The sequence below is a fragment of the Zophobas morio genome, unplaced genomic scaffold, assembly GCF_036711695.1.
Source record: "Zophobas morio isolate AGI-343-1 ecotype UQ-CSIRO unplaced genomic scaffold, CSIRO_AGI_Zmor_V1 ptg000016l, whole genome shotgun sequence".
Classification (NCBI taxonomy): domain Eukaryota; kingdom Metazoa; phylum Arthropoda; class Insecta; order Coleoptera; family Tenebrionidae; genus Zophobas; species Zophobas morio.
In genome coordinates this window covers 4,084,332-4,661,047 of record NW_026972121.1, presented here as the reverse complement: position 1 = coordinate 4,661,047, position 576,716 = coordinate 4,084,332, and the positions used below count along the sequence as shown (strand labels likewise).

The 576,716-nt window shown below is 32.1% G+C and overlaps 30 protein-coding genes, 6 long non-coding RNA genes and 1 pseudogene across 52 annotated transcripts; 10 read left to right on the top strand and 27 right to left on the bottom strand.

Annotated features, from left to right (window-relative positions):
* The first annotated feature begins 9,794 nt into the window (after positions 1–9,794).
* Positions 9,795–11,329, top strand: LOC135129610 (CIMIP2 protein CG18335-like). Its single transcript, XM_064056811.1, has 7 exons — positions 9,795–9,930; positions 9,977–10,115; positions 10,157–10,253; positions 10,298–10,473; positions 10,518–10,680; positions 10,820–11,057; positions 11,108–11,329. The coding sequence occupies exons 1-7, from the start codon at positions 9,890–9,892 to the stop codon at positions 11,172–11,174; spliced, it is 921 nt and encodes a 306-aa protein (XP_063912881.1). The 5' UTR covers positions 9,795–9,889; the 3' UTR covers positions 11,175–11,329.
* Positions 11,177–12,980, bottom strand: LOC135129607 (kynurenine aminotransferase-like). Its single transcript, XM_064056807.1, has 8 exons — positions 12,793–12,980; positions 12,596–12,746; positions 12,310–12,546; positions 12,004–12,247; positions 11,791–11,957; positions 11,555–11,741; positions 11,343–11,506; positions 11,177–11,294 (listed from the first exon to the last, which is right to left on the bottom strand). Exons 1-8 carry the CDS (start codon positions 12,855–12,857, stop codon positions 11,232–11,234), a joined length of 1,278 nt encoding a protein of 425 aa, XP_063912877.1. The 5' UTR covers positions 12,858–12,980; the 3' UTR covers positions 11,177–11,231.
* A 76-nt stretch (positions 12,981–13,056) lies between these two features.
* LOC135129605 (kynurenine aminotransferase-like) lies at positions 13,057–35,397 on the bottom strand. 5 transcript variants are annotated; one of them, XM_064056803.1, is made up of 10 exons: positions 15,775–15,909; positions 15,432–15,530; positions 15,127–15,380; positions 14,675–14,841; positions 14,474–14,624; positions 14,189–14,425; positions 13,888–14,137; positions 13,651–13,817; positions 13,413–13,599; positions 13,057–13,364 (listed from the first exon to the last, which is right to left on the bottom strand). In XM_064056803.1, the coding sequence occupies exons 4-10, from the start codon at positions 14,839–14,841 to the stop codon at positions 13,126–13,128; spliced, it is 1,398 nt and encodes a 465-aa protein (XP_063912873.1). In that variant the 5' UTR covers positions 15,127–15,380; positions 15,432–15,530; positions 15,775–15,909; the 3' UTR covers positions 13,057–13,125. The 5 variants fall into 5 exon arrangements, 4 of the variants coding, with proteins under 4 accessions (XP_063912873.1, XP_063912874.1, XP_063912875.1 ...); XM_064056804.1 differs by lacking the exons at positions 15,127–15,380; positions 15,432–15,530; positions 15,775–15,909 and adding an exon at positions 14,986–15,095; XM_064056805.1 differs by lacking the exons at positions 15,127–15,380; positions 15,432–15,530; positions 15,775–15,909 and adding an exon at positions 14,924–15,072.
* Positions 19,052–22,390, bottom strand: LOC135129611 (uncharacterized; annotated as a pseudogene).
* LOC135129740 (kynurenine aminotransferase-like) lies at positions 25,787–27,361 on the bottom strand (the record flags this gene model as incomplete). The annotated part of the gene is made up of 5 exons (XM_064056985.1): positions 25,787–26,389; positions 26,438–26,788; positions 26,832–26,998; positions 27,044–27,293; positions 27,344–27,361. Coding segments are annotated over 5 exons (840 nt in total), but the record flags the coding sequence as incomplete, so codon positions are not given.
* Positions 30,566–65,808, bottom strand: LOC135129603 (uncharacterized). 2 transcript variants are annotated; one of them, XM_064056800.1, is made up of 3 exons: positions 65,577–65,808; positions 62,657–65,447; positions 30,566–30,705 (listed from the first exon to the last, which is right to left on the bottom strand). In XM_064056800.1, exons 1-2 carry the CDS (start codon positions 65,598–65,600, stop codon positions 62,676–62,678), a joined length of 2,796 nt encoding a protein of 931 aa, XP_063912870.1. In that variant the 5' UTR covers positions 65,601–65,808; the 3' UTR covers positions 30,566–30,705; positions 62,657–62,675. The 2 variants fall into 2 exon arrangements, with proteins under 2 accessions (XP_063912870.1, XP_063912869.1); XM_064056799.1 differs by lacking the exon at positions 30,566–30,705 and having other exon boundaries at positions 62,502–65,447.
* Positions 40,577–41,043, bottom strand: LOC135129601 (kynurenine aminotransferase-like). The gene is made up of 2 exons (XM_064056796.1): positions 40,776–41,043; positions 40,577–40,727 (listed from the first exon to the last, which is right to left on the bottom strand). The coding sequence occupies exons 1-2, from the start codon at positions 41,022–41,024 to the stop codon at positions 40,674–40,676; spliced, it is 303 nt and encodes a 100-aa protein (XP_063912866.1). The 5' UTR covers positions 41,025–41,043; the 3' UTR covers positions 40,577–40,673.
* On the bottom strand, positions 41,847–43,503 carry LOC135129394 (kynurenine aminotransferase-like; the record flags this gene model as incomplete). The annotated part of the gene is made up of 5 exons (XM_064056542.1): positions 41,847–42,335; positions 42,379–42,545; positions 42,591–42,840; positions 42,891–43,127; positions 43,174–43,503. Coding segments are annotated over 5 exons (1,095 nt in total), but the record flags the coding sequence as incomplete, so codon positions are not given.
* Positions 43,525–48,480, bottom strand: LOC135129600 (uncharacterized). Its single transcript, XM_064056795.1, has 3 exons — positions 48,301–48,480; positions 45,245–45,520; positions 43,525–45,197 (listed from the first exon to the last, which is right to left on the bottom strand). The coding sequence occupies exons 1-3, from the start codon at positions 48,322–48,324 to the stop codon at positions 43,563–43,565; spliced, it is 1,935 nt and encodes a 644-aa protein (XP_063912865.1). The 5' UTR covers positions 48,325–48,480; the 3' UTR covers positions 43,525–43,562.
* A 3,592-nt stretch (positions 65,809–69,400) lies between the features above and the next one.
* LOC135129609 (kynurenine aminotransferase-like) lies at positions 69,401–71,289 on the bottom strand. The gene is made up of 7 exons (XM_064056810.1): positions 71,131–71,289; positions 70,933–71,083; positions 70,650–70,886; positions 70,350–70,599; positions 70,138–70,304; positions 69,744–70,094; positions 69,401–69,695 (listed from the first exon to the last, which is right to left on the bottom strand). Exons 1-7 carry the CDS (start codon positions 71,193–71,195, stop codon positions 69,642–69,644), a joined length of 1,275 nt encoding a protein of 424 aa, XP_063912880.1. The 5' UTR covers positions 71,196–71,289; the 3' UTR covers positions 69,401–69,641.
* LOC135129604 (uncharacterized) lies at positions 71,290–77,892 on the bottom strand. 2 transcript variants are annotated; one of them, XM_064056802.1, is made up of 4 exons: positions 77,544–77,892; positions 73,005–73,235; positions 71,602–72,957; positions 71,290–71,493 (listed from the first exon to the last, which is right to left on the bottom strand). In XM_064056802.1, exons 1-4 carry the CDS (start codon positions 77,586–77,588, stop codon positions 71,323–71,325), a joined length of 1,803 nt encoding a protein of 600 aa, XP_063912872.1. In that variant the 5' UTR covers positions 77,589–77,892; the 3' UTR covers positions 71,290–71,322. The 2 variants fall into 2 exon arrangements, with proteins under 2 accessions (XP_063912872.1, XP_063912871.1); XM_064056801.1 differs by having other exon boundaries at positions 71,290–72,957; positions 77,544–77,891.
* Positions 77,893–81,406: 3,514 nt separating this feature from the next.
* Positions 81,407–83,147, bottom strand: LOC135129608 (kynurenine aminotransferase-like). 2 transcript variants are annotated; one of them, XM_064056808.1, is made up of 7 exons: positions 82,993–83,147; positions 82,795–82,945; positions 82,512–82,748; positions 82,212–82,461; positions 82,000–82,166; positions 81,606–81,956; positions 81,407–81,557 (listed from the first exon to the last, which is right to left on the bottom strand). In XM_064056808.1, exons 1-7 carry the CDS (start codon positions 83,055–83,057, stop codon positions 81,504–81,506), a joined length of 1,275 nt encoding a protein of 424 aa, XP_063912878.1. In that variant the 5' UTR covers positions 83,058–83,147; the 3' UTR covers positions 81,407–81,503. The 2 variants fall into 2 exon arrangements, with proteins under 2 accessions (XP_063912878.1, XP_063912879.1); XM_064056809.1 differs by having other exon boundaries at positions 82,998–83,079.
* LOC135129602 (uncharacterized) lies at positions 83,147–88,616 on the bottom strand. 2 transcript variants are annotated; one of them, XM_064056798.1, is made up of 3 exons: positions 88,332–88,616; positions 84,867–85,097; positions 83,147–84,819 (listed from the first exon to the last, which is right to left on the bottom strand). In XM_064056798.1, the coding sequence occupies exons 1-3, from the start codon at positions 88,353–88,355 to the stop codon at positions 83,185–83,187; spliced, it is 1,890 nt and encodes a 629-aa protein (XP_063912868.1). In that variant the 5' UTR covers positions 88,356–88,616; the 3' UTR covers positions 83,147–83,184. The 2 variants fall into 2 exon arrangements, with proteins under 2 accessions (XP_063912868.1, XP_063912867.1); XM_064056797.1 differs by lacking the exons at positions 83,147–84,819; positions 84,867–85,097 and adding an exon at positions 85,135–88,154 and having other exon boundaries at positions 88,332–88,614.
* LOC135129612 (uncharacterized) lies at positions 88,151–94,099 on the top strand. 2 transcript variants are annotated; one of them, XR_010280616.1, is made up of 2 exons: positions 88,151–88,261; positions 93,865–94,099. It is a non-coding gene; the product is annotated as an uncharacterized LOC135129612 (long non-coding RNA). The 2 variants fall into 2 exon arrangements; XR_010280617.1 differs by lacking the exon at positions 88,151–88,261 and adding an exon at positions 88,615–88,688.
* A 7,836-nt stretch (positions 94,100–101,935) lies between these two features.
* On the bottom strand, positions 101,936–104,523 carry LOC135129466 (uncharacterized). The gene is made up of 3 exons (XR_010280584.1): positions 103,868–104,523; positions 102,556–102,718; positions 101,936–102,454 (listed from the first exon to the last, which is right to left on the bottom strand). It is a non-coding gene; the product is annotated as an uncharacterized LOC135129466 (long non-coding RNA).
* Positions 104,524–110,563: 6,040 nt separating this feature from the next.
* On the bottom strand, positions 110,564–111,616 carry LOC135129361 (receptor-binding cancer antigen expressed on SiSo cells). The gene is made up of 2 exons (XM_064056510.1): positions 110,883–111,616; positions 110,564–110,835 (listed from the first exon to the last, which is right to left on the bottom strand). Exons 1-2 carry the CDS (start codon positions 111,285–111,287, stop codon positions 110,653–110,655), a joined length of 588 nt encoding a protein of 195 aa, XP_063912580.1. The 5' UTR covers positions 111,288–111,616; the 3' UTR covers positions 110,564–110,652.
* A 279-nt stretch (positions 111,617–111,895) lies between these two features.
* On the bottom strand, positions 111,896–112,643 carry LOC135129597 (waprin-like protein). Of its 2 annotated transcripts, none has more exons than XM_064056791.1 (4): positions 112,444–112,643; positions 112,337–112,390; positions 112,111–112,287; positions 111,896–112,063 (listed from the first exon to the last, which is right to left on the bottom strand). In XM_064056791.1, exons 1-4 carry the CDS (start codon positions 112,445–112,447, stop codon positions 111,963–111,965), a joined length of 336 nt encoding a protein of 111 aa, XP_063912861.1. In that variant the 5' UTR covers positions 112,448–112,643; the 3' UTR covers positions 111,896–111,962. The 2 variants fall into 2 exon arrangements, with proteins under 2 accessions (XP_063912861.1, XP_063912862.1); XM_064056792.1 differs by having other exon boundaries at positions 112,117–112,287; positions 112,444–112,620.
* Positions 112,644–112,815: 172 nt separating this feature from the next.
* On the bottom strand, positions 112,816–184,395 carry LOC135129596 (phosphoinositide 3-kinase adapter protein 1). Of its 2 annotated transcripts, XM_064056788.1 has the most exons (15): positions 184,166–184,395; positions 183,970–184,072; positions 168,663–169,012; positions 168,307–168,559; positions 121,928–122,063; positions 121,642–121,880; positions 121,421–121,596; positions 121,076–121,372; positions 120,849–120,990; positions 120,535–120,792; positions 120,350–120,484; positions 119,765–120,300; positions 113,275–113,421; positions 113,138–113,222; positions 112,816–113,087 (listed from the first exon to the last, which is right to left on the bottom strand). In XM_064056788.1, the coding sequence occupies exons 2-15, from the start codon at positions 183,977–183,979 to the stop codon at positions 112,987–112,989; spliced, it is 2,865 nt and encodes a 954-aa protein (XP_063912858.1). In that variant the 5' UTR covers positions 183,980–184,072; positions 184,166–184,395; the 3' UTR covers positions 112,816–112,986. The 2 variants fall into 2 exon arrangements, with proteins under 2 accessions (XP_063912858.1, XP_063912859.1); XM_064056789.1 differs by lacking the exons at positions 168,307–168,559; positions 168,663–169,012; positions 183,970–184,072; positions 184,166–184,395 and adding an exon at positions 128,416–128,646.
* Positions 184,396–214,591: 30,196 nt separating this feature from the next.
* LOC135129595 (J domain-containing protein) lies at positions 214,592–249,426 on the top strand. Of its 2 annotated transcripts, XM_064056786.1 has the most exons (5): positions 214,592–214,929; positions 214,980–215,081; positions 234,890–235,006; positions 248,284–248,472; positions 249,104–249,426. In XM_064056786.1, exons 1-5 carry the CDS (start codon positions 214,843–214,845, stop codon positions 249,284–249,286), a joined length of 678 nt encoding a protein of 225 aa, XP_063912856.1. In that variant the 5' UTR covers positions 214,592–214,842; the 3' UTR covers positions 249,287–249,426. The 2 variants fall into 2 exon arrangements, with proteins under 2 accessions (XP_063912856.1, XP_063912857.1); XM_064056787.1 differs by lacking the exon at positions 249,104–249,426 and having other exon boundaries at positions 214,662–214,929; positions 248,284–248,976.
* Positions 249,412–275,894, bottom strand: LOC135129592 (prolyl 4-hydroxylase subunit alpha-1). Its single transcript, XM_064056780.1, has 8 exons — positions 275,720–275,894; positions 258,232–258,419; positions 257,694–258,181; positions 250,480–250,886; positions 249,987–250,211; positions 249,866–249,931; positions 249,653–249,818; positions 249,412–249,603 (listed from the first exon to the last, which is right to left on the bottom strand). The coding sequence occupies exons 1-8, from the start codon at positions 275,732–275,734 to the stop codon at positions 249,518–249,520; spliced, it is 1,641 nt and encodes a 546-aa protein (XP_063912850.1). The 5' UTR covers positions 275,735–275,894; the 3' UTR covers positions 249,412–249,517.
* Positions 275,895–280,516: 4,622 nt separating this feature from the next.
* LOC135129590 (neutral ceramidase-like) lies at positions 280,517–283,243 on the top strand. The gene is made up of 10 exons (XM_064056776.1): positions 280,517–280,657; positions 280,708–280,851; positions 280,909–281,085; positions 281,268–281,395; positions 281,449–281,860; positions 281,908–282,024; positions 282,071–282,499; positions 282,547–282,642; positions 282,699–282,863; positions 282,911–283,243. Exons 1-10 carry the CDS (start codon positions 280,538–280,540, stop codon positions 283,199–283,201), a joined length of 2,079 nt encoding a protein of 692 aa, XP_063912846.1. The 5' UTR covers positions 280,517–280,537; the 3' UTR covers positions 283,202–283,243.
* Positions 283,215–285,752, bottom strand: LOC135129795 (neutral ceramidase-like). The gene is made up of 10 exons (XM_064057044.1): positions 285,558–285,752; positions 285,373–285,516; positions 285,149–285,325; positions 284,779–285,105; positions 284,524–284,733; positions 284,174–284,482; positions 283,906–284,127; positions 283,591–283,851; positions 283,439–283,551; positions 283,215–283,392 (listed from the first exon to the last, which is right to left on the bottom strand). Exons 1-10 carry the CDS (start codon positions 285,750–285,752, stop codon positions 283,215–283,217), a joined length of 2,136 nt encoding a protein of 711 aa, XP_063913114.1.
* A 533-nt stretch (positions 285,753–286,285) lies between these two features.
* Positions 286,286–288,873, top strand: LOC135129389 (neutral ceramidase-like). The gene is made up of 11 exons (XM_064056539.1): positions 286,286–286,441; positions 286,497–286,640; positions 286,688–286,864; positions 286,911–287,240; positions 287,281–287,359; positions 287,410–287,735; positions 287,782–288,003; positions 288,044–288,139; positions 288,192–288,359; positions 288,414–288,526; positions 288,570–288,873. The coding sequence occupies exons 1-11, from the start codon at positions 286,334–286,336 to the stop codon at positions 288,745–288,747; spliced, it is 1,941 nt and encodes a 646-aa protein (XP_063912609.1). The 5' UTR covers positions 286,286–286,333; the 3' UTR covers positions 288,748–288,873.
* Positions 288,874–295,783: 6,910 nt separating this feature from the next.
* Positions 295,784–343,835, top strand: LOC135129589 (neutral ceramidase-like). 4 transcript variants are annotated; one of them, XM_064056773.1, is made up of 15 exons: positions 295,950–296,152; positions 296,240–296,463; positions 301,790–301,929; positions 302,001–302,144; positions 302,202–302,378; positions 302,437–302,564; positions 309,443–309,641; positions 309,768–309,977; positions 318,794–318,913; positions 318,961–319,155; positions 332,400–332,630; positions 342,619–342,714; positions 342,818–342,985; positions 343,385–343,500; positions 343,569–343,835. In XM_064056773.1, exons 3-15 carry the CDS (start codon positions 301,801–301,803, stop codon positions 343,747–343,749), a joined length of 2,094 nt encoding a protein of 697 aa, XP_063912843.1. In that variant the 5' UTR covers positions 295,950–296,152; positions 296,240–296,463; positions 301,790–301,800; the 3' UTR covers positions 343,750–343,835. The 4 variants fall into 4 exon arrangements, with proteins under 4 accessions (XP_063912844.1, XP_063912845.1, XP_063912843.1 ...); XM_064056772.1 differs by having other exon boundaries at positions 296,216–296,463; XM_064056774.1 differs by lacking the exons at positions 295,950–296,152; positions 296,240–296,463 and adding an exon at positions 295,784–295,882.
* Positions 343,836–345,024: 1,189 nt separating this feature from the next.
* LOC135129794 (splicing regulatory glutamine/lysine-rich protein 1-like) lies at positions 345,025–345,714 on the bottom strand. The gene is made up of 2 exons (XM_064057043.1): positions 345,543–345,714; positions 345,025–345,338 (listed from the first exon to the last, which is right to left on the bottom strand). Exons 1-2 carry the CDS (start codon positions 345,712–345,714, stop codon positions 345,025–345,027), a joined length of 486 nt encoding a protein of 161 aa, XP_063913113.1.
* Positions 345,715–346,377: 663 nt separating this feature from the next.
* Positions 346,378–347,240, bottom strand: LOC135129793 (nucleolar protein 58-like). Its single transcript, XM_064057042.1, has 2 exons — positions 347,125–347,240; positions 346,378–346,618 (listed from the first exon to the last, which is right to left on the bottom strand). The coding sequence occupies exons 1-2, from the start codon at positions 347,238–347,240 to the stop codon at positions 346,378–346,380; spliced, it is 357 nt and encodes a 118-aa protein (XP_063913112.1).
* Positions 347,241–350,555: 3,315 nt separating this feature from the next.
* On the bottom strand, positions 350,556–351,097 carry LOC135129792 (uncharacterized protein DDB_G0283697-like). Its single transcript, XM_064057041.1, has 2 exons — positions 351,043–351,097; positions 350,556–350,998 (listed from the first exon to the last, which is right to left on the bottom strand). Exons 1-2 carry the CDS (start codon positions 351,095–351,097, stop codon positions 350,556–350,558), a joined length of 498 nt encoding a protein of 165 aa, XP_063913111.1.
* A 585-nt stretch (positions 351,098–351,682) lies between these two features.
* On the bottom strand, positions 351,683–352,320 carry LOC135129791 (putative uncharacterized protein DDB_G0292636). The gene is made up of 2 exons (XM_064057040.1): positions 352,141–352,320; positions 351,683–352,033 (listed from the first exon to the last, which is right to left on the bottom strand). The coding sequence occupies exons 1-2, from the start codon at positions 352,318–352,320 to the stop codon at positions 351,683–351,685; spliced, it is 531 nt and encodes a 176-aa protein (XP_063913110.1).
* A 5,546-nt stretch (positions 352,321–357,866) lies between these two features.
* LOC135129790 (sperm protamine P1-like) lies at positions 357,867–358,184 on the top strand. The gene has a single exon (XM_064057039.1). The coding sequence runs from the start codon at positions 357,867–357,869 to the stop codon at positions 358,182–358,184; it is 318 nt and encodes a 105-aa protein (XP_063913109.1).
* Positions 358,185–358,223: 39 nt separating this feature from the next.
* LOC135129789 (uncharacterized) lies at positions 358,224–358,661 on the top strand. The gene has a single exon (XM_064057038.1). The coding sequence runs from the start codon at positions 358,224–358,226 to the stop codon at positions 358,659–358,661; it is 438 nt and encodes a 145-aa protein (XP_063913108.1).
* Positions 358,662–361,777: 3,116 nt separating this feature from the next.
* Positions 361,778–493,104, top strand: LOC135129588 (pyrokinin-1 receptor-like). The gene is made up of 4 exons (XM_064056770.1): positions 361,778–362,628; positions 468,066–468,289; positions 477,731–477,933; positions 492,156–493,104. Exons 1-4 carry the CDS (start codon positions 361,884–361,886, stop codon positions 492,571–492,573), a joined length of 1,590 nt encoding a protein of 529 aa, XP_063912840.1. The 5' UTR covers positions 361,778–361,883; the 3' UTR covers positions 492,574–493,104.
* On the bottom strand, positions 470,462–471,199 carry LOC135129718 (uncharacterized). The gene is made up of 3 exons (XR_010280633.1): positions 470,945–471,199; positions 470,826–470,895; positions 470,462–470,771 (listed from the first exon to the last, which is right to left on the bottom strand). It is a non-coding gene; the product is annotated as an uncharacterized LOC135129718 (long non-coding RNA).
* Positions 493,105–508,816: 15,712 nt separating the features above from the next.
* LOC135129584 (uncharacterized) lies at positions 508,817–510,681 on the bottom strand. Its single transcript, XR_010280609.1, has 5 exons — positions 510,556–510,681; positions 509,395–510,501; positions 509,277–509,346; positions 508,946–509,222; positions 508,817–508,883 (listed from the first exon to the last, which is right to left on the bottom strand). It is a non-coding gene; the product is annotated as an uncharacterized LOC135129584 (long non-coding RNA).
* Positions 510,682–538,859: 28,178 nt separating this feature from the next.
* On the top strand, positions 538,860–540,595 carry LOC135129582 (putative nuclease HARBI1). The gene is made up of 4 exons (XM_064056767.1): positions 538,860–539,404; positions 539,458–539,587; positions 539,645–539,801; positions 539,856–540,595. Exons 1-4 carry the CDS (start codon positions 539,178–539,180, stop codon positions 540,431–540,433), a joined length of 1,092 nt encoding a protein of 363 aa, XP_063912837.1. The 5' UTR covers positions 538,860–539,177; the 3' UTR covers positions 540,434–540,595.
* On the bottom strand, positions 540,586–542,194 carry LOC135129583 (uncharacterized). 2 transcript variants are annotated; one of them, XM_064056768.1, is made up of 6 exons: positions 541,455–542,194; positions 541,323–541,394; positions 541,204–541,263; positions 541,091–541,144; positions 540,969–541,037; positions 540,586–540,908 (listed from the first exon to the last, which is right to left on the bottom strand). In XM_064056768.1, exons 1-6 carry the CDS (start codon positions 541,843–541,845, stop codon positions 540,619–540,621), a joined length of 936 nt encoding a protein of 311 aa, XP_063912838.1. In that variant the 5' UTR covers positions 541,846–542,194; the 3' UTR covers positions 540,586–540,618. The 2 variants fall into 2 exon arrangements, with proteins under 2 accessions (XP_063912838.1, XP_063912839.1); XM_064056769.1 differs by having other exon boundaries at positions 541,323–541,388.
* Positions 542,195–544,626: 2,432 nt separating this feature from the next.
* LOC135129586 (uncharacterized) lies at positions 544,627–570,488 on the bottom strand. Its single transcript, XR_010280611.1, has 3 exons — positions 570,339–570,488; positions 547,890–547,975; positions 544,627–547,834 (listed from the first exon to the last, which is right to left on the bottom strand). It is a non-coding gene; the product is annotated as an uncharacterized LOC135129586 (long non-coding RNA).
* Positions 555,177–556,596, bottom strand: LOC135129585 (uncharacterized). The gene is made up of 3 exons (XR_010280610.1): positions 556,516–556,596; positions 556,327–556,467; positions 555,177–556,110 (listed from the first exon to the last, which is right to left on the bottom strand). It is a non-coding gene; the product is annotated as an uncharacterized LOC135129585 (long non-coding RNA).
* Positions 570,489–576,716: the final 6,228 nt, after the last annotated feature.

The window sequence follows — 576,716 nt, the reverse complement described above, 5'->3', positions numbered from 1 at the left end:
CTTAGATATTATAAACCTTCCAAGAATTCTGGTTATTGAAGCTGTAGATTTACGGTATTTTAAATATATCACAGATAATACCATAAAATATCAAATCCAATAGAAATTCTTCGCCATTCTGATTTATGGAAAAGCGTTTTTTTGAATAACAATTTCTGGAATATTACCATCGCGTCAAGGAAATAAACCTTCATTACAGATCCCAAAAATTCAGAAATTGCAAAAATTCTTGAATTCCTTGCGATTCTAGAGATTATATAGATTCCAAGAATTTTTTTGTAGATTCTAGAAACTCCAAGAACTGGATGGAACTTTTAAAGATTGAGAGATTCCAGAAATTCTTCAGATTATTGAAACCTGGAGATTTGCATGTACTAAAGATTCTAGAAATTGTGTAGATTCCAGAAAATCCAAAATTTGCACAGATTCAGAAATTTCAAGGTTGTGTTCCAAAGATCGTAGAAATTCTAAGGATATTAGTGGTCCCAAAGATCCAAGAGATTTTAGATTACCTAGACATCCTATGAATTCTCGATGTTTTAAAAATCTTAGAAACCCTAGAACCTCAGAGATTGCAGAAAATCTAGATACCATAGAGGTCTTAGACATTATTAACATTCCAAAAATCCTGGTTAGGGAGACTGTAGATTTCAGGAATTTTAAATATATCACAGATAATACCATAAAATATCAAATCCAGTAGAAATTATCCATCATCCTTATACACGAAAATGACTTTTTTTTTTTAAACAATTTCTGGAAAATTACCATCCCACAAGGAAACAAACCGTTAATACAGATTTCAATAATTCAGAGATTCCAGAATTTTTTTTATTCTTTGAGATTTTAGAGACTGTATAAATTCCAAGAAATCTTTTGGAAATTCTAGAAACTTCAGATACTAGATGCAAGTTTTAAGGATTCAGATATTCCAGAAATTCTTCAGATTATTGAAACCTGGAGACCTTATATGTACTAAAATTTTTACAGATTGTGTAGATTCTAGAAAATCGAAAATTTCCAGAAATTCTGAAATTTCAACGTTGTGTTCCAAAATATCCAATAGATTTTCTATTACCTAGAAATCCTATGAAATCTCGATATTTTAAAGATCTTGCAGAGATTCTAGATACCATAGAGAATACCATAAAATATCAAATCCAATACAAATTCTCCGCCATCCTTTTCCAGAAAAAAAACCGATTTTTCTTTGAATGACAATTTCTGGAAAATTACTATTCCATCAGGGATACAAACCTTCATTACAGATCTCAAAAATTCGGAAATTCCATAAATTATTGAGTTTCTTGTGGTTCTAGAGATTATATAGATTACAAGATTTTTTTTGGAAATTCTAAAAAGTCCAGAAAAATGGAAGTTTTGAAAATTCAGAGATTCCAGATATTCTTTAGATTATTGAAACCTAGAAATGTTAGATGTATTAAAGATCTTAGAGATTGTGTAGAATCCAGAAAATCCAAAATTTCCAAAAAATCGGAAATTTCAAAGTTGGTTTCCAGAGATCGTAGATATTCTAGGCATATTTGTGGTCAGAAAGATCCAAAAGATTTTAGTTACCTAGAAATCATATGAATTCTCGATCTTAGAAATCTTAGAAATTTAGAGATTGCTGAGATTCTAGATGCCATTGAGATCTTAAGACATTACAAATAGTCCAAGGATTCTAGTTAAAAAAACTGTAGCTTCCAAGAATTTTAAAGATACCACAAATAACACCACAAAATATCAAATCAACTAGAAAATCTTTGCCATTCGTGGTTATAAGAATGTTGATGAGTTGAACAACCATACACAGAAAAAGGGCAATTATTTTTTTTTTTTTAATAACAATTTCTAAAAAATTACCGTGGCATCAGGGAAGCAATCATTCATTACGAATCTCAAAATTCTTGAGTGTTTTGAGGTTCCAGATTCAATCTTTTTGGAGAATCTAAAAACTCCAAATCCTGGAAGGAAGTTTTTCGAGATTCAGAAATTTTTCAGATTCTTGAAACCTAGAGTTCTTAGATACAGTAGAGATTTTAGAGATTGTGAAGATTCTAGAGAATCCAAAAATTCCAGAAATTCAGAAATTTCAAGGTTCGGTTCTAGGGATCGTAGAAATTCTAGACATGTTTGAGGTCACAGAGATCCCAAAGATATTAAACAACCTAAAAATCGTACCAAATCTCGATATTTTAAAGATCCTAAAAACGCAAACAATGTTCCGGAATTAATCCTCAGCGGATTTGGTTAACATTTAAAGATGACGCCATTAAAATTTCGACGGGGATGACGGTTAGTGCTTAAAAATAACCCATTTATGAAGCAAATAACAATTCTAATTAGTAAGACTTCCTTGAAACCTTATCAACACAAACGCTTACTAAACACAGTAAGTATTTGTCCATAGTTTCGGTGCAGCAACAAAATTATCTTCCCACATTGTGCGCCTTGACCACAGCAGTGTGAAAAACCCATAACATCACTCCAACCATGGAAACGAAAACATATCGCGCATATTAAATTGCTACTAACTCTCATTATCAATATCGTTTTCAATGTCGTTCTCCTAAGCTCCAACCAATAAACAAACCACCAACACATTTTTTCCCATTGATGACTCATCCGCAAACAAACTGAGCATTTTGCGTCCATTAGAAAGCAAATTCAATTTCACCATGGGATTACGCCATAGGTAATTAGCACACAGTGTAACAGCATCCACGATCAAAGACCTCTTTGTACTGTACTTCTTCATCCGAAGTCATAAATCTACAAACGTAATAAAACGCAAGTCTGTGAGATTATTTCTCAATTACGAGCACTAAATTATTGGTGCGATTGTGATCATCGCATGCCTTGAATTTACGGACTAAATTTATGATAAATCGTTACGCCCAGGTCATTTCTTTGTTGAAAGTGGTGTGATGGTGGTACCCACATTGTGGTAATGATCATCAGTATTTAGAGTTTAGGACGTCAGACGTTGCGTCATGCGTTAAACGTTTTTCCTGTTTGACATTTAATTTTAGTCCCCACCGAAAACTCGATGACGTCATGGCGAAATTATTTAACGCTTGAGTTCCGTCGCGCGAATTTGAAGATACAATTTATGAAAAGTGGAGATGAAACCGATACGGTTTGCACAATAGTGAAAGTATGAGTAAAAATTTTGTTTGCGTATGAGCAAGTAATAAATAAAATTATCAGCAGCATCTAAAGTGGTCTTATTTCACGACTGGCTCGAACAAAAGAAACGAAATATTTGCATGTCCTGTTAGTCTTTTACGATGACAAGACACAGTGTAATAAAACGACAATTAAACACACGCTGGAAAAATTCCGGAATTCACTACAGTTAACTAGGTGTTAAAACGGCCTTTTATTCGGGTTTTCTCTACAATTAATGCATAGTTGTACTTAGTTACAGTGTTTTTCGTCTTTCTGCTTCAATGATCCACACATAATATACAACTATTTGCATATTTGTTTAAAGAGAGACAAAAATCCGGTCAATTTTTAGATAATGATTACTGTAATCGGGGTGAACGAGGCGAGACGTTTCTTTTTCTTTAACAAATTGTCGGCGTTTTGACGGCGGAATTATGTGTAATTTAGTACTAAAGGAAACGCTTCGCTGATTTAGTTGTAACATAAAATATTTCCTCTAGCAAACACGAAAATGTCGTTTCGTAAGAACAGGCTTGATCTCGTTTTCTCCGGTTTCCTTGTTGCTATGTTGTTTTTACTAAATTAATTTATGCATCACCATTTTTGTCTTTTGATTTTATTGAAATAATTTTGACGCTTTTTTAAGAGTTTGAAAGAATCTTGGAGTTCTTGTGTTTTTTGAAGATTCTGGTGTTTTTTAGAATTCAAAAAAATCTCGAAGGCCTCTGCTCTTTTGTTTTTGAAAAATTTTGAAAGAATCTTGGGGGAAACTGGTGCTATATTTTTGAAAAAATTGATTGAATTTTGGGGTCCTTTGAGACTTTTTCAATAGTTTGAAAGAATTTCGGAGTCCCTAATGTCCTTTTTTTGAAAATTCAAAAGAACTTTGGTCTTTAAACAAATTTAGAACGTTTTGAGATCCCTAGAGCTTTTTTTTAATGAATCTGAACGAATTTTGAAAGCCCCAATTAAAAAAAGTATTTAGCACCTCTAGGGACTTTTTTTAAGAAATTCGAAAAATTTTTGGGAGTCTGATACTTTCATTTTGACTAACTCTTGAGAGCTCTTGCTGTTTTTCTCTTAGGCTTCTTTGTGACTTCTTTTTTAGAATATGAAAGAATCTTGAGGATCCTACTGTTTCAATTTTGAAATCTTTTTTTAAATCTTGTCTCTAAAAAAATCTGAACGAATTTTGCTAGCCATTTTTTGAGAAAATTTAAAGAATTTTAGCAGCTGTTGCTATTTAGTTTAGCAAGATTCTCCCCATAGTGTCTTTTTTTGAAGGAATTTGAAAGAATTTTGAGAGCCTCTGCTATTTTCATTTTAAAAATTTAGAAAAAATCTGGGGTCAACTGTAATTTTTTTTAAGAATTTAAAATAATGTTGGGATCGAACTGTCGTCTGTCTTCTGGTTGTTGGCGATTAAAAAAAATTGGGGTTCCTGTGGTTTGTTTTATGAAGAATTTGAAAAAATCTTGAGGGACCCTGCTATTTTAATTAGTTTTTTTTTAAGTTTTGTGTTCTCAAATGTCTTTTTTTAATAAATTTGAAGGAATACAAGGATTATGATGTCTTGTTTTTGTAAAAATTTTGAAAAAATGTTGAGAGCTTCGCTGGTTTTTATTTTGGCTCCTTGGTGACTTTTTTCAGAATTGGAAAAAATCTTAAGGATTGTGGTGTTTTTTTTTTTCAAAATTCAAGAAAATCTCGAAGGCCTCTGCTCTTTTGTTTTTGAAAAACTTTGAAAGAATCTTAGGGGTCCCTTGTAGTTTTCTTTAAAATAATTTAAAAGAATCTTGAACGAATTTGGTGGCCACTGGTGTCGTGTTGTTTGAGAAAATTTGAAACTCTTGGGAGAAACTGGTAATTTATTTTTGAAAAAAATTAAAGAATACTGCGATCCTTTGAGACTTTTTTCAAGAGTTTGAAAGAATTTTGGAGTCCCTAGTGTTCTTTTTTTGAAAATTCAAAAGAAGTTTGGCCTCTGCTGTTTTCATGCCCAAAAACTTTAAAAGAATCTTAGATTCTTAGGGTCTTTAAATAAATTTAAAACGTTTTGGGATTTTTTTTTAATCTGAACGAATTTTGGTAGCCACTGGAGTCTTGTTTTTGAAAAAGTTTAAAGAATCTTAGCAGCCGCTGGTGTTTGGTTTTTGCAAGATTTTCCCCCTAGTGTCTTTTTGAAGGAATTTGAAAGAATTTTGGGAGCCTGTACTATTTTATTTTGAAAAATTTTGAAAAAATCTGAGGTCAAGTGTAATTTTTTTAAAGAATTTGAAATAATATAGGGATCGGGCTGTCGTCGGCGATTTAAAAAAAATCTTGGGATTTCTTGTGATTTGTTTAAGAAAAAATTTGTTTGAAAAATTTTGCAAAAAATTTCGTGTTTTTATATTGGGCCCTTTGTGACTTTTTTCAGAATTTGGAAAAATGTTAAGAATCCTGTTATTTTCATTTTTAAAAAATAAAAAAATCTTGTGGATCTTGGCGTGTTTTTGAGAATTCAAGAGAATCTCGAAGGCCTCTACAATTTTGTTTTTGAAAAACATTGAAAGAATCTTGGAGTACCTTGTGTTTTTCCTTAAAAGAAAAGAATTTAAAAGAATCTGGCCACTGGTGTCTTGTTTTTGAGAAAATTTAAAAGGATCTTAAGAGGTTTTTGGATTTTGCAAAATTAAAAAAATATATTAGAATCCCAGTGTCTTTTTTCTGAGGAATTTGTAATTTTTGGAGCCTCCGCTGTTTTCATTTTGAAAAATTTTGAAAAATTCTTGGGGTCAAGTGCAGTTTTTGTAAGTATTTAAAATAATTTTGGGATCTGACTATCGTCTGCCTTCTGTTTGTCGGTGATTAAAAAAAAATTTGGAGTTGCTTGATGTATATTTTTGAAAGAATTTGAAAAAAATTAAAATTTTGAAATTTTTTGTTGTTATAATTAAAAAACAAATTGAAATTTTGTGGTCAAGTGGCTTTTTTCAAGAACTTGAAAGAATCTTAAATGCCCTTGATGTCTTGTTTATGAAAAAAATTTGAAAAATCTCGAGGGGTCCCCCTGTTTTTGTCTTGGGTTCCTCTGTGACTTATTATCAAAATTTGAAAGAATCTTGAGGATCCTGATGAATTTTGAAAAATTTTGGAATCTTGGGGATCCTGGTCACTTTTTTTTAGAATTCAAAAGAATCTACAGTGCTTCGACTGTTTTGGTTCTGAAAAACGCTTGGGCTCCCTTGTGTCTTTTTTAAAAAGAATTTAAATAATCGAGAGATCCATAAAAAAATCTGGACGAATTTCGGAGGCCACTAGTGTCTTGTTTTTCAAAAAATTTAAGAGAATTTTGGGGTCAAGGGTAATTTTTTTTAAAGAATTTAAAATAATCTTGACCTGACCTGACCTGACCTGACCTGACCTGACCTGACCTGACCTGACTATTGTTTGTGTTCTGCCTGTTGGAGACCAAAAAAAAATCTTGGGCTTCGCCGTGGTTTGTTTTAGAAAGAATTTGAAAAAATCTTGAGGGATCCTGCTGTTTTAATTTATTTTTTTTGTAAAGTCTTGTAGTGCAAAGTGATTAATGAATTTGAAAGAATCTTGGTGGCCCCGTATGTCTTGTTTTTGAAAAAATTTTGAAAAAATCTTGAGAGCTCCTCTTGTTTTTGTCTTTGTGAATTTTTTTCAGAATTTGAAAAAATGTTGATTCAGAATCCTGATATCTTCATTTTTAAAAATAAACAGCAATTTTGGTAATCTTGATGTTTTTTTCAGAATTCAAGAGAATCCTGGAGGCGTCTGCTCTTTTGTTTTTGAAAAATTTTTAAAGAATCTTGGATCCCTTAAAAAAATCGGAACGAATTTTGGAGGCCACTGGTGTCTTGTTTTTGAAAAAATCTGAAAGAATCTAAAGAGGCGTTTGGATTTTGCAAAATTAAAAAAAAATATTAGAATTCCAGTGTCTTTTTTTTAAGGAATTTGAAATTTTTGGAGCCTCCGCTATTTTCATTTTGAAAAATTTTGAAAAAGTCTTGGGGTCAAGTATAATTTTTTAAAGCATCTATAATAATTTTGGGATCTGACTATCGTCTGTCTTCTGTCTGTTGGACATTAAAAAAAAATCTTGGAGTTGCTTGCAGTTTATTTTTTAAAGAATTTGGAAAAATTAAAAATTTTGAAATTTTTTGTTGTTTCAGTTAAAAAAAAAAAAATAGAAGTTTTGTGGTACAAGTGTCTTTGTTCAAGAATTTGAAAGAATCTTGGAGGCCCCTGATGTCTTGTTTTTGAAAAAAAAATTGAAACAATCTTGAGAGCTCCTCTTGTTTTTGTTTTGGACTCTTTTGTGACTTTTTGAAAAAATGTTAAGAATCCTGCTATTTTCATTTTTAAAAATAAACAACTATTTTGGTAATCTTGGTGTTTTTTTCAGAATTCAAAAGAATCCTGAAGGCGTCTGCTCTTTTGTATTTGAAAAACTTTGAAAGAATCTTGGATCCCTTAAAAAAATCAGAACGAATTTTGGAGGCCACTGGTGTCTTGTTTTTGAAAAAAATCTGAAAGAATCTTAAGAGGCGTTTGGATTTTGCAGAATTAAAAAAAAATGTTAGAATCCCAGTGTGTTTTTTTAAGGAATTTGGAATTTTTGGAGCCTCCGCTATTTTCATTTTGAAAAATTTTGAAAAAGTCTTGAGGTCAAGTATAATTTTTTAAAGCATCTATAATAATTTTGGGATCTGACTATCGTCTGCCTTCTGTCTGTTGGACATTAAAAAAAAATCTTGGAGTTGCTTGCAGTTTATTTTTTAAAGAATTTGGAAAAATTAAAAATTTTGAAATTTTTTGTTGTTTCAGTTAAAAAAAAATAATAGAAGTTTTGTGGTACAAGTGTCTTTGTTCAAAAATTTGAAAGAATCTTGGAGGCCCCTAATGTCTTGTTTTTGAAAAAAAAAAAATTGAAAAAATCTTGAGAGCTCCTCTTGTTTTTGTTTTGGACTCTTTTGTGACTTTTTGAAAAAATGTTAAGAATCCTGCTATTTTCATTTTTAAAAGTAAACAACAATTTTGGTAATCTTGGTGTTTTTTTCAGAATTCAAGAGAATCCTGGAGGCGTCTGCTCTTTTGTTTTTGAAAAACTTTGAAAGAATCTTGGGTCCCTTAAAAAAATCGGAACGAATTTTGGAGGCCACTGGTGTCTTGTTTTTGAAAAAATCTGAAAGAATCTTAAGAGGCGTTTGGATTTTGCAAAATTTAAAAAAATATATTAGAATCCCAGTGTCTTTTTTTTAAGGAATTTGGAATTTTTGGAGCCTCCGCTATTTTCATTTTGAAAAATTTTGAAAAAGTCTTGGGGTCAAGTATAATTTTTTAAAGCATCTATAATAATTTTGGGATCTGACTATCGTCTGTCTTCTGTCTGTTGGACATTAAAAAAAAATCTTGGAGTTGCTTGCAGTTTATTTTTTAAAGAATTTGGAAAAAATAAAAATTTTGAAATTTTTTGTTGTTTCAGTTAAAAAAAAATAATAGAAGTTTTGTGGTACAAGTGTCTTTGTTGAAGAATTTGAAAGAATCTTGGAGGCCCCTGATGTTTTGTTTTTGAAAAAAAAATTGAAAACATCTTGAGAGCTCCTCTTGTTTTTGTTTTGGACTCTTTTGTGACTTTTTGAAAAAATGTTAAGTATCCTGCTATTTTCATTTTTAAAAATAAATAACAATTTTGGTAATCCTGGTGTTTTTTTCAGAATTCAAGAGAATCCTGAAGGCATCTGCTGTTTCGTTTTTGAAAAACTTTGAAAGAATCTTGGGTCCCTTAAAAAAATCTGAACGAATCTTGGAGGTCACTGGTGTGTTGTTTTTGAAAAAATTTGAAAGAATCTTAAGAGCCGCTGGTTTTTGCAAAATTTAAACCAATATGTCTTTTTTGAAGAAATTTTGGAAACCTCTCCTTTTTTATTTTGGAAAATTTTGAAAAAATCAATTTTTAAAAAAATTGAAAATAATCTCGGGAACTGACTGTCGTCTGTCTTCTGTCTGTTGGCGATTAAAAAAAAACTTGGAGAGAGAATTTGAAAAAATTTTGAATTTTGAAATTTGTTGCCGTTTTAATTAAAAAGAAATAAATAAAAGTTTTGTGACCCCAAGTGTCTTGTTTTTGAAAGAATTTGAAAAATCTTAAATGAAAACTGGTGTTTAATTTTTGAAAAAAATTTGAAAAATCTTGATTCAAAGTTCATTCCAAACAAAATTGTGTTGACATAGACCTAGACCCTAATGTGTTTGCTTGCGCAATACCTCATTACAATAACACTCTAAAATCAGCTTATTGTTTGCCTCCAATTGTTCATAAAACAACTACCACACTACAGAATTCTTTACAACGTTTGAGCTTGTCATGTCTTTTTTGCACACTTAATGAGCCAAGAAACGGAATAGTTCAGACAGAACATGCACCCGAACCTTGAAATTTACACAAAACTTGACTCCTGTTCTAACGGACCCACTACTTGACAAACACTGATTCAACTTCAAGTTTTATTCTCTTTATAAAATACCAACGAACACAAATTCCTGAGGTATGACGACGACCCGAGTTATTCCATTGTTCGCAGTCACCCGAACAGTGGTACCACCAGTTTCCCTTAAAAATTGTCAAAGTGTCAGGGCTTGTCAATCTGTGACTAACTATTCGGGGGGTTTCGTTAAATTTCCGTTAACAAAATTGGTCGTAATGGAGCTAGTATCAGCCCCAGATCCCCACTTCATTCCAGGGTAAAAGCACCCACGTCGAGGACACAATTTATCTTTTTCGTTACAGATACACCGGGTTTTGCCCCCAGTACAAGTACCGCATTGGAGACACTTACGGTACTACCACTCATAAACTCCTCCTAGACCCGACTGTACACCATGCGGAAAAACTCGTTCTGTCGGATAGGCTAGCCGACGATTACCAGGTAACTTCCAGAATTTAAACCCTCAGTACTTATTATTGTAGGTGGTACGACCGCCACAACGCGACATCGACATCGTAAACGCCCGAGCTGTGACCAACGACACCATCTACAAACACCCAATAATCCCCGGCTACGAAGGTACTTCCCCCTTGTGCACACACCCACCTGAAGTACTCTTCCAGGTTTCGTACCAAGAGAACACAACCTCATGGGCCAACGCTTCACGGTTCAAGCAACCGAAGCCCTAGCCGAGTTCGAGAAGCTTCAAAGCGCCGATAAACAAGCCCTTCACGAGTTGTTGCGAATAGGAGCGGTGCAAGACGCGAAGTGGTACCCCAACACCCTTTCCGACAGAGAGGTACCCCATTTTCGGTGTTTCTTCAAATTTTAGTTGTGTTTTAGTTGACTAGTACTCAATTCAAACTACCTTTAACCGACGTACGACCCGAATGTGCCGGTATTTTGAGGAACCTTCCCCAAGTGGAAGCACCTCTTACGCCCCCACGACACTCACCTAGTCCCTACTTCATGGATAACACCGATCCCGAAAAGTACTTCAAAAAAGGTTCGTTTGTTTTACTGTCACTAAAGTCAAAATCGTAAGTCAGAATCGTCATGTACGAGAAGATTTATAATAGTTTTATACAGAACCAGCGCTATGGTAGTGTGGTGGTACCTTTTGGTGATTTATTGTTTGGGTGTAGGTTTTGCAGGGCATGTACCTTTCGGGTACGCCGCGTTCGGCAAGACCAACGAAGCGATGACTAACAGTACCTTGTGTGACTTCACGTCTAACTATCGCAAGAGATTGAGTACCGAGTGGGCACCGGTTACCATCAGTCGCGCCGATCCTCCTCTTTTGATCAAACCGACGGAGATTTACCACAAACATATCGGGCAACTACCCAACTACGGCGGGCATATTCCGGGAGCCATCTTCAGGTGGGTACTAGTTGTGAGTACTCAAAGCAAAAGACGGTTTCCCGTTTCAGGTTTGGAAAAACGTACGGGAATGACTCACGAGACGCGAAAAGGTGGCTGAGAGGGGACTACAACTAAGATTTACACAAGTACGATTTTTATAAATCTTGAGGTACTACAACAATTTACGAACGATTAGTTTAATTGGAGTTTCCAGTTTCTAAATGCCTGTGCTGCTTTATCTAAGTAAGCGTCCGTCTGGAAAAAAGGAAATAAAAACTGGTTTACATAGAGTGGTGGTCGTACTTTTACAAAGCAGTACCGGACGTAGTTTTCTCCTATATGTTTGTGCTCTTTGCTGTAGAAAGGCGAGATTGGTATCCCTTGAACGCCGACGTTCTTGGTCATCCACTTAGTGAATCGGTAGTCCTTGAATTCGTCGGGTTCGGTACTCAAGTCGATGTGTTTCTCTACGGGTACTACTTACAGAGGGTGTAATAAAAGGGTGCTTTGCTTACCCAAGGGTGACCAATTTGCGACCATGAAGTACCCGCCATCGGGCTTAATAGGTTTTAACCCAGTACTACTCAACATGTCGTACACGAAGTCTCGCTTGGTCTCGAAGTCTTTGGCTGACGATTTTAAGTAACTCTCGGTGGTACCAAGTCGCGCCAGCTCTTTTTCCACACAAATGGCCCCAACTTCCTACAATAGTACCACAGTAGTAACCAGAAATGGGTTATGGGTCAACCACCTGAAGAAAAGTATTGCCAGCCCTGACACTACTGAAATGAATCAGCTGCAAATTGGCTATTAAGTGTGAGGGACCATAAGCCCACCCTAGTTTCCATCCAGTGGCAGCAAAAATTTTTCCGGCGGTACAAACCGTGATGGTCCTTTCCCACATATCCGGCAGACTTGCTAAACAACAAATCAAAACCATTCGAGACAAAAAATGAAAACATACCCATTGACACGTGTTTTTTGGACCCATACACCAAAAATTGGTAAACTTCGTCCGAAATACATACAACGTTCCATTTTTTGCAAAGCCGGGCAATCTGACTCAGTTCTTCGTACGTGAAGACTTTCCCCAATGGGTTATGTGGGGTGTTAACAATGATGGCTTTAGTTTTGGTGTTAAACAGACTTTCTAAGTGATCGTAGTCTAAAACCCAGTCGTTCGTTTGAGTACCGTCTGTGTTTTCTTTCTACAAGGACAAGTATAGTCGAACTATTGACGATTGTAGTTGGGTTTGTAAAACGTGATTACTGGTTTTAGTGGTACGAAACGTGGAATGCCGCCAGCTGTTCTAACATTGTGTTCAAAACACTCGAAAAATGGTTCCATGATGATGACTTCGTCTCCTGTGTCCACGGTTGCCATTATTGCCAAAAATAGGGCATGGTAGGCACCCAGTGTTGCCATTATTTCGCTGTGAGGGTTAATTTCTCGACCAATCAGAGTGGAGTGTAGATTAGAAAGGGCAGCAACGAGTCTCGGGTGGCCCTTAATTCTTTATTTTGTCAAAAACTAGTGGTAGTTGGGTAGTACTTACCGCTCCCCTAGTGTATTGATAAATTTCATTGTTGGTACTACCAGCCGCTTCTTTAAAAGCGTCTAGTACGAAATCGGGTGGCAGAAAATCGGGACTACCAATCCCTAAATCAATGGGTTTATATTTGCGAGCAAGTTCGAAGTATTCGATCCTATAAAACACAAATAGTGAAGTATTACTGGTTGCCTACACCCTACCAAAGTTGTTTGTTTCGCAGTTGGTAACGTCCAGGGAGAACAAATTTATCCCGATAATCAGACATGACGATTTTTAAGTCACACAACCCGTGGAAAATGAGTCAAATTCACTGGAAAACCTGTCGTGTACAAAGATAAAACGTTATCTGACACTATGACTTGCATGTTTTTTTTTGCCAAAAAACAACGCGATCTGTCAAGGTCGGATTTAAAGTGACCAATCAGAACCGATTTTTTTAACGAAAGGTGCACAACAAACTCCACTATACATAAAACTTTTATTATCCAACGTATCACACCAATTACGTATGTTTTTAAATATATACAATTGAGCTAATTAGCCATTTTCCCCTTTCCACTTTTCCATTGGTTTAAGATTTCCTCCGCTTTTTGCAAATTTTCGTCCTTCTTGAAGAAGCAATATCGTACGAAATTTTCAGCTAGTGGTTTATGCGGTACGCTGTAAAAGGCACTGGGAGGTATACCCTGGAGACCGACGTTCTTCGTCATCCATTTTGTGAAGCGATAGTCTTTATATTTGTCCTTTTCACTGTTAAGATTGACTTGAGATTCTAAAATAACCCAGTTGGAATTGGTTGTGCAGACAATTTGATACGTACCTAGCGGGGACCAATCAGCTATCATGAAATAACCTCCTTCGGGTATTGTGGGTTGCATACCCACGTCAGTGAGAAATTTCGCCATATAGTCCCTCTTTGACACTAATTCTTCCGAAATTGAGTTAAAGTAACACTCGTCGGAGTCAAGCCGGGTTAATTCCTTCTCAAAACTGATGGCAGTGGTTTCCTGAAACAAGTTTTGTTTTTTTTTTTTTAATTTATTAAAGTTGGTACAGACTTGGATGGGTGTGTTCCCTGTATACACACAATTCTGGTGGACCATCTGTAAATTGACCATAAGGTTGGCTGGACCGTACGCCCAGCCCAGTTTCCACCCCGTCACACTGAAGGTCTTCCCGGCAGACCCAATGGTAATTGTGCGTTCCCACATTCCAGGCAATGTGGCTAAAAACAATTAGTTGTTAATTAATTGACCTTGATATAAATTAAATTATATAATTATAAAAGTAATTACCAATCCTGATGTGTTTGTTGGGTTTGTACACAATCCACTCATACACTTCATCTGAAACACACAAAACGTTCCACTTTTTGCACAAATCTGCAATAAATTCTAGTTCCTCCCTACTGAAAACCTTCCCCAATGGATTATGAGGTGTATTCAAAATGATCATTTTTGTTTTGGAGTTGAACAAGCCCTCTAGTTCTTGTTTGTCCAAAACCCAGTCTGCTGAAGTGGGCAGCGTTTTGCCCTTGGTTTCTTTCTATAGTAACCATTTTTTTGAAAATTAGCACAACATAACCCAACAACTTACCAGTCTTAAAGGAATAAACCTGGGCACGCCTCCAGCGGTCTTGACCATGGGTTCATAGCAGTCAAAAAAGGGTTCAATAATAATGACTTCATCCCCTACATCCACGTGACCAATTATACTAGAGAAAAGGGCTTCATAGGCACCTAGAGTGGTTAAAACTTCAGTTTGGGGGTTGATTTCTCTACCTATTAGTTTTGAGTAAAGTTTGGCTATAGCGGCAACCAGACGTGGGTGACCCTGGAATATTTTAAGTCATTTGAAACTACTTAAGTTGAAGACAATTACAAAGCCTCTGGTGTATTGGTGGATGAGACAGTTGTCGCTATTTGCGACTTCAGCTAGGGTGTCAGTCACATACCGTGGAGGGGGATAATCAGGGAAACCTTGTCCTAGATTGAGGGGTTTGTGCTCTAGCGCCAGTTGGATATATTCAACCCTGAAAATTTTAATTAGCCAGTTAAGTATAATAATGAAGCTACTAATTACCAAACGCTTTTCTCACTTCCGGCGTATCTTGCGGGTAGTTTGAACTTCTGGTCAATTTCTGATGACATGGTGGTTGTCGAGTGAATGAAGTTTGGGACGACAAGGCGACTCTGAAGACTTCTGAGTAAATGTAAAGGGTTACTGCGCAGAATAGTTCTCACAACCATCTAGAAAAAAAGATAATAACCGTTCAACTCGCTTTCTAATTTAAATAAATATGTTGCGTAAGCACTCAACACACTTACTTACTGTTTTCTGATAAAAATGATAACAGCGACTAGGCTTTTAATTATCTTGGGTAGACTACTTACTTAACTAAAAATATTTATGAATGCACTCGTTCTTCGTGACATTTGACATTGAGTTGACACGAACCTAACCTCAACTAGGCGTCATTAATCAGAAATCTGTCAAACAGGTGTTTGATGCGGGAAATAGAGAGATTGACTTACACTGTAAAGTTGCGTACTTATTTATTGGTAGTTACACTGTATTGTTGGACAAAATAATTGCGTCAAAAACTCTAATATTTTATAAAATGATCAGACTATTTTGGGTTCTAGTGTTAACATCCGTCACGACTTGACAATCTACTTTGTCAATAAAGTGTTAAGGACGGAAGAGTCCCGATTAATTCGGTAATGATTCTGTAAGATTGGGACTCTAATTTCAAGCGCATGATGTTCAGTAGTTCATATTTTTTCATCTAAAACGCATTAAAAAATTAGTTTGAAAAATGGTAGCGTTTTGTTCATACTTTTGGCTGCTTTTTTACACGTGTTTTGGTGATCATTTCTGGAATTGCAACCTCTGTCATTTCTTCAACGTGGCTGGGGGGCGTTCACTACCAGTGTACCTGAAAAAAGTTTAGAGGTTATTTTGGTTTGGTGTGAACAAGGCTTGTTGTTGTGTGGAGGATTCATTGTATTTTTTTAATTTTCATTGATTAGTTGACAATAATTTCAGGTTTTTACCTCAGAAATGAATTAATTAACATCGATAATGCTAAAATGGCGGCTGTAAGTGTATTAAACTACCCAAATAAACGCCATTTACGCCAAAAACCATAAAAAAATAGAGACAATGAGTAAAACACCTACCTAAAAAAGAGCAAAGACGTACTTTTCCGAACTGTAGAAAGTCTGTTTTGTAGTCACGACGAAACTTTACTCTTTATAATAACGGTTCTGAAAGCTGGCTCAAATGCTGAAAACAACAACCCCTTGATTACTTAGGGTCAGAGTGTGTAGTTTTAGGCCAATGGAGGGCGCGACTTGGAACGCTACTTCTCCTGTATAGTGGGTTGCTGACGTCATCATCAAATTTTGCTACTATGTCAGTAGTTTTAGTAATCCCTAAAGTGAACTAGCAAACCACAAACGAATTAATTCATGTTTAGTTTTTATTTTGAAAAATGTATAGTTGTCGAATTGTCAATGGTGACCCTTGAAATGTCTATATCTTTCTTTAATAATAATAATAATAACAATCAATTAATAGTAGATAAAAATTGCCGCAAAAATCTCCCTCTCAGGGTAAAACGCAGACGGTGGTATCCCCTACAAACCCAGATTCTTGGTCATCCACTTGGTAAAACGATAGTCCTTCCATTTATCCTTTTCCGAACTCAGATCAATCTGGGACTCCCTGAAGTCCCTCTTAACCACCAGCTCCGAGGAAGTAGAATTAAAATAACAATCATCCCGATCTAGACGTTCGAGCTCCTTTTCCAATCCAATAGCTAAATTTGGGGACGCCTCCAGCCATTTTGACCATAGGCTCGTAACACTCGAAGAAGGGTTCAATAATGATGACTTCATCCCCTTGGTCTACGTGGCCAATTATGGTCGAAAAAAGAGCTTCGAAGGCTCCAACGGTGGTCAAAATTTCGGTTTGAGGGTTAATTGGGCGCTTTACTAGTCTGGAGTAGAGTTGGGAAAGGGCGGACACAAGTCGAGGGTGACCCTACAAGTCATCATTGACTCTCTTTTAGTTTCAACTATACCCTTACATAATCCCGAGTGTACTGATGGAGAAGACAATCACCACTTTTAGCAATCTGGGCTAAAGTTTGGGTGACGTAGTTCGGAGGAGGGTAGTCTGGGAACCCTAGCCCTAAATTCAAGGGCTTGTAGTCCTCAGCTAGCTGGACATATTCTATCCTGGAAAAAAGAAAACCCCAAGAAACCAAGAAGGTGTAAATTTTACCAAACATTTTTCTGCGTGGGGGTGAGTCTAGAAGGCAACTTGAACTTTTCGTCAATTGTGGACATTGCAGCGGCTCTATTGTAACAAGAATAGAGCGAATTGGACAACCAGTGATAAGTCGAGAGGGGATAAGTCGTAAAAATTTAAACACTGATAAGACAAACAGGAATCATTTATTATTACTTAGTGTGATTAAAGTTGTGGTGGCACGTGAATGTAAATCGGTTCATCGTCTACACTAACCAGATACTTCAGTTCGTTCTCAGTGCTTCCCTCTCTTTCATTCAATTCCTGTGCCACCTGTCTGATAACGTTTTCACCAAGAACTATAGTATTGTCGTCAATCTCGTTCGTCATCGGTACCTGAACATTGACAAAAGAATAATCATCGAAAAGTATGTTCAAAAAAGCATCAGGACTCAGCTTCTTCAAAAAATCACAATTCAACTCGTCGATTTCTTTCAAACTTACTTGACAATTCAAGTTCACCAATTTTATCTTGTTTGAAAGAATCTTCTCCAAAACCACGTTTTCAAGAAGTTTGAGATCAGACATGTTCAAAAACACTTTTAGTTTTTATGAGAAGTACCGGTGATCTGGTTTGAGGTCAGTGGTTATCACAAACTTCAAAAGAAAGTTTTCTTGTTTGAGAAAAGTTACAATGTCACAGATGAGACGCAGTTGTTTGTGGTCTTGGGCTCTCAGAATCAAGGGTGTTAGACTTGATTTCCACAAAGCTAGATACAAGAATTTGAGAGAACCGTCGTACCCAAAGAGTTTCTTTTTTAGTCTTTCGTTGGTTATATTTTCGGTGTCGATTTTGACTTCATGGAAGATACTCAAAGAGTAGTTAATTTCTTGTTTCAGAACGTGATTAATACCTTTGTAGATTTTTGTAACGATATCTTCCTCGTGTTTAAGGACCGTGATATCAAATTCTTTGATTGAGTCGTTCCACAAATCTAAATTTTTCTCTTCGATTAGGTCGTGCGGAACAACCAGAAATGGCGTCAGCAAGATTTCTGCGATTTTCACCAACACGTTTTCTCTAGTTACTTTCAGACCACGTTCGTGTTTTTTAAGGACCTTGTCGGTCTTAAATTTGTATCTAATGTACTTGAGCAATTCATCCGAAATGTCAAAATCGATATTCAACTTATCCTTGATGATTGTGCCAATGAAGAGCATCATTTCCGGTCTTCTTTTCTGTTTAATGTACATCTGGAACTTCGACAAATCTTCATTAACACTATCATCCCTATGGTTCACCATCTGGAAGGTACAAACATCATCAGCATCGTCCGTCGTGTTGAACAAATCATTCTTCTTGGATTTGGACTGCTTGATTTCAACTTTCACCCCTTTCCACGATTCTTTATCATCGGATTGCCACTTCTGGATATTACTCTCGTCGTAAACCACTTCCGGGTTTTTGTCAACCTCGACACTCGAAACTGTGTACAATTTAAAATTCGTGTTGACGAAATCGTCTTTGGGTTTTAGTTTTTTCAAAATTTCGCACTGTTCTTTAAGGCTCAGTTTCCCCGACTCCGCGGTGAGCACAACCGGGGTGTACTTATACTTAATTTCGATTTTCTTGCAGCAAATTGTTTCGATTGTTTTTTTAGGGTGGTCAAACTCGAAGACGATATCTCCAAAATCGTTCCACTTGTCGTTGTTAACCGAGATTTTGAAATCTTGATTGGTGCTCAAAGCGAATCGGACTGCCAGAAATGTGGTCAAAATGTTGATGTAGTGTCGGTTTTCGTTAGAGCCTGGACGAAGAGTGTACACCTCGGTTTCGCCCTCTTTCATGGTTTTAACGATCTAAAACAACATGTGTTAAAAATAAGTTAGAAGACTTTTTTTCTAACCTTGCTGATTTCTTTTTGTTGTTCAGCTAAGATGTGTGTTTTGGTGTTCTTGTGCTGCTTCCAGTACCCATTGGGAAACTTTTCCTTGCATGTGGTGCATTTGGTTTCTCCGTACTTCTGCTTCTGAGCTTCTATGTGTTTGAAAGTTGTTCTGTGGTCTTTCAAGTTTTTGCTAAGAACGATTTCGCCGCAGACTTTGCACTTGGTTTTATCATTCTTGGTTTCGTCATTCTTGGTTTTGTCATTTTTGGGTTCTTCATCCTATGGTAAAACAATGTCTTAGAAAATTTAACACTATGCTTCGATAAAATATATTTCATACAAAATAATTACAAATAACTTTGTTATAAAAACATAATTATACGTAAAATTTCAAAATTCAACAACTTTTCACACTTTCATTTCTTGCATTCTATAGAAATTTTTGACGATTTCTTCTATCACCGCCTTGTCAAAAACTTGTTTCTTCCTCTCATTCCGCCAGTATTCCCCGCTTCGTTCGTTTGTTTTCATCTTCACGTAGTTGAGCAGCTTCTTCAAAACATTGGGACTTTTCGTCTTTTTTGTCAACATGAAATCCAAATTTTGCTTTTCTTCTTTGGTCAGTACTTTCCTGTCGTTATCGTCTACAGTTATTTTTGACTCGGGTTTCAAATCCGAGTACTGGAACACCTTTGCCAAAATCTTCATGAAGCTATTACTTTTGAAGAAAATGTTCATCCGGACTACGAAACCGGCCCTTTTGACTTGCTCTGACAAAGCGGAGTCCTTGTGAAGATTGCCCATGTCGACAACGAGCAAACCAAGAAGCAAATTTTGGAGAATGATAGCTAGGAAGAGTACGAATAGGATGAAGATAAATTTTGAAAAAGATTCCTTGTGAGGGAAGTCGTGGTAGAGATTTTGGTCTGTACTATTGTTACCATTGTTGTTTTCGTGCTTCCAAGGGGTCTGCATATAGTCCAAGTTTCCAGTAAACAAAACAATCGTCTCGAAAATCTTGTTTGGTATCTCGGTTGTCCAGACTTGGTTCTTTTTGGCAAAAAGTATATAGAAACAGATGGCAAAAGCCACGAATTGGATAAAATAGAAAAATATGTATCTAAGATTGTTCGGAGTATAATAACATATTTGGAGTAACCTGGAACGTTATCTAGTAGGAAAAAAAGGACCACGTTTGAGCTCAAAATTGACAAAACTCGAAAAACGTCATTCCACTTGGTGTCAAAAAAATACATCATAATTGCAAAAACGATAAACAGAAGCTCGAAATAGTTATTAGTTTCTTGCCGATATAATTTACAGTTGGCTTTCAACTGTAGAAGTTCTTTTATAATGAAAGTCACTAAAAATATGGACCCGAAAATTGAAAGATAAGGACAAGGAATGTCATTAAAGCTATACAGAACGTACAGATGAAAGAGAAGGTAAAATATTCCATAGAAAACTACGCTCAAGTGGATGTATTGAACCGAACAGCTTAATATAGTTAGTTTCAAATTTTCCCAATGTCGCATAATCAAGATTTTGAAAACCAGGTGATTGAGACTCTCTTTTACTTTCTTAGACGACAAGAAAGTGTCAAAAACCGGGTAAACAGAACCGTCTTTGAGAAAACTGTCACAGTTGATTTTTACTTGTGACCCCTCTTGCTCCACACAGTCGTCCAGATGGTTGTGCAGCACTTCTGGATCTATTTCTTCTATAACTGACTTTTTGCCTGACTTACAGAAGCAGATCTTCCAGTGGGTGATTGTGGAGTTTATACAACACCACCAAGACGTGTTATTCTTGTTGCCATCATCTTCAGTAGTCCAACACAACGAATTCGGGAATTTTAGCAACAGAAGTTGGTTTTCTCGACTGATGATTTTCGCACCTAACTTAAGCAAGTCGGACAATTGAGCTTCTATTTTTTCATACGAGTTTTGGAAATTTTCGTCTAGTACTGCGTCTGGATCGTTGGTTTTGAGTTTTTCTTCGTTTGCTCTGTGGGTGTTAAATTGGTCGAGCAACCAGCTCAAAACTACTGCAAGAGTGTTGTTCAAATCGATGCTGCGAGAGTGATTTTTAAGTAATTCAACCAAAGAGGTACATATTTTACTAAAAACTTCGTCGTCTCGTGGTGTTTCGACATAGAGGTTGCTTAAAATAAGGGCTACCACAGGGTAGTACCCTTTGATGATAGCTGCTTCCAGGATGGAATGACTTTGTTCAAACTTTCGTAACTCGAAGAAGGGTTTAGCTCCATTATTTATCAAATGTTGGATAGATCTTCCCATTCCACTTTTACAAAAAACGTTCATTAGACGATTAGACGTGATATCTTGACTATTCTGGTCACAATCATTGTTCGCTTTATCTTTATACCAGAAGATCAAACCTCTGCGAAAACAGTATTGTAACAAAGTACAACTAGAGTTGTGTTTTTTGTCACCATCCCAGTAGTCATCAATGTTATTAATTTTTCCACCATTGTATTCCAAGAAGTTATCTTCATCGCCGGATTTTAAGAACGAAAAAAGAATCTCTTTGGTTGATCTTGAACCCAAACCTTTTGGTAGTTTCCCCAACCCTTCTTTCCCTTCCAATAGTTCTCGGGCCGTCTTTCCAGAAACCGCGTCTTTACAAAAATCCAAATCTATATTACTATTCTCCAGTAACAACTTCACCACGCCAAAATATCTACGTTTGATAGCTATCAAAATAGGAGTTTGGTTCCAGAAGTTCATATGGTTGATATCAATCTCAGCATCAATCAAAACTTGAGCACTTTTAGTCACGTTTTCTTCTTCATTGTTGATGATTTTCGCCATCTTTGTGTCCGTTCCGTTCTGGCACGACAGGTTAAAACTTTGACTTAAGGTTCCATGCTCAAGCAAAACGTGAAGAGCATTTTCTGATAACATGGTCAAAGTGTTAATTCCATTTTTACCTAGTTTATCACATAGTGCTTGTAATTTATCAGGGTTTGAGGCATAAGCTGCGTAATGTAAAGCTTCCCATCCGTACCATGTTGTGTCAAGGTAGTCAGCTTTAGCACCTTTTTCCAGGAGAAGTTTGACGGTCTCATGGTTCACTCTTTTAAATACATCTTTTTCTTCACAAGCGAGTAATAAAATCGGTTTTTTTAAAACACCGTTTTTGTGGTCGACACTATTCACGACAACAGAGTTCAAAAAATGGTCTTGGATGTTGTTTTGGATGACTTGCTCCCTAAAAGTGACGAAGTCGATTGTCGGGGATATTAAGTTTATTCGTGTTTCGCTCTGTGGAGTGTTTGCACCACTGTTTACAAGCCCTTGAAGCTAGAAAACAAAATCTCTATAAATATTTAAATCGAACTGATAGTTCGCTAAAAATAGACATAATGACGTCACACTTCACGTTGGTATTTGTTTAACTAAAGCAATGTGTAAATAATTTTTTCACACAAAATGCTTACTAAAAATGACCAAGCAAAAAATTATATTTGTAGAGGTACTTACTTCATAAGAGTCTTCATCACCCATGATAACCTCCAAATTGCACCACACCTTTTTCACTAGGAAGATATATTATTTTTATCACAATGTATGCCTACAGTCCTTCTGCCTCAGCTTCGTAGAAATCCCACATCAATTAAGCGATTCACACGAGAACCGCTTAATTATCAGTTTTTGATAATCTTGTTTTTGGATTTTTTTATCATTTGTTTATTTCTTACAAGTTTATTGAAATACTTGTAAGTTGTTTACTGTTTCATCACGATGAGGGGACTTGCCGAACGATTGTTGATATCTCTACAACATTCTTTAGTAACTATTTAATAAAGTAACAAGTTCCTGCACGTTTGATCTATGAATCCGAGTTGAATTTACACTTAAACAAGCTAAGGACGACTGGGTACTTTCATGTATTCTCGATGTTTCGTGACCCCTAGGTTACAAAAAAACAGGTCTCCGGTTTTAGCCTGTCTGGATTTTTATTAGCCGATTCATGGTGTCTCACAATCCAATCGATTTGTTATCAGTTATTGATAATCTGTTTTCTTGTTTTTTTTTTATCATTTGTGTTACTTATTACAAATTTATTGAAATATTTGAAGTTGTTTACTGTTGAGGTTTTGGGAAAATCCATGTCGTCACGATGCGGGGACTTGCCAAACGATTACTGATATCCTTACAACATTCTTCAGTACCTAGTTTATAAAATAACAAGCTCCTGCACGTTTAGTTTATGAATCCGTGTAGAGTTTCTACCCGAGACAAGCTAAAGAAGGACATATTGTAATACAGTCCATCGGGCAACTGGTTACTGTCATGTATTCTCGACATTTCATGGCCGCTAGAGTACGAAAAATAGGTCTCCCGTATCCGTTTGTCTCTCTGTTATCTGTCCGGTTCTTATTTGACTGGTAATCTCCGAAACTGCCGACAGATTGTTGTCAAATGTATGTTAGAAATATCATGTACAGGGTAAAACCCATCCATTTGTAGTTTATGAATCTATGTTGAAACCACCTTACGTTTTCAGTTTTTTTATTCTTCGATTTTTCAATTTCTGGATTTTCAGTTTTTCAGTTTCTTAATTTCCAATTGTTTGGTTACTCAGTATATGGATTTTTTTGACTTTTTTCTTAATATGTGTAGTAATCTTTTCACAGCAAGAAACTTAAAACATGTTAAAAATGGTAAATTTGAATAGGGAAATATCGATTTTGCAATTACACTCCGCCCCTCGATCTGACAACGAATGAAAAATTCATATTGATTGAGATCGAGACGGATGGGTGGAGCTTCTCTTTTGGTTTACTTTTGTAATCAATACATTTAGTTTTCTTTGTATAACACGATTACTTAAGAACATATTTCATACGGTAATTTCTCGTACAAAAATAAGGATTTTGCAATTAAGCTTACGACGAAAAAAAAAATCGTCAGAATTGAGTTAGGGCGGGTGGGCGGGCCTTATATTTTGCCTTTGTTTTCTTAAGAAACACTTTAGTTTCATGTTGTGAAAAGTAGTCTACACATATTAAAACAAAAAGGAAAAGTCAACCCGCCCACCCACCCTAGCTCAATTGTGATGCTTTTTTCATTCGTCGAGAATCAAGGGGGCGGAGCTTAACTGCAAAATACTTATTTCTTTACAAGAAATTATAAACATGTTTTTCAGTTTTGTGTTGAAAAAAAATTGATCTTTCGGTATTTCAGTTTTTTGATTCGTAAAATTTTTGTTTTTTCAATTTTTCGATTTTTCAATTTCTCGAAATTTCGACGTTTCGATTTTTTGGTTTGTTCAATTTCTCAATTTTTCAATTTTTCGCATTTTCGATTAATCGAGTTTTTGACTTCTCGTCTTTTAGATTTCTCGATATGTTGGTGTTTTGTTTCTCGATGTTTCGAATTTTACAACTTTTTGATGTTTCGAATTTTCGTGTATTTTTAATTTTACGACTGTTTGGCTTTCCAATTTTTTGATTTTTTAAATTTTAGTTTTGGGTTTTTTAATTTTTTCATTTGACGATTTTTTGATTCGATTTCTTGGCTTCTCGGTTTCTCAATTTTAATAATTTTTTGACGTTTCGATATTAAGATTTCTCGATGTTTCAAGTTTTCCCTTTCCCAATTTTTCAACTTTCGGAATTTTTAAAATTTGGATTTTGTTGATTTCTTGGTTTTTCGATTTTTCGAATTTTAGGCTTTACGATTTTTTAATTTTTGTTTTTTTAAACTTTAATTTCCTCAGTTATTCGGATTTCGATTTTTCGGTTTTTCAATCTTTCGATTCTTTAAATTTTTTAATTTCTCGGTTTTTCGATTTCTCAACACTCCAATGTTTCAATTTTTCGATTTCTGGAGATTTCGATGTTTCTTTCGATTTTTCGATTGTTCAATTCCTCGATTTTTCAATTTTTCGAATTTTCAGTTTATCGATTTTGAGCTACTTCGATTTTTCAATTTTTCGATTTTTTAAATTTTGGATTTTTTGATGTCTCGGTTTTTCGATTTTTCAATTCTCTTATTGTTAAATTTCACTTTTAGCTATTTTGATTTCTCAATTTTCCAATTTTTTTGACGTCTCGACTTTTTAAATTTTGGTTTTTCGATATGTCGGTTTTCCGATTTTTCAATTTCTCGATTTTTCACTTTTTCAGTTGTTTGTTACTTCCATTATTCAACTTTTCGATTTTTTTTTTTCAGTTTATTGGTTCTTCAATTTTTCGATTTTTTAATTTCTCGATGAGGGTTTTTTGATTCGATTTCTTGGATTCTCGGTTTTTCGATTTTAAAAATTTTTTGACTTTGGGATTTTTATGTTTCGATTTTTCAAGGTTTCGATTTCTCAATTTTTCAACAATTCAATTTTCGGATTTTTCAATGTCTGGATTTTTACATATTTAATTTTTTTTTTCTACTTTCTATTTTTAATTGTTTGCTTTAAATGTATCTCATGTTGTTTGTACTTGTACGGACCACGTTGCCTTGGAATATTCTTATTTACGTCAAAATTTGTTCTTAATAATTTAGCTTCTTTAAATCGCTCGCTGCGCTCGTATTCTAAGCTAAACTGTACAAAAAAGAACTTTTTTTCACAGTTCAGTACCTCAAATGTGATTATGAAAGAATCTCAGCGAAGCTATCTGGGTTTGTTGGTAGTAACAAATTTCTAATCTTGTTACTTTAAAAATCGGCTCTTAAATAATAAGTAAATGTTTGTTACGTAAACTTTCGTTTTAAAATTGAAGATTTATTTATATTTCACTTACATATTTACTAGCGATAGGTAAATATTAAGATTTGTGATAAGTATTTCAAAAATGTCACACCTAACTGATAAGTACAACTATATAAATATTAGCTAGCTGTATGAAAAATGGTAGCGTTTTGTTCATTTTTTTGGCTGCTTTTTTATATGTGCCATGTTGATCAATCCTGGAGCTACAAATTCTGTCATTTCTTTAACGTGGCTGGGGGGCGTTCGGCAAAAAGTTTTGAGGTTATTATTGGTTTGGTGTGAACAAGGCTTGTTGTTGTGTGGATCCACCTTATTTACTATGAGGTTTATTTATGTGTTTTGTTGGTAATACATTTTCATTGATTAGTTGATAAAATAACTAATGCTCAAATTAGCAACTATTTCAGGTTCTTGTTTCAGAAATGAATTAATTAACATCAATAATGCTAAAATGCTCAAAACAAGAACCCCTTGGTCTCTTCGGTACAGAATACATAGTTTTAGAACTGGATAATGGAGGGCGCGACTTGGAAGGCTACATCTTCTGTATAGTGGGTTGCCGACATGATAAATTTTAAATAGATAATGACTTAATCGACGACATCATCATCAAATTTTGTTACCGCGATATAGTCATTAGTTTCTGTAATCACTAAAATGAACTAGCAAATCACAGCACAAACCATTATTTTGAAAAATGTAGTTTTCGAACTGGCCACTGGAGGGCGCTACTAGAAATGTCTATTACATTTGTATAGTGGGTTATCGATGCGAAAATTTTTTTATTATTAATAATAATAATCATCAATTATTTAATAGTAGATAAAAGTTCCAGCAAAAACTTTTCCTTGAATACATATTAAGACTTCCACTTCTTCAAAATTCTGGCAGCCTCTTCCAAATTTTCGTGTTTCTATAACAATTATTATTTAACACAAAATTGTGTTTATTTCTTTACTACCTTGAAGAAGCAATATCGCACAAAATTTTCAGCTAAACTCTTATCCCTCTCGGTGTAAAACGCAGACGGTGGTATCCCCTGCAAACCCAGATTCTTGGTCATCCACTTGGTAAAACGATAGTCCTTCCATTTATCCTTTTCCGAACTAAGATCAATCTGGAACTCCAGTGGTGTCCAGTCCGCCACCATAAAATAACCACCTTCTGGAACCGTGGGCTTCATTCCAACCTCACACAAAACCTTAACCATAAAGTCCCTCTTAACCACCAGCTCCGACGAAATAGAATTAAAATAACAATCATCCCGATCTAGACATTCGAGCTCCTTTTCCAACCCAATAGCTACAACTTCCTTCAGAACCAGTGAGTGTGTTTCTGGAAACTTGAGAGCAAACCTGGATGGGTGTGTTTCCAGTGTAGACAGAATTCTGGTGGACCATTTGCAAATTGTAGAGCAAATTGGAAGGACCATAGGCCCATCCTAGCTTCCACCCAGTGACACTGAAGGTTTTCCCAGCCGAACCAATAGTGATAGTCCTGTCCCACATTCCAGGAAGAGTAGCTAAAATGAATAGTCATCATGGTAACACCAGCGTAATTAACCTACCGATTCGTATATGTTTATTGGGTTTGTAGACAATCCATTCGTAGACTTCGTCAGAAATACATAACACGTTCCACTTCTTGCACAAATCCGCGATGTGTTGGAGTTCTTCAAGTTTGAACACTTTGCCGAGGGGGTTGTGGGGGTTATTTAGCACAAGTTGCTTGGTTTTGGGGCTGAAGAGACCCTCGAGTTCGTCTTTGTCAAGGGTCCAGTCACCAGAGGTAGGTACTTGATTGGGTGGAAGATCTTTCTACAACTCGAAATGAGTTTATTTTTTAACTAAGTGGGGTGTTGCATTACTAGTCGCAGAGGGATAAATTTGGTGGTTCAATAATGATGACTTCATCCCCTTGGTCTACGTGGCCAATTATGGTCGAAAAAGAGCTTCGAAGGCTCCAACGGTGGTCAAAATTTCGGTTTGAAGGTTAATTGGGCGCTTCACTAGTCTAGAGTAGAGTTGGGAAACGGACACAAGTCGAGGGTGATCCTACCAGTCATCACTGACACTCTTTTAGTTTCAATTATATCCTTACACAATCCCGAGTGTACTGATGGAGAAGGCAATCACCACTTTTAGCAATCTGGGCTAAAGTTTGGGTGACGTAGTTCGGAGGAGGGTAATCTGGGATCCCTAGCCCTAAATTCAAGGGCTTGTAGTCCTCAGCTAGCTGGACATACTCTATCCTGGAAAAAAGAATACACCAAGAAACCAAGAAGGGTGTAAATTTTATCAAACATTTTTCTGCGTGGGGGTGAGTCTAGAGGGCAACTTGAACTTTTCGTCAATTGTGGACATTGCAGTAACAAGAATAGAGCGACTTGGACAAATAGTGATAAGTCGAGAGGAGATAAGTAATAAAAATTAAAACACTAGTAACATAAACAGGAGTCATTTATTAATTATTATTTTGTGTGATTAAAGTTGTGGTGGCACGTGAATGTAAGTCGGTTCTTCATCAACACTAACCAGATACTTCAGTTCCTTCTCCGTGCTTTCGTCTCTTTCATTCCAGTACTTTGCCAACTGTTTGATAACGTCATCACCAAGAACTATAGTATTATCGACAATCTCTTTCGTCATTGGTACTTGGACATTCACAAAAGAATAATCATCAAAAAGTATGTTCAAAAAAGCATCAGGGCTCAGCTTCTTCAAAAAATTACAATTCACCTCGTGGATTTCTTTCAAACTTACTTGACAATTCAAGTCCACCACTTTTATGTTTTTTGAAAGTATGTTCTCAAAAACTTTCTTCTGAAGAAATTTGAGATCGGACATGTTCCAAAACACTTTTAGTTTTTCTGGCAAGCACCGCTGATTTGGTTTGAAATCAGTTGTAACTACAAACTCCAAGCGAAACTTTTCTTCTTTGAGAAAAGTTACAACGCTGCAGATGCGACGGAGTTGTTTGGGGTCTTGGGCTCTCAGAATCAAGGGTGTTAGACCTGATTTCCACATCGCTAGATACAAGAATTTGAGAGAATTGTCGTACCCAAAGAGTTCCTTTTTTAGTTTTTCGTTGGTTATATATTCGGTGTTGATTTCGACTTCACGGAAGATATTCAAATAATAGTTTGTTTCTTGTTTCAGAACGTGATTAATACATTGGTAGATTTTTGTAACGGTATCTTCCTCGTGTTTAAGGAAAGTGATATCAAATTCTTTGATTGCGACTTTCCACAAATCTAAATCTTTCTCTTGGATTAGGTCATGCGGAACGACCAGAAATGGTGTCAGCAAGATTTCTGCGATTTTCACCAACACGTTTTCCCTGGTCACTTTCAAACAACGTTCATCCTTTTTAAGGACCTTGTCGGTCTTGAATTTGCCTTGAACGTACTTGAGTAATTTACCCGAAATGTCAGAGTCGATATTCAACTTATCCTTGATGATTGTGTCAACGTAGAGCATCATTTCCGGTCTTTGTTTCTGTTTGATGTACATCTGGAACTTCGACAAGATTTCGTTAACGCTCTCATTCCTATGGTTCACCATATGGAAGGTACAAACATCATCAGCATCATCCGTCGTGTTGAACAAATCCTTCTTCTTGGATGTGGACTGTTTGATTTCAGCTTTCACCCCTTTCCACGATTCTTTATCATCGGATTGCCACTTCTGGACATCACTCTCGTCGTAAACCACTTTTGGATTTTTGTCAACCTTGACACTTGAAACTGTGTACAGTTTGAAATTCGCGTTGACCAAATCGTCTTTGTGTTTTAGTTTTTTCAAAATTTCGCACTGTTCTTTAAGGCTGAGTTTCCCCGACTCCGCGGTGAGCACAACCGGGGTGTACTTATACTTAGTTTCGATTTTCTTGCAGCGAATTGCTTCGATTGTTTTTTCAGGGTGGTCAAACTCGAAGACAATGTCACCAAAATCGCTCCATTTGTCGTTGTTAACCGAGATTTTGAAATCTCGAATGGTGCTCAAAGCGAATCGGACTGCCAGAAATGTGGTGAAGGTGTTGGTGTATTGTTGATTTTCGTCAGAGCCTAGACGAAGAGTATACACCTCGGTTTCGCTAATCTAAAGCAACAGTGTTAAAAGTAAGTTAGAAGATTTTTTTCTCTAACCTTGTTCATTTCTTTCTGTACTTCAGCCGCGATGTGTATTTTGGTGGTCTTGTGGTTCTCCCAGTTCCCCTTGGAAAACATCTCCTTGCATATAGGGCACTCGTTCTCTTTGATAGGTTCGACAATCTAAAACAAGAGTGTCAAAAGTAAGTTAGAAGATTTTTTTTCTAACCTTGTCGACTTTTTTTTGTTCTTTGGCCACGATGTGTGTTTCGGTGGTCTTGTGCTGCTTCCAGGACCCCTTGGGAAACTTTTCCTTGCATATGTGGCACTTGATCTCTTTGGTGTTCTAAAACAATAATGTCAAAAGTAAGTTAGAAGATTTTTTTCTAACCTTTTTCTCTTTTTTCTCTTCGGCCAAAATGTGTATTTCGGTAGTCTTGTGCTTCTTCCATGACCCCTTGGGAAACTTTTCCTTGCATATGGGGCACTTGCTCGCTTTGATGATTTCATCGGTCTAAAACAACAGTGTCAAAAGTAAGTTAAAAGATTTTTTTCTAACCTTGTTGATTTCTTTTTGTTGTACAGCTAGGATGTGTGTTTTGGTGTTCTTGTGCTGCTTCCAGGAGCCCTTGGGATACTTTTCCTTGCAGATATGGCACTCGATCTCTTTGGTGGTTTCGTCGATCTAAAACAACAGTGTCAAAAGTAAGTAAGAAGATTTTTTTCTAACCTTGTTGATTTCTTTCTGTAGTTCGGCCGCAATGTGTGTTTTGGTGTTCTTGTGCTGCTTCCAGTATCCTTTGGGAAACTTTTCCTTGCATATGGTGCATTCGGTTTCTCCCCACTTCTGCTTCTGAGCTTCAATGTGTTTGAAGGTCGTCCTATGGTCTTTCAAGTTTTTGCTAAGGACGGTTTCGCCGCAGACTTTGCATTTGGTTTCGTCATTCTTGATTTGATCATCCTATAGTAAAAAAATGTCTTAGAGAGTTTAACACTACGCTTCGATAAAAATATATTTCATACAAAATAATTACAAATTATTGGCACTTTGTTACAAAAACATAATTAAAGCCTCAAAATTCAACAACTTTTCACATTTTCATTTCTTGCATTCTATACAAATTTTTGACGACTTGTTTCTTTCTCTAATTTCGTTCGTTTGTTTTCATCTTCATGTAGTTGCGCAGCTTCTTCAAAATATTCAGTCCTTTCGTCTTTTTCGTCAACATGAAGTCCAAATTTTGCTTTTCTTCTTTAGTCAATATTTTCCGGTCGTTATCGTCTACGGTTATTTTCAACACGGGGTCCAATTCCGAGTACTGTCCCAAAATCTTCATGAAGCTATTATTTTTGAAGAAAATATGCATCCGAAGTACGAAACCGGCCTTTTTGACTTGTGCTGATAAAGCGGAGTCTTTGCGAAGATCGCCCATGTCGATAACGAGCAAACCAAGAAGCAAGTTATGGAGAATGATAGCTAGGAAGAGTACGAATAGGCTGAAGATGAATTTTGAAAAAACATCCTTGTAGGAGAATTTGTGGTAGAGATTTTGGTTGGTACTATTGTTACCATTGTTGTTTTCATCCTTCCAAGGGGTGTCCATATATTCCAAGTTTCCAGTAAACAAAACAACCGTCTCGAAAATCTTGTTTAGTATCTCGGTTGTCCAGTCTTGGTCCTTTTTGGCAAAAAGTATATAGAAGCAGATGGCAAAAGCCAGGAATTGGATAAAATAGAAAACTAAGTATCTAAGATAGAAAACGATCGTTCGGAGTATAATAACATATTTGGAGTAAGCTGGAACGTTCTCCAGTAGGAAAAAAAAGACCATGTTTGAGCTCAAGATTGACAAAACTCGAAAAACGTCAATCCACTCGGTGTCAAAAGAGTACATTATAAAGGCAAAAACGATGAACATAAGCTCGAAATAATTACTAATTTCTAGCAGATATAATTTACAGTTGGCTTTCAGCTGTAGAAGCTCTTTTACGAGGAAAATCACTAAAAATATGCACCCAAAAATTGAAAGATAGGGACAAGGAACGTCGTTAAAGCTACACAGAACGTACAGATGTAAGAGAAGGTAAAATATTCCATAGCAAACTACGCTCAAGTGGATGTATTGAACCGGATAGCCTAATATACTTAGTGTCAAATTTTCCCAATGTCGCATAATCAAAATTTTGAAAACCAGGTGAGTGAGATTCCCTTTGACTTTCTTAGACGACAAAAAAGTATCAAAAACCGGGTAAACCGAATCGTCTTTGATAAAACTGTTACAGTTGATGTTTACATCTTTCCCCTCTTGTTCCACACAGTCGTCCAAATGGTTGTGCAGCACTTCTGGATCTATTTCTTCTATAACTGACTTTTTGTCTGACTTACAGAAGCAGATCTTCCAGTGGGTGATTTTGCTTTCTGGATCTTTCTCTGTGGAGTTTCTACAACACCACCAAGACGTCTTACTCTTAGTGTCTTCATCTTCACTAGTCCAACACAACGAATTCGGGAATCTTAGCAACAAAAGTTGATTTTCTGCACTGATGATTTTCGCACCTAACTTAAGCAATTCGGATAATTGACCTTCTATTTTTTCATACAAGTTTTGGAAACTTTCGTCTAGTTTTGCGTTTGGATCGTTGATTTTAAGTTTTTCTTCGTCTGCTCTGAGGGTGTTAAACTGGTCTAACAACCAGCTCAAAACTACTGCAAGAGTGTTGTTCAAATCGATACTACGAGAGTGATTTTTAACTAGTTCAACTAAAGAGGTACAGATTTTATCGTATGGTGGTGGTTCAGCGTCGGGTTTGCTTAAAATGAGAGCTACCACAGGGTAGTACCCTTTGATGATAGCTGCTTCCAGGACGGAATGACCTTGTTCAAACTTTCTTAACGTGGTATAGGGATCAGCTCTATTATTTAGCAAATGTTGGATAGATTTTCCCATTCCACTTTTACAAAAAATATTCATTAGACGATTAGACGTGATATCTTGACCATTCTGGTCACAATCATTGCTCGCTTTATCTTTATACCAGAAGATCAAACCTCTGCGAAAACAGTATTGTAACAAAGTACAACTAGAGTTGTGTGCGTTGTCACCATCCAAGTCGTCAACAAAGTCACTAATTTTTCCACCATTGTATTCCAAGAAGTTATCTTCATCGCCGGACTTTAAGAACGAAAAAAGAATGTCTTTTGGTGATCTTGAACCCAAACCTTTTGGTAGTTTCCCCAACACTTCTTCCCTTTTCAATAGTTCTCGTGCCGTCTTTCCACAAACCGGGTCTTTACAAAAATCCAAATCTATATCACTTTTCTCCAGTAACAACTTCACCACGCTAAAATATCTACGTTTGATAGCTATCAAAATAGGAGTTTCGTTCCAGAAGTTCGTGTGGTTGATATCAATCTTAGCGTCAATCAAAACTTGAGCACTTCTAGTCACGTTTTTTTCTTCTTTGTTGATCTGCTGTAAGTAAAATATTTGAATCTTGCTTGATCACAAAACTAACACCTATCTTTAATTCTTTAATTATTCCTGAACAGCATGGTTTTTATAAACAACGTTCAACAGTTACTAACTTATTCAGCTACGTCAACCTCATTTTAACAGCGTTAGGTAGAGGTTCCGAGGTTCACTCAATATATATGGACTTTTCTAAAGCATTTGATAAAGTGAACCATTCCATCCTTATTCATAAATTGGAAGAGTACGGTGTATCAGGGTCCCTACTTACATGGTTTATCTCGTATATTTCCAATAGATCGCAACAGGTTAAGATAGCCAATTGTCTGTCACATATGGTGAATGTAACCTCGGGAGTTCCCCAAGGGTCAATTCTGGGGCCCCTATTATTTTTGATATATGTTAATGACATAGGATATAAATTTGAAAGTCCTTATCGTCTATTCGCTGATGATTTAAAAATTTTTAGAATTATAAATTCTAGAAATGACGTTACAACTCTACAACGAGATCTTGGTCATCTGGAAGAGTGGTGTGTTTCCAACAATATGTTACTAAATGAAGATAAATGTCACGCAATAAATTTTAGTAGGAAAATTGTATCATGCAAGGTTAAATATATTTTAAATGGCCAAATACTTAACTTTGTTTCTGAAGTTAGAGACTTAGGTATCACTTTGGACTCGAAGTTGACATTTATACCACATTACGAAAAAATTGTGTGTAGAGCTAATAAAATCTTAGGGTGTGTAACAAGATACGGTAGTGAATTCAAAAATTTACAAACAATAAAAACTTTGTATGTTACACTAGTTAGATCGGTAACGGAGTATGGATGTATACTTTGGTCACCTCAATATAAAATCCATATCGACAGATTAGAGGCGATACAACGAAAATTTCTTAATTGTGTTAAGCATAAATTGCCTAACAATTTACAAATAGACTTCAATTACAATTTAAGTTTGAGCTATCTTGGAATGACAACATTATGTACTAGACGAAAATACTTTCAACTTTGCTTTGTTTTTAGAGTCATGAACAATCTTTTGGACTGTAACGAAATTCTGCATTCCCTATTTTTTTATGTTCCGCAGTTTGCTGTGAGGAGAAGTCCATTGTTTAGTATAGAAAGCTGTAGGAGAAACTATACTTTAAATTCTCCATTGAACACAGCACTCCGTACTTGCAATGAGTTCTCGGATTCATTGGATTTTTTTAATTGTCAATCTTATGCTGTTTTTAAAAATCGTGTCCATCATTTACTGTGTTCTTAAAGTTACTGTAAATGTAATCTGTATCATTATTATTGTAAATGGGATACTTACTTGCCCGTGAATATAGATTATCATTATTATAGCGACATTAGGTTTTGTGGTGTGCTAATATCTGCATCAAAGAATGTTATATTTAGTTTTAGTTTTATTTCATGTACATCCTAAATTTTTAGTTATAAGTTACTTAATGAATTGCTTTCTTGTTTTATGTAATAGGAGTTTCTTTCCGTTAATAAACTATTATTATTATTATTATATTGGCCATCCTTGTGTCCGTTCCGTTCTGGCACGACACGTTGAAAATTTGACCTAAGGTTCCATGCTCAAGCAAAACGTGAAGAGCATTTTCTGATAACATTGTCAAAGTGTTAATTCTATCTTTACCTAGTTTATCACATAGTTCTTTTAATTTATCAGGGTTTTTTAGGCATAAGCTGCGTAATGTAAAGGCTCCCATCCGTACCATTTTGTGTTAATGTAGTCAATATCGGTATCTTTTTCCGGCAGAAAGTTGACCGTTTCATTACTCACTTTTTTAAATTCAGCTTTTTCTTCAGAAGGCATTAACAAAACGGTGTTGTCATTCACGACAGAAGGGTCTAAATAATGCTCTGGGATGTTGTTTTGGATGACTTGTGTTTCGGTTTGTGGAGTGTTTCGACCACTACTATTTACAAGCCCTTCAAGCTAGAAAAGAAAACGCTATAAATATTTAAACCGAACTGACAGTTCGTAAAAAATAGACTCAATGACGTCAAGCTTCACGTTGGTTTTTGTTTAACTAAACCCATGTGTAAATAATTTTTTCGCACAAAATACTCACCGAAAATGACCAAACAAAAAAATTATCTCGTATTTTTCGAAGGTACCTACCTCATTACTGTTTTCAATATCCATGGTAACCTTTGCACCACACCTTTTTCACTAGGAAGATATATTATATTATCACCGTCGAACTGGCGTTTGTACTAATATGAGTGCATTAATTTAGCTACTAATCAGTTTTAGTAGAAAAGTTAAGAGTTACGTGGCAGCAGAAAGTGGACGTTGCTTTCAACCCGACACCCGGTCGGAGTTATGCCTACAGTCCTTCTGCCTCACCTTCGTAGAAATCCCACGTCGATTCACGCGAGGACCGCTTAGTTATCAGTTGTTGACAATCTGTTTTTTGGGTTTTTTTTATCATTAGTTTATTTATTTATTACAATTTTATTGAAATATTTAATATTTACTTTCATTGAAATATTTAAAGTTGTTTACTGTAGAGGTTTTGGGAAAAAAACACGATGAGTGGACTCGCCAAACGATTATTGATATCCCTACAACATTCTTTAGTACCTATTTAACTATATAATAAGCTCCTGCACGTTTAGTTTATGGATCCGTGTTGAGTTTTTACCCGAGACAAGCTATGGAACTTCGTATTGAAATAGTGTCCATCGGGCGACTGGGTACTTTCATGTATTCTCGACATTTCATGACCCCTAGAGTACGAAAAATAGATCTCCCGTATCCGTTTGTCTCTCTGTTATCTGTCCAGATTTTTATTTGACTGATAATCTCCGAAACTGCCGACAGATTGTTGTCAAATGTATGTTAAAAATTGCATGTAGAGGGTAAAACCCCTCCATTTGTAGTTTATGAATCTATGTTGAAACCACCTTAGTTTTCAGTTTTTTTATTCTTCGATTTTTTAATTTCTGGATTTTCAGTTTTTCAGTTTCTTAATTTTCAATTGTTCGGTTACTCAGTATTTCGATTTTTTTGACTTTTTTCTTAATATGTGTAGTAATCTTTTCACAGCAAGAAACTTAAAACATGTTAAAAATGGTAAATTTGAATAGGGAAATATCGATTTTGCAATTACACTCCGCCCCTCGATCTGACAACGAACGAAAAATTCATATTGATTGAGATCGAGACGCAGGGGTGGAGCTTTTCTTTTGGTTTATTTTCGTATTCAATACATTTAGTTTTCTTACACGATTACTTAAGAACATATTTCACATGGTAATTTCTCGTACAAAAATAAGGATTTTGCAATTAAGCTTACGACGAATAAAAAAACGTCAGAATTGAGTTAGGGCGGGTGGGCGGGGCTTATATTTTGCCTTTGTTTTCTTAACTTTAGTTTCATGTCGTGAAAAGAAGTCTACATATATATATTAAAACAAAAAGGAAAAGTCAACCCGCCCACCCACCCTATCCCAATTGTGATATATTTTTTTATTCGCCGTGAAGTAAGGGGCGGAGCTTAACTGCAAAATACTTATTTCTTTACAAGAAATTATAAACATGTTTTTTAGTTTCGTGTTGAAAAAAAATTTCCGCCCACCCACCCTATCTCAATTGTGATGATTTTTTTATTCTTAGAAACGTAAGACACGTTTAACATGGTAAATTCTTGTAGACAAATATGGATTTTATAATTAAGCCCCGCCCCTCAACCAGACAACGAATAAAAAAATCATCACAATCGAGATAGGGTGGGTGGGCGGGGTCTACATTTTGCCTTTTTTCTTAATATGTGTAGTCATCTTTTCACAGCAAGAAATTTAAAACATGTTTAAAATGGTAAATTTGTATAGGGAAATATCGATTTTGTAATTACGCTCCGCCCCTCGGTCTGACAACGAATGAAAAATTCATCTTGATTGAGATCGACACGGATGGGTGGAGCTTCTCTTTTGGTTTACTTTTGTAATTAATACATTTAGTTTTCTTTGTATAACACGATTACTTAAGAACATATTTCATATGGTAATTTGTCGTAGAAAAATAAGGATTTTGCAATTAAGCTTAAGACGAATAAAAAAAATCATCAGAATTAAGATAGGGCGGGTGGGCGGGGCTTATATTTCGCCTTTGTTCTCTTTACATACACTTTGGTTTCATGTTGTGAAAAAAAGTCTACATATATTAAAATAAAAAGGAAAAGTCAACCCGCCCACCTACCCTATCTCAATTGTAGTGATTTTTTTTATTCGCCGTGAACCTTAAATTTATCGAATTTTTCATTTTTCGATTTCTCAATCTTCCAATGTTTCAGTTTTCAATTTTTTGGTTTGTTTATTTTCCGACTTCTCGTTTTCTTGATTTTTGGATTTTTCAGTTTTTAGTTTTTACAATTTTTTACTTTTCGATGTTGCAGTTTTGGGATTTCTCAATTGTTCGATTCTCTAATTTTCGTTGGGTTGTTCAATTTTTCGACTTTTCGAATTCTCGATTCTTTAATTCTTGGACAAATCTATTTTTCAATGTTTGGAATTCTAAAATTTTTCAGTTTTTTGGTGTTTCGAATTCTCAATCTTTCAATTTTTCGATCTTGCAGTCTTCGAATTTTCGATTTATTCATTTTTTCATTTTAAATCTTTTGATTTTTGAATTTTTAGCTTTTCAATTTCTCGGTTATTGTGATGTCACGAATTCTCAATTTTTTAGTTCTTCTGTATTTCTATTTTTCAATTTTTCGAACTTAATTATTTTTCAGTCTATTAAATTATATTGAATTATTCAAATTTTAAAGTTTTCGATTTTTTAATATTTCGATTTTACGATTTTTTGATTTGTTTTCTTGAATTCTCGGTTTTTCAGGTATAATAATTTTTTGACTTTTCGATTTTTCAAATTTCAGTTTTAGAAATTTTTCAGTTTCTGGATTTTCGATATTCTAATTTTCCTATTTTTCAGTCTTTCGATTTTTTAAATTGTGGATTTTTCAGTTTCTAGGTTTTTCAAATTCAATTCTTTGACTTTTGATTCTTCGGTATTTCAGTTTTTTGATTCGTAAAATTTTTGTTTTTTCTTGAAATTTCGACGTTTCGATTTTTTTGGTTTGTTCAATTTCTCAATTTTTCAATTTTTCGAATTTTCGATTAATCAAGTGTTTGACTTCTCGTCTTTTGAATTTCTCGTGGTTTCGAATTTTACAACTTTTCGATGGTTCGAATTTTTGTGTTTTTTTAATTTTACGACTGTTTGGCTTTCCAATTTTTTGATTTTTTAAATTTTAGTTTTGGATTTTTTAATTTTTCGATTTGACGTTTTTTTGATTCGGTTTCTCAATTTTAATAATTTTTTGACGTTTCGATTTTAAGATTTTTCGATGTTACAAGTTTTCCTTTTCCCAATTTTTCAACTTTCGGAATTTTTAAAATTTGGATTTTGTTGATTTCTTAGTTTTACGATTTTTCGAATTTTAGGCTTTACGATTTTAAATTTTTGGTTTTTTAAACTTTAGTTTCCTCAATTATTCGAATTTCGATTTTTCGGTTTTTCAATCTTTCGATTCTTAAAATTTTTTAATTTCTCGGTTTCTCGATTTCCCAACACTCCAATGTTTCAATTTTTCGATTTCTGGAGATTTCGATGTTTCTTTCGATTTTTCGATTGTTCAATTCCTCGATTTTTCAATTTTTCGAATTTTCAGTTTATCGATTTTGAGCTACTTCGATTTTTCAATTTTTCGATTTTTTAAATTTTGGATTTTTCGATGTCTCGGTTTTTCGATTTTTCAAATCTCTCATTGTTAAATTTCACTTTTAGTTATTTTGATTTCTCAATTTTCCATTTTTTTTGACGTCTCGACTTTTTAAATTTTGGTTTTTTCGATATGTCGGTTTTCCGATTATTCAATTTCTTGATTTTTCAATTTTTCAGTTCTTTGTTACTTCCATTTTTCAACTTTTCGTTTTTTTTTTCAGTTTATTGATTCTCCAATTTTTCGATTTTTTAACTTCTCGATTTCAGGGCTTTTTGATTCGATTTTTTGGGTTCTCGGCTTTCCGATTTTAAAAATTTTTTGGCTTTGTGATTTTTATATTTTTCGATTTTTCAAAGTTTCGATTTCTCAATTTTTCAACACTTCAATTTTCGGAATTTTTCAGTGCCTGGATTTTTACATATTTAAATTTTTTAACGTTTCCATTGTTCGATCTTTCGATTTTTCTACTTTTCGGATTTCGATTTTTCGGTTTTTCAATTTTTCGATTCATAAAATTTTTGGTTTTGGATTTATCTGTTTTTTATTACTTTCTTTATATGTATTTCATATTGTCTGTACTTGTACGGACCACGTTGCCTTGGAATGTTAGTATATACGTCAAATTTTTTTTTGAATAATTTAGCTTCTTTTTAGTAACGCCTGCATGTGCTCGCTGCGCTCGCATTCTAAACTAAACTGTAACAAAAGAACTTTTTTTTACAGTTTAGTCCTTCAGATGTGATTATGAAAGAATCTCAGCGAAGCTATCTTGGTTTGTTGGTAGGAACAAATTTCTAGACTTGTTATACTTTCAAAATCGGCTCTTAAATCATAAGTAAATGTTTGTTACGTAAACTCTCGTTTTAAAATTGAAGTTTTATTGATATTTCACTTACATATTTACTAGCGACAGGTAAATATTAAGATTTGTGATAAGTATTTCAAAAATGTCACACCTAACTGATAAATACAATTATATAAATTTAGCTTGTTTTTCCTCAAATTTAAAAAAATACACCGTTACAACAAATTCATTATTCGCTGCTTCGTTTTCGTAACATATTTCATACACCACACACATTCGCAATAGAACGATGCTCAGAACAGGCTCACCTTTGAGTCGCGACACCCATAACATGATACTTTCTCATCCAAAACGCTTTAACAAATTAGTTGTATGAAAAATGGTAGCGTTTTGTTCATACTTTTGGCTGCTTTTTTGTACGTGCCATGTTGATCACTCCTGGAACTACAACTTCTGTCATTTCTTTAACGTGGCTGGGGGGCGTTCAGTACCAGTGATACCTGCAAAAAGTTTTAAGGTTATTGTTGGTTTGGTGTGAACGAGGCTTGTTGTTGTGTGGATCCACCTTATTTACTATGAGGTTCATTTATGTGTTGCTCAAATTAGCAACTATTTCAGGTTTTTGTCTCAGAAATGAATTAATTAACATCAATAATGCTAAAATGCTCAAAACAAGAACCCCTTGATCTCTTCGGTACAGAATACGTAGTTTTAGAACTGGATAACGGAGGGCGCGACTTGGAAGGCTACATCTTCTGTATAGTGGGTTGCGGACATGATAAATTTTAAATAGATAATGGCTTAATTGATGACATCATTATCAAATTTTGTTACCGCGATGTAGTCATTGGTTTCTGTAATCACTAAAATGAACTAGCAAATCACAGCACAAACCATTATTAAAAAAAATGTATAGTTTTCGAACTGGCCACTGAAGGGCGCTACTAGAAATGTCTATTACATTTGTATAGTGGGTTGTCGATGCGATAATTTTTTTATTATTAATAATAATAATCATCAATTATTTAATAGTAGATAAAAGTTCCAGCAAAAACTTTTCCTTGAATACATATTACGACTTCCACTTCTTCAAAATTCTGGCAGCCTCTTCCAAATTTTCGTGTTTCTATAACAATTATTATTTAACACAAAATTGTGTTTATTTCTTTACTACCTTGAAGAAGCAATATCGCACAAAATTTTCAGCTAAACTCTTATCCCTCTCGGTGTAAAACGCAGACGGTGGTATCCCCTGCAAACCCAGATTCTTGGTCATCCACTTGGTAAAACGATAGTCCTTCCATTTATCCTTCTCCGAACTCAGATCAATCTGGGACTCCAGTGGTGTCCAGTCCGCCACCATAAAATAACCACCTTCTGGAACCGTGGGCTTCATTCCAACCTCACTCAAAACCTTAACCATTGTAACGGGCGATAAATTTACTTATTTTTGGAGATGTTGGTATGAATCAGAACAATCGTCATTGTCGTAAAAATCAAGGTTGTCCTTGTGAAACTTGGATTTTATGATTTCACACCATTCTAATCAAGGTTTATAATTTCACAGTTAAATATTGGCGCCGTTTAGCTGGACACGATGTCTTTGTCCGGTTTTATAATTTCATGGTTTAAATTTGTTAATTTTAACAAAAAGCACATTTTGCCACTAAAAATCTTCATATTACAGTTAATTAAGCCTAAATTTGGTGGAAACACAAATACTTTTACGACTCCCCAAATAAACTGGTAACTTGTAAACAATTTTGCGAAAACAACTCCTTTGGAGGGGTCTTTACTTATAAAAGATCGAAAGATCCAAAAAAGACCAGAGTCCTCTAGCCAGTTGCCTGTTAGTGTGTGTTTGTGTTGTGACACAAGGGGGTAAGTGTTAAAATCTCCAAAAATGTGCACGATTTCATAAAAAGTTCAAAGTTTTGTTTTTATTAATATTTTTAAAGTTGAATTTAATTTTGATGATAAATCGCCCTTTGTATTCTCGATTGGATAACGTTTTGAGATTTAGATCTATTTTTAAAGATTAATTTGCATTGAAATTATTAGTTAAACAGTTATATTGTTTGATGAACGCTGACCACGCAACTACTATAATGTTCCTTACCAAATTTTTGAGTTGTTACAAATGTTTGAGTTGTTACCAAATCTTGAGTTATGGTACCAATTTTAAGTTTTGTTATATTTTTGTTTTAGATTTTTTTTAAATGTTTGTTTTATTATGCTTTCAAAGATTTAGTTTCAAAGTTATAAAGTTTTCTTGAATTTATTTAAAAATGTTTTAATACTGAAGTTCATTTTCTGATAATTATATTTGCATATTAAACTACACTACAATTTATTGTTATACCAAATTATTCTCATATGACTAAATCTCTTTTGTACATACTCATTTCTAAATTAAATATAATTATTCATTTAAGCAAAATGCATATACTTGAAGTAGTCCCTTTGTCCAGTCACTAGAATGTGTTACCATCATCACGAACCAGCCTACGAACAAATAAATAATATTTTCACTATATGTCGGGCACAAGGTCCGCGACAAGAGTTTTACAGTTTTATATATAATAAATTAACAAAAGTTAATTTTGAAAATCTCCCAAGCCCGTCACACCATAAAGTCCCTCTTAACCACCAGCTCCGACGAAATAGAATTAAAATAACAATCATCCCGATCTAGACATTCGAGCTCATTTTCCAACCCAATAGCTACAACTTCCTTCAGAACCAGTGAGTGTGTTTCTGGAAACGTGAGAGCAAACCTGGATGGGTGTGTTTCCAGTGTAGACAAAGTTCTGGTGGACCATTTGCAAATTGTAGAGCAAGTTAGAGGGGCCATAGGCCCATCCTAGCTTCCACCCAGTGACACTGAAGGTTTTCCCAGCCGAACCAATAGTGATAGTCCTGTCCCACATTCCAGGAAGAGTAGCTAAAATGAATAGTCATCATGGTAACACCAGCGTAATTTACCTACCGATTCGAATATGTTTGTTGGGTTTGTAGACAATCCATTCGTAGACTTCGTCAGAAATACATAACACATTCCACTTTTTGCACAAATCCGCGATGTGTTGGAGTTCTTCAAGTTTGAACACTTTGCCGAGGGGGTTGTGGGGGTTATTTAGCACAAGTAGCTTGGTTTTGGGGGTGAAGAGACCCTCGAGTTCGTCTTTGTCGAGGTTCCAGTCACCAGAGGTAGGTACTTGATTGGGTGGAAGATCTTTCTACAACTCCAAGTGAGTTTATTTTTTAACTAAGTGGGGTGTTGCATTACTAGTCGCAGAGGGTTAAATTTGGGGACGCCTCCAGCCATTTTGACCATCGGCTCGTAACACTCGAAGAAGGGTTCAATGATGATGACTTCATCCTCTTGGTCTACGTGGCCAATTATGGTCGAAAAGAAAGCTTCGAAGGCTCCAACGGTGGTTAAAATTTCGGTTTGAGGGTTAATTGGGCGTTTTAGTAGTCTGGAGTAGAGTTGGGAAAGGGCGGACACAAGTCGAGGGTGACCCTACAAGTCATCATTGACTCTCTTTTAGTTTCAACTATATCCTTACATAATCCCGAGTGTACTGATGGAGAAGACAATCACCACATTTAGCAATTTGGGCTAAAGTTTGGGTGACGTAGTTCGGAGGAGGGTAGTCTGGGAACCCTAGCCCTAAATTCAAGGGCTTGTAGTCCTCAGCTAGCTGGACATATTCTATCCTGGAAAAAAGAAAACCCCAAGAAACCAAAAAGGTGTAAATTTTACCAAATATTTTTCTGCGTGGGGGTGAGTCTAGAGGGCAACTTGAACTTTTCGTCAATTGTGGACACTGCAGCGGCTCTATTGTAACAAGAATAGAGCTAATTGGACAAACAGTGATAAGTCGAGAGGGGATAAGTCATAAAAATTTAAACACTGATAACACAAACAGGAATCATTTATTATTACTTAGTGTGATTAAAGTTGTGGTGGCACGTGAATGTAAGTCGGTTCTTCATCTACGGTAATCAGATAATTCAGTTCGTTCTCAGTGCTTCCCTCTCTTTCATTCAGGTCCTGTGCCACCTGTCTGATAACATCATCACCAAGAACTATAGTATTGTCGTCAATCTCGTTTGTCATCGGTACCTGAACATTCACAAAAGAATAATCATCGAAAAGTATGTTCAAAAAAGCATGAGGACTCAACTTCTTCAAAAAATCACAATTCAATTTGTCGATTTCTTTCAAACTTACTTGACAGTCTAACTTCAACACTTTTATCTTTTTTGAAAGAATCTTCTCCAAAACCACGTTTTCAAGAAGTTTGAGATCAGACATGCTCAAAAATACTTTTAGTTTTTCTGAGAAGTACCGGTGATCTAGTTTGAGGTCAGTGGTTATCACAAACTTCAAAAGAAAGTTTTCTTGTTTGAGAAAAGTTACAACGTCGCAGATGAGATGGAGTTGTTTGTGGTCTTGGGCTCTCAAAATCAAGGGTGTTAGACCTGATTTCCACAAAGCTAGATACAAGAATTTGAGAGAACCGTCATACCCAAAAAGTTTCTTTTTTAGTTTTTCGTTGGTTATATTTTCGGTGTCGATTTGGACTTCACGGAAGATACTCAAAGAGTAGTTAATTTCTTGTTTGAGAACATGATTAATACCTTTGTAGATTTTTGTAACGATATCTTCCTCGTCTTTAAGGACCGTGATATCAAATTCTTTGATTGAGTCGTTCCACAGATCTAAATCTTTCTCTTCGATTAGGTCATGCGGAACAACCAGAAATGGACTCAGCAAGATTTCTGCGATTTTTACCAACACGTTTTCCCTGGTCACTTTCAAACAACGTTCTCCCTTTTTAAGAACCTTCTCGGTCTTAAATTTGTTTCTAACGTACTTGAACAATTCATCCGAAACGTCAAAGTCGATATAGAAGTTATCCTTGATGATTGTGTCAATGAAGGACATCATTTCCGGTTTTCTTTTCTGTTTGATGTACATCTGGAACTTCGACAAGTCTTCATTAATACTATCATCCCCATGGTTCACCATCTGGAAGGTACAAACATCATCAGCATCATCCGTCGTGTTGAACAAATCCTTCTTCTTGGATTTGGACTGCTTGATTTCAACTTTCACCCCTTTCCACGATTCTTTATCATCGGATTGCCACTTCTGGACATCACTCTCGTCGTAAACCACTTCTGGATTTTTGTCAACCTTGACACTTGAAACTGTGTATAATTTAAAATTCGTCTTGACGAAATCGTCTTTGCGGTTTAGTTTTTTCAAAATTTCGCACTGTTCTTTAAGGCTGAGTTTCCCCGACTCCGCGGTGAGCGCAACCGGGGTGTACTTATTCTTAGTTTCGATTTTCTTGCAGCGAATTGCTTCGATTGTTTTTTCAGGGTGGTCAAACTCGAAGACGATATCTCCAAAATCGTTCCACTTGTCGTTGTTAACCGAGACTTTGAAATCTTGATTGGTGCTCAAAGCGAATCGGACTGCCAGAAATGTGGTCAAAGTGTTGATGTAGTGTCGGTTTTCGTTAGAGCCTGGACGAAGAGTGTACACCTCGGTTTCGCCCTCTTTCATGGTTTTAACGGTCTAAAACAACATGTGTTAAAAATAAGTTAGAAGATTTTTTTTCTAACCTTGCTGATTTCTTTTTGTTGTTCAGCTAAGATGTGTGTTTTGGTGTTCTTGTGCTGCTTCCAGTACCCATTGGGAAACTTTTCCTTGCATATGTTGCATTCGGTTTCTCCGTACTTCTGCTTCTGAGCTTCTATGTGTTTGAAAGTTGTTCTGTGGTCTTTCAAGTTTTTGCTAAGAACGATTTCGCCGCAGACTTTGCACTTGGTTTTATCATTCTTGGTTTCGTCATTCTCGGTTTCGTCATTCTTGGTTTTATCATTCTTGGTTTCGTCCTCCTATGGTAAAAAATGTCTTAGAGAGTTTAACATTACGCTACGATAAAAATATATTTCATACAAAATAATTACAAATTATTGGCACTTTGTTACAAAAACATAATTATAGGTAAGGCTTCAAAATTCAACAACTTTTCACACTTTCATTTCTTGGATTCTATAGAAATTTTTGACGATTTCTTCTATCACCGCCTTGTCAAAAACTTGTTTTTTCCTCTCATTCCGCCAGTATTCCCCGCTTTGCTCGTTTGTTTTCATCTTCACGTAGTCGAGCAGCTTCTTCAAAATATTGGGACTTTTCGTCTTTTTTGTCAACATGAAATCCAAATTTTGCTTTTCTTCTTTGGTCAGTACTTTCCTGTCGTTACCGTCCACAGTTATTTTTGACTCGGGTTTCAAATCCGAGTACTGGTACACCTTTGCCAAAATCTTCATGAAGCTATTACTTTTGAAGAAAATGTTCATCCGGACTACGAAAGCGGCCCTTTTGGCTTGCTCTGACAAAGCGGAGTCCTTGTGAAGATTGCCCATGTCGACAACTAGCAAACCAAGAAGCAAATTTTGGAAAATGATAGCTAGGAAGAGTACGAATAGAATGAAGATAAATTTTGAAAAAGATTCCTTGTGGGGGAAGTCGTGGTAGAGAGATTGGTCTGTACTATTGTTACCATTGTTGTTTTCGTGCTTCCAAGGGGTCTGCATATAGTCCAAGTTTCCAGTGAACAAAACAACCGTATCGAAAATCTTGTTTGGTATCTCGGTTGTCCACACTTGGTTCTTTTTGGCAAAAAGTATATAGAAACAGATGGCAAAACCCAGGAATTGGATAAAATAGAAAAATATGTATCTAAGATAGAAAAACATCTTTCGGAGTATAATAACATATTTGGAGCAAGCTGGAACGTTCTCTAGTAGGAAAAAAAGGACCACGTTTGAGCTCAAAACTGACAAAACTCGAAAAACGTCATTCCACTTGGTGTCAAAAAAATACATCATAATTGCTAAAACGATAAACAGAAGCAGATCTTCCAGTGGGTGATTGTGGAGTTTATATAACACCACCAAGACGTGTTATTCTTGTTGCCATCATCTACAGTAGTCCAACACAACGAATTCGGGAATTTTAGCAACAAAAGTTGGTTTTCTCGACTGATGATTTTTGCACCTAACTTAAGCAAGTCGCATTTGAGCTTCTATTTTTTCATACGAGTTTTGGAAACTTTCGTCTAGTACTGCGTCTGGATCGCTGGTTTTGAGTTTTTCTTCGTTTGCTCTGAGGGTGTGAAATTGGTCGAGCAACCAGTTCAAAACTACTGCAAGAGTGTTGTTCAAATCGATGCTGCGAGAGTGATTTTTAAGTAGTTCAACTAAAGAGGTACAGATTTTGTCGTATGGTGGTGGTTCAGCGTCGGGTTTGCTTAAAATGAGTGCTACCATAGGGTAGTACCCTTTGATGATAGCTGCTTCCAGGATGGAATGATCTTGTTCAAACTTTCGTAAAGTGAAATAGGGATCAGCTCCATTATTGATCAAATGTTGGATGGATTTTCCCATTCCACTTTCACAAAAAACGTTCACTAGACGATTAGACGTGATATCTTGACTATTCTAGTCACAATCATTGTTCGCTTTATCTTTATACCAGAAGATCAAACCTCCGCGAAAACAGTATTGTAACAAAGTACAATTAGAGTTGTGTTCGTCGTCACCATCCCAGTAGCCATTAATGTTATTAATTTTTCCACCATTGTATTCCAAGAAGTTATCTTCATGGCCGGATTTTAAGAACGAAAAAAGAATCTCTTTGGTTGATCTTGAACCCAAACCTTTTGGTAGTTTCCCGAACCCTTCTTTCCCTTCCAATAGTTCTCGGGCCGTCTTTCCAGAAACCGCGTCTTTACAAGAATCCAAATCTATTTTACTTTTCTCCAGTAACAACTTCACCACGCCAAAATATCTACGTTTGATAGCTATCAAAATAGGAGTTTGGTTCCAGAAGTTCGTATGGTTGATATCAATCTTAGCGTCAATCAAAGTTTGAGCACTTTTAGTCACGTTTTCTTCTTCTTTGTTGATGATTTTCGCCATCTTTGTGTCCGTTCCATTCTGGCACGACAGGTGAAAACTTTGACTTAAGGTTCCATGCTCAAGCAAAACGTGAAGAGCATTTTCTGATAACATGGTCAAAGTGTTAATTCTATCTTCACCTAGTTTATCACATAGTGCTTGTAATTTATCAGGGTTTGAGGCATATGCTGCGTAATGTAAAGCCTCCCATCCGTACCATGTTGTGTCAACGTAGTCAGCTTTAGCACCTTTTTCCAGGAGGAGTTTGACGGTCTCATGGTTCACTCTTTTAAATTCATCTTTTTCTTCACAAGCCAGCAACAAAATGGGTTTTAAAACACTGTCCTCAAAATTATTCAGGACAGAAGGTTTCAAAAAATGCTCTTGGATGTTGTTTTGGATGACTTGGTTCCTAAAAGTGACGAAGTCAATTTTTTTGGAACTTGAGTGTATTCGTGCTCCGGTTTGTGAAGTGTTTCCACCACTATTATCTACAAGTACTTGAAGCTAGAAAAGAAAATCTCTATAAATATTTAAATCGAACTGACAGTGAATAGTTAATAGCACCGTCCCAACCGCAATAAAAAGAGACTCAACGACGTCAGGCTTCATGTTGGTATTTGTTTAACTAAACCAATGTGTAAATCATTTTTTCACACAAATTGCTTACTAAAAATGACCAAGCAAAAAATTATATTTGTAGAGGTCCTTACTTCACAAGAGTCTTCATCACCCATGATAACCTCCAAATTGCACCACACCTTTTTCACTAGGAAAATATATTATTTTTATCACAATGTATGCCTACAGTCCTTCTGCCTCAGCTTCGTAGAAATCCCACATCAATTAAGCGATTCACACGAGAACCGCTTAATTATCAGTTGTTGATAATCTTGTTTTTGGATTTTTTTATCATTTGCTTATTTCTTACAAGTTTATTGAAATATTTCAAGTTGTTTACTGTTTCATCACGATGAGTGGACTCGCCAAACGATTGTTGATATCTCTACAATATTCTTTAGTAACTATTTAATAAAATAACAAGCTCCTGCACGTTTAATCTATGAATCCGTGTTGAATTTTCATTTAAACAAGCTAAGGACGACTGGGTACTTCCATGTATTCTCGATGTTTCGTGACCCCTAGGTTACAAAAAAACAGGTCTCCCGTTTTAGCCTATCTGGATTTTTATTAGCCGATTCATGGTGTGTCACAATCCAACCGCTTTGTTATCAGTTATTGATAATCTGTTTTCTTGTTTTTTTTTTATCATTTGTGTTACTTATTACAATTTTTTTTAAATATTTGAAGTTGTTTACTGTTGAGATTTTGAGAAAATCCGTGTTGTCACGATGCGGGGACTCGCCAAACGATTATTGATATCCTTACAACATTCTTCAGTACCTAGTTTATAAAATAACAAGCTCCTGCACGTTTAGTTTATGAATCCGTGTTGAGTTTCTACCTGAGACAAGCTAAAGAAGGACATACTGTAATACAGTCCATCGGGCAACTGTTTACTTGCATGTATTCTCGACGTTTCATGACCCCTAGTGTACGAAAAAACAGTTCCCGTATCCGTCTATCTCTCTGTCATCTGCCGGATTTTTATTTGCTGGTAATCTCCGAAACTACCGGAGAGATTGTTGTCAAATGTATGTTAGATACATCATGTAGATGAAAAACGCTAACCGAGATTTGTTCATCCCTACCAATAATGGAATGACGTCATTTCAATAGTAAATATTATTTCAATTTTGTAAAATTATGTATGTCTATTTGTGATTTATGAATCCTTACGTTTTCAGTTTTTTATTTTTCAATTTTTTGATTTCTGGATTTTCGGTTTTTCAATTTCTCAATTATCAATTTTTCGATTATTTAGTCCCTCGATTCTTCAAACTTTAGGTTTATCGAATGTTTCATTTTTCGATTTCTCAATCTTCCTATCTTTCAATTTTTAGTATTTTGATTTTTCAATTTTTCGACTTTTCGATGTTGCAGTTTTGGGATTTCTCAATTGTACGATTCTTTGATTTTCCTTCGAATGTTTAATTTTTCGGTATTTCAGTTTTGAAATTTTTCATTACATAATTCCTCAATTTTTCGACTTTTTGATATTTGGATTTTTAAAATTTTTCAGTTTTTTGGTGTTTCGAATTCTAGATTTTTCAGTTTTTCGATTCTTCAATTTTTAGATTTCGTTTCTTAGGATGTTTAATTTTCGATTTTTCGATTTTTCAAGTTTTCAGTTCTTCTGGATTTGTATTTTTCAATTTTTCGAACTTATTTATTTTTCAGTCTATTAAATAATTGAATTATTCAAATTTTAAAGTTTTCTTTTTTTTAATATTTCGATTTTACGATTTTTTGATTCGATTTCTTGAATTCTAGATTTTTCAGTTATAATAAGTTTTACGACTTTTCGATTTTTCCATTTTTTAATTTTCCAAGTTTTCCTTTTCTCGACTTTTCAAATTTCAGTTTTAGGAATTTTTCAGTTTTTGGATTTTCGATATTTTAATTTTCCGATTCTTTGGATTTTTTAAACTGTTTTTTGATTCGTAATATTTTTGTTCAATTTTTCGATTTTTCAATTTCTCGAAATTTCGACGTTTCGATTTTTTGGTTTGTTCAATTACTCGATTTTTCAATTTTTCGAATTTTCGATTAATCGTTTTTTAGCTATTTCGATTTCTCTCGTTTTTGGATTTCTCGAAAATTTTTGGTGTTTTGTTTCTCGATGTTTCGATTTTACAACTTTTTATGACTGTTTGGCTTTCCAATTTTTGATTTTTTAAATTTTAGTTTTGGACATTTTAATTTTTCGATTTGACGATTTTTTGATTCGATTTCTTGACTTCTCGGTTTCCCAATATTAATAATTTTTTGACGATTCGATTATTAAACTTCTCGATGTTTCAATTTATCAACTTTCAGAATTTTTAAAATTTAGGTATATATTTTTGATTTCTTGCTTTTTCGATTTTTCGAATTTTACGCTTTTCGATTTTTCGATTTTTTAATTTTTTGGTTTTTTAAACTTTAGTTTTCTCAATTATTCGGATTTCGATTTTTCGGTTTTTCAAATTTTCCATCCTTCAATTTTTTTAATTTTTCGGTTTCTCGATTTACCAACACCTCAATGTTTCAATTTTTCGATTTCTGGAGATTTCAATGTTTCTTTCGATTTTTCGATTGTTCAATTCCTCGATTTTTCAATTCTCTTATTGTTAAATTTCACTTTTAGCTAGTTCGATATTTCGATTTCTCGACTTTTTAGTTTTTCAGTATTATTTTTTCAATTTTTTAAGTTCTATATTTTTCAATTTCTCGATTTTTCAATTTTTCAGTTCTTTGTTACTTCCATTTTTCAACTTTTTCAATTTTTTTTCAGTTTATTGATTTGAGCGTTTTTGATTTTATTTCGGTTTTTCAATTTTAAACATTTTTTGACTTTGGGATTTTTTATTTTTCGATTTTTCAAAGTTTCGATTTCTCAATTTTTCAATATTTCAATTTTCGGAATTTTTCATTGTTTAGATTTTTACATATTTAAATTTTTTAATGTTTCCAATGTTCGATCTTTCGATTTTTCTACTTTTCGGATTTCGATTTTTCGGTTTTTCAATTTTTCGATTCATAAAATTTTTGTTCATAATTTTATTCTCGCCCACTTTTACTTTATACCATTTTTTTGTATTTCGGGACTCGTGGACATAACAAATAGGAGGAAGAGATGTTTTCTACGTAGAAGAAAAAAAAATAGTATACAATTTTTGGTTTTGGATTTATCTGTTTTTAATTTAAAATCTGAGTGGGAGTGAGTGACGCGTGAGGTGGTGTGTTCTCGCTGCGGATTTTTACCCACTATTTGCCTAAACAAGGTAACTATTTATTGTTTTGCTTACACAGATTGTTAAGTTTTTTGTCGACTTACTTTCCGCCAACCCCCCTAAATTACGGGGAGGCAGTAATTTGAGTAGCTGCCTTTATAGGTTACAGTCTATAAAACAACCTTCTGTACAATCGGAACTTATCGGAGGTACAAAAAGTGCGGCGATAAAGTCGGTATATTGTTGTTTTTTTTGTTTTATCTGCACTCACTTATCTCTGTAACTTTCACTTATTTGTCTAAATACAATGGCTCCTGGTGATCCTGACGGGGCCTCGAATACTTTGACCCTTACAAGTACTTCGACTAATTATTTACCCTGCAAAAAATGTAAAGCTCTTCCTGCTGGTGGTATGGTCTGCATTAAATGCAATTCTCTTAATCATCCCAGCTGCGTAAAACTTTTAAAAAATATTCAAATTCTGGACAAGTCTTCGGTGATTTGTTGTAATGATAAAAGTAATTTCCACACTGATCTGAAAGAGCCTTTTGTCAAGGACTCAGATCATGCGGATTTACATGTCCCTACCTTGGATAAGGACCTAAAAAGCTTATTACTGTCAGCTATTAATCCCTTAAGTGATGAAATTAGGATCCTCAGAAATGAAGTAAACATATTGAAAGAAAGTAATACACAGCTTGTCCATCTTTTACTTTCATCCGGTACTAGTAACAATCAGTGTCTAAATACACATAACGCAACTTTCTCACCTGCTAAAGTATATGCAGAAAATACTTCTACTACCCTTCCTACCTATGATATCGATAGCGAAGTTAATCACAACCTATTTTACCAATCTAAACCTAATCTTCTAGACAACATTCCGGGAAATAATGATCTCGAGTGGACTCAAGTTGAATCGCGTCGCAATAAGAAGAAAAAATTAAGTACAAATACAGATATAGTTTCACCCAATATTCTGTTGAAGAACCCAGGAAGGCAAAATTTGAGTTCAGTTGATTCTGTTTTTCCTCATACTAAAAATGATCCTCATACTAAAAATGATGCTAAAAACGATAAAAATGATAACACTTCCAGCTCACAACCCACCGGAGCTAATAAAAATCCAAATTTTTATAATAAGAAAGGAAAAAATCGTGAACGCTGCTTCTCAAAAAATCATTCCGTTTTAACTGGTGCTAGATCTAAGTTAAATCCTCTTATAAAATACTGTCGGATTTATGTGTCTAATCTTAGTCCACTTCAAACTAAAGAGGACATTTTGGAGGTATTAAAAGAACTGGATAATACGGCGGATTTTGAGGTAGATAAACCACCGGAACTTAATAAAAAAAATACTAGCAGCGCCTTTACTATTAAAGCTCCTAGTACTTTCCAATCTACTTTGCTGAATCCAGATTTCTGGCCAGCAAATACATATGTCAACAGGTACTTCTCTTCAAGAAGAAAAGATACAAATTTTTCCGATCAGCCTCAAGCACGGAAACCAGTGTAATTCATCTTGACCCAAACATAAAAACTTGTCTTATTCCATATCAAATTCTTGACTTGCCTGTGTCATCTAATGCTTCTCACACATCAGAAACAAATGGTTCATCTAATCGGCATACTTCTACTTCTAGTCCACCTTGTGGATATATAACAATTGTGCACGCCAACATCCGATCGGCTGTAAATAAAGTTCCTGATATTCGTGATTTTGTTTCTTCAAATGCTTTTGAGGTAGTGGCCTTGACGGAAACTTGGCTAAATCCTCTCATTGACGATAAATTACTACACATCAATAACTTCACCTTGGTACGAGAAGATAGGGAAACCAGAGGTGGTGGAGTTGCTATTTATATCCCATCACACTTGAAATATCGTAAAGTTGACGTTCCTGTAGATGATTCATTAGGCTTAGAATACCTAATAGTCAAGCTATCAATGAAAAGTACTACCATAACTCTTGGTGTATTTTATAAACCGCCTGATATTGCGTATAGTTCCTTTTCTATTCTTGAGGATATTTTTAGTTTCCTTGTGTTAGAAAATTGTTCAAATTTTGTATTTGTTGGAGATTTTAACTGTGACTTCTTAACTCATTCCCCAGGTCGGGACTTTCTGACACATATTATGTCCAGTCACAACTGTCAGCAACTTATTAATGATCCTACTAGAGTAACTCCGGACTCTGAAACTTTACTTGACTTAATCTTTGTTAGCAGCGATCTGCCGGTTATCGAAAGTGAAGTGCTAGATTTGATGCCTTCGGAACATAATACTGTCTCTTGCAAAATAGCGTTAGAAAACCAGAAACCCAAGCCCTTGTTAAAAACCATAAGGTCGTACAAAAATTTTGATATACATAAATTCGCTGAAGACGCGAACAAAATTGATTGGTCTAGATTTTATCAAATGTCAAACATAGATGAAAAACTTGCCTTATTTAATCATTCCTTGCTCATGTTATTTGAATTTCATGCACCTCTTAAAACCATTAAAGTGAAACAGCATTATCAAACTTGGTATAGCGACAATTTAAAATATCTGAGCAAAATCAAACGGAAAGCTTGGCTTCGTAACAAAAAGTCCAGATCTATTGTTCATAAACAATTTTTCTGTCAAGTAAGAAATTTCTATAATCTTGCTGTTGCTAACGAAAAACGTGCCTATTATCAGCATGTTTTAAGTTCTGTTTATAATGATCAGAAGAAGTATTGGAATAAAATTAAGTTGCTACAAATTGGTAATCAATATACAAATAACACAGTACCTACTGAATTTAATGTAAATGACATAAATAAACACTTTATTGAATCTGTCCCAAAGTTTTCCAGCTGTAGTGAGCAGCAATATATTTCATCTTTTACTATGCAATCTTTTCATCCGATCAATTTTTATTCAAACCGGTAGATGTTGCAACAATTGAGACCTTTGTTTCAAACTTGAAACCTAACTGTGCTGGTGTGAATTGCATTACAGGTAAAATGCTTCAGTTAGCTTCTACTTGGTTTAGTGAACCACTCACTCATATTATCAACCTCGCTTTTGAACAGAGACAAGTCCCTAAACTGTGGAACTTCTCTTTGGTGAAGCCGATTCCTAAGAAAAAAACATCTATTTCTTTAGATGATTTTAGGCCAATAAGTCTGATTTGTAACACGCTAAAAGTGGCTGAGTTTGCACTATGTGCTCAATTTAAAACATTTCTAATGAAGAAAAACATTCTTCCGTCGCAACAGTCTGGATTTCGAGAAAACTTCAGTACATCTACAGTTCTCATTTCCTTGGTTGATGACATTTTTAGTGGATTCTCCAATGGTAAAGTCACTTTGCTAACTCTGCTTGACATGTCCAAGGCATTTGATAGCCTCAATATATCTCTGTTGGTTACCAAACTTAAGTATTATGGAGTGTATGGAGCCACCTTGAACTGGTTCCAGAATTATTTATTTAATCGTGCTCAGTTAGTTGACTGTAATGGTCAGAAATCAAATATGATGGCTTTAAGTTCCGGGGTTCCCCAAGGGTCGGTACTTGGACCTCTTCTCTTTTCTTTATATTCTGCCGACTTAGTAAAAGTTATTAAACATTGCTGTGTACACATGTATGCAGATGATGTACAACTTTATCTTACTTTTAATCCTGAAGAAACTGAAGCGTGTGTTAACCTTATAAATAGAGATCTAGAACATGTACAGCAATGGTGCGTAAACAACTGCTTGCAACTCAATCACAGTAAATGTGAAACGATTCTGTTTGGTATGCCTACAAAGCTTCTTCAGTGTAGAAATCGTGTTGAATTAAAAGTAATCAATCATGTCCTGAAAAGTTCCTCTGTGGTTAAGAGTCTGGGAGTTATGCTTGATAGCCAACTAAAGTTTGTGGAACATGTCAATCACATTTGCAAAAAAGCCTTTTTATCTTTTAAGCAAATAAGTCCTTACAGGTTTTATCTGGATACTAAATCTAAAAAGCGGCTGTCAGATGCTTTGATTTTATCTCATTTAAATTATGCTGACACAGTATACGGCCCTTGTCTATCTCAGCTGCAAAAATATCGGCTACAGAAAATTCAAAGTTTTTGTACCCGCTATACATTAATTGTTCCACGTTTTACTCATGTGACCCCCTTCATTAGACAACTAAATTGGCTGAAGTCAGGTGAACGACGCTTCATTCATTACGTCTCAATTGTTTCCAAAGTGTTGCACACATCAGCACCTTCTTATTTGATTAACAAAATAGTGCTGCGATCAACTATCCACAATAAAAATCTAAGGAATGTGTGTTTTTCAGCTGACATACCACGGCATAACCTGGTATGTTTTAAGTCTTCATTTTCCTACTTGGCGGCGTATGTTATAAATAATGTCATTGGCGTAGAGAAGAGCCTCATTTTTAATCAAACTTCAAAGAAACTGCTAAAACAACGACTGCTGAATGGAAAAATACCAAATATAAATTTAGGTCTGTTTTAAATTATTAATAATTAAACTTTTTTTAATACTAATGTTAGGTTAGATACTACTGTCAGGTCAGATTAATATCAGTGTTTGCTGTATCTGCACCTTTTCTACCAATGTTTATAATTTATTTATTCAAAATTGGTTCAATAAAAATTATTATTATTATTATTATTATTAATTGTTTTCTTTTTTCATATTGTCTGTACTTGTACGGACCACGTTGCCTTGGAATGTATTATATTGAATTATATACGTCAACATTTTTTCTTCTTTTTCCTTAATAATTTAGCTTTTTTTTAGTAACGCCTGCATCTGCTCGCTGCGCTCGCATTCTAAACTAAACTGTAAGAAAAGAACTTTTTTTACAGTTCAGTCCTTCAGATGTGATTATGAAAGAATCTCAGCGAGACTATTTTGATTGTGGGTAGGAACAAACTTCTAGAATTGCTACTTTAAAAATCGGCTCTTAAATCATAAGTAAATGTTTGTTACGTAAATTCTAGTTTTAAAATTGAAGATTTATTGATATTTCACTTACATATTTACTAGTGATAGGTAAATATTAAGATTTGTGATAAGTATTTCAAAAATGTCACACCTAACTGATAAGTACAACTATATAAATATTAGCTAGTTGTATGAAAAATGGTAGCGTTTTGTTCATACTTTTGGCTGCTTTTTTATACGTTCCATGTTGATCACTCCTAGAACTACAACTTCTGTCATTTCTTAAGCAAAAAGTTTTGAGGTTATTGTTGGTTTGGTGTGAACAAGGCTTGGTGTTGTGTGGATCCACCTTATTTACTATATATATATATATATATATATATATAATATTGAGGTTATCGACTGAGATAGTAATAAATTGATTTTTTAGGTTATTTTTTCAGGATGGCATCCTGAAAAAATAACCTAAAAAATCAATATATATATATAATTAACCCCCATCTACCTTTCGATGTAGGGTTACAAACTAAATAAATACATTATAATTAAATTAATATTATTAGGTATTCCACTCTTCCCCGTGCACAAATTTACCCCACTCTTTCTTATTTCTTGTCATTTCTTTCGCTTCTATCCATGTTTTCCCTCTCTTGCGTAGACTTTTTTGTATTGTGTTGTTCTCTTGGGGTCTTCCTCTGCTTCTTCTTCCTTGAACTTTTGCTTGCCATACTTGTTTAGCGGCTCTAGCTGCATTCATTCTCTGTACATGTCCCCACCAACTTAATTGTTTGTTTTCTATTGCGTCCATCAGTTTTTTGCTTTGTAATTGTTCTCTTATTTGGCTACTTTTTATATGATCTCTTAACGTTACTCCTATGACTTGTCTTAGATATTTCATTTCGTTCGCTTCTAGTCTGCTTTTCATTTTTTGTGATAAAACCCACGTCTCGCATCCATACGTTAAAGTAGGTAGGTATATCGTTTTATATACACCCATTTTCGTTTTCTGGCTTATTTCCCTTTTGTTTATGAATGTGTTATTGATTGCGTAGTATAGTTTGTTACATTTTTCGATTCTTTCTGTAATATCTGCCTCTTGTCTCCCTGTATCGTCTATTGTTACCCCCAAATAGTTGAAATGTTTTACTTGTTCTAGCTTCCTTCCATTTATACTTATGTTTATTTGTTTTGTTTGCTTACCTATTGCTATTACTTTCGTTTTCTCTACATTTATTTTCATTTTCTTTCTAGTTAGTTCTTCATCCCATATACTTAAATTCCTTTGTAAGTCTCTTTCGCTTCCCGCGAATATTAATATATCGTCTGCAAATGCGCATTCGGATATGTACACAGGTAGCATTTCCCTGTATCCTACGTGACAATCTCTTTCGTCATTGGTACTTGGACATTCACAAAAGAATAATCATCGAAAAGTATATTCAAAAAATTGGTCTAAAGAGTAGACAGTACTTCCCTCGCTGTCGGAAACTTGACGACTGCATGCCTATTATGTTTTTTTTCTCATTACATTTTTGTAGTGGGAATTTAAAAAAAAATTGTGATGACGTCATCAACATTTTTGCAAGGACACGTATATCAGTTGGGATAGATGTAGTGTAATACTAAGAATAAAATTATTGTGTTCCCAAATTTTCGGGAAAATGAATTGGGTCGTTTTGAATATTGATTTCTTATAATCAATAAAATAACGAAACAATTTACTCACGTATACGGCGCCGGTGTGTAATATCTAGAGAGCGGATTTCTGTCGGGCTAGGCAAGGCCAAACTCGGTACGGCTCGCACGGGATGCGAATTCATTGCCGTTGCGGACTGCACTTCGTTTATTTGAGATTAGAATAACGTTGTTTCGTTGCACTCTGCTGTTAATTCCCGTTCTCATTTACTAAGCCGTTTGATTAATAAATCGTTAATTATATTTATGGAATCCAGCACGTCCCCCCCTATAATCGTGACGTAGCCCGACAGAAATCCGCTGTCTAGTAATATGAGTGGCAACTGAAAATCGTTTATGTATAAACATTCTTAATTTAAGATGACAAGCGTAACAGCATACGTGAGAGCCAAACAGAGAAACTGTAAACAAAACGACCATCGGTTTTATTGCTTCGACTTCCGCTTATTATATAAAACATTGCGTTTTATTTTAATTCTTGACGGTGAAATTCACAATTGGTTGATTATAAACATGTCTATTTCGCATTCGCGGAACCAAGTGACCGCATAAAACAAATGCAGGTCTGTAATGTTAAAGTCGATGTAAATAAGCGTGCTACTCTTATGTTTCAACCGAGTTTTTCCTTTAACAAATTTTGTGTCTACCAAATTGGGTTGGTGCAATGTAATACTAATAATAAGTGTTGCCTTTAATTTAATCAATAAAATAAATTGACTTCATAAATTTTTTTGAACCACCTCTTAAGAAAATCTAAAAAATATGAATGGAATGATAAATCACAAGTACAAACTCATCATATTTTTTGCATTTTAGATAGGATTTATTCAGCAAAATTTAAGGGTGACGTCATCAATTTTTTTAGGAGGGATGAACAAATACATTTTGAACAAAAGTTTACCATGCTTATAATAACTTTAAAATATTCCCAAGATTTCAAAGCATTCGGTTTTGTAATTCCTGATTAAATCGATAAAATAAATTCACGCCTTCATTAATTTTTTTGAGTCACCCTGCATATGCAAATCCAAAAATATGAATGGAATGATAAATCACAAGTACAGACTCATCATATTTTGTACATTTTAGATACGATTTATTCGGCAAACTTTTGAGCTGACGTCATCAGTTTTTTGTAGAAGATAACCAAATATATTTTGACTAAAAATTTATTATGCTCTTTATAACCTTACAACATCTGCAAGATTTCAAAGCATTCGGTTTTGTAGTTCCTGATTAAATCAATAAAATAAATTTACGCATTCATTAATTTTTTTGAGTCACCCTGTATATGCAAATCGAAAAAATTTGAATGGAATGATAAATCACAAGAAGAGACTCACCATATTTTGTACATTTTAGATAGGATTTATTCAGCAAAATTTTGTGGTGACATCATAAATTTTTTAGGGGGGACGACCAAATACGTTTTCATCAAAAATTTACCATGCTTATGATAATTTTAAAATATCTTCAAGATTTCGAAGCATTCGGTTTTGTAGTTCCTGAGTAAATCAGTAAAATAAATTTACGCTTTCATTTATTTTCTTGAATCACCTTGTATATGCAAATCCAAAAAATATGAATGGAGTGATAGATCACAAGTACAGACTGATCATATTTTGTACATTTTAGATATGATTTATTCGGCAAATTTTCGAGCTGACGTCATCAAGTTTTTGGAGGGGATAAGCAAATATATTTTGACTAAACATTTATTATGCTCTTTATGACCTTAAAACATCTGCAAGATTTCAGAGCATTCGGTTTTGTAGTTCCTGATTAAATCAATAAAATATATTTACGCATTCATTAATTTTTTTGAGTCACCCTGTATATGCAAATCCAAAAAATATAAATGGAGTGATAGATCACAAGTACAGACTCATCATATTTTGTACATTTTAGATATGATTTATTCCACAAACTTTTGAGCTGACGTCATCAAGTTTTTGGAGGAGATAAGCAAATATTTTTTGACTAAAGATTTATGATGCTCTTTATAGCCTTAAAACATCTGCAACATTTCAAAGCATTCTGGTTAGCAGATTAAAAATTAAATTTCAAAATATTGTTTTATAATTTTGATTTTTTTTCCAAAAATCTGGACGTTTCGGGTGAAAAGTCGATTCAGAGTTGTAAACTACATGTGTAGGACTATGTTATTTTATACAATTGAAGACCCATTTACTATGTACAATTTTGAAGTGACGTCATCGCATTAGTGGTGGGGATGATTAGACAAATTTTGGTTAGCGTTTTACCATCTACATGATATTCTTAATATAAGTACAAAATTTCACAACAATCGGTCGAGTACTTTCGGAGATTATCTGTCTAATAAAAATCCGGGACAACAGACGGACAGACGGACAGACGGACGGACAGAGGGACAGACGGACAGACGGACAGACGGACGGACAGACGGACAGACGGACAGACAGACGGAAATGGGAGACCTATTTCTTCGTCTTCTAGGGGTCATGAAAGATCGAGAAAACGTAAAAGTAGAGAGTCGGCCGACGGACTCGATTACAATACTTCCTTTGCTTACGCTCGGGAAGTAAAAAGCATCAGGGCCCAGCTTCTTCAAAAAATTACAATTCATCTCGTGGATTATTTACTTCCCGAGCGTAAGCAAACGAAGTATTGTAATCGAGTCCGTCGGCCGACTATCTACTTTTACGTTTTCTCGATCTTTCATGACCCCTAGAAGACGAAGAAATAGGTCTCCCATTTCCGTCTGTCTGTCCGTCTGTCCGTCCGTCTGTCCGTCCGTCTGTCTGTCCGTCTGCCGTCCCGGATTTTTATTAGACAGATAATCTCCGAAAGTACTCGACCGATTGTTGTGAAATTTTGTACTTATATTAAGAATATCATGTAGATGGTAAAACGCTAACCAAAATTTGTCTAATCATCCCCACCACTAATGCGATGACGTCACTTCAAAATTGTACATAGTAAATGGGTTTTCAATTGTATAAAATAACATAGTCCTACACATGTAGTTTACAACTCTGAATCGACTTTTCACCCGAAACGTCCAGATTTTTGGAAAAAAAATCAAAATTATAAAACAACATTTTGAAATTTAATTTTTAATCTGCTAACCAGAATGCTTTGAAATGTTGCAGATGTTTTAAGGCTATAAAGAGCATCATAAATCTTTAGTCAAAAAATATTTGCTTATCCCCTCCAAAAACTTGATGACGTCAGCTCAAAAGTTTGTGGAATAAATCAAATCTAAAATGTACAAAATATGATGAGTCTGTACTTGTGGTCTATCACTCCATTCATATTTTTTGGATTTGCATATACAGGGTGACTCAAAAAAATTAATGAATGCGTAAATATATTTTATTGATTTAATCAGGAACTACAAAACCGAATGCTCTGAAATCTTGCAGATGTTTTAAGGTCATAAAGAGCATAATAAATGTTTAGTCAAAATATATTTGCTTATCCCCTCCAAAAACTTGATGAAGTCAGCTCGAAAATTTGCCGAATAAATCATATTTAAAATCTATAATCTAAAAAATATTAATGCGGTGATAAATCACAAGTGTAGAATCATCATTCTTTACACATTTAAGCGTTTTTTCAGCAAAATTTTGCGGTGGCATCATCAAATTTTTAGGGGGGATGAGCAAAAATAATTCGATCAAAATTTTACCATGCTTATGATAAATTTAAAACATCTCCAAGATTTCAAAGTATTCGGTTTTGTAGTTCCTGATTAAATCAATAAAATAAATTCACATATTCATTAATTTTTTTGAGTCACCTTGTATATGCAAATCCAAAAAATATGAATGGAATGATATATCACAACTACAGAATCATCACATTTTGTACATTTTAAAATTTAATAAATATATTTTGATTAAAAATGTATCGTACTTGTCATAACTGTAAACCATCTGCAAGATTTCAAAGCATTCGGTTTTGCAGATTTAAAATTAAATTGCAAAATATTGTTTCATAATTTAGATTTTTTTTTTCCAAAAATCTGGACGTTTCTGGTAAAAACTCAATTCGGAGTCATAAACTACAAGTGTACGACTATGTTATTTTATACAATTTAAAACCCATTTACTATGTACAATTTTGAACTGACGTCATCGCATTAGTGGTGAGGGTGATTAGACAAATTTTGGTTAGCGTTTTACCATCTACACGATATTCCTAATACAAATACAAAATTTCGCAACAATCGGTCCAGTACTTTCGGAAATTATCTGTCTAATAAAAATCCGGGACGGCAGACATACGGACAGACGGACAGACGGACAGGCGGACAGACGGACAGACAGACCGAAACGAGAGACCTATTTCTTCGTCCTCTAGGGGTCATGAAAGGCCGAGAAAACGTAAAAGTAGAGAGTCGGAAGACGGACTCGATTACAATATTTCCTTTGCTTACGCTCGGGAAGTAAAAACGACTTAAAAAGTTAAAACACTACGTTTCGATAAAACTGTATTTCATATAAAATAATTACAAATCATTGGCACCGTGTTACAAAAACATAATTAAAGCCTCAAAATTCAACAATTTTTCACATTTTCATTTCTTGCATTCTATACAAATTTTTGACGATTTGTTCTATCACTGCCTTGACAAAAACTTACTTCTTCCTCTCATTCCGCATTCGTTTTCATCTTCACGTAGTTGCGCAGCTTCTTCAAAATATTGGGTCTTTTCGTCTTTTTTGTCGACATGAAGTCGAAATTTTGCTTTTCTTCTTTGGTCAGTATTTTCCTGTCGTTATCATCTACGGTTATTTTTGACTCGAGTATCAAGTCCGAGTAGCAGAACATCCATGCCAAATTGGTGTTACTTTTGAAGAAAATGTGCATCCGGAGTACGAAACCGGCCCTGTTGACTTGCTCTGACAAGGAGTCTTTCTGAAGATCGTTCTTGTCGATAACGCGCAAACCAAGAAACAGGAAGAGTACGAATAGGATGAAAATAAATTTTGAAAAATGTTCCTTGTGGGGGAAGTCGTGGTAGAGAGTTTGGTTTGTACCATTGTTACAATTCTTATTTTCCTGGTTCAAAGAAATCTCCTTATAGTCCAGATTTCCAGCTAACAGAATTAGCATCTCGAAAATCTTGTTTAGCATCTCGGTTGACCAGACTTGGTCCTTTTTGGAAAAAAGTATATAGAAAGAGATGGCAAAACCCAGGAGCTGGATGAAAAAGAAAAGTAAGGTTTTAAGATATAAACCGATCTTTCGGAATATACTAACATATTCGGAGCAAGCTGGAACGTTCTCTAGTAGGAAAAAAAGGACCACGTTTGAGCTCAAAACTGACAATACCCGAAAAGCGTCAATCGAGTTTTTGTCAAAAATGTACATAAAAAATACAGAAACGATGAATATAACCTCGAAATAATTACTAGTTCCTTGCCAATATAATTTAAAGTTGGCTATCATCTGTAGAAGTTCTTTTAGGATGAAAGTCCCTAAAAAGATCCACAGGAAAGCTGAAAGATAACGATAAGAAACTCCATTAAATCTGTACAGAACGTCCAGATGTAATAGAAAGTAAATGATTCCATAGAAAACTAGGTTTAAGTGGATGTATTTAACCGGATAAGGTAATATTTTAAAGTTCAAAGTTTCCCAATGTCGCATAATTAAAATTTTGAAAACCAGGTGATTGAGACTCCCTTTGAATTTCTTAGACGACAAAAAAGTGTCAAAAACTGGGTAAATAGAACCATCTTTGAGAAAACTCTCACAATTGATTTTTACATCTGTCCCCTCTTGCTCCACACAGTCGTCCAGATGGTTGTACAGGACTTCTGGATCTATCTCTTCTATAACTAACTTTTTGTCTGACTTAGAGGAACAGATATTCCAGTGGGTACTTTGGGAGTTTGTACAGCACCACCACGTCGTCTTACTGTCGGTGTTTCCATCTTCATTAGTCCAACACAACGAATTCGGGAATTTTAGCAAGAGAAGTTGGTTTTCTATACTGATGATTTTCGCACCAAACTTAAACAAGTCGAATAATTGAGGTTCTATTGTTTCATACAAGTTTTGGAAACTTTTGTCTAGTACTGCGTCTGGATCGTTGGTATTAAGTTTTTTTTCATTTGCTCTGAGGGTGTTAAACTGGTCGAGCAACCAGTTCAAAACTACTGTAAAAGTATTGTTCAAATCGATGCTACGAGAGTGATTTTTAAGTAGTTCGAATAAAGAGGCACATATTTTATTGTATGGTGGTGGTTTAGCTTCGGGTTTGCTTAAAATGAGTGCTACCATAGGGTAGTACCCTTTGATGATAGCTGCTTCCAGGACGGAATGACCTTGTTCAAACTTTCGTAATGTGGTATCGGGATTAGCTCCATTATTTATCAAATGTTGGATAGATCTTCCCATTCCACTTTTACAAAAAACATTCATTAGACGATTGGATTTGATATCTTGACCATTCTGGTCACAATCATTGCTCGCTTTATCTTTATACCAGAAGATCAAACCTCTGCGAAAACAGTATTGTAACAAAGTACAACTAGAGTTGTGTGCGTTGTCACCATCCCAGTAGTTATTAATGTCATTAATTTTTCCACCATTGTATTCCAAGAAGTTATCTTCATCGCCGGATTTTAAGAACGAAAAAAGAATCTCTTTGGTTGATCTTGAACCCAAACGTGTTGATAGTTTCCCCAACTCTTCTTTCCCTTCCAACAGTTCTCGGGCCGTCTTTCCAGAAACCGCGTCTTTACAAGAATCCAAATCTATTTTACTTTTCTCCAGTAACAACTTCACCACGCCAAAATATCTACGTTTGATAGCTATCAAAATAGGAGTTTGGTTCCAGAAGTTCGTATGGTTGATATCAATCTTAGCGTCAATCAAAATTTGAGCACTTTTAGTCACGTTTTCTTCTTCTTTGTTGATGATTTTCGCCATCTTTGTGTCCGTTCCATTCTGGCACGACAGGTTAAAACTTTGACTTAAGGTTCCATGCTCAAGCAAAACGTGAAGAGCATTTTCTGATAACATGGTCAAAGTGTTAATTCTATCTTCACCGAGTTTATCACATAGTGCTTGTAATTTATCAGGGTTTGAGGCATATGCTGCGTAATGTAAAGCCTCCCATCCGTACCATGTTGTGTCAACGTAGTCAGCTTTAGCACCTTTTTCCAGGAGGAGTTTGACGGTCTCATGGTTCACTGTTTTAAATTCATCTTTTTCTTCACAAGCGAGTAATAAAATCGGTTTTTTTAACACATTGCCGTCAAGGCTATTCACGTCAGAACGCTTCAAAAGACTCACTTGGATCTTGTTTTGGATGACTTGCTCTCTAAAAGTGAGGGACTCGCTTTTCGGGAAGTCTATTCGTGTTTCGGTTTGTGGAGTGTTTCCATCATTACTATTTACAAGTACTTCAAGCTAGAAAAGAAAATCCCTATAAATATTTAAATCGAACTGATAGCGAACAATTAATAGCCCCGTCCCAACCACGTTAAAATGAGACTCAATTAGCAAAAAAACTATCTAGTATTTTTAGTAGGTACATACCTCACAAGGGTTTTCAGCATCCATGATAACTTCCAAATTGCACCATACCTTTTTTTACCAGTCTCTGTTTTTATCACAGCCGAATTGGCGTTTGTACTAATAACTATTAATGTACTAATTTATCTACTAATCAGTTTTAATAGATAGGTTAAGTGTTACACGCCAGCAGGAAGTGGACGTTGCTTTTAACCCGACGCCCGGTCGGAGTTATGCCTAGAGTCCTTCTGCCCCACCTTCGTAGAAATCTCACATCAATTACGTGATTCACACGAGGACCACTTAGTTATCAGTTGTTGATAATCTTGTTTTTGGATTTTTTTCATCATTTGTTTAATATATTACAAGTTTATTGAAATATTTCAAGTTGCTTACTGTTTCATCACGATGAGGGGACTCGCCAAACGATTATTGATATCCCTACAACATTCTTTAGTAACTATTTAATAAAATAACAAGCTCCTGCACGTTTAATCTATCAATCCATGTTGAATTTTCATCTAAACAAGCCAAGGACGACTGGGTACTTTCATTTATTCTCGACGTTTCGTGACCCCTAGGTTACAAAAAAATTGGTCTCCCGTTTTAGCCTGTCTGGATTTTTATTAGCCGATTCATGGTGTGTCACAATCCAACCGCTTTATTATCAGTTATTGATAATCTGTTTTCTTGTTTTTTTTTTATCATTTGTGTTACTTATTACAAATTTATTGAAATATTTGAAGTTGTTTACTGTTGAGGTTTTGGGAAAGTTCGTGTCGTCACGATGCGGGAACTCACCAAACGATTATTGATATCCCTACAACATTCCTCAGTACCTAGTTTATAAAATAACAAGCTCCTGCACGTTTAGTTTATGAATCCGTGTTGAGTTTCTACCCGAGACAAGCTAGAGAAGGACATATTGTAATACAGTCCATCGGGCAACTGATTACTTGCATGTATTCTCGACGTTTCATGACCCCTAAAGTACGAAAAAATAGTTCCCGTATCCGTCTATCTCTCTGTCATCTATCCGGATTTTTATTTGCTGGTAATCTCCGACACTACCGGAGAGATTGTTGTCAAATGTATGTTAGATACATCATGTAGAGGATAAAACGCTAACCGAGATTTGTTCATCCCCACCAATAATGGAACGACGTCATTTCAATAGTAAATATTATTTCAATTTTGTAAAATTATGCACGTCTCTATTTATGATTTATGAATCCTTACGTTTTCAGTTTATTATTTTTCAATTTTTTGATTTTTCGGTTTTTCAATTTCTCAATTATCAATTTTTCGATTTTTCAATTTGTCGAAATTTCGACGTTTCGATTTTTTGGTTTGTTCAATTTCTCGATTTTTCAATTTTTCGAATTTTCGATTAATCGATTTTTAGCTATTTCGATTTCTCTTGTTTTTTGGATTTCTCGAAAATTTTTGGTGTTTTGTTTCTCGATGTTTCGATTTTCCAACTTTTTATGATTCTTTGGATTTCCAGTTTTTCGATTTTTTAAATTTTAGTTTTGGACTTTTTAATTTTTAGATTTGACGATTTTTTGATTCGATTTCTTGACTTCTCGGTTTCCCAATATTAATAATTTTTTGACGTTTCGATTTTTAGACTTCTCGATGTTTCAATTTATTAACTTTCAGAATTTTTAAAATTTAGATATTTTTGATTTCTTGGTTTTTCGATTTTTAGAATTTTACGCTTTTCGATTTTTCGATTTTTTAATTTTTTGGCTTTTTAAACTTTAGTTTTCTCAATTATTCGGATTTCAATTGTTCGGTTTTTCAATTTTTCCATCCTTCAATTTTTTTAATTTCTCGGTTTCTCGATTTACCAACACCTCAATGTTTCAATTTTTCGATTTCTGGAGATTTCAATGTTTCTTTCGATTTTTCGATTGTTCAATTCCTCAATTTTTCAATTCTCTTATTGTTAAATTTCACTTTTAGCTAGTTTGATATTTCGATTTCTCGACATTTTAATTTTTCAGTATTATTTTTTCAATTTTTTAAGTTCTATATTTTTCAATTTCTCGATTTTTCAATTTTTCAGTTCTTTGTTACTTCCATTTTTCAACTTTTCGATTTTTTTTCAGTTTATTGATTTGAGCGATTTTGATTCTAATTCGGTTTTTCGATTTTAAAAATTTTTTGACTTTGGAATTTTTTATTTTTCGATTTTTCAAAGTTTCGATTTCTCAATTTTTCAATATTTCAATTTTCGGAATTTTTCATTGTTTAGATTTTTACATATTTAAATTTTTTAATGTTTCCAATGTTCGATCTTTCGATTTTTCTACTTTTCGGATTTCGATTTTTCGGTTTTTCAATTTTTCGATTCATAAAATTTTTGTTCATAATTTTATTCTCGTCCATTTTTACTTTATACCATTTTTTTTGTATTTCGGGACTCGTGGACATAACAAATAAGAGGAAGAAATAGATGTCTTCTATGTAGAAGAAAAAAAAATAGTATAAAATTTTTGGTTTTGGATTTATCTGTTTTTAATTGTTTTCTTTATATGTGTTTCATATTGTCTGTACTTGTACGGACCATGTTGTCTTGGAATGTATTATATTGAATTATATACGTCAAAATTTTTTCTTCTTTTTCCTTAATAATTTAGCTTTTTTTTAGTAACGCCTGCATCTGCTCGCTGCGCTCGCATTCTAAACTAAACTGTAAGAAAAGAACTTTTTTTACAGTTCAGTCCTTCAGATGTGATTATGAAAGAATCTCAGCGAAGCTATTTTGATTGTGGTTAGGAACAAATTTCTAGAATTGCTACTTTAAAAATCGGCTCTTAAATCATAAGTAAATGTTTGTTACGTAAACCCTCGTTTTAAAATTTAAGATTTATTGATATTTCACTTACAGATTTACTAGCGATGTGTAAATATTAAGAATTGTGATAAGTATCTCGAAAATGCCACACCTAACTGATAAGTACAACTATATAAATATTAGTTTGTTTTTCCTCAAATTAAAAAAAATACATCGTTACAACAAATTCTTTATTCGCTGCTTCCTTTTCGTAACATATTTCATACACCATACACATTCGCAATACAACGATGCTCAGCACAGGCTCATCTTTGAGTCGCGACACCCATGACATCATACTTTCTCATCTAAAACGCATTAAAAAATAAGTCATTACGAAAAATGGCAGCGTTTTGTTCATACTTTCGGTTGCTTTTTTATACGTGCCATGTTGATCACTCCTGGAACTACAACTTCTGTCATTTCTTTAACGTAGCTGGGGGGCGTTTTGTACCAGTGATACCTGCAAAAAGTTTTGAGGTTATTGCTGGTTTGGTGTGAACAAGGCTTGTCGTTGTGTGGATCCACCTTATTTACTATGAGGTTTATTTATGTTTTTTTTTTTAATAATAATGAAAAAACTTTCAGAGTTTAAATAATATATTTGTAGTCAATGCTACAGGTGTTTCGGTACACAGTACCGTCTTCAGGCAGAAGAGAAACTGACGTATCAGCCTCATCAATACAAACGTTTATTTATGTGTTTTGTTGGTAATACATTTTCATTGATTAGTTGATAAAATAACTAATGCTCAAATTAGCAACTATTTCAGGTTTTTGTCTCAGAAATTAATTAATTAACATCGATAATACTAAAATGCTGAAAATAAGAACCCCTTGGTCCCTTCGGTACAGAGTACATAGTTTTCGAACTGGATAATGGAGGGCGCGACCTGGAAGGCTAAAATTTGTGTATAGTGGGTTGCTGCCAGTATAAATTTGAAATAGATAATGACTTAATCGATGACATCATCATCAAATTTTGTTACTGCGATATAGTCAATAGTTTATGTAATCACTAAAGGGAACTAGCGAATCACAGCACAACCCATTATTTTGAAAAATGTATAGTTTTCGAACTGGCCACCAGAGGGAGCTACTTGAAATGTCTATTACTTTTGTATAGTGGGTTGTCGATGCGATAATTTTTTTATTAATAATAATAATAATCATCAATTATTTAAGAGTAGATAAAAATTCCTCCAAAAATATAGGACTTTCGGTAAAAACTTTTCCTTGAATACATATTACGACTTCCACTTCTTCAAAATTCTGGCAGCCTCTTCCAAATTTTCGTGTTTCTATAACAATTATTATTTAACACAAAATTGTGTTTATTTCTTTACTACCTTGAAGAAACAATATCGCACAAAATTTTCAGCCAGACTCTTATCCCTCTCGGTGTAAAACGCAGACGGTGGTATCCCCTGCAAACCCAGATTCTTGGTCATCCACTTGGTAAAACGATAGTCCTTCCATTTATCCTTTTCCGAACTCAGATCAATCTGGGACTCCAGTGGTGTCCAGTCCGCCACCATAAAATAACCACCTTCTGGAACCGTGGGCTTCATTCCAACCTCACTCAAAACCTTAACCATAAAGTCCCTCTTAACTACCAGCTCCGACGAAATAGAATTAAAATAACAATCATCCCGATCTAGACATTCGAGCTCCTTTTCCAACCCAATAGCTACAACTTCCTTCAGAACCAGTGAGTGTGTTTCTGGAAACGTGAGAGCAAACCTGGATGGGTGTATTCCCGGTATAGACAGAATTCTGGTGGACCATTTGCAAATTGTAGAGCAAATTGGAGGGACCATAGGCCCATCCTAGCTTCCACCCAGTGACACTGAAGGTTTTCCCAGCCGAACCAATAGTGATAGTCCTGTCCCACATTCCAGGAAGAGTAGCTAAAATGAATAGTCATCATGGTAACACCAGCGTAACTAACCTACCGATTCGTATATGTTTGTTGGGTTTGTAGACAATCCATTCGTAGACTTCGTCAGAAATACATAGAACGTTCCACTTTTTGCACAAATCCGCGATGTGTTGGAGTTCTTCAAGTTTGAACACTTTGCCGAGGGGGTTGTGGGGGTTATTTAGCACAAGTAGCTTGGTTTTGGGGGTGAAGAGACCCTCGAGTTCGTCTTTGTCGAGGTTCCAGTCACCAGAGGTAGGTACTTGATTGGGTGGAAGATCTTTCTACAACTCCAAATGAGTTTATTTTTTAACTAAGTGGGGCGTTGCATTACTAGTCGCAGAGGGATAAATTTGGGGACGCCTCCAGCCATTTTGACCATCGGCTCGTAACACTCGAAGAAGGGTTCAATAATGATGACTTCATCCCCTTGGTCTACGTGGCCAATTATGGTAGAAAAAAGAGCTTCGAAGGCTCCAACGGTGGTCAAAATTTCGGTTTGAGGGTTAATTGGGCGCTTTACTAGTCGAGAGTAGAGTTGGGAAAGGGCGGACACAAGTCGAGGGTGACCCTACAATTCATCATTGACACTCTTTTAGTTTCAACTATATCCTTACATAATCCCGAGTGTACTGATGGAGAAGACAATCACCACTTTTAGCAATCTGGGCTAAAGTTTGGGTGACATAGTTCGGAGGAGGGTAGTCTGGGAACCCTAGCCCTAAATTCAAGGGCTTGTAGTCCTCAGCTAGCTGGACATACTCTATCCTGGAAAAAAGAATACACCAAGAAACCAAGAAGGGTGTAAATTTTACCAAACATTTTTCTGCGTGGGGGTGAGTCTAGAAGGCAACTTGAACTTTTCGTCAATTGTGGACATTGCAGCGGCTCTATTGTAACAAGAATAGCGCGACTTGGACAAACAGTGATAAGTCGAGCGGAGATAAGTGATAATAATTTAAACACTGATAACATAAACAGGAGTCATTTATTGTTACTTAGTGTGATTACAGTTGTGGTGGCACGTGAATATAAGTCGGTTCATCGTCTACACTAACCAGATACTTCAGTTCGTTCTCAGTGCTTCCCTCTCTTTCATTCAAGTCCTGTGCCACCTGTCTGATAACGTCATCACCAACAACTATAGTATTGTCGTCAATCTCGTTCGTCATTGGTACCTGAACATTGACAAAAGAATAATCATCGAAAAGTATGTTCAAAAAAGCATCAGGACTCAGCTTCTTCAAAAAATCACAATTCAACTCGTCGATTTCTTTCAAACTTACTTGACAGTTCAACTTCACCACTTTTATCTTCTTTGAAAGAATCTTCTCCAAAACCACGTTTTCAAGAAGTTTGGGATCAGACATGTTCAAAAACACTTTTAGTTTTTCTGAGAAGTATCGGTGATCTGGTTTGAGGTCAGTGGTTATCACAAACTTCAAAAGAAAGTTTTCTTCTTTGAGAAAAGTTACAACGTCGCAGATGAGACGGAGTTGTTTGTGGTCTTGGGCTCTCAGAATCAAGGGTGTTAGACTTGATTTCCACAAAGCTAGATACAAGAATTTGAGAGAACCGTCGTACCCAAAGAGTTTCTTTTTTAGTCTTTCGTTGGTTATATTTTCGGTGTCGATTTTGACTTCATGGAAGATACTCAAAGAGTAGTTAATTTCTTGTTTGAGAACGTGATTAATACCTTTGTACATTTTTGTAACGATATCTTCCTCGTGTTTAAGGACCGTGATATCAAATTCTTTGATTGAGTCGTTCCACAAATCTAAATTTTTCTCTTCGATTAGGTCGTGCGGAACGACCAAAAAGGGTGTTAGCAAGATTTCTGCGATTTTCACCAACACGTTTTCTCTGGTTACTTTCAGACCACGTTCGTGCTTTTTAAGGACCTTGTCGGTCTTAAATTTGTATCTAACGTACTTGAGCAGTTCTTCCGAAATGTCAAAGTCGATATTCAACTTATCCTTGATGATTGTGTCAATGAAGGACATCACATCTGGTCTTCGTTTCTGTTTGATGTACATCTGGAACTTCGACAAGTCTTCATTAACACTATCATCCGTATGGTTCACCATCTGGAAGGTACAAACATCATCAGCATCGTCCGTTGTGTTGAACAAATCCTTCTTCTTGGATTTGGACTGCTTGATTTCAACTTTCACCCCTTTCCACGATTCTTTATCATCGGATTGCCATTTCTGGACATCACTCTCGTCGTAAACCACTTCCGGGTTTTTGTCAACCTCGACACTCGACACTGTGTACAATTTAAAATTCGTGTTGACGAAATCGTCTTTGCGTTTTAGTTTTTTCAAAATTTCGCACTGTTCTTTAAGGCTGAGTTTCCCAAACTCCGTGGTGAGCGCAACCGGGGTGTACTTATTCTTAGTTTCGATTTTCTTGCAGCGAATTGCTTCGATTGTTTTTTCAGGGTGGTCAAACTCGAAGACGATATCTCCAAAATCGTTCCACTTGTCGTTGTTAACCGAGACTTTGAAATCTTGATTGGTGCTCAAAGCGAATCGGACTGCCAGAAATGTGGTCAAAGTGTTGATGTAGTGTCGATTTTCGTTAGAGCCTGGACGAAGAGTGTAGACCTCAGTTTCGCCCTCTTTCATGGTTTTGACGATCTAAAACAACATGCGTTAAAAATAAGTTAGAAGATTGTTTTTCTAACCTTGCTGATTTCTTTTTGTTGTTCAGCTAAGATGTGTGTTTTGGTGGTTTTGTGCTGCTTCCAGTACCCTTTGGGGAACTTTTCCTTGCATATGTTGCATTCGGTTTCTCCGTACTTCTGCTTCTGGGCTTCTATGTGTTTGAAAGTTGTTCTGTGGTCTTTCAAATTTTTGCTAAGGACGATTTCGCCGCAGACTTTGCACTTGGTTTCATCATTCTTGGTTTCGTCACTCTATGGTAAAAAAATAATAATAATGATTTATTTAACGGTTAGACCAGTTACAAAAATGGAAAAAAATGTAAATAGATAACATATAGACCAAACACAAAAAAAAAAAAAAATTAAAAAAATAAAAATATTAAAAACTAGTAGACAGTGTAGTCCGAATATTGCGCTTGAAAGAAGTGAGAGACACACCCACTATATCAATATCACTATATGCTAACGATAAACGCGATATACGACCAACAGGGCTATAAAATCTATAGCAGGTACGTGAAGAAAACAGGGCAAGCAGGTGAGTATGTCTGCCCCTTCTCTCGGGCACATGCAACTTAAATAATCTCAAAATATCAGGACAAACAATTAAGGAAGACAATATTTTAAATAGAAATATAAAATCAAACATCTTTCTCCTTACCTCTAATTGCAATAAACCTAAATAAATCAGTATATCACAGTAATTAACATAAACAATACCACATTTAAAGCAAATAAATTTTACAAATCTCCTTTGAATTGACTCAAGCCTATTTATATGAATTCTAAAATAAGGCGACCAAATGACTGTACAGTATTCGAGATTAGATCGTATGAAAGCGTTAAACAACAACAACAATGTACGAATATTAGAGAAATCCGAGCACATCCGTATAATAAAGCCTAACAACCTAGATGTTTTGGACACAACATTATCAATATGGGCGTTAAAGTTTAATTTGGAATCAAATATAATACCTAGATCAGAACATAAAGATACTTTTTTTAGGTAAGTATTAGACAAAGAATATTGATAATTAATTGAACAACGTTTTCGACTAAAAGTAATAAATTTACATTTAGGAATATTCAGTTCTAATTTATTGTACTCACACCACATTTCAAAATTGTATAAATCAGCTTGAAGAGCAAGACAATCATTTAACGACCCTATACACTTAAAAATTTTTACATCATCAGCAAAGAGAAGAATCTCACTACTATGTATTACATTAACAATGTCATTAACAAATAAAGAAAACAACACGGGTCCAAGATGCGAACCCTGTGGAACACCAGAAACAGCATCTATACATCTGGATTTAATCCCATTAATTAAAACAAATTGCTTACAAATGTCTTAGAGAGTTAAACAAAACGCTTTCATAAAAATATATTTCATAAAAAATAATTACAAATCATTGGCACTTTGTTACAAAAACATAATTAAAGCCTCAAAATTCAACAACTTTTCACAGTTTCATTTCGTGCATTCTATACAAATTTTTGACGATTTCTTCTATCATCGCCTTGTCAAAAACTTGCTTTTTCCTCTCATTCCGCCAGCATTCCCCGATTCGGTCGTTCGTTTTCATCTTCACGTAGTTGCGCAGCTTCTTCAAAATATTCGGCCTTTTCGTCTTCTTCGTCAACATGAAGTCCAAATTTTGCTTTTCTTCTTTGGTCAGTATTTTCCTGTCGTTATCGTCTACGGTTATTTTTGACTCGGGTTTCAAATCCTCGTACTGGAACACCTTTGCCAAAATCTCCATGAAGCGACTACTTTTGAAGAAAATGTGCATCCGGAGTACGAAACCGGCCCTTTTGACTTGCTCTGACAAAGCGGAGTCCTTGTGAAGATCGCCCATGTCGATAACGAGCAAACCAAGAAGCAAGTTTTGGAGAATGATAGCTAGAAAGAGTACGAATAGGATGAAGATAAATTTTGAAAAAGATTCCTTGTGGGGAAAGTCGTGGTAGAGATTTTGGTCTGTACTATTGTTACCGTTGTTGTTTTCCTGCTTCCAAGGGGTCTCCATATAGTCCAAGTTTCCAGTAAACAAAACAACCGTCTCGAAAATCTTGTTTGGTATCTCGGTTGTCCAGACTTGATTCTTTTTGGCAAAAAGTATATAGAAGCAGATGGCAAAAGCCAGGAATTGGATAAAATAGAAAAATATGTATCTAAGATAGAAAACGATCGTTCGGAGTATAATAACATATTTGGAGCAAGCTGGAACGTTCTCTAGTAGGAAAAAAAGGACCACGTTTGAGCTCAAGATTGACAAAACTCTAAAAACGTCATTCCATTTGGTGTCAAAAAAATACATCGTAAGGGCAAAAACGATGAACATAAGCTCGAAATAATTACTAGTTTCTTGCCGATATAATTTACAGTTGGCTTTCAACTGTAGAAGTTCTTTTACAATGAAAGTCACTAAAAATATGGACCCGAAAATTGAAAGATAAGGACAATGAATATCATTAAAGCTAAACAGAACGTACAGATGTAAGAGAAGGTAAAATATTCCATAGAAAACTACGCTCAAGTGGATGTATTGAACCGGACAGCCTAATATCCTTAGTTTCAAATTTTCCCAATGTCGCATAATCAAAATTTTGAAAACCAGGTGATTGAGACTCCCTTTGACTTTCTTAGACGACAAAAAAGTATCAAAAACCGGGTAAACAGATCCGTCTTTGAGAAAACTGTCACAGTTGATATTTACATCTGTCCCCTCTTGTTCCACACAATCGTCCAGATGGTTGTGCAGCACTTCTGGATCTATTTCTTCTATAACTGACTTTTTGCCTGACTTACAAAAGCAGATCTTCCAGTGGGTGTTTTTGCTTTCTGGATCTTTCTCTGTGGAGTTTTTACAACACCACCAAGACGTCTTACTCTTAGTGTCTTCATCTTCACTAGTCCAACACAACGAATTCGGGAATTTTAGCAACAGAAGTTGATTTTCTGGACTGATGATTTTCGCACCTAACTTAAGCAACTCGGACAATTCAGCTTCTATTTTTTCATAAGAGTTTTGGAAACTTTCGTCTAGTACTGCATCTGGATCGTTGGTTTTGAGTTTTCCTTCGTTTGCTCTGAGGGTGTTAAATTGGTCTAGCAACCAGCTCAAAACTACTGCAAGAGTGTTGTTCAAATCGATGCTGCGAGAGTGATTTTTAAGTAGTTTGACTAAAGAGGTACAGATTTTGGGGTATGGTGGTGGTTCAGCGTCGGGTTTGCTTAAAATGAGTGCTACCATAGGGTAGTACCCTTTGATGATAGCTGCTTCCAGGATGGAATGGCCTTGTTCAAACTTTCGTAACTTGGTATAGGGATTAGCTCCATTATTGATCAAATGTTGGATGGATTTTCCCATTCCACTTTCACAAAAAACGTTCACTAGACGATTAGATGTGATATCTTGACTATTCTGGTCACAATCATTGTTCGCTTTATCTTTATACCAGAAGATCAAACCTCTGCGAAAACAGTATTGTAACAAAGTACAACTAGAGTTGTGTTTTTTGTCACCATCCCAGTAGTCATCAATGTTATTAATTTTTCCACCATTGTATTCCAAGAAGTTATCTTCATCGCCGGATTTTAAGAACGAAAAAAGAATCTCTTTGGTTGATCTTGAACCCAAATCTTTTGGTAGTTTCCCCAACTCTTCTTTCCCTTCCAATAGTTCTCGGGCCGTCTTTCCAGAAACCGCGTCTTTACAAGAATCCAAATCTATTTCACTTTTCTCCAGTAACAACTTCACCACCCCAAAATATCTACGTTTGATAGCTATCAAAATAGGAGTTTGGTTCCAGAAGTTCGTATGGTTGATATCAATCTTAGCGTCAATCAAGACTCGAGCACTTTTAGTCACGTTTTCATCTTCTTTGCTGATGATTTTCGCCATCCTTGTGTCCGTTCCGTTCTGGCACGACACGTTGAAACTTTGACCTAAGATTCCATGTTCAAGCAAAACGTGAAGAGCATTTTCTGATAACATTGTCAAAGTGTTGACTCTCTCTTCACCTAGTTTATCACACAGCGCTTGTAATTTATCAGGGTTTGGGGCATAAGCTGCGTAATGTAAAGGCTCCCATCCGTACCATTCTGTGTTAATGTCGTCAATATCGGCATCTTTTTCCGGCAGAAGGTTGAGCGTTTCATTACTCACTTTTTTAAATTCAGCTTTTTCTTCAGAAGGTAGTAACAAAATGGGTTTTTTTAACACACTGTTGTCATTTACGACAGAAGGGTCCAAAAAATGCTCTTGGATGTTGTTTTGGATGACTTGCTCCCTAGACGTGACGAAGTCGCTTTCCTGGGGACTTAAGTTTATTCGTGTTTCGGTTTGTGGAGTGTTTCGACCACTACTATTTACAAGCCCTTCAAGCTAGAAAAGAAAATCTCTATAAATGTTTAAACCGAACTGACAGTTCAACTCACGTTGGTTTTGTTTAACTAAACCCATGTGTAAATCATTTTTTCGTACAAAATACTCATCGAAAATGACCAAACAAAAAAATTATCTCATATTTTTCGAAGGTACCTACCAACCTCATTACTGTTTTCAATATCCATGGTAACCTTTGCACCATACCTTTTTCGCTAGGAAGATATATTATATTATCACCGTCGAACTCGCGTTTATACTAATATGAATGAATTAATTTAGCTACTAATCAGTTTTAATAGATAAGTTAAGAGTTACGTGGCAGCAGAAAGTGGACGTTACTTTCAACCCGACACCCGGTCGGAGTTATGCCTACAGTCCTTCTGCCTCACCTTCGTAGAAATCCCACGTCGATTCACGCGAGGAGCGCTTAGTTATCAGTTGTTGGCAATCTGTTTTTTTTGGGTTTTTTTATCATTAGTTTATTTATTTATTACAAATTTATTGAAATATTTAATATTTACTTTCATTGAAATATTTAAAGTTGTTTACTGTAGAGGTTTTCGGAAAAAAACACGATGAGTGGACTCGCCAAACGATTATTGATATCCCTACAACATTCTTTAGTACCTATTTAACTATATAATAAGCTCCTGCACGTTTAGTTTATGGATCCGTGTTGAGTTTTTACCCGAGACAAGCTATGGAACTTCGTATTGAAATAGAGTCCATCGGGCGACTGGGTACTTACATGTATTCTCGACATTTCATGACCCCTAGAGTACGAAAAATAGGTCTCCCGTATCCGTTTGTCTCTCTGTTATCTGTTCAGATTTTTATTTGACTGGTAATCTCCGAAACTGCCGACAGATTGCTGTCAAATATTTGTTAGAAATTTAATGTAGATGGTAAAACCCCTCCATTTGTAGTTTATGAATCTATGTTGAAACCACCTTACGTTTTCAGTTTTTTTATTCTTCGATTTTTCAATTTCTGGATTTTCAGATTTTCAATTTCTTAATTTTCAATTTTTCGGTTACTCAGTATATCGATTCTTTAAACTTTAGATTTATCGAATTTTTCATTTTTCGATTTCTCAATCTTCCAAAGTTTCAGTTTTCAATTTTTTGGTTTGTCTATTTTTCGACTTCTCGTTTTCTTGATTTTTCGATTTTTCAGTTTTTAGATTTTAAATTTTTTACTTTTCGATGTTGCACTTTTGGGATTTCTCAGTTGTTCGATTCTTTGATTTTCCTTCTATTGTTCAATTTTAGTTTTGGAATTTTTCATTATATAATTCCTCAATTTTTCGACATTTCGATTTTTCCAATTCTCGATTCTTTAATTCTTCGACAAATCTATTTTTCAATGTTTGGAATTTTTCGAATTCTCGATCTTTCGATTTTTCGATTTTTCAGTCTTCGAATTTTCGATTTATTCATTTTTTTCATTTTAAATCTTTTGATTTTTGAATTTTTAGCTTTTCAATTTCCCGATTCTTCAATTTCCCGATTTTAAAATCTTTGAAATTTTAAAATTTTGAATTTTTCGATTTCTTGGCTTTTGATTTTTCGGCTTTTCTCTTTTTCAATTTTTTGAATTTGTCTTTAAAATTATTCGTTCAGTTCTTCTGTATTTCAATTTTTCAATTTTTCGAACTTATTTATTTTTCAGTCTATTAAATTATATTGAATTATTCAAATTTTAAAGTTTTCGATTTTTTAATATTTCGATTTTACGATTTTTTGATTCGTTTTCTTGAATTCTCAGTTTTTCAAATTTCAGTTTTAGGAATTTTTCAGTTTCTGGATTTTCGATATTCTAATTTTCCGATTTTTTAGTCTTTCGATTTTTTAAATTGTGGATATTGCAGTTCCTTGGTTTTTCGATTTCTCGGTTTTTCAGATTCAATTCACTGACTTGATTTTTCGGTATTTCAGTTTCTTAAAATTTTTGTTTTTTTAATTTTTCGAGTTTTCAATTTCTCGAAACTTCGACGTTTCGATTTTTTGGTTTGTTCAATTTCTCAATTTTTCAATTTTTCGCATTTTCGAATAATCGAGTTTTTGACTTCTCGTCTTTTGGATTTCTCGATATGTTGGTGTTTTGTTTCTCGATGTTTCGAATTTTATAACTTTTCGATGGTTCGAATTTTCGTGTTTTTTTAATTTTACGACTGTTTGGCTTTCCAATTTTTTGATTTTTTAAATTTTAATTTTGGATTTTTTAATTTTTCGATTTGACGATTTTTTTATTCGATTTCTTGACTTCTCGGTTTCTCAATTTTAATAATTTTTTGACGTTTCCATTTTAAGATTTCTCGATGTTTCAAGTTTTCCCTTTTCCAATTTTTCAACTTTCGGAATTTTTAAAATTTGGATTTTGTTGATTTCTTGGTTTTTCGATTTTTCGAATTTGAGGCTTTACGATGTTTTAATTTTTGGTTTTTTAAACTTTAGTTTCCTCAATTATTCGGATTTCGGTTTTTCGGTTTTTCAATCTTTCGATTCTTAAAATTTTTTAATTTCTCGGTTTCTCGATCTCCCAACACTCCAATGTTTCAATTTTTCGATTTCTGGAGATTTCGATGTTTCTTTCGATTTTTCGATTTTTCAATTTTTCGACTTTTTAAATTTTGGTTTTCTCGATATGTCGGTTTTCCAATTTTTCAATTTCTCGATTTTTCAATTTTTCAGTTCTTTGTTACTTCCATTATTCAACTTTTCGATTTTTTTATTGGTTCTTCAATTTTTCGATTTTTTAATTTCTCGATGAGGGTTTTTTGATTCGATTTCTTGGCTTCTCGGTTTTTCGATTTTAAAAATTTTTTGACTTTGGGATTTTTATATTTTTCGATTTTTCAAGGTTTCGATTTCTCAATTCAATTTTCGGGTTTTTCAATGTCTGGATTTTTACATATTTAATTTTTTTTCTACTTTCTATTTTTAATTGTTTGCTTTAAATGTATCTCATGTTGTTTGTACTTGTACGGACCACGTTGCCTTGGAATGTTCTTATTTACGTCAAAAATGTTTCTTAATAATTTAGCTTCTTTAAATTGCTCGCTGCGCTCGCATTCTAAGCTAAACTATACAAAAAAGAACTTTTTTTTACAGTTCAGTAGGTACCTCAAATGTGATTATGAAAGAATCTCAGCGAAGCTATCTGGGTTTGTTGGTAGTAACAAATTTCTAATCTTGTTACTTTAAAAATCGGCTCTTAAATAATAAGTAAATGTTTTTACGTAAACCCTCGTTTTAAAACTTAAGATTGATTGATATTTCACTTGTAGATTTACTAGTGATGTGTAAATATTAAGGTTTGTGATAAGTATTTCAAAAATGTCACACCTAACTGATAAGTACAACTATATAAATATTAGCTAGTTGTATGAAAAATGGTAGCGTTTTGTTCATTTTTTTGGCTGCTTTTTTATACGTGCCATGTTGATCAATCCTGGAGCCACAAATTCTGTTATTTCTTTAACTTGGCTGGGGGGCGTTCGGCAAAAAGTTTTGAGGTTATTATTGGTTTGGTGTGAACAAGGCTTGTTGTTGTGTAGATCCACCTTATTTACTATGAGGTTTATTTATGTGTTTTGTTGGTAATACATTTTCATTGATTAGTTGATAAAATAACTAATGCTCAAATTAGCACCTATTTCAGGTTTTTGTTTCAGAAATGAATTAATTAACATCGATAATGCTAAAATGCTTAAAACAAGAACCCCTTGGTCTCTTCGGTACTGAGTACATAGTTTTAGAACTGGATAATGGAGGGTGCGACTTGGAAGGCTACATCTTCTGTATAGTGGGTTGCCGACAGGATAAATTTTAAATAGATAATGACTTAATCGATGACATCATCATCAAATTTTGTTACCGCGATATAGTCATTAGTTTCTGTAATCACTAAAATGAACTAGCAAATCACAGCACAAAACATTATTTTAAAAAATGTATAGTTTTCGAACTGGCCACTGGAGAGCGCTACTTGAAATGTCTATTAAATTTGTATAGTGGGTTGTCGATGCGATAATTTTTTTATTAATAATAATAATAATCATCAATTATTTAATAGTAAATAAAAGTTCCAGCAAAAACTTTTCCTTGAATACATATTACGACTTCCACTTCTTCAAAATTCTGGCAGCCTCTTCCAAATTTTCGTGTTTCTATAACAATCATTATTTAACACAAAATTGTGTTTATTTCTTTACTACCTTGAAGAAGCAATATCGCACAAAATTTTCAGCTAAACTCTTATCCCTCTCGGTGTAAAACGCAGACGGTGGTATCCCCTGCAAACCCAGATTCTTGGTCATCCACTTGGTAAAACGATAGTCCTTCCATTTATCCTTTTCCGAACTCAGATCAATCTGGGACTCCAGTGGTGTCCAGTCCGCCACCATAAAATAACCACCTTCTGGAACCGTGGGCTTCATTCCAACCTCACTCAAAACCTTAACCATAAAGTCCCTCTTAACCACCAGCTCCGACGAAATAGAATTAAAATAAGAATCATCCCGATCTAGACATTCGAGCTCCTTTTCCAACCCAATAGCTACAACTTCCTTCAGAACCAGTGAGTGTGTTTCTGGAAACGTGAAAGCAAACCTGGATGGGTGTATTCCCGGTGTAGACAGAATTCTGGTGGACCATTTGCAAATTGTAGAGCAAATTAGAGGGACCATAGGCCCATCCTAGCTTCCACCCAGTGACACTGAAGGTTTTCCCAGCCGAACCAATAGTGATAGTCCTGTCCCACATTCCAGGAAGAGTAGCTAAAATGAATAGTCATCATGGTAACACCAGCGTAACTAACCTACCGATTCGTATATGTTTGTTGGGTTTGTAGACAATCCATTCGTAGACTTCGTCAGAAACACATAGAACGTTCCACTTTTTGCACAAATCCGCGATGTGTTGGAGTTCTTCAAGTTTGAACACTTTGCCGAGGGGGTTGTGGGGGTTATTTAGCACAAGTAGCTTGGTTTTGGGGGTGAAGAGACCCTCGAGTTCGTCTTTGTCGAGGGTCCAGTCACCAGAGGTAGGTACTTGATTGGGTGGAAGATCTTTCTACAACTCCAAGTGAGTTTATTTTTTAACTAAGTGGGGTGTTGCATTACTAGTCGCAGAGGGATAAATTTGGGGACGCCTCCAGCCATTTTGACCATCGGCTCGTAACACTCGAAGAAGGGTTCAATGATGATGACTTCATCCCCTTGGTCTACGTGGCCAATTATGGTCGAAAAAAGAGCTTCGAAGGCTCCAACGGTGGTCAAAATTTCGGTTTGAGGGTTAATTGGGCGCTTTAGTAGTCTAGAGTAGAGTTGGGAAAGGGCGGACACAAGTCGAGGGTGACCCTACAAGTCATCATTGACTCTCTTTTAGTTTCAACTATATCCTTACATAATCCCGAGTGTACTGATGGAGAAGACAATCACCACTTTTAGCAATTTGGGCTAAAGTTTGGGTGACGTAGTTCGGAGGAGGGTAGTCTGGGAACCCTAGCCCTAAATTCAAGGGCTTGTAGTCCTCAGCTAGCTGGACATACTCTATCCTGGAAAAAAGAATACATCAAGAAACCAAGAAGGGTGTAAATTTTACCAAACATTTTTCTGCGTGGGGGTGAGTCTAGAAGGCAACTTGAACTTTTCGTCAATTATGGACATTGCAGCGGCTCTATTGTAACAAGAATAGAGCGACTTGGACAAACAGTGATAAGTCGAGCGGAGATAAGTGATAATAATTTAAACACTGATAACATAAACAGGAGTCATTTATTGTTACTTAGTGTGATTACAGTTGTGGTGGCACGTGAATATAAGTCGGTTCATCGTCTACACTAACCAGATACTTCAGTTCGTTCTCAGTGCTTCCCTCTCTTTCATTCAAGTCCTGTGCCACCTGTCGGATAACGTCATCACCAACAACTATAGTATTGTCGTCAATCTCGTTCGTCATCGGTACCTGAACATTCACAAAAGAATAATCATCGAAAAGTATGTTCAAAAAAGCATCAGGACTCAGCTTCTTCAAAAAATCACAATTCAACTCGTCGATTTCTTTCAAACTTACTTGACAGTTCAACTTCACCACTTTTATCTTCTTTGAAAGAATCTTCTCCAAAACCGCGTTTTCAAGAAGTTTGAGATCAGACATGTTCAAAAACACTTTTAGTTTTTCAGAGAAGTACCGATGATCTGGTTTGAGATCAGTGGTTATCACAACCTTCAAAAGAGAGTTTTCTTGTTTGAGAAAAGTTACAACGTCGCAGATGAGACGGAGTTGTTTGTGGTCTTGGGCTCTCAGAATCAAGGGTGTTAGGCCTGATTTCCACAAAGCTAGATACAAGAATTTGAGAGAACCGTCGTACCCAAAGAGTTTCTTTTTTAGTCTTTCGTTGGTTATATTTTCGGTGTCGATTTTGACTTCATGGAAGATACTCAAAGAGTAGTTAATTTCTTGTTTCAGAACGTGATTAATACCTTTGTAGATTTTTGTAACGATATCTTCCTCGTGTTTAAGGACCGTGATATCAAATTCTTTGATTGAGTCGTTCCACAAATCTAAATTTTTCTCTTCGATTAGGTCATGCGGAACGACCAGAAAGGGTGTCAGCAAGATTTCTGCGATTTTCACCAACACGTTTTCTCTGGTTACTTTCAGACCACGTTCGTGTTTTTTAAGGACCTTGTCGGTCTTAAATTTGTATCTAACGTACTTGAGCAATTCATCCGAAATGTCAAAGTCGATATTCAACTTATCCTTGATGATTGTGTCAATGAAGAGCATCATTTCCGATCTTCGTTTCTGTTTGATGTACATCTGGAACTTCGACAAGTCTTCATTAACACTATCGTCTCCATGGTTCACCATCTGGAAGGTACAAACATCATCAGCATCGTCCGTCGTGTTGAACAAATCCTTCTTCTTGGATTTGGACTGCTTGATTTCAACTTTCACCCCTTTCCACGATTCTTTATCATCGGATTGCCACTTCTGGACATCACTCTCGTCGTAAACCACTTCCGGGTTTTTGTCAACCTCGACACTCGACACTGTGTACAATTTAAAATTCGTGTTGCCGAAATCGTCTTTGCGGTTTAGTTTTTTCAAAATTTCGCACTGTTCTTTAAGGCTGAGTTTCCCAAACTCCGCGGTGAGCGCAACCGGGGTGTACTTATTCTTAGTTTCGATTTTCTTGCAGCGAATTGCTTCGATTGTTTTTTCAGGGTGGTCAAACTCGAAGACGATATCTCCAAAATCGTTCCACTTGTCGTTGTTAACCGAGACTTTGAAATCTTTATTGGTGTTCAGAGCGAATCGGACTGCCAGAAATGTGGTCAAAGTGTTGATGTAGTGTCGGTTTTCGTTGGAGCCTGGACGAAGAGTGTACACCTCGGTTTCGCCCTCTTTCATGGTTTTGACGATCTAAAACAACATGTGTTAAAAATAATTTAGAAGATTGTTTTTCTAACCTTGCTGATTTCTTTTTGTTGTTCAGCTAAGATGTGTGTCTTGGTGGTTTTGTGCTGCTTCCAGTACCCTTTGGGGAACTTTTCCTTGCATATGGTGCATTCGGTTTCTCCGTACTTCTGCTTCTGGGCTTCTATGTGTTTGAAAGTTGTTCTGTGGTCTTTCAAGTTTTTGCTAAGGACGATTTCGCCGCAGACTTTGCACTTGGTTTCATCATTCTTGGTTTCGTCACTCTATGGTAAAAAATGTCTTAGACAGTTAAACACAACGCTTTAATAAAAATATATTTCATAAAAAATAATTACAAATCATTGGCACTTTGTCACAAAAACATAATTAAAGCCTCAAAATTCAACAACTTTTCACATTTTCATTTCTTGCATTCTATACAAATTTTTGACGATTTCTTCTATCACCGCCTTGTCTAAAACTTGCTTCTTCCGCCAGCATTCCCCGCTTCGTTCGTTCGTTTTCATCTTCACGTAGTTGCGCAGCTTCTTCAAAATATTCGGCCTTTTCGTCTTCTTCGTCAACATGAAGTCCAAATTTTGCTTTTCTTCTTTGGTCAGTATTTTCCTGTCGTTATCGTCTACGGTTATTTTTGACTCGGGTTTCAAATCCTCGTACTGGAACACTTTTGCCAAAATCTCCATGAAGCGACTACTTTTGAAGAAAATGTGCATTCTGAGTACGAAACCGGCCCTTTTGACTTGCTCTGACAAAGCGGAGTCCTTGTGAAGATCGCCCATGTCGATAACGAGCAAACCAAGAAGCAAGTTTTGGAGAATGATAGCTAGAAACAGTACGAATAAGATGAAGATAAATTTTGAAAAAGATTCCTTGTGGGGGAAGTCGTGGTAGAGATTTGGGTCTGTACTATTGTTACCATTGTTGTTTTCCTGCTTCCAAGGGGTCTCCATATAGTCCAAGTTTCCAGTAAACAAAACAACCGTCTCGAAAATCTTGTTTGGTATCTCGGTTTTCCAGACTTGGTTCTTTTTGGCAAAAAGTATATAGAAACAGATGGCAAAAGCCAGGAATTGGATAAAATAGAAAAATATGTATCTAAGATAGAAAACGATCGTTCGGAGTATAATAACGTATTTGGAGCAAGCTGGAACGTTCTCTAGTAGGAAAAAAAGAACCACGTTTGAGCTCAAGATTGACAAAACTCGAAAAACGTCATTCCATTTGGTGTCAAAAAAATACATCATAAGGGCAAAAACGATGAACATAAGCTCGAAATAATTACTAGTTTCTTGCCGATATAATTTACAGTTGGCTTTCAACTGTAGAAGTTCTTTTACAATGAAAGTCACTAAAAATATGGACCCGAAAATTGAAAGGTAAGGACAATGAATATCATTAAAGCTAAACAGAACGTACAGATGTAAGAGAAGGTAAAATATTCCATAGAAAACTACGCTCAAGTGGATGTATTGAACCGGACAGCCTAATATCCTTAGTTTCAAATTTTCCCAATGTCGCATAATCAAAATTTTGAAAACCAGGTGATTGAGACTCCCTTTGACTTTCTTAGACGACAAAAAAGTATCAAAAACCGGGTAAACAGAACCGTCTTTGAGAAAACTGTCACAGTTGATATTTACATCTGTTCCCTCTTGCTCCACACAGTCGTCCAGATGGCTGTGCAGCACTTCTGGATCTATTTCTTCTATAACTGACTTTTTGCCTGACTTACAAAAGCAGATCTTCCAGTGGGTGATTTTAGTTTCTGGATCTTTCTCTGTGGAGTTTTTACAACACCACCAAGACGTCTGACTCTTAGTGTCTTCATCTTCACTAGTCCAACACAACGAATTCGGGAATTTTAGCAACAGAAGTTGATTTTCTGGACTGATGATTTTCGCACCTAACTTAAGCAACTCGGACAATTGAGCTTCTATTTTTTCATACGAGTTTTGGAAACTTTCGTCTAGTACTGCGTCTGGATCGTTGGTTTTGAGTTTTTCTTCGTTTGCTCTGAGCGTGTTAAATTGGTCGAGCAACCAGCTCAAAACTACTGCAAGAGTGTTGTTCAAATCGATGCTGCGAGAGTGATTTTTAAGTAGTTTGACTAAAGCGGTACAGATTTTGGGGTATGGTGGTGGTTCAGCGTCGGGTTTGCTTAAAATGAGTGCTACCATAGGGTAGTACCCTTTGATGATAGCTGCTTCCAGGATGGAATGATCTTGTTCAAACTTTCGTAACGTGAAATAGGGATTAGCTCCATTATTGATCAAATGTTGGATGGATTTTCCCATTCCACTTTCACAAAAAACGTTCACTAGACGATTTGACGTGATATCTTGACCATTCTGGTCACAATCATTGCTCGCTTTATCTTTATACCAGAAGATCAAACCTCTGCGAAAACAGTATTGTAACAAAGTACAACTAGAGTTGTTTACGTTGTCACCATCCAAGTCGTCAACAAAGTCACTAATTTTTCCACCATTGTATTCCAAGAAGTTATCTTCATCGCCGGATTTTAGGAACGAAAAAAGAATCTCTTTGGGTGATCTCGAACCCAAACTTGTTGGTAGTTTCCCCAACCCTTCTTTCCCTTCCAATAGTTCTCGGGCCGTCTTTCCAGACACCGCGTCTTTACAAGAATCTAAATCTATATCACTTTTCTCCAGTAACAACTTCACCACGCCAAAATATCTACGTTTGATAGCTATCAAAATAGGAGTTTGGTTCCAGAAGTTCGTATGGTTGATATCAATCTTAGCGTCAATCAAAACTCGAGCACTTTTAGTCACGTTTTCTTCTTCTTTGCTGATGATTTTCGCCATCCTTGTGTCCGTTCCGTTCTGGCACGACACGTTGAAACTTTGACCCAAGGTTCCATGTTCAAGCAAAACGTGAAGAGCATTTTCTGATAACATAGTCAAAGTGTTGACTCTGGCTTCACCTAGTTTATCACATAGCGCTTGTAATTTATCAGGGTTTGAGGCATAAGCTGCGTAATGTAAAGCCTCCCATCCGTACCATGTTGTGTCAAGGTAGTCAGTAATGGCACCTTTATCCAACAGGAGTTTGACCGTTTCATGGTTCACTCTTTTAAATTCAGCTTTTTCTTCACAAGCTAGCAATAAAATCGGTTTTTTTAAAACACCGTTTTTGTGGTCAACACTATTCAAGACAACAGAGTTCAAAAAATGCTCTTGGATGTTGTTTTGGATGACTTGCTCCCTAAAAGTGACGAAGTCGATATTTGGGGATCTTAAGTATATTCGTGTTTCGCTCTGTGGAGTGTTTGCACCACTGTTTACAAGCCCTTGAAGCTAGAAAAGAAAATCTCTATAAATATTTAAATCGAACTGATAGTTCGCTAAAAATAGACTTAATGACGTCACGCTTCACGTTGGTATTTGTTTAACTAAACCCATGCGTAAGTACACAAAATATTCACTGAAAACGACCAAAACAAAAGATTATCTTGTATTTTCATAAGTACTTACTTCACGAGAGTTTCCAACATCCATGATAACCTCCAAATTGCACCACACCTTTTTCACTAGGAAGATGTATTATTTTTATCACAGTCGAATTGCGTTTGTACTAAATTAATGCACTAATTTATCTGCTAATCAGTTTTAGTGATAGGTTAAGAGTTACATGGCAGCAGGAAGTGGACGTTGCTCTCGAGCCGATGCCCGGCCGGCTCTACGGCTGCAGTCCTGCTGCCGTATGACCTTCGTGGAAAAACCGCATCGATTAGGCGATTCTCCGAACTTGAGTCACGCGTTTGTCAATTCGTGAAGTGTCACAATAGAATCGCTTAATCTGTTTTATCGTTTTATTGCAAATTTGTTGAGGTATTTGAGATTGTTTACTGGAGAGGTTGTGGGAAAGTCCGTGTCGTCACGATGAGGGGACTCGCCACGATTATTGTTTTGATTTGAGTTTTTTACAAGAATCGACGTTTTTAAGATTGTGGTTTTTCAGGTTGTCGTATAAAACTGGTGTAAAATAAAAATCCGGGGATATACCTACAATGGTCTTTAGTACTTATTTTATACGATAACATACTCCTACAACGAAAGTAAGCATTCGTTGTTGAAGAATCCATGTTGAGTTTTTACCAAAAGTTTTCAGTTTATTTATTCTCAATTTTTCGATTACTCAGTTTCTCGATTCTTCAAATTTTCGATTGATTGAATTTTTCATTTTTCGGTTTCTCGGTCTTCCTGTGTTTCAGTGTTGGATTTTTCAATTTTTCAATTCCTCTATTTTTCAGGGTTTAGGTTTTTAGACTTTTAGATTTATCGGTTTTTCGATTCCTTAATTGAGACTTTTCAATATTAAATTTTCAAATTTTTCGATTTTTCGATTTCTTGTTTTTTACTTTTTCGATTTTAATATCTTAGATTTTTCAATTTTTCACTTTTTCGATGTTTCGATTTCTCAATTTTTTGGTTTTTCGATTCTTCAATTTTTAGCTTTTTTAATTTTAAAATTTTTAAAATTGTAGATTTATAGATTTTTCAGTTTTTCGAATTCTATGTGTTTCAGATAATTGATTTTTCAATTTTCCGAACGTTTAAATTTTACAGTTTTCGATTTTAGGACATATTGATTCGATTTCTTGATTTCTCCGTTTTTCACTTTTAATAATTTTTCCACTTTTCCATTTTTCAAAGTACATATTTCATTTCTCAGTTTTCCAACATCTCAATTTTTAAATTTTTCGACTTTTAAATTTTAGTTTATTCAATTTTTCGGATTTTGATTTTTCGTTTCTCCCTTTCCCGATTTCTCGTGATTTCGATGCTTCGATTTTTTAATTTTTTCAATTTCCGATTCATCGATTCTGAACTATTTCGGTTTCTCAATTTTTTATTTTTTAGCTTTATTATATGTATATATTTTTCGTTTTTCCAATTTTTCGATGTTCCGATTTTCTAAATTTTCGATTTTTTAAATTTTGAATTTTTCGATATCTCGGTTTTTCGATTGATCATTTTTTTTATTTTTAAAATTAACTTTTTTCAGTTTTTCGAATTTTTTATTTTTTAATGTATTGATTTTTCAATTTTTCGATTTTTTAAATTTTAGATTTCGAGTTTTCAATTTTTCGATTTGATGATTTTCTATTCGGTTTCTTGACTTTTTGATTTTTTAGTTTTAATAATTTTTCGACTTTTCAATTTTTTGATTTCTCGATTTTTCAAATTTTTGATTTCTTAGTTTTTCAACATTTCAGTTTTCGGAATTTTTCGGCGGTTCGATGTTTCGATTTCTCCTAGTCTTCAGTTTTTCGATATTAATTTTTCCATTTTTAGAGTTTTATATTTTTCGATTTCTCGATTTTTCAATTTTTCAGTTCTTTGATATTTCTCTTTTTTATTTTTTTTGATTTTTTAAAATTTTAGTATTCCATTTTCGATTTTTCAACTTTTCGATTTTTTGATTTTTAAATTTTAGTTTTTTCAATTTTGCGGTTTTTCAATTTTTCGATTCTTCAAGTGTTTGTTTTTTCAATTGTTCAATGTTTCGATTTTTCAATTTTTCGAATTTCGATTTTGAACTGTTTCGATTTGTTAATTTTTCGAATTTTTGACTTCTCAACTTTTGGATTTTCGATCTTTTGATGTTTCGTTTCTCGATTATTTATTTTCCAGTTTTTCGATATTCCGATTTTTCAATTTTTCCATTTTCCAGTTTTTGGATTCTTCAATTTCTCGGTTTTTCAATTTTTCAATTATGTGATTTTTTTAACTTTTCGATAGTTGTTTCTATTTCTCGATGCTTCAGTTTTTCGATTTTGATTTTTCAATTTTTAGAGTTTTACATTTTTCGATTTCTCTACTTTGCAATTTTTCGTTTCTTTGATATTTCTATTTTCCATTTTTCGATTTTTTTCAGTTTGATTTTTCATTTTTTCGATTTTTTAAATATTAGCTTTCGATTTTTCGTTTTTTTTTTTAATTTTACCACTATTCGGGTTTTCGATTTTTCGTTTTTTCAATTTTTCGATATTCCGATTTTCCAAGTTTTCGATTTGTGAAATTTTGGATTTTTCGATATATCTCGGTTTTTCGATTGTTCATTTTTTCTATTGTTAAATTTCACTTTTTTCAGTTTTTCAAATTTTTTATTTTTGAGTTCTATTGATTTTTAATTTTTCGATTTTTCAATTTTTCGATTTCCCGATTTTTCAATTTTAATAATATTTCGACTTTTCGATTTTTAGATGTCTCAATATTTCAAGTTTTCCATTCCTCAATTTTTCAGCAACTCAGTTTCGGAATTTTTCAATTTTTGGATTTTTAAAATTTTGGATTTTCCGATTAGTTGCTTTTTCAATTTTTCTATTTTTCAAAATTTCAGTTTTTCGATACTTCGATGTTTCAATTTCTCGATTCTTCAGTTTTCGATTTTAATTTTTTAATTTTTAGAGTTTTAAAATTTTCGATTTCTCTATTTTTCAATTTTTAGATTTTTTAATAGTTCAGTTTGATTTTTTATTTTTTCGATTTTTTAAATTTTAGTTTTCGAGTTTTCGATTTCTATTTTTTTTTTAATTTTACGACTGGTCGCGTTTTCGATTTTTCGTTTTTCCAATTTTTCCATGTTCCGATTTTCCAAGTTTTCGATTTTTGAAATTTTGGATTTTTCGATATTATCTTCTTTTTTCGATTGTTCAATTTTTCTTTTGTTAAATTTCACTTTTTTCAATTTTTACCAATTTTTTATTTTCCAGTGTATTGATTTTTCAATTTTTCGATTTGACGATTTTTTTATTGTATTTCTTGACTTCTCGATTTCTCAATTTTAATAGTTTTCCGACTTTTCGATTTTTAGATGTCCCAATGTTTCGAGTTTTCTATTTCTCAATTTTCCTGCATTTCAATTTTTGGAATTTTTCAATTTTTGGATTTTTCGATATTCTAATTTTCGTATTTTTCAGTTTTTCGATTTTGCAGTTTTTCGATTCTTTTGTTTCTCGGTTTTTCGATTCTTTTGTTCTTGGTTTTTCAACTTTCCGACTGTTCGATTTTTCAATTTTTTGATTTCTACATTTTTCGATTTTTAAAGTTTAGTTTTTTCAATTTTTCGATAGTTGGATGTTTCGATTTCTTGATTTTTCAATTTTTTGATATTTGTATTTTTGAATTCTTCAAATTTTTTCAGTTTGATTTTTCATTTTTTCGATTTTTTTAAATTTCAGTTTCTGTTTTTTCGATTTCTCGTTTTGTTTTTTTAAATTTACGACTGCTCAGTTTTTCGATATTTCGTTTTTCCAATTTTTCGATGGTCGGATTTTCCAAATTTTCGAATTTTGAAATTTTGGATTTTTCGATTGTTCAATTTTTCTATTGTTAAATTTAACTTTATGCAGTTTTTCGAATTTTTTATTTTTCAGTGTATTGATTTTTCATTTTAGTTTTCCATTTTTCAATTTGACGATTTTTAATCCGATTTCTTGATTTCACGATTTTTCAATTTTAATAATTTTTCGACTTTTCGATTTTTAGATGTCTCATCAATGCTTCAAGTTTTCCATTTCTCAATTTTTTAGCATTTCAATTTCGGAATTTTTGAATTTTTGGATTTTTAAAATTTTGAATTTTCATTTTTTCGATTTTTTTATATTTCAGTTTTTGTTTTTTCGATTTCTCGTTTTGTTTTTTTAAATTTACAACTGTTTAGTTTTTCGACTTTTCGATGGTCGGATTTTCCAAAATTTTCGATTTTTGAAATTTTGGATTTTTCGATATCTCGGTTTTTCGATTGTTCAATTTTACTATTGTTAAATTTCACTTCATCAGTTTTTCGAATTTTTTATTTTTCATTGTATTGACTTTTTAATTTTAGTTTTCGATTTTTTAATTTTTCGATTTAACGGTTTTTTGATTCAATTTCTTGACTTCTCAGTTTTTCAATTTTAATAATTTTTCGACTTTTCGAGTTTTCAATCTTTCGATTTTTTAAATTTTATTTTTTCAATTTTTCGGATTTATATTTTTCGGTTTTTCAATTTTTCGATTCTTAACATTTTCGATTTTTCAATTTTTCGATTTCTTGATATTTCGACCTCTCGATTTTTCAATTGTTCAATTTTCCGAATTTTCGATGTGTCGATTTTAAGCTATTTTGATTTATCAATTTTTCGATTCTTTTATTTCTCGACTTCTTAAATTTTGGATTTTTTGATATCTCGGTTTTTCGATATATCAATTTTTTTTTAAATTCTAGTTTTTGATTTTTGAAATTTTCGATTTAACACTTTTTTGATTCAATTTCTTGACTTCTCGGTTTCTCAATTTTATTAATTTTTCGACTTTTCGAGTTTTCAATCTTTCGATTTTTTAAATTTTAGCTTTTTTAATTCTTCGGATTTAGATATTTCTGTTTTTCAATTTTTAGATTCCTAAAATTTTTGATTTTCCAATTTTTCGATTACTTGAGCTATTTTGATTCATCAATTTTTCGATTTTGACTTCTCGACTTGTTAAATTTTGGATTTTTTGATATATCGGTGTTTCGATTTTTCAATTTTTTGATTTTCAAATTTTAGTTTTTCATTTTTCAATTTTTCGGTTTGGCGGTTTTTTGATTAGATTTATTGACTTCTCGGTTTTACATTATAATTTTTAGTTTTCGATTTCTCAGTTTATCAATTTTTCGATATTCCGATTTTTCAGTTTTGACAATGGTGAATTATTTTTATTAACACCTGCACATGCTCGCTGCGCTCGCATTCTAATCTAGTTCTAAGCATGCCACTAACTGTTTTTCCAAAAATCGCCTCTTAAATCATTAAATGTCCGACACGTCAACCTTCGTTTAAAAATTCAAGGCTGATTGATACTTCACTTACATATTTATTAGCGATATGCAAATAAAAAGATTCGTGATAAATATTTCAAAAACGTGACACCTAACTGATAAGTGCAACTATATAAACCCAATTCTGACCCAAATCACCTCAGTTCCTAAAAATGTACAAGCTCGTGGTCCTTTTATTAATCCTTGGTACAATTTTAGCACAAGACACTCACTCAGGGATGTGTCCGCAGGCCTTTTCTGGCGCCAGACGCAAACCAACCTCTGACTGCGCCGAGCAGAAGTGCAAATCTGATGAAGACTGCGCCAAGAACGAGAAATGTTGCTACACTTACTGCGGAGGAACCGTTTGCTCAACGGTCGTTTACGTTAACAGAAAAACTTAAAAACAACTGCTGTCTTAAAAACGTATCAATAAAGTGAATTATCTGTGTAACACCGCCCACAATCACTTAAAACCTCAAGCCCCGCCTACCGCAAAAAGGCGCGAATTTTAAAAACCACACAAAACTTAACCTTGTTGTGCATTTTAATGACCTTATTTTTCAACCTCGACCACACCAATAACATAAATATCCATTTGTAAGGCGAAAACAAACATATTTTTTGCACGTCAAGCACTTAAAATTATCTAACACAATAAATTCGTTTATGTAACATTATTTTCAGGTGCACAGAATAATCAAGTTTTGACGTCGCGTTTCCTGCTTGCTTTAAATTATGAAAAATAATTCAACAAAGTTCCCCGAATTATATTTTTTTTAGTATACATATGTATGAAACTTATAAATACGTGCGATAAAGCTTACTTCGAGGGATATATAAACCCATGATTCGACCAATCTTGACCAGTTGGTATTGTTTTTTAAAAGCACGAAACCAACAAAATGATGAAAATCGTCGTCGTGGTGCTACTAGTTGGCACTATTTTAGTACTTTCAGAAGCACAAGAACATAGTGGTCAGTGTCCCGTTGCTTTTGCAGGAGTTCAAACTCAGGATTGTAAGGAAGAAAAATGCAAGAGTGACAACGATTGCAAGAAAAATGAAAAATGCTGCTCCAATTTTTGCGGAGGGAAAATCTGCCAAGTACCCGATTTTGCAAATTAAGTCAATCTATATACACTTCTATTGTTTCTAATAAACAACTTGATTGGTGTAGGTTAAATGTGTAAAGTGTATAAACCCCGCCTACGATCTTCAACCCAAGCCCCGCCCACCCAACCCGGCGCCAAATTCAAAAATCAAAAACTAGAATTTAAAAAAAAATTGAAAAATCGAAAAACCGAGATATCAAAAAATCCAAAATTTAAGAAGTCGAGAAATCAAAAAATCGAAAAATTGATTACTCAAAATAGCTTAAAATCGATACATCGAAAATTCGGAAAATTGAACAATTGAAATATCGAGAGGTCCAAATCTCAAGAAATCGAAGAATTAAAAAATAAAAAATTTTAAGAATCGAAAAATTGAAAAAACTAAATTTTAAAAAATCGAAAGATTGAAAGCTCGAAAATCATTAAAACTGAGAAACCGAGAAGTCAAGAAATTGAATCAAAAATGCGTTAAATCGAAAAATTCAAAAGCCAAAAACTAGAATTTAAAAAAAATTGAAGAATCGAAAAACCGAGATATCAAAAAATCCAAAATTTAAGAAGTCGAGTAATCAAAAAATCGAAAAATTGAGAAATCAAAATAGCTTAAAATCGATACATCGAAAATTCGGAAAAATGAACAATTGAAAAATCGAGAGGTCGAAATCTCAAGAAATCGAAGAATTGAAAAATCAATAATTTTAAGAATCTAAATCCGAAAAATTGAAAAAACTAAAATTTAAAAAATCGAAAGATTGAAAACTCGAAAAGTCGAAAAATTATTAAAATTGAGAAACCGGGAAGTCAAGAAATTGAATCAAAAAAGCGTTAAATGGAAAAATTCAAAAATCAAAACCTAGAATTTAAAAAAAAATTGAAAAGTCGAAAAGCCGAGATATCAAAAAATCCAAAATTTAAGAAGTCGAGAAATCAAAAAATCGAAAAATTGATAAATCAAAATAGCTTAAAATCGATACATCGAAAACTCGGAAAAATGAACAATTGAAAAATCGAGAGGTCGAAATCTCAAGAAATTGAAAAATTGAAAAATCAAAAATTTTAAGAATCTAAAAATTGAAAAACAGAAATATCTAAATCCGAAATATTGGAAAAACTGAAATCAAAAAAAAAAAAAAAATAGAAAGATCGAAAGCTCGAAAATTCGAAAAATTATTAAAATTGGGAAACCGAGAAGTCAAGAAATTGAATCAAAAAGCGTTAAATCGAAAAATTCAAAAATCAAAAACTAGAATTTAAAAAAAAAATAAAAAATCGAAAAACCGAGATATCAAAAAATCCAAAATTTAAGAAGTCGATAAATCAAAAAATCGGAAAATTGATAAATCAAAATTAGCTTAAAATCGATACATCGAAAATTCGGAAAATTGAACAATTGAAAAATCGAGAGGTCGAAATCTCAAGAAATCGAAGAATTAAAAAATAAAAAATTTTAAGAATCGAAAAATTGAAAAAACTAAAATTTAAAAAATCGAAAGATTGAAAGCTCGAAAATCATTAAAACTGAGAAACCGAGAAGTCAAGAAATTGAATCAAAAAAGCGTTAAATGGAAAAATTCAAAAATCAAAACCTAGAATTTAAAAAAAAATTGAAAAGTCGAAAAGCCGAGATATCAAAAAATCCAAAATTTAAGAAGTCGAGAAATCAAAAAATCGAAAAATTGATAAATCAAAATAGCTTAAAATCGATACATCGAAAACTCGGAAAAATGAACAATTGAAAAATCGAGAGGTCGAAATCTCAAGAAATTGAAAAATTGAAAAATCAAAAATTTTAAGAATCTAAAAATTGAAAAACAGAAATATCTAAATCCGAAATATTGGAAAAACTGAAATCAAAAAAAAAAAAAAAATAGAAAGATCGAAAGCTCGAAAATTCGAAAAATTATTAAAATTGGGAAACCGAGAAGTCAAGAAATTGAATCAAAAAGCGTTAAATCGAAAAATTCAAAAATCAAAAACTAGAATTTAAAAAAAAAATAAAAAATCGAAAAACCGAGATATCAAAAAATCCAAAATTTAAGAAGTCGATAAATCAAAAAATCGGAAAATTGATAAATCAAAATTAGCTTAAAATCGATACATCGAAAATTCGGAAAATTGAACAATTGAAAAATCGAGAGGTCGAAATCTCAAGAAATCGAAGAATTAAAAAATAAAAAATTTTAAGAATCGAAAAATTGAAAAAACTAAAATTTAAAAAATCGAAAGATTGAAAGCTCGAAAATCATTAAAACTGAGAAACCGAGAAGTCAAGAAATTGAATCAAAAATGCGTTAAATCGAAAAATTCAAAAGCCAAAAACTAGAATTTAAAAAAAATTGAAAAATCGAAAAACCGAGATATCAAAAAATCCAAAATTTAAGAAGTCGAGTAATCAAAAAATCGAAAAATTGAGAAATCAAAATAGCTTAAAATCGATACATCGAAAATTCGGAAAAATGAACAATTGAAAAATCGAGAGGTCGAAATCTCAAGAAATCGAAGAATTGAAAAATCAATAATTTTAAGAATCTAAATCCGAAAAATTGAAAAAACTAAAATTTAAAAAATCGAAAGATTGAAAACTCGAAATGTCGAAAAATTATTAAAATGCAAAAAGATTGGTGGTGACTGTGACACAGTGTGTTTCGTGTGTGATTAAATATCCCTGGAATGTGGTTGAAATTTAATCTGAAGTTGTGAGTTTTGTTTAGTTTCATTATTTGGCTTGTCTTGCTTTTATGAGCGTAGTAGTCGTCCAAGAGCTGCTGCTTTTATTACTTTAATTTGTAAAATTAATTTTGTTGTTTACAAATTTAGTTCCCAATTTCGCCGCATTTTTGCGAATTGCAGGGAGAGCTGTGGTTGTCTTCTGGCAACCACAGGTTGCGCAAACGCATAACGCTATTGGCTTCTGTTGTGTCAGTTGTAATAATTTAATAATGACATCTACTGGCTCATGTCCGGGTTGCAATGATCCTGTATCAGAATCTAAATCAGTGGCATGGGGCGGGAACTTCAAAGGATTGAAATGGGCATGCGTTTTAGTACGGGGAACAGTCCACGAGAGGCGCTGGCGGCATGTTTTTAAATTTAAAACAATATCTATGAAAATAATAAATAAAAGCGCTTCGGTTACTTTGACAACTTGAAACGTCAAAAATTAATTATCGTCTCGATTCCCGTGCTTTCCCAACCGTTCTGTTCTGCTATCTTGGTCTTTGAGCCACAGTTTTTCGATTAATTTGCTCTGTTAGTTTTGTTTTCGTTACTTTTATATATATTTTTGGTGTTCGCGTTCTCTTTATTCTTGTTTTGTGTTGCTGTTTGGTGTTTCTTGTTTTACTGTTTGTTCCCCGTTCAATTAAGGACTTTATAAGGTAAAAATATTTGTTTAATTTGAAGATATGGAATTTTATTATTAACTATTGCAGTTAGAGGATGGTGAAGTACCGCAAGTGTGCCGTTGTAACCTGCGATGATCGCCAATCCCCGCGACATCGCTTTCCAAATCCCCGTAAATTCAAAAGCCGTTTTGAACGATGGATTGAGCTTTGCGGAGATAAAGATCTTCATGTTAAGAATGCAGACCTGGTGTATCGCTCCCACCGTATTTGTGACAGGCATTTTCTTGTGGAAGATCGGTCGTCTAATATGTTACTGAAAAAGGATGTGTTGCCAAGTCTTTTTTTGCCTCTCCATTTTCCTGTATCAGATTCAAATTTAGATCCTGTTTCTTCTCAAGAAGACACGGTTGCAGGTAAAATTTACATATTTACGTATTTCTCTCTTTTTCATGGTGAAATAAAAACTACATTTTGGCGAATCTACAATTATTTATTATTGCAGACCCCATAAATGATCCCGCTTCCGAGCAAATCAGTCCCGATTCCATCCCAGTTCCATCCTTGAGTGAAAGACGCGTTTTAAAAAGATCATCAAGCTCTGCATTGGTTAACGAAGTTCCTTCAAAAATCTTAAAAATCGCAGGAGTTACGTACAGCAAAGAGCTTCCTGAAGAAGCAAAAAAACTTTACAATTTAACAAAAAAACTTAGGAGAAAGGTATGTCGCCTTACAAAAACCAAAATTTTTGATAAAAAAAAGCAATTGACAAAAATTTCGAAAGAAGAACTAGTTGAAAAGGTGACAGCGCCTTTGAATCGGACGGTTGCAAATTTCGTAAAGACCCAGATTAGATTAGCCGATGTGCATCCTAATGGTAGAAGATATACGTTGGATGACAAAATTATGGGTCTCATCTTGAACAAACAAAGTAACAGAGCATATAAACTCTTTTCTAAAATATTTCCTATGCCTTCGAAAAAAACTATAATGGCCTTACTCAATAGAATACCGATTAAAGCGGGTTACAATGAGGCACTATTTGACAACTTAAAAGCAAAAGTTAAAGGCTTAAAACAGCAGGAAAAACTATGTGTCCTAATGTTTGACGAAATTTCCATAGAACCACATATATCGTTGAACACGCATTCAAAAGAGTTTGAAGGGTTTGAGGATTTTGGAGAGAAAAAGAGCGAAAAAATTGCTGATAGGGCTCTCGTTTTCATGATTAAGGGTATAAAAAGGGAATGGAAACAGCCCCTTCTGTACACCTTCTCCAGCGGTCCGGTGAAAACAATAGATTTGGCGAGAATAATTAAACAAGTTGTAAAACAATGTCAAGACGCAGGATTAAAAATTATAGCCTCAGTAAGTGACCAAGGGACGAATAATCAGGCAGTGATTAATTTTTTAATGAAATCTTCTATTGGAACTAATGTTCAAATTGGAGACAAAATCAAATTTTTTAAAATTAACGAGCAGAAAATAATCCACATATATGATCCTCCGCATCTTCTTAAAGGAATTCGCAATAATGTCTTAAAATATAAACTAATTTGGAAAATACAAGACAAAGAACCATTAAGTGCGCAATGGTCAGACATCCAGAAAGCATACCAACTAGACAAGTGTTCGACCGATCTACGTGCTATGCCAAAACTTACCGAGGGTCATGTTAATCCCAAAAAAATTAGGAAAATGAAGGTCTCATGTGCTGCACAAGTTTTTAGCCATACAGTTGCATCGGTTCTGGGACTAATGACAAAAATTGGAGACAGTGGCTTAGACGAGGAAGCGATTGGCACTTCTAAGGTCCTTAGTTTTTTTAACAAATTGTTTGATAGTGTAAACGGAAGGGTGTTAAAGCCCATGAAAAGGAATTTTTTGAGATGTGCAGTAACAGAACGATCCAAACATTTAAAGTTCTGGCAATGCGCGAGAAATAATCTACGAAATATGCATTTTGAGAAAGGAGGCAAAAAGTTTATCCCGCCAAGTTTAAAAAATTGGGAAATCACCTTAAATGGATTCGAAGAAATTTTCAAAATTTTGAAAAGTAATGGTTTAACGTTTTTTAAGCCTCGGGTTTTCAATCAAGACCCGTTAGAAAATTTTTTCGGCCAAATTCGTCAACAAGGAGCTCGAAATACAAATCCTACGGTTACCCAATTTAAAAATCATTTTAAAACTCTTTTATTTAATAATTTAACTACCACTCATTCTATTTCTGCAAATTGTGAAATTGATAATTCCGAAGAAATTCTAACGTCCGTCAGACAATTTATAACGCAAGGCCTATCTGAAGATGACGAAACCGAAGAAATAGAAACAATTGACGAAAATTTATTGATTAACCCGGGACCGGAATTTTCTTATATAGATAAAATTAGCATGGGCTACGTAAGTGGTTTTGTTGTTAAACAATTGAAAGGAATAGAAACATGCATAAAATGCGAAAAAAATTTAACAACAGTAAACAAAAATGAGTGGCATGATCTGGTTGTTGCGAAAGAATTTAAAGATTCGGTTCCCAATCAATTGAAATATTGTACTCCGAAGCTTATTATAGGTTTAAGTTCTTGTTATCACGTGCTACAAAAACTAACACCAAAATATTGCTTCAAAAAATCTGGATATGAAATATTGAAAAATTCTGTGAAAATGAATGTGAACTTCGAATTTAACGATAATTGTGAACATATGTGGGACATCAAAGAATTTCTAATATCAAAATTCACAGAGTTAGTTTGTTATAATTGGGCCGCTGGTATTAATAAAGTTCTCAGTGGCAAAGATGAACGAAACCGCCATCGAAACCACGACGCCATATATATCGCAGCCAAGAAATATTACGAAAAAAGAAAAAAAAAGTGAGTAAACATTGAACATTGTTGAACATTATACATATAAATTCTGTAATTAAAAAAATTAAAGCTAATTTTCTGAAATATGCATGTTGTTTTATTAAAAAAATTATGTGGAACAAAAATTAAAATAAAAACCCAGCAGGCTGTAACCCTGGTTTTGTTGGGGAACAGCCCACCAGAGGCCGCTGCTTTCTCTGTCCTTTTGTCAGTATAAGGAGTTGCCTATCTATTACAAATATTATTATTATATTATCTATGATCAGTGGCTTGTGACGTTTGTAAGTCCCGTTCTCATTATAATTGCATTGGTATAAATCCTGAAGAAGCTCTTATTTTTAGCCGAATTCACCTTCGTTCACACCATCTTAAATTACTTTGTGTATCTTGCATTGAGATTTTTAATTCTCCACCTCTTTCTCCTTCGGAAGACTCATCTAATACAGAGAAAAATCCATTGTTTAAGTATATACGTAGCATTATTTCACATGAGCTTGACCCCATACGATCAAAATTAGACTCAATTACTCATTCTATCAACAGCAATACTAACTTAAATGTTGATCGTTTGACCTATGCTGATAAATTAAAAAACACCTCGGAATCAAGTGTAATAATTAAACCTAAGAACGCAGCTCAATCTTTAAAACAAACGAAGTCGGATGTTTTGCAAACCATTAAGCCGCTTACTTCAGATATTGAAATAAACAAAGTGAAACCTGTCTCTAGTGGAGGCTTAGTAATTCACTGCGCTAATAAACATCAAAGTGAAAAGCTGGTTTCCATCGCTGACAATAAACTCTCTGATAATTACAGCATAAAAAAGACTGCCACTATTCTTCCTCGTGTACGTATCGTTGACATTCCGGAGGGTCTTGATAAAGATGAAATATCTAATTATGCTTTAACTCAAAATCCACATCTTTTTACAGAAAAATCTATATGTCAAGTTCAAAAAATATATTCTACTGCTAAATCTAAAGATAAATTACAAGCTGAATGTCTTGTGGACCTTGAATCGTATAAAAAACTTCTTGACTCTGGACATCTTCTTATAGGTCTGAATGGTTGTAGCGTATTTGATGCTGTAACAGTTTTAAGATGCTTTAGGTGCAATGGGTATAACCATGGTGCTAAACAATGTAAAAAAGATCAGTCTTGTCCCTTGTGCTCTAAATCTCATGAAATTAAGAACTGCGCAGCTGATAAGAATAAGGATTTATGCTGTTCCAATTGTCTTCATCTTCGGAATTCTCAACATTATGATATTGATGCTTCCCATGCAGTTTGGGATTATAAGAACTGTTTTGCATATAAGTCTGCTAACGCCAAGCTGAAACATGATCTGTTCAATCTAACAATTGATATAGATACCCCAAAAACTTTATCTACGGTCCATGGGTCTTCGTGACTAATTAAACCCTTGCTAAGTACACTTCGTACACCTCATGAATTGTCGGATTTCTGTGAGATAGAATATACTGTTGAACCTGAAATCAATGATGTGTCTGTATCAAATAGATCGTTATCAGATCTGTTGATTTATTATCAAAATGTCCGGGGGCTAAAAACTAAAATAGACTACTTTTACCCTAACACATGTGATGATCATTTTGACATTATTTGTTTGACTGAAACTTGGCTGGACTCTGGTGTTTCTAATGGTGAACTTTTTTCTTCATCCTATCATGTAGTACGCTCTGACAGAGATACAAACTATACTGGTCGATCTAGAGGTGGCGGCTCATTAATTGCTATAAATAAAAAATTTAATTTTGAAACAATTGACCTTCAGTTACCTTTACATTTGAAACTTATTGATGTAAGTAGTTGTAAATTAATTTCTGTCGCTTTTAATATACTTATTCTGAATTTATATGTACCTCCTGATATATCGATTACTGTATTTGAAAAACTACTCGATTTTCTTGAGCAAAAGCTTGTTCATTTTAATAATATAATAATAACAGGTGACTTTAATGTACCGAAATTTGCCAGTCAGGAGATGGATGATAGTAAAAGTCAATTACTACTTAAGTTTATGTCGTATCTAGGTCTAGTACAGTGTAATGACGTTATGAACATGAATAATAGACTTCTTGATCTTGTACTTGTTAGAGATATTAGCGTGGTTATAACAGAAGATAGTCAACCTTTAAGTAAAATAGATATGCATCATCCACCGTTATCAATACAAGTAATATTTAATAAAGAGTTGTTTGTAAATTTCCCATATTCCGATAAGTTTAATATGTACAATTTCAAAAAAGCTGATTTTTGTAATCTCTATGATCAAATATCAAAGGTGAATTGGGATTTCTTAAGAAATCATACGAATGTAAATGACAAATGTGCTGCATTTTATGATAAACTATATTCACTAATGGATGAGTATGTCCCTACATACAGAGGAAGTAATAACAAATTCCCTAAATGGTTTACAGCTGAACTCAAGCAGAATATTAAACAAAAAAATTTCTATTTTCGTAAATTTAAGAAAACCAAACTTCAAATTGATCGTCAAAAATTTGAGGAATTCAGGCGTGTATCAAAATTTCAAATTCGTAGAGACTATCAGGCTTATCTTAATGTTGTTCAATCAAGTGTTACAAGTGATCCTAAAAATTTTTGGAATTTTGTTAGGGACCGGAAAAATCATACTGCAATACCAAGTAGAATTATACGTAACAGTAATGAATATCAAAAACCCCAAGATATTGTGAACCAGTTTGGCGAGTATTTCTTTTCGGTTTTTAGTAGTGCAAATAAGTATACGTATATTGCGGACCAAATGAAATCCCCACATAACACCCATGTGCATGTAGCTGTAATTACTGAGGATGACATTTTTAAAGCTATGAAACGTATGAAATCAAATTGTTGCTCCGGACTCGATGGCATACCTGCATTTTTCTTGAAAGATTGTATGCCCATATTAGTGCAGCCCCTGCGGTCCATATTTAATTCGTGCATATCAACAGGTGTATTTCCTTCTGTTTGGAAGGAATCACGGGTATATCCGGTGCACAAAGGAGGAGTCAATTCAGACGTTGTAAACTATCGTCCCATTTCAATTCTATCGAATTTTGCTAAACTGCTGGAAAGTATACTTTATGATCATATCTATCCCATAGTTAAGAACAATATTACTATTAAACAACATGCATTCATGAGAGGCCGATCCACTTTGACAAATCTCTTGGCTGTGACACAATACTTATCTGAAAATGTTGACATGGGGAAACAAGTGGACGTTATTTACACTGACATAGCAAAAGCATTTGATCGGATTGTTCATAAGATTTTAATAAAGAAACTTCAAGACTTTGGCTTCTCTGACGCAATGATATCATTATTTACATCATATTTGCATGAAAGAAAACTCAGGGTGCTTTACAACGGATACATGTCAAAATTTTACGTCCAAACATCAGGAATACCTCAAGGCTCAAACTTAGGGCCACTGCTATTTTTGCTTTATATAAATGATGTTGTTGATGTTGTAAAACACTCTGAGTGTGCACTGTTTGCTGATGATTTGAAAATCTATAGAACTATTACAACATATGAAGATGTAAAACTACTACAAGATGATATTGACAAGGTTTTAAAGTGGGGAGAACAAAATGGCCTTCTTCTAAATAAGGATAAATGCTTGGTGGTGTCATTTAGTAAGAAGAACTTGCAACTTCAGCATGATTACATTATAAATGACAGAGTTATATCGCGTTCTAGGACAGTCAAAGATTTGGGTGTGGTTTTTGATAGCAAACTTAGCTTTAAAGAGCATGTAGATAAAATTGTTACTTCCGCACTTAAAGTTCTCGGTTTTATAATCCGCAACTGTAAATCTTTTAATAACATAATTGCATTAAAATGTTTATATTACGCAATAGTACGGTCGAAACTGGAATATTGTTCACTAATATTTTTTCCATATTATGCTTATCAATCTACATTGTTGGAAAATGTACAGAGACGATTCCTAAAATTTTTGCATTATCAAATTTACTCTCAATATCCCGTGCATCATATTGATCAAAACCAATTATTAATACAATTTGATATACAATCTTTAAGGCAACGAAGAATTATGCAATCAATAGCATTTATTCATAAATTAATTCATGGCGTAATTGATGATATGACAACTTTGAACCACATAAGTTTTATTGTTCCTCGGCAAAATTCTCGTTTTTCAATCTATTTTCAATTACCCCGATGTCGAACTAATTTAATGTTGAAATCACCGATATATATTGCTTGTAAAAATTGTAATGCGATTTGTGAACAGTGTGATATATATGTTGAAAAGTTAGGCTCTATAAATAAAAAATGTAATACAATATTTAAAGGGGTTTTATAAATTATAATTACTTAATTAATTGATGAAAAAATTGTTAGTAATTGTCAGTAATTTAGAGCTTGTTTTCAGATTAGATAACTTGCATGCAATATATATGTATATAGTTTCAGAAATGTTCATTTAATCGAATTTAATCTAATTTAATTTAATTTAATTTAATTTAATTTTACTTATTTTACTTATTTAATTTAGATATAGTTGTCCTGTAATTGGAGAGATCTGTTGGGCAATAAACGTATTTATTTATTTATTTATTTATTTAAAATTGAGAAACCGGGAAGTCAAGAAATTGAATCAAAAAAGCGTTAAATGGAAAAATTCAAAAATCAAAACCTAGAATTTAAAAAAAAATTGAAAAGTCGAAAAGCCGAGATATCAAAAAATCCAAAATTTAAGAAGTCGAGAAATCAAAAAATCGAAAAATTGATAAATCAAAATAGCTTAAAATCGATACATCGAAAACTCGGAAAAATGAACAATTGAAAAATCGAGAGGTCGAAATCTCAAGAAATTGAAAAATTGAAAAATCAAAAATTTTAAGAATCTAAAAATTGAAAAACAGAAATATCTAAATCCGAAATATTGGAAAAACTGAAATCAAAAAAAAAAAAAAATAGAAAGATTGAAAGCTCGAAAATTCGAAAAATTATTAAAATTGGGAAACCGAGAAGTCAAGAAATTGAATCAAAAAGCGTTAAATCGAAAAATTCAAAAATCAAAAACTAGAATTTAAAAAAAAAATAAAAAATCGAAAAACCGAGATATCAAAAAATCCAAAATTTAAGAAGTCGATAAATCAAAAAATCGGAAAATTGATAAATCAAAATTAGCTTAAAATCGATACATCGAAAATTCGGAAAATTGAACAATTGAAAAATCGAGAGGTCGAAATCTCAAGAAATCGAAGAATTAAAAATTAAAAAATTTTAAGAATCGAAAAATTGAAAAAACTAAAATTTAAAAAATCGAAAGATTGAAAGCTCGAAAATCATTAAAACTGAGAAACCGAGAAGTCAAGAAATTGAATCAAAAATGCGTTAAATCGAAAAATTCAAAAGCCAAAAACTAGAATTTAAAAAAAATTGAAAAATCGAAAAACCGAGATATCAAAAAATCCAAAATTTAAGAAGTCGAGTAATCAAAAAATCGAAAAATTGAGAAATCAAAATAGCTTAAAATCGATACATCGAAAATTCGGAAAAATGAACAATTGAAAAATCGAGAGGTCGAAATCTCAAGAAATCGAAGAATTGAAAAATCAATAATTTTAAGAATCTAAATCCGAAAAATTGAAAAAACTAAAATTTAAAAAATCGAAAGATTGAAAACTCGAAAAGTCGAAAAATTATTAAAATTGAGAAACCGGGAAGTCAAGAAATTGAATCAAAAAAGCGTTAAATGGAAAAATTCAAAAATCAAAACCTAGAATTTAAAAAAAAATTGAAAAGTCGAAAAGCCGAGATATCAAAAAATCCAAAATTTAAGAAGTCGAGAAATCAAAAAATCGAAAAATTAATAAATCAAAATAGCTTAAAATCGATACATCGAAAACTCGGAAAAATGAACAATTGAAAAATCGAGAGGTCGAAATCTCAAGAAATTGAAAAATTGAAAAATCAAAAATTTTAAGAATCTAAAAATTGAAAAACAGAAATATCTAAATCCGAAATATTGGAAAAACTGAAATCAAAAAAAAAAAAAATAGAAAGATTGAAAGCTCGAAAATTCGAAAAATTATTAAAATTGGGAAACCGAGAAGTCAAGAAATTGAATCAAAAAGCGTTAAATCGAAAAATTCAAAAATCAAAAACTAGAATTTAAAAAAAAAATAAAAAATCGAAAAACCGAGATATCCAAAAATCCAAAATTTAAGAAGTCGAGAAATCAAAAAATCGGAAAATTGATAAATCAAAATTAGCTTAAAATCGATACATCGAAAATTCGGAAAATTGAACAATTGAAAAATCGAGAGGTCGAAATCTCAAGAAATCGAAGAAATGAAAAAACAAAATTTTTAAGAATCTAAAAATTGAAAAACAGAAATATCTAAATCCAAAAAATTGAAAAAAACTAAAATTTAAAAAACTGAAAGATTGAAAGCTCGAAAAGTCAAAAATTATTAAAATTGAGAAACCGAGAAGTCAAGAAATTGAATCAAAAAAGCGTTAAATCGAAAAATTTAAAAATCAAAAAGTAGATTTAAAAAAAAAATTGAAAAACCGAAAAACCGAGATATCAAAAAATCCAAAATTTAAGTAGTAGAGAAATCAAAAAATTGAAAAATTGATAAAGCAAAATCTCTTAAAATCGATACATCGAAAATTCGGAAAATTGAACTGAAAAATCGAGACGTCGAAATCTCAAGAAATCGAAGAATTGAAAAATCAAAAATTTTAAGAATCAAAAAATGAAAAACAGAAATATCTAAATCCCAAAAATTGAAAAGACTAAAATTTAAAAAATCGAAAGATTGAAAGCTCGAAAAGTCGAAAAATTATTAAAATTGAGAAACCGAGAAGTCAAGACATTGAACCAAAAAAGCGTTAAATCGAAAAATCAAAAATCAAAAACTAGAATTTAAAAAAAAAATGGAAAAATCGAAAAACCGAGATATCAAAAAATCCAAAATTTAAGAACTCGAGAAATCAAAAAATCGGAAAATTGAAAAATCAAAATAGCTTAAATTCGATACATCGAAAATTCGGAAAATTGAACAATTGAAATATCGAGAGGTCGAAATCTCAAGAAATCGAAAAATTGAAAAATCAAAAATTTTAAGAATCTAAAAATTGAAAAACAGAAATATCTAAATCCGAAAAATTGAAAAAACTAAAATTTAAAAATTCGAAAGATTGAAAGCTCGAAAAGTCGAAAAATTATTAAAATTGAGAAACCGAGAAGTCAGGAAATTGAATCAAAAAAGCGTTAAATCGAAAAATTGAAAAATCAAAAACTAGAATTTCAAAAAAATTGAAAAATCGAAAAACCGACATATCAAAATATCCAAAATTTAATTAGTCGAGAAATCAAAAAATCGAAAAAGTATAAATAGCTTAAAATCGATACATCGAAAATTCGGAAAATTGAACAAATGAAAAATCGAGACGTCGAAATCTCAAGAAATCGAAGAATTGAAAAATAAAAACTTTTAAGAATCGAAAAATTGAAAACTCGAAAAGTCGAAAAATTATTAAAATTGAGAAACCGAGAAGTCAAGAAATTAAATCTAAAAAGCGTTAAATCGAGAAATTCAAAATCGGAAACTACATTTTAAAAAATCGAAAAATTGGAAAATCAATACACTGAAAAATAAAAAAATCGAAAAACCGAACAATCGTAAAATTTACAAAAATGAGAAATCGAAAGATCGAAAAGTTGTAAAACTGAAACATTAAAAGATCGAGAAATCCAAAAGTCGAGAAGTCAAAAAATCGAAAAATTGGGAAATCGAAATTTCAAAAAATTGCAAAATCGACAAACTGAAATCCGGAAATTTAAAAAAAACAAAATTTAGAACTCAAAAAATTTAAAAATAAAAAAATATAAAAACCAACTAATCGGAAAATTCAAAATTTTAAAAATCCAAAAATTGAAATATCCCGAAATAGAGATGCGGAAAAATTGAGAAATGGAAAACTTGAAGCATTGAGACACCAAAAAATTGATTTAAAAAATCGTCAAATTGAAAAATCGAAAACTAAAATTAAAAAATCAATACACTGAAGAATAAAAAATTCGAAAATCTGCATAAAGCGAAATTTAACAATAGAAAAATTGAACAATCGAAAAACCGAGATATCGAAAAATTCAAAATTTCAAAAATCGAAAATTTGGAAAATCCGACCATCGAAAAATTGGAAAAAAGAAAAATCGAAAAGCTGAACAGTCGTAAATTAAAAAAAAACAAAACGGGACATCGAAAAAACAAAAACTGAAATTTAAAAATATCGAAAAAATGAAAAATCAAACTGAAAAATTGAAAAATCGGGAAATCGAAAAATATAAAACTCTAAAAATTGAAAAATTAAAATCTAAAAACAGAAGAATCGAAGAATTGAAACATCGAACTATCGAAAAATTGAAAAAACTAAACTTTAAAAATCGAAAAATGTAGAAATCAAAAAATTGAAAAATCGAACAGTCGAAAAGTTGAAAACCCGAGAAACTAAAAAATCGAAAATCTGCAAAATGGAATAATTGAAAAATCGGAAAATTAGCATATCGAAAAATCCAGAAATTGAAAAATCCCGAAAATTGAAATTCTGAAAAATTGAGAAATGGAAAACTCGAAACACTGAGACATCTAAAAATCGAAAAGTCGGAAAATTATTAAAATCGAGAAGTCAAGAAATCCAATAAAAAAAATCGTCAAATCGAAAAATTGAAAAATCGAAATTAAAATAAAAAAACCGAAAAATTGGAAAATCAATAATAAAAATAAAAAATTCGTAAAAATTGAAGAAAGTGAAATTTATCAATAGAATAATTGAACAATCGAAAAACCGAGATATACCGAAAAATCCAAAATTTCAAAAATCGGAACATCGAAAAATTGGAAAAGCGAAAAATCGAAAAGCCGAACAGTCCTAAAATTAAAAAAAAAACGAGAATTAGAAAAATCGGAAACTAAAATTTAAAAAATCGAAAAAATGAAAAATCAAAATTGAAAAACTGAATAATCGAGAAATCGAAACAACGAGCTATCGAAAAATTGAAAAAACTAAAATTTAAAAATTGAAAAACCGAGAAATTGAAGAATCCAAAAACTGGAAAATTGAAACATCGAGAAACGAAACATCAAAAGATCGAAAATCCAAAAGTTGAGAAGTCAAAAATTCGAAAAGTTGAAAAATGGAAAAATGCAAAGTTTAAAAACCCGAACATCGAAAAATTGGAAAAACAAAATGTCGAAAAGCCGAACAGTCGTAAAATTAAAAAAAAAAAAAAACGAGAAATCGAAAAATCGAATACATACTAAAAATTAAAAAAAATCAAAAAAATGAAAAATCAAGCTGAAAAAATTCGAAAAATTGAAAAAGAAATATCGAAAAACTGAGGGACAATCTGCCAAGTGCCCGATTTTCCAAATTAAGTCAATCTACACACACTTCTATTGTATCTAATAAACAACTTGATTGGTGTAGGTTAAATGTATAAAGTGTATAAACCCCGCCCACAATCTTAAACCCAAGCCCCGCCCACTCAATCCGGCGCCAAATTCAAAAACCACACAAAACTTGAAACATTCGAATTTATTCACGAAAATATCTTCACAGGAATGACTTGAAGACTATTAAAACACCCCTTTGGCTTAACTAAACGTTACGTGCTAACTTTCGCCCCCAAAGACCTCCCCCCCTTCTCCTGTCTCTTCTGCTGCTGCTCCCATAACCTCCTCTCCCTATCCCGTCGCTTCTTCTCCCGCAGCGCCTCCTGGGCGTCCCAATCCAGCGTCTCCCCTTCCCACCCAGAGCTCTCCTCCCACTCCCTCAACTCCCCCGTTTCCTGCAAACAAACCATCAGCAACCCATCAAAACACACCCGGAACCTACCACAGGCACAGTTTCTACCACATTCAGCCGATTCGCCCCCTTGCTCTCCCCGTGCTCCTCGCTAATGTAAACTTTCGTCTGTCTGGTGATTTTTGGGGCCATGTTTTCGAAAAAATCCATAGGCACTTCCTCTTGTTGTTGTTGGAGCTCGGTTTTCTCGCTTTTTCGCTTCCTGTATAGCTCGATGTGGTCCTGCACGGTCTTGGGTTCGCTGTAGCCCGGCTTGTCTTCCCATGTCCAGTCCTCGGGGTCTCCATGGTTGGCGACGACGCCCACATGGGTCAAGGGGACGGCGTCCACGGAGACGCGGCGGCGGCGCCGGAAACAACACAAAGCGCGTCTGAAGATGCTTACGAAGAACAGAATTAAGTGTTTGAGTTTGTTTACTACGAGTACAACTACCATGATGGGCGATCAGAGGATGGGCATTTTTGGGGCAAGGATTTTTTGGGAGTACGTTTACGGTGTGGAAGGGGACGTGGGCATTATACAAACACGCTTTGTTTGGGTTTTTTGGTGGAAATGCGGAAAATTGTGGTCGAGGTCAAGTGTCAAAATGACAAGTGACAGTTAGGTTAGGGTGCGGAAATGATTAAGGTTTAAAAGTATTAAATCGTGGGGGCTGCACGTGGGTCTGGTTGTGTTACACTCACGACTTGTTTTTCTCTCCTAATTTTGTTTTTTTTTGTGTGTGAAAATTGACTCGGGTGGGTTTGTCCCATTAGTTATAATGACCGCCGGTCCGAATGTCAACAAAACTAATAATTGTAAAACCGATTAACTAAACAATTACAAGTTCAAGTGGTGTTTCAAGCAAAAGTGACTTTATTGCATCCGCATTCTACGTCTGTTTTTTTTTTATTTACCGTCTAAATCGAATCCGGGATCCCATTAGTCATAATTGTCATTAGTTATAAGTGACAATATACTGGGTGTCTCACACTTAATTAAATGTCAACAAAATAATTAATTAATTAGATTAGACGTCTACAAAATACAATAATAAAACTAAACAAAGTTCACCGACTGTATTTAAAAAACTATCAAAACTGGTGATACAAATATAAGTGTCAGTTTTCCTTAACCCCTGACGCATTTTTGTCTTTTTGTGGTTCTGTCCAGTTCGCACTTTTCGCCGGCGCTGCATTTGACGTTGCCGCAGTACGTTCCAGTGGCGCCCTCTGGCAAAAATATGTAGTTACAATTTTTTCCGAAATTTTCTACCTACGCTTACTAGATGAGCCGTATTTGTCGTTTTTGTCGCCGTTTTGGTACTGGTAGATGTCGGTGCACGATTTGGTACCACATATATTGGTACAACAAACCTTGGCTCCTTGACAGTTGCTGTTGTCTTTGCACTTGGGGCTACAGCTTGCTATGCGGGTGGGGGTGGGGCAGTTGCTTGCTATGGGTCATTATTATGAAGTGGTGGGTACTGTAATCAAGGTACTTACTGCTGAGTGCCACTGTGGTACCAATAACCACCATCAAAACCACGATTTTGAGATCTAAAACACCAAAGAGTTATAGATATTTTGGAAAAGTTGGCTTGCAGAAGTACCCATTTTGATTGTCAGAAGTCACGAAAGAAACTAAGTTGGGTTTCTCTTGACCGACTATTTATGATTGCATTATTATCCTTGCCTGTGGCACTAATTTAAGATTATTTTTCCACCACGTAGTGTCATTAAAGTTGTGGTTTATTCTGTCTAATTAATATAGTAGTGCATTTCATTTTCCATTGTTTAACCCAAAGGAAATAGAGACGGAAAGCGAGGAAAAGTGGTTAATTAAAATATTCTCGTCGCGAATTAACTATGATGAATAATCGTGTTGCCACATAATTGCATAAAAACCAGTTTCGCGTGTTCTCATTTCACAAAAACAAGATTTGCACCTGTGGCGATTTTTTTACAAACAACTAAACACCTCATCACATTACCTAAAAATTTATTCCATATCAAAAATGTACAAAATATAAATTTAAACAACATACAAATGAAGCATAATATAACAAAAACCGAATAAATAAATACCTAATGGACTTCACATAAATATTATGTTATAAATAAAAAATGACATAATGAAATTACATCAAGTAACCCTATCTCTTGGTCATAACCTTAAAATTCATGTATTCGTGGTCATCTTCACTCGTTACTGCACTCACGTTCATGTATTGTTGCTCATTTTCGTTTGTAGCGCCTAGAAATTAAAAATAAGTAACTTGGAGGAGATATAGAACGTCGACGTACCCGCCACTGGTAGTCCGGAGGGGGGGAACTGAATGTAATACTCTTCGGAAACGGGAAGGGTGTCCGGCCGCGCCACTGGCTTCTCCTGAAAGAGGCGCCAATGAGAATCTGTGTGCATGAGCGTGGGCGTGGCTTACCTCAATCGTTTCAAATAAGTGCGTCCGATTGACGAACATTCCGGTTTTGACCGGTTTGGGGGCGGGGACTGGGGTGTAGTTCATTTCCAAGGCCGCTTTGTTCATCACGTTGCGGAAGTCGTCTTCGTTGTGGCTTCCTAGCATGTTCTGCAAGCAGAAATTGGAAAAAATTGGTTTTCAACTGTTTAATTTTGAATTTTTCAATTTTTAGATTTTGCAATTTCACGAGTTTCAGTTTTTATTAATTTTGAAATTTTTTGATTTTCAAATTTTTCATTTCAATTTTTCGATTTGCAATTTCTCGTTTCGGTTTTTATTTTCTTTATTTTTTCAATTGTTTTGTTTAATTTTTCTTTTTTCAGTGTGAAAGTTTTCAATTTTTGGATTATTGTTTTTTGATTTCCAATTTTTTCAGTTTTTAATGTTTTTATTTTTCACTTCTTAAACTTTTTGCTTTCGATTGTTCGTTTCGGTTTTTTGTTTTCTTTATTTTTTAGATTTTTCGGCTTTTCAATGTTCTGATTTTATAATTTTTCTTTTTTTCAATGTGAAATTATTCAATTTTTGGATTATTTAAATTTTTCGAATTGCAATTTTTCTGTTTTCAATTTTTTGCTTCTTCAATTTTTCGATTTTTATTTTTCGATTTTTCAAAGTTCCTATTTAATAAATTTTTGTTTTTTCAATTTTTCGTTTATTCAGTTCTTAGATATGCAATTTTTCGTTTTCTTTATTTTTTCAGTTTTTGGATTTTTCAAGTTTTCGTTTGTAATTTTTCATTTTCGATTTTTTGATTTTTGAAGTTTTAGATTTTTGAATTTTTCGTTTTATCAGTTTTAGAATTTTCAGCTTCTCGATTTTTCAATGTTACAGTTTTTCGACTTTTCAATTTTGACTATTCTATAATTTTTCTTTCTTTCTAATATTTAGAATTTTTTTTTTTCTATTTTTGATTTTTAGTTTTTCAATGTTTTTTTGTTTCTTCAATTTTTCGATTTGCGATTTGTCAATTTTTAATTTTTTTGTTTCTTTAATTTGTAATTTTTTCCATTTTTCGATACTTTATTTTTCAGTTCTTAAAATTTTTGATTTGCAATTGTTTTTAAATTTTTTGGTTTATAATTATTCTATTCTTTATTTTTCACTTCTTAAAATTTTTTATTTCCAATAATTGTTCGTTTCGGTTTTTTGTTTTCTTTATTTTTTCGATTTTTTTTTCATTGTTCTGATTTTTATATTTTTTTAATGTGAAATTATTAAATTTTTGGATTATTTAAATTTTTCGATTTGCAATTTTTGTTTTCAATTTTTTAGATTCTTTAATTTTTCGCTTTTTCAATTTTTGGTTTGCAAATTTTGTATTTTTCATTTTAAATTTTTAGAATTATATGAGAACTTCTCCATTTTTCAATTATTGGAAAACTGATTTTTTTTATTCGAGTTTTCCGTTTTCCGATTTTCAATGTTCCGATTTTATAATTTTTCGTTTTTTCAATTTCAATTTTTCTTTTTTTTGTTTTTCAATGTTACGACATGCAACACAATGAGTTTTCATTTTTACATTTTTCAGTTTTTCGATTTTCCAACCCCTTTCAATTTTTAGATTTTGCAATTTCACGAGTTTTCAGTTTTTATTAATTTTGAATTTTTTGATTTTCCAATTTTTCATTTCTTCAAATTTTCGATTTGCAATTTCTCGTTTCGGTTTTTTATTTTCTCTATTTTTTAAATTATTACTTTTTTCAATGTTCTGATTTGATAATTTTTCTTTTTTCAAGTGAAATTTTTCAAATTTTGGATTTTTCAGTTTTTTGATTTGCAATTTTTTGATTAAAAATTTCTCGAGTTTTCAGTTCTTAATTTTTCAGTTTTTCAAGTCTTTATTTTTCACTTCCTAAAATTTTTGATTTGGATTGTCCGTTTCGGTTTTTTGTTTTCTTTATTTTTTAGATTTTTTGGCTTTTCAATGTTCTGATTTTATAATTTTTCTTTTTCCAATGTGAAATTGTTCAATCTTTGGATTATTTAAATTTTTCGAATTGCTATTTTTCTGTTTTCAATTTTTTAGAATCCTTAATTTTTTGCTTCTTCAATTTTTCGATTTTATAAATTTTTGTTTTTTCCATTTTTCGTTTATTCAGTTCTTAGGTATGCAATTTTTCGTTTTGGTTTTTCGTTTTCTTTATTTTTTCAGTTTTTGGATTTATCAAGTTTTTCCTTTGTAATTTTTCAGTTTTCGATTTTTTGATTTTTGAAGTTTTACATTTTTGAATTTTTCGTTTTATCAGTTTTAGAATTTTCAGTTTCTCGACTTTTTCGACTTTTCAATTTTGACTATTCTATAATTTTTCGTTTTTTTTTTCTTTCTAATATTTAGAATAATTTTTTTTCTATTTTTGATTTTTAGTTTTTCAAGGTTTTTTTTTGGTTTCAATTGTTTGATTTGCAGTTTTTAGATTTTCTACATCTTTATTTGCATTTTCTCGAATTTTTAAAATTTTCGATTTTGGATTTTTCTTTCTTTCAGTTTTTCGATTTTTCAAAAGCGTAAAAGTATAAAATGAAGAGTTTGAAAAATCCAAAAATCAGAAATCAAAAATTTGGAAAATTGAAAGAACAAAAACTCAAAAATCGAATGATTTGGAAATCGAAAAACAAGGTGCAAAATCGTAAAATTGGAAAATGAAAATTAAAGAAGTCGGAAAATCGGATAACTGGAACTCTAAAAATTGTAAAATTGAAAAATTTTAAAATTGGAAAAAAAGATTGGAAATTTGAAAAACTGAATAAACGAAAAGTTATTAAATCGGAAGAAACATTGAAAAAATAAAGGAAATGAAAAAACCAAAAATTTTGGTATTGTGAGAAAATGAAAATTAAAAAATCGGGAAAATGAAAAATAAACATCTAGAATCTGAAAAACTGAGAAAACGAAAAATAGAAAAATCGAAAAATGAAAAACTAATATCGAAAAATTGCAAAATTGAAAAATTGAGAAAATTAAATTTGAAAAACGACAAAGTATGATACCGAAAAATTTAAAAATGAAAGAAAATGAGGAAACGAAACATTATGAAATAAAATCGGGAAAATGAAAAAAAACTGAAAAATCGAAAAATTAAAAAATTTGGAAGTCGAGCAATTGAAAAATTGAAAACATACACTTTTTTCGATTTTTTTGTTTTTGGATTTTTCAACTTTTCGAGAAAAGAAATGGAAAAACTGAAAAATTGTGAAGTTGAAAAATCAAAAATAATATAAAATGAAAATCTAAAAACTAAAAAAAAAGAATTTGAAAAATTAAAGAAACGAATAACTGAAAACTCGTATTGTAAAATTGATAATTGAAAATGAAAATAGAAACATTGAGAAAACCAATAATTGAAAAATCAAAGAATTAAAAGTTAAGAAACTCAAAAATCGAAAAGTGAAAAATTGTAATAACGAACAAATTGCAAAATTGAAAAATTTGGAACTCGATAAATTGAAAAATTTTAAAATTGAAAAAAAAAGATTGGAAATTTGAAAAACTGAATAAACGAAAAATTATTAAATCGGAAGAAACATTGAAAAAATAAAGGAAATGAAAAAACCAAAAATTATGATATTGTGAGAAAATGAAAATTAAAAAATTGGGAAAATGAAAAATAAAAATCAACAATCTGAAAAACCGAGAAAACGAAAAATAGAAAAATCGAAAAATTAAAATTTGAGAAACTCAAAAATCGAAAAATTAAAAATTGAAAAATCGAAAAATTGCTAATCCAAAATTGAAGAAACAAAAAATTGAAAAATTTGGAAGTCGAGCAATTGAAAAATTGAAAACATACACTTTTTTCGATTTTTTTGTTTTTCGATTTTTCAACTTTTCGAGAAAAGAAATGGAAATAATATAAAATGAAAATCTAAAAATTGGAAAAAAGAATTTGAAAAACTGCAGAAACGAATAACTGAAAAATCGTGTTGTAAAATTGATATATTGAAAATTAAAGAAATCGGGTAATTGGAGCCCAAAAATTGTAAAATTGAAAAATTTAACAATTGGAAAATCGCGGTATTGAAAATCAAAGACTGAGAATTTGGAAAATTGAATAAACAAAAATTATAAACGCGAAGGAAAAATGGAAAAAAACAAAGGAAATAAAAACAAAAATCGGGAAAATGGAAAATAAAAAACAAGAATTTGAAAAACTGAGGAAAGGAAAAATTTAAAGAATCGAAAAATTAAAATTTTAATATCGAAAAATTGCAAAATTGAAAATCAAAAAACTGAAGAAACGAAAATTGAAAAATCGAAATATTGTAAAATCGATTGAAAATTAAAGAAATCGGATAATTGCAACTCCAAAAATGGCAAAATTGAAAAATTAAAAATTTGAAAAATTGAATAAACTAAAAATTATAAAAAAATGGAAATGACAAAACGAAACACAGTGGAATAAAAACGGAGAAAATGAAAGTACAAAAATTGAGAAAACGAAAAACTCAATACAAAAAATTAAAATTGAGAAACTCTAAAATCGAAAAATGAAAAATTGTAATATCGAAAAATTGCAAAATTGAACAAATTAAATTTGAAAAATCGACAAATTATGAAACCGAAAAACTTAAAAATGAAAGAACATGAGAAAACGAAACATTATAAAATAAAATCGGGAAAATGAAAATAGAATAACTGAGAAAACCAACAATTGAAAAATCGAAGAATTAAAAGTTAAGAAACTCAAAAATCGAAAAGTGAAAAATTGTAATATCGAACAAATTGCAAAACCGAAAAATTTGGAACTCGAGAAATTGAAAAATTGAAAAATTTTAAAATTGAAAAAAAGATTGGAAATTTGGAAAACCGAATAAACGAAAAGTTATTAAATCGCAAGAAACATTGAAAAAATAAAGGAAATGAAAAAACCAAAAATTATGATATCGTGAGAAAATGAAAATTAAAAAATTGGGAAAATGAAAAATAAAAATCAAGAATCTGAAAAACTGAGAAAACGAAAAATAGAAAAATCGAAAAATTAAAAGCTGAGAAACACAAAAATCGAAAAAAAAATCCAAAAATGGAAAACTGTACTATCGAAAAATTGCAAAATTGAAAAAATTAAATTTGAAAAAACGAGAAATGACACCGAAAAACTGAAAAATGAAAGAAAATGAGGAAACGAAACAATATGAAATAAAATCGGGAAAATGAAAAAAAAAGAAAAATCGAAAAATTAAAAATTGAAAATCTAAAAATTGAAAAAAAGAATTGGAAAAATTGAAGAAACGAATAACTGAAAAATCGTATTGTAAAATTGATATATTGAAAATTAAAGAAATCGGAAAATCGGGTAATTGGAACCCAAAAATTGCAAAATTGAAAAACTTAACAATCGGAAAATCGAGGGATTGAAAATTAAAAACTGAAAATTTGGAAAATTGAATAAACAAAAATTATAAAAGCGAAGGCAAAATTGAAAAAACAAAGGAAATGAAAACAAAAATCGGGAAAATGGAAAATAAAAAACAAGAACTTGAAAAACTGAGGAAAGGAAAAATTTAAAAAACCGAAAAATTAAAACTGTAATATCAAAAAATTACAAAACTGAAAATTAAAAAACTGAAGAAACGAAAATTGAAAAATCGATTGAAAATTAAAGAAATCGGATAATTGCAAATCCAAAAATGGCAAAATTGATAAATTAAAGGAAGATTAAAAATTTGAAAAATTAAATAAACTAAAAATTATAAAATCGAAGGAAACATTGAAAAACGAAACATGTGGATTAAAATCGGAGAAAATGAAAGTACAAAAATTGGGAAAATGAAAAATAAAAATCAAGAACTTGAAAAAAATTGAGAAAACGAAAAACTGAATACAAAAAATTAAAATTGAGAAACTCAAAAATCGAGAAATAAAAAATTGTAATATCGAAAAATTGCAAAATTGAACAAATTAAATTTGAAAAAACGACAAATTATGAAACCGAAAAATTGAAAAATGAAAGAACATGAGAAAACGAAACACTATGAAATAAAATTGGGAAAATGAAAAGAGAAAATTTGAGAAAATCAACAATTGAAAAATCGAAAATTTAAAATTTAAGAAACTCAAAAATCGAAAAGTGAAAAATTGTAATATCGAACAAAAAGAAAAAACGAAAAATTGTGATGCCAAAATAATGGTCGAAGGTAAATACATCCAGATTTTTCGAAAATGATAAAATTTGATTTTGCGAATTTTATTTTTAACTATAACCCTTGTAAGTTAAAATAAAGATTTTGTAGTTTCAAAGCTAAATTGCAAAATATTGTACGATTTTGATTTTTTTTAAATTAATCGCATTTTATAATACTGTTTAAAACGATATTCCTAGCACACGTATAAAATTTGACAACAATCGGTCCAGTACTTTCTGAGATTATCTGTCTAATAAAAATTCGGACAGACGACAGACAGACAGACGGAAATTGAAAACGTAAAAATAGAGACAAGTGCTGGTGGTACCTTTCTGTCTTCGTTGTCGGAGTGGGTACCACTATCCCCCACACTACACCCACTAATGGTACTCATTCTCCCAGACGACCCAGAACTAGAAGTACTCAAGCTGCTAATGGGTCGCTGCGACTGAATCGCCACTATACTAGGCGACGTGAGAACCGGCGACGAAATTTCGTGCTTCTCTTCACGAGACCTGTGTCTAGTGAAGAGTTTTTTCACCCGATCGAAAGGGGTAGCTTTCTTCATCGACGACTTCAATTCTTGCTGGATTTTGTCGTACTTCATTCGCATTTCCTTGAGTTGTTCTTGCTTCTCTTTGAACGATTTTTGGACATCGTTTCTATTCTTCCACTCCTCGACCAGCTTTTCGACTTGTGCTATCGAGTGGACGTTGTTTTTGAAGTCGTTGATTATTTCGAGAAGCTCCTTCTGGACTTTGTCTTCGTAGACGATGTTAATTTGGGGGATTTCAGTCTTCAGAGTGGGGTTTTTTGGTGGCTTGGGGGAAGGGGTTCTTGGTTCTTTCTCGACGGTTAGTTTTACTAAAAATTAATTTTGTAACACTAGATGCGAAAAATTTTGAGTAGGTACCTGGAGGGTTCATTGCCATGTAGCCGTACTCGTTGATGGGGGTAGTAGGGGAGGAAAGATCTTCCACGGGTCTTGGTGGCGGGCATATTTTGTACAACTCTTCGATTGCTTTGGGGGTGATGTAACTATCTTCATCTATGGAGAACATAGAAGGTAACGCGTTTTGGTGGTTGGGTATACCTTACCGATTTTGGACGTATTGAGACTGATTTCTTTGAGCTTTGCGTACATGTTGGTGAACTCGTTCATGTTCATGTACCCCTTGAGGGTGGCTGCCAGTTCCGGATGGCCGTTGCTTTCGGCGATTTCTGCAGGCGTCATATCATACACATTCTTAATATCGTAGGCAATATCCGCCCCTGGACAGTCCAGAAGCTGCAACGCCAACTTCTCGAAGCCGAATTTTGCAGCGAAGTGCAGAAGAGTGGGGTGCTCTTCGTGACCTGAAAGCATGCTTAGTCAGTCCGAGCGTCTACGCATGTTGCAGACGTGTTTTTACTGTGTTTGTGTGCGTGGACGGCAGCAGCAAATGGCGTCTCGTGGTTTGCAAGAAGGTTAAAATGCGCCGGTAGATTCTTCTGGAACGCCTGCAGCAACCAATTATCCAGCTGCTCCTTGCACGAGGGGTTGAAACCCAGCGTCTGTAACAACATAACATTTCAAAACCATCCCTTTTCCACCCTATTTCCGTCGCTAAAAACGTAAAAATGCACATCAAAGCTTTACCTGACACATAAACTCGATCGGATTATTAGTTAAGCGTAAAATTTGTTCAAGCTCTCTGAGTCTGCTCTCGCACTTGATTGGGCGGCTGCCCACGATGCTTCCATTTTTTTCGACGAGGATATTTACAATAGCTGTCACTTCGGTGAGATTGTTGGGGACCGAGATCTTAACCGTGTAGGGATTGCGTCTTTTGACGGTCTTCACCTCGAAGATCTCGTTGTTGCGCTCGATGGATACCTTGAGGATGTCTTCCTTCTGGAGCGGGTATGTAAGCAGGATGAACACACTGTTCTGACCCTGCAGACAACTCTGTCTAGTCTTGGAAATTTAATCCTGGAAACTTACTTGTCGAATTTTCTTTGGAGACACCGAAAAGTACGACTTTTCTTGAGTACCGGAAGTCTGCTGCTTCCATATTCGTGACAAGATGGACATAGCATGCCCCAGAAACTCTTTGGTGAAGTTCTCGTCCTGATCCTGCCCCACGCTCAGTCTTTGCCATTGGAAATACGTCGGAAAAACTACAACACCCTCTTAGTTATTGTCTTAACAATTTCTAACCTTACTTCTCCTGTGGAGATCAGTCAAGTCGCCGTCTGACACCCCCAGCAGCAGCGCTAGAGTCCTATCCCCCAGGAGCAGCTTCCCCAAATTGGAACACTTCTCCGGGTGCTCCGCCACGAACTCTAAGAAGCTGGGGCACACCACGACTAGTTGCAGTTTCACGTTGGTGGCCCGCTCCGCCACCAACTTCGGGTCTTCTTTAGACTCCAGCAGACAGTTTTCGAGGAGCATGTGTTGGATTCTGCAAACCTGGCTGTATTCGAATGACTGTCATACAACCATACTTACTTAAAGGGTTTTTTGTTCGCTTTGCTGATCTGCTGGAAGTAGTTGGTGAAGTAGTCGGCCCAGAGGGTTGCAGCGTCGCTGGATTGGAGGGAGACTATGAGAATGTCGTCCATGTTGGCTGGTTTCTTGATGACGCCTGGAATGAAGAAGATTTATTTGGTGGTTGTTATTGTAGGAAATTGATGTTAAGAGGTGTTGGTATTTCCGGTAAATATTTTTAGAAGAAGTAACGTCATGGTGACGCTGGATTCCACTACTTATGCTAATGTAATGATATGCCGAAAATAGATGGCAGGTTAATAATGTATTCTATAGGATGGAATTGAAGGACGGAAAGTAATTGCGAGAAATGAGAACAACAAACAAGATGACTAATAGGGTGTTACTGAAACAGAAGGACATAGAATTAATATACTAGAAGATGTTGTATTGGAAATTGACAAAATAAGAAAGAAGCTCAATGAAACTGAAATATTGCTCTTCTAATAGATTTGAAATGCTAAAATTGGCCTGAAATTATTTAGAGAGAACTGAACACATTTTTAGATAATGTCAGTAAAGTGTTGTGGGGATGGATAAATAATTTTTATTAGCCACAAAATGACACTAGGGGAACACGAAAAAATTAGGATAATTCGAGATTCTTAGGCATTTTAGAAAAAAAATACACCAGCCCTCCCAGAGAGTTTTGGAAGAAATAAAATAACACTAGAGCTTCCCGAGGTTTTTTCACATTTAAAAAAAAAATAATATTATGGGCCCCCAAGATTCTTTCACATTTTAGAAGAAAATAACCCTATGGGTCCTCGATATTTCATAAGTTTTTCTTCAAAAAATACATTACATATCGAGATTTTTTTCACATTATCGAAGAAAATAACAGTAGGGGACCCCGTAAAACTTTCACATTTTAGAAGAAATAACACTAGAGGCTTTCGAGATTCTTTCACATTTTAGAAAAATAACACTAGAGGCTTTCGGGATTCTTTCAGAATTTAGAAGAAAATAACACTATGGGCCCCCGAAATTTTTTTGCATTTTAGAAGAAAATAACACTAGAGGCCGCCGAGATTGTTTCACATTTTAGAGCATTCTTCCATATTTTAGAAAAAAAAAAAAAACACTAGGAGTCCTGGAGATTCTTTTACATTTTAGAAAAAAATAACTCTAGAGGCTTTCGGGATTCTTTCAGATTTTAGAAGAAAATAATACCAGGGAACCTCGAGTTTCTTTCACATTTTGAAGAAATAACACTAGAGGCTTTCGAGATTCTTTCACATTTTAGAAAAATAACACTAGAGGCTTTTGGGATTCTTTCAGAATTTAGAAGAAAATAACACTATGCCCCCCCAAGATTTTTTGCATTTTCGATGAAAATAACACTTGAGAACCCCGAGATTCTTTCACATTTTTGAAGAAATAACACTAGAGGCTTTCGAAATTCTTTAATATTTTAGAAGAAAATAACACTAGAGGTATCCGAGATTGTTTCAGATTTTAGAAAAAATAATATTAGAGGCTTTCGAGATTCTTTCAGATTTTAGAAGAAAATAACACTTGGGACTTTCGAGATTCTTTAAAGTTTCTCATCAAAAAATACATTAGATCTCGAGATTTTTTTCACATTATAGAAAAAATAACACTAGGGGACCCCGAAAACTTTCACAATTTGAAGAAATAACACTAGAAGCTTTCGAGATTCTTTCACATTTTAGAAAAATAACACTAGAGGCTTTCGGGATTCTTTCACATTTTAGAAGAAAATAACACGACGGGACCTCGAGATTCTTTCATGTTTTAGAAAAAAATAACATTAGGAGCTTACGAGATTCCTTTACATTTTAGAAAAAATTACACTAGAGCTTTTCGAGATTCTTTCACCTTTTAGAGGAAAATAACACTAAGGACCTTCAAGAATCCATAAGTTTTTCTTCAAAAAACACATTAGATTAAGAAATTCTAGCATAATTTAGAGGAAAGTAACACTATTGGCCCCCAAGATTCTTTCACATTATAGAAAAAAATAACACTAGATGACCTATCGCATTTTAGACAAAATAACACTATCGGACCCCGAGATTCTTTCACTTTATCGAACAAAATAACACTAGGGACGCCGAGATTATCTTACATTTTAGAAGAAAATAACTCTAGAGCCCCTCGTTATTCTTACACATTTCAGAAGAAAATAACACTATTGGCCTGCGAGATTCTTTCACATTTTAGAAAAAATAGCACTAGGGGACTCGAGCATTCTTCCATATTTTAGAAAAAAAAACACTAGGAGTCCTGGAAATTCTTTTACATTTTAGAAAAAAATTACTCTAGAGGCTTTCGGGATTCTTTGAGATTTTAGAAGAAAATAACGCTAGGGACTTTCGAGATTCCTTAAGTTTTTCATAAAAAAATACATTAGATCTCGAGATGTTTTCACATTATAGGAAAAAATATCACTAGGAGATCCCGAAAAACATTCACATTTAAGAAGAAATAACACTAGAGGCTTTCGAGATTCTTTCTTATTCTTTCACATTTTAGAAGAAAATAACACGAGGGGCACCGGAATTTTTTCACATTTTAGAAAAAATAACACTAGGGACCCCCGGGATTTTCCCACATTTTAGAGGAAATAACACTAGGGAACCTCTAGTTTCTTTCACGTTTTGAAGAAATAACACCTGCGGCTTTCGAGATTCTTTCATATTTTAGAAAAATAACACTAGAGGCTTTTTAGAAAAAAATAACATTAGGAGCTCACGAGATTCCTTTACACTATAGAAAAACTGACACTAGAGCTTTTCGAGACTCTTTCACATTTTAGAAGAAAATAACACTAAGGACCCTCCAGAATCCATAAGTTTTTCTTCAAAAAATACATTACATTCAGAAATTCTAGCATAATTTAGAGGAAAGTAACACTATTGGCCGCCAAGATTCTTTCACATTATAGAAAAAAATAACACTAGGCGACCCCGACATTCTATCGCATTTTAGACAAAATAACACTATCGGACCCCGAGATTCATTCACTTTATCGAACAAAATAACACTAGGGGCGCTTAGATTCTCTTACATTTTAGAAAAAATAACTCTAGAGCCCCTCGTTATTCTTATACATTTCAGAAGAAAATAACACTAGGGAACTTCTTTCGAATTTTAGAAGAAAATAACACTAGGAGCTCTCGAGAACATTTCACATTTTAGAAAAACATAATACTAGAGGCTTTCAGGATTCTCTCAGGTTTTAGAAGAAAATAACACTAGGGAACCCCGAGTTTTTCTTACATTTTGAAGAAATAACACTAGAGGCCCCCGAGATTCTTCCACACTTGAGAAAAAATAACACAATGGTCTCCCGAGATTTTTTCACATATTAGAAAAAGATAACACCAGAGGCTTTCGGGATTCTTTCAGATTTTGAAGAAAATAACACTGGGGAACCCCGAGTTTCTTTAACATTTTGAAGAAATAACACTAGAGGCTTTCGAGATTCTTTCACAGTTTAGACAAAATAACACTAGAGGCCCCCGAGATTCTTCTACATTTTAGAAAAAATAACACAATGGGCCCCCGAGATTCTCTTACATTAGATGAAAATAACACTACGAGACCTCCACATTCTTTCGCACTTTAGAAGAAAATAACACTAGGAACCCTCGAGATTCTTTCACATTTTAGAAAAAACTAACACTAGAGGCTTTCAGGATTCTTTCAGATTTTAGAAGAAAATAACACTAGAGTCCCCGGAGATTTTTTTACATTTTAGAAAAAGACAACACTAGAGGCTTTCGGGATTCTTTCAGATTTTGAAGAAAATAATACTGGGGAATCCCGAGTTTCTTTAACATTTTGAAGAAATAACACTAGAGGCCCCCGAGATTCTCTTACATTTTAGATGAAAATAACTCTAGGGGACCTCCGCATTCTTTCGCATTTTAGAAGAAAATATCACTAGAATCCCTCGAGATTCTTTCACGTTTTAGAAAAAACTAACACTAGAGGCTTTCAGGATTCTTTCAGATTTTAGAAGAAATTAACACTAGGGAACCCCGAGTTTCTTTCACATTTTAAAGAAATAACACTAGAGGCTTTTGAGATTTTTTTACATTTTAGAAAAAGATAACTCTATGGGCCCCCGAGATTCTTACATATTATAGAAAAAAATAACACTTGCGACCCTAAAATTCTTTCGCATTTTAGAAAAAAATTCAGTAGTGGCCCCTGAGATTCTTTTATATATTAAAAAATAATAACACTTGGGGCCCACGACATTTTTACACTTTTTAGAAGAAAATAACACTAGGTGCCTTCGAGATTCTTTCACATTTTAGAAGAAAATAACACTAGGGATCCCGAGATTTTTTCACATTTTGGAAAAAATAACACTAGAGACCCCCGAGATTATTCCACATTTTAGAAAAAAATAACATTATGGGCCCCCGACATTCTTTGGCATTTTAGAAGAAAATAACTCTAGGAACCCTCGAGATTCTTTAAATTTCTGATAAAAAAATACATTAGATTTCGAGACTGTATGATATTTTAGAATAAAATAACACTGTTATCCCCCGAGATTTTTCAACATTATAGGAAAAAATAACACTAGGGGACTATGACAATTTTACAGATTTTAGTAAAAATTCTACTCGGAGATCCTTACATTGTTTCGCATTTTAGAAAAAAAATACACTAGCCCCCCCTCCAGATTATTTTATATATTAGAAAAAATAACACCAGGAGCCAAGAGATTCTTTCATTTTTTAGAAAAAATAGCACTAGAGGCTTTCGAGATTCTTTCACATTATAGAAAAAATAACACTGGGGTTCTTCGAGATTGTTCAAGTTCTCATCAAAAAATACATTAGGAGATCGCGAGATTCTACCATATTTTAGAAGGAAATAACACTATGGGCCCCGGAGATTGCTTCACTTTATAGAGGAAATAACACTAGGGGACCCCGACATGTTTTCCGTTTTGGAAAAAAAGTACACTAGAGCCCTCCGAGATTCTTTGAAATTTTAGAAGAAAATAACATGAGAGGCCCTAGATATTCTTTCACATTTTAGACGAAAATAACACTACAGGTTCCCGAAATTTTTTCACATTTAAAAAAAAATAGCACAAGGGAACCCCGACAATCTTTCGAATTTTAGAAAAAAAATACACCAGAGGCCCCGAGATTCTTTCAGTTTTTCTTCATAAAAAGACAGGGGACCTCAAGATTCTTTCACATTAAAAAAAATATATCACTAGGCGCCCACGAAATTTTTTCATACTTTAGAAAAAATAACACTAGGCGCCTTCCAGATTCTTTCAGATTTTAGAAGAAAATAACACTATTGCCCCTGAGATTATCCGACGTTATCGAAAAAATAACACAAGGGGACCTCGACATTCTTTCGTATTTTATAAAAAAAACACTTGGGATCCCCGCGATTGTTTCACATTCTTGGAAAAAATAACACTAGGGGTCCCCGAGATTATTTCTTTCTTCTTCTTTTTGAAAAAAAAACCGCTAGGAGACTTTGAGATTCTTTCGTATTTAAGAGAAAAAATAACACTAAAGTACTCCGAGATTCTTTCGCATTTTAGAAAAAATAACACTACGAGCATCCAAGACATTTTACATATTAGAAAAAATAACACTACCCCCTCGCGATTCTTCCGTATTTTAGAAAAAAATAACACTAGACCTCTCTGAGATTCTTTATGATTCGTTTCAATAAAAAAACCACTAGGCGACCTCGTGCTTTTTCATATTTTAGAAAAAATAACACTAAAAACCTCCGAGATTCGCATTTTCACAGAAGTCGATGTGAAGCTAGACACAATTTCCCTCGCATCGTAAAGTAGATCAAAGTTTTGGTTATCAATATCAACATTTTTTTTAATCTTTCAAAATAAACCACTGGAAACTGCAAAAATCAAAATTAGTGATTAGTCGACGAAACAATTTTCAATTTCATTTGGATAAATTGTCAGTGGAGGCCGTGGTGGAAGGGGAGTAACAGGATTTTCAGGACGTAAGATGACGTCATCCACCTTCCGAAGGAAATGAATCAACACTGGGTAAAGTTTTATAATCTCCGAAAAATAAATAATGAAGTAATGAAAACACAAACAAATTAGTGTATTTAGGAACAAAATTCTCCGGAAATCCCATAATTATATAATTCAAATATAATTTTATACTGATAATGCTATCAACATAGCTACACACAAAAATTTGCGAGATCCATAGTTAAACACGATACCACTTATCACGTATTAGTATAAGGATAAAAAATTATAAATTTGGAATACTAAATTACACCTAACCAAACACTTCTCATTCGCAAAATCAAACGAAAGTAACAAAAAATAAATTATAGTATAGTATAGTAGCATCTTTAGACTATACATGGTTTATTTTCATTCGGTGATATTAATTTTAAAGTTTTAATTAAACGCGCCGAAAACTATATTAGACACCCCTTTCCGAACTTACCTCTCCCCACAAACGCCTGATACTCCTCACCCTCCGAGTCCGACGAATCCTCCCCTTCGTGCCACATTTCCACCCTCTCACTCGCGTTTTATTCATGCCCCAGCACAATCACATTCATACTGAACAGATGAATAGAAACCTCTAAGGAAGTACCAACAGAACGATAACGATAAGTCGAGCCGCGACGATGGCATTGAAACTCTCGATTTTCCACAAGTGCAACGACAATTAATCGAGCCGCCACTGACGCATGCGATTGTTTATTCGGTTTAGAACAATGGTTTGGAAATGCGTCACGAAAAAATCCTGCGGTTTCCCCCGATTGGGATTTTCGGGGCGCGACGAAGGGTTGTTTTGACTCGGATGGTGTGCGATAACCTTTACATGCATCCGGTGTGATAAAGTGTTTATGGACGGTTCTTGGTGATTTTTATCGATTGTGCGTTATCGGGAGAGTTATTTTGGGACGGCGGCGGGTTCATCCCGTGAGGAAAACGATGACGTCAGCGGAGATCGTTTCGATTGGGTGTTTAATCAAGATGGCGAAAATGGCGGGCCACTCAATCGGGCGTATTTTAAACACTGTGTTTATTTGTCAAGGTCTGGTTCAGCGCTGAATCCGAACAGTTATTGCTAGAACGATACATTTTAACTAACATTCATAGATGCCATTGTAAACAACGGAATATTTTCGTCGTAAATATTTAGGTGATTTTTTATCAAGGGAAATTCCGATGAGTTTCGCTACATCCGAATAAAAAACCCCCGAAACCCTTCATCGTTTCGATAAAATTTACGGCCGTCGGTATAAATAAGTGTTTCGTAATGAATTTTTCATTAAACTTGACTTATATTTAAATTTTCTTGGAAACAGCTGGTGTTATCGCTATGTTGTGCTTATCTCCGCTGGTTATTGTCCGATAAATAAACACTTGCTACATTGTTTTGAGCGTTCACTTTTACTCCAGATTTTTCTGTGTCGGAGTTTAGGTTTTTAGTGTTTATGTTCGTTTATAAATTGTGTTTCGCAAATATGATAAGCATGGCTCCGGCTTTTGTGTTTATGTAATGTAGGCGATGATAAGCAACGTGAGTCGGAAGGAAGTGTCAATACCGATGAAATTATTAATGTAAACTTTGGGACGTAAACGTAAATAAAATGTGCGTAAAATTGGGAGCAGATATAATCACTTGTTCGAACTTTAGTGGGTAAAAGAGCAATGTTTACAAACTATTCAGGTAGTTGCACTTGAGGTGATTGTTGTGTGGAGTAGTGTAGATAAAATACCACATGTTTGTAAAACATTTGTATTTATAAATAATGACTTGTAAACTATGTAGTGCAACAATCTGTACTATACCGGGTGATTCACTCCGGTATTTGCATTAGTTTATATCTGGCACATGTGATTAACGAATGATTAACACACATATGCAACGCTTATTTATAACTATGAAGTTTTTTTTCTAAATGGAATGTACAGATATTTTTGTGGTCTCTGCGTATATTTTTTTAGTGACCTGATTTTGCAAAGTTTTGGGGTGACGCTATCAAAATTGTGATTGGTTTAGTTGTTTTTACTAATTGTACAATTTTATTGTACATGGAGTACAAGATTGTTTTAAATTCTTTTAAAAATATACACAAGGACCCAAGATTTTTTCAAATTATTTCATATACAAAATACCACGTCCTCAAGATTCTTTCGAATTCTTTAAACAAAAAGACATTAGAGATTACAAGGTTTCTTCGTTTTTTTTTTATAACAAAAATTTCTCAAAATTCTTATAAAGTCTTAAAAAAAAACACCAATATTCTTTAAAAATTTGCAAAAATTGAACATCAAGTGCTCTCAAGACTCTTTTAACTTCTTGCGAAAAGGACACTAGGGATACCAAGATTCTTTTCAGTTTTTCAAAATTAAAACATAGGGTCCCCCGATTCTTTCAAATTCTTAAAAAAAGATCCCAAGATCTTACAAATTTTTTCACTAGAAATTTTAAGACTTTTTCAAAGTTTTCAAAATGAAACTCAGAGGGCCATCCAAAATTCTTTCAAATTCCTTCAAAAAAGGCACTAGATACCTCAATATAGTTTAAAATTTTGCAAAGTCAAAACACCAGGTTTTCCCAAAATTTTTTTGAATTCTTCGAAAAAAAAAATGACAATAGGGATCCAAAAATTCTTTTAAAATTTTTTAAAATGAAAACACCGAGGTCCCAAGATTGTCTCAAATTCTTAAAAAAAAGACACACTAGGGATTCTTTCTAAAATTAAAGGTCTTTTCAAGATCTTTTTAACTTCTTTCAAAAAGACATTTGGAACCCAAAGTTTCTATTTTGATTAAAAACCAAACAGTAGAATTCAAGACACAAGGGACCCAAGATTTTTCCAAAATTTTTTAAAAACAAAAATATCACAGATCTTCAAGTTGCCTTCAATCTTTTTCAAAAACAAAACACCAAAGACTTCTTAAAAAAACACTTGGGATTCCAAGGTTCCTCCATTTTAAACAAAACAGTGGAATTCAAGACACAAGGGACCCAAGATTCCTCCAAAACTTTTCAAAAACAAAAGGACCACAGATCTTCAAGTTTCTTTCAATCTCTTTCAAAAACAAAACCGTCAAAATTATTCGTTAAAAAATACATTAGGGATTCTTTCAAAATTTCTACATTAAAAAAATTAAAGGTCCTCTCAATATTCTTTTAACTTTTTTCAAAAAAGGCACTTGGGACCCCAAGGTTCCTTCTATTTATGTCAAAAAACAAGACAGTGGAATTAAGGACATAAGGGAGCCAAGATTCTATCCAAATTCTTAAAAAACCACACAAGGGGCCTAAGATATTTCCAAAATTTTTCGAAAACAAAAATACCACAGATCTTCAAGGTTCTTTCAATCTCTTTCAAAAACAAAACGTTAGAATTCAAGACACAAAGGACCCAAGATTCTTTCCAAATTCTTAAAAAACCACACAAGGGGCCCAAGATACTTTCCAAATTCTTAAAAAACGACACAAGGGACTCAAGATTCTTCTAAAATTTTTCGAAAACAAAAATACCACAGATCTTCAAGGTTCTTTCAATCTCTTTCAAAAACAAAATATTAGAATTCAAGACACAAAGGACGCAAGATTCTTTCCAAATTCTTAAAAAACGACACAAGGGACTCAAGATTCTTCTAAAATTTTTCGAAAACAAAAATACCACAGATCTTCAAGGTTCTTTCAATCTCTTTCAAAAACAAAACATTAGAATTCAAGACACAAGGGACCCAAGATTTTTTCCAAATTCTTAAAAAACGACACAAGGGACCCAAGTTTCTTCTAAAATTTTTCAAAAACGCAATTCCACAAATATCAAGGGTCCATTCAAAATTATTTTATATTCTATCAAAAAAGTTTTTCACATTAAAAAATTAAAGTCTGTTCAAGATTCTTTTAACTCTTTCAAAAAAAGACAGTTGGGAACACAAGGCTCCTTCTATTTAAATCAAAAACAAAACACTAAAGACACTTAGGATTATTCATCAAAAAACACATTAGGGATTCTTTAAAAATTTTTTACATTAAAAAAATTAAAGGTCTTTTCAATATTCTTTTAACTTAAAAAAAAAACACTTGGGACACCAAGGTTCCCTCTATTTTTAAAAAAACAAAACAGTAGAATTCAAGACACAAGGGACCCAAGATTCTGCCAAAATTTTTCAAAAACAAAAATACCACAAATCTTCAAGGTTCTTTCAATCTCTTTCAAAAACAAAACACCAAAGACTCTCAAGATTATTCTTTCAAAAAACACATTATGAATTTTTTAAAATGTTATACTTTAAAAAAATTAAAAGTCCTTTCAAGATTCTTTTAACTTCTTAAAAAAAATGAGACTTGTGACCACCAAGGTTCATTCTAAAGATTTTTATCAAATCAAAACAGTAGAATTCAAGACACAAAGGACCCAAGATTCTTTCCAAATTCTTAAAAAACGACACAAGGGATTCAAGATTCTTCTAAAATTTTTCGAAAACAAAAGTACCACAATTCTTCAAGGTTCTTTTAATCTCTTTCAAAAACAAAACGTTAGAATTCAAGACACAAAGGACCCAAGATTCTTTCCAAATTCTTAAAAAACCACACAAGGGGCCCAAGATACTTCCAAAAGTTTTCTAAAACAAAAATACCACAGATCTTCAAGGTTCTTGCAATCTCTTTCAAAAACAAAACACCAAAGGCCCTCAAGAGTATTCTTTCAAAAAACACACTAGTGATTCTTTTAAAATTTTTACATTGAAAAAATTAAAAGTTCTTTCAAGATTCTTTTAATTTCTTTCAAAAAAAGACACTTCGGATCACAAAGTTCTTTCTATTTATATCAAAAACAAAACAGTAGAATTCAAGACACAAAGGACCCAAGACTCTTTCCAAATTCTTGAAATCGACACAAGAGACCCAAGATTCTTCCAAAATTTTTCAAAAACAAAAATACCATAGATTTTCAAGATGCTTTCAATCTCTTTCAAAAACAAAACACCAAAGACCCTCAAGATTATTCTTTCAAAAAGCATACTAGGGATTCTTTCAAAATTTTTCAAATTAAAAAATGAAAGGTCCTTTCAAGAGACTTGGAACCCAAAACTCTTTCAAAATTCTTAAAAACGACACAAGGGACCCAAGATTCTTCTAAAATTAAAACACCAAAGACCCTCAAGATTATTCTTTCAAAAAACACACTAGTGATTCTTTAAAAATTTTTACATTAAAAATTAAGTTCTTTCAAGATTATTTTAACTTCTTTCAAAAAAAGAGACTTGGGAACCCAAGGTTTCTTCTGTTTTTATCAAAAAACAAAACATTAGAATTCAAGACACAAAGGACCCAAGATTCTTTCCAAATTGTTAAAAAACGACACAAGGGTCTCTAGATTCTTCCAAAATTTTTCAAAAACGAAATACCAAAGATCTTCAAGATTCTTTCCATCTCTTTTAAAAAGAAAACAACAAAGACCCTCAAGAGTATACTTCCAAAAACACCATAGACACCCCCGAGATTCTTTCAAAATTTTTTACATTGATAAAAGTAAGACACAAGGGACCTAAGATATTTTTAAATTCTTAAAGAACGACAAGAAACCCAAAATTTTTCAAAAACGAAATACCACATACCTTGAAGGTTCCTTCAATCTCTTAAAAAAAAAACACCAAAGATCCTCAAGAATATTCTTTCAAAAAACATACTAAAGACCTCTTAGAATCTTTGAAAATTTTTCACATTGAAAAAATCAAGGGTCCTTTCAAAATTCTTTTATATTCTATCAAAAAAATACTAGGGACCGTAAGGTTCCTTTTGTTTTTATCAACAACAAAATAGTAGAATTCAAGACACAAGGGACCCAAGATTCTTCAAAAATTTTTCAAAAACGAAATAGCATAGATCTTCAAGGTTCTTTTAATCTCTTTCAAAAATAAAATACCAAAAACCCCTAAGATTATTCTTTCAAAAAACGCACTAAGGATAAACACACTACAGACCCTCAAGATTCTTTCAAAATTTTTCACATTAAAAAAAAATCAAGGGTCCTTTCAAAATCCTTTTATATTCTATCAAAAAAGGCACTAGGGACTGTTAAGTTACTTCTATTTTCATCAACAATAAAACAGTAGACTTCAAGACTCAAGGGATCCAAGATTCTTTCAAATTCATAAAAAACGACATAAGAGACCCAAGATTCTTCCAAAATTTTTCAAAAACGAAATACTACAGATCTTCAAGATTCTTTCCATCTCTTTTGAAAACAAAACAACAAAGATCCTCAAGAGTATTCTTCCAAAAAACACCATAGATACCCCCAAGATTCTTTCAAAATTTTTTACATTGAAAAACGTAAAACACAAGGGACCTAAGATATTTTAAATTCTTAAAAAACGACAAGGAACCCAAAATTTTTCAAAAACGAAATACCACATACCTTGAAGGTTCCTTCAATCTCTTAAAAAAAATCACCAAAGACCCCCAAGAATATTCTTTCAAAAAACACACTAAACGACCTCTTAGAATTTTGAAAATTTTTCACATTGAAAAAATCAAGGGTTCTTTCAAAATTCTTTTATATTCTATCAAAAAAGATACTAGGGACCGGAAGGTCCCTTCTATTTTTATCAACAATAAAAGAGTAGAAACAGAAAAATTACCCAAGATTCTTTCAAAAACAAAGCAACAACTGTTTCAATTTTTTCATTTCAAAATTAAAAGAGTACGAGACACCAAGGGCTCCCAAAATTCTTATAAATTTTTCGAAAAAAGAGGCAACACTCCATAATCCTTTTATAGTTTTTTTTTAAATGAAAACACCAAAATCCCCAAGAGTCTTTCAAATTCTTAAAAAAGACACAAAGGAGCCAAAATAAAAACCAGAGAATCTCTCAACATTTTTTCAAAATTTTTACAAAAACAAGACATCAGAATCCTTGTATTCTCTCAAATTTACTAAAAAAAGACACTTGGGAACACAAAACTTAAAAAAAAATTAATTAAAACAGCAGGGTCCCTCAAGATTTTTTTCAAATTCTTCCTAAAAGGAACCCCATTTTTTTTTTAATCGCCAACAGGCAGAATACAGACGACAGTCCGATCCCAACATTATTTTAAATTCTTTAAAAAAATTACAGTTGGCCCCAGATTTTTTCTAAATTTTTAAAATGAAAATAGCAGAGGCTCTCAAAATTCTTTCAGATTCCTTCAAAAAAAGACACTAGGGGGGGAACTTGCAAAAACTAAATACCAGCAGCTCCTAAAATTCTTTAAATTTTCTCAAAAACTGGTTAGCAAAATTCGTTCAATTTTTTTTAGAGACAAGATTTAAAAAAAAATTCAAAATGGAAACAGTAGGATCCTCAAGATTCTTTCATATTCCAAAAAAGAAATCACAAAGAGGCCTAAGAGAAAAACAGCAAGAGCTCTCACGAGTTTTTCAAAATGAAAATATCAGACTCCTGAAAATTTTTCGAATTTCTTCAAAAAAGTCCCTAGAGGTGCTAAATACTTTTTTTAATTGGGGCTTCCAAATTCGTTCAGATTCATTAAAAAAAAAGCTCTAGGGATCTCAAAACGTTCTAAATTTGTCTAAGATTCATTTAAAGTTTTTGAGAATAAAAAGAGCAGAGGTCGCCAAGGTACTTTTGAATTTTCAAAAAAAGGATACTGGGGACTCCGAAATTTTTTCAAACTCTTGAAAGAGTCTCAAAGGACCTCAAAATTCAATCAATTTTTTCAAAAATATAGCACCATTTTCCCCAAAGTTTCTTTCAAAATTTTTCAAAAAAGGCCTTCGAGATTTCCTTGAATTCTAAAAAATAACACATCACAATCCCCAAGATTTTTTCTTTATTTTTAAAAACGCAAAAAGAAAACAATAGAATTCAAGATATAAGAGACTCAAGATTCTTTCAAATTTCCTTAAAAATAGAGCATTCAAAATTCTTACAAAAACAAAACAGTAATTTTTTTCTTTTCAAAATTAAAATGGCCGGGAAACCAAGATTCTTTCAAATTCCTTAGCAAAAATAAAAGACCAGGGGCTCCCAAAATTATTTTAAATTCTTCAAAGAAAGGCAATAAGGCCCAAAAATTTTTTCAAAGTTTTTAAAATGACAACATCAAAGTCCCCAAGAATCTTTCAAATTCTTTAAAAAACCATATATATCATTTTACAAGATTCTTTTAATCTCTTTCAAAATAAAACACCAGAGGCCCCCAAGATTTTTTCAAATTCTTGCAAAAAACAAAGTTCTTTTCAAGTTTTTTAAAATTAAAATACCAAAATCCGCAAGATTGTTTTAAATTTGTTCAAAAATAAAATCCCTCTCACTATGATCAGTGATCAACTGATCACACATATATCTGTCAAAATTTGAAAATGACGTCACCAAACTGTTGGTGGGGGAAAACATTTTTATGTAATTATACATAACATATTGTAGTAATAGTGGTTGCATAATTTCCAACGCAAATATTTAGAGGTAAACAACTTCAACCCCTCCAGTTCGACCCTCATAATCACGTCATAAAAATTTAAAGTGGGTACAAAAATAACGTTCTGAGTATATCACAAGCCGGTGGAATGTTAACCGGAGCAGTATATACAAAACAGAAAATAAAAACCTTATAGGCAGTTAAATCCGAGTATTATTTCTGAAACAAGCAGTTTCCTCGGAATATTCGCATTCGCAAAGCAAAAAACCCCCCAGCTTCCAAAATAGACTCAACACCTCAATCTGTTTGTCTTCAGTCTCTCAATTAAGCCACCCTCATTACTCACCCCTTTGATAAATCCCCTGAAAGACAAATGTGCTGCATATCTCTCGCCGGAGCATCTCATCTTCCTAATTAAAGGTAAATCTATGTATCACCCTCCACAATTTCCCTTTGTTGACTCAAAGCCACCCCCACCCCCCTCCGCATCCTGCGATTTTCACACTCCGCATTTTTCAAACACTCCAGAAATCTTGCACCTGCTTATTATCCAGACTGTTGCCCCCTCGGCTATTTTTAGCCCGTTTTCATATTAATGCGGCACGTGACTATAATGTCACAAATTAAACATTATGACAAGGCACATGGTTCAATATTCCGGATGAAAGTTCAAATAAACGGATGGAGGAAGCTCCACTAGATGCCGGATGTGTAGTTTATGTTTGAATTTTTTTTACGTAATCGTGCATGTGGTGATGTTCGAGCTACCGGGCTTTCGATAAGGAAATTTTCAGCTTTTCGTCCGAGATCGTTAACATGGAAATTAAAATCTTTCAGCACTTTGAGCGGGATGTAAACAGGAGGAGTTCGCTGAAATGGAACTGGGTCGAGTGAGCGATCGATAGAGGCTGGGCGGCAGGATATACAGGGTGGGGTTGTTTAGATCTACTTTTTGGAAATTTTGAAGCAAAATTTGCTAATTGGTTTTTTAACGCTTACCTCCACTGCGGGGTTAAAACTATACTTGATTTGAATCTCATTGGACGAAGAGTGTGACAATCGTCAATCCGTCCGCACTTAGCCCCTTCCAGCGCTTCACATAAATAAATTTACAACACCTAATTAAATAAAAGCGGTTCCGCTGCGAGCAAACGAAATAAGTATTATAATGGTCTCGTCAAAGTCATTTGTTACCTTTAGACGCCGGAAATCCAGCGTCTCGACGCTCGCCTCTTCCTCGGAAAAAACGCCCCCGCACAAATTACCTCGTTTCGTATTTATTTTGAATAACAAATTTGGCGGCGTCTTTGACTTGAAAGGCGCGCTGAAGATGCAATGTTTATTCATTGGAGACGATTATCGTAAAAAAGTGGATTGGATAAAAGGAGTTGTGACAAGTTAATGATTTCTTTCGTCGGTGGGAGGAATGAGTGAATCTGTGCTGATCAGGACAATGAGTGGCAAGTGTGGCACACGTGGCAAGCTTCCGGTTGGGTTGATGGATGTGGGATGAGGAGAATGGGTTTGACCAGAAGAATTGTGGGTTTGGGGGAGGGGCGAGGAAGAGTTTATGAATGAGTGACAATGATTGTGAGGAAGAACGGTGTTGGTGTAGGACGAAAATTCCAGATGGGTTCCGTTCAAGTTTCTTGTATTAATATTTTCGGAAAATTTTCAGTTACTATTATTACACTATTAAAATGTGTTATCAGACGAGGTTAAGTCAGCTCAGGTCAGGTCAGATCAAATCAGGGAAATTATTGGTCGATTTGCACCTACAATCTGAATTGTTTGGTAATTTTTTGCCGATTTTGAAAAAGTTCAATTTTTGGACGTTTGTTTCGGCTTGAAATTTTCAAAGAAACATAAAAAAATGTTTGGTCAAGTTGCAGCTATTGAGTTTGTTTAACATAACCATGTTGATTTTAGCTGTTGTTTCACAAAGAAAGTCAAAATGACATGGCAAATTTTGAAATTTTCTAAAAACAATTTTTTTACAGAATCATTGTTGGTCAAGAATTTTTATTTGCACCTATAATCTTGCCCCAAGACCATTAAAATGCTTAGTTTTCGCTTCAATTTGTCGAGATTTACTCATCAGAATTTTTTGGAAATTTTTTGTCGATTTAAAAAAAAAATAAATAACAATTTTTGGATGTTTTATCCAGCTGCAAATTTTTGACTTTTCTAAAAGTCTTCAAAGAAATATTAAAAAATTCCTGGTCAAGTTGTAGCTATAGAGTTTGTTTAACATAACCATGTTGATTTTAGCTGTAGTTTCACAAAGAAAGTCAAAAAGACATGGCAAATTTTTAAATATTCAAAAAATCTTTTTTTTTTACAGAATCATTGTTGGTCAAGAATTTTTATTTGCACTTATAATCTTGCCCCAAGTCCATTAATATGCTCAGTTTTTCGCTTCAATTTGTCGAGATCTACCTATCAGAATTTTTTGGAAATTATTTGTCGATTTAAAAAAAAATAAATAACAATTTTTGGATGTTTGATACAACTGGAAATTTTTGACTTTTCTAAATGTCTACAAAGAAATATTAAAAAATTCTTGGTCAAGTTGTAGCTGTTGAGTTTGTTTAACATAACCATGTTGATTTTAGCTGTAGTTTCACAAAGAAAGTCATAAAGACATGGCAAATTTTGAAATATCCTAGAAATCTTTTTTTTTAAGAATCATTTTTGGTCAAGAATTTTTATTTCCACTTATAATCTTGCCCCAAGTCCATTAATATGCTGAGTTTTTCGCTTCAATTTGTCGTGATCTACCCATCAGAATTTTTGGAAATTTTTTGTCGATTTAAAAAAAAAATAAATAATTTTTGGACGTTTGATATAGCTTGAAATTTTTGAGTTTTTCAATTGTCTTCAAAGAAATATCAAAAAATTCTTGGTCAAGTTGCAGCTATTGAGTTTGTTTAACACAACCATGTTGATTTTAGCTATTTCACAAAGAAAGTGAAATTGACGTGGCAAATTTTGAAATTTTCTAAAAATATCTTTTTTTTACAGAATCATTGTTGCTTAAGAATGTTTGTTTTTTTTTTGGTCAATTTTCAAAAAATTAAAATTTTGGACTCTTGGTTGAGCTTGAAATTTTTGACTTCCTCCTAAAAGTCTCCAAAAAAATATCAAAAAATTCTCATTTTTCAAATTAACGCCACTGAATTGTTTAAACAAAACGGCTCCTTGATTTTTGCTGCCGTTTCAAAAAAATTCGCTATAGTGACATATGTAAATTTTTAAAAATCTAATAATTCGAACTTGAACCGAAATATTTCGGGCGGCCGTCATCCTGTAAACTGCTACTTTTTTCCCTGAAAGACACAACATTTCTGCTTATTCGTGAGTTTTTTCATAATTTTTCCTTTTGTCAGTTTTTTTGGAATCGTAATGAATGTTTTTTATCCGCGAAACTAACATTATTTATCAAAAATTTTGATTTTCCTCTATAATCTTGCCCCAAGACCAATATCATGTTATATTTTTCAAATCAATTGGTCGAGATGCATACCTCAGGATTTTTTCGAGATTTTTTCAAAATTATAAAAAAATTCAAATTTTGGACTCTTGATTGAGCTTGGAATTTTTGACTTTCTCATAAAAGTCTCCAAAAAAATATCAAAAAATTCTCATTGTTCAAATTAAAGCCACTGAATTGTTTAAACAAAACGGTTTCTTGATTTTTGCGGCCGTTTCAAAAAAGTTTGCTAGAATGACATACGTAAATTTTGAAAAAATCTAATAATTCGAACTTGAACCGAAATATTTCGGACGGCCGCCATCCTGTGAACTTATATTTTTTTTTCCTGAAAGACACTGCATTTCTGTTTAGGCATGAATTTTTTTCATAATTTTTCCTGTGTCAGTTTCTTTGGAATCGTACTAGATGGTTTTTTATTCGCGAAAGTATCATTATTTGTTAAAAATTTTGATTTTCCTCTATAATTTTTCCCCAAGACCAATAGTATGATATATTTTTCAATTTAATCGGTCGCGATATCTCTGTCAGAATTTTTTGGAGATTTTTTCCCAATTTTCAAAAAAATTCAAGTTTTGGACCCTTGATTGAGCTTGGAATTTTTACTTCCTCCTAAAAGTCTCCAAAAAAATATCAAAAAAATCTCATTGTTCAAATTCAAAACACTGAATGTTTTAGACAAAGCGGTTTCTTGATTTTTGCTGCTATTTCAAAAAAATTCGCTTGAACGACATATGTAAATTTTGAAAAAATCTAATAATTCGAACTTGAACCGAAATATTACGGACGGCCGCCATCCTATGAACTTCTACTTTTTTTCCCTGAAAGACACAACATTTCTGCTTAGGCATAATTTTTTTTACAATTTTTCCTCTGTCAGGTTTTTTGGAATCGTACTGAATGTTTTTTTTTTCGGGAAAATAACATTATTTGTCAAAAATTTTGATTTCCCTCTATAATCTTGCCCCAAGACCAATAGTATGATATATTTTTCAATTCAATTGGTGGAGAGATATCCTTCCGAATTTTGTGGAGATTTTTTCTCAATTTTTAAAAAATTCAAATTTTTGACTCTTGATTGAGCTTGGAATTTTTACTTCCTCCGAAAAGTCTCCAAAAAATATAAAAAAATCTCATTGTTCAAATTCAAACAACTGGATTGTTTAAACAAAACGGTTTCTTGATTTTTGGTGCCGTTTCAAAAAAATTCGCTAGAACAAGATATGTAAATTTTAAAAAATCTAATAATTCGAACTTGAACCGAAATATTACGGACGGCCGCCATCCTGTGAACTTCTACTTTTTTTTCCCTTAAAGACACAACATTTCTGCTTAGGCATGAATTTTTTCACAATTTTTTCTGTCAGTTTTTTTGGAATCGTACTGAATGGTTTTTTATTTGGGAAAGTAACATTATTTGTCAAAAATTTTGATTTGCTTCTATAATCTTGTCCCAAGACTAATAGTATGATATATTTTTCAATTCAATTGGTCGAGATGTATCCCTCAAAAATTTTGATTTTCCTCTATAACCTTGCCCCAGAACCAATAGTATGATATATTTTGCATTTCAATTGGTCGAGATATATCCTTCAGAATTTTTTAGAGATTTTTTCCCAATTTTCAAAAAAATCAATTTTTGGACACGTGATTGAGCTTGAAATTTTTGACTTCCTCTTAAAAGTCTCCAAAAAATATGAAAAAATTCTCACTGTTCAAATTAAAGCTACTGAATTGTTTAAACAAAACGATTTCTTGATTTTTGCTGCCGTTTCAAAAAAAATCTCTAGAACGTCATATGTAAATTTTGAAAAAATCTAATAATTCGAACTTGAACCGAAATATTTCGGACGACCGCCATCCTGTGAACTTTTACTTTTTTTTCCTGAAAGACACCAACATTTCTGCTTAGGCATGAATTTTTTCATAATTTTTCCTTTGCCAGTTTTTCTGGAATCGTACTGAATGTTTTTCTTTCGGGAAAGTACCATTATTTGTCAAAAATTTTGATTTGCCTCTATAAAACCAATAGTATGATATCTTTTTCGTTTCAATCCGTCGAGATGCACCCCTCAGAATTTTTTTGGAGATTTTTTGCCGACTTTCAAAAAATTCATTGTTCAAGTTCAAGCCACTGAATTTTTTAAACAAAAAATTTTCTTAATTTTTGCTGTCTATTAATTTATAACGATATATGTAAATTTTGCCAATTCTCACAACGGGTTTTCGCGACCACAAATATGTAACGATGTAGAAAAAGTTCGCTTCCTCCGAGAATACGATTTTAGCCCCAAGGGGAAAAATGTGACTTCAGGAACTTTAGCCATGATTAGACATGAAGCCGGGTTCTGAAACTCGAACGACCACTTAATAAGTTTTGTGTTCGTGTTACTTAGAATTTTTTTTCTACCACGACGGAGTTAACAAAAAAGGAAACGTACAAGTCCTTGACAAAATGTTTTAATAATTCGAGGAACGAAATTATGAATTAGCGTCTACATTCTTTGAATTTCGTTAATTAACAAATTCCTAATAGCGCTTGTTACACGTTTCCCTGAAATGTTTTCCACTCTGATCTAACCAATTCGGTACTAAGCATAAGCGCTGATTATGACTAGATATCATAATTAGCAACATTTGTGCCATGTGTTACATAATAAACCCATTTTTACGACACTATAACAGCGATTATTGGAAAGTATGACGAGATTAGCAGTAAAACTTCAATAACATTTAAATTAGTTTTAATTATAGCGTATAAAAAAATCCCCGGACACAGCGATTATAAAACTTCACAGCAAAACGTAAATTTCCGCGACTTGTACACTTTTCATAGTTTTTGCGTGTTGTGTAATTTCAGGTCAAAGCACGCGTATTTTTAATAATCGCGATTTTGACCACCCCCGCATATAGCGCAGAGAATCAAGCTGTTATGATAGGTTGTAGCCATTTTATAGCTTCTATTTTCAGCGACCTCTAAAACATTTCAGATATATGAAATCAAAACTAGCAAATCCCAAATGGTGCGACTTCTTCACCAACGAACTCCCTATTATGGAACTGAAAGCTTTACAACACACAAAATGTCCGTTTTTTCCTCGGTCAGTGTACTCGCTGCACTTATTATTCTTCGAGAGTCCTCGAGATTTAAAATTAAAAGTCAAGGCTCCAATCGGAATTTCGGGATGAGTAAACCGGCGTTACGAAAATCGAAAGAACAACAAATGTGTTAAGAGTGTGTCATCTGTCCCGAATTTCGGATCGATACAGGAAATCGTGTTTATTCGAAAAACAAAATAAATAAATAAATAGCGCAACGTTTAAACGGAAAATGGCGCATAAACGGTTTTTATTTTTATATTCGTTTTACAATGATTGCGCTGTTGACGCAAGAGTGCTAAAAAATGATGGCTTTTCCTGAAATATGAATGAAAACTCGTTCGGACATTTTAATCGTCGTGAAGGCTAACAAATTTTTCGTTGTTTAAAAATACTCCTTTCTGCACCTCATCACGTGAAAAATAGAAGACATTATAATTGGCGACAGGCGTGACGGGGCAGAATCTCGATTTATCATCTACAGGGAGTATTTTTAGTGTTTGTGCACTTGTTTTATCGAAATTTCGAACTCAAGTAGCACAATTCAGTTTTAAATTTGCTTCAAGTGGGCTGAGAGGCGTCACGTCGAGACTATGGTGAATGGGCACGTTTTTGTCCCGGCTTTACCTACATCTGGCCAGAGATCCCAAACTCGCAGGTCAACGGGACATCTGGAGCACATCTTTCTAAAATCATTGCTATTACTCGGAATTCGTCATTAGTGCGATGGGAGGAGGCAGAATCAATAAACTTTTTTCGACTGCTTGATGGAAAAACAACAATGGGTTTGACGGGGCTATTTTTGGTTTTCGGTCGTTTTTTGGGCTAATTTTGATGGAGACTGAGTCATGGAGTTGGTGTTTTGTCTCGACTGAAAGTGTGGCCCACGATACTAAGTTCTACGAAGAATGCCATAAGCTCGGAATTTTATTAATAACTAATGATTCTATACGGTTCTAATGACTCAAAAAACTGTTTGTTTCACACTACGTTTTATTGCTCATGTTCGAGTTTGGAGGATCGATCACCAATTTTTTTTGTTTACGAAAATATTAATGAGCGAAATTTATTAACTGCAATATTTGTAAAAGAGAATATTTTGTTGATAATTACCTCATTTTATTCCCGTTATTCATATTATAAATTGCGCTCTCATCAATATTAAACAAGTTGATACTGAAAGCTTTAAATTTAAATCCAGCATATTCCATTCCAAAATTATGTTATTTGTGGCCCCAACAACAATTTGTGACATTTGTTAATATTTTTTGTTGTTTCGAATTTGTCACTATGTCAACTTTTTTGCCGTAGACACAATTTTTTTCTTGAAAAGTGCCATTTTTGGTCAAGAAATTTGATCTGCGTATATTCTTGTTTCAGTTTCTCGACATGTAAACCTCAGAATTTTTTGGTGATTTTTTTCCGACTCTGAAATACTTAAATTGAAAGATTTTTACAAAAATTGGTAAAATGACATCCCAAATTTTTAAATTTTCCAAAATTCGAATTTGAACCAAAATATTTCACAAAATAGTCACCGTATGAACTTCTATTTTTTCCCCTGAAAGACAGGGTTTTTTGTCAATTTTTCTGGACTAATGTTGTCCAGAAACTACTGGTTTGCTACGTTTTTCATTTCAGGTCGTAGAGATCTATCCTTGAGAATTTTTTGGCGATTTTTTGCCAATTTTGAAAAAATTCAATCTTTGGACAACTGCTAGATCTTGAAATTTTTGACTTTCTCCTGAAAGTCTTCAAAAATATAAAAAATTCTCATTGATAAAGTTCAAGTCACTGAGGTTTTTATTAAAGCAGTTTCCTGTTATTTTCTGTCGTTTCACAAAATTTCCAAAATGACATCCCAAATCTTGAAATTTTCCAAAAATTCGAATTTTGAACCGAAATATTTGGCAAAGCACTCATCATATGAACTTCTACTTCTTTCTCCTCAAAGACAGGGTCTTTCTGCTTGAGCAAGAATTTTCTCATAATTTTTATCGTCTTCTAATTTTTCTGGACTAATACTTAAAGATGCCGTTTTGAAAAAATACGGTTACAAATTTTGATTTGGCTCTACATTCTTGTCCTGAAACTATCAATACGTTATGTTTTTCATTTCAGTTCGTGGAGATCTATCTTTGAGAATTTTTTGACCATTTTTGCCGACTTTGAAAAAAATCAGTTTGTGGACAATTAATAGAGGTCGAAATTTTTGACTTTTCCATGAAAGTCTTCAAAAAAATATCAAAAAATTCTGCTTGGTAAAGTTCAAGCTTCTGAGAATTTCTAAGCTGACCATTCGTCGATATTTGCTGTTGTGTTTCAAAAATTGCCAAAATAATATTCCAAATTTTGGAATTTTTGGAAAATTATAATTTGAACCCAAAAATATAATATATATAATCTTTGTCGTGCTAGTTTTTCTGAAGTCGTGCTGAATGTTTTTTTTTTTTTGGAAAAATATTTTTGTTGGTCGAAAATTTTTTATTTGTCCCTATATTCTTATACCGGAACCACCAATATGCGAGGTTTTTAGTTGCAGTTCGTAGAGATCTACCTCTGAGAATTTTTTGGCAACTTCTTGTCGACTTTGAAAAACTTCAATTTTTGGACAGCTTGAAATTTTTGACTTTCTCCTGAGTCTTCAAAAAAATATCAAAAAATTCTACTTGGGAAAATTCAAGATTCTCAGATTTTCTAACACAACCGTTCGTTGACATTCGCTGCAGTTACATAAAAATTTCGAAAAAACATCCGAAATTTTTAAATTTTCCAAAAATTCGAATACGAACCAAAATAATTCGCAAAGCAGCAACCGTATGAAATGTAAGTTTTTTTTTCCTTAAAAACACGAAATTTCTGCTTCAGCGAGAATTTTTTCATAATTTTAACTGGGCCACTTTTTCTGGAGTCGTGCTGAATGTGTTTTCTTATTTTGTAAAAATACCACTGTTGGTAAAAAATTTTGTTCTTCCTCTAGATTCTTGCCCAGAAACTATGAGTGTTTATACTTCGTTTCAAAAAGTCAAGATCTACTCCTGAGAATTTTTTTATTATTTTTACCGACTTTGGAAAGTTTCAATTTTTGGACAATTGACAAAGTTTGAAATTTTTTACTTTTCCCTGAAAGTCTTCAAATAAATATCAAAAAATTCTCCTTGGTAAAGTTCAAACTACTGGAATTTTCTAAGAAAACTGTTCGTTGATATTTGGTATCGTTTCACAAAAATTGCTAAAATGACATATTCCATATTTTGAAATTTTCTAAAAATTTGTGTTTGAACCGAAAAATTCAGCGAAGTGGAAACCGTATGAACTTATAATTTGTTTTCCCGAATTCTGTCATAATTTTTGCCGTGTCATTTTTCCCGGAGTCATGCTGAATGTGTGTTTTTTATTTTGAAAAAATACTATTGCTGGTCAAAATTTTTGATTTGCCCATATATTCTTGCCCCAAAACCATTAATTTTATACGTTCCTCATTTCAGTACGTCGTTATCTACTACTGAAATTTTTTTGCCGGTTTTTCGATGACTTTGAATTTAATTTTTGGAAATTGATAAAGTTTGAAATTTTTGACTTTTTTCTGCAAGTCTACAAAAATTTCAAAAAATGCTTCTTGGTAAAGTTCAAATTACTGAAATTTTCTAAGATAACCGTTCATTGATATTTGCTATTTTCATAAAAATTGTTGAAATGACATAGTGCACATTTTGAAATTTTTTTGAAAATTTGTATTTGAATCAAAAAATTCCGCAAAGTAAAAATTGTACGAACTTTTATTTTTTTTTCCTGAAAGGTACGGGATTTTTGCTTAAACCTGAATCTTTTCATAAATTTTTGGTGTCAGTGTTTCTGGAATCGTGCTGAATGTTTTAAAAATACCATTGTTACTCAAAAATTTTGATTTGCCCATATATTCTTGAACCAAAACCATTAATTTTATACGTTTCTCATTTCAGTACGTCGTTATCTACTCCTGAAAATTTTTGCCGGTTTTTTGATGACTTTGAATTTAATTTTTGGAAATTGATAGTGTTTGAAATTTTTGACTTTTTTCTCCAAGTCTTTAAAATCATATCAAAAAATTCTTCTTGGTAAAGTTCAAACTACTGAACTTTTCTAAGATAACCGTTCATTGACATTTGTATTTTTTTATAAAATTGTTAAAATGACATATTGCACATTTTGAAATTTTTTTGAAAACTTGTATTTGAATAAAAAAATTCCACAAAGTAAAAATTGTATGAACTTCTAATTTTTTTCCTGAAAGACACGGGATTTTTGCTTAAACCTGAATTTTCTCATAAATTTTGCCGTGTCAGTGTTTCAGGAATCGTGCTGAATGTTTTTTTTTTTTAAATACCATTGTTACTCAAAAATTTTGATCTGCCCATATATTCTTGCCCCAAAACCATTAATTTTATACGTTTCTCATTTCAGTACGTCGTCATCTACTCCTGAAAATTTTTTGCCGGTTTTTTGATGACTTTGAATTTAATTTTTGGATAATTGATAAAGTTTGAAATTTTTGACTTTTCCATTAAAGTCTTCAAAAAAATATCAAAAAATTCTGCTTGGTACAGTTCAAGCACCTGAGAATTTCTAACCTGACCATTCGTCGAAATTTGCTGTTGTGTCACAAAAATTACCAAAATAATATCCCAAATTTTGAAAAAAAATTATAATTCGAACCCAAAAATTCGCCAAAGCAGCCACCGTATGAACTTCTACTATTTTCCACTGATACACATAAGAATTCTGTTTAAGCGTGAATTTTCTCATAATTTTTTTATTTGTCCCTATATTCTTGTACCGGAACAATAATATGCGACGTTTTTGTTTCAGTTCGTGGAGATCCCTGAGAATTTTCTGGCAATTTTTTGTGGATTCAATTTTTGAGCAACTAATAACTCTTGAAATTTTCTACTTTTCCCTGAAAATCTTCAAATAAATATCACAAAATTCTCTTTGGTAAAGTTCAAGCCACTGAGATTTTCTGACACGACCGTTCGTTGATGTTTGCCGTAGTTTCACAAAAATTTCTAAAATAACATATCCCAAAATTTTAAATTTTCCAAAAATTCGAATTTGAACCAAAATAATTCGCAAAGCAGCCGTCGTATGAATTTGTACTTTTTTTTCTACATTCTTGATAAAAATGATGATATATGAATTTCTAATTTTTTTCCTGAAAGGCACGGGATTTTTGCTTAAACCTGAATTTTCTCATAAATTTTGCCGTGCCATTGTTTCTGGAATCGTGCTGAATGTTTTTTAATTTTTGGATAATTGATAAAGTTTGAAATTTTTGACTTTTCCATGAAAGTCTTCAAAAAAATAACAAAAAATTCTGCTTGGTAAAGTTCAAGCTCCTGAGAATTTCTAACCTGACCATTCGTCGATATTTGCTGTTGCGTCACAAAATTGCCAAAATAATATCCGAGTTTTGAAATTTTTGAAAAATTATAATTTGAACCCAAAAATTCTTCAAAGCAATCACCGTATGAACTTCTACTATTTTCCACTGATACACATAAGAATTCTGTTTAAGCGTGAATTTTCTCATAATTTTTGTCATGTTAGTTTTTCTGAAGTCGTGCTGAATGTTTTTCTTTTTTGGAAAAATATTATTGTTGGTCGAAAATTTTTTATTTGTCCCTATATTCTTGTACCGGAACCATTAATATGCGACGTTTTTAGTTTCAGTTCCTGGAGATCTACCTCTTAGATTTTTCTGGCAATTTTTTGTCGACTTTGAAAAGATTCAACTTTTGGACAACTGATAACTCTAGAAATTTTTTACTTTTTCCTGAAAGTCTTCAAATAAATATCAAAAAATTCTCTTTTTTGTAAACTTCAAGCCACTGAGATTTCCTGAGATGACCGTTCGTTGATGTTTGCCTTAGTTTCACAAAAATTTTAAAATAACATATCCGAAAATTTTAAATTTTCCAAAAATTCGGATTTGAACCAAAATAATTCGCAAAGCAGTCGTCGTATGAACTTCTATTTTTTTTCCTGAAAACACGAAATTTCTGTGTAAGTCTGAATTTTTTCATAATTTTTCCCACGTCAGTTTTTCTGGAATCGTGCAAAATGTTTTTTTTTAAATACCATTCTTGGTAAACAATTTTGACTTGTCCCAAAACCATTAATTTGCTACGTTTTTCGTTTCAGTTCGTCGTTTTGGCGGTTTTTTTGACGACGTTGAATAAATTTGATTTTTGGATAATAATAATAATAATCGATAAAGCTTGAAATTTTTGACTTTTTTCTGAAAGTCTTCAAAAAAATATCAAAAAATTCTTCTTGGTAAAATTCAAACTACTGGAACTTTCTAAGATAACCGTTCGTTGATATTTGCTATTGTTTCACAAAAATTGCTAAAATGACATATTCCATATTTTGATAATTTCTAAAAATTTGTGTTTGAACCGAAAAATTCAGCAAAGTGGAAACCGTATGAACTTCTAATTTGTTTTCCCGAATTCTCTCATAATTTTTGCCGTGTCATTTTTTTCTGGAGTCATGCTGAATGTGTTTTTTATTTTGAAAAAATACTATTGCTGGTCAAAATTTTTGATTTGCCCATATATTCTTGCCCCAAAACCATCAGTCTCCTGCGTTTCTTGTTTCAATTCGTCGTGATCCACATATAAGAATTTTTGGTGATTTTTTGTGGACTTTGAAAAGATTCAATTTTTGGACAACTGATAACTCTTGAAATTTTTTACTTTTCCTTGAAAATCTTCAACTAAATATCAAAAAATTCTCTTTGGTAAAGTTCAAGCCACTGAGATTTTCTGACATGACCGTTCGTTGATGTTTGCCGTAGTTTCACAAAAATTTCTAAAATAACATATCCCAAAATTTTAAATTTTCCAAAAATTCGAATTTGAACAAAATAATTCGCAAAGCAGCCGTCGTATGAACTTCTACTTTTTTCCAGAAAAACACGAAATTTCTGTTTAAGTCTAAATTTTTTCATTATTTTTCCCACGTCAGTTTTTCTGGAATCGTGCTAAATGTTTTTTTTTAAATACCATTCTTGGTAAACAATTTTGATTTGTCCCAAAACCATTAATTTGCTACGTTTAACGTTTCAGTTCGTCGTTCTTTACCCGTGAGAATGTTTTGGCGGTTGTTTTGACGAAGTTGAATAAATTTAATTTTTGGATAATAATAATCGATAAAGCATGAAATTTTTGACTTTTTTCTGAAAGTCTTCAAAAAAATATCAAAAAATTCTCCTTGGTAAAGTTCAAAGTACTGGAATTTTCTAAGATAAGCGTTCGTTGATATTTCCTATTGTTTCATAAAAATTGTTAAAATGACATATTGCACATTTTGAAATTTTTTTGAAAATTTGTATTTGAATCAAAAAATTCCGCAAAGTAAAAATTGTATGAACTTCTAATTTTTTTCCTGAATGGCACGGGATTTTTGCTTAAATAAATTTTGCCGTGTCAGTTTTTCTGGAATCGTGCTGAATGTTTTTTTTTTAAATACCATTGTTACTCAAAAATTTTTATTTCCCCATATATTTTCTTGCCCCAAAACCATTAATTTTATACGTTTCTCATTTCAGTACGTCGTTATCTACTCCTGAAAATTTTTTGCCGGTTTTTTGATGGCTTTGAATTTAATTTTTGGAAATTGATAAAGTTTGAAATTTTTTACTTTTTTCTGCAAGTCTTTAAAAATATATCAAAAAATTCTTCTTGGTAAAGTGCAATCTACTTAAATTTTCTAAAATAACAGTTCATTGATATTTGCTATTGATTCATAAAAATTGTTAAAATGACATACTGCACATTTCGAAAGTTTTTTGAAAATTTGTATTTTAATCAAAAAATTCCACAAAGTAAAAACTGTATGAACTTCTAATTTTTTTCCTGAAAGGCACGGGATTTTTGCTTAAACCTGAATTTTCTCATAAATTTTGCCGTGTCAGTTTTTCTGGAATCGCGCTGAATGTTTTTTTTTTGAAAAAATACCATTGTTACTCAAAAATTTTGAATTGCCCATGTATTCTTGCCCCAAAACCATTAATTTTATACGCTTCTCATTTCAGTACGTCGTTATCTACTCCTGAAGATTTTTTGCCGGTTTTTTGATGACTTTGAATTTAATTTTTGGAAATTGATAAAGTTGGAAATTTTTGACTTCTTTCTGCAAGTCTTTAAAAATATATCAAAAAATTCTTCTTGGTAAAGTTCAAACTACTGAAATTTTCGAAGATAACCGTTCATTGATATTTGCTATTGTTTAATAAAAATTGTTAAAATGACATATTGCACATTTTGAGATTTTTTTGAAAATATCTATTTGCATCAAAAAATTTCACAAAGTAAAAATTATATGAACTTCTAATTTTTTTTCCTGAAAGGAACGGGATTTTTGCTTAAACCTGAATTTTCTCATAAATTTTGCCGTGCCCGTGTTTCTGGAATCGTGCTGAATGTTTTTTTAATTTTTGGATAATTGATAAAGTTTGAAATTTTTGAGTTTTCCATGAAAGTCTTCAAAAAAATATCAAAAAATCTGCTTGGTAAAGTTCAAGTTCCTGAAAATTTCTAACCTGACCATTCGTCGATATTTGCTGTTGTGTCACAAAAATTGCCAAAATAATATCCGAGTTTTGAAATTTTTGAAAAATTATAATTTGAATCCAAAAATTCGTCAAAGCAAACCACCGTATGAACTTCTACTATTTTCCACTGATACACATAAGAATTCTGTTCAAGCGTGAATTTTCTCATAATTTTTGTCGTGTTAGTTTTTGTGAAGTCGTGCTGAATGTTTTTCTTTTTTGGAAAAATATTATTGTTGGTCGAAAATTTTTTATTTGTCCCTATATTCTTGTACCGGAACCATTAATATGCGACGTTTTTAGTTTCAGTTCCTGGAGATCTACCTCTGAGAATTTTCTGGCAATTTTTTGTCGACTTTGAAAAGATTCAACTTTTGGACAACTTATAACTCTAGAAATTTTTTACTTTTTCCTGAAAGTCTTCAAATAAATATCAAAAAATTCTCTTTTGTAAACTTCAAGCCACTGAGATTTCCTGAGATGACCGTGCGTTGATGTCTGCCTTAGTTTCACAAAAATTCTAAAATAACATATCCCAAAATTTTAAATTTTCCAAAAATTCGGATTTGAACCAAAATAATTCGCAAAGCAGTCGTTGTATGAACTTCTATTTTTTTTCCTGAAAACACGAAATTTCTGTTTAATTCTGAATTTTTTCATAATTTTTCCCATGTCAGTTTTTCTGGAATCGTGCAAAATGTTTTTTTTTAAATACCATACTTGGTAAACAATTTTGACTTGTCCCAAAACCATTAATTTGCTACGTTTTTCGTTTCAGTTCGTCGTTTTGGCGGTTTTTTTGACGACGTTGAATAAATTTGATTTTTGGATAATAATAATAATAATCGATAAAGCTTGAAATTTTTGACTTTTTTCTGAAAGTCTTCAAAAAAATATCAAAAAATTCTTCTTGGTAAAGTTCAAACTACTGGAACTTTCTAAGATAACCGTTCGTTGATATTTGCTATTGTTTCACAAAAATTGCTAAAATGACATATTCCATATTTTGATATTTTCTAAAAATTTGTGTTTGAACCGAAAAATTCAGCAAAGTGGAAACCGTATGAACTTCTAATTTGTTTTCCCGAATTCTCTCATAATTTTTGCCGTGTCATTTTTTCTGGAGTCGTGCTGAATGTGTGTTTTTTATTTTGAAAAAATACTATTGCTGGTCAAAATTTTTGATTTGCCCATATATTCTTGCCCCAAAACCATCAGTCTCCTACGTTTCTCGTTTCAATTTGTCGAGATCCATATATGGGAATTTTTGGCGATTTTTTTGTCGACTTTGAAAAAATTCAATTTTTGGATATAACTCTAGAAATTTTTTACTTTTCCTTGAAAGTCTTCAAATATATATCAAAAAATTCTTTTTGGTAAAGTTCAAGCCACTGAGATTTTCTGACATGACCGTTCCTTGATGTTTGCAGTAGTTTCACAAAAATTTCTAAAATAACATATCCCAAAATTTTAAATTTTCCAAAAATTCGAATTTGAACCAAAATAATTCGCAAAGCAGCCGTCGTATGAACTACATTTTTTTCCTGAAAGACACGAAATTTCTGCTTAAGTCTGAATTTTTTCATAATTTTTTCCACGCCAGTTTTTCTGGAATCGTGCTAAATGTTTTTTTTAAATACCATTCTTGGTAAAAAATTTTGACTTCTCCCAAAACCATTAATTTGCTACGTTTTTCGTTTCAGTTCGTCGTTCTTTACCACTAAGAATGTTTAGGCGGTTTTTTTGACGACGTTGAATAAATTTGATTTTTGGATAATAATAACAATATTCGATAAAGCTTGAAATTTTTGACTTTTTTCTGAAAGTCTTCAAAAAAATATCAAAAAATTCTTCTTGGTAAAGTTCAAACTACTGGAACTTTCTAAGATAATCGTTCGTTGATATTTGCTATTGTTTCACAAAAATTGCTAAAATGACAAATTCCATATTTTGAAATTTTCTAAAAATTTGTGTTTGAACCGAAAAATTCAGCAAAGTGGAAACCGTATGAACTTCTAATTTGTTTTCCCGAATTCTCTCATAATTTTTGCCGTCTCATTTTTTCTGGAGTCATCCTGAATGTGTGTTTTTTATTTTGAAAAAATACTATTGCTGGTCGAAATTTTTGATTTGCCCATATATTCTTGTCCCAAAACCATCAGTCTCCTACGTTTCTCGTTTCAATTTGTCGAGATCCATATATGAGAATTTTTGGCGATTTTTTTGTCGACTTTGAAAAAATTCAATTTTTGGACAGTTGATAACTCTTGAAATTTTGTACTTTTCCCTGAAAGTCTTTAAATAAATATCAAAAAATTCTCTTTGGTAAAGTTCAAGCCACTGAGATTTTCTGACATGACCGTTCGTTGATGTCTGCCGTAGTTTCACAAAAATTTCTAAAATAACATATCCCAAAATTTTAAATTTTCCAAAAATTCGAATTTGGATCAAAATAATTGCAAAGCAGCCGTCGTGTCAACTTCTAATTTTTTTCCAGAAAAACACGAAATTTCTGTTTAAGTTTGAATTTTGTCTCTTTTTTTGCCCATGTCAGTTTTTCTAGAATCGTGCTAAATTTCTTTTTTAAATACCATACTTGGTAAAAAGTTTTGATTTGTCCCAAAACCATTAATTTGCTACGTTTTTCGTTTCAGTTCGTCGTTCTTTACCTCTGAGAATGTTTTGGCGGTTTATTTGACGACGTTGAATAAATTTGATTTTTGGATAATAATAATAATCGATAAAGCTTGAAATTTTTGATTTTTTTCTGAAAGTCTTCAAAAAAATATCAAAAAATTCTTCTTGGTAAAGTTCAAACTACTGGAACTTTCTAAGATAACCGTTCGTTGATATTTGCTATTGTTTCACAAAAATTGCTAAAATGACATATTCCATATTTTGATATTTTCTAAAAATTTGTGTTTGAACCGAAAAACTCAGCAAAGTGGAAACCGTATGAACTTCTAATTTGTTTTCCTGAATTCTCTCATAAGTTTTGCCGTCTCATTTTTTCTGGAGTCATGCTGAATGTGTGTTTTTTATTTTGAAAAAATATTATTGCTGACCAAAATTTTTGATTTGCCCATATATTCTTGCCCCAAAACATCAGTCTCCTACGTTTCTCGTTTCAGTTCGTCGAGATCCATATATGAGAATTTTTGGCGATTTTTTTTGTCGACTTTGAAAAGATTCAATTTTTGGACGACTGATAACTCTTGAAATTTTATACTTTTCCCTGAAAGTATTTAAATAAATATCAAAAAATTCTCTTTGGTAAAGTTCAAGCCACTGAGATTTTCTGAGATGACCGTTCGTTGATGTTTGCCGTAGTTTCACAAAAATTTCTAAAATAACATCCCAAAATTTTAAATTTTCTAAAAATTCGAATTTGAACCAAAATAATACGCAAAGCAGCCGTCGTATGAACTTCTACTTTTTTTTCCAGAAAAACACGAAATTTCTGCTTAAGTCTGAATTTTTTCATAATTTTTCCCACGTCAGTTTTTCTGGAATCGTGCAAAATGTTTTTTTTTTAATACCATTCTTGGTAAAACATTTTGATTCGTCCCAAAACCATTAATTTGCTATGTTTTTCGTTTCAGTTCGTCGTTCTTTACCTCTGAGAATGTTTTGGCGGTTTATTTGACGACGTTGAATAAATTTGATTTTTGGATAATAATAATAATCGATAAAGCTTGAAATTTTTGATTTTTTTCTGAAAGTCTTCAAAAAAATATCAAAAAATTCTTCTTGGTAAAGTTCAAACTACTGGAACTTTCTAAGATAACCGTTCGTTGATATTTGCTATTGTTTCACAAAAATTGCTAAAATGACATATTCCATATTTTGATATTTTCTAAAAATTTGTGTTTGAACCGAAAAACTCAGCAAAGTGGAAACCGTATGAACTTCTAATTTGTTTTCCTGAATTCTCTCATAAGTTTTGCCGTCTCATTTTTTCTGGAGTCATGCTGAATGTGTGTTTTTTATTTTGAAAAAATATTATTGCTGACCAAAATTTTTGATTTGCCCATATATTCTTGCCCCAAAACATCAGTCTCCTACGTTTCTCGTTTCAGTTCGTCGAGATCCATATATGAGAATTTTTGGCGATTTTTTTTGTCGACTTTGAAAAGATTCAATTTTTGGACAACTGATAAATCTTGAAATTTTTTACTTTTCCTTGAAAGTCTTCAAATAAATATCAAAAAATTCTCTTTGGTAAAGTTCAAGCCACTGAGATTTTCTGACATGACCGTTCGTTGATGTTTGCCGTAGTTTCACAAAAATTTCTAAAATAACATATCCCAAAATTTTAAATTTTCCAAAAATTCGAATTTAAACCAAAATAATTCGGAAAGCAGCAGTCGTATGAACTTCTACTTTTTTCCAGAAAAACACGAAATTTCTGTTTAAGTCTGAATTTTTTCATAATTTTTCCCACGTCAGTTTTTCTGGAATTGTGCTAAATGTTTTTTTTTAAATACCATTCTTGGTAAACAATTTTGACTTGTCCCAAAACCATTAATTTGCTACGTTTTTCCTTTCAGTTCGTCGTTCTTTACTCCTGAGAAAGTTTTGGCGGTTGTTTTGACGAAGTTGAATAAATTTAATTTTTGGATAATAATAATCGATAAAGCTTGAAATTTTAGACTTTTTTCTGAAAGTCTTCAAAAAAGTATCAAAAAATTCTCCTTGGTAAAGTTCAAACTACTGGAATTTTCTAAGATAACCGTTCGTTGATATTTGCTATTGTTTCACAAAAATTACTAAAATGACATAATCCATATTTTGAAATTTTCTAAAAATTTGTGTTTGCACCGCAAAATTCAGCAAAGTGGAAACTGTATGAACTTCTGATTTGTTTTCCCGAATTCTCTCATTATTTTTGCCGTGTCATTTTTTCTGGAGTCATGCTGAATGTGTGTTTTTTATTTTGAAAAAATACTATACTATTTTTGATTTGCTCATATATTCTTGCCCCAAAACATCAGTCTCCTACGTTTCTCGTTTCAGTTCGTCGAGATCCATATCTGATAATTTTTGGCGATTTTTTTCCGACTTTATAAAGATTCAATTTTTTGACAGTTGATAAGACTTGAAATTTTTGACTTTTTTTTTGAAAGTCTTCAAAAAAATCGCAAAAAGTTCTCTTTGCTCTTGAGATTTTCTAATATAACGTTCATAATATTTGCTATATGTGCATAAAAATGCCTAAAATAGCATCCCATATTTTGACATTTTTTTTGACTTTGAAAAGTTGAATTTTTTCATTTTTTCTCCTGGCTTGGATGTCTTAAAAAAATAAAAAACTTCTCAATGGTCAAATTTAAGTCACTTCTTGGTTTGTTTTTTGTTTTTGAAGTTAAATTTTATCCTTTAATCTGAAAATTAACCCAGAACTGATAACAATTCAACGACTTCGTAGTAACTTTTTTTACGAATTCCCGAATGCCATTCACTTCTTTGTGCCTCCAAAACCGTCGAACCCTCGCTCGCTAATCACACCCATCTGCCATTCCCGGTTATTTTTACCCAGAAATCGCCACCTCCCGCCCGCCCCGACCACGTTTCGTGGAATTACCAAACCCCGGATTATTGTGTCGAATAACTGGCACAAATTTAACTTGTCAAACAATGTTTCATCCCGCAAGACATGTCTGGAACACGTTTCCGATAATCCGCGGCTTACAACCACTAGACACCATTAAAAATATTTTATTTCAGCTGTGGGTGTCCAGTTTCGCCGCAAAACAGAAACCACCGTCACTAATTGCGACTTCGAGCCGACGTCACACGCATTCATCGCGTTTCGGGATTAGGATTAAAAGTGCCAAGCCGGAAAGTTCAAGCGAAGAGTTCATGTTTGCTTACGAGTTGGATGCGCTAAAGTTGGCTAAGTATATCAAATTCCGCTTTGAAGTTGCGAACGCGTGATCTGCGATTAGCGTTATTAAAAGGGGATTACCTACGTGTTCGGGCGGAGGAATCCGGGGAATTTATGGGGAAGTGTGGACGGATTTCTTACTTGCAGCGTTGAGAGTCGAACAGCTTCGCAATAAAGCTAGGAGATTTTAATTTTATTACTAATACTTGTGGTGTATGAATCCATGTTGTGTTTTCACTCTAGACATTCAAAATTGTACAACATTTTGCAACTGCAATTTTTTGAGATTACTACAAGTTTTCATTTTTCAATTTTTCAGTTTCTCAATTTTTTATTTTTCGTCCCCTGAATTTTTCAAGTTCTTAAATTTTTATTTTTTATTTGATTATGTTTTACAGTTTTTCGTTTTTCCGTTTCCTTTATTTTCTCAATGTTTCTTTCGATTTTATAATTTTTTCCTTTCTTTTGTTTCGGTTTCATAATTTTTCGCTTTTTCAAATTTAATTTTTTCAAGTTTTCAGTTTCTCGACTTCAAAATTGTCAATTTTTTGTTTATTCAATTATTCGATTTGCAATTTTTCAATTTTGCAGTTTTCACATATTACAATTTTTCATTTTCGCGATTTTATGTCACAATTTTTCGTTTTTTATTTCCTTTATTTTTTTAATGTTTCTTTCGTTTTCTTTAATTTTCAATATTTCGATTTTACAATATTTCGTTTTTTCGATTTTGCACTTTTTCGATTTTTAAGTTTCTTCAATTCCTCAAGTTATTGACTTCCAATTTTTTCAAAATTTTCATTTTATATTTTTCCATTTTTTTTTATTTGAAAACTTGAAAATCGACTAATTGGAAAATTAAAAAAACAATCAAAAAACCAAAATATCGGAAAAAATTGAAAATCGAAGAAGTGAAGAAACGAAAAATTAAACCAGTGAAAAATTAAAAATAAAAAGAAATTAATGAATTCAAATATTGGAAAATTAGAATGAAAAATACAAAAAATGCATATCAAACACTGAAAAGTAGAGAAACTGAAAGATTTAAGATTGATAACCGAAAAAGTAAAAAATCTAAAACTCGAAAAATCAAAAGAAAGAAAAATTATAAAATCAGAACATTCAAAAACCGAAAAACTGAAGAAATAAAAAAAATGGAAATTTTAAAAATGGTAAATCGAAAAATTGTAGAAACGAAAAATTATAAAATCGGAATATTGAATAATTGAAAAATTCTGAAGATTAAGAAAAGAGAACACAAATAAAAAATTACAAGTCGAAAATTTGTAAAAAAGAAACATGAGAGTCGAAAAATTGAAAAATTAAAAATTGAAATTTTAACTCGAAAAATTACAAAATCAAAAATTGAAGAAACAAAAAATTGAAGGAAAGACAAATTGAAAAAATGAAAAATTGAAGAAACGAAAAATTGAAAAAAAATTACCGAATGGAAAACCGAAACGAAAAGTCGACAAATTAAAAACAGAAAACTGAGGAAACTCAAAACGGAAAATTGTAAAATCTCAAAATTGAGACAAAAAAATGAAAACTGAAAAATTCGCAAATCGGAAAATTGAAGAAATGAGAAATTGAAAAAAAATACAAAATCGAAAACCGAAGCGAAATTCGAAAAATTAAAAATTGAAAACGGGAAACTCAAAACGAAAAATTGGAAAACTTAAATATTGAAAAAAAAAAAGAAAAATTGAAGAAACGGAGAATTGAAGAAACGAAAAAAAAAGAAACAGAAAAGTAAAACAAAACTTGAAGAAACGAACAATTGAAGAAAAGACATCTTGAAGAAATGAAAAACCGAAGAAATGAAAAATTTAAGAAAGAAAACCTTGAAGAAAGGAAAACTTGAAAAACAAAAAATTGAAGGGGGGACAACTTGAAGAAATGAAAAATTGAAGAAAGGAAGCCTTGAAGAAGGGAAAACTTGAAGAAATGAAAAATTGAAGAAAGAAATATTTGAAGAAACGAAAAAATGAAGAAAGGAAAACTTGAAGAAACGAAAAATTGAAGAAAAGTAATCTTGAAGAGAGGAAAAATTAAAGAGACGAAAAATTGAAGAAAGGAAAACTTGCAGTAAAATAAAAAATTGAAATCTGGGGAAACTCAGAACGGAAAATTGAAAATCAAAAATTTGAAACAAAAAATTAAAAATTGAAGAAACCCAAAACTGAAGCAACTGAAGAAACGAAAAATTGAAGAAGCGAAAAATTGAAGAAACGAATACTTTAAGAAGTGAAGAAATGAAACAAGAAATGGAAAATTAAAGAAACGAACAAATGCAGAAAATACATCTTGAAGAAATGAAAAATTGAAGAAACGAAAAATTTAAGAAAGGAAAGCTTGAATAAACAAAAAATTGAAAAGAGGACAACATGAAGAAAGGAAAACTTGAAGAAACGAAAAATCGAAGAAAAGTAGTCTTGAAGAAAGGAAAAATTGAAGAAACGAAAAATTGAAGAAAGGTAAACTTGAAGCAATATACAAAATTGAAAACTGGGGAAACTCAGAACGAAAAATTGGAAAACTAAAAAATTGAAACAAAAAAATTAAAAATTGAAGAAACGCAAAATTGAAGCAAGGAAAAATTTAAGAAGTGTAAAATTGAAGATACGAAACAAGAAGAAATGGAAAATTGATGGAACAAAAAAATTGAAGAAACGGACAATTGAAGAAAAGACATATTGAAGAAATGAAAAACTGAAGAAAGAAAAACTCGAAGAAACGAAAAAATGTAGAAAAGAAACCTTGAAGAAAGGAAAAATTGAAGAAACGAAACATTTAAGAAACGAAAAATTGAAAAAAAATACAAAATCGAAAACCGAAACTAAAAACGAAAAATTGAAACAAAAAATGAAAAATTGAAGAAACGCAAAATTGAAGCAACGAAAAATTGAAAAAACGAAAAAAAGAAGAAACGGAAAATTAAAGGAACGAAAAATTGAGGAAACGAAAAATTGAAGGAGGGAAAACTTGAATGAAAATTTAAAGAAAGGAAAACTTGGAGAAAGGAAAACTTAAAGAAAGGAAAACTTGAAGAAAGGAAAACTTGAAGAAAGTAAAATTTCAAGAAAGGAAAACTTGATGAAAGGAAAACTTGAAGAAACGAAAAAATAAAGAAAAGGAAGCTTGAAAAATTGAAGAAAGGCAAAATTGAAGCAACGAAAAATTGAACAAACGAAAAATTGAAGCAACGGAAAATTGAAGAAACGAAAAATTGAAGAAACGAAAAAAGAATAAACGAATAATTTAAGAAGTGAAAAATTAAAGAAACGAAACAAGACGAAATGGAAAATTGAAGGAACAAATAATTGAAGAAAGGAACAATTGAAGAAAAGACATCTTGAAGAAATGAAAAATTGAAGAAACAAAAAATTGAAGAGAGGACAACCCGAAGAATTGAAAAATTGAAGAAAGGAAACTTTGAAGAAAGGAAAACTTGAAGAAACGAAAAATTGAGGAAAAGTAATCTTGATGAAAAGAAAAATTGAAGAAACGAAACATTGTGGAAACGGAAAATTGAAAAAAAAAATCACAAAATCGAAAACCGAAACTCAAAACGAAAAATTGAAACAAAAAATGAAAAATTGAAGAAACGAAACGAAAAATTAAAGAACCAAAAATTGAAAAAAGGAAAAACTAAAGAAAGGAAAAATTAGAGAAAAAAAAACTGAACAGAGGAAACAGTGGAGAAACGAATAATTAAAGAAATGGAACAATCAAGAAACGAATAATTGATGAAACGAAAAATGGAGAAACGAAAAATTGAAGAAAGTAAAAATTGAAGAAATGAAAGTCTGAAGAAGCGAAGAATTGAAGAAAGAATTACAAAATCGAAAACCCAAACGAATTTCGAAAAATTAAAAATTGAAAACTGGGGAAACTAAAAATGAAAAATTGGAAAACCTAAAAATTGAACCAAAAAAATGAAAATAGAAGAAAGGAAAAACTGAAGAAACGAAAAATAAAAAAAAACAAAATCGGAACACTGCAAAAACGAAAAATTCTAAAAATAAGAAAAGTAAACACAAATGAAAAAAATTTGAACGAATGAAAAACTAAAGAGTTGAAAAATTGAAAAACTAAAAATTGAAAAAACAAAAAAAAAAATAGAAAATTCGCAAGTCAAAAAATAAAAAATTGAAAACTGGGGAAACTCAAAACGAAAAGTTGTCAAATCTAGAAATTGATATAACCGAAATTTGGAAAATCGAAAAATTGAAAAACTTAAAAATAAAAACTCGAAGGATTATATTTATCGTTAAACTAAAGAAACAAAAAAAGAACAAAGAATAATAAAATCGGAACATTAAAAAAAAAGGAAAAAACAAAAAAAATAGAAGAAAAAACCAGAAAAATTGCAAATTGAAAAAATGAAAAAATAAAAATTGAAATTTTAAAACGAAAAATTACAAAATCTAAAAATTAAGGAAACAAAAAAAACTAAAAATGAAAACTTGCAAATCGAACAATTGAAGAAACCAATAATTGAAGAAACGTTAAATTATAAATAAAACCAGAACATTGAAAAATCGAAAAATTGTAAAAATAACAAACTGAAATAAAAATTGCAAACAGACATTTACACAAATGAAAAATTAAACAGTTGAAGAAACGATAAATTAAATTTGACGTTTCAAGCAGAAAAATTACAAATCTTTTAAAAATTAAAGAAGACAGAAAATGAAAAATTGAAACGAAAAACTTTCAAACAAGTTGAATTTGCTCGACTGTACTTCAGAAACATGCCAAAGTCTATCAAAACAACCTTCAACCAACTTTCCGACCAAAATTCCCTCAACATCACCATTCCCCGCACCAAAGTCTCGCACCTATTTGAACTCATCTTCACGTACAACGCAGGACCGCTCAAATAATTTCAGTCACGTTACGAGAGACAACAATCGCCTCCAACATCCTTGAAATTTATTTTTGTTGAGGCATCTGACCCTTCGTCTGCGCCGAAATTCAATCCCAGACCTCTGATTACATCCACTTTTGAGCAAACCGTGCGAAAACGTCTCCAGTTCCCGCCAAATCCGCGGAAATGAATTTAGCGAAGAGGCGCGGAGCGCGAACGGACCCCTGCCACTCACTTAACCCAGTTAGATTTCGGAGCTCCGCTGGAATCGAATTGCTGCCCTATTGTACACCGTACCTGGAAAGTGTTTAGCGATTTGGAAAGAGGAAGAATCGGACTATGTTTCTATAGGTTTACTTTTTGTAAAAACGACTGCAAACTAGTCAAAATTTGGGTCCAAAATTTGACAAAAAAAATTTTTTACCTCACGAATTTTTTTCGTTTCTTGTAACAATATATAAGACACACTTATAAAATAACAAACACTTGTTTCTTGGAACGCTTTTCCTTTGTTTGAGCGACGACCTTGGCACCGACCATAACAAACCCCAAATATAAATAACGATAATAATTCGAATATGCATCTTCGTATGCAGATGCAGCAATCAGTATGCAATTAATCCGTTCTAGCCAACTTCCGGCGCATCCTTTCCTGGAAGCAAGATGCACGTGCGCAGGATGTCACGTGCCGGCTCAAGACAACAAGAAGAATCAAGATGGCCGCGAGTTTTAGCCCCATGAAACCCCTTTTTTGCTGGGTGTTGGGGTGGATATGGTAAAGACTTACGGTTAATTACAGTGGCATCGACTATGTACTTGGCGGCACGAGACGAGGACGCGCGGATTCACACTTGGATGGCCGATTGATAACTAGTAAAGAATAAAATATCTGACAATCAATCCACGTTTAATTAGGTGGGGGTGAAGATGGCCGATGGACGTGTCTTGAGTACAGACGAACACGGATATCCTCCATGTCTTCGGCTATTAGCGCCAAATAAGAAGCGCGTTATGTAATTGAGGAGGCAATTGAGGGACTATTGGAGCCAATAAAAGTGCCGGAAGTGATGAAGATGGGTGTAATTAATCGATTCCGGAGAAGTGTATTTTGTGTTTCGCTGTTTAGAGGTTTCTTGCGGAATCTTAAGAGCTGCTGGGATTGATTGATTCGATTTTGCGACTAGGTGTTGTAGCAATTTAATATCGGATAGAACGGTTTACTGCAGCACTCAGGCCAAGACAGATCTGAGTAGTGTGAATTCGGTGGTCGGTCGTTCAGTTTCACATTTTAGTTACAAAATAATTCTTGGAACAAAAATTTCAAATTCTGTATCTTCATTTTGTGTTTTTCGTGCGAAAACCAATATGAATCACCCAGTATACTAATTATAGTTAATCAAGCAGGATTATTTTTCATTTTGTTGGGTTGATTTTAATTGTAAGTAAAAATTATATAATAATCATTCATGAAACAGCACAGCGCATTTTTAACTATCAATTATAGTTAAACACGAAAAATTAACTGTTTACGGTATTTTTTATTCTTTTTTTACATTTAAATGTTTTTCTAATACGCCTTTTAAAGTTACAATCATGGTTGTATGCAACACAACAATTTTTAAATATCATCAGTAGGTTATAGCTAAAATTTTAGTTAAGAATAAAGTTTTGCAAGTGTAGGATCAATTTGATACCTGATTAAGATTTACCTTTTTCATATTTTAGTTATATTTAAAAAATATGAAATTCTCTCGAAATTTTTTTTTTCTTTTTTAATGACACATGAAAATTAAAATAAATACTTATGTTACTATTGTAATCAGGAAAAAAAGCAAATTTTTAACTATCAATTATGGTTAAACAGAAAATATCAACTGTTCATTGGTTAAATGTACAGTAGTTCTTAAAAATAACCCATTTTTGTTAAACGAACTCCGGAGATGAATGACTGCGAACACTAAATTAAATTCTCTCAATATATCAATTATAGTTAATCGACCAGCATGATATTTTCATTTTTGTGGACTAGATTTTAGAAAAAATGTGTTAGCTATGGAAAAAGTAAAAAATGTATCATTACTGAAACAGCTGGAGCAAATTTCTAACTATCAATTATAGACAAATAGAAAATATTAACTATTTGTTGGGTAATTGTACAGCATTGCCTAAAAGTAACCAATTTGTGTTAAACTACTTTCAGAGATAAATCATTGCGAGTACTAAATCGGAGCCACCCAATATACTAATAAAATTATAGTTAATTTGTTATCTTTATAGACTAGATTTTAGCAAAATATGTCAGTTATGGGTAAAACTGAAAAAAATGATATCATCACTGAAACACATTTTCAACTGTCACTTATCCATTTTTGTTAACTCCACCCGATACACTGATTATTATAGTTAATCAACCAGGACGATTTGTTAATTTTCCTTGGTTATACTTTGGCAAAAATATATTAGCTATGGGTAAAAATACAAAATTATATCATCACTGAAACAACTAGGGCAAAATTTTTAAGTAACTATTATAGTTAAACAGAAAATATGAACTGTGTATTATCTATTTCTTAAAAGTAACATATTTCTGTTAAACCAATTCCAAAGATAAATTATTGCGAATTGTAAATCAAATCCAGCCAATATAGCAATTATAGTTAATCAACTAGCACAACTTCTTAATTTACGGACTAGATTTTAGCAAAAATATGCTAGCTATGGGTAAAAATCAATAATTATATTATCAAGCAAATTTTTAACTATCAGTTATAGTTAATTAGAAAATATGAGCTGTTAATTGACTAACTGTATACTATTTCTTAAAAATAAGCTTTTTTCGTTAAACTAACTCCGTATATGAATGAGTGCGATTACTATATCAAATCCACCTGATATACTATTTATAGTTAATCAACCAGCATAATTTCTTCATTTTTATGGGCTAGATTCTAGTAAAAACATATTGGCTATGGGTAATAAATAATAAAAAATTATATCATCGCCGACACTGTGAAAACAAATTTTTCACTACTAATTATAGTTAAAAAAATTTCAATGTTTATTGAATAATAGTTCAGTATTTCTTAAAAGCAACCAATTTCTGTTAAACTGATTCCAGAGATAAATGACTATGGATACTAAATCAAATCTTTACCCGATGTACCAATTATAGTTAATCCACCAACATGATTTCTGCTTTTATATGGGCTGGATTTTTGCTAAATATGTTAACTACAGGTCAAAATAAAAAATTATATAATCACTGAGACAATCAGTGTAAAATTTTTAAGTAACAATTATAGTTAAACAGAAAATATGGACCGTCTATTGGCTGTTTGTACAGTATTTCTTAAGAGTAACATATTTCTATTAAACCAATTCCAAAGATAAATGATTGCGAATTGAACATCAAATCCGCCCGATATAGTAATTATAGTTAATCAACTAACACGAATTCTTAATTTATGGACTAGATTTTAGCAAAAATATGCTAGCTGGGTTTTTACCCAATTATTGATTATTATTATATTCATTTTTATCAATAATTATATTATCACTGGAACAGCCAAAGCAAATTTTTAAGTATCAGTTATAGTTAATTAGAAAATATGAACTGTTTATTGACTAACTGGATACTATTTCTTAAAAATAAAACTTTTCTGTTAAACCAACTCCGGATATGAATGACTGCGATTACTGTATCAAATCCACCTGATATACTATTTATAGTTAATCAACCAGCATAATTTCTTCATTTTAATGGGCTAGATTTTAGTAGAAACATCGCCGATACCATCAAAGCAAATTTCTCAGTACTAATTATAGTTAAAAAACATTCAATGTTTATTGAATAATTGTTCAGTGTTTCTTAAAAGTAACCAATTTCTGTTAAACTAATTCCAGAGATAATTGACTATGGATACTAAATCAATTCTCTGCCGGATCTACTAGTTATAGTTAATCGACCAACATTATTTCTGCATTTATATGGATTGGATTTTTGCAAAAATAGTTAGCTGTGGGTTAAAATAAAAACTATATCATTACTGCGACAATCAGGGCAAAATTTTTAAGTAACAATTATAGTTAAACAAAACATGTGAACCATCTATTGGCTGTTTGTACAATATTTCTTAAAACTAACATATTTCTATTAAACCAATTCCAAAGATCAATGATTGCGAATTGTAAATCAAATCCACCCTATATAGTAATTATAGTTAATCAACTACCACGACTTTTTATTTATGGATTAAATTTTAGCAAAAATATGCTAGCTATGGATAAAAATCAGTAATTATATTATCACTGGAACAGCCAAAGCAAATTTTTAACTATCAGTTATAGTTAATTAGAAAATATGAACTATTTATTGACTAACTGTATACTATTTCTTAAAAATAAGCCTTTTCTGTTAAACTAACTCCCAAGGTAAATTACAACAAATACTAAATCAAATCCACCTGATATACTATTTATAGTTAATCAACCAGCATAATTTCTTCATTTTTATGGGCCAGATTTTAGTAAAAACATATTGGCAATGGGAAATAATAAAAAATTATATCATCACCTATACATACAGGACAAATTTTTCCCTACTAATTATAGTTAAACAGAAATTATTAACTGTTTATTGGCTAATTATTATTCTTAGGGCCGGTTTATAGAAAGGCGAATTAAATATTTAATCCTCGATTAATTTAACACAGGATTAAAATGTGGAATATGAGCCCGTGATTGGTTAGAACTGGCACGTTACCTAGCAACGGACCTCAATTAAAAGTTAATCGAGAATTAACTTTAACATCGCTTTCTATAAACCGGGTCTTAATTTCTTAAAAGCAACCAATTTCTGTTAAACTAATTCCAGAGATAAATGGTTGGGGATACTAAATCAAGTCCACCCCATCTACTAATTAAATAATCAACCAGCATGATTTTAGCAAAAATATGTTAGCTATGGATAAAAAAATTTAACTATCAATTATAGTTAATTGGAAAGTATTAACGCTTTATTGGGTAATTGTACGTTTCTTAAACGTAACCCAATTCTGTTAAACTAATTCCAGAGATAAATGACTGCTAATGATAAATTAAATCCACTCGACATATTAATTATAATTAACTGACCAGTCATTCTTATTAGATAGAATTGAGCAAAAATATGTTAGCCAAGGTTAAAAATCATTAATGACCTGATGACTAGGCCAACTATAAAGAAATGGTTACGATTTATTATTAAACTCTGTTCAGAATCTTATTTTAAGAAATTAATAAAATTATTATCAAAGTCTCATGTAATTTTTTTTATTTTTTATTCTTTAATTACTATAAAGTACCCAAACAAGTACATAATTGTAAACAGAAGAAAAAAACTGCGATGGGCTAAACTATGACCTTTTATAGTAAAATTAAGAAATCAGAACCTAATTTCCAAGGACAAAATATGTTAATAATCGGTGACCACAAAACCAAATAAAAAAATCAGATTACAACCTCATGCACGAAAAAGCATTTTTCTTCTAAATATTATCGAAAGCAGATGTATGTGCGTAAATATTTATGGCCTAAGTGACTCAATGAAACAGAAAACAGAGTCGAAGTTAATGAATTCCAGCGCTGTGTAATTTCAGCTCCGCACGAAGATGAATATCTTAACGGAACCGAATCAGTTCGCCTTAAATTAAAACCCAAAAACACATCGATCCGCCATAAATTAACCGCAGCTCGCTGCGCTCGCTTATCGCCCTCATCCAGCCGCACAAAACGTAAATCATCTCCTAACAAACAGACCTCCCAGAGCACTCTTCGAGCAATCATCGTCACCCCAACAAGCGCTCATTGTTTCCACAAATCCCCCTCTTCACACACACTAACTCTCTTCAAAGAAGCCATTATTCGAGCCACCATCTTAAATTGTACAACGACATCATTGTCTCTATTATCGAATCACTGTACATTGGTAAATTACTCACCTCGAGTGCAGCGAGGACACCGCTTCCTGGGGTACGACGCGTGACGCAGGGAATGGTCGTCGAACAGCGAAGAGGTCGCCTCCCCGTCGGAGGTGGCGTGCACGATGGCCTGGGGCAGGTCCTCCTTGAAGGAGGAGGCCATGCTGGAGGAGCGCTCGCGGTTGATGAAGGTGCCGATGGAGTGGCGGCGCTGCGTGGACGCCTTCCCCGGGGAGTAGTTGTAGTAGGTGGCGGTGTCCTCGGTGAGGAACACCTGAAAACACGCCAAATTTTAACTATAAATTTTAACTATCAATTATAGCTAAATAAGAACCGGTAGCTATTTTAACTAATTATAGTTAGGCGAAAAATCTGACCTCGTCCCCGGACGCCTCCCCATCCTCCTCCTCCTCCGTGGGCACCAGGTTGTACACCACCTCCCCGTGCCCGTCGCGGCTCTTCAGCGAGTTGGACCTGCTCTGGTGCTTGAAGGCCAGGTCGGGCGCGATGTCCGACAGCCTGGGCTCGCCCATGATCAGCAGCTCCTGGTTGGAGTCGGCCGAGTTCGAGCTGACCGAGCGCAGGAAGCTGCGCAGCCTCCTCTGGCCTTTCGGCGGCGTGGAGGTCCGGCTCAGGGAGCACTCGCTGTCGCTGGTGCCCATCCTGTGGGGCTTCTTGTGGCTGACTGGGGCCGCCTCGGCGGCCAGCGAGAAGTACGACGGGTTATCTGCGGACAGAAGCAGGTAAACAGCGTGAATGGTAAAAGTGCCCAGATGGGACACGACCGGCATGGTAATGGGCCGGCGAGAGACGGTAGAGGAAGTCAAAGATCCGACAGGATGTGAGAGGTGGCGCATTTTAAGCGGCGCTTTCGAGAGAGATGAGTTTCTCGGGAATTATGTATGCCGATGGGCGAGGATGGCGATGGTTTATGGGAGGGAGGTTGTTGAAATGATAATGGTTGCGGGTACGGTCGGGGAAAGGATTTCGGGCCGAGTTCGGCGGGGAATATTTATTGTGGAGGGATAACATTGACCCCGAGGTGGATACTTGAGGAAGTTAAATGTCGGTTTTGTACGGGCTTTCGGTTCCAACATTACTGGAATTGGTTGAAATCATGTTTGTTATTTTTTCACAAGTTTCAGCCAAAAATGAAGAAGGAAAATTTTTTGAAAAGTAGGTATACAAGATAAAATAAGAAAATACAGAGAGAATTAATGCAAAATCTAACAAACTACAAAATTTAACCCAAATTTATATATAAAACCAACAAAAATAATACAATAATGTTAAAAAGATCGAGAAATTGAAAATAAAAATAAACGAAGTATGAAAACTCAGGAAAATAAAAATCAATTGATTTCGGAAATTAACATGCAAATAAGAAGAATAAAGATTATAAATTTCGAAAAATAAAATAAAAATCTCAAAATAAAAAAAAAATTACCTGCATTTTTTTGTTTTGTTTTTTGTTTCTTGATAAAATCTGTTTTTTGACATATGTAAGAAAGAATACTTAGATGTGTATGATTACAATGTTTGAATTGGAAGAATAGAGAGAAAGAAGAACATTTCAAATTCTTTGAAATTCTTTCAGATTCTCTCAGAATCTCCCAGGTTCAGATTCTCTTAGATTTTCTTAGATCTATTCAGATTCTCTTAGCTTCTCTCAGATTTTTTTCAGATTTCTTCAAATTCTTTGAAATTCTTTCAGATTCTCTCAGAATCTTTCAGAATCTCCCAGATTCCTTCGGAATCTCCCAGATTCCTTCGTATTCTCTTAAATTTTTTCAGATTCCTTGAGATTCTTTCAGATTCATTCAGATTTTATAAAATAATATGAACGAATCTGAATGAATCTGCAGCAATCTGAGATAATCAGAGAAAATCTGAAAGCCTCTGAATGAATCTGAAGGAGCACGAAAGAAACTCAAAGAATCTAAAAGAATATACAATAATCTCAAGGTACCTGAAAGAATTTGAAGTTTTCTTGTTGTTCTTTTTACAAGAATTTCTGGAATTCTTTTTAGTCCTAAGGCTCTTATTCAAGTTATTTTCTGAAAGAATATAAGATATGTAGTATGAAACAATCTGCAAGAATCTGATAGAATACTGAAAGAATTTGAATGAATCGAAAAAAATATGAACAGATCTGGAAGAATATGCATTAAAATAGGAATTAAAAGAATGTGGGAGATTCCTTCGTATTCTCTTCGATTTTTTCAGATTCCTTCAGATTTTCCCGGATTCTCTCAAATTGCCTTAGATTCATTCAGATTTTATAAAATTAGTTCGTTCAGATTCTTTTAGATTCTCCAGATTTCTTCAGATTCTCTTAGATTTTCTCAGATTCCTTCAGATTCCCTCAAATTCTTTCAGATTCTCTCAGAACCTCCCAGATTCTCTCAGATTCTTTCAGACTCTCTTAGTTTCTCTCAAATTCCCTCAGATTCTCTTAGATTTTCTCAGATTCTTTCAGACTCTCTCAAACTGCTTCAAATTCATTCAGATTCTCTCAGAATCTATCAAACTGGCTCAGATTTCTTCAGATTCTTTCAAATTACTTCATATTGTTTCATATTCTTTTAGATTATTTCATATTCTTTCAGATTCATTCAGATTCTATAAAATTCATTTAGATTCTCTCAGATTCCTTCAGTATCTCTTAGATTCTCCAAATTCATTCAGATTCTCTTAGGCTCTACAGATTCCTTCAGATTCTCTCAAATTCTCTTAGGTTTTCTTAGATTTGATTTGCTCAGATCCTTTTAGATTCTCTCAGATTCTTTCGGATTCATTCAAATTCTTTCAGATTCTCTCAGAATATTTCAGAATCTCCCAGATTCTCTCAAATTCCTGCAGATTCTCTTCGATTTTCTCAGATTCCTTCAGATTCTCCCCAATTCTGTCAAACTCCTTTAGATTTATTCAGATTCTCTTAGAATCTACCAAAACTCGCTCAGATTCCTTGCGATTCTTTCAGATTCTCTCAGATTCCTTCAGATTCTTTTCGATTAGCCAGATATCTTCAAATTCTCTTAGATTTTCTCAGATTCCCTCAAATTGTTTGAATTTCTTTCAGATTTTCTCAAAATCTCCCAGATTCTCTCAGAATCTCCCAGATGCTTTCAGACTCTCTTAGTTTCTCTAAAATTCTTTCAGATTCTCTCAGAATCTTCCAGAATAACTCAAATTCCTTCTGATTCTCTTCGATTTTCTCAGATTCCTTCAGATTCTCTTAGATTCTCTCAGATTCCTTCAGATACCGTCAGATTCTTTGACATTCTTTGAGGTTCTCACAGAATCCCCTATATTCTCTTAGACTCTCTTAGATTCTTTCAGATTCTCTTAGATTTTCTCAAATTCGTTCAAATTCTCTCCGATTCTCTCAAACGGCTTTAGATTAATTCAAATTCTCTCTGATTCCTTCAAATTTCCTCAGATTCTTTCATATTATTTCAAGTTACATATCTGATATTCTTTCTGAAAATAACTTGAATAACAGGCCGATGACTAGAAAGAATTCCAGAAATCCTGATAAAAGAAATAACAAAAAAGTAAACAAAATTTCAGATTCCTTCAGATGCGTTCAGATTCTGTGAAACTTTTTAGATTCTTTCAAATTTTTTCAAATTCTCTTAGATTATTTGAGTTTCTTTCATGCTCCCTCAAATCCCTTCAGTTTCTCTCCGATTCCCTCAGACTCTCTCAGAATGCTTCAGATTCATTCAGATCTTCTCAAAATCTATCAGACTCGCTCAGATCCATTCAGATGCTTTCAGATTTTCTTAGATTTTCTCAGACTCTCTCAGACTCTTTTAGATTCTCTCAAATTCTTTCAGATTCCTTTAAATTCTTAAAAAAAATTTTTCATATTCTCTCAGATTCCCTCAGATTCTTTCAAACTGCTTTAGATTCAATCAGATTCTCTCAGAATCTATCAAACTGGCTCAGATTCCTTAATATTTTTTCAAATTATTTCATATTGTGTCATAATCTTTTACATTACTTTATATTTTTTCAGATTCATTCAGATTCTATAAAATTAATTCAGATTATCTCAGATTCCTTTAGTATCTGTTAGATTGTCCAAATTCCTTCAGATTCTCTCATATTCTCTTAGATTCTCTCGAAATATGTATATCAAACTGGCTCAGATTCTTTCAAATTATTTCATATTCAGTCAGATTTATTCAGTTTCTTTAAAATTCTTTCAGAATCATTCAGCTTCTCTCGAATTTTTTTAGATTCTCTTAGGTTCTCCAGATTCGTTCAGATTCTCTTAAATTCGCATCCGATTTTCTCAGACTCTCTCAGACTCTTTTAGATTTCCTCAAATTCTTTGAAATTCCTTCAGATTCTCTCAGAACCTCCCAGATTCTTTCAAACTCTCTTAGATTTGCTCAAATTCAGATTCTCTCAAAATCTATCAAACTCGCTCAGATTCCTTCAGATTATTTCATATTGTCTCAAATTCTTTTAGATCATTTCATATTCTTTTAGATTCATGCAGATTCTGTAAAACTCACTCAGATTATCTCAGATTCCTTCAGATTCTCTTCAAATTCTTTGAAATTAATTCACATTCTCTCAGAATCTATCAAACTAGCACAAATTCCTTCAGATTCTTTCAGATTATTTCATATTGTCTCAGATTCTTTCAGATTATTTCATATTGTCTCATATTCTTTTAGATCATTTCATATTCTTTCAGATTCATTCAGATTCTATAAAATATATTGAGATATTCTCAGATTCCTTCAAATTCTCTTAGATTCTCCAGATTCCGTCAGATTTCTCACATTCTCTTAGATTTTCTCAGATTCCTGCAGATTCTTTTCTATTATTACCTATACCTATAAATTATTTTTTGTTCTTTTAGATTCTTTGAGTTTCTTTCGTGTTACCTCAGATTTATTCAGATTCTGTCCGATTCTTTGAAATTCTTTGCGATTTTCTCTAAGGTTGCTTCAGATTCATTCAGATTCGTTCATATTATTTCATATTTTCTCAAATTCTTTCAGATTCTCTCAGTTAACTTCAGATTATCTCAGATTTCTTCAAATTATCTCAAATTACTTTAGATCCTATCATATTACATATCACATATTCTTTCCGAAAATAACTTGAGTAAGAGGCGTAGGACCAGAAAGAAATAACAGAAGAGTAAACAAAACTTCGAATTCTTTCAGATGATCTCAGATTTTGTGAGGTTCTTTTAGATTCATTCAGATTTTTTCAGATTCCTTCAAATTCTTTCATGTTCCCTCAGGTTCCTTCAGATTCTTTCAGATTTTTTCAGATTCTTTGAAATTCTTTCGGATTTTCTCATAATCTCTGAGAATCTCTCAGAGTCTTTCAGATTCTCTTAGATCCTCTCAGACTCAGACAAGTTTTTTCTGATTCTCTCAGATTGCTTTAGATTCGTTCATATTATTTCATATTATCTCATATTCTCTTAGATCATTTTAGATTCATTTAGATTGTTTGAAATTCTTTCAGATTCTCTCAATTTCCTTCAGATTCTCTCTGATTCCTTCAAATTTCCATTCAGATTCTTCAAATTCCTTCAGAGTCTGTCATATTGTCTTAGATTCGTTCAGATACATTTAGATTCTCTCAAATTCTTTCAGATTACTTCAAATTCTTTGAAACTCTTTCAGATTCTCCCAGAATCTTCGAAATATCTCAGATTCTCTTCGATTTTCTCAGATTCCTTCAGATTCTCCCAGAATATATCAAATTATCAAATTAGCTCAGATTCTTTCAGATTTTTTCAAATTATTTCATATTGCCTCATATTCATTCAGATTTATTCAATTTCTTTGAAATTCTTTCAGATTCATTTCACATTCTCTACAATTTCTTCAGATTCTGTTAGGTTCTCCAGATTCGTTCAGATTCTCTCAGACTCTCTCAGATTCTCTCAGACTCCTTCAGATACTCTCAGATCCTCTCAAACTCAAACAGGTTTTTTCTGAATCTCTCAGATTGCTTCAGATAAGTTCATATTATTTCATATTATCTCATATTCTCTTAAATCCTTTTAGATTTTTTGAAATTCTTTCAGATTCTCTCAATTTCCTTCAGATTCTCTCTGATTCCTTCACATTTCCAGTCAGATTCTTTCAGATTCATTCAGATTCTCTCAGATGCCTTCAGTGTCTGTTAGATTCTCCAAATTCCTTCAGATTCTCTCATATTGTCTTAGATTCGTTCAGATACATTCAGATTCTCTGGGATTCTTTCAGATTACTTCAAATTCTTTGAAATTCTTTCAAATTCTCTCAGAATCTTCGAAATATCTCAGATTCTCTTCTATTTTCCCAGATTCCTTCAGATTCTCCCAGAATATATCAAATTAGTTCAGATTCTTTAAAATTCTTTCATAATGCCTCATATTCATTCAGATTCTCTAGAATTTCTTCAGATTCTGTTAGGTTCTCCAGATTCATTCAGATTTTCTCAGACTCTCTCAGATTCTTTCAGACTCCTTCAGATTCCCTCAGATCCTCTCAGACTCAGGCAGGTTTTTTCTGATTCTCTCAGATTGCTTCAGATAAGTTCATATTATTTCATATTATTATCTCATATTCTCTTAGATCCTTTTAGATTGCTTGAAATTCTTACAGATTCTCTCAATTTCCTTCAGATTCTCTCTGATTCCTTAAAATTTCCATTCAGATTCATTCAGATTCTCTCAGATGCCTTCACTATCTATTAGATTCTCCAAATTCCTTCAGATTCTCTTATATTCTCTTAGATACGTTTAGATTCTCTCAGATTACTTCAAATTCTTTGAAATTCTTTCAGATTCTCTCAGAATCTTCGAAATATCTCAGATTCCTGCAGATCTTCTCAGAATTTATCAGACTCGCTCAGATCCATTAAGATTCAAAATTCTTTTAGATTCCTTCAGAGTCTATCAGATTCTCTCAGATTCCCTCAAAAGAGTGAACAAAATTCAGATTTCTTTAGATTCCTTCAAATTCTTTCAGGTACCCTCAGATTCTTCTATATTCTCTTAAATTCTTTGAGTTTCTTTCATGTTCCCTCAGCTGTTTTCAGATTCATTGAAATTCTTTCCGATTCTCTAAAAATCCATCAGACTTGGTCGGATTCATTCAGATTTTTTTAAATTCTTTCAGATTTTCTCAGATTCCTTCAAATTCTTTCAGATACCTTCAGAGTATTTCATACTGGCTTAAAATGTTTTGAATTTCTTTCATGTTCCATTAGATTCTTTCGGATTCTTGGAAATTCTTCCAGATTATTAAAATTAAAATTGGAGAACTCGAGAAAGTCAACATCCAAAAATTGAAAAATTCAAAAGTTAGAAAACTAAAAAACTGAAAAACTTAAATTCGAAAAATTGGAAATCGAAAAACTGAAGAAACAAAAAAAAATGAAGAATTTGACCAATTTTTTACCTTTCGCTGTCTTGAAATCTTTCCATGAACAAATAACGAAAGTGAATCTAAATTAGCAGTAAGTTTGACACCACGTGTTGTCGCACCCCGCATTTTTCACAAATGATTCAGCGCCCACTACATGATTCCACTATCAAACACTATCTCTCCATTGTAATTCTGTTGTTATCACCGTCACCCAAACTTCAAAAACGTAAATTATCGTTCAACAACGTCCAGCCCGCCTGACACAGATTTCCAAACATTTATAGATTCCAAAGACACGTCGAAAAATAACTCTCGAATTTTTTTTCAGGGAACACCGCTGAAAAAACATTTTCGCGCTCGTAAAACTTCCACCAGCCAAAACTAACCTTCCGTTGATGTTTTAACGAACGTACAACCTATTTTTATTTGTTTGTTTACCCTGGTGAGATAACTACTCCAATTCTCTCCCAAAAACAATAATTTATTCGGAATGGGCGAACTTTTATCTGTGTTTTAACGTGGCCACCGCCGATTGGCGCCCTTCCAGCAATTATTCACTCGGGACGGGGACTTTCAGCGCAGTCAATGATTAATTTACGGCTTATTTTCACTTTCTGGGAGAAAATCCGGAAAATCGCCACCATCTTGCGTCACGTGTGCGTTTACGCTCGTAAATGGAGACGTTATCCTTCGATGAATTATTCATTGCACTTTTCTTTTAATTGCGGTGGCGTCATCAACCGCAGATTTGCCGCATACACATCCATCTAAATGGTAAGCACACGTGCTCCACGTGCGCAAATAGCGCTTTTGGGAAAAATTCGAGCGCTGGTCGTGGGGCGAGTTTTCAGGGAAAATTACCAACGCTGGTAAAAATAGCTAATGGTATCCTGTATTAGAATTAGATCGGTTTGTAAACACCGGAGGAAACAATAAGCACAATGGCGTGAGCGTGCCGAGGCGGCAGGGACTTTTGGTGCCAATTTTAGGTCGAAAATGCATCTGTGGAACGTCAAAAATTCAAAAGCTGTGGAAACTGTGACCGGGCTATTTTGACCATCGTCGAGTTATTACTATTATTATTGTTATTATTATTTATTATATTGTTTAAATAAAGACCTCCATTTTTAAATATGGCCACCTGGAGAATTTTTAATTACACCGCTAAAATTCAACCTTATTCCAATAAGGAAATAAGTTCTGTCAGATTGTGTGAATTTTTTTGATAATATATATACGGTGACTGCGGTGTGTACGTTGGGACACCCTGTATGTTGTAAATCTCTACTTTTAATTTCTCGTTTTTAAATTTTTGGATTTTTCAGTTTTCCGGTTTTCAATTTTTCGATTCTTCAGTTTTAGTTTTTTTTTTTATTTTGGATTTTTTAGTTTTTCGTTACTATAATTTTGTGAATTGCTATTTATCAGTTTTCATTTTTTTGTTTCTTTAATTTTTAGATTTTGCATCTTTTTAATTCAAAATCTCTCGAATTTTCAATTTTTAATTTTTCAATTCTTCAGTTTTTCATTCTTTCAAATTTTCGATTTGCAATTTTTCGTTTCAACTTTTTATTTCCTTCATTTTTACAATTTTCGAATTTTGAATGATTTAATCTTTTAATTCTCTGTTTTTCCAATTTCAATTTGTTCAATTTTTCGCTTTTTTTGTTTCTTCAATTTTTTGACATGGAATTCTCCGAATTTTCGCTTTAGAATTTTTCAGTTTTCGATTTTCCAACCTTTGGATGTTTCAATTTTTAGTTTTTGCATTTGCAGTTTCATGAATTTTCAACTTGAATTTTTCAGTTTTTCGATTATTCATTTTTTCATTTCTTCAATTTTTAGATTTGTAATTTTTTGCTTCGGTTTTTTTTATCAATTTTCATTTTTTCAGTTGAACTTTCTTCAATTTTTCTATTTGAAATGTGTTATAAATTTTCTTTTTTCAATGTGCAAGATTTCAAGCTTTTGATTTTTCAGGTTTTCGATTGCAAATTTTAGGTTTGCAATTTTTCTAGTTTTCATTTTAAATATGTAACAACAGTATTTTTTAAAATATTTCACTTTTTCAGTTTTAGAATTTTTCAATTTTTCAATTATTTGATTCTAAAACTTTTTCATTTATTTGACTTATTCTTATACTCAATTCTTCAATTTTTCATTTCTTCAAATTTTCGAATAGTAATTTTTCATTTCGATTTTTTATTTGCTCCATTTTTACAATTTTTTTATTTGCAATTTTACTTGGTTTTTCAGTTTATTGATTTTCCAACTTTTGAATGTTTGAATTTTTATATTTTGGGATTTTTCGATTTGCAATATTTTGTTTCGTCTTATTTTCTTTATTTTGTCAAATTTTTTCGGTTTTTCAATGTCCTAATTTTATAATTTTTCAATTTTTAGATTTTTTAATTTTCCGGTTTTCAATTTTAGACTTTTTTTGGATTTTTCAGTCTTAGTTTTTCAACTCTAGATTATTGGGTTACAGGATTCTAGATTCCAAGTTTAAAATTCTAAGATTGTAGTAAACACAAAGATTTTGAATTCCAAGATTCTAGATTCTAGTTCTCAATATTCTGAGTTCCAAGATTCTAAATTATTTAAAAAATTGATTTTTTTTAAAAAACGCGTCTTAAATCCAAAATCGCAAATTCTTGAAAACTTTAATCCAATAATATTTTTATTATTAATTTAATTATATTTTAAGCTACAAGTTTTAGTTTGAAATTGCAAGATTGTAAATACTCAGACCCTGAACTCCAAGATTCTAGATTTCAGGATTCTAGATTCTAAGTTTCTAGATTACAATATTTTGGATGCTAGGATTCTGAATTTCAGAAACCTAACGTCGAAGGTTCTAGATTCGAAGATTCCAGCTTCCGAGATTTTAGATTCTGAGTTCCGGGTTTCGAATTCTTGAATTCTATGGTCTAAAATTCATAATATAGGCTACATTTTAAGCTCCAAGTTTTAAATTCTAAGATTGTAAATGCTCAGACCCCGAACTCCAAGATTCTAGATTTCAAGATTCTCGATTCTAAGTTTTTAGATTATAAGATTCTAGAATCCGAGACTTTAGATTCCAAGATTTTGGATGCAAGGATTCTGAATTCTAGAAATCTGAATTCGAAGGTTCTAGATTCCGAGATTCTAGATTCTGAGTTCCGGGTTTCGAATTCTTGATTTCGTTGGTCCAAAAGTCATAATGTGTACTACATTTTAAACTCCAAGTTTTAAATTCTAAGATTCTAAACACTAAGACTTTGAATTCCAAGGTTCTAGATGCCGAGATTTCAGATTCCGATATTCTAGATTCCAAGATTGTAGATTCTAGTTCTCAACATTCTGAGTTCCAAGATTCTAAATTCCCAGATTCTAAATTATTAAAAAAATTGAACTTTTTGAAAAACGCGTCTTAAATCCAAAATCGCAAATTCTTGAAAACTTTGATCCAATAATTTTTGTAATATTAATTGAATTATATTTTAAGCTCTAAGTTTTAGTTTGAAATTCCAAGATTGTAAATACACAGACCCTGAACTCCAAGACTCTAGATTTCAGGATTCTAAATTCTAAGTTTCTAGATTACAAGATTTTGGATGCCAGGATTTTGAATTCCAGAAATCTAACTTCGAAGGTTCTAGGTTCCTAGATTCTAGATTCTGAGTTCCGGGTTTCGAATTCTTGAATCTATGGTCCAAAATTTATAATATATGCGACATTTTAAGCTCCAAGTTTTAAATTCTAAGATTGTAAATACTCAGACCCTGAACTCCGAGATTCTAGATTTCAGGATTCTAGATTCTAAGTTTTTAGATTACAAGGTTCTAGAATCCGAGACTTTAAATTCCAAGATTTTAGATGCCAGGATTCTGAAATCTAGAAATCTGAATTCGAAGGTTAAAAATCCTAGATTCTAGATTCTGAGTCCCGGGTTTCGAATTCTTGATTCCGTTGATCCAAAATTCATAATGTGTACTACATTTTAAGCTCCAAGTTTTAAATTCTAAGATTCTAAACACCAAGATGGTAAATACTAAGACCCTGAACTCCAAGATTCTATGGTCTAAGTTTCTAGATTACAAGATTTTTTATTCCAAGTTTTTAGATGCTACATTCCGGAATATGAGATTTTAGATTCCAAGATAGGATTCTAAATTTCAGAAATCTAACTTCCAAAGTTCTAGAATCCGAAATTCTAGATTCTGAGTTCCGGGTTTCGAATTCCTGAATTCTATGATCCAAAACTCATAATATGTACTACATTTTAAGCCCCAAGTTTTAAATTCTAAGATTCTAAACACCAAGATGGTAAATACTAAGACCCTGAATTCCAAGATTCTATGGTCTAAGTTTCTAGATTACAAGATTTTTTATTCCAAGTTTTTAGATGCTACATTCCGGAATATGAGATTTTAGATTCCAAGATAGGATTCTAAATTTCAGAAATCTAACTTCCAAAGTTCTAGAATCCGAAATTCTAGATTCTGAGTTCCGGGTTTCGAATTCCTGAATTCTATGATCCAAAACTCATAATATGTACTACATTTTAAGCCCCAAGTTTTAAATTCTAAGATTGTAAACACTAAGATTTTGAATTCCAAGATTCTAGATACCGAGATTTCAGAATCCGATATTCTAGATTAAAAGATTCAGGGTTCCGAGATTCTAGATCTCAAGATTCTGAGTTCCAAAATTCTGATTTCAGAGATTCTAAAGTGTTGGACTTCATTTGTGGCGTTCTGAATTATTAGATCCAGAATTTTAAGTGTTTAAAAAAAATGAATTTCTTGAAAAATGCGTCTTAAATCCAAAATCACAAATTCTTGAAAACTTTGATCCAATAATATTTTTAATATGCATTAGGGTTTCGAATTCTTGAATTCTATGATCTAAAATTCATAATATGTACTACATTTTAAGCTTTAAGTTTTAAATTCCAAGATTGTAAAGTCTAAGATTTTGAATTAGAAGATTCTAGACGCCGAGATTTCAGAATCCGATATTCTAGATTAAAAGATTCAGGGTTTTGAGATTCTAGATTCAAGATTCTGAATTCCAAGATTCTAAATTGTTGGACTTCATTTGTCCCGTTCTGAATTGATAGATCCAGAATTTTAAGTTTTTAAAAAATTGAACTTTTTGAAAAATGCGTCTTAAATAGAAAGTCGCAAATTCCTGAAAAATTTTGATCCAATAATATTTTTTAAATGCATTAAATTTTAAGCTCCAAGTTTTAGTTTGAAATTCCAAGATTGTAAATACTCAGATTCTGAACTCCAAGATTCTAGATTTCAGTATTCTGGATTCTAAGTTTGTAAATTACAAGATTCTAGAACCCGAGAATTTAGATTCCAAGATTTTGGATGCTAGGATTCTGAATTTCAGAAAACTGACTTCAGGTTCTAGATTCAAAGATTCTAGAATTCGAGATTCTAGATTCTGAGTTCCGCGTTTCGAATTCTTGAATTCTATCATCCAAAATTCATCATGTGTAATACATTTTAAGCTCCAAGTTCCAAGGATTCTGAATTACAGAAATCTAACTTCGAAGGTTCTGGATTCGAAGATTCTAGATTCAAAGGTTCTAGATTCCGAGATTCTAGGCTCTGAGTTTCGGGTTTTCAATTCTTGAATTCTATGATCAAAAATTTTTAATATATACTACATTTTAAGGTCCAAGTTTTAAATTCTAAGATTGTAGTAAATGCAAAGATTTTCAATTCCAAGATTCTAGATGCCGAGATTTCAGAATCCGATATTCTAGATTCCAAGATTCAAGGTTCCGAAATTCTAGATTCTAGTTCTCAATATTCTGATTTCCAAGATTCTGAATTCCAAGAATCTAAATTATTGACTTCATTTGTCCCGTCCTGAATTATTAGATCTAGAATTTTAAGTGTTTAAAAAATTGAACTTTTTGAAAAATGCGTCTTAAATCCAAAGTCCCAAATTCCTGAAAACTTTTGATCCAAAAATATTTTTAATATGCATTAATTTTAAGCTCCAAGTTTTAGTTTGAAATTCCAAGATTGTAAATACTCAGATCCTTAACTCCAAGATTCTAGCTTTCAGTATTCTGGATTCTAAGTTTTTAGTTTACAAGATTCTAGAATCCGAGAATTTAGATTCCAAGATTTTGGATGCTAGGATTCTGAATTCCAGAAAACTGACTTCAGGTTCTAGATTCGAAGATTCTAGATTCTGAGTTCCGGGTTACAAATTCTTGATTTCTATCATCCAAAATTCATAATATGTAATACATTTTAAGCTCTAAGTTCCAAGGAAATCTAACTTCGAAGGTTCTGGATTCGAAGATTCTAGGTTCAAAGGCTTTAGATTCCGAGATTCTAGGTTCTGAGTTTCGGGTTTCCAATTGTTGAATTCTATGATCCAAAATTCATAATATGTACTACATTTTAAACGCCAACTTTTAAATTCTAAAACTGTACGCACTAAGATTTTGAATTTCAAGATTCCAGATGCCGAGATTTCAGAATCCGATATTCTAGATTAAAAGATTCAGGGTTCCGAGATTCTAGATCTCAAGATTCTGAGTTCCAAAATTCTGATTTCCAAAATTCTAAATTGTTCGACTTCATTTGTGGCGTTCTGAATTATTAGATCCAAAATTTTAAGTGTTTAAAAAATGATTTTTTTGAAAACGCGTCTTAAATCCAAAATCGCAAATTCTTGAAAACTTTGATCCAATAATATTTTTAATATTCATTTAATTATATTTTAAGCTCTAAGTTTTAGTTTTCAATTCTAAGATTGTAAATACTCAGACCCTCAACTCCAAGATTCTAGATTTCAGGATTCTAGATTCTAAGTTTCTAGATTACAAGATTTTGGATGCCAGAATTCTGAATTCCAGAAATCTAAGTTCGAAGTTTCTAGATTCGAGGATTCCAAGAATTCTTGAATTCTATGATCCAAAATTCTTAATATGTACTACATTTTAAGCTCCAAGTTTTAAATTCGAAATTCTCGATTCCAAGATTCAGGAATCCGAGATTCTAGATCTCAAGATTCTGAGTTCCAGAATTCTGAATTGCAGGATTGTGAGTTCCAAGATCATCCACAATTTTAAAGTTTTAAAATAATAAGAATAAAGAAGAAAATACATCTTAAACCTAAGGTGTCAAATTCTTGAATTCTATGATCCAAAATTCTATAATAATAACTATAATTAAAAAAAAATGTTCACTTCTTCAATTTTGTAATTTTAGAATTTTTCCATTTCTCAATTTTTCGATTTTTAACTTTCTCAATTTTTTGTTCTTCAGTTCTTCGATTTTTTGTTTTCTCAATTTTTCGATTTTTCAACTTTTCGTATCAAAAAAATTGAAAAATAGAAAATTGTAAAATTAAAAAATCCAAGATGAAAAAACGAAAAAGTATAAAATGAAAACTTTCAAAAATCTAAAAATTAGAAATGAAGAACTTGAAAACATGAAGAATCAAAAGATTAAATACTGAGAAAATTAAAAACAGAAAAAGTCCAAATCGAAAAATCGAAATATTGAAAATAAAAGAAATCGGAAAATCGGATAATTGGAAATCCAAAATCACAAAATTGAAAAATTTAGAAATTAGAAAACGAGGAACTGAAAATTTGAATAAACGAAAAATTATAACATCGAAAAAACGTTGCAAAAATGGAGGGTATGAGAAAACGAAAAATTGTGACATAAAATTGAGAAAAAGAAAAAAAAAATTAAAAAGTCGAAAAATTGAAAAATGGAAAAGTTTTGAAGTCGAGAAAAATTGAAAAATCTGAAAATTAAAATTTAAAAAATTAGAATGAAATATCGAAGAATCAGGAAATATAGAAATCGAAAAGTTGAAAAGTCAAGTCGAACGATCGAAAAACTAAAATTTAAAAAACTATAAAATCGAAAAAAAAACGCTGAAAAATAGAGGGTATGAAAAATCGTAACGTAAAATCGAGAAAATGAAAATTAAAAATCAAGAACTCGAAAAACTGAAAAACTGAAAAATTTTGAAATCGAGAAATTGAAAAATTATGACATTGAAAATTGAAAAAATTGAAAAATAAATCAAAATTTTTCGAAAAATTGTAAGACTTGATTGTGTGAATTTTATTTCTTTATGATAACCCTTATATAGATAATAATATACTGCCTCATGCATAATTTTTTTGAGTCACCTGTATAAGTTGTAAGATTACCATCTTAGGAAGTAAAAACCACCACAGCCGCTTGTATTCCCACAAAATCACCCATCCACCCACCACCGTCCCATCCACCCATAATCCACTTACCAAGATCCATTGTCTCCTCTCCCAACCCGGCCGATTCCAGACACCCTACGTCAAACCCTGCCTACTTCTACTTTAAGACCGCATTTATTTAAAGCTTGTAAATCTGAAACAAGAGTACAAACATCAAAACACTGAAACACTGTTCGGGCGAATTTGAGCGTTCGCGTTTGATAATGGACACATTCAACATAAATACCTCATTATCTAATTAAATTTCGCATCTAATTTTACCCGCGACTAACGAGACCACGACGGAGTGTCCACTGCCAGCGACGACGGTCTAATTTTACGCGCCCGATTTTCATTCATTCATTTTCGTTTTCGTTCCATTCAGACGCATTTCGGAATTTTGAAAACGCCGAAGAGCACACTCGCACGACACCGGCGCTGAAACGGACGCAGAGGCGGCGCGCACGTGTTACTTAAGACCTGCGGCGGCTGAGACTGAAACGCTGAATCCTGAAGTGCCGAGATTGAAGCTCAGGAGGGGGGACGCGTGAGAGGGGGAGGGGGGTGGGTTGGGTGGTAACCGAATCGGGGGTTGGGGGAAAATAGGGAAATTGTCACAGAGACGGCGAAACGGAACTACGAAGAAATATAGAAATATAGGAATGGAATGTTCTAGAACAAGATGGGGTCACGAAAAGAATGAAACAAAACGACAGAAACAACAGAAATCCTAAAATTTTGGCAAGAAAATTATAAATTTGATTTTGCGAATTCAATTTTTTTTTTAAGAAGCGTGCTATGCATATGTTCCAAATGAGTTTTTCCTTTACAAAATTTTGTGATAACGTTCGTAATTTTTTAATAAAATAAATAAATTCACTCCAAAATTTGCAGTTTCTGGTTTAATAGGAAATTAAACTGACTCATTCATTATTTTTTTTAATCACCCTGTATAAGCGATTCCAAAAAATATGAATGTAGTGATTATTTTACAAGTAATAATTTATTGTAAATTGTTGTTATATAATTTTGATTTTTTCCAAAAATTTCTGAAGTTTCGGGAAAAAATCAAACGTCTTCATAAACTACACGTGTAGGACTGTGGTATTTTAAACAATTTAAAGCCCATTTACTAGATACAATAAAATTTTGAGGTGACGTCATCACATTGTTGGTGGGGGTGATTAGGCAGTTTTGTTAGCGCTTCACCATCTACTTTCATAATATATAATTATATGAAATTTGACAACAGTCGGTCTGGTAGTTTCGGAGATTATATGTCTAAAAAAAAGTTGGCACAAGCGGCGGACAGACAGACAGACGGAAACGGGAGATCCAATTTTTCGATTACAATACTTTCTTAGCTAACGCTTGAGAAGTCAAAAACTGAAAAATTGAAAAAACGATAAATCAGTACATCAAAAAATCAAAAAATTGAATGGAAATTTGAACAATTAAAAAATCGAAATTTTGAAAAATTCCAAAACTAAAAAATCTCGTTAAGTTAAAAATCGAAAAGTAAAATCGATTAGTAGGAAAATCCAAAAATCGAATGCTTAGAAAATTGAAAAATTAAAGAATCAAGGAATTGAATAATTGAGAAATTGAAAAACCGAAAATTTTAAAAATTAGAACATTAACAATCTGAAAAATTGAAAGTTAATGAATTGAAAAACTGAAAAATGAAGACATCGGGAAGACCAAAAATCGAAAAAATCAAAAAATCGAAAAATCTAAGAAAGCAAAAGTCGAGAAATCTAAGAAAACAAAAAATCTAAAACAGCAAACAATCAGAAAATCGAAAAGTTGAAATGTCGACAATCCATTAATCAAGAAATCGAAAAACTGAAGTTTAGAAATGCAAAAAATTGAAAAATAGAGAAATCGAAAAATCTAAAATTTAAAAAATTAAATCATAAAGAATCGAGAATCCGAAAAATCGAGGAATGGGAAAATCAAAGAGTCTAAAAATCTAAAAGTGGAAAAATCGTAAAATCACAAAGTTAAATCGATTAATAGAGAAACCCAAAAATCGAAAGCTTAGAAAGAAAATTGATAAATTGAAAAATCGAAGAATTAAATAAACGAGAAATCGAAAAACCGAAAATTTTAAAAATTGAAAAGTTATCTACCCGAAAAATTGAAAAATTAATGAGTTGAAAAACTGAAAAATCGAGAAATCGGGGAGTGGAAAAATTCGGAAATGGGAAAAATCAAATAATCGAAAAATCTAAAAAAGCAAAAAAATCGAAAAATTGAAAACTTTGAATCGCCAAAAATTGAAAAATAGAAAAATCGAAGTCGAGAAATCGAAAAATAGAAAATTTTAAAAACTAAAAACTTAACTCGAAAAATTGAAAAATTAATGAACTGAAAATCTGAAAAATCGAGAAGTCGAAAAATTCAGAATTGGGAAAAATCAAATAACCGAAAAATCCAAAAATTAAGTGAAAAATCCAGAAATCGGAAATGAAAAATCGAGAATCGACTAATCAAGAAATCGAAATGTTGAAAATTTAGAAACGATAAAAACAAAAATAGAAAAATCGTAGAATTGAAAAATCGAGAATTCGAAAAATCCAGAAATCAAAATATCAAACCATTGAAGAATCGGAAAAAAGAAAAATCGAAAAAATGAAGAAACGATAAATTAGTACATCAAAAAATTGAAAAATTGAAAAACTGAAAAATTTACAAATCGAAAAATCTAAAATTTAAAAAATCGAAGAACTGAAAAATTGAAACAGTAAAAAAATCAAAAATCAAAACGAAAAATTGAAGAATCGAAATATTGAAAAATCCCAAAATTGAAAAATCATCAAGCCGAAAAATCGAAAAACAAAAAATTTGAAAAAACTGAAAATCGAGGAATTAAATAATCGAAAAATCGAAAAACCGAAAATTTTAAAATTGGAAAGTTAGGCCGAAAAATTGAAAAATTAATGAATTGAAAAACTGAAAAATCGAGAAATCAAGAAGTCGAAAATTCAGAAATGAGATAAATCAAATAATCGAAAAATCTGAAAAATCGAAAAATCTGAAAAAGCAAAAATTCGCGAAATCGAAAAGTTGAAAAATAGAGAAATTGGAAAAATTAAAAAATCGAAAAATCTAAGAATGCAAAAAATCAAAAAATCGAAAAGATAAAATGTCGAGAATCGATTAATCAAGAGACCGAAAAATTGAAATTTAGAAATACCAAAAACTGATAAAGAGAGAAATCGAAGAATTGATAAATAGAGAAATCGAAAAATCTAGAATTGAAAGATCTAAAAATCAAAATATCAAGACATTGAAGAAACAGAAAAAAGACAAATGGAAAAAATGAAAACACGATAAATCGCTACATCAAAAAATTGAAATAATGAGAAATTGAAAAATCGAAAAATCTAAAATTTAAAAAACTAAAAAATCATAGGGAAATCAAGAATCCAAAAAATCGAGGAATAGGAAAATCAAAAAGTCTAAACATCTAAAAGTGGAAAAATTGGGATATCGAAAAGTTAAATCGATTAATAGAGAAATCCAAACATCGAAAGCTTAGAAAATTGAAAAATGGAAAAATCGAAGAACTGAAAAATCGAGAAATCATAAACCGAAAATTTTAAAATTTGAAAAATTAACAACCTGAAAAATTGAAAAATTGATGACTAGACAAACTGAAAATTTGAGAAATCGAGAAGTCGAAATATTCAGAAATGGGAAAAATCAAATAATCGAAAAATATAAAAAAGCAAAAAATCAGAAAATCGGAAAGTTGAAATGTCGACAATCGATTGATCAAGAAATCGAAAAATTGAAGTTTTGAAATGCAAAAAATTGAAAAATAGAGAATTCGAAAAATCTAAAATTTAAAAAATGAAATCATAGGGAATTCGAGAATCCGAAAAATCGAGGAATGGGAAAATCAAAAAGTCTAAAAATCTAAAACTGGAAAAATCGTGAAATCGAAAAGTTAAAAGGATTAATAGAGAACTCCAAACATCGACAGCTTAGAAAATTGAAAAATTGAAAAATCGGAGAAATGAAAATCGAGAAATCGAAAAATCAAAAATTTTAAAAATTAAAAAGTTAACAACTCGAAAAATTGAAAAATTAATGAATTGAAAAACTGAAAAATCGAGAAATCGGTAAGTCGAAAAATTCACATTTTTTTTTGGCAATCAAATAATCGAAAAATCTAAGAAATTGAAAAATCTAAAAAAGCAAGAAATCGAGAAATCGAAAAGTTAAAAAATCGAGAATCGAAAAATTGAAAATTTAGAAACGCCAAAAATTGAAAAATAGAAATCCATATTTCGAAAAAATTTAAATCCAAAGATCCGTAAATCAAAATACCAAAACCTTGAAGAATCAGAAAAACGAAAAATCGAAAAAATAAAAAAAGGATAAATCAGTACATCAAAAAATTGTTAAATTGAAAAATTGTAAAATCGAAAAAACTAAAATTTAAAATCGAATAATCGAAAAATTGAAACAGTAAACAAATCGAAAAATCGAAACAAAAATTTGAAAAATTGAAGAATCGAAATATTGCAAAATCACAAAACTGAAAAATCGTGAAGTCGAAAAATCGAAAGTTAAAAAAATTGAAAAAACTGAAATAACTGAAAAATTGAGAAATCGGAAGTCGAACAATGGAGAAACATCGAAAAGACTTAAAGATGAAAAGTTTAGATAAATAAAGAAATCCAAAAATCGGAAACCTATAAAATTGACAAATTAAAAATCGAAAAATAGAAAAATTCAAAAACTGACAATTTAAAAACATTGGCAAATTAACAACCTGAAAATTTTAAAATTAAGGAGTCGAGAAATTGGAAATGCAAAAAATCAGAAATGTCAAAAATTGAAAAATTGAAAAATCGGAGAAATGAAACATCCAGAGATATAATTGAAGAATCAGAATATTAAAAAATGCCAAAAGTAAAAAATCATCAAGTCGAAAATCGAAAAACCAAAAATTTTAAAAATAAAAAATAAAAAACCTGAAAAATCGAAAAATTGAAGAACTGCAAAACTGAAAAATAGAGAAATCGAGAATTCGAAAAATCGAGGAATGGGAAAGTCTAAAAGTCGAAATCGAGAAATCGATAAATTGAAAAATCCAACTAAATAATCGACAAATCGAAAAACCGAAAAATAAGAAAATTGAAAAATTAACAACGTGGAAAATTGAAAAATTAATGAATTGAAAATCTGAAGATTCAGAAATCAAAATATTGAAGAATCGGAAAAAATAAAAATGAAAAAATGATAAATCGGTACATCAAAAAATTGAAAAATCGAAAAATCGAAAATTTAAAAAACTAACAAATCAAAAACCTGAAAAATCGAACCATTGAAAAATCGAAAATTTAAATCGATTAATAGAAAAATCCAAAAATCGAAAGCTTAGAAATGTGAAAAATTGAAAAATCGAGGAACTGAAAAATCGAGAAATCGAATAGGTACCCAAAAATTTTAAAAATTGAAAAGTCAACAACTCGAAAAATTTACTAGATACAATACAATTTTGAGGTGACGTCATCACATTGTTAGTAAGGGTGATTAGGCAAAGTTTTGTTAGCGCTTCACCATCTAAATGTTATTCATAATACATAATTATATGAAACTTGACAACCATCGGTCTGGTAGTTTTGGAAATTATCTGTCTACAAAAAACACAAACGGCGGACAAACAGACAGACAGAAACGGGAGATCCAATTTTTCGATTACAATACTTCTTTAGCTAACGCTTGAGAAGTAAACTGAAAAATTGAAAAATCCAAAATCCGAAAAATTGAACAATCGTAAAAATATTAAAACTTCAAATATCTAAATCTAATCGAAAATTTGAAAAATCCAAGAATTCAAAAATTGAAACAGTAAAACAAATCGAAAAATCGAAACAATAAATTTGAAAAATTGAAGAATCGGTATATTGAAAAACTCCAAAACTGGAAAATCGAAATATCGTTAAGTCGAAAAATCGAGAAATTGAAGAAATGCAAAAACTAAAAATACAGAAATCGGAAGCGGAAATATGGAGGAAAATCGAAAAATCTTAAAGTCGATAAGTTAAATTAATTAATAAAGAAATCCAAAAATCGAAAGCTTAGGAAATTGAACAATCGAAGAATTGAATAATCGAAAAATCGAAAAACCGAAAATTTAAAAAATTTGGGAAATCGAAAAATCTAAAATCGAAAGATCCAGAAATTAAAATATCAAAACACTGAAGAATCGGAAAAAAGAAAAAATGATAAATCAGTACATCAAATAATTGAAAAATTGAAAAATCGAAAATTTTAAAATGTAAAAATCAAGGAATTTAAAAATTGAAACAGTAAAAATTCGAACAATCCTGAAGTCGAAAATTCAGAAATTTAAAAAATTGGAAAATCAAAAATACTCAAAAATCGAAAAATTGAAGAGCTGCAAAAACTGAAAAATAGAGAAATAGGAAGTCGAAATAGGGAGGAAAATCGAAAAATTTTAAAGTCGAATAGTTCAATTAATAAAGAAATCCAAAAATCGAAAGCTTAGAAAATTGAAAATTCGAAGAAATGAATAATCGAAAAACCGAAAATTTAAAAAATTTGGAAAATTGACAACCTGAAAAATTGAAAAATGAAAGAATCGAAAAACTGAAAAATCGAGAAATTGGAAAAATCATCCATGAAATCGTCAGAAATGCTAAAAATTGAAAAATTGAAAAATCGAAGAACTGAAAAATTGGGAAATCGAAAAATCTAAAATCGAAAGATCCAGAAATTGAAATATCAAAAGACTGAAGAATCGGAAAAAAGAAAAAACGATAAATCAGTACATCGAACAATTGAAAAATTGAAAAATCGAAAATTTTAAAATGTAAAAAATCAAGGAATTCAAAAATTGGAACAGTAAAAAAATCGAACAATCGTGAAGCCGAAAATTCTGAAATTTAAAAAATTGGAAAATGAAAAATACTCAAAAACGAAAAATTGAAGGGTTGCAAAAACTGAAAAATAGAAAAATCGGAAGTCGAAATAGGGAGGAAAATTGAAAAATCTTGAAGTCGAATAGTTAAATTAATAAAGAAATCCAAAAATCTAAAGTTTAGAAAATTGAAAAATCGAAGAAATCAATGATCGAAAACGAAAAACTGAAAAATCGAAAAATTGTAAAAATCATTATCCATGAAATCGTCAGAAATGTCAAAAATTGAAAAATAGAAAAATCGAAAAATTGAAAAATTGGGAAATCGAAAAATCTAAAATCGAAAGATCCAGAAATTAAAATATGGAAACAATGAAGAATCGGAAAAAAGAAAAATGATAAATCAGTGCATCAAACTATTGAAAATTTGAAAAATCGAAAATTCTAAAATTTATAAAATCAAGGAATTGAAAAATTGAAACAGTAAAAAACTCGAAAAATCGTGAAGTCGAAAATTCAGAAATTTAAAAAATTGGAAAATCAAAAATACTCAAAAATAGAAATACTGAAAAGCTGCAAAAACTGAAAAATAGAGAAATCGGAAGTCGAAATATGGAGAAAAATCGAAAAATCTTAAAGTCGAATAGTTAAATTAATAAAGAAATCCAAAAATCGACAGCTTAGAAAATTGAAAAATCGAAGAAATCAATAATCGAAAAATCGAAAAACCAAAAATTTAAAAAATTTGGAAAATTGATAACCTGAAAAATTGAAAAATGAAGGATTCGAAAAACTGAAAAATCGAGAAATTGGAAAAATCATTATCCATGAAATCGTCAGAAATGCCAAAAACTGAAAAATAGAAAAATCGAAGGATGAAAAATTGGGAAATTGAAAAATCTGAAATCGAAAATTTCATAAATCAAAATATCAAAACACTGAAGAATCGGAAAAAAGAAAAACGATAAATCAGTACATCAAACAATTGAAAAATTGAAAAATTGAAAATTTTAAAATGTAAAAAATCAAGGAATTGAAAAATTGAAACAGTAAAAAAATCGAACAATCGTGAAGTCGAAAATTCACAAATTTAAAAAATTGGAAAATGAAAAATACTCAAAAATCGAAAAATTGAAGAGCTGCAAAAACTGAAAAATAGAGACATCGGAAATCGAAATAGGGAGGAAAATCGAAAAATTTTAAAGTCGAATAGTTCAATTAATAAAGAAATCCAAAAATCGACAGCTTAGAAAATTGAAAAATCGAAGAAATCAATAATCGAAAAATCGAAAAACCGAAAATTTAAAAAATTTGGAAAATTGACAATTTGAAAAACTGAAAAATGAAGGAATTGAAAAACTGAAAAATCGAGAAATTGGAAAAATCATTATCCATGGAATCGTCAGAAATGCTAAAAATTGAAAAATAGAAAAATCGAAGAATTGAAAACTTGGGAAATCGAAAAATCGAGAAATCGAAAACTTGAAAATTTAGAATCGCCAAAAATTGAAAAATGGAAAAATCGAAGTATTGAAAGTCGAGAAATCGAAAAACAGAAAATTTTAAAAATTGAAAAATTAACTCGAAAAATTGAAAAATTAATGAACTGAAAATCTGAAAAATCGAGAAGTCGAAAAATTCAGAATTGGGAAAAATCAAATAACCGAAAAATCCAAAAGAAACGATAAATTAGTACACCAAAAAATTGAAAAATTGAAGAACTGAAAAATTGACAAATCGAAAAATCTAAAATTTAAAAAATCGAAGAATTAAAAAATTGAAACCGTAAAAAAAGCAAAAATAAAAACGAAAATTTGAAAAATCCCAAAATTGAAAAATCGTCAAGCCGAAAAATCGAAAAACAAAAAATTTGAAGAACTGAAAATAGAAAATCCTGAAAAATCGAAAAATTGAAGAACTGCAAAAACTGAAAAATAGAGAAACTGGGAAGTCGAAAAATCGAAAAATTCGAAAAAAACAAAAAAACAAAAAATGGAGAAATCGAAAAGTTGAAAACTCGAGAAATCGAAAAGTCAAATTGATGAATAGGGAAATTCAAAAATTAAAAGCTTAGAAATCGAAAAAACAAAAATTCAAAATTGAAAAATCGGAGATTTAGGAATACCAAAAATTGAAAAATTGAAAAATAGACAAATCAGAAAATCGGTATGTCGAAAAATCTAAAAAACGGAAATTTTAAAAATTGAAAATTCAAACATCTGAAATCTCAAAAAATTGGAAAATTGAAGAATCGAAAAGTCAAGTCGAAAAATTGAAAAACTGAAAATTTTAAAAATTCAAAAACCTGAAAAATCAAAGAATAGCAAAAATTAGACAATGTATAAATGCAGAAAAAGAAATGGCGAGAAATGGAAAAATAGAAACTCGAAAAATTGAAAACTCGAAAAATCTAAAATTTGAAATTTGAAAAATAATTAAAAAACGAAAAATCGAAACGAAATATGGAAAAATTGAAGAATCGAAAAGTCGAAAATTTGAAACACTGAAAATTTTAAAAATTGAAAATGAAAAACCCGAAATTCGAAAAATCCAGAAACCGACAATTTAAAAAATTCAAAAAATCAAAAACCTGAAAAATCGAGAAATTGAAGAATTGCAAAAACTGAAAAACAGATAAATCGAGAAGAAAAAAAATGGAGAATTGGAAAAAATTGAAAAACTGAACATTTAAAAAATCAAAAAATCAAAAACCTGAAAAATGAAAGAATAGCAAAAACTGAAAAGCAGATAAAGCGAGAAATCCGAAAAATTGAAAAATCAAAAATTCTAAAAATTGAAAATTTGGAAACTTGGAAAATAGAAAAATTTTAAATTTAAAAATTGAAAAATAATTAAAAACTGAAAAATCGAAACGAAATATGGAAAAATTGAAGAATAGAAATATTGAAAAATTAATGAATTCAAAATCTGAAAAATCGAGAAATGGAGAAGTCGAAAAATTCAGAAATGGGAAAAATCAAATAATCGAAAAATCAAAAATTTTAAAAATTGAAAATTTGGAAACTTGAAAATTAGAAACTCGAAAAATCTAAAAAATAAAATTTAAAAATTGAAAAATAATTAAAAACTGAAAAATCGAAACGAAAAATGGGAAAATTGAAAAATAGAAAAATCGAAGAATTGAAAAATCGAGAATTCGAAAAATCTAGGAATCATAAGGAATTAAAAAGTCAAAAAATCTAAAGGTCGAACAATCGAGTAATCGTAAAGTTAAATCGATTAATAGAGAAATTCAAAAATTGAAGAATTAAAAAATCGAAAAATCGAAAAACCGAAAATTTTAAACATTGAAAAATTTACAACCCGAAAAATTGAAAAATTGATGACTTGATAAACTGAAAAATTGAGAAATCTAGAAGTCGAAAAATTCAGAAATGGAAAAAATCAAATAATCAAAAATTAAAAAAACTGAATTGTCGAGAATCGATAATCAAAAAATCAAAAACCCGAAAAATCGAAAAAGTGAATAACTGCAAAAACTGGAAAATAGGGAAATCGAGAATCCGAAAAATCGAGGAATGGGGAATCATAAAGTCGAAAAATCTAAAAGTCGAAAAATCGAAAAATTGAAAAGTTAAATCGATTAATAGAGAAATCCAAAAATCCAGAGGTTAGAAAATTGAAGAATTGAAAAATCGAAGAACTGAAAAATCGAGAAATCGAAAAATCGAAACTTTTAAGAATTGAAAAGTTAACAACTCGAAGAATTGAAAAATTAATTAATTGAAAAACTGAAAAATCTAAAAATCTAAAAAAGCAAAAAATTGAGAAACCGAAAAATTGAACATTTAGAAATACCAAAAATTGAAAAATAGAAAAATCGAGAATTCGAAAAATTTAAAATCGAAAGATCCAGAAATCAAAATATCGAAACATTGAAAAATTGGAAAACCGATAAATCAAAAATTGAAAAAACTGAAACAATAAAAAAACAAAAATTGAAACGAAAAATTGAAGAATCGAAATATTTAAAAATTCCAAAATTGAAAAACCGTCAAGTCGAAAAATCGAAAAAAAAATGAAAAACTGAAAATCAAAATCCTGAAAACTCGAAAATTGAAGAACTACAAAGACTGAAAAATTGGGAAATCGGTAAGTCGAAAAATCGAAGAATAGGAAAATGAAAAAATCGAAAATTCGAGAAATCGAAAAGTTAAATCGATGAATAGAGAAATCCAAAAATCGAAAACTTAGAAATCGAAAAATCGAAAAACTGAAAATTCAAAAAATTGAAACATTTTAGCAACCTGAAAAATTGAAAAATTAATGAATTGAAAAACTGAAAATTCAAACATCTGAAATCTCAAAAAATTGGAAAATTGCAGACTCGAAAAGTCGAAAAATCGTCGGGTCGAAAAATTGAAAAACTGGAAATTTAAAAAATCAAAAATTTAACAACCTAAAAAATTGAAGAATTGAAAAATAGAGAAAAACAAAAATTGTAATAGCGAAATTAATGAAAATTCAAACATCTGAAATCTCGAAAAATTAGAAAATTGAAGACTCGAAAAGTTGAAAAATCATAAAGTTGAAAAATTGAAAAATTGAAAATTTAAAAAATCAAAAACCTAAAAAATCAAAGAATAACAAAAACTGAAAGATATATAAATCCAGAAGTCGAAAAAGCGAGAAATGCGAAAAATCAAAAAATTTAAAATTCTAAAAATTGAAAATTTGGAAACGTTGAACATTGGAATATCGAAAAATCGAACCGAAATATGGAAAAATTGAAAAATCGAAATATTGAAAAATCTCAAGAAATGTAAAATATCCTAAAATTGAAAAATTGAGAAATTATGAAGTCATAAAATCGTTAAGGCGAAGAATTGAAACACCGAAAATTTAAAAAATTGAAAAATGAAAAGCCGGAAAATTCTAAAAATTGAAAAATTAAATCGTAAAGCCAAAAAATCGAGAAACCGACATTTAAAAAAATCAAAAAATCAAAAACTTGAAAAATCGAGAAATTGAAAAATTGCCAAAATTGAAAAACATAAATACAGAGACGATTAATCGAATCGAAAAATTGGAGATTTAGAAATGCCAACAATTGAAAAATAGAAGATTTGAAAATTTAAGAAACTGAAAATTCAAACATCTGAAATCTCAAAAAATTGGAAAATTGCAGACTCGAAAAGTCGAAAAATCGTCAGGTCGAAAAATTGAAAAACTGAAAATTTAAAAAATCAAAAAATTAACAACCTGAAAAATTGAAACCTGAATAAATAAATAAATAAATAGATAAATAATAACCTGAAGAATTACAAAGACTGAAATATAAATAAATTTAGAAATGGGAAAGTTGAAAAACTGAAAATTCGATTAATCGGGAAATCGAAAAATTTAGTAATGCCAAAAATTGAATGATAGAAAAATTGAAGAATTGAAAAATAGAGAAAAACAAAAATTGTAATAGCGAAATTAATGAAAATTCAAACATCTGAAATCTCGAAAAATTAGAAAATTGAAGACTCGAAAAGTTGAAAAATCGTAAAGTCGATAAAATTGAAAAACTGTAAATTTCAAAAATCAAAAACCTAAAAAAATCTAAGAATAGCAAAAACTGGAAGATACGTAAATCCAAAAATCGAAAAAGGGAGAAATGCGAAGAATCAAAAAATCGAAAATCCTAAAAATTGAAAATTTGGAAACGTTGAAAATTGGAAAACCGAAAAATCTAAAATTTAAAAAATTGAAAAATGAAAATCCCGAAAATTAAAAAAATTGAAAAATTAAATCGAAAAGTCAAAAAATCGAGAAACCGACACTTAAAAAAAACAAAAATTCAAAAACCTGAAAAATCGAGAAATTGAGAAATTGCAAAAATTGAAAAAAATAAATCCAGAGACGATTAATCGAATCGAAAAATTAGAAATTTAGAAATGCCAACAAGATTTGAAGTATCGAAAAATAGAGAAAAACAAAAATTTAAGAAACTGAAAATTCAAACATCTGAAATCTCAAAAAATTGGAAAATTGCAAACTCGAAAAGTCGAAAAATCGTCAGGTCGAAAAATTGGAAAACTGAAAATTTAAAAAATCAAAAAACCAAAAACCTGAATAATCAAAGAATAACAAAAACTGAAAAATAGATAAACCCAGAAGTCGCAAAAGCGATAAATAGAAAAAGGCGAAAATTTTAAAATCTGAAAATTTTGAAACGTTAAAAATTGGTAAATCGAAAAATTTAACATTTAAAAGTTGCAAAATAATAAAAAACCGAAAAATCGCACCGAAATATTGAAAAATTGAACTGAAAACTCGAGAAATCATGAAGTTAAAAAATCGTTAAATCGAAAAATTGAAAAATTGAAAAGTCAAAAAATCAAGAAACCGACATTTTAAAAAAATCAAAAACCTGAAACATCAAGAAACAGAAGAATTGCAAAAATTGAAAAACAGATATCGTGAAATCGAAAAATTGAAAAATGAGAAAAATAAAAAATTTGAAAAATGTAAAAAGTCGAGAAATCGAATTAAACATTAAGAACATATAGAAATATACAAATAGATTATTCTATAAAAGAGAACAAATCGGACGATAAATCAAATGAAAGTGGAAATGACGGATATTCTGCAATTTATGCAATAATACTGTAAACAAAAATTAATCTAAAAATAAATAAATAAATAGGGCTATTAAAACGTCAAACAAGATCGTTTTGATAAATTACCTCACAGATAAAAAATCTAAATCTACGCAAGCACATGACGAATCTATTTACTCTCCACACAAGTAGTCTCTCGAACAAGCTCTCCGTTAGAACAGTGACAAATTCGATTAAATAATTCCAACCAGTGCTCACACCATTTAGATTAGATTTATCAGAGGACCCAATTCACAAACAAATCAAGTCGAATAATATGATCCACGAGATAATTCCGCCGAGATTGTATCAGTGGAAATTAAATTGAAGCTCTAAACATTTACAAGTAAATTTTATTGACTTAGTCATTAGTTAGCCGCGCTATTAATAGAGGTTAATCCAGTTCTCAAAAGTAATTTTTCGCATGCACTCCGAGCATCGTTTATCTATTCCCGTCCCGACCAATCCTCGCACGTAATCAATAAAATTAATATTCCTAATAACGCATCCATGAGTAGTTTGTTTTAGCATATCGCTTCTCTTCCGTCCTACAGTAAAATTTGTACAACTCTGACACTCGATCAATCATTTTAATTTTGACGTAGCGATCCGTTAAAAACGTATTTTTATGATTTTATTCGGGTTCATCAGCCTCGACTTAATTAATAGTTGAATTTATTTTGACGGTTTATTTCGGGCGAGTACCGTCCTGCACGCTTTCGTATCAGCGATATTGACACTGGTCCGCCGGAAATAGTGCACGGTATATTTAAATGCAGGTGATAAATTTAGAAGTGAAGAATGAATGAACACTAGAACGAAAATAGGCGCTTTTTTATCTAAATGGAAGTGTTTACTACGACCTTTGCGTCCTGTTTGTAGAGGAGTTTTCACCCAGCGGTCGTACAATGGCTGGAAAAAGCTCCACTCCGGCCGGATTTCCCTCTCCAAATCGCTCACTTTGCGCCCTTTCCCCACCGAAAACAAAGCTTCGACAAGCTCCTAAAAATCCCATCAGCTTAACGCCGCCGACTTTTCGAGCTTTGCGAGCTTACGATAAATTCAGCGCATGCAAAGCGTTCCACTTCCAATTTTTACAACATTATCGGGCAATCTGTGCCGAGCTTTTCCCGAATAATAAAATTTCATTCCCGTTTGGTGAAATTCGCTCGGTTGGAACAACGTAGCTCAAAAGCGACAATTGTCAGTGATTAATCATAGTTGGGTGGTGCGGGGTGTTTCGATTTTACATACAATGGGAGAGACTGAATGGGGGGATGTGGGCCAGTGGACAATGGTAATGGCGGATGGGTTTGGAAAAAAATTCGATTGTTGGGTATCGATTGGGAATGGGACGTTTTAGGATTCGACGGCTTGGTGTGTATTCAAGTTTGTAACAGGATTACAATGGCTGGTATCGGGATAGGGGCAAGAGAATGGGGATAAAAAATAATCAGTTTTTCTTTAGGCGGACGAATGAAGAAATCAATCTTCAAGTATAATGTAAAAGTGGGCACATCCTTATGTGAGATAAGTGGGCTTGGAATGGAATACAAAAAAAGATACTCTTGAGATGGTTTCAGCAAGTGAATGAGTTACATTTGTGGTATTTTTTTAAAACGGGTCGAAATTTATTTAAACGTGATTGTAGTCAAGCAACCCGTAATACACACTCGAGTCAAGACTACGAGATTCTTTCCAATTACTTGAAAAACAAGACAAAGGATTTCCGAATTTTTTTAAAACTACTTCAAAAACAAAAGTGGTCTCCGAGAAAAAATCGAAATATCGATAAATGGAACAATCGAGAAATTTAAAAATTGAAAAATCGAAACATTAAATTGAACTGAAAAATTTTAAATTAAAAAAAATATTAATAAATCGATTAAACTGGAATTTGAACAATCTAAAAATCAAAAATTTGTAATTAAAAAGTTCAGGAGTTTTTGAAAATTCAAGAAGTAAAAAGCAAGAAACTGGAAGATCTAAAAATTGTAAAATTGTAATACTAAAAAATTTAAAAGTGAAAAATTCTGAAGTTTTAAAATCAAAAAAATAAAAATTAAGGATCTGAAAAACCGAAAAATGAAAAATCCTATTACGAAAAGTCGAAACAGCTAAAGGTCGACCCATTGGAACATTAAAGAATAGAAACAATCTAAGATTTAAAGAATCGGTAAATCAAAATTTCGAAAAATTGTAAAATTTAAAAACCGAAAAACTGGGAAATCTAAAAGTCGACAAGTCGAAAAATCGAAAAATTGAGAAATCGAAGTTGTCGAAAATCGGAAAATAAAAACTGAAAAATTGAAGTCCAGATTTTAAAGTTAAAAATTGGAAAATTGAAAAATCGAAACATCAAAATTTCAAAAAACTAGAAAATCTAAAAATCGAAAAATCGAAAAGCCGAAAATTGGAAAATGCGAAAATTCGTGAAATCTATAAATCTATAAAACTCAAGAGGTGAAGAACTCAAGAAGTGAAGAAGTCAAGAACTCAAGAACTCAAGAACTCAAGAAATCAAGGACTTTAGAACGCAAGAACTCAAGAACTCAAGAACTCAAGAACTCAAGAACTCAAGAACTCAAGAACTCAAGAACTCAAGCACTCAAGAACTCAAGAACTCAAGAACTCAAGAACTCAAGAACTCAAGAAAATTAAATTAAATTGAACAATTGAAAATTGTAAAATAAAAAAAAATAAATCTAAAGATTGAAAAATCGAAAAATCGGGAAATTGAACAATTGAAATCTTAAAAAAATCGATAAATTAAAATTTCGAAAAATCGAAATATTGAGAAATCGAAGTCGTCGAAAATTGAAAAATTGAAGAATTTTAAAGTTTAAAATGAATGCATAGGAAAATGGTAAAATCGAAATATCAAAACCTCAAAAAAATGGAAAACCTAAACACCTAAAAATCGAAAAGCCGAAAATGCGAATATTCGAAAAACCGAGAAATCTATAAATCGAAATATCGAAAAATTGTAAAACCGAAAAATTGTAAAGCTGAAGAGTTGAAGAGTTGAAGAGTTGAAGAGTTGAAGAGTTGAAGAGTTGAAGAGTTGAAGAGTTGAAGAGTTGAAGAGTCGAAAAGTTGAAAAGTTGAAGAGTTGAAGAGTTGAAGAGTTGAAGAATTGAAGAGATGAAGAAGTCAAGAAGTTAAGAAGTCAAGAAGTCAAGAAGTCAAGAAGTCATGAAGTCAAGGAGTGAAGAAGTCAAGAATTCAAGAACTCAAGAACTCAAAAACTCAAGAACTCAAGAACTCAAGAACTCAATAAGTCAAGTACTCAAGAACTCACTAATTCAAGAACTCACTAATTCACGAACTCAAGAAGTCAAGAATTCTAGAACGCAAGAACTCAAGAACTTTAGAACACAAGAACTCAAGAACTCAAGAACTCAAGAACTAATAACTCAGGAACTCAGGAACTCAAAAACCCAAGAACTCACGAACTGAAGAACTCAAGGACTCAAGAATTCAAGAACTCAAGAACTCAAGAACTCAAGAACTCAAGAACTCAAAAACTCAAGAACTCAAGAACTCAAGAACTCAAGAAGTCAAGTACTCAAGAACTCACTAATTCAAGAACTCACTAATTCACGAACTCAAGAAGTCAAGAATTCTAGAAAGCAAGAACTCAAGAACTCAAGAACTCTAAAGCTCAAGAATTCTAGAACGTAAGAACTCTAAAAATTGAAAAATCTAGAAAGTGAAAATCTCCCAAAACTACAACATTTTAGCTAAAAAATCGAAAAATCGAAAAAATGAGGAATCGAAGTTGTTGAAAATCGAACAACTAAAATTGAAAAATCGAAAAATCGGGAAATTAAACAATTGAAGTTAAAAATGAATACATTGGAAAATGGAAAAATCGAAATATCAAAACCTCAAAAAATTGGAAAACCTAAAAATCAAAAAATCGAAAAGCCGAAAATGCGAAAATGCGAAAATTCGAAAAACCGAGAAATCTATAAATCGAAAGATGGAAAAATTATAAAGTTGAAGAGTTAAAGATTTGAAGAATTGAAGACTTGAAGAGTTGAAGAGTTGAAGAACTCAAGAACTCAAGAACTCTAGAACTCAAAAAGTCAACAATTCAAGAACTCTAGAACTCAAGAAGTGAAGAACTCAAAAACTCAGGAATTCAGGAACTCAGGAACTCAAGAACTCAAGAACTCAAGAACTCAAAAACTTAAGAACTCAAGAACGCAAGAACGCAAGAACGCAAAAACTGAAGAACCGAAGATCTCAAGAACCGAAGAACCGAAGAACCGAAGAACCGAAAAACCGAAGAATCGAAGAACCGAAGACCTGAAGACCTGAAGAACTGGATAATTGATGAAATTAAAAAATTAAAAACTTTAAAAATTGAAACAAGAAAAGATCGAGAAATCGAAAGTCGAGAAGAAGAAAAATCGATAAATTAAGAAATCAAAATAACCAAAAATCGAAACATTAAATTGAACAATTGAAAATTGTAAAATAAAAAAAAAATAGACCTAAAGATTGAAAAATCGAAAAATCGGGAAATTGAACAATTGAAATATTAAAAAAATCGATAAATCAAAATTTCGCAAAATCGGAAAATTGAGAAATCGAAGTCGTCGAAAATTGAAAAATTGAAGAATTTTAAAGTTAAAAATGAATACATTCGAAAATGGAAAAATCGAAATATCAAAACCTCAAAAAAATGGAAAACCTAAAAATCGAAAAGCCGAAAATGCGAATATTCGAAAAACCGGGAAATCTATAAATCGAAATATCGAAAAATTGAAAAAGTGAAAAATTGTAAAGCTGAAAATTTGAAGAGCTGAAGAGCTGAAGAGTTGAAGAGTTGAAGAAGTCAAGAAGCCAAGAAGTCATGAAGTCAAGAAGTCAAGAAGTCAAGAAGTCAAGAAGTCAAGAATTCAAGAACTCAAGAACTCAAGAACTCAAGAACTCAAGAACTTAAGAACTCAGAAACGCAAGAACGCAAAAACTGAAGAACCGAAGATCTCAAGAACCGAAGAACCGAAGACCTGAATAATTGATCAAATTAAAAAATTAAAAACGTTAAAAATTGAAAAATTGAAAAACTGAAAAATTGAAAAATCGAAAAATTGAAAAATTGAAAAATTGAAAAATTAAAAAATTGAAAAATTGAAAAAGTTGAAAAGTTGAAGAGTTGAAGAATTGAAGGATCGAAGGATCGAAGGATTGAAAGATTGAAGGATTGAAGAATTGACGGATTGAAGGATTGAAGGATTAAAACATGAAAAGATCGAGAAATCGAAAGTCGAGAAGGCGAAAAATCGAAAAATTGAGTCGTTGAAGTAGCCGAAAATCGAAACATTAAATTGAACAATTAAAAGTTTTAAAATTAAAAAAAAATAAATCCAAAGATTGAAAAATCGAAAACTTGAAAAACTGCTATTGAAGGAGTGAAAGATTGAAGGCTTGAAGGAGTAAAGGATTGATGGATTGAAAGACTGAAAGATTGAAGGATTGAAGAATTGAAAAATTGAAACATGGAAAGATCAAGAAATCGAAAGTCGAGAAGACGAAAAATCGAAAAGTTAAGGAATCGAGATAGCCGAAAATCGAAACATTAAATTGAACAATTAAAAATTTTAAAATAAAAAAAAAATAATAAATCTAAAGATTGAAAAATCGAAAACTTGAAAAACTGCTAAACTGAAAAATTGAAAAGTTGGGAAATTGAAAAGCAGGAAATTTGGAAAATTGAAGATTTTCAGCTCTTCAAGAGTTGAAGAGTTGAGAATTGAAGGATTGAAGGATTGAAGGATCGAAGGATTGAAGGAGTGAAGGAGTGAAGGATTGAAGGTCTGAAGGAGTAAAGGATTGAAGGATTGAAGGATTGAAGGATTGAAGGACTGAAAAATTCAAGGATTGGTGAATTGAAAAATTAAAACATTAAAAGATCAAGAAATCGAAAGTCGAGAAGACGAATAATCGAACAGTTAAGGAATCGAAATAGCCAAAAATCGAAACATTAAATTGAACAATTAAAAATTTTAAAATAAAAAAAAAATAAACCTAAAGATTGAAAAATCGAAAAATCGGGAAATTGAACAATCTAAAAATCCAAAATTTGCAATTAAAAAGTTCGGGAGTTTTTAAAAATTCGAAAAGTAAAGAGCAAGAAACTGAAAGATCTAAAACTTGTAAAATTGTAAAACTACTCGTAAAAGATGTAAAACTGAAAAATTCTGAAGTTTTAAAATCAAAAAACCGAAAAATCGAACTAAAAAATTGAAGAATCAAAAAAATTAAAATTAACAATCTGAAAAACCGAAAAATGAAAAATCCTATTCCGAAAAGTCTAAAAATCGAAAAAAAAATTAAAGAATAGAAAAAATCTAAGATTTAAAAAATCGATAAATCAAAATTTCAAAAAATTGAAAAATCTAGAAAGTGAAAATCTCCCTAAACTAAAATTGAAAAATTTAAGAAATTTGAAGTTAAAAATTAATACATTGGAAAATGGAAAAATCGAAATATCAAAAGCTCAAAAAATTGGAAAACCTAAAAATCGAAAAATCGGAAAGCCGTAAAAGCGAAAATGCGAAAACTCCTTGGAAAATCGAGAAATCTATAAATCGAAAGATGGAAAAATTGTAAAGTTGAAAAGTTAAGGATTTGAAGAGTAGAAAAGTTGAAGAGTTCAAGAACTCTAGAACTCTAGAACTCAAAAACTCTAGAACTCAGGAACTCTAAAACTCAAGAACTCTCAGAACTCAAGAACTCAAGAACTCAGGAACTTAAAAACCCAGGAACTCAAAAACTCAGGAACACAGAAACTCAGAAGTCCAGGAGCTCAGGAACTCAGGAACGCAAGAACGCAAGAACACAATACGTTAAAAATTGAAACAAGAGAAGATCGAGAAATAGAAAAGTAAAGAAATCCAAATAGCCGAAAATCGAAATACATAAAATTGAAAGTTTTAAAACTAAAAAATCGAAAAGTCAGAAAGCTTAAAATCGTGCAACTAAAAATTGAAAAATCAAAAAATTAATAAGATTCTGAATAAAAACTTGCAAAGGGAAAAATTAAAAAAAATCTACAAGCTGAAAACTCGAAAAACCCAGAAATCGAGAAATAAAAACGTCGAAAAATTGAAAAATTGAAAGATGAAAAAATCGAGAAATGGAAAGTCGAGAAAACGGAAAATCAAACCATTAAATTGAACAAGTGTAAAACATAAAATAAAAAAAAAATGAATAAATAGAAAAATCGGGAAATTGAACAATCGAAAAATTAAAAATTATTACAAGTGTGTAATTAAAGAGTTTCTGAAATTGAAAAAATAAAACGCAAGGAACTGAAAGATCGAAAAAAAAAAAAAATGGAAAATTCAAAAATTCAAAAGATTTAAAATAAAAAAACCGAAAAATCGGAAGGCTTAAAATAGTGCAACTAAAAAATTGAAGAATCAAAAAAATTTAAATTAAGAATGCAAAAATCGAAAAATTGTAATCTAAGATTCGATCAATTAAAATTTCGAAAAACTGAAAAATTTCCAGAACTGAAATATTGAAAAACTTGAACATCCAAAAATCGAAAAACTGAAAAACTGAGAAATTGAGAAATCAAAAAATCGAAAAATTGGGAAATTGAGATACCTACCGAAAATCGAAAAGTCGAAAAATCGAAAAATTGAGGAACTCTAGTTGCCGAAAATCGAAAAATTAAAATATCAAAACCTCGAAAAACTGGAAAACCTAAAAATCGAAAAATCGAAAAGCCGAAAATGCGAAAACTCGAAAAACCGGGAAATCGATAAATCGAAACATCGAAAAATAAAAAAATTGAAAAATTGAAAAGTTGAAAACTTGACAAGTTGAAAAGTTGAAGAATTGAAGAATTGAAGAGTTGAAAAGTTGAAGAGGAGTTGAACAGTTGAAGAGGAGTTGAAGAGAAGTTCAAGAGTTGAAGAGCTGAAGAGTTGAAGAATTGAAGGATTGAAGGAGTGAAGGATGGAAGGAAATTTTAAAATTAAAAAAAAAACAAATCTAAAGATTGATAAATCGAAAAATCGGAAAATTGAACAATCGAAAAATTAAAGATTTGTAAAATTTAAAAATGGAGAAATTAAAAAATTCAGAAGTTTCGAAATTTGAAAAAATAGAAATCGAGAAACTGAAAAATCGAAAAATTCTAAAATTGTAACACTAAAAAATGGTAAATTGAAAAATTCATAAGTTTTAAAAATAGAAATTCGAAAAGTCAGAAAGCTTAAAACCGTGCAACTAGAAATTGAAAAATCAAACAATTAGTAAGATTCTGAAAAGTTGAAAACTTGCAAATCGAAAAATTGAAAAATCGACATCCGAAAAGTCGAAAAATCGAAAGATGAAACAATCGACACATCAAAAAACAGAAAAATCTAAAATTTAAAGAATCGATAAATAAAAATTTCGAAAAATTGAGAAATCTAGAAAATAAAAATTTTCCAAAACTGAAATGTTGAAAAACTGGGAAATCGAAAACCTGAAAAATCGAGGAACCAAAAAATGATAATATTAAACACCTTAAAAATCGGGAAATCGAAAAATTGGAGAATTTGAAAAATAGAGTGATTGAAAATCGAAAATCCGGGAAATCGAGAAATCAAAAAAAATCGAAAATTTAAAAATTCGTACAACTTAAAAATGGAGAAATTAAAAGATTCAGAAGTCTTGAAATTCGAAAACTTGAAAAATTTTATAATTAAACACCTGAAAAATTGAAAAAGTGAAAAATTTTAAAGTTTACAAATCGAAAAACCGAAAAATTTTAAAATGGTAAAATTGGTTTGTAAAATTTGAAGACTAATAAAACATCAAAAAACTGTAAAATGGTAAAAGTAAAAATGGATAACTGAAAAATTCAAGTTTATTGTTATTATTATTATTATTACGTTACAAGTTTTAAAAAGAAAAAAAACAAAAAATGCACAAGATTAAAATCGTGAAACTGAAAAATTGAAAAATCGAAAAATTAAATATGAAGAATCGCAAAACCAAAGATTGAAAAAAAAATCTTGAAACTAAAAAATTGGAGAACTGAAAAATCGAATAACTGAAAAACCAAAAAATAAAAAATTTTAAAATTCGAAAAGTTGCAACTAAAAATTGAGGAGATAAAAAATTAAAATTGAACAACCGAAATATCTAAAACTTAAAAAATTGTAAAATTAATACATACATACATATATTCAAAAATTGAAGAATTGGAAAACTGGAAAATTAAAAAAAAAGACTAAATCGAAAATTTGAAAAATCTAACATTCGGGAAACTGAATAATTAAAAAATCGAAATATCGAAAACTTAAAAATTTAAAAAATCAGTTTTCCAGTAGTAAAGAGCGACTAAAAACGGGAAATTCAAGTTTTGAAATCAAAAAACTGAAAAATCGAAAGATTGAAAGATAAAACCGATCATTTGAAAATTCGTAAAATTTAAAAATTCTGTTTAAAAAAACCGAAGAATTTAAAAATAGAAAAGGCGGAAAATTGTATTGAAAATCGTGACATTGAAAAATTGAAAAATCTAAAAATTAAATACATATATCATGAACCTGCAAAATCCAAAAACTGCAAATGGAAACATTGATCTGATCCGCCCCTGTTGAACTATGGAAACTGGTGCAGCGGAGCGAGCGAGACGTGCCCATCTCCTACATCGCTTCTTCCAAACAATTTTTGAAATATTCATTACGCTGCTTATTATTATTTACACAACTTAGCGCAAACACAAAACGAAGTAATTACATCCCTGATACCGTCGTCGGCGTGGGTGTCCTCAACCGAGAAGAACGAAATTATATTGTTGTATATTTACCCATCGCAAATAACGAGCGACTTTCATGTTTACGCCCTTCCATCGATCCTAATTGTTCCAATTAGTCCCGACATCGCCCATCCCTTATCTCAGGTCATGTTCTAATCGCATCTTCTCGTGTTTCATCCCTCTTCGATACCATTTTGATCTCCTCCAACTTTAATCCTTTGTCCGTGGTTTCCTATAACGATAAATTAATTACGTTTCCTTGCCTCTTTGATTCCGCCCGGCTTCTCCTTTTTTCTTTTTTTGGTTGACAAAACACGCTCTTGCGTAAAGAAGAAAGAATTTCATTTCGGGGCTGTAGTCCGAGATATAAGCGTTTTGTAATTTTATATTTAATTGCGAAACAAAACGGGAAAAGGAATACGCGGAATGGGAGATTCGCCAAGTATTCATGATAAATCTCTTTGCTTTGAATTCCTGACGGGATTTCACGAAGTTTAGTCGCTGGAAAAGGGAATCTGGACGGAGGTAGATAATTTATCATGGTACGGGGTTATTTATTCTTTTAACGGAGTTTACTGTTAAAGAGGCTTTTAGAGCCCGGGGGCTTTTAAAGGAAAGACGCGTAAATTAACGGTTATAGGCAACTTGAAATACACGGGGGATTGGAAATGTACAACAATTTCGTCGGTTCTGCGGCTTCAAAGGTTGGATTTAATAATGAAGTTTAATTAAGAGACGAAAAATTGGAAAGAAAATTAATTAAAAGTATTTTTCTTCGCACAAAAAGGTTTGTTATAAATTATAATTAAAGAGCGGAGTCTTAAAAAAACTGGTCGAAGGTTCGACGGAATTTTCTCGTCCTTGAAGTACAACCTAACAATCTCGCTTCTTTGAAAAATTATAAACAACTTGTGAATTTTTCAATTTTTAGAATTCACAATTTTTCGATTGGAGTTTCTCGAGTTTTCAGTTTTTCGATCTGAAATTTTTCGTTTCGGTTTTATGTTTTTTTATTTTTCTAATTCTGCGGTTTTTCAATGTTCTGATTTTTTTTTTTCAATTTTTCGATTTTTTGACTTTCGATTTTTAATTTTTTCAGTTTTTCGAAACATGGATTACTTTTACGATTTCTTAAACTTTAGATTTTTTAAGTTTTTGATGTTTAGGTTTCACGATCTTTCGATTTATTAACTTTTAGGTTTCTCAATTTTTCGAAAATTGCTGATTCTTCAATTTTCCGCTTTTTTTGGTTTTTAAATTTTTCATTTTTTCTATTAAAAAATAAAATTGTTTCATTTTTCGAATTTTCACATTATCCATTTTTATCTTTCACTTTTTCGAATTTTCAGTTTTTTGATGTTAAAACTTGAATTTCCCATTTTTAGTTTCACAATTTTATAACTTTTCGAGTGTTAAACTTAACATTTTTCAGTTTTTCGACTTTGAAAAACTTCAGATTTTTTAAATTTTTTCATTTTATAATTTTCCAATTTTTTTTCGATAGTTTAGTTTCCCGATTCAATTTTTCCATTTTTCTATGTAATAATTTTACGATTTTTCGATCTTTCAATTCTTCAATATGTATATTTTTCAATTTTTCTAATATATAAATTTTGGATTTATAAATTATCTGATGTTTCAATTTTTCGGTTTTAGACTTTTCGGTTTTTCAATTTTTCGAATTTTAAAATGTTTGAATTTTCCATTTTTTATTTTTTCGGTTTTTACATTTTTCAATTTCACGATTTTGTTTTTTGACTTTTTTTACAAATTACAATTTTTCGATTTTTCGATCTTCAAATTTTACAGAGCAGTTTTACGATTTTCAAATTTTTCAGTTTTTCGATTTTTGAACTTTCGAATTTTTCAGTTTTGGATTTTCAATTTTCGATTTTTCAGATTCTTCCTATTTAATTTTTCGCTTTTTCAATTTTTCAGTTTCACGATTTTGAGCTTTTCGATTTTTGGGTTTTCTTCATTTTAAAACTTGAATTTTTCAATTTTCCATTTTTAATTTTACAAATTTACAATTTTCCGATTTTTCGATCTTCAAATTTTACAAAGCAGTTCTACGATTTCCAAATTTTTCAGTTTTTCGATTTTTGAACTTTTGAATTTTGCAGTTTTGGATTTTCAATTTTCGATTTTTCAGATTCTTCTTATTTAATTTTTCGCTTTTTCAATTTTTCAGTTTCACGATTTTGAGTTTTTCGATTTTTTGGTTTTCTTCATTTTAAAGCTTGAATTTGTCAATTTCCCATTTTTAGTTTTACAAATTTACAATTTTTCGATTGTTCGATCTTCAAATTATACAAAGTAGTTCTACGATTCTCAAATTTTTCAGTTTTTCAATTTTTTAACTTTCAAATTTTGCAATTTTTCGAATTTTCAAATTACCTATTTTTAATCTTTCAATTTTGTGTTTAATTTCGATTTCCAAAAACTTCTGAACTTTTTAATTTCTCCACTTTTAAATTTTAGAAGTTTTTGATATTTTGATATTTCGATTTTTCAATGTTCCAGTTTTTTCATGTATCCATTTTTTAACTTTAAAATTTTAATTATTAATTTTTCGATTTTCCTCAATTTCGATTTCTCAAATTCTCTGATTTTTTGACAATTCAGTTTTGAAATTTTTCGATTTCTGGATTTTTCAATTTCTGAATGTTTCGAAACATGGATTAATTTGACAATTTTTCGAGTTTTAGATTTTTCAACTTTTTGACTTTCCGATTTCTCGATCTTCGATTTATCGACTTTTCAGTTTCTCAATTTTTCGAATTTTAAAATTGTTGGTTCTTCGATTTTTCATTTTTCGGTTTTTAAATTTTTAGATTTTTCAGTTTTTTGATTTTTAAATTTTTAGTTTCACGATTTTGAGTTTTCCGCTTTTTTTGGTTTTTAGATTTATCGGTTTTTCTATTAAAAAATAAAATTGTTTAATTTTTCTAATTTTTACATTATTAATTTTTATCTTTCAGTTTTTCGAATTTTCAGTTTTTTTTTTTTGAATTTTTGAATTTTTCCATTTTTTCAAATTTTACAATTTTTTTCGATAGTTTAGTTTCCCGATTTTTCAAATTTTCGATTTATCCATTATTTTATTTTATTTAAAATTTTCCAGTTTTCCAATTTTTCAATTCTTCTATGCATTAATTTTATGATTTTTCAATCTTTCAGGTCTTCAATACTTATATTTTTCAATTTTTCTAACATTAAAATTTTAGATGTATAAATTATTTGATGTTTCAATTTTTCAATTTTTCGGTTTTTCAGTGTTTGAAATTTTGAATTTTTTAATTTTCGATTTTTCAGTTTTTCGGTTTTTACATATTTCAATTCCACGATTTTGTTTTTTGATTTTGTGTTTTTCCGATATTTAATTTTTCGTTTTTTTAGTCTTCAAATCTTGCAGAGCAGTTTTACGATTTTCAAATTTTTCAGTTTATCAATGTTTGAAATTTTGAATTTTTCAGTTTTGGATTTTCGATTTTTTAATTTTTCAGTTTCACGATTATGAGCTTTTCGATTTTTTGTTTTTCTTCATTTCATAACTTGAATATTTCAATTTCGCATTTTTAGTTTTACAAATTTTCAATTTTTCGATTTCTCGATCTTCAAATTTTACGATTTGAATTCTACGATTTCAAAAATTTTTGGTTTTTCGATTTTTAAACTTTCAAATTTTTCACTTTTTCGATTTTTCAGTTTTTTTGATTTTAAAACTTGACTTTCCCATTTTTTAGTTTCACAATTTTATATTTTTTTGATTTTTTAGTTTCTCGCTCTTTACTTTTTCAATACCTGGTTTTTCGGGTGTTTAATTGTACATTTTTCAGCTTTTCGGTTTTGAAAAACTACAGAACTTTTAAATTTTCCATTTTTTTAAATTTTACAAATTTTTAAGTGTTCGATAGTTTAGTTTTCTGATAGTGTTAAATATTTCAAATTTTCGATTTATCCATTTTTTTAGTTTATTTAAAATTTTCCAGTTTTCCAATTCTTCAATTTTTCGATATTAAATATGAATGTCTTAATTTTACAATTTTTTAAATTTCAAATTTTTCAATTTTTCAGTTCTACATTTACAATTTTGATGTTTCGATTTTTGAACTTTTCGGTTTTTCAATTATTCAAATTTTAAAATTTTTGCTTTTCGATTTTTCAATTTTGCGATTTTATTTTTATATTTTTCAGTTTTCCGATACTTCATTTTTCAATTTATCAGTCTTCAAATTTTACAGCGTAGTTTTACGATTTTTAAAGTTTTCAGTTTTTCGATTTTTAAACTTTTCAATTTTATAATCAATTTTTCGATTTTTCAATTCTTCAGTTTAACGATTTCAAGCTTTTTGATTTTTTGTTTTTTTTTTCATTTTAGATTTTGAATTTTTCAATTTCCAATTTTTAGTTTTACAGTTTTACAATTTTTGATTTTTCGGTTTTCAAATTTTTATAAACCAGTTTTACAATTTTTTAATTTTTAGAATTTTAAAGTTTAAAATTTTTCAGTTTTTCCAATTTTCAAATTATCTATTTTTAATGTTTCAATTTTTTGATTTCTCAATGTTTGGATTTGCAGTTTACCGATTTTTCGGTTTTTTCTTTTTAAAACTTCTTACTTTATCAAGTTCACATTTATAATTCCAAAATTTTACAATTTTTCGATTTTTCAGTTTTCCGATATTTAATTTTTCGATTTTTCAGTCTTCAAATTTTACAGCGCAGTTTTACGATTTTTGAAAATTTTCACTTTTTCGATTTTTAAACTTTCCAATTTTATAATCAATTTTTCGATTTTTCGATTTTTCAATTCTTCAGTTTCACGATTTTAAGCTTTTTGATTTTTGTTTTCTTTTTGATTTTAAAATTTGAATTTTTCAATTTCCCATTTTTAGTTTTACAGTTTTACAATTTTTCGATTTTTCGGTTTTCAAATTTTTACAAACCAGTTTTACAATTTTTCAATTTTTCGAATTTTCTAATTATGTATTGTTAATGTCTCAATTTTTTGATTTCTCAATCTTTCGATTTGCAATTTTTTCACTTTAAAACTTCTCAGTTTATCAATTTCCCACTTTTAATTCCAAAATTTCACAATTTTACGATTTTCTTCTGAATTTTTTTATTTCTTTCTCAATTTTTAAATTATACAAATTTTGCATTTTGCGATATTTTGATTTTCCTTTGATTTAATTTTTTGATGTATCCATTTTTTAACTTTAAAATTTTTCAGTTTCGCTCTTTTTTATTTTTCGATTTTCGGTAATTTCGATATTTTGACTTCCCGATTTCCCGGTTTTTCGGTTTTTCGATTTTTACATTTTCGAAATTTTTCATTGTTTTGATTTTTCGGGATCAATTTCTCGATTTTCTAAATTTTCTAGTTTTTCGATTCCCCGGATTTCTATATTTCACTTTTTCGATTTTTCAGTTTTTTGATTTTAAAACTTGAATTTCCCATTTTTTAGTTTCACAATTTTATAATTTTTTGATTTTTCAGTTTCTCACTCTTTACTTTTTCAGTACGTGGTTTTTCGAGTGTTTAATTTAAAATTTTTCAAGTTCACGATTTTCAAAAACTTTTTGAATTTTTTGATTTCTCAATTTTGAATTTTTCGATATTTTGATTTTCCATTGATCTAATTTTTCGATGTATCCATTTTTTAACTTTAAAATTTTTCAATTTCTCAATTTTTTATTTTTCGATTTTCTGCAATTTCGATATTTTGATTTCTCGAATTCCCGGTTTTTTGGTTTTTAGATTTTTTGAATTTTGACAATTTCGGTTTTGTCAATTTTTCAATTTCTAAATTTTATCAATTTTTCTAAATTTTAATTTATCGATTTTTTAAGTCTCACATTTTTTAATTTTTCACCTTTGGATTTTTCGACTCATCGGATTTAGATTTTTCGGTTTTTCAATTTTTAAAATTTAAAAATTTTTGTTTTTTCGATTTTTCACTTTTTTGATTTTTCAATTTCACGATTTTATTTTTTCATTTTTCAGTTTTCCGATTTTTGAACTTTTCAATTTTATAATCAAATTTGCGATTTTTCAATTCTTCAGTTTTTCGATTTTTTAATTTTTTGATTTTTAAAGTTTAAAATTTTTCAATTTTTCGAATTTTCAAATCATGTGTTTTTAATGTTTAAATTTTTTGATTTCTCAATGTTTCGATTTGCAGTTTATCGATTTTTCGGTTTTTTCATTTTTAAACTTCTCAGTTCACAAATTTCCCATTTTTTAATTAGAAAATTTTACAATTTTTCTATTTTTCAGTTTCTTCTTACTTTTTCAATTTACAGTTTTTCGAGTGTGTAAGTTTACATTTTTCAAATTCACGATTTTCAAAAACTTCTTGAATTTTTTGATTTCTCAATCTTTAAATTATACAAATTTGGAATTTTTCGATATTTTGATTTAATTTTTCGATGTATCCATTTTTTTACTTTAAAATTTTTCAATTTCTAAATTTTTAATTTTTCGATTTTCCGCAATTTCGATATTTTGATTTCTCGATTTCCCGATTTTTCGGTTTTTCGATTTTTTAATTTTCGAAATTTTTAATTGTTTTGATTTTTCGACATCAATTTCTCGATTTTTTCATATAGCGATCGATTTCAATCTCGGTTTTTCGATTTAAAAAAAAAATAGACTTTTCGATATTATCAATTTTTAAATTTCTCGATTTTTTAAATTCCGATCAAAATGTGGAAAGATTGCAAAATTGTAAAATTGGAAAATCAAAAATGAAACACAAAAAGTATAAAATGAATACTTTGAAGATCTCAAAATTGGACTTGAAAAATTGAGAAACGAAAAATTCAAAAATCAAGAGACTAAAAATTCAGAAACTTAAAAATCGAAAAAACGAAATAACTATTGTAAAATGGAAATCCCGAAAATTTTTTAAAATTTGGAAAAGCGAGGAATTGAAAATTAAAAATTGAGAAATTGTAAAATTGAAAAATGGAAAAATTGCAAATCAAAAAATTGAAGAAATTAAAAAAAATTTTGAAATAAAAAAATTGTGATAGGAAAAAATTATAAGATTGATTTTGCAAATTTTATTTTGTAATGACGTCATCGACATTTTTACAAGGACACGTTTATCAATTTAGATAGATACAATGGAGCGAGTCGTTCTTTTTTTTTCAAAAATCTAAATCTGTGTGTCTAACGTGAAAACTTATCACGGATTCATAGACCACAGGTACAGGAGCATCGTATTTTATAAAATTTTTAAAAATCTTTATTGTAAATTTGGAGATGACGTCATCGAATTTGTGGTGGGGACGATTAGCCAAATTTTGGTTAGCGTTTTACCATCTACACGACATTCCTTACAAATTTGCCAGCACTTTCGGTAACTATGGGAAATAAATCGTTCAAACGACTTAAGTACAGTACACGCCCCCCTCCTTGCCGACTTAAGTCGCCTCTTATCTTCGCACACTTAAAACCCAAACCGCACTGACCGCTTCCAGATCGTCCGACTTTCACTCATTCTTGAGCAACCGTTCACTCCACGTCGGCTCGATTTTCCGCAGCGCAGGTTTTCAGTTTCCCGAGCCGGGCTTTTCCCTGATTCCTCAGTCGGAGTGGGAAAGCTGAGCAGTGCGGTGTTCGCGTGAAAATGACCAATGTGGACGAGATCCTCAACTACAAGAGGAAGGAAGAGGAGGACTACTATGGCATTCTGGGGTGCGACGAGACCTCCACGGTGAGTCGGGGGCGGCTGGGGGCGGCACACACTCACGGCCCGTTTTCCAGGTGGAGCAGATCACCACCGAGTATAAAGTGCGGGCCTTGCAGTACCATCCCGACAAGAACGAGGGCGATAAGGAGGCTGAGCAGAAGTTCCAGCTTTTGAAGGTAAATTTTCCCAAAACCCTTCCAAATTGAATAGAAATAACGGGATTTTCCCGCTGTTGAGCCGCCGCTGGGTTTAAATCTGGGAAAATCCGACTCGTAATGCAAATTCTGCTCCGTTTCGCAAGCGTGGTAAAAAACCGCTTCCAGTCTTGCGACATTCTAATTGAATGGAAACCTTGAATATTGCTTGAAAAATTACACCAATTAGCTTAGTGGCGACGTCACGGGGAAGTTATTAAATCGAACACAACCCCCATTCTTGTATTTCGTCCAATTATCCGAATGATTACCTTCTACGTGTTTGTTAAAGTCGAAAAATCCCCGCATTCCTTTCACCGAAAACACACAGTCGCCAAAAAAACAACTAAACCTTTAAGCAGAAAAACAAAGCTTTTTCGTCGTGCGTTTGTTTTGTGGTTAATAATAAATGGGATTTTATTTAACGGAAAACAAAACCGCCGGAAGGGTGACTTAAAGGTCAAAGCGTTTGTGTGTATTGTTGGTTGCCTAATTTAGAACAAACTAGCTATTATTTGGCCCGTTCTCATCAAATAATAACAATAAGAACGTTGTTAAAAGCAACATAGTTCGGCTAAAGCTACCCGAGTTAATCTACAAAGAGAGTCTACGTTAATTAGCAATACACCAGAATAGAGAGAAATAAATTGGGGTTTTGTTATGTGTAAATAAACGAGGGGTTTACGGAGTTTCGCCGGATTATACTTGATCGCTGGTTTAATTTCGTGAAAGATCGTTGATATAAATTGAAAACTTTAAGGTGCGAGGACTGGTCCTGGAAGACACCGAGATCGTTAGTTGTGTTTTTAAATAGCGTTCTTTTGATCTGTTTTACAAAATAAATTGAATGGTGGTGTAATGTTGTACTAAAATTGGCCTCTTTTGTGCTGTTTTGTAAACGTGCTTTGATTACAGCTACATTGATGCCATAAAGAATTTTTACTTGCTGTAGATTTCGTTTTATTAATAATAGCTATTGTATCATTCAAAGTGGTTTCTTTAGAATCAACAATGTTATCTAAAACGATTTGTAAAGAAAAAGTCGAAGTTGAGCACAATTATTGCAATTATACTTCAAAGTTGTCTCGTTAAAGAAAAGTTCACTCATTTTGACGGTCCATGAGCCCTAGAATTTGATAAAATAGGTCTCCCGATTCCATCTATCAAATAATTTCCGAAACTATCCGAGTGATTTTACAAAAGTGTTATGTATTTTAGGAATATCGTGTAAATAGTGAAACGAAAATTTGCGTAGTAAATGTTATTTGAATTTCCTACTTTCCTATACTTTTCGTCGTTTTTATTAATTTTTCTTGTGACCTTTTTCTCATTTGTTGTCTCCCATCTGTAGTCGTATTTTCAGTCACCATTCGTTTGTGGATTTTTTTATTGGCTTTTGATTCCTTTTTTGTGACCTTTTTTGTTGCATTTTGATACTTCTTTATTAGACTTTTTGTATTTTTCTGTGTCTAGTTTTTTTGTGACCTTCTGTTAAGTTCATTTTTGTGACCTTTTTTATCATAATTTTTTTTTTTTTGTCGGCATTTTTTTGTCCTAGACATTTTCTGTTGTTTTCTTTGGAAATTTTCGGCGTTTTTCATTGTAGACTTTTTTCTTATTTTTTATGTATTTTTTTGCCCTCTGTTTTCGCATTTTTTGTCGGCCTTTTTTTATTTTTTTTTTGTGAACTTTCTTGTTGCCTTTCTGGCTCCTTTATTTAATCGCTTTTTTGCCCCCCCTTTTTTTGGTTAGTACTTTTTTGTTACAGCTTTTATCTCACTTTTTATGGATATTTTTGTCCTCTGTTTCCGCGTTTTTGGTCGCCATTTTTTGTGGACTCTATCCTTTTCTTTTGTTGATAGCAGCTTTTTATCGCTTTTTTTGTACTCACCTTTTTTGTGGACTTTTTTTCATTGTTTTTTAATCCTTTTTTTTATCGCATTTTTTGTCACTTTTTTGATAGTTTTTTTGTTTACTTTTTTCCTTTTATACCATCATATATTATTGACTTTTTTATCTCCTCTTTTGTAGCCTTTTTTATATACTTTTCGTCGTCTTTTTTGACCTTTTTTTTGTTGTCTTCTTTGAACCCTTTCTTTTAATAGCATTTTTTTGTCGCCTTTTTGGCTCTTTTTAGTTAATTTTTGTTGTGACCTTATTCTCATTTGTTATGGATTTTTTGTCTTTTTACTTTGCATTTTTGGTCCCTTTTTCATTGCATTTTTTTTTTGTATTTATGACCTTTTTTATCTCCCTCTGTTAGTTTCATTTTTAGTAGTTTTTGTGTTTTTCTTCACTTTTTGTAGTAAACATATTTAGTTGTATTTTGTGTAATCTTTTAATGGAATTTTTGTCGGTTTTTTATATTATTTATTTACCGTGGTCTTTTCTTTCGCATTTTTTAAATGATTTTTTTGTTTTCTGCTTTCGCACTTCTGTGGACTTTTTGTCCTTTTTTAATGTTCTTTTTTGACTTTTTGCCACTTCTTTACCAGTTTTTGTGTTGGTGTTTTGATACTTTTTTTATTAACGGCTTTTTTTGTATTTTTTGTACCTGATTCTTGTCATTCTTTTATTTTCTTATTTAGCGCTTTTGTAGCAGTTTTTTTGTCACTTTGTAGTGGTCTCATTTTGTCGCTTTCCCTTTTTTTTTACCGTCTTTTTTTATTGTATTTTTTATGATCTTTTTGAATCTCTTCTGTTAGGTAAATTTTTGTGATCTTTTTTATAGATTTTTTGCTTTTTTTGTCACTTTTTTTGTGAAAATTGTATCGTATTTTTTGAGCAATTTTTGTCCTTTTTTTTTATTCCCTTTTTTTTACTTTTGGTCCTTTCTCTAGCCATTTATTGTTGTTTTCTTTGACAATTTTCGGTGGACTTTTTTGTTCCATTTTTGTCCTTTTTTACCATTTTTTGTGGTCACTATTTGTAGTCTTTTTTTATTGAGTTTTTGATTGTCTCTTTTTTGTTGTCTTTTTTGTGTACTTTTCGTCGCTTTTATTGGATTGCTTCTTTGTTCTATTTTTCACAGACCCTTTTTTGTCCCTTTTTTAGTTAATTTTTATTGTGACCTCTTTCTCATATTCATTGGGTTTTGTGTCCTCCTATTTCGCATTTTTGGACCCATTTTTTTGGACTTTTTCCTCGAGTTTTTGGATTTTGTCACTGCCCCAATCGTATTTTTTTAAGATTTTTATGCTGTTTTCGCATTTTTTTGGTAATTTTTTTAGTTGCTTTTTTATTCCCTTTTTGTTGCATTTTTGTGACCCCTTTATTTAATCACGATTTTTGCTTCCCTTTTTGAATTACTACTTTTTTGTTGTAGACTTTTTTCTCTATTTTTTTTTGTACTCTGATTTCGCATTTTTTATCTCCATTTTTTGTGAACCTTTGTCGCTTTTTTGTTATTTTTTTTTCTTTTTTGTCTCATTTTTATGGATATTTTTGTACTCTGTTTTCGCATTTTTTGTCGCCATTTTTTGTAGACTTTTTGTCCTTTTTTATCGCTTTTTTTTGCAGTCACCTGTTCTTTATTTTTTTTATCGCGCTTTTGTCTTTTTTGCCGTTTTTGGTGAAATTTTTGTCCTTTTTCATTTTCTATTTTATGACTTATTTGTTACTGTTGTTTTTTTGAGAATTTTCGGTGGAATTTTTTGTTCTTTTCTTTACCATTTTTTTTGTCATTATTTGCAGTTTTTTTATTGAGTTTTTATCTCCTCTTTTAATTATCATGTAATGATTTTTCGGCGTGAATAAACATTATTATTATTATTATTATAACCTTTTTTGTATACTTTTCGTCGTTTTTATTGGAGTGATACTTTGTTCTCTTTTTTCTGACCCGTTTTTGTCGCCTTCGTTGAATTCTTTCTTTTAATAGCATTTTTGTGTCGCGTTTTTGGCTCTTTTTAGTTAATTTTTATTGTGACCTTTTTCTCATTTGTTATGGATTTTGTTGCATGTATGATCTTTTTTATCTCCCTTCTGTTAGTCTTATTTTTAAAGACATTTGTTTGTGGATTTTTTTGTCGCATTTTCGAATTTTTTGTCATTTTTGTAGTCGTTTTTTTATTTTTTTTTTAACTTTTCGTCGTTTTTTTATTCCTTTTTAGTAGTTTTTTTTCCTCACTTTTTGTAGTAAACTTTTTTTCACTGTATTTTTTTAACACTTTTTGTTGCGGTTTTTCTCCCTTTGAATCGTCTGTTTTTGTCGCCTTTTTTTGCAGTTTTTTTAATTGGATTTTTGTTAATTTTTTATATTATTTATTTACCGTTGCCTTTTCATTCGCATTTTTTAAATGGTTTTCTTGTTTTCTGTTTTCGCCCTTTCGTGGACTTTTTGTCTACTTTAACGTTCTTTTTTACTTTTTTGTCAGTTTTTGTACCAGTTTTTGTGTTAGTTTTTGACACTTTTTCATTAGCGGCTTTTTTTGTTTTTTTTTTATACCTACTTTTTTGTGATGATCTTTTATTCTCTTTTTTTGGCGCGTTTGGTTCCGTTTTTTGACATTTTTTTTATAGTCGCCTTTTTTTGTATTATTTTGTACCTACTTTTTGTCACTTTTTGTAGTGGTCTTTTTCTCATTTTGTCTGTTTCCCTTTTTTATTGTACTTTTTGATGATCTTTTTTGAATCCCTTCCATTAGGTACATTTTGGTTACCTTTTTTATAGATTTTTCGTTTCTTTGTCATCTTTTTTCTGTGAAATTTTATCGTATTTTTTCTCAATCGTATTTTTGTCATCCTCTTTTTTGTGAAATTTTTGTCCCTTTTTTATTTCATTTTTTCTGGCTTTTGTTCCTTTTTCTAACCATTTTTTGTTGTTTTCTTTGACAATTTTTGGTGGATTTTTCTTTGTTCCTTTTATGTCCTTTTTTACCATCTTTCGTGGTCGCTATTTGCAGTCTTTTTTGATTGAGATTTTGATCTTCTCTTTTTTGTTGTCTTTTTTGTGTACTTTTCGTAGCGTACTTCTCTGTTCTCTTTTTCTCTGACCCTTTTTTGTCGCCTTCTTTGAATCCTTTTTTTAAATAGCATTTTTCTCGTGTTTTTGACAATTTTTTTAGTTCATTTTTATTGTGACCTCTTACTTATATATTATTTGGTTTTTTGTCCTCCTACTTCGCATTTTTGGACCCCTTTTTTTGTGGACTTTTTGCTCGCATTTTTTAAAGATTTTTGTCCTGTTTTCCCATTTTTTTGGTTATTTTTATAGTTGCTTTTTTATTCCCTTTTTATAGCCTTTTTGTGACCCCTTTGTTTAATCGCGTTTTTTGCTCCCCTTTTTGAGTTACTAGTTTTTTGTCGCAGACTTTTTTCTCAATTTTTTTGTCCTCTGTTTTCGCATTTTTTATCGCCATGTTCTGTAGCCTTTTTGTCTTTTTTTGTAGACGGGTTTTTATTGCATTTTTTGTGACCCTTTTTATCGTTGTTTTTTGCAGTCACCTTTTTTTTGTGGACTTTTTGCAGCGTTTGTGGGAAATTTTTGTCCTTCTTCATTTTCTTTTTTATGACTTTTTTGTTACTTTTCTAGCAGTTTTTTGTTGTTGTTTTTTTTATTGTCCTCTTGTTTGTGGTCTTTTTTAGCTACCTTCCCTTAATTACAATTTTCTGTGTCACTTTTTGTAGTGGTCCTTTTTTCATTTTGTCGTTTTCCTTTTTTTTTACTGGCTTTTTTTAATTGTATTTTTTAATGACCTTTTTTGAATCTCTTCAGTTAGGTACATTTTTGTGACTTTTTGATAGATTTTTCATTTTTTTGGTCACTTTTTTTGTGTAATTCTATCGTATTTTTTGTCATCCTCTTTTTGTGAAGTTTTTGTTCTTTTTTTATTTTTTTTTACTTTTGTTCCTTTTTCTGGCTATTTTTTTTTGTTTTTCTTTGACAATTTTCGGTTTTCACCATTTTTTACGGTTCCTATTTGTAGTCTTTTTTTAATGAGGTTTTTCTCCTCTCTTTTTTGTTGTATTTTTTGTGTAGCGCCGAAAAGGTTTTATTCGAGTGTTTCTTTGTTCTCTTTTTCTCTGACCATTTTTTGTCGCCTTCTTTGAATCCTTTCTTTTAATAGCAGTTTTTGTCGTGTTTTTGTGGCCTATATCTCATATTCTTTGGTCTTTTGTCCTCCTACTTCGCATTTTGGTACCCCTTTTTTGTGTACTTTTTTCTCACGTTTTTGGATTTTGTAACTTTTTTAACTGCATTTTTTTTAAAGATTTTTTCCCTGCTTTCGCATTTTTTATTTTCATTTTTCTACGCCATTTTTTGTGAACTTTGCGGTGCTTTTTTGTTATTCTTTTTTTAATTCCCTTTTTTGAGTCATTTTTTAATCGCTGTTTGAGTTACTACTTTTTTGTTGCAGCCTTTGTCACATTTTTGTGCACTTTTTGTCCTTTTTTATTTTCTTTTTTTGTCTTCTGTTTTGTTGCTCTTTTTGTGCACTTTTCATAGTTTTTTTTTTTGTTATGTTACTTTCTCTTTTTTTCATCCTTTTTTGACTCCCTTCTGTTAATCGCATTTTTTGTAGAATATTTTGTGACCTTCTTTCTCGTTTTTTTTGTCACTTATTGTAGAGGCACTTTTTTAAGACTTTTTTTGTAACGTTTTTTGGTCCTCTTTTATCGCATTTCTTAGCGTCTTGTGTAATCACCTTTTTTTGCGTATTTTTTGTGAACTTTTTGTCATTTTTCACTTTTTTATCACATTTCTCTTTCTTGTTGCTTCCTTTTCACCAATTTTTGTACTTTTCTTTGTTCTTTTTTGTAGTCCTTTTCATGGACCTTTTGTCCATTTTTAGTAGCGTTTTTTTTCTTTTCTTTTTTTGACTTCTTTTTTTTAATCGCACTTTTAGTTAATACTTTGTTGTGGCCTTTTTCTCATTTTGTATGAATATTCTCTCCCCTGTTTTTTCATTTTTGTCATCTTTTTTTTGTGAAATTTGTCCTTTTAAAATCATCTTTTTTATGGCTGTTTTATCTGTTTTTATGGTCGTTGTTTTTATGGTCGATTTTTGTTGTATTTTTTGTCAATTTTCGGTGGACTTTGCATTTTTTGTCCTACTTTTATCTTTTTTTTGTCACTAAGTATTTGTACTCGTCTTTACTGTCGAATTTTTGTAATCCTCTCTTTTTTGCGTTTTTTTTGGTCGCTTTTTTGGAGTCTTCTCGTTTTCCTTTTTTTGTGATCCTTTTTGCAGACTTTTTGTACTTTTTTTCATTGACTTTGTGTTTCATTTTTTGTGAACTTTTTAATCTCCCTTTTGTTAATAATTGAAAAAATTTTTAAAATCGAAAGATTGAGAAAATAAAAATTTTTAAAACTTACAATTATTATTACATATTTAAAATGAAAACTAGAAAAATTGCCAATCAAAAACTGAAGAAATTAAAAATTGAAAAATCGAGAAACTGAAAACTCTGAAACTGAAAAAACGGAAAATTAAAAATCTAAAACTTGAAAATCCGAAAAAATCAAAACCGAACAATTGAAAAATCCCAAAATTCAAAAATGTCACATTGAATAAAGAAAAATGATAAAATCAGAACACTTTGGATTGAAAAAATAAAGAAAATGAAAAACGAATCGAAAAATTGAAGAAATGGAAAATTGAAAATTTAAAAATTTAAAAAGAAAACTCGGAGCGGTACATATCGTATAATTGAAGAAACAAAAATTGGAAGATACTCGTAAAAAACGAAAAGTTGTAAAAATAAAAAATAAATGGAAACGAAAAGTTGTAAATCAAAAATTTGAAGAAATGAAAAATTGAAATAAAAAATTGAAAACTCGAGATACTGAAAAATCTGAAACTGAAAAAACGGAAAATTAAAAATCTAAAACTTGAAAATACAAAAAAATCAAAACCGAACAATTGAAAAATCCCAAAATTGAAAAATGTCACATTGAATAAAAGAAAAATGATAAAATCAGAACACTTTGAATTAAAAAAATTAAGAAAATAAAAAACGAAATTTCTAAAATGAAAAAGTCGGAAATAGAAAGATCGAAAATTTCAAATAAAAAAAAATCGTAAATAAAAATATCGGATGAACAGAAAAATCTAGAAATTAATCCAAAATCGAAATTGAGTTTGAAAATTTAAACAATCAAAAAATTTAAAAATTGAAAAGCTAAAGAATGGAGAAATCGAAAGATTGAAGAATCAAAATATTGAAAAATCCCAAAATTGTAATATCGAAAAATTGAAAAGCTGACAAATCGAGAAACTGAGAAATCTGAAAATTGAAAAATCAAAATATGTATTTAGAAATCCAAAAATCGAAAAATCTAAAATTTAAAAACGCCAAAAGAGACAAATTGAAAAATTCAAAACTGAAAAATTAAAAAATTGTAGAATCGTAATGTTAAAAAATCAAGAAATAAAAAAAATTAAAACTGAAACATTGAAAATCGAAAAATTAAAACATCAAAAAAACATAAAACCTAAAAAATCGAAAAATTGAAAATCAAAGTCCAAAAATAGAAAGATTGAGAACTCAAAACATCACAAACACGAAAATTCGAAAAATATAAAACTTAAAAATTGAAAAATTGAAGAACTGAATAATCGAACATTCAAGAAATCGAAAAATCTAAAACTGAAAAAATTAAAATCCTTAAAAAATCGAAAATTGAAAATCCAAAAAATCGAGAGACCAAATAATTTTCAGAATCGAAAATTCTAAAACCAAAAAGTCGAAAATAGGAAGATCGAAAAATCGAAACATCATAATATCGAAAAATGTAAAACTGAAATATTGAAGAACTGAAAAATCGAAAAATTGGGAATTCGAAAAATTCCAATTAAAAAAGTCGAAAATGAAAACATAGACAAATAGAAAAATCGAGAAATTAATCCAAAATCGAAATGTTGAAAAACTGAGAGCACGAAAATTTGAAAAATCGAGAAACCGAAAAATCGAACAGTTGAAAATTTAAAAAATCAAAAAATTGAAAAATCGAACAGCCAAAGAATGGAGAAATCGAAAGATTGAAGAATCGAAATATTGAAAAATCCCAAAACTGAAATCTCGAAAAATTGAAAAACTGACAAATCGAGAAATTGAGAAATCGGAAAAACTAAAAATAAAAATAGTGAGTAAAAGAAAAATCTAAAATTTAAAAACGCCAAAAGGACAAATTGAAAAATCGAAAAACTAAAAAATTAAAAAAATTGAAGAATCTAAAAGTCGGGATATCGAAATATTAAAAATTCAAGAAATTAAAAAAATTAAAACTGAAATCGAAATGTCAAAAAATCGAGAAACCAAAAAATGTCAAAATCGAAATTTCTAACATCAAAAAGTCGAATATAGAAAGATCGGGAAATTGATTCATCACAATATCGAAAAATGTAAAATTTAAAAAACTGAAATATTGAAAAACTGAAAAATCGAAAAATCTAGAACTCGAATTTAAGAAAAAAAATCAAACATTCAATAAATCAAAACATTGAAAAATTGAAAAGCTAAAAAATCGAGAAATCTAAAAATTGAAGAATCGAAATATTGAAAAATTCCAAAACTGAAATATCGAAAAATCAAAATATTGCGAAATGCAAAAATCGAAAATTCTAAAATTTACTGACTAACTGAAAAAAAGAAAATCTGAAAAATTGGAAAATTGAGGAATCGAAAAGTCGGGAAAAATTAAAAAATCAAGAAAGTCGAAAAATAGAAAGATTGAGATCTCAAAACATCACAAAAACGGAAAATCGAAAAATCTACAGTTAAAAAAATTGTAAAATCGAAACACTCAAAAATTAAAAAGTAAAATAATATAAAACTTAAAAAATTAAAATCTTGAAAAAATTGAAAAGCTAAGAAATAAAGAAATCGAAAAATTGAGGGAGCGAAATCTTGAAAAGTAGAAAATTCGAAAAATTGAGAAATGCGAAAAATTGATAAATTGGGAAACTGAAAAATCGAAAATCGAAAATTTCAATAAAAATTTAAAACTTAAAAGTTGGAAAATTGAAAAACTGAAAAATTTAAAAATAAGAACTCGAAGTAAATTTGAAGGAATAAAAAAAGGGAAGACTGAAAAATTGCAAATCGAAAAATTGAAGACACGAAAAATTGAAATTGGAACATTGAAAAACTGAAGAATAAATGAAAAAGTTTTAAAATGCAATAATTGAAAAATGGAAAAATTTTAAAATCTCAAAGATTGAAAAAGTGATTTTTTTTTAAATATAATTATCACATATTAAAAAGAAAACTAGAAAAATGGCAAATCAAAAATTGAAAAATCTAAAATTGAAAATTCTGAAATTGCTAAAAACTAAATAAATGAAGAAATCGATCAATCGGAACATTGAAAAAAAACAATCGAAAGGAAAAATTAGAAAACCCAGAAACTGTAAAATCGGAAAACTGTAAGATTGAAAGATCGAAAAATTGAAACCTTGAAAACCAAAAATTAAAAATCGAACAATTGAAAAATTGAATAAATGAAACAGTTTTAAAATGCAATAATTGAAAAATGTAAAAATTCTGAAATCGAAAGATTGAAAAGTGGACAGTTTTAAAAATTATAATTATTGTATATATTTAAAACGAGAACTTGAAAAATTCAAACTAAACAACCCGAAATAAAAATATCGACAAATAGAAAAGTCGGAAAATTAATCCAAAATCGAAATGTTGAAAAACTGAGAGATTGAAAATTTGAAAAATCAAGACATCGAAAAATTAAGTCGTTGAAAATTAAAAAAAAAACAATGCTTTAAAAAATCAAAAAACCGAAAAATTGAAAAGTGGAGAAATCGAAAGACTGAAGAATCAAAATATTGGAAAATCACAAAATTTAAAATGAAAAATTGAGAAATCTGAAAATCAAAAAATCAAAATATGTATTTAGAAAACCAAAAAAAAATCTAAGAATTAAAAACGCCAAAAATCGAAAAACTGAAAAAATCTAAAGTTAAAAATCGAAAAATTGAAAAATCGAAAATTCCAAATCGAAAAACTGAGAATCCCGAAAATTGAAAACACGAAAAATTTTAAATCGAAAAATCAATAAATTCACAACCTGGAAAATTGAAAAACTGAAAATCGGTAGTTATAACCTTCGACCAATTTTTTAGCCTTCATGCTTCCGAGAACTTCGCACCGACCACACGAAACCCATCACAATCCACAGCCCGGCCCATCCCGTACCGGGAGTTAATTAACAACCCCCCTTGGGACAAAACAAGTGAATAGCGAAATCTCCCGGATGCGCCTAATCAATTTTCGCGGTTAAAGCTTTTGCTTAACGCAATCCAACCTCGCCCAAATTCGAAATAAATTGCCAACGTCTCCAGGTCTAATAACTTCCCCGGGCCCGTCTCCTTCGCTAATAACAGTCGAACCTTTGTCTCCGTTCCGCCAACTTTCCAAACCCAATTTGCTCTCCGCGTTCCTCTATTAAATTATTCATACTATTTCCATAAAGCGGCGCGATCGGAGCTCCGAAATTGTTTTATTATCGTGGCGAGGTAATCTCTGTTGATGTGAAGCCAAAGATGACGGAGATTAGGTGCAGGTGAGCGGGGAACCACCCACAGTGACATTTATTAATTTTTAATGGGGGATCGATGTTGTGCGATTGTGTTTTCGTGACGACTTTTATGATTTATTTATAATTAATGACGGTGGAGGAATTAAGGCTGGGTTGGAGCGTCGTGGCGAGTTACGCTGGGGTGGGTTTAAATCGTAAATTAAGAAAGTCGGGATGGAGGAAATTGTGTTTGTTGGAATGAAAGGATTTTTTCGGGGGATTTCGGGGAGATAATTTATTCATGGGGTAATTTGGAGGAAAGGTAGGCTGTGTTTGATTAAGTTGTCGTTTTAAATTGGCGTGTGTTGAGTTGTTGTTGATGGGAAGGTAAATAGACCGTCTGTTGCTTGTTATCATATTATGGTAGGTCTGTTTCTAGGCTGAAATCGTAAGAATCAATAGCGGAAAAAAATCGTTATAGGGTAATTATATGTCGTTTCTTGACAATTGTTCAATGTTACAGTTTGTCTGATTCCTCAGTTTTTCAATTTTGTATTTTTTTGATTTTCCGTTTTTGCAATGTTTAATTTCCAATTTTTCTAGTTTTCATTTTAAATATGTATGTACAAAATTACAATTTAAAAAATTTTTCACTTTTTCAATCTTTCGATTTTCGACACTTCAGTTCTGGGATTTTTCAGTATTTCGAATCTTCAATCTTTCGGTTTCTTCATTTTTTAGCTTTTCCATTTTTCAATTATTGCGCTTGAAAACTTTTTAAATTACTTGATTTATCAAATTTTCGATTTTAATTTTTCAATTTTTCGATCTTCCAATGTTACAGTTTTCTAGTTTACAATTTGACGATTCTATAATTTTTCCATTTTATAGTTTTGGGTTACTTTCCAATTTTTCGATTCCATTTGTTTTTCATTCGTTCATTTGCCATTTTTCGATTTCCCAATTTATCGATTTTTCAACTTCTCGATTTCTCGGTTTTTAAATTTTTTTGTTTCTTAATTTTTCAATGTTTCAATTTTTCAAGTTTTCTAATTTTTCGATTATTCATTTCTTGAATTTTTCAATTTTTCGATTTTTAAATTTTCCGTTTTTTCGATGTTTCAATTTTTCGGTTTTAATTTTTTTATTTCTTGTTTTTTAACATTTCAATATCTCGACATGTCGATTCTTCAATTTCTTAATTTCTCTATGTTTCGATTTTTCTGTTAATCTCTTAACGTTTTTAAATTTTTGATATTTCGATTTTTGGATTTCGCAATATTTTGAGTTTTCGATATTTCAATATTTTAGTTCTTAAATTTTTCTATTTCTCCATTTTCAAGCTTTTCGATTTTGCAACATTTTAATTTAAGTTTAGATTTTTTATTTCTTATTTATTCAATGTTTCGATTTTCCAATTTTTTTAATTTTTGATTTTTCGATTATTCAGTCCTTCAATTTTTAAATTTTTTAAATTTTGCATTTTTCGATTTTTCGTTGTGATGTTTTGAGTTCACATTCTTTTTATTTTTCAACTTTTAGAGTTTCCAATTTTTCGTTTTTAAATTTTCTGTTTTTTCGATGTGTCAATTTTTCAATTTTTCAATATTTTCGTTTTCGTAACGTTTTTTGTTCTCAATCTTCCTATTTTTCGACTTTTTGGTTTTCAATTCCTCAATTTTTATATTTTCCGTTTTTTCGATGTTTCAATTTTTCGATTTTCAATATTTCAGTTTAAATTTTTTTTATTCCTCGACTTTTTAACATTTCGATTTCTCGACTTTTCGATTCTTCAGTTTTTTAATTTTTTCAGTTTTTCGATTTTTCAATTTGTCTTTTTTGGCGTTTTTAAATTTCAGATTTTTTTGGTTTTCTAAATACATACATATTTTATTTTTGGATTTTTAGATTTCTCAATTTTTCATTCTCAATTTTGGGATTTTTCAATATTTTGATTGTTCAATCCTTCGATTTCTCCACTTTTTAGCTTTTCAATTTTTCGATTTTTTGAGTTTTTAAATTTTAGTTTTTTTTCCTTAAATTTTCAACTACTTAATTTTTTGATTTCTTGATTTTTCAAATTTTCAATCTCTCATTTTTTCAGCATTTCGATTTTGGATTAATTTCTCGACTTTTCTATTTGTCGATATTTCTATTTAGATTTTTTTAGTTTGAATTTTTCAAGTTTTCATTTTAAATATAGGTATATATAATAATTACAGTTTTTAAAACTGTCCACTTTTCAATCTTTTGATTTCAGAATTTTTCCATTTTTCAATTATTGCATTTTAAAACTGTTTCATTTATTCGATTTTTCAATTTTTCGATTTTTTATTTTTGGTTTTCTAGGTTTCAATTTTTCGATCTTTCAGTCTTGTAGTTTTTCGATTTTACAGTTTCTGGGTTTTTCAATATTTCCATTTGATTGAATTTTTCTTTTTTCAATTTTCCGATTGATTAATTTTTTCGTTCCTTTACTTTTTCGATTTTTTAATTTTTCGTTTTTTCAATTTTCGAAATTCTCAATTTTTCAATTTGGAATTTTTGATTTTTCAATTTTTCGATTTTTAATTTTAGATTTTTCAATTTTTATTTGCCATTTTTCCATTTTGTTTTTAATATGTGATATTTAAAAAAAAACACTTTTTCAATCTTTGAGACTTTAGAATTTTTCCATTTTTCAAGTATTGCATTTTAAAACTTTTTCATTTATTCTTCAGTTTTTCAATGTTTCAATTTTTCTTTTCTTCAATTTTTCGATTTGCAATTTTTCGTTCCGGTTTATTTTTTGTTTCTTCAATTTTATTTCGAGTTCTTATTTTTAAATTTATCACTTTTTCGATTTTCCAACTTTTGAACGTTTCAAATTTTAGATTTTGCCATTTTTCGATTTCCCAATTTATCGATTTTTCGACTTCTCAATTTGTCGGTTTTTGACTTTTATATTTTTCAATTTTTCGGTATTTCAATGTTTCAGTTTAATTTTTTTTCTTGACTTTTTAACATTTCGATATCTCGACTTTTCGATTCTTCAAGTTTTTAAATTTTTCAGTCTTTCGATTTTTCAATTTGCTTCTTTTGGCGTTTTAAATTTTAGATTTTTTTGGTTTTCTATATACATATTTTGATTTTTGAATTTTCAGATTTTTCAATTTTGGGACTTTCGATATTTTCATTCTTCAATCTTTCGATTTCTTCATTTTTTGGCTCTTCAATTTTTCTATTTTTTGATTTTTTAAATTTTAGTTTTTTTTTCTTAAATTTTCAACTACCTACTTAATTTTTCAATTTCTTGATTTTTCAAATTTTCATTCTCAGTTTCTGAACATTTCGATTTTGGATTAATTTCTTTTTATCGACTTTTCTATTTGTCGATATTTTTGGTTTTCTAGGTTTCAATTTTTCGATCTTACAGTTTTTCGATTTTACAGTTTTTCCATTTGATTGGATTTTCCTTTTTTCAATTTTCCGATTGATTAATTTTTTCGTTCCTTTACTTTTTCGTAATTTTTGATTCTCCACATTTTCGATTTTTTAATTTTTCGTTTTTTCAATTTTCGAAATTCTCAATTTTTCAATTTGGAATTTTTGATTTTTCAATTTTTCGATTTTTAATTTTAGATTTTTCAATTTTTATTTGCCATTTTTCCATTTTGTTTTTAATATGTGATATTTAAAAAAAAACACTTTTTCAATCTTTGAGACTTTAGAATTTTTCCATTTTTCAAGTATTGCATTTTAAAACTTTTTCATTTATTCTTCAGTTTTTCAATGTTTCAATTTTTCTTTTCTTCAATTTTTCGATTTGCAATTTTTCGTTCCGGTTTATTTTTTGTTTCTTCAATTTTATTTCGAGTTCTTATTTTTAAATTTTTCACTTTTTCGATTTTCCAACTTTTGAACGTTTCAAATTTTAGATTTTGCCATTTTTCGATTTCCCAATTTATCGATTTCTCGACTTCTTAATTTGTCGGTTTTTGACTTTTATATTTTTCAATTTTTCGGTATTTCAATGTTTCAGTTTAATTTTTTTTCTTGACTTTTTAACATTTCGATATCTCGACTTTTCGATTCTTCAATTTTTTTAATTTTTCAGTCTTTGGATTTTTCAATTTGCCTCTTTTGGCGTTTTAAATTTTAGATTTTTTTGGTTTTCTAAATACATATTTTGATTTGTGAATTTTCAGATTTTTCAATTTTGGGATTTTCGATATTTTCATTCTTCAATCTTTCGATTTCTTCATTTTTTAGCTTTTCAATTTTTCGATTTTTTGATTTTTTAAATTGTAGTTTTTTTTCTTAAATTTTCAACTACCTACTTAATTTTTCAATTTCTTGATTTTTCAAATTTTCATTCTCAGTTTTTGAACATTTCGATTTTGGATTAATTTCTTTTTATCGACTTTTCTATTTGTCGATATTTTTGGTTTTCTAGGTTTCAATTTTTCGATCTTACAGTTTTTCGATTTTACAGTTTTTCCATTTGATTGGATTTTTCTTTTTTCAATTTTCCGATTGATTAATTTTTTCGTTTCATTAGTTTTTCGTAATTTTTGGTTCTCTACATTTTCGGTGTTTCAATTTTTCGTTTTTTCAATTTTTCCATTTTCAATTTTAGATTTTTCGGTTTCTCGATTTTTCAACTTTTCGTTTCGTCAGTTTTTGATTTGCAATTTTGAATATGTAATAACAATTATATTAAAAAAAAAAACCACTTTTTCCAATGTATTGATTTTAGAATTTTTCCATTTTTCAATTATTGCATTTTAAAACCTCTTCATTTATTCGAATTTTCAATTTTTAATTTTTGAGTTTTTAAATTTTAATTTTTCGATATTTCAGTGTTCCAGTTTTTCATATTTACAATTCTGACGATTTCGATTCCATTTGTTTTTCATTCATTCATTTATTATTGCTTTTCGATTTTTAAGTCTATTGATTTTTAGCTTTTCAATGTTTCAACTTATCGTTTCTTCAATTTTTAGATTTGCAATTCTTCAGTCTTCACTTTTTTTTTATTTCGTCAATTTTACTTCAAGTTCTTATTTTTAAATTTTTCACTTTTTCGATTTTCAAATTTTAGATTTTGCCATTTTTCGATTTCCCAATTATCGATTTTTTGACTTCTCGATTTCTCGGTTTTTTGACTTTTCTATTTTTCAATTTTTCGGTATTTCAGTTTCGACATTTTTCAATATTTCGAACCTTCAATTTCTCGATTTCTCGATTTTCTAGCTCTCCGATATTTCAAGATTTTAATTTTTTAAGTTTTACATTTTTTTGTTTCTTAATTTTTCAATGTTTCGATTTTTCAATTTTAGATATTTCGATTTTTGGATTTCGCAATATTTTGAGTTTTCGATATTTCAATTTTGGGATTTTTCAATATTTCAATTCTTAAATTTTTCGATTTTTAAGCTTTTCGAATTTTCAAGATTTTAATTTAAGTTTAGATTTTTTATTTCTTAATTATTTAATGTTTCGATTTTTAAATTTTTTTAATTTTTGACTTTTCGATTGTTCAGGTCTTCAATTTTTAAATTTTTTAAATTTTACATGTTTCGATTTTTCAATTTTTTTAATTTTTGACTTTTCGATTGTTCAGGTCTTCAATTTTCTAAATTTTTTAAATTTTACATTTTTCGAATTCTCGTTTTCGTGATGTTTTAAGTTCTCAATTAATCTATTTTTCGAGTTTTTGGTTTTGAATTTTTCAATATTTATATTTTCCGTTTTGTCGATTTTCAATGTTTCAGTTTTAATTTTTTTTACTTTCTTGATTTTTTAACATTTCGGTATCTCGACTTTTTGATTCTTCAATTTTGTAATTTCCAAATTTTTTATTTTTCGTTTTCCCCATTTTAGATTTTTCAGTTTCTCGATTATTAAATTCTTTGTTTCTTCAGTTTTTGTTTTGCAATTTATAGTTTTCATTTTAAATATATCATAATTATAATTTTTCAATCTTTCGATTTTAGAATTTTTTCATTTTTCAATTATTCGATTTTTCAGTTTTTCGATTTTTAATTTTTCATTTTCTTGGTTTTAATTTTACAATTTTTCCATGTTTCAATGTTACAGTTTTTCGTACTTTACAATTTTGACGATTCTATAATTTTTCGATTTGACAGTTTCTGGGTTTTCCAATTTTTTCCTTTCCATTGTTTTTTATTTTCTTCGATTTTCCGATTGATAATTTTTTCGTTTCTTTAGTTTTTAGCAATTTTTGATTTTCCACATTTTCGTTTTTTCAGTTTTTGGAATTTCCAGTTCTTCGATTTGGAATTTTTAATTTTTCAATTTTCCGATTTTCAATTTTAGATTTTTTAACTTCTCGTTCCTTCAGTTTTTGAGTTCGAATAAATGAATTTTCGATTTTTGATTTTTGAGATTTTGTATTTTAATTTTTAGATTTTTTAATGTTACAGTTTTTCGACTTTACAACTTTGACGATTTCTCAGTTTCTGGGTTTTCCAATTTTTCCGTTCAGTTGGTTTTTTCCGTGTCTCAACTTTCCGATTAATTAATTTTTGATTTTCCACTTTCTCGATTTTTCAACTTTTCGTTTCTTCAGTTTTTGATTTGCAATTTTTTTAGTTTTCATTATAAATACGTAATTATATTTAAAAAAATTTTCAATTTTTCAATCTTTCGATTTTAGAATTTTCCCATTTTTCAATTATTACATTTTAAAACTTCTTCATTTATTCGAATTTTCAAATTTTTCACAGTTTTGACAATCCCATAGTTTTCCGATTTTAAAGTTTTTGGATTTTCCAATTTTTCGATGCAATTTTTTTGTTCTTTCGAATTTTTTCGATTTTTAAGTTTCTCGAGTTTTGGTTGAAATTTTTTGTTTCTTCGGTTTTTCGATTTGCAACGTTTTGATTTTCCATTTTGATTATGCATTTTTCAATTTTTCGACTTTTCGAATTAAAAAAAAAAAATGCAAAATTAAAAAATCAAAAATTAAATTACGAAAAGGTATAATATAAATATGTGTTGCAAAATAGAAATACTGAAAATTAAAGAAATCGGAAAAAACAGAAGCGTCAAAAATTGGAAAATGGAAAAAATGAAAAATTCACTAAAGGAAAAATTATAAAGTCCAAAGAAACATTGCAAAATAAAGGAAATGAAATCGAGAAAATGGAAACTAAAAAAAATCGGGAAATAAAAAATAAAAATCCTGAACTTGAAAAACTGAGGAAAGGAAAAATGGAAAAATCGAAAAATTAGAAACTGAGAAACTAAAAATTTGAAAAGTGAAAAATTGGGATATCAAAAAATTGGTTGAGGGTAAATTAATCCAAATTTTTCGAATTTTCTTTTTTTATGATAACTTGTTATATTATAAGTTAAAATAAATAGATGTATGTAATATTGAATTAAATGTAAAGAAGCATGTTATGCGTTGTTTCAAGTGAGTTTTTCCATTACAAAATTTTATGATGACGTCATCAAAATTACCAATTTTAGCAGTAATTTTTGAGCCAGCCTGTGTAACAAATTGTAAAATCCATGATAAACCACAATTCCAGACTCATAATATTTTGGATATTTTAGAGGGGATTCAATCGTCAAAATTTTGAGATGACGTCATCAATTTTTGGACGGGATAAACGAAAAATGAAGATTTACCATGATTGATGAAACCTAATTTTTGAATGCTTTTTTAACGCCGAAATTTGCGAGTTTGTCGGGAATTATTCGCAATAATTAATCATGAGTTTGCAGCTCCAACAAGAAAGCGTCTGAACGGCTAACACAAAGTTCGAGTTAAATAAGTCTAATTAAAAAGACGCCCTCCAGTAATTAATTATTAACTAATAAAAGGCGAGACGAGAAAACGTTAATTCAAGGTTTATTATACCAACAAAATTAATTTGCGCCGAAGTGTAAAGACAACAGTTCGAGTCATTCCAAAGCCTTACTACGCCCCCACTCGCGACAATTAAGCACCAATAAGACATCTGCATCCCCCTGAAATATCCGCCAAATAAAATCACAATTACTTTTGATTAGTCCTTGACAGCACTGACAAACAACCCCCTTAAAGCGAAATCGATCTGCGCACCGCTGTGCCATAAAAGCCTTAATGAACCTAAAAGCCCTCTTTTATTGCATCAGCTACTTGAAACAATTTTCCGGCAAAGTTTTTTCATAATTCGATTCCGGTTTATCGGACTTCAGGGACGCGCTTAATATTTTAATAAAGCTCTGAGTAATTGTCGAATTAGGGAGTTTATTTTTCGCTTATTTCTCCTCGGCTGCGTATCTCATTAGACTGATGGGCGTTTTTCAATTTCAGGAAGCCAAAGAAACCCTGTGCGATCCCGAAAAACGCAGCAATTACGACAAGTGGAGGGGCAGCGGAATTTCGATAAGCTACAGACAGTGGTTGGGGATGAAGGAGCACGTACATCAGGTAGCTTTATGGATGTGAACTCGACCATTGCATAAACCCATTCACTTCCATCCCGTCCTGCATTCGGTATCGATCCAGTCGATGAATAACTCGTGATTGCAAACTCGCTCCTGAACTCGATTATAGGCTGATAAATCTGAGAGCGGCGGAGGCTGTGGGGGACAAATCCTGAAGATGGGTGATGGGGTTTGTAGGAAAAATTGGTTGGAGGAGTAAGAGGGTGTCTGTTTTGTCGTAGTTTTTTTTTGGGGTGTCTTGATGACTTCGTGTTGCAGCACTGTTTATTTTACAGAAAGTTAGAGTTTGATTTGATGAGCTTTAATTATTACTTGTATTTGAGTTCAGTTGTCGAGGAACAACACCAGTGAGTGGTGGTCCCTATTTCTCCGCTAGTATTTTAGATCAGTTTATGATCTCTAAATACAAAATAAAATTATGATAATGAAAGAATGTACCTGTTTGTTTAAAACTCTGAAAAAATCTTGCAGGACCCTGGTGTATTACTTTTCAAAGAATTTGAAAAATTCCTCAGAGCCACTCATGTTTTGTTTATGAAAGAGTTTGAAAGAATTTTAGAGTTTCCAGCTGTGTCTTTATTTTAAAGAATGTGACAGAGTCGTTGAAGTCCTTTGTATTTTATTTTTGAAAGTATTTGAAGAAATCTAGGGGGTCCCTGGTGTTTTTTTTTAAGAATGTGGAAAAATCTTGGGGATTTCTGGCATTCTGTCTTCTTGGAGAGATTTGAAAGAATGTTTGGTCCACTAATGATGCGCTTTTTCATATGAAGAAATCTTGGCACGCCTAATTCTCTTTAATATTAAAAATATGTAAGAATCAGAGGTCCCGGTTGTATTCTTTATGAAATTGTTTGAAAGAATCTTGGAGGCTTCTATTTTTTTTTTAAGAATTCGAAAGAATCTTCGTAACTCCTTGTGTCTTATTTTTGAAAGAATTTGAAAAATCCTGGGGCTTCTAGTGTGTTGTTTCTTGAAGCACTTTGAAAGAATGTTGGGTCCCTTAGTATTTTTTTTATGAAGAAATCTTAGAACCTCCAGTCCCTGTTTGTTTCAAAATATGAAAAAATCTTGCACGACGCTGTTGTTTTACTTTTCAAAGAATTTGAAAAATTCCTCAGAGCCACTGATGTTTTATTTATGAAAGAGCTTGAAAGAATTTTAGAGTTTCCAGCTGTGTCTTAATTTTAAAGAATGTGACAGAGTCGTTGAAGTCCTTCGTATTTTATTTTTGAAAGTTTTTGAAGAAATCTAGGGGGTCTCTGGAGTTTTTTTTTTTAAGAATGTGGAAAAATCTTGGGGACTTCTGGTATTCTGTTTTTTTGGACACATTTGAAAGAATTTTAGGTCCACTAATAATACGCTTTTTCATATGAAGAAATCTTGGCTCCCCTAGTTTTCTTTAATATTAAAAATATGAAAGAATCTCAGGTCCCCGTTGTATTATTTTTGAAAGAGTTTGAAAGAATCTTGGAGGCTTCTATTTTTTTTTTAAGAATTCGAAAGAATCTTCGTAACTCCTTGTGTCTTGTTTTTGAAAGAATTTGAAAAATCCTGGGGTTTCTAGTGTGTTATTCCTTGAAACACTTTGATAGAATGTTGGGTCCCTTAGTATTTTTTTTTTATGAAGAAACCTTATAACCTCCAATCCCTGTTTGTTTAAAAATATGAAAAAATCTTGCAGGACTCTGCTGTTTTACTTTTCAAAGAATTTGAAAAATTCCTCAGAGCCACTGATGTTTTGTTTATGAAAGAGTTTGAAAGAATTTTAGAGTTCCAGCTGTGTCTTTATTTTAAAGAATGTGACAGAGTCGTTGAAGTCCTTCGTATTTTATTTTTGAAAGTATTTGAAGAAATCTAGAGGGTCCCTGGTGTTTTTTTTAAGAATGGGGAAAAATCTTGGAGACTTCTGGTATTCTGTTTTTTTGGACAGATTTGAAAGAATCTTGGGTCCACTAATAATTTCGCTTTTTAACATGAAGAAAACTTGGGACCTCTAGTTTCCTTTACTTTTAAAAATATGAAAGAATCTGAGATCCCCGTTGTATTATTTTTGAAAGAGTTTGAAAGAATCTTGGAGGCTTCTAGTCTTTTTTTTAAGAACACGAAAGAATCTTTGTAACTCCTTGTGTCTTATTTTTGAAAGAATTTGAAAAATCCTGGGGCTTCTTACTTACTTACTTACTCACTTTATTGACGGAAAAACATCCTTAAACAATACAAAGAAAAAATGATAAAATCACATGAAAATGTTACAATATTTTAAAATAAGGTTTGCCTTAACTTAGTTTGAAATTTAGGAAATGTATCTGAATAAAAATCAATTCTGCTATAAATAGAATTACAAGTAAATAATATATTATTAAGTGGTGAAAACAACAAATAATTCGTAAAATTAAATTTAATGTAGAACAAGGGAGCTTGTCTAACATTGAACTGAGGAACATAGAAGTTAATAGAATTAAGAAGGTCAGAATCGCACATATTGTTTAAAAGTTTAAACATAAAACAAATTTTGTAAAAATCACGACGTACACTTAATAAAGACAAACTCAAATAAGATTTACTAAGACTAGTAGAATGAGAGACCTTAAGTGGTAATTTGAACAAAATAGATTTGACAAACTTATTTTGAATGCGTTCAATTCTATTCTTATGTACCTGATATATAGGATCCCACAGTATGCACCCATATTCCAAAACTGAACGGACCAATGATGAATATAATACTAGAGAAGTACGAATATCATTAAAATCATGACAGTATCTCTTTATACACCCTAATACTTTATTAGCTTTTGAGACAATATATTCACAATGCAGGACAAAAGATAATTTGCTGTCTAAAATGATACCAAGGTCTTTTACGGAAGAAACAACTTTTAAGGAATTATTGTCAATAGCATAACACGGAATTGATGCCAGAATTTTACGACTAAAACATATTACTTGACATTTGCTATAATTTAATTTCATTAAGTTATCCTTACACCACAGTGAGAGAGAATCTAAGTCGCTTTGCAGTAAAAACATATCGTTACTATCCCTAATAGTTTTAAATATTTTTAAATCATCAGCGAACAGGCTAAAATTACATTTGAGTATATTAGACACATCATTTATATAAATGGAAAAGAGCAAAGGCCCGAGAATTGACCCTTGTGGGACCCCAGAGGTAATAATCTGCGAAGACGAGAAGCAATTTTTGAATTTCACAATCTGGGATCGATCATCAAGGTAACTAGTAAACCATAGAAGTAGATGACCAGAGACACCATAAGCGCTAAGTTTATTTATTAATATTTTATGGCTAATTTTGTCAAAGGCCTTGCTGAGGTCAGTATACACAGTGTGAACTTCAGCACCCTCAGAAAATGACTTAATAACATTATCAGTAAAACTTAACAAATTAGTTATAATTGACCTTTTACGAAAAAAACCATGCTGATTCAAAGAGATAATATTTTTAAAAGCATAAGAAATATGAGTGTATACTTTCGATTCCAATATCTTACAAGGTGTTGATAGGATGGAAACAGGCCTATAATTTTCAATGGAAGACTTACTACCTGCTTTATGTATAGGTACAACATGAGTCACCTTCCATAATGACGGAAACTTACCAGATTGTAATGATAAATTGAACAACAATTGCAGCGGTAATGCTAAAGACTTACCACAGTTCTTATAAAATTTTGGAGGAACGAAATCAGGACCAGCTCCCTTGTTAGAATCAATCATATCTAACGCACTTTAAACATCTGTCAAGTGAATGTTAATTTTATCAATATTAACCACTGAATCAAAAACAGCATTAAAATTAGGATTAATAACGTTACAATATACAGAGCCAAAGTAATTACTAAAACATTGACAAATATCAATATCATTATAAAAAATTTCATTGCCCAATCTCATTGGCAGTGGCATTTGACAGTTAGATTTTGTGCGGATAAATTTTCAAAAGCTACTGGGATTTAACAACAAATCATTCTGAATATTAGAGATATGTTCACTATACGCATTCTTAATCATAACTTTACATAAACTTCTCAAATTTGCAAATTTCACATAGCCTGTATTAGTACTAGTTCTTTTAAATTGCTTGTGAGCAATTTTCTTTGCCTTTATAAGATTTATAATATCACGACTAAACCACTTGGGATCCGAAGAAGTTACTTTGCGTTTGACTGGTACAAATTGCTCACAAGCAGCATGTACATGTTCATAGAAAATATTTATTTCTAGTGTGTTGTTCCTTGAAACACTTTGAAAGAATGTTGGGTCCCTTAGTATTTTTTTTATGAAGAAATCTTAGAACCTCCAGTCCCTGTTTGTTTAAAAATATGAAAAAATCTTGCAGGACCCTGCTGTTTTACTTTTCAAAGAATTTGAAAAATTCCTCAGAGTCTTTGATGCTTTGTTTATGAAAGAGTTTGAAAGAATTTTAGAGTATCCAGCTGTGTCTTTATTTTAAAGAATGTGACAGAGTCGTTGAAGTCCTTCTTATTTTATTTTTGAAAGTATTTGAAGAAATCTAGGGGGTCCCTGGTGTTTTTTTTAAGAATGGGGAAAAATCTTGGGGATTTCTGGCATTTTGTCTTCTTGGAGAGATTTGAAATAATGTTTGGTCCACTAATAATGCGTTTTTTCATATGGAGAAATCTTGGCACCCCTAGTTCTCTTTAATTTTAAAAATATGGAAGAGTCTGAGGTCCCCGTTGTATTATTTTTGAAAGAGTTTGAAAGAATCTTGGAGGCTTCTAGTCTTTTTTTAAGAATACGAAAGAATCTTCGTAACTCCTTGTGTCTTATTTTTGAAAGAATTTGAAAAATTCTGGGGCTTCTAGTGTGTTGTTTTTTGAAACATTTTGAAAGAATGTTGGGTCCCTTAGTATTTTTTTCTTATGAAGAAATCTTAGAACCTCCAGTCCCCGTTTGTTAAAAAATATGAAAAAATCTTGCACGACCCTGCTGTTTTACTTTTCAAAGAATTTGAAAAATTCCTCATAGCTTCTGATGTTTTGTTTATGAAAGAGTTTGAAAGAATTTTAGAGTTTCCAGCTGTGTCTTTATTTTAAAGAATGTGACAGAGTCGTTGAAGTCCTTCTTATTTTAATTTTGAAAGTATTTGAAGAAATCTAGAGGGTCCCTGGTGTTTTTTTTAAGAATGGGGAAAAATCTTGGAGACTTCTGGTATTCTGTTTTTTTGGACACATTTGAAAGAATGTTTGATCCACTTATAATACGCTTTTTCATATGGAGAAATCTTGGCACCCCTAGTTCTCTTTAATTTTAAAAATATGAAAGAGTCTGAGGTCCCCGTTGTATTATTTTTGAAAGAGTTTGAAAGAATCTTGGAGGCTTCTAGTCTTTTTTTAAGAATACGAAAGAATCTTCGTAACTCCTTGTGTCTTATTTTTGAAAGAATTTGAAAAATCCTGGGGCTTCTAGTGTGTTGTTTCTTGAAACACTTTGAAAGAATGTTGGGTCCCTTGGTATTTTTTTTTTATGAAGAAATTTTAGAACCTCCAGTCCCTGTTTGTTTAAAAATATGAAAAAAATCTTGTAGGACACTGCTGTTTTACTGTTCAAAGAATTTGAAAAATTCCTCAGAGTCTTTGATGCTTTGTTTATGAAAGAGTTTGAAAGAATTTTAGAGTATCCAGCTGTGTCTTTATTTTAAAGAATGGGACAGAGTCGTTGAAGTCCTTCGTATTTTATTTTTGAAAGTATTTGAAGGAATCTAGGGGGTCCCTGGTGTTTTTTTTTTTAAGAATGGGGAATAATCTTGGGGATTTCTGGCATTCTGTCTTCTTGGAGAGATTTGAAAGAATGTTTGGTCCACTAATAACGCGCTTTTTCATATGAAGCAATCTTGGCACCTCTAGTTTTCTTTAATTTTAAAAATATGAAAGAATCTGAGGTCCCTGTTGTATTATTTTTGAAAGAGTTTGAAAGAATCTTGGAGGCTTCTAGTCTTTTTTTTAAGAATACGAAAGAATCTTCGTAATTCTTTGTGTTATATTTTTGAAAGAATTTGAAAAATCCTGGGGCTTCTAGTGTGTTGTTTCTTGAAACACTTTGAAAGAATGTTGGGTCCCTTACTATTTTTTTTATGAATAAATCTTAGAACCTCCAGTCCCTGTTTGTTTAAAAATATGAAAAAATCTTGCAGGACACTGCTGTTTTAGTTTTCAAAGAATTTGAAAAATTCCTCAGAGCCTTTGATGTTTTGTTTATGAAAGAGTTTGAAAGAATTTTAGAGTCTCCAGCTGTGTCTTTATTTTAAAGAATGTGACAGAGTCGTTGAAGTCCTTCGTATTTTATTTTTGAAAGTATTTGAAGAAATCTTGGGGGTCCCTGGTGTTTTTTTTTAAGAATGTAGAAAAATCTTGGGGACTTCTGGTATTCTGTTTTTTTTTTTGGACACATTTGAAAGAATTTTGGGTCCACTAATAATACGCTTTTTCGTATGAAGAACTCTTGGCTCCCCTAATTTTCTTTTATTTTAAAATTATGAAAGAATCTGAGGTCCCTGTTGTATTATTTTTGAAAGAGTTTGAAAGAATCTTGGAGCCTTCTACTCTTTTTTTTAAGAATACGAAAGAATCTTCGTAACTTCTTGTGTTTTATTTTTGAAAGAATTTGAAAAGATCTTGGGGCTTCTAGTGTGTCGTTTCTTGAGACACTTTGAAGGAATGTTGGGTCCCCTAGTATTTTTTTATTATGAAGAAATCTTAGAACCTCCAGTCCATCTTTGTTTAAAAATATGAAAAAATCTTGCAGGACTCTGCTGTCTTACTTTTCAAAGAATTTGAAAAATTCCTCAGAGCCACTGATGTTTTGTTTATGAAAGAGCTTGAAAGAATTTTAGAGTCTCCAGTTGTGTCTTTATTTTAAAGAATGTGACAGAGTCGTTGAAGTCCTTTTTAATTTATTTTTGAAAGTATTTGAAGAAATCTAGGGGGTTCCTGGTGTTTTTTTAAGAATGTGGAAAAATCTTGAGGATTTCTGGCATTCTGTCTTCTTGGAGAGATGTGAAAGAATGTTTGGTCCACTAATAATGCGCTTTTTCATATGAAGAAATCTTGGCACCCCTAGTTCTCTTTAATTTTAAAAATATGAAAGAATCTGAGGTCCCTGTTGTATTATTTTTGAAAGAGTTTGAAAAAATCTTGGAGGCTTCTAGTCTTTTTTTTAAGAATACGAAAGAATCTTCGTAACTCTTTGTGTTATATTTTTGAAAGAATTTGAAAAATCCTGGGGCTTCTAGTGTGTTGTTTCTTGAAACACTTTGAAAGAATGTTGGGTCCCTTAGTATTTTTTTTATGAAGAAATCTTAGAACCTCCAGTCCCTGTTTGTTTAAAAATATGAAAAAATCTTGCACGACCCTGCTGTTCTACTTTTCAAAGAATTTGAAAAATTCCTCAGAGTCTTTGATGCTTTGTTTATGAAAGAGTTTGAAAGAATTTTAGAGTATCCAGCTGTGTCTTTATTTTAAAGAATGGGACAGAGTCGTTGAAGTCCTTCGTATTTTGTTTTTGAAAGTATTTGAAGAAATCTAGGGGGTCCCTGGTGTTTCTCTTTTAAGAATGTGGAAAAATCTTGAAGACTTCTGGTATTCTGTTTTTTTGGACACATTTGAAAGAATTTTGGGTCCACTAATAATACGCTTTTTCATATGAAGAAATCGTGGCTCCCCTAGTTTTCTTTGATTTTAAAAATATGAAAGAATCTGAGGTCCCCGTTGTATTATTTTTGAAAGGCTTTTAAAAGGATCTTGGAGGCTTCTAGTCTTTTTTTTAAGAATACGAAAGAATCTTCGTAACTTTTTGTCTTCTTTTTGAAATAATTTGAAAAATCCTGGGGATTCTAGTGTGCTGTTCCTTGAAACTCTTTGAAAAAATGTTGGGTCCCTTAGTAGTCCCTGTTTGTTTAAAAAAGATGAATAAAATCTTGCGGGACACTGCTGTTTTACTTTTCAAAGAATTTGAAAAATTCCTCAGAGCCACTGATGTTTTGTTTATGAAAGAGTTTGAAAGAATTTTAGAGTTCCAGCTGTGTCTTTATTTTAAAGAATGTGACAGAGTCGTTGAAGTCCTTCGTATTTTATTTTTGAAAGTATTTGAAGAAATCTAGGGGGTCCCAGGTGTTTTTTTTTTAAGAATGGGGAAAAATCTTGGGGATTTCTGGCATTCTGTCTTCTTGGAGAGATTTGAAAGAATGTTTGGTCCACTAATAATACGCTTTTTCATATGAAGAAATTTTGGCACTCCAAGTTTTCTTTAATTTTAAAAATATGAAAGAATCTGAGGTCCTCGTGTATTATTTTTGAAAGAGTTTGAAAGAATCTTGGAGGCTTCTAGTCTTTTTATGAGAATACGAAGAATCTTAGTAACTCCTTGTGTGTTATTTTTGAAAGAATTAAAAAAATCTTGAGGGCCCCAAGTTTCTTGTTGTTGAGAATGTGGAAACATCTTCGGGAATCCTTGTGTTTTAATTTTGAAAGAATTTGAAAAATTCCTCGAGACCCTGGCATTTTGATTTTGAAAGAGTTTGAAAGAATCTTAGGTTTCCTAACGTTTCTATTTTAAAAAATATGAAAGAGGTGTTTAGGTTCTTCTATTTTATTTTTGAAAGAAAGTGAAGAAATCTAGGAGGCCCCTGGTGTCTCCCATTTTTAAGAGTGTGAAAGAATCTTCGGGAATCTGGTGTTTTGTTTTTCAAAGTATTTGAAAAGATCTTGGGGGCTTCTGGTGTTTTGTATTTTGAAAGAGTTTGAAAGAATGTTGGGTCCACTAGTAATATTAATTTTACTATAAAGAAAACTTCGGATCCCAAGTTTCATTGCTTTTAAAAAAATATGAAAGAGTCTTCGAGATCGCTGTTGTATTATTTTTGAAACAGTTTGAAAGAATATTAGTGAAGAAATCCTGAGACACCTGGTTTCCTTCATTTTTAAGAATTTGAAAGAGTTGTTTCTAGGCTCCTCTTATTTTATTTTTGAAAGAAAATGAAGAAATCTTGTGGGCCTCTAGTGTCTTTCTTTAAGAAAGTGAAATAATATTCGAGAGTCCTTTGTTTTTGAATGAATTTGAAAAGATGTTTGGGACTCCTAGTATTATATTTTTTGAAATAGTTTGGACAAATGTTGATTCCCCTAGTAATATTATTTTTAATATGAAGAAGTCTTCGGATCCTTAGTTTGCTTTAGTTTTAAAAAAATCTGAAAGAATTTTTCTTAGAGGTCTATGTTGTATTATTTTTGAAAGAGTTTGAAAGAATTTGCGGAAATCTTGAGGGTCTTAGTATATATATTTTTTTGAGAATGTGAAATAATTCTCGGGACTTCTTGTGTTTTGTATTTGAAAGAATTTGAAAAGATTTTGATTTTTTGTTGTTTGGTTTTTTGAAAGAGTTTGAAAGAATATTGGGTTCCCTAGTATTTTTTATACGAAGAACTCTTGAGATTCCTATAGTTTCCTTTATTTTTAGGAATATGAAAAAATTTTGAGGGTCCCTGATGTTTTATTTTTGAAAGAATTGGAATAGTTTCTCTAGACACTTGTAATTTATTTTTGAAAGAGTTCGAAAGAATCTTAGGTTTCCTAAGGGGCAATTCTGAATCAAAGTTGTTAAATTTAAAGGGTGTTAAATTGCAAATTTCCATAGTAACGAGTTAAATTCGTAAATCTGATTGGATGTTTATTTTTTAACAACCTTTAAATTTTAACAGGTTTGATTCAGAATTGGGCCTCTAGTGTCCTTATTTTAAAGATTGCGAAAGAGTTGTTGGGACTCCTCTTATTCCATTTTTGAAAGAAAATGTAGAAATCTTGTGGGCCTCTAGTGTCTTTCTTTAAGAAAGTGAAAGAATCTTCGGGAATCCTTGTGTTTAGTTTTTGAAAGAATTTGAAGAGATCTTTGGGGCTTTTAGTATTATGTTTTTGAAACAGTTTGGAAGAATGTTCGGATCCCCAGTTTCCTCTATTAAAAAAAAAACTGAAAGAATTTTTATTAGAGGTTTATGTTGTATTATTTTTGAAAGAATTTGGAGAAACCTTGAGGGCCCCTAGCGTCTTTTTTTTTTGAGAATGTTAGAGAATCTTCGGGACTTTTTGTGTTTTGTATTTCAAGGAATTTGAGGGCTTCTGTTGTTTGGTTTTTTGAAAGTGTTTGAGAGAATATTGTGTTCCCTAGTATTTTTTATACGAAGAAATCTTGAGATCCCTATCGTTTCCTTTATTTTTAGGAATATGAAAAAATTTTGAGGGTTCCTGATGTTTTATTTTTGAAAGAATTTGGAATAGTTCCTATAGACACTTGTATTTTTTTTATGAAACAATTTGAAAGAATCTTAGGGTTCCTAGTGTCTTTATTTTAAAGAGTGCGAAAGAGTTGTTGGGGCTCCTCCTATTCCATTTTTGAAAAAAAATTTAGAAATCTTGTGGGTCTCTAGTGTCTTTTTTTTTGAGAATGTCAGAGAATCTTCGGGACTTTTTGTGTTTTGTATTTCAAAGAATTTGAGGGCTTCTGTTGTTTGGTTTTTTGAAATTGTTTGAAAGAATATTGTGTTCTTTACAATTTTTTATACGAAGAAATCTTGAGATCCCTATAGTTTCCTTTATTTTTAGGAATATGGAAAAATCTTGAGGGTCCTTGATGTTTTATTTTTGAAAGAATTGGAATAGTTCCTATCGACACGTATTTTGTTTTTGAAACAGTTTGAAAGAATCTTAGGTTTCCTAGTGTCTTTATTTTAAAGATTGCGAAAGAGTTGTTGGGGCTCCTCTTATTCCATTTTTGGAAGAAAATGTAGAAATCTTGTGGGCCTCTAGTGTATTTCTTGAAGAAAGTGAAAGAATCTTCGGAAATCCTTGTGTTTAGTTTTTGAAAGAATTTGAAAAGATCTTTGGGGGATTTCGTATTATGTGTTTGAAATAGTTTGGAAGAATGTTCGGATCCCCAGTTTCCTCTATTTAAAAAAAAACTGAAAGAATTTTTCTTAGAGGTCAATGTTGTATTATTTTTGAAAGAATTTGGAGAAATCTTGAGCGCCCCTAGTGTCTTTTTTTTGAGAATGTTAGAGAATCTTCGGGACTTTTTGTGTTTTGTATTTCAAAGAATTTGAGGGCTTCTGTTGTTTGGTTTTTTGAAATTGTTTGAAAGAATATTGTGTTCCCTAGTATTTTTATACGAAGAAATCTTGAGATCCCTATAGTTTCCTTTATTTTTGGGAATATGAAAAAATCTTAAGGGTCCCTGATGTTTTATTTTTGAAAGAATTGGAATAGTTCCTATCGACACTTGTATTTTGTTTTTGAAACAGTTTGAAAGAATCTTAGGTTTCCTAGTGTCTTTATTTTAAAGATTGCGAAAGAGTTGTTGGGGCTCCTCTTATTCCATTTTTGAAAGAAAATGTAGAAAACTTGCGGGCCTCTAGTGTCTTTCTTGAAGAAAGTGAAAGAATCTTCGGGAATCCTTGTGTTTATTTTTTGAAAGAATTTGAAAAGATCTTTCGGGGCTTTTAGTATTATGTTTTTGAAACAGTTTGGAAGAGTGTTCGGATCCCTGTTTCCTCTATTAAAAAAAAAACCGAAAGAATTTTTCTTAGACGTCTATGTTGTATTATTTTTGAAAGAATTTTGAGAAATCTTGAGGGCCCCTAGTGTCTTTTTTTTGAGAATGTTAGAGAATCTTCGGGACTTTTTGTGTTTCACACTTCAAAGAATTTGAGGGCTTCTGTTGTTTGGTTTTTTGAAATTGTTTGAAAGAATATTGTGTTCCCTAGTATTTTTTATATGAAGAAATCTTGAGATCTCTATAGTTTCCTTTATTTTTAGGAATATGAAAAAATCTTGAGGGTCCCTGATGTTTTATTTTTGAAAGAATTGAAACAGTTTCTCTAGACACTTGTATTTTTTTTTTAAACAGTTTGAAAGAATCTTAGGTTTCCTAGTGTTTTTATTTTAAAGATTGCGAAAGAGTTGTTGGGGCTCCTCTTATTCCATTTTTGAAAGAAAATGTAGAAATCTTGTGGGCCTCTAGTGTCTTTCTTTAAGAAAGTGAAAGAATCTTCGGGAATCCTTGTGTTTAGTTTTTGAAAGAATTTGAAAAGATCTTTGGGGGGTGTTAGTATTATGTTTTTGAAACAGTTTGGAAGAATGTTCGGATCCCAGTTTCCCCTATGTATATGTGTTTTGTACTTGAAAGGATCTTGGGTCCCTTAGTACCCCAAGTTTCTTTTATTTTAAAGAAGATGAAAGAATCTTGAGGGTCCGTTATGTATGTATTTTGTTTTTAAAAAGTTTAAAAGTTTCTTTATTTTAAAGAATGTGAAAAAAATCGTTGGGGCTCCTTATATTTTTATTTTTGAAAGAATTTTAAAACAAATTTGGGACCCCTTATGTTTTTTGAAAAAAAAAAATGCTTTCAGTATTATTATTTTTTTCTTTTTCCAATTTAAAAGATTTGAAATAGATACAGAGAAGAGTTTACTTCGAAAATTTGTTTGCAATTATCTGTCTCGGATCCTTTTTATCACCGGTCGAAGTAATACTGGTTACATATTTTGAAACGAAAATGAATACAATGGAACATTGTCAATCGCAACTTTGTAAAGATAACAGATAACTGTTATTCTATGATATAAATTTGTTTTTTTTAATAAAAATTAAAAATATTCGTTATCACAGTATTAAGCAATAGGTGAAGGGTAACGTATTATGAAGTTATTTTATCTAAAAACTATTATTATTTGTTTAGAATCAAAATTTAACAATAGACCGTGCAAAATTTTAGCAAACTTCAATATAATAACTAATAAGTAACTACTTTAATTGTTGTTGTTACAAAAAATAACACTAAACTAACATAGTTTGCCCTGTTTTCTTTCAAAATTCTCAAAAACTGAGTTCGGTGTAGCAACAACCTTAATTTATATTCCACTGCCACGTAAATTAACTACTTAATTGGACACCTCTTTCATTTTTTAAACACTCTGTAGCAACAAAAAACACATTTAGTCATCTGTTTTGCAATTAACCAAAAAAACTAACTCGTTTTCCCATTACGCTAACTCTGGCATTTACATATCAATTTAGGCCGACACCGAATTAATTTAAACACTCCGCCGCCAGCCAGACAGCGAATTAATTATCATTTAACATACACGCGTCAACTGTGAAACTGTTGCTGAATGTACAAAATAAACAAACTTGACATTAAACTCGGCTTTTACTCATTCTATTCTTTTTCAGTCCATGCACTGGAGCACGCCCAAGACCAAAGACCGCATGCTGGAGAGCGGCGGCTCGTCCGGCCCGTCCAGCCTGGGGGCGGGCGGCGTGTCGGCGGCGCAGCGACGGGCCTCCGAGGGCGGCGCCAACCTGCACTGGACCGGGCGCGGCGGCACCGGCTCGGCCTGGGGCACCGAAGCGCCAAGCGAGGTTGTCAGTAAATTCCGCAACTACGAAATCTAAGATGTCTAGTCGTATATGTACCACGTGACCATCCTCTAGTTAGACCTAAGTATATGGATGTTCAAGGTCGAGGACTGTCTCGATCGACTGTTTGGTGTTTTCTGGATTTCCCCCCTTGTTGTCGACATATCAGTTTGTTTTGTTGTTGATGGGATCAATCGGACCAATCAAATCTGCTGCTACTTTTAATGTGATATTAGTTTCGTGAAGTAGGTGGGTGATTGTGTGAAGGTGCGTCCGTATGTGGACGCGGCTTGTCGACGCATGCTTTGTTTTCTTTGTGGTTTAGTTGCTTGCAGATACACCCGTTCCTATCAGGGTACATGCACAAATCCACCCTCTACACTATTTTTTGATAAGTGTTTACGATAAATCATATTTTAATTAATGTTATTATCGAATCATATGACTATAAGTATTTATAAATGTTATATGGAAATCAATAAATTATGGTTATACGTTGTAGTAACATTTGGTCAGTTGGTAGCACCTTTCCAGATCCTGGGCATGCGCACAACGAATTGTCCGCCATTTTGTGCTATTAAACAAAATGGCGGGCCACTCTACTGCTAGAAGCTAAAGAGCTGCACTTTTTCAGTCAACGCAGTGGACTAATTTAAAAACCCAAGATAAAATCTTAGCTTCGGGAGGATCTTCAGGGCCTTCGAGTTTGACAGCTGGGGTGACTCCGACTGCGTACAGACGGGCGTCTGAAGGCGGCCCCAACTTGTACATGAAGTTAGCGAACAAGAAGGCCGCCGAGAAGAATAATGAAATATAAGAAGAAAACCCTTATTTACATACACAATTAATCAAAATAATATAGTGCATGTTCAGTACTCCTAGGGGATTTTATTGCGTCTAGATGGTATTAATTTCGTCTGTAGCCAGATTAAATAAACGTGATTACCATATTATCAAGTACGAAATTTCATTTATTACAAATCTTAACATCAAGTATTCACAATAAATAACGGTAAATTCATTACGTCACTGGGTTTAACAGTCTCATTCACGCCACGAAATCCTCGTTCGGTCTGTCTAAAGTACATGGCCTCAAAAACTCCTGTCCACGCTCGTGGATCCACTTATTCGACACTAAAACCGCCAACTTAACAAAGCAAAAACAACCAAAATGGAAAGTTACCCCATTTGGAGCCAGTCAGAACTGGACAAGCCGCATGTCTGGTCATTTTATCCCCGTCACCACTCGGGTGTAAGTTGTGCCAAAACGCAGCAGCCCCTTTCTTCGGCCACAAAGTCACACTTATGCTAGGGAAGACGGTGGCGCCACCTTGTTCAACATCAGTCATCTAGAAAACTTTACTCAGATCTAACTTGTTAATCATGATGAACATACATAGAAGAGCACTGTAGCGATGCGGTTGCCCGTCCCTAGACTCTTGAAGGCGTTCAGTTCGTCCTTCTGTAATACAATAAAAAAGTTACTAGGTGGTGACAAGTTAAAATCAGTGGATTACCCTAGCGAAGTCGAAATGGGGCTCGTAGTGGCCCCCAATTCCATAGTTAACCACTTGCAGTTCTTCAGCGGTCGCCATCGTCAAGCCTGTAATATCGCTCACCCTCTGGGAAACGTCAGCGATGTGTTTGTGTTCCTCTTCTTTCAACCAAGCTGACTTGCTGATTCGGTATTGGGCGATTTCGAGCTCGCCCGTGTCGGTGTTTTGCACAGTAGCTCTTCTGAACTGTTAACAATGCTTCACTTGAATGGGTTTACATAATACACTTTCTAAACAGATTCTAGTCATTTTCCTGTTGCTAAATTTGCGTTGCCTTGATTTTAAGTGTCATACGAATCGGGATTCTGACCTTTCGCTGCTAAAATTAGGTAAAAGCATTGGACCGGCTGGAAATCGGGAATTTTCCAGATGGTCCAAAACATAACCTAAATTTATCACACCTCCGTAATACCAACATAAACGCAAAAACGGTTTCTATAACCAGTAAACTTACTCTAGGTTGCGCCATCCGCCTTATCGTCGCTATTTCGCTATCCGCCAACACATCATGGAAGATAAAGATATCCGGTTTATGGTGGGCTTCTTCCACTTTAAACGGCGCGATTAACAGGAAAGGATGATTCTTATTTAAGTAGCGACACTTGAGTTTTGACAACTTGGCGTCCGAGAGGGTGATTTCGCCCCGACACATCTGCTCGTAGAATTCGCGCCCGTGGACACCGTCGTTGGGTTTGATTTCGTCGTTCTGGATGGCTTCGGAGCCGTCGTCACCTTTTCGTTTCTCCTCGACGATTTTCTGCAGCTCGTCTTCGTAGTAGACTTTGTTACCTAGGGCTCTAGTGTGGGTTGGCAAGATTTCGAGGAGTTTGTTGGTTAGGTCGAGCGCCAGACGGATGTTACCTGGAGGGAATATAAGAGTCAGTGGTGGAAGTAATTCTATTGCGAGTAATTTATTACTGTAATTCAGTCGTTTGCTTGACCTGTTTCGTCCCCACAAGCAGAAGATTAACCCAATAGGGAGTTTAATTGCAAAAGCCTTATTTTTTTACACGAAACTGCTTGCTGAAACATACTCTTGAGTGTCTTGTTTAAAGCAAACTATATGTATTAAGTACAAAAGAAAGCCAAAGACGACTACGTATACTAAGAAAAAAAAGGCAAATTATAAGCCCCGCCCACCCGCCCTATCGCAATTGTGATGTTTTTTTTTAATTCGTCGTTAGCCGTGGGGCGAAGCGCAATTGCAAAATCCGTATTCTCCTACAAAAATTTACGATTTCAAATGTGTTTTAAATTTCTTGTTGTGAAAAGATTACTAAGTATATTAGGAAAAAGAGGCAGAAGCCCCGCCCACCCGCCCTATTTTATCGTGATGATTTTTTTAATTCGTCGTACGCCGTGGGGTGGAGCTTATTTGCAAAATCCTTATTTTTCGACAAGAAATTGCTATGTGAAGCATGTATTAAGTACCAAAGAAAGCGAAAACATAAGCCCCACCCATTCGCCTTCATTTCAACCTGGCTTTAATTTATACTTAATATACATAGTATTGTTTGAACAACATGATACTCAAAAACATATCTTACACGGCAATTTCTTGTAGAGAAATAAGAATTTTGCAGTTAAGCTCCTCCCTCTTGACACACAACGAATAAAAAAGTTCATCACAATTGAGATAGGGCGGGTGGGCGGGGCTTATATTTTGCCATTTTGTTCTTAATATAGGTAGTCATCTTTTCACAACACAACACACAACACGTTTTAAGTTTCTTGTTGTGAAAAGATGACTACGTATATTAAGAAAAAAAGAAAAAATATAAGCCCCGCCCACCCGCCCTATCGCAATTCTGATGATTTTTTTCATTCGTCGTAAGCCGTGGGGCGGGGTGCAATTACAAAATCCATATTCTCCTACGAAAATTTACTATTTTAAACATATTTTAAGTTTCTTGTTGTGAAAAGATGACTAGGTATATTAAGAAAAAGAGGCAAAATATAAGCCCCGCCCACCCGCCCGATCTTAATCGTGATGATTTTTTTTATTCGTCGTAATCTGTGGGGCGGAGCTTAATTGCAAAATCCTTATTTTTCGACAAGAAATTGCTATGTGAAACATGTATTAAGTACCAAAGAAACATAAGCCCCACCCATTCGTCTCGATCTCAACTTGGCTTTAACTTTTTTTAATATACAAGGTATCCTTTGAAAAACACGATCCTCAAAAACATATCTTACGTGGTAATTTCTTGTAGAGAAATAAGGATTTTGCAGTTACGCTCCGCCCTCTTGACTCACAACGAATTAAAATGATCATCACAATTGAGATAGGGTGGGTGGGCGGGGCTTATATTTTGCATTTTTCTTCTTAATATAGGTAGTCATCTTTTCACAACACAACACACAACATGTTTTAAGTTTCTTGTTTTGAAAATATGACTATATTAAGAAAAAGGGGCAAAATTTAAACCCCGCCCATCCGCCCGATCTTAATCGTGATGATTCTTTTTACTCGTCGTATGCCGTGGGGCGGAGCTTATTTGCAAAATCCTTATTTTTCGACAAGAAATTGCTATGTGAAACATGTATTCCGTATCAAAGAAAGCGAAAACATAAACCCCACCCATTCGCCTCCATTTCAACCTGGCTTCAATTTATACTTAATATACATAGTGTTGTGTGAACAACATGATACTCAAAAACATATCTTACACGGCAATTTCTTGTAGAGAAATAAGGATTTTGCAGTTAACCTACGCCCTCTTGACTCACAACGAATAAAAATGATCATCACGATCGAGATAGGGCGGGTGGGCGGGGCTTATATTTTGCTTTTTTCTTCTTAATATACGTAGACATCTTTTCACAACGCAACACGCAACATGTTTTAAGTTTCTTTTTGTGAAAAGATGTCTACGTATATTAAGAAAAAAAGGCAAATTATAAGCCCCGCCCACTCGCCCGATTCTAATCGTGGTGATTTTTTTTAACTCGTCTTATGCCGTGGGGCGGAGCTTATTTGCAAAATCCTTATTTTTCGACAAGAAATTGCTATGTGAAGCATGTATTAAGTACCAAAGAAAGCGAAAACATAAGCCCCACCCATTCGCCTCCATTTCAACCTGGCTTTAATTTATACTTAATATACATAGTATTGTTTGAACAACATGATACTCAAAAACATATCTTACACGGCAATTTCTTGTAGAGAAATAAGAATTTTGCAGTTAAGCTCCTCCCTCTTGACACACAACGAATAAAAAAGTTCATCACAATTGAGATAGGGCGGGTGGGCGGGGCTTATATTTTGCCATTTTGTTCTTAATATAGGTAGTCATCTTTTCACAACACAACACACAACATGTTTTAAGTTTCTTGTTGTGAAAAGATGACCACGTATATTAAGAAAAAAAGAAAAAATATAAGCCCCGCCCACCCGCCCTATCGCAATTCTGATGATTTTTTTCATTCGTCGTAAGCCGTGGGGCGGGGTGCAATTGCAAAATCCATATTCTCCTACGAAAATTTATTATTTTAAACATATTTTAAATTTCTTGTTGTGAAAAGATGACTAGGTATATTAAGAAAAAGAGGCAAAATATAAGCCCCGCCCACCCGCCCGATCTTAATCGTGATGATTTTTTTTATTCGTCGTAAGCTGTGGGGCGGAGCTTAATTGCAAAATCCTTATTTTTCGACAAGACATTGCTATGTGAAACATGTATTAAGTACCAAAGAAACATAAGCCCCACCCATTCGTCTCGATCTCAACTTGGCTTTAACTTTTTTTAATATACAAGGTATCCTTTGAAAAACACGATCCTCAAAAACATATCTTACGTGGTAATTTCTTGTAGAGAAATAAGGATTTTGCAGTTACGCTCCGCCCTCTTGACTAACAACGAACTAAAATGATCATCACAATTGAGATAGGGTGGGTGGGCGGGGCTTATATTTTGCATTTTTCTTCTTAATATAGGTAGTCATCTTTTCACAACACAACACACAACATGTTTTAAGTTTCTTGTTTTGAAAAGATGACTATATTAAGAAAAAGGGGCAAAATTTAAACCCCGCCCACCCGCCCGATCTTAATCGTGATGATTCTTTTTACTCGTCGTATGCCGTGGGGCGGAGCTTATTTGCAAAATCCTTATTTTTCGACAAGAAATTGCTATGTGAAACATGTATTCCGTATCAAAGAAAGCGAAAACATAAGCCCCACCCATTCGCCTCCATTTCAACCTGGCTTTAATTTATACTTAATATACATAGTGTTGTGTGAACAACATGATACTCAAAAACATATCTTACACGGCAATTTCTTGTAGAGAAATAAGGATTTTGCAGTTAAGCTACGCCCTCTTGACTCACAACGAATAAAAATGATCATCACGATTGAGATAGGGCGGGTGGGCGGGGCTTATATTTTGCTTTTTTCTTCTTAATATACGTAGACATCTTTTCACAACACAACACGCAACATGTTTTAAGTTTCTTTTTGTGAAAATATGTCTACGTATATTAAGAAAAAAAGGCAAATTATAAGCCCCGCCCACTCGCCCGATTCTAATCGTGGTGATTTTTTTTAACTCGTCTTATGCCGTGGGGCGGAGCTTATTTGCAAAATCCTTATTTTTCGAAAAGAAATTGCTATGTGAAAGATGTTTTAAGTACCAAAGAAAGCGGAAATACAAACCCCACCCATTCGTCTCGATTTCAACTTGACTTTAATTTTTACTTAATCTACATAGTATTCTTTGAACAACATCATACTCAAAAACATATCTTACGTGGTAATTTATTGTACAGAAATAAGGATTTTGCAGTTAAGCTCCGCCCTCTTGACTCACAACGAATTAAAAAGATCATCACAATTGAGACAGGGCGGGTGGGCGGGGCTTATATTTTGTCTTTTTCTTCTTAATATAGGTAGTCATCTTTTCACAACACAACACAAAACATGTTCTAAGTTTCTTGTTGTGAAAAGATGACTACGTATATTAAGAAAAAAAGGTAAAATATAAGACCCACCCACCCGCCCTACCGCAATTGTGATGATCTTTTTTATACGTCGTAAGCCGTGGGCGGAGCTTATTTGGAAAATCCTCATTTTTCGACAAGAAATTGCTATGTGACACATGTATTAAGTACCAAAGAAAGCGAAAACATAACCTCCACCCATTCGTCTCGATTTCAACCTGAATTTAATTTTTACTTAATATACATAGGATTCTTTGAACAATATGATACTCAAAAACATATCTTACGCGGTAATCTCTTGCACAGAAATAAAGATTTTGCAGTTAAGCTCCGCCCTTTTTCTTCGTAATATAGGTAGTCATCTTTTCACAACACAACATGTTTTAAGTTTCTTGTTGTGAAAAGATGACTACGTATTTTAAGAAAAAAAAAAGCAAAATAAAAACCCCGCCCACCGGCCCTATCGCAATTGTGATGATTTTTTTTATTCGTTATGGGCCAGGAGGGCGGAGCTTAACTGCAAAATCCTTATTTTCCTACAAAAAATTACCATTTTAAACATGTTATAAGTTTCTTGTTTTGAAAAGATGACTACGTATGTTAAGAAAAAGAGACAAAATATAAGCTCCGCCCACCCGCTCGATCTTAATCGTGATGATTTTTTTCAACTCGTCGTACGTCGTGGGGCGGAGCTTATTTGCAAAATCCTTATTTTTCGACAAGAAATTGCTATGCGAAACATGTATTAAGTACCAAAGAAACCCAAAAACATAAGCTCCACCCATTCGTCTCGATCTCAACCTGACGTTAATTTTTACTTCATATAAATAGTATTCTTTGAACAACATGATACTCAAAAACATATCTTAGGTGGTAATTTTTTGTATAGAAATAAGGATTTTGCAGTTAAGCTCCGCCCTCTTGACTCACAACGAATAAAAAAGATCATCACAATTGAGATAGGGCGGGAGGGCGGGGCTTATATTTTGCCTTTTTCTTCTTAACATACGTACTCATCTTTTCATAACACAACACAATATGTTCTAAGTTTCTTGTTGTGAAAAGATGACAACGTATATTAAGAAAAACAGGCAAAATATAAGCCCCGCCCACCCGCCCTATCGCAATTGTGATGATTTGTTTATCCGTCGGAAGCCGTGGGGCGGAGCGTAGTTGCAAGATCCATATTCTCCTACAAAAATTTACCATTTTAAACACGTTTTAAGTTTCTTGTTGTGAAAAGATGACTATATTAAGAAAAAGGGGCAAAATATAAGCCCCGCCCACCCGCCCTATCTCAATTGTGATGATTTTTTTATTCGTCGTATGCCGTGGGGCGAAGCTTTTTGCAAAATCCTTATTTTTCGACAAGAAATTGCTATATGAAAATTAAGTACCAAAGAAATCGAAAACATAAGCCCCACCCATTCGTCTCGATCTCAACCTGGCTTTAATTTTTACTTAATATACATAATATTCTTTGAACATGATGCTCAAAAACGTATCTTACGCGGTAATTTCTTGCAGAGAAATAAGGATTTTGCAGTAAAGCTCCGCCCTCTTGGCTCACAACGAATAAAAAAGATCATCACAATTGAGACAGGGTGGGTGGGCGGGGCTTATATTTTGCCTTTTTCTTCTTAATATAGGTAGCCATCTTTTCACAACACAGCACTTAACATGTTTTAAGTTTCTTTTCGTGAAAAGATGGCTGTGTATACTAAAAAAAAGGCAAAATATAAGCCCCGCCCACCCGCCCTATCTCCATTGTGATGATTTTTTTTATCTGTCATGAGCCGTGGGGCGGGGCGTAATTGCAAAATTCATATTCTCCTACAAAATTTACCATTTTAAACATGTTTTAAGTTTCTTGTTGTGAAAATATGAGTACGTATATTAAGAAAAAGAGGCAAAATATAAGCCCCGCCCACCCGCCCTATCTTAATCGTGATGATTTTCTTAATTCGTCGTATGCCGTGGGCGGAGCTTATTTGCAAAATCCTTATTTTTCGACAAGAAATCGCTATGTGAAACATGTATTCCGTACCAAAGAAAACAAAAAACATAAGCCCCACCCATTCGTTTCGATTTCAACCTGGCTTTAATTGTTACTTAATATACATAGTATTCTTTGAATACGATACTCAAAAACATATCTTACGTGGTAATTTCTGGTAGAGAAATAAGGATTTTGCAGATAAGCTCCGCCCTCTTGACTCACAACGAATAAAAAAGATCGTCACAATCGAGATAGGGTGGGTGGGCGGGGCTTATATTTTGCTTTTTTCGTCTTAATATAGGTAGTCATCTTTTCACAACACAACACTCAACGTGTTTTAAGTTTCTTTTTGTGAAAAGATGGATGTGTATATTTAAAAAATGGCAAAATGTCAAAAATATTACATAAACGTAAAGAATATGAAGAACGTGTAAGAATGTCAAAATTGAAGATTACAAGTGTCAAACATTCTTTAAAAAAATCGCCAATAATGATACGTCAAAATGGCAGATATGTTAAATATATCAAATATTTGAAAATTGTCAAAAATACCAGGTCGTCTACATTCCTAAAATCGACAAAAAAAATCAAAAAAGTCAAAAGTGTTAAAAATCTCAAAAACAAGTATGGCTAGATTAGTGACCATTGGGCTGACCTTACGTCAGTCCATGGATATAGCAGTCTAAAATCCCCTCTTCATATTAAATACGAAAATACTTAGTTCATACCTTGTTTGTAAGTCGAGAAGGCTAAATATTCCAGAATGTCGCTCCTGCCCACCGTTTCGTTCGCTTCCCGGTTGAGTCTCGAGTCCGCCTCCCGCATCCACAACTGAGTGTGATAATAGTCTTCATTATTGTAGGACTGCCGTCCTAGTTCAAAGCAATCAGCGGCACTCAATTCAGAGCTGTACTTGATCCCGTTCAACTCCCCTCTAGCTAGAGACGAAGTCTCCAACCGATAGGTGTCTTGGAGTCGGGTTAAGGCAACAGCGGCACCATTCAGATCTTCGTCTGTCGGAAACTTCATATTTTCCTTAATGTAGGTGATATTTTCCATATAGTCCGGACTCAGATCCATGGTTATGAGATTCTCGACTTCCTTCCAATCAGCGGTGAGTCTCTTCACTAAGGTGTAGGCGTTAATGGGGTTCGCGACGTACACTTGGACGTCTTCGGCTGCCTTTTCGTACTGGCTCTTGTAAATATGGGCGTATCTGAAAGACGATAGTTAAGTTGATGGTTAGTTTGACGGGTTCGAAGGTACCTTTTCAGATAGTCCAGCTTCTCCTCCTCGGCCCGGATGTAATTCTCCAGGGTGTAGATCAAGGAGGACTCGGTTTGGAGAAGCTCCTCCAGGTCGGCGAGTGCCGTGAACACTTCGCTGTGAACCCTCCCGGCGCAAAAAATCAGCAAAATCGATTGGATCAACACGGAAACGTCCATTTTGTTCACCTGGAACAAGTGCAATGAGTCGGATTATTGGCAAAAAAGTGCAATTGCACAAAGTGAACGAAATCGATTCGTCCTTCTTATGTAAGAGTGTTTTTATCGGAAATGCGGGGTGAAAACGGACGCAAACGTGACGCGACAATGAGAAAAGTGCGCAATGATGCATAGGAAATATCGCAAAAATTTTACTTGCATTCTAATGTTTAAAGATGCATGGATTGCATCATTGCAAACTTTAGAAATAGGTTTCAAGGTAATCTGGGCTGCGTAATAATGGGGTTTAAAACAGTGTGTTGTGAAGTTTTACTTCAAAGGTTAATTCATATCCGTGTTGAGGTTTCCCCTATACAACTCGATTTTTGAAAAAAAAATCAAAATTGTATAACGTTTTCGAATGCTCGGAAATCTTGCAAGCTTTTCTTAATTTTTTCCATTTTTCAATGTTTCGGTTTCATAATTAATTATTCGTTTTTTCAACTCTAATTTTTCAATTTTTAATTTTTTTGTTTCTTCATTTTTTGGATTTGCAATTTTCCATTTTCGATTTTTCTGTTTCTCATTTAATTTTTGGTTTCCTCAATCTTTCAAGTTCTTAGTTTTTACTTTTCATCTTCTCGATTTATAATTTTTGGTTCATTCAATTTTTCAATCTTCGATTTTTAAGTTTTTCAAATTTTAATCTTTCGATTTTCGAACTTTTCGTTTTTTCAATATTTCAAATTCTTGATTTACAATTTTTAGATATTTCAACATTTTTGATTTTGCAATTTTTCCATTTTTTGATTTCAAAAGTTCAAAAATCGAAAAACTGAGTTTATTTCATATCCGTGTTGAGGTTTCCCCTATACAACTCGATTTTTGGAAAAAAAAAAAATCTAAATCAAAATTGTATAACGTTTTCGAATGCTCGGAAATTTTGCAAACTTTTCTTCATTTTTTCCATTTTTCAATGTTTCGATTTCATAATTTTTCGTTTTTTCAACTCTATTGCTCAATTTTTAATTTTTTTTTGTTTCTTCATTTTTTGGATTTGCAATTTTCCATTTTCGATTTTTCTGTTTCTCATTTAATTTTTGGTTTCCTCAATCTTTCACGTTCTTAGTTTTTATTTTTCATCTTCTCGATTTTATAATTTTTCGTTCTTTCAATTTTTCAATCTTCGATTTTTCAATTCCTCCATTTTCTGAATTCTTAATTTTCAAAATTTCGATTTTTAAGTTTTCCAAATTTTAATCTTTCGATTTTTGAACTTTTCGTTTCTTCAATATTTCAAGTTCTTGATTTACAATTTTTAGATATTTCAACATTTTTGATTTTGCAATTTTTCCATTTTTTGATTTCAAAAGTTCAAAAATCGAAAAACTGAGTTTAATTCATATCCGTGTTGAGGTTTCCCCTATACAACTCGATAAAAAAAAAATCAAAATTATATAACGTTTTGCAATTTAATTTTGAAATTGCAGAACCGAAGGCTCGGAAATCTTGTGAATTTTTTAAGGTTATCGTAATTATGGTAAATCGTTGATATCTTTATTTTAACTTTAACTAAAGGTTATCATAAGAAAATAAAATTCGCAAAATTTTTCGTTTTTTTCATTTTCGTTCATTCTTAAAATTTTTCTTTTTTCAATGTTTCGATTTCATAATTTTTAGTTTTTTCAAGTCCAACTTTTTCATTTTCTTGATTTGCAATGTTTCAATTTTTGGTTTCCTCAATTTTGAAATTCTTAAATTTTCAATATTTCGGTTTTTCGATTTTTTGATTTTGCAATTTTGCAATTTTTCGATTTTGATTCCAAAAGTTGAAAAATTGAAAAACTGAAAAAACGAAAAATTGCAAATCGAAGAACTGAAGAAAAGTAAAATTGAAACATTGAAAAAGTAAAAATCGGGAAACTTAAAAACTGGAAAAAATTAATGAATCGAAAAATTATAGTATCGTCAAAAATGATCAAAAAATGAAAAATTAACTATCGAGAAACTCAAATATAAAAAATCGAAAAAGAGTAAACTTCTAAAATCGTAAAATTGAAATCTTTAAATCATAATTACTATTACATTTCATCTTAAAGAAAACCAGAAAAATTGTAATCAAAAACTTAAGAAATGAAAAATTAAAAAAACTAAAATAGAAAAATTGTAAATCGAAAAATTGAAAAATTCCACACTGACAACATCGAAAAACCGAAAAACTGAAAAAATAAAGAAAATAAAAAAACTGAAACGAAAAATTGCAATCGAAAACTTGAATAAGTGAAAAATTAAAGAATCGAAAATTCATTAATTAAATTAAAACTAAAAGTTGAAAACTTGAGAAACTCAAATCGAAAAATTGCATATTTTAAAAATTGAAAAGTTCAAAAGTTGGAAAATTGAAAAGCTGAAAAACTTCTAATTTTCATTTTCTCAATTTTATATCACAATTTTTCGTGTTTTCATTTCCTTCATTTTTTGTCTGGAATTCCAGTTATATGATTTTCCGATCTCTTTAATTTTCAATATTTCATTTTTTCGATTTTCCACTTTTTCGATTTTTAAGTTGCTCAGTTTTTAGTTTTTCAATTTTTGAATTTGTCGTTTTTTTAATTTTTCAACTTCTTGATTTTCCATATTCAGATTTTCAATGTTTTCATTTTATAATTTTTCGTTTTTTCAGTTTCTCAATTTATAATTTCTCGATTTTTCAATTTTTGGTTTCCTCAATTTTTCAGAATTCCAACCTTTGATTTTTATTCCAATTTTAAAATTGTTTGATTGGAGAAATCGAACTGAAAAAATTGAAACATTGAGATACTAAGAGTCGAAAAATTGGAAAATTTCATTGGAAAATCGAAAAACTGAAAAATTTTAAAATGAAAACTCGCAGTTACATATTGTAAAATTGAAAAAAAAAAATTGTAACAATTGAAATTGAAAAATCGTAAAATGAAAACTCGAGAAATTTTAAATCGAAAAAATCTGAATAGGGAAGAAATAAAAAAAATGAAAAATTGAAAAATCGCAAATCGAAAAATTGAAGAAATGAAAAATTGAGAAAGATTAAAATTGAAGAAACAAAAAATTGCAAATTGAAAACTTGAAGAAGCGAATAATTAAAGAATCAAAAAATTAAAAACTCGAGAAATTTTAAATCTAAGAATTGCAAAATCGAAAGATTGAAGAAATAAAAAAATGAAAAATTGAAAAACCGCAATCGAAACTACAAATCGCAAACTTGAAGTGAAAAATTAAAGAAACGAAAATTAATTAATGAAATTAAAAGATGAAAAGTCGAGAAACTCAAATCGAAAAGTTGCAAAATTTAAAAATTGAAAAATTGAAAAATTTAACCTTTATTTTTTGCTTGGACTTACAGTGATTTTCCGATGTATGTAATGTGAAGTCGAAAATCGTAAAATTGAAAAAGTGATTATTTTTTTATACTTATAATTACATATTAAAATAATAATGAAAAAAATCGCAAATCAAAAATTGAAATTTGAAAAATTTCACTATGAAAAAGATAAAGAAAACAAAAAACGGAACTGAAAAGTTACAAGTAGAAAAAGTGAACAAATGAAAGACTGAAAAATAAAAAAAAATTAAACTCCTGAAATTGTAATTCGAAAAACTGTAAAATTTAAAAACGAGAACTCGAAGAGTTATTACATATCGCAAAATTGGACAAAAAAATCAAAATTGAAATTGAAAAAACAAAAACCTTATAAAATTTAAACATTGAAAAATTGAATAATTGAAAAATTAAAAACTCGAGAAACACATCGAAAAACTGCGAAATCTAAAAACTGAATAAAGCATTAAAAATAAAAAATTGAACAACTGAAAAAAATCGTATGTCTTGTGTGTATCTAGGCCAAAAATGCTCGAATAACCTCCGTGTAAAGATCCTCGTCAACCTGACAGAAGACGCGTGGCTTTCTGAAATTTGCATAAATGTCAGGGCTGTATTTAACGAGTTAAATATTTACATACATTTATAAAACTTGTCCGAAATGATGAACATCTTATAAACTTGTGTTCTACACCAAATTATGTAAAATAACCACTTACATTAGATGATTGATAACCCTTGTACCGACCTAAGTGCAATTTAACTGTTGGACTTGACCATGGTAATGGACTAAAATGATATAAAACTACATAATACACAGCAACATCCATAATTGGAATTTCCGGTTGAAGGCCATCCGTCTTTTTTTTCTAGAGAAGAACCTTTTCAAAGGTTAAATAAATGCAAATACTTCATCATCATCACCATCAATATTCAATGATAAATAACTTAATTACCGCTTTCACTGAATAAATCTCTTATTATATAACTTGATAAGAACAACACCTCAAACCTCAAGTAAATCTTTTTAATCAAACTTACGCAAACCCTTTTGTTTTACCCAACCATCCGCTCATAAATATTTCTGATGCAATTCCAAGCCACCTAAATGCTATCCAGCCAACAAATGATTTCCCAGAGATGACACCAGAACAATGGATATCGCAACTCACGATTCCGACTTTTATAAACTAATTCACCGGCAAGTATGAAATCCACTCATTAAACCACGCCAATTTTACGGTCAATTCAAATGTAAATAGATAAATAATTTGACACTGAACTTGCGATTCGGAAAAATGGAGCTACGTTAAAAAGGTTAATGGCAGCAGAGGAAATGCATCTCATTACAGTGTGACTAGGAAGTGAGAAAAATGGATACAATGAGCAAAATTGTGTCGGCATTTCGCTAAATGTCAGCCTTTCTCTGATGATCTTTCTGTTTTCGCACACACGATGTAGTAAGTGTCGGTTTTTTGCGGGTCGTTATTGTACGACTTGAGTAAATAATAATTGACAAATCGGTAAACCCTGACCAAATTAAAAAGCGTGGTAGAGATTTGTGTAATGAGGGGTCAACAGTCGTAATTAAGTGTCTTTAAAATGTTGTTAGATTGTGTATCGTTAATTACGGTGTGTTTTGATTGGTAATTTGCGAAATTTTGTAAAAAGTGAAGGCGAGTGGAGCGTTCAAGAACTTTCACACGAGATGAGTTATTAGTATTAATTTTCGGAGGCGACCAATTAGCATATGAGGTGTAGAACAATCTTATTAGAATAACGAGAAATGCGGATTTTTGCTGCGTAAAACTCACTTGTAGTTTTTAGTTTGAAACGAGATTTAATCGCTCCCTACTTAGTGTTGCACAAGGGATACTATTTTCGCACGATTATATTTTCTCATTGTCGTAATTGTACTGATTTTAGACACCAGGATTATTTGCGTTTAATGACAAAGAGAGAGTAAGGTGATAATGAGACACTTGTACCGAGTACTAATAACTAAAGAAAACAGTAGTTGGGTTGAACGAACCAAAAATGAAAAATGCATAAAATATATGTACACAGAAATTAAGGACACAAAAGTTTCTTTTTCTAAGAATTTTTCAAGTTTGTTCAAAAACAAAACAGCAGGTATTCATAAATAAAGGTAGCCACTAGGATCCTTCGAGCTACTTTCACATTTCTTAAAAACCACAAAGAGCCCCCAAGACTTTCATATTCTTGAAAAACTACTAGAAGCCCCCGAGAATATTTCACATTCTTTAAAAAACAACAAAGACCTTCCGAGAGTTCTTCATAACCTTAAAAAAACACAAGCAGTCTTCCATTCTAAAAAAAAAAAAACACAAGGAGCCTTCGAGAATTTCCACAACCTAAAAAAAACCGCAAGGAGCCTCCGATTCTCTTCTTTCACTTCTTAAAAAAAAACAATAGTAACTTCCGAGATTCTATGGCAATCTAAAAGAAAAAAGAAAAAAAAAACGTAAGAAGCCCCCGAATTCTTATCACCTTCTCAAAAAAAAAAAACACTCGCAGCTTTCCAGTTTCTTTCACCTTCTTAAAAAAAAACGCTAGGCGCCTCCGATATTCCTTAACACAAAAAAAAAGACTAGGCTCCCCCAAGATTCTTTCACATTAAAAAAAAACATTAGGAACCCCTGAGATTCTTTGACAATCTTAAAAACCACTCGGTGCTACGAGATTCTTTCACATTTAAAAAAAAAACAAACTAGGAGCTCCTGTGATTCCTTCCCATTCATAAAAGACCGCTGCGCTGGGAGCTTCCGAGATACTTTATCATTCTTACAGAAATCACAAGGATGCTCAGATTCTTTCACATTAAAAAAAAAACACTAGGAGCCCCCGAGATTCTATCACATTGTTAAAAACCACGAGAAGCTACCGAGATTCTGAAACATTCTTAAAAAAACGCAAGGAGCCGCCGAGATTCTATCACATTCTTAAAAAACCACAAGGAGCCTCCGAAATTTTTTCACATTCTCAAAAACCACTTGGAACCTGCGAGATTCTTTCACATTCTTAAAAAAACCAGAAGGAGCCTCTGAGATTCTATCACGTTCTTAAAAAACCACTAGAAACTAGAGATGTACCGACTGTAGGTCTGGCCGACTAACCGACTAGCCGATTGTTCGGCCAGTAAAAACCAACTAGTCGGCCGACTGTTCGGCTTTGCTAAAACCGGTTTATAAATGCGACAGACAGTGTGTTTTTTTTTTCTATTTCTCTGACTACCTTAAAAATTTGTTTTATTTTAATAAAAGGAATAACTAAAGTTCCTTTGTTTTCCAAAAAATGTGTTAAATTTGGTTGGATAATTTTAGAATTTAATTTTTTTTAGTAACTCAGTACAAAAATAAAGAATAACACAATTTAGGGCCAGTTTATACAATATTTTAACTGAGATTAAGTTGATCGCGCATTTAACAAGGCCATTAGCGACGTCTGATTGGCGTAGAGTCGGTCACATGGTACTTTACCGCGAGGTTAAAAATTAAATCGCAATTAAATATTTAATTGAGGTACTGTAAACCGGGTTTAATTGTTTCATATACTATTTTAATTTTAATAAAAAAAGCCGACCGATCGGCTGTTTAGCCGACCAGTCGCCGACTGCCAGCCGACGATGAAAAACGGCCGAATAGTCGGCTTATCCGACCGGTCGGCCACTAGTCGGTACATCCCTACTAGGAACCCCCGAGATTCTTTACAATTAAAAAAAAAACACTAGGAGCCCCTGAAATTCTTTCACATTATAAAAGAGACGCTAGGTGCCCTTAAGATTCTTTTACATTCATAAAAAACCACTGCGAGCTTCCGAGACACTTTCTCATTCTCTCAAAAACCACCAGGAGCCCCCGAGATTTTTAAACATTCTTAAAAAACCACTAGGAGCCCCCGAGATTATTTCACATAAAAAAACACTAAGAGCCCCTTAGATTTTTGGATATTAAAAAAAAACACAAGGAGCCTCTGAGATTCTTTCCCATTCTTAAAAAAAAAAACAGTAGGAGCCTCAAACATTCTTAAAAATCTACTAGGAACCCCCGAGATTCTTTCAAATTAAAAAAAAAACACTAGGAGCCCCTGAAATTCTTTCACATTCTTAAAAAAACCAGAAGGATCCTCTGAGATTCTTTCACATTCTTAAAAAAACTGCTAAGAGCCCCCGTGATTCTATCACATTCTCAAATAATCACTAGCAGCCCCCGAGATTCTTTCACATTTAAGAAAAACCACTAGGAGCCTATGTGATTCTTTCACATTCTTAAAAAAGCACTAGGAGCTTCCGATATTCCTTCATATTCATATTAAAAAAAAAAAAAAACATTCAGAGTCCCTGTTATTCTTCCACATTCTTAAAAAACCGCAAGGAGCCTCTGAGATTCTTCACAATAAAAAAAAACACTAGGAGCCTATGTGATTCTTTCAGATTCTTAAAAAAGCACTAGGAGCTTCCGATATTCCTTCATATTCATATTAAAAAAAAAAAAACATTCAGAGTCCCTGTTATTCTTCCACATTCTTAAAAAACCGCAAGGAGCCTCTGAAATTCTTCACAATAAAAAAAAACACTAGGAGCCTATGTGATTCTTTCACATTCTTAAAAAACCACTAGGAGCCTCCGATATTCCTTCATATTCATATTAAAAAAAAAAAACATTCAGAGTCCCTGTTATTCTTCCACATTCTTAAAAAACCGCAAGAAGCCTCGGAGATTCTATAAAATTCTTAAAAACTTCTGAGACTCTTCACAATAAAAAAAACACTAGGAGCCTCTGAGATTCTTTCACATTCTTAAAAAAGCACTAGGAGCCTCCGATATTCCTTCATATTCATATTAAAAAAAGAAAAAACATTCAGAATCCCTGTTATTCTTCCACATTCTTAAAAAACCGCAAGGAGCCTCGGAGATTTTATAAAATTCTTAAAAACTTCTGAGACTCTTCACAATAAAAAAAAAACACTAGGAGCCTCTGAGATTCTTTCACATTCTTAAAAAAAAAACATAAGGAGCCTCTGAGGTCCTCTCACGTTCTCAAAAAAATCACTAGGAGCATCTGAGATTGTTTCACATTCATAAAAAAACACAAGGAGCCTCCGAAATTTTTTCACATTCTCAAAAAAAACCACTAAGAGCCTCTGAGATTCTATCACATCCTTAAAAAAGCACTAGGAGCCTCCGATATTCCTTCATATTCATATTAAAAAAAAAAACATTCAGAGTCCCTGTTATTCTTCCACATTCTTAAAAACCCGCAAGGAGCCTCGGAGATTTTATAAAATTCTTAAAAACTTCTGAGACTCTTCACAATAAAAAAAACACTAGGAGCCTCTGAGATTCTTTCACATTCTTAAAAAAAAAAAACACATAAGGAGCCTCTGAGGTCCTTTCACGTTGTCAAAAAAATCACTAGGAGCATCTGAGATTGTTTCACATTCATAAAAAAACACAAGGAGCCTCCGAAATTTTTTCACATTCTCAAAAAAACCACTAGGAGCCTCTGAGATTCTATCGCATCCTTAAAAAATCACTAGGAGCCTCCGATTTTCCTTCATATTCATATTAAAAAAAAAAAACATTCAGAGTCCCTGTTATTCTTCCACATTCTTAAAAAACCGCAAGGAGCCTAATAATAATAATAATAATAATTTATTCGTACTTGAAACTACAGTTTTGTACATGTCAAAAATTTAGCTATGACTACCTAGCTCAATTTATATTATAAAACGATGATTCATTGTCATTCAAGAAGTGATTTACATCATAATATGCCTTAGATAACAGATGCGTTTTAATTATTTTCTTATATTTACCTAGCTCTAGTTTTTTAATACAATCTGGCAATTTATTATAGAATTTAATGGCATAGTAGTTGGTACAATTTTTAGATTTTTCTAATCTAACTTTCTTAGGATATAGCTTGTTATGGTTTCTTGTGCCATATGGATTAATTTCACTTTGTTTTATATACTTATCTATATTTTGATGTATATATATGAGAGACATAAAGATATATAGGGAAGGTAATGTTAAGATGTTAAAAATGATATACTGCTTCTTGCACTCCTCCCTATAGCCCAGATTTGCCAGAATCCGGATTGCTTTTCGCTGAAGTCCGAAGATACGGTGTCGGATTGTAGACCGTCCCCAGCACAGCAAGCCGTAAGACAAGAGAGACTGTATTAGTGCAAAGTATGCTTGCCGTAGACAATTGGAATCAATTTGGCCTCTAAGATTTTTTAAAAGAAATATATTTTTATTTAGCTGCTTTGCTAATTCCTGTCCGTGTTTCTTCCAATCAAGTTTGGAATCTACAGTGATACCCAGGAACTTTGTCGTGTCTTCATAAACAGGGAAAGGTGTTACTTTGTTTAGGGTAAACATAATATTTACCGATTTATCTAGGTTTAGTCTTAGCCGATTTTGTTCAAACCAATTTCTGATTATTGTCTGTGTCTCTCTGTTAATAGATGCTGCCGATTGAGCGGTCATTTCTTTACTCAACAAAGAAGTGTCATCTGCGTATAAGACAGTAGCTAATGTTATTGATGTCGGTAAATCGTTTATAAATATGAGAAACAAGAGCGGTCCTAAGATAGATCCTTGTGGTACGCCTTGGTTTATTTTAAGACAATCTGAGATATTGTGTTTGTATTTGACAACTTGAGATCTATCATCCAAATATGATTTTATGAGCTTAATGCTAGACTTATGTAGGTTGTATGTACCAAGTTTTCCAAGCAAAATATTGTGAGAGACACAGTCAAAAGCTTTCGATAGGTCGAGGAAGGAGGCCACCCCATATCCGCCATTTTCGAAGATTGAAGTAATATGATCCACTAGTGTTAGGACTGCTGATTGTGTGGATCTTTTTTGTCTGAAGCCGTACTGTGCTTCAGCGAAAAGTTTGTTGGATTCAAAGAATGAATATAGTTGGTCATTCATTATTTTCTCAAATATCTTTGAAAAGATAGGAAGGAGTGCAATTGGCCTGTAATTTGAAGGGTCGTTCAGCTCACCTTTATTTTTATAAATTGGTATAACAGTTGCTAGTTTCAAACATTTTGGGAAGATACAGTTTGATATACATAAATTGATTAACTTTGTTAGAGGTGAGATTACGAAATCTTTAACATGTTTGATAATTTTCGCGTTTATGTTGTATGTGTCAAAGGAGTTCTTATTTTTGAGACCATCTATTGTGTCTCTCACTTTGGCACAAGAAACTTCTTGAAATTTAAATGAATCATGGGCAGACACACAATTAACATAGTTGGACACATATATCACAGCACTGTTATCACTTACTAAGCCGGCAGTGATATTGGAGCCTATATTTACAAAGTAATTGTTAAATATGTTGCAGGTTATGTTACAATTAGGTGGATCACATTTGTTACTGTATTTGGCACGTTTATTATTTATAGTTTTCCACATTGCAGCAGTTTGATTGCTTGCTGACTTTATAAATTTATCATTGTAGACTTGTTTTTTTTTCTATTAATTTATTGCGGTAGGCCGTTCTAAGATGATTTCTTGCTTTTCGAGAGTCGTCCGTTTTTTGTGTATTATGAAATTCACTTAATAACTGAAGTTTTGAGCGCATTTCTTGCAGCTCCTTGTCGAACCATTTGATTTTGTAGTTACCGTCAGTTCTATTAGAAACAATAATTCTCTCTGGAAAAGCAAGACTTGCATGTAGTTGTACAATGCGTATAAACTCGTTAAATTTTTTGTCAATTTCGAGATTGTCCTGTTGTATAAAACTCCAGTCAACAGTGGATAGGCTGTTATAAAAAGAAAAGAAAGCCTGAGACTCTTCACAATAAAAATAAATAATAGTTTAAAAAACTAAAAAAACACGCTTTTATTGCTAATCGAACTAAAAACTAGAAAATAATTTTTAATGACAGAGTTTAATATTACAGTAGTAGAAGATCAAACAATCAATCATAATAAATCACCTCAAATTAAAATTATAATAAAATTTAAGTTATTAACAGAATAATTCAATTCAGAGTAAAAAGCGTGGGGTGCTTGATATTTTAAATATTACAATCATTCTATTGGCAACTATCTATGAGAGGATAGTTATGAACCGCAGTAAAATGCACCCCACGCTTTTTACTCTGAATTGAATTATTCTGTTAATAACTTAAATTTTATTATAATTTTAATTTGAGGTGATTTATTATGATTGATTGTTTGATCTTCTACTACTGTAATATTAAACTCTGTCATTAAAAATTATTTTCTAGTTTTTAGTTCGATTAGCAATAAAAGCGTGTTTTTTTAGTTTTTTAAACTATTATTTATTTTTCATTTTTTAGTCTGCGACAAATTCATAAATTGGGGAATTAATTACTTATTTAGATTTTTCTAGAAAGAACCACTCAGTGGTCTCCGTATGATCGATCAACGGGAATTAGTTGGAAATCAATCGCCCTCACGGACCAACGGGACACAATTCATCATTGTGGTTAGTTGTTCCCCCCAAATAGTTAATTTTCCTCCATGTTTGTATTCCTGAATCAAAATTTGTTATCTTTATTTAAGTTGGTGAGAATTCATGATTAGATATGTTTTAATTATAATTAATTCCTTCTTTTAAAACCAAAGCTATGCAGAAATTGTCCTTGAAACAGAAATAATCGGTATAGATCGGTATAATCGACACGGAGAGAGATAACCGTGGTATATACTGACACAATTAAGATGCGATCAGCCATTTTTGCACACGTTTAGTTAATTAAAAGTCCGTTCTTGTTTTTTTCATTTAATATCCGTTATTTGTATTTTAATCAAGACTATAATTACAACGAAGAGTAAACCAGATACTACAGGCATGCGCAGATCGCGCGCTAGCTTTATCTCTTTTACTCCACTACACAGGATCCATAAAAGAATTTATAAATCCTGGCGGTCCTAATAAGGATAATGGGAAACTGTTATCAAATTATTGCATTGTCATCGATCCTTGAGACGTGTGCAAAGTTTCAAGATGATCAGACTTTTAGAAACCGATGAAAATTAAGCTCAAAGATTCCGTTACATCCATAAAAGAATTTATAAATCCTGGCGGTCCTAATAAGGATAATGGGAAACTGTTATCAAATTATTGCATTGTCATCGATCCTTGAGACGTGTGCAAAGTTTCGAGATGATCAGACTATTAGAAACCGATGAAAATTAAGCTCAAAGATTCCGTTACATACATACATACAACCCAAGCTAATAAAAGCGTGATAAAAACACTAGGAGCCTCTGAGATTCTTTCACATTCTTAAAAAAAAACCATAAGGAGCCTCTGAGGTCCTTTCACGTTCTCAAAAATATCACTAGGAGCATCTGAGATTGTTTCACATTCATAAAAAAACACAAGGAGCCTCCGAAATTTTTTCACATTCTCAAAAAAACCACTAGGAGCCTCTGAGATTCTATCACATCCTTAAAAAAGCACTAGGAGCCTCCGATATTCCTTCATATTCATATTAAAAAAAAAAAAACATTCAGAGTCCCTGTTATTCTTCCACATTGTTAAAAAACCGCCAGGAGCCTCTGAGATTCTTCACAATAAAAAAAAACACTAGGAGCCTATGTGATTCTTTCACATTCTTAAAAAAGCACTAGGAGCCTCCGAGATTCTTTCACATTCTTAGAAAAAACCACAAGGAGCCTTTGAGACTGTTTCACATTCTTATAAAACCACAAGCAGCCTCTGAGATTCTATGAAATTCTTAAAAAACCCCACACAGAGGCTCCGAGATTCTTTTACATTCTTAATAAAAAAAACACAGGTAGCTTCTGAGACTCTTTCACAATAAAAAAGGCCACTAGCTAGGAGCCTCTTAGATTTTTTCGCATTCTCAAAAAATCGCTAGGGGCCTCCAATATTCTTTCACATTCATAAAAAACCACTGGGTGCTCCCGAGATAATTTTTCATTATTAAAAAAACCACCAGGAGCCCTCGAGATCCTTAAATATTCTTAAAAAACCACACGGAGCCCCCGAGATTCTATCGTATTCTTAAAAAACCACAAGGAGCCTCTGAGATTCTATGAAATTCTGAAAAAACCACATGAAGCCGCCGAAATTTGTTCACATTTTCAAAATACCATTTGGGGCCTCCGAGATTCTTTCACATTCTTTAAAAAACCACAAGGAGCTTCTGAGATTCTATGAAATTCTTAAAAAATCACAAGGAGCCCTCGAAATCTATTCCCATTCTCAAAAAAATCACCCGGAGTCTCCGAAATTCTTTCACATTCATAAAAAACCACTGGGAACTTCCGAGATTCTATCACATTCTTAAAAAGCCACCATCAGTCCCCGAAATTCTTTCACATTAAAAAAACACTAGGAGCCCCTGAGATTCTAAAACATCTGTAAAAAAATATAGGGGGCCATCGAGATTCTACACATTTTTAAAAAACCACAAGGAGCCTCCGAAATTTTTTCACATCCTCAAAAAACCACTCGGAGCCTCCGAGATTCTTTTATATTTTTGAAAAACCACAAGGCTTCTCAGATTCTTTCACATTAAAAAAAAAACACAAGGAACCCCCGAGATTCTTTCACATAAAAAAACACTAGTAGCCCCTGAGATTCTTTCACATTTAAAAAAAAAACACCATGTTTACTTCGTACTGGCTTCCCACTCGACGTAAATGATTGGATGTTCTAAAATCATTTTTTACAAAAATCTGGGGCAAAAACTCCACACGGATTCATAAACTACAAGTAGAGGAGTATGTTATTTTATAAAATGTAAATCATGTCATTGGTGGTGGTAAATTAAAACTCAGCTGCTATTAATATTTATTCAACATCGTACACAGTGCGATGTGCTAGAACCACCCAGATTATTTTAGTGACCTGAACGTGCAAACAAAAAAATCACTCCCTCTTTTTCAACTCCGGCGGCTTCAAAAGCATAACCGCAAACACCACCCACTTTTTCACCCTCCCCACCACCCCCAGTCTGTCCAACCCCAAGAAAACAAACTCCAAAACCAACCCCAGCACCGCCAACACGTACCCCCCAATCAAAACCCTGAAACTCTCCTCAAAATGCGCCAACTTCAAAACAACAACCTTCTGTTCATCCTCCGGAAGAATCGACGTGTTGACGTTACTGATTCTAATGTCGTTGAACCACTTCAAAATGAACCCTTTCTCAACCATTTCCTGGCTCCAGAAAGCTATAGCTTCGTTGAAAATCGTGTCCTTGTTGAAGTAGAAGGTGTCAAAGAGACTCAAGTAGTCAGTACCGGGTTTGAAGAAGGCCAGATTTTCGGATTCTGAAGGGTGTACATCCAAAATCGACGAAAACATGACGGTGGCGTTTTCCTTACCAACAGCTGTGCTGTTGAGGTTGTACGATTCCGTGAAGTTCTTGATGTGGAGGAGCTCTCCTTGGAGGCGACCATGTCTGGTCACGTACATCAAAAGACAAAGCCGTTCCATCCTCCAACTAACCACACACTTGAGATGGAATAGCGCAATTTGGAACACGTTTCCAATGGGGGCGTCGTAAGATGAAAAACCAAAAATCTGGCTCAAATTCCCCAGATAGATAGAATCCAAACTCAACGAAACCAAGAAGAAGAAAGTAAGGAGGATCCTGGAGGAGATCCAGTCGGGGAGATGGGTAACCCCTCCCCCTATACAAACATGGAAAACGTCAAACATCGTCTCGAAAATCGTGGTTCTTTGAAAATCCTCCACCAACCCGAACAGGTAAAAAATGACCACCATGACCCAAATACCTAAGAAGATTCGAACCCAGATCTCCATTTTGAAAACGACGAAGAGTTTTTTGTAGCTTTTGAGTTTCTTGGGTTTGGGGAGGGTGAAGATGATGTAGTCTTGGACTAGAAGGGGCCCGAAGTCGAAAGGGGTGGTTTGAGACTCGTTCATCATCAAGTGACCTATAGCTAAATCGAGGTGGCCATCTTGTAAAGCCCATCCGAGTTTATAGAGGCTTCCATTGTTTAATAGTTCATGGTCGAATTGACTTGAGTTTTGATAGACCATACGAAGATGGGACACCTCTTGGAGGGTTCGTACCAACGAAACTAGTACCCCGGGGTTGTCGGGGCGGTAAATATCAACAACAAAGGGTGGCGTGGTCACAAAACCGACTTTCAAGTGGCAGTTCCTGAAGATTTTAAGTGTCGAAAATACAGAAGAAGGGTAGTTACAATTTCGCCCTTTTAGAATAATCGGGGTTGCGTTACAAACATGGGGGTTGTTCCTGTAGTAGACACTGTTGTCTTTGACCACCAAAACTCGACTTATTTGTTCCTTTTGAGCCGCCTCTAGTACCTCTTTGACGTTGCTAGCCACAACCACATATCTCGCTTTCTTATTATTAAAATTTTGAAATTTTCTTGAGTCGTTCAGAAATACGACGAAATTGTCTGATTTTTCGTGGTGTTCGAGGTCCAAAAGGGTCACAGGGATGTCTGGTGGCACAAAAACGTCCACTTTGTCTCCCAATACCACGACATTTTTTTCAAATTTGTATTCGTTTTGGATGACTGAATGGAGGCATTTCTCTGTGGAGAGGGTTGATAGGATGGTGGCAAGGATGAGCATTTTGGGATTACTGGGGAAAAATGGAAATAAATGGGTCTGATGATTGATATTGTGGCCAGGTGTAAGTGTAGTTTAAGTGTCGGGTTTGACCATAGTGATTTATTAGGGCGATAAGACGTGATCATTTCAACGTAATTAGTTTGATGTCGTGGTAAAATATATGGTAAAATTTTACAAAGAGCACTTCTCGATTTCGTACGAACTGTTTGCACAGAACTCTTCTACATGACCCCCTGATCACGTTCCTCACCTTCAAATGTTGTGGAAATGCTTACTTTTGCCACAAAAAAAAAATTTAAATTTCCCATTTGCACACTCTTCAATGGGAAGTCGTTTCGAACATAACCTAACTTTTTATAGTCAACAACATGGGTAGGTGTAATATCGGGTTTTTGGTGGAGGCAGGGCGCTTCGCGCCCTGCACCCCATTACAAACATACCCCTAAACGTGGCACTTCTTGCTCCGTGGATCATTTAGTTATTAGAATTCGTGCGAGTTCAACTGTCTGTGTTGTTGGTTGCCTACATGCGGCGCAAGTAATAGGGTGCAAACCATAGGGCGAACACTAAATATTTTTTTCTGACACAAGGAAGCATTTCCACAACTTTTGAAGGTAAGGAACGTAATCAGGGGGTCCTGTAGAAGAGTTCTGTGCAAACAGTTTGTGCGAAATCGAGAAGTGCTCTTTGTAAAATTTGACCAAATATATAACTGATACGTTATGGGTTGAAAAAAATCGCAACGATCAGTCCAGTAGTTTTCGAGATTATCTAGCGACAGACAGAAATGTTCTAGAACGAATTAAGTACTAAATCTGGACTATTAATCAAAATATTCTTACAATGATAAATATTTAAATAAATTCAGTTCGTTGTATTAGATTCCAATAAACATTTCAACAACAACAAGCAAAGTTTATTAAATTGTTCCACTTAATCTACCCACTTAAAAATAATTATAATAACGTACGAGTCTGATAACATCGCTATCAAAACAGAAGGAAGCGCTCATCACGTACGCACCAAGAATTAAGTCACTTGTGTGGTAATAATATTCAGAATGAGCTGCTTTATCAATTAAAATACCAACAAACGGACACACATTCCAGAAAAAAAAACCGGAAAAGTAAAACTTCTAAAAATAAATTTTAATTGTCTTAAGTGACACGATTCTGATTACTAGTAAATAAATAAATAAATAGGCCAATTAAAATATACAGGATGTCTCAGACTCAGACTATTATTAATAAATCTGTTGTCACGCCCCGCCTCTTTCCAGTTTTCCATCCCCGAAAAACAAAAGCTCATCGATTCCGCAACCGCTTTATTTCTCTAGTGTTGCTTACCCTACTTCCTGTCATCGATCGCTATAAACATATCACAAGCAACTTGATTCTCTTCGGAGATCACTCACTTTTTGCCGGCAGCATCCGACTAACCGACAATGAGAAATAGCGATTTATATTACCATGTGTCATTACAAGAACTAAACATGTGGTCTAAAATAGGACTGTTTATGTTGTGGTGGTGGTGGGGACATCTGGTAGCTGGGTGTGTGAGGTCGCGGAGGCGTTGGAACGTGGGGCGGCATCTGGCGGCGGCGACGAATCGAAAGAGAGGCGGCTGTAATTTTGGCGAGTAGGCAACCATATATACACAGGTGGTGTATAGGCAACTTACAAAACGCAGCTTTAATGTGTGTCGTGTTTTAATTATAACGACAGAATACTTAAAATTTCGGTTAATTAAATTTCTGATTCAAAAGGAGGACTGTGGGTTGCCTGAAAAGACCTAATCTCTTTCATTTTTGTTTGAAGCTTTGAAGCCATTTTCACAGATGTTTGTCATCCTGTTAACGAGTTTCGAATTTTCATTCATTTCCTCTACGGATTCATTTCGTCTTGAAGACGCAGACAAATGAGTCGCCAGGGAACTTAATACTGAATCTATTTTTGGCGGTCGAAACTTTAGATATATTTGGTTTGAAAGTCAATTTAAAAAGAATGGAAAAATGGTTTGATTTTTCGATGAAATGGGGCCAAATGTAACTTCTGGAGGTCGAAATCTATAAAACACTATTTATGGTTAATTTTGGAAAAAGGTCGACGTATTAATGAAAAGCATTTATGGGCCCAGAGCAAGATTTTAGAAATGTTTGGTTTGAAAGTCAATTAAAAAAAATAAAATTAAATAAATGACAAATTTCATCGGGCGATTCAGAAAACATGGTATGAGTTTTAGAAAAAATGGGGTTAAATGTTACTTTGTCGAAAAAGGTTGAAATTTCTATAATTTTCATCGAAAAACTGAGCTTTTGAAAGAGTTCCCTAAAAATCCAGAAAAAAACTGAAGATTTTAGCAATATTTGGTTTGAAAGTTAACTAAAAAAAAAGTGTCAAATTTCATAGGGCGATTCTGGAAAAATAGTGAGTGTTCGAACAAATGGGGCAAATGTATCTTCTGGAGTTCGGAATCTGCAAAAAACATTTAACGACTAATTTTTGAAGGTTTTCAAAAAAAGGTCGAAATTTTCATTGAAAAATTGCGTTTTTAAAAAAGTTTCCTAAAAAGCCAGAAACAAATTCTAAAATACATATCTATCCCGACGTACTAATTTGAAAAATAAAGCATGTTTATGGACCTGGAGCAAGATTTCAGAAATATTTGATTAGAAAGTCAATTAAAAAAAATAAATAAAATAAAATAAAAAAGTGACAAACTTCATTCAGTGATTCAGGAAAAATGGTATGGGTTTTAGAAAAAATGGCGCTAAATGTTGCTTCTGGAGGTTGAAATCTACAAAAAATTCTTAATGGTTAATTTTTGGAGGTGGTCGAAAAAGGTCGAAACTTCTACAATTTTCACTGAAAAATTGAGTTTTTGGAAAAAATCCCTAAATTCCAGACAAAATTATGAAATGTAGATCTCAATACGCCAATTCGAAAACTATAACGTGTTTTTAGGGACTTTGAACAAAATTCTGGACATATCCGGTTTGAGGGTAAATTGAAAAAAAAATTAAAAATGACTAATTTCATTAAAGCATTCTGGAAAAATTGTATGAATTTTCGAAGAAAAGGGGCTAAATCGATCTTCTGGAAGTGAAATTTTCAAAAAAACTTTGATGGCTAATTTTTGAGGGTGGTGGAAAAACGGCCGAAATTTCTGTAATTTTCATCGAAGAACTGACTTTTTGACAGTTCCCGAAAAATCCACAAAAATCTAAAAATTGTAGAAATATTTGGTTTTAAAGTCAATTTAAAAAAAAAATAAAACTTCATACCAGGGCGATTCTGGAGTGTTCGAAGACATGGGGACAAAGTATCTTCTCGGAATCTACAAAAATCATTTAACGATTAATTTTTGAAGGTGGTCCAAATTTCTATAATTTTCATTGAACAATTGAGTTTTTGAAAAAGTTCCCTAAAAATCCAGAAAAAATTCTAGAATATAAATCTTGACGTGCTGAACCAAAAAATATAACATGCTTATGCATCCGGATGAAGATTTTTGAAATATTTGGTTTGAAAGTTAATTAAAAAAAAATTCAAACTTCATAGAGCGATTCCGGAAAAATTGTGAGTGTTCGAAAAAATGGGGGCAAATGTATCTTCTGGGGTTTGGAATGTAGAAAAAAAATTAACGACTAATTTTTTAGGGTTTTCAAAAAATTTCGAAATTTTCATTGAAAAATTGAGTTTTTGAAAAAGTTTACAAAAAATCCAGAAATTTATATCCCGACGTACCAATTCGAAAGGCATGTTAATGGACCCAGAGCAAAATTTTAGAAATGTTTAGTTTAAAAATCAATAAATAAAAAAAATAAATAAAATCAAATAAATGACAAATTTCATCAGGAAAAATTGTATGAGATGTAGAAAAAATGGGGCTAAATGTTACTTGGTCGAAAAAGGTCGAAATTTCTGTCATTTTCATTGCAAAAACGGAGCTTTTGAAAAAGTTCTCTAAAAATCCAGAAAAAATCTGAGGATTTTAGAAATATTTGGTTTGAAAGTTAATTAAAAAAAAATGTCTAACTTCGTAAGACGATTCTGAAAAAAGTGTGAGGGTTCGAATTGGGGCAAATGTATCTTCTGGAGTTTAGAATCTTCAAAAAACATTTAACGACTAATATTTGAAGGTTTTCAAAAAAAGATCGAAATTTTAATTGAAAAATTGCATTTTTAAAAAAGTTTCCTAAAAATCCAGAAAAAAAATCTGAATTACATATATATCCCGACGTACTAAGTTGAAAAATAAAGCATGTTTATGGACCTGGAGCAAGATTTTAGAAATATTTGGTTAGAAAGTCAATTAAAAAAATAAATAAAATTAAAAAAAAAGTGACAAATTTCAGTGGCGATTCAGGAAAAATTGTATGGGTTATAGAAAAAATGGGGCTAAATGTTGCTTCCTGAGGTTGAAATCTACAAAAAATTCTTAATGGTTAATTTTTAGAAGTGGTCGAAAAAGTCGAAATTTCAATCATTTTCACTGAAAAATTGAGTTTTTGGAAAAAATCCCTAAATTCCAGACAACATTATAAAATATAGATCTAAATACGCCAATTCGAAAAATTTAACGTGTTTATGAGCTTGGAACAAAATTCTAGACATATCCGGTTTGAAGGTAAATTAAAAAAAATTAAAAATGACACATTTCATTAAAGGATTCTGGAAAAATTGTATGAATTTTCGAAGAAAAAAGGCCAAATCGAACTTATGGAAGTGAAATCTTCGAAAAGACTTTGATGGCTAATTTTTGAACGTGGTGGAAAAACGGCCGAAATTTCTGTAATTTTCATCGAAGAACTGACTTTTTGACAGTTCCCGAAAAATCCACAAAAATCTAAAAATTTTAGAAATATTTGGTTTTAAAGTCAATTTAAAAAAAATAAAACTTCATACCAGGGCGATTCTGGAGTGTTCGAAAATATGGGGACAAATTTATCTTCTCGGAATCTACAAATATCATTTAACGATTAATTTTTGAAGGTGGTCCAAATTTCTATAATTTTCATTGAATAATTGAGTTTTTGAAAAAGTTCCCTAAAAATCCAGACAAAATTCTAGAATATAGATCTTGACATGCTGAACCAAAACATGTAGCATACTTATGGATCCGGATGAAGATTTTTGAAAAATTTGGTTTTAAAGTCAATTAAAAAAAAAACTCAAACTTCATAGAGCGATTCCGGAAAAATTGTGAGTGTTCGAACAAATGTTAAAAAAATTACAAATTTCTTTGGGCGATTCAAGAAAAATATAAAAAGTCGAAAATTCCATGTTTTCAATGAAAATTTGAGTTTATGAAAACCTGATCTAAAAAAATCTAAGAAATAGAACTGGACGTATTGATTTGAAAATTAGATCGTGTTTATGGACCTGATCTGACCCGACCTAACCAAAATTTTAGAAAATTCGATTGAGAATCAGTTTCTTTAAATTCCAAAAAGCCGTATTTCATTCCAAAGTAACATCTGGAGATAAACACTAGTTTTAAATATTTGTCGGTTCAGTAGATACAAAAATAACGTTCTGAGAATACACGGTCAAGTTTTATTCACCCCAAACTTAAAAAACTAGTCCAAATACAACAGAAACATTTCTAAATTCAACACCGCCACACAAAAACCACTAAAAATACGTTTCATTACACCGTCTCGTCGTAAGACGACTCTATTTTCCTAAAACATTCATTGCTTTTTTAAACGTCTTATTATTCTTAGGGCGCTGGACTGCAACGAAAGAATACTTTTCTATTTTCTTAAATCCCCCAGATAAACTAAAATAATTTATAAAACCATCGCTTCAACCAATTTAGCAGTTTTCTCTACTTTTCCGCAAAAACAACCCGTCCAAAGTTTGATCCGCTAAGCCAAATAAAACAAACTTAAGCCCCGATCCGCGTTTTAACCTTGTACTTTTAAATCACTTTATCGAGAAAATCAATCAATTTAAAGTTTATCTCGTTACTCAATAAGCGGATTAAAAGAATCAGTTTTAAGACGTTTGTGTACACAAGTGGGCTTCGGTGTTGTTATCGGGATTTAGCTCAATTATTTCTCTTTGTGTTTTTTCTTCAAAGTAAGTCGTCTTATCGTCCACTCGACAAAGTCATATAAAAGTCCCTTACCTCGGACGATCTAGTTATATTAAATTAAGATGTGGAAAGTGGGGACTCTGCTGGGCTTGGCCCTTTTACAATCGGCTGCTGTTTCAGCCGATTATCAAATTGGAATCGGAAGGGCAGACTGCACAGGTCCGGCCGCAGAAATAATTTTTGTACGTACATAACCAAATTTTTTTTTATTGTTGATTAATTTTCGTTGTAGATGGGTTATGCTAAATTGAGTCAAGTTGGGTGTGGGCTACATTTGCGCCAGTTTTCCAGAGCTTTTATCGTTGATGATGGAGAAAACAGGGCCGTTTTTGTGACAGTGGATTCGCTAACGATAAACCACGGAGTCAGACGACAAGTAAAACACTCGTACGTTTCATTTAGTATTTTTTTAAAAACAAATTTTTTCTAAAAGGTATTGAAAAATCTGAACTCTTTGTATAACGATACGTACACCGAACAGAATCTCATCATAAGTGGAACCCATTCCCACTCCACCCCTGGTGGGTATTTGATGGATTTGATGCTCGATATTCCCTGTTTGGGTTTTGTTCAAGAGACCTTTGATGCTTACGTGAACGGAATAACGCAGGTAAAACACGTAGAAACTTACTTCTATTTATTTATAGAAGTGGTCTTACGGTTATTTGTATCTTGGGAAATGTCCTCGTCCAATTTAACTTCTTGAATTAACCATTACACGTACGTGTATATAGTTTTTTTGTTTACGAGTTGGTTTATTCGGAGTCCATTCATATATATATGAAATTCTAGAGCATAGTCAACGCACACGAAAATATGGTCCAAGGAAAAATCTTCCTCTCCACTGACACCCTCCTGGACGCCAATATCAACCGCAGCCCCGCGTCCTACCTCTACAACCCTGAAGAGGAACGCGCCAAGTACGAAACCTCGCCGCACTCTTTTCCCCCACTTTTCTATACTTTCTGTTTAGGTACGAATACGACACCGATAAAGAAATCGTCCAATTAAAATTCGTCCGATCCTCCGACAACCAGCCAATCGGAGTCCTCCATTGGTACGCAGTCCACGCCACCTCCATGAACAACACCAACTGCCTGGTCAGTTCGGACAACGTAGGCCTTGCCTCCATCCAGTTCGAGAGTCTAATGAACCCAGGAAGCCTCCCCGGAACGGGAGACTTCATCGGAGCCTTCGCTTCCTCCAACTTGGGAGACGTCTCCCCCAATACCAAAGGCCCGATTTGTATAGATACAGGTGAAGAGTGCGACTTTGTGACCAGTACTTGCAACGGCGACGCGAAAAACTGTATAGCGTTTGGACCTGGGGACAACATGGTGGAAAGTACCGAAATCATCGCAACCAAACTATTCGAAAAAGGGAAGGTAAAAATCGGGAGAGATTGGTGGACGTGTATTGATTGTACTTTTAGGAGTTGTTCGAGCAAGATGGGTTTGAGGTCTCGGGACCGGTTAAATACATCCACCAGTACGTGGACATGCCGACTGAAAAGGCCACAATTACGCTGGATGACGGTACCGAGCAGGAGGTACGTAGTACCACATTGGGGTTGAGTCTAGAAAGTGTCTTTGTAGATTCAAGGGTGCACACCCGCTATGGGTTACAGTTTCGCTGGTGGTACTACTGACGGTCCAGGCGAATTCGACTTCGCTCAAGGTACTATAACCGACAATCCTTTCTGGGACGCCGTTCGCGACTTCCTGTTTCCTCCAACCGAAGAAGAAATAGCCTGTCATGCCCCCAAACCCATCCTTCTTAACACCGGAGGAATCGACTTCCCCTACCCTTGGCAACCCAGTGTGGTCACCACCCAAATCCTCATGTTCGGAGAAGTCGTACTGTTAGCAGTACCCGGGGAGTTCACCACCATGTCAGGCCGACGACTCCGAGAGGCAGTCCAAGAAACCATCATCAGTAACGGTGGGTCCGAAAACACCAAACCCATCCTCACAGGACACAGCAACGTCTACACCAACTACATCGCAACGTTTGAAGAGTACCAAGTACGACTCTAACCTTTCGTGACACTATTAGTACTAAAATGTTGTAGCTGCAACGGTACGAAGGCGGATCTACGATTTTCGGACCACACACTCTTAACCTATATATTAATAGGTTCAAACAAATGGCGACTGCATTGATGACGGTACCACCTCGACGATTTTAATTTAAAACAATTTTAATTGTCACTATTGTCTATAGAATGAAACTTTGGACCCTGGTCCGACTCCTCGCGATTTTTCGTCCCAACTCATCACTCTAGTGTTTCCTGCGGCTTCAGATGGTGTAGCCGAAGGCCAAAATTTCGGTGATTGTCTTCAACAACCGGAAGCAGCGACTGTGGGAGACACAGTCGTCGTTAAATTTGTAAGTACGTTGTCTTGATGGTGAGGTAGTACTAATTAAATTGTTAGGTGAGTGGAAGCCCGCGACATGATGTTATGCACGGTCGTACCTTCCTGACTGTGGAAAAATCGACCGGAGATGATTGGGTGGTGGTCGCGACTGATGCCAACTGGGAGACAAGGCTCTGGTGGGAACGCACTAATTCTGAAACTGGCGAAAGCGAAGTGACGATTGAATGGGACGTGGGTGAAGGAGTAGAGGCCGGGGAGTACCGAATCAGACACATCGGAAACTATAAGGGTCAAGATGGAGACATTTACCCCTATGAAGGACTATCAGACACTTTCACGGTCTCTTAACTAATCAAGTACTTTATTGTACAATAAAACTTCTAGTACCACCTTCGTAGTACTCGATTTGTGCTAGCACGGTTTTGTAGTGACCCTTCCACCTTATCCGGTACTCTCCTTCTTGTACTTTTTCCCCAACCATCCACTCGATAGTACTTTCAGATTGCCTCGTGACCACGTTAGTTCTCTCCCAGTACAACCTGAAATCCACACAGTACTACTTTGGTGTCAACAAACCCGTCATACCTAGTCTCCCAGTTGGCATCAGTAGCTACCACAGTCCAACCATCGCCTACTTTTACTTCCACCACAAAAAAAGTGTCACCGTGCAGAGGATTGTGGCGCGGATTTCCTGAAACCTAAGTCGAGTTGTAGGTTTTTCCAACCCCGGTACTTACGAATTTGGTCACTACTGTATCCCCTTTGGAAACTTTGGACCGTGGTTGCTTCAAGCACTCTCCAAATTTGCGCAACCCGGAACCATCGAAGCTTGGTGGTTCCACAAGAGACACAAGTACCGGTGGAAATTTAGCAGGACGTGGACCAGAATCAACCGTTTCGTTGTTCATCATTTTTGAAACCAATTTCTTGTACTGATTAATATAAATATCAAGGGTGTAGGGTCCATAGATAGTTGACGCAGCTTCGTACCGCTGCAGCTATTAACACACAATTTATAGTTAGTATAGTCATAGTACGACTTTGACACTCACTTGGTACTCGTCAGGAGTCGCCACATAGCTTGTGTAGACATTCGCAAGACCCGAAACTACCACCTTCGTGTCGCTTTTTCCCACGACTTGTCGCACCGCCTCTCTCATTCGTCGTCCCGACATCGTGGTGAACTCACCAGGTACTGCCACCACGACAAAAAACCCAATGGTCGCTACTTGCGTTGGAACGACTTTAGGTTGCCACTCGTACGGAAAAGTCGCCTAAAACTAGTCCGTCAGACGCGTCTGGTCATTGACAAAGTGGTACCTTTCCGCTGTTGATAAGAATTTTTTTAGGGTGGTGACACTTTACGTCGTCTTTGGTTGGTACGGAAAGCAAATCTCTCCCTATCGTCAATAGAAAATTTTTGGAGCCGGTACCTTGCGCCGCACTAGATATACCAGGGCCGTCGGTGGTACCAGCCGCGAAGTTGTAACCCATAGCTGGGCTGCAACCCCGTACTAGCTTCTTAGTGCCGTTGGAAAGTACCTCGACTTTCGCTTTGGTCATGTCGATGTATTGGTGAATCGATCTGACAGGTCCAGACAATTCGGTACCACCATTTTGCAAAAGCGCCTGCCATTATTATTAACATTATAAACCAAAGTCGTACTTACTAGACTCTTGTTGTAAATTCGTTCAGCTATGATTCTAGTACTTTCGAACATGTTTTTTCCCGGACCTGACGCGATGCAAGTCGCTGCGTCGCCGTCGCAGGTACTAGTAACAAAGTCGCACTTGTTACCAGTGTCGACACAAATCGGTCCTTTGGTATTTGGGGAAACGTCGCCTATGTTAGTGGAAGCGAAAGCCCCCACAAAACCCTCCTACGAACAATTTTGAACAAAAATTTGCCACTATCTTGGTGGTACCTTTGTTAGTACGTCTCCGTTGAAGTGGCTTTCCAACAAAACCGAAGCGTACCCCAGATTGTCGGAACTCACTAGACAATTCGTCGAGTTCATTGTGTTTGGATGGACGGCAAACCAATTGATAGTACCGATGGGTTTATCATCAGAAACCCGCACGAACTTGAGTTGGGTGATTTCCTTGTCCACGTTGTAGCGATACCTTGATCGTTCGGCTTCAGGGTTCATTAAGTACGCAGCCGGACTTCGATTAATGTTGGCGTTGGGTACCACCCCCACGTTTAGAAAAATCCTACTTTCGGTGATGGCGTTGTGCGCTTTCGTGATTGCCTACGACTGTATTAGTTGTCGTACTTTTACTAATTAGTAGTACCTTGGTGATTGCATCGACGAGATAGTCGAAGTATTGTTGCGAAAATCCTTTCACTGAAATGTCGTATAAGAAGTATTTGTGGTGACCTCCAGGGGTCGAGTGAGTGTGGGTACTACTAATGATGACGTTTTGCTCGTTGTAGGTACCATTGTAGAGTCGATTTAGTCGCACCAGTACCTATATCGATTTGAATTATTTTTGTATAATTGTAAATCAGGACGTACTTCTTGTCGGACGCCGTCACTCGTCGAATGGGCGTCGATATTGACAAAAATCATGCTGGTGGTACCATCATTGACCACGAACGCTCGTACGAATTGTCGCAAATGCAGCCCACATGCAATTTGAGTTATCTCGGCGAAACCCATCTAAATTTAATTTGAGTTTGTCGGATACTGGTGGTACTCACCAAATTGACTTCTGTGGGAGGGCCGGTACAGTCAGCCCGGCCTACTCCGACGTAGTAGATGGAGTCTGCACAATTTAAGAGACAACTGAGGAGGATTAGGTACATCCTGGAAGGTGGAAATATTGGTACTGCGGTGGTACCGAACACGTAAACGGCGAAGAACGCTGTAAAAATTTTACTGAAGATATTTAACATACGTGCATGATCATTTAAATTGTAAAGCTTCGTTTTTCGCTTGAAGTTTATCAAATTTGTTATCAATTCTGAATTTCTTTACAAATATTTGTCGAAGAATTCAGTCTATCTGTGATTGATTACATGCTGAACCCTTAAAAAATTCGTTAGTATCTTTCTACAAACAACATTCCCAGAGGGTTGGTTAAAATTCATGAGATTATCGAACCGATTAACGGAGATTTTAAACTAGAAGGAAAGAAATCCGCAATTTTTTCGTGTGTTTATTGTTGGGATGGGTTTTTATGAAACGAGAATTTGGATCTCGACTCGTAAATTTAAGAAATGGAGACATCGGTGTTATTTTTCTTATTTCGGGATTTTCTCTGTCGTATTAATCATCCTTAAATGCGATTTTTCGTGCGGAAAAAAACCTGATATATTGCCGTTGAGGTCGTAGAATAATTATGATAAGATAACGAATAGTTGGAAAAGTTTGCGTAAATGGAAATGAGCAAAAACAACGATTTCCATTTTAAAAAGGTGATAACGAAGGTGTAGCTACTTTAAAAGTGTTAGTCTTATCTGGGACAAATTTTAAAATGTACTTAAGTCTGTTTATGTTGTCTTATTTTACTATTATTAGAGCTGAATATAAAGTTGGCGTTGGAATAGCGGACTGTACTGGACCCCCAACCGAAATATATTTTGTATACATTTTTTTTTAAAAGTCTGTCAAGACTTTCTTAAAATTTGTATTTTCAGATGGGTTATCTTTCCCTAGGGCAAACAGGTCTTGGAATCCACCTGCGCCAGTTTGCTCGCACCTTCATCATAGACGATGGTACCAATCGAACCGTCTTCGTCAGTACCGACACACTCGGAACGTCTCTGTACGTCCGACAAGCGGTACTAACTCAACTGTTCACATTCAAACCACTGAACGCACTTTCCAGGTATTAGCCAATCTATCCACTTTCCACAAAGGCATCTACAACCAACAAAACGTGATAATCAGTGGAATCCACACCCACCAAACACCCGGAGGGTACTTCAAGGACTTCTTATACGACCTCTTGGTTAGAGGTTTCGTCAAACAAACCTTCGACTATCTCGTGGAAGCCATAATCAAGGTACTACACCGCTAAATCAGACCAAATCTACCCCAAGTACTTCCAGTCGGTTGTAAGAGCCCACGACAATTTAGCCGACGCGCGAATTTTTCTCAAAAGTGGTACACTTCTCGGTACTAACGAGAACAGACAACCAGATGCGTACCGTCTCAACCCGCAGGAAGAAAAATCGAGGTACCGCTACAACGTTGACAAAATTCTAGTACAACTAGAGTTTGTACGAAAATCCGACAACAAAACTGTTGGTGCTTTCAACTGGTTTCCGGTACACCCGACGTCCCTGGATGGCAGAAACCGGTTGGTTAGTACCGATAACGTCGGATATGCGTCCATTTTGCTGGAACAATACATGAACGGAAACACCTTCCTAGGAAAGGTACCACCCTATAAAAACTCTTAATGATGGTACTTTGTAGGGACCATTCGTTGGGGCTTTCGCATCCACAAACCTAGGAGACGTGGCACCAATTTCCACGTGCGGAAAAAACGAGCAGTGTTGGTAGTACCGACACTAGTAGCACAAACTCTAACAGTACCATTACTAGGTTCCGAGCAAGCTCTCCTCAAGAATTTGCAAATCGTGGCTAAAAACCTCTTCAATAAAGCTTTAGACTTGTTGAAACAAGACGGTGTTGAGGTACTCGGGACGGTTAAATTCATTCATCAGTACCTCGACATGTCGCAAGCGAAATTTACGCGGGTGCGCCCAGATGGTACCCAAGACGAAATCCACGGGTGCCTACCTTCCATGGGTGGTGGCGTGATTGGTCATGATCCAATCTTGAACGGTCTCTTGGACACCCTTTCTTTGCTCACACCTGAAGATGCAGCCTGTCAAGCCCCGAAAAAGATTTTCCTCAATAGTGGACGGGTACTACTTTGAGGGTGATTTGAAACCAAATTGATTGTATTTTTAGGCTACAGTTCCGTACCAGTGGCAACCTAAAATAGTTCCGACGCAAGTCACCATGTTTGGGAATGTGGTACTTGTGGCAGTACCGGGAGAGTTTACGACGATGTGTGGGCGAAGGGTCAAAGACGCGGTTAAGAGTGTAGTGGGAACGAATAACACGGAAGTAATCATTGCAGGACTCAGCAATATTTACTCGAGCTACGTGACGACATTTGAAGAGTACCAGGTCGGTACTTACGAAAGTTGGTGTTAGATTTTTGTTATAGTTTCAGGGTTATGAGGGAGCGTCTACTCTTTACGGACCATACACGTGTGACCTGTATATAAGTCAGTACACGAAGTTAGTGACGGCTTTAGTCAAGGTACGACCACAATTTTGTGAATTTTTGAGACAATAATTTTGAGTTTTAATAGAATTTGGGGTTGCCGCCAGGACCGGAACCACCACAATTCCCGAAGGAACTAGTCTCACTGGTACCACCAGACACTTTTGACGGTTCTGGTTTAGGAAAACAATTTGGGGACTGTATTCAGCAACCGCCGTCTAGTGTGTCCAAAGGAGACACAGTTGTTGTCAAATTCGTACTATATTATTTTTGACTATTCTATTAGTAGTACCGAGGTTTGTTCTTGTAGGTTTCGGGAAATCCAAGACATGATGCTCTCCATGGTGACTCATTTTTGCTTGTGGAAAGAAAAGTTGACAGTCGATGGGTGTTTGTGGCTTCTGATGCCAACTGGGAGACTAAGTACTTTTTCCATTTTGTCGGTTTGGGGTTATTTTGTTTTTAGATTTCAGTGGGAACGGACCAATATTGTGACCGGAGAAAGTACCATTACTGTTAACTGGACGGTTACTGGAGGTGTGGTACCAGGGGAGCATCGGATCACCCATAAAGGGTACTATAAACCGTTGATTGGGGAAAAGAAATTGTATACGGGTCGTACTGAAACTTTTAACGTTAAGTAGTACTCTACTTACGTCACTCATTTGAAAGTAAAATTCTAAAAATGTTTCTAAATTTCAAAGCTACAAAAATTGGTATAAAGCTATTTAGACAGAACTTTCCTCTCTCCTGAAGTACCATCAAACAAATTCAGGGTCTTAGATAAATTATAAAATTTGACTTTTCTAATTTAATTTTTTCTTGAGACCCCGTAAATGTTAAAACAAAAACAGGTGTGCAAGGATAAGACAAGTGTCAGAAAATGTGATTATAAATAAGGTTAAATAAAAAACGCAACAAAAAAAGGCGATAAAAAGAAGTAAAAAATACAAAATAGACAAAAAAAGAACAAAAAAAAAAACGACAAAATATGTCAAAAAAAGACGATAAAAAGACCAAAAAAAACTTACAAAAATAGTCTAACAAAAAATATGCAACAGAAAAAACAATTGCAAAAGTAACAAAATAAGCAACAAAATACAACAAAAAACCAACAAATGATGACAAAAAACAATAAAACCAACAAAGACCCATAAAGAACAACAAAAAACCAAAAGAACAACAAAAAACCAACAAAAAAAAAAAAGGAAACAAGAAAGAATAAAAAAATCCACAAAAAATCTGCGGAAAGGAAGGACACAAAATATATCTAAAAAAAAAGAAGTAATAAATACAGAGAAAACAAAAAAAAATTGCGAGAAAGTGTTAAAAAAAGACGGTAAGGAAAGACTAAAAATACAAAAAAAGACGGCAGAGGACAATAAACAAGTCATACAAAAAATTAAGAAGGACAAAAAAAAGCATAAAAAATGCAAAAAATGGTAAATAAAAAAGTGGTTATAAAAAGCGAAAAAAGAAAATCAGAAAGAACAAAAACTTTCCAAAAGAAAAAAAAAATTAAAAACCGCTTTCAGAAATTGCTGAAATAAAATGAAAAACGCTATTAAAAGAAAAAACAAAAAATTCGATCATAAAAGGCGTCAAAAGAGACGATAAAAAATAACAAAAAGACTAACAGAAAACAATAAAAAACAAAAAGAAAAACAAAAGATACGAAATAACAACACAGGATAACAAAAGACAACAAAAAATCACATTAAACAAAATTAAAATAAAAACCCACAAAAAAATTGCAGGAATAGATAACACAGAAAAGGTGACGAATGTCACAAAAAAGAAAAAACGCTACAAAACATTTCAAAAATAGAGAACAAAAAAATTAAAGGAAAATGCGAAAAAAGGCTGCTATAGAAAGTGATGAATAAATAAAAACATACAGCAAATAACAAAAAAAAAAGAAAAATCAACAGAAATCAACAAAAAAAAAGAACAACAAAAGACAACAAAAGGAAACACCAGACAACAAAAAAGTCGCACAAAAAAGGAATATAAAGTAGTACAAAAAGTCCACAAAAAATTGCAGGAAGAGCGCGAACACAAAAAGGGGGCGAAAAATGTCACAATAAAAGAAAAAAACGCTACAAGAAAAGCTTCAAAAATCGAAAACAAAAAAATTAACCAATAAAATGCGAAAAAATAAAAAAAACGATAAAAAAAATACCAAAGAGGCAAAAAAGTCTGCAAAAATTATGCGAAAAAGATGACAAAGAACAAGAAAAAACCAAAAACACATGGCAAATGACAAAAAAGAAGAAACAAACAACAAAAAACTAACAGAAAACAACAACAAACAAAAAGAACAACAAAAGAGAGAAAAAAGGACAACAAAAAAAACAACAATAGAAAATAAAATAGTACAAAAAATCTATCAAGAAACATACAGGAACAGAGAACATAAGAAAGGCGACGAATAATGTCGCAATAAAAAAAACACTACAAAAAAGGCTTCAAAAATAGAAAACAAAAAAAATCTACAAAAAAAATGTAAAAAGTAGCTAAAAATATGATAAGAAACACCAAAAACGCCAAAGAAATCTGCGAAAATTATCCAAAAAAAGATAACAAAAGACAACAAAAAACAAAAAAAAACAACAAAAAAAATCAAAAAAATTTAAAAAAGACAAAAAAATCTTAAAAAATGCAAAAAAGGTGAAATGAGAAGGTGATTACAAAAAGCGATAAAAAAACCCAAAAACTTCCCAAAAAAAATTAAATACCGCATTCAGAAAAAGTTAAAATAAAATAAAAAGCGCTTTAAAAAAAAACAAAAAATTCGATCACAAAAGGCGTCAAAAAAGACGATAAAAAAAACAAAAAGACTAACAGAAAACAATAAAAAACAAAAAAAAACAAAAAAAGACAAGAAAAAACAACAGAAGACAACAAAAGACAACAAAAAACAACAAAACATTCACACAAAACAAAACTAAAATTAAAAGCCCACAAAAAAATAAAAAAAGCGAAAAAAAAGTCTTCAAAAATTATGCGAAAAAAAGGCTTACTATAAAAAGTGACAAAAAGAACAAGAACAAATAAAAACATATAGCAAATAACAAAAAAAAAAGAAAAACCAACAGAAATCAACAAAAAACGAGAAGAACAACAGAAGACAACAAAAGGAACACAAGAGAACAAAAAACGCCAAAAAAATCTGCGAAAATTATGCAAAAAAAGGCAACTATAAAAAGTGACAATAAGTACAAGAAAAAATGAAAACATGCAGCAAATAACAAAAAAAAAAAAAGAATAACAACAAAAAAGCCAACAGAAAATAACAAAAAATAAAAAGAAGCAACAAAAAACAACACAAGACAACAAAAGAGTTAACAAAAAACAAGAAAAAACAACAAAAAAACTCTTAAAAAAATTAAGAAAGACAAAAAAACATAAAAAATGCAAAAAAAAGGAGAATAAAATGGTGATTACAAAAAGCGATAAAAAAAACAAAAACCTCTCAAAACTATTAAGTACTGCATTCAGAAAAAGCTAAAATAAAACAAAAAGCGCTTTAAAAAAAAACAAAAATTTCGAACTCAAAAGGCGTCAATAAAGACGATAAAAAAAAAACAAAAGACTAACAGAAAATAATAAAAAACAAAAAGAACAACAAAAGACAATAAAAAACAACAGAAGACAACAAAAGACAACAAAAAAACAACAAAACATTTACACAACAAAATTAAAATTAAAAGCCCAAAAAAAAAATAAAAAAAATGAAAAAAAGTCATCAAAAATTATACGAAAGAAAGGCTTACTATAAAAAGTGACAAAAAGAACAAGGATAAATAAAAAGATACAGCAAGTAACAAAAAAAAAAAACAAAAAAACCAACAGAAATCAACAAAAAACTAAAAGAACAACAAAAGACAACATAAGGAAACACAAAACAACAAAAAACAACAAAAAAATCACACAGAAAAAGAAAATAAAGTAGGATAAAAAGTCCACAAAAAAATTGCAAGAACAGCACACACAAAAAGGGGGACGAAAAATGTCAGAATAAAAAAAATGCTACAAAAAAGGCTTCAAAAATAGAAAACAAAAAATTAACCAACAAAATGCGAAAAAAAGCAAAATATAGACCAAAAAACGGCAAAAAGGTCTGCAAAAATGTTGCGAAAAAAGGTGACTATAGAAAGTGACAAAAAGAACAAGAAAAAAAAATACATAGGAAATGACACAAAAAAAGAACGAAAAAACCACCAGAAAACAACAACAAACTAAAAGAACAGCAAAAGAGACAAAAAAAGGACAACGAAAAACAACATAAAAGAAAATAAAATAGTATAAAAAGTCCACCAAAAAACATACAGGAACAGAGAACATAAAACAGGCGACGAATAATGTCGCAACAAAAGAAAAAAAATACTACTAAAAATGCTTCAAAAATAGAAAACAAAAAAATCTACAAAAAAACCGCCAAAAAATCTGCGAAAATTATGTAATAAATAGGCGACTATAAAAGTGACACTAAGAACAAGAAAAAATGAAAACATACAGCAAATAACAAAAAAAAGGAAAACAACAAAAAACCAACAGAAAATAACAAAAAATGAAAAGAAACAACAAAAAAGAACACAAGACACCAAAAGAGTCAACAAAAGACAACAAAAGACAATAATAAGTCACCAAAAAAAAGAAAATAAAACAGTACAAAAAATTCACAAAAAATTGCAGGAACAAAGAACACAAAAAGGCGACGAATAAAGTCACGATAAAAGGAAAAAAACGCTACAAAAAAGACTTCAAAATAGAAAACAAAAAATCTACAAAAACACATAGCAAATGACAAAAAAAAGGAATAAACAACAAAAAACCAACAGAAAACAACAAACTAAAAGAACAACAAAAGAGTCAAAAAAGGACAACAAAAAAAAACAACATAAAATAAAATAAAATATTAAAAAAAGTCCACCAAAAACCTGCAGAAACAGAGAACATAAAACAGGCGACGAATAACGTCGCAACAAAAGAAAAAAAGACACTACTAAAAAGGCTTCAAAAATAAAAAATAAAAAAATCTACAAAGAAAAGTAAAAAACAGAAAAAAGACGATGAAGACGAGCAAAAAACGCCAAAAAATCTGCGAAAATTATGCAATAAATAGGCGACTATAAAAAGTGACAATAAGAACAAGAAAAAATGAAAACATGCAGCAAATAACAACAAAAAACCAACAGAAAATAACAAAAAATAAATGAAACAGAAAATGAAAAAAAACAACAAAGAAGCAACAAAAAACAACACAAGACAACAAAAGAATCAACGAAAGACAACAAAAGACAACAAACAACAAATTAACAAATCGGGCACTATATAGCATAGAAGAATTTTGGAATTGTGACTTTGGTAAAATATAGTTTTAAGAATTTGGTAATTTGTATTCGCTGACCTGTGCAAAACATGTATGTATTATGTATTATGCACCAATAAACTCAATTTCAATTTCAATTCAAAAAAATTCAATTCAACAAACGACAACAAAAAATAACAAAAGACAAGAAAAAGCAGCCAAAAAAAATAAACAGTACAAAAAGTTCGCAAAAAGTTGTAAGAACAAAGAACACAAAAAGGCGACGAATAATGTCTCAATAAAAGGAAAAAACGCTACAAAAATCTAAAAAAAAAACATCAACAAACAAAAAGAACAACAAAAGAGACAAAAATGGACAACAAAAGACAACAAAAAATAACATAAAAGAAAATAGAATAGTACAAAAAGGCCACCAAAAATATACAGGAACAGAGAACATAAAAAATTCGAAGTATAATGTCGCAATAAAAGAAAAAAAAAACTACAAAAAGCTTCAAAAATAGAAAACGAAAATATCTACAAAAAAATGTAAAAAAATAGCACGAACGACAATAAAAAAGACCAAAATAATGCCAAAAAAATTATGCCAAAAAAGGCCACTATAGAAAGTGACAAAAAATAAGAAAAAAATGAAAACATTCACCGAATAACAAAAAAAAACAAAAAACAAAAAACCAACAGAAAATAACAAAAACTAAAAAAACAACAAAAGGCAACACAAGACAACAAAAGAGTCAACAAAATACAATAAAAAACAACAAAAAGAGTCACACAAAAAAAGGAAATAAAATAATACAAAAAGTTCACAAAAAAATTGCAGGAATAGAGAACAAAAAGGCGACAAATGATGTCATAATAAAAGGAAAGGCTAAAAAACACAGACAAAAAAACAACAAAGAAAATTCGAAAAAACGCAAAAAACCGATACAAAAGATCAACAAAACAAAAATAACAAAATACAACAAAAAAACAATAAAAACAACAACAAATAGACACCAAAAACAATAAAAAAAACTACAAAAACGGCAAAAAATAACACCAAACGATCAAAACAATATAAATAGGAAACACCTTATAAAAATGTGGCTAAAAGAAATGAGAAAAGAGAAAACAAGAAACTATTTGAAGACTGACCACAAAAAAAATAATAAAAAAACGGCTTCAAAAGATGACACAAAAAAATACGATAAAAAAGGGCAAGAAAAAAATATAATAACGAAAGGCAAATAGAAAAATAACAAAAAAACACGACAAAAAATCCCAAAAGAAGAAAATCAAAAAGCCTACAAAAAATTGCGGAAACAAAGGACAAAAAAAATAAAGAAGGAATAAAAACAAAACTCCACAAAAAAGCGACTAAAAATGCAAAAAAGAACTACGACAAAAATGTATGGAGTCAAGAGAGGAAAAAAACCGCAGCCAGAAAGCTACAAAAATCAAGTACAATTAAAACGTTATTATACCTTGCAAATGTTTAAAAACGCTCACGCTCTGGAAGTAAAAACAACAAAAAATGCGATTATGAAAAGTGTAAAAAACAAAAAGCTCGTAATTTCGGTGATTACCACAGACAGGGAGACGGAAACGGGATATCTATTTTTTCAAACTCTACTGCCACGAAACGTCGAAAAAACAAAGCTTACAACCTACTAAAAACTGAATGGAAACAAACTCACTAAACCCTAGTACATAAAAATGACTAAAACCCCTCCCTCTATCAATAAATCCGCCCCTGCAGAATCCAATTTTCCCCAATCTTGTATAAATAAATACCAAACTCAAACTGGGTTGCATACTTCCAAATTCAGTTTAATCCGTATTCCAACCGGCGAAATCTGCGAATCAATTTAACCATTGAATTATGCAGGGCTTGCATCGCATGCGACACAAATCAGCACCCGTTACACGCAAATTTAATTATCTTCTCTTTATGTCTTGAAATTTGTGTCAAAGTTCAAAGCTGGCGATTTTCTCTGTTCGTGCAATTTCCGGCCGGGATTATCGGGATAGTATTTTTCGAACCGGAACGTGAGCTGCTTGCGAAATTTTAAACTGTAATTAGGGAGAATTTTAGCTGGGTTTTAGATAAGAAAAAAATCGGTGTGTGTCTTAGCGGGAAATTTTATGAAAATTGGCAATTTTTGGGTTAAAGCACTTTAATTTTGCTGTAAATTTCAAAAAGCGCACTAAATCTGTGTCAAATAAAGGTGACATTTGACTCATATATAATGTAATAAAATTAGTGTGAGAAGGAAGGTACCGATAACATACGGTACAATTACGAATAGCAGTCATATCTAGTTGCCTTCCTTTGCCCGCATTATTATCACTGGTATCATCAATACCGTTAAAGAGTTATTATAAGCTTTCTACGAAACAGTAAATTCAGGTGCACAACAGGTGATACACAGACAAGGAATTTTCGAAGCCGTAGGGAAATATTTGTAAGTACCAGTGATTAAAATAGTCCTTTATTCACCGGCGACACAATCCGCCGCATTAGCATGTTTACCACTGATCGCACCAACGACCATCGACATTGAATTAATTCTTCTTATGTCGCAATTCCTGCGGAAGTAGTTATCATTGACATCCAAACGTTTGTCATTGTCAGTGTTAAGTTTCTTGGAACGTGCATTACATACAACCACAACTCGACCGTTGACTTAATCCTCTCCTAAAAAACCCAGTGTTCGTCTCTTCGAAATTCCACTGTAAGTAGTCAATAAATCGCCTTTTACATAACATGATATTGTTATCTCGGCAAACACAAACAGGATAATTACGACACTGAATTTAAGTGGAACGAAGACACGAATTTGAGGAGTATCGCTTAACTTTCGCCGCATTCTTGCATCAATGAGATAAAATTCGTAATCTAATGACAGTGTAATTATTATCCGCTGGATCTGTGTTTGTGTACAACGTGTCGAGGAAAAATTCTTGAGAAGTGTTTGGTGAGTCAACGACAGTGAGTGAGTTATAGATGTGGTGTTCAGTGGTGTTAAGTTGCGTGGAATTGTAGGTGAGTTTGAAGTCACAGTCCGGTGAAACAATTACTATTGTTTTTGTTATCGCTTTGTCCTATGATTTAATAAGTTCATCGGAAATTACAAATGTAAATTAAAAAATGTGTGTGTGGGTTTCACACGTCATTGATATTTTTCAAGAATGACCTTCTTTTTAAGCAGAGTGCGCAAATGTTTATGTGAATTTTACTCCTCGGGTTGTTGACTCAAAGTCTGGTTATATGAGTTAACGGATTTCGTTTAAAATATAAAATCGTGAACATTTTCAACAACTGACGCTAGAAATGGTTTCAGGGGCGCAAATCGGAAAATGTTTATCTTATGAACAAATTTTTCCGTATGGCTAAAATTTTCGAATCTATATCAATTTCACCTATCCCGCTTAATCGGACCCCAATTTGTTTGAAAATTGCCTTCTTACCTAATTTGAACCTCCTGAATAAGAATCTGGTGTAAAAAAAAATTGCAGGACGGCTTCTGATTTATTTCTAAATTTTTTTATATGCAAGTCTTCGGAAAATGACACCATCTGATAAATATGTGCGTAGATTCTAAACGAACGAAGACTTTTATCTGAAAATTAGTGAATGTGATACGAAAACTTCAAGAAAGTCATTGATGAAACCTGGAACACTGAATCTCAGTCGGTTCCAGAGTTATGGACTGTCAAACTCAAAATTTGGTTTCTGAGTATGGGTTAAAGAAGGACTTTGTTTAAAATTGTGAAAATTTTCAATAACTGATACTAGAAATCGACTCAGCGAGGCAAAATCAGTCTAGGAACCGAATTTCAGGCGGATCCGAAAATGTTTATTTTTGACCAAATTTTTCCGTAGGCTGAAATTTTCGGATTTATGTTAATTCAAGCTATCTCGCTTAATCGGTCCCCGATTTCTTTGAAAATTGCTCTCTTCCCTAATTCGAACTCCCTGAATAAGAATCTGGTATAAAAAAAAATGCAGGACTGCTCCTGATTTATTTTTAAAATTTTTTATATATTCAAGTCTTTGGAAAATGACCCCATCGGATAAATATGTGTGTAGACTCTAAACGAACGAATACCTTGATCTCAAAATTAGTGAATGTGACACGAAAACTTCAAGAAAGTCATTGATGAAAACTGGAACACTGAATCTCAGTCGATTCCACAGTTATGGACTGTCAAACTCAAAATTTGGCTTTTGAGTATGGGTTAAAGAAGGACTTTGTTTAAAATTGTGAAAATTTTCAACAACTGATGCTAGAAATCGACTCAGCGAGGCAAAATCAGTCTAGGAACCGAATTTCAGGCGGATCGGAACATGTTTATCTTTTGACCAAATTTTTGCGTATGGCTGAAATTTTCGGATTTAGGTTAATTCAAGCTATCTCGCTTAATCGGTCCCCGATTTCATTGAAAATTGCTCTCTTCCCTAATTCGAATTCCCTGAATAATTATCTGGTATCAAAAAAATGCAGAACGGCTCCTGATTTATTTTTTGAATTTTGTATATTCGGAAAATGTCACCATCTGATAAATTTGTGCGTAGATTCTAGACGAACGAATACTTTGATCTGAAAATTAGTGAATGTGATACGAAAATTTCAAGAAAGTCATTGATCAAAACTGGAACACTGGATCTCAGTCGATTCCACTGTTATGGACTGTCAAACTCAAAATTTGGTTTTTGAGTATGGGTTAAATAAGGATTTTGTTTAAAATTGTGAAAATTTTCAACAACTGATACTAGAAATGGACTCAGCGAGGCAAAGTGAGCCTAGGAACCGAATTTCAGGCCGATCGGAAAATGTTTATTTTATGACCAAATTTTTCCGTATGGCTGAAATTTTTGGATTTTATCAATTCAAGCTATGGTACCCCGATTTGTTTGAAAATTGCTCTCTTCCCTAATCCGAACTTCCTGAATAAGAATTTGGTATCAAAAAAATTGCAGGACGGCTGCTGATTTATTTTTTGAATTTTTTATATTCAAGTCTTCGGAAAATGACACCATCTCATAAATGTCTGCGTAGATTCTAAACAAACAAAGTCTTCGATCTGAAAATTAGCGATAATGACCAGAAAACTTCAAGAAAATGATTGATCAAAACGGGATCTCTGAATCTCAACTGGTTCCACAGTTATGGACTGTCAAACTCAAAATTTGGTTTTTGAGTATGGGTTAAAGACGGATTTTGTTTAAAATTGTGAAAATTATCAACAACTGATGCTAGAAATCGACTTAGCAAGGCAAAATCAGTCTAAGAACCGAATTTCAGGAGGATCGGAAAATGTTTATTTTTTGACCAAATTTTTCCGTATGGCTGAAATTTTCGGATATACGTTAATTCAAGCTATCTCGCTTAATCGGTCCCCGATTTCATTGAAAGTTGCTCTATTCCCTAATTCGAACTCCCGGAATAAGAATCTGGTATCAAAATAATTGCAGGACGGCTCCTGATTTATTTTTTGAATTTTTTATATTCAAATGTCATCGGCAAAAGTCACCATCTGACAAATATGTGCGCAGATTCTAAACCAACGAATACTTTGATCTGAAAATCAGTGAATATGACACGAAAGCTTCAAGAAAGTCATTGATGAAAACTGGAACACTGAATCTCAGTCGATTCCAGAGTTATGGACTGTCAAACTCAAAATTTGGTTTTTGAGTATGGGTTAAAGAAGGATTTTGTTTAAAATTGTGAAAATTTTCAAGAACTGATGCTGGAAATCCATTCAGCGAGGCAAAATTAGTCTAGAAACCGAATTTCAGGCGGATCGGAAAATGTTTATTTTATGACCAAATTTTTCCGTATGGCTGAAATTTTCGGATATATGTTTATTCAAGCTATCTCGCTTAATCGGTCCCCAATTTCACAGAAAATTGCTCTATTCCCTAACTCGAACTCGCGGAATAAGAATCTGGTAATAAAATAATTGCAGGACGGATCCTGATTTATTTTTTGAATTTTTTATATTCAAGTCTTCAGAAAATGACCCCATCTGATAAATATGTGCGTAGATTATAAACGAACGAATATTTTGATTTGAAAATTACTGAATGTGACACGAAAACTTCAAGAAAGTGATTGATATAAACTGGAACACTGAATCTCAGTCGATTCCAGAGTTATGGACTCTCAAACTCAAAATTTGGTTTTTGAGTATGGGTTAAAGAAGGATTTTGTTTAAAATTGTGAAAATTTTCAACAACTGATGCTGGAAATCCACTCAGCGAGGCAAAGTTAGTCTAGAAACTGAATTTCAGGTGGATCGGAAAATGTTTATTTTTTGACTAAATTTTTCTGTATGGCTGAAATTTTCGGATTGATGTTAATTTAAGCTATCTCGCTTAATGGGTCCCCGATTTCATTGAAAATTGGCCAATTCCCTAATTCGAACTCCCTGAATAAGAATTTGGTATCAAAATAATTGCAGAACGGCTCCTGATTTATTTTTTGAATTTTTTATAGTCAAGTCTTCAGAAAATGACCCCATCTGATAAATATGTGCGTAGATTCTAAATGAACGAACACTTTGATCTGAACATTAGTGAATGTGACACGAAAACCTCAAGAAAGTTATTGATAAAAACTGGAACACTGAATCTCAGTCGATTCCAGAGTTATGGACTCTCAAATTGAAAATTTGGTTTTTGAGTATGGGTTAAAGAAGGATTTTGTTTAAAATTGTGAAAATTTTCTACAACTGATGCTGGAAATCCACTCACCTAGGCAAAATTAGTCTAGAAACCGAATTTCAGGTGGATCGGAAAATGTTTATTTTTTGACCAAATTTTTCCGTATGGCTGAAATTTTCGGATTTATGTTAATTCAAGCTATCTCGCTAAATCGGTCCCCGATTTCATTGAAAATTGCTCTATTCCCTAATTCGAATTCCCTGAATAAGAATCTGGTATCAAAATATTTGCAGAACGGAATCTCAGTCAATTCCAGAGTTATGGACTGTCAAACTCAAAATTTGGTTTTTGAGTATGGGTTAAAGAAGGATTTCGTTTAAAATAGGAAAATTTTCAATAACTGATGCTAGAAATGGACTCAACGGGGCAAAATCAATCTAGGGATCGAATTTCAGGCGGATCGGAAAATGTTTATTTTATGACCGAATTTTTCCGAATGGCTGAAGTTTTTGGATTTTATTAATTCAAGCTATCTCGCTTAATGGTACCCCAATTTGTTTGAAAATTGCTCTCTTCCCTAATCCGAACTTCCTGGGTAAGAATTTGGTATCAAAAAAATTGCAGGACGGCTTCTGATTTATTTTTTGAATTTTTTATATTCAATTCTTCGGAAAATGACACCATCTAATAAATGTGCGCGTACATTCTAAACTAAGGAAGATTTCGACCTGAAAATTAGCAACTGTGACTAGAAAACTTCAAGAAAGTCATTGATAAAAACCGCAACTCTGAATCTCGCTCGGTTCTGGAGTTAGACACTGTCAAACTCAAAATTTTGTTTTCAAATATGAATTAAAGAGGATTTCGTTTAACGTAGTGAAAATGTTCAACAACTGACGCCAGAAACCGTCGCAGCGGGACAAAATTTGTCTAGAAACCGAATTTCAGGCAAATCGGACAGGATTAATTTTTTTAATTATTAATTTTGAATCCCACTGCTGACACCAGTGTTACGCATCACACTAATTAAACCGGTGGGGGTCAAAACCCAACTAAACACGTATTGGTAATATGAAATCACACTACATACAGCAAATAATTCTCTTGTCTTTGCAACGTGCTCGTACCCAGGCATCGATCCGTCTCGCATTAATTCCCGATATTAAAAACGTTAAAAAAGTGCTTCTACCCACACTGTATTCCGCATTTAGAAATTACTTAATTATTTTACGTATTTGCGATCTTCTGGCTAATTCTTTTCCCCATAAAAACGCCTCCAGCTTTATTAAGAAAGCCAGACATTTTTTACCTCTCTGCAATTAAACGAATTCTGAATTCCTATACCCAACTAACAATGAATCTTCCCTATCCTTCCTGAAAAAGCCATTATCATAAGTACACCCACACCCTTTACGACGACATCAACTTTACGTTAGTATAAAACCGAGTTTTCAATCTATGACCTGAACATCTGTCACCCGGTCAATATTTTGGCAAGATTGTACGTACATCTGCTCTACAAATATTATTCAAGACCGAAAGCTCCACCAGAAATAAAATAAAACGGCAGACGAAGACTTTTTAAACGAAATCTTGTTTGCACCGAGTGTTCAAAAAAAAAAAGAGCGAGTATTTATCAATCTCAAACACCGCAGTTGGTGGAAGCAGCGTTTAATTGCTTGTCCGTCTTTCTTTCCAGGGGGAGAAATCATGCCAAAGAAATGTCTATTTATCATCCACGTTCTCGTAATTTGCCAAATTTGTCCTCCGAGCTTCGCTCGCCTTAAAATTGGAGTGGGTAGGGCGGATTGTACAGGACCGGCTGCAGAGGTCACTTTCGTACGTATAACGACTTACTTAACTTACAAAAATAAAGTACATATTGACGATTTTTTTTTAAATTAATCTAGATGGGGTATGCCAAATCTAGTCAAAAGGGGTGCGGAATTCACCTTCGCCAGTTCTCCAGGGCTTTTATCTTCGACGACGGGACGAAAAGGGCGGCTTTCGTCAGTGTTGACACGGGAATGATGGCCCACAGTGTGCGAAAAGCCGTGAGTATTATCAAGGGATGTTATCAGGGGGTTTAATTAGCTGTTTATGCGCTCTAGGTCCTGTTTCGACTCAACAAAATGTATAACAGCACATATACGGAAAGCAACCTGATCCTGAGCGGGACTCACACGCATTCAGCTCCTGGGGGATATCTGATGGAGTTTATGTACGATTTGCCGTGTCTGGGCTTTGTGAAGGAGACGTTTGATGCTCTTGTGGAGGGAATAACGACGGTGAGAACTGAGGACTGGGGTTGAAGGGAGGTCACTTTGCTTACGGGTAATGTTTTAGTCCATTGAAAGGGCTCACCGGAGTATGGTGGATGGGAAAGCGCTGTTGTCGTATGGTGAAGTCCTGGGGGCTAATATTAATAGGAGTCCTACGGCGTATTTGCTGAATCCCGAGGAGGAACGTGAGCAGTGAGTGTTTGTATTTCCTGATTGGCTACTTTTATGTTTTCTCGACGTGTCATGACCCCTAGAGTACGTCTGTCTAAAATTGCTTATACAAAGTGACGCAAAAAAATATTTACATTCGATCAATTTTCTTACATCACAATTTTTCTTTTTTTCATTTTCTTTAATTTTTCAATTTCTCGACTTTCAAAAAAAAATATTTTTCATTTTCCCCATTTTTTAATTTCCATGTTCCGTTTTTAGATATTTCGTTTCTTCATTTTTTCAAATTCTTTGTATCCATTTTTCAGATTTTTCAAAGTTTTCATTTTCCGTTTTTTCATTTTTATTTCTCAAATTTGTAATTTTGCAATTTTTGCATTTTTTTCCAAATGAAAAATCGAAAATCTGAGAAAACGAAAAGAAAGATTGGAACATTGACACAAAAAATATAGAAACTTAAATATCAAAAAAGTTAATAAAACCAAAAATTCAAAAAAAAAGAAAAACCAAAAGTCGAAAAAAAATTAGAAGATCGAAAAATTGAAAATTTAAAAATGAAAAATTAAAAATCGAAAACTGAAAAAATGTAGAATTTTTGGGTGAAAACAGGAAAAATTGCAAATAAAAAATTAAAGAGACGAAAAATTGAACCATCGAAAAGCGAAAAATCGTACAATCGGAAAAACGAAAATTTGGGAACTAAAATTTCGAAAAATGAAATTAAAAATTCAAAAAATTCAAAAATAAAGAAATCCAGGAATCGAAAAATTAAAAAGTTTTAAAATCCAGTAATTGAAAAACGTAAAAATTCTAAAACCATAAAACTGAAAAAAAGTAAAGAATTTTAAAAATTATTATTATTGCATATTTCAAATGAAAATTAGAAAAATTGCAAATAAAAAATTAAAGAAACGAAAAATTGAATTATCGAGAAACTGAAAAATCGGAAAATTGAAATAACGAAAATTCGAAAAATCCAAAAATTGAGGATCGAAACGAAAGAACGAAAATTTGAGAACTAAAAATTCAAATGAAATGAAAAATCGAAAAATAAAAAAATTGGGAATTCGAAAAATCGGAAAATCTCGATATTGAGAAATCGGGAAGTGCAGAAATCGAAAAAACTAGAATTCGGTGATTCAAAAAGTTGAACCATCGAAAAACTAAAAAATTGAAAAATCGAAACATCGGAAATCGAAAAATTGAAAATCAAAAAATCGAGGATCGAAAATTGAAAAATCTTATAATCGAAAAAACGAAAATTTGAGAACTAAAAATTCGAAAAATCAAATGGAAAATCAAAAAATCGAAAAATAGAGAACTCGGGAAATCGAGAAATTGAAAATCGAAGAATCGAAAAATATAAAAATTGGAAATTGGAAACATCGTGAAGTAAATGTAGAAATCGAGAAAATTGGAATTCGAGAAATCAAAAACTTGAACCATGGAAAAATTAAAAACGAAAAAATCGAAATACCGAAAATCAAAAAATCGAAAAATCCAAAAATCGGATATCATAAATCGAAAAATCGTACATTCGAAAAAACGAAAATTTGAGAACTAAAAATATGAAAAATCAAAATGAAAATTCAAAAAATCGAAAAATAGAGGAATCGGGAAATCGAGAAATTGAAAATCGAAGAATCGAAAGATAAAAAAAATTGGGAATTTGAAACATCGTGAAATCGAAAAATGTAGAAATCGAGAAAACTAGAATTTGAGAACTCAAAAACTTGAACCATGGAAAAATTAAAAATGAAAAAATCGAAATACCAAAAATCAAAAAATCGAAAAACCCGAAAATCGGATATCCTAAATTGAAAAATCGTACATTCGAAAAAACGAAAATTTGAGAACTAAAAACTCGAAAAATCAAAAAATCGAAAAATAGAGAAATCGAGAAATCGAGAAAATAAAAATTATAAAGTTGGGAATTCGAAAATCGGGAAATCGCGATTTCGAGAAATGTACAAATCGAGAAAACTAGAAGTTGAACTGAAAAATAGAAAATTCGCTATATCGAAAAATCAACAAATCGGGGTTCGGAAACCGAAAAATCCTCTGATCGAAAAAATGGAAATTTGAAAACTAAAAATTCGATAAATCAGAACGAAAATTCATAAAATCGAAAAATAGAGAAATCGAGAAATGTAAAAAAAAATTGAACCATCGAAAAACTGAAAAATGGAAAAATCGAAAATCGAAAACTTGAAAAATCCAAAAATCGGGAATCGAAAATCAAAAATCTGAAAATAGAGAAAAATTGAACCGTCGAAACACTTAAAAATTAAAAAATCGGTATATCGAAAATCGAAAAATCGTACAATCGAAGAAACGAAAATTTGGGAAATAAAAATTCGAAAAATCATAATCGAAATTCAAAAAATCGAACAATACGGAAATCTAGAAAATGAAAATCAAGAAATTGGAAAATTAAAAAATTGGGAATTCAGAAAATTGGGAAATCATGAATTCGAGAAATGTAGAAATCGGAAAACTGGAATTCAAGAACTCAAAAAATTGAACCATCGAAACAATTAAAAATTGAAAAATCGATATATCGAAAATCGAAAAATCCAAAAATCGTAGATCGAAAATCATAAAATCGTACAATCGAGGAAACGAAAATTTGGGAAATAAAAATTCAAAAGATCAAAATGGAAATTCAAAAAATCGAAAAATAGGGAAATCTAGGAATTGAAAATCGAGAAATCGGAAAATTAAAAAATTGGGATTCGAAAAATCGGGAAATCGTGAAATTGAGAATTTTTCAAAAAAAAAATTTTTATTTTCCCCATTTTTTAATTTCCATTTTCCATTTTTTCGATTTTATAATTTTTCGCGCATTCAATTTTTCAAATTTTCAATCTTGGATTTTTCAATTCCTGGATTTTTTCAATTTTAAAATTTTTCAGTTTTGCAATTTTTGGATCTCTGAATTATCCGATTTTGTTTTTTTTTTTTCAATATTTCGATTTACAAGGTTTCTTCAATTCTTCAAATTCTTTATCTCCATTTTTCAGATTTTTCAAAGTTTTCGTTTTCCGTTTTTTCATTTTTATTTTTCAAATTAGCAATTTTGCAATTTTTCCAATTTTTTTCAAAATGAAAAATCGAAAATCTGTGAAAACGAAACGAAAGATTGGAACACTGACACAAAAAATATAGAAACGTAAAAATCAAAAAGGTTAATGAAACCAAAAGTTCAAAAAAAAGAAAAACCAAAAGTCGAAAAAATTTTTAAAAGATCGAAGAATTGAAAATTTAAAAATGAAAAATTAAAAACCGAAAATATGAAAACTTGAATAAATGAAAAAGTTTTAAAACACTTCTAAAACTGAAGAAATGAAGAATTTTCAAGTGAAAAAAGAAAAAATTGCAAATAAAAAATTAAAGAAACGAAAGATTGAACCATCGAAAAACGAAAAATCGGGAAATCGTGAAATCGCGAAATGTAGAAATCGAGAAAACTAGAATTCGAAGACTTAAAAAATTGAACCATCAAAAAACTGAAAAATTGAAAAATTGAAATATCGAAAAATTTAAAAATCAAGGATCGAAAGTCGAAAAATTGTAGAATCGAAAAAATCGAAAATTTGAGAACTACAATTTCGAAAAATGAAAATAAAAATTCATAAATCCAAAAATAAAGAAATCGAAAAATTAAAGTTTTAAAATCCAGTAGTTGAAAAACGTAAAAATTCTAAAACCAGAAAACTGAAAAAAGTGAAGAATTTTAAAAATTATAATTATTATATATTTTATACACATAAAACTGGAAAATTGCAAATAAAAAATTTAAAAAACGAAAAATTGAACTATCGAGAAACCGAAAAATCGAAAAATTGAAATAACGAAAAGTCGAAAAATCCAAAAATTGAGGATCGAAACGAAATAAAGAAAATTTGAGAACTAAAAATTAAAAAAAAATGAAAAATCAAAAAATGAAAAAATTGGGAATTCGAAAAATCGGAAAATGTTGAAACTGAGAAAGCGGGAAGTGCAGAAATCGAGAAAACTAGAATTCGGTGACTCAAAAAATTTGAACAGAAGTCGAAAAATCGAGAAACTGAGAATTCAAAAATAAAAAAATTGAGAACTGAAACATAGATAAAATTGAAATATCGAAAATTGAAAAATCGTACAATGGAAAAAACGAAACTTTGAGAACTAAAAATTGGAAAATTCTGCAATCGAGAAATTGAAAATCGAGAAATCGAAAAATTAAAAAATTGGGAATTCGAAAAATCGGGAAATCATGAAACTGAGAAATATGGAAATTGAGAAAACTGGAATTTGAGAATTGAAAAATCGAAATATCAAAAATCCAAAAATCGAGGATCGAAAATAGGGAAAATGAAAATCTGAGAACTAAAAATTTTAAAAATCAACATGTAAATTAAAAAAATTTAGAAATCGATATATTAAAAAATGCAGAATCAAAATTAGAAAGAGGAAAAAAGAAATCTAATCAAACGTATGGAAAATCCAAAAATTGAAAAATTAAAAATCAAAAGAATTGAAAAATTAAAAATCAAAAAGCTGAAAAATCGAATAAAAAGCAAAATCAAAAACTGAAAAATCGAAATATCAAAAATCTAAAAATCGAGGATAGAAAATCGAAAGAACGAAAATTTGAGATCTAAAAATTCGAAAACAAATTCAAAAATTGAAAAATTAAGAATTCAAAAATTCGAAAAATTAAAAAATTGGGAACTGGAACACGGAGAATTCGAAATAATGAAAATCGAAAAATCCAAAAATGCAAAAATCGTGGATCGAAAATCGAAAGGTCGTACAATCGAGAAAACGAAAATTTGAGAACTAAAAATTGGAAACATCAAAATGTATATTGAAAAAATCGAAAAATAGAAAAGTCGAGAAATTAAAATCGAAAAATTAAAAAATTGGGAACTTGAAGCATCGTGGAATCGAGAAATGTAGAAATCGAGAAAACTAAAAATTTAAAAATCGGGGATCGAAAATCGAAAAATCGTACAATCGAAAAATCGAAAATGTGAGAATCAAAAATTCGAAAAATCAAAATGAAAATTCAAAAAATCGAAAAATAGGGAAATCGAGAAAACGAAAAATTATAAAATTGGGAATTCGAAAAATCGGGAAATCATGAATTTGAGAAATGTAGAAGTCAAGAAAACTGGAATTCAAGAACTCAAAAAATTGAACCATAGAAAAATAAAAAAAATCAGGGTTCGAAAATCGAAAAAACGAAAATTTGAGAACGAAAAATTCTAAAAATCAAAAAATCGAAAAATCGAAATATTACAAAATGCAGAATCAAAATTAGAAAGAGGAGAAAAGGAATCGAATAAAAAATTTGGAAAATCCAAAAATTGTAAAATCGAAAAATTATGAAACTGTCAAAATAAAGTCGATCCACTGTATACTGTAATTAAAAATAAAAAAAATTGAAAAACTAAAAATCAAAAAAATTTAAAAACTAAAAATCAAAAAAATTTAAAAACTAAAAATCAAAAAAATTTAAAAACTAAAAATCAAAAAAATTTAAAAACGAATCGACAATCGAAAGAACTAAAAATTCGTCCAAAAATCAAGTAACTGATAATTCGAAAAACTCAAAAAATCGGAAAATCATGAAATCGAGTAATGTAGAAATCGATAAAATTAGAATTCAAAAACTCAAAAAATTAAAAATTGAACCATCAAAGAACTGAAATATAGAAAAATCGAAATATCCAAAATCCAAAATCGAAAGATCGTACAACCGAAAATTGGAAAACTAAAAGTTCGAAAAATCAGAATGAAAATGCAAAAAATCTAAAAATAGAGAAATCGGAAAATCCAATCATCGAAAAATGAGAAAATTCTGAAACAGTAAAACTGAAAAAATGAAAAATTTTTAAAATTATAATTATTATACAGTTCAAATGAAAACTGGAGAATTATAAATAAAAAATTAGAGAAACGAAATATTGAACCATTGAAAAAGTGAAAAATCAAAATATCGAAATTTGAAAAATCGAAAAATCCAAAAATCGAGGATAGAAAATCGAAAAATAGTCCAATCGAAAGAACGAAAATGTGAGAACTAAAACTTCGAAAAGAACTCGAAAAATCGAGAAACTGAGAATTCGAAAAATCAAAAATTTGGGAATTCGAAAAATCGAAAAATAGGAACATCGAGAAACCGAAAAATTAAAAAATCTAAAATCAAAATTAGAAAAAAGAAAGAAAAATTGAAAACCTAAAAGGATAAAATCGAAAATTTATGGAACCGTCAACATTGTTAAGAAAAATTAAATATCGAAAAAATTAAAAATTGAATAAATGAGAAAGTTTGAAAATCTAATAAACAAAAAATGTAAAATTTCTAAAACTGTAAAAGTGAAGAAGTGAAGGATTTTAAAAATTATAATTATCACATATTTCAAATGAAAATTGGAATTAATCGACAAACTAGAAATAAAAAAATTGACAAATCCAAAAATTTTTAAATTTCACTTAAAAAAAAAATTAATTGAAAACTCGTGACATTGCAAAAACTAAAAATTAAACAATGAAAAATTAAAGAATCGAAAAATTAATAAATTCAAAATCTAAAATTTGAAGTAACAAGAAAAAGAAAAACTGTAAAATTGTAAATCGAAAAACTGAAGAAACGAAAAACGGAAAAATTCAAAATTGAAAACTCGAAATTGAAAAATTTATTCCTGAAAACACGATAAATTACGAATCGAATATCTGAAGTAACAAAAAAAAAAAGAAAAATTTAAGTTAAAAGATTGCAAAAAAATTGTAATTCTTCAAAAGGGAATTTCTGTCGAAATAACCTTCGAGCAATTATTTGCATATGTAACTCGCCCTCCAGGACCGTATTTGACAATATCCTTGAGTGCTTTCACCAACTTTTCCTCCAGATACCCCCACAACGTCGACAAGGACCTCATCCAACTCAAACTCCTCAAATCCGACGACACCCTGCTCGGCGCAATCAACTGGTTCTCCGTCCACCCCACCTCCATGAACTTCAGCAACTGCCTAATAACTTCGGACAATGTCGGCTACGCTTCCGTCTTATTAGAAAAAAGTCACAACAAGGACGCCCCAATCGGACAAGTAAGAAAAATGTTCGCGATTTACGATTGGAGAAGCAATAAATCACGCAACTTCTGCCCCATTTTTCATTTCTTCGCGACAACTCAGGAATTACGCTTATTATTTTCACGGCTTGATTGTTTTCAGGGGCGGTTCGTGGGGGCCTTCGCCTCCACCAACCTGGGGGACGTCTCCCCGAACGTCAGAGGGCCGCGCTGCATCGACACCGACGAGATTTGTAGCTTGATGTCGAGCACGTGTCGGGGGGAGGCGAAGTACTGTGTGGCGGCGGGTCCGGGGGTGGATATGTTCGACAGCACAAGGATTATTGCCGAGAAGCTGTTTGAGGAAGCGAGGGTGAGTAGATTGGGGACGGAGTCATGATCGTTTGTACACACAATCTTGCCTCTCTATTGTGCGCGAAATTGATGCAGTTTTATATGGAGGCTGTCCGTAATGGACCCATAACCGGTTGCGTTGAAAAAAGATAAAATTGACAGGCAGATAATAATTTTCAGGCTATTTTTTCACAAAATTTATGGAAAACTTTGTATTGATATTTTATCGTATAAAATTTTACAACAATCGGTTCAGTAGTTTCGGACGTTCTAATAAAAATTGGCATAGACGGACAGACAGACAGTCAGTCAGACAGACAGACAGACAGTCAGTCAGGTAGACAGACAGACAGACAGATAAACGGTAACGAGAGGCCATTTTTTTCGCTTAGCTTATTCTCCGAAAGTAAAAAAAAAATCGAAACGGAATCAAAAAATGAAGAAATTGACAAATTGGGAAAACGAGAAATCGAAGAACCGAAAATCGAAAAAAACGTACAATCGTAACAACGAAAAATAGAGAATTTCAAAATCGAGAAATCAAAAATTCAACTTGAGAAATGGAAAAATCAAAAAATGTAGAATCAAAAAAATGGAGAAATTCAGAAGTCCAAAACTCAAAAAATCTAAAAATCGAAAATTCGTACAAAAAAAAGAGAAAATTTGAGAACTAAGAATTCGAAAATCGAGATATCGAAAAATCGAGTGATCGAAAAATCAAAAAATGCAGAATTAAGAAATGGAGAAACGCAGAAGAGAACTTGAGAAACCGAGAAGCTGCGAATTTAAAAAATCGGAAAATAAAATATTGGGAATTCGAAGAATCGAGAAACCGAGATTAAGAGATCGAAAAATGGAAAAATTGAGAAATTGAGAAAACGAGAAAACGAGAAATTGGAAATTCGAAAAATCCAAAAATAAAAAAATTGGGAATTCGAAAAATCAAAAAATGTAGAATCAAAAAATGGAGAAATTGAGAAATCGAGAACTCGAAAAATATGGTAATTGAGAATTTGAAAATTCCAAAAATCAAATATCGAAAAATTCGAAAAATCAAAATGAAAATTCGTCAAATCCAGAACTCGAAAAATTAAAAATAGGGAAAGTGAAAATCGAGAAATCGAAAAAGCAAAAAAATCTAAATATCAAAAAATTGAGAATTCGAAGGATCGAGATATCGAAAAATCGTACAATTGAGAATTCAAAAAAAGTAAAATAAAAAAAAATTAAGATTTCGAGAACTCGAAACATTAAAGTATTCAGAATTCGAGAAATCGAAAAATCGAAAATCCAAAAATTGAGAATCAAAAATTCAAAAATCGTACAATTGCAACAACGAAAATTAGGGAACTTAAAATTCGAAAAATCATAATATTATTCCAAAGGTCGAGAACCTACAAATGCTGAATGAAAAGATGGAGAAATTGAGAAATCGGGAAATTGAAAAAACGAAAAATGGAAAATTTGAAAAATCAAAAAATTACCAATTCGAAAAATTGCAAAATCGAGAACTCCAAAAATAAAGAAATTAAGAATTTGAAAAATCCAAAAACCGAGGATTGAAAAATTCTAAAAATCAAATTGAAAATTCGTCAAATCCAGAAATCCAGAAATTAAAAATATGGAAACTGAAAATCGAGAAATCGAAAAATCAAAAAATGCAGAATCAAAAAATGGAGAAACTGAGAAATCGAAAATTCGAGAAACCGAGAAGTTGAGAATTCGAAAAATCGAAATATCAAAAAATTGGGAATTCGAAGAATCGAGAAATCGAAAATTTGAAAATCGAGAAATCGAAAAATCGTACAATCGAAAATTCAAAAATCGTAAAATCAAAAAATGGAGAAATTAAGAATTCTAGAACTCGAAAAATTAAAAAGAATTCAGAATTCGGAAAATCGAAAAATCGAAAAATACATAATCAAAAATTTGAAAAATTGAGAAATTGAAAAATCGCGAAGTTGAGAAATTGAGATCTGGGGAAAACTAGAACTCTGATAACTCAAAAACATTTGAAAAACTGAAAAATCGAAGAATCGAAAATCCAAAAGTTGAGAATCAAAAATCCAAAAATCGTACCATTGAATAAAGGAAAATTAGGGAACTTAAAATTCGAAAAATCAAAATATAATTCCAAAGGTCGAGAAACCAAGAAATGCTGAATCAAAAAATGGAGAAATTGCGAAATCGGGAAATCGAAAAATCGCAAAAACGAAAAATCGAAAAATCCAAAAATCGAAAATTTGAAAAATCCAAAAATCGAGGATCGGAAATCTAAAAATCGTACAATCGAAAAAAATTAGGGAGCTTAAAATTCGAAAAACAATATAAAATTTTCAAAATTGAGAAAGCGAAAAACGCAGACTCAAAAATGGAGAAATTGAGAAATCAGGAACTCGAGAAAACGAGAAATTGAGAATTAGAAAAGTCAAAAAATTGGGAAATCGAAAAATAGAGGAATTGAAAAATGCAGACTGAAAAACTGGAAAAATTGAGAAATTGAGAACTCGAAAAATTGAGAAATTGAGAATTCGGGAAATCCAAAAGTCAAAAAAATCGAAAAATCGAAAATTAGGGAACGTAAAATTTGAAAAATCAATATGAAAATTACAGAAATTGAGAAAACAAGACATGCAGACTCAAAAAATGGAAAAAATGAGAATTAGAAAAATTAATATTTTGGGAATCGAAACATCGAGGAATTGAAGAATGAAATGAGAAATTGAGAATTCGAGAAAAATAAAAAAAATTGAGAATTGGAAAAATAAAAAAATGTAGAATCAAAAAATGGAGAAATGGAGAATTTGAAAAATCAAAAAATCGAGGATCAAAAAATTTAAAAAATCAAAATGACAACTCGTCGAATCCAGAAATCGAGAAATTAAAAATAGGGAAACTGAAAATCGAGAAATCCAAAAATCAAAAAATGGAGAAACTGAGAAATCGAGAATTCGAGAAAACAAAAAGTTGAGAATTCGAAAAATCGAAATATCAAAAAATTGGGAATTCGAAGAATCGAGAAATCGAGAATTTGAAAATCGAGAAATCAAAAAATCGTACAATCGGAAATTCAAAAAAAGTAAAATCAAAAAATGAAGAAATTAAGAATTCAAGAACTGGAAAAACTATAGTATTCAGAATTCGAGAAATCGAAAAATCGAAAAATGCATAATCAAAAATTTGAGAAATTGAGAAATTGAAGTGAAGGTGAGCAATTGAGATTTGGGGAAAACTAGAACTCTGATAACTCAAAAACATTTGAACGATCGGAAAACTGAAAAATCGAAAAATCGACAAATCGAAAAATCGAAAATCCAAAAATTGAGAATTAAAAATCCAAAAATCGAAAATTGAAAAAACGAAAATTAGGGAACTTAAAATTCGAAAAATCAAAATATAATTCCAAAGGTCGGGAAACCGAGAAATGCTGAATGAAAAATTGGAGAAATTGAGAAATCGGGAAATCGAAAAAACGAATAATTGAGAATTTGAAAAATCAAAAAATTACCAATTCGAAAAATCGCAAAATCGAGAAATCGAAAAACACAGAATAAAAAAATGAAAAAATTGGGAAATTGGGCAATCGAGAACTCGAGAAAACAAGAATTGAGAATTCGAAAAATCGAGAAGTCGAGAATTAAAAAATCGAGAAACAGAAAAATCGTAATAATTAAAAAATTGAGAAATGGAGAAATCGAAAAAGTGTAAATCGAAAATTTATAATGAGACTTCGAGAATTCGAAAAATTGATGAATTGAAAGCGAGAAATCGACAAATTGAAAATCGAAAAAAACGTACAATCGAAACAACGAAAAACTGAGAACTTCAAAATCGAGAAATCCAAAAATTAAAAAAATGAAGATTTAAAACATGAAGAAATTGAGACTTGAGAAATGGAAAAACCAACAAATGTAGAATAAAAAAAATGGAGAATTTCGAAAGTCCAGAACTCAAAAAATTTAAAAATCGAGGATCAAAAATCGAACGTTCGTACAAAAAAATGGAGAAAATTTGAGAATTAAGAATTCGAAAATCAAGATATCGACAAATCGAGTGATCTAAAAATAAAAAAATGCAGAATTAAGAAATGAAGAGAGCTTAAAAAAACGAGGAACTGAGAATTTAAAAATCTAAAAATAAAATATTGGGAACTGGAAGAATCGAGAAACCGAGATTAAGAAATCGAAAAATGGAAAAATTGAGAAATTGAGAAATCGAGAACACGAGAAAACGAGAAATTGGAAATTCGAAAATTCCAAAAATCAAGAAATGTAAAACCAAAAAATGGAGAAATTGAGAAATCGAGAACTCGATAAATAGAGAAATTGAAAATTTGAAAAATCTAAAAATCCAAAAATCGAGGAACGTAAATCGAAATAGCATATAATAAACAAAAAAACAAAATTTGATAACTAAAAATTCGAAAAATCAAAATGAAAATTCGACGAATCGAGAAATCGAGAAATTAAAAATAGGGAAACTGCAAATTGGGAAATTGAAAATCGGAAAACAGAAAAATCAAAAAATGCAGAATCAAAAAATGGAGAACCTGTGAAACCGAGAATTCGAGAAACGAGAAGTTGAGAATTCGAAAAATCAAAAATTTGGAATTCGAAGAATCGAGAAAGCAAGAATTTAAAAATCGAGAAATCGAAAAATCGTACAATCGAAAATTCAAAATGGAACTTCGAGAATTCGAAAAATCGAAAAATACATAATCATCAAAAATATGAGAAATTGAGGAATTGAAAAATCGTGAAGTTGAGAAATTGAGATTTCGAGAAAAATCGACAAATCGCAACAACGAAAATTCGGGAATTTAAAATTTGAAAAATCAAAATGATAATTCCAAAGATCGAAAAACCGAGAAATGCTGAATCAAAAAATGGAGAAATTGAGAAATCGGGAACTCCAAAAAAGGAAAAATTAAGAAATCCAAAAATCGCGAAATCGAGAAATTGATAGTCAAGAAATCGAAAAATGCAGAATAAAAAAATGAAAAAAATAAGAAATTGAGAAATCGAGAACTAAAACAAGAAATTGAGATTTCGAAAAATCTAAAAACAAAAAACCGAGAATTCGAAAAATCGAGAAGTCACGAATTTAAAAACCGACAAATCGAAAATTCCTACAATCGAAAAATCAAAATGAAACTTCGAAAAGTCGAAAACTCAAAAAATCGAGAAATTGAGAAATCGAGAACTCAAAAAATTAATAAAGTTGAGAAATCGAAAAATTGAAAAATCAAAAAATCCAAAATTCTAAAAATGCAGAATCAAAAATTTAAAAAATTGAGAAATTCCAAAATCGTGAAATCGAGAAATTGAGATTCCGAGAGCACTAGAATTCGATAACTCAAAAATAATTGAACCATCTAAGAAACTAAAAAATGGAAAAATTGAGATAATCGAAAAACGAAAAAACAAAGAATCAAAAAATCCAAAATTCAATATGAAAATTCAAAAAATTGAGAAAGTGGGAAATGAAGACTCTTAAGAAATCAGGAACTCGAGAAAACGAGAAATTCAGAATTAGAAAAATTGAGAAATTGAGAACTCCGAAAAAATCAAAAAACTGGGAATTCAAAAATTCGAAAAATCGGGAATTTGACATTTCAAAAAAATGTAGAATTAAAAGATGGAGAAATTGAGAAATTGACCATTCGAAAAACTGAGAAATTGAGAACTCGAAAAATCGAGAAATTGAGAATTCGGAAAATCCAAAAGTCAGAAAAATCGAAAAATAAAAAATTGAAAATCTATAATGGAAGACCGAAAAATCGTACAATCGAAAAAACGAAAATTAGGGAACTTAAAATCTGAATAATCAATATGAAAATTCCGGAATTGAGAAACCGAGAAATGCAAACTCAAAAAATAGAGAGATTGAGAAATCAGGAACTCGAGAAAACGAGAAATTCACAATTAGAAAAACTAAGAAATTGGGAATTCGAAAAAGCGAAAAATTGAAAAATGTAGAATTAAAAAATGTAAAAATTGAGAAATTGAGAACTCTAAAAAAATAAAAAAAAACTGGGAATTAAAAAAATCGAGAAATCGGGAATTTGAAATATCAAATAATGTAGAATTAAAAAGAATTCAAAAAAGTAAAAAAATCGAAAAATAGAACATTAAAACATCCAAAAATTGATGATCGAAAACCGAAAAATTGTACAATCAAAAAAACAAAAACTGGGGAACTTAAAATTTGAAAAATCAATATGAAAATTCCAGAAATTGAGAAACAAAGATATGCAGACTCAAAAAATGGAGAAATTGAGAAATCAGGAACTGGAGAAAACGAGAAATTGAGAATTAGAAAAATACAAAAATTGGGAATTCGAAATATTGAAAAATGTAGAATTAAAAATGAGAAATTGAGAACTCGAGAAAAATAAAAAACTGGAAATTTGAAAAATCGAGATATTGGGAATTTGAAAATCGAGAAATCGAAAAATTGAAACATCGAGGAATCGTGAATTCGAAAATCGAAATATCGAAAAATTAAAAAACAGAATTAAAAAATTGAGAAATTGAGAAATTGAGAATTCGAAAAATCTCGAAATCGAGAAATCCAATAATGGAAAAGTCCAGAATCAAAAATTTGGGAGAAACTGGGAAATCGTGAAATCGGGAAACCTAGAAAATTGGAATTCGGTAAACAACAATGGAAAATACGAGAACTAAGAATTCGAAAAATCAAAATGAAATTTGAGAAATCGAGAACTTGAGAAAACGAGACACTGAGAATTCGAACAATTGAAAAATTAAAAAATTAGGAATTCGAAAAATCGAGAAATCGGCAAATTGAAAATCGAGAAATTGAAAAATGCAGAATCAAAAAATGGAGAAATTGAGAAATTGGCAATTCGAGTATTCTAAAACTTGAAAAACGGAGAATTTGAGAATTCGAAAAATGGAAAAATCTGAAAATTGGGTATTCAAAAATTCAAGAAATCCAGAAATTCAAAAATCGAAAAATGCAGAATCAAAATTTGATAAATTGTGAAACTGGGAATTAAAGAAATCGAGAAAACTAGAACTGGAGAACTCGAAATATTGAAACACTGAAAACTGAAAAATTGAGAAAACAACCATGGAAAATTTGAGAACTAAGAACTCGCAAAATCAAAATGAAAATTCAAAATATCGCGAAATCGAGAAATCCAGAATCACAAATAGAGAAATTGAGAAATCGCGAAAATGAGAAATCGAGAACACGAGAAAACGAGAAATTGGAAATTCGAAAAATCCCAAAATAAAAAATTGGGTATTCGAAAAATCAAAAAATGTAGAATCAAAAAATGGAGAAATTGAGAAATCGAGAACTCGAAAAATAGAGAAATTGAGAATTTGAAAAATCCAAAAATCGAGGATCGAAAAATTCGAAAAATCAAAATGAAAATTCGTCAAATCCAGAAATCGAGAAATCGAAAATAGGGAAACTGAAAATCGAGAAATTGAAAATCGAGAAATCAAAAAATCAAAAAATACAGAATCAAAAAATGGAGAAACTGAGAAATCGAGAATTCGAGAAAACGAGAAGTTGGGAATTCCAAAAATCGAAATATCAAAAAATTGGGAATTCGAAGAATCGCAAAATCGAGAAATCGGAAAACACAAAAAAATGAGAAAATTGAGAAATTGAGCAATCGAAAACTCGAGAAAACAAGAAATTGAGAATTCGAAAAATTAAGAAGTCGAGAATTTAAAAATTGAGAAACAGAAAAATTGTAAAATTGTGTTCACAAATTCAAAAAATCCAGAAATTCAAAAATCGAAAAATGCATAATCAAAATTTGATAAATTGACAAATTGGGAATTAAAGAAATCGAGAAATCGAGAAATGGGGAAAACTATAACTGGAGAACTCCAAATATTGAAATACTGAAAACTGAAAAATCGAGAAAACAACAATAGAAAATTTGAGAACTAAGAATTCGGAAAATCAAAATGAAGATTTAAAAAATCGCGAAATCGAGAAATGCAGAATCACAAATTGAGAAATTGAAAAATGGAGACATCGAGAAAACGAGAAATTGAAAATTCGAAAAATCGAAAAATCGAAAAATCGAGAATTTGAGAAATCGAAAAATCGAAAAATTGAAAAAACGAAAATTTAGAACTCGAAAAAGCGAAATAATTAGTAAATCTAAAAATCTAAACCCCCAAAAAGCGATAAATCGAAAATTGAGAACTCGAAAAATCAAAATTTCGAAAATTGAAAAATCGAACGAGCAATAATTGATAAAACGAAACACTGAGAATGCGTCAACTGGAAAATTCAAAATGAAAATTCAGGAACCTGAAAATTCCAGAAATCGGGAAACTGAAAATCGAGAAATCTAAAAATCAAAAGATGGAGAATCAAAAAGTGGAGAAACTGAGAATTTGAGAAAAAATGGAAAAATTGAAAGTCGAGAAATCGAAAAATCGAAAAATGCAGAATCAAAAATTTGAGAATTGGGAAATCGAGAAACCAAAAAACTGAGAATTCGAAATATCGAAAAATCAAGATAAATCGAGGAATGTGATAATCCAAAAATGCAGTATCAAAAGTTTGGAAACTTGGGAATCGAAAAACGAAAAATCGAAATATCGAAAATGGAAAAATCGAAAAATAAAAAAATCTAAAATTCGAAAATCAAAAACTCGCACATTTGAAAAAACGAAAAACTGAGAATAAAAAAAAAAGTTCAGATAGTTTCAGAGATGATCTGTCTAATAAAATCGACACGGACAGACAGACGGACAGACAGACAGACCTGACATAACCTAACCTAACTTTGTGAATCAATAACTATTATACTAGCGTACTTTTCTAACCCTTTCGCAGCGCCTTCTAGACTCCCCCGACGGCCACCCCATCTCGCCACCCATCAACTACATCCACCGCTTCGTGGACATGCCATCCCAAAACGCCACCATCCAGCACCCCAACGGAACAACCCAGCAAGTACACCCCCCAAACCTAACCTTCCACCACTACCCCTCTTCTTCCAGGTCCATGGGTGCCTCCCCGCCATGGGCTACAGCTTCGCCGCCGGCACCACCGACGGCGTCGGCGAGTTCGGCTTCTCCCAAGGCGCGCGTCACGGCAGCTCCCAGTGGAACACCCTCCGAGACTTCCTCTTCCAGCCCACTCAAGAAGACATCGACTGCCAATACCCCAAACCTATCCTCATCAATTCAGGCAGGGTAATTTTTCCTAGTCAATTAAGTTGGTAGACGTGTTCCTTAATCCCGAGTTGCAAACAATGTAGCTAAATGAGGTGGCAGCGAGCGCGGAATTACAGATGAGATCGGTGTCTGCGGTAATTAGAGACATGTGTTGGTGGGAGTTGCTCCCACACTTGCGAAATTAATAAAACTGGAGCGTCTGGCGATTTTTTCCGCGGGGCTAAGTAATGGCTGAGACGCGACGTGAATAGTTGGTTGCATAACCTCATAATATCGATTTTGATGTACTGTGTGTTAATACTGTATTTTTGCTCGGTAGAAATGATAAATGCTAGGTTATATAATAAATGCTCAGTTAAAAAATAAATTCTCAGTAAAAATAATATATGCTTGGTGAAATAATAGCTGCTTAGTTAAATTAATAACAGTTCGGTTAAATAAGGAATGCTTAGTAAGATTGAGAAATAAAAGAAAAGAGAAATCCAAAATTTAAAAATTCGAAAAATTGAAAAATTAAAATATCGAAAAATTGAAGAATTGGGAAATCGAAACACCAAAAAATTAAAAAAAAGAAAAATCTAAAATTCAAAAATCAAAAAATTGAACATTTGAAAAGCCAAAAAGTCGAAAAATCGAAACATCGGAATGTTCAAAAACTGAAACATTGTGAAATCAAAACATCAACAGTAGAGGAGTCAAAAATCAAAAAATTAAGAAATCAAATTAGACCAAAATTGAAAAATCGAAAAGTTAATAATTGAAAAATTGAAACATTTTGAATGAAAAAAATCGGTAAACCGAAAAATTGAAAAATCGAACAATCGAGAAATCAAAACATCAAGGAAAACAAAAAAATTAAGGGAAAATGTAGAACTTAAAAATTGGAAAATTAAAATACCTATCGAAAAATTTAAAAGCCGAGAAATCGAAACATCAAAAAATGGAAAAATTGAAGAACCGAAACATTGCAAAATCCCAGAACTGAAATACTGAAAAACTGAAAAATGGAAGGAAAATTGAAAAATCGAAAAAGTAAAAAAATTCAAAACTGAAATCTTGAAAAACTGAAAAATGGAAAGAAAATTGAAGATTCGGAAAAGTAAAAAAATCCAAAACTGAAACATTGAAAAATTCAGAAATGGAAAAATTGAAAAATCACAATTGAAGAAAGAATTGAAAAATCGAGAAATAGAGAAATGGGAAAATCAAAAATCAGTTAATCGAAAAATTTAGAAACTTCAAAAATTTGAAAACTGAAAAATAAAAAAATTAAAAATCGTAACACTGAAACATCGGAAAATTGAGAAATCGAAAAATGAAGAAATTCGAGAAACCGAAAATATGAAGAATCGAGAAATCGAAGAATCGATAAATTGAAAAATCCCAACAGTAATATGTCGAAAAATTGAGAAATCGAAATCGGGCAAAACTGAAGTACCGTAAAGTTAATAAATTGAAAAGTTCAAAAAATCGAGAAATTGAACAATCAAAAAATCAAAACTTTGAAATCCCAGTAAGTTGATAAATAGGAAAATTTCAAAAACAAAAATTTTCAAAATCCAAGAATTGAACAACAAAAAAAATCTAAGCCTGAAAACTCAGAAAATCGAATGATCGAGAACTCAAAACATGAAAGAAAACAAAAAATCTAAAATTTAAAAATTCGACAAATTGAAAAATCATAGAACTGAAAAATCGAAAGGTCGAGATAGTAAGAAATCTAAAAACTAAAACTTTAAAAACTGAAAAACTAAAATATCGAAAAATTTAAAAACCGAGAAAACACAATATCAAAAATTTGAAAAATTGAAGAAACGAAATATTGGAAAATTCCAAAGCTGAAATATTGAAAAACCTAAAAATATAAGGAAAATTAAAGAATCGAAACAGTGAAAAAATCCAAAACTGAAAAATTGAGAAATGGAGAAATGGGAAAATCAAAAAAATTGGTCTAAAAAATTGTTGTTACAGTAACATCGAATTTTCAGTTTTTCAATTTGTCAATTTTTGAAGTTTCAGAATTTTCTTCGTTTTCTTAATTTCCCAGTTAATCGATTTTTTGTTTTTCATATTTCTCGGTTTCTCGACTTTTCAATATTTTGACTTTTCAGTTTTTCAGTTGTTCAATTTTTCGATTTTTTGAATTTTCGATTTTTCAACTTTCCCATCTCTCGATTTTTGAGTTTGGGATTAGTTAATTTTTCGTTCCTTCAATTTCTCTGCCATTTTTCAATTTTTTGATATTTCAGTTTTGGGATTTTTCAACATTTCGAATTTTCAATTTTTCGATACTTTAATTTTTCAGTTTTTAAAATTTTTCAATTTGGGAATTTTCAATTTTTCTGTTTTAACGTTTTTCGATTTTCCAATTTTCGATTCCTCGAGATTTCGATGCTCTGGTTTTTTATTGTTCAATTTCTATATTTCTCAATTTACCAATTTTCGATTTTTCTATTTATCGATTTTTTTATTTTAAATTTTTCAATTTTTTTATTTTCGATTTCTCAATTTATCAATTTTTCGATTACCTGCTCCATTTTTCGATGTTTCATGTGGGGATTTTTCACTTTTTTGTTTCAATTCTTCAATTTTTGACGTTCCTAAACTTTAGTTTTTCAACTTATCGACTTCTCAGTGTTTAGATTTCTCAGTTTTCTTTTTTCCTTTTTCCGATTTTTAGATTTCGATTTCTTCATTTATCAATTTGAAGAGTTCTCAGTTTTTCAATTCTCGAAATTTTCCATTTTTCAATTTCGACTTTTTTTTTTAATTTTCGGTTTTTAAATTTTAGATAGTTTTCGAGGTTCTGATGGTTCGATTTTTCGATTTTTCAGTTTTTCGATTTCTCAATTTTTCGAATAATCGATTTTTTGTTTTTCCCACTTCTCGATTTCTCGACTTTTCAATATTGCGACTCTTTAGTTTTTCAATTCTATAGTTTTTCGATTCTTCAATTTTTTGATTTTTTTAATATTTGGTTTTTCGATTTTTCAAATTTTTCAATTTGGGAACTGTCAATTTCTCGGTTTTAAAATCTTTAGACTTTTCCATTTTCAATCGAAAAACTTTACGATTTTTCAAAATTTTAATTTTTGAGTTTAGACTTTGCTGTTTTTCGATTTTAGCCTTTTTTGATTTGTGAATTTTTCGATTTGTCGGTTTTCAATTTTTCGATTACTCAATTTTTCGATTTTTCAGTGTTGGGATTTTTGAATTTTTAGATTTTTCAAATTTTCGAATTCTCGATTTTTTCAATTTCTCGACTAACGGATTTTTCGCCTTTCCCATTTCTCGAAAGTTCGACTTTTCAGTTTTTCAATCCTTCAATTTTTCGATGTTTCAGGTCTTTGATTTTTCATTTTTCGATTTTTATTTAAAATTTTAATTTTTTGACCTCGATTTTTCGACTTTTCGATTTCTCAATTTTTTAGTTCTGGAATTTTTGAATATTCGTTTCTTCAATTATCCTTTGATTTTTTAAGATTTCGATATCTCAGCTTTGGGATTTTTCGACATTTCGATACTTCAATGTCTTGATTCTTCAAATTTTCGAGTTCTCGATTTTTTCATTAGTCAATGTCTCAATTTTTCGAGGTTACAATTTTACGACTTTTCAACTTTCCCATCTCTTGATTTTTGAGTTTGGGATTAGTTAATTTTTCGTTTCTTCAATTTCTCTCCCATTTTTCAATTTTTTGATATTTCAGTTTTGGGATTTTTCAATATTTCGAATTTTCAATTTTTCGATACTTTAATTTTTCAGTTTTTAAAATTTTTCAATTTGAGAATTTTCAATTTTTCGACCCTGGATTTCTCGATTTTTCAAATTTTCAGTACTTTAATATCTCAATTTTTAATTTTTTTTATTTTGGGAATTTTCAGGTTTTTGAGTTTTCAGTTTTTTGATTTCCTAAATTTTCAATTTTTTACTTCTATTTTTCTACTTTTCGTTCTGTAGATTTTTTAATTTTGGGATTTTCCAATACTTCGATTCTTGGATTCGATTTCTCGATTATTTGCTTCCTCGATTTTTCAAATTTTAGATTTTTAAATTTTTGGTTTTTAATTTTTCGATCTTTTGTTGTTTCGATTTCTAGATTTTTGAATTTTTTGATATTGTAATTTTTCAATGTCAAAAATGTTTTGTTTTTTTGATTTCTCGATTATTTCATTTTTCGATTTTTAAATTTTAGATTTTTCAATTCTTCGATTTTTGATGCCCGTTTTCTCGATTTTTAAAATTTTTCGTGATTTTAATTTTTCAATTTTTAAAATTTTTGATTTTGGGAATTCTTAATTTACGGTTTTAAAATTTTCCGACTTAAAATGTTTCGATTTTTTCAATTTTTGGATTTTTCGCGATTTCGTAATTTACTAATTTTTCGACTTAACGATTTTGTTTTTAATTCAGTCTCAGTTTTTAACTTTTCGATTTTTAGATTTCGCCTTTTTGATTTGTCAATTTTTAGATTTTCGACTTTTCGATTTCAGTTTTGGAATTTTTTTAGTTTTTCGATTATTCAAATTTTCGGTTTTTAAAATCTAGATTTTTAAATTTCCGAGTTTGTTTCGATTTCTGCATTTTTCCATTTTTTAATTTTTCGATTTATCGATTCTTGTTTGATTTTCAATTTTTCGTTTACTCAGTTTTTCGATATTTCACTGTTGGGATTTTTCAATTTTTCAAATTTTGACGTTTCTAAATTTTTTGAATTTGGAATTTTTTGGTTTAATTGAAAAATCGAAAAAGTGAAAAAATTCAAAACTGAAATCTTGAAAAACTGAAAAACGGAAAGAAAATTGAGGATTCGGAAAAGTAAAAAAATCCAAAACTGAAACATTGAAAAATTCAGAAATGGAAAAATTAAAAAATCACAATTGAAGAAAGAATTGAAAAATCGAGAAATAGAGAAATGGGAAATTCAAAAAATCAGTTAATCGAAAAATTTAGAAACGTCAAAAATTGAAAACTGAAAAATAAAAAAAAAATGAAAATCGTAACACTGAAACATCGGAAAATTGAGAAATCGAAATCGGGCAAAACTGAACTACCGTAAAGTTAATAAATTGAAAAACTGAAAATTTTTGAAAAAAAAAAACGTATAAAAAACTAAAAATTCAAAAAATCGAGAAATTGAACAATCAAAAAATCAAAACATCGAAATCTCAGTAAGTTGATAAATAGGAAAATTTCAAAAACAAAAATTTTCAAAATCTGAGAATTGAACAACAAAAAAAAAATCAAAATAAGAAATCAAATTAGACCAAAATTGAAAAATCGAAAAGTTAATAATTGAAAAATTGAAACATTTTTAATGAAAAAAACTCGGTAAACCGAAAAATTGAAAAATCTAAAAATCAAGAAATTGAACATTCTAAAAATTAAACAATTTAAAAATCGAAGAATTGGAAAACCAAAAAATCTAAACCGAGAACTTGAAAAACCGAATAATCGGGAAATCAAAACATCAAGGAAAACAAAAAAATTAACGGAAAATGTAGAACTTAAAAATTGAAAAATTAAAATACCTATCGAAAAATTGAAAAACCGAGAAATCGAAACATCAAAAAATGGAAAAATTGAAGAACCGAAACATTGCAAAATCCCAGAACTGAAATACTGAAAAATGGAACGAAAATTGAAAAATCGAAAAAGTGAAAAAATTCAAAACTGAAATCTTGAAAAACTGAAAAATGGAAAGAAAATTGAAGATTCGGAAAAGCGAAAAATCCCAAAACTGAAACATTGAAAAATCACAATTGAAGAAAGAATTGAAAAATCGAGAAATAGAGAAATGGGAAAATCAAAAAATCAGTTAATCGAAAAATTTAGAAACGTCAAAAATTGAAAACTGAAAAATAAAAAAAAAATGAAAATCGTAACACTGAAACATCGGAAAATTGAGAAATCGAAAAATGAAGAAATTCGAGAAACCGAAAATATGAAGAATCGAGAAATCGAAGAATCGATAAATTGAAAAATCCCAACAGTAATATGTCGAAAAATTGAGAAATCGAAATCGGGCAAAACTGAACTAGTGTAAAGTTAATAAATTGAAAAACTGAAAAAAATCGTATCAAAAACTAAAAATTAAAATAATCGAGAAATTGAACAATCAAAAAATCAAAACATTGAAATCTCAGTAAGTTGATAAATAGAAAATTTTCAAAATCCAAGAATTGAACAACAAAAAAAATCTAAGCCTGAAAACTCAGAAAATCGAATTATCGAGAACTCAATACATCAAAGAAAACAAAAAATCTAAAATTTAAAAATTCGACAAATTGAAAAATCATGGAACTGAAAAATCGAAAAGTCGAGATAGTGGGAAATCTAAAAACCTAAAACTTTAAAAACTGAAAAATTAAAATATCGAAAAATTTAAAAACCGAGAAAACACAATATCAAAAATTTGAAAAATTGAAGAAACGAAATATTGTAAAATTCCAAAGCTGAAATATTGAAAAACCAAAAATTGAAGGAAAATTAAAGAATCGAAACAGTGAAAAAATCCAAAACTGAAACATTGAAAAATTGAGAAATGGAGAAATGGGAAAATCAAAAAAATTGGTCTAAAAAATTGTTGTTACAGTAACATCGAATTTTCAGTTTTTCAATTTGTCAATTTTTGAAGTTTCAGAATTTTCTTCGTTTTCTTAATTTCCCAGTTAATCGATTTTTTGTTTTTCATATTTCTCGGTTTCTCGACTTTTCAATATTTTGACTTTTCAGTTTTTCAGTTGTTCAATTTTTCGATTTTTTGAATTTTCGATTTTTCAACTTTCCCATCTCTCGATTTTTGAGTTTGGGATTAGTTAATTTTTCGTTTCTTCAATTTCTCTGCCATTTTTCAATTTTTTGATATTTCAGTTTTGGGATTTTTGAATATTTCGAATTTTCAATTTTTCGATACTTTAATTTTTCAGTTTTTAAAATTTTTCAATTTGGGAATTTTCAATTTTTCTGTTTTAACGTTTTTCGATTTTCCAATTTTCGATTCCTCGAGATTTCGATGCTCTGGTTTTTTATTGTTCAATTTCTATATTTCTCAATTTACCAATTTTCGATTTTTCTATTTATCGATTTTTTTATTTTAAATTTTTCAATTTTTTTATTTTCGATTTCTCAATTTATCAATTTTTCGATTACCTACTCCATTTTTCGATGTTTCATGTGGGGATTTTTCACTTTTTTGTTTCAATTCTTGAATTTTTGACGTTCCTAAACTTTAATTTTTCAGTGTTTAGATTTCTCAGTTTCCTTTTTTCCTTTTTTCGATTTTTCGATTTCGATTTCTTCATTTATCAATTTGAGGGGTTCTCAGTTTTTCAATTCTTGAAATTTCCCATTTTTCAATTTCGACTTTTTTTTATTAATTTTTAGTTTTTAAATTTTAGATATTTCAAGTTTTCGAGGTTCTGATGGTTCGATTTTTCGATTTTTCAGTTTTTCGATTTCTCAATTTTTCGAATAATCAAATTTTTTGTTTTTCCCACTTCTCGATTTCTCGACTTTTCAATATTGCGACTTTTTTGTTTTTCAATTCTATAGTTTTTCGATTCTTCAATTTTTTGATTTTTCGAATATTTGGTTTTTCGATTTTTCAAAATTTTCAATTTGGGAACGGTCAATTTCTCTGTTTTAAAATCTTTAGACTTTTCCATTTTCAATCGAAAAATTTTACGATTTTTCAAAATTTTAATTTTTGAGTTTAGACTTTGCTACTTTTCGATTTTAGCCTTTTTTGATTTGTGAATTTTTTATTTTCGATTTGTCGGTTTTCAATTTTTCGATTACTCAATTTTTCGATTTTTCAGTGTTGGGATTTTTGAATTTTTAGATTTTTCAAATTTTCGAATTCTCGATTTTTTCAATTTCTCGACTAACGGATTTTTCGCCTTTCCCATTTCTCGAAAGTTCGACTTTTCAGTTTTTCAATCCTTCAATATTTCGATGTTTCAGGTCTTTGATTTTTCATTTTTCGATTTTTTATTTAAAGTTTTGATTTTTTGACCTCGATTTTTCGACTTTTCGATTTCTCAATTTTTTAGTTCTGGAATTTTTGAATATTCGTTTCTTCAATTATCCTTTGATTTTTTAAGATTTCGATATCTCAGCTTTGGGATTTTTCGACATTTCGATACTTCAATATCTTGATTCTTCAAATTTTCGAGTTCTCGATTTTTTCATTAGTCAATGTCTCAATTTTTCGATGTTACAATTTTACGACTTTTCAACTTTCCCATCTTTTGATTTTTGAGTTTGGAATTAGTTAATTTTTCGTTTCTTCAATTTCTCTCCCATTTTTCAATACTTCGATTTTTCAATTTTTGGATACTTTAATTTTTCAGTTTTTAAAATTTTTCAATTTGGGAATTTTCAATTTTTCGACCCTGGATTTCTCGATTTTTCAAATTTTCGGTACTTTAATATCTCAATTTTTAATTTTTTTTATTTTGGGAATTTTCAGGTTTTTGAGTTTTCACTTTTTTGATTTCCTAAATTTTCAATATTTTACTTCTATTTTTCTACTTTTCGTTCTGTAGATTTTTTAATTTTGGGATTTTCCAATACTTCGATTCTTGGATTCGATTTCTCGATTATTTGCTTCCTCGATTTTTCAAATTTTAGATTTTTAAATTTTTGGTTTTTCAATTTTTCGATCTTTGTTGTTTCGATTTCTAGATTTTTGAATTTTTTGATATTGTAATTTTTCAATGTCAAAAATTTTTGAATTCTCAATTTTTCGATTTTTTGTTTTTTTGATTTCTCGATTATTTCATTTTTCGATTTTTAAATTTTAGATTTTTCAATTCTTCGATTTTTGATGCCCGTTTTCTCGATTTTTAAAATTTTTCGTGATTTTAATTTTTCAATTTTTAAAATTTTTGATTTTGGGAATTCCTAATTTACGGTTTTAAAATTTTCCGACTTAAAATGTTTCGATTTTTTCAATTTTTGGATTTTTCAAGATTTCGTAATTTACTAATTTTTCGACTTAACGATTTTGTTTTTAATTCAAAATTGTTCAATTTCTCAGTTTTTAACTTTTCGATGTTTCGATTTCGGCTTTTTGATTTGTTAATTTTTAGATTTTCGACTTTTCGATTTCAGTTTTGGAATTTTTTTAGTTTTTCGATTCTTCAGTTTTTGTTCCATTTTGAAGTTTTTCGATATTTCAGTTTTGAGATTTTTCACCATTTCTATTCATCAATTTTGACCTTTTCGATTATTCAAATTTTCGGTTTTTAAATTCTAGATATTTAAATTTTCGAGTTTGTTTCGATTTCTGCATTTTTCCATTTTTTAATTTATCGATTCTTGTTTGATTTTCAATTTTTCGTTTACTCAGTTTTTCGATATTACACTGTTGGGATTTTTCAATTTTTCAAATTTTGACGTTTCTAAATTTTTTGAATTTGGAATTTTTTGGTTTAATTGAAAAATCGAAAAAGTGAAAAAATTCAAAACTGAAATCTTGAAAAACTGAAAAACGGAAAGAAAATTGAGGATTCGGAAAAGTAAAAAAATCCAAAACTGAAACATTGAAAAATTCAGAAATGGAAAAATTAAAAAATCACAATTGAAGAAAGAATTGAAAAATCGAGAAATAGAGAAATGGGAAATTCAAAAAATCAGTTAATCGAAAAATTTAGAAACGTCAAAAATTGAAACCTGAAAAATAAAAAAAAATCGTAACACTGAAACATCGGAAAATTGAGAAATCGAAAAATGAAGAGATTCGAGAAACCGAAAATATGAAGAATCGAGATATCGAAGAATCGATAAATTGAAAAATTCCAACAGTAATATGTCGAAAAATTGAGAAATCGAAATCGGGCAAAACTGAAGTACCGTAAAGTTAATAAATTGAAAAACTGAAAATTTTTGAAAAAAAATCGTATCAAAAACTAAAAATTCAAAAAATCGAGAAATTGAACAATCAAAAAATCAAAATATTGAAATCTCAGTAAGTTGATAAATAGGAAAATTTAAAAAAACAAAAATTTTCAAAATCCAAGAATTGAACAACAAAAAAAATCAAAAAATTAAGAAATCAAATTAGACCAAAATCGAAAAATTGAAAAGTTAATAATTGAAAAATTGAAACATTTTTAATGAAAAAAAATCGGTAAACCGAAAAATTGAAAAATCTAAAAATCGAGAAATTGAACATTCCAAAAATTAAACAATTTAAAAATCGAAGAATTGGAAAACCAAAAAATCTAAACCGAGAACTTGAAAAATTGAATAATCGAGAAATCAAAACATGAAGGAAAACAAAAAAATTAACGGAAAATGTAGAACTTAAAAAAAAAAATGGAAAAATTGAAGAACCGAAACATTGCAAAATCCCAGAACTGAAATACTGAAAAACTGAAAAATGGAAGGAAAATTGAAAAATCGAAAAAGTGAAAAAATTCAAAACTGAATCTTGAAAAACTGAAAAATGGAAAGAAAATTGAAGATTCGGAAAAGTAAAAAAATCCAAAACTGAAACATTGAAAAATTCAGAAATGGAAAAATTGAAAAATCACAATTGAAGAAAGAACTGAAAAATCGATAAATAGAGAAATGGGAAAAACAAAAAATCAGTTAATCGAAAAATTTAGAAACGTCAAAAATTGAAAACTGAAAAATAAAAAAATTAAAAATCGTAACACTGAAACATCGGAAAATTGAGAAATCGAAAAATTAAGAATTCAAAAATTTTTGACATTGAAAAATTACAATATCAAAAAATTCAAAAATCTAGAAATCGAAACAACAAAAGATCGAAAAATTGAAAAAACAAAAATTTAAAAATCTAAAATTTGAAAAATCGAAGAAGCAAATAATCGAGAAATCGAATCCAAGAATCGAAGTATTGGAAAATCCCAAAATTAAAAAATCTACACAACGAAAAGTAGAAAAATCGAAGTAAAAAATTGAAAATTTAGGAAATCAAAAAACTGAAAACTCAAAAATCTGAAAATTCCCAAAATAAAAAAATTAAAAATTGAGATATTAAAGTACCGAAAATTTGAAAAATCGAGAAATCCAGGGTCGAAAAATTGAAAATTCCCAAATTGAAAAATCGAAGTATTGAAAAATCCCAAAACAAAAATATCAAAAAATTGAAAAATGTGGGAGAGAAATTGAAGAAACGAAAAATTAACTAATCCCAAACTCAAAAATCAAGAGATGGGAAAGTTGAAAAGTCGTAAAATTGTAACATCGAAAAATTGAGACATTGACTAATAAAAATCGAGAACTCGAAAATTTGAAGAATCAAGACATTGAAGTATCGAAATGTCGAAAAATCCCAAAGCTGAGATATCGAAATCTTAAAAAATCAAAGGATAATTGAAGAAACGAATATTCAAAAATTCCAGAACTAAAAAATTGAGAAATCGAAAAGTCGAAAAATCGAGGTCAAAAAATCAAAACTTTAAATAAAAAATCGAAAAATGAAAAATCAAAGACCTGAAACATCGAAAAATTGAAGGATTGAAAAACTAAAAAATCGAACTTTCGAGAAATGGGAAAGGCGAAAAATCCGTTAGTCGAGAAATTGAAAAAATCGAGAATTCGAAAATTTGAAAAATCTAAAAATTCAAAAATCCCAACACTGAAAAATCGAAAAATTGAGTAATCGAAAAATTGAAAACCGACAAATGGAAAATAAAAAATTCACAAATCAAAAAAGGCTAAAATCGAAAATTAAAATTTTGAAAAATCGTAAAGTTTTTCGATTGAAAATGGAAAAGTCTAAAGATTTTAAAACCGAGAAATTGACAGTTCCCAAATTGAAAAATTTGAAAAATCGAAAAACCAAATATTCGAAAAATCAAAAAATTGAAGAAACGAAAAACTATAGAATTGAAAAACTAAAGAGTCGCAAAATTGAAAAGTCGAGAAATCGAGAAGTGGGAAAAACAAAAAATCGATTATTCGAAAAATTGAGAAATCGGAAAACTGAATATTTTGAAACGTCATAAAAAATTAAAAATCGTAACACTGAAACATCGGAAAATTGAGAAATCGAAAAATGAAGAAATTCGAGAAACCGAAAATATGAAGAATCGAGAAATCGAAGAATCGATAAATTTAAAAAATCCTAACAGTAATATGTCGAAAAATTGAGAAATCGAAATCGAGCAAAACTGAAGTACCGTAAAATTAATAAATTGAAAAACTGAAAATTTTTGAAAAAAAAATCGTATCAAAAACAAAAATTCAAAAAATCGAGAAATTGAACAATCAAAACATTGAAATCTCAGTAAGTTGATAAATAGGAAAATTTTAAAAACAAAAATTTTCAAAATCCAAGAATTGATTGAACAACAAAAAAAATCTAAGCTTGAAAACTCAGAAAATCGAACGATCGAGAACTCAATACATCAAAGAAAACAAAAAATCTAAAATTTAAAAATTCGACAAATTGAAAAATCATGGAACTGAAAAATCGATAAGTCGAGATAGTGAGAAATCTAAAAACCTAAAACTTTAAAAACTGAAAAATTAAAATATCGAAAAATTTAAAAACCGAGAAAACACAATATCAAAAATTTGAAAAATTGAAGAAACGAAATATAAAATTCCAAATCTGAAATATTGAAAAACCTAAAAATGGAAGGAAAATTAAAGAACCGAAACAGTGAAAAAATCCAAAACTGAAACATTGAAAAATTGAGAAATGGAGAAATGTGAAAATCAAACAAATTGGTCTAAAGAGTTTAGACAGTATTTCCAAAATAATGTTATACCTCGTCTAGCGAGTCCCCTTAACGATTAGCGGCGATTGTTTTATCGTGATTAACGCGATAAAGTAACTTTAGCACACCTGCTACTGGGTAAATAAAAATTGACTTGTCTTAGGTTATTGAAAGATCCATTAATTCTCAACTCGGTGCTGAATATTATAATTTATGTAAAGCGCTCTGAGGTTCGAGTTTTATACTGTAAAATTTTTCGTTGCTGTTTACAAATTAGGCAATTAAGGAGAAAAGAGCATAATTTATTAGATTAGGGCACGCAACTTGTAACCAAATAACGTTTAGTTATGTAAATTTGGAAGTGGGCTTGTTTTTGCTTGATTGCTTTCAAACCAAGCGTAAATTATTAAAATCGGGTAATATTTACACTAACAACGAGTTTAGTTTATGTTTAGTAAAATTCAGGAAACAGAATAATTTTCTGTAACTACTGTAGTCTATATTTAGAAAACTGGCGCCCGAGCGACCATAAACTCACGAACTTTCGACAACCCCTTTCACAGATTTCAACCCCGTATGAGTGGCAGCCCCGCATAGTTTCCACCCAACTAATCCAACTGGGTGATTTGTTCCTGGTTGCGGTTCCGGGAGAATTCACCACGATGTCTGGACGACGTCTACGCAGGACTATTAGGGACACCGCCATCAACAACGGGGTCTCCGGCGCAAAAGTCGTCATTACGGGCCTGAGCAATATTTACACCAGCTATATTGCGACGCCGGAGGAATATCAAGTAAGCATTTGATAAATACTGATGTTGGAAGAGTTATAAGAGTTGCGTAATGTCTTATTATGGAATGGAAGGGGATTTTCCGGCGGTTTATAAATTTGAGGGGGTGGTTTCGGCTGATTATCATAATAATCCAGTTCATGATTTACGGGTGGATGGTTATTGGGAAATTCGGATACGTCTTGGGGATTTGGAATGTTTATTAATTAGGGGATGGGGGTGAGCACGAATTCGGAGGTTTTGCACTTAATTAAATTTTTGATAGGGGTGAGTATCGCGCGTAAATGTGGCTAGACAGATTTTTATGAATTTTTCCAGACTTAGTAAATATTAACAAAAAAAAAGTTGGTAGTAATTTGGTGATTCCACATAACTGAACACAGTGGAATAAATTACAATTTTTTCTATTTTACCATTTATTTCACTGGATACCCAGACAATTTTTTTATCACTCATATTAATCAGAGGTGTTTTTGTTGAATTTCGTCATTATAAAAATTAAAACTAGGCGACTTCTGGATATTTTAAAACCCCATATGTTGCCCTATTAACATTCCTCTACTAAAAAACCCGCTGTAACTTCCCGCAAACATGTTTATAATCCGATTTGGGCCAACTACGTCGAAATTTTCCGCAATTATTCACGTTACTAGCGTCTGCATTCATATTTATCTCAAAACTGTTTCAAACTGGGTTCCATTCAAAACACGTCCGAAAGCTTTTCCTCGTATATTACGCAATGACGGGAGCCGATTTAATATCCTCCCACGTGGTGTCAATAGTGAAGGCTTCGTACGAAAAATGCTGTTTCGATTAGAATGAAAATTAGGAGGTGAGAAGTCAATTAACTTTTTTACTTCGCGAGTGTGACGGGGTATTTTTTGGTGTCAAATTTTGTGTTGATGTCGCTAATAAATTTTGTGATAGTATTAAATGTTATTTAAATTTCTATATTTGTGGTTTATGGATCCGTGTTGAGTTTGTAGCTTAGGCATCCAGATTTTTGGAAAACAAAAATCTATTTTGTATGATAACATCGAACTTGAAAATTGTAAAATCGATTTTTTGCCTCAGTTGTTCGTTTTTGGATTTGGGGCTTGTCAATTTCTCGGTTTTAAATTTTTTCGACTTCTCAATTTTCAATTTTCAATCGAAAAACCTTTCGATTTTCAAAATTTCGATGCTTCGCTTTTTTATTTTCAAATTTTTCAATTTTTGAGTTTTTGACTTTGCTATTTCCCGATTTTAGCCTTTTTTGATTTGTCAATTTTTCGCAACTTTCGATTTCTCGATTTCTGGGTTTTCAAGTTTTCGATATTTCAGTGTTGGGATTTCTCAATTTTTAGATTATCAAATTTTCGAATTCTCGATTTTTTCATTTATCGATTTCTCAGTTTTCCGATTAATAGATTTTTCGTCTTTCCCATTTCTCGAATTCTCGACTCTTTAGTGTTTCGATTTTTCAGTTTTTCAATTTTTCAATTTTTCGATTTTTCAGGTTTTTGCTTTTTCATTTTTGGATTTTTTAAGTTTTTGATTTTTTGACCTCGATTTTTCGACTTTTTGATTTCTGAATTTGTTAGTTCTGGGATTTTTGAATATTCGTTTTTTCAATTTTTGTTTGAATTTTTAAGTTTCCTATATTTTAGCTTTGGGATTTTTTGAGATCTCAATTTTTTCATTGATGAATATCTCAATATTTCGACTTTTACGATTTTTTAATTTTTCCACTCTTCAATTTTCGATTTTTCATTTTTTCGGTTTTTCAATTTTTCTCGGTTTCCCGATTTTTCAATATTTCGACTTTTCAGTTTTTCAGTTGTTCAATTTTTCGATTTTTCAGGTTCCTGAGTTTTCAGCTTATCGATTTTTTGAATTTTCGGTTTTTCTACTTCAATTTTTCAACTTTCCGATCCCTCGATTTTGAATTTTTAAAATTTTTCATTTTGGGAATTTTCAATTTTTCGGTTTTAACGTTTTTCAACTTTTCAGTTTTTCGATTTTTCAATTTTTTGATTATTCGGTTTTTCAAGTTTTTGCTTCTTCAGTTTTTCAATATTTGAATTTTTTTAATTTTTCCACTCTTCAATTTTCGATTTTTCATTTTTTCGATTTTTCAATTGTTCTCGGTTTCCCGATTTTTCAATATTTCGACTTTTCAGTTTTTCAGTTGTTCAATTTTTCGATTTTTCAGGTTCCTGAGTTTTCAGCTTATAGATTTTTTGAATTTTCGGTTTTTCTACTTCAATTTTTCAACTTTCCGATCCCTCGATTTTAAATTTTTAAAATTTTTCATTTTGGGAATTTTCAATTTTTCGGTTTTAACGTTTTTCAACTTTTCAGTTTTTCGATTTTTCAATTTTTTGATTATTCGGTTTTTCAAGTTTTTGCTTCTTCAGTTTTTCAATATTTGAATTTTTGAATATTTTAAATATTAGATTTCTCGATTTCAGTTTTGGGATTTCTTTAGTTTTTCGATTCTTCAGTTTTTTGATTTTTAATTTTTCGATTTATTACTTTTTGACTGTTTGATCTCGATTTTTCGACATTTCGATTTCTCAATTTTTTAGTTCTGGGATTTTTGAATATTCGTTTCTTCAATTTTTCTTTGATTTTTTAAGTTTCCTATATTTTAGCTTTGGGATTTTTCGATTTCTCGGTTTTTTCATTGGTCAATATCTCAAATTTTCGATGTTACACTTCTATGATTTTTTAATTTTTCCACTCTTCAATTTTCGATTTTTCATGTTTTCGGTTCTTCAATTTTTCTCGGTTTCACGATTTTTCAATATTTCGACTTTTCAGTTTTTCAGTTGTTCAATTTTTCGATTTTTTAGGTTCCTGAGTTTTGAGCTTATCGATTTTTTGAATTTTCGGTTTCTCTGCTTCAATTTTTCAACTTTCCGATCCCTCAATTTTTGAATTTGGGATTATTTAATTTTCCGTTTCTTCAATTTCTCCCCAATTTTTCAATTTTTCGATAATTCACTTTTTTCGACTCTCGATTTCTCGAATTTTCAATACTTTAAAATTTCAATTTTTAAAGTTCTTCATTTTGGAAATTTTCAATTTTTCGGTTTTAATGTTTTTCAACTTTTCGGTTTTTCGATTTTTCAATTTTTCGATTTTTCGATTTTTCAACTTTTTGGTTTTTCAATTTTTCAATATTTGAATTTTTGAATTTTTTATATTTTCGATTTCTCGTTTTCAGTTTTTGGGTTTTTTTAGTTTTTCGATTCCTCAATTTTTGTTCCAATTTACAGTTCTTCGGTATTTCAGTTTTGAGATTTTTCCCTAATTCTATTCTTCAATTTTTGATTTCCCAATTTTGACTTTTTCGTTTGTTTAAATTTTCGCCTTTTAAATTTTAGATACTTAAATTTTCGAGTTTCTGTTTCAATTTCTCAATTTTTCCATTTTTCAATTTATCGATTTATCGATTTTTATTTTTTAATTTAAAATTTTTCAATTTTTCAGTTTTTAAATTTTCTATTTTTCGGTTATGGCTTTTTTTGATTTTCGGCTTTTGGACTTTTCGGTTTCTCGATTTTCAATTTGTCGCTTACTCAATTTTTCGATATTTGAGTGTTGGGATTTTTCAATGTTTCAAATTTTGACGCTCCTAAATTTTCTATTTCTCGATTTTTCAATTTGTCGATTAATCCAATTTTTATTGTTCCCATTTCTCGATTTGTGAACTTCTCAATATATCGACTTTTCAGTTTCGTAATTTTTCAGTTTTTCGATTTTTTAAATTTTCGATTTTCTAGTTGAATTTTTCACCTTTTCGATCTCTCGATTTTTTAATTTTCGGATTTTTCAATATCTCGATTTTTCAGTTCTTCAATTTTTCGATTTCTCGACTACTTGCTTTCTCGATTTTTCAAATTTTCGATTTTTAAATTTTAGATTTTTCAATTTTTAGATTTTTTGTTGTTTCGATTGTTGTTTTGATTTCTAGATTTTTCGATTTTTCGATACTTTAATTTTTCAATTTTTAAAATACTTGGTTTTTGAATTTTCAGTTTTTCAGTTTTAAAATTTTTCGAGTTCTTGAGATTTCGATGCTCCGATTTTTTCATTTACCAAATTTTCGATTGGTCGATTCTTTTATTTTAGAATTTTCAGTTTTTCAGTTTTTAATTTTTCTGTTTTTCGCTTTTGGCTCTTATGATTTGTCGGTTGTTTAATTTTCGATTTCTCGATTTTCAATTTTTCGATTTTTTAAATTTGCGATTTTTCGACTTCGATTTCTAGATCTTTCAGTTTTTCGATTCTTCAGTTTTAGTTCGATTTTGCAATTTTTCGATATTCAGTTTTGGGATTTTTCACTATTTTGATACTTCAGTTCTTGCTTTCTCAATTTTGATTTCTCGATTTCTCAAATTCTCGGTTCTTAAATTTTAGATAATTCAATTTTTCGCGTTTCTGCTTCGATTTGTGCATTTTTCCATTTTCCCGTTTTTCGATTTTCGATTTTTTTTATTTTAAATTTTTAAATTTTTCAGATTTTAAGTTCTCGATTTTTTGATTTTGGTTTGTAGTTTTTTTGATTTTTTGACTTTTGTACTTTTCGATTTCTGGATTTTCAGTTCTTCAATTACTCAGTTTTTTGATATTACTGTGTTGGAAGTGTCAAATTTTTCGATTATCCAATTTTTGCCTTTCTAAATTTTTAATTTTTTTGATTTTTCATTTCCTCGATTAGTCAATTTTTTGTTTTTCCCATATTCGATTTCTAGACTTTTCAATATTTGGACTCTTTAGTTTTTCATTTCTATAGTTTTTCGATTCTTCAATTTTTTTATTTTTCCACTTTTTGATTTTTCGATTATTTGGTTTTTCGATTTTTCAAATTTTTCAATTTGGGAACTGTCAATTTCTCGTTTTTAAAATGTTTAGTCTTTTCAATTTTCAATCGAAAAACTACGATTTTTCAAAATTTTAATTTTTGTGTTTTTGACTTTGCTATTTTTCGATTTTAGCCTTTCTTGATTTGTGAATTTTTTTATTTTCGATTTCTCGGTCTTCAATTTTTCGATTACTCAACTTTTTGATATTTCAGTGTTGGGATTTTACAATTTTTGAATTTTTCGATTTCTCAATTTCTCGATTAATGGATTTTTCACCTTTCCCACGTTTCTCGAAACCTCGACTTTTCAGTTTTTCAATCTTCAATTTTTCGATTTTTCAGGTTTTTGATTTTTCATTTTTCGATTTTTTATTTAAATTTTTGATTTTTTGACCTCGATTTTTCGACTTTTCGATTTCTCAATTTTTTAGTTCTGGGATTTTTGAATATTCGTTTTTTCAATTATCCTTTGATTTTTTAAGTTTTCGATATCTCAGCTTTAGGATTTTTCGACATTTCGATACTTCAATGTCTCGATCCTTAAAATTTTCGAGTTCTCGTTTTTTTCTTTAATGTCTCAATTTTTCGATGTTACAGTTTTACGATTTTTCCATTTTTCCTATTTCTCGATTTCTCGACTTTTCAATGTTTTGACTTTTCAGTTTTTCTATCGTTCAATTTTTCGATTTTTCAGGTTTTTGAGTTTTCAATTTTCCGATTTTTTGAATTTTCGATTTTTCAGCTTTCACATCTCTCGATTTTTGAGTTTGGGATTAGTTAATTTTTCGTTTCTTCAATTTCTCTCCCATTTTTCAATTTTTTGATATTTCAGTTTTGGGATTTTTCCATATTTCGATTTTTCAATTTTTCGATACTTTAATTTTTCAATTTTTAAAATTTTTCAATTTGGGAATTTTCAATTTTTCGGTTTTAACATTTGTCGACCCTGGATTTCTGGATTTTTAAATTTTTCGGTACTTTAATATCTCAATTTTTAAAATGTTTTATTTTGGAAATTTTCCATTTTTCTGTTCTAACGTTTTTCGACTTTTCAGTTTTGCGATTTTCCAATTTTTCGATTCCTCGAGATTTCCATGCTCTGATTTTTTATTGTTCAATTTCTACATTTCTCAATTTACCAATTTTTCGATTTTTCTATTTATGGATATTTTTATTTTCGATTTCTCGATTTTTTCGATGTTTCATGTGGGGATTTTTCAGTTTTTCGTTTCAATTTTTCAATTTCTCGAGTTCTCAGTGTTTCGATTTCTCAGTTTTTTGTTTTCAGTTTTCGATTTTTCGATTTCGATTTCTTCATTTAACAATTTCAGGAGTTCTCACATTTTCAATTCGTCAATTATTCCATTTCTCAATTTCGACTTTTTTTCAAATTTTCGGTTTATAAAATTTAGATACATATTTCAAGTTTTCGAGGTTCTGATGGTTTGATTTTTCGATTTTTCAGTTTTTCGATTTTTTTTTTAATTTCAAAGTTTTCAAACTTTTAGTTTTTAACTTTTCGATTTTGGCTTTTCTGATTTGTTAATTTTTGGATTTTCAGTTTCTCGACTTTTCGATTTCTCGATTGTCAATTTTTCCCTTACTCAGTTTTTCGATATTTCAATGTTGGGATTTTTCATTTTTTCAATTTTTGACGTTTCTAAATTTTCTATTTTTCGGTTTTTCAATTTGTCGAATAATCGATTTTTTGTTGTTCCCATTTCTCGATCTCAACTTTTCAATATTTCGATTTTCAGTTTTTCGAATTTTCAGATTTTTGAGTTTTCCGTTTATGGTTTCCTAGATTTTCGATTTTCTACTTCGATTTTTCAACTTTTCAATATGTGGATTTTTTAATTTTGGGATTTTTCAATACTTCGATTCCTCGATCATTCGATTTCTCGATTATTTGCTTCCTCGATTTTTCGAATTTTAGATTTTTAAATTTTTAGTTTTGCAATTATTCGATTTTTTGTTGTTTCGATTTCTAGATTTTTCAATTTTTCAATATTAAAAATTTTTATTTCTCAATTTTTCGATTTTTAGATTTTAGATTCTTAAATTTTTCGATTTTTGATGCCCGGTTTCTCGATTTTTCAATTTTTCGTTAATCCAATTGTTCAATTTTTAAAATTTTTGGTTTTGGGAATTTTTAATTTACGGTTTTAAAATTTTTCGACTTAAAATTTTTCGGCTTAAAATTTTTCGATTTTTTCAATTTTTCGATTTTTCGCGATTTCGTAATTTACTAATTTTTCGATTTAACGATTTTTTTTAATTCAAAATTTTTCAGTTTTTCAGTTTTTAACTTTTTTGATTTGTTAATTTTTTGATTTACGACTTCTCGACTTTTGATTTTTCGATTTTTCATCTTTTGGATTTCTTCAATTTTGCGATTTTTAAATTTTCGATTTCTTGATTTCAGTTTTGGAGTTTTTTTAGTTTTTTGATTCTTCAATTTTTGTTCCATTTTGAAGTTTTTCGATATTTCAGCTTTGAGATTTTTCACCATTTCTATTCTTCAATTTTCGATTTCTCAATTTTGACTTTTTCGATTTTTTAAATTCTAAATTTTCGAGTTTCTGTTTCGATTTCTGGATTTTTCCATTTTTTAATTATTCAATTTATCGATTCTTATTTAATTTTCAATTTTTCGTTTACTCAGTTTTTCGATATTTCACTGTTGGGATTTTTCAATTTTTCAAATTTTGACGTTTCTAAATTTTCTATTTTTCGATTTCTCAATTTCTCCATTAATCGATTTTTTGTTTTTCCCATTTCTCGATTTCTCAATTTCTCCATTAATCGATTTTTTGCTTTTCCCATTTCTCGATTTCTCGACTTATATATTTCGATTTTTCAGTTTTTCAGTTCCTTAGTTTTTCGAATTTTCTACTTCCATTTTTCAACTTTTCGACCTCTAGTTTTTTCAGTTCTGAAATTTTTCAATTTTTCGTTTCTTCAATTTTTCTCCCATTTTTCAATTGTCCGATATCAATATCAATTTTTGGATTTTTCGATTTCTGAAATATTTGATCTTTGGAGTTTTAAATTCTATATTTTTTCAATTTTTAGATTTTTGATGTTCGATTTCTCGATTCTCAACTTTTCGATACTTTAATTTTCCAATTTTTAAAATTTTTGATTTTGGGAATTTTCAGTTTTTCGGTTTTAAAATTTTTCGATTTTTCGATTTCCCAGATCTTCGATTTATCGATCTTTTTAATTTAAAATTTTCAATTTTTCAGTTTTTAACTTTCCTGTTTTTCGATTTTGGCTTTTATGATTTGCCAATTTTTTAATTTTCGATTTCTCCATTTTCAGTTTTTCGATTCTTCAATTTTTGTTCGATTAATCAATTTTTTGTTTTTCCCATTTCTCGACTTTTTAGTTATTCAGTTCTTCAGTTTTTCGAATTTTCAGGTTTTAGACTTTCAGTTCTTCGTTTTTCTTAAATTTTCGATTTTTTTACTTCAATTTTTCAACTTTTCGATCTCTAGATTGTTCAGTTTTGAAAATTTTCAATTTTTCGTTTCTTCGATTTTTCTCCCATGTTTCAATTTTCCAATATTTCAGTTTTGGGATTTTTCAAATATTTCGATTTTTCAATTCCTGAAATATTTGATTTTCCGAGTTTTAAATTCTAGATTTTTAATTTTTCGGTTTTTGAAGTTCGGTTTCTCGATTCTCAATTTTTCGATACTTTAATTTTTCAATTTTTAAAATTTTTGATTTTTCGCTCTTCATTTTGCGTCTTTGATTTCTAGATTTTTCAGTTTTTCGGTATTTCAGTTTTGGGAGTTTCACCATTTCGATTCTCCAATTTCTGATTTCTCAATTTTGACTTTTTCGATTTTTCAAATTTTCGGTTCGTAAATTCTAGATAATTAAATTTTTCGCGTTTCTGCTTCGATTTGTGGATTTTTCCGTTTTCCCATTTTTTGATTTTCGATTTTTTTTAATTTAAAAATTTTTAAATTTTTCAATTTTTAAGTTCTCGAGTTTTTTATTTTAGTTTGTAATTTTTTTCATTTTTTGACTTTTGTACTTTTCGATTTCTGGATTTTCAGTTCTTCAAAACTCAAATTTTTGATATTGCCGTTTTGGGAGTGTTAAATTTTTCGATTTTTCGACTTCGATCTCTCGATTTCTCAATTTTTGAGATTTTTCAGTTTTTTGATTTTTGTTTCATTTTGCCATTTTTCCATATTTCGGTTTTGAGAGTTTTCTGAATTCCAATTCTCCAATTTTTCAATTTCTCTGTTTTGACGTTTTCGATTTTTCAAATTTTCGGTTTATAATTTTAGATATTTCAATTTTTGGAGTTCTCGATTTTTCCATTTCCCAATTTTTCGATTTATCGATTTTTTTTAATTCTTCAATTTCTAATTTTCAATCGAAAGCTTCGAAAAATTCAAAAACTGAAACATCAAAAATCGGAATTTTAAAACATCGAGAAATGGAACAATCGAAAAATAGAAACATTAGAATATCGGCAAATCGGGAATTGGGAAATAAAAATATTTTAAAAATATGTATATAGAAAAACTGAAAAATCGAAAATTTTAAAAATTGAAAAACTAAATCCAAAAATCAAGAATTTTAAAAATCAAAAAAAAATAGAAATATCTAGAACAGAAACATAAAAAAAATGAAAAATTGAAAATTCCAGAAATTGAAAATTGTCCAAAATGGAAATGTTCCGGAACTGAAAAATTGAAAAAAAAAGAACGGGATAAAAAAATTGTAAAATTGAAAAACTGAAAAATCGAAATATGTAACATTTAAAATATTGAAAAATTGAAGAATCAATAAACTGGAATTTCCGATTTTTTGGTGTTTAGATTTATCGATTTTTCAACTTTTTGACTATTTTTAAAATTTTACATTTTTCGACTTATCGACTTTTAGATTTTTGGATTTTTTAAGTTTTCGATTAATCATTTTTTTGCGGACTTTTATATTTTTTTTACTTTAATGTTTGTAAAATTTCATTTTTTGCGAAAAAAATTCCATACGAATTCTAGAAAATATACAGTGAAATTAAAAAAGTTGAGAGGTCGTAATCAAACACACAAAATTTTTACTTCATCTAGATACTTTATATATTTCTTATACTATTCTTACATTTTTTTATAGATGCAGAGATACGAGGGTGCGTCGACAATTTTCGGACCCTACACGCTCACATTATACCGGAAAGTGTACAAGGAGATGGTGGAGGCCATGCTGACGGTGTGTTTAATGTAATCCTCATGAAAAAAAACTTCATTAAAACATTAAACTTGCATAAAGTTTTAATCCAGTAATGCACTCTACAGTCTGCTTTTTATCCTAGGGTGAAAACGTGGATCCCGGTCCTCAACCCCCGGATCTCTCGACTCAAGTTATATCATTAGTCCCTCCCGTCATGCTCGACACTTCCGGGTTTCTGAAGCAGTTCGGCGATTGCCTCGTTCAACCCCTTCCGGTGGTTAAAAGAGGGATGACAGTGTTTGCCCTGTTCGTGAGTATACAGTTACAGTGTTTTATTAAAAACGACGGTCTTGATACTAACAGAATTAATTTAATTTCACTCAAAGAGACTTCGAGATTTAATTATTTCGATACTGAAGAGTAATGAAATTTAGAGGGCGTTCATTATCGCTGCTTATTTATTTGATCACGTGACGCGCGACGATAGGGGTTTGATTCGTGCTTTTATTTATGGAAAAAACCGATTTCCCGAATGTTTATTTTTCCATTACTCCGGTTCGCACCCTCTATTGCGTTATTTAATTCGCTTTAACAGCCGCAAATTCACCACGCGGAATAATAATGAAGTAAAAAAACTAGCGAAACTCATAAACAAAAATCACTTAACGAAATTTAAATTTTAAAAAACGATGATAATTTGCATTTGAAGATTTCCGGCCATCCCCGGAACAACCTGATGCACGACCGGACTTTCCTCACGGTGGAAAAGCGGGTGGAAGCACGCAAGTGGAAAGTTGTGGCGACGGACGCCGACTGGGAGACGAAGTGAGTAAAGTGGTTTTATTTCACGAGTGCGGTAAATCGCACCAGCATTGTTGTTTGACTTCTTTCAGGTTTATTTGGAGGAGAGACTCCACTTTGAGTGGGGGCAGTAAAGTTACGGTTGAGTGGACGGTTCCGTTGAACGCCGCCCCGGGGAAGTACAGGCTAAGACACTTTGGGTATTACAAGAGTTTGTTCGGGGGAACGTTTCCGTATAGCGGAACTTCGAAAAGTTTCGAAGTGATCGAATAAAATTGTTAAGACTGAATTTAACTAGTAGATGTATTGTAGGTTCTTGCCATGTAATAAATTATGTAATGAATAGATATTAATATTTATTGTCAGTATTCTCATTTCCAGCTTCTTCTCAGGTTTTTCAGTTTCTTTAAATTATGTAGTCTTGTACTTGTGGTTTATGAATCCGGTTTAAGTTTTTATACTTGAGATCCAGATCTTTGTACAACAATAGAAAAGAATATTTATTAACGGGATACCTCTATTACAATATTAATTAAACTTATTAAGTTTAATTAATATAATAATATTAACATAAGTTTCTTCATTTCGTCTTTGGTACTTTGTCCCTTTCGTCATTCATGTCCTTTGTCCTCTTCGTCTTTCATTTTTCGTCTTAATCCACTTCGTACTTTTCGTATATCGTCTTTCGTCCGGCATTCCCTTGGTCTCCTACATCCTAGGTCCTTTTTGTCTCCCTTGCCCTTTGTCCCCTTCGTACCCTATGTCCTTTGACCGCTTCTTCCGCATCTTTCATCCTTTCTCTCCGTCCTTCCTTCCCTTCGTCCTTCGTCAATTTCGTTCTTCGTACTACGTCCCCTTCGTTCTTTTCGTCTTCCGTGTCTTTCGTTACCTTCATTCTTTGTACTTCGTGTCCTTCGTCTTTCGTATCTTTCGTGTGCTTGGGATCCTCCGTGTACTTCGTCCCCTTCCTTCTTTGTGTCCTTCGTCCCACGTCTGCGTTGTCATTAATCCGTTCTGTTCTTCGTCTCCTTCGTTATTTGTCCCCTTCGTCCTTTGTACTCCTTCGACTTCTTCCTAGGTGGCTTTCGTTTCCTTCGTCATTCATCCTTTGTCCTCTTCGTCATTCATCTTTTGTCCTCGTGGTCCTTCGGCCATTGTGCCCTTCGTCTTTCGACACCTTAGTCCTCCGTTCTTAGTCCTTTTGTCCATTTTGCCCATTCACCCTTCGTCCTACTTCCAATTCCTCTTTCTTCTTTCCCTCTTTCTTCACTTCGTTCTTGATTAACCTCGTACCTTTCGTATTTCGTCTTTTGTCTGCACGCCCTTCATACTTTATCAACTTCGTCCTTCGTCCCCTATGTCTTTCGTCTTCTCCGTTCACTTTGTCCTTTGTCACGGTCGTACCCTTTGTCCTTTGTCCTCTTCGTCCCCATCATCTTTCGTCCTTTGTCTCTTTCGTCCTTTGCTCTATTTGCCTTTCGCCATTTACATCCTTCGTATTACTTTCCCTTCGTTCTTTTCGTCTTCCGTGTCCTTCCTCCTCTCAGTTCATCGTCCTTTGTGTCCTTCGTGTACATCGTATTCTTTGAGTTCTTTGTCCCCTTCATTCTTCGTGTCCTTCGTCCTTCGTCTGCTTTGTCTTTGTACTCTTTCGACTTCTTCGTTCTTCATCCTTCGTCCTGCGTTCGTGGTCCTTTGCCTCCTTTGTCCTTTGTATCTTTGGTCTTCTTCGTCTTTCGTGTCCTTCGACCCTTCGTCCTTAGTCTCCTTCGTTCTTGGTGTCCTTGGTCCCTTTCTTCTTTCGTCCGATTTTTCTCCTTCGTCTTTCGTGTCTTTGGTCCTCTTCGTCCTTTGTGTCCTTCCTCCAACTCGTCTTTCGTCTCTTTCATACTTCGTGTTCTTCGTTCTTCGTGTCCTTCAATCTTCGTGTCCTTCGTCCTTCGTGTCCTTCATCCTTCGTGTCCTTCGTTCTTCGTGACCTTCGTGTCCTTCGCCCTTCGTCCTATTTTCAATTTGTCCTTCTTTACTCTTTATTCAATTCGTTCTTTGTAATTCACCCCTCGTACTTCGTTCTTCATCAACTTCGCACTTTTTATATTTCGTCTTTCGTTCTGCACGTCCTTTATCCTTCGTCAACTTCATCCTTGGTCCCCTTCGTCTTGGTCCCCATTGTTTCGTTCCCTTCGTTTTTCGTGAGTTTCGTCCTTCGTACTTCGTCTCCTTTTCCTCTTCGTTCATTGTCCTTCTTGTACTTCGCCCTTGGTATGCTTCGTATTATTCGTGTCCTTCGTCCCCCGTCTGCTTTGTCTTCATCCCCTTCGTCCTTTGTACTCCTCCGACTTCTTCATCCTCCCTGTCCTTCGTCCCCTTCGTCCGTCAACCCTTTCCTCCTCCATTCTTGATCCTTTTGTTCGCTTTCTCCGATTTGTCTGCTAAGTCCTTTGTTCTTTGTCCCCTTCACCCACTCGTCCTTTGTCCTGCTTCCCCTTCACCCTTCTTCCTTCACTCTTTCTTCAACTGGTTCTTCGTAATTCGCTCCTTATCCATCGTCCTTTGTCTCCTTCGCCCTTCGTTGCATTCGTCATTTGTACCCTTCGTTATTTGTACTCCCATGACTTCTCCGTTCTCCGTGTCCTTCGACCCCCTCGTTCTTCGTCCTTTGTCCTACGGCCCCTTGTGTCGTTTTTAATTCTTCGTTTTTTGTCCCTTTCAATCTTCGTCAAATTTGTCCGCTTCGTCCTCCGTCTTTCATTCGTACTTCTCGTCTTTCTTCCGCTTCGTCCCTATCATCTTTCGTCTCGTGTCCTTGGCCCCTCGTGTCTTTCGTTCTTCGTATCTTTCTTATCCTTCGTCCTTCGTCTGTATTGTCTTTCATCCGTTTCGTCCTTCGTCTCCTTTATTCTACGTCCCCTTCGTTCCTCGTTCTTCATCCCCTTCGCCCTGTTCTTCGTCCTTTGTGTTTTTGGACTTTTTCGTCCTTCGTGTCCTTCGTCTTTCGTCCTTCGTCTTTCGTCCTTCGTATTTTTCATCCTTCATGTCCTTCGCCTTTGGTGTCCTTCGTCCTTCGTATCCTTCGCCCTTCGTGTCCTTCGTCCTTAGTGTACTGCGTCCTTCGTGTACTTCGTCCTTAGTGTACTGCCTCCTTCGTGTAATCCGTCCTTAGTGTCCTTTGTCCTTCGTCTTTCGTATCTTTCATCCTTCGTGTCGTTCGTCGTTCGTCCTTCTTGCTCTTGGTCCTTCATATCTATCGTCCTCTGTCCTTCGTCCTTCGTGTCTTTCGTTCTCCGTGTCCTTCGTCCTCCGTGATTTTGGTCTTTCGTTCTTTGTATTCATTCGACTTCTTCGTCCTCCGTGTCTTTCATCCCCTTCGTTCATCGTCCTTTATCCTCTTCGCCCTTTGTCCTTCGTGTTTTAGTCTCCTTCGTCCTTCATGTTTTTAGTCTCCTGCGTCCTTCATGTCCTTAGCCCCTTGTGTCCTTCGTCATTGGTATTTTTCGTATCCTTGTCCTTCGTCTGTATTGTCTTTCATCCGTTTCGTCCTTCGTCTCCTTCATTGTTCGTTCCCTTCGTCCTTTGTATTCCTTCGACTTCTTCGTCCTCCGTATCCTTCGTCCCCCTTGTTCTTCGTTCTTCATCCCCTTCGTTCACTGTCCTTCGTGTCCTTTAGTCTCTTTCGTCCTTCGTGTCCTTCGTCCTTTGTATTCCTTCGACTCCTTCGTTCTCCTTGTCCTTCGTTCCCTTTGTTCTTCGTCCTTCATTCCCATCGCCCTTTGTCCTCCGTGTCTATTAGTCGCTTTCGTTCTTCATGTCGTTAGTCTCCTTCGTCTTTCGTGTCCTTAGCCCCTCCTGTCCTTCGCATCTTTCGTCTCGTTAGTCCTTCAACCCCTTCTTCCTCCGTTCTTGATCGTTTTGTTCCCTTCGTCCGATTTGTCCCCTTAGTCCTGTGCCCTTTGTCCCCTTCGCCCATTCGTCTTTAGTAATACTTCCCCTTCACCCTTCTTCCTTCACTTTTTCTTCAATTCATTCGTCGCAATTCGCCCTTTTTCGTTCGTCCATTTGAATCCTTCGTCCTTCGTTGCCTTCGTCAGTTGTCCCCTTCGTTATTTGTACTCCATCGAATTCCCCGTTTTCCGTCTGCTTCGTTCTCCTCGCTCTTCGTTCTCCGTCCTTCGCCTCCTTCGTCCTTCCGCCTCTTCGTCCTCCGTCTTTCATCCTTCGTCCTTCTTCACTTTCGTGCTTCGTGCTTCTCTCTTACTTCAATTCGTTGTCGGTAATTCACCCCTCGTAATTCGTCTTTCAATAGTATTTCGTCTTTCGTCCTTTACGCCTCACACCCTTCATCAACTTTGTCCTTCGTCCTCTTCGTTCCCTTTGCGCTTTGTCTCATTCGTACCATTCGTCCTTCTTCCGCTTCGTCTTTTGTCTCCTTCGTCGTCCGGCAGTTTCGTCCTTGGTACTTCATCCATTCCGTTCTGTTTGTTTTTCGTGTCCTTTGTTCTCTTTGTTCATCGTCTTTCGCGTCCTTCGTGTCCCTCGTCCTTCGTGTCCTTCGTCCTCCGTGTCCTTCGTCCTTCGTGTCCATCGTTCTTCGTCCTTTGTAATCCTTCGAACTCTTCGTCCTCCGTGTAATTCGTCTCCTTCGTTCTTCGTTTTTCATCCCCTTCAACCTTTGTACTTCGTGTCCTTTAGTCTCCTTCGTCCTTCACATCCTTTAGTCTCCTTCGTTCTTCATGTCTTTAGTCTCCTTCGTCCTTCGTGTCATGAGCCCCTCATGTTCTTCGTCCTTCGTATCTTTCGTATCCTTCGTCCTTCGTTTGTATTGGTTTTTATTCGTTTCGTCCTTCGTCTCCTTCAATGTTCGTCCCTATCGACCTTTGTATTTCTTCGACATCTTCGTCCTTAGTGTCCTTCTTCCTTCGTGTCCTTCGTTCTTCATCCCCTTCGTCCACTGTCCTTCGTGTCCTTTAGTCTCTTTCGTCCTTCTTGCCCTTAGTTCTTCGAGTCTTTCGTCCTTCGTGTTTTTCGCCCTTCGTCTCCTTCGTACTTCGTGTCCTTCGTACTTCGTCTCCTTCGTACTTCGTGTCCTTCGTCCTTCATGTCCTTCGTCCTTCGTGCTCTTTGCCTTTCGTGTCCCTCGTCTTTTGTATCATTCGTACCCTTCGCCCTTCGTGTTCTTTGCTTTTCGTGTCCCTCGTCCTTCGTATCTTTCGTATCCTTCGTCCTTCGTCTGTATTGTCTTTTATCCTTTCGTTCGATATTCGTGTCCTTCGTCCTTAGTGTACTGTGTCCTTAGAGTACTGTGTCCTTAGAGTACTGTGTCCTTAGAATACTGCGTGCTTTGTGTCCTTCGTCCTTAGTGTCCTTCGTCCTTCGTCCTTCTAGCCCTTGGTCCTCCGTGTCCTTCGTCCTTTGTGTCCTTCGTGTCCTTCGTCCTTTGTATTCCTTCGAAATCTTCGTCCTCCGTGTAATTCGTCTCCTTCGTTCTTTGTTTTTCATCCCTTTCAACCTTTGTCCTTCCTGTCGTTTAGGATATGAACCTTTAGTCTCCTTCGTCCTTCATGTCTCCTTCGTCCTTCGTGTCCTTCGTCCTCTTTGTTCTTCGTCCTTCATCTTCTTCGTTCTCTGTCCTTTGTGTCCTTTCGTCTCCTTCGTCCTTCGTGTCCTTTATCCTTCGTCTCCTTCGTCCTCCGTGTCCATCGTCCTTTGTATTCCTTCGACTTCTTCGATCCTCGTGTCCTTCGTTTCCTTCGTTCTTCGTCCTTCATTTCCATCACCCTTTGTCCTTCGTGTCCTTTAGTCTCTTTCGTTCTTCATGTCTTTAGTCTTCTGCGTCCTTCTTGTCCTTAGCCCCTCGTGTCCTTCGTCCTTCGCATCTCTCGTCTCCTTCGTCATTCAACCCCTTCGTCATTCAACCCTTTCGTGCTTCGTTCTTGATCCTTTGTTTTTTGTCCCTTTCGTTCTTCGTCAGATTTGTCCGCTTCGTCCTGCATTGTTTCTTTGTCCTTTTTGTCTTTCGTGTTTCATCCTTCTCTCTTCCTTCAATTCGTTTTTCTTAATTCACCCCTCGTATTTCGTTCTCCATCATTTGTCAAGTTCGTCCTTCGTCCCCATTGTCCTTGGTCCTCTTCATCTCCTTTAGCCTTCGTCAGTATCGTTCTTAGTACTTCGTTTTTTTCATATTGCGTGTCCATCGTTCTCTCCGTTCATCGCCCTTTGTCCTTCGTAAACTTCGTGTCCTTCGATTTCGTCTGCATGTCTTTCATCCGTTTCGTCCTTCGTCTCCTTCGTAATTCATGTCCTTCGTCCCCCGTCTTCTGTGACCTTTATTCTCTACGTTATCCTTTGGTCCCCTTTGTTCTTTGGGTCCTTCTTCCCTTTTTTTTGCACGAATTTTCCCCTTTGTCGTTCGTGTTTTTAGTCCCCTTCGTTCTTTGTGTCCTTCGTCCCTTTCTTCTTTCGTCCGATTTGTCCCCTTCGTATTTCCACCTCTTCGTCTTTCGTTTTGGGTCCTTCGTTCTCTGTTTTTGGTTCTTTTGTATGCTTCGTCCAAATAGTCTTTCCTCCTTCACTCTTACTTCAATTGGTTCATCGTAATTCGTCCCTTCGTATCCTTCGTGTCCTTCGTCTTCTCCACCATTCGCTTGCTTTGTTTTTCTGCTTCGTCCTTCGTCTCCTTCGTTTTTCCTATTCCTTTGGCCACTTCGTTCTCCGTGTCCTTCGTCCCCTTCGTTCTTCATCCTTCGTCCTTCGTCCTTCGCCTCTTTGGTCCTTCATGTCTTTAGTCTCCTTCGTCCTTCGTGTCCTTCGTCCCTTCGTCCTTCGTCCCTTCGTCTTTCGTCTCCTTCGAAATTCGTGTCCGTCGTCCTCCCGTCTTCCGTCTCCTTTGTGTTCTTCGTTTTCCGTCCTTCGTGTCTTTCGTTCTCCCCGTTCTTTATGTCCTTTGTCTCCTTTTTTAGGACGATTTTTCTCCTTCGTCCTACGTGTCTTTACTCCCCTTCGTCTCTTTCGTCCTTCCTGTCTTCCGTTCCCCTGTCCCACGTGCCCTTCGTCCTTTTTTTCTTCGTTCTTCGTGTCCTTCGTCATTCGCTTGCTTCGTTTTTCCGCTTCGTTCTTTGTATTCCTTTGACTACTTCGTTCTCCGTGTCCTTCGTCCCCTTCGTTCTTCGTGTCCTTCGTCCCTTCGTCCTTCGTCTCCTTCGAAATTTGTGTCCTTCGTCCACTCGTTCTGCGTCTTCTTTGTCCTCTTCGTTTTCCATCCTTCGTGTCTTTCGTTCCCTCCATTCTTTATGTCCTTCGTCCCTTTTTTTCGTTGAATTTTTCTCTTTCGTCCTTCGTGTCTTTAGTCCCCTTAGTCCTTTGTGTCCTTCGTCTCTTTCGTCCATCCTGTCTTCTGTCCCCCTCTCCCCCGTGTCCTTCGTCCCTTTCTTCTTTGGCCCGATTTGTTCCGTTTGTCCTTCGACACCTTCATCCCCCGGTTTGGTTTTTCGTTCTTTGTCCCTTTCGACTTCCCCCGTTTTTGCTCCTTTTATCCGTTTCGTCCAATTTTTTCGTTTCGTTCTTCGTCACCTTTGCCCATTCGTCCTCCTTCACACTTTATTCGTTCGTCCTGCAAGCCCTTCATCCTTCGTCAACCTCGTCCTTCGTCCCCTTCGTCCTTGTTCCTCAAGTTCCCTTTGCCCTTTGTCCCTTTCGACCTTCGCTCATTTCGTCATCATTTTCGTACTCTTCGTTCATCGCCTTTCTTGTTCTTCGCCATTCGTATCCTTCGTATCCTTCGTGTCCTTCGTCCCTCGTCTGCTTTGTTTTGCATCCGATTCGCCCTTCGTCTCCTTTGTTATTTGTCCCTTTCGCCTTTTGTACTCCATCGGCTTCTTCATTCTCCGTGTTCTTTGTCCCCTTCGTCCTCCGTTCTTGATCCTTTCGTTCGCTTTGTCCGATTTGCTCGCTTAGTCCTCCGTGGCCTTCGTCCCCTTCGTTCTTCGTCCTCCATACCCTTCACCCTGTCCTTCGTGTCCTTCATCCTTCGTGTCCTTCGTCTTTAGAGTCCTTCGTCCTTCGTGTTTTTCATTCTTCGTGTCCTTCGCCTTTGTTGTCTTTCGTCCTTCGTATCCTTCGTCCTTCGTGTTCGTCGACCTTAGTGTTCTGCGTCCTTCGTGTACTTCATCCTTAGAGTCCTTCGTCCTTGGTTCTTCTTGCCCTTGGTCTTTCATATCCTTCGTCCTCTGTGACCTTCGTCCTTCGCGTCTTTCGTTCTCCGTGTCCTTCGTCCTCCGTTTTCTTCATCTTTCGTCCTTTGTATTCCTTCGACTTTTTCGTCATCCGTGTCCTTCGTCCCCTTTGTTCTTCGTCCATTATCCCTTTCGCACTTTGCCCTTCGTGTTTTAGTCTCCTTCGTCCTTCGTGTCCTTAGCCCCTCGTGTCCTTCGTCATTCTTATCTTTCGTATTCTTCGCCCTTCGTCTGTATTTTATCCCTTTCGTTCTTTCGTTTCCTTCATTGTTCGTCCCCTTCGTCCTTTGTATTCTTTCGACTTCTTCGTCCTCCGTGTCCTTCGTCCCCTTCGTCCTTCGTCCTTCATCCCCTTCGCCCACGGTCCTTCGTGTCCTTTAATCTCCTTCGTCCTTCGTATCTTTGGTCTACTTCTTCCTTCGCGTCTTTAGTATACGTGTCCTTCCTGTCCTTCGTGTCCTTCGTCCTTCATGTCCTTCGCCGTTCGTGTTCTTCGCTTTTCGTGTCCCTCGTCCTTCGTATCTTTCGTATCCTTCGTCCTTCGTCTATATTGTCTTTTAGCCGTTTCGTCCTTCGTCTCCTTTCTTCTACGTCTCCTTCGTTCTTCGTCCTTCATCCCCTTCGCCCTGTCCTTCGTGTCATTTAGCTTCTTTCGTTCTTCGTGTTTTTAGTCTCCTTCGTCCTTCGCGTCCTTCGTGTCCTTCGTCTTTAGACTCCTTCGTGTCCTTCGCCTTTGGTGTCTTTCGTCCTTCGTACCCCCGATTTGTCCTCTTCGTCCTCGAAAGGACACGAAGAACACGAAGGATGATGGAGACGAAGGACACGAAGGACGAAGAAAACTAAAGACACGAAGGACGAAGGAAACCAAAGACACCAAGGACGAAAGAGACTAAAGGAGATGAAGAACAGATGGCAAAGGGGATGAAGGACGAAGAACAAAGGGGACGAACGATACGGAGGACGAAGAAGTCGAAGGAATACACAGGACGAACGGGATGAACAATGAAGGAGAGGAAGGACGAAACGGATGAAAAATAATACAGACGAAGGACGAAGGATACGAAAGATACGACGGACGAAAGACACGAGGGGCTAAGGACATGAAGGACGAAGGAGACTAAAGACATGAAGGACGAAGGAGACTAAAGGACACGATGGTCAAAGGGCAAAGGGGATGAAGGACGAAGAACGAAAGGGACGAATTACATAGAGGACGAAGAAGTCGAAGGAATACAAAGGACGAAAGACACAGAGGACGAAGGACACGGAGGACGAAGGACACGGAGTACGAAGGACACGGAGTACGAAGGACACGGAGAACGAAGGACACGAAAGACGAAGGATACGGAGGACTAAGGGGAAGAAGAACGAAGGACACGAAGGAAGAAGGACACTAAGGACGAAGGATGAAAAACACGAAGGACGAAGGAGACTAAAGGACACGAAGGACCGTGGGCGATGGGGATGAAGGACGAAGAACGTAGGGGAAGAAGGACACGGAGGACGAAGAAGTCGAAGGAATACAAAGGACGAAAGACCCAGAAGACGGAGGATGAAGGACATGGAGAACGAAGGACACGAAGGACGAAGGACACAAACGACGAAGGATACGAAAGACAAAGGGCAAGAAGGAGGAAGGGGAAGAAGGACGAAGGATGAAGTACGAACGACACGAAGGATCAAGGACACGATAGACGAAGGACACCAAAGGCGAAGGACGCGATGGATGAAAAATACGGAGGACGAAGGACTCAAAAGACGAAGGACACGAAGGACACGAAGGACGAAGGCACCCTTTCGCTCTTAGTCCTTCGTCCCCATGTCCTTCGTCCTTCTAGGATCTTGAGCAAAAATCTCGGGACCCCTTTTGTTTTATTTTTTGAAGTAGTTTGAAAGAATCTCAGGGGCCCCCTGTATTTTGTTTTTGAAGTAATTTGAAGGAGTTTCGGAGATCTCTAGTCTTGTTTTTGAAGTATTAAAACTTTCGGAAAACTTCTCTCGAAATAACCTTCGACCAATTTTTTTCTCATTGTTGTTTTAAACACACATCTGACCTTGTAGTGGCCAGCATTCAGGCAGGATTTCTATAATTTCGAACACCAAATAAACAAGTATCTTCTATACTTACAAGAAAATTGAAAATTTACTCAATGCGAAAAAAATCAGTTACATTTTCCTTATCTACCTCAACCGGTTATGTACATTTTTCTGTGACAAAGACAAAACCCTGACCCTTGTACAAATATTGACTCAATTTCGTTCCACTTCGCTGGATATAATTAACTCATCAGTTAAAATCTGACACAATAAAACTAAATTATCCCACGTAACCCTTGCTGCTCACAATAATCCTTCCATCCTGACACGCTTATCGAAAAATTCATCATCAGGTATTAAGATTACGCCGCCAAATGCACTTGACGGAAAACCAACAAGCTCACATCTGCTTCCATTCGATTTTCCAAAATTACCATCGGTGACGTCGTCTTTAAAAACGTCGAATTCAATTATGCACGTGCCAAAATCAAGAATAACCGCAAACAAAAAGTGTTTTTTCAGCTGCCGGCAGTCGTCCCGAGTTTTCCATCCTTGCAATAATTTGTTTTTGCGGGGTCTATTTTTAGACGGCGGAATTTTCATTTATGGAGCGAAGTTAGCTGGACTCGTTATGGGTTTATGGAAGCGTTTGTTGACAGGTCGGCGATAATTCACGATAGTAAAACGCGTTGTAAATTGCGAGTGAATATTTTTAGAAATGCATAACACGGGAAAATTATTGCTGATTAACAAACACATTGCCCGTCTGGTCAGCTTCACCGGCCGGATTTATGGCCAATCGGTTTCTAATAGACAACTGCGTTGTGGCGATATTTTCTGGGTTGTAATTTTTGAGACTTTTTTTCGTCAAAGCGTAATTCCTCTGTTTCATATTTCAGGCGAAACGTTCAGGAATATTTAACTTTATGTTTCATATTCCCTGCGTAATTTAGCCGTTCTCCGAGTCGGCTATTTTTCCACGCACTTTGTAACTTCAGGAAAGTGAACTTTCCGGGTCTCCGTCAATGGTTAGACGGTGAGCAATCGATCACAATCAAACGCCGTCCATACAATGTTGGGTCACGTGGAAAAATATCGTAATTCAATGTTAATAGCGTCATTAGGTGACCTTTCATGATAAATAAAAAATTCAAAGTCTCGGTAGAATAATAATAGTAATTACTTTTCATAAAGCGATTGTGTAGGAACTGCGAAGAGTTTTTGTGGATTATTTCGTACAAAGGAAATTCTCATTAGGAGGTAGGGTTATGTACTGTTGAATTATTAATGATGACTGTTAACATTGGTCACGGCTGTTTAGCCTGATTGGAAGTGATGTTTTTTGCGATTGGTTAAACCGGACGAATGTGTGTATTTTGCTGATTTTAAGACGATTCTTGTCTGAAATTAATGTTGGATCGAGGCATCCTTGGAGACGACGCACGTCGGTGATTAAACCAATTTTTAAACAGATTAGATAAAATAACTCTGAATTTGCAAAGAAAATTAATTAATTTAGTTAAAAAAAATCGTCTAGGAATTTATTAGTCACACTCAACGGTGATCTGATGCTTGTCAGTCAGGTCAGGTCAGCTCAAATCAGGTCAGATCAGGCCAGGTCTGGTCTGGTCAGGTCAACTTCGCTGAATTTGCTTCCCACACATTTCTATGAAAATAAAGCTGAAACAAAGAATTTTAAAATACGAGCGCAGCGAGCACTTTCAGGTTTAGGTTACAAACGTTCTGAACGTGCACTAAATTAATTAAAAAAAAGACAATCAATATTTCCTTATACAAATTTGTCATTTTAAACATGTCTTAAGTTTCATGTTGTGAAAAAAATTCTATACATTATAAAACAAAAAGGCAAAATATAAACCCCGCCCACCAAACCCTGTCTCAATTGTGAAGATTTTGCAGTTAAGCTCCGCCTTCTTGGTTAACGACGAATAGAAAAATCATCACAATTGAGATGGGGCGGGTGGGCGGGCTTAAGTTTTGCCTTAAACAATTTATAACATTCTGGACATTTCCAGTGTTTTTTTAAGCACTTAATGTCGGAAGGTCCTACTGTTCTATTTTTGAAAGAATTTGAAAAGATCTTGAGGACTTCTATTTTTTTAATTTCAAAGAATCTGCTGCTTTAAAAAAAAAAATTTTAGAAAATCTTTCGGGCTCTTAATAGATTTTTTAAGTATTTAACAGAATATCGGGAACCACTAGTGTTTTTTCTGAAAAAGTTTGAAAAAATCGCGGAAATAACAGTGGTTCTTTTTTATTTTGAAGGAACTTGAATAATTTTAAAGAAACAAGAGAATTTATAGTGATTTTTTTAATTTGAAAAAATTTAAAAGAATCGTCGCAGTCCCTAGTGTTTTTTTTTGTGAAAGAATTTGAAAACATTCCGTGGTGTTTCTTTTAATTTTGAAAGAATTTAGAACTTCAGAAGCATCTGGTGTTTTTTTATGAATTTAAAAGAATCTCGGGGATCCTTGGTGTTTTTAGTAAGAAGTGATAAGAACTTCTTACCTTTATTTTTTTTTTGAAAGAATTTTAAAATAATTTTGAGTGGTTGTAGTGGTTTTTTTTTTTTTTTAATTTAAAATATCTCAGTAGCCTCTTGTGTTTAACAAGGATTTAAAAGATTTTCGGGGATTCCAAGAATTTTTTTGGGAATTAATAAATATCTAGCGAATCTAGTGTGTTTTTGTAAGAAATATTTAAATTTTCGCTTTTTCGATTTCTCAATTTCTCGATTATTTGATTTTTTGGTTTTCAACTCTTGGTTCCTCGATTTTTCGATTTTTGAGTTTTTCAGTTTTTCGATTTTTCAGGTTTTCGATATTTCACTTTGGGATTTTTCATTTAGATTCTTCAATTGTTCGACTTTTTATGTTTCGATTTCTCGATTCCTTGAAAAATGATAAAATTTAATTTTGCGAATTTAATTTTTATGACAACCTCATTGGTAACATGGACGAAAGGTACGTAGGAGGAAGGGGACGATGGACGAAGGGGACAAAGGACGAAGGGGCAAAGGACGTACGCCAAAGAGAACAAAGGACGAAAAAGACGCAGGACAAAATACGAAGGACGAAGGACAAATTACGACGAAGGGGACGACAGGGACGAAAGACGAACGGGTCGAAAAACAAAAGGGACGAAGAGGACTAAAAGAACGAAGAGGACGAAAATTTCGAAGGATACGAATGACTGAAAGGACGAAGGAGGAGAGGGACGAATGATGCGAAAGACGCAAGGGACTAAGAACAAAAAAAGAAATGGATGAAAGACACAAAGAACGAAGGGAACGAAGGACACGAATAAGACGAAGAAGAATAAGGACGAAGGGAATAAAGGTTACGAAAGACGAAAAAGACTGAAGACACGAAAAATGAAGAGGGTTAAAGAACGAAAGGGACGAAGGACACGGAGGACGAAAAGGTCGGAGGAGTACAAGGGACGAAGAAGTTCGAAGAGGACGAAGAACAAAGGACACGAATGATGAAGGGACGAAGGACACGAAGAACACGAAAGATGAAGGGCACGGAGGACGATGAACGAAGAGAACCGAGGACACAGAAGACGAAAAGAATGAAGGGAAGGAAAGACGAAAGGAACGAAATAAGATGGGGCCGAAAAAGGGAGAGGACGAAGGATGAATGAGACGAAGGACACAAGACAAAAGGGACGAAGGGTAAAGAACAAACGGTACGAATGACCAAAAGGACGAAGGACTATAGGAACAAAGGTTGCGAAGGACAAAGTGGACTGAGGGCAGAGGCACCGAAAGAGACGAATAAGACGAAGGAGAAGAAGGACTAAGGGAATAAAGGTCACGAAAGACGAAAAAGACTGAAGACACCAAAAGATGAAGAAGGTTAAGGACGAAAGATACGGAGGACGAAAAGGTCGAAGGGGTACAAGGGACGAAGAAGCTCGAAGAGGACGAAGAATAAAGGACACGAATGATGAAGGGACGAAGGACACGAAGAACACGAAAGATGAAGGGCACGAAGGACGATGAACGAAGAGAACGAAGGACACAGAAGACGAAAAGAATGAAAGGAAGGAAAGACAAAAGGAACGAAATAAGATGGGGGCGAAAAAGGAAAGGGACGAAGGATGAAGGGAACGAAGAACAAAAGACAAAAGGGACGTAGAGCAAAGGACAAACGAGACGAAAGCCGGAGAACGAAGGGAACGAAGGACGAAGAATCAAGTGTGAAGGGCAATGGACGAAGGAGACGAAGAACGAAGGTTACGAAGGGGACGACAGTGACGAAAAACGAACGGGTCGAAAAACAAAGGGGACGAGGGGGACTAAAAGGACGAAAAGGACGAAAGTTTAGAAGGATACGAATGACCAAAAGGACGAAGGACGAGAGGAACGAAGGATACGAAGGACGCAGGGGACTAAGAACAAAAAAAACAAATGGATGAAGGACACAAAGAACGAAGGGAACGAAGTATACGAATAAGATGAACGAGAAGAAGGACGAAGGGAATAAAGGTCACGAAAGACGAAAAATACTGAAGACACGAAAGTTGAAGAAGGTTATGGACGAAGGATACGAAAGTGGAAGACCGAAGTGGACGAAGGACACGGAGGACGAAAAGGTCTTAGGGACGAAGAAGCTTGAAGAGGACGAAGAACAAAGGGCACGAATGATGAAGGGACGAAGGACGCGAAGAACACGAAAGATGAAGGGCACGAAGGACGATGAACGAAGAGAACGAAGGACACAGAAGACGAAAAGAATGAAGGGAAGGAAAGACAAAAAGAACAAAATAAGATGGATGCGAAAAAGGAAGGGGCGAAGGATGAAGGGGACGAAGGACAAAAGACAAAAGGGACGTAGGGCAAACGGGACCAAAGCCGAAGAACGAAGGGAACGAAGGACGAAGAACCAAGTGTGAAGGGCGATGGACGATGGAGACGAAGAACGAATGTTGCGAAGGGGACGACAGGGACGAACGACGAACGGGTCGAAAAACAAAGGGCACGAAGAGGACGAAAATTTCGAAGGATACGAAAGACCAAAAGGACGAAGGACGAGAGGAACAAAGGATGCGAAGAACGCAGCGGACTAAAAACAAAAAAAAACAAATGGATGAAGGACACGAAGGACACAGAAGACGAAAAGAATGAAGGGAAGGAAAGACAAAAGGAACGAAATAAGATAGGGGCGCAAAAAGAAGGGGACGAACTATAGTAATCGAGTCCATCTGTCGAATTGCCACTTTCATGACATGTCATGACCTCTAGAGTACGAAACAAGTGGTCTGTCATCTCTGTCTGTCTGTCCGTTCGTCTGTCTGTCTGTCTGTCTGTCCGTTCGTCTGTCTCTCTGTCTGTCTGTCTATCTGTCTCTCTGTCTGTCTGCCTGTCTGTCTGTTTGTGTGGTGTCTGTATCCATTTTTATTAGACACGTAATCTCCGAAACTACTGGACCGATTGTTATCAAAGTCGAAAAATTAAAAATTTGGGAATTCGAAAAATAGGGAAATCATGAATTCGAGAAATGTAGAAATCGGAAAACTGGAATTCAAGAACTCAAAAAATTGAACCATCGAAACACTTAAAAATTGAAAAATCAATATATCGAAAATCGAAAAATCGAAAAATCCAAAAATCGGGAATCGAAAATCGTAAAATCGTACAATCGAAGACACGAAAATTTAAGAAATCAAAATTCGAAAAATAAAAATGAAAATTGAAAAAATCTAAAAATAGAGAAATGTAGAAATCGAGAAAATTGGAATTCGAGTACTCAAAAACTTGAACCATGGAAAAATTAAAAATGAAAAAATCGAAATACCAAAAATCAAAAAATCGAAAAACCCAAAAATCGGATATCCTAAATAGAAAAATCGTATATTCGAAAAAACGAAAATTTGAGAACTAAAAATTCGAAAAATCAAAATGAAAATTCAAAAAATCGAAAAATAGAGAAATCGAGGAGAAATCGAGAAATTGAAAAATTATAAATTTGGGAATTCGAAAATCGGGAAATCGTGATTTCGAGAAATGTACAAATCGAGAAAACTAGAAGTTGAACTGAAAAATAGAAAAATCGATATATCGAAAAATCAAAAAATCGGGGTTCGGAAATCGAAAAATCGTCTAATCGAAAAAACGGAAATTTGAAAACTAAAAATTCGATAAATCAGAACAAAAATTCATAAAATCGAAAAATAGAGAAATCGAGAAATGTAAAAAAATTTAACCATTGAAAAACTGAAAAATGGAAAAATCGAAAATTGAAAAGCTGAAAAATCCAAAAATCGGGGACCGAAAATCAAAAATCTAAAAATAGAGAAATCGAAAAATTGAAAATAGAGAAATTGAAAAATGATAATATTGGGAATTCGAAAAATGGGGAAATCATGTTGTATTCGAGAATGTAGAAATGGGGAAAACTAGAATTCGAGAACTCAAAAAATTGTACCATCGAAAACTCAAAAATCGAAATATCGAAAATCAAAAAAATCGAAAAATCGTACAACCGAAGAAACGAAAATTTGGAAACCAGAAATTTGAAAAATCAAAATGAATATTCAAAAAATCGAAAAATAGGAAAATCTAGAAATTGAAAATCGGGAAATCGTGAAATCAAGAAAACTATAGTTTTTATTGGAGAACTCAAAAAATTGAACCATCGAAAAACTGAAAAATGGAAATATCGAAAATCAAAAAATCGAAAAATCAAAGACCGAAAATCGAAAATCGTACAATCGACAAATCGAAAATTTGAGAACTAAAAATTCGAAAAATCAAAATTCAAATTAAAAAAATCGAAAAATACAGAAATTGAGAAATTGCAAAATTGGGAATTCGAAAAATCGGGAAATCGTGAAATCGAGAAATGCAGAAATCCAGAAAACTAGAATTCGAGAATTCTTGACAATGGAAAATATGAAAGTCGCATAAACGAAAGAACGAAAATTTGAGAACACAAAATTCGAAAAATCAAAATGAAAATTCAGGAAATCGAGAATAAAGAAATCGAGAAATTGAAAATAGAGAAATCAAAAAATTAAAAATTGTAAATTCGAAAAATCGGGAAATTGTGAAATCGAGAAAACTAAAATTCGAGAATTCAAAAAAAATTGAAGCATGGAAAAACTGAAAATTCGAAATACGGAAAAAACAAAAATTTGAGAACTAAAACTTCAAAACATTGAAATGAAAATTAAAAAAATTGAAAAATAGAGAAATCTAGAAATCTTGAAACTGCAACTTAGGAAAATCATGTAAATGGTTAAACGCTAACTAAATTTGGCTAATCATCCCCACCACCAATAAGATGACGTCATCTCCAAAATTCTCATTTTTCAGGATCATTTAAATCACGTGAAAAGACGCATTTATTTGAAACTTTATATAACGTAGTTCCTGATTTAAAAAATCTTCTTATGTTCCTTGCTTATTATTTATTCCCAAACATCGCCCCCCTCTTCAGAAAGACAAATGGGTTACGTTCCTCAAAGTGAAATATCACGTACAACATTTAATAAAGCATCCAACACATCAAAAAGAATATAAGGAAAAATTTCCCTCTTTCATTAAGATTCATAAAACCTCTACAGGTATCCAATTTCCTGCATGCAATCATTCCGTGGCGCAATTTCCTTCCTCTTGCAGAAGAATAAAAGTCGTTTTTTCAGATAATTTTTCGCCAAGATCGCGGAAAAATTAAGTTCCTTGATTAAAAATAGGTCTACCTATAAAAATGCACAAAACAGTTTTTATAGTGGGCTAGGAAATTTATTAATAAAACGATGATTGTAGCTTTATTTGACAGTTATTTGACCGTAACTGTCAAACTAAAAAAGCTTGCCAACATATTTTTTTTAACATTAAATTCCAAAGCTTGCAAAATCGCTACAAAGTGGCCAAACCGCACCAGAATCTGCAATTTTTTAACGACCTCCATAAAACCACTTCTAGTGCACAACCTGAAAAAATCCTCCACCTGTTCGTCCTCGCAGCGCGCGCGTTCGCATTCTTGAGCGCACACTGAGCGCTCTTCGCTCCAGTCCTGCAAGCGCACCGCTTGTAGCAGCAGGAATCCGCGCCGCGATCCTGCCATGTCCTGCAAACTCTCGCGATCAGTTCGGTTCGGGTAAGTCGCAACAATGAGTGAGCTCGGGGGAAACCCCAACAACACGAGCCAGTGCAGCGAGGAGTTCCTGGGTCCCCAGAGAGACAGCCTCTACATCGTCGTCCCCATCATCGTCGTCTACGTGGTGATCTTCCTCACGGGCACCATCGGCAACATCAGCACCTGCATCGTGATCGCGCGGAACAAGTCCATGCACACCGCCACCAACTACTACCTGTTCAGCCTGGCCATCTCCGACCTGCTGTTGCTGGTGTCGGGCCTGCCCCAGGAGATCTACCTGATCTACTCGCGCTACCCCTACGTGTTCGGGAGCACGTTCTGCTTCCTGCGGGGGATGTTCGCGGAGACCTCCGCCAACGCCACGGTGCTGACGATCACCGCCTTCACCGTCGAGCGGTACCTGGCGATTTGCCACCCCTTCTTGTCGCACACGCTGTCGAAGCTGTCCAGGGCGGTGAAGCTCATCCTGGTGATCTGGCTGGTGGCGGTGGGGTCGGCGGTGCCGCAGGCCATGCAGTTCCAGCTGGTGGGACCCCCGGATTGTGAGCTGTGCCTTTTTGCCGAACCCATCATCGAACACTCGTTTGAAGTGTCCACGTTGTTGTTCTTCGTCCTGCCGATGAGTTTGATTACGGTGCTGTATGTGCTGATCGGGCAGAAGCTGAAGAGTTCGACGATGATGAAGAAGAGGAATGTGCTGGGGAACACGAACGCGAGGGGGCAGAGCAGGTCGTCGAGGAAGGTGGTGAAGATGCTGGGTGAGTTTCAAGGTTCTGTGGTTACTTTCAAGTTTTGCTGGTTATTCTCGATTAAACTAATTGTTGTAATACTCTTATTTTCGATACTTTTATTTTTAAAATGTCAGGCTTATGCATTTACAAGGTTGTCTAGGATTGAGAAAAAGTTGGGTTTTACTTTAAAAAATCAACAATGATGTGAATGCGCAAGAATGGTGATAAAAACTCGATTTAAATTTTTGCTGATGTATTGGGATTTTTCATTGGGAAATGGTTTGATTCTAATATTAGACTTCCGTTTTTAAAGTTTCTATAAAAAATACACTTTGTTATTATACTTTTGATTTCGCTTTAAATCGTACAAGAAGAAGTTTACCTTTTTTCTGCGAAGCCTTATGAACAAGAAATAGCCCCGCCCACCCACCCCTCTCTTAATTTTAATAACTTCCCTTAATATTATGAATTAATGACATTATTATCTTATTAGAACCTCCCCTACATCCGTTTAACCGTTGGTGAGAAAATCGATAAATTGTAAATAATATATCTAGAAAGCATTCAGCTGGTGTTAAATAAGCATCCCATACATGAAAATTATATTTACAAAGTAATATTAATCATACTCCGCCCACTCACACGAACTCCACGTTAATAAATCATTTCATTGGCCCAGAGAAGAGAGGCGGTGTTTCTAATTGTAGCATGTTTTGTCTAATTTACATAATTTTTGAATATTTCTGTATAAACGCTAATGATAAAGTCGTTTTTCGAATAAAAATTAAAATTTCATAACAATCAATAAAATAAAAAAATCGATCAGTATAAAATTAAACTCCCGTCTCAGAGCCAATAAAATGAACGATCAAAAGGGAGTAGGGGTGGGTGGGTGGGGCCACTTGTTTTAAATCTTAGATTCTACCTCTTGTCAAATCTAAATTCAATTCCCTCTATTTTATATGATTTTTAAGTATTTTTATGTAAACGCTGACGGCAAAGTCGGTTTCGAATAAAAATCAAAATTTTAATTAAAATATCACGTCCTAAATTCTACTATTTGTCAATGTAAACTCTTACTTTCTTCTCATAACCAATAAAATTAATTATCAAAACGAAGGACTGGTGGGTGGGTGGGGCCATTTTTTATTTTGATTTAAATCTTATGTTCTTCCGCTTGTCAAATCAAAATTGTAATCTTTTTAACAGTAAATAAAATTAGTCAGTAAAACAGAAGAAGGAGGTGGGCGGAGCTAAGTTTAACATTTTACCACAGTCTTGTAAGCAAGTAATAGCTCCGCCCACCCACCCCCCTCTTGATTTTAGGATTCATTTTAATGTTTTTAACTAAGGACAACATTATTATATTATTGAATCTCGGGTAATTCTGTTAAACTCTTTATAAGAAAATTGATAAATTGTAAATAGAATACCAAGAAGTTATAATATATAATACTAATCATAAATATTACTAATGCTCCTCCCACTTGTAGAAGTTCCACCTTAATAAATCATTCCATTGGTCGAAGAATTGGGGCGGCGTTTCCAATTGTAGCTCATTGTGTCTATTTTATCTGATGTTTAAACATTTTGATGTGAACGCTGATGGTAAAGTCGTTTTTCGAAGAAAAATCAAGGTTTTATAAAGAAAATCAAGTCCTAAATTCCTCGTAAAATCAGCTTTCTCCTCAGAACCAATAAAATTATCAAAAGGAGGGGTGGGTGGGTGGGGCCACGTTTTATTTTGATTCAAATTTTAGATTCTAGCGCTTGTCAAATCAAAATTCAAATCCTTTTAAAAATAAATAAAATATGTCAGTGACATGGAGGTAGGAGGTGGGCGGAGCTAAATTCAGCTTTTTTCTAAAGTCTTATAAGCAAGTTATAGCCCCCCCAACTCATTCCCTCTCTTTTGATTCTAGTCACTACTATTAATATTGTTAACCAATGACAACATTATTATATTATTTAATCTGTTAAACTGTGAGAAGATATACCAGACGTGAGAATTATCTTTAGAAAACAGCATTACTGATGCTCCTCCTACTCGCACGAGCCCCGCCTTAATAATTCCTCATAATACCTCATTGTGGCTACTTTAAAGTGATTTTTAAGTATTTCTATATATATCCTGACGGCAAAGTCGTTTTTCGAATGAAAATTAAACTTTTATAAAAAAAAAATAGGACAAGATTAGCGGTTATTTGTCAATATATTTTCCAACTTACGTGTCAGAGCCAATAAAATGAGTCATCATAATGGAGTAGGGGTGGGTGGGTGGGGTCAGTTTTGACTTTGAGTTAAATCTGACATTCTGCCGTTTGTCAAACCAAAATTCAGTTCCTGTAGAAATAAAATATGTTAGTAAAACTGAGCAAGGAGGTGGGCGGAGCTAAGTTTACCCTTATATTATCACAGTCTAATGAGCAAGCAATAACCCCGCCCACCCACCCCTCTGTTGATTCTAGTGACCTCTCTTAATATTGTCAATTAATGACAACATTATTAGAATCTTACACAAATTTGTCAAACCTTTGGGTGAGAAAATCGATAAATTGTAGATAAAGTATCTAAAAAGTATACAGCTGGAGTAAAACAAGTATAAGATCCGTGAGAATTATATTGGAAAACAATATTTCTGATGCTCCTCTTACTCTCACAAGCTCCACATTAATAAAACATTTTATTGGCCCGGAGAATAGGGGCGGCGTTACAGTTGTACCTTATTGTGTCTACTTTAAATTGATTTTTAAAAATTTGTATGCAAATCCGGACGGCACTCGTTATTGGAGCAAAAATTAAAATTTTATAAAAAAAAATTAGTACTAGATTCTGTCATTTGTTAATATAAAATCCAACTTATACTCAGAGCCAATGAAATGAGCATCAATATCGAGTACTGGTGGGTGGGTGGGGTCAGTTTTAACATATTGTTGAATCTCACATTTTGCCGTTTGTCAAACTAAAATTTTACTCCTGCAGAAATAAAATAGGTTGGCAAGAAGAAAGGAGGTGGGCGGAGCTAATTTTAGATTTGTATTTATAGAGACATAATAAACAAACAATAGCCCCGCCCACCTCTTAATTCTGTAATATCTTCTCTTAGTAATGTAATTAATAATCAATTCGGTTCAACTGTTGGTGAGAAAATAAAAAATGAATTATCAAAATAAGTAGGGGTGGGTGGGTGGCGCCACTTTTGACTTTGTTTTAAATCTTCCACCTCTTGTCGAATAAAAATTTAATTCCTTTTTACAGTAAGTAACATAAGTCAGTGAAATGAAGAAATGAGATGGGTGGAGCTAAGTTTAATTTTTTCCCATAGCGTCTTCTACGCAAATAATAGCCCCGCCCACCCACCCGCCTCTTGATTCTAGTAACTGCCCTTAATATTGTCAATTAATGACATTATTATCTTATTACAACCTCACCTACATCCGTTAAACCGCTGGTGAGAAAATCGATAAATTGTAAATAATATATCTAGAGAGTATTATATTTAAAAAAGTAATATTAATGATGCTCCGCCCACTCACACGAGCTCCACCTTAATAAATCATTTCATTGGCCCGGAGAAGAGAGGCGGTGTTTATAATTGTATCATGTGTCGTCTAATTTACATAATTTTTGAATATTTCTATATAAACGCTAATGATAAAGTTGTTTTTTGAATAAAAATTAAAATTTTGTAACAAGCAATAAAATGAATGATCAAAAAGGAGTAGGGGTGTGTGGGTGGGGCCACTTTTGATTTTGTTTTAAATCTTAGATTATACATACCTCTTGTCAAATCAAAATTCATTTCCGTTTTACAGTAACTAAAATATGTCATTGAAATGAAGATGGGTGGAGCTAAATAATAACCCCGCCCACCCACCCCTCTCTTGATTCTCGTGACTACTCTCAATAATGTTAATTAATGTCATTATTATCTTATAGAACCTCACCTACATCCGTTAAACCGTTGGTGATAAAAATCGATAAATTGTAAATAATTTATCTAGAAAGTATTCAGCTGGTGTTAAATAAGCATCCCATTTGTGAGAGTTATCTTTAAAACGTAAAACTAATTATGGTCCTCCCACTCGCTTAAGCTCCACCTTAATAAATCATTTCGTCTTTTGTCAATAAAAAATCCAACTTTCGTCTCAGAGCCAATAAAGTGAATTACCTAAACGGAATAGGGGTGGGTGGGTGGGGCTATTTTTGATTTTGCTTGAAATCATAGATTATACATCTTGTCAATTCAAGGTTCGATTCCTGTTAACAGTAAACAAAATAACTGAGTAAAATGGAGGCAGGAGGTGGGCGGAGTTAAGTTTAACTTTTTCTACAGAGTGTTATATTATAAGCAAGTAATAGTCCCGCCCACCCGCCTCCTCTTCTTTCTAGTGACTACTCTTATATTATTAACCAATGACAACATCATTTTATTATTGTATTTCAAGCAATTCTGTTAACCTCTGAAAAAATAGATACATAAACTGTAAATAAAGTATTCGGCTGGACGTAATAATTATATTTATGACGCAATATTACTGATGCTCCTCCCACTTGTACAAGCTCCACCTTAATAAATCGTTCCATTGGTTCGGAGAAGAAAGGCGGCGTTTACAGTTGAAATTCATTGTGTCTACTTTATATGATTTTTAAATATGTTTATGTAAATGCTGATGGCAAAGTCAGTTTCGAATAAAAATCAAAATTTTAATTAAAAGATTAAGTCCTAAATTCTATTATTTGTCAATGTAAACTCTTACTTTTTTCTCATAACCAATAAAATGAATTATCAAAACGAAGGAGGGGTGGGTGGGTGGAGCCAATTTTTTTTTATTTAAATCTTATGTTATATCGCTTGTCAAATCAAAATCCAAATCTTTTTAACAGTAAATAAAATTAGTTAGTGAAACGGAAGAAGGAGGTGGGCGGAGCTAAGTTTAGCATTTTCCACAGTCTTATAAGTAAGTAATAGCCCCGCCCACCCCCCCCTCTGGATTCTAGGATTAATTTTAATCTTGTTAACCAATGACAATATTATTATATTACTGAATCTCGGGTAATTATGTTTAACTCTTTATAAGAAAATTGATAAATTATAAATAGAATAGCTAGAAATTATTCGGCTGGTGTTAAAAATAAGCATACCAGACGTGATAACTACATCTAAAACGCAATATTACTAATGCTCCTCCCACTTGTACAAGTTCCACCTTAATAAATCATTCCATTAGTCGGATAATTGGGGCGGAGTTTACAATTGTACCTCATGGTGTCTATTTTATATGATGTTTAAATATTTTGATGTAAACGCTGATGGCAAAGTCGTTTTTCGAATAAAAATCAAGGTTTCATAAAGAAAACAAGTCCTAAATTCTATTATTCGTAAAATCTAACTTTCTTCTCAGAACCAATAAAATTATCAAAACGAAGGAGGAATGGGTTGGCGGGGCCACTTTTTATTTTTATTTAAATTTTAGATTCCACCGCTTGTCAAATCAAAATTCAAATCCTTTTAAAAATATATAAAATATGTCAGTGAAATGGAGGACGGAGGTGGGCGGAGCTAAGTTTAGCTTTTTTCTACAGTAAGTAAGAAGTTATAGCCCCGTCCCCCACCTCCTCTCTCTTGATTCTAGTGACGACTAGTATTAATATTGTTAACCAATGACAGCATTATTATATTATTTAATCTGTTAAACTGTGAGAAGATATACCAGACGTGAGAATTATCTTTAGAAAACAACATTACAACATGCTCCTCCCACTCGCACGAGCTCCGCCTTAATAAATCATTTGATTGGTCTGAGGAAGTTACAGTTGTACCTCATTGTGGCTATTTTAAAGTGATTTTTAACTATTTCTATGTATATCCCGACAGCAAAGTCGTTTTTCGAATAAAAATTAAACTTTTATAAAAAAAATGAGGACAAGTTTAACGGTTATTTGTCAATATAAATTCCAACTTACGTCTCAGAGCCAATAAAAAGAGTCATCAAAATGGAGTAGGGGTGGGTGGGTGAAGTCAGTTTTGACTTTGAGTTAAATCTGACATTCTGCCGTTTGTCAAATCAAAATTCAATTCCTGTAGAAATAAAATATGTTAGTAAAACTGAGGAAGGATTTGGGCGGAGCTAAGTTTAGCTTTGTATTAACACAGTCTAATAAGCAAGCAATAACCCCGCCCACCCATCCCTCTCTTGATTCTAGTGACCTCTCTTAATATTGTCAATTAATGACAACATTATGATGTTAATAGAATCTTAGACAAATTTGTCAAACCTTTGGGTGAGAAAATCGATAAATTGTAGATAAAGTATCTAAAAAGTATACAGCTGGAGTTAAACAAGCATAAGATCCGTGAGAATTATATTGGAAAACAATATTTCTGATGCTCCTCTTACTCTCACAAGCTCCACATTAATAAAACATTTTATTGGCCCGGAGAATAGGGGCGGCGTTACAGTTGTACCTTATTGTGTCTACTTTAAATTGATTTTTAAAAATTTGTATGCAAATCCGGACGGTACTCGTTATTGGAACAAAAATTAAAATTTTATAAAAAAAATAACTACTAGATTCTGTTATTTGTCAATATAAAATCCAACTTATACTCAGAGCCAATGAAATGAGCATCAATATCGAGTACTGGTGGGTGGGTGGGGTCAGTTTTAACATATTGTTAAATCTCACATTTTGCCGTTTGTCAAACTCAAATTTTACTCCTGCAGAAATAAAATAGGTTAGCCAAAAAAAAGGAGGTGGGCGGAGTTAAGTTTAGATTTGCATTTACACAGACATAATAAACAAACAATAGCCCCGCCCACCGACCCACCTCTTAATTCTGGTGACCACTCTTAGTAATGTAATTAATGACAGAATTATCATCTTATTAGAATACCAATCAATTCGGTTCAACTGTTGGTGAGAAAATAAAAAATGAGTTATCAAAATAAGTAGGGGTGGGTGGGTGGGGCCACTTTTAACTTTGTTTTAAATCTTCCACCTCTTGTCGAGTAAAAATTTAATTCCCTTTTACAGTAAGTAACATAAGTCAGTGAAATGAAGAAGATGGATGGGTGGAGCTAAGTTTAATTTTTTCCCATAGCGTCTTCTAAGCAAATAATAGCCCCGCCCACCCACCCGTCTCTTAATTCTAGTATCTGCTCTTAATATTGTCAAGTAATGACATGATTATCTTATTAGAATCTCACGTACATCCGTTAAACCGTTGGTGAGAAAATCGATAAATTGTAAATAATATATCTAGAAAGTATTATATTTAAAAAGTAATATTAATGATGCTCCGCCCACTCACACGAGCTCCACCTTTATAAATCATTTCATTGGCCCGGAGAAGAGAGGCGGTGTTTATAATTGGAGCATGTTTTGTCTAATTTACATTATTTTTAAATATTTCTATATAAACGCTAATGATAAAGTCGTTTTTCGAATAAAAATCAAAATTTTAAAACCATCAATAAAATTTAAAAAATCAATCAATATAAAATCAAACTTCCGTCTCAGAGCCAATAAAATGAATGATCAAAAGGGACTAGGGGTGGGTGGGTGGAGCCACTTTCGATTTGTTTTAAATCTTAGATTCTACATCTTGTCAAATCAAAATTCAATTCCCTTTTACGGTAAATAAAATATGTCAGTGAAATGAAGATGGGTGGAGCTAAATAATAGCCCCGCCCACCCACCCCTCTATTGATTCTCGTAACTACTCTTAATACGTTAATTAATGACATTATTATCTTATTAGAACCTCACCTACATCCGTTAAACCGTTGGTGAGAAAATCGATAAATTGTAAATAATTTATCTAAAAAGTATTCAGCTGGTATTAAATAAGCATCCTATACGTGAGAATTGTATTTAAAACGCAATATTAATGATGCTCCTCCCACTCGCTTAAACTCCACCTTAATAAATCATTTCGTTGGCCGGGAAAAAAATTCTATGCAAAGTGCTTTTTTGAATAAAAATCAAAATTTAATAAAAAAAACTAGTCCTAATTTTTTTTTTTCAATAAAAAATCCAACTTTCGTCTCAGAGCCAATAAAGTTAATTACCAAAACGGAGTAGGGGTGGGTGGGTGGGGCTACTTTTGATTTTGTTTGAAATCATAGATTCTACATCTTGTTAAGTCAAAATTCGATTCGTTTTAACAGTAAACTAATTACTTAAGTCAATGAAATGGAGGAAGAAAGTGGGCGGAGCTAAGTTTAGCATTTTTCTACAGTCTTATAAGCAAATAATAGCCCCACCCACCCACCCCCTCTTGATTCTAGGACTAATCTTAATGTTGTTAAGTAATGACAACATTATTAAGTATATTATTGAATCTTGGGTAATTCTGTTAAATTCTTTATTAGAAAATTAATAAATAGTAAACAAAATATCTAGAAATTATTCCGCTAGTGTTAGATAAGCGTACCAGATGTGATGATTATATTCAAAACGCAAAATTACAGATGCTCCTCCCACTTCTACAAGTTCCGCCTTAATAAATCATTTCATTCGCCGGAGAATTGGGACGGAATTTACAATTGTACCTCATTGTGTCTATTTTATATAACTTTAAACATTTCAATGTGAACGTTGATGACAAAGTCGTTTTTCGAATAAAAATCAAAATTTTATAAAAAAAAATCCTAAAATCTATTATTTGTGAACATAAGATGTAACTTTTTTCTCAGAACCAATAAAACGAAACGAAGGGGAGGTGGGTAGGTGGGACCACTTTTTATTTTGATTTAAAACTTAGAATGTACCGTTTGTCAAATTAAAATTTAAAGATTGTTAACTGTAAATAAATAAGTCAGTGAAATGGAAAAAGGAGGTGGGCGGAGCTAAGTATGGCTTTGTATTCACAGAGTCCAATCAGTAAATAATAGCCCCACCCACCCACCCGTCTCGTGATTCTAGTGACTACTCTTAATATTGTTAACCATTGACAACATTATTACATTATTTAATCTGTTAAACTGTGAGAAAATATACCAGACGTGAGAATTATATTTAAAATACAACATTACTGAAGCTCCTCCCAGCCGGCACGAGCTTCGCCTTAATAAATCATTTCATTGGTCTGGGGAAGAGGGGTTGCGTTACAGTTGTACCTCATTGGTCTACTTTAAAGTGATTTTGAAATATTTCTATGTATATCCTGACGTCAAAGTCGTTTTTTGGATAAAAATTAAAATTTTATAAAAAAATTTTCAACTAGATTCGGTTATTTGCCAATATAAATGCCAACTTACGTCTCAGAGCCCACAAAATGGGTCATCAAAATGGAGTAGGGGTGGGTGGGTGGGGTCAGTTTTGACTTTGGGTTAAATCTTACATTCTGCCGTTTGTCAAACGAAAATTCAATTCCTACAGAAATAAAATAGGTTAGCAAAACTGAGAAAAGAAGTGGGTGGAGCTAAGTATAGCTTTGTATTCACAGAGTCCAACCAGTAAATAATAGCCCCACCCACTCACCCGTCTCTTGATTCTAGTGACTACTCTTAATATTGTTAACCCATGACAACATTGTTATATTATTTAATCTGTTAAACTGTGCGAAGATATATCAGATGTGAGAATTATATTTAAAAAACAACATTAGTTATGCTCCTCCCACTCGCACAAACTCAACTTTAATAAATAATTTCATTGGTCTGGGGTAGAGGGGTGGCGTTACAGTTGTACCTCATTGTAGCTACTTTAAAAGTGATTTTTAAATATTTCTATGTAAATCCTAACGGCAAAGTCGTTTTTCGAATAAAAATTAAAATTATATAAAAAAAAATAGAACTAGATTCTGTTATTTGTCAATATAAATTCCCACTTACATCTCAGAGCCCACAAAATGGGTCATCAAAATGGAGTAGGGGTGGGTGGGTGGGGTCAGTTTTGATTTTGAGTTAAATTTTACATTCTGCCATTTGTCGAACGAAAATTAATTCCTGCAGAAATAAAATAGGTCAGCAAAACTGAGAAAGAAAATGGGCGGAGCTAAGTATAGCTTTATATTCACAGAGTCCAATCAGTAAATAATAGCCCCACCCACCCACCCGTCTCTTGATTCTAGTGACTACTCTTAATATTTTTAACTGATGACAACATTATCATATTATTTAATCTGTTAAACTGTGAGAAGATATATCAGATGTGAAAATTATATTTAAAAAACAACATTAGTTATGCTCCTACCACTCGCACAAACTCAACCTTAATAAATAATTTCATTGGTCTGGGGAAGAGGCGCGGCGTTAGAGTTGTACCTCATTGTGTCTACTTTATATGATTTTTAAACATTTCTATGTGAAGGGTGACGCCAAAGTCGTTTTTCGTGTAAATATAAAAAATTTATTAAAAAATGTCTAGTCTTAGACTCTATTATTTATCAAAATAAAATCCAGAGGAGTAGGGGTGGGGGGCGGGGCCACTTTTGACTTTCCTGCTTTACAGAAATAAAGTAATTTATCAAAATGGAGAAACAATAGCCCCGCCCACGCACCCGCCTCTTCATTTTGGTGACCACTCTTAGTATTGTAATTAATGACAGAAGACGCTCCGCCCACTTGCACAAGCTCCCCCTTAATGAATCATTCCATTGACTCGGAAATGACGAGGGGCGGGGTTTACAATTGTAGTTCATTGTATCTACTTTATATGATTTGTAAATAGTTCCGTGTAAACGCTAACGGCAAAGTCGTTTTTCGATAAAAATTAAAATTTTATTAAAAATATGTAGTACTTAGTAGATTCTGCTATTTGTCCATATAAAATCCAACTTATGTCTCAGAGCCAATAAAATGGGTCATCAAAACGGAGTAGGGGTGGGTGGGTGGGGCAAGCACACTTATGTCAATTCCAACACGTGCAGTGTAGCGCTAATCTAAATTAAACAGGGTTCATCATTTATTTAATCAATAAAACTACATTTATTTAACGAATTTTGACCACAAAATACCATTTCAAATAATGTTAATCACTTTAGACAATGTTTTTAAGAGATAAACCAGTCCATCAGCGTTAAATAATTCGTTGAACAAATACCCTCCCAATCGTAATTAATTGCTCCTCAAAACAAACAAATTTTGTAGTCCAATTACGATACAGTTGTTACACAAATACCGAAAAACCCTATTTAATTAAATGAAATGAAACAAAGCAGCACAATTTTATTTATTAGCAACGAATTCAAAAAACAGTCCCACCCAGATGATTGTTTGGTTTCAAAACACAAAAAAAAACTTATTGGTGCTACGAAAACACAACAGGAAGAAAATTGCTCCTCTCGTACCTGCCATTAAACATTTATCGTGTTCTAATTTTAGAACCATTTCATTTTGATCCATAACGTTACTGACTTCATGTCGTATCGCTGTAATTTACGTAACCTCCCAGAGACCCATTATATGGTGAAATTGCGAGCTCGTCTGTTATTACATTCTTGTAATAGTTAAAATTGTGCTCCGGTGTAGCCGAATCTGAGACGACGTATTTCGGAATTTAAAAAAAAACAAGACGCTTAATTGTTTTTTCGTGAAAATCGTGAAAACTCTGGTGTAAAGTTGGCTAACGGTTGATTTTGGCGGATGAATAAATTCAAATTGGAAGGAAAGTGGTCTAACTAGACCTTCAAAGTCGAGGAGGAAAAACCGGATTTAGAGATGATCCCCGTTAGTGGACCATGAATCGATAGCCGTGGTCAAAATGCAGCTATTTCGAACCGGTTATTTTTTGGCGGAATGAAGTTAGCGGGTCGAGAATTCGAATTATGGATAAGTTTTATGGGTGACAGTTTTAATGCAAATACGTTTTTTTACACAAAAGGTAAACCTTCCTCGCCTCTGAAGCACTAAACGTATAATAATAATAATAATCGTTAAAAATAATTTGAATGTGAGTAGGCCATTTGGTGGGTCGTTACCTACGTTTTTAGTGACTGAGTTGGAGGTATGGCTACTGACCAACCACACCCCAACGACGAATCACCCACAAACTTTTCATTTATTGTTAAAGCTCCGTTTATTGCACGAACTTTGTGACCGTGGTGACGTTTTTAGCCACTAAACGCGTTTCACTAATTAAATTCGTACTTTGAGAGGTTTGGCGTTTCACCACACGGATTTTATCGACCTTAACGGCAATTCTATGAAAAAGTAGATTTATTTTGTTTCACAAGCAATATTTCGCTTGTTGCTGAAGTTATAAACACAAACAGTTTGTGACACATTTTTAAATGTTAAATGCGAGCGCAGCGAGCACGTACATGTTTTTTAAATATATGAATTTTTATAATAGACATTAAGATTTTTGAATAACAATTTTTAGATTTCTCCGCTTTTCAATTTTTCAATTTCTTGAACTTTTTGTTTTCCGATTTTTCAATTTTTCGATTAATTGATTTTTTGATTTTTCGGGTTTTCGCAAATTTTCGGTGTTTTATTTTTTGAGTTCAATTTTGGAATTTTTCAATACATTTTCAATTTTTTGGTTTTTCCAAAATGGTTCGATTTATTAAATATCAATTTTTCGATTTTTTAAATTTTAGATTTTTCACTTTCGATTTCTGGATCTTTCGATTTTTCGACTTCTTGTATTTATTTTATTCTATGTTTTAATGCTTCGACTTTTAAAATTTTTGATTTTTCGATTAATTTTCGATTTTTCGGTTTTCAAATTTTTCGATTTTCCAACTTTTCGATTTTTGATTTTTTACTATTTCCGTTTATGATGTTTTGATTTCTCGATTTCCCAATTTTTCGGTTTTTAAATTTTTCGATTTTTCAATTTTTTTTATTCTTCCATTTTTTGAAGGTTTCATTTCTTTTTCAGTTTTTCGATATTTTAATTTTTCGAGTGATGAATTTTTTAATTTTACTGTTTTCAGTTTTTTGATCTTTCGATTTCTCTAGCTTTCAGACTTTTCGACTATTAAAATTTTTTAATTTTGAAACTTTTCGATTTCTGATTTTTTACTTTTTCATTTTTCCGAATCTTTAAATTTTACAACTTTCAGTTTTTTGATGTTTCGATTTCCCGACCTTTTTCGATTTAAAATTTTTCGATTTTTCAATTTTTTTCCTGTTTTTGATGGATTGATTTCTTTTTCAGTTTTTCGTTTTTTCACTTTTTTGATGTTTCGATTTCTCTATCATTCAATTTTTCGACTTCTGGCTTTCAGAATTTTCGCTTTTCCAATTTTTCGGTTCTTAGATTTTTCCGATTTTTAACTTTTTTGATTTTTCTAAACTTTTCGATTTCTATTTTTTAAATTTCTCGATTTTTTGATTTTTTAGTTTTTCAGTTTTTCTATTTTTTAATTTTTCGATTTTTTTTTATTTAAATTTTCAGTGTTTTAATGTTCCGATTTCTCGATTTTTCGACGTCTCGCTTTTCGGTTTTTGATTTTTTCAGTTATTTAATTTTTCTATTTTTCGATTTTTGTTTTTTATTTCTTGAATTTTCCAAAATGTTTCAATTTCTTAGAGTTCAGATTTTCAATTTCTTAAATTTCAAATTTTCAGTTTCTTAAATTTCAGCTTTTCAGTTTTTCAATTTTTCGAATTTTTGATGTTTTGATTTCTCGTAGTTTCAATTTTTCGATATTTCGGTTTTTTCTATACTATTTGAATTTTTCGATTTTTTAAATTTTAGATTTTTCACTTTTTTGATGTTTCGATTTCTCGATCTTTCGATTTTTCCACTTCTTGCTTTTAGACTTTTCGATATTTCAAATTTTCGAATTTTAAAATTTTTGATTTTTCGATTTTTCAAATTTTCGAGTTTTGATGTTTCAGTTTATCGATTTTTCGATTTTTGAAATTGTAGATATTTCGATTTCTCGATTTTTCAATTTATTAGTTGTTCGATTTTTTGTTTTTCAATTTTTGGAATTTTTAAATTTTAGGTTTTTCACTTACACGATGTTTCGATTTTTCGACTTTCAAAATTTTTGATTTTACGATTCTCCCATTGTTCGGTTTGATTTCTTTTTCAATTTTTCGATATTGTTATTTTTCGAGTTTTAATTTTTTTAATTTCAGATTTTTCACTCTTTTGATTTTCGGACTTCTTGATCTTTTGATTTTTCCACTTTTGGTTTTTTAATTTTTCAGCTGTCAAAATTTGCAAATTTTCGATTTTCCAATTTTTCGGTTTTTAAATTTTTCGATTTTTTTAAGTGTCTCGATTTAAAAAAAAAAATCGATTTCTAAATTTTAAATTTCTGATTTTTTAAATTTTAGGTATTTCGATTTTCCGATTTTTCAATTCTTCGATTTTTATATTTTTCAATTTTTCATATTTTTAAATTTTAAAATTTTCAGTTTTTTGATGTTTCGATCTCTCAATTTTTTCCATTTTTTGATGGTTTGATTTCTTTTTCAGTTTTTCGAGTTTTCAATTTTTTACTTTTTCGATTTTTCTAAATTTTTCGATTTCCATTTTTTAAATTTTTGATTTTTAAAATTTGAAATTTTTCAATTTCTCGTTTTTTTTATTGATCTTATTTTTCAATTTTTCGAATTTTTAGATTTAAATTTTTCACTATTTTGACATTTCAATTTTTCGATGTTTCAGTTTTTCAATTTTTCTATTTTTCAATTTTTCGAATTTTAGATTTTTCACTTTTTTTCACGTTTTGAATTCTCGATGTTTCGACTTTTCGGCTTCTCGCTGAATTTTTGGATTTTCAATTTTTCGATTTTTCAGTTTTTTAATTTTTCAATTTTCAATTTTTCAATTTTTCGATTTGTTGAGATTTCGATGATTCGGTTTTTCGATTTTTCGGTTTTTGTTAAGTTTAAATTTTTCAGATTTAGATTTTTCAATTTTGGGATATTTCTATTTTTCATGTTTTCGACATTTCAGCTTTGAAAATTTTCAATTTCTCGATTTTTTAGTTTTTTGATTAAATATTTTGATTTTTCAATTATTTGATTCAAACAATATTTTGACATTTTTATTTCTCGATGTTTCAGTTTTTCAACTTCGATTTCTCGGTTTCTTGGTTTTTCGAGTTTTCTGCTTTTCGAGTTTTCAATTTTCCAATTTTTCGATTATTCAGTTTTTCCACATTTCAGTTTTGGGATTTTTCAAAATCTCGATTTTTCAGTTTTTGACTCTTCGTTTTTTCAATTTTTGAATTTTTTAAATTTAAAATTTTTGGATTTCTCTATTTCTAGTTTTTCATAATTTAGAGTTTCAATTTTTAAAATTTTACGATTTCTGGATATTTCGATTTCCCGATTTTAAATTATTTTTTTTTATATTTATGTATTTTCCTTTTTTGGTTTTTATTTCCCATTTCTTGACATCTCAATTTTTCTATTCTCCAAATTTTAAATATATATTTCAATTTTTCGACTTTTCGGCTTCTCGCTGATTTTTTGGTTTTTCGATTTTTCAGTTTTTCAATTTTTTGATTTCTCGATTGTTAACATTTCGTTGATTCGTTTTGTCAATTCTTCGATTGTTCAACTTTTCAATTTTTTCAAGTTTAAGTTTTTGGATTTCTCTATTCTAGTTTTTCGTAATAGATTTTCAATTTTTAAAATTCTACGATATCTTGACATTTCGATTTCCCGATTTTAAATTAATTTTTCTTTATATTTATGTATTTACATCTTCCGGTTTTTATTTCCGATTTCTTGACAGCTCGGTTTTTCGATTTTTAAAATTTTTAATTTTCCGATTTTCACATCTTTTAGTTTTTCGATTTTTCAATTTTTTGGTTTTTAAATTTTTCGATTTCTAATTTTTCAATTTTTCGATTTTTCAAAATTTTTCGGTTATTAAATTTTTCAATTTTTCGATTTTTGTTTTTTTTTCTTTTTGGATTCTTGAGAATTTTTCGATTTTTTAAATTTCAGATTTTCAATTTTTCAATCTTTTGAATTGTTAATATTTTTTGATTCCACGATTTTTCAATTTTGTATTTTTCAATTTTTCGATTATTTGTTGAGATTTCAATGATTCGGTTTTTCAATTTTTCGATTTTAGGATACTTCGATCCTTCAAGTTTTCATTTCAGTTTTGAAAATTTTCAATTTCTGGATTTTTCAGTTTTCCGATTCAATTTTTTTATTTTTCAATTATATTTCTTTATTTTCTTTATATCTAAATTTTTTACTTTTCCTTTTTCGATTTCTTGACTTCTCAATTTTTTGATATTTTGATTTCTCGCTGTTTAAATTTTTCAATTTCGATTTATCGATTTCTTGATTTTTCGAATTTTACTAGTTTTGCATTTTTCAAAATCTCGATTTTTCAGTTTTTCGACTCTTTAATTTTAAATTTTCTTTTTTCCATTTCGGGAATTTTCAGTTTTTCGGTTTTTGTTTTCTTTTTACTTTTTGGGATTTTCAAAATTTCTCAACTTTTTTCCATTTTAAATATGTATTTCACTTTCTCGATTTTTCGATTTTCCGAATTTTCAATTTTTCTGTTTTTCAATTTTTTCGATTTTTCGTTTTTTTAAAGTTTATTTTTCTTTTTATTCTGGGATATTTCTATTTTTCCACATTTCAGCTTTGAAAATTTTCAATTTCTCGATTTTTGAGTTTTCCGATTCAATTTTTTGATTTTCCAATTATTTCATTCTTTAAATTTAAATTTTTTGATATTTTGATTTCTCGCTGTTTCATTTTTCAATTTCGATTTATCGATTTCTTGATTTTTCGAATTTTACTAGTTTCGGATTTTTCAAAATCTCAGTTTTTCAGTTTTTCGACTCTTCAGTTTTTCAATTTTTTAAATTTAAAACTTTTGGGTTTCTCTATTTCTACTGTTTCATAACTTAGATTTTCAATTTTCAAAATTTTACGATTTTTTTACACTTTGTTTTCCCGATTTTAAATTAATTTTTTTTTGTATTAATGTATTTTAATTTTTCGGTTTTTATTTCCGATTTCTTGACATCTCGGTTTTTCGATTTTTAAAACTTTTTAACTTTTCTTTTTTCCATTTCTGGCTTTTTCAATTTTTCGATTTTTGTTATCTTTTTATTTTTTCGAATTGTCAAAATTTCTCGATTTTTTCAATTTTAAATATGTATTTCACTTTCTCGATTTGTCGATTTTCCAGTTTTTCAATTTTTGTTTTTAAATTTTTTCGATTTTTGATATTTTCAATTTTTCAGTTTTTCGATTTGTTAAGATTTCGATGATTCGGTTTTTCAATTTTTCGATTTTTCGTTTTTTTAAGTTAAATTTTCTTTTTTTGATTTTGGGGAATTTCTATTTTTCTAAATTTCAGCTTTGAAAATTTTCAATATCTCGATTTTTGAGTTTTCGATTCAATTTTTTGATTTTCCAATTATTACATTCTTTAAATTCAAATTTTTGATTTTTCTGTTTTTCGATTCAATAAATCTTTTGATATGTTGATTCTCGATGTTTCAATTTTTCAGTTTCGATTTCTCGATATCTTGGTTTTTAAAATTTTCTCCTTTTCGATTTTTCAATTTTCCAATTTTTCGATTATTCAGTTTACAAATTTAAAATTTTTGGATTTCTCTATTTCTAGTTTTTCATAACTTAGATTTTCGATTTTTAAAATTTTAACATTTTGTTTTCCGGATTTTAAATCAATTTTTTTTTCTATTCATGTATTTTAATTTTTCGGTTTTTATTTCCGATTTTTTGACATTTCGGTTTTTCGATTTTTTAAATTTTTTAACTTTTCTTTTTTCCGTTTCTGGTTTTTTCAATTTTTCGATTTTTGTTTTCTTTTTACTTTTTGGAATTTCCAAAATTTCTCGATTTTTTCAATTTTAAATATGTATTTCACTTTTTAGATTTTTCGATTTTCCAGTTTTTAAATTTTTTCGATTTTTCGCTTTTTGTTAAGTTTAAATTTTGATATTTTGATTTCTCGATGTTTCAATTTTTCAGTTTCGACTTCTCGATTTCTTGGTTTTTCGAATTTTCTACTTTTCGATTTTTCAATTTTCCAATTTTCGGTTATTCAGTTTTTCGACATTTCAATTTTTCGATTTAAAATTTGCCGTTTTTAAATATTTTTTTTATATTTATCTATTTTAATGTTTCGATTTTTGTTTTTTTCACTTTTTGGGTTTTTCAAAATTTTTCGATTTTCTAAATATACTGTGCGTGAGGTCAACATTTATAATTGACCGCGAACTGCCAACGAAAATTTTACCTTGAAATTGATATTAAAACAAATCAGTGAAACTGAAGCTGAACTTGACCCCAACACTCCCAATCTTCGAAAAAGTCCAACTCCTCGGACTTTTCGACACATAAAACCCAACTTCACCCTTGTTCTTTCACCGATTAATCCATCCAGAAACAATCTGTAACTTCGCAACTCCTGGAAATAAACTCCAAATTAAAAAAGTATTAACACCGGATTCTTCGCATTATCAAAGTTTATTTGTGCAGCCAGCTTCGAACGAGATCCAATAACCTGGCTTAACTTCCCACCGTAAAGATGATTTATTCGCAATACTCCCAAATTTACACAAGGAAATGGAAACAAAAGCTGTTACTACCGCCTGATCGCTACCTTCTTATTTTATTTAGGACATAAAACTAAACCCTGTCGTGTTTACAAAAACACTAACTCCGAATCTGCGTCACGATCCGTCAAATGAAATCTAGGGAGAAAATAAATTGAGAACTAATAAATATTTGGTTAAGTGGATTGTTAGAATGAGCGGTCAACGTCCAATGCTAACGAGTGAATAAATGAAAAATGTTCCATTCAAAGTACGCAGAAAAAATAATAATTGCTTGTGATAATGCGTGATTAATAGATTCTTATAATTGATGCGCTGTGAGTCACGCTTCTGGAATAAATGTATCAAATTCAAGTCGTTTTAAAATTCCACTTTACTAGCACCCTTAAGCTCGAACTTTCCGTGATCGACACGTCCCCGATTCTCCATTTCTTGCCGCACTTTTACTCAAATACGAGTTCGTTGAACAAATACTACGTGGACAGAAGCACGCAAACGTTAAACAACCCCCAACTGAGGGTTGTTTCGTGCTGATAAAGTAAATGTTTCGCGTTCATCCAATTTTCTCAGCGACCTAACAGTTTTCACACCGCCAAGCTAAATCCGACGAAATGCTGCGTAATTTCTATGTAATTATGATATATTAATAAGTATCTCGATGCAACATTCATAAATCACGACTGGCGTTAATTTTCTGCTCGAAGAAGCGCTTTTTTGATGGGGGAGAGGGGTGGGTCCACCCTGCTGAGATCCTGCAAGGTCGGGTTTTTTGTGTCGTAGAACACAATCCGGTCGTAAAGTAGACATTTTCGGGTGATGACGTAGCGTTATGGCGTCATTAACTAACCTTAACTAACCTAACAAACTTAGGTACCTACTTTTATAAAATAACACAGCGGTTTATTGATCGCCAGAAATGTTATTGCGCCTTAATTATTAAGTCTGTTTGCATAACTAGAATTATATTAACATGATTGGATTCCATGTACATTAAAAATAACTTGTAGCCGACAAGAATACTACATTTGTAATAATTATGGTTTAACTTGTTGGAAACAAATTATTATTAAAACAAAGTCGTTTATTACGTACATCTATATCACATTATATAAATGTAAGCCAAAGCGATTACCGTTGAGGCTTTTATTACTCAAACACTAATGTATCAATGATTACAACAATTTATCGTAAAAAAAAAGATAAATGGGGGAAAGCGTTTTTCGCTGCGGGAACTTCATTAAGTTTGTTATCTAAATGACCGATTCGTTTAGATTTTTTTAAGTGCAATTGCAGGCAAATCGATCTGAGGGGGACAGAAGTGTCTGCGTATCCCTTCCACAAACTCGATGACGTCATCGCAAAATTTTGCGAAGTAAATCTGAATTAAGATATTTTAATTATTTTTTGGACAACATGAAAGAATCTGACGTAAGGTCAGGTCAGGTCAGGTTAGGTTTTGGGTATCCGTGGTCTCCTTTTTTAAAAATGTGAAAAATTCTTGGGAACCTTGGACTTTTTTTAGAAAGTGAAAGAATTTTTTTCCTTTTTGAAAAAGCCGCGGAATCTCAAGAGATCCTCGGATTAAAGATTGTGAAAGAATTTCAAGTCCCATCCCTGTATCTTTTTGGAAGAATGTAAAAGAATAATAAAGATTCCTAATGATAATTTAACAATGCGCAAGAGTCTTACATATCGCAACTGTTTTTTTTAAGAATGTGAGATTTTTTTAAAAGTTTGAAAGAATTCCGGGAATACTAATAATTTTTTTTAAGAACGTGGGAGAGTTTTGTGGTTCCTGGTAATTTTTTTTTTTTTTTTGAAGAATGTGAGGAATTTTGGGAACTCCGTTTTTTTGAGTTTGGAAGAATCTTTGACGAAGCGTCTTTTTTAGAGATTGTGAAAGAGTTTTGGGAATCCATGTTAGGAGTTTAAAAGAATCTCAGGGGATTCTAGTATCTTTTTTTTTAAGAATGTGAAAGAGTTTTATGTTTTCTTTTTTTGAAGAATATGAAAGGGTCTTGTGGATTGCAGGTGTCTTTTTTTTTAAGAAAGTGAAAGGGTTGTAGGGATCCATGCTTTTTTTCAAGAATGTGAAAGATGCTGGTATCCAATTTGAAAGAGTTTTAGGGATCAATGTTTTTTTTTAAGAATATGAAAGATTTCTTGGCATTCCCGTTTTCTTAAGTGTTTAAAAAATATCAGGGGATTCTAGCATCTTTTTTTGAAGAATGTGAAAGATTTCTGGGGATATCAGTTTGTTAAAAGTGTAAAAGAATCTCGGGGATTGTAGTTTTTTTTTTTTTTGAAGAATATGAAAAGATCTTGGAGACTGCAGATGTTTTTTTTAAGAATGTGAACGAGCTTTGGAAAGATTTTTGGAGATCTCTGGTTTTTTGAGAAAGTGAAATAATGAAAGAATTTCAGGGGATGCTCCCATTTTTTTTATAAAGAATGTGAAAAAGTGTTAGGGATCCGTGGTATTTTTTTGAAGTATATGAAAGCATCTTGTGGACTGCAGACGTCTTTTTCTTAAGAATGTGAAAGAGTTTTAGGGATCCCTGTTTTCTTTTTTTGAAGAATATGAAAGGATCTTGTGGATTGCATATGTCTTTTTTTTTAAATGTGAAAGAGTTTTAGGGATCTCTGTTTGTTTTTGAAGAAAATGAAGGGAGTTTTAGGGATTCCAGTTTTTTTTTAAGAATATGAAAGGATCTTGTGGATTGCAGATGTGTTTTTTCAAGATGTGAAAGAGTTTTGGGAATCCATGATGTTTTTTTTTTCAAGTATGTACTTGAAAGATTTTTGGAGATCTCTGGTTTTTTAAGAAAGTGAAATCATGAAAGAATTTCAGGGAATGCTCCCGTTTTTTTATAAAGAATGTGAAAAAGTGTTAGGGATCCCTAGTATTTTTTTTTGAAGTATATGAAAGCATCTTGTGGACTGCAGATGTCTTTTTCTTAAGAATGTGAAAGAGTTTTAGGGATCCCTGTTTTCGTTTTTTGAAGAATATGAAAGGATCTTGTGGACTGCATATGTTTTTTTTTTTAAATGTCAAAGTGTTTTTAGGGATCTCTGTTTGTTTTTGAAGAATATGAAAGGATTTCGGGGATTAATAATGTGAACGAGGTTTGGGGACTCATGGTGTTTGTTTTTTCAAGATTGTGAAAGATGCTGGTATCTTTTTTTTTAAACAATTTGAAAGAGTTTTAGGGATTCCAGTTTTTTTTAAGAATATGAAAGGATCTTGTAGATTGCAAATCTTTTTTCAAGAATGTGAAAGAGTTTTGGAATTCTTTTTTTTTTAATTTGAAGAACTACAGATCGTAGTCTTCTTTTTTTAAAAATATGAAAGATTTCTGGAGATACTAGTTTGTTAAGTGTTGTTAATCTCGGAGAATTGTAGTATCTTTTTTTTGGAGAATATGAAAGGATCTTGGAAACTGCAGATGTCTTTTTTTTAAGAATGTGAACGAGTTTTGGGAATCCATGATGTTTTTTTTTTGAAGAATATGAAAGTATTTTGGGATCCCAGATTTTTAAAGAGTGCTCTAGTATATTTTTTAAAGAATGTGAAGGAATTTTAGGCATTCCTACTGTCTTTTTTTGTTGTTTGAAAAATGTTAAAGGTTCTCAGATGGCTCTAATGGTTTTTGTAAAGAATGTAAAAAAATTTAGGGAACTTACCGTAATTTTTTTAAAGAGTACTAAAGAATTTTAGGGACATCTGCTTTCTTTTTTTGTGAAATAGTTTTGGAGAGTTCTAGTATTTTTTTTTTGAAGAATGAGAAAAAGATTTTGGGATCCTTGGTATTTTTTGGAACAATGTGAAATATTCTTGGGGACTACAGTTATCTTTAAGAATATGAAAAAGTTTTGTGATCCCCATTTTTTAAGAATTTGAAAAAATCTTTAAAGATCCCGGTATAAATTTTTAAAGAATGTGAAAGAGTTTTGGAGATCCATGGCGATTATTCTTTTAGAATGTGAAATAGTTTTGAGGATCCCTGGTATTTTTTTTAAGGTGACATAGTTGTGAAGATATCCGTTTTTTAAGAGTTTGAAAGAATCTTTAGGGATTCCAGTCTTTTTTTTAAGGAAGGTGAAATAGTTTTGGAGAGCGTTGGTATTTGTTTTTTCTTTGAAGAATATGAGTTTTCATGATCCTCGTTTCTTAAGAGTTTGAAACAATCTTTAGGGATTGCTGTCTTTTTTTAAAAGAATGTGAAAGAGTTTTGGGGATTTCTGTTTTTTTTTGCAGGATGTGAATGAATTTTGGGATCCCGTTTATTTAGTTTGAAAGAATCTTTACAGAAGCTAGTGACTTTCTTTTAATGTGAAAGAGTTTTGGGAACCGATGGTGTTTTCTTTGAAGAATATGAAAGAGTTCTGAGATTCTCGTTTTTTAAGAGTTTAAAAGAATCAGGGATTCCTAAAACTCTTTCAGATTTCTTTAAAAAAAGACTGAAATCTCTAAAGCTTCTTTCAAACTCTTAAAAAACGGAGATCATCAAAACTCTTTCATATCCTTCAAAAAAAAAAACCACCATGGGTTTCCAAAACTGATTCACATTAAAAAAAAGTCACTAGGTTCTGTAAAAATTCTTTCAAACTAAAAAAACAGGATCGCAAAATCCCTTCACATTCTGCAACAGAAAACACGAATCCCAAAACTTTTTCACATTCCTTTAAAAAAAGACTGCAAATCCCTAAAAATTCTTTGAAACTCTTAAAAAACGGAGATCATCACAACTCAATCGTATTCTTAAAAAGAGTCAATTTCCCTGAGGTTCTTTCAAACTCTTTAAAAAACCGCAATCATCTCCCCAAACCTCTTTCACATTCTTTAAAAAGAAAAGACACTGGGCTCTTTAGCAATTCTTTGAAACTCTTATAAAAACGGGGAATCCAAAATTCTTTTATATTCTTCAAAAAAAAAAAACAGTGGGATCATTGAAGAACATTGTTCAAAAAGACATCTATGGCCTCCAAGATTTTTTCATATTCTTTGAAAAAAGATATTGGAGCTGATTTTTTAAGAGTTTAACTCTTAAAAAATCAGCTATCCCAGAACTTTTTCACATTAAAAAAAAAACACTAGGTTCCGTAAAGATTCTTCCAACTAAAAAAAAAACGGGGATCCCAAAATTACTTCATATTCTGTAAAAAGAACAGGGGTTCCCAAAACTCTTTCACATACCTTTAAAAGAAAATGACACTGGAATCCCTAAATATTCTTTCAAACTCTTAAAAATCGGGGATCATCAAAACTGTTCCATATTGTTCAAAAAAAAATAAGGATCCCCAAAACGATTTCACATTCTTAAAAAAAAGACACTGGGATCTCTAGAGATTCATTCAAACTCTTAAAAAACGGGATCACAAAACTTTTTCACATTCTTAAAGACATCTGTCGTAGTCCCCAAGAATCTTTCACATTCTTCAAAAAATTACCAAGAACCCCCAAAACTATTTCACATATCGCCCACCCGCCCTTTATTTTCTTAGAGAGTAGATATTTTGCCAAAATCAGACTTATCATGCCAAATACTTGCCCCACCCACCCGCCCTTTATTTTCTTAAAGAGTAGACCCTTTGCAAAAATCAGTCTTACCATGGCAAGTAGTAGTACGAAAGATTCTTGGGGACACTTGGTTTCTTTTTTTTAAGGATGTGAAATAGTTTTGGGGATCTCCAGTTTTTTTTTTTTTTTGAAGAATGTGAAAGATTCTTAGGGACTGCAGATGTCTTTAAGAATGTGAAAAAGTTTTGTGATCCCCGTTTTTTAAGAGTTTGAAAGAATCTTTAGAGATCCCAGTGCCCAGTGTATTTTTTTTCTAAAGAATGTGAAAGTTTTGGAGATCCATGGCGGTTATTCTTTTGGAAGAACCTCAAACGCGTTTTTTTTAAAGAGTTTCAAAGAATCTTAGGGGAATTGACTTTTTTCAAGAATGGGAAACAGTTTTGGATATTCCTTGTATTTTTTTTTCTTAAGAATATGAAGGAGTTTTGATGATATCCGTTTTTTAAAAGTTCGACAAAATCTTTAGGGATTCCAGTTTTTTTAAGGAATGTGAAATAATTTTGCAGATCCCTGCTATTTTTCTTTTTGAAGAAAATGAAAGAATTTTGATGATCTCCGTTTTTTAAGAGTTTGAAAGAATCTTTAAGGATTCCAGTTTTTTTTAAGGAATGTGAAAGAGTTTTGGGAACCCATGGTGTTTTTTTTTTTAAATACGAAAGATTTCTGGGATCCCGTTTTTTTAAAAGGTTTAGAAGAATCTCAGGGATTCCTATTGTCTTTTTTTGTTTGAAGAATGTGAAAGAATTTCAGATTACCCTAGCGTTTTTTAAAGAATGTAAACAATCTTAGGGAACTCTACTGGCAATTTTGTAAAGAGTACGAAAGAATCTTAGGGACATCTACTTTCTTTTTTTTAGGATATGAAATAGCTTTGGGGATCTCTGGTATTTTTTTTTAAGTATGTGAGAGAGGTTTTGGGATCCTTGGTATTTTTTTTTTTTAATAATGTGAAAGACTCTTGGGGACTACAGATGTCGTTAAGAATATGAAAAAGTTTTATGATCCTCGTTTTTTAAGAGCTTGAAAGAATCTTTGGCGATCCCAGTGTCTTTTTTTAAAGAATGTGAAAAAGTTTTGGGGATCCATGGCGGTTATTCTTTTGGAAGAATATGAAAGAGTTCTGATGATTGCGTTTTTTTTTTTAAGAATTTGAAAGAATTGACCTTTTTTTCAGAATGTGAAATAGTATTGGGGATCCCTGGTATTATTTTTTTTTGAAGAATATGAAATAATTTTGATGCCTATCTGTTTTTTAAGAGTCTTTAGGGATTTCAGTTTTTTTTTAAAGGAATGTGAAAGAGTTGGGAATTTCTGTTTTTTTTCGCAGAATGTGAAGGAATTTTAGGATCCTGTTTTTTTAGTTTGAAAGAATCTTTACTGAACATACTGTCTTTTTTTATTGTGAAAGAGATTTGGAAACCCATGGTGTTTTTTTTTGAAGAGTATGAAAGTGTTCTGGGATCCCCGATTTTTAGAGAGTTTAAAAGTGCTCTAGTATATTTTTTTAAGGAATGTGAAAGGGTTTTAAGGATCCCAGATATATATTTTTTTTTTAAAGTTTGAAAGACTCTAGAAACCCAAGAGTTTTTTCTAAAGAATCTGAAGAGGTTTTGGGGATTCATGGTGTTTTTTTTTTGAAGAATATGAAAGATTTCTAAAGATCCCCGTTTTCTAAGTGTTTAAAAGAATCTGAGGGAATTCTAGTATCTTTTTTTAAAGAATGTGAAAGAGTTTTAGGGATCCCTGTTTATTTCAAGAATATGAAAGGATCTTGTGGACTGCAGTTGTCTTTTTTAAAAATGTGAAAGAGTTTTGGGATCCACTTTTTAAAACTTTGAAAGACTCTAGAAACCCTAGATTTTTTTAAAGGATGTGAAAGAGTTTTGGAGATACATGGTGCTTTTTATTGAAGAATGTGATAGATTTGTGGGGATCCCAGTTTTTTAAGAGTTTAAAAAATATCGGGGAATTCTAGCATCTTTTTTTTTGAAAAATAGGAACCATTCTTGTGGGCTATAAATGTCTTGTTTTAAGAATGTAAAAGAGTTTTGGGAATCTTGATGTTTTTTTTTTGAAGAATCTTAAAAAATTTTAATGATCGTAGAAATCTTTTGTATAAAGAATTTGGAAGAATTTTGGGGATCAATGTTTTTTAAGATTTTGATAGAATCTCAAGGAACCTACTGTATTTTTTTTTAAAGAATGTGGAAGAATCCTAGGGATCTCCACTGTCATTTTTTTAAAGAGTATGGAAAATTCTTACATAGTACCAAAGATTCTTTTTTTTTTTTAAGAAAATGAAATAATCTTGAAGTCCGTAAACGTTTTGTTTTAAAAAATGTGAAAGAGTCTTGGGAGCTCCTGGTAAAGAAAGAGTTTAAAAAAACCTTGGGATGCCATAAATTCGTGAATTTAGTCATATTTTATATATTAACCTATATCTAGCGATGTTACAAACCAAAAAAGTATAAATACTAATACGCCAATGGGAGCAAGTGAGACGCACTAACACGACCTCCTGTGCATTAACAAAGGACAGAATATGCGTACCCTTTAAAATAAATTATTCTTTTTTATACACCGTTCATCTAACACGCATTCCATCGTTCCCACTCCCTATTACCAAAACCCGAACTCCGTTCATATTACTTTCCTACTAAACACCACATTCCAGGAACTTCCCACGTCTGTTCTGAACATATTTCGCTTAATTGTTGTACCAAAGACGAGATCGCACCTGACTCTACTAGACGTTTAAACTCCAAACACAACTACTACGCTTAATTGGAATTTTAGCATACAAACATTGGAATTGCCACTGTACAACTAATAACGTTGCACTCCTCAAGGTATCACCGCTTCAAAACAAATTGTCGCATCCAGTTTCACAAAACGTTGCAATTTCCACTTCATTAATTAAAGCGACGCCGCCGCAAGGGGGAGTGTTTGAACAAATCAAAAATCGTTACTTCCGTACAGGTCTCAATTACACTCAAACAGGTCCTTGACGTGTTTGTATCAGGAGCAACCCATGCGAAAATTTAAATTGACGACAGGGACGGACTGGGACACGGGGACTCACAACCCGAGTCGAAAAAAGTCTTACTTAACTGGTAATCCCGCATCTAAGACGTAGTTTGTTCACCTTAGGAAAGTTCCAACGTGCGTTGGCTTTTAATAAATTCGTGTTTTTTGTGGTGCAGTGCGGAAAATTTGCAAATGCGCAAATGCAGTCAGACTGGAATTGAATGTGTTTTGTTTGTTTATGAAGCGGAAATGAGTGTTATTATACTAAGTGTTGAGAAAATTTGGTGTAACCATTATTTTTTTGACTGGCTCCCTGGAGGAATTATCACCTACGAATCACGTAAAAGTGCACACTTGTGTAAAAAATCCCGGAATCGATAATAGCGTGCCGGGAAATGATAAAGCAAACGCTTTATTGCGACGTACACACTTGTTCATGAACAAAAAATCACTCTACATGTACTTGTGTGTTATTTTCATAATTCATTAGCTAGATGGGTGCTCTTAATTATTAATATCACCGAATTAACAAAATCCGACATCAAACATCTGTGAACAACAAGCAATTAATAATATCAACGACTTTCTCATTTCACGCACAAGAGCGGTAAAAAACAGATGCTATCGGGCGAATTGATTAAACTTGACTGGCCTTGAACTCGCAGTAAAACCGTTCAAATATTCATGGTTCATTAAGAAAGTGGAAGCTACGGTAGCAAAAAGTCAAAATATTTTAGAGCACGAAGTAATTTTTTTTAATATTAGTGAGAAATGCGGGCAATTTTATACGGGTTTTAGCTCTAAAAGCACTCGCTTGTCTCTGCGATGACAAAGTGACGCAAAGTTTTCGCTTTATTAAAATATTTTCATATTTGTTCGTTTGGAGACGTTGCGCTGGAAACGGGAGTAATTTTACGCGGAATATATATGGTAATAATATCTCCAGCGACAAATTATTACGAAAAAATAAAGTCATTTCGAGTTACGAGACATTTCGTTGAGTGACAATGAGAGCGAGTGAGACGCACTTATGTGGACACACGTGGACTAGAAAAAGAGCGTACACTCGTACCCCTTTCAACACTCACCGAAAAAATCCAGTGCGGACCTGATCGGAGCACCCTTAGTCGCTTCGACTGATGAACATTTTAATAAAACCCGTCATTATTGAATTTTTTATCACGAAAAGCAATATCATGTTCATTGATTTTCCCCCAATGATTGCTCCCGACAAATCTTTTCCTCGTCGGGTTGTGTTTTATTAACTCCAGCGGGTGCTTTGCTGCTCAGTATCGACAAGAAATGATAAGCCGATGGAGGGCGTATCCGGAATAATTAAGTCGGACTGTCGCTCGAATTTGCATTTTTTTTTTTGCTTTGTGGGGGAGCTAAAAATGTAATTGCGTCGGGGGTCTCGGTTTTATTAAATCCGAGATTCTTTGTCCGGGTTGGAGGGTTTATTTTTTTTTGTTCTTGTTAAAGTTCGTTCAATCGGTGTTCGGTTCCGATTTAAATGGATGGAATGAAGGGGAGGGTGGCGATTTTGTTTACTTTGCGGATTTTCGCACTTTTTTAATCCTTGAAGTGGCGGAGTGAGCGATTGGGGAAGTTGGGTCAAGTGGAAGGTGGTGTTTACGAGAAATGACAAAGGTTTATTCCGCGAGCATTAAGTAATTACTGATTGGTAACGGGTTTCGAGGAGATTGCCTTGACATCTTCAGAGCGACATGAAGGAAAATTTTGTGTAATGGATAAAACAAGGTTCAAGTTTGTCATTTTTGTAACGGGTTTTCTTGTCGTCTGTCTGTCTGCGTTTCGATTTTTATAGACTGATAATCTCTGAACTGGAATATTTTGGAAATATTCGATTTGATTTTTTTTTTAATTAAAGAATTATTGAAGAAATGGGACCGAAACTAACGTGTAGAGGTCGAATTCTACAAGGAAATGTCTGGTTGAATTTCGAAAACTGTCGAAAATGGGTCGAATTTTTCATATTGAAAAATTTTGGTTTTGAAAAAGTTTCACGAAAAAATTCAGGGATGTAAATTTCGACGCGTTGATTACAAAAATATAACGCGTTTAAGGTCCCGGGGTGATAATTGGAAAATATTCGGTTTGAAATCCAATTTTTTTAAAAATCTTAACAATGGATATATTTTAACTGGCGATTTTGGAAAAATGGTGAGAATTGTCGAAGAAATGGGGCCGAAAATAACTTTTGGAAGTCGAAATCTACCAGAAAATATCTTTGGAAAATAGGTCGAAATTTTCATAAGGAAAAATTTTGGTGTTGAAAAAGTTGACGAAAAATTGCCAAAAAATTCTGTTGGAAATATTTGGTTCAAAAACCATGTTTTTGAAAAATACCAAAAATGATATTTCAGTTGGCGATTGTGGAAAAATGGCTGAACATTTGTCATTTTTTGTAAGCATTTTTTGGTAATTTTTTTGGTCACTTTTTGTCTTGGCTTTTTTCTCATTTTCTCAACATCTTTTTGTACTCTTTTTCTCGCTTTTTGTAGTCGTCTTTTGTTTATTTTTTGTCACTTTTGTATTTTATTTTTTGCTTTTTTTTAATCGCGTTTTTTGTAGTCGTTTTTTTTGACGATTTTTTGTCTTCTACTTTTTGTAGCCTTTTTTTTGAAGAGTTTTTCTGTTCTCTTTCTTGTGACCTTTCTTTATTCCTTTTCTCGACTACCTTGTTTTATTCAAATTTTTTGTTGGTTTTCTGAACTAGTCAATGGCCTTTTTTCTCATTTTTTGGTACTAATTGAGAAATCAAAAAATCGGAATATCGAAAAATTATAAAGTAAAAGATATGAAAATGGAAGGTTCAAAATTGAAAACAGAAAAAATGCAAATGGAAAATTTGAAGAAGCAAGAAAATTGAACAATCGAGATTTGAAAATTAAAAATTGTAACGAAAAATTGAAAAGTCGTAAAATTGGAAAATGTAAAAATAGGAAACCAAAAAATCTAATTTCAAATTTGTAAAATTGGAGGAATGAAAAAATAAACATCGAAAAATTGAAAATTCTCACAATTCAAAATCGAAAATTTTGAAAATAGAAAATTCAAAAAATTGTAACTTTGGAACATCGAAAAATTTTAAATTGAAAACTAGAAAATCTGCAGACGGAACATTCGAAGAAACAAGAAAATTACAAAATTGACAGTTGCAAAATGGCAATAAAAATCCAAAAACTGGAATATCTAAAAATGGAACGACTGAAAATCGGAAAAGAGTAGAGTTTGAAAAATTTTGTTACAAATGCAAAAGTTGATAATTTGAAAAATCGAAAAATCGAAAAATTGAGAAATTTCGACTGAAAAAAAAATAAAAAAATTAAAATCGACGAATTGAGGAGTCGAAAAATTGAAAAAGATAAAAACTGAAAATACGAACTGTTTTTATAAATTCCTTCTTTTCGTCACATTTTTTGGCTAATTTTTTAGCATGATTTTTCTAATTTTTATGTATTTTTCGCCCTCTATCGTTTTTTTTTATCATTTTGTAGTTGCCTTTGTATTAATTTTTGTTTGTCGTCTGTTTTTTCCTAGCTTTTTGTATGTAGTTCTTTGTAGCGTTTTTGTCCTCTTTTTTTGACTTCCGTTTTATTGCGACTTTTTTTTCGAACTCTTTTTCATTGCATTTTTTGTGGACTTTGGCTCGCTTTTTTTTGGGTCACTTTTTATAATTTTCTTTGTTTTCACATTTTTTGTGGAACTGTTTTGTTTCTTTTTTTTTGTCCTCTTCTTTTGTCGTAGTTTTTTTTTTAGTTTGTTTTTGTTGTGACTTTTTCGACTTTTTGACCTAGTTAGTGACCTTTTTGTTAAATTTTTTTGTACCATGTTTACGAATTTTTGTCGCTTTTTTGTACTTTTGTTTTTTCATTGTCAAATATTTAACAATTGACAAATTAAAAAAATTGGAAAATCGTAAAACTGAAGAAACGAAACATTAAAAAATGGGTCAAACGAAAAATTAAAAAGTAAAAAATATCAAAAACAAGGTTTAAAATGAAAACTAGAAAAATTGCAAATGGAAAATTTGAAAAAGTAAGAAAATTGAACAATCGAGAATGAAAATTCGCAAAATTAAAATCCAAAAACTGAAGAATTGAAAACAAAAAATCCGAATTATACGAAAAATTGACAAATCTAAAAATCGGAAAATCTAGAAAATGAAAAATCAAAAAATTCTAACGAAAAGTGGAAAAATTGAAGAATCAAAAAATTTGATAATTTAAAAAATCAAAAAACTACAAATTTGTAAAATTGAGGGAATGAAAAATTCAAATGTCGAAAAATTGAAAAAATGCAGAAATAGAAAAGTCGAAAATCGGAAAAATTTAAAATTGAAAACTAAAAAAATTGCAAATGGACATTCGAAGAAACCAGAAAATTAAAAAATTGACACTTGAAAAAGGGAAAAAAAATCCAAAAGCTGGAAAATCGAAAAATGTATTCACTGAAAATCAGAAAAACCGAAAAAGAGTAGAGAAATTTTGAACTGAAAATTAGAAAAATTACAAATGCAAAAGTTGATAAAATTCGAAAAATTGAAAAATCTAAAAATTGAGAAAGAGAATAATTGAAAAATATATATCTACTGAAAAAAAAAAATTGAAAATCGAGGAATTGAGGAGTCGAAAAATTGAAAATACCAAATTTTTTTGACTTCCTTTTTTAGTTAATTTTTATCACAACCTTTTGATATAATTTTTTGTTCTCTGTTTTCGTATTTTTTGTTGTCGTTTTTAATGTTTTCTGTGATTGTTTGTCGCTTCTTGTAGCCTTTTTTGTGTTTATTCATTTTTTTGTCACTTTGTACTCTTTTTTTATTGCATTTCTTTGTGGACTTTCGGTCCCTTTTTTAGTAGTAATAATAATACGTTTATTTTGTGCCCATTTTTTTAAACGCCTCTCTTTAGTCAAAACAAAATGGAAAACCTAGAAATTGTAAATCAGAAAATTATATCGAAAAATTGAAAAATTAAAAATCGAGAAGTCGTAAAATTGGAAAATGGAAAAACTGGAAAAACAAAAAATCTAGTAATTTAAAAAGTCAAAAAAGTGTGTAAAATTGGAAGAACGAAAAATTCAAATGTCGAAAAATTGAAAAAATAAAGCAATTAAAAAAAAAACGAAAAATCGAAACTTCTTATAATTCAAACATTGAATAATTTGAAAATTTCGAAACACCGAAAAATTGAAAAAATGCCAAAATAGAAAAGTCGAAAATCGGAAAAATTTTAAAAACATTAGAAGAAACAAGAAAAGTGAAAAATTGACAGTTGCAAAATGGAAATAAAAATCTAAAAAACTGCAAAATCGGAAAATGGATTGACTGAAATTGGAAAAATTGCAAACTGATAATTAAAAAAATTGAAAAAACGACTAACTGAGAAATATCGACTGAAAAATTAAAAAATTAAAAAGTTCTCTTGTTGCTATTTTTCCTAGACTTCCATCGCCTTTTGTTTTTTTTTGAGCCTTTTTTACTTCTTTTTTGTGACCATATTTCTCGCGTTTTTTCACTACCCTCATTCAGTCCCATTTTCTGACATGGTTTTTCTAATTTTTATGTATTTTTGGCCCTCTATAGTTTTTTTAATCACTTTTTATAGTTGCCTTTGTATTGATTTTCTTTATCGTCGATTTTTTGACTTTCTTTTATAGGTAATTCTTGTCACAACTTTTTTTCGCACTTTTGGTATATTTTTTGTTTTTTGTTTTCGTAGTTTTGATGTCGTTTTTGATGTTTTTTTTTATTATTGTTTGTCCCTTCTTGTAGCAGTTTTTTGTGTTTCATTTTTATCACTTTTTTTTTATTGCATTTTCGTGGACTTTTTGGCCTCACTTTTCTCATTTTTTTTTAGTGTATTTTTTTTGTCGCTTTCGCTTTTTTTCTAATTTTTCTTACTTTTGACTTTTTTTTTACCAATTTTTTAGGGTCTTTTTTGGTTACTTTTTATAGTCTCCTTTTTCACATTTCTTGTGGAATTGTTTCGTCTTTTTTTCTTAGTCCTCTTCTTTTGTCGTCTTTTGATGACTTTTTGTCCATTTTTGGTCCCTTTTTTGGTCTGTTTTTGTTGTGTTTTTGACTTTTTTATATCTTTTATTTATCCCCTGCTTTCGCATTCTTGTTGCCCTTTTGTAAAGTTTTGATCCCTTTTTATTTATTTTTTTACATTTTTCGTCGCTTTTTGTAACTTTTTTTATTTTGAAGCTTTTTTGTTCTCTTTCTTTTGACTTTTCTTTATTGCTTTTCTTTATTTTATTCAAATTTTTTGGCACTTTTTGACCTAGTCAGTGGAATTTTTGTCGCTTTTTTCTATACTTTTGTTTTTTCATTGTCAAATTATATTTAACAATTATTGAGAAATTAAAAAATCTGGAAATGGAAAATTTAAAAAGTAAAAAATATGAAAATAGAACGTCTACAATGAAAACTTGAAAAATTGCAAATGGAAAATTGAAATTTCGCAAAATTAAAATCTAAAAACTGAAGAATTGAAAATTAAAAATCGAATTTATACGAAAAATTGGACAATCTAAAAATTGGATAATCTAGAAATTGAAAAATCTAGAAATTGAAAAATCAAAAAATTGTGTGTGTGAATTTTTTGACTTTTTTATAACTTTTATTTGTCCCTTGCTTTCGCATTTTTGTTGCCTTTTTGTGACGTTTCGGTCACTTTTTACTTTTTTATACATTTTTTGTCGCTTTTTGTAACCGTTTTTTTGTAATTTTTTGTAGTCGTTTTTTTGAGGTTTTTCTGTTCTCTCTCTTTTGACCTTTCTTCATTGTTTTTCTTGACTACTTTATTTTATTCAAGTTTTTTGTGGCTTTTTTGTAGACTTTTGTTTTTTCATTGTCAAATACTTAACAACTGAGAAATCAAAAAATTTAAACGAAAAATTAAAATTAAATAGTAAAAAATAAGAAAATAGAAGGTTTAAAATGAAAACTAGAAAAATTGCAAATGGAAAATTTCAAGGAGGAAAATTGAACAATCAAGATTTGAAAATTTGCAAAATTGAAAATCCAAAATCTGAAGAATCGAAAATTAAAAATCGAAATCGAAATTGAAAATTCTGAAAATTGGAAAATCTAGAACTTGAAAAATGAAAAACTTGAAAATCGAAAAAGTCTAATATGTAACATAAAAAATCAAAATATCTCAAGTTTGTAAAACTGGGGGAACGAAAAATTAAAAAATTGTAACTTTGAAACATTGAAAAATTGAAAAAATACAGGAAGTCGAAAATCTTAAAAAATTAAAACCTTTCAAAATCCGAAAAACAAAAAAATTTGAAATTGAAAACTAGAAAAATTGCAAATGAAACATTCGAGGAAACAAGGAAATTAAAAAACTGACAGTTGCAAAATGTCAGTAAAAATCCAAAAACTGGAAAATCGAAAAATGGATTGACTGAAAATCGGAAAAATCAGAAAAGAGTAAAGAGTTCTAAAAATTTTTAAAAGAAAATTAGAAAAATTACACATGGAAAAGTCAATAATTGGAAAAATTGAAAACCTAAAAATAGAGTGGTAAATTGAAAAATATCGACTGTATTCTTTGTTATTGCATTTTTTGTGGACTTATGGTCGCTTTTTTAATAGTAATAATAATACGTATGTCTTCTTAATGTTTTTCTTTATTTTCTCATTTTTTATGGATTTTTTGGTTCTGTTTTCGCATTTTTTTCTCATTTTTTTGCCTTTTTAGACCTCTTCTTTTGACACTGTTTATACATTTTTTTTTGAACTGTTTGTCTCTTTTTCTTTGATCTCTTCTTATGTCGTATTTTGGTATTACTTTTTTATTGATTTTTGGCCCGTTTTTAGTCTGTTTTTGTCGTGAATTTTTCGATTCTTTTTATACCATTTATTTTTGGCGCTTTTAGTAGCCGTTTTTTGTCATTTTTTTGTAGATTTTTTTATGATAATAATAATAATAATACGTACAACTTGTATTCTTTTTTTATAGTCTTTTTAGGCGCATTTTTTTTTTCTCATTTTCTGTGTTTTCTTCGTTCTCCTTTTTCTTTTTTGTTGCGGTTTTTGTGCCTTTTCTGACTCCCTTATGTTAATTACAATTTTTATGGATTTTGTCCAGTTTTTTGGTCCTTTGACTCCTTTTTTAGTCAATTTTTGCAGCAGTTCTTTTTGTCGTTTTTTTTTTGTAGTTGTCTTTTTTTTTGTTTTTTTTTTGTGAATTCTTGTTGCTTCTTTTAACAGCGATTTTTTTTTATAATAATGATAATAATAATAATAATGCGTAGAGTTTACCCTCTTTCTTTTAGTAGCTTTTTTTGTCGCCAATTTTTGTTTTATTTGTCGCATTTTTTGTGACCTTTTTTACTTTCTTCTATTAGTTGCATGTCTTGTGGATTTTTGTCGCATTCTTTGGTTTTTTTATCCCTTTTTTGTCGTTCATAAAAAATTAAATTCGCAAAATTAAATTTCATCATTTATTTAAGAAATTGTATTTGTTTGACCAGGGAAGTTCTGTCCACATAACTTTAGACCAGTTTATTTTGATATCTTGCATTATTCATTACCACGAACTGGAAAATTTCACGCTCGTAGCAACACACTGTCATTCCCAAGAGCATGTAGTTAAATTATTTAAGAACTAGAAAGTACGTCTAAGTGACTCCGGGGGCTTAAAGTCAGCTCCTTATTAAGATGGACATCTTGACACCTCCCCAACGGAGTGCAGCATATTTTAATACACCCCGGAAACGAGAAAACACATTTGCTTTACTATACCTTGACCGTGTCGGAAATAAATTCAGCTTGACGCAGCCTAAGCGAGCAACGCCTCCCGGCACCTACCGTTAAAAAATTAAATTTTCTTGTTTTTAAAACAACAAAATTATAATTGTTATCTCTGCTACAATTCCATCAAAAATTCAGCGCAATACCAATCTGATAAAAAAGCAAATTATTCCTATGATTGTTGGCAAATTTAAGTACTTGACCTCTGCCACTTCCTTTGTCTTTTTCACTTTATTTCTTGATTATAATTACCCGAAATTTTTAACTTTCTCACGACCTTAAATCTACATTTGAACAAAAGTCGGCGGATATGCAAAATACGAAACAAAAATACCTGTGGCGAACAATGATAGTAGATAACCTTGAATCCGTGCGATCACCTGACACTATACCGAGTGTTTACAGCGTAATCACAATTAATTACTGCGCTAATAAAGCGTCGGTATTTCCCAACCGCCAAGAACATTAGAATTTATTGATATTGTGGATCCACATCAACCTTGAACTGAAATAAAAAATATTTGTGTGGAGATGATCATAACATCACATTCACAACAAACCGACTTTCATCTCGTTTGTGTAATTTTTCTCGAGACGGATTTTTGTGTTTTCACCGGAATTAGACAAAACTGCGCTTTGTTTTATTTTTGTCTTCAGATATAAGTACTCAAAGAAGTGGAATGAGATTATTTTTGTTTCTACTGGAAAAACGACGTTTGATTTATTTTGAAGAGGATGTTTTTGTTTGACCTGGGTAAAGAATGTGAAATTGGTCTTCTACCATAATGAGATTCTTTAAGGGAGGTTTTTAATAGCGACTGATCGGGACAAAGAACAAATTGATTAAGATTTTTTTGTGGGCGTTTGTTGGGACAACGCATTGTTTGCTGATTTTTCCGGAAAAAATTGGGAAAGGCATTTTAAAATTTTGTGTAATTTGCGAAATGAGTTTGATGGAGATGGCGACGTAGCGATGCTTGTTTAATTTTGGAATTATGAAGGTTTATTGGAGTTTTGGCTAATCCGACCCTGATTACACGTTTAAGGTTGAAAGGTTACATTAAAAAGCTATTTGCGAAAATCATAATAGCAACACAAAAAATAAAAATTTAATTTGGGGTTTAGCAAAGTTTGAAAACTAGGACTTTCATAAGAAATCTTGAAATCCTTTGGCGAGCCCTTGATTATTTTTTTTCTATTTTTAATCGAACAACAATGTGAACTTTATTTTAAGCTTTTAATGGATTTTACGTCCCTAGAGCGGTAAATAATTTATTATATGGCAATGTTGCACGTCAATGGGATTTGCATACGCTAAACAAAAATGGTAAAACCGAGTCTGTCAACGATAAGTTTTCTTTTTTCTATTAATTAAAACTTCGGAATTACACCAGTGTTTACCAACATAAAAGCGTAAACATTAGAAGCGACGTCGATATTCTATGAGTTTTTGTGTTTACATGAATTTTGTATTAGTTAGTTAATGGAACTTGGAAAATTTGCGGCCAACAATTTGATGACGCGATTTTAAAATTTTGCGAGGCAAATCCTGCTTACATTTTATAAAATACTTGAATCAAGATTTTGAAAAAAAAATATATATATAAAACAAAATTTACCAATTTTACCACAAGACCCATTGCTCTGGTATCTTATATAAGTTTTCATGTCATCGTAAATTTGTGAATCGCTAACTAAAATGTTTTTGTTTATCCTCTGCAAAAACTTGGTGACGTCGTCTGAAAATTTTGCTGGACAAATCGAATTTAAAATATTATGGATTCGCGTTTTTTTAAATAATTATGTTATATACCAAAAATACAAAAAAGACGAATACAAAAAGTGACTAAAAAGAAGGCGATAAAAACAGACAGAAATAAGAGAGGAGTCAAAAAGGCGGCAAAAATCTATAATACATGTCAAAAAAGCGTTAAAAGAAACTAAAAACTGGAAGCAGAAGAGTTAAAAAAGGTCACAAAAAAAGAGACAAAGAGAAGGTAAAAATGTCGATAAAAATCCACAAAGAGGGTGACTCCAAAAACTAACTAAGAAAACTGAAAAAAACAGTGAAAAAGGACTAAAAAAAATTGACAAACAGAAAGAAGTAAAAAAAGTTCACAAAAAATAACATCAGAAAACTACAATTAGTAAAGACAAAAAGTCCATATAAGAGTAAATAAAAAGGGAGAAAATTCAGCAACAAGAAACATTAAAAATGAAGAAGGAAAAAAAAACAATAAAAGTCCATTAGAAACGCGATAAAGAAATGGGAAAATACAGGACAAAAAAAGTAATTCTTGAATCTATTACAGAAACTGACTAGAGATCACAAAAAATCCGACTAAATGGAACGGAATCAAAAATACGACAAAAAATGCAAAAAAACACGAAAAACAGGACAAAAAAATACATTATAAATGAAGACAGAAAAATACAACTGAAACAAAGAATTAAAAAAAGATAAAACGACAAAAAAAGGCGAGAAAATAGGATAAAAAACGGAAAAAAATATTATAAAAAACAAATCGAATAGAAGAGAGTCAAAAATGCAACAAAAGAAGACAATAAAAAAAGTTCACAAAAAAGTAACAAAAAATGCAAAAACACAGGGCAAAAAATACGTAAATAATGAGGAAAAACCTATTACAAAAAAGTTCCTGAAAAAGAGGGCCAAAAACGGGCCAAAAAATGCAACTAAAAACGAAGGGGGTCAACAAAGGGCTAATAAAAAGATGACTATAAGAAGTGATGAAAAAAAGGCAACCACAAAAAAGTCACAAAAAGGCAAAAAAAAGAACGCTAAGACAAAAATAAGAATTTAAAAAAATACAGAGGACAAAAAACACACAAAAAAAAGCCCATAAAAGGTTACAAAAAAGATAACAAAAACAAAAACCTGTGAAAAAAAAAACAAAAAATTCCATAAAAAATATGACAAAAATGCGATGAAAAGAAGGGAGTCAACAACATGACAAAAAAGATGACAAAAAGGACAAAAACAACAAAAAAGTCCAGAAAAAGCAAAAAAGAAGTCTGGTTTAAAATTGAGACATTTATAAACATAACACGAAAAAGTCAACCAAAGAGGTGATTTCAGAAGGTGTCAAAAAAAATAAAAAAAATAAGTGATAAACAAAAGGAAGCCAATAATGGTAACAAAAAAAATCCACAAAAAAAGAATATGAAAAAAAAAACAAAAAGCCCCAAAAAAAATGAAAAAAAGGCCATTACATAAAAGCGACAAAAAAGCGTCCAAAAACCGCTTCAGACAAATTCAACTAAAAGACACATTTAATAAAAGCGACTAAAAGAAGGTAACAAAAAAGGTGTGTTCAAAAAGTACAAAAAGTCCATAATAAAAGGACAAGGGGGCCAAAAATGGGACAAAAAATGGAACAGCTCAAGAAAGACCACTAAGGAGAATAAAAACAAGGCTACAAAAAAAGCGAGAAAACGTCCACAAAAAAAATACGAAAACAGGTGACCAAGAAAATTCAACAAAAAGTGAACAGAAAAGAGCCCAAAAAACGCGACAAGGAAAAGCGAATAAAAGCAAAAATTCAAAAATATAACAACAAAAAATCCAAAAGAACCACAAAAAACGACAAAAAAGTACAAAAAATGTAAAGAAAAATCCAACCAAAATGTCAAAGAAGTCACAAAAAAATGAAAAAAAAACGTGAAAAACAAACAAAATGTCCACAAAAAATAAGAAAAAGTCGGTTGAAAAAAGTAACTGGAAGAGGGAGCCAAAAAAGCAACAAAAAATGCGAGTCAACAAGGTGACAAAAAGGTCACAAAAAAAGAACAAGAGTATCGAAAAAATCTATTAAAACAGAGGCCTAAAAAAACACAAACAAGTTAAAAAAAAGGCAAGAAAAAAACACGACTACCAAAAGTGATTAAAAAAAACACAAAAACGGCCAGAAAAAGCACCAAAGAGTCACAAAAAAGATTATAAAAGAAGGACAAAGAGCCCACAAAAAATACATAAAATATGATAAAAAAGCTATTACTAAAGTGGCTGCAAGAAAGGGACCAAAAATGCGACTAAAAGAAGGAAATCAAGGAAAACGACAAAAAACGCTGCAAAAAAAGACAACAAAAAATCCACAGAAAAGCAACAAAAAAAGTCCAAAAAGAAATGCCACCAAAAAGGCGACAGAAAATGTGAAAAGAGTGGACAAAAAAAGCGCAAAAAGTTTGAAAAGTGTGACAAAAAAGCAAAAAAAAAACTACAAAAAAAAGAAAATAAATCGACTGTAGAAAGTTTAAATAATATTTATCGTGCAAAATTTTGAGTGACGTCCTCAAATTTTTGATAAGCATGATCAGACAAATTTTGGTTAGCGTCATACCATCTACACGATATTCTTAAAATACCTATAAAATTTGAGAACAAGCAGCCCGGTAGTTTCGACGATTATCGGTCTAATAAAAATCACACAGACAGCCCAAACGGGAGACCTATTTTTCATACTTTAGGGATCATGAAACGTCGCAACAACAATGTTTAAGGGTTCTTCTACATTTGAAAAGCAAGCAAATGCCACAAAAAATGAATAAGAAAAAGCTACAATGAAAAAACCAAAATTCCACAAAAAAAGATCTCAAAAAATGACAAAAAAAGATAATACAAACAAAAACCTATGGAAAAAATCAAAAAATTCCACAAAAAAATGTGACAAAAAATTCGATTAAAAGAAGGGAGTCAGCAATGGGACAAAAAAGTCGGCAAAAAGCTAAGAAAACAGAGGAGTAAAAACATCAACAAAAAAGACGATTACAGACAAAAAACATGACAAAAGAGACAAAAAGAACAACACAAGTCCAGAAAATCCAAAAAATTGTGGTTACAAAATCGTCAAAAAAAAATAAGAGAAGAAAGAAGAAACACAAAAAGGCTATAAAAAATACGACAAAAATACGAAAACACAAAAAAAAAGTAAAAGTAAGAAGGAAAATCGTTGCAAATTGGGACAAAAAAAGGGCGACTAAAATCCTACAAAAAACGACGAAAATTCCACAAAAACATCTACAAAATTGAGACATTTAAAAGCAGAAGACAAAAAAGTCAACCAAAAAAGCGATTACAAATAGTGTTAAAATAAGTAAAAAAAATAAGCAACAAACAGAAGGGAGCCAAGAATGGTAACAAAAAATCCTACAAAAAAGAATATGAATAAAAGTGCAAAAAGGCTACAAAAAATGCGAAAACAGCAGAAAAAGTACATAAAAAATGAGGAAGTCAAAAAAAAGCGACAAAAAAAGAGGCAAAAAAAAAGGATTGAACCCGCTACAAAAAGGATACTAAAAAAAGGCGATTACAAAAATTGCCAATAAAAAAACGATAAAAATGTATCGGAAAAACACATCAAATAAAAGAGAGTAAAAAAGCCACACAAAAGTGCAACAAAAGAAGAGACAAAAAAAACCGACAAAAATTCCACAAAAACACAACCTAAAAATGCAATTCCAAAAGAAAAAGGAAGAGAGCGGCAAACAGAAGGGACTCAAAGAAGTCAAAAAAATGCGACAAAAACCTATGAAAAAACAAAAAAGCTACAAAAAAGGTAACAAACAATGCGAAAACGCAAGAAAAAAGGTAGAGTCAAAAAAGTCATAAAGAGGTATGAAAATAGAGAACTAAAAAACAACCAAAAAGGCGAATGCCAGAAAAGATGATAAAGAGGACAAAAAAGCAAGAAAATCCGATTACAAAAGCGTCAAACAAGGACGGTAACAAAAAATGCTAGGAGTACAAAAAAGAATATGAAAGAAAGGACAAAAAGTCTAGATAAACTGCGAAAAATAGAGCAGAAAATGTGTATAAAACATAAGAGAAAGACGTTTACAAAAAAGTGTAAAATGCGGCAAAGCGAAGAGGAAAAAAAAGTTCAAAAAAACAACAACAAAAAATGACAATCAAAAAGACAAAGTAACTAGAGATCAGAAAAATCCGACTAAAAGAGAAGAAATAAAAAAATGGGAAAGAGAGCACAAACACCGGTTTAAAAAAAAAACAACAAAAAAATTACAAAAAGGACTAAACAATCGTGAGAAACAGAGGGGAGTCGAAAAAGTTCCCAAAAAAACAACAAAATAAATAAAAAGGAGAAAAAAGTCCATAAAAGGGACGATGAAAAATGAGAAAATTGAGGACAAAAAACATAAAATATGAAGAAGAGTCCACGACAATAAGTAACTAAAAATAAAAAAAAAACACAAACAAATCCGACTAAAACAGAAGGAATAAAAAAAGAGGACAAAAGCCACTTCAAAAACAAGGACAAAAATCGATAAAAACTCAACAAAAAAAAATAAAAATTGACAAAAAAGCTACTACAAGAACTGACAAAAGAAGCGATAAAAAAAGACTAGACAATCGTGACAAACAGAAGGGAGTCAAAAAGTTCACAAAAAACAAAACAGGACAAAAACAAAAAAAATAAGAAAAGAGGACATATTACAGAAAAGCGACAAAAAATAGGTCCAAAAACCAATACAGACAAATCCGAATAACAGGGAAAAAAGCGACGAAAAGTAGATAACAGAGAAAGGAGAGAAAAAATGATTAAAAAAAAAGCAACAACAGAAAAAATAGGGGACAAAAACATAAAAAATGAGGAACAGTCCACTGCAGAAAATAACTAGAGATCAAAAAATGGCCACAAAAAATCCGATTAAAAGAGAAGGAATAAAAAAAGACGACAAAGAGGTAATAAAATACGATAAAAAAGAGGACAAAACCCGCTTCAAAAAACAAGAAAAACTACAAAAATCGACGAAAAAACTACTGCCAAAAAATGATTAAAGAAGCGATAAAAACGGACTAAACAATCGTGATAAATAGAGAGTAAAAAAAATCACAAAAAATGCACCAAAAGAAAAACAATGAAAAAAATGTCAGAAAATGCCAGAAACAATGCGAAAACAGGACAAAAAATATAAAAAATAAGAAAAAAGGCGATTTCAGAAAAGCGACTAAAGAAAAATCTATCTCAAAGAAGGAGTTAAAAAACCAACAAAAACAAGGTGAGAAAAATTATAAAAAAGCGTCCACAAAAAAGGACAAAAAGTCCACAAAAAAAGGATAAAGCTTACAAAAAAGATGCGAATAAAAGAAAACGTTCACAAAAAAAGGTACGAAAATAAGGGACAAAGAAAATTCAATAAAAAGCTGACAAGGAAGTGACAAAAAAGACTAAAAAATGACAAAAAAGCACCAAAACAATAAAAGAAAGACAATAAAAAAAAAGAAAAAGGGTTCATAAAAGAGACGACAAAAATTAGAAACAGGGGTGTCAAAAAAACGATGAAACAGTCACGAAAAAGGCGACAAAAAGAGGACACAAAATACACAAAAAATGCAAAGAGAAAAATGACTAAAAATCGACAAAACAGATAAAAAATGAAGGAATAATAAAAGGCGAAAAAGAGGTCATAAAAAATGGCAAAGAGAGGAGAAAAACCACTTCAAAAAGCAACAAGAAAATCGACAAAAATTCAACAAAAAAAAATGTAAAAAATTGGGGAAAAAACTAATAATAATAATAATAATTTATTTTCGTATTTTTGCACTTAAATTGCTTATACACGTCATTAAAATGTATACATAAATTGTTAAAATACTTATAACAAAAATCTTAGTCAGACATCACAATTTTACATGTTAAAAATTCTTCGTAATTGTAGAAAGCTTTTTATTTAAAAAAGATGCTACAAAAACTGATGAAGCGATAGAAAAAAGGACTAAACAATAGTGACAAACACAGGGGAGTCAAAAAAAGTTTAAATGGAACAAAAACGGAATTATGACAAAACTAGCAAAAAATAACAAAAAACTACCATAAGAAGCACCCAGAGAGTCACAAAAAACACAAAATTAAAGAAAGACAAAAAAAGTCCAAAGGAACGCGTAAAGTGGTTAGAAAAAGTCTCAAAAAACTCGACAACGAAATGCGAATAAAAGCAAGAATTTTAAAATAAAAAATGGGCAAAAAACTGCAAGAAAGTGAGGAAAAAATGGAACCAAAAAAGCGATCACAAAAACTGACAAAAAAGGACTTAAACAAAGGAATACAAGAATGCGACAAAGCGAAGAGGAAGAAAAAGTTCAAAAAACAAAGGAAAATAACAACAGTTGTGTGAAAAAAGACGACAAAGCAGTCATAAAAGGGACGACAAAAAGAGGACAAAAAATACACAAAAATTCAACAAGAAAAATGACAACGATACATGATTGTAAAAACAGGCAAACCAGGTAAAAAATGACAAAAAATGCGAAAAAGACCACAAAAAAATCGACTAAAAGAGAAGGAATAAAAAAGGCGACAAACGGGTCATAAAAAAGGACAAACAGGAAAAAAACCACTTCCAAAAACAACGACAAAAAATCGACGAAAAAAGCTACTACAACAGCTGATCAAAGAAGCGACAAAAAAGGACTAAACAATGAAAGAAATGACAAAAAAGACCACAGACAATGGGAAAACAGAACAAAAAATACATGAAAAGTAAGAAAAATTAGCGCATGACAGAAAAGCGACTAAAAGGGAGTCCAAAAACCGCTACAGAAAAATCCAACTAAAAGGAGGAGTTAAAAAAACGACAAAAAGAAGGCAACGGGAAAAGGCGAGAAAAAATGATAAAAAAAGGACAAAAGTTACAAAAAAGGGGACCAACAAATGAAAGAGCGAGAAACGTCCACAACACGAAAAAACACTATTGAAAAGGACAAAAAAGAGGATTAAAAATTATTAAAAAAACAAAAAAAAGTGACAAACGAAGGGAGTCAAAGAAGTCACAAAATATGCAACACCAACAAAAAATACATTTAAAGTCCATTAAAAAGTTACTGGGAAAGGGACCCAGAAAAGCGACAAAAATGCGGCTAAACGATGGAAGTCAACAAGGTGACAAATAGTCATAAAAAAGAACAAAAAAACGCTATAAAACAGGCGAGAAAAAAATCTGACCTGACAACCAAAGAGGCAATTACAAAATGTGACAAATGAGACCATAAAAAGAATAAAAAAGCAACAAAACAAATTAAAAAAAGACCAAAGACCAACAACAAATGTTACAAAAAGAAAATAAATCGAGCGTACAAAGTAGGAGTGTAGGAAGTTTAAATATAAATATAGTTTCGACGATTATCGGTCTAATAAAAATCGACACAGACAGCCAAAACGGGGGACCTATTTTGTATAGTTTAGGAATCATGAAACGTCGCGAAAACAATGAAGTCTCCAAAAGTATTCAACAATTACGAACCATCACGTGACTTTCGAAAGATTAAGATATACACATTCAATAAATAAAAGGATAACTACTAATGTACATAGATACAAATTAAAATAGAATTTCATATCGATAGTGTGTACACAACGCATACTCGTATTCCCTGTACATATATTTGCTCTCGCTTAAGAGATAAACCCCGACTTGCTATAAATAATCACCGACTAACTTCATGACCACAACTAAGCAATTTTTTAATCGATTCTAGTCTGCACCAGAAATAAAATAAATTATGAAATGTGAGTGCGAAAAAAATTTATGAGGTACAACTGAAACGGACGAAGTATACTTAATAATAATAAGCACCCAGTTCGTCAGTTCGAAGTTGCTTTTAACTTACTGGGTTATAAAGTACACACGACCTGAATTATTGAGAGTTCCAACAACGTCATAATTTTTTCACATCCTATAAACAACAAACTTCGTCGAGTGGTAAACAAGCCTAAACTTAAATTACACTTAAATTACTCTGTAGCACATTTAGCTTCGAACGACTTTATACACGACGTGCCACCCGCTGCTGGTATCTGATTCCATTAATTCCCCCAATACCTGCTCGAACTTTTGTTTTAGTTCCGTAAATGGCACAAAAACGTCCTCATGTCAACTTTCCTGGAAACAACACTAGAATAAAATACCCTAGAGACATAAACATGTCTTTATTTCCCGTCGAAAATGCCGTGAGTGAGACACCTCTGAAATACTATGCTAATGCATGCCTGGAATAGTTTCCCAAGCTAAATTTCTAAATTAGCTCCCGGAATAATTTTTTTACGAGCTCGAAAAAGCCAAAAGGTACAAGAGAAATTCCGCTGTTCGCTTTTTCATCAAAACAAACAGCCGCGAAAATATCCCTTTGAACTGTAATAAAAGTAAAACCTTGTGTTTTCTCAACCATCCACTCGCGTTTATTTTCAAAACAAACAAAATCATCGACTTTCGCATTTATGGAGTGCGCCGCCTCCGCCCACCCGCCCGACTAATGTGCAGCGGCCACAAGTCGCCTCGAAGATAATATTGGCGCTCTCAATTGGCCGGCTTTTCGATTAATGTTAATCAATCACTACAGTTTTCAGTGTGGTAGTCTCGATTGGAATAACGACACGTGTTGAGTTAAAAAAAAGTTTGCGGGTTCGAATTTTATGCGGAGGTCTGGAGCGCCACAATTAGCATATTACATTCCCACGCACAATTCTCGCACACTTTAGGTACAATTTCGGGCCTGGATTAATTGCATCCTCTTGATCCTGGGGGATTTGGCGTAATTTGCGGCCTTTGGGACGGAAAAAGGAGATTTTGTATTTGCTTTAAGTAATGGGATCGATCTTGAATCCGGGCGATGCATATCCTGTCTCTGAGGGATCTATGTACTTTTGTTTGAGCAGTTGACGAATTCAAAGTCAATTTGAATGGGTTTTAATTGTAATTTATTTCTGTATTATTTTCTAAGTCTGGTTACTTAATCCCAAATTTGTTTCTAGTTTATTTATTTTATGTAGTTAAGTATCTATTATTATTATTATTATTATTATTAACAATTGCCATATTTTATTGGGACTCTGGAAAAATGATAGGAGTTTTCGAAGAAATGGGGCCGAAAGTAACTTCTGGAGGTCGAAATCTACAAAAAACCTCTGGATAATTTTCGAAAATGTTTGAAATTTTCACTGAAAAGGTGAGCTTTTCAAAAAGTTGCATTTCCTTTTTCAAATACCTTCTTCTCTGCTTCACTCCCTCTCTCCTTCTTCCTCCCTCTACCCCTCTTACAATTTCTTTCTCTCTGTGTATGTCCCCGTCTTTTCCTCTCTCCTTCTTTCTTTCTCCCGGTCGCTCTCTCTCCCTTTCTCTCTTTTTCTCCCCTTCTCTCTCTCCCTATATTTAGCATTCTCCCTCATTTCCTCTTTCCTTCTTTCCGCCTTTTCTTCTTTTAGCTTATTATCGCTCCCTTGCTGCCTCGCCTACCCGCTTTATCTCTCTACCACTCCCCTACATTCCCGCTTTCCATTTTTGCTTCCTGTCCCCTTCTTTATCTCTTTTCCTCATTGCCTCTTTCCCTCTATTCTTTTCTTCTCTTTTCTTTTTTCCAAGTTTCCTCTTTCCTTCTCCCCATGTCCCCCTTTCCCCTCTCTTTATCTTCTGCTCTTCCTCTTTGGCACTCTCCCTCGTTCTTCCGGTGCTCTCTCTATATATTTGGCATTCTCCCTCATTTCTTCTTTCGTTCTTTCTACCTTTTTCCCTTTTTATTTATTATCTCCCTTTTGCTGCCTCTCCTACACCCTCTACCTCCCTGCCACTCTCCCACATTCCCATTTTTCCCTATTTCATACTGTCTCTCCTCCATTCTTTCTAACTTTCCCTGTTTTCCTGTCTTCTAAGGCCTTCTTGCCTTCTTGCCTCCCTGTCTCCTTTCTTCTCTTTTCTTTTTTCCCAGTTTCCCCTTTCCTCCTCTCCATGTCCCCTCTCTCTCTCTCTCTCTCTCTCTCTCTCTCTCTCCCTCTTTCTCTACTGCTCTTCCTCTTTGGCACTCCCCCTCGTTCTCTTGATCGATTCTTCATCTTACCTTCTCTTTGTATCTTGTCTCCTTCTTTTCTCTTTCCCTGACTCTCTTTGTCGATTTCCGTCATTTCTTTTTTTCATTTTGCATTTCTTTAGACTTTCCCTTTTACCTCGTTTCTTTCTCCCTTTCTTTCTTTCTTTCTTTCTTTCTTTCTTTCTTTCTTTCTTTCTTTCTTTCTTTCTTTCTTTCTTTCTTTCTTTCTTTCCTTTTTTGTTTCTTTTCTTCCTCGTCTCGCCTTACACTTTTCGCACTTTCCCTCGCTGTCTTATTACCTTTTTCTTCTCTATTCCTTCATTTTTCAGGTTCTTTTTTATTTCTTCTATTTTTGCCACGTCCTCACTTTTCCTCATTCGTTCTTTCCTAGTTCTCCTTATGCCTCTTTCTTTCTTTTTCTCCACCCTTCCGTTCCTTTCTTCTCTTCTTTTTCTTCTTTCCTTTTTCCCATTATTCCGTTCTCTCTTCTTTGGCACTCTTACCCTGTATCTCTACTTCATTGTTCTCCGTGTCTCCGTTCTTTCATTTGTCTATTTCTTCATTACTTCCTTTTTCTCTTACCCTTTACACTGTCCCTCTGTGTGTGTTTCCCTCTTCCACTTATCCGTTTTCCGTCATTCGAACTTCCCACTTAAGCGCTTTCCAACTTTCCCTCTATCTCTTTGTCCCTCTCTCTTTCTCTCTGCCACTCGCACTCATGACCCTTTTTTCCTCTTTCGTTCTTTGCCTCTTTCCTTTTTTCCTACTCCCTTATTTGTTCCTTTCCCTCTTTCCCTGTTTCTCTGTTTCTCTGTTTTCCATTTTTTCCACACTTTCCCCTACTCCCTATTTCCCTTGGCTCTCTTTGCTTTTTATTCCTCTTTTTCTTACTACCTTTTCTTTGTCCTATTTTTCCTTTTTACCTGATTCTTTTTCTACGTTCTTTTCTTTCCCAGTTTTTCATTTTTCTCTTTCTTCGTTATTTCGTTTCTCTGTTTCGCTTTTTCTGGGTTTGTGTATTTGTCTCTCAATTTTCCCCCCTTCTCTTTCCCTTTAACACTGTACCTCATTCCCTGTTTCATACTTTGCATTCTCCTCTCCTACCTCTTTCTGTCTTTTTTTCTTCTTTTCCCTTTTTTCTTCTTTTCGTCTCTCCCATTTTATCCATCTCTACTTGATCTTCTTTCTTTTCCCCTCTCCGTCATTTTCTTTTTTTTTATCTTTCCGTCTTTCCCTCTCATTGCTTCTTTTCTTCTTATTCTTTTCCCCCCTTTCCTATGTCCTATTTTTCCTTTTAACCTGATTCTATTTCTACATTTTTTCGTTTCCCAGTTTTTCATTTTTCCGTTTCTCTGTTTCATTTTTTCTGATGCTGCCTTTTTGTCTTTCACTTTTCCTCTCTTTTTTCTTTCCCTTTAGCACTCTCTTTCATTCCTTCATTTCCTCTTTCCTCTTTCCGTCTTTCCCTCTTTTTACTAGTTATCCCCTCATTTTTCTCTCTCTGCCTCTGCAACTCTCTCATTCTCTCTTTCATACTTTTCATTCTCCCCTCCTTCTTTCTGTCTTTTCCTTTTTTCTTTTTTCTTCTTTTCTGTCTCTTCTTCTTTGCGTCTTCCCTTTCACCCACTCTCATTTTATCCCTCTTTATTTTATTTTCTCTTTTCCACTCTCCGTCATTTTCTCTTTTTCTTTTTCCGTCTTAAGACTGTAAGAAGCACACAGAAAGTCATAAAAAACAAAATTAAAGAACGCCAAAAAAAGTCCAAAAGAACACGTAAAATGAGTAGAAAAAGTCTCAAAAACTCCTCAAGGAAATGCGAATAAAAGTAAGAATTTTAAAACAAAAAATGGACAAAAAACTGCAAAAAAAGTGAGGAAAAAATGGAAACAAAAAGCGATCACAAAAACTGACAAAAAAGAGTTAAACAAAGGAATAAAAAATGCGGCATGGCGAAGAGGAAGAAAAAGTTCAAAAAAACAACAACAAAAAATGACAATCAAAAAGACAAAGTAACTAGAGATCAAAAAAAGGCCACAAAAAATTCGACTAAAAGAGAAGAAACAAAAAAAGACGATAAAGATGTCATAAAAAATGGGAAAACATTTACAAAAATTTAACAACAAAAAAATTACATGAAGGACTAACGAATCGTGACAAACAGAGGGGAGTCAAAAAAGTTCACAAAAAAACAACAAAATAACTAAAAAGGAGAAAAATGTCCATGAAAGGGACGATGAAAAATGAGAAAATTGAGTACAAAAAACATGAAAAATGAAGAAGAGTCCACGACAATAAGTAACTAGAAATAAAAAAAACAAAAAATCCGAGTAAAAGAGAAGGAATAAAAAAAGACGACAAAGAACAAATGGATAAAAATTCAACAAAAAAAACAAAAATTGACAAAAAAGCTGCTACAAGAACTGATAAAAGAAGCGATAAAAAAATACTAAACAATCGTGACAAACAGAAGGGAGTCAAAAAAGTTCTCAAAAAAAACAATGAAAAAATGACAAAAAAGCGAAAACAGGAAAAAAACATATTGCTTCTTTTCTTCTTCTTCTTTTTCCCCCTTTCCTTTTTTGCCTCTTTATCTTTTTCATTTTCCTTATTCCTTCGTTCCCCTCTTTCTTGTTTCTCTGTCTTCATTTCTCCGTTTCTCACTCAATGCGTTTCACCGTTTCTTTCTAGTTTTGATTCTCTGTTTTCCATTTTCTCGCTTTCTCTCACTCTCTATTTCCCTTTGCCTCTTAGCTTTCTCCTCTTATTTTCCTCCTTTACTTTGTCCTATTTTTCCTGTTTACCTGTTTCTATTTCTACATTTTTTCGTTTCCCTGTTTTTCATGTTTCCGTTTCTTCATTATTTTGTATCTCTGTTTCGCTTTTTCTGAGTCTGTCTTTTTGTCTCTCACTTTTCCGCTCGTTCTCTTTCCCTTTAGCACTATATCTCATTCCCTCTTTCATACTTTCCCTTTTCCCCTCCTTCTTTCTGTCTTTTCTTTTTTCCTGTTCTCTTCTTCCCGTTTTTCCTTTCACTCTCTCTCATTTTAACCCTCTCTACTTGATTTTCTCTCTTTTCCCCTCTATTGCATCTTGTCTTCTTATTCTTTTTCCCCATATCCTTTTTTGCCTCTTTATCTTTTTCCATTTCCTTTATTTTTTCGTTTCCCTCTTTCTTTGCCTCTTTGTGTCTTCATTTTTCCGTTTCTCAATTAATGCATTTCACCGTTTCTCCTTAGTTTTGATTCTCTGTTTTCCATTTTGTCGCTTTCTCTCACTCTCTATTTCCCTTTGCCTCTCTTTGCTTTTTCTTTCTATTTTCCTCCTTTACTTTGTCCTATTTTTCCTTTTTACCTGTTTCTATTTCTACATTTTTTCGTTTCCCTGTTTTTCATGTTTCCGTTTCTTGATTATTTTGTTTCTCTGTTTCGATTTTTCTGAGTCTGTCTTTTTATCTCTCACTTTTCCTTTCCTGCTCTTTCTCTTTAGCACTATCTCTCATTCCCTCTTTCATACTTTCCCTTTTCGCCTCCTCCTTCTTTTTTCCTTTTTTCTTCTTTTCCTTTTTTTCTTCTTCCCGTCTTCCCTTTCACTCACTCTCATTTTATCCCTCTCCATTTGATTTTCTCTCTTTTCCCCTCTCCGTCATTTTCTTTTTTCTTTTTCCGTCTTTCCCTCTCATTGTTTCTTTTCTTCTTGTTTTTTCCCCCTTTCCTTTTTTGCCTCTTTATCTCTTCCATTTCCCTTATTTTTTCGTTTCCCTCTTTCCTTGCCTCTCTGTGTCTTCATTTTTCCGTTTCTCAATTAATGCATTTCACCGTTTCTTCTTAGTTTTGATTCTCTGTTTTCCATTTTCTCGCTTTCTCTCACTCTGTATTTCCCTTTCCCTCTCTTCGCTTTTTCCTCCTATTTTCCTTCTTTCCTATGTCCTATTTTTCCTTTTTACCTGTTTCTAATTCTACATTTTTTCATTTCCCAGTTTTTCATTTTTCCGTTTCTTCATTATTTTGTTTTTCTGTTTCGCTTTTTCTGAGTCTGTCTTTTTGTCTCTCACTTTTCCTCTCGTTCTCTTTCCCTTTAGCACTGCCTCTCATTCCATCTTTTATACTTTCTCTTTTTCCCTCCTTGTTCTCTCTGGTGTTTCTATTCCCCACTTTATCATTTTTATCATTCCCTCTTTCCTTCTTCGTCTTTTTGTTTCCTGCTCCTTTTTTACGCTCCCCTTCTCTCCTCGTTTCCCATACATCTCGAACTGCTTGAAAAATATTTGATTAGAAAATCAATTTTTTCAAAAAATCATAAAAATTGTCGTAATTCATTCCGCGATTCTGGAACAAATGTAAGAGTTTTCAAAAAGGGGGACCGAAAATACCACCTGGAGGTCGAAATCTACAAGAAAATGTCTTTGGTTAGATTTCGAAAATTGTGGAAAATTGGCCGAAATTTTCAATTTTTGAAAAAGTTACCTTAAAATCCAAAAGAACTCAGGACTATAGATTTCGATGGGCTAATTCGAAAATATGGCTTGTTTTTGGAGCAAAGTTTTAGAAGTCGGTAGGAAAGTCAATTTTTTTTAAATCCTAAAAATTGCCAAGATTTGTTGGGTGATTCTGGAAAACGGTAGAAGTTTGCGAAAAAATGAGGCCGAAAATAACTTCTGGAGGCCGTAATCCACAAAAAAATATCTTTAAGTAATTTTCAAAGGTGGCCGAAAAAAGGTCGAAATTTTCCAAGTAGTGAAAAATGGAGCTTTTTAATAAAGTAGCCTAAATATCCACAAAAAATGGTTCGAAAAATGTAGCGTGTTAATGGTCTAGAAGTTCGTCTAAAATTTTAATATAATCTTTCTAACTATATAATTTATTACTCCAAAAACTACGAAAGTATAATAAAACCGAACAAAAACCTGTCTATGTTCTTCGCTAATAAATAAGTTTAAACCGCTAATGAGTCAGTAGCGAAATTTCAGAGAGATTTTCCATAACTTTACCTTAGTTGGAGAGCAGCAGCTGGGTAAAGTGGGTAGATGAAGTGGTTAGAAGTTAGTCTGGAACTTAACAAGAGTTAGGATGTTACTTCGTATAAAAATGTTCGCGTCTTTTGTGGCTTTTATATTGTTGGTATAATAATAATATTAAAAAAAATTGTTTCTATACTGAACAATTTGCATTTTAAAATACACCATATGTTCACTTTCAACTCCAAACTGAATAGCTCTCCGTCCAAATAATTCATCAACAGTTGCAATATTTATTAAGCCAACCGACGCATAGATTGGCATTGTTTGGCAATGATACTTGTTGTTTATAGTACAAAGTGGTTTTCAACGCATTTACATATCCAATAAACACACTCGCATGTGTGATTCCATTTACTATTCACTCAATATTTTCACTCCACATCGTTTAAATAAAAAAAAATGAATCGAACCGAAATAGATTTTCGAGGTACGTTGTTTCCCTCTTTATCTAACCTACACCAAAAACAATAAGTGCGTCTCTTTCCCCCACATTGGGGTCCATTAAACCATCCCAAACGGAAGTTCCGGCATTTCTGGTGACACTAATCGTCGTGTTTACAATACAACTCAACCTTGTCACATCCAATTATCCAAGATACCTCAGGTTTTCATGTAATAATTGCTCCAAAACCGTGACCCCAACTTTTCTTTCACTAAACCCTCAAAACAGCTATATATACCGCAAGATAAATAACTAAGGCTTCGTTTCTTTGACAAACCAGCCGTAATCAATTCCTGTGAATAACAAAACGTCTCAAAACAACGAGTGCCGACCTTTGTGGCCGCCAGACCAACCTTGACATCGACATTTTCACACGACTGTGAATTTATCGTCGGAATTGTGTTTTTACCAGCATTATATTCAAAGTTGTTTAATTATAGCTTGTTTTTTCGGAAATTTAACCGCGATTAAGACACACGGATGTTATAAAAACGCCAAAAGCGTAAATAATCGTTGCGTTTGTACGAGTAGAGAGTCAACAGGGCGAAAACGGAGCTGCGTCTCAGTGGCTCGAATGTGACACATTGCTTTTAGTGCGAGGGAAATATCTTAAATTGTCTGTTGAGTTGTGTTATCGACATCCCGGACGAGGAAATGTCGGTTCGTGTTCGCAGTTTAATGCAGCGGTTTTAAGGGTGCGACAGCTGGCGGACTGCAAGTGCAGGCATTGTATTTAGTTCGGAGGATGGTTTTATTGAAATTACTGTAGTATGGTAAGCGGTAATTGGCTCAGTCTCGCTAATTATTAGACGTTACTTAGTTGCAAATTTTACGGGCGACAAAACGCGATAATTAACTGTGTATGTAGCAGGATTGAGACTTGGCGTAAACCGCTTTACGTGATTTTTTGCAAAAGTTGAAAATTTATTTTTATTTTGTTTGATTTTAATTTTTTGTTTTATTGCAAACGAGGTTCAAGCAAGGTCCATAGTGTTATAAAATAAGGGTGTTCTAATTGAGAATGGTGAAGTCGATCGTTTTTACTTCCCATGTTAAGTTTATCGTTGAAAAAAGACAATAGGAGGCCTCACATTTTAGAGAATAAACACCAGGGGCTCTGAGATTTTTTAGCTGCTATAAAAAAAAAAACAGATACTAGAGGACCCTGACATTCTTCCAACTTTTATAAAAAAAAAGACATTAGGGAACCCCGAGATTCTTTCTCCTTTTAAGAAAAAAATAAGATAACACTAGAAGCCCCTGAGATTCTTTTAACTTTTCAAAAAAAAAAATAATAATAATAACACTAGAAGCCCCCGCAATTTTTTCAGCTTCTCCAAAAAACATCACTAGGGAACTCCGGGATTCTTTCGTATTACACCAAAAAATAACACAAAAGAGCCCCAAGATTCTTTCAGTTTCTTCAAAGAAACTTTGGAGACCCTTGAGATTCTTTTAACTTCTCAAAAAACAAAAAAAAAGTAACACTAGAAGCCCCCGCAATTTTTTCAGCTTCTCCAAAAAAACATCACTAGGGAACTCCGGGATTCTTTCGTATTTCATCAAAAAATAACACAAAATTGCCCCGAGATTCTTTCAGTTTCTCCAAAGAAACTTTGGAGACCCCTGAGAATCTTTTAAATTCTCAAAAAAAAATAAATAAAATAACACTAAAAGCCCCCGCAATTTTTCCAGCGTTTCCAAAAAAACATCACTAGAGAACTCGGGGATTCTCTCGTACTTCACTAAAAAGTAACACAAAAGGGCCCCGAGATTCTTTCATTTTCTCCAAAGAAACTTTGGAGACCCTTGAGATTCTTTTAACTTCTCAAAAAACAAAAAAAAATAACACTAGAAGCCCCCGCAATTTTTTCAGCTTCTCCAAAAAAACATCACTAGAGAACTCGGGGATTCTTTCGTATTTCACCAAAAAATAACACAAAAGGGCCCCGAGATTCTTTCAGTTTCTCCAAAAAAACTTTGGAGACCCCTGAGATTCTTTTAAATTCTCAAAAAAAAAAATAAAAAAAATAACACTAGTAGTCCCCGAAATTTTTCCAGCTTCTCCAAAAAAACATCACTAGGGAACTCGGGGATTCTCTCGTATTTCACCAAAAAGTAACACAAAAGGGCCCCGAGATTCTTTCAGTTTCTCCAAAGGAACTTTGGAGACCCTTGAGATTCTTTTAACTTCTCAAAAAACAAAAAAAAATAACACTAGAAGCCCCCGCAATTTTTTCAGCTTCTCCAAAAAAACATCACTAGGGAACTCGGGGATTCTCTCGTATTTCACTAAAAAGTAACACAAAAGGGCCCCGAGATTCTTTCATTTTCTCCAAAGAAACTTTGGAGACCCTTGAGATTCTTTTAACTTCTCAAAAAACAAAAAAAAATAACACTAGAAGCCCCCGCAATTTTTTCAGCTTCTCCAAAAAAACATCACTAGGGAACTCGGGGATTCTTTCGTATTTCACCAAAAAATAACACAAAAGGGCCCCGAGATTCTTTCATTTTCTCCAAAGAAACTTTGGAGACCCTTGAGATTCTTTTAACTTCACAAAAAACAAAAAAAAATAACACTAGAAGCCCCCGCAATTTTTTCAGCTTCTCCAAAAAAACATCACTAGGGAACTCGGGGATACTTTCGTATTTCACCAAAAAATAACACAAAAGGGCCCCGAGATTCTTTCAGTTTCTCCAAAAAAACTTTGGAGACCCTTGAGATTCTTTTAAATTCTCAAAAAAAAAAAAAAATAAAATAACACTAGTAGCCCCCGCAATTTTTCCAGCTTCTCCAAAAAAACATCACTAGGGAACTCGGGGATTTTCTCGTATTTCACCAAAAAGTAACACAAAAGGGCCCCGAGATTCTTTCAGTTTCTCCAAAGAAACTTTGGAGACCCCTGAGATTCTTTTAAATTCTCAAAAAAAAAATAAATAAAATAACACTAGTAGCCCCCGCAATTTTTCCAGCTTCTCCAAAAAAACATCACTAGGGAACTCGGGGATTTTCTCGTATTTCACCAAAAAGTAACACAAAAGGGCCCCGAGATTCTTTCAGTTTCTCCAAAGAAACTTTGGAGACCCTTGAGATTCTTTTAACTTCTCAAAAGACAAAAAAAATAACACTAGAAGCCCCAGCAATTTTTTTCAGCTTCTCCAAAAAAACGTCACTAGGGAACTCCGGGATTCTTTCGTATTTCACCAAAAAATAACACAAAAGAGCCCCGAGATTCTTTCAGTTTCTCCAAAGAAACTTTGGAGACCCCTGAGATTCTTTTAAATTCTCAAAAAAAAAATAAATAAAATAACACTAGTAGCCCCCGCAATTTTTCCAGCTTCTCCAAAAAACATCACTAGGGAACTCGGGATTTTCTCGTATTTCACCAAAAAGTAACACAAACGGGCCCCGAGATTCTTTCAGTTTCTCCAAAGAAACTTTGGAGACCCTTGAGTTCTTTTAACTTCTCAAAAAACAAAAAAAAATAACACTAGAACCCCCCGCAATTTTTTCAGCTTCACCAAAAAAAACATCACTAGGGAACTCGGGGATTCTCTCGTATTTCACCAAAAAGTAACACAAAAGGGCCCCGAGATTCTTTCATTTTCTCCAAAGAAACTTTGGAGACCCTTGAGATTCTTTTAACTTCTCAAAAAACAAAAAAAAATAACACTAGAAGCCCCCGCAATTTTTTTAGCTTCTCCAAAAAAACATCACTAGGGAACTCGGGGATTCTTTCGTATTTCACCAAAAAATAACACAAAAGGGCCCCGAGATTCTTTCAGTTTCTCCAAAAAAACTTTGGAGACCCTTGAGATTCTTTTAAATTCTCAAAAAAAAAAAAAAAATAAAATAACACTAGTAGCCCCCGCAATTTTTCCAGCTTCTCCAAAAAAACATCACTAGGGAACTCCGGGATTCTTTCGTATTTCACCAAAAAATAACACAAAAGGGCCCCGAGATTCTTTCAGTTTCTCCAAAGAAACTTTGGAGACCCCTGAGATTCTTTTAAATTCTCAAAAAAAAAAATAAATAAAATAACACTAGTAGCCCCCGCAATTTTTCCAGCTTGTCCAAAAAAACATCACTAGGGAACTCGGGGATTTTCTCGTATTTCACCAAAAAGTAACACAAAAGGGCCCCGAGATTCTTTCAGTTTCTCCAAAGAAACTTTGGAGACCCTTGAGATTCTTTTAACTTCTCAAAAAACAAAAAAAATAACACTAGAAGCCCCCGCAATTTTTTTCAGCTTCTCCAAAAAAACATCACTAGGGAACTCCGGGATTCTTTCGTATTTCACCAAAAAATAACACAAAAGGGCCCCGAGATTCTTTCAGTTTCTCCAAAGAAACTTTGGAGACCCCTGAGATTCTTTTAAATTCTCAAAAAAAAAAATAAATAAAATAACACTAGAAGCACCCGCAATTTTTCCAGCTTCTCCAAAAAAACATCACTAGGGAACTCCAGGATTCTTTCGTATTTCACCAAAAAGTAACACACAAGGGCCCCGAGATTCTTTCTGTTTCTCCAAAGGAACTTTGGATCCCCTTGAGATTCTTTTAACTTGTCAAAAAACAAAAAAAAATAACACTAGAACCCCCCGCAATTTTTTCAGCTTCACCAAAAAAATATCACTAGGGAACTCGGGGATTCTTTCGTATTACACCAAAAAATAACACAAAAGGGCCCCGAGATTCATTCAGTTTCTCATAAAAGACCTTTGGGGACCCTGAGATTCTTTCAGTTTCTCCAAAAGCAAAAATTAGGGGACCTAGAGAGTCTTTCTTCTTTTACCAAGAAAGAAGAATAAAGGCTCCCGAGATTCTTCCGCCATTTATGTAAAAATAACACTTCGAGCCCCGAGATCTTTTAACTTCTTAAGAATAAATAACACAAGAAGCCCCTGAGATTCTTTCGTCTTTTACCAAAAAATAACACTACAGGAGTCCCAGATTCTTCCAGAGTTTCTTACGCCTTTTAGGAAAAACAACACTAGAGGTCTTTAAGATCCTTTCAGCTTCTCCAAAAACGGATCCTTGGGAAACCGAGATTTTTTCAGCTTCTCAAAAAGGAAACATTACGAAAGATTCGTTCATCTGTTCCCAAAAATAACACCAAAGATCCCCGAGATTCTTTCGCCATTTAGGAAAAAAATAAAAATAGGAGCTCCAAAATTTTTTTGGCCTCTTAGGAATAAATAACACAAGAAACCACCGAGATTCTTTCAGCTGCTTAAAAAAAAACACTAGGGGACTTCGAGATTGTTTCGTACTTTGGCAAAAAATAACACTAGAAGCCACCGGGATGTTTTCAGTTTCTCCAAAAAATCCTTGGGGACTCCGAGATTTTTTCGCCTTTTAGAAAAATATAACACTAGGAACCCTTGAGATTCTTTCATCTTCTCTAAAAAAAGTAACACTAGAAGCCCCCGAGATTTTTTCAGCTTTTGCAAAAAACATACTAGGGGAGCACGAGGCTCTTTTTCCTTTTATGAACAAATAACTCTAGGGACCCCTGAAATTCTTTACGCTTCTCAAACAAAAAAAGAAAACACTGGAAGCCCCCGCGAATTTTCAGCTTCTCCAAAAATGCAACACTATAGGACTTGGAGATTCAGTCGTATTTTACCAAAAAATAAAACTAGAGGCTCTCCAAGATTTGTTCGCCTTTTAGGAAAAAATAATACTTGGGACCCCCATGATACTTTCAGCTTCTCCAAAAGAAAACCATGGATACCCCTAGATTCTTTGTGCTTTTAAAAAAATAACTCAAGAGACCCCTGACAATCTTTCAGGTTCTCAAAAAAAGTAACACTAGAAGCTGCCGACATTCTTTCAGCTTCTTAAAAAAAACCCTTGGGAACCCCGAGATTCGTTCAGCTTCTCCAAACTTAGAACCTAGAGATTCTTTCGTCTTTTACAAAAACATAACACTAAAGGCCCCCGAGATTCTTTCGCCATTTAGGAAAAACTAACACTAGGAGCCCCAAGATTTTTTGGCCTCTTAGGGATAAATAACACAAGAAGTCCCAGAGATTCTTTCAGCTTCTCCAAAACATAACACTAGACGCCCCCGAAATTTTTCAGCTTCTCCAAAAAAAAAGTCCTTGGGGATTCCGAGATATTTTCCTCTTTTAGGAAAGAATAACACTGGGGGCTCTCATAATTCTTTCAGCTTCTAAAAAAACAACACCAGAAAACTCCGAGATTCTTTTGCCTTTTATCAAAAAATAACACTACAGGCGCCTGAGATTCTTTCCGATTCTCCAAAAACACCTTTGAGAACCCCGAGTTCGTTATAACTTTTAGGAAAAATAACACTAAAAGGCTCCGAGATCCTTTCAGGTTCTCAAAAAAACATCCTTGGGGACCCTAAGATCCGTCTATTTTTTTCAAAAGAAAACATTTGTTTTCGTTTTTTACTAAAAAATAACACTTAAGTGGGTCCCGAGATTTTTTTGCCTCTTAGGAACAAATAACACCAGGAAGCTCAGAGATTCTTTCAGCTTGTCAAAAAAGAATATAACACGAAGGATCCCTGAAATTCTTTTAGCTTCTCAAAAAAAAGTAACACTAGGGGACTCGTATTTTCCAAAAAAATAACACTGAGATGCCCCCAAGACTTTTCAGCTTCTCGAAAATAAACTCCTTTGGTAGTTCCCGGGATTTTTTCGCCTTTCAAGAAAAAAATAACTCTAGGAACCTCTGAGATTCTCTCAGATTCTCAAAAAAATAATAACACCAGGAGCCCCCGAGATTCTTCTAATTACTCTAAAAAATCGAGATTATTTTGCCTTTTAAAAAAATATATTAGGCACTAGGGGCCCCTGAGATTCTATCAACTTCCATAATAAGAACACATTAAATGACTCAAAAATTCTTTCGTAATTAGGAGACCACGAAAATCTTTAAATTTGTCTTAAAAACCAATAGGAGACTGTGAGATTCCCCATATCTTAAGGAAGAAACACAAGGAGCCCCCGAGATTCTAACGCCTTTTAGGCAAAAGTAACACTAGCGGCCCCCGAGATTCTTTAAGCTTCTCAAAAAAAAAAAAAACAGTAGGATACACCGAGATTTTTCAGCTTCTCAAAAAAAACTCCTTTGGGATCTCGAGATTTTTTCGCCTTTTAGGAAAAAATAACACTAGGAACCCTTGAGATTCTTTCATGTTCTCAAAAAAAAGTAACACTAGAAGCCCCCGAGATTTTTTCAACTTCTCCAAAAAACACACTAGGGGACTCCGAGATTCTGTCGCCTTTTAGGACAAAATAACACTAGGAGCCCCCAAGATTCTTTCAGCTTTTTTAAAAAATAACACTTGAAGCCCCCGAATTTCTTCCAGCTTCTCTAAAAAATATCGAGATCCTTTCGCCTTCAAGAAAATTAGATTAGGTACTAGGAGCCCCTGAGATTCTATCAACTTCCATAAAAAACACAATAAATAATGACTCAAAGTTCAAAGATTCTTTCGTAATTAAGGGATCCGGAGAATCTTTAAATTTCTCTTAAAAAAAGAAATACACTAGTAGCCCCCGAGATTCTATCGCATTTCAGGAAAAAGTAACAGCAGCGGTTCCCGAGATTTCTTCAGTTTCGCAAAAAAAAAACACTAGGACACCCCGAGATTCCTTCAACTTCTCCACAAAAACCTTTGGGTATCTCTCCATCTAGAAATTATCACTAGGGGCCCCTGAGATTTTTTCAGCTTCTCAAAAAAAAAACACGCATTTTAGATATAAACAACAGTAAGGGCTCCCGAGACTCTTAAAACTTTTCTTTAAGAAAAGACACTAGAGACCAGTTATTCCTTTACATTTTAGCAAAAACACTACGAACATCCGAAATTTTTCCACCTACCCCAAAAAAACTCTTGGCGACCCTGAGATTCTCTCACCTTTTAGGAAAATATAATACTAGAAGCTCCTGAGATTCTTTCAGCTTTCATAAATAATAGACATTAAGAGACCCGAGATTCTTCAAGTTTCTCTTTAGAAAAACACTAGGAGCTCCTGAGATTGTTTCAGCTTCTTTTAAAAAAACCCTTGGAGACTTCTTTTATGTCTTCCAAAAAATATCAAACGTTCCAACATTATTTCAGTTTCTAAAAATAAATAAGCCACTCATTAGCGTTGTCTAAAGCGTAAAAAGCAACATTGCGTAGCGATTAGCACTCAGTACAATTTTTTAACTAAATAATGTATAAACGTGGCTTTAAAAATATGTAAGTTTTGTTTTTCGGAACAAACCCTCGTACTCCAGAAGCAAACACTGGATTAACCATTGTTTTAGAACGGTAACAATGAACAAAACCTCTCAAAAAAATAAAAGAATAAAATCTGTTATTTTCAGCTGGTTTCACTAATTCACAAAATAATCAGCGTATATATTTGTTATACCACAATTACAATTAATTTCTCCCACTCTAAACTGGTGCACTAGTACAAACCAAATCTGAACAAAAGCCCAAAAATCTAGCATTTGCTACAGAATACAACAACGTGCATTTCCCCATCCAATAAAGGATAAATGTGCCCTGTAGCGAGCAATTTCGCACACACTAACCCAGCTTTCATAAATCGCTGTCGTCTATTGTTATAATTTCCAAAGGCATTTAACAACCAAATCTAAATTTATCTTGACAAAGCGGGTCAAAAAAATGTGGTTTGCTTTCAATTAAAAGTAGACGCTTTTTTAAAATCGATTTATCAAAAGCTCTACGGTCAGATTTGTATGCAAAAATAAGTGCACCACTACTCCTAAATGGATGAAAGCGCAACCACATAAAGCTCGACTCTTGAAAGTCCTTTCTGGCGAAAAAACCGACTTTATACTCCATTTCATATATTCGGGTTTTTATGAAACGATTTTATAAAAAAGCAGGTTTTTGCTTCAGGATGTATGTCTTCCTTGGTTGGGAGCTCCTAATTAATGAGCGTGCCTGTGTAAACAATACAGTTGGCTTTTTTACTTTGGAAATTTAGGTCACGTTGTGGAGATAACGATTAGACGCAAATTCAGAGACAGTCGAAACACATTTTATAATTTTAACAGAAAAATAATTTATTCACACATTCAAGTACAAAACCTTAATAAATTAGTATCGTTATTGCAGCTAACATGAAACGCAAGTTCTTGAAACGCACTTGTGTCGTAAATTGGGCGAAGGATAATGAATTCACGGATCCTCCATGTTTCAGATAAAGCCACTGCATGTGTGTTCCGTTACACAAAACTCGTTTAAACTTCTTTATTTAATTTTTATTTTTTGCGTTAGTAAATAAATGTGCCATTTCAAGCTTATTTATTCTCGCGGAGTTATTTCATTCGGAATCAGACCTACGGGGAATGAAAGTTCGTTTTGATGTGTACTTCATTTAGAACTGAATCGATTTGGTGTAGAAACAACGAAATAAAAACTCCCTGTACAAATTTGCCTTATTTTAATGGCGACAGATAAGAAGGTCTGGACGTTTTTGCGATTTTCTTTACAAAGAGTTGTAATTGGCGGAAAATTCTTCGTGTTTAATTAGAGGAGGCTCTTTCTGTTTTTGACAAGTAGTAATTATAATAATAACAGTAATAAAGTAAATGGATTTGCTTTGAATGAGATGAGGACATCACGATGACAGGCGATTAAATATTTGCGATTTGAATGTCAAGCGTTTGGAACTAAGATAGGTATAAGCGGTTTTTATTATTCTTTTGTGTCTGTTAGTGTTTTTTTCTTTTTAATAGAATCTGAAAAAATCTTCGGGATCCTTGGAGATTTTTTTTATTATGTTTAAAAGAATCTCCGGGACCTTTTGTTTTATTTTTTAAATAATTCGCAAAAATCTTGATGTGTATTGTTTTGAAAAAATTTGGAAAAAATTTCAGAGGTCCTTAATGATTTCTTTTAAATTTGTGTACTACTGCTTATGTTTTATTTTGAAAGAATCTGAAAAACCTATGTTTTATTTTCGAAAAAACTTTCTTTTTATTTGAATTGTTTGAAAAAATCTTGGAGACCCATTCTGTTTTATTTTTGAAAGAAGTTAAAACAATTTTTGTCATCCATTGTGTTTAATTTTTAAATTTTAAAGAATCTGGAAGGAATCTCAGGGGTCCTTAGTGTTTCTTTTTTTTTTTAATATGTCAAAACAATTTCGAGGCACCTTGTCTTTTATTTTGTGAAGAATTTGAACAAATATCGAGAACCCCAGATTTTTTGTTTTTTTTTAAAGAGTTTGAAAAAAATACCAAGGACCTCTGAGGTGTAAAGTTTTGAAAGAATCTTCGGAAACCTTTGTGTGTTAATTTCTAAAAAACAAACCAGAATAATCCTCCAGGATCCTTGGAAATTTTTTTATTACCTTTGAAAGTATCTCCGGGACCCTTTGTTTTATTTTTGAAATAATTCGAAAAATCTTGATGTGTTTTGTTTTTGAAAGGGTTTGAAAAAAATCTCAGTAAGAAATGATGAACATATGAAGACAATTGAAGAACTTTTACGTCATTTTAATTTTTATTGTCCTGATTTGAGGTCTAGCAAGATGGGGCTGTTCTGTAAAATTTTGACGTTTTTCGGTATTCGATTTCGACAATTTAAATTCCTTAAAAAGCCGTTACCATGCCCCCAGTGCGAAGACGTCTTCAGTATTCACAATTAGGTGATTTTGATAAGGGTCGAATAATAGGCATGCATGAAGCAATATTGTCCTTTAAAGAAATTGCAATTCGTGTTAACAGAGTTGTGCCTACAGTGACGGAATGTTGGCAGGCGTGAAGTCAAGACGGTAGAAGACACAGAGCTGAAAGATCCGGGCGACCAAGAGCTACCATTGGGCGCCAAGACCATCGTCTGCGTTTGTTAGCTCTAAGAAACCGAAAGTCTACAACTCGGGCAATTGCCAACGAATGGTTTGCTGATGTTGTTAGACCTATAAACATGCGTTCCGTATACTACCGTATTAGATCTTTTGTCCTTAAAACTTACCACCCACACTTTGTTTTACCTTTAACACCTGCACATAAGCGTCAACGACTCGAATGGTGCAGGGAACGTAGTGGATGGGACAAGGAATGGGACACTGTTGCATTCAGTGACGAATTGCGCTTTTGTTTATCCATGCATGATGGCCGTATGTTAGTGAGAAGAAGACGTGGAGAAAGACGAAATCCTCAATTTGCTATGGAAAGACATGTACACCGCACAGTAGGATTAATGATGTGGGGGTGCATTGCTTACGGTAGTAGATCTACGTTAGTGTTTATTAGGGGGAGTACGACCTCTCCGCGATATGTGGAAGAAGTGGTAGAACCACATCTGCTTCACTTCTTAAGAACGCAACTTGGGCTTGGTTTTCAACAAGACAATGCGCGTCCACACATCGCTAGAAACACTTTTAACTTTTTTGAAGAGTATGAAGTAGAGTTATTGCCATGGCCTCCTAGATCTCCTAACCTTTCACCCATAGAACATGTATGGGATATGATAGGACGACGTTTAACTCATCTTCAGCGGCCACCACAAACTTTAAACGACCTGAAACGTGAAGTATAAGCTGCTCGGGATGAATTAAATCAGGATGACATTGATCGACTCATTAGGTCCATGCCAAGACGTGTAAACGAATGCCTCAATAACAGGGCTGCTCCAACCCATTACTAGCTTAGGTGTTAATATTTCCATTTGAATTTTTCATCATTTACTAGTAGTGAGTAGTAGACTGTAAACCCAAAAGATTTTCAAAAAATTATTATTCTATCCAAGTGTTCGGATTTTTTTTGCACTTAGTATATTTTGATGTGTTTTGTTTTTGAAAGAGTATGAAAAAAATCTCAGGGGTCCTTAATGTTTTATTTTAAATTTATGAACTACTGCTTATGTTTTATTTTGAAATAATCTGAAAAAATATTCTGAACCTCCTGTGTTTTATTTTCGAAAACTCTTGAAAAATCCTCTTGTGATTAATTTTTAAGTTTTAAAAAGTTTTAAAAGAATCGCAAGAGCCCTTCGTCTTTATTTTTTTTTAATATGATAAAGAATTTTCGAGGCATCTCGTATTTTTTTTTTTTTTAATGTGTTTTATTTTCGAAAGAACTTGAAAAATCCTCGGTGACCATTGATGTTTTTTTAAGAGTTTGAAAACCATTTGGAGCTCCATTGTGTCTTATTCTTAAAAGAATCTAAAACAATCTTTGGCACCTTTTGTATTTAATTTTTGAAAGAATTTATAAAGAATCTGAAAGAATATTTGGAAGTATTTTGTGTTTAGATTTTGAAAGAGTTTGGAAAGAATCTCAGAGGTCCTTGATGCTTTTTTTAATATTTAACAATTCCTGAGATACCTACCTTATGCTCTATTTTGGAAAGAGTTTGAAAATAGACTCTTTGCGTTTCTTTTTTTTAATATGTTGAAAAATGTTCGAGGCACCATGTGATATATTTTGGAAAAAATCTGAAGAAATCTCGAGAACCCCTAATGTTCTGCTTTTTAAAAGAGTTTGAAAAAAATTCCAAGCACTTCTAGTGTGTTTTATTTTTTAAATAATTGGGAAATATTTTGATGACCCCTGGTGTTTTGTTTTTGAAAGAGTTTGAAAAGAATCTCAGGGAATCTTAGTATTTCTTTTAATAGGTGAAATACTTCTTGTGTTTTATTTTCGAAAGATCTTGAAACATCCTTGGTGACCCTTGGTGTTTTTTTAACAGTTTGAAAAACACTTGGAGGTCCATTGTGTCTTATTCTAAAAGAATCTAAAACAATCTTTGCCACCTCTTGTATTTAATTTTTGAAAGAATTTGGAAAGAATCCCAGCTCTTGATGTTTCTTTTTGTTTAATATGTGAAAGATTTTTTATAAAGAATCTAAAAGAATATTTGGGGCCATTTTGTGTTTAATTTTTGAAAGAGTTTGGAAAGAATCTCAGAGGTCCTTGATGTTTTTTAATATTTAAGAATTCCTGAGATACCTTGTGTTCTATTTTGGAAAGAGTTTGAAAATAGACTCTTTGTGTTTCTTTTTTTTTAATATGTTGAAAAATGTTCGAGGCACCATGTGATTTATTTTGGAAAAAATCTGAAGAAATCTCGAGGACCCCTGATGTTCTGCTTTTTAAAAGAGTTTGAAAAATATTCCAAGCACTTCTAGTGTGTTTTATTTTTTAAATAATTGGGAAATATCTTGATGACCCCTGGTGTTTTGTTTTTGAAAGAGTTTGAAAAGAATCTCAGGGATTCTTAGTGTTTTTTTTTTAATAGGTGAAATGCTTCTTGTGTTTATTTTCGAAAGAACTTCAAACATCCTTGGTGACCTTTGGTGTTTTTTTAACAGTTTGAAAAACACTTGGAGGTCCATTGTGTCTTATTCTTAAAAGAATCTAGGGCAATCTTTGCCACCTCTTGTATTTAATTTTTGAAAGAACATGGAAAGAATCCCAACTCTTGATGTTTCTTTTTGTTTAATATGTGAAAGAATTCCTATGATTTATATTGAAAAAATTTTAAAAAATCTTGGGAAGTGTTTTGTTTTTTAAAGAGCTTGAAAAAAGCTGGGGAAGCCTTGATGTTTCGTTTTTGAAAAAGTTTTGAAAGAATCTCGGGAGTCCTTAATGTTTCTTTTTTTGTAAAATGTGAAAGACTCCTTGTGTTTTAGTGCGCTTTAACAAAAGCCAATTTTCGAGAGGGCGAACAAGGGAGATTAAGGAATTTTCATTTAACTGTACGACGTCTAAAAATAACAACGGCCGTTCAAAACTTTAAAAATATTTATCGAAAAATCGATAATTAATTTCGAATTCCGCAACACACCTGTGGAGTTTTCATTCAAAACTATACAGGTAACCTTTGAAATTGAGAATCGCTGCTATCAAGCCATAAGATTTTTTGTTGTTCAGCATACGAGCAAATATTGAAATGAAGACAAACCAAGCACGGATATTAAACAGCCTCCAGTTCGCAAAAAAGAAAGGAAATTTCTTTGATATTCGGCTACCTGTAGCAGTAAAGTTTTATGAAACCTGAAATATTTGTTGTTAAAACTTCATGCTTTGTGTTTGACGTAAATAAAGGAAAAATATTACACTTTAATTTCCTCGTGACAGGCTTCAGTGCTTTTTGCGGAAGTTTTAAATTGATGAAATTTTATAATTTTGACTAACTTCCCTCCACATTCGCTGTTGGTGCATTTACATTTCTCTTGCTGTAATTAACTAAATCCCGTGCCACCTAGACATAATAATTAGCGAAATAATATGTTGCGGCAGAATTAATTCTATTTGGCATTGCTTTCATGTCAAGAAAATTCCCCCGTCTCAAAGCTCATATTTAATACGATTACCCTACTAATTATATCTCAGAGAAAATTAAAAATTTACCCTCTTAGGGAAATAAAACAGATTTTAAGATAACATTTGACTTCTCAAGAAAAATTCACTTTATTAAATAGAATCCGGTTCGTATGAAAACTCCATATTTTCGTTCGTTTCTGATAAAAGTTAAGGCGGTTATTGTATAAGTGTGAAAGTGTAAGTACTGATGGCATCATTAAAACGCTTAATAAAAACCGGGTTTTTGTGTGATTGCGCGTGGGTTGCTTTTAGAAAATCAAATGCGCTGAAAATTTACAAACCTTGGGAGAAGTTGATAGATTTTTTTCAGTTTCTAATGGCTTGTTCACTAATTCGTCTGCTTTTGTTTGTAGAAGAACGTTTTAAATATTTCGAGTGTCAACATCATCACACATATAAAAAATTGCTCTAAAATTCCTTCCACAGAACTTCCCTCGTCCCTGAAACAGCCTCTGCATACATTCTGGCACATTAGTATGGCATTTACAGAGCAACTGGATCAGTAGAGCAAAAATAATAAAACCACCAAAAAAATACATTTCATTCGATATTCTGTAATCATTAAATAATGTTAATGATCTTCTACAAACAAAAGCAGACGAATTAGTGAACAAGCCATTAGAAACTGAAAAAAATCTATCAACTTCTCCCAAGGTTTGTAAATTTTCAGCGCATTTGATTTTCTAAAAGCAACCCACGCGCAATCACACAAAAACCCGGTTTTTATTAAGCGTTTTAATGATGCCATCAGTACTTACACTTTCACACTTATACAATAACCGCCTTAACTTTTATCAGAAACGAACGAAAATATGGAGTTTTCATACGAACCGGATTCTATTTAATAAAGTGAATTTTTCTTGAGAAGTCAAATGTTATTTATGTTTTATTTCCCTAAGAGGGTAAATTTTTAATTTTCTCTGAGATATAATTAGTAGGGTAATCGTATTAAATATGAGCTTTGAGACGGGGGAATTTTCTTGACATGAAAGCAATGCCAAATAGAATTAATTCTGCCGCAACATATTATTTCGCTAATTATTATGTCTAGGTGGCACGGGATTTAGTTAATTACAGCAAGAGAAATGTAAATGCACCAACAGCGAATGTGGAGGGAAGTTAGTCAAAATTATAAAATTTCATCAATTTAAAACTTCCGCAAAAAGCACTGAAGCCTGTCACGAGGAAATTAAAGTGTAATATTTTTCCTTTATTTACGTCAAACACAAAGCATGAAGTTTTAACAACAAATATTTCAGGTTTCATAAAACTTTACTGCTACAGGTAGCCGAATATCAAAGAAATTTCCTTTCTTTTTTGCGAACTATAGGCTGTTTAATATCCGTGCTTGGTTTGTCTTCATTTCAATATTTGCTCGTATGCTGAACAACAAAAAATCTTATGGCTTGATAGCAGCGATTCTCAATTTCAAAGGTTACCTGTATAGTTTTGAATGAAAACTCCACAGGTGTGTTGCGGAATTCGAAATTAATTATCGATTTTTCGATAAATATTTTTAAAGTTTTGAACGGCCGTTGTTATTTTTAGACGTCGTACAGTTAAATGAAAATTCCTTAATCTCCCTTGTTCGCCCTCTCGAAAATTGGCTTTTGTTAAAGCGCAGTTGCTTAATTCGTTCAATTGGGGCTATTTTCGCTTCCAGAGAAGCTTACAATCAATTCACCACTCAATTAAATATAAAATCGAGGAAATTAAGTTAAAAGATTGGTCGAAGGTTATTTCGACAGAGTTTCTCTTGTCCCTAGTTGTACTCCAATAAATTCCGCCCTTTAAAAATTATAAAAATTCTTTGCGGTTTTTGTTTCCTGGTTACCTCTTTAAAGCAAAAACCAATCAATTTGCAGTTTTACCAGTTTGCGATTTGTTCAATTTTTTAATTTTTCTTGTCTTCAATTTTTCGTTTCGATTTTTTTTATTTTTTCAACTTTTCGGTTTTTCAATTCTCTGAATTTATGTATACTTATTTCAATGTAAAATTTTTCAATTTTTGGATTTTTCAGTTTTTCGAAATGCAGTTTTTTGGTATTCAATTTTTTGATTATTCAACTTTTAGATTTTTACTCAATTTTAGATGTTTTCAATTTCATGATTTTTCAATTTTTGTTTTCTTCAATTTATGATTTGCAATTTTTCTAGATTTCATTTTAAATATGTAGTAATACTAATTTTTAAAATATTTCATTTTCTTCATGTTACGATCTCAAAAGTCTTCAATTTTTCATTTCTTCAATATTTCTATTTGCAGTTTTTCGTTTCGATCTTTTATTATCTTTGTTTTTCAATTTTTTGGTTTTTCAGAATTCTGATTTTATAAATTTTCCTTTTTTAGTGTGAATGTTTTTAAATTTTTCGTTTTTTCAGTTTTATATGTTTGAGTTTTTCGATTTTTCAATTTTTTCTTTCTTCAATTTTTGATTTGCAATTTTTCTGTTTTTCACTTTAAATATGTTGTAATAACAATTTTATTATAATTTTCAAAATTCTTTTTTAGCGTTTTTCCATTTTTCAGTTATATTTTTCAATCTTTCAGTGTTACAATTTTTCGACTTTCCAATTTTTCGTTTTTTCACTTCTTCGATTTTCCACTATTTCGATTTGATTTTCCAATTTTTCGTTTCAGTTTTCCGATTTTTTAGTTTTTCGATTTTTCGACTTTTCGAATAAAACAAATGGAAAAATTACAAAATTGTAAAATTGAAAAACAAAAAATAAGAAAACGAAAAACTATAGAATGAAAACTTTGAAACATCAAAAATAAAAAAAATGGAAAATTGAGGAATTGAAAAATCAAAAACTGAATTTGAAAAATTGAATAATCAAATACACGGAAGAAATAAAAGAAAATGAAAAAACAAAAAATTGTGAAATAAAACCGCGAAAATGAAAATCGAAAAATGTGGAAAAAGGAAAATTGAGGAAACCAAAGATTGAAAAATCAAAAGATTAAAAATTGAGAAGCTTAAAAATCGAAAAAAAAATTACTAAAAATCTAAAATTTAAAAATTCGAAAAATTGAAAGATCAGTCCACTGAAAAATCAAAAAATTAAAGATTCGAAACCTTGGAAAATAAAAAATCGAAGAACTGAAGAATTGAAAAATCTAAATTTTAAAAAATTGAAAAATTGAAAAATCGAAAAAGTGAACAATTAGGAAATTGAAAAAGTACCAAAACCGAAATGACGAAAAATTAGGAAATCGAAAAATTGGAAAATTGAACAATCGATAAGCCGAAAAATCGAAAAATCTAAAACGAGAGGTCGAAAAATTGAAGAATCAAGAAATCGAAACATAAAAAAACTAAAAAATCTAGAAATTGAAAAATCGGGAAATTGAAGAATCCAGAAATTGAAAAATTTCAAAACTGATGAAAATTATCAAAAAATCGAAACATCGAAATTTTATGCAGTATAAATCAAGAAATCGAAAGATGAATAATTTTAAAAACGCAAAATTGAAAAACCAAAAAATTTAAATCCGAGAAGTCCAAAAATCGAAAGATCAAGAAATTGAAACATCAACACAAAACAAACATCATGTTATTATTATTATTATTATTATTTATATTATTATCAAAAAATTGAAAATTCTAAAATTCAAAAATCGGAAATTTGAAAAATAGATGATAAATTTAAGGATCAAAAAACTGATAAATCACGAAACTGAAATATAGAAAAGCCCAGAAACGAAAAGTCTAAAAATCAAAAATTTTAAGAAATTGAAAACTTGAAAAATCAAAAATCTGAAAAACCGAAAAAACGAGAAATCGAGAAAGCAAAAAATCGATTAATCCAGAAATTGGGAAATTGAAAAATATTTAGAAACGTCAAAAATTGAAAATCGAAAAATTGAAAAATCGGAAAACTGTCAAATCAAAAAATCGAGAAATTGAAGGATCCAAAAATTGAAAAACACTGAAATATCGAAAAATTGAAAAATAGATGATAAATTGAACGATCAAAAAACTGATAAATCCCAAAACTGAAATATAGGAAAACCGAGAAACGAAAAGTCGAAAAATCAAAAATTTTTAAAAATTGAAAAATTGAAAAATCAAAAATCCGATAAATCGAAAAAACGAGAAATTGAGAAAGCAAAAAATCGATTAATCCAGAAATTGACAAATTGAAAAATATTTAGAAACGTCAAAAAAATTAGAAAATCGAGAAATTGCAGATTCCAAGAATTGAAAAACAATGAAATATCAAAAAATTGAAAAATAGATGATAAATCCCAAAACTGAAATATAGAAAAACCGAGAAAAGAAAACTCGAAAAATCAGAAATTTTTAAAAATTGAAAAATTGAAAAATCGATAATCTGAAAAATCGAAGAAACGAAAAATCGATTAATACAGAAATTTGGAAATTGAAAAATATTTCGAAACGTCAAAAATTGAAAATCGAAAAACTGAAGAATTGAAAAATTGAAAATTCAAAAAATTCAGAAATCGAAAAATTGTATATATACAATTTTCATTTTTTTTTTCAAAAATCTCTGTGTAGGAGGAAAATTCCAAGAAAAAATTGGAAATCGAAAAATCGAAAAACTAAATCTGTTGTAAAATCGTAATATCACAAACTGAAGAAATCGGAAAATCAGGTAGTAATTAAGAAATCCAAAAATTACAAAATTTGAAAATCGGTAAATGAAAAATTCAAGATTGAATTTGAACAATTGAATAATCGAAAAATTAAAAAATTGAAACACAATGAAAAACGAAAATTTTGGTATATAATCGAGAAATTGAAAATTAAAAAGTCGGTAAAAAGAAAAAGAAAATCAAGAAGTTCAAAAATCGAAGAAACGAAAAATTGATAAATCGAAAAATTTCCAAATTGAAAAATTTACAAGACAACAAACTGAAAAATCGAAAAAAGAAATATATGTTGAACAATCGAAATATTGCCAACTAAAGAAATCTGAAAATCAGAGCATTAAGAAATCCAAAAATTGCAAAATTGAAAAATTTAAAAATTATAAAAATGGAGAATCAAAGACTGAATTTGAAAAATGGAATAAACGAAAAATCAGAAAATCGAAAGTCACATTGAAAAAGTAAAGGAAATGAAGAAACAAAAATTGTGATATAAAATCGAGAAAAAGAAAATTAAAAAATCTGCAAAAAAGAGAAAGAAAAATTAAGAATTTGAAAAATCGAATAAACTAAAAATTGAAAAATCGAAAAATTTCAAAATTGAACAATTTGGAAGACGAGAAATAGAAAAATCGAAAAGAAATATGTGTTTTAAATCAAAATATTGAAAATTAAAAAATTCGGAAAATCAGATAATTAAGAAATCCAAAAATTCCAAAATTGAAAAATAAAAAAATTGGAAAGTTGAAGAATTGAAAAATTGAACCAACGAAAATTTATAAAGTCGAAAGACCCATTGAAAAAATAAAGGAAAATTAAAAAACGGAAAATTGTGAAATAAAATCGCGAAAATGAGAATTAAAAAAATGTGAAAAAGGAAAATAAAAATCAAGAACATGAACAATTGAGGAAACGAAACAGCGAAAAATGGAAAAATTTGAAAATTGAACAATTTGGAAGACGAAAAATTGAAAAATCGAAAAAACGAAACATGTGCTGCTTTGAATCAAAATATCGAAAACTAAAAAAACCCGGAAAATCAGATAATTAAGAAATTCAAAAACTACAAAACTGAAAAATTAAAAAATTGAAAAATTGAGGAATTGAAAAATTGAATAGACGAAAATTTATAAAGTCGAAAGACCCATTGAAAAAACAAAGGAAAATGAAAAAACGAAAAATTGTGATATGAAATCGAAAAAATTAAAATTAAAAAATTGGGAAAAAGAAAAATTAAATCAAACGAAAAACTAATAAATTAAAAAATTTCCAAATTGAAAAATCTAGAAGTCGAGAAATTGAAAAATCGAAAAACGAAATGTAGGTTGTACATACAATCGAAATATTACAAATTAAATAAATCGGAAAATCAGAGCATTAAGTAATCAAAAAATTGTAAAATTGAAAAATTTTGAAATTGGAAAATTGACAAACCGAAGACTGAATTTGAAAAATTGAATAAACGAAAGGCACATTGAAAAAATAAAGGAAATGGAAAAACAAAAAATTCTGACATAAAATCGAGAAATTGAAAATGATAGAAATCGGAAAATCAGGTAATTTAGAAATCCCAAAATTGCAAAATTTAAAAATTACAAAATTAGGGAATTGAAAAATCAAAGTCTGAATTTGAAAAGTCGAATAAACGAAAAATTATAAAATAGAAAGCCACATTGAAAAAATAAAGGAAATGAAAAAACGAAAATTTGTGTTATAGAATGCAGAAAATGAAAATAAAAAAATGTGGAAAAAGCAAAAAAAAATCAAGAACTTAAAAATTGAGGAAACGAAACATTGAAAAATTAAGAACTGAGAAACTTAAAATAGTGTAAAATCGAAAAAACAAAATATTGTAAAATCGAAAGATTCAAAATTTTCAAAATTGAAGAATTGGGCAATTGAAAAATCAAAGACTGAATTTGAAAAATTGAATAAAGGAAAAATTGTAAAATCGAAAGACAATGAAAAAATAAAGGAAATTAAAAACGAAAACTTGTAATATCGAAAACTTGAAAAATTGAAAAAATTGAAAAATCTAATGCATGTTTTAGTGCTTTGATGGACCACAAGTATAGAGTCAATAGTAACAATGTTTTACAAATTTCAGAGAGGATTTCTTAGGCAAAACATACAAAATTTAACAACAATCGGTCGAATTATCCTTGAAAAGGATTTCAATTGTCTCCTAACAATCATGTTACTTTCACAACGAAGGTTAAATCTAAAAACTATTCAAATTTGTGTGTTAAAAAATTATAATGTTATTAATTAAAGCGACTGATTAACGTCGTAGTTGGGGTCAACGAATCAAATAAAGTGATTAATTACAAAAATAATTTTCCCCACCTGCAACGACACCAAAAGGACGCCTCAATGCAGATTTATGATACGGAAGCTCCAAGTTGGCCATGACACCAATGCAACTTGATCTAGACACATTAATCTTACCAAAATGACACTTTTCGCCAGTAAATGCTATCAGATAGTGTCAATTTTTATCTTTTTTGTTATATGACCGGGCGTAATGACGCTGGGGGATTTTTGACACAATGTCTTGTTGTGTTGCATGTTTTAGTGGAAAAATCCCACACCGTAAAAGCCACCTTCATAAATTTTATATGGCGAATCGCAGTTTTTTATAGTAGGGTAGGGTTTATATAGGACGGTTCGATTCTTAAATGGATTTTCCCTTTATCCGACTGGGAGCATGACTATTTCATCGATTTATTTCAGCAGTCTTGAGAGTGATTTTCATGCGAATTTAATTTCGCGTAAAACAAACAATGAAATCGGAAACGTGGGGGAGAGTTTTCCTTCCGGAAGGAAAGTCGTGTAGTCGTGGATATTTGGGGTTATTCCAGCTAATTTGTGGGGCGACGTTTAATGTTTGCTTTTAATTACAGTGAAAAGTCCTCAATTTAACAATAGATTTTAGGCGCCTCGAACGGGAGCGGTTGCTCGGGCGCCAACACACCGTTTTTACTACACCTTCAGCCAACTTTTTCTCTAAAGCCACACGCTCTTAACAATAAACAGCGAATGCAAAGTCTAGCAGCAACTCAAACAGAAAAAGCCGATTTCCGGGCATCAAATCAACTTTATTAAATTTAAAGCAGGTCCATAATTTCCGCTACGCGATCCTCAGTTATTGTGTATTTTATTTCAAATATTCCGGAATTTTCTGAAGAAGCTATTGAGGCACATTGAATACATGTATAAAACAAATCCTTTTTGCGCCGAACGTAAACAACTGGAGTCTCCGACGAAAATTACTCTGTAAAGATCCGGATTTAAACCTTGTTGCTTTTGCATAAATAAGCATTCGCGTTATCATATGGAAGTTAAAACGTTTCCTCTAAAGCTTAGCATCCTACGACAAGATTTACTTATCTCGGGAAGTCGCAGGAGCTTTGGAATTTGTCGCAACTTTAATTAAACATCGTACGTGTCTGAGACGTTCCGGAAACAGACGCAGGGGTTAGGGTCCGGAAAAAAATTTCTAGCGGCTAATTTCGTGTTTTCTCCACATTTTCTAGTATAGGAGTAGTTAAAACCCGCCTTACTCATACTTCCGGTGTTTCGAGCTTTCGATTTTAATTGAAAGTATCAAAGCGGCGACCAGAACTTACAACTTTAATGCTAGTTAATGAAAGACGTAACTTTAAAACCGCAAAACTCAAGAACTTGAAGTTCCTCTGGATCACAGCGCTGATCCTCCGTACACCACAATTTTTCCTGAAACTGCTTATGAAGTTCCAACGAATTTTTAATAACTTCATGAAAGAGCGGTTCGAATGAAAGGGGAGCAACAGGTGCTCTATCAAAGCTAGCAACTTTTCACTAATATTGACAGACCAGCTAAATCTGGTTTCGGTAATCGTGGTAGATCGTTAATAAAATGTCTCACAAAAATTTATGTCAAAGTTTTGGCTAATAAATCCTCTGACAATATTATGACTGTATACTTGTGGATTATCAATGCGCTAATGGTTTTTAGTTTCAAAATTACTTATATAGGGTGACTCAAAAAAATTAATGAATGAGGCAATTAATTGTGTTGGCTCCCTCCATTTGTCCGAAAATTTGGGAATGCAGTACTGTGATTATTGCAAAAAAGTTGACACAATTTCGTTTTTCCTTTTTCTTCGATGTTACATTTTTTGTTTAAATTCTTTCATTTTTCAATTTTTCACTTTCTGGATATACAAATTTTTCAATTTTTCAGTTAGAAGTTTTTCAGTTTGGAATTTTTCGATACTACACTTTTTCTTTTTTCAGATTTTTCAGTTTTCCGATTTTTCAAGTTCTGGATCTTTTCAATGTTTCTTTCGATTTTATAATGTTTTGTTTTTTCATTTGTTCTAGTTTTTGTTTTAGAGTTTGTAAATCGAGAAATTAAAAAATCGAAAAACTGGAAAGAAGAAAAAACGAATCGAATTGAACAACTGGAAAACCCAAAAATTGTGAAACTGAAAACTTACAGAATCGTCAAAAACTATAACATCCAAAAACCGAAACATTAAAGAAGCTAAAAATTGTTCAACATTTCCATTTTGACTTTTCGATTTTTCAGTTTTTTGTTCCTTCAATTTTTCAAGTTCTTGATTTCCAGTTTCCAGATTTTTCAAAGTTTTACTTGATCGTTTTTTTCATTTTTGATATTTGAATGATATAATTTTGTGGTTTTTCTATTTTTTGAATCTAAAAGTCGGAAGATGAGAAAATAAAAAATCGAAAGAAATTGAAAGAACGAAAAATCGCAAATCGAGAAACTGAAGAAATAAAAAATTGGAACAGTGAAAAACTACAAAATTTTAATTAAAAAAAAAAGTAATCGAAAAATTACAAAGAAGAAAACACGAATCGAATCGAGAAATTGAAAAACCCAAAAATTGAAAATTTCAAAATGATAAAATTGTAGTCGAAAAATTATAACATCCAAAGACAGAAAAATTAAAAATTTAAAAATCGGACAAATTAAAAAGTTTTACAAACCAATAATAAATTGAAAAATGAAAAAATTTTTTTTTTTAATTACAGTTATTTTTAGATATTTAAAATGAAAACTAGGAAAATTGCAAACCAAGAATTGAAGAAATGAAAAACTGAAAAATCGAAAAACTGGAAAAACGAAAAATTGCAAATTGAAATTGAAAAATCCAGAAATGGACAAATTTCACATTCAAAAAAAGAAAAATTATAAAATCAGAACATTCAACATTGAAAATCAGAACAATTGAAATACATAAAGAACATAAAAAACCAAAACGAAAAATTGTAAATTGGAAATTTGAAGAAATAAAAAATTGAAAAATTGCAAGATCGAAGGTACGAAACATCGAAGGTTCCAAAGATCGAAGGATCGAAAGATCGAAGGATGAAAAATGAAAAGTTCGAAGGATTGAATTATCGAAAGATCAAAAGATCGAAGGATCGAAGGATCGAAAGATGAAAAGATGTGAAAGATCTCAAAGATGTGAGAGATTGAAAGATTGAAAGAATTCAAGACCGAAGGATCGAAGGTTCGAAAGTTCGAAGGATCTAAGGATCGAAAGATCGAAAGACCGAAGGCTCAAAGGATTGAAGGTTTGAAACATCGAAGGATCGAAGGATTAAAGGTTCGAAAGATCGAAAGATGGAAAGATGTGAAAGATGTGTGTGAAAGATTTGAAAGATTGGAACATTGAAATAATGTAGTATTGGAAGATTGAAAAATTGAAAAATTGAAAGATTGAAAAATCGAAAAATCGAAAAATCGAAAGATCGAAGGATCGAAAGATGAAAAGATGAAAGGTTCGAAAGATTGAATTATCGAAAGATCAAAAGATCGAAGGATCGAAAAATGGAAAGATGTGAAAGATGTGTATAAAAGATGTGAAGTATGTGAAAGATTGAAAAATGGAAGGAATGCAATACTGGAAAATTGAAAAATTGAAAAATCGAAAGATCGAAAGACCGAAGGATCGAAGGTTCGAAAGATCGAAACATCGAAACATCGAAAGATGGAAAGATGTGAAAGTTGTGAAATATATTAAAGAAGTGGAAGTTGTGTGTGAAAGATGTGAAAGATGTGAAAGATGTAAAAGATGCGAAATATGTGAAAGATGTGAAAAGTGTCAAAGATTGAAAAAATGCAAGATTGAAAAATTGAAAAATTGAAAAATCGAAAGATCGAAGGATGGAAGGATGGAAAGATGTGAAAGTTGTGAAAAATATGAAAGATATGGAAGATGTGAAAAATGTGAAAGATGTTAAAGATGTGAAAAATGTGAAACATGTGAAAGATGTGTAAGATGTGTAAGATGTGAAAGATGTGAAAGATGTGAAAGATGTGAAAGAATGGAAGATTAAACAATTAAAAAATTGAAAAATTGAAAGATCGAAAGATCGAAAGATCGAAAGATGGAAAGATGTGAAAGTTGTGAAAAATGAAAGATATGGAAGATGTGAAAGAAGTGGAAGTTGTGAAAGTTGTGAAAGATGTGAAAGATTGAAAATTGAAAGAATGCAAGATTGGAAAATTGAAAAATTGAAAAATCGAAAAATTGAAAAATCGAAAATCGAAGGTTCGAAAGAACGTAAGATGGAAAGATTTCAAAGATGTGAAAGATGGGAAAGATGTGAAAGAGGTGACAGATATGAAAGATGTGAAACTTGTGGAAAATGTGAAAGACTGAAAGAAGATTCGAAAACTGAAAAAATTGAAAAATCAAAAAATCGAAAGATGTGGAAGATCAAAAAATCGAAAGATCAAAGGATCGAAGGATCGAAACATCGAAAGATCGAAAGACGGAAAGATGTGAAAGTTGTGAAATATATTAAAGAAATGGAAGTTGTGTGTGAAAGATCTGAAAAATGTGAAAGATGTGAAACATATGAAAGGTGTGAAAGATGTGAAAGAGGTGAAAGATGTGAAAGATGTGAAACTTGTGGAAAATGTGAAAGACTGAAAAAAGATTTGAAAATTGAAAAATTGAAAAATTGAAAAATCGAAAGATCGAAAGATGTGAAAGATCGAAGGATCGAAGGATAGAAGGTTTCAAAGATAGAAGAGTCGAAGGATCGAAAGATCGAAAGACGGAAAAATATGAAAGTTGTGAAATATATTAAAGAAATGGAAGTTGTGTGTGAAAGATCTGAAAGATTTGAAAGATGTGAAAAATATGAAAGATATGGAAGATGTGAAAGATGTGAAAGATGTGAAAGATGTGAAAAATGTGAAAAATGTGAAAGATGTGAAAGATATTTTTTTTTTTTTAATAATTACTTTTCCAACAGGCCGAGAGGCCCAATTACAGGAAAAGGGGACATACAAAAACACCCAGAGACAGAGCGGGAATCGAACCCACGACCCAAGGTGTAGTGGGCAGATGCCAAGCCACCTCACCTCACCCACCTGATATGAAAGATATGAAAGATATGAAAGATATAAAAGATGTGAAAGATGTGAAAAATGTGGAAGATGTGAAAGATGTGCAAGATTGAAAGTTGAAAGAATACAAGATTGGAAGATTGAAAAATTGAAAAATCGAAAAATTGAAAAATCGAAAAATCGAAAGATCGAAGGATCGAAGAATCGAAGAATCGAAGGATCGAAAGATCGAAAGATGGAAAGTTGTGAAAGACGTGAAAGACGTGAAAGATATGAAACATTAGCGAGATGTGAAAAATTGAAAGATTGAAAGATTGCAAAATTGGATGATTGAAAGATCGAAAAATCCAAAAATTAAAAAACTAAAAATTGAAAACTCGTGATATTGCAAATTGAAAAACTGCAAACTCTAAAAACTGAAACATAAAAAACTGAGCAAATCGAAAAAATCAGCACTTTTAAACCGAAAACTTTAAGAATTACATATTGTGAACTTGAAGAAACAAAAAAATTAAAAACTGAAAAACGAAAAATTGAATAAATTTAAATTGAAAAACAAAATTTATAAAGTCGAATCATTGAAAAATTGTAAAAATAAAGAAAATGAAGTATCGGAAAATAAAAAAAAAAACAATTTTTAACCGAAAAATTGCAAAATCTAAAAATTGAAAAATTCAAAAGTTGGAAAAATGAAAAACTGAAAAATTTAAACTTTCGCATTAATTTTTCAGCAGACTGATACTTTCCTTTACTTTGCTAAGTAAGTAGGAATTTGTATCAAGCAACTTTATACAAATTAGGCGAATTAAGAAACTGTTGTTAAATAATGATTAACAGAAATTAAGGCATTTTTTTTCCAAAATTATTGATATCATGAAAATTTCATTTATTGTCATAAACACTTCCAAGCGAACTCCTTAACCCCCCAGCATGACAATATACCTTTTTCGATATTTAGATATTGGAGCATCTTGCGCCTATCCTCATCAACTTTTCAACTCTCGAGCCCCTGACGGGCCTGATAAGAGTGATAAAGCACACCGGAATGTGCCTGTGGAAATGTGCCATCTGAAATTGTGTGCAAGAGTGTGAAAAAACGCCTGTGAATGATTCCCAAATGTCAATATTTTGTGTGGAAGCACGATTCGACTTGAGTGAGACTAAAAATACCGAGTTCAAGAATAGAACTTTTGTGAAGTGTGAGCCGTCCCAGGGGTAACTGTTTAAAAAAAGATTGTTTTTCGTATAGAAAAAAAGTGTTGATTTAAACGAAAACCTTTAAACCCCGATTTCCAACAATTCGCCAATTTTTTTGGACAGTTTTTTTCATTTCAGTACCAGAGGCTGTTTTCAGACTATCTAATGATTTAATGAACATTCCCTTGCTAAAATTATACAAGAAAACCACTCCTGTTCCCCTCTCTCGTAAAAGCCTTTTGTTTACAAACTCAGAATGACCACATCGCGAATTTGGTTACGCATTGAATTCCCAAACCGGGTAACGTTTTTGGTGTTGTTTAATAACGTCGAAAATGATGTTGTATTCACAGGAAATTAAATGTAGAGTTATATACTCTTGTATAAACAAAATTCCCAGTTGGTTTCGATTTTTCAGCGAAATATTAGTCCAAGTTTCGTAAATTTTGCATCATTTGCATCGGACCACTGCGTGAAAAACATGCCCTTTTAACATAAAAATCCGATAGTAGTGCTTTGATCCAAGCCCGGAAAATTCCAGAAGTGACATTTAATAAATCGAAATCGACGAAAAATGTGAATTTTTTCTACGTGATTTGTCGGCTCTATCGTTTGTAGGCTAGAAACAGAAGAAAAGTCAGCTCTAGGTCATGAGGTAATAATAATAATAGGAAGTCCACGAAAGCAGTATTAATTAATTTAAATAATCAATTTAGTTGTTAAGTGCCTGTGCTTCCTATTATGTTTAAATAACTGCATTTAATCCATAATTAGTATAATTTATTACTAGCAACTTATGCAACACCTTTGACTAATTTTAATTCCAGTAAGTGTAGTGTAAGGACGTCTCGAATGCATTCCGTGTTGATTAAATTTGCAAAAAATCAAAATTGAATTTTCCAGAGCGCTTTTACCAGAGCTTCCTAGACATATTATTTGAGAAATTTTCCTGTTCAAAATGCAATATAATAGTTTATTGAAAGTTTTGTCGTCGGTGTGTAGGCAGAATAATCTAATAACAAAATTCTGAAAAATTAAAAATTGAAAAATTTTAAATTTTAGGTTTAATTTCTCAATTTTTCGTTTCTTCAGTTTTTGGGTATTTCAGTTAAAGCACATTTTCGGTTTTTTAATATTCCGATTTTTCCATTTTTTCGATTTCCCAATATTACAATGTTGTAATTTTTCGATTTTTCGGTTATTCCATTTTTCATATTTTTATTTTTCCATTTTGATTTTTTATTTTTCCACGTTTCAGTTTTACAAAGTTTTCAATTTCTTCAACTTTTCGATTTTTCAATATCAAAATTTTGAAATTTTTCGATTTTTCATTAATTTTTTTATTTTTCCATTTTGATTTTTTATTTTTCGATATTCCAGTTTTTCAGGGTTTTCAATTCCTTCAATTTCATAATATTGTTTATTCGATATTCCGGAGTTTTTTGTTCCGGATTTTTCAATTTTTAGTTTTTTCGGTTTCTAGATTTTTTATTTTTCAGTGGCTCAGTATTACAACTTTGTGTTTATTTTTTGAATTTGACAATTACCAGATGTATTTTTAATTTTCGTTTCTCCAGTACATGGAATTTTTCAAATTTTGATTCATCAACTTATCGATCTTTCGATTTTTCAGATTAAGAAATTTTACAGTTCTTCGTTTTTCAAATTTTTGGATCTTGACTTTGATAATAACTTTTATGTTGTATTGATTGGTGTCATTTTTCATTAAATTCCACCTTAATAAATCTTTTCTTTTTCCCGGAGAAGAGGGGCGGCGTTTATAACTGTACCTCATAAAAATAAAAATTTAATTAAAAAAAATGTACTCCTGGATTCTATTATTTGTTAATATAAGATGAACTTTCGTGTCCGAGCCAATAAAATGAGTTATCAATTTCTATTTTATAATAAATAAAATATGTCGGTGAAACAGAGAAAAAAATTGGGCGGTGTTACGTTTAGTTTTTTTATTTTTTATTTAGTCGATTTTTCGCTTTGTATTTTTTAATTTTTCGATTTTAATTTTCATTTCTCTTCTTTTAGACTTTTCAATTTTGAATCAATTTGTTCTTTCTCTTGAAAAACTGAAAAATTACAAATCGAAAAATTCAACTTTTCAATTTTAATTTCTCACTTTTTCGTTTCTTCATTTTTTAGATATTACAATTATGACACATTTTTGGGTATTTTAATTTTCCAATTGCGATTATTAGTTTTGTTTAATTTTCCTATTTTTAGTTTACCTATTTGTCCATACTTCTATATTACAATTTTGCGTTTTCTCAATTTCTAGATATTTTTCTTTTTCGTTTTTTCAATTACTCGATTTTACGATATTATAATTTTATTTTGTAATTTTTAGATTTTTCATTTATTCGATTTTTGATTTTTTTTATTTTTTCATTCTGACTTTATTTTTAGACATTTCAGTTTCCCAGAAATTTCCATTTCTTCAATTTTTAAAATTTTGTTCTTTTCAGTCTTTCCACTTTTTATTTTCCCAGTCTTACACTTTTGATTTTGTTTTAAATCTTAAGTCCTACCGCTTGTCAAATCAAAATTTAATTCCTATCTTATAGTAAATAAAATAAGTCAATAAGTTAGTGAAGCAGAGGAAGGAGGTGGGCGGGGTTAAATTTAGATTTTTTATTTTTTTATTATTCGATTTTTCAGTTGGTATTTTTTAGTTTTTCGGTTTTGATTTCTCACTTTTTTTCTGTTAGACTTTTCAAAATTTCAGTTGTGAATAAAATTTTTCTTTTCCTTGAAAAACTGAAAAATTAAAAATCGAAAAATCCAACTTTTCAATTTCAATTTCTCAATTTTTCGTTTCTTCAGTTTTTAATATTTCAATTAAATCACTTTTTTCGGTTTTTTATTTTTCCATTTTTTCCATTTTCAATGTTGCAATTTCTGTTGCTTTTTTATTTCCAGAGTGTAATTTTTATAACTTTTCCATAATTCAAAGCTACAGTTTTTCGTTTGTTTAATTTTCCAATTTTTAGTTTATCGATTTTCGATTTTTCGATATTTTAATATTACAATATTCGTTTTTTCAATTACTAGATTTTCCGATATTATAATTTTGTAATTTTTCGATTTTTCACTTGTTGGATTTTTCATATTCTTTTATTTTTCAATTTGATTTTTTATTTTTCGACATTTCAATTTTCCAGAATTTTCCATTTCTTCATTTTAATTTTAAAACTTCGTTTTTTTCAATCTTTCGACTTTTTGTTTTCCCAGTTTTACAATTTTTATTTTTTTTCAGTTTTTAGTTTTAATTATTCAATGTCTCAATATTATAAATTTTAGTTTATTTTTTTAATTTGACAATTACTAGATGTATGTTTAATTTTCGTTTCTTCAGTACATATGATTTTTCAAGTTTTGATTTAACAACTTATCGAACTTTTTAAAGCACTTTTTTCGGTTTTTTAATTTTCCAATTTTGCCATTTTTCGATTTTCCAATATTATAATTTTGTAATTTTTCGATTTTTCAACTATTTCATTTTTAATTTTTTTATTTTTCCATTTTGATTTTTTATTTTTCGACATTTCACTTTTCTAGAATTTTCAATTTCTTCAACTTTTCTATTTTTCAATTTTAGGATATTATTTTTTCGATCTTTCCACTTTTTATTTTCCGGATCTTACAATTTTGAATTTTTTCAATTTCTAGATTTTTAATTTTTCAGTGTCTCAGTATTACAACTTGGAGTTTATTTTTTTAATTTTACAATTACTTGATGTATCTTTAATTTTCCTTTTTTCAGAACATAGGATTAATCAAGCTTTGATTGAACAACTTGTGGAACTTTAGAATTATCAGATTTAGAAATTTTACAGTTCTTTGTTTTCGAAATTTTTGGATTTTGACGTTGATAATGACTATGATGTTCTATTAGTCGGTGTCATATTTCATTAAGTTCCACCTTAATAAATCTTTTTTTCCAAATTTTTGAATTTCTTCAATTTCATAATATTGTTTTTTCGATCTTCCGACATTTTTTGTTCCGGATTTTTCAATTTTTAGTTTTTCAGTTTCTAGATTTTTTATTTTTCAGTGGCTCAATGTTACAACTTTGTGTCTATTTTTTTAATTTGACAATTACTAGATGTATTTTTAATTTTCGTTTCTTCAGTACATATGATTTTTCAAGTTTTGATTTATCAACTTATCGAACTTTCGATTTTTCAGTTTAAGAAATTTTACACTTCCTCGTTTTTCAAATTTTTGGATTTTGACTTTGATAATGATTTTTATGTTGTATTGATTGGTGTCATATTTCATTAAGTTCCACCTTAATAAATCTGTTCATTGACCCGGAGAAGAGGGGCAGCGTTATAACTGTACCTCATAAAAATAAACATTTTATTTAAAAAAATGTACTCCTGGATTATATTATTTGTTAATATAAAATCAGCTAAGTTTAGCTTTTTTATTTTTGACTTATTCGATTTTTCACTTTGTATTTTTAAATGTTTCGATTTTGATTTTTCATTTCTCGTCTTTCAGATTTCTCAAATTCAGTTTTGAATAAATTTGGTCTTTTTCTTGATAAACTGAAAAATTCAAAATCGAGAACTTGAAAAATTAAAAATTGAAAAATATAAGATTTTAGCTTTAATTTCTCAATTTAATATATTATAATATATATATAATAATTCAATAATATTCCGATTTTTCCATTTTTCGAATTTCCAATATTACAATGTTGTAATTTTTCGATTTTTCGGTTATTCCACTTTTCATATTTCTATTTTCCCATTTTGATTTTTTATTTTTCGACGTTTCAGTTTTTCAAAGTTTTCAATTCCTTCAACTTTTCGATTTTCCAATATTAAAATTTTGTGATTTTGCGATTTTTCAATTAATTTTTTTATTTTTCCATTTTGATTATTTTTCGACATTCCAGTTTTCCAAATTTTTTAATTTCTTCAATTTCATAATATTATTTTTTCGATCTTCCGACTTTTTTTGTTCCGGATTTTTCAATTTTTAGTTTTTTCAGTTTCTACATTTTTTATTTTTCACTGGCTCAATGTTACAACTTTGCGTTTATTTTTTGAATTTGACAATTACTAGATGTATTTTTTATTTTCGTTTCTTCAGTACATATGATTTTTCAAGTTTTGATTTATCAACTAATCGAACTTTCGATTTTTCAGTTTTAGAAATCTTACAGTTCTTAGTTTTTCAAAATTTTTTTGGATTTTGACTTTGATAATTTTTTAGTTTTTAGGTTTTTTAGTTTAGGTTTTTAGTCATATGGTTTAAATCTGTTAAACCGTTAATGATGCTCCTCCCACTCGCACAAGCTCCGCCTTCACTCACTTGACCGAAGCGGGGTGGCATTTACAATTGTACCTCATTGTATCCACTTAATGATTTTTAAATAATTAAATGTAAACAACATTTCGCAGTTCAACTTTGAACTATCCATATATCTATTTATCCCCTCCCAAAAATTTGATGACATCATCTTAAAATTTTGCCGAGAAATCATAGGTACCTAATAAAATAAGCAAATTGAAAAAGTTTTTCTCTATTTTGGGTCAAAATAGATCATCCACTAGAAATCTGGAACGATGGAAACCAGATTAATCATTCGTGACCATTAATTTTTACCTGCCCTCTGCGGTCTGTAAACTACTTATTTATGTATAGATACAACGGAAGCCACTCGGCCGTAATTTAATCCATTAAACATAAATCATCCGTACACAATCCCACTAAGTACAGAATTTAGATATAAATCATAGGCACTTATTCACCCTGTCACTAAATATTTACTCATTGTCAGGAGCGCCATCTAGTTGGAAAAGTTCGGCCTTGAGATTCACTTTCCTTTGAATACCACACACGTTAAGTAAACATACTTTCTCTTAATTGAACGCGAGGAACGTTATTTTTGGCACTTTACCTTTATCGTCAGTTATACCTCAGTAAATAGATAAATGTTTCATTCAAAACCCAGCGAACGCGTGGGCGCCCACTTTCTAATCAAATTAAATAGAATGAAAACCCATTTTCGTGGAGTGTTTGGATTAAAATAGTATAAGCAATACACCGCCACCTCGCAATAACCACAATACCGTTGTTAGTTCCAAAGTTATGCAGCCCAATATACCGAGGTGTATTATGAATTGCGGTTCACGGGCACAACAAAAGCCAAATTGATGAAAGACAAACCGCCGACTTTTCCTCATTTATCTTTTTCCTTCCAACAATACAAACTAAAGATTAGTGGAAAACTCGGGATAAGGTCTAAAATGGAAATTGTCACTCAATGCGACAATGAACCCTCAGACAAGAGTTTGCTTTCAAACTCCCACAATTCCGTTTAGCGATTTGGCGGTGTTAAAAATAGAGAACTGGAATGAAACACGCGAAGTGTTTACACACAATGGAAAATATCGGGATGAGCTGAACGTGACAATGGACGAAATCTCGAATATTTTTATGGTTTCGATGTTTCAGAATTTTTTCCAATTAGTTGATTCAAGTGGAAACGGAATTCGGTTTCTCATTATCGGATGAGTTTTTGTTGTTTGTTTAGCCATTTTGTTATTTCATTTTAAATGAAAAATTTCATTGTTTGTCGGAGGTGTTGGTATTTCGCTTAAAATTATTAAACAGGAAAAGGTTTTTGTAGGTGTGTATTACTGGTTGCAGCATGGTTCAAATTAATAATAATCTCGGTCACTTTGATCTTTTGTAAATATGATTTAGTGGAGCACGCGTGGCTGAAGACGTTGAGGAATTAGTAAAATTACAAGCTGTGTCAATTCCGAGTGAATAATTTGAAAACATTATCGTGACACCTTGAAACAAGAGGTGTTGGAGCAGGGATAATGTTTTCACTCGTTTTGAATAAGGGTGACACATACCGAAACTGAAACTTGATTGTGCTTTCAGTACAGACATTTTTTTTTGTAAATTCTGAAACAGTAAGAGACGAAGTTTACGTTTCTTGATAATTAGTTTCAGAATTAATTTTTCCTTGTTTTTCTTCGAATTACTATGAACGTTTTATTTTTGCTGAAAGCATATTTTTATCAATCGATTTTTCAATTTTCAAATTTAGAATTTTTCTATCGATTGCTAATTCTTAAATTTAATTTTCGTTTCTTTAGTTTTTCGATATTTTGATTTCTAGACACTTTTTGCGAAGTTTCAATTTTGTGATTCTTCGACTATTCTATTTTACGATTTTTCCATTAAATTTAGCGATTAGAATCCAATTTTTTAACTTTTCGATATTTATATACTACATTTTTTTTGTTTTTTCAATTCTCAGTTTGCGGGTTTATAGATACTTTTTTTTTCAATTTTTGATTTTTGAATTTCTCATTTTTTTATTTTAATCTATTTTTCAATTTTACTAGATGTTGTTTTCGGTTTCGTTTTTCCAGTTACGTATTCATTTTTCAACTTTGATTAAATTTGCTATTTTTATTGGAAAACTGAAAAACTAAAAATCGAAAAAATAAAGAATTATAAATCAAAATTAAATTTTTTGTTTATCCATTTTTTGGATATTTTAATTAATGCATTTTTGTATTTTTTAATTTTCCAATTTTGCAGTTTTGGATTATTTATTTCTTGATTTTTCGATGTTTCAGTGATATAACTTTTCATATTTCAGTTGTTAATTTTTTTATTTTTCGATTTTGGTTTTTCGTTTTTGGGTTTTTAGATTTTTCAACATTTCTATCTGAATATATTTGTACTTTTTCTTGAAATTCGGGAAAATGAAAATTTGAAAATCGGAAATGTGAAAATATAAAAATCGAAAAACTGTTAAATAAAAATTGAAGAAGTCTTTTTCGAAATTTATTTTCAAGACTTTTTTTTTCGATGTTTCAATTTGATTATTATTATTTCATTTTTCCTTGTTTCAATGTTACAATCATTTGTTCTTTCAATCTCGCGATTTCGGATTCTGTATTTTTTTTATTTTCCATTTCTTTTTTGATTTGCAGTTTTTCGGTTTGTCAATTTCTAGGTATTTTTATTTTTCGGTTATTTCGTTTTTCAATTTTTTAATTTTTGATTTTTGAATTTCTCAATTTTTATTTTTGATCTCTATTTTTCGATTTTTCAATTTTTAAATTTTGTAATTTGTTTACTATCTCAGTTTTTTGATTGTTCATTTTTTTCTTTTTCAAAATTTGTACTTGATCTTTTTGTTGAAAAACTGAAAAATTAAAATTCGACAAAATGAAAAATTGAAAATCGAAGACATGACAATATAAAAATTGAAGTTACTAAATAAAATGAAATCTTCAATTTTTGGGAATTTTATTTTCTTCTAGACATTTTTTTTCGATGTTTCAATTGTGTGATTCTTCGATTTTTAATTTTCCCGATTATTATTTCATTTTTCGATGTTTCAGTGTTACAGTTTTTTGTTCTTTCAATTTTCCGATATCTGATTTTTCGATTTTACTGTTTTCCATTTCTATAGTTTTTGATTTGCATTTTGGTTTTGAATTTGTCAATTTGTGTTTTTTGTTTTTCTGATTTTTCAATTTTTGATTTTTGAATTTCCAAATTTTTGTTTTTGATTGTACTATTTTCGACTTTTCAAATTTAAAATGTTTCTATTTTCAATATTTCGTTTATTTTCCCGATGTTTCAGTTTTTCAATTTTCCGATTTCTCAATTTTTAACTTTTCAACGTCTTAAAAATACAATTTTTTGTTTTTAAATTTCTAGTTTTATTTTTATTTTCAGCAGTTAAATCTAATAGATTCGATTTTTTAATTTCCCGATTTTTCAAATTTTCAGTTTTGAATAAATTTGTTCTTTTTCTTGAAAAATTGAAAAATTAAAATTCGAAAAAATGAAAGATGAAAATTCCGTAACCCGAAAAAATAGAAATCGAAAAATTGAGTAATAAATATTGAAATTTTCTATTTATAAATGTTTCAACTTTTCGTTCCTTCAATATTTTGATATTTTTCTTTCGATCCATTTTTTTCTATTTCGATTTCGTATTTGTGATTCTTCGATTTTTAAATTTCTCAATTATTTATTTTTTAATTTTTCGATGTTTCAGCGTTACAATTTTTTGTTCTTTCAATACTCCAATTATTAAAGTTTAGGTTTTTCTATTTTCCATTTCTTAAAAAAATTAAAATTCGAGAAAATGAAAAATTGAAAATAGAAAACGTGAAAATATAAAAATCGAACGGTTGATTTTTCTATCTTCCATTTACCCATTTTTTTTATTTGCACTTTTTCGGTTGTTAACATTTAAAAATTTTTATTATCCGTTTCCTCAATTGTTCCATTTTTCAATTTTTGATTTTTTAATTGGTCAATTTTTTTATTTTTGATCTCTATTCAATATTTAAATTGTTCTATTTTTCAATTTTTCAATTTTCCGATTTTCATTTTCTCGGTGTTTAATTTTTCATTTTCCCAATGTTAATTTTTTTTAAGTACATAATCAATTAAATTTTTTTTATACTTACAAAATTTAAAAATCGAGAAAATGAAAAATGAAAATTTGAAAATTCGAAGGGGAAAGTTTAAAATTTATTACTTTTTCGTATTTTCAATTTTGGATATTTTTATTTCAAATATTTTTCAACAATTTTTCAAATTAAAAATGTATTTATTTTTCAAGTTTGATTTTTCAATTTTTAAATTTTCTAATTTATTGTTTTCTCAGTTATTTGAATTCGATTTTCCACATTTTTCAAAATATCAGTCTATCTTTGTTTTTTTGGTTAAAAAACCGAAAAATGAAAATTCGAAAAAATGAAAAATTGAAAATCGAAAACATGAAAATATAAAAATCGAAAAATAGCAAATAAAAATTGAAAAATTGAATTCTTCAATTTTTGGAAATATTTTTTTATTTAATTTTTCCATGTTTCAATATTACAATTTTTCGTTCTTTCAAATTTTCGATTTCTGATTTTTCAGTTTTTCTATTTTCCATTTCTTTTTTTTATTTGCAACTTTTTGGTTTGTCAATTTCTAGGGATTTTTTTTTCGTTTTTTCGTATTTTCGATTTGTCAGTTTTTGATATTTGAATTTCTCTATTTTTATTTTTGGTCTCACTTTTTAATTTTTCATTTTTTAAATTTTGTAATTTTTTGTTTTCTCAGTTATTTCCATGTTAATTTTTTATTTTTCGATTTTGATTTTGCATTTTTTTACATTTGGATTTTTCAAAATTTCAGTTTTAATACATTTGTTTATTTTGTTAAATAACTGAAAATTAAAAATTCGAGAAAATGAATAATTAAAAATCGAAACCATGAAAATATAAAATTCGAGAAATGGCTAAATAAAAATTGAAAAATTGAATTCTTCGTTTTCCGGCTTTTAGATGTTTCAAAATATCAGTCTAGTACATTTTGTTCGTTTTGTTGAAAACCTGATAACTTAAAATTCGAGAAAAAGGAACACTGAAAATTGAAAACTTGAAAATATTGAAAAATTGAATTCTTCAATTATTGGAAATTCATTTTTTATTTCACTTTTCGACGTTTCAGTGTTACAATTTTTTGTTGTCTCAATCTGCCGATTTCTGATTTTTCAATTTTTCTATTTTCCATTTCTTTTTTTTTTTTTGATTTGCAATGTTTCGATTTGTCAATTTCTAGGTTTTTCGTTTTTTCCGTTTTTTCGATTTTTCAATTTTTGATTTTTGAACTTCTGAATTTTTATTTTTGATCTATATTTTCCGATTTTTCAAGTTTAAAATTTTTCTGTTATTCAATATTTTGATTTATTTTCCCGATGTTCCAATTTTTCAATTTTTCGATTTCTCAATTTTTAACTTTTCAATCTGACATTTCTAGTTTAATTTTTATTTTTTGTATTAACAGAGCGTTGAATTTTTCAGTTTTACATTTTACAATTAATTACTTAATTATTCGATTTTTCATTTTCCATTTTTTTAATTTTTCGATTTTTCAAATTTTCAGTTTTAAATAAATTTGTTGTCTTTGTTGAAAAAGTGAAAATTTAAAGTTCGAAAAAATTATAGATGAAAATTCTATAAGGTGAAAAAAAAATTCCAAAAATTGCTTAATAAAATTTGAAAGTTTCCATATTCATTGTTTGAATTTTTCGTATCTTCAATTTTTTGAAATTTCAGTTTCTAACCTTTCGATTTCGATTTTTAAATTTCTCGATTATTTAGTTTTTAATTTTTCCATGTTTTAGTGTTATAATTTTTTGATCTTTTAATATTCCAATTTTTTAATGTTTCGCTTTCTCTATCTTTCATTTCCTCAATTTTTTTATTTTCACTTTCTGGGTTGTTGACGCCTAGGTATTTTATTTTTCGTTTTCTCAATGTTTCCATTTTCCAATTTTTGATTTTTGAATTCGTGATATATTTGTTTTTATTTTTGATCTGTATTTAATTTTAAATTTTTTTATTTTTCGATTTCTTTATTTTTAACTATTTAGTGTCTCAAATTTTGGAGGTATTTATCAATTATTATGTAGGAGTAGGTATTTGATTTTTCGATTTTGATTTTTCATTCTCCACCTTTCCGATTTTTCAAATTTTCAGTTTTAAGTAGATTTGATCTTTTCGTTGAAAAACTAAAAAAAAAAATCGAAAAACTGAAAAATAAAAAAAAATTTCTGTGTTTCTATTTTTCAATAGTTTGATTTTTTATTTTCCTCATCTTTCAATTTTCTAATTTCTCATTTTCCCAATGTTACTTTTTTTTTCAGTTCATTAACAATAGCATTTTTTTTAAATCAATAAATAAAAAACAGTTTTCAGTTTAAAATTTTTCAATTTTTCGTCTTTTCAATTTTGAACTTATAGCCATTTTTTTAGATTTCTCAATAATTTTTTATTTTTCATTTTAATTTTTTTTGTTTTTTAATATTTCTATTTTTCGTTGTCATTTTTTCTATTTATCAAAAAATTAAACACTGAAAACTCGTGAAATTGCGAACAGAAAAATTGATGGATTAAAAACCGAAAACTGGAAAGATTTTAAATTGAAAAATTGCAAAATCTAAAAATTGAAGCAAAAAATTGAAAAATTTAAAATTCCCAAATCGAAAAACTGATGGAATTAAAACTGAAAAAAAATTGTAAAATCGAAACATTGAAAAATCGAATAATTGAACAAATAAACAAGAATAGAAAATTGCAGATCGAACAGAAAAGTTGTGAAAAATTTCAAAATGAAAAGTCGCAAAGTTGCATGTTGTAGAATTGAAGAAAAAAAAAGAAATGAAAAATTGTAAAATGACAAAATCAAAACAATAAAAAAACAAAAAATTGAAAAAACAAACAAATTACAATGGGAACATTGAAAAATAGAAACATTGTAAAAATTAAGAAAATAAAAATCCTAAAGGAAAGATGCAAATTGAAAAATTGAAAAATTAAGAAACTGACAAGCCTAAAATTGTAAAAACGAAAAATTAAACAATACAAAAGTGGAAAAACCGAAAAATTTTAAAAATAAAGTAAACAAAAAACCGAAACGAAAAACTGAAAATTAAAAATTGAAAACTAGTCAAAAATCATAAAACTGAAAAATAAAAAAAACAATTTTTATTTTCCCCATCTTGGACGTTTCCAATTTTTCATTTTCCCAATGTTACTTTTTTCAGTTCATAAACAACAATACTTTTTATTGATTTACACACTTTAAATAACGAGAAAATGAAAAATTAAAAATCCAAAAATTGCAAAATAAAATTTGAAAACTTGAATAGTTTTTTGTTTTAAATTTTTCGATTTTTCGTCTTTTCAATTTTGAACTTATAGCCATTTTTTTAGATTTCTCAATAATTTTTTATTTTTTATTTTTATTTTTTTTGTTTTTTAATATTTCTACTTTTCGTTGTCATTTTTTCTATTTATCAAAAAATTAAACACTGAAAACTCGTGAAATTGCGAATCGAAAAATTGAAGGATTAAAAACCGAAAACTGGAGAAGTTTTAAATTGAAAAATTGCAAAATCTAAAAATTGAAGCAAAAAATTGAAAAATTTAAAATTCCCAAATCGAAAAACTGATGGAATTAAAACTGAATAAAAATTGTAAAATCGAAACATTGAAAAATCGAATAATTGAACAAATAAACAAGAATAGAAAATTGCAGATCGAACAGAAAAGTTGTGAAAAATTTCAAAATGAAAAGTCGCAAAGTTGCATGTTGTAGAATTGAAGAAAAAAAAAGAAATGAAAAATTGTAAAATGACAAAATCAAAACAATAAAAAAACAAAAAATTGAAAAAACAAACAAATTACAATGGGAACATTGAAAAATAGAAACATTGTAAAAATTAAGAAAATAAAAATCCTAAAGGAAAGATGCAAATTGAAAAATTGAAAAATCAAGAAACTGACAAGCCTAAAATTGAAAAAACGAAAAATTAAACAATACAAAAGTGGAAAAACCGAAAAATTTAAAAAATAAAGTAAACAAAAAACCGAAACGAAAAACTGAAAATTAAAAATGGAAAACTCTTCAAAAATCATGAAACTGAAAAATAAAAAAAACAATTTTTATTTTCCCCATCTTTGACGTTTCCAATTTTTCATTTTCCCAATGTTACTTTTTTCAGTTCATAAACAACAACATTTTTTATTGATAAAGTGCACTTAAATATCGAGAAAATGAAAAATTAAAATCCAAAAATTGCAAAATAAAATTTGAAAACTCGAATAGTTTAAAATTTGTCAATTCTTCGTCATTTAACCTTTGAGTATCTTAATTTATAGACATTTTTTTTAGATTTTTCGATAATTTTATGATTTTTTATTTAATTTTTTTCCTGTTTTTCAATGTTTCATTTTTTCAATTATTCCATTTTTTAAGTTTACCACGGCAATTTTTCCTCGATTAGCGACAATGAAAACACGCTTTTTGTTTTACATTAACGCGAAATCGATAATAAGCCAAATAACAACCCCAAACACCATCGTCCATCTTTCATAAAATTTTCACCCCCCGATCATTATCTTTCAACGAAAAACCGTTCTAATTGTAGTTTAACAATAACCAAACATAAATCAATATTCATTACCCCTCACCCCATCAAAAACCCGGTAAACAATTTTCAACCAACATTTGCACAACCCTCTGATAAAAACCCCTTGTTTACGTAATATCCACAAAAACTCCCCAATTATTCCAAACTCATTATCGTTATTCACTGATAATTGCAGCTCCGTGTTTCCCCTGAATATCAATTTCCACGACACGTCTGACAAGGGAAAGTGTAATTTTCTGATTGGACGAATACTAGATTGAAAGGGAGATCGCATAAGTTTCGTGTTTTTTGATAGCGGAAGTTGGTTAGAGTGGAAATGGGAAGTGTGCTTGTTTTGCGGTTTCTGGAGTTTTTGTGCGGTTTCCCGAAATGGGGTGTCTGGAAAAGCTTACGTAAGAAAAGCGTTTGAAAATCGACATCGTTAGCTTTTATATTTGTAAAGTTGTGTGTTGATAATTTTTGAGGCGACGTCATCAAGTTGTGGGTGGGGTAATAAAATTCATTTTCGGGTTTCAGCTTTCATAACGTTTGCTACGGAAGAGAAAATTGGTCGCTTAATATTTATAAACCTGGCTCCTGGGTGTACTTTCACAAAAGTATTAAGTAACTGGGAGCGTTAAAGTTTAAAAATTTTCATTACACATATTTCAAGGAACGTCTGCTTCAACCCCTTAAACGTTTATTCAGCACTTCTATTTTAAAAGCGTGCGTTTTTAGCGAAGCACAAAATGGGGTAAATAAAGTGAATTCATAATTGGGGTTGTGTTTAGATACTTTTTAGCTCGTTGGGGCGGTTTCTTGACTTTTTGCGGTCTCTAGAGTACGTTTACGTCTGTCTGTTTGTCGTCTGTGTCAATTTTTATTAAACATTTGTTTTTGTTTTATTTAATCTCCGAAACTGCCCGATCAATTGTTGTCAAAATAGTAACTAAAATTGGCTAATCATCTTTAGATACCCAGATTTTTGGAAAAAAAATCAAAATTACACATCAATACTTTGCAACTTTGAAACACGTAAACAGGGATGATGAATTGAAGATTTTTTAATTTTTCGATTTTTTAAATTTTTTGCTATTTTAATTTCAAAATGTTTGCATTTATCAGTGTTTCGTTTTTTCAGTTATACGATTTTGAATTTATTGATCTTTGAGATCTTTTTATTTTACGATTTCGTAAGTTTTCAATATTTCAGTAATTATTTGAATTTGTCATGTTTTCATGTTTCCATTTTGAGTTTTCAGTTTTTGACGCAAAATCAAATCTTATAGTTTTTCGAAAAATCTGGATTTATTTACCTTCAACCAATTTTTGATATCACAATTTTTCGTTTTTTCTTTTTCTTTGATTTTACAATTTTTTAGGTTTTTTGTTTTCTCTACTTTTTCAATTTTTCCATTTTTCGTTTCTTCAAATTTAATTTTGTTTATTTTTCATTTTCTCGACTTCCAAATTTTTCAATTTTTCGATATTTTTTTTTCATATTTCGATTTTTCGTTTCCTCGAATTTTAGAGTTCTTGATTTTTATTTTTCATTTTCCCGATTTTTTAATTTTCATTACCAAGATTTTATATCACAAATTTTTTATTTTTCAATTTTACAGTTTTTGGATTTCCAGTTATACTTTTTCGATTTCTTTAATTTTCAATACTTCGGTTTTAGAATCCATATTTTGTTTTTATGATTTTGCCCCTTTTCGAGCCAATTTTTAATCTTTCAATTTTTTAATGTTCCGTTTCTTCAAATTTTCAAATTCTTAATTTATACTTCTTTAATTTTTCAATGTTTTTATTTACAATTTTTTCATTTTCTCATTTTTGATTTTTCAATTCCACAATTTTTCAAATTTTCGATTTTTTTGATTCGAAAAGCTGAAAAATCCAAATATTGAAAAAGCGAATATTAAAAAATCGAAAAACTGAAAAAACAAAAACCAAATCGAAAACATGGAAACACTGCAATTAGAAGAACAAAAAACAACACATTGAAAAACCAAAAAATGAAAAAATGAACAAAATAAAAACCGAAACGAAAAATTGCAAATGGAAAAACTGAAAAATCGAGAAACTGAAAAATTTAAAAATGAAAATTCCAAAGAAAAAATGAAAAATTGAAGAAATTGAACCTAAAATATAAAATATTATAAAATCGAAACAGGAAAATCGAAACATTGTAAAATTGGAGAAAATCAAAACCGAAAGGAAAAATCGGAAGAAATGAAAAATTGAAAAACACAAAATCAAAAACTGAGGAATCCGGTAAATGAAAAAGTTTTAAAATCCAATAATTAAAATTGAAAAAGTGACGTATTTTAAAAATTATTATTATTTTTACAAATTTAAATTGAAAACTAGAAAAATTGCAAATCAAAAACTGAAGAAACGAAAAAGTTGAAAAATCAAGAAACTGAAAAATTTACAATCGAAGAAACGAAAAAGATCTAAAAGTTGAAAAATCGAAAAATCGACAAATGGTACAAAAATTGAAAAATTTCACAATGAAAAATAAGACAATTTATAAAATCAGAACATTGAAAAATCGAAAAATCAAAAAATTAAAAATTGAAAATTTCAAAGTTTCAGAATTGAAGAAATTGAAATTGAAAAAACAAAAAATTATAAAATCCGAATAATGAAAAATCGAAAATTTTAAAAAATAAGGAAAATAAAAAAGGGAAAAAAAAAATTTGAAGAAACCAAAAATAAAAGAATCGAAAAAATGAAAAATTAAAAATTGGGTACTTGTGAAATTTTAAATCGAAAAATTTGAACAACAAAAAAAGAAAAATCTAAAAACCCAAATCGAAAAATTGAAAAAATTAACATTAAAAAACAAAAACATTTAAAATTGAAGCATTGAAAAAGCGTTAATTAAAAAAAAATAAAGAAAACAAAAATCCGAACCGAAAAATTGCACATCGAAAAAAAAATCAAATATTTAAAAATGAAAACTCAGTGTTGCATGTTGTAAAATTGAAGATAAAAAAAGGAATGGAAATTTATAAACTAAAATAATTGTAACATCGGAACATGAGAAAAATAGAAACATTGTAAAAATCAAGAAACTAAAAAACCAAAAGGAAAATTTGAAAAAAAAAAATCAAGAATCGGAATATTGAAAAGTCATGGACCTAAAATTTAAAAAACGAAAAGTTAATAAATCTAAAATTTGAAAAAGTGCATTTCGAAAAATTAAGAAATTGAAACATTTCACACTGAAGAAAGAAAAATTGTAAAATCAGAACACTGGAAAACCGAAAAATTGAAAAAATAAAATAAACAAAAAACCGAAACGACAAATTGCATATCAAAAAATTGAAGAAACGAAAAATTGAAAAAGTGTGGTATTTTCTCTTCTTCAAGGCCCCACGTTAGGGCGACAGATTGTAGTATCCTCCCTTGTTCGAGGCCCCACGGTAGGGCGACAGATTTGTGGTAGCTCAGCGGTTTATTAATAATAAGAACAATACAAATCAAAAGTAGGGTATAGGTTCTCGAAGTGGTGGCAATTCTCGTCGGGGATGGTGGCGGCTCCTGGGACTCAGAGCGTCGTAGGGGATGACGGCGGCGATGTATGTAGCACAGGGCACCTGGACAGTGCGACCCTGGAGATGACGACGTCGGCGATGCGGCACAGGAGACCTAGAGAATGCGACCCTGGAGATGACGACGTCGGCGATGCGGCACAGGGGACCTGGACAGTGCGACCCTGGAGATGAAGACGTCGGCGATACGGCACAGGGGACCTAGAGAGTGCGACCCTGGAGATGACGACGTCGGCGATGCGGCACAGGGGACCTGGACAGTGCGACCCTGGAGATGACGACGTCGGCGATGCGGCACAGGGGACCTAGAGAGTGCGACCCTGGAGATGACGTCGTTGAAGCGGCGCAGGGGGACCGTAAAACAGTGCAGCCCTGGTGATGATCTCGAAGCAGCGCAGGGGACCGTAAAACAGTGCAGCCCTGGTGATAATCTCGAAGCGGCGCAGGGGACCGTAAAACAGTGCAGCCCTGGTGAAGATCTCGAAGCAGCGCAGGGGACCGTAACACAGTGCAGCCCTGGAAACGACCAGAAGGGGACCGAGACAGTGCAACCCTTAAGGTGGAGATGGTGGAGTTCCATCTGCCTGAAAAGCGTCCGAGTTGCCCTTTTATAGGCAGGGTTGAGATGCGTGGGAGTACCTGCACAATGAAGTAGCTTCAGGTGGGGTGCGTTCCAGTGGGGGTGAGCTTGGTGGGGTTGATATCGGCGCTGCCGAGGACAGCGCTCTCGAGAGGGTACTAGCGGAGCGCTTTGAAAGCTCCGCTACAAAAGTAAAAATTGAAAACTCGTAAAATTGCAGATCGAAAAATTACAAATCAAAACATACAAAAGTTGGAATTTTTTTTTTTTAAATTGATAAATCATGTTACTGAAAAACCGAACAATTAAAAAATCTAAAAGTTGAGAAACTCAAAAATTGGGAACCAAAAAATTGCAAATCGAAAATTTGAAAAATCCAAAAATTGAGAAATTTCACATTGAGAAAACGAAAAATTGTAGAATCAGAAAAGTGAAAAACCAAAAAATTGAAAAAATAAAGAAAATGAAAAACCGAAATGAAAAATTGAAGACATGAGAAAATTAAAAAAAAAACTCGTGCAATTGTAGATCGAAAAATTGCAAAATACAAAAACTGAAACAACTAAATCTTGTAAAATTGGAAAAACAACAAACTATAAAATCGGAACATTGAAAACTCGAAAATTTGTAAAAATAATCTCCGAAAAATTTGATGAAATAAGTTATCAAACAATCGAAAAATTACAAAATGTAAAATTTGAAGCAACAAAAAATTGTAAAATAGACACATTGAAATATCGAATAATTGAACAAATAAACAAAAATAGGAAACCAAAACGAAAAATTCCGGGCCGAACAAAAAAATGAAAAATTAAAAATGAAAACTCGAAGAATTGCATGTAGTAACATTGAAGAAATAAAACATACAGAAACGAAAATTTAAAAAAAGTGAAATGGAAAAAACAAAAAATTATGCAATGAGAACATTAAAAAATAGAAACACTTTAAAAATTAAGAAAGTAAAAAACCGAAAGGAAAAATGCAAACTGAAAATTTGAAGAATCGAAAGAGAAAAATCAAAAAACTGAAAAACCGAAGAATTTAAAAATCCAAAAATTTATTTATATTGAAAAAAAATCAAAACATCCAAAATACGAAAACTTAAAAAAGTTAAAATAGCCAAAAACCGTAACGTAAAATCGAAAAATTGAAAGTTCGTCAAATTGGAAATCGAAAAATTGCGAAAGCTAAAAATTAAAACATCCTAATGTTGGGAAATCGAATAGTGGAAAAATTTAAATATCAAGAAAAAAGAAAATTAAGAAAAATAAAGGAAAGAGTGAAAAATTGCAAATCGAAAAATTGCAGAAACCAAAAAATTGTAAGTAATAATTGAAATCAGAAAATTTAAAAATCCAAAAATTGTAAAAATAAAAAAAAAACGAAACCAAAATTTGAAGAATTGGAAAACTGAAAAATCGAAAAATTGAAAAATTAAAAATTGCAAACACTAAAAATCCAAAAATGTCAAAAAATTGAAAAATCAAAAATCAAAAAAGTCAAATAAGTGAAAAAATTTTAAAATCTGATTCAAAAATGAAAAAATTCTAAAATCGAAAAATTGAAAAGGTGAAATATTTTAAAAATTACATATTTAAAATGAAAACTAAAAAAAATCGTGAAACTTGAAAACTTGGAAAATCGAAAAATTATAAAATTTGAAAAACCGAAAAATTGCAAATCGAAAAATTGAAGAAATGAAAAATTGAAGATTCGAAAGATTGAAGAATTGAAAATTTGAAAAATTAAAATTTTGGAACTCTTGAAATTGCAATCCGAAAAATTTCAAACTCTAAAAATCTAAACGTTAGAAAACTGAGAAAATTTAAATTAAATTACAAAAAATTAGAGATGTACCGACTAGTGTCGGCCGACTAGTCGGCTTTATCAAAACCGGTTAAAATTGGTTTAATCGAAGATTGGTGTCAAAGTGTAGATAATCTTCCGAAAAATTGAAGAATCCCAGAAAAACAAAAAATTATAAAGTCGGAACAATGAAAAATTGAAAATTTGTAAAAATAAAGAAAATAAAAAGCAATGTCAAATTTCAAGAAATGAAAAATTAAAAAAATCAAGAAATTGAAGCAACAAAAAATGAAAGCTTGAAAAATCGCAAATCGAAAAACTGAAAATTAAAATTGAAAAAACAAAAAATTATACAATGAGGACATTGAAAAAGAGAAAGACTTTAAAAATTAAGGAAATAAAAAACCGAAAGAAAAAATGAAAAAAGAATTACAAAATCCAAAAATTTTTTTATATGGAGAAAAAAAAATCAGAACATTGAAAATCCGGAAAATTAAAAAAATTTAAAAAAGCCAAAAAACGAAACGTAAAATCGAAAAATTGAAAATTCGTCAAATTGCAAATCGAAAAATTGCGAAAGCTAAAAATTAAAACGTTCAAAACTTAGGAAATCGAATAATCCAAAAATTTAAATATCAAAAAAAAATCAAGAAAAATAAAGGAAAGAGTGAAAAATCGCAAATCAAAAAATTGCAGAAACGAAAAATATTGAAAAATTGCAAATCGAAAAACTTAAGGAACGAAAACTGAAAAAAGGAAAAATTAAAAAATCCAAAAGTTGAAAAATCGAAAAATTAAAAAATCCAAAAAATAAAAAAATTAAGAAAACAAAAAACCGAAACGGAAAACTGTAAACTCAAAAACTGAAGAAATGAGAAACTGAGAAACGAAAAATTGAAAATTTTAACATCCAAAAGTTGGGAAATCGAAAAACTGGAAAATTTTAAAATGGAAACTCAAGGAGTTGAATGTAAAATTGAAGAAAACAAAGAAACGAATAGGTGAAAAATTTGCAAATCGGAAAATTGGCAAATTAAAAATTGCAAACTCTAAAAATGTATTGAAACATTTGAAAAAATCAAAAACTGAAAAATTTCACTTTGACGGAAACAAAAATTATAAAAATTGGAACATTGAAAAACCGAAAAATTGTAAAAATAAGAAAAATAAAAAATAGCAATGATAAATTTGAAGAAATGGAGAATTGAAAATTCGAAAAATCGAAAACTGGAGAAATTTTACTGTGAAAAATTGTAAAATCAAAAAATTTAACCAACAAAAAACGAAAATTTGAATAATCGCCAATCGAAAACTGAAGAAACGAAAAAATGAAATTTAAAACTGAAAAAACAAAAAAAATGTAAAATCGAAAAATTGAAAATGGAATATTTGGAAAAAGATTGAAGTGAGTTGAGTTGAGTTGAGTTGAATTGAATTGAACTTTATTCTAACTCAGATACATTTCATTAGAGTCCACATTAATTAAAACATTTTAAGATAAATCTATACTTATATAATAAAGCTGAAACTGTTGTTTATTTGAACACGCTAATCTCAGAAACGACTGGTTCAAATTCAAAAAATCTTTTTGTGTTGGATAGTCCATGTATCATATCTACATATAGGCTATATAAAATCACGCTACGATCATTAGGAGCGAAGTAGCAATGAAAAATTCGGAAAAACGGGAAAATTATTCCTCCTTTGACAGCTTGCGTTGCTTACGCTGCTTAAACGGTTAAAGTTACGTAAAAATCATGTATGACGAAATTGTTCCCCTCTAAAAGTTCTAAAGAAAAGTCCGCGACAGCATATGTCTATCTTTTAAGGTCGAGTCAGTATAACCTTTTTTATGGTAATGAAATTTGTTCTAAAATAATAATGCATTATGTATAAAATTCTCGCGTCACAATGTTTGTAACCGAACTTCTCCGAAATGGGTAAACCGATTTGTATGAAATTTTTTGTGTCTATTCGGTAGGTCTGACAATACGTTGTAAACTATTTTTTAAACCCCTAAGTGATAAGGGTGGCCCACCCTAAAAAATTTTTGTCTATTTTTTGGACAAAATTTTTTATTTTTATTTTTTTAAGAATTGGCATCAAAAAATACACATAACCCTAAATTTTCACCTTTCTACCACCAACCCCCATTTTTTAATCGTCTATATAATAAAAATCAATTGCTGTTCCTGTTAGTCTCGCTAAGACTCAAAAACGGCTTGACCGATTTGAAGAATTTTTTATATTACGGAGATGGTTTATAAATAAACAAAAATAAGGAAAACTTAAAAGAACAGTTAAAAAATAAAAAAATTCTAAAAATTTTGTATGGGAATCGCCACTTCGAATTAATTTCAATAGTTGGCGTTTCTGACGGACCTGTCGTCTTACTGACGTGTCATACAAAACTAATTCTTCCGTGCAATTGTGAAAAGTATATTGCATTTCAAATCGTTCATTGTTTTTCGTAAAAAAAAAACGTCGTTTATTTTAAGAAAAGTCTTGGTTAAAGTGAATTTAATTACACATTGCGAAAGTTTGTTATTAATTTTGATCTGCCATTCTATTTACCTATATTCACTTTGTTGGTTTCGACAAAACCTCAAACTTTACCGTTATTCGAGGATTTAATTTGAAGTTTTCAATATTTTAAAATTCTCAAGACAAAATTTACAGATTTGATTGACTGTGAAAATAATTCTGTGTCGTTTTATGAAGTTCATTAAAATGCCGAGAAGACGACAACCTCACATAGGTCCACGAAGTCAATCAAATGTGCGACGAACTACCTCAGGTGCAAACCGCATGATTTATTTCATGGGTAATTCGGATATGGAAGTTGATCAGCGTTGTGCTCATAATCAACATAATCAAACATTGAAGCGAGGCATTGAGTGGTATGAATAAAACTGAGTAGATACTCATATTCTAAGTACGAAATACCTACTTCATTATTACTCTTATATACCTGAGCATCTACTCTATGTACTGAGTACCTACTTGGAAACATTGTATCTCCCCGAACACAAACTGAACATCTACGCGTTTTGTGAGCATCTAGAATCTAATAATCTAGAAATGAGCATCGGCGTGGCAAATAACTGAGCTGTCTGTAAAGTAGCTTAGAAAACCAGTAGGATCGTTGTAAGAGTGAATTTTAACTAAACATGGTGATTTTCATGAATGTGGAACGTCGTCAAAAGGTGCATTCAGTTTGAAAAACACATTAGGAGCAGGAATATCGAAAACTTTTCATGTAATTAACTTTTATTTATTCATAAATTGTGCAGTGCGTTTTTTCTAACACTGGCCATAGAGATTCCCATCTCAAGGTGTCTACCCCATACTAACTTATATTTTGGTGACTCGATTTTTGCCTTGATGGTTGAACACTGTCACTGTTGTCTTTTTTTGTTGTATCGAGATGCTACTTGAGCATCAACTGTTACTTACTGAAGTATTAGTATCATCTAGAAAAACTAGAAATATTTTGATTTGATATTCGAGTAGATACTTCGTATTTCGAGTATGAGCATCTACTGAGTTTTATTTATATCAACCATTGTCAAAAAATTGATCGAACGTTGTTTCGACAGAACTTCCTTCGCACCAAAAGTATAATGAAACATATTCAGCATTTTCGAGTTGAGTCTTTTCTTCACACAATTTTGTGATGACCTAATCAACATTTACTATCAACACGTTGATATACCACCTTGGATTGGTGCAGTGTAATACTAAAAATAACTGTATTGTAGTCCCAAAATTATCTGCGAAAATCGAGTGAGCAATTCCATCAATTTTTTGGGGGGAATAAATAAATATTCTTAACAATTTACCATGCTTACAATAACTTTAAAACGTCTGCAAGATCTCAAAGTATTCATTTTTGCAACTCTTGAGTTATTCACTAAAATAAATTGACTGATCCATATATTTTTTTGAGTCACTGTAAAAGCAAATCTAAAAAATATGAATGCAGTGATAAATTACGAAAATATACTGATGATATTTTCCACATTTTAGATAGGATTTATTCGGCAAAACCTTGAGATGACGTCTTCAAGTTTTTGGGCTTGATAAACAGATATATTTTGATTGAAAACCGACCATGTCAAACAGTAACTTCAAAACGTCTGCAATATTTCAAAATTCAGTTTTGCAATTCTTGATTCAATCAATAAAATAAATTGACTCAGTGATTAATTTTTTTGAGACACCCCCTATAAGCAAAACTAAAAAATATGAATGGAATGATAAATCACAAGTATAGTCCCATCCTATTTTGGACATTTTAGATAGGATTCATTTGGCAAAATTTTGGGCTGACGTCATCAATTTTTTGGAGGGGATAAGTAAATATATTTTGAATAAAAATTTATTATGCTTATCATATGTTTAAAACATCTGCAAGATTTCAAAGCATTCGATTTTGCAGATTCAAAATTAAATTGTAGGTGAAACGGAGTTCACGGGGTCAGCTAGTTACAAATATGTACAAGGGATCTAACTAACTAAAACACATCAATATAAACACAATATATGTATATCAAGAATAACTATGGAATTGAAAGAGACGGGTTACTCTCATCAGTTAGGAAATCAATGTAGTTTATAACATGACCTGCATTTCAAATATGCTTTCAGTCTAGGCTTACAGCGGATAAGTGGAATCTCTTTCAATTCCAACGTTAAAGCATTATAAAATTTGATACCATGATACGCAAAAGCGGTTCTAGAACAAAACATCGAAAGATTGAAAAATTGAAAAAACAAAAAAAAAATCCAAACAAAAAAAATTTTGTTCAACCAATTTTCTTTGTTCCAGTCGCCGTCGTCGTGGCTTTTTTCATCTGCTGGGCCCCTTTCCACGCCCAGCGCCTCTACGCCCTCTACTCCACCTCCTCGAAGCACGACACCGACACCCACACCCTCTACCTGAAAATCTACGAGATCGTCACGTACATAAGCGGCGTCCTCTACTACATGTCTGCAACGATAAATCCAATTCTGTACAACATAATGTCTGTGAAGTTTCGCGAAGCTTTCAAGGTGAGCTTTTATTGCACAATTGGATTAAAGTCACTTTCACCAGACTTTCGCACCGAACAAACACCAAGCAATCGCCGGCTTCTTACCGACGATGACGCTTTTATTAAACTTCGCCAATGTTGATACTGTTTTCTTTGGCTCGGTGGCGCTAATGGAGTTTGCTTTAGTTTAGCCAAAGCAAATTATGACTAGTCCAGTGGGTCCAAAAATAGGTTTGTAAGTTTAAGAGCGACCCGATGAGGCGTTAAGAAAGTTCGAAGTAGAGAGAAGGCGAAAGTTTTCCCGAGATGAAAGCGAAGTTTTCACTCTGAAATTTAAATTTGTCTTCGACTGGTTAACTTTTATTAACTCCCACCAAAAAAATTCAATTGAAATTAATAATTAGAGTTCGTTATAAAATTTAACACCGTGGGCGTAAATAAAGTGCCATTAGGCCATCACTGTAAAAAATTTTTGGGGTAATTTTACTTCCACGGGTATCTTTACAAAATAATGTAAAATCACATTTTAGGGTAAAATGAAAAGTACCACTCGGGTGTAAATTTACTTTCCAAGGTAAAATTACATTTCAGGGTAAAATGGAAAGTACCACTCGCGTGTAAATTTACTTTACAAGATAAAATTACCCACTCCGTTCTACCTTTTAGGGTAAACTTATTACCTGTGCATGATGTAATTTTACTCGGATTTAAATATTTAATTTTGACTGGTTAATTTTTATAATTTAGGAAAATTATATAAAATATCATTATATTGTACAGAAAAAAACTGTAAAAAAACAAAACTTACATAACACAGAATGAGAAAAGTTCTGCATTTGGCCCACACTAAAAATTATAAAATGGCAAAATCCGGTTCCTGTTAAATAGCAGAATAGACCGTGCAATGTAATTAGTTCATTTTTAGCACTCTTTAATGTCATATGTTTTAAGGCTATAAAGAACAACACTTATGATGTTATCTTATGACCAAATTATAGAACAGTTAATAGTTTTAATGTTTTTGTTATTGTTTTTCATTTTTTAACTGTTTTAATGTTTATGATACTATAGATTTTATATTTTTATATTTACATAGAATTGGTACCAAAACATATCTATATTTAAATTTTAAAACTTATAAATGAGAAATAAAACGTATGTAATCAAATAAACTTGTTTATATATATATATATATTAGGGTGATTCAAAAAAAAAAAATAATTTTTTTTTTCGTGTCAAAGAGGTTCAAAAGTTTCTTTTCAACGTAAAAAAATACCAGTTAAAAGTTGAGCTCTTAATATTAATATTAAGACCGTCCGCATCGCGTTTTTCTATTTCCCATAAGAATAACATGGGAAAATTTTTGTTTGCACCTTCTGATATTTATTGCTAGCCCGTCGTGTGTCGTGAAAAAAATTCAATCACATATTTTTATAGAGAATTGAACGCTCTACAAAAAGTGTCTCCTATGATTTTGCGAGAAACCTGACTATGATTTTTTAACCCACTGATGCTGAAAATGTTCGGAAAGAGTTTTACTGGCCTTATTATAGCATAAAATTATAAACAATTACTGTTTAAAAAACTAAATTTAAAATGTGTATAAATTTTTGTGGTGATTTATTCCAATAAGACCATCAAATTTATTGTAATGCATCAAAAACGTCAAAATTTGGATAAATTTAACTTTAGCCTAAAATAACTCTTCAACTATCAGATTTCTCGCACAATCATAGGAGACACTTTTTGTAGAGCGTTCAATTCTCTATAAAAATATGTGATTGAATTTTTTTCACGACACACGACGGGCTAGCAATAAAAATCAGAAGGTGCAAACAAAAATTTTCCCATGTTATTCTTATGGGAAATAGAAAAACGCGATGCGGACGGTCTTAATATTAATATTAAGAGCTCAAATTTTAACTGGTATTTTTTTACGTTGAAAAGAAACTTTTGAACCTCTTTGCACGAAAAAAAAAAATTATTATTTTTTTTTGAATCACCCTAATATATATATATATGTAGTTCATTAAAACAGTAACACTAATTTTATACTACGAAATAATTCTACATAAATTTTAATTAACAGTATAACAGCACTATATCAGAGTAATTTTTTTAACAATATCTAGAATTTTTTACTCTGTATTCATCAAAGTCATCTGAAATAATAAAAATGTTCACCCTTAGAACCTTCTTAAATCTTCATGCATTTATACATTACCAATATGATCTTTAAATTCTGTCACGTAATTTTTTTATAAGTGACAAAAGTTTCATCTGAGATGTTTTCCTTGTACTCTTTGTGTCCTACTCGGGTTGAATTTTAAAAAAATACGTTTGCATAAATTCTAAAGTATGTGATAATCCTTGGGGATAAGCGAGATTAAAAGTATAATATATTGCAAACATTTGCTGTATGGCATGCGTCAGTGTATCTGTTCCATTATTAGTTTTTTGGTTTACCACAATTACGTGGTATTTCATATTGATTTGAGTTTCTAAAATTAGATTTTAGATAGTACTACTATACGCCATGGAAACATAATGATTACCGCTTCCCACTGCAGCAATCCACGGAGCACTGTTATGATTCTTGGGTAAAATTCCGTAGGTGTCGTCGTTCTAAAAGAAAAATTTGTAATTTTGATTTTTGATATACTCACAAACTTACCTCAGGTATCTGCGCATACAACAAATTTAAACTTTCAGTAAAAAACTTTGAAATAACTTGTAAAACGCAGATTAGTTTTGCATCCTCTGCTTCTGGAATGTCTGTAATGTACTTTTTCTTTACCACAAGTTGTATAATATTTTCGGCCTTTTTGATCATGGCTTTACTTAATTCGTTAATATCTTTATCCATTAATTTGTTAAAATGCCAATAAATACCCGATTGACAAAGGAGAATAGGCCAATGTTTCATTATATTGACTATTGATGGTGGATCCTCTTGGTTTAAATATCTTCTCTGAGCCGAATAGGTGAGATATAATAACTTAAGAGTGTCAGCAGAAAATTCCACTTCACACGTTTTGGTCTGTAATAACTGTTGCGCCGTTTCTAAGGAATTTAAATCTGAATCATTTGATGGGACTGGAGGATCCCAAAAACTGCATCCTGCTTTTGATGACAACATATTTACTTTTTCTTAGACAAAGGAATGTTTATTTTGTCGAAATCGCCGACTCGTTTATTTGAAGTTCGATTCAAATACTTAATTCTATCTTGCAATTTAAAAAATACTCCATGATAACCTTCTCCAATAAGAACACCGTCGTCGTCTCGATCTTCAAACGTACCTGGAAATTTTTTACACATTTCTTGTGCAATGTTTTTCAAATACTTTGCTGGTATCTGAAGTTCTTTCGATCTAATTTCCTCTGCTACTACATGAATCACTTCCTTAACAACTTTTGGATCTCTTTTTTTGTTATCGAGCACCTTAGTTCAAAAAATACTAACTTTTTCCCAGGGAATCACAAAATTTCTCCAGGTATTTTTAAAATTTTCTTCCTTGTTATGTTTCTCTTCTGAGTTCATTATATTTCCTAGATTAATACTTGCATTTCCTAAATCAGGATATATCATAGACCCATCACTACTGCAAGTACTTAAACTGTCAACTGATTTCCAGTTTTGATTTGGTTCTAATAAAATAAATGTTTCTGTAGCTAAAGCTTTTAGGACTTCATCATCATCAACATATTTGCCATCTGTTTCCAAAACTAATTTTGAACCGTTTAGGTAAGTTCATTTTCTCCGAAGCTTGAAAAATGTTAATTCTGTGATACGGTGTGTGTAATAGTGTAATACTTCATTTTACCTACCTTTCAAGACCAGTGTTTCATAACGATTATTTTCTTCATCTGGGATATTAATAAAAATTTTGATTGTTCGCGACAAATTCCAAATTTTAAATAGGACCATGATTAAGGAAAAGTTCTTCATTTATCCATCATAGTCCATGAAAAAAAAAAAAATATACATAAATAAATATAATATTGTCAACTATACAAACATTCATTTACTTATTAAACATTTTGCAGATAGTTTAAGAGCTGTTATATTAAATTAATGATGCAGACTTTAAGAAATAACAAATAATTTTTATTAGTAAAACAGTAAAAAACTTATTTTAATGAAATTGTAAAGAATTTAAGGGATTAAAACGCTAAAACAAGTTATATTACTGTTAAACAAGAGTTTAATTGTTAAAGTAACTAAATATTATACAAAAATGAAAAGTAAAATAAAATTTTCTTTTACCAGATATATATTTTGAAGTTAAATTACGTTTTTGGACTCCCTGAACAACTCAATACCTATTCAGTCTTCTATAAATTTGTAAAGGTACTGATTTGAAGCAAAATAATTTTTTATTTTCGAATTGAAAGATCATTAGAGGTTCATAAGTCAATAAATCCTTAAAATGACTACCGATAATTTCAGAATTATTGGATGTGGTGTTATTCCCACTATCATATACACCTTTAGTTTTGTCAAAACAAATGGTAACTTTATACCCAATGAAATAAAGGTCAGTATACGTACTCGTACTAGTTACCAATATATATTTAATTACTTCCCGAGCGTAAGCAAAGAAAGTATTGTAATCGAGTCCGTCGGCCGACTCTCTACTTTTACGTTTTCTCGATCTTTCATGACCCCTAGAAGACGAAGAAATAGGTCTCCCATTTCCGTCTGTCTGTCCGTCTGTCCGTCTGTCCGTCTGTCCGTCCGTTTGTCCGTCTGTCTGCCGTCCCGGATTTTTATTAGACAGATTATCTCCGAAAGTACTGGACCTATTGTTGTGAAATTTTGTAGTTATATTAGGAATATCATGTAGATGGTAAAACGCTAACCAAAATTTGTCTAATCATCCCCACCACTAATGTGATGACGTCACTTCAAAATTGTACATAGTAAATGGATTTTAAATTGTATAAAATAATATAGTCCTAAACATGTAGTTTACGACTCCGAATTCAGTTTTTACCCGAAACTTCCAGATTTTTGGAAAAAAAATCAAAATTATAAAACAACATTTTGCAATTTAATTTTGAATCTGCTAATCCGAATGTTTTGAAATGTTGCAGATGTTTTAAGGCTATAAAGAGCATTATAAATCTTTACTCAAAATATATTTGGTTATCCCCTCCAAAAACTTGATGACGTCAGCTCAAAAGTTTGCCAAATAAATCCTATGTAAAATGTACAAAATATGATGTGTCTGTGCTTGTGATATATCACTCCATTCATATTTCTTGGATTTGCATATACAGGGTGACTCAAAAAAATTAATGAATGCGTAAATTTATTTTACTGATTTACTCAGGAACTACAAAACCGAATGCTTTGAAATCTTGAAGGTGTTTTAAAGTTATCATAAGCATGGTAAGTTTTTGATCAAAATGTATTTGCTCATCCCCCCTAAAAAATTTATGACGTCACCACAAAATTTTGCTAAATAAATCCTATCTAAAATGTACAAAGTATGATGGGTCTTTTCTTGTTAATTATCATTCCATTCATAGTTTTTGGATTTGCATATACAGGGTGACCCAAAAAAAAATGAATGGGTAAATGTATTTTATTGATTTAATCAGGAACTCCAGAACCGAATGTTTTGAAAATCTTGCAAATGTTTTAAGGTTATAAAGAGCATAATAAATTTTTAGTCAAAATATATTTGGTTATCTTCTACAAAAAACTGATGACGTCAGCTCAAAAGTTTGACGAATAAATCCTATCTAGAATATACAAAATATGATGAGTCTGTACTTGTAATTTATCATTCCATTCATATTTTTTGAATTTGCAAATACCGGGTGACTCAAAAAAAATAATAAAATCTACTGCGAAAAAAAAACATAATAGACATGCAGTCGTCACGTTTTCGACAGCGAGGGAAGTACTGTCTAAACTCTTTAGACCAATTTTTTTTACACAAATTGTAGTCACTGTATTCGTTTTCACTACAACAAATGTACATATCGGCTGTATAAGTAGTACCTCTAAATATTGCTTTCTGACATATTAAAGGATCTGTAAAAGTGCAGAACTTGGACAAATAAGATAAAAATATTTGGTCTATTGCTTGAGGTACGTATCTAGTGGCTTTGTCAGATATAACCTTATCTATAAATAATGTGTTTAGTGTGGCATGAAACGCTTGTAAAAGCTGATGCTTTTCAGAAAGTGATCTCAAAATATTTTTAAAATTTGGACAGTGGCGTAAAATATTTTTAAAGTAACGATATTTACTTTCATACCTTAGCGTCCAAAAATTTTTCATTGGGCCAAATTTTCTTATTAAATATGGATAATGAGATAAAAAGTGGTGCTTAGGTCGCAGCGGAACGGTAGGAAACACTTCTGTTCTTAAACTGATATAATCATTTATCAAGGTTTTCAAATAAGATATTTGAGATATTGATATTACTGGAGCTAGCAGAATGCAGTTAATTTCTCTAAGAATTAATATTAACCGCCATGAAGGTTCATCTATTTCTATATCGCATAAAGCAAACGAAAGAATTTGTAGAAAACGTAAATTTTCTGTTGCATTGCCAGGAAGCTTATCGATTTTTTTTAAAAGGGGCACCTTTTCGTACTTTGTTTCTTGAACCAAACGTAATTTTTGTAATTTTGTATTCAACGAATCGTAAGTAAAATATTTTGTTTTAACTAAGTGGGCTATACATAACATTACATCGTATTCAACCACCCCTTCAAATATATCATGTGCCAAACATGGTGGCAACTTTGGGTTACAAACATGAAAATACTTGCTTTCTAGAGATGTACCGACTGTAGGTCTAGCCGACTAACCGACTAGCCGATTGTTCGGCCAGTAAAAACCGACTAGTCGGCCGACTGTTCGGCTTTGCTAAAACCGGTTTATAAATGCGACAGACAGTGTGTTTTTTTTTCTATTTCTCTGATTATCTTAAAAATTTGTTTCATTTTAATAAAAGGAATAACTAAAGTTCCTTTGTTTTCCCAAAAATGTGTTAAATTTGTTTGGATAATTTTAACATTTAATTTTTTTAGTAACTGAGTACAAAAATAAAGAATAACACAATTTAGGGCCAGTTTATACAATATTTTAACTGAGATTAAGTTGATCGCGCATTTAACAAGGCCATTAGCGACGTCTGATTGGCGTAGAGTCGGTCACATGGTACTTTAACGTGGGGTTAAAAATTAAATCGCAATTAAATATTTAATTGAGGTTCTGTAAACCAGGTTTAATTGTTTTATATAGTATTTTAATTTTAATAAAAAAAAGCCGACCGATCGGCTGTTTAGCCGACTAGTCGCCGACTGCAGCCGACGATGAAAACGGCCGAATAGTCGGCTTATCCGACCGGTCGGCCACTAGTCGGTACATCCCTATTGCTTTCATTTAAAATTGATGAAGACTTAATTCCGTTGGCTGAATTTTGCATAACCAATGCTTCAGTTGCATCTTCTTCATACGAGTTCACAGTTCTTAAAACAGAAGTAGAAATTAAGTTACCAGAGTGAGCCAAACAAAAACTACAAAAATTACTATTTGTATTAAAATTTTCAACGAAACCCCCAATTTGATGAGATGCTAATTATCTCCTACCACAGCAATAAGTGTTCCTTTAAAGAATGTATTATGAATCAAGAGTCCTTCTGTTTCTAGCAAACGAATATCGGCCATAATTACTTTAAAAATTTCAGGAAAACCATATTCTTTAATATCACTTTCTAAACATAAAGCCACAAGCTGAATGTGATCTACTTTGGTTCTATTAAAAGGTGGTATATTCCCTAATGTCATGTACACACCTACTATTTTGTGAATATTTCTTGAAGAGCCGAGAGGATTGCATAACTCAAACGCATCTTGATAGAGAATTAATTGTAAAGAATTAGGATTTTTTTAAAATAAATCTATATTGTCAAAGCATTCACCATCTATAAAATCGGTATATATACGAACCTTTGTCACATTTTTTCTGTTTAAGAATCTGTTCATAAATATGTTCATTATTTAGTAATACTTTAATAGTTTCTAATATTGGAATGTACACAAAAAAACTTTGTTTCTTATCTTTTTTGTTTAAAGGTATGTTAAGTGGTGTAACAAATTTAAAATTATTTTTATAATATTTTCTTCTAACATACGGAGACCTTAGCAAACCATTTTTAGAATTGTGTCCTTTCTAAAACAAATTTTGAGTTTTTATTGCAACTAAAATATCTTGATTTTGTTCATTAAGAATATTATATATATGTTCTAGTGTTATATTATGAATATCATATATTCCGTCAATTATTGTCTGCAAAGCCACATTAGATAGAAAATGTTTTAACTGTAGAGTGTGGTAAGTTTGAGCAAGAGAGTAAATATAAGAATCATCAAAATTTTTGAAGGTAATTTTTTGATAAACAGTGTATCATCCATTGTGGAAGAATCACTATTTTCAAAATGAGCCTCAAGAGATTTGTCACTTTGACTGAGAGAAACATTGTTTTGTTTTACTATATTTTGACAAATAAAATGTATTCTATAAAAATGTGACTTTATACTAGAAATAGTTTTAAATTTATTATCCGGTCTGGGACATTTTTGGAAAGGACATTTTACAACAAAGCCACTTTTTATGTGTTGATACATATGTGAAAGCATGCATTTACTATCTTGTGTCCTAAATGAACACTGCTCTAGATTGCACATCATCATGTAAGATTTTGATGAATTTTTCTTAAAATGGTTTCTGTACAGATGAGCTTTGAAGCTATTGTATCTACTATACTCGCGTTTGCATTGGTGATATTTACAATAAAACCTTGCACCTTTTGCGTTCCTGTGTAGATATTGATGAAAATTGTAAGTTATTATAGAAAGTAACTCCTTTCTACAAAGTGCGCAAGGATACACACAATTCATGCAAATGTATCGAAATATTGGTCACGTATGCATGCGATAACTTCAAAACGTACGGTACAATTACCCAGAGTTGAGTAATTTTAAAACTCATTGTAGTAAATTTACACCAAATAAGATGCAATATTGCATGAAAGTGTAGTATACCCCTAAAAATAGGGTATAAATACACAAAGACGAAAAAATACCTCCACAAAAAGTAAATTTACACATAATAAGGAGTTAAATTTGTTTTACCCCAAAATTAAGGTAAAATCACTCATTTAATATAGGTAATTATTACATTTACGTGCGGTAAAATTACATTTTTTTTTACAGTGGCACCATAAAACCCCTATTAACTACCAAAACGCGTAAATTTAATAGGTTAATCGATCGTTGACGCACGAACTAAACTCAATGGGACCCAGCGGTGCCCCCTGCCTAATTTTTGTTCCGCCAACTGTCACACACAACTCCTATTTCCCCTATGCTAAGTTCGTCTCGGGCCGTCAGTCATCGTAGCCTAAAGCATTTCTAGTCAATCTTTTGCAGGAGACGTTTTCCCGTTGCTGCTGCTTCTACCACTTCAAAGCCAGCCGACCACAAAGATCCTACTCAGTTCTCTCTCGTTCTGCTCAACGCGGCCCTGATTCTACAGACTCCGGGAGGGACGACCCTACTGTACACTCGCACACCTCCATTACTCAGAAAACTTCGATCGACTCGTTCACTGGGCTCAATAACGGAATGAGGAGGTAAGGAAACTTCTGACAACTTGTTGCGGGGCTGTGGCACTTCATTAAAAAGGGCTTAGGACAATTAGGTAGAACTGCGATGAGAGATGAAGTTTAATTATCTGGGGCCGTAACAGGTTTTGCGTAGCAGCTGTCTAAGGGGATTAAGAGGTTATTAAGTCCAACTTTCAGTATACTTTTCTGATCCGATATTTTTTTTTAACTTTTCAACTAGTCAGTAAAGAACTTTTTTGAAAAATTCGCCAAAGGAGATTTTTATAAACCCCGCCCACCCGCCCCCTTTTGATTCTATTGATTTTTATTAATATTATTAATTAATGACAACTTTCACATTCTGTGAAGTTATGAGTAAACTCTTAGATAAGTTGAACGGCAAATTATGTGATATAATAATCGGTGGTGACTTCAATTTCCACTTTGAAATTACTAATTGTAACACTACAGTACAAATTAAGGACTTATTCAAGTCATATGGACTATATCCAATAGTCAAATTTCCTACAAGGAAAAAAGCTACATTAGACAACATATTTACCAATATACCTGAAAAAAACATAGTTACCAGCCCTCTTGATCTAGTGCTTTCTGATCACCAAGGTATATACATGGAAGTAAACATGTCATGAGCAGTAAAAAATAATTTATGTAGTAGTAGATTTGTTAGGCCTATAACCAATTATGGTAAAATTGTTTTTTATAATCTAATGGAAAATATCTCCTGGGATTTTATTGACTCAAACACACTTGCAGATGAGAACTTTTTAGACTTTATAACCATCATTACTGATAATCTTCGTATTGCCTTCCCTGAGAAATTAATTCATAGTCCAGATCCCGTAAATGCCAGAACCAAAACCAAATGGTTCACTGTAGATCTTCAAAACATGCGTGAAACACTAAATCTGCTAAAAGAGGCTTATAACCTAAGACAAACCTCTGAGTTGAAAATTACTTTCAAAGATTACAAACAAAAATATAGAGCAGCAATAAAAAATGCAAAAATTACTTTCAATGATAACTACATTAAAACAGCTAAAAACAACCCCAAAGCCATGTGGCAGGTCATTAATCAATTTAGGCAAAGCAATGGAAACAATCACCCTCCCTGTTCATCTGATGAGTTGAATGCATTCTTTATAAATGCTGTACAAAACCTAGTTGACTCCATAAATCTGTCTTCAAAGAATCCCATACATGTAATGCAAACAAATCGAACTACCACGGTGTCGAACACTTTCTCATTTCGAGAAGTCACGTTAATCGAAGTACGTGACTGTATTGACAACTTAAAAAACTCCAGAAGTAGGGATTTATATGAATTAAATACCGACTTAATAAAATCGATCAAGAACATAATAATTAGTCCATTAACAAAGCTAATAAATAAATGCATTCAGAATAATATGTTTCCCCAATGTCTAAAGCAATCTGTAATAATTCCTATATATAAAAAAGGAAATACAAGTGACAAAAATAACTATCGCCCCATATCTTTGTTGCCAGTACTCTCTAAAGTTTTCGAGAAGCTGCTTTTACAACAAATCTTGGTCTACCTTGAAAAGAATAATATCCTCTCTGAGCACCAATTTGGTTTCCGAAAAAATTCATCTGCTATATCTGGAGTAATAAACTTTATCGAACAAATAATAAATTGCTTTGAAAAGGGAGCCTACTATCAAGCTCTATTTCTAGACCTAAGCAAGGCCTTTGACACAATTTCACACCAAATATTAATGGAAAAACTGAAAATATATAATTTTGATTTCTGTAGTATTACGTTGATAAAGTCCTATCTACATGATCGCTCTCAAAGGGTTAAGCTTAATGGCATTCTTTCGCAACCGTTAACAGTCCGACATGGGGTCCCACAAGGATCTATTCTAGGTCCATTGCTATTTTTGTTGTATATAAATGACCTCCCATATGCGATCCCTACAATGGACAAAACTTTATATGCAGATGACACCTCAGTGGGGCAGGCTGACTCAGATCTAAATGTGCTGCAAGAATTGACACGCACATCATACAAAAGAATTGAGGAATGGATGGAGGCAAATAAACTGCATCTTAATAAAGCCAAAACCGTGGAAATGATTTTTTCTCTCAAACAAATAAACACAGATACAACAGATTTCACAAAATTTTTGGGGGTCCACATTGATAGTACTCTGTCCTGGCACCACCAAATTGATGATCTATGCAAGAAATTATGTAAAAACATCTATTTACTACGTAATCTAACGCGCTGTGTATCCATAGACGTCATAAAAATAGCTTATTTCGCGACCTTCCAATCACATGTGGAATACTCGATAATCCTGTGGGGCCATACAGGGCTATCAGAGCGGGTTTTCAGACTCCAGCGAAGGGTAATCAGAATTATATCAAACCTGAGATATCGCGACGACTGCAAAGAACATTTTAAATTATTGAATCTCCTGACTGTACCCTGTCTGTTCATATACAAATGTTTAGATTATTTTGTAAAAAATCGTAAGAAATTTAAAACATTAAATTCCTATCACAACTACTCTACAAGAGGAAATGATATTTGTCTACGTGGTTTTAGACTGACCAGATCTAGATTAGGCTTTAATTACTATTGTGTTAAATGTTACAATGTAATACCAATCAATATTAGGAATCTTAGTCCTAAGTTGTTCTTAAAAAGGATTAAAGCACATCTAATTGAAAATGCCTTTTATAATATAGAGGAATACTTAACAACTAAGTTTTAAATGAAATGGATTTTATTTCAAAATTACTGATTACCTTTGTTACCATGTAGGTATCTCTTTATTTTGTTATGTTAAGTTGTGTAATCCATGTATTTCGTTATTTTGTTATGCTAAGTTGTGTAATGACTTGTGTAAATATTTTTTATATTTTGGCACGAATAAATCTTATCTTATCTTATCTTATCTTATCTTATCTTTATTATCTTATTAGATCTTTGACAAGTCTGTTCTTTCTGTAGAGTCTTATAAGAAATAGCCCCGCCCACCCACCCCTCTCTTTAATCTAACGACCACCCCTAATATTGTTTATTACCTTATTAGAAACTTAGGCAAATCTGTTAAACTGTTAGTGTAAAATTTTGCAGTTTTACGTCTTTGTTTAAATTCGATTTTTAATTTTTCAGTTTTTCATTGTTTCAATATTACCATTTTCAATTTTTGAATATTTTCCTCTCTGCTTTTCAGTTTTTCGATTTTTCAGTATCTTAACTTTTTTAATTTTTCAGTTTTCCATTTTAAAAATGTTTCTATTTTTTTTCATTTTACAGTTACTGACGTCTCAATTTTCCAATTTTGTAATTTTTCGATTTTTCATTTCTTTATTTGTCGAATTTTATTTTTCATTTTTCGACTTTTTGATCTTTCAAGATGTCAGTTTGAATATTTTTTTCCTTTTGAAAATTTTCCTCTATTTTTTCCTATTTTCAGTGTTATTAAAGCTCCTCTCACTCATGCAAGCTCCATCTTTTTTTTTAATTTTTCCATAATTTAATGTCACCATTTTTCGTATTTTTTTTAATTTTCCAATTTTTAGTTTTTCGAATTTTTAATTTTCCGAATTTTGATTTTGCATTTTTTTAAATTTTTGATTATTCAATGTTTTGTTTATTAATTATTCGACTTTTCAAGTTTTGATTTTTTATTTTAGTAACTTTTCGAATATTCATTACATTATTTGTCGAATTTTATTTTTCATTTTTCGACTTTTTGATATTTCAAGATTTCAGTTTCAATATTTTTTTTCCTTTTGTTGAAAAACATTAACGATTGAGGAAACGAAAAATTGAAAATAAAAAAAATTCAAAATAAAATTTGATTCCAACAGTTTTCACTTCATTATTCTTCGGTTCTTTGTTTCTTCAGTTTATGGATATTTGAATTTCTAGATTTTTTGATTTTTCAACAATTTTGAAAATTTTCCTCTATTTTTTTCAATTTTTAGCTTTTTCAACTTTAACATTTTTCTATTTTCAGTGTTATTGAAGCTCCTCTCACTCATGCAGGCTCTATCTTTTTTTTTAATTCTTCCATAATTTAATGTTGCCATTTTTCGTCTTTTTTTAAGTTTCCAATTTTTAGTTTTTCGAATTTTTAATTTCCCAAATTTTAATTTTGCAATTTTTCAATTTTTTAATTTTTCAATCTTTAGTTTTATAATTATAATTATTCGACTTCACAAGTTTTGATTTTTCATTTTACTGATTTTTCGAATTTTCAATATTATAATTTTGTGATTTCTCGATTTTTCGATTATCCGATTTTTCAATTTTTTTCTTTGTCAAATTCGATTTTTCGGTCTTTCAAGATGTTAGTCTGAAAGAATTTGTTCCTTTTGTTGAAAACTTGATGCATTAAAAATCGTACCAACGAAAAATTGAAAATCCAAAAATTGCAAAATATAATTGAAAGTCCAACAGTTTTCAATTTAATATTTTTCAGTTCTTCGGCTTTTCAATTTTTGGATATTTTATATTTTAATTTACAGACTTTTTTTGATTCGTCAACAATTTAGCAAATTTTGCTCCATTAAAATCTTTAGATTTTCCAATTTTAAAATTTATCTACTTTTAATGTTAATGAAGCTCCTCCCACTCGTGCAGACTCCACAGTTTTTTTATTTTTCCATAATTCAGTGTTATAATTTTTGGTCTTTTTTCCAATTTTTAGTTTTTTAATTATTCAATGTTTCGTTTATTAATTATTCGACTTTTCAAGTTTTGATTTGTATTTTACTAATTTTTCGAATTTTTATTTCTTTATTTGTCGAAATTTATTCTTCAATTTTCGATTTTTTGATCTTTCAAGATGTCAGTTTGAATATTTTTTTTCCTTTTGTTGAAAAACATTAGACTGAGGAAACGAAAAATTGAAAATAAAAAAATTCAAAATAAAATTTGATTCCAACAGTTTTCACTTCATTATTTTTCGGTTCTTTGTTTCTTCAGTTTATGGTATTTGAATTTCTAGATTTTTTTTGATTTTTCAACAGTTTTGAAAATTTTCTTATATTTTTTTCAATTTTTAGCTTTTTCAACTTTAACATTTTTCTATTTTCAGTGTTATTGAAGCTCCTCTCACTCATGCAAGTTCTATCTTTTTTTTTTTATTTTTCCATAATTTAAGGTTGCCATTTTTCGTCTTTCTTTAATTTTCCAATTTTTAGTTTTTGGAATTTTTAATTTATTTCCGAATTTTGATTTTGGATTATTTTAATTTTTTAATTATTCAATATTTCTTTTATTAATTATTCGAGTTTTCAAGTTTTGATTTTTTATTTTACTAATTTTTCGAATTTTCAATTATTCGATTTTTCGTTTTTTTATTTGTTGAATTTGATTCTTAATTTTTCGATTTTTCGGTCTTTCAAGATGTCAGTTTGAAAAAATTTGTTCTTTTTGTTGAAAAACTGATGCATTAAAAATCGAGGAAACGAAAAAGTGAAAATCCAAAAAATTGCAAAAAAAATTTGAAAATTCCAATAGTTTTCAGTTTAATATTTTTTAACTCTTCGTTTCTTCAATTTTTTGATATTTTAATTTACAGACATTTTTTTATTTTTCAACAATTTTGGAAATTTTGTTCCATTAAAAATGTTTAGATTTTTCAATTTTAAAATTTTTGTATTTTTAATGTTAATGAAGCTCCTCCCACTCGTGCAGTCCCTAATTTTTTTTATTTTTTCATAAATCAGTTTTATAATTTTTGGTCTTTTTTATTTTCCAATTTTTAGTTTTTCGAATTTTTAAAACCCCGATTTTTTATTTTGAAAATATGTTTCAGTATTACAATTTTCAATTTCTATATATACTTTTCCTATTCGTTTTCTCAATTTTTTTATTTTTCAAATTCTGATTTTTCAGTACCAATTGCAATTTTTTTTATTTTTGAATTAACTGATTTTTCGAATTTTCAATTTTATAGTTTCGTATTTCTCGATTTTTCGATTGTTCACTTTTTCATTTTTTTATTTGTCTAATTTTATTTTTGATTTTGCGACTTTTTGATTTTTAAAAATTTTAGTTCAAATAAATTTGTTCTCTTCGTTGGAAAACTGAAAAGTGAACAATCGAGAAAATGGAAAATTAAAAATCAAGACCGCGAAAAATAAAAATCGAAACATTGCTAAGCACAAATTGAAAATTCTAAGTTTTCAATTTTAAATTTTTCATCTTCCGTTTCATCAGTTTTTTAATATTTGAATTTCTATATATTTTCTTCGAAGTCTTATTTTGAAAATTTTCAGCTTTGAATTTCCCGTTTTTTTATTTAACTCCAATTTCAATTTTCCAACTTCAAGTTCTTCGATTTTTCTATTTTTCAATTCTTCAATTTTTTGATTTGCAATTTTTCGATTTGTCAAATTCTAAAAAATTTTATTTTCCGTCTTTACAATTTTAAGGTGTTTCACTTTTTAATTTTTGAATTTCTCAATTTTTTTATTTTTGATATCTACTTTTTGATTTTTCAATTTTAAAATTAATGTCAATTTTTCGAATTTGCAAATTTTGATTTTTTAATTACATATTCGATTTTCTTGTTTTTCGACAATTTCAAAATGCTAATTTGAATAAATTTGTTCTGTGGCTGAAAAACGGAAGAATAAGAAGTCGAGAAAATAAAAAATAAAACCAGAAAAATATCAAAATGAAATTGGAAAATTCTAAGTTTTCAATTTAAAACTTTTCAGTTTTTCCTTTTTACAATTCTTTGATATTTTACTTCATTTGTTTTTATTATTCATTATTTTTTTAACCTTTCCATCTTACAATATTACAATTTTTTGTTCTTCCAATTTTTCGAATTTATTATTTTCCATTTTTCTTGAATTTTTTAATTTGCAATTTTTCGGTTTGTCATTTTCTAAGCACATATATTTATTATTCGTTTTTTCATTTTTGATTTTTCGATTTTTGAATTTTGAATTTGTCAATTTTTGTACCTATCTCTATTTTCCGAATTTTCAATTTTGCAAATTCTAGATTTTTTTGCCCCAGAGTTTCAATTTGTAGGTTTTTCAATTTTAAAATTTGTCTCTTTTTAATGTGTTCCCCCCACTCATGCAGACTCCATCGATTTTTTTCATTTTTCCATGATTCAAATGTTACAATTTTTGGTCTATTTTTCATTTTTCCAATTTTTCGAATTTTTAATTCCCCAGTTTTTTATTTTTTCTGTTTAAGTATTACAATTTCCCATTTCTAAATACTTTTGCTTTTCGTTTCCTCAATTTTTCTATTTTCCAAATTTTGATTTTTCAACACCTTAGAATTTTTTAATTTTTCAATTTTTCCTTTTATAATTATTCGACTTTTCAATTTTTGATTTTTCAATTTACTGATTTTTCGAATTTTCCATTTTATAGTTTTGCATTGTTCGATTTTTAATTTTTTTTTTGTCGAATTTGATTTTTGATTTTTCAAGTTTCCGATTTCTCAAATTTTTGTTCTTTTCGTTGAAACACTGAAAAGTGAACAATCGGGAAAATGGAGCATTAAAAATCGAGAACATGAAAAATAAAATCGAAACAGGGCAAAATACAAACTGAAAAATCGAGTTTCAATTTTAAATTTTTCATTTTTCATTTCATCATTTTTTCGATATTTAAATATCTACTTATACACTTTCCCGACGTTTTAGTTTTGCAAATTTCCGATTTTCAAATTTCTCTATTATTATTATTTGACTTTTAATTTTTGGACGTGTCTTTTCAAATTTCCGATTTTTTTTCGATTTATCGATTTCTAAGTATTTATTTTAATTTTTCCTCTTTTTAATTTTTAGAGTTTTAAATTTTTAATGTTTGAAATTCTAGTTTTTTAAAATTTTTGATATGTATTTTTCGACTTTTCAATTTTACAAATTTGCAATTTTTCGATTTGACATTTGATTTTTTCGTTTTTAGGTTTTTTCAAAAAGTCAGTGTGAGTAAATTGGTTCTATTGCTGTTAAAAAACGGAAAAACAAGAAGTCGAGAAAATAAAAAATTAAAAACTAAAACATTGCAAAATGAAATTGGAAAAGTTTTTAATTTAAAATTTTTCGATTTTCGGTTTTTTATTTTTTGATTTTGATTTTTAATTTTTTTACTTTTCGATTTTTAACTGTTAAACCGTTGGTGAGAAAAATAAATTATAAATAGTGTCTAGAAAGTATTAAGTTAGTGTTAAATAAGCGTATCAGATATAAGAATTATATTTAAAAAGCAATATTATTAATGCTCCTCCTACTCACACAAGCTCGGCCTTAACGAATCATTTCATTGGTCTAGAGAAGCGGGGCGGTGTTAATAATAATAATAATAATAATAATAATTTATTAATGCATATAAACGTACAAGTTTTTTGCATAAGTCACATATACATATACATACTACACAGAATAAACAACAAAAGAGAAATGACAAATTAATTGACATACTCTTTTGACATACACATTTTCGGGGATGCTACATAAACTTTTCTTTAATAAAATCGTCAAAACAATAATACGCCTTTCCTAATAAGTATTCCTTCACAATTTTACTGAAGTGGACATCGGTGCTATTTTGTACATGTGTGGGTAATATATTAAAAAATTTTGGACCGAGGTATTCAATACCGTTGCTGGATTTTTGTAGTCTTAGTTTCTTGGGGTAAAGATGTAATTTATTACGTGTTTCATAGTTATGGATGTCATTATGCGTCAAATATTTGCTTCGATTAGATTTAACATAGATCAAGCTAAGGTAGATGTACAATGAAGGTAGAGTCAGTATCCGGAGTGATATGAAGCAGTTTCTACAGTCAGCTCTGTATGGTAATCCTCCCAAAATTCTAACAGCACGTCGCTGGAGCGAGAATGCTCGGTGTCTTGCACTAGAATGACCCCATAATAACAATCCATAACTAAGATGTGCCTGGACAAAACAGAAATATGCGATTCTTAAGGTATCTAGAGGAACCTCATTGTATAATGATCTTAAAAGAAAATTACTTTTGCATAGTTTGGCAGCAAGTACCTCACCATGACTAATCCAGTTAAGGTTAGAATCAACATGTATTCCCAAGAATTTTGCAGATGGTGAGTAACCATCCGGCGGTTGAACTTTTTTAAGTGTAAATAATAAGTTAACGCATTTGTTTTTATTTAGAGTTAATCTGTTACTGACAAACCATTTATTAGCCCTTGACTGTGTCTCATCATGTTTTACTGTTGTATCATTCAAATCTTGACCGAGTGTGACAATAGTAGTATCGTCCGCAAATAATACAGATTGGCTCTGCAAGTAGTCAGGGAATTCGTTTATATATATTAAAAAAAGCAACGGTCCTAGTACGGAGCCTTGCGGGACTCCCCTAGTTATAGGACGACTACTGGATACACCAGAGTTGGTCTTAACCACTTGATAACGGTTTCCTAGAAAAGAAGATATTAATTTGCAACTAGTTGGTTCTAAATTATACATGTATAATTTTTGTAACAGCGTCTCATGAGGGACACAGTCAAATGCCTTTGATAAATCCAAGAAAGAGGCAATACCAAGTTCCCCCTTTTCTAAACACAGTCCCATGGTTTCTACTAGTGACAGTGCCGCATCTGTAGTAGATAATCCTTTCCGAAATCCATACTGTTTGGAAGATAAAAGATGGTTACTTTCTAGAAATTGTGACAATTGGTTAAAGATTATTTTTTCGAGAATTTTTGAAAAAACCGGGAGTAAAGCTATTGGGCGATAGTTACTAGGTTCATGAATATCACCATTTTTATGTATTGGGACTATGATAGCTGTTTTTAGGCACTCTGGAAATGTAGATGTTGTTATGCATATGTTAATTAACTTGGTTAATGGTGATATTAGTTTGTCTTTGACAGATTTTATTAAATTTACACTAAATTCAAAAATATCAAATGAGTTACTTGGCTTCAGTCCATTTATGATTTCTCTTACATAGGTACTGGATACTTCAGTAAAAGTGAAGTACTTAGGATTTGTACTTTTTACGGAAATACATTGAGACATTAACTGCATAGGGTTTTCATAACTAGGCGGAAGTTCGCTGGCTAACCTAGATGCTACACTGCTAAAATACTCATTTAATACATCACAAGGAATATCACAGATATTGTTTTTTGTTTTATGACTAGATAGTTTATTGCGCGAATTATTAATAATATTCCACATAGCTTTGTGTTTATTACTTGAAGATGCAATTACTTTTTTATTTGTTGCAATTTTTTTAAATCTAATTTGTTGTCGGTAATACTGCCTAAAAGAGTTCCTTGCTGTCCTAGAATGGTTCGACTGTAACATTTTGTCTAATTCACATAAATGATTTAATTTATCTCTCATTACCTTCAAATCATAATCAAACCAGTTTATTTTATTTATATTAGAAGTTTTATTTTTATTTACTCGTATTACCTTTTCAGGTAAAGCAAGATCCATCTGATTCTTTATAAGATTAATAAACAAATTAAATTTGTTATTCACATCGCTAAGTGGATTATTAATAAATGTCCAATCTAAATTTGAGAGTAAGTCAAAAAACTTATTCTTTCCTAACTGCGTTATTGGCCTATATTTTTCAGTTACCGTTTTGTCTCTAACACCTTTATGGATCTTAATTTCTAGTTGTATGCCACAATGATCTGACATTAGTTCAACTGGGCTAACTGTGGTGAAATTAGCATTGATATTCGAAAATACATTGTCTAAACAGTTGTTATTTCTAGTAGGGAAAAATACTAATGGTGTTAGTTCGTAACAGGCCATGAAATCACAGAGTCGTTCAGCTTTTGTTTCTTTGGTGTTAAATTTAACATTAAAATCACCTACTATTAATACATTATTTTTCGTTATGTTAATACGACTGAACAAGACACTTAGTGTATGGAAGAAGACTTCTAAATCGCCATTAGGTGGGCGATAAATGTTAATTACATAAATGTCATGGTCTTTTAGATATACCCCGCTTATCTCCACATGCTTTTCAACTGATAATTCCTTACATATCTCAAGAGTTCTGTATTCGAGGTTGCTGTCTTGCAAAATCATCGAGCCCCCATAACTGCATGACTTCATGGATGGTTTTCTTGAAAAATAACTTGTGGTAGAGAAGCTACCAATTTGTAGGTTCGTCGCTTCAGTGTCGTTTAGCCAATGTTCAGTCACAGCCAGTAAAGAGAAGTTTTGATCTACGAGGAATGCCTCCAGCTCTAAAAATTTTGTTTTAATTGACTGTATGTTAATGACTAGTATATTTAGAAGGTGATACTCATTATTTAGGTTGATGGCTTTGTGGTTGGTCTTAGGTGAAAAAACCTATTTAATTTTGTTCCGGATGGCCAAATTGCCGGATTCATCACAGCTTCCCTGTTCTCAAAATTGACCGTCAGTTGGAATGAAGAATATTCGCTAGGGTATCTAGAATTTAACTTCTGAACTGTCACTTCTGGTGCTATCGGTTTGAGGTGATTGGTCACTTCTTCTGTATCTGTGTTTGGCATCAATCTGTATATATGTATGTAGGCCATTTTTGGTACAGCTTTCAAAACACTAGGTGATGAACTAGAGCCTACAATGGGTTGTGGTTTGTTGTTCCTTTTCTTTTTTTCTGTTTTCCATTCGTACTTATCATCACCGTTCCTTTTTTCGTTGGTCTTATCCGGATCATTATTCTCCATTTCTAGTTCCTTATCGACAATCGTCGTTGTTATGTTTTCGCGGAGACTACTTTGTCTGTCCAATTTCGACATTTCGTTGTTTACCTTTTTTTTGGGTACTTGATGCTTCTTCGTGTTAATGTCGGTATTTTGGTTGGATTCTTCTTCTGACCTTGCTGTCTTACAAGGTTGTCGTACATCGAGTAATACATAATATATCGAGTTGTTGATTTAACAATAATATCTCGGTTCGCAGGGATGCGATTAATGCATCTTTGTCGTGGATTATGTATTTGAATAATAGAGGATTCACTTCCTCCCATTTGATCTGTTCGTCCTGATGTAGCTCTGATCTGTCAGCAAACATGGTTTCATCACTAGTCACTGCACTGTTGTTTTTTTCGCAGCAAATTACACTTTTTCCGTCTACGATGACGACGTTTTTTGTTAGTTTTGCACAACTATAGTGGAATCGTTGGGAACACGTTTTACATTTAACAGCATTTACTACTTTGATTTTACATTTGCCACACAGCGCGATACCCGCGTGCACATCGCTGTCCGCCATGTTGACCTTGTTTATAATCGTACGTAATTATGTCTCCGTTATATGTATGAATCTTAAATATTTCTATTTAAACGCTGACGGCAAAGTGATTTTTCAAATAAAAATCAAAATTATTTAAAAATAAAAAAATCTAAAAATTGAAACAGCGAAAAAAATGTCTAGGAAAAAAAAATTGAAACAAACATTTAAATTTGAAAATTTTGATTTTTCAATGTTTATTTTGCAATTTATTCAAACTCAGAAACATGAAACATCAAAATCGAAAAATAAAAAAATGAAAAATCAAATACCTGAGAAATCGATAAATTAGAAAATATAAAAATCGAAAGACCAGTAAGTTGAAACATCAGATAGAAAAACTTCAAATTTATAATTGGAAAAATTGAAAATATAGAAGAATTAAAAAATCAAAAATTGAAGAATGGAAAAACGAAAAATTAAAATATACAAAAATAAAAAATCGACAATTGAAAAATCGAAATATCTTGAAGTTGAAAAATTAAAGGTTTCAAAATCGAATAAATAATGAAAAAATTGTTACATTGATACAATAAAAAATAAAATTAAAAAAATTGAAGGATCGGAAAAATAAAAATACTTAGAAATTGACAAAATGAAAAATGGCAAACCAAAAATTGAAGAAATGGAAAATAGAAAAATCGAAAAATTTAAATTTGGAAAGTTGAAAGAACGAACAAATTAAAAAGTTAAATAATAATCCTGAAATTTAAAAACCGAAAAGTCGCAAAAAAAATGTGTAGAAATTGAAATATCGAAAACTGAAGAAAAGAACATGAAAACTTTGATTTTTCTGTTTTTCAACAAAAATCAACTTTATCAAATTGGAATTTTGAAAGATCCGAAAGTCGAAAAATTAATATTACAAAATTATAAAATTGAAAAATCAAAACTTGAAAAGTCAAATAAGTAATTGAAGAAACGAAACACTGAAAAATAGAAAAATTTTAAAAACATTTTTTTCCTTTAACTTTTCATTCTGAGCATCTTCCTGGGCACTGAAACCTATTAAAACCTCCCGAAAAATCCCGCACTAACTTAAATCAACTCAATTTGAATTTAAACTAATTACTCTGGATTCTAGGACGCATTCCACGTTTTCCCGACTCCTCCAAATCGCCAACACACCCCATTAACTTTATTTAATTCCACAATCAATTAAAAATTACTTACCCTTTCAGTGTTCCCGGAAACTGGATCACTAAAATCGGATTACCATCCTCAAAATCCTCCTCAATGTAAAACAAAAGGAGCCCCAAAAAATTTAAATACATCGGGATAAATCCTGGGAGGATTTCAGTAGAATTGCTTCCGTGCGGTTCACGTAATGGAAATTTTAATATTTAATATAATGGAAGATGTGTATCCTTGTTTGGGCACGTTTTTATGCATTTTCATAGTGACAAGTTGAATTTGTCATTAGTCACGTTTTATCGATGGCTGGCGTTACGTAAGAATTTTTCAAAGGATAATTCCGATCGAATCATTCCATCTAGACTTTCATTTGGGCCAGGAAATTGGAAATCCGGGAGTTTGTTTGCGCTAGATTTAGTTATGTTAACTAGAAAAGTGGGAGTGGGTGTTGATAAATGGCGGTGAGAAAGTGGAGAAATTTCGAAAAAGGAAGACATTTCTTTCTGAATAGTCATTCCATTCTCTCGTCCTGCATCCAATATCTCACTTTAAATAAAAAACAACCCCGTCGAATATGGAGATAGAACGAACATTATTAAAATATACTTTTAAGCGATGAAACGCTTGCCCTGAAATTCAAGCGCGAAAGCTCTCGAAGTGCCGAAGCTCGATGTTTATTATTAAATTACCAATTACGGCAAATGTGAGAAGTTTGTAGGGGGAGAGTCAACAAACGGTGATAAATGAAATCGAGATGATTAAATAAACGAAGTTCCGTGGAGCGATTTTTCGAATCCTACCGACTGCGCCAATTATGCAGCTTAATGTGGTTTTCGTTCCAGGAACAAAACCTTCTCCACGTTTCGTGCCGGGATCGAGGAGGAGACACTCCAGAGCCCGTCCTGGACCAAGGATATCCACGACATGTCCAAATCGGCCGACTCCACCCCCAACAAGTTCATATCGATTCACATCAATCCGACGACACCTCCACGCAGTCTTAGCAAGTTCTGGCAGTATTTTGAGTGCATAGCTAGACGCACCTTCGACGATGGGAAGCGACTTTCGGCCTACTATTCCTCCCCGGTGAAGGAGCCCAGCATCCTGCTGGAGCTGGACACCACCCCTAAGAAAAGCCAGAGTTGTAGCAGCCCTTGCGACATCAGTAATAGCAGTCTGAAAGACGTGGAAAGCGGGGCGATTGAAGATGAACTCACCACTTACATGAAGGAGGTGAGGAGGAGGGAGTGCTGCAGCTAGCGCTGGAAGTACGGGGAGAGAGGGGAGTGGAGACCGTGATGACTTTGTTGTTAGATATGTACTGAGTGATCTATTCTTGTAGCGATTTTTGTTGACTTATACAGGGTATGATGTTTGTTGTTGGGTTGGTCACTCGGTGGGCTTGATTTTGCCTGTTGACGTTGTGTTAAATGTGGGATCTCTTGTAATGGAAAATGGTAAGTCTAAGATGACCAAATATTTGCTAAGTGTTCTCCTTCTATTTGACAGTTTCCAAGCTCTTACCGCTCCTTTTCGGTGCTCATGTTGTTCTAGTCAATATTGTTACGTTGAATGTAGGTTAGTTGAATTGTTGAAGCTACCATCTGTACATAATTAAAGTAGGTGTTAGTTTACTTAGGAAGATTGTAAAATGTGGGATCAAGTCCGCACAAACGAGGTATTTTTTTATTTTAGTGTTTTGCATTAGTCTACTTAATATTTCTATGTGATAATAAAATTTATATTTGTATATCTACTTCGCATACTTTATTAAAGTGTTTATTACGATTAGTGGAGTTTTTCATTTTGTGGAGGGGAAAATATAGATAGGTTCTAGAAAAACTGTCTTTTTTGGAAAGATTATTTCTCTACGAAGCAACAAGCAAGAAAATAAGAAAAGTGAGGTTAGAAAGGACATATGTGACAGTTGTTAAAGTCTTAGGGAGATTTATTAATAAATTGACATACAATTTAAATAAGTCAAGTCATCTAATGTTGATCTCGTTTTTTTCCAGACAATAAATATGTTGTAGCTCCATTTGTAAGAGCAGTAGCATAATCCTGCTGAAAATAACCGTAAACTAACACATCGTCGTCCAGGTTGATTTAAAAATGGAGTCAAAATTTTGTCTCGGTATCTTGCAGCATTTATGATTTGTGAAAACTTCTTTTTATTTTATTGTCAGAATATCAATAAGCTTTTGACCACAAAAAAAAAGGTCTACAGACTCTAAAGTATGGTTTCCTCACACCCAGAGCAGTGACCTGATGCTTGTCAGGACAGGTCAGGTCAAATCAGTCAAAAATTGAAAAATTTTCAAAATAGAAATGTTAAAACATTGAAATCTAAAACTTGATAACTCGAAAAACTGAAATGTGAAGAAATCGACCCATCAAAAAAAAATCGAAAAATTTAAAATTTAAAAAATCGAAAAATTGAAAAACTGATAAATAAAAAAAAAACTGAAAATAGAAATGGCGAAAAATTGGAAAATTGAAAACTAGTAAGTCGAAAAATCTAGAATTTAAAAAATTCAAAAATTGAAATATAGAAAAATTGAAAAATCGTAACATCAAAGAAACCAAAAATCGAAAAATTTACACATTTAAAGTTCAAAAAGAGACAATCAAAGTATCCAAAAAGCGAAAAGTTGGAAAATCGAAAAAACCAAGAAACCAACATATCGCAAGATCAAAAAATTAGAAAACTGAAACATCGAGAAATCAAAAATTGAAATGTTGAAAAGTCGAAAAATCCAAACATTGAGACATCGCAATTTAGTAGCTGAAAATCTAAAAATGGAAAAATGGAAAAACTGTTTAATCAAAAACAGAACTGAAAAATAGAAATGCCGAAAAATTGAAAAATCGAAAAAAAGAAATCAAAAAAGCAAGAATTTAAAAAATTGAAAAATTAAAATATTGAAAAATTGAAAAATTTTAAATTCAAAAAGAGACAATTAAAATGTTCAAGACGATAAATCAAAAAAAAAAAACTGAGAAATAGGGATGTCGAAAAACTGAAAAATCGAAAATAGGAAATCGAAAAAGCTAGAATTTAAAAAAAAGAAAAATTTAAACATTTAAAATTCAAAAAGAGACAATCAAAATATCCAAAAAAGCGAAAAGTTGAAAAATAAAAAACCAAGAAATCGAGAAATCCAAAGATGGAAAAATGAGAAAAGTAAAATACATATAGAGAAATTGAAACATCCAGAAATCGAAGAATCGAAAAATAGAAAAATTGAAAAATTGCTAAATAAAAAAATTGGTCTAAAGAGTTTAGACAGTACTTCCCTCGCTGTCGGAAACTTGACGACTGCATGCCTATTGTGTTTTTTCTCATTACATTTTTGTAGTGGGAATTTAAAAAAAAATTGCGATGACGTCATCAACATTTTTGCAAGGACACGTATATCAGTTTGGGATAGATGTAGTGTAATACTAAGAAAAAATTATTATATTCTCAAATTTTCGGGAAAATGAATTGGGTCGTTTTGAATATTGATTTGTAATAATCAATAAAATAACGAAACAATTTACTCACGTATACGTATCCCAGGCAGCTGAAAATCGTGTATGTATAAACATTCTTAATTTAAGATGACAGGCGTAACAGCATACTTGAGAGTCAAACAGAGAAACTGTAAACAAAACGACCATCGGTTTTAATGGTTCGACTTCCACTTATTATATAAAACATTGGGTTTTATTTTAATTCTTGACGGTGAAATTCACAATTGGTTGATTATAAACATGTCTATTTCACATTCGCGGAACCAAGTGAACGCATAAAACAAATGCAGGTCTGTAATGTTAAAGTCGATGTAAATAAGCATGCTACCCTTATGTTTCAACCGAGTTTTTCCTTTAACAAATTTTTTGTCTACCAAATTGGGTTGGTTGGGGTGTAATACTAATAATAAGTGTTGCCTTTAATTTAATCAATAAAATAAATTGACTTCATTAATTTTTTTGAACCACCTCTTAAGAAAATCTAAAAAATATGAATGGAATGATAAATCACAAGTACAAACTCATCATATTTTTTGCATTTTAGATAGGATTTATTCAGCAAAATTTAAGGGTGACGTCATCAATTTTTTTAGGAGGGATGAACAAATACATTTTGAACAAAAGTTTACCATGCTTATAATAACTTTAGAATATTCCCAAGATTTCAAAGCATTCGGTTTTGTAATTCCTGATTAAATCGATAAAATAAATTCACGCCTTCATTAATTTTTTTGTCACCCTGCATATGCAAATCCAAAAATATGAATGGAATGATAAATCACAAGTACAGACTCATCATATTTTGTACATTTTAGATACGATTTATTCGGCAAACTTTTGAGCTGACGTCATCAGTTTTTTGTAGAAGATAACCAAATATATTTTGACTAAAAATTTATTATGCTCTTTATAACCTTAAAACATCTGCAAGATTTCAAAGCATTCGGTTTTGTAGTTCTTGATTAAATCAATAAAATAAATTTGCATTCATTAATTTTTTTGAGTCACCCTGTATATGCAAATCGAAAAAATTTGAATGGAATGACAAATTACAAGAAGAGACTCACCATATTTTGTACATTTTAGATAGGATTTATTCAGCAAAATTTTGTGGTGACGTCATAAATTTTTTAGGGGGGACGACCAAATACGTTTTGATCAAAAATTTACCATGCTTATGATAATTTTAAAATATCTTCAAGATTTCGAAGCATTCGGTTTTGTAGTTCCTGAGTAAATCAGTAAAATAAATTTACGCTTTCATTTATTTTCTTGAATCACCCCCTATATGCAAATCCAAAATATCTGCACTTACCTGGCAACAATTATTGTAACTTGGTCCAATTTTTAAAATTTGGAGATATATATCCTCAATGACACTCACTCTTCAACAGTTTTTTTCGAATTGGCTTCGCATTTCGCAATCGCAACTGTTTCGTCTCGCCACCCAAACAAGTGATTCCCCCCGCGCCGCTCGTCGTTTCCAACTTCCGCTTTTTGCAATGGCTGGGAGTTTGTTTATATAAACTATGTCTCAACGTGCGATAAAGAAATGACACGGTCAGTGGCGTAACTGAAGCAAATGCATATGTACTTTTTCTCTGCTTCTCTCGATGTATAAACATTAACAGTCGAAGTTAATCATGTATTGACAATATATAAAATGATTAAGAGATATTCTTCCGAACACAAAAAAAAATTTCAACATTTGCTATTTATGGTGCTTATTCACGAACACACAATAACAAATAAATAAATATTATAACATTATTGTTGCGAAAATCGGAAGTGCTGTTCTTGATTTGATGGGCGAAAAAAGTTGGAAGTGCCGGGATCTGTTACCGGAACTTCTAATTGCACTGCACACTCCACCTCCACTAAACCACAGGCCACAGTTGCTTATGTTAAAACTCATCATATTTTGCACATTTTGAGTTAAACTTTTTTGGCCAAAATTGTAGATGACGTCATGAATTTTTTCGGGGGAATAAACAGATATATTTTCATTAACAATTTACCATGCTCACAATCAATTTTAACCATCTGCAAGATTTCAAAATATTCAGTTTAGCAATTCTTGATTTATTCACTAAAATAAAGTGACTGATTCATTTCTTTTTTTGAGTCACCCTGTATAAGCAAGTTAAAAAATTTGAATGCAATGATTAGTTACAAGTGTAGTCTGATCATGTACTTTATTCAGTAAAATTGTGAGAAGACGTAATGAATTTTTTTTGGAGTTGATAAAGAGATTCATTTTGATTAAACAGTTACCATGCTTACAATAACTTCAAAACGTCAAGGTTTCTAAGTATTCAGTTTTGCAAAATCAATTCACTCCGTCATTAATTTTTTTCAGACACCCTGTATAAGCAAATATCAAAAATTTTACAAGTATAGTCAGATCATATACTTTATTCAGCAAAATTCTGAGAAGACGTAATTAATTTTTTTTGGGGTTGATGAAGAGATACATTTTGATTAAACAGTTACCATGCTTACAATAACTTCAAAACGTCAAGATTTCTAAGTATTCAGTTTTGCAAAATCAATTCACTCCGTCATTAATTTTTTTCAGACACCCTGTATAAGCAAATATTAAAAATTTTAAAAGTATAGTCAGATCATATACTTTATTCAGCAAAATTGTGAGAAGACGTAATGAATTTTTTTTGGGGTTGATAAAGAGATACATTTTGATTAAACAGTTACCACGCTTACAATAACTTCAAAACGTCAAGATTTCTAAGTATTCAGTTTTGCAAAATCAATTCACTCCGTCATTAATTTTTTTCAGACACCCTGTATAAGCAAATATTAAAAATTTTAATGCAGTGATAAATCACAAGTATGGACTCATCATACTTTACACATTGAAGATGGCATTTTTTCAGCAAAATTTTGGGGTGACGTCATAAATTTTTTAGGGGGGACGACATACATTTTGATCAAAAATTTACCATGCTTATGATAATTTTAAAATATCTTCAAGATTTCGAAGCATTCGGTTTTGTAGTTCCTGAGTAAATCAGTAAAATAAATTTACGCTTTCATTTATTTTCTTGAATCACCCTGTATATGCAAATCCAAAAAATATGAATGGAGTGATAGATCACAAGTACAGACTGATCATATTTTGTGCATTTTAGATATGATTTATTCGGCAAATTTTCGAGCTGACGTCATCAAGTTTTTGGAGGGGATAAGCAAATATATTTTGACTAAACATTTATTATGCTCTTTATAACCTTAAAACATCTGCAAGATGTCAGAGCATTCCGTTTTGTAGTTCCTGATTAAATCAATAAAATATATTTACGCATTCATTAATTTTTTTGAGTCACTCTGTATATGCAAATCCAAAAAATATGAATGGAGTGATAAATGACAAGTACAGGCTCATCATATTTTGTACATTTTAGATATGATTTATTCGGCAAACTTTCGAGCTGACGTCATCAAGTTTTTGGAGGGGATAAGCAAATATATTTTGACTAAACATTTATTATGCTCTTTATAACCTTAAAACATCTGCAAGATGTCAGAGCATTCCGTTTTGTAGTTCCTGATTAAATCAATAAAATATATTTACGCATTCATTAATTTTTTTGAGTCACTCTGTATATGCAAATCCAAAAAATATGAATGGAGTGATAAATGACAAGTACAGGCTCATCATATTTTGTACATTTTAGATATGATTTATTCCACAAACTTTTGAGCTGACGTCATCAAGTTTTTGGAGGGGATAAGCAAATATTTTTTGACTAAAGATTTATGATGCTCTTTATAGCCTTAAAATATCTGCAACATTTCAAAGCATTCTGGTTAGCAGATTAAAAATTAAATTTCAAAATGTTGTTTTATAATTTTGATTTTTTTTCCAAAAATCTGGACGTTTCGGGTGAAAAGTCGATTCAGAGTTGTAAACTATATGTGTAGGACTATGTTATTTTATACAATTGAAAACCCATTTACTATGTACAATTTTGAAGTGACGTCATCGCCTTAGTGGTGGGGATGATTAGACAAATTTTGGTTAGCGTTTTACCATCTACATGATATTCTTAATATAAGTACAAAATTTCACAACAATCGGTCGAGTACTTTCGGAGATTATCTGTCTAATAAAAATCCGGGACAACAGACGGACAGACGGACAGACGGACAGACGGACAGACGGACGGACAGACGGACAGACGGACAGACAGACGGAAATGGGAGACCTATTTCTTCGTCTTCTAGGGGTCATGAAAGATCGAGAAAACGTAAAAGTAGAGAGTCGGCCGACGGACTCGATTACAATACTTCCTTTGCTTACGCTCGGGAAGTAAAAAAAAACTGAAAATTGAAACATAGAAAAATTGAAAAATCGTAACATCAAAGAAACCAAAAATCGAAAAATTTAAACATTTAAAGTTCAAAAAGAGACAATCAAAGTATACAAAAGGCGAAAAGTTGGAAAGTCGAAAAAACCAAGAAATCAACAAATCGGAAGATCAAAAAATTAGAAAACTGAAACATCGAGAAATCGAAAAATTGAAATGTTGAAAAGTCGAAAAATCGAAACATTGAGACATCGCAATTTAGTAGCTGAAAATCTAAAAATAGAAAAATGGAAAACTTATTAATCAAAAATAGAACTGAAAAATTGGTCTAAAGAGTTTAGACAGTACTTCCCTCGCTGTCGGAAACTTGACGACTGCATGCCTATTGTGTTTTTTTTCTCATTACATTTTTGTAGTGGGAATTTAAAAAAAAATTGCGATGACGTCATCAACATTTTTGCAAGGACACGTATATCAGTTGGGATAGATGTAGTGTAATACTAAGAATAAAATTATTATATTCTCAAATTTTCGGGAAAATGAATTGGGTCGTTTGAATATTGATTTGTAATAATCAATAAAATAACGAAACAATTTACTCACGTATACCTACGTATCAGAGGCAACTGAAAATCGTGTATGTATAAACATTCTTAATTTAAGATGACAGGCGTAACAGCATACGTGAGAGCCAAACACAGAAACTGTAAACAAAACGACCGTCGGTTTTATTGCTTCGACTTCCGCTTATTATATAAAACATTGGGTTTTATTTTAATTCTTGACGGTGAAATTCACAATTGGTTGATTATAAACATGTCTATTTCACATTCGCGGAATCAAGTGAACGCATAAAACAAATGCAGGTCTGTAATGTTAAAGTCGATGTAAATAAGCGTGCTACCCTTATGTTTCAACCGAGTTTTTCCTTTAACAAATTTTGTGTCTACCAAATTGGGTTGGTTGGGGTGTAATACTAATAATAAGTGTTGCCTTTAATTTAATCAATAAAATAAATTGACTTCATTAGTTTTTTTGAACCACCTCTTAAGAAAATCTAAAAAATATGAATGGAATGATAAATCACAAGTACAAACTCATCATATTTTTTGCATTTTAGATAGGATTTATTCAGCAAAATTTAAGGGTGACGTCATCAATTTTTTTAGGAGGGATGAACAAATACATTTTGAACAAAAGTTTACCATGCTTATAATAACTTTAAAATATTCCCAAGATTTCAAAGCATTCGGTTTTGTAATTCCTGATTAAATCGATAAAATAAATTCACGCCTTCATTAATTTTTTTGAGTCACCCTGCATATGCAAATCCAAAAATATGAATGGAATGATAAATCACAAGTACAGACTCATCATATTTTGTAAATTTTAGATATGATTTATTCGGAAAACTTTTGAGCTGACGTCATCAGTTTTTTGTAGAAGATAACCAAATATATTTTGACTAAAAATTTATTATGCTCTTTATAACCTTAAAACATCTGCAAGATTTCAAAGCATTCGGTTTTGTAGTTCCTGATTAAATCAATAAAATAAATTTACGCATTCATTAATTTTTTTGAGTCACTCTGTATACGCAAATCCAAAAAATATGAATGGAGTGATAAATGACAAGTACAGGCTCATCATATTTTGTACATTTTAGATATGATTTATTCGGCAAACTTTCGAGCTGACGTCATCAAGTTTTTGGAGGGGATAAGCAAATATATTTTGACTAAACATTTATTATGCTCTTTATGACCTTAAAACATCTGCAAGATTTCAGAGCATTCGGTTTTGTAGTTCCTGATTAAATCAATAAAATATATTTACGCATTCATTAATTTTTTTGAGTCACCCTGTATATGCAAATCCAAAAAATATTAATGGAGTGATAGATCACAAGTACAGACTCATCATATTTTGTACATTTTAGATATGATTTATTCCACAAACTTTTGAGCTGACGTCATCAAGTTTTTGGAGGGGGTAAGCAAATATTTTTTGACTAAAGATTTATGATGCTCTTCATAGCCTTAAAACATCTGCAACATTTCAAAGCATTCTGGTTAGCAGATTAAAAATTAAATTTCAAAATGTTGTTTTATAATTTTGATTTTTTTTCCAAAAATCTGGACGTTTCGGGTGAAAAGTCGATTCGGAGTTGTAAACTACATGTGTAGGACTATGTTATTTTATACAATTGAAAACCCATTTACTATGTACAATTTTGAAGTGACGTCATCGCATTAGTGGTGGGGATGATTAGACAAATTTTGGTTAGCGTTTTACCATCTACATGATATTCTTAATATAAGTACAAAATTTCACAACAATCGGTCGAGTACTTTCGGAGATTATCTGTCTAATAAAAATCCGTGACAACAGACGGACAGACGGACAGACGGACAGACGGACAGACGGACAGACGGACAGACGGACGGACAGACGGACAGACGGACAGACGGACAGACGGACAGACGGACAGACGGACAGACGGACAGACGGACAGACGGACAGACGGACAGACGGACAGACAGACGGAAATGGGAGACCTATTTCTTCGTCTTCTAGGGGTCATGAAAGATCGAGAAAACGTAAAAGTAGAGAGTCGGCCGACGGACTCGATTACAATACTTCCTTTGCTTACGCTCGGGAAGTAAAAATCGAAAAATAGGAAACCAAAAAACCAACAATTTAAAAAATTCAAAAATTTAAACATTTAAAATTCAAAAAGAGACAATCAAAATATCCAAAGGACGAAAAGTTGAAAAACCGAGAAACCAAAAAATCCAGAAATCGAAAGATCAAAAAATTAAAAAACCGAAACATGGAGAAATTGAAACATCGAGAAATCGAAAAATCGAAAAATTGAGACATCGCAACAGCCGAAAATCGAAAAACAGAAAAGTTTGAAATTGCGACATTTATAATAATTAAAAAAATCGGCAACCGAAAATTTGAAAAATGGATAAATTGAACAAACGAAAAATCTAAATTCGAGAAATCGAAACATCAAAAAAGTGAAAAATTTTAAATTTAAAAATAAAAATAAAATATCGAAGAATGAAAAAATTGAAAAATCAAAAAAAAAAATTAAATTGGAATATTAAAAGATCGAAAAACTGCTTGTCTAAAAATCGATAAATCTGAAACAACCAGAAAAAATTGAAAAATTCCTAAACTTGAAATGGTGGAAAACTGAGAAATCTTAAACTTGAAATATCGAAAAATTGAAAATTCAAAATACTGGAAAATCAAAAGGTGTTATTAAAAATTATCAGTATCTGTGGGAAGTCAAATTATTAATAAAATTATTTTTTGTTGTTTAAAAAAGTGAATCCCTGTGATTATCAGGGAAAAGGGGAGTAAGGAAAGGGTAAAAATGGTAAGGGGGAAAGGGAAAATTGCATCAAAAAGGCCAATGGAAATGAGGAAGAGTGGAAGAGATAGAAAGAGAGGGAGAAAAAGACGAAAATTTAGACACAAAAGGATAGATTGAAGAGAGAACAATGGTAACAAAAAAACACACAAATGAAGGAACGGTGAAACGGAAAACAAAGAGGCCGAGAAACAGTGAAAAAGGTAACGAAAATTTTTAATTATTTGTTTTTTAACTAATTGAACTTTATTTGACTTTAATATTTTCAATTTAGACAAATTAAATAGCATTTAAAATTAAATTATAGGTGAAAGTACGGAAAAAGTAATCTAATTTTTTTTTCAATATCTCGATTTTTTCATGTTCAATTTAAAATGTTTCAACTTTTCAGTGTTTCGTTTTTTTAATTATTCGACTTTTCAAGTTTTGATTTTTTAAATTTACTAATTTTTCGGGTTTTCAATTTTACAATTTTGTAATTTTTCCATTTTCCGATTACTCGATTTTTCATCTTTTTCATTTGTCGAATTTGATTTTTGATTTCTCCAATTTTTGATCTAAATAAATTTGTTCTTTTTATCGAAAAATTGAAAAATTAGTGTTAATTTTGGAACTTTTCGGTTTTTAAATTTTTCGCTTATTATTTAACTTTTTAACTTTTTGACGTTCCATTGTTACAAGTTTTCGATTTTTATTATTTCCCGTTTGTTTAATTTTTACTTTGCAATTTTTCAATTGTTTTTATTTGTTGATATCTATTTTTTGATTTTGCAATTTCAAAATTCTTTTATTTTTCAATGTTTCGACATTTTATTTTCCCGAACTTTCCGTTTTTTGAATCTTTATTTTTATTTTTCGTTGTTTTAATATTACAATTTTTCAATTATTCGATATCGCAAATTTTGATTTTTCAACTTATTTCGATTTTTAATTAAAAGAAAACTGCAAAATTCCAAAATAAAAGATGCGAAAAGTTGCAAAATCGAAAAACCAAGACATCGAGAAATCAAAAATCGAAAAGTCAAGAAGTCGAAAAATCGAAAAATTGAGACATGGCGGTAGCCGAAAATCGAAAAATTGAAAAATAAAAACAATGAAAAATGGAAAAGTGGAAAAATTGAAAAATCGAAAACCAGGAATTCGAATAAAGCTAGAATTTAAAAATTAAAAAACTAAAATATTGAAAAATTGAAAAATCGAAAAATTTAAACAATTAAAATTCAAAAAGAAACTATCTAAATTTCCAAAATGCGAAAAGTTGAAAAATTGATTAGCCAAGAAATTGAGAAAAATTGAAAAATTAAGAAATCAAGAAATTCAAATACGGAAAAATTAGAAAACCGAAAGATTTAGAAATCGAAAATTTGAGAAGTCGAAAAATCCAAAAATTGAGACATCGCATTAGCCGAAAATCGAAAAATAGAAAAATTGAAAAACTGATAAATCAAAAAAAGGACTAAAAAATTGGTCTAAAGAGTTTAGACAGTACTTCCCTCGCTGTCGGAAACGTGACGACTGCATGTCTATTATGTTTTTTTTTCGCAGTAGATTTCTTTTTTTTTTTTGAGTCAAAAAATATGAATGGAATGATGAAATTACAAGTACAGACTCATCATATTTTGTATATTCTAGATAGGATTTATTCGGCAAACTTTTGAGCTGACGTCATCAGTTTTTTGTAGAAGATAACCAAATATACTTTGATTAAAAATTTATTATGCTCTTTATAACCTTAAAACGTTTGCAAGATTTCAAAACATTCGGTTCTGGAGTTCCTGATTAAATCAATAAAATACATTTACCCATTCATTAATTTTTTGGGTCACTCTGTATATGCAAATCCAAAAATTATGAATGGAATGATAAATCAGAAGAAAAGACTCATCATATTTTGTACATTTTAGATAGGATTTATTTAGCAAAATTTTGTGGTGACGTCATAAATTTTTTAGGGGGGATGAGCAAATACATTTTGATCAAAAACTTACCATGCTTATGATAACTTTAAAACACCTTCAAGATTTCAAAGCATTCGATTTTGTAGTTCCTGAGTAAATCAATAAAATTAATTTACGAATTCATGAATTTTTTTGAGTCACCCTGTATATGCAAATCCAAAAAATATGAATGGAGTGATAAATTACAAGTAGAGACTCATCATATTTTGTACAGTTTAGATAGGATTTATTCGGCAAATTTCGAGCTGACGTCATCAATTTTTTGGAGGGGATAAGCAAAAATATTTTGATTAAACATTTATTATGCTCTTTATAACCTTAAAACATCTGCAAGATTTCAAAGCATTCGGTTTTGTAGTTCCTGATTAACTCAATAAAATTAATTCAGGCATTTATTAATTTTTTTGAGTCACCCTGTATATGGAAATCGAAAAAATTTGAATGGAATGATAAATGACAAGAAGAGACTCACCATATTTTGTACATTTTAGATAGGATTTATTCGGCAAAATTTTGTGGTGACGTCATAAATTTTTTAGGGGGGATGAGCAAATACATTTTGATCAAAAACTTACCATGCTTATGATAAGTTTAAAACATCTTCAATATTTCAAAGCATTCGGTTTTGTATTCCCGGAGTAAACCAGTCAAATAAATTTACGCATTCATTAATTTTTTTGAGTCACCCTATATATGCAAATCCAAAAAATATGAATGGAGTGATATATCACAAGCACAGACTCATCATATTTTGTACATTTTACATAGGATTTATTTGGCAAACTTTTGAGCTGACGTCATCAAGTTTTTGGAGGGGATAACCAAATATATTTTGAGTAAAAATTTATGATGTTCTTTATAGCCTTAAAACGTCTGCAACATTTCAAAACATTCGGATTAGCAGATTCAAAATTAAATTGCAAAATGTTGTTTTATAATTTTGATTTTTTTCCAAAAATCTGGACGTTTCGGATAAAAACTCAATTCGGAGTCGTAAACTACATGTGTAGGACTATGTTATTTTATACAATTTAAAACCAATTTACTATGTACAATTTTGAAATGACGTCATCGCATTAGTGGTGGGGATGATTAGACAAATTTTGGTTAGCGTTTTACCATCTGCATGATATTACTAATATAAGTACAAAATTTCACAACAATCGGTCGAGTACTTTCGGAGATTATCTGTCTAATAAAAATCCGGGACGGCAGACAGACGGACAGACGGACGGACAGACGGACAGACGGACGGACAGACGGACAGACGGACGGACAGACGGACAGACGGACGGACAGACGGACAGACAGACGGAAATGGGAGTCCTATTTCTTTGTGTTCTAGGGGTCATGAAAGATCGAGAAAACGTAAAAGTAGAGAGTCGACCGACGGACTCGATTACAATACTTCCTTTGCTTACGCTCGGGAAGTAAAATAGAAATGTCGAAAAATAAAATTTAAAAAACAGAACAAATAAAATATTGAAAAATTGAAAAATCGAAACATCAAAGAAACCAAAAATCGAAAGATTGAAATAATTAAAATTCATAAAGAGAGAATCAAAAATTTGAAAAATCGTAAAACCAAGAAATCGACAAATCCAAAAATCGAAAAATTAGAAAACTAAAACATCGAGAAATTGAAACATCGAAAAATCGAAAAGTCGAGAAGTTGAAAAATTCAATAATTGAGACATCGCAGTAGGCGAAAATCGAAACAGAAAAATCGAAAAACTGATAACTCAAAAAAAAAACCTGAAAAATAGAAATGTGGGAAAACTGAAAAATCGAAAAATAGGGAAATCGAAAGAGCTCGAATTTAAAAATTGAAAAATTAAAACATCGAAAAATTGAAAAATCGAATCACCAAAGAAACTAAAATTCGGAAAATTTAAACAATTAGGATTCAAACACAAACAATCAAAATATCCAAAAGGCGAAAAGTTGGAAAATCAAAAAAACCAAGAAATCAACAAATCGGAAGATCAAAAGATTAGAAAACTGAAACATCGAGAAATCGAAAAATTGAAATGTTGAAAAGTCGAAAAATCCAAACATTGAGACATCGCAATTTAGTAGCTGAAAATCTAAAAATGGAAAAATGGAAAAATTGATTAATCAAAAACAGAACTGAAAAATAGAAATGCCGAAAAATTGAAAAATCGAAAAAAAGAAATCGAAAAAGCAAGAAATATTACAAAACTGAAACATCGAGAAATGGAAAAATCGAAAAGTCAAAGAGTCGAAAAATCGAAAAATTGAAACATCACAGTAGCCGAAAATCGAAAAATTGAAAAATAAAAAAAAATCTGAAAAATGGAAACCTGGAAAAACTGAAAAATCGAAAACTAGGAATTCGAATAAAGCTAGAATTTAAAAATTGAAAAACCAAAAATTGAAAAACCAAAAATTGAAAAATTGAAAACTTGAAATATTTAAACAATTAAAATTAGAGATGTACCGACTGTAGGTCTGGCCGACTAACCGACTAGCCGATTGTTCGGCCAGTAAACACCGACTAGTCGGCCGACTGTTCGGCTTTGCTAAAACCGGTTTATAAATGCGACAAACAGTGTGTTTTTTTTCTATTTCTCTGGCTACCTTAAAGGTTTGTTCTATTTTAATAAAAGGAATAACTAAAGTTCCTTTGTGTTCCAAAAAATCTGTTAAATTTGTTTGGATAATTTTAACATTTAATTTTTTTAGTAACTCAGTAAAAAATAAAGAATAACACAATTTAGGGCCAGTTTATACAATATTTTAACTGAGGTTAACTTGATCGCGCATTTAACAAGGCCATTAGCGACGTCTGATTGGCGTAGAGTCGGTCACATGATACTTTAACGCGGGGTTAAAAATTAAATCGCAATTAAATATTTAATTGAGGTTCTGTAAACCAGGTTTAATTGTTTTATATACTATTTTAATTTTAACAAAAAAAGCCGACCGATCGGCTGTTTAGCCGACTAGTCGCCGACTGCAGCCGACGATGAAAAACGGCCGAATAGTCGGCTTATCCGACCGGTCGGCCACTAGTCGGTACATACCTAATTAAAATTCAAAGAGAAACAATCTAAATTTCCAAAAGGCGAAAATTTGAAAAATTGTTAACCAAGAAATTGAGAAATCCGAGTATTGAAAAATTTGAAAACTGAAACATCGAGAAATTGAAAAATCGAAAAGACAAGAAGTCAAAAAATCGAAAAATAGAAAAATGGAAAAACTGATAAATCAGAAAAAAAAGCGAAAAATAGAAATGTCGAAAAATGATAAAATCGAAAAATAAGGAAATCGAAAAAGCTAGAATTTAAAAAATTGAAAAATTAAAACAATTAAAAATCAAAAAGAGACAATCCAATTTTTCCAAGAGACGAAAAAGTTGAAAAATTGAAAAATTAAGAAATCAAGGAATCGAAAGACACACTGTAAAAAATTTTATGGAAATTTTACCCCAAAAATAGGAGGCAACTAAGTTGCCTCCTATTTTTGGGGTAATTTTACTTCCACGGGTATCTTTACAAAATAATGTAAAATCACATTTTAGGGTAAAATGAAAAGTACCACTCGGGTGTAAATTTACTTTCCAAGGTAAAATTACATTTCAGGGTAAAATGGAAAGTACCACTCGCGTGTAAATTTACTTTATAAGATAAAATTACCCACTCCGTTCTACCTTTTAGGGTAAACTTATTACCTGTGCATGATGTAATTTTACTCGGATTTAAATATTTAATTTTGACTGGTTAATTTTTATAATTTAGGAAAATTATATAAAATATCATTATATTGTATAGAAAAAAACTGCAAAAAAACAAAACTTACATAACACACAATGAGAAAACTTCTACATTTGGCCCCCACTAAAAATTATAAAATGGCAAAATCCGGTTCCTGTTAAATAGCAGAATAGACCGTGCAATGTAATTAGTTCATTTTTAACACTCTTTAATATCATATGTTTTAATGCTAAAAAGAACAACACTTATGATGTTATCTTATGACCAAATTATAGAACAGTTAACAGTTTTAATGTTTTTGTTATTGTTTTTTATTTTTTAACTGTTTTAATGTTTATGATACTATAGATTTTATATTTTTATATTTACATAGAATTTATTTAATACAAGCGACCATACAATTTAAGACTGGGCAACTCCTCAACTGAATAGTGTTTGGTAAATTTTAAAACATATAAATGAGAAATAAAACTTATGTAATCAAATAAACTTGTTTATATAAATATGTAGTTCGTTAAAACAGTAACACTAATTTTATACTACGAAATAATTCTACATAAATTTTAATTAACAGTAGAACAGCACTATATCAGAGTATTTTTTTTAACAATATCTAGAATTTTTACTCTGTATTCATCAAAGTCACCTGAAATAATAAAAATGTTCATCCTTACATCATTCTTAAATCTTCATGAATTTATACATTACCAATATGATCTTTAATTTCTGTCACGTAATTTTTTTATAAGTGACAAAAGTTTCATCTGAGATGTTTTCCTTGTACTCTTTGTGCCCTGCTGGTGTTGGATTTTTAAAAAATACGTTTGCATACATTCTAAAATATGTGATAATCCTTGGGGATATGCGAGATTAAAATTATAATATATTGCAAACATTTGCTGTATGGCATGCGTCAGTGTATCTGTTCCATTATTAATTTTTTGGTTTTCCACAAGTACGTGGTATTTCATATTGCTTTGAGTTTCTAAAATTAGATTTTAGATAGTACTACTATACGCCATGGAAACATAATGATTACCGCTTCCCACTGCAGCAATCCACGGAGCACTGTTATGATTCTTGGGTAAAATTCCGTAGGTGTCGTCGTTCTAAAAGAAAACTTGTAATTTTGATTTTTGATATACTCACAAACTTACCTCAGGTATCTGCGCATACAACAAATTTAAACTTTCAGTAAAAAACTTTGAAATAACTTGTAAAACGCAGATTAGTTTTGCATCCTCTGCTTCTGGAATGTCTGTAATGTACTTTTTCTCTACCCCAAGTTGTATAATATTTTCGGCCTTTTTGATCATGGCTTTACTTAATTCGTTAATATCTTTATCCATTAATTTGTTAAAATGCCAATAAATACCCGATTGACAAAGGAGAATGGGCCAATGTTTCATTATATTGACTATCGATGGTGGATCCTCTTGGTTTAAATATCTTCTCTGAGCCGAATAGGTGAGATCTAATAACTTGAGAGTGTCAGCAGAAAATTCCACTTCACACGTTTTGGTCTGTAATAACTGTTGCGCCGTTTCTAAGGAATTTAAATGTGAGTCATTTGATGGGACTGGAGGATCCCAAAAACTGCATCCTGCTTTTGATGACTACATTTGCTTTTTCTTAGACAAAGGAATGTCTATTTTGTCGAAATCGCCGATTCGTTTATTTGAAGTTCTATTCAAATACTTACCTAATTCTTGCAATTTAAAAAAAAAATACTCCATGATAACCTTCTCCAATAAGAACACCGTCGTCGTCTCGATCTTCAAATGTACCTGGAAATTTTTTACACATTTCTTGTGCAATGTTTTTCAAATACTTTGCTGGTATCTGAAGTTCTTTCGATCTAATTTCCTCTGCTACTACATGAATCACTTCCTTAACAACTTTTGGATCTCTTTTTTTGTTATCGAGCACCTTAGTTCCTAAAATACTAACTTTTTCCCAGGGAATCACAAAATTTCTCCAGGTATTTTTTAAATTTTCTTCCTTGTTATGTTTCTCTTCTGAGGTCATTATATTTCCTAGATTAATACTTGCATTTCCTAAATCAGGATATATCATAGACCCATCACTACTCAAAGTAAGAGTACTGCAAGTACTTAAACTGTCAACTGATTTCCAGTTTTGATTTGGTTCTAATAAAATAAATGTTTCTGTAGCTAAAGCTTTTAGGACTTCATCATCATCAACATATGTGCCATCTGTTTCCAAAACTAATTTTGAACCGTTTAAGTTCATTTTCTCCGAAGCTTGAAAAATGTTAATTCTGTGATACGGTGTGTGTAATACTTCATTTTACCTACCTTTCAAGACCAGTGTTTCATAAAGTTTATTTTCTTCATCTGGGAGATTAATAAAAATTTTGATTGTTCGCGACAAATTCCAAATTTTAAATACGACCATGATTAAGGAAAAGTTCTTCATTTATCCATCATAGTCCATGAAAAAAAATATATATATACATAAATAAATATAATATTGTCAACTATACAAACATACATTTACTTATTAAACATTTTCCAGATAGTTTAAGAGCTGTTATATTAAATTAATGATGCAGACTTTAAGGAATAACAAATAATTTTTATTAGTAAAACAGTAAAAAACTGATTTTAATGAAATTGTAAAGAATTTAAAGGATTAAGACGCTACAACAAGTTGTATTACTGTTAAACATGGATTTAATTGTTAAAGTAACTAACTATTATACAAAAATGAAAATTAAAATAAAATTTTCTTTTACCTGATATATATTTTGATGTTAAATTATGTTTTTGGACTCCCTGAACAACTCAGTTCCTATTCAATCTTCTTTAAATTTGTAAAGGTACTGATCTGAAGCAAAATAATTTTTTATTTTCGAATTGAAAGATCATTAGAGGTTCATAAGTCAATAAATCCTTAAAATGACTACCGATAATTTCTGAATTATTGGATATGGTGTTATTCCCACTATCATATACACCTTTAGTTTTGTCAAAACAAATAGTAACTTTATACCCAATGAAATAAAGGTCAGTTTACGTACTAGTTACCAATATATATTTAATTTTACACAAATTGTATCTACAAACGCATGAAGTAATGAAATTTGCGTCCTACCAGTTACCAACATAGTAAGTTAACATGCACACTGTATATTTTTTATCGTTTGGCTACACTAGCTAGACCTGAGTGATCGCTTTATAGCGGCAGTCTATGTAGTGTACACAGGAAATTTCAAAAATAAATATGCTTATAATTTTTCAAATGAGAGACCACGCAGGGCAAGTAAAAAAATTGTGTATTATAGACAATACTACATTATGAGGTTCAAAAGTCCCATCGTTGCGTTTGTTGCAATACAACTTTACTATGCACACTATGCACTGTAGTACACCGGTCTCTAGTGTACGCAGCTCATAGACTGATCTAGCTAGATTAAATCTAGCTCCTCTCTATGATTACCTTAGCTAGAGCAAGTTAGGATACAGTGTAAACACACTGCGATTAAAGCAGTCTAGCTGGCCTAGCTCTAGCTAGACTTTACTCTACAGTGTGCAGGTAATACCTTAATAAGCAATGGCATGCACAATTCATGCAAATGTATCGAAATTTATATAAACTGGAGACTTACCTGCAAATAATGATCCTTCACACAATGATTGCTTCTCACCACTAACAAACTTTTGACACAGCATTTCTGCAGCGCGCCAAATGAGTATAGTCTTGGTCACGTATGCATGCGATAACTTCAAAACGTACGGTACAATTACCCAGAGTTGAGTAATTTTAAAACTCATTGTAGTAAATTTACACCAAATAAGATGCAAAATTGCATGAAAGTGTAGTATACCCCTAAAAATAGGGTATAAATACACAAAGACCAAAAAATACCTCCACAAAAAGTAAATTTACACATAATAAAGAGTTAAATTTGTTTTACCCCAAAATTAAGGTAAAATCACTCATTTAATATGGGTAATTATTACATTTACGTGCGGTAAAATTACATTTTTTTTTACAGTGCAGAAAAAATAGAAAACCGGAAGATCTAAAAATCGAAAAGTCGAGAAGTCGAAAAATCCAAAAATTGGGACATCGCATTAGCCGAAAATCGAAAAATAGAAAAATTCAAAAACTGATAAATCAAAAAAAGGAGCAAAAAATGGGAATGTCGAAAAATAGAATTTAAAAAAACTGAAAAATTAAAATATTGAAAAATTGAAAAATCGAAACTTCAAAGAAATAAAAAATCCAAAAATTTAAACACTTAAAATTCGAAAAGTAACAATCAAAATATCCAAGAGACGAAAAGCTGAAAAATCGAAAAACAAGAAGTCGAGAAATCCAAAGATCGAAAAATTAGAAAATTGAAACATCGAGGAATCGAAAAATCGAAAAAAGAATTCGAAAGGTCGAAAAATGAGACATCCCACTAGCCGAAAATCGAAAAATAGAAAAATCGAAAAACTGATAAATAAAAAAAAACTGAAAAATAGAAATATGGATCGACAAATTGAAAAATCGAAAAAGCTAGAATTTAAAAAATTGAAAAATTAAAATATAGAAAAATTGAAAAATCGAAACATGAAGGAAACAAAAAATCCAAAATTTAAACATTTAAAATTCAAAAAGAGACAATCAAAATATTCAAGAGGCGAAAAGTTGAAAAATCGAAAAACCAAAAAATCGAGAAAACCAAAGATCGAAAAATTAGAAAACTAAAACATCGAGAAATTAAAACAACGAAAAATCAAAAAGTCAAGAAGTCAAAAAATCTAAAACTGGAGACATGTTTTTGTGTACCCATCTGGAGTGTTGTATACTGTTTTATATTTCTTAATATTTTTGTACGCTGGTAATATCTTATTATTTATTGTATTATTTTATTTGTACTAATGGAAAGTTCTATTCCGTAAATAAACTACTTACTTACTTACATTGCAGTAGCCGAAAAACAGAAAAATTAGAAAACTGATAAAGAAAAGAAACTGAAAAATAGAAATGTCGAAAAATTGAAAAATCGAAAAATAGGAAAATCGAAAAGCTAGAATTTAAAAAAATTAAAAATCGAGTTAAAGAAACAAAAAATTGAAAAATATAAACATTTAAAATTTAAAAAGAGACCATCAAGATATCTAAAGGGCGAAACGTTAAAAAATCGAAAAACCAAGAAATCGAGAAATCCAAAGATTGAAAAATTAGAAAAATGAGACATCGAGAAATTGGGAAATAACATCGAGAAATTGGAAAATTAGAACATCGAGAAATCGAAAAATCGAAAAATAGGGAGATCGAAAACCTAGAATTTAAGAAATTGAAAAATCGGAACATCAAAGACAAAAAATCGAAAAATTTCTACATTTAAAATTTAAAAAGAGACAATCAAAATATCCAAAAGACGAAAATTTGAAAAACCGAAAAACCAAAAAATCGAGAAACCGAAAGATCAAAAAATTAAAAAATCGAAACATGGAGAAATTGAAACATCGAGAAATCGAAAAATCGAAAAGTCAAGAAGTCGAAAAATCGAAAAATTGAGACATAGTAATAGCCGAAAATCGAAAAACAGAAAAGTTTAAAATTGCAACATTTTTAATAATTAAAAAAATCGGCAACAAACGAAAAATCTAAATTCGAGAAATCGAAACATCAAAAAAAGTAAAAAACTTCAAGTTTAAAAATAAAAAAAAAAATTAAATATGGAAGAATCAAATAAGTGAAAAATCAAAATTGGTAAATCTGCTTGTCTAAAAATCGACAAATTTGAAACAACCAGAAATTAAAAAATACTGAAAAATCAAAAGGTGTTAAATTAAAAATTCGCATCGGTGTCTGTGGGAAGACAAATTATTAATAAAATAATTTTTTATTGTTTAAAAAAGTGAATCCCAAAAATCTTTGTGATCATCAGGGAAAGGGGGAGTAAGGAAAGGGTAAAAAGAGTAAGAGGGAAAAAGAAAATGACATAAAAAAACGGCCAATGGATATGAGAAACAGTGTAAAAGAGAGAGAAAGATAGAAAAAGAGGAAAAGATAGAGACAGAGTGAGAAAGAGTGGAAGAGAAAGAAAGTGAGGTAAAATGGATAAATGGGAAAGAGAGGGACTGAGAATGAAGGACAGAGTGAAGGGTAAGAGAGAAAGATAGTAATGAAAAAACCGACAAATGAAGGAACGGTGAAACGAAAAACGAAAAAACCGAGAAACATAGAAAAACGTAACGGAAATTTTGTATTTTTTCTTAATTAACTGAAATTTATTTGACTTAAATGTTTCAATTTAAAATTAAATTAGAGGTAGAGTACGAAAAAAATATTCTAATTTTGCAAATTTTCAATGTTTCAGTATCACAATTTTCAGTTCCTAAATATATTTTTCGTTTTTCAATTTTTCGATATTTCAATTTAAAATGTTTCAGTGTTTTGTTTTTTTAATTATTCGACTTTTTGATCCTTCAAAATTTCAGTTTGAATAAATTTGTTCAAAAAGTGAAAAATTAGCCATTGCGAAAATGAAAAACTGAAAATCCAAAACGTGAAAAATTAAAAATCGAAACTTTGCAAAACAAAAATTGAAATATTAAAAATCTTTTTTCTTCTAAAAGTTCTAAATTATGTGTATTATTTTCCGAAGTTTTAAGTTTTTCAACTTTCCGTTTTTTTAAATTTCTCGATTATTATTTAACTTTTGAACCTTTCGACGTTCCAATGTTACAGTTTTTTGTTATTTCAATTATCCGATTTTTAATTTCTCGGTTTTTCTATTTTCCATTTGTTCAATTTTTGATTTGCAATTTTTCGATTTTCCAATTTTCGATTTTTGAATTTTTCTATTCTTTATTTATCTATTTTGATACTTATTTCTGCATTTTTCAGTTTTAAATTTCTTCTGCTTTTTAATATTTTGATTTTTTATTTTCCCGATCTATCATTTTTTGAATTTTTATTTTTCGTTGTCTAAGTATTAAATTTTTTCAACTATTTGATTTCGCGAGTTCTGATTTTTCAACATATAAATATTCCGATTTTTAAATTTAATATACAATTTTGCAGTTTTTCTATTTTTCAATTATCTATTCGATTTTTTTCAGAATGTCAGTTTGAATAAATCTGTTCTTTTGTTGAAAAACTGAAGAAAAAGAAATCGAGAAAATGAAAATTAAAAATTGCAAAATTTGCAGAATAAAATGGGAAAATCCAAATTCTCAGTTTTAATTTTTTTAATTAGTTGCTTTTTTAATTTTTGGTTATTGTAATTTTTCGTTTTTCCCATTATTCAATTTCTCAATTTTTGATTTTTGATCTCTTCTATTTTTTTTTAATTTTTCGATTTATGGATATTTAGATTTTTACTTCCCGAGCGTAAGCAAAGGAAGTATTATAATCGAGTCCGTCGGCCGACTCTCTACTTTTACGTTTTCTCGATCTTTCATGACCCCTAGAAGACGAAGAAATAGGTCTCCCATTTCCGTCTGTCTGTCCGTCTGTCCGTCCGTCTGTCCGTCTGTCCGTCCGTCTGTCCGTCTGTCCGTCCGTCTGTCCGTCTGTCCGTCTGTCCGTCCGTCTGTCCGTCTGTCCGTCTGTCCGTCTGTTGTCCCGGATTTTTATTAGACAGATAATCTCCGAAAGTACTCGACCGATTGTTGTGAAATTTTGTACTTATATTAAGAATATCATGTAGATGGTAAAACGCTAACCAAAATTTGTCGAATCATCCCCACCACTAAAGCGATGACGTCACTTCAAAATTGTACATAGTAAATGGGTTTTCAATTGTATAAAATAACATAGTCCTACACATGTAGTTTACAACTCTGAATCGACTTTTCACCCGAAACGTCCAGATTTTTGGAAAAAAAATCAAAATTATAAAACAACATTTTGAAATTTAATTTTTAATCTGCTAACCAGAATGCTTTGAAATGTTGCAGATGTTTTAAGGCTATAAAGAGCATCATAAATCTTTAGTCAAAAAATATTTGCTTATCCCCTCCAAAAACTTGATGACGTCAGCTCAAAAGTTTGTGGAATAAATCATATCTAAAATGTACAAAATATGATGAGTCTGTACTTGTGATCTATCACTCCATTCATATTTTTTGGATTTGCATATACAGGGTGACTCAAAAAAATTAATGAATGCGTAAATATATTTTATTGATTTAATCAGGAACTACAAAACCGAATGCTCTGAAATCTTGCAGATGTTTTAAGGTCATAAAGAGCATAATAAATGTTTAGTCAAAATATATTTGCTTATCCCCTCCAAAAACTTGATGACGTCAGCTCGAAAGTTTGCCGAATAAATCATATCTAAAATGTACTAAATATGATGAGCCTGTACTTGTCATTTATCACTCCATTCATATTTTCTGGATTTGCATATACAGAGTGACTCAAAAAAATTAATGAATGCGTAAATTTATTTTATTGATTTAATCAGGAACTACAAAACCGAATGCTTTGAAATCTTGCAGATGTTTTAAGGTTATAAAGAGCATAATAAATTTTTAGTCAAAATATATTTGGTTATCTTCTACAAAAAACTGATGACGTCAGCTCAAAAGTTTTCCGAATAAATCGTATCTAAAATGTACAAAATATGATGAGTCTGTACTTGTGATTTATCATTCCATTCATATTTTTGGATTTGCATATGCAGGGTGACTCAAAAAAATTAATGAAGGCGTGAATTTATTTTATCGATTTAATCAGGAATTACAAAACCGAATGCTTTGAAATCTTGGGAATATTTTAAAGTTATTATAAGCATGGTAAACTTTTGTTCAAAATGTATTTGTTCATCCCTCCTAAAAAAATTGATGACGTCACCCTTAAATTTTGCTGAATAAATCCTATCTAAAATGCAAAAAATATGATGAGTTTGTACTTGTGATTTATCATTCCATTCATATTTTTTAGATTTTCTTAAGAGGTGGTTCAAAAGAATTAATGAAGTCAATTTATTTTATTGATTAAATTAAAGGCAACACTTATTATTAGTATTACACCCCAACCAACCCAATTTGGTAGACACAAAATTTGTTGAAGGAAAAACTCGGTTGAAACGTAAGGGTAGCACGCTTATTTACATCGACTTTAACATTACAGACCTGCATTTGTTTTATGCGTTCACTTGATTCCGCGAATGTGAAATAGACATGTTTATAATCAACCAATTGTGAATTTCACCGTCAAGAATTAAAATAAAACCCAATGTTTTATATAATAAGCGGAAGTCGAAGCAATAAAACCGACGGTCGTTTTGTTTACAGTTTCTGTGTTTGGCTCTCACGTATGCTGTTACGCCTGTCATCTTAAATTAACAATGTTTATACATACACGATTTTCAGTTGCCTCTGATACGTAGGTATACGTGAGTAAATTGTTTCGTTATTTTATTGATTATTACAAATCAATATTCAAACGACCCAATTCATTTTCCCGAAAATTTGAGAATATAATAATTTTATTCTTAGTATTACACTACATCTATCCCAACTGATATACGTGTCCTTGCAAAAATGTTGATGACGTCATCGCAATTTTTTTTTAAATTCCCACTACAAAAATGTAATGAGAAAAAAACACAATAGGCATGCAGTCGTCAAGTTTCCGACAGCGAGGGAAGTACTGTCTAAACTCTTTAGACCAATTTTTTAGTTTTAAAATGATTTTATTTTTTAGTGTATTAATTTTTCATTGTTTCTTTTTTTCAATCGTTCATTTTTCAAAATTTCAGTTTTGAATAAATTTGTTGATTTGAATTGTTAGATTTATAATGTTTCTATTTTCAGTGTCTCGTTTTTTAATTATTCGATTTTTCAAGTTTTGATTTTTCAAATTACTGATTTTCGAATTTTCAGTTTTACAATTTGGTAATTTTTCGATTTTTCGATAACCCGATTTTTCATTTTCTTATTTGTCGAATTTGATTTTTGATTTTTGGAATTTTTGATCTTTCAAAATTTCAGTTTGAATACATTTGTTCTTTTTGTTGAAAAAGTGAAAACTTAACCATCGAAAAAATCGATTTCGATTTTCTTATTTCACATTTTTGATTTGAAATTTTTCAATTCTTTCTATTTTTTCTCTTTTTCAATTTTTAAATTTTAAAATTCTTCTGTTTTTCAATGTTTCAATTTTTTATTTTCCCGAGCATTTCCATTTTTTTAATTTTTATTTTCGTTCTCTTAATAATACAATTTTTCAATTATTCTATTTCTCAAGTTTTGATTTTTCAACTTACAGATATTTCGATTTTTAATTATATGTAAAATTTTACAATTTTTCAATTTCTCAATTACCTGCTCGATTTTTTATTTTTCAATTTTTTTCGGAGTGTCAGTTTGAACAAATTTGTTCTTTTGTTGAAAAACTGAAGAATAAAAAACCGGGAAATGCAAAATTGCAAAATAAAATTGGACAATTCGAAGTTTTCAATGTTAATTTATTTTAATTTTTCGATTTTTCAACATTTAGAATTTTCGCTTTTAAAATATTTTTATGTTTTGATTTTTCATTGTTTCGTTTTTTCAATAAATAATTTCAGTGAAGTCTTTGATTTGTGGGGGGGTACAGATAAAGTTGTGGAAAGAGAAGAAGTCGCAAGGAGCTTTTGTCAATAATTCAGACAAAAAATATGGTCTCCAGATGCATGAGCAGTAGCACCATCCTGCTGAAAATAACTATAAACTAGTTGATTTAAAAATGGAGTACCAACATTTTTTTTCTGTATCTTACAGTATTGATGTTTCTTGAAAACATCATTAATCTTCTTGTTAGAACAACAAGAAACTGGTCACGTATTCTCCAAAAGTACTGGACCGATTGCTGTAAAATTTTGTGTGTAGGTATATTAGGAACATCATGTAGATGGTTAAGCGCTAACCAAAGTTTTGCTAATCATCCCCACCAGCAATTTTATGACATCGTGTCAAAAAATTCCATTTTAAAATTATTCAAATGTTATGTCCAAATATTTACAAAAAAATTAATAAAATGTAATATCACTCCCGAGCCAAGTCAATGTCAATTATTTTATTTTACACTCGTTACTTTTAAATAAAGAACTTCGTAATAAAGCGACGACCGTTACGCAATTAGTCATTTCGAAACGAAATTGCTCCCAGCGCCCCTTTCTTTATTTGAACACTACACAATTTAAAACAGTGTCTTGGAACTTTATAACGTTTACTTCCGCGTAACTCCAAACGACCCAAATTCGTCAAGCCGTTCCTTGGTACACTCACTGCTTTGATGAGTTTCCTACAACGAGACAAGAATCTTTGCCTACAACAATAAACTGACGATTAAACCCTAAATGCCTTCCTTCGTTTGCAATTCAAAGTATCCACATCCGTTCTTTGGGGTGTTATCTTAATTGCCGGTTGAAGTACGTGGCAGGAATTAAGTGCGGAAGTCGACACTAAAAAATAGGTGCCTGTGTCGCAACCCTCGATTATAAAAAATTTTTTGAGTTTGGTTACCCGGCGCCTCCACCATCCGCACAAAAAACTAAAGTTTATTCTAGCGGACTGAACAGGTTTAATTCTTTCCGAAAGGTTAAAGTCTGGGGTTGTGTTGTTGTTTAATTCAGATTTAAACATATTGTGAAAGAAAATTATTCTGAAGAATATTGTTGTTCTAAACTGAGTATATTGTTTCAATTACAAGCCGCTTTGAAACAACTTGGAACAAACATTGTTAAGTTTAGTAAAAAAATTAAATATTTATACAATTTTAGAATTCTAGGACAGTTCTGTTTTAGAAACAAAATGAAGGTTAAAAGCAAATTTACATGGAAGTTTTGGAGTAAGTTTACGAATAGTATGACCAACTGAATGTAAAAGATTTAAAAGGACTGAAACACAAATGGGAATGTTCATAACTTTAATACTTTTCGTGATGTAGGTTTATGTTTTAAACTACTAAATAAATTAACACTCTCTGTTCTTGTTCTGCTTTCATTTTTCAATTCCATGATTGTCCACGTTTAAAATTTTTCAATTTGCAGTTTTTGGATTTCCAGTCTTCCAGTTTTTCAATGTTTGATTTTCACTTTTGACGTTTTTCAAGTTTTCATCATAAACTTTTTCGTTTTTTTATTTTTGATTTTTCAATTTTACAGTTTCTTGACTTCTAAATTTTTCAATTTATCGATTTGCAATTTTTTAATTTTGCAATTTTTCGATATTGAAAAAAAGATGGCCGATGCCGACGGTACAAGTAAATCTGCTCTGAGTGTTAAAATGCTGTGTTATTGTTGTAAAGCAACTGCACATCGTAAAATTGTTACATGTTTGAGTTGTAAAGCAGTTTTTCATAAAAGTTGTGCAGAAAAATCAAGTTGTTGTTCTAAAAAGTGTATTTCAAGCAACCTTGACCACATCAGCCCAGACGGTGATGATCAAGACCTAGAACTATCTCAAGAATTTGAGTCGGATTTGATCTCTGAAAATAAGGTCCTTAAAGTTACCATTTTGATGTTGGAAGAAAAAATCAAGCTTCTACAAACTCAACTGGATCATTCTAAGTTAGAAGTAGCTACTCTGCGGGAAACTGTTAGAGCACAAAATATTACAACAGTAAGTCCAGCTGAAGTCAATGCAAATTTTGAAAAAATTTTCCTGGAACTAAATTTCATCAAATCTGAGCTTCATAAAAATTCCGCATTATCTCCACTTATCAAAGAGTCTGAAAATAGAGTGTCACAAAAGACTGCAACAAAAACTTTGTCTCCAAAAAGTGATTCAAATAAAGCGAAATCATACCAGCTGATCCGTGATACGCAAGTGAAAGTTATGAATGACATTATTAACCTCGGGACGACAGGTGAAGAATTGCACCCCCATACCTCTGTGCGAACCAAGCAAAATAATCTTTTGGTGCCCCAGACAAATAGAGAGAATGTCTCATCCCATGGTAAAAGTGATACGAGAGCTGATAAAAAAGTAGATAAACAACGGTCAATAATATATGATTCATCTGATGAAGAAAATACGTCTTGTGATCTGATTGAAAATCCCTGGATGGAACAAAAATCACGCCGTAACCGCCACAAACGGAATTTATCGAGTGAAGAAATCATGCCTAATAATAAGAATGACAGCAAGAATTTGAAAGTTAATCCGGGACATATTCAAAAACCACGTCGCTATCGCAAACAACGTGCACCTACAATTACTGGAACATTACAGGTGAATGATAATTTAGGTTTTTGCTCCAATTATGTTAAAAGGGCCTGGTTCTACGTGGGTAAAGTCAACAAAAACGTCGATATTACCGTTATTAAGACATTTATTGCCAGTAAGTTATCTTCCGACGATGTTATAATTGAGCAACTACATCTTCAGGGTGCAACATATGATGCATACAAGGTGGGAGTTAAATTTATATTTAAAGAGAACTTACTGAAAGACGATTTTTGGCCGCAAGGTGTCTGTGTTAGACGTTTTAATTTCCCAAGGAAGAATTTTTTAGAGAACATTGCAACTACAGAAGAAACATCAGGGTGAAGACTCAATGTTTCAGGGTAATTAGTGTTTATTATCAAAATGTTAGGAGTGTTAGGTCAAAAGTTAATAACTTGTACTGTTTTTTAACAAACCTTGAGTATGATTTCATTTGTCTGACAGAAACTTGGCTAGACCCATCTGTTAGTAGCTCAGAACTGATACCTAAGTCTTATAGTGTCTATAGAAAGGATCGTAATTTTGAGGCGACTGGAAGAAGTAGAGGAGGTGGAGTTTTGTTAGCGCTTCATGAAAAATTTAATGCAACCGGTATTGATTTATCTAATATCTGTTTTCCTGACTTAATAGATGTTGTGGGATGCACATTATGCTGTCGGTCTCTAAAAATATGTATTTTAGTTGTCTGTGTTCCACCTGATGTGTCAGTCGATGACTTTGAATATTTTGTTGATTGCGTAGAAAATCTGTTAATTAAATATGATAAATGTCTTTTGGTTGGAGATTTGAATGTTCCAAATTTTCTTGGGAAGACTAATGACGCGAAGTCTAACTATGTGCATAATATGGCGTCTTTTCTGAATATTGTGCAGTCCAACACAATACTTAACTGCGATGGTCGGTTATTAGACTTAGTCTTCAGTAACTTCAATAATTGCGTTGTGACACGTGAGGATAACCCAATTCTACCTGAAGACAGCTATCATCCTGCACTTTACATCACCGTCAATGTTGTTGAAGGTTCATTTGTTAATTTTCCAGGGGGTTCTAATAATAAACATTACAGTTTTAGCAAGGCTAATTTTCCAGCACTTTATGAGGAATTACTTACCGTTGACTGGAGTTCTATCTACTCAATCACAGATGCTAACAAAGCTTGTGATGTTTTTTACAGGGAAATTAACAATGTTTTAGATAAGCACGTGCCGAGTGTGAAATATAGTAAACCTAAATTTCCCAAGTGGTATTCAGATGAATTGAAAGACTACATTAAACTTAAGGAAAAGAAGTTTAATCAATACAAGTCAAATAACTTGAACACAGAATCCTATAAGCAATTTTGTGGTATTCGACGCATTGTTAAACAATTAATTTCTAGAGATTTCAGAATCTTTATTAGTAAGACTCAGAATTCATTAAGCAAAGACCCAAAGCTCTTCTGGTCATATATTAAAGACAAGAGAGGTTCTACTTCAATCCCAGGCAAGCTTCATCTAAATGATGTATATTTTGAAAAACCAAAGGATATTGTTAATGCGTTTGCTCGTCACTTCAGTTCAACTTTTAGTTCGTCTTCTCCTAATCAAGTCAACTACAATACCAGTTTATTTAGTGCCCACAATAGTCTTAATGTCAACATAGTTATTGATGAATCAGAAGTACTTAGAGCTATGAAAAAGCTTAAAGATTCTCGGACATCAGGGCCTGATCAAATTCCTAATTTTGTAATTAGAGACTGCAGTTCTGTTTTTAGTAAACCGTTGGTATTCCTTTTCAAATTGATCTTAAAAACGTCTTGTTTTCCTGACATGTGGAAACTTTCTAAAGTTGTTCCAATCTTCAAAAAGGGCGACCCTGGGGATATCTGCAACTATAGACCCATATCATTACTTTGTAATTTTTCTAAGATTCTGGAATCAATTATCTCCAGACAACTGTTTTTTCAGCTGAAATGTTTATTGACATCTAGACAGCATGGTTTCTTTACTGCCAGATCAACTTTGACTAACTTGACTTGCATCTCTGAAGAGATAGTCAGCACATTTGAGAGCATGAGTCAACTGGATGTAATTTATCTTGACTATTCTAAGGCATTTGATACAGTTAATCATGAGCTGCTACTTTTTAAGCTGTCAAGTCTGGGTCTATCTGAATCAGTTAGACAATTTTTTGCCTCCTACTTGAGCAGGCGCACGAATTATGTAATGATCAATGGTCATCTCTCAGATCATTATACGGTTACCTCTGGTGTTCCCCAAGGGTCCACTCTTGGGCCCTTACTATTTTCTGTTTTTATTAACGATATCACTAGCAGCATTAAGCATTCTAAAATCCTGATATTTGCTGATGACATAAAGTTATATCGCAAGGTTGTAAATAATGGTGACTGTAGACTGCTGCAGGACGACCTTAATGAAATACATCATTGGTCCTGTAATAATTGTCTTTTGCTTAACAATGATAAGTGCTCTGTTGTTACATATTCGAATAAGCTGAACGTGTTAATGTTTGAGTATTCATCAGGGGCGGCTTGTCCTATGAGGCAGGTGAGGCAGTGCCTCACCAATGAATTTTACGCCTTATTAGGATTTTTACTATTTTTAACGACACATTTCGGCCAATAATTTGTGTCTTTTTTCTAAAATTTTAAAAATAAATATGGAAAATTATATTCTTATTTTTATCTCAGTAGGTACTCGTTGCTCCCTTAATTAAACAGCGCGCTGAAACACTCGACACAACATGTATTTTGTGACGCGAATGAGGCAAACTCGGAGCTTGCCTCTACAGCGGATATAGAAATCATATCGTTAATAGGCAAGCAACCTGCAATACACTCATAAGCGGTATGAGTTGAAAAAAGACAAAATTGAGGCTAGCCTCATTTCCGTGCTTGCAAAAGAGATGGACAACAATATTTGCGCGCGGAGATCGTGCGATTCCAATGCAGTCTGCATTTGCAGAAGTATTCAAAATTAGGCCGTTGATTGTTTTGCCACAAATCTGTGTGTGTATAAATTGATTCAAAATTTCGGTAACAGAATTTTGTCTTAAGAGTGCCTACGTTTGTGTGTGTCGCGTTAGTGCTTTGTGCTTGTCATAATTTGATTTCGGTAATCGTTATTTAAGATTATAGTAAATCGGAATTTTTCTCTACTAACGTTAAATGACAATAGCAGTTCTGTTTTTTCTACTTTCACGTATGATGATAAATTGTATGTAGTTAAGGAATTAAAACGGCCGGTTCCTTATTTGAGTAAATCGTTAATTATTATTGATCTATAAAAAAGATTAAAATAAATCCAGAGTATTTATGTTTTATATGTTTTTCGTTTTGTTTTTTGTTATAAATCAAATAGGTTTATTTTATGTTGTATTTGATTTTTTTCGATACGTTTTCTTTAAAGTTTGTTTTAATTTTGTTTTTTTTTTAAGTTATATTAGTTTTTTCTGACCACGTTTCCCTTTCCTTTTGTCCTGTCATTCCCATCCTTTCCTTACAAGAGTTCCTTACACCTTCACGTTGGTTCTTGGTGGACAGTTAAATGAGTTTACAAATTTGTTTATTTGACTAAGTAGAAAATATTTAAGTAATCTTGATTTATTTATATTTTGGAGCGTATTGTGCTTTGCCTCATCAACTTTTCAAGTCATGAGCCGCCCCTGGTATTCATTAAATAATGTTAGCCTAATAAGATGTTCGGAGATTAAAGACTTAGGTGTATGGTTTGATTCGCACTTTACCTTTAAAGTCCACATTGATTTTCTTGTAACTAGTGCTATGAAGATGTTAGGTTTTATATTAAGGATCTGCAAGGATTTTGATAACATCCAGACGTTGAAACATTTGTATTATTCCCTTGTTAGGACGAAGCTTGAATATTGCTCTGTGGCCTGGTTTCCGTACTACAGATATCAATGCACTTCCCTTGAAAACATCCAGAGGAAATTCTTGAAATATCTTTATTTCAAGGAATTGAAAGAGTGGCCAGTGAGGAATTGTGCTCAAAATTTTTTGTTAGACAAATTTGCTGTGAGATCGCTAAGTTGTCGTAGGATTAATAGTGCTATTGTGTTTTTGTATAAATTGATACATGGTAAGTTAGATTGTTGCGAATTGCTAGGCAAGCTGAAATTTTATGTTCCCCGGTTGAACAGTAGACATAGGGTCACTTTGTACTGTCACACTCCACGAACTAATATAGGTAGGAAAAGTCCTGTTTATATTATCACATATTTACTAAGTAAATTGGAATTGAGTAGAGATATTGATATTTTCAAATGCAGTTTAAGAACTTTAAATCAATCAGTGGAGGATACATGTAATTCTATTATTTAATTCTTAAGTTAAGTTGAGGGGTTTTGATTAATTTTTATATTTTCATATATAAAATTGTCCTATTAATGGAACATTGTATTCTGTTGGACAATAAATTTTATCTTATCTTATCTTATCTTATTACAGTTTCTCATTTTTCGATTTTTCATATTCTCAGTTTTTAATTTTTGTCATTTTCAATTTTTCAAGTTCTCAATTTTTATTTTTCATTTTCCCGATTTTTTTTAATTGTCATTTACTCGATTTTGTCACAAATTTTCATTCAAAAAAAAAATTTTCCTTTATTTTTTGTTGTTTCTTTCGATTTTTCAATTTTTCGAATTTTCAGTTTCTCAATTTTTCTTTCCACAATTTTTCATGTTACCGATTTTTATTTTTCAATGTAGCGAATTTTTAATTTTTATTTTCTCGATTTATATCACAATTGTGCGTTTTTTCATTTCCTTTATCTTCTGTGTTTTTTTTTTTTGGTTTTACATATTTTCATTTGTTCAATTTTTCAAATTTTCAGGCTTTGAATTTTCAGTTCGTCCATTTTTCAATTTTTAAATTTTTCACTTTGCAGTGTTTGGATTTCCAGTCTTCCGATTTTCCAATTTCTTTAATTTTAAATATTTCTATTTTATAATACATATTTCTTTTTTTTTGATTTTTCACTTTTTCGATTCTTAAGATTTTTCAAGTTTTCATTTTGTAATTTTTCGTTTTTTATTTTTAATTTTTTAATTTTACGATTTCTCGACTCCCAAAATTTTCAATTTTTCGTTCCTTCAATTTTTCGGTTTGCATCACTTTTTCAATTTGACAATTTTTCAATGTTACAGATTTTCATTTTTCGATTTTTCAATTTATAATAATAATAATAATAATAATAGTTTATTTACGGAATATACCATTACAAATCATAACAATGGTTACACTTTACATATTTAAAGCATTCTTCAGCTCCCTCTTAAAAACATTAATTGACACACCAGAAAAGTTCAGATCATTATACTCCATCGCCAGTTTAGCCATGCGGCATAACGGAGATTTTTGAGCATATAGTGTGCGATGGAAAGGTACTTGGAGCAAATGAGAACCTCTTGTGGCGCGATTAGGTACATGTAAAGAAAACAGATTAAGAATGTCGGAACAATTTACACGGTTATTTAACACATTAAAAACAAAGCACAAATCAAAGTAATGGCGACGACTTATTAATAAACTAAGCCCGAAATATTTAACTATGAGTTCGTAATTATTCCTATCAAATATAACATTTAGTTTAAAACATAAAAATTTAATGAACTTTCTTTGAATTTTTTCAAGTCTAGATATATAGAGCTGATAGTAAGGTGACCAAATTATACAGCAGTACTCTAATAATGAGCGAACATATGAATTATATAAAATGCAAAAGACACGAAGGCTAGTAAACTCCTGACATTGTCTTAGAACAAATCCCAAGGTTTTATTAATTTTATTGACAATTTTATCAACATGTAGAGTAAAGGCTAATTTTGGATCTAACATTACACCCAAGTCACAAAAATATGCTACTTGTTCTACAACTACATCCGAAATATTATAGTTGAATTCAGGTACTTTAAGAATTTTTTTAGAGAATCTCATAGATTTACATTTGTGTACGTTAAGCTTAAGACTATTATCTGAACACCACATTTTAAACTTATCTAGGTCATTTTGAAGTAAAATACAATCAAAGGGAGAATTGATAGCTCGAAACAATTTCAAGTCATCAGCGTATAATAGAAAAAGACTGTTTTGAAATACATATTTTACATCGTTGACATATAATAAGAACAGAATAGGTCCCAAGTGGGAACCTTGCGGAACACCAGAACAAGCATCAATTGATTTAGATAATATGCCATTAAATTCAACGTGCGACTTACGATTTGTTAAGTAGCATTCTAACCAGCCAAGCAAAGGATCAAATATCCCAAAATGTTTTAATTTATTCAGTAAATGTTTAATGTTGACTGAATCGAATGCTTTGCTAATATCAGTAAAAATACAATCCACTTCCGATCCCAGTTCATTCATATTAGTAACAAATTCCGTAAAAAGAAATAAATTGGTGGTAGTTGATCTCCCACTGAAAAAACCATGTTGCTCAGTAATAATAGTTTTTCTTCAAACGTCAGAAATACGGGTCATTGCATACCTCAATTGATAAATACAAAGTCCTACTTCACTGCCTTGACAGGAAAAAAAAATTCTGCTTAGGCTGCAAAAATTTTTTGCTGCCGCTGAATCAACCAATGAAATTTAAGCCTAGCCGTCTTATGTGTTGATGTTGATGTTCTCACTGTTACTAGTGTTTTGTGCTGCCAATGTCAATCACAGACAACTGTCATATGTCATTTGTCACAATTCAGTCGGTCAGAGCCGAAGATTCGAATTATAACTGTTACCTAAATTAACCAATCATCATGCGCAATCAAGAAGTCTTATAATAATATAAAAAGGTAAAATTTTACAAAGGGCACTTCACGATTTCGCACAAACTGTTTGCACACAACTCTTCTACAGCACCCCCTGAACACGTTCCTCACCTTCAAATGTTGTAGAAATCCTTACTTTTGCCACAAAAAAATTGTTAAATTTCCCACTTTTCAATGGGAAGCCGTTTCCAACATAAACTAACTTTTTATAGTCAACAACACGCGTACATGTAACGTCGGGTATTTAGTGAAGGCAGGGCGCTTCGCGCCCTGCGCCCCATTGCATACATACCCCTAAACGTGGCACTTCTTGCTCCGTGGATCATTGTCATTGGAATTCGTGCGAATTCAACTATGTGTGTAGTTGGTTGCCTACATGTGGCGCAACTAATAGGGTGCAAACCATAGGGCGAAAGGGGCGAACACTAAATATTTTTTGTGACACAAAGAAGCATTTCCACAACTTTTGAAGGTAAGGAACGTGATCAGGGGGTGATGTACAAGAGTTTTGCACAAACAGTTTGTGTGAAATCGTGAAGTGCCCTTTGTAAAATTTCACCGAAGTAACAACATTTAAAATATTGTAAAATGATAGTATTTCTAGGAGTACGTGATGGAATCAAAGGTATTTTGATTGCTAGAACTTGTCCTCTACAGATTTTAAAGGTGGCATATTTAGGTGAAGGTTGTTTTAAATAGCTGGAATTGGAATATTAAACAAGAAGAAAAGGCCTCTCGGTGAATAAATTTGCCACTGACCTATTTTCACATCAAAGTGAAAAACTATATCGATACTGAAAGAAAAAAATCACACAGTTATAGAGTATAGTAACTCCAATTTTTCTGCCTAGGCTGTTTTCGCATTTTTTCTGCCGGTCATCAGCGGCAGAAACAGTGAGGGGTAGGTACCTACCTGTTTGGTGATTATGATTTATGATCAAGTGTCTGAATGTTTTAGACCTTAGAATACAAGTTGGTTATCGTATTAGTGCTTTAAGAATCAGTTCTAAGTGATTTTTGTCACAATTTCTTAGATTTCAACATTTTCATGTCCAATAAATTGGATCCAGTTTCACGTTTGAAGAAAAAATAGCATGTTTTATACGGAGAAAAATGACTTTTCGTGGCTCATCTGTAATTGCCAAACGTACAGATTCGCCACGAAAAGTCTCATTTTTGCTCCTTATAAAACAATATACTATTCTTTCACACTAGCAAATAAAATATCTGCAACAATTGCATCAAAGATCTTAGGAATAAATGGTAATTTAGAGACACCGCGATAATTACTAATAATATTTCTAGAGCCACTTTTAAATATTGGCAAGGCAAAGGACTTTTTCCAAAAATCTGGAAATACAGATAAAGACAATGATTTATTAAACATTATTTGAAGTGGATTAATCAGAGAAAGCAGACATTTTTTAACAAAGATCGCAGGAACACCATCTGGTCCTGGGTGACTAGAGTTATTAAAAGATTGCACTTTTTTCAAGATATCATCGTAGGTGATATGAATAAAATTTAAATCTAAAGCAGTATCACAGTAATAAGTATCACAGAAATTAACATCGGGATCAGGATGACTAAATACAGATTGAAAATATGATGCAAACAAGTCAGCAATGTCAAATGAAGAATGAGCTTCCACGTCATTATAATACATTGTTTTAGGAAAGCCACTGTTCTGTTTATTGGCTTTTACATAGTTCCAAAACATTTTTGAATTAGATATTATATTATTTTCCACCTTATCAATATATAATTGTCTACAATTGTGAATAGCCTCTTTACATTCGTATCTTAATTGAGCAAATCTCACGTAATCATAATGTGAATTAGATTTTTTATAATCCTTATGAGCTATTTTCTTCTGTATAATTAAAGATTTAGTAGAATTATCTATCCAACTGGGAAATTTATTATTATTTTGACATTTTTTTAACGGAATGAATGTTTCGATTACATAATTGATTATACTATAGAAAGCACTTACACATTGATTAATATCAAAGAAATTGTTTAAGAAATTCCAGTTTACATTTGATAGGTAATTATCAATTAGTTCATAGGGGGCATTTCCAAAATCACGATAAAAACACGGTTTGTTAGATTTCAAAATAAGAGTATTAATATCACAGATGTTTGCAATCACAGCTGGATGGTATTTATCACATTTCAAAAGAGGTAAGCATTCATTGACCAATGTGGTGTGGTTACAAAAAATTAAATCTAGAGTTACAAAGTTAACATTTTGTACGGAATTGTGTTGTGCCAAGCCGGCAAAAGCCATACCATCGCAGATGATACGTTCAGTGTCACAGCTAACATTCGATGGATACAGTCCTTCCGACATGCTTTCTGTAGATGCTGCATTCCACTTAATATCAGGCAAATTGTAATCACCTACTATGCATACAATGTGATTAGGAAAGCGTGACACAATACAATTAACCAATTCAATATGATCACTATAAAGTTGACGAGCTGATCCTGGTGGAATGTAGCAAGCACCGAGAATTATATTAGTTTTACCAACTACTAGTTTTATCCAAATTTCTTCCCTATTTGATGTGTTAACATCAAGTTCACTGGAACTGTAATGGGACTGTATGGCAATGAGCACTCCACCCCCTCGAGACTTGATGCTTGTTTGAGATGATCTGTCTTTCCTAAATACACAGTATCTTTTATCAATAAATTCATTATTAAAAATGCCATCACACAGCCACGTTTCAGAAATTACTATTATTGGGTAACACTCACTGAGGATTGAATGGCACAATTCGTTTAGCTTTGTTCTAAGTCCTCGGACATTTTGATAGTAAATCTGTAAACTATCAAGATTCTGTAAACTATCAAGATCTTTGCCCTCACCTGACATTAAGACGTGACCTAATTGTGTGCTTCTGAAGGCTTCCTTACATTTTGAGATGCCTCCCCTTCTTTTTTCTTTAAAAAATAAAATTTCTTAATTATAACACCTTCCGGCCATAACTCTTCTTTGAAAAAATCGTTGTAAATAGTTGGATCAACCGTTACCTTAAAGGAAACACTTTTGGCATTAATTCGTCTAGGTAGTTTGTCCACTAGAAATTCAAAGTTTGGAAATTTAGATCTTAAAAATTCATTAACATCATTTTCCACTGTATTTGGTTGTAAATTGCCAACATAGACAGTACTGAGACGCTTCGCAGCCTTGAGTGACATATTTTGTAAAGTAGCATTCCCTCTAACAATTTTACGTTTATTCCTCCTAGACATTTTTGTTTGAAACCCATCCGCATCAACTAGAACGCTGTTGTTGTAAGATGTTGTGTTTTTGTTATAGATGCTCCCTTGACTCTGTGTTTTTGTCGTTGGCATAATTGGTTCGAGATTAAAATTCGGTGAACCATCATCATTACTAATAATTTTCGGAACTTGTAGATAGCTACTATTTGTTTTGAATTGTATTGAATTAGAATTTGACGGGACATCCGAAATCAAGTTGGTGTTTATAGTTCTTTCAGTCGTTGTTTTTTGGGTTTTAATCGGCTGAGTTCGATGACCTCCGTTGCTAAAAGTTTTACTATCACCGTCTAAAAAAAAGTCAGATAAAGCACCAACCTCCTTATCCGATGATTTTATTAAATTCTTCTCTGGCCAGTTATTAAATAATCGTATCATATCGATATTAGTAGACTTCAGATCTGAGAGTTCTTGCTTAAGTCCTTCAATAGTGTTTTGCAACGGAGCAGTAGCTGCAACAATTGCATCACGTAGAATTCCCGAAAATTTGTTGCTACTTAGAAAGTCAATAATGGCTTGTGACATTGGTTCATCTTCATTTAAAGTTAAGACATCAACTATATCAACTTGATCATCAACTTGGTGGTGAATACACTGCATTTCATTTTCACTAAGAAAATGAAAACACTTAGATCTTTCATTTTTAGTAAAGGCACAACTACGGTGATACGTTACACCATGATACAAGTAAATATGGTATGGACATCCCATGAACCAAAACTCGTCTTCTTCTGCGCAACGTTATCTGACGTCATGTGGAATGAATGACCTTTCACTTCTGATGTCAAATATCAATTTTAAGGGTTATGAGGCAGTTATGAGTTTTTGTGGTTATGAGGGTTATTGTTTATTGTTACCAAACTGATGCGTAAAAACAAATTGGTGGTTTGCTAGCGACCTAGCGTTGTTAAAAAAATAGCGGGGATGATAGCAAATAAGAAAATATGTATATTTCAGCCGAAGATACTCTGCAGAATAAAAATTGTGAAACATTGCAAATTGTTTTTACACTGATTGTGAATAGTAATAATAATTGTACAAAGAATCTCGTACATTTGGTAAGTACAAACCAATAATTTAATACACAACTATTAACCAGTATGGCGATCCTGTTACTGTCATTTGGCCGTCAATTGCCTTGGTGGTAACACGTCTTCCACGACTGTTTGCTGGTTACCGGTGACACTTTCTCGTTGAATAGGGCTGGAGTTACTTTGGGACTGGAATAGTGTTCTTTCCGGTCCGTTAACTCAATAATTCTAGTACAGTCTGTCGTAACCTCAAATCGTAAACACATCAACCTTTCGTTGACAGATAGCGAAAATTACTAGCCTCGCGCTATCTTTGTTTAACACATAGGTTAGGTTCCTCTCTGTCGAATTCCGACCACAGGCAGTTTGCCGTACTTTCTAAAAGTAATAGTAGATTAACTAGTGACTTTAGTTGGGCTCGGTAAATATTTCAATTTCCCGCCTGAATACAGCCAGGTGACGTCAGCAAACCTGCGTATGTCCATACCATATTTACTTGTATCATGCGTTACACCACATTTTACACAACGAATGCACGCATTTGTGACAACTTTCTTGCATCTTTCACACTTTAACTGTAATAAAATTGTCGGATCACTGGTAGGTACGTCCGTATCAGACGTCGCCATCTTGAATTTCTCAATTTTTAATTCTTCTCTTTTCCAATTTATTGTTTCCGATTTTTATATTTGATTTTCCCGTTTTTTTAATTTTCACTTTTTCGATTTTATATCACAATTTTCCTTTTTTTCATTTTCTTTATTTTTTGTTGTTTCTTTCGATTTTACAATTTTTTCTTTATTAAATTTTTCGAAGTTACAGGTTTTTAACAATTTTTCTTCATATTTTCAAGTTTGATTTCCACTCAAGTTTTTATTATACACTTCTTCGTTTTTTTATTTTTGATTTTTCAATTTTACAATTTGTCCACTTCCAAACTTTCCAATTTTTCCATATTACAATTTCTCATTTTTCCATTTTTCACATTCTCGATTTTTAATTGTGCCCTTTTTCAATTTTCCGTCCTCTCAATTTTTCAACTGCCAGATTTTTATTTTGCATTTTCCTGATTTTTATTTTTCATTTTCTCGATTTTATATCACAATTTTTGGTTTTTTCATTTCCTTAATTTTTGTTTCTTTCGATTTTCCAATTTTTCGTTTATTGAATTTTTCAAATTTTCAGGCCAGTCGATTCCAATTCGTCGATTTTCCAATTTTTAAATTTATTTAATTTTCAATATTTAGATTTTGCAATACATATTTCGTTTTTTTCATTTTTCACTTTTTCATATTTTCGTTTCTTCAAATTTTCTTGTTTGATTTTCACTTTTGACATTTTTCAAGGTTTCATCATAAACTTTTTCGTTTTTTTATTTTTGATTTTTCAATTTTACAGTTTCTTGACTTCTAAATTTTTCAAATTTTCGATTTGCATTTTTTTAATTTTGCAATTTTTCGATATTACAGTACCTCATTTTCCGATTTTTCACATTCTCAGTTTTTAATTTTTGTCATTTTCAATTTTTCGTTTCCTCAATTTTTCAAGTTCCCGATTTTTTGAATTTTCATTTTCTCGATTTTGTCACAAATTTAAATTTTTTCAATTCCTTTATTTTTTGTTGTTTCTTTCGATTTTTCAATTTTTAGTTTCTTCAGTTTTCCGAATTTTCAGTTTCTCAATTTTTCGTTTCCACAATTTTTCATGTTACCGATATTTATTTTTCAATGTGGTGAATTTTTAATTTTTATTTTCTCGATTCATGTCACAATTGTCCGTTTTTTCGTTTCCTTTATTTTCTGTTTTTTTTCGATTTCACAATTTTTCATTTGTTCAATTTTTCAAATTTTCAGGCTTTGAATTTTCAGTTCGCCCATTTTTCAATTTTTAAATTTTCCACTTTGCAGCGTTTGGATTTCCAGTCTTCCGATTTTCCAATTTCTTTAATTTTAAATATTTCTATTTCATAATACATATTTTTTTTTTATTTTTCACTTTTTCGATTCTTAAGATTTTTCAAGTTTTCATTTTGTAATTTTTCGTTTTTTATTTTTGATTTTTCAATTTTACAATTTCTCGACTTCCAAAATTTTCAATTTTTCGTTCCTTCAATTTTTAGGTTTGCATTAGTTTTTCAATTTGGCAACTTTTCAGTATTACAGATTTTCATTTTTCGATTTTTCAGTTTCTCAATTTTTAATTTTTCGGGTCTCCAATTTTTTGTTTCCGATTTTTATTATTCATTTTCCCGATTTTACAATTTTTCTTTTATTAAAGTTTTCGAAGTTTCAAGTTTTTAGCAGTTTTTCTTCAAATTTTCAAGTTTGATTTTCACTTGGTACATTTTTCAAGAGTTTATTATATACTTCTTCCTTTTTTTATTTTTGATTTTTCAATTTTACAATTTGTCGACTTCCAAATTCTCCAATGATTCAATATTACAATTTCTCATTTTTCCATTTTTCACATTCTCGATTTTTAATTTTTCCCTTTTTCAATTTTTCGTCTCCTCAATTGTTCAACTCCCCCAGTTTTATTTTGCGTTTTCCTGATTTTTTATTTTTCATTTTCTCGATTTTATATCACAATTTTTTGTTTTTTCATTTCCTTAATTTTTGTTGTTTCTTTCAATTTTCCAATTTTTCGTTTATTTAATTTTTCAAAATTTCAGGCCAATCGATTCCAATTCGTCGATTTTCCAATTTTAAAATTTTTCAGTTTCCGTTATTTCATTTTTGATTTTTCAATATTACAGTTTTGCAATTTTTCCATTTTTTTATTCGAAAAGTTGAAAAATTGAAAAATTAAAAATCGAAATAATGAAAACAAAAGAAAAAGTTTTTAAACAATAACGGAAAAATGGAAAAATTCTAAAATGGTAAAATTGGAACGGTGATAATTTTAAAAATTATTATTGGTATTTATTATACTATATATTTAAAAAATTCTTCAATTTATGATTCGCAATTTTTCTAGATTTCATTTAGTGGACTTTTCAATTTTTCAACTTTTTGAATGAAAAAGGTAAGATTGAAAAAAATGAAACAATATAAAATGAAAACTTCGAAAAATCTAAAAATTGGAAATAAAAAAAATTAAAAAACGAAAATTGAAAAATCGAAATATGTACATATGTATATAACAAAATTGAAAGACTGAAAATTAAAGAAATCGAAAAATCGGATAATTGGAAAGGCAAAAATTGTAAAATTGAAAAATTTAAAAATTGGAAAATCGAGGAATTGAAAAATCAAATATTGGAAGTTTGAAAAATTGAATGAACGAAAAATTATAAAATCGAAACTAACATTGAAAGATCAAGGGACTGAAGAAACAAAAATTATGATACAAATTCCAGAAAATATAAATGAAAAAATCGAAAAAATCAAAAATAAAAATCAAAAACTTGAAAAACTGAATTATCGAAAAATTGAAACATTAAAAATTTGTGAAACTGCAAATCGAAAACTGGCAAAATCTAAAAAGTGAAGAACGAAAAATGAAAATTGAAACCAATCGTAAATCGAAAAACTGAAGAAACGAAAAATTAAAAAAGTAAAAAACCGAAGAAACAAAAAAATATAAAGTTGAAACATTGAAAAATTGAATGATCGAAAAACTAAAGAAAATAAGAAACCGAAACGAAAAATTGCAGAAATGAAAAATTGAAAAATCGAAAAATTGAAAACTCGTGAAATTGAAATCTAAAAATTGATCATTTATCAGACTTTTCAATTTTTCGATTTTTGGATTTCAATTTTTCGTCACCTCAATTTTTCATTTCCCCGAGTTTTATTTTGCGTTTTCCTGATTTTTTATTTTTCATTTTCTCGATTTTATATCACACTTTTTTGTTTTTTCATTTCCTTAATTTCTGTTGTTTCTTTCGATATTCCAATTTTTCGTTTATTCAATTTTTCAAATTTTCAGGCCAATCGATTCCAATTTGTCGATTTTCCAATTTTTAAATTTTTCAGTTTGCAGTTTTTGAGTTTCCACCCTTTTTTTTCTTTTTGAATTTTCAATTTTTCGTTAAACTTTACATTTCTCAAATTTTCGACAGTTTTATACTTCGATTTCTTAATTTTTTTTCAACTTTTCGATGTTTTAATTTTTCTTTTTTAAAATTTTTCAATTTTTTTTCTTTCCCGATTTATCGAATTCAGATGTTTGGATGTTTTGATTGCTGAATTTCTCAATTTATCAATTTCGCAATTTTTTTCTATTTCTCGATTTTCCGATTTTTGGATTTCTTGGTTTTTCGATTTTCCAATTTTTCGATGTTTCGATTTTTCAGTTATCCGATTTTTCAATTTTTTTAAATTCTGTAGTTTCAATTTTTAAGTTTTAGATTTTGATTCTTTGATGTTTGGATTTCTCCATTTTTCAATTTTGCGATATTTCAATTGTTCAATGTTTTAAATTTTAGCTTTTTCGATTTCTGGATTTTTTGATTTTCCAGTTCTTCAGTATTTCTATTTTACAATTTTTCAAATTTTGACGTTGCTAAATTTTCAGTTTTTCGATTAATATATATATATTTTATTTTCCCGTTTCTCGAATTCGCAGTTTCGATTTTTCAGTTCTTCAATTCCTCAGTTTTAGATTTTTCAATTTTCAACTGCTTTATAATATATATTTCGATTTGTGAATTTTTCGAGTTTTCAGTTCTTGTATATTTTAATTTTTGTTTTTTTTTCCGAATTTTTTTATTTTTCGATTTTTCAATTTTTCGAGAACTCGATTTATCGAGATTCGGATGTTTCGATGTTTTGATTATAGATAAGATAAGATGTTTATTTGTCCTGAGAAAATAGGGGGCGGGTGGGCGGGTCTAGTACTTATTCAGGTAAAACTGATATTGCCCCTATTAATCTTAAAAAAACTTGTTAAGTTTAAAGGTGTTAAATTGCAATAGTAACGACTAACGAGTTAAATTCCTAAATCTACCCGAATTGTGCAAAATATCTTGAGTTTTTAATTGTGAGTTATCATTGCATTCATATTTTTACTTCCCGAGCGAATCCGTCGGCCGACTCTCTACTTTTACATTTTCTCGAGCTTTCATGACCCCTAGAAGAAGAAGAAATGGGTCCCCCGTTTCCGTCTGTCTGTCCATCTGTCTGTTTGTCCGTCTGCCGTCCCGTATTTTTATTAGACCGATAATCTCCGATAGTACTAGGCCGATAGTTGTCAAATTTTGTATTTATGTTAGGAATGGCATGTAGATGCTAAAACGCTAACCAAAATTTGTCTAGTCATCCTCACCAATAATGTGATGACGTCACTTCAAAATTCTACATATAGTAAATGGGTTATAAATTGTATGAAATAACATAGCCCTACATGTGTAATTTATGATTCCGTATTGAGTTTTTACCAGAAACGTCCAGATTTTTGGAAAAAAAAGTCAAAATTATAAAACAACATTTTGCAATTTAATTTTGAATCTGCAGAACCGAATGCTTTGAAATCTTGCGGATGTTTTAAAGTTATGATAAGCATGATAAATGTTTAATCAAATTATATTTACTTATCCCTTCTAAAAAATTGATGACGTCAGCTCCATATTTTTCATCGATCAAATGAAGAACGAGACACCTCAGTTTCCCGACAATGTGAAAATACAAACGTTGTTATTTAATAAGAATTATAATAAAGGTACTCAGAACATTTTGTTGATTCTAGCTTACCACTTAATAGTTTTGATCCTGTGTATTGAGGGGACGAAGTCATTCAAATCAAATTAATTTCTACGTGACATTCTTCCGATGTAAAAACATAAACACTTTCATATTTTCTCGATATTTCATAGCTATGGGACAGTAAATAAAATAAATAATTTCCAAAAAACACGTATTGTGGGCAAATATTTAAAAATAAGTTCGACTTAACTGTAACTCAATTTTACAAAGTGTTTTCTTTTAAGTAAATACAGGGTCATTATTTTATCTGTTCACGCCTGAATACTTTGGTGTAGGCAACATATTATACACATCATAAGCATCTTTGATCAATCTATTAATCTTTTTATATTAATAATTACGGCACAAAAATCACACTGTGTCATAAATGACAACAAAGATGTCAGGCAACTAATAATGGAAAATTCAAACAAAATAGAACGTAATTTATTCAATCCTTAAACGAATATAAACAAAAGAAAATAAAAAATATGCATTTTAACCAATAGAAAAATTAGTTTTGTAAAAACTGTAAGAAATGTCTTTAACCTTTCAGTTATCGTTAGTAATACAACTTTTACAAGGCCAACCAAACTGTGAACAAATAATACTATTTCGTCTACCTGAAGTACCTACTTATCACCCGGTATTTCAGTAGTTGGTTAAAATCAGGGTTAACTAACCTTGGTTAAATTTTAACCAAAACTTTAACCAAGAACCGGTATTTCAGTGTCGAAAATTTGGTTAAGTATATTCTGGTTAACTAACCATTATTTCTCTTAAGTTGGTATCGTAATTGGTCTACCAGTTGAAAAGAGCATGTGCGAGGATATATTCTTTCATATTTTGGTGGGCGTGTAGGCGTTTTTATAACCTCACTTTTGCTTTATTTACATTTTGATTGTGAAAGTGTTGTTTCTTTTTAAGTGAATCGTGTGAAAAATAATTTAAAAAAATGGCAAATATTTACTCTTCTAGCGATAGTGACTCAGACGATGAGCAAGTTATTAATTTTGTTGTCCGCTTGGGACGAATTCGCAAAGTTCCTAGAATACAGATACGAAAGGACCATTTTAATTACTGGGACGACCAAGAATTTTATTGTAGGTTCAGACTGTCAAAAGAATCTGTAACAAATTTGTTACATTCAATTCATGATGTCATAAAGCATCCGACAAATTGGTATAAAATATACAATTTAAAATAATATAAGCTGTTTAATGAATCTATTTCAGGAATCACGCTCTTACATCAATGGAAATGTTGTTAATTACACTCCGATTTTTCGCGACAGGCAGTTTCTTAATTGTAATTGGAGATTTTGGAGGTGTTCACAAGAGTACTGTGGGAAAAGCAATAAACAGAGTGAGTGAAAGACAAAACTGGTCATAAAAATGTTACCTATGTTACAATAAATTGAAGGTTACAAGAGCTATTGCAAATTTGCGGGAAGAATACATAAAATTTCCTCAAACAGAAGAAGAAATCTCTATAGTGCAGCAAGGTTTTTATCAACTTGCAAGATTCCCACGAGTTGTTGGTGCTTTAGATTGCACACATATCAAAATAAAGTCACCGGGTATGTTAATAAGGTATTTTGTGTTAACGGACATTAGTATAGAAAATTTTGCAGGTGGAGAAAATGCTGAAATTTATCGCAATCGGAAAAATTTTTTCTCCCTGAATGTGCAAACAATTGCTGCTTCTAATTTAAAAATAATAAATATTGTAGCAAGATGGCCCGGTTCTGCTCACGACTCAACAATTTTTAGAAATTCTGAGATTTGCAGAAAATTTCAAAATGCAGAAATGGAGCGTGCAATACTTGTTGGGGATGCAGGTTACCCTATTCAAAATTTTTTAATGACGCCATTGGCAGTGACAAATACAATTGCTCAAAATTTATATAACGAGTCACTGATTAGAACACGAAACCCAGTTGAACGTTCTTATGGTGTTTGGAAACGACGCTTCCCGATTTTAAGCAATGGCATAAATCTACACCTACGAATGGTTCCCTGGGTAATTGTAGCCACAGCAGTCTTGCATAATATCGCAATTTTAAACGACGAAGATGAACCACCTCCCTTAAATCTCGAAGAGCAAAGAGCTTTTGATTTGGCAGATGATGTACCAGTTGCTGATGATGTAAATAGAAATAATAACAACAGAGCAAGAAATGAATTCATTGCATATTTTGCAAATTTGTAAATTTACATACATAATGTAGAAGTTTATAAATTATTTCTAAATTCATTAAATGCAATTTCAGCTCATGTTCCGCTCTATGCTTTAGTTGGTTTAGTATTTTTCATTGTTCACATCACTTATGTATTCATCTAACCAAGTAAATAAAAACAAAATTATATGAAATTAATTTATTATATCTCACTGATTTACTGATTATTATCAACATCGGAGAACGTGATTTGTTGTTTCAACAATGTCATCCTTAATGCATGCTCCTCCTGCATTAATTTCAATTTTACACAATGTTCTTCTTCACGATGTCGCAGTTTTTGCTCATGTTCCTCCTGCAATTGGTTCTTCATTATTGCATGGATTTCCTGTTTTTGCTTGTGGTCTTCTTCAAGTAACTTTTTTTTGAAAACTGAGTTGTTCCTTTTCTCGTCGGCAAGCTGACACCATTTGTAATTAGTAATATTTCCACCCACTCTTATTTTACCTGCGGAGTACATTTTATTTTCAAAGTTACTTATTACTATTATTAATTATGTCAAATCACCTTTCTTTGAAACATGTAGTGGTTTCGAGGGAAGCTTTTTTAACATCCTTGGAGTGTATTGTGACCAGTCTGAAAAAAAAAATAACCATGTGTTTAATGTTTAACAACACTTTATATCTTACCTAATTCATTTTCCTGCGTATCCCCCGGTTGTGCAACTACGTCTTCTTCTAAAACTAAAAATAAAATATATATTATAATTTTAATAACAATTAATTTATTACTTTGCACTTACCTAATTGTGATGAAGAGGCACTGTTTTCTGTGAAGAAGCTGTTTGACGTCCCCATATTCTCTACAAAAAAGGTGTTATTATGAAATTTACAAGTATGTATATATTTTTTGTATAGCTACCTTCATTTTCAATCTCTGGGACAATTGAATCCTCAATTTCATTTCCGTTTCTTATTTCTTCTACATCTAAAACTTAAGAATCAATTATAACCATGTTGTTGTTATTTTAATGTCTAATAAGTGATAACTTACCATCATTATCACACACCGCTGGTAAACCTGTCAATCTGTCTCCCAAAATTTCGCGGACAGTTGCGTCTACTGACGTCTCTGTTGGGCCTTTGGAGGGACCACCGCCAGTGCCTCGTGCGTATTTTTTATCGTGGGCAAAATTGCGAACTGCGGTTTTTTTTAAATTTGTCCATTTGTCTTTTAGATTCCTGGACGTTCGAGGCACGGTACCAGAAATGGCATTAAATGTTTCTGTCAACTTCTCCCAGGCTATCCCCTTTTGCTTATTATTGACGATTCCAGTTTCTTTGCACTCGATCACCTTCTTGTTTTGTCTAACCAAATCTACAAGTAGGCAAATTTCTTGTGTTTCAAAATTTTTTGATCTAACACGTTCACGTTCACTGTTCATCCTGTAGCTTTTATTATATACTTAACAGAGAAAAAAAACACAACAACAGGCACGAGGTACACGAGAAAACGAGGTTAGAATGGTGATTAATAACAAGAACAACTGTCAAAACTGGTCTTCAAAATGTCTCCCAAAATTTCGCGGACAGTGGCGTCTACTGCGCATGTGTTAACCAAAAAAATAATGGTTAAACCACCTAGCTGGGCTGGGTTAAAGTAACCAAGAAATTTAACCGTCAAATATCTTAACCCCACACTGAAATACACTTAACCAAAACTTTTTTTGGTTAACTATAATTTCTTGGTTTAACCAACAACTGAAATACCGGGCCTAAGCGCGAAACTAAAGAATAGACGCTTGCCCCAAAATAGGGATTATTATTACGGATAGTAAAACTTCATAATTTGTACTTGACTTGTAGAAACATTTTTTGTTAAGTTTCTAGGATTTTAAATAACTATTAATAATATTTTTAGGAATTTAGAGTTTACAAAGGTTTTCGTCATCAACCTCGGATTTATGAATTACAAATGACTTAAATTTTATAGTCTCGCTTGTGATTTCAAAGGGCAGTATACGATAAGGTTCCAAATTCGGCCTGGCATTAATTACGGATATATCTACACCTAATGAAGCCAGTTGGCTCCAATGATTAATTTAAACCAAAACATCCAAAATAAACTCAAATTCTACTATTTACATCAACAAAAAAGAAAAATATATCAAAAATTCATTGAAGTCTGTACCGGTTTCGCGAAACTCCAGCATTTAAATAAATACTTGCATTTTCACAACATTTTCAAACATGGGACTGACTCTGCTAAGACCATTTAGGACAACACATCACAAAAAATTAATAATCTAAAACCTCCTTCTTTGGAGATCCAGAAGGTGGTAACCCTGGAATTAGTCTTTCTGAAAGGAGTGACTGCATACTCGCAGCATCGTAGAACTTTGCACACACATTGTCGAGACACTAGAATAACATATTAGAAAATCCAGGATTAGCGCTCTCTTGTTTTGGAGATCCAGAGGATTGTATATCTGGAATTTGTGTTCTTGTAAGGAATGACTGCATACTCGCAGCATTATAGATGTTTGCACACATATTGCTGAGACAATTTAGAATAACATGAAAAAATTGAGGATTAGCCCTCTCTTGTTTTAGAGATCCAGAGGGTGGTAAATCTGGAATTGTGGAATTAGTCCCTTTTTAAGAATGACTGCATACTCGCAGCATCATAGAGCTTTGCACACACGTTGCTGAGACAATTTAGAATAACATATGAAAAAATTGAGGATTAGCCCTTTCTTGTTTTAGAGATCTAGAGGGTGGTAATTCTGAATTTGTTTCTCAGAACACGATATTGCATACTCGCAGCCTCAAGAAATGTTACAAAAGTACTTCGGAAGCAATTCAAGACGAAATATTCAAAAATTGAGAATTCGCTCTCTTTTGTTTTAGAATTAATGAGAGTGGAATAACAGAAATTAGTCGTCCTGAAATTAACGACGGCATCATCGCAGGATCATGAAACTTTGCACAAATGTTTCCAAAGTAATCCAGGACAAAATAGTGAAAAATTGTGAGTTCGCTTTCTCTTGTTTTGCAGTTACAGGAGGTGGTAATTCCGAATTAGTCTTTCAGAATGCAATGACTGCATACTCGCAGCATCATGAAAGTTTACACAAGCGTTCTTTGGGTAATTCAAGACAAAATATTAAAAAATTGGGAATTCGCTATCTTTTGCTTTGAAGTCAAAGAGAGTGGAATATCAGAAATTAGTCGTCCAGAAATTAACGACTACATAATCGCAGTATCATGAAACTTTGCATAAATGTTCCCGAGGCAATTCGGAATAAAATACTGAAAAATTGGAAATTCGCTTTCTCATGTTTTGGAGATCCAGGTAGTGGTAATTCCGAATTAGTCTCTCAGAAAACAATTACTGCATACTAGCACCATCATGAAACTTTGCACAAGTGTTGTCGAGGCAATTCAAGACGAAATACTAAAAAATTGAGAGTTCGCCTTCTTGTGCTTTGTATAAAGAGAGTGGAATAACAGAAATTGCATAATCGTAGCATCATAAAAATTTTCACAAATGTTCTGGAGGCAATTCAGGACAAAATGAAGAGACTAATTCGAAATTACCACTTTCTAGATCTCCAAAACAGCAGAGGGTTTATGCCCTCTTTTTCAATATTAAGTGTGTTCTGTACCTACTGTTTTATAAGGAACATTTGTCTAAAGTTTTATTATATTATTATACTGCGATGATGCAGTCGTTACTTTCATGACGCTTGATGTGAAATATACCACTTTCTGGATTTCCAACAAGAGAGGACCCTGGCAACATGATGTCGTCTTATTCACGTGAATAAATGGTCAGCAATTACGTCATAGTGACCAAAGATTTCACGTGATATTGACGTACCAATGACGGTCAAATGTCTCGTCCAGATGACGTCATTTTCTGACGAACTATTGACGTGATGTACTGACGTCTTAGAGTCGTCATTTTGTAACGAACTATTGACGTGATGTACTGACGTCTTATAGACGGCATTTATTGTCCATTTTACGACGTTTTTTATATTTTGATTTTTAGAAAAAAATATGCAATAAATAAAACGCTGAAATACTTTTATATTTTTATGTTATTTACCTTAAATAAAATATTATAATTCGTTATAATCACCAGGTAAACCCCAAAACAAAATATGTATTAATTAAAGTTAAAACAAATTAGTGTAAAAAAATTAAATTTACTACAATTCTGTACAACCAACAATGAACTTCAATAAACAAATAAAAAAATATATGTCAATTAAACAAATTAATGATAAACTACTTTTAAGAACACAAACAAATCTACATACAGGAAATTACGAGTCAAATTACTATAAACAAAAAAAAAGATAATATACAATACTAGCGGAACCCGGCAGACGTTGTCCTGCTTGTGTATATATTTACTTTGTATACATGTGGATATAAATGTATGGTCTGGAGCGCAGAATGCGTTGTAGAAAACTGAATAATAAGATAACTCATATTGATGCTATTCCATTTATTTTCATTAGTATACACAATGTACACATTTTTGTATTAGTAATTCACGTGAATGAACAAAATTTTTGACTATTGTATGCGCTATATATGCTAGTCCAAAAGGTATAAGGTTATATGACCATTATAAAAGTAGTTGACCGCAAATAAGTACCCCCTTTGTGTGGTTCGCACTAAGCTTACCCGGTTGGCAATAAATCGTCTTCTCAACATTTCTTGCTCATATTTAACAGGGCCGGCTTTCAAAGCGAGTGGTGATTTCGGAACCCTCAGCGGCTGCAGGTAGTAAAGAAATAATGGAGTGGTGGATTTACATATTTAGTGAAAGCCGTCCCTGAACGAAACCACAACAGCCGGTCGAGCTCCATTGGACACGTTATTTACGACCCTAAAACCTTTTCTATTGTAAACAACTTAACTTCGACACAATGGGATAATTTTATGATGGCCATATAACCTTATAGCTTTTGGTCCACTATAACTGAAACAACTTGAACACATTTTAATCAATACTAACATCTATCGTAACGCTAGTGGGTAAACAATATTTTTGGTTTTTCGATTTGGTGTATAGACGTACAGAGTTTTTGGAATTCCTACTCTGGAGCAAGCAACATACAGTTGACCATGCGAAAAACATGGATTTCCTAAATTTAATCCGGCAACGCGCAGAGACTGCCCTTGGGCTTTGTTGATTGCCATCGCGAAAGCAAGACGCACAGGAAACTGTAGTCGTTTGAATGTAAAGGGCAAATCAGTAGGAACCATTGGAATGCGCGGAATCAGTTTGATTTTTTGGATGACATTTTCAATAATCTCTAGTAATTCACTCTTTGTTATTACTGAGGATTGTAGACAGTGAACATCACTAATGATTTTATTTTGCGGTCAATACGATTTTTGTTGTAATACCAACGAAAACAATGCTGTCATTGGTGCCACCATATATCTAATACTTGCTAACTCTTCAGAAGTAACATAGAAACGGTGTTCACGGACAAAGGGAGACGGAAGATATTGTTTTCTGTCTAGAAAAGTACCGAGGGTCTGTGCGCACGTACACAAAATAGAAGCGAACGTATGAAATGTCAAAACTCTCAAAACACATCTAGTCACGTTATCGACTAAAAATCAAGCAAGTACGAGTATATGAGCAGTACTGTTTGGTACTATAGAGAGACAAAGAGGTCCGATATATTGCTTTGCTGTTGTGTTTTCGGACTCTTTTGAGGCCTGATAGCAATATAGTAGTATTCGATATATGGGTGCCGCTGATTCTCTAAGTTCATAATACTTTAACAGAGAGGCTGATGTGCTGCAGTGCCATCTAGTGGCAAGTTACAGCAAAATCGATAACGCGAAAATATTCTCCATGGTCAAATACCAACGTATATCAATTTTCATGAGGATCGGTTGATTGGTACAGAAGTTGATGTGTTGCAGCGCCATCTAGTGGCGAGTTACAGCAAAATGGATAGGGCGAAAATATTCTCCATAGTCAAATGCCAACGTGTACCAATTTTTATCAGAATCGGTTGAACGGTGTAGAAGTTGATGTGCTGTAGCGCCATCTAGTGGCTAGTTACAGCAAAGCGGATACCACAAAAACCTTCTCCATGAAAAACCACTTACATGTGCCAAATTTCATGGAGATCGGTCAAACGATTTCGGAGTCTATCGATCACAGATATATATATATACCAACATCCATTTTTATATATTAGATATAATCAAAAATAAACGTTGCAATAAAATATGCTATTTAAAGAAAAATCAGTTTTAAAAACACAAAGAAATCTATTTAGTTACAAAGAATATTAAAAGAAAACTATAATAAACTATAAATCAGTCTTAAAAACACAAACAAATCTATTTACAAAAAATATATAAAAAAAAAACTAGAATAAAGGGAAAAGACAGTTGAATCGCATTGTTGAAGTTACTTGCTTTGAAAATACACTGTAAAACTTTCTAATTCACGACGACTTGACTGTCCCCAACACACAAAAAAGTACCGTTAAGAATTAATTCTGTTTTAACAATCATATTAATAACCTAACTTTTTTAAGTTTGCCTTAATTTATTGCACTGAAAAGAAAAACCCATTAGAGTGCATGGATTAATGGAAATGCAAATATTTTTTCGTCTATGGGCAATAATAGCCAAATTATTAAATTTAAGGGAGTACAGCTTAAAGCAGAAGACAAATTCTGCATTTTAAAAATGCTAAATTTACTTGAATCTAACGGATAATCGTAAAATGGTTGCATTGACAAAAACGTATAGCCTATCAGGAAAATCTCGTTGTCAATACTTTTTACAATGAAGCGAAATGTGCATGTATAGTAAGTTATCAAAAATATCGTAGTATTACAGGCATTTACCTGTATATAATATCCAATATTATGTGTTGCATTTCCGGAAGCGGCCACTGACCCTTTTGGGTATCTTTACCTGATTTTGTAAATAGCACTGTAATTTTAGTACTTCTGTAACCGTCCTATATTAAACATCAAACAAAGGTCCTTCGAGCAATATCAAGGTACAATTCGGAAGATCATACATGGTCGTATCAACCGGATTACAAAAAACGTTGGTACTACGATTCGGATTGTACGAAACATTGGCACTTCAAGCCGGAACATTGGTCCCTCGAGCCGGAACCATTATGTTATATGTATATATGAATTCATTGTATTTTTTTAACTTACAAAGAAATCTGCTTATTCTAATAGGCAAAGATAATCTTGTAATTCGTCAAAATTTGTTTAGGTGTGGTCTTGGCGGCATAACTTCTATTTTTGTTTTTTTTTTTCAGTTGTCAGATTTGATGACGTTTCCATGTTGGAGATTTTTTCACTCGTTTCCTTTAGCATTTCTTTCGTTTCGCACATGTGTTTTGTATTTGTTTCAAATCTAGAATAAAACTATGTTCATTAGCATTAGTACATAAATAATTGCAGTAATATACCTTTTTTTTATGGCGCCTCATTTTCAAAAACAATCACCGGAAGTTCTTCATAATCAGTGGGAGTATCTTCAGTGATTAATGGTGGTCTTTCTTAAAAAAAGTGCTTTTGTTATTGTACGAAGGTACATCCCAAAAAATACTATTCGTTGAATTATGTAGCGTTGTTTATTAGATGGTGGTTGCGGACAGACTCGTAGTCCGTTCGAAATATACATTGAATTGAACAGTGAAACGGGTGGGGGTAGAAACATGGGGTTGGTACCAGTGGTACCAACATGCTCCCCCACGTTGAAGCCAATTCTTCGATAAAAAATATATATACAATACAATAAAATAATCGTAACAAAATTATCAAATTAAAGTCCTTGAAAATAATAGTGCTGACGCGCTTATGTTTCCAGCGGTATCGCACACACCTTTTTCACAGATCGCTTAAACAGGCCATTCGCGGTTTTTACGGTCACTACGCGCACCACACTATCTTCACCAGGATGAAGTTCTGCAATTCGTCCCAGTTTCCATTGCATGGGCGGTAGATTTTCCTCCATTAGCACCACCAATGTGCCGACGTCGATGGCTGTTGCTGGACCCCGCTGACCCTTTGGTCGGCATTGTAGCTGCGATAGATATTCCTTATGCCAACGCTTCCAAAAATGTTGCTGTAGCTGTTGAACTCTTCTCCAATCTCCATCGAGATAATCGGTTGCTTGGGATCACTATGAGGTCTTCCTCAGCATGGGCCGTAATGGGTGCCCCAATTAAAAAATGACCCGGCGTTAAGGCGTCGAGATCGTTAGGGTCACAGGATATGGGTGTGATAGGTCGTGAATTCAAACAAGCTTCGATCGCTGTTAAAACCGTGTAAAATTCCTCGTAATTTAAATTAGCGTCACCTACTACTCTTTGCAAATGCTGTTTAACACTTCTGACCGCTCTCTCCCACAAACCTCCGAAATGTGGGGACCCCGGAGGAATAAAATGAAATTTTATGTTTTGGCAGGTCAATCGCTCGGTTATTTTGTTTTGGAAGGCTTGGGCACGAAAGAGCTGCCGCTCGGCTCCTACAAAATTCGTGCCGTTATCGGAAAATATTTCCGCTACCTTACCTCGCCGCGAAGTAAACCGTTTTAAGGCCGCTAAAAAACCCTCGCTAGTTAGATCTCCTACCAGCTCCAAATGTACTGCCTTGGTACTGAAGCATATAAATAGAGCGATGTATGCCTTGACCTTTTTGGCGTTGCGAGTTCGACCTTCCTTTATCAAAAAGGGTCCGGCGTAATCAACGCCCGACACATGAAATGGGCGCGTTAATTGTACTCTTTGTCTCAGCAGATTGCCCATTTTCTGAGTAAATGGCTTGGGATTGACGCGACTGCATTTCGTACAATGGTGAATTATTTTCTTAGTGGTATCCCTAGCCCCCAATGGCCAGAATTTTTGTCGTACCGCTGTCACCGTCCCGCTGGTACCTGCGTGCAATTCCCGCTCATGCATATGTCTTATTATTGTTTTTGATACGTGATGATTACGCGGCAGAAGTATTGGGAACCTTTTATCAAATGAAATTGGGGCATTTTTTAAACGTCCCCCTACTCTTAAAAGCCCGTTGCTGTCCACAAAAGGATCAAGTTTTGACAGCTTATGCTGTTTAGCCTTAATGGGATTACCGGTGAAATATTCAGGAAAAGCTCGTACCTGAATATGTTTAAATATTATTGTTTGAGCCTCGTTTAATTCTTCTACCGACAATGCGCCTTTGATTTTAGTTTGCTGCTTACAATTTTTAATAAATCGTAAGCAGTATGATATGACCCGTTGCAATTTTTCAAATGATGAATATTTGGATATAACTGGTAACTCTGGATCTATATTAACGACATTAATAGTAACTAACGACTTCCTTTCTGTGTTAAGCGCAACTTCTTCGTATTCGTTATCTGAAAGACTAGGCCAATTATTTGATGTTTGGCGTAGCCAAGTCGGCCCGTGCCACCACAAGGTAGATTGATTTAATTGCCGTGGAAATAGACCCCTAGAAACCATATCGGCGGGGTTATCCTTAGAACAAACATGATGCCATTCTGCGATTAAACTATGTTTTTTCACGTACGCTACTCTGTTGGCAACATATGGTTTCCAATTATTTGGAGATTCTGCTAGCCATGCGAGGACAATGGTAGAGTCAGTCCAGAAATATCTACGATCTATGTTTAGATTTAAAATGCTATTTACCTTGATAAACAATTTAATTAATAATACCGCGGCGTTTAGTTCTAAACGAGGTAAAGTCACTGTGTGTAATGGTGCGACGCGAGATTTTGCACATGCCAACCTAACTGAAACGTCACCTGATTGATATATAACCCTTATATAAATGGCTGCGCCATATGCCTTTGTTGAAGCATCCGAAAAACCGTGGATTTCAACAGCCATATAGGGATAGGAGATTATTAATTTGCGTGTTATGTTATAATTCCTTAGATCCTTCAGCTCGTTAACGAATTTTGTCCAAGCATTTTGAAATGTGGGCGGTACCGGTTCGTCCCAATTCAATTTTAATTTCCATAAACCCTGTAGTAGAATTTTGGCCTTTACAATTACTGGATTAACTAGCCCTAAAGGATCAAATATTTTAGCCACGCTTGACAATATGTGCCGTTTTGAAATTTGTTCAGATTCAATTAGTGGAATGTTGACTTGATATCTTAATTCGTCATTTTGACAATGCCAGAAAAATCCTAAAACCTCAACTTCGCTTTCTTTATTCCAACTAACTGATGTTAAGGGTTCCGATTCAGCCACAACTGATTGGGCCGGTATATTTGACGCCCATTTACAAAGCTTAAATCCCCCCTTTATTAAAATCTGTGAAAGTTGATCCCTGATTAGAACAATTTCCTCTACTGAATTACTGCCTGTTAGAAGGTCGTCCATATAAAAATCCCGATTTATTATTTCGCTGGCTAAAGGATAAGTATTTTGGGCTTCCGCCGCTAGCTGTTGCAGACAACGTACTGCTAAATATGGTGCACAGGTTGTACCGTATGTTAACGTTTTCAACCTAAATGTTTGAACTGGTTCATCGTTACTAATTCTCCAAAATATCCTTTGATAATTTGTGTCCTGTTCGTCAACAAGTATCATTCTATACATTTTTGTTATGTCCCCGGAAAGGACGTACTGGTAAGTTCGAAACCGACAAAGGAGTGAAAACAAGTCCCCTTGTATTGTAGGGCCCGTCATTAAAACATCATTTAAGCTTAAGTTATTGGAGGATTTTATGGACGCATTGAATACCACTCTTATTTGAGGACCATCGGGTGTTTGTTTAAAGACCGGATGATGGGGCAGGTAGAAGGTTTTGGGAATTCCTAATTCCTTCGTTGGGACAAGTTCCATGTGGTTTAACGCTAAATACTCCCTCATAAAATTTTGGTAATTTAATTTGAGTAAAGGATTCCTTGCCAGGCGTCTTTCAAGACTGTAAAATTGTTTGAGTGCTAATCCGCGCGAATGACCCAAAGTAGCCTGGTCTTTGAATGGCAGCCTTACCATAAATTTGCCCTGTACATCCCGATGGGTATTTTCAAGGAAATGAGATTCTATTGTACACGATTCGCCGAAGTTGGGTTCATCGACACTTTCTTGTTGCCAAAAATTTGCTACCTGTTCATTTAGTTGTAAATCGGCAGATAATGATAAAATATTACAGGATAAATTTTGGTTGCGATTTTCAGCTGTAGAAACCTTCCCGCTGACTATATGCCCAAAAATAGTTTCTTGTAAAAATGGTTGATTCGGTTTGAACCGAGTTGGACTACCAATCAAAAGGCTCCAAAATATTTCAGCACCGATAAGTAAGTCTACTTCGCGTGATTGTTCGAAATCGGGATCCGCTAAAATGATATTTGGGGGTATACGTATTTTACCTTTATCAATTGACAGTGCTGGTGTGCGTTCCGTAATTTTAGGCACAACTAAACAATTAAAGGAGATTTCAAATTCATTAATTCGAGACTTAACAGTTATATTAACACGCTCAGTAACAGAATTTATTGAACCATTGATTCCCGATATGAAGGTATTTATACCCCTTGGATTTAGATTCAATTTTTTGCACAAGTTATTAGTTATCACATTAGCTTCTGAACCTTGATCTAGTAAGGCACGACATGGATGCAGTTTGCCGTTATTATCTTTAATTAATAAAAGTACTGTTGATAAAAGGACTTGACTAGGTGTCGATACATGCAATGCGGAAGTAGATGGCTCGAAATTATTAATGTGCAGTAAAGTATGGTGTTTTTGACCGCAAGTTTTACAGAGTTTTGGCGACTTGCATTGTGTTACATTATGATTGGTTCTAAAACAATTATGACAAAGTTTTAATTCATCTACTTGTTTCATTCGATCTGTGACCGATTTACCCAAAAATTCAGTACATTGGAAAATGCCATGCGGACTCTTGCAAATTAAGCACATAATTTTTGTCACGACATTTGTTGAAAATAAATTTTGAGCTGGCCTTTGAGAAAATTTAAACGGTTGCTTCACTTGCTTAGAATAAGTCGAATTAAATTTTGGTTCACTATTGCTACTTGAATGTTTCATTGCATTTAAAGCCTCTAATACCTGATATCTCTTTTCTAAAAATTCATTAAGTTTTTTATAAGTAGGAAGATCCTTATCCAAACCGATTTGCCATTCCCGCCTGGTCGCGAAGTCCAATTTTTCGGTAATTATAGCGATTAAAAGCGAATCCCATGTTTCTACCGGTTGGTTTAACACCTTTAACGCTGCGATGTTATTATTAAGTGTATCAAGTAATTGACGGAGATCTGAATATGATTGTTTTAATATATTTGGAATATTCAAAATATTGCTTATGTGTTCTTGGACAATAATTCGTTTATTTTCAAACCTCTGCCTTAGTAATTCAATTGCACTAGCATAATTATCGCCTGAGACTGCGAGACATTCGATGGCTCTGAACCAGGGATGTTGCGAATATTCGCATCCGCATCCGCAAATGCGGAGCTTCCGCATTGATTTGGACATCCGCATCCGCATCCGCAATAATCAATGCGGAACTCATGCGGATGCGGATGTAAATGTGGTGCAAGTCGCGACAAGAAAGAAATTAGTTGGAGCCGACGAGTGACGCATAGCGTGCACTCGTGATGCATTGACCAATAGGAAGACAAGAATTCTACTTTCGGTGTTCCGTTTCGCACATCAGAACGTGTTTAGTCGGGGTTGCGCGAATTGTGAACGTTTTGTTTTTGTGTTATTGGACAAGTGAATCTACAATGGCACCAACGATGCAAAGTGAGATTTGGACTTATTTTAAACCGATGATGATCGAAATAAAGCTCAGTGTATAATATGTAATAAAACATATTCTCGCAAGGGTCGTACCACTTCGTCTTTGAAAAATCATCTGATTAATCGTACCGAATTAAAAATTTTATCTGGAATAGCACGCAGATTTTTATCGCCTCCACCAACTAGTGTTCCCAGTGAACAGTTATTTAGTAGTGCAGGATTAATTTATGAACTTCTGAGAAATAGACTCGAATCTGAAAAGGCCGCAATATTACTTTTTATTAAATATAATTCAACAATTTTTAAATTTTCGTACTAAAAATTTGTTTATTAAATAAAAATATTAAAAACCCACATTTTTTTAACTGATTTCTGTACATATACTAAGTTTCTTAAAAAAAAACTTGAGATCCGCATCCGCATCCGCATCCGCGGATGTGAGCTCCCAAAAATCCGCATCCGCATCCGCGGATGTTGAAAAATCTGCATCCGCAACATCCCTGCTCTGAACGCTTCGTCTTTTAAACACCCGCGGAGATAATGGAATTTTCTGATATCAGAGATACAATTATCATCGTGAACTAGTGACTTGTATGAATCATAAAATGTGAACCATTCACAGTGCTTACCTGTGAATATCGGCAACGGCAATGGTTTTAAATTTGCAATTAACTCTGACCTATCCATGGAACTAGAACTATTGAAATTAATAACGGTCGAGTTTGTTTTATGCGACGAGTTTGATGAACTAGGATTATTTTTGATTATTAACGATTTAATTTGACCTGCTGTTTTATAAAACTGATTCTCAACCTGGGCACGTTCTCTATCATTTTCTACGTCCCAAGTTTCTTCATCTTTACTAATATCTTCGCGTTGCAACACCTCAATTTGCGCTTGAACATCATTATATTTCTGTAAACTGTCCGTAAGATTATTTAACCGCATTTCCAGTTCCTGAATACCGTCTTGTTCGCTGATACTGTTCTGAATTCGCGTGATCATCCCTTTTAAGATTTTACGTTGATTTTTCAGCTCTTTTAAATTGTTCGCCATGCTAATAGTGGGATAAAAACTGCCAAAAATGCCGACGATTTGCAATGAGTAGCAGGCAAACGTATCCAAAATACCGTACCGAATACAACGGTGAAACTTGTTTGAATACGAATAATGTGAGGGGCATACAAAGGAAAAAAGGAATTGATCTGACCTTACAACCAAGTGGATGCTTCGTCTGTCCTCTGAATTTCGATAGTTCGGTCTTCCCTCGAATGAATTTTCGCCTTGAAGAAATCACTGCAACGGTGATCGTATATTGTCGATTGATTTCTTGTTTTGACCACTGCAATGGTGATCGTATATTGTTGATTGATTTCTTGTTTTGACCACTGCAATGGTGATCGTATAACGTAGAAGATGCGTGTACTGAACTAACGCGAGTTTTACGACTATCTGCACTAAACGCGAGTTTTGCGAATTACTACACTAGCCGCGAGTTTTACAAATAACTGCACTGGTTATCGTATCCGGCTCGAAGGACCATAAAATGTACGAAGGTACATCCCAAAAAATACTATTCGTTGAATTATGTAGCGTTGTTTATTAGATGGTGGTTGCGGACAGACTCGTAGTCCGTTCGAAATATACATTGAATTGAACAGTGAAACGGGTGGGGGTAGAAACATGGGGTTGGTACCAGTGGTACCAACAGTTATCTACGTACTGTTATCAAAAATAACAGAAACATGTAAAAATTAAAATGATTACTTTATTAGATATTAACTTTAAGTATAACCCACACTGTACAGAAATTTTCACAAAACTGCGTTAAAAATGAAGTGAGTAACGGATACACGAGAAAGTTTCGGCAGTTGAGAACCAAGTAGCCAATAACACGTGACGTCATGTTGTGGCGGGAACTCAGCGTTTGACAAGCGCCGTGAAACTCCGTAAGCGACAATGTTAACATTTTCGCATTTTATTTAAAAGTATGGATATTTATCTAGAAAATAAACACGTCAATAGCTTCTTTCATATCTTTTCTGTGTATCAAGGTGTTTTTTTTGGCGATTTGAGTTTAGAAATACATAATAACAATAAAAATACAGAACGCTGTTTTGGTCTGAATTCCTCGTCACCCAAAATACATCCGTGTGTTTTAAGGGGGTAATCGGAAATTAATATTTTCGTTTGAGGCTAATGTGACGGGTTTAAGTAAAGGTGTGTGATTTGTTTTTAAAGTATGGATAATTTAAGTGATTATGCACGATGTCTTTCCGTCGAAGACAAACACAGATATGTATAAAAGTTAAACAATTTAAACGGCGTAGATCCTTATACAATGAGGGCAAGTGATTTTAGTTTATGTTTAGACGATGTCCCTACCATAACAATGAATACCATTCTAAACTTTTTTGTTTTTAGAGTAAGTAAAATAACCCACAATAAAACTCGTGCCTTCAAAAGTCTAGAGACATTTATTCAATTTTCTCTTTTTTAAACAACTGTGTCTTTCAACATTACAAGTATTATGAGTGGATTTATTTTGATATTCTAAATTTTGTGATGGAACATAATCAGGATGATCCACATCCGACAAATCTGCAGGTTTACCTAAAAGAGTACCAATGTAGTAATTTGTTAGAAACTGTAAATCTAATAGGTAGGTATTGTACCTAAAATAAAATGATCCGAACAAACATAGGAATACTTTACTTTGGCTTCGTTAAATCCACTCGTTTCAAGGCTTTTAACCAAAACTTCCGCCTTTTTCCCCATCCTGTATATATTTACCATTATTGTTGCTAATTGCTGCGAAAGGAATATAAAATTTGTCCGCATTTCTGGTGCTTCGATTTGCGCAACCCACAACAGCACAAAATTTAGGCATTTTCTCCTAAAATACAAAATATTATAATATATATTAAGATGCTAGTGTATTTAAAAAACATTGATGTACATTAACAAAGAATTAATTTGCAAAACAAATAATATAAGATGCAGCGAAGTTAACCTGTACATCACATTGGAAAACATTATTTTTTAAGCATATTCAAACGTTATGGTGCGTTTTACAGATATCTACACAGTCTAGAAACTGTAACAAACTTACCAAATTATAAAAACACAGTTGACACACTCTCAAATTTAAATGAATTCCGAAAATATTAGCATTGACTCTTATGAGAAAACCGGCTAGTTGTCAAACGCTGCCATCTTGATGACCTCGGATGACGTCAGTGTATTTGGCTAACTGGAAATATTAGGATGCTTCACTGTGAAGTGCAATAAACATAAATACCGAAAAAAGGGAAAGTCCGAATGCAAGTTATGTTGACGAGCAACCCAAAGTCCAAGAGATAGTCAAGTGGTCAAGTCCACATGAACTCTGTAATCTTAATAATACAAATAATCCAATTGTATATAAACCAAATTTTCAAATGTAATATTATTATTAATAAACTTGTTACGCTGTAAGTTGGTGCTTCTGAATAAATTTTTTTGAGACTTGTCTGAATCAACAAGTTAATTGGCGCAGTCGGTAGGATAACGCGGTCGTGAAAAAACGTGTATCGAACAAAAGTTTTCGCGATGTGGAATTTTAATTCCTTAAGCGTTATTCGTAAAACAAAGAAGTACCAACGCCGCTTCGAAGATTTGCATCACGACAAACTCGAAGAGGTTCCTGAAGAAAAGTGAAGAGGACCCAACATCAAGTTAGGCCTGGAAGAAAATTACTTCAAGTGGAAAGCCAACATCACGCTACGGTGAGTCTGAGCATCCCATCTTTCTTTTTCTTTTCTTTTTCCCTTTTGAAATTCACGCAAAAATCGTTTTGCTTTCGTTTTGTTCTTATTTTTCTTTTCTCAGAATTTATATATATCTTAATACATATATATAAATATAAATTAATTAATTAACTAAGTAATACTTAATTTTACGAGTAGCGATTCGAGTGACGAACTAGATTCGTTAATAAGACATTTTGAAACTATAGTTAGTCTTGAAAACAAAAAAGAAACAAAAATGCCCGATAATAATTTTGATTATCAACTCATGAGGTTGTATGTAAATACAATATCGTCATACAATGGTGATCAAGATACCTTAGAAATTTTTATATCATCTTGCGAATATCTTTTTCAAAACATTGACGTTAGTTCAGCTCCACACGTAAAATCGTATTTATTGAGAGTTGTTGTTGGTAAATTAACTGGCAGAGCTCAAATTTTAATAGGAACTAGAACAGAGTTAAATACATGGTCACTGATAAAAAAGGCCCTCCGCGCAAACTTCGGAGATCAACGCAATTTAGATTGCCTTGAGCAAGACTTAATCACTGCCTTTCCTTTTAAAAACGAAGCGCCGTTAGAATTTGGCAAACGTTTACAACTTATGAGGAGTAAACTTTCGACCAAATTAAATTCGTTTGACGTTTTGGAAATGAATGACGCCACAAAAACAGTATATTCGAATCAATATGACAGCTTAGTTCTGAAAACCTTTCTTCGTGGTCTTTCTGGCACTTTACAGAGTATAATCCGATTAAGAAACCCCACATCTCTGGAATCCGCCATGTCTTATGTCGTAGAAGAAGAAAACTTCCGATATACACAGAACTTCGCCCATCTTGTTCAACACAATAAACAATCGCCCCAAAAAAACCAACCATTTCGACAACAGTTGCCGCCATCTCACAATCGTCCCAATTTTTCAAATAATTATGTCAGACCCCAAAACGCATATCCAGTCCAACAGTCTTTTAATCACCAGTACGAAACTCAACAACCGCAATTTTTTAGTCAACCACAATTTCCAAATCGACCCATTAATTTAAGTAGAAACCCAAATCCACCAAAACAGAGATTTCTAACAAATTCCCAAGTATTCGTGAGACCCAAAAATGCATTTAGGCCAACTGGTCAGATACCAGTCGAAAAACCAACCCCAATGTCAACAACATCTCGAAACCCCACGATTAGAACCCAAGCACAGCCCATGTCAATTGCATATAGGTCGCCACAAAACTTCAGTCGTCCTAATTTCCATCATAACGCCTCTAAACCCAGTCAAAATTTCATATCTGAAGAATTATACCAAATAGATGACGAACAACAAATAGAACAAGGAGCATGTTGTTTCGCTACAAATAGTGAAAGCAATTACAATAACTACGAAAATCCCGCTAATGATATTGATCAAACAGACCATCAGTATCAATCGAACGACGAACTTTCCTACCAAACAGATAATTATGATTATCAGCAAATTAATGACGAAGATATCGAAACAAATACTGAACCAAATTTTCCATCAAACAGCCTATTTTACGATCCGAGATAACAACAGAAATAAATAACATAACCTTTTGCAATTCATTGCCATATGTAAAAATCAGTAACCCTCCAATGAAACTTTTAATTGATACAGGATGTAATATTTCTATATTAAGACCATGGATTGCAGAACGTTATTATCCCCACGAGATTTTTAGAGAACCATGTAAAATTAAAGCGGCTACAGGTGAAAAAATTTTAGAATTTAAAGCCAATATACCTGCATTTCCAGAACTTAAAACTGATAAAATAATCAACTTCTTGCTCTATGATTTCCACGATTTTTTCGATGGTATTTTGGGAATAAAAGATTTAACAGATATGAAATTAAACATTGATTTAGTGAATAAAAACCTAAGTAATAAAGACGCGACGATTCCTTTCCATTATAGACAAGCACATGAGAATTCGTATACCTACTTTTAGTTTAGACTGTCACGAAATTTTACAAATAAAAGCACCTGTTGACCATCCAAAAGGGAATATAATCATCCCTGAACAAGAAATTGATAATCTTTATATTCCGGAAACTCTTACTACAGCCGAAAATGGTCTTACCATAATGGAAGTTCATAACAAAACTAATTCGAGGAAAACAATTACATTAAAAAAACCTCTGAAAGTCGTTCCGTTTTCCGAAAATGTTATGGAGCAGTTCGACTTATTCTCAGTAGAATCGTTCTTACCACAAAAAGATGTAACCGAAAGTAAACAAAAAACCATCGGAAGTTTAATTCGAACAGAACATCTAAATAGCGAAGAAACACACGCCATCAAAACATTATGTCGAGAATTTGCAGATATATTTCATACAGAAAATAAAAAACTCTCCTTTACAAACAAAATTAAACATAAGATTAATACGACAGACGACATTCCGATTCATACGAAAACTTACCGTTATCCATTCGTGCATAAACCAGAAGTCGAAAAACAGATAAGAAAAATGTTAAACGACGGTATAATCAGACCATCACAAAGTCCATGGAGTTCTCCGATTTGGATTGTACCAAAAAAACAAGACGCCAGCGGAAAACAGAAATGGAGAATTGTAATTGACTATAGAAAGATTAACGAAAAAACAGTGGATGACCGTTATCCCATTCCTAACATAACAGATATTTTAGACAAACTCGGAAAATGTCAATATTTTAGCACATTAGACTTGGCCTCAGGGTTTCATCAGATAGAAATGGACCCAGATTCAGTACAAAAAACCGCATTTAACGCAGAAAATGGCCATTATGAATTTGTCAGAATGCCATTTGGCCTAAAGAACGCCCCTGCCACATTTCAGCGCGTAATGGACGATATTTTAAAAGATCTACAGGGTAAAGTCTGCTTAGTTTATATGGATGACATCATAATATTTTCGACTTCTTTACAGGAACATATCTCCAATTTAAAACTTGTATTTAAAAAACTTCGTAATACCAATTTTAAGATTCAGCTAGACAAATCTGAATTTCTACGAAAAGAGGTAGAATTCTTGGGTCATGTAGTGACACCAGACGGTGTGAAACCGAATCCAAAAAAAATAAAAGCAATCAAAAATTTTCCAATACCGAAAACATCAAAAGAGATCAAATCATTTTTAGGCCTTCTCGGATATTATCGCCGGTTTATAAAAAACTTCGCAAAAATAACAAAACCTTTTACACAATGCTTGAAAAAAGGCGAAAAAATAGAGCACACACAAGAATTCGTACAAACGTTCAACTACTGCAAAAACATATTATGCAACGACCCAATACTTCAATACCCTGATTTCGACAAACCGTTTAATTTAACGACAGATGCGTCAAACGTCGCAATTGGTGCTGTGTTAAGCCAAGGAAAAATAGGAAATGATTTACCTATTGCATATGCCTCAAGAACATTAAATCCAACAGAATGCAATTATAGTACGATAGAAAAAGAGTTGCTAGCGATTGTTTGGGCAACTAAGTACTTTCGACCCTATTTGTTCGGACAAAAATTCACAATAATAACAGACCATAAACCGCTACAGTGGCTGTTTAATCTGAAAGAACCAAATTCCAGGTTAGTAAGGTGGAGACTCAAATTAGAAGAATACAATTATAACATTGTTTACAAAAAGGGCAAACAGAATACGAACGCTGACGCACTTTCGAGAATCGAAATAAACACCATCGATAACGACGAAACATCTTCCCTCGCTGTTAATGTTGGTGATAACGAACAAGAAATCGAACTACTCAATGATTACTTAAGAAACCCAGATAAGATACAGGTTCCAATCAGTCCAACACTAACGAACATAATAGAAAAACCGAAAGATACATCAAAAATTATAATATTGTCAGATATTCAGATTAAACCACCAGATCGAGATCTAAGTGAGAACGAAACAGTTCACACATCGGTAGAAAATCCCATAACCGAAATCCCTATTACAGACAAACCCCTAAACTTTTATAAAAACCAAGTAATTGTGCACTGCAGCAGAGATCTCATAACACCGAAAGTAAAAGTTCAAAAAATTTTCGAGAAAATTCGTCTCACGATTTCTATCCCGTTTGCGAATTTCGAAACACATCTGATAAGTACAATAAAACACTACCTCGATTTAAAACAGACATACGCATTATATTTTAAAACACCTGAAATAATGCCGAGATTTCACAAAACCGTACAAATGTACTTTAGACACGCCTCTTACAAATTTGTAAAATGCAATTCCCTCTTAACAGATATCGTAAATTCCGAAGACCAAATTGAAAAAATAAAATACCATCATGAAGGAAAAACCTGTCATAAAGGAATCAATGAAGTAAAAGCTTCACTTTCAAAAAATTGGTATTGGCCTAGCATGTTAGAAAACATCACGAATTATATTAATAATTGCAAAACATGCCAAGTTGCTAAATACGAACGTCATCCACCCATTATTAAATTTAATCTAACCCCAACGGCTAATAAACCTCTTGAACACGTCCACATAGATACCTTTAAAATCTTAAATTCTTCTTTTTTGACAATAATCGACAGCCTTTTACATTTTATCTCGCATCATGGACTTCCCCACAAAATCACCGTTGATAGAGGAGGTGAATTCAAAAACAATTCCCTGGAAGATTTTTGCAAACTCCACAGGATCGAACTTCATTACACCACTGCAAAAAATTCAAATAGTAATTCCCCAGTAGAGCGATTCCACTCTACTCTAGCAGAAGAGATCAGGTGTCTAAAATCCGAAAAACCACACGAAACTGCAAATTCCCTAATAAATCTTGCCGTAATAGGTTATAATAATGCCATCCATTCAGTCACAGGGTACACACCCTTCGATATCATAAAAGGACATATTGACTCAGGCAATCCCTTTGAGCTTACGGACGCGAAAATTGTTTCAAACTACATCCAAAACCACAAGGAAAAAACAAAGACCTTGTATGATGAAATAAAGCACAGATCGATGTTAAAAAAAGAAGGAGTAATTGAAAAACTTAACGAACACAGAAAAGACCCCGACTCTTACGAGACGAAAGAATACGCGTATGTCAAAACCAAAGAGCGCAATAAAGCCAAACCTAAATTTGCCCAAGTAAAAATCCTTTCTGATAACGACAAAAAACTAACAACCAAACAAGGCACATATCATAAGTCGAGTCTGAAAAAACCCAGAAAAACTTATGAATCCCATTTGTTGCAGATCAAAGATGAAGGAGATTCTCTTCTTAATCACCATCTTACTTCCTCTTGTGTCGACTCAGAACACCGAAATCGAAATTACAGCCATTAAATCCCAAATACTCCCCTTCTATCTTGGCCGAACCAAAACAATACAAAATTATCATACCTTCATTCACTTTATTGAAACTGAGCCCCTAATCAAACTTCTAGACAATAATTTTAATTATTTTAATCAGATCAACAATAGCCTACATATGCCCCCTATTTCAAAAGAACAAACCCCTTACAGAGAAAACCTCAAGCATCTCTTAATCCATACAGAATATCTAATAATCGAAGCTCGAGATAAACTTAATAACTTTATCCCTCACACGAGATCTAAACGCGGCTTAATTAACTTCGTAGGCAAAACTTCTAAATTCCTCTTCGGCACCTTAGATTCTGATGACGAAGAAAAATTTAATAAAGCCATAAAATTGTTATCCGAAAATCAGGAATCAGCTAATAAACAAATCCAACTTCAAATGTCATTGACAAAACGGCTAATTGATAACTATAATAACACGATGACAACTCTCTCCAAAAATCAAGAGTTAATTGAGACAAAATTAAAAGAGTTTCAAAATAAATTTGACGATGTTGCGATCTACATAAAATCTCAAAACACCTTGGAGCAAATTATTTGGAATTGCCAAAATTTAATAAGACTTTTGGATAACATAGAAAACGCAATTATGTTTGCAAGACTAAATATTTTGCATAGCTCTATTATCCCTGTGGTAGACATGAAAACGATGCTCGACAAGTTACTCAAACTTTATGGTAAAAACAAAATTCCTAAATTTAACAGGATATTCCCTTACTATCAGATTACGACTTTAAAAATTTTCTTTCTTGATAACAAAATGATTTTTGCTATTCATATGCCTATCTTCAACCCTACGACCTTCGACCTATATCACCTCTATCCCATCCCTCAGAAGAACTCCACCATAATACCTAGAAAACCTTACCTGATGCTCAGCACTCACAATCATCAGTACATGGAAAGTAAATGCGAGGCCGTAGAAGATATCTACATTTGCAACGTCGAATCAGTCCCTAATGGAGAAGATTGTGTAATATCTTTAATACAACGCGTTAACGCCAGTGGTTGCCGATCAACTCCCGTATTCATCCGTTCGAGTATCTACGAGCGAATTAGCGATAATCACGCCTTAATTATCCCCGGAGAAGAGCCCGTGAAAATAAAGAAGTCTTGCGCCAACACAGGATTTGCAGTAATTGGATACCCAAGCTTGGTCAAGATTCCCCATCGATGTCAAATCAGCAACGGAAAATTCAAGTTTATCAACGAAGAAGACACGCTGGAAGGCGAGCCGTTCGTCCTACCAGATGTCGATGCTAACATCATTCAAATGAACATGAGCCACCTACAGTTAGAAGCAGTCAACCTGGACGAAATCACCAAAATTCAAAAAGATGTCGCCAGTTTGAACACACCTGTTGTCCTCGAGCACCACATACCTATAACTTTATATGTTACAGCCTTTATCTCCATTCTTGTTATCGTTTCCATAACGATAATATTGGCCTTTTGGTACAAACGACAACATGAAGGAAGATTACCCCAAGAAAATAGTCCTTCGGTCCTATTTTCTGACTTAAGAAGGGAGGAGTTATGTTGACGAGCAACCCAAAGTCCAAGAGATAGTCAAGTCCACATGAACTCTGTAATCTTAATAATACAAATAATCCAATTGTATATAAACCATATTTTCAAATGTAATATTATTATTAATAAACTTGTTACGCTGTAAGTTGGTGCTTCTGAATATAGTATATTAAAGAACGAGTTTCATAAGGCAAATATTGAGGCACGAATCCAAGTTTATAGAACGAGCGGCGAAGCCGCGAGTTATATAAAGGATGAGTGCCTCAATGGCCTTATGAACGAGTTATTTATACTATTTTTTCTACCGCACACGTTTTTTCCCAAAATTTAATTGAAATTTGCATTTTTTTTAATCTGGGGACTTTTGTCGTGGTTGGTGATGGGTCGGTCTGACACTAACCACGAAATATTTGAGGTTCGAATTTTCACAACAACAATTGTAATTCGAACCAATTCGAGTTTTTGTAATTTAAAATTGGTTAAAATGTCTTGCGAAGAAGTTGCGCGTCCGGAAACATGGGAAATTTTAAGTTTAGATTTGCCACTGACATTCACCTGACATTTCTCGTCATTGCTGCCAATCTTACCGATCTAAATTACACCAGATCTATTAAAGAACGCCTTTCCGCTATTAACGAACTGCTGTGACGTCATTTGCGTGCGTTAATAGCTCTATTAGAAAACCAAAAAACGTGGGCGGTAGAAAAAATTTTTTTGAGACTTGTCTGAATCAACAAGTTAATTTGCACGCCTCAAACATCTGATGTATTGTATGGTAAATACGGAAGTTGAGCATTATTTTTTCATTAGATGAAATAAATTTAATAAAATGGACAAAGAATTTTTATGACTTTGTTTGTGTCGTGGGGTCTTTTCACTATTATACGCTCAACCCCGGATGTTCTATTTATAATTTGCCAAGCAGGTACTTACAAAATAACACTTCCAGAGTATAAACAAGTTTTCAGAAATAATTATTTGATTAGAAATTATTAGATGAAAAAACTTGTCTTTGGTGTATTTCTAATAAAGCCGTTGTTTTTTTTTTTGCTCTAAAGATAATTAAGACTTATGAAGGCCACTTTTTAAAGAATATGACGATCCCAGTGGCGTAACTACCGGTGTTCCACGTGTTCGGCGGAACACGGGCCCGCTGCTTCAAGGGGCCCGGTCCGGTCACACGAACATTTTTTTATTAGATTTTTTTTATATTATTGCCCAAATTACATCCTGAAATAAAAAATTCGAAAATGTGCGGTAATCCCAGGATCGATGGTCGATTGCTATTTACGAATTTTTTGCTGCAAAGGGTGGCATCTCAATATCATAGACTCAATAAACTCGGGTTTTAGCGACAGGCACCGGCGGTCGAAAATGCAGCAGCATCTGTTTGTAATAAACCTGTCGCAGTGTCGCAATCCCATTGTAGCACCCCATGTAGAAAATTACCAATCTTTATCCGACAAAAGTATGATTAATTTATGATGCAAGACAACAAAATACTTAAATTTTGTCCTCAGTTCTACAGTGAAACTTCATGCTGTAATAAAACGTGAAAAAAAAAATCTGTTTCAGTTGTGTTTTATGAAAATTTTCGTATTTTCAAAACTATTTTAATTTTGTACTTGTGGTGCTTTTTTGGAATAATAAAATATATCTGACGTATGTTACAACTAATTTTTTAAGTAGAAAAAAAACTGGACTGGAAAATTATTACAGAATGACCTACCTGTGCTAGTGTCATTGAAATTATCACAGCATGTTTCACTTTTCTTACAATACCTCTTTCGGTGGTTTCAGCGGAAAGATCTTTTTCGAAATTAAAAATTACTAAAAATTTTTTAAGAAACAATGAGCCAATGCAGATTACCTTCATTGAATCTCTCAAATGGAAATCAAATTGCTAGAAGCTTAGATGTATCAAATTTTGTATCAACTTGTGCCCATTGAAAAGCAAGAAGAAAACAATTTTGAGATTAAAAAAAAAAATGGGCATTTTATCTATACTTCTATACTTTTATACTTACTTATATTATAAAGTTGAAGAGTTTGTTTGGTTGAACGCGCCAATCTCAGAAACTACTGGTTTGAATTCAAAAAATCTTTTTGTGTTGGAGAGTCCGTTTATCGAGGAAGGTTATAGAGTATATAACATCACCCTATGATTAATAGGAGCGAAGCAGCAATGAAAAATATCGGAAAAACGGGAAAATTATTCGTCCTTTGACAGCTTCCGTTGCTTACGCTGCTTATTAAACGGTTAAAGTTACATAAAAATCATGTATGATGGAATTGTTCTCTTCTAAAAGTTCTAAAAAAAAGTCCGCGACAGCATACGTCAATCTTTTAAGGTCGACTCAGTATAACCTTTTTTATGGTAATGAATTTTTTTCTAAAATAATCTAATATAAAATTCTGGTGTCACAGTGTTTGTAACCAATCTCCTCCGAAACGCCTTGACCGATTTTTATGAAATTTTTTGTGTATATTCAGTAGGTCTAGTAAACTATTTTTTAAACCCCTAAGTGATAAAGGTGACCCACCAAACTTTTTTTATTTTTTTAACAACATTTTTTATTTTTATTTTTTTAAGATTTGGCATCAAAAAATACATATAACCCTAAATTTTGACCCTTCTACCACCAACCTCAATTTTTTAATAACGATATGAGTATCTTTGCTTTCATCCACAGATGCGCAATAGGGTTGCAAGATGGCCATTGAATATAATCATTGTCGTACGATAAATTTTTATGTATTTATTTTAATTTAATTTTTTATTTAACTATGTACCAAAATATTCACTAGAAATGCCAAAACAACGTTTGCCGGGTCGGCTAGTTTCTAATATTGTATATATTTTAATTATATGTCTTCAGGTAATTATTGTATTTTATTTTTTTAATTCAATGTTTCAGGTAGAATGATTTTAATAAAACGTTAGCGCTCATTGCAATCTACTCATTCTTTACTCATTATACTCGTATTGTTAAATATTTTTATTTCGCTGTTCATTAGGGGTCCCACAGTGTTGTAGAACACAGGCCCGCAGTTTGATTGTTACGCCACTGGATGATCCACATCTAATTGATTATATAATCTATAAAAAAATGACCAAGAAAGGACGGCCTTTTGACGTCATTAATTGACGTCAGAAGTAAATAATAAAAATCTCGTCATTATCACGTGATTTTTTGGGCGAATGACGTCGCCGACGAGTTATGACCAAAAATTGACGTGAATTAGACGACAGTCTGCTGCTTGGGGAAAAACTCATTTTTTAGATTTTTTATTTTTAATTGCCTCGACAATATTTATATAAAGTTTTATAATATTCCGCAAATGCACTCGTTACTTTCAGGACGACTAACTTCTGATATATCACAAAAGAGGGCGAATTTTCATTTTTTTTATAATTTCTGCTGAATTGTCTGATGAAGATTTGTATTAAGTTTCATGATGCTCCGAATGTGCACTCATTACTCTCTAAAACCCTAATTCAAAATTACCACTCTCTGGATCCCCAAAACAAAAGAGGGCGAATTCTAGGTTTTTTAATATTTTGTTCTGCATTGCCACGGGAATATGTGTGTGAAGTTTTATCGCTCTGCCATTTTGCAATTATTACTTTCAGGACGGTTAATTTCTGATAAACCACTATCTGAATCTCCAAACGAAGAGAAGGCGAATTCTCAATTTTTTTGAATTTTGTTCTGAATTGCATGAGAAAGATTTGTGTAATGTTTTATGATGCTACAATTATCCAGACCTCACTTTCAGGTTAGCTAATTTTTGATATACCGCTCTCTGGATCTCCAAAGCGAGTCCTCAATTTTGTAATACACTAATAAGTTGTTCTTAGTTATTTTGGCAACATTTTTGCAAAGTTGCAAAGTTTCATTTTTGAAATTATCCCTTTCTCCATCTACTGAACAACTAGAAAAAATGTGTATAACTTATGTTTTACTATATTATTTTAGACGTTCAGCTAATCTACTTAGGAACTCGAACGACAAAATATAGTCGACACACAATGAAAAAAACTACTTGGCAGTTCATTTTCGTATATACCCACAATGTAATTATAGATTTTGAATTGTAAACATGGATTTTAGTCATTTATTTTAGTAAACATTATGTCACTTAACATTCTGACATATCAAATCACGTTGAGTTTAACGTTGTTAAGATTGTTTTCAAGAACACAAAAGAAAAGATATTACGTACAGGCTCACTCACTGCTCAATCCTAACTTACGGTGATTATCGGCAATAATTATCATTAACCCAAACTGTTGGCGGGGAAATATATCTTATCTGTGGAGGTTTAAAATTCAAATGCCAGCTTTGCTGACAATTAGTAGACTAATAACCTAAAAAAGGTGAAATAACTAGTATTCCATTACAATATAGAAGTAATTTTTTCTTGGTTTTTTCATTGTGGGTTGACTTTATCAGGACTTATTTTTTGACGTACGTTTAGTTATAAAAAAACATTTGGTACTGAGTAGTCTAGCGTCACGAACAGAAAATGCTGGACCGGTCAATGCCCTTCCATTGTCACAAAGTGTAAAACACCTTTAAGTATTGTAACTTTTTTTTGCATTTTTGTCACGGCGAGTATACCGACACTGGATGTGACAAGATAATTCTTTTAAACTTCAAATGTCGAAGTGGCAATAAGGCACAGACTACATCAAAATTTTCAAAATGACAAAAAATTATTTTTATACTCACTTTTTCCCATTATTTCAGTATATTTTTAACAATATCATTGTAAAAATGTCAAATGATCAACCGAGTGATTAAATGGTGTCTTAGGTACTTCACAATTATTATTATTACAGTGTCTGTTAAGAAGATTTTTATTGTTTTGATTTTCTGCGTGACTTGATAATTTAGATACAGATTTGGCATCAAAAGAAAGCTATTTTAAAATTGTAACATAGTTGTTTGTCATATACTTTTTTATAAATATGTACTTAATTACTTTATTATAATATAAAGTCTTGTAATAACCCAAACATTCCGCCAAAATCGAAGACATGCACACAAAATTTGAAAACCAGCGAAAAATTCGAAAAGTGGCCATGAACTGTGATCGTCAACAAAATGGGGACCCTACGTTGTGTTTTGAATGGCGGAATGCGTTCGGATGCAAGTGGTGAACCGCAAAGGTGGAAGAGCGACCTTGAAATTAACAACACAAAAATATGGCGGGAATTATTTTATTAAGTTCTTTACTTTTGTTGTTGTTTTTTTTTCAATATTTCAGTTACAAAATCTCATTCTTTCAAGTGTAATAATTATAAATTTCGATTAGATTAAACACAGCTTGTTCTTAAAAGTATACAATGCTCTAGTTCGCTAATTCATATCTAAGGGAAATGGCAAGCAATGCCCAAATTATTATGTTGGCAGATTTTGATTAGAATCGATTTAACTGTCATCGAACTATTTCTTTGCACTACCACAGCTACGTACAACCAAGCCACTGTGCCACCCCAAACGTCACACTATCTCTATGCTGTGTTCGCCGGCGCCTGAGGCAGCGGCTGCAAGTATTATCCCGTAACTTTACTCCATCCACCGCGGGACACACGACACTGGCTCCCACCACTAAAGTTTCCTTTACCAGCAAGACACCCTCCGCATATCCCGTGTTGGCGGCATCCCGGTATTGCGAATAAACAGTCATATGAATGACAGGAGAAATTAGTCAGTCTTGACATGGGCCGAAGTAGCCAACCGAATTCAATTGAACAAAATTGATGAAACAAGAGTACATCGTGAATCGAATTCCCCAACACATAAATACATAAACACATGTTCAATATGGTCAAAACATAAAATATCATTTGGTTTGTTTGTACATCGCTCTGAGAGGTACTTTTGGTAATAAATGTTCCAATTTTGGAATCATAAAACACATAAAACATCACACAAAATCAGCATAAAATCCCATTTGCCCTTTCGAATCCACGACGACATTTATTTCGCTGATTATTTCCAAAGCGACTCAATCTTTAAAATTTTACATCTTGAATACTGCCAAAAACTATGTTAGAATTCCAGACGGGAATCTATTTAAATTGAAATAATAATTTAAGAAAAACCATCCATCCCCTGAGATATTTCACAATTTAAAATATTATAAAATGTTGCATTTAAACATTCCTGACATATTATTGTTTTTTTTTTATCGCCATGCAAGAAAATAAAATGTATAATTCCCAGCGACTCCGTGAAATTTAATAACAATTTTATCGCTTTTAACAAGTCCGAGCGCGATCAGGGAAAACCAGCCAGCTGCACAGCCAACGCCAGTTTAAACAACAATGACGCAATCCATGATGACGAAATCTGCCAAAATTGCAGACTTGCCCGACGCCGGCCGTCGTCGCGACAAGTGAGATCGGCGCATTATCAATTAAAAATTACATTAAACTATACTTACACCTAGGAGTAACAATGGTGTCCCTCTAATCTATTGACAATTGGCCCTTCGGTCATATTTTACAAATAAATGAAACGTACAAATCTCAAACACATGTGACTTTAACATTGGGGATTTGCATCCGCACGCAACGACTACTTGAAACAATCTGCTCCATATCTGCTCCTCCAGACGCGCCAAAGCTTCCCCACCTCTCTTCAAGAAAAACGCAAATCTACATTACAATTAAAAATGTCACTCTTTCTGGCGCTTAAATTTAATTTGAACCGGTACACTACAGTCTACTACATTTATGATTATCGCGAAGAATATCGCGACAGTCATTTTTGTGAGAAAGATTAAGTGTTTATGTTACGTTGCCGTGACAATGTTCATAACCAAACAACGATTATTAAAAAAAGAAAAATAACTGGTAAGTATTTTCAAAGATTTTTTATCAACACTGTACAATTTATACTTTAAACTGTGTTAGAGCTGGGACTAATTTTAGTACTAAATTGTATGCGAGAAATTAGAACCAGTTCTAAATTCTTGTATACAAGCAATTTACTACGAAAATTAGTCCCGTGTCTAACGGCTGTTAGAGATGAGTCACTCTTGAACAAGCTGAACTCAACTCTTGTAGCCATTCCAACCATGCGTTCAGCAACGACGATTGGCACTCGCGGATACGATACCTAAATAATAATCAAAAACCACATCTATTTAAATACTGACCCAACAAATTAATTATTATTCCAGGAATACACGGTATTGAAGTTGATAAAAAGGATAAACTAAGCAACAAAGCCAATAGGTAAAACAACCAGGTAAAACTTTACTTTGCTATGACGCATTTTCGTAACAATAAAATATGTGTCAATTATTTATATTAGTACTTACTATTGAAAATGGATGCGAAAAAAACAATATGTTTTACTAATAAATAAATACATGTTTTCGAATAACCAGCCATTACTACTTATTGGGCAGAAAAATTGCCAAATAATAAAAAAGGATAGTACCTATACCCAACAAGGACGGCAGTCAGAGAAAGAGGCAAGAGGTTAGTGAAGGAAGCGTGGAAGGTTACAGAGGTAGGGGGTACTATCGACGGAGAGGAAACAGAAACAAGGAAGCTGGAAGGGGTGAGGAAATGGCAGGGGTGCAACGAGGGATATATCCAGGAATAGATAAGGTTACAAGAGCAGGGGAGGAAACTGAGACAGGAGAGAATACTTAGATCGGGAGCAAAGTAGAACTGCAGCCACAAATGAAATGAGGGTGTACGCTAGCACATTTAACGTTACTGTATATACCACCATTTTTAAAGAAGATTTTTAATTGTACTTTTTCTGTGTGTGTTTAATTTGTGTTGTGTTATTTTGCATTATTAAATAAGTACATTGAAATCAAACTCATTTTTTATTATTGTATTTAATTAACTCGGAATTACCTACTTTAACGACACTGAACTATGAGAATAGTCGTTTTTCTCAGGTAAATCTTTAATAGGGGAGAAAAACACGGTAGGAATACATCTGTGAGATTATGGCAATACGGAAACACATCTATTTCAAAAATATAACTATGTTTCTGGAAACATTAATTGTAAAACTAACTATTAATAGAAAATAGTTATGTATTTGACGTAAAGAAAAATTGAAGTATTTTATCTACCGTTGCTAAAGTGTTATTTTATTTACCCTTGCAGTTTTGAATAGAATAAAGCCATGGGCGCCCATAGGGGGGGGGGCCAGGGGGGGCGATGGCCCCCCCTGAGATTCTGCTTCGATTTCCTTTTTATTTGTCAAAATTAAACTTCAGCACATTTGTAAGAGTAGGTACATACCCTACACTTTCAGTTTTATTGCCACATAAACACAGAAATGTGACTAACTTAGACCATCTGGTTTTGAAACCCTCTGTTCGGCCCAGATTTGCCTGGAAACATCATAAATCTATCCTTTTTAACCGGTACTGAATTATGGGTTGTTTCGTTATTTGCTTTTTACAGTTATTACAATACAAGAGCAAACATTTTATTGCTTACGTCCAAAAATTCAATCCGTTTTCACTTTTTATCTGTGGTGAAGTGACGTGTAAAGACGAACAGTTGTTAAACCGGCGTTTTGTTGACTATACTTTTTATTATTTATTTATTTCAAAATACAAGCGTAAGGACTGTTGATTAAATGTCTGTTTAAGTTTTAAATTTAATATTTTATTTAAAAACAGAGAAATATGGATATTTGAAATTTCTTCAAGAGAAAAATTACAAATCCTGATGATGATACTTCAGCTAATAAGAAGTATAAAATAAGTGATGTTATTTATTACTACTGATGGCGGTTTATCAGAGTAGCCATCGACTTCGAGTGGAAATTTCGGTTGCTCCAGAACTGTTTCACCTGTGGGCGTGCGAACTACAACACAGATAGCATAGAAAATTATTTCGGCACTTTTATTCCATACCTGGATCATTTCATTCTTTCCTTAACAACATGATTTTCCGAAACAAAAGTGTCATCATACTCATTATTTTAATTACATCCAAAGAATGTACATAACTTAAAACCAAGTTGCTTTAAAGGGTTGGACGAATTTTACTCCACTGACAATTTATCAGACGAAATCCAAAATTGGCAGGATTTTGTAAAAATAAAAAAACTAGACAGTGGTATTTGTGAGACAGAGAGAGTTAATGCCGAAGAAACATCTGTTGGTACAGTAATTGACGATTTTGGCCAAGAAAAAAGAAATTAGCAATTTGTTTTTGATTAATTTTATATTTTTGTTAATAATAAGAATAATGATGTTGTAGGGTTATTTGCGAGTAGATTTGATTAACGTAGTTGATGATTAAAATATATATTTATAATAGTAAAGATTTCTATCATATTATTATTTATATATACAAGAACAGAGTATATTACAAAAATTTCAGGGTGGCCCCCCCTGAGAAAGGTTTCTATGGGCGCCCATGATAAAGCACTATTTAACGTTTGCTACAGAAAAAAACGTTCTTAAGCTTAATTCTTGTTTTAGGGAGTGTAGATTTGAACTATTTAAATGTGTAAATGAATGCAAAATTTTTACATCACAGAAAAGGAATGAAATATGTTTTGTAAAAAAAAGCATAATTATTATGTCATTTCATTATTTATAATGAAACACAAACACTGGTTTTTTGTATGGAAAGATTGTGTCGAAGATGGCAAATATACATGTATGTATGTATTTTATTATGTAGGTACCATAAATAAAACACGATCAAAAACAGGCATGGATTTTTGACTGTTTGTCTGTAATCCTTGCATTTTCAATTCAAGCATTTAAATTGATGGTAATGTGTTGAATATTCTACTAAAAACAAATCTTCAAAAATCCTGGCTATCTTTGATTGTTTTATTGCTCTCTTGGTATTTTAAAGTCTTAGTTAATCAGTACCACGATAAAGTAAATTCTTACAAATAAAAATGTCATATGGTGAGTATAAAATACTGGAGTTTTGCTACTGACTGTAGGTTTTAATACCGGAGTAAAAAATATATTTCAAGATTGTGGCGTTGCATGATCGGGGTTGAAGGACCAAAATGTTGCATCGCGCCGTGATGCGACTCAGTAGAACAAAATGTTGCGCCGTGATTCGACTCGTAGGACCAAATGTAGCTTCACGCCATCGTAATCGTAAATAAAAGAGTGGATGTTCTTATCATAATCACTACATTAATAATAAGTATGTAAACACAAGTCACAAATATATATTTGAATCATCGCGCCCATATCGCTGTCGCGTACGGTACCCTTTCCAATCATGCCTGTCCTGTATACAGGAGATAGCGCCCTCCATCCAGTAGGTGGCTGGGTGGGGTGAGTACCTTGATCCTAAAGTCCCTAGGGACTTTACTTGAGCTGGGTACGGACTCGTCCTACCGTGATACTAATAAAGGCCGTACCGAACAAACATAAAACGTTAAAAGATGGGTCACGACTGTCATTAACACTGTGTTTCTTGTTTTTTATGTTTGGGTTCCAGTTTTCATCGAATTGAAATCTCCAACTTTTTTTTAATAAAGCAAATCAAGATTCCACTGTACTTTTGAAGTACATATTTCTACTTCTTACTTAATATTTATAAAAACAGTAACATCCTCAGACCAAGTTGAACATTTTAGCTGTTCCTTCGTGTCAAAAAGCTAAGGATGTTACGTAATATTCAGCTTTGACGTAGGTATTTATAAAACTGCACAAAATGAGAATTCAAAGTCTTTCTAATTTTGGATAGGTACAGAAAAATGTAGATATGACAATAAAATCTTGTGTTTATTGTTTACAACACAATAAAAGCGTCAGTGTAAAGACTGTAAAGTAAGAAAATGCTAAATAATCTACACACTCTGTGTTTTACAATTTATCCTTCAACATATATAAAGACATCCAAAATCTACCTTATCAGCCTCAATTAATGCCAATTAAAGACTTAAAGGAAATCCTTATTACAATTTTATCTACTGAAAACCAATCGTGATGAATTTGTGGAAAAGTCAACAAACGTTGTACGTTTTCACATATTAATTTATATATTTAATATATATATATGTTAACAAATACAAGAAATAAATGAATCTTTGTCAGAATAAACCATATTCAAAACAAATGAGCTTGATTGAAGTAAAAAAGCAACAGTGTTAAAACTTTACCAGAAGATGTTAATGAAAAAGTGTCAATAACAGCAATCAAGGGGGGCAGCTCAGGTTTGTATTGATTCTTGTTGTTTTAATACCACTTACTAGGCATATCAGTAATAATAAGGTCTTTAAATTCCTGTATTTTCAAGCAGTCTAAAAACTGTTAAAAAGCCTGAAGGAATTCTTCTGGGTTCTGTGCATTTATTAAATTAACTTTCAATATTATCTTTTTGGAGTTCACCAATGAATTTAATCCTCAAATTAAGACCCAAATATCGAGTACAACTTATCGTACCGCATTTTTTTTCATTTCATCACCATTACATGCAGATATTTTAACATTGCAGAATATTATGCTATTTTCTTGTGAATTAAAATCACGAGACAGTTTGTACATGCTCTATTTTCTAATTTAAATAACCCTTCCCAACTGCTACTATCTATTCTAAAAATTTGTTGTTTTTTTTCCTGGGCCGAAAACTAGGCCTTATCGTATAGGGTCCTTTGTTATTTAAGTAAATGTCAGTAAAATGTATTACTGTGGAAAAATTTTACATGATCACATTTATCATGGCCGAATTTTTAGTGCGTTGAAATAAATGAAGAACGATTTGAACGCAGGTGATGCAATTTAATTAAATATGTAGATAATGTAGATATTAATGTTGTGTTCAATGCAGAAAACATGACTTTTTATAAGTAAAGGATGATTGTAATGTAATTATTTTCAAAGATAGTTTATTTCCGGCCACGATTGGGAATTATGCTTTATAAATAGATGCGAGTTATTTTTTCAGGGCTTTTCAATTATTTTATTTAGTTTATTTAATGGTGCCAGCTATAAGACTAATGATGCTAGTTGGCGCTAACTTTAAACTATTAGGTGCTAGCTTTTCATTGTCTTTAAATTATATTGGGGGGCTAGCGTTAACTTAGTCCCCCCGAAAATAACCCTTTATTACATGGCTTTGTTGAATAAAAATACACTTTTTTTTAATGGATCCAACGAGTGCTAGCTCTAGACTATCAACCTACTGATTTTTATCATGAAAGAAAAAAAAATGGGGGCTACTTTTTTTTGGTTTTTATTTTTTTTTAAATATTTGCAGAGTGGTGCTAACTATGAGATTAATGATGCTAGCTGGTGCTAGGTCTAAACTACCTCGGACTAACTTTACACGAGAATTAAATAACGTCCAGGGGCTAGTGTTAACTTGGCCCCCCCTGAAAGTAAAAGGCTTTTATTTCAATAATTAGATGATGCTAGCTTTTGATTGGTGGTGCTAGCTGGTGCTAGGTTGGAACAACGAGCTGCTAGCTTTTGAGTAAAATTCATTAACTTGGTGGCGCCAAGGTAACGGACCCTGGGGAAATTGATAAAATGGAAAGATTGTTTGTCGAAATAACTGCACATACTAAGAAAAAAAAGGTAAAATGTAGCCCCGCCCACCCACCCGGTCTCAATTGTGATGATTTTTTTATTCGTCGTGAGCCAAGAGAAAAGAGCTTAACTGCAAAAACATTATTTCTCTACGAGAAATTAAAAACATGTTTTTAATGAGTATCGTATTGTTTAAAGTATACTATGTATACTAGGAAAAAAAATAAAGCCACATCAATACCCGCCCCAATCTCAATTCTCAATTGTGATGAAAGATCGAGATCTAGGGGCGGGGTTTAATTGCAAGATCCGTATTTGTCTACAAGA

Excerpts from the sequence above, each read along its gene's own strand:
- LOC135129793 (XM_064057042.1), bottom strand. The coding sequence starts at position 347,240 with ATGGGAATGAAGGACGAAGAACAAAGGGAACGAAGGACAAGGAGAACG. Across the intron at positions 346,619-347,124 it reads ACTAAAGGACACGAAGGACA|GAGGCAGTACACTAAGGACG; the intron begins GTGAACGAAGGG and ends GATTACACGAAG.
- LOC135129597 (XM_064056791.1), bottom strand. Across the intron at positions 112,288-112,336 it reads TACCACAGTGGCACTCAGCA|CAAGCAACTGCCCCACCCCC; the intron begins GTAAGTACCTTG and ends AATGACCCATAG. Across the intron at positions 112,064-112,110 it reads ATACGGCTCATCTAGTAAGC|AGGGCGCCACTGGAACGTAC; the intron begins GTAGGTAGAAAA and ends TATTTTTGCCAG.
- LOC135129608 (XM_064056808.1), bottom strand. The coding sequence starts at position 83,057 with ATGTCCATAATTGACGAAAAGTTCAAGTTGCCTTCTAGACTCACCCCC. Across the intron at positions 82,167-82,211 it reads CAACAAACATATACGAATCG|CTACTCTTCCTGGAATGTGG; the intron begins GTAGGTTAGTTA and ends TATTCATTTTAG. Across the intron at positions 81,558-81,605 it reads TGCGATATTGCTTCTTCAAG|AAACACGAAAATTTGGAAGA; the intron begins GTAGTAAAGAAA and ends TGATTGTTATAG.
- LOC135129603 (XM_064056800.1), bottom strand. The coding sequence starts at position 65,600 with ATGGATGCTGAAAACCCTTGTGAG. Across the intron at positions 65,448-65,576 it reads ATGCTGAAAACCCTTGTGAG|CTTGAAGTACTTGTAAATAG; the intron begins GTATGTACCTAC and ends TTTCTTTTCTAG.
- LOC135129610 (XM_064056811.1), top strand. The coding sequence starts at position 9,890 with ATGGAGCTAGTATCAGCCCCAGATCCCCACTTCATTCCAGG. Across the intron at positions 10,116-10,156 it reads GGCTAGCCGACGATTACCAG|GTGGTACGACCGCCACAACG; the intron begins GTAACTTCCAGA and ends TTATTATTGTAG. Across the intron at positions 10,254-10,297 it reads AATAATCCCCGGCTACGAAG|GTTTCGTACCAAGAGAACAC; the intron begins GTACTTCCCCCT and ends GTACTCTTCCAG.
- LOC135129361 (XM_064056510.1), bottom strand. The coding sequence starts at position 111,287 with ATGGTAGTTGTACTCGTAGTAAACAAACTCAAACACTTAATTCTGTTC. Across the intron at positions 110,836-110,882 it reads TGGTAGAAACTGTGCCTGTG|GAAACGGGGGAGTTGAGGGA; the intron begins GTAGGTTCCGGG and ends GTTTGTTTGCAG.
- LOC135129582 (XM_064056767.1), top strand. The coding sequence starts at position 539,178 with ATGGCAAATATTTACTCTTCTAGCGATAGTGACTCAGACGATGAGCAA. Across the intron at positions 539,405-539,457 it reads ATAAAGCATCCGACAAATTG|GAATCACGCTCTTACATCAA; the intron begins GTATAAAATATA and ends AATCTATTTCAG. Across the intron at positions 539,588-539,644 it reads TGGGAAAAGCAATAAACAGA|GTTACAAGAGCTATTGCAAA; the intron begins GTGAGTGAAAGA and ends AATAAATTGAAG.
- LOC135129595 (XM_064056786.1), top strand. The coding sequence starts at position 214,843 with ATGACCAATGTGGACGAGATCCTCAACTACAAGAGGAAGGAAGAGGAG. Across the intron at positions 215,082-234,889 it reads AGAAGTTCCAGCTTTTGAAG|GAAGCCAAAGAAACCCTGTG; the intron begins GTAAATTTTCCC and ends TTTCAATTTCAG. Across the intron at positions 248,473-249,103 it reads GCACCGAAGCGCCAAGCGAG|TCAACGCAGTGGACTAATTT; the intron begins GTTGTCAGTAAA and ends GCACTTTTTCAG.
- LOC135129791 (XM_064057040.1), bottom strand. The coding sequence starts at position 352,320 with ATGAAGGACGAAGAACGAAGGAGACGTAGAAGAAAGGAGACGAAGGAC. Across the intron at positions 352,034-352,140 it reads ACGAAGGACAGGAAGGACAC|GGGACGAAGGACACGGAGGA; the intron begins GTATACTAAAGA and ends CGAAGGACGAAG.
- LOC135129590 (XM_064056776.1), top strand. The coding sequence starts at position 280,538 with ATGTGGAAAGTGGGGACTCTGCTGGGCTTGGCCCTTTTACAATCGGCT. Across the intron at positions 280,852-280,908 it reads ACCACGGAGTCAGACGACAA|GTATTGAAAAATCTGAACTC; the intron begins GTAAAACACTCG and ends TTTTTCTAAAAG. Across the intron at positions 282,500-282,546 it reads CAACGTTTGAAGAGTACCAA|CTGCAACGGTACGAAGGCGG; the intron begins GTACGACTCTAA and ends AAAATGTTGTAG.
- LOC135129600 (XM_064056795.1), bottom strand. The coding sequence starts at position 48,324 with ATGGGTGATGAAGACTCTTGTGAA. Across the intron at positions 45,521-48,300 it reads GTGATGAAGACTCTTGTGAA|GAGGACGAAACCAAGAATGA; the intron begins GTAAGGACCTCT and ends TTTTTACCATAG. Across the intron at positions 45,198-45,244 it reads AACAAAAAGAAATCAGCAAG|ACCGTTAAAACCATGAAAGA; the intron begins GTTAGAAAAAAA and ends ATGTTGTTTTAG.
- LOC135129588 (XM_064056770.1), top strand. The coding sequence starts at position 361,884 with ATGAGTGAGCTCGGGGGAAACCCCAACAACACGAGCCAGTGCAGCGAG. Across the intron at positions 362,629-468,065 it reads GAAGGTGGTGAAGATGCTGG|TCGCCGTCGTCGTGGCTTTT; the intron begins GTGAGTTTCAAG and ends TCTTTGTTCCAG. Across the intron at positions 468,290-477,730 it reads AGTTTCGCGAAGCTTTCAAG|GAGACGTTTTCCCGTTGCTG; the intron begins GTGAGCTTTTAT and ends AATCTTTTGCAG.
- LOC135129605 (XM_064056803.1), bottom strand. The coding sequence starts at position 14,841 with ATGGTTGTGAGAACTATTCTGCGCAGTAACCCTTTACATTTACTCAGA. Across the intron at positions 13,818-13,887 it reads CAACAAACACATCAGGATTG|CCACATTGCCTGGAATGTGG; the intron begins GTAATTACTTTT and ends AATTGTTTTTAG. Across the intron at positions 13,365-13,412 it reads AGCTGATTGGTCCCCGCTAG|AATCTCAAGTCAATCTTAAC; the intron begins GTACGTATCAAA and ends GGGTTATTTTAG.
- LOC135129792 (XM_064057041.1), bottom strand. The coding sequence starts at position 351,097 with ATGAAGGGCTTGCAGGACGAACGAATAAAGTGTGAAGGAGGACGAATG. Across the intron at positions 350,999-351,042 it reads AGGAGGACGAATGGGCAAAG|GAGCAAAAACGGGGGAAGTC; the intron begins GTGACGAAGAAC and ends AACGGATAAAAG.
- LOC135129609 (XM_064056810.1), bottom strand. The coding sequence starts at position 71,195 with ATGTCCACAATTGACGAAAAGTTCAAGTTGCCTTCTAGACTCACCCCC. Across the intron at positions 70,600-70,649 it reads AATTTATCCCTCTGCGACTA|AAAGATCTTCCACCCAATCA; the intron begins GTAATGCAACGC and ends TTGGAGTTGTAG. Across the intron at positions 69,696-69,743 it reads TGCGATATTGTTTCTTCAAG|AAACACGAAAATTTGGAAGA; the intron begins GTAGTAAAGAAA and ends TAATTGTTATAG.
- LOC135129789 (XM_064057038.1), top strand. The coding sequence starts at position 358,224 with ATGAACGAGAAGAAGGACGAAGGGAATAAAGGTCACGAAAGACGAAAA.
- LOC135129601 (XM_064056796.1), bottom strand. The coding sequence starts at position 41,024 with ATGGTTAAGGTTTTGAGTGAGGTTGGAATGAAGCCCACGGTTCCAGAA. Across the intron at positions 40,728-40,775 it reads TGCGATATTGCTTCTTCAAG|AAACACGAAAATTTGGAAGA; the intron begins GTAGTAAAGAAA and ends TAATTGTTATAG.
- LOC135129596 (XM_064056788.1), bottom strand. Across the intron at positions 120,301-120,349 it reads CATGGCAATGAACCCTCCAG|TAAAACTAACCGTCGAGAAA; the intron begins GTACCTACTCAA and ends ATTAATTTTTAG. Across the intron at positions 113,088-113,137 it reads CTCCGGACTACCAGTGGCGG|GCGCTACAAACGAAAATGAG; the intron begins GTACGTCGACGT and ends TTTAATTTCTAG.
- LOC135129607 (XM_064056807.1), bottom strand. The coding sequence starts at position 12,857 with ATGTCTGATTATCGGGATAAATTTGTTCTCCCTGGACGTTACCAACTG. Across the intron at positions 11,958-12,003 it reads CAAAAAACACGTGTCAATGG|CAAGTCTGCCGGATATGTGG; the intron begins GTATGTTTTCAT and ends TTTGTTGTTTAG. Across the intron at positions 11,507-11,554 it reads CGCAAATTGGTCACCCTTGG|AGAAACACATCGACTTGAGT; the intron begins GTAAGCAAAGCA and ends TAGTACCCGTAG.
- LOC135129790 (XM_064057039.1), top strand. The coding sequence starts at position 357,867 with ATGAAGGGAACGAAGAACAAAAGACAAAAGGGACGTAGAGCAAAGGAC.
- LOC135129794 (XM_064057043.1), bottom strand. The coding sequence starts at position 345,714 with ATGAACGAAGAGGAAAAGGAGACGAAGTACGAAGGACGAAACTCACGA. Across the intron at positions 345,339-345,542 it reads CGAAGTTGATGAAGAACGAA|GAAGGACACAAAGGACGAAG; the intron begins GTACGAGGGGTG and ends GACGAGTTGGAG.
- LOC135129604 (XM_064056801.1), bottom strand. The coding sequence starts at position 77,588 with ATGGTGCAAAGGTTACCATGGATATTGAAAACAGTAATGAGGTTG. Across the intron at positions 73,236-77,543 it reads TGAAAACAGTAATGAGGTTG|AGTGACGAAACCAAGAATGA; the intron begins GTAGGTACCTTC and ends TTTTTACCATAG. Across the intron at positions 72,958-73,004 it reads AACAAAAAGAAATCAGCAAG|ATCGTCAAAACCATGAAAGA; the intron begins GTTAGAAAAACA and ends ATGTTGTTTTAG.
- LOC135129389 (XM_064056539.1), top strand. The coding sequence starts at position 286,334 with ATGTACTTAAGTCTGTTTATGTTGTCTTATTTTACTATTATTAGAGCT. Across the intron at positions 287,241-287,280 it reads GAAACACCTTCCTAGGAAAG|GGACCATTCGTTGGGGCTTT; the intron begins GTACCACCCTAT and ends GGTACTTTGTAG. Across the intron at positions 288,004-288,043 it reads CGACATTTGAAGAGTACCAG|TTTCAGGGTTATGAGGGAGC; the intron begins GTCGGTACTTAC and ends TTTTTGTTATAG.
- LOC135129583 (XM_064056768.1), bottom strand. The coding sequence starts at position 541,845 with ATGAACAGTGAACGTGAACGTGTTAGATCAAAAAATTTTGAAACACAA. Across the intron at positions 541,264-541,322 it reads CCCAGAGATTGAAAATGAAG|AGAATATGGGGACGTCAAAC; the intron begins GTAGCTATACAA and ends CCTTTTTTGTAG. Across the intron at positions 541,038-541,090 it reads TACGCAGGAAAATGAATTAG|ACTGGTCACAATACACTCCA; the intron begins GTAAGATATAAA and ends TTTTTTTTTCAG.
- LOC135129592 (XM_064056780.1), bottom strand. Across the intron at positions 249,932-249,986 it reads CCCATTTCGACTTCGCTAGG|AAGGACGAACTGAACGCCTT; the intron begins GTAATCCACTGA and ends ATTGTATTACAG. Across the intron at positions 249,819-249,865 it reads TCGCTACAGTGCTCTTCTAT|ATGACTGATGTTGAACAAGG; the intron begins GTATGTTCATCA and ends AAAGTTTTCTAG.
- LOC135129589 (XM_064056774.1), top strand. The coding sequence starts at position 301,801 with ATGCCAAAGAAATGTCTATTTATCATCCACGTTCTCGTAATTTGCCAA. Across the intron at positions 309,978-318,793 it reads AGCTGTTTGAGGAAGCGAGG|CGCCTTCTAGACTCCCCCGA; the intron begins GTGAGTAGATTG and ends ACCCTTTCGCAG. Across the intron at positions 342,986-343,384 it reads TGACAGTGTTTGCCCTGTTC|ATTTCCGGCCATCCCCGGAA; the intron begins GTGAGTATACAG and ends TTGCATTTGAAG.
- LOC135129795 (XM_064057044.1), bottom strand. The coding sequence starts at position 285,752 with ATGTTAAATATCTTCAGTAAAATTTTTACAGCGTTCTTCGCCGTTTAC. Across the intron at positions 285,106-285,148 it reads TCGTCGATGCAATCACCAAG|GCAATCACGAAAGCGCACAA; the intron begins GTACTACTAATT and ends ATACAGTCGTAG. Across the intron at positions 284,483-284,523 it reads GAATTTACAACAAGAGTCTA|GCGCTTTTGCAAAATGGTGG; the intron begins GTAAGTACGACT and ends TAATAATGGCAG.
- LOC135129602 (XM_064056797.1), bottom strand. The coding sequence starts at position 88,355 with ATGGATGTTGGAAACTCTCGTGAA. Across the intron at positions 88,155-88,331 it reads ATGTTGGAAACTCTCGTGAA|CTTCAAGGGCTTGTAAACAG; the intron begins GTAAGTACTTAT and ends TTTCTTTTCTAG.